The sequence below is a fragment of the Stenella coeruleoalba genome (assembly GCF_951394435.1).
Source record: "Stenella coeruleoalba genome assembly, chromosome: 11".
NCBI classification, from domain to species: Eukaryota; Metazoa; Chordata; class Mammalia; order Artiodactyla; family Delphinidae; genus Stenella; species Stenella coeruleoalba.
In genome coordinates, this window is record NC_137157.1 from 50896102 (window position 1) to 51387221 (window position 491120).

General features: G+C 38.7%; 2 protein-coding genes and 3 long non-coding RNA genes across 11 annotated transcripts; 1 reads left to right on the forward strand and 4 right to left on the reverse strand.

Moving 5' to 3' along the window:
• Positions 1-61058: 61058 nt before the first annotated feature.
• On the reverse strand, positions 61059-63290 carry LOC307194698. Its single transcript, XR_013830614.1, has 3 exons — positions 63241-63290; positions 62652-62906; positions 61059-61143 (listed from the first exon to the last, which is right to left on the reverse strand). It is a non-coding gene; the product is annotated as an uncharacterized lncRNA (long non-coding RNA).
• Positions 63291-149735: 86445 nt separating this feature from the next.
• LOC307194697 lies at positions 149736-161125 on the reverse strand. Of its 2 annotated transcripts, XR_013830612.1 has the most exons (4): positions 160198-161125; positions 159604-159671; positions 155677-155867; positions 149736-155218 (listed from the first exon to the last, which is right to left on the reverse strand). It is a non-coding gene; the product is annotated as an uncharacterized lncRNA (long non-coding RNA). The 2 variants fall into 2 exon arrangements; XR_013830613.1 differs by having other exon boundaries at positions 149736-155867.
• Positions 161126-167981: 6856 nt separating this feature from the next.
• Positions 167982-332255, reverse strand: MSRB3 (methionine sulfoxide reductase B3). Its single transcript, XM_079938328.1, is given in 9 exon segments — positions 167982-171149; positions 179619-179716; positions 249035-249063; positions 280832-280909; positions 282534-282642; positions 300686-300812; positions 331966-332058; positions 332061-332107; positions 332110-332255. Coding segments are annotated over 9 exon segments (840 nt in total). The 5' UTR covers positions 332204-332255; the 3' UTR covers positions 167982-170984.
• Positions 282534-427476, reverse strand: LEMD3 (LEM domain containing 3). Of its 6 annotated transcripts, none has more exons than XR_013830655.1 (17): positions 425047-427476; positions 394901-394938; positions 390675-390741; positions 388330-388397; positions 374684-374763; positions 374452-374597; positions 373406-373507; positions 373195-373297; positions 372341-372519; positions 366073-366154; positions 363381-363486; positions 363196-363274; positions 358855-362987; positions 342434-342505; positions 300686-300812; positions 292927-292963; positions 282534-282642 (listed from the first exon to the last, which is right to left on the reverse strand). XR_013830655.1 is itself a non-coding variant. In XM_079938327.1 (13 exons), the coding sequence occupies exons 1-13, from the start codon at positions 426602-426604 to the stop codon at positions 362824-362826; spliced, it is 2772 nt and encodes a 923-aa protein (XP_079794453.1). In that variant the 5' UTR covers positions 426605-427476; the 3' UTR covers positions 357072-362823. The 6 variants fall into 6 exon arrangements, 1 of the variants encoding a protein (XP_079794453.1); XR_013830656.1 differs by lacking the exon at positions 282534-282642 and adding an exon at positions 285125-285146; XR_013830657.1 differs by lacking the exons at positions 282534-282642; positions 292927-292963; positions 300686-300812; positions 342434-342505 and adding an exon at positions 326154-326259.
• On the forward strand, positions 332255-344869 carry LOC307194904. The gene is made up of 3 exons (XR_013830661.1): positions 332255-332573; positions 340725-340916; positions 344478-344869. It is a non-coding gene; the product is annotated as an uncharacterized lncRNA (long non-coding RNA).
• Positions 427477-491120: the final 63644 nt, after the last annotated feature.

Here is a 491120-nt window from a genome sequence, read left to right on the forward strand (position 1 = left end):
GACTCAGGGAAGACAGGAACCATGTCTGTTTTCTTCAACCAATTTATACCAAGTGCTCAGCACAGTACCTCACCCTAGCAGGTACTCAAGAATTCTTATCGGGCTTCCCTGGTGGCGCGGTGGTTGGGAGTCTGCCTGCCGATGCAGGGGGCGCGGGTTCGTGCCCCGGTCCGGGAGGATCCCGTGTGCCGCAGAGCAGCTGTGCCCGTGGCCCGTGGCCGCTGGGCCTGCGCGTCCAGAGCCTGTGCTCCACGGCGGGAGAGACCACAACAGTGAGAGGCCCGCGTACCGCAAAAAAAAAAAACAGGATTCTTATCTATGAATGTTGACAAACATGAGGATCAAATCTTAGACTCCACGGACAGCACTACCAACACAAGGACAGCCTAGAAAGAAGAAAGACAAAGATGTAGCATATTGCTTAAGAGGATGAACTCTGGAGCCAGACTTTCTGTGTTCAAATCTTAGAATGACCACTCACTTAGCTGTGCAGATAAATTACATTAACAAGGAGATAATAATAGTACACTTACCTCATGAGACTATTGTAAAGATTAAAGCGAGTCAGCATAGCTAGAACTCTTAGAACAATGGCTAGCATGTAGTCAGTGCTTTATTAGTGTTGACTGTTACTATCAGAGTACTTGGCTTGGGGAGACCTTGGCTGGGTGAGGACCAAAGTCTGAAGTTTCACTTTGAAAAAAAGTCTAAACTTCCATAGACTATAAAACACGTTGACCTTGTATGTCCAGAATGTTTAGAATCCAATTTTGAATACTGGGTTCCACTTCTTAGGTTTTCATTATGTCCCCACTTATGTCCAGTAATGTATAAAGCAAGTCCCCTTAGGGTAGCCCCACACAGAAGACTCCTCCTTGGGGACAAGTTATGGTGGGTAGGGTGGGGCAATGGATTAAAGGAAGGAGGTAACTTGATAGGCTTAAAAGAATAGAAGGCCTAGAAGAGTGGCATGTGAGGGTGAAGAAAGGGGTTTGGGGCACTAGGAAGGCTTTGGTTGAAATGCCAGCTCTACCTGTACCAGCTGTATGACCTTGAACAATCTGCTAGGCCTCTTGGTGCTGCAGTTTCCTTGGTATATATATATAATCTGAGATGATGATGTACATATAAAACTTAGGTGAGTACCTGATATAGAGAAAAATACTCCAGTATTTAAATTATTATCACTATGATTAAGATTAGTCAGGAGACCTGGGTTTTAATACCATCTCTGAATCTGACTGGCCTTGTGGCCTTAGAGAATTCATTTTCCTTTTCTATGTCCACGAGGTTCATCTATGAAACTAAGTCACTCTATTTCTTTGCAGCTTATGAGTCAGAATCCTGCCAGTAGCTACTTCTGGAGACCCCGCTACACACACACACACACACACACACACACACACACACACACACACACACACACACACACTCTTACAAATTCCTGGGATCCTGGGCCTTTTCCACCTCTTGCCAGGACAGTGTTTCCAAATTCTGGTCTGCAGGTGACAAAATTAACCTACATTACAGCGTGAAGAGTCAGGGGAAGCCAGCCTCCAAGAGGGTCCTCTTGAGCCCCACCTCCTGGTGGTCATACCCTGTGCAGTCCCCTCCCATAGTGAATAGAGCTGACCAGTGCAACCAGGAGGGATTTTTAGAAATGTCGGAGTGTGACTCTGAGACTAGGTCATGAAAGACATTGAGGCTTTCCCTTTTGTTCTTGGCTCCCTCACTCTGGAGGAAGCCAGCTGCCATGTCAGAAGGACACTCAAGAGGCCCTGTGGGGCTTCCCTGGTGGCGCAGTGGTTGGGAGTCCGCCTGCCGATGCAGGGGACGCGGGTTCGTGCCCTGGTCTGGGAAGATCCCACATGCCGCGGAGCGGCTGGTCCCGTGAGCCATGGCCGCTGAGCCTGCGCGTCCGGAGCTGTGCTCCGCAACGGGAGGGGCCACAACAGTGAGAGGCCCGCGTACCACAGAAAAAAAAAAAAAAAAAAAAAAAAGAGGCCCTGTGGAGAGGTGCATGTGGTCAGAACTGATGCCTCTTGTCAACAACTAGCACAAACTTGTCAGGCATGAGAATGACATGATCCTCCAACCTCAACGAAGCCTTCAAGTGACCAGTCCCAGCCAATGTCATGACTGAAACCTCACGGGAGACCCTGAGTCAGAACCTCCCAGCTAAACACTCCCAAATACCCAACACTTAGAAACTGTGTGTGATCATTTACGCTTATTTTTGTTTCAAGCCTCTGCATATTGGAGTAATTTGTTATGCAGCAACAGATAGGTAATACAGGGTTCCCTGGGAACATGTTATGTACAGTTGAGTCAGAGAGTCTTACAAGCGCAGACTCTCCACCTAATCTTCTCACTGGCTGAAACCTTAGGAACCTTTCTAAAATCTCATTTATTTCTCCTCCCCTTTAGGTAGCAGGCCTGTTTCCCAGATCTTAACACTGGATTACAGTTCCTTTTTTTCTAGGTTTTTTTGGTTCTTTGTTTGTTTTGCGTACGGAGGCATTGTTCAGAGGTTTCTGGAATACCCAGGCCCTCTCCAGGGTCTGGCAAAGTTCAAAGTCCGTCACTTGCACAGTTATTTTTCAAGGCCCTGAGAGGGGCCTGTGCAACGTGTTCACATGGTCATATGGACAGTAAAATTTGTGGAAGAACAACAGTTGATGACAATTGGTTAGCACCACTCTATTTCTATTTCTCCTTCCACTCTGTCATGCTTCCCCTCACGTTCAGTGGCATTTGAGTGGCCATGGGCATTCTGTCATTCAACTAAGCGAGAGTTGAGTTTAATTTGAATGTAGTGGGATATGTTTTGTGGTTCACAGGCACTTCTATGTGGAGTTAAGGAATTTCTGGCCTTTTCAGTGTTGGAATGGCTTCCAGCAATATTCCTGGAAATACTGCTGTACTTACACAAAGGGACATGACCAGAAGCCCTATCACGGTAATACACCCTATGCCATGTCCTATGGGCATCAGAAGCCTGTGGATTGGGGAGGAGAAATAAGGTTGGAAATATACAGAGCCAGAGGCTAGTTTGTGAAAACTTCTTCCCATCTTCAGATGTATAAGACTGTAAGCCAAAGATTGACCAGGTCAATGTCTAGTTAAAAATACCAAAAATTTAAAAATTAATCATTTGATAGACAAAAGACTGAATTATTTTTCTGTTCACTCTGTAGAGAATTATGCTACAAAGTCATTTTCATAGGAAGAAATGAATGACCAAAAAGAAAATACAGCCAATAAATAAAAATTAGGAAAACCAATATAGATGTGTGTCCATGAGTACAACTATTATCTTTTTCTGGATTTTGCAAAGTCTGAGGTAATTGTCACATTTAAAGATGTGTAATGCATTGTGATTTCTCTTTCCAAATAAGTATTCGCTTTCAAACCTGAGTCGCTCTTTACAGTTTTGTGCTCTTCTTAAAGAGAGTCCTCGAAACTGAATGCTGCTTCAGACTCCATAAAACCTGGCCCTCTGCCTGGTCCTTCCCACCTGGCTCCAGATTTTTACGGAAAGCGCTCCTCCTCTTCTGCAGCGCAGCCTCCCACTTTGGTTTTGATCTGAGCTGCTCTCCGTTCCCTCACTTGTTGTTCTCAGTAGTTCTCATGAGGATCCCGTGGCTCTTCCTTTTGGTTCAGGTCCCTTCGTTTTCTGAGTGCCTTCTCATCTCTCCACTGGCAGGTGTTGAATTCTTTCTTCATGAAACTCAGTTTCCTTTGGGAGCCCTCGTGTGCTTTTTCTTTGATGGGAGCCCATGGCAGCCTCAACTCTCCCCCACCCCCCAACAAGAAACGCTTTCCCAGGTCTCTGTTATTTCTACCTGCCTCACGGCCGCCATTACCTATCACCTCTGTGAGGGCAGGAAACACATCAGAATCATTCACGTGTGCTGAGTGCAAGTGCAGGCACAGTAAAGGTTTGTGGAAGAAATAAATGGGCACATAAATTATACTGTATATCTGTTGGCATAAACATGAATCCTCATTTATGTGATCAGTCTTCACTTATGATCAAAATCTTTTAGCACCTAGTAGGCAAGTTGCCCTAAAATCCATTAGCTTGGGGGGAAAGAAGATGTTTTCACCACAGGGATTTCCTCTTTGCTTTTCCACTGTTGAGGCTTTATCCCTAAGTTTTCTTCTCCTTCCCTTTTTCTAGCCTTTTCCCCTCACCTGTCACTTTCACCTAACACGTGCATGTGCACGCACGCGCACACACACTGGAGGAACTGATTGTGAATAACCTGAGGCTGTGATCAGAGTCATTTATTTAACACTTAAATTTGTTGCCCAAGTTGCTTGAAATCTAGAGAGGGCAAGAACAGAGGAAATCCTGTGGTTAGGAATCAGCAGTGCCCTGTTCCAGCTGAGAGTCTGCAGAAGATGAGGGACACCTTTCTTAAAATGGGCCTCAGGAGAGAAAACACATGTCTAGGACTAAATCTCTGTTAGCTTCTCATAGTTAACAGGAAGGATACCTTATTTTCCCAGCAATAATACATTTCCTTCATTGAGATAAGTGACCTGTAGCTTTATTTCCTTGCAAACTAGATTATAACCCTCTAAAATGAAACACCTCACCCTATGATATTTTCATGGAATGGAGTGGACAGCTGTCGCATTTGCCTGTCCAGCCCAGTATCCATTACCTGTGATTCTGATAATAGTCCACTGGGTTTAGGATGATGGGGGTTCATTGCATGCCGGGATCCAGGAATAAGAATGTATCAGACATTCTTACCCCAGAAATTAAAACTTGAATAAGCTGTCAAAAAATGAAAATCGTAGCAATTCTTTTATCTCAACCTCAGTGGACTGAAGAAAGTGTCCATGTATTGCTGGCCCCAGATCCTCGAAGCTGTTTGAGTTAACACTTAGGTTTTTTTCTAAAAATTGAAGTACAGTTGATTTACAATGTTTCAGGTGTACGGCAAAGTGATTCAGTTATAGATCCATTCTTTTTCAGATTCTTTGCCATTATAGGTTATTACAAGACACTGAATATAGTTCCCTGCGCTATACAGTAGGTCCTTGTTGTTTATCTGTTTTATATATAATAGGGTGTATCTGATAATCCCAAATTCCTAATTTATCCCTCCCGCCTCCCTTTCCCCTTTGGTAACCATAAATTTGTTTTCTATGTCTGTGAGTCTATTTCTGTTTTGTAAATAAGACCTAGTTCTTTTATTTTTACTTCCAAGCTACTTCTTAACCTTGATTCTTTTCATTCTTTTTTTTTTTTCTTAAGTGTTCCAGTGTGGGTTTCTGTAGTCTGCAATCAAAGAACCTAGCAGATACAGATAACTGAAGTGGATCTAAGCTGTCAAGAAGACCAAAATCTGGGACCAGACCCAGTTATAATTCTGAGGGTTGCATTTTCGTCTTTTTTGTAGTTTCCTTTGCTTTGCAAAAGATTTTAACTTTCATTAGGTCCCATTTGTTTATTTTTGATTTTAGTTCCATTACTCTAGGAGGTGGGTCAAAAAAGATCTTGCTGTGATTTATGTCAAAGAGTGTTCTGCCTATGTTTTCCTCTAAGAATTTTATAGTGTCCAGTCTTACATTTAGGTCTCTAATCCATTTTGAGTTTATTTTTGTGTATGGTGTTAGGCAGTGTTCTAATTTCATTCTTTAACATGTAGCTGTCCAGTTTTTCCAGCACCTCTTATTGAAGAGACTGTCTTTTCTCCATTGTATATCCTTGCCTCCTTTGTCACAGATTAGTTGACCATAGGTGCATGGGTTTACCTCTGGGCTTTCTATCCTGTTCCATTGATCTATACTTCTTCTGTTTTTGTGCCAGTACCATATTGTCTTGATTACTGTAGCTTTGTAGTATAGTCTGAAGGCAGGGAGTCTGATTCCTCCAGCTCTGTTTTTTCCCCACAAGACCGCTTTGGCTATTCAGGGTCTTTTGTGCCTCCATACAAATTTTAAGATTTTTTGTTCTAGTTCTGTAGAAAATGCCACTCGTAATTTGATAGGGATTGCATTGAATCTGTAGATTGCTTTGGGTAGTATAGTCATCTTCACAATATTGATTCTTCCAATCCAAGAACATGGCATATCTCTCCATCTGTTTGTGTCATCTTTGATTTCTTTCATCAGTGTCTTATAGTTTTCTGAGTACAGGTCTTTTACCTCCTTAGGTAGGTTTATTCCTAAGTATTTTATTCTTTTTGTTGCAACAGTGAATAGGATTGTTTTCTTAATTTCTCTTTCTGATCTTTCATTGTTAGTGTATAGGAATGCAAGAGATTTCTGTGCATTAATTTTGTATCCTGCAACTTAACCAAATTCAGTGACTAGCTCTAGTAGTTTTCTGGTAGCATCTTTAGGATTCTCTATGTATAGTATCATGTCATCTGCAAACAGTGACAGTTCTACTTCTTCTTTTCTGATTTGGATTCCTTTTTCTTCTCTGATTGCCGTGGCTAGGACTTCCAAAACTATGCTGAATAATAGTGGCAAGAGTGGACCTCCTTATTTTGTTCCTCCTGATCTTAGAGGAAATGCTTTCAGTTTTTCACCATTCAGAATGATGTTTGCTGTGGGTTTGTCATATGTGGCCTTTATTATGTTGAGGTAGGTTCCCTCTATGCCCGCATTCTGGAGAGTTTTTTATCATAAATGGGTGCTGAATTTTGTCAAAAACTTTACTTGCATCTATTGAGATGATCATATGGTTTTTATTCTTCAATTTGTTAATATGGTGTATCACACTGATTGATTTGTGTATATTGAAGAATCCTTGCATCCCTGTGATAAATCCCACTTGATCATGGTATATGATCCTTTTAATGTGTTGTTGGGTCCTGTTTGCTAGTATTTTGTTGAGGATTTTTGCATCTATATTCATCAGTGATATTGGTCTGTAATTTTCTTTTTTTGTAGTATCTTTGTCTGGTTTGGGTATGAAGGTGGTGGTGGCCTCATAGAATGAGTTTGGGAGAGTTCCTTCCATTGCAAATTTTTGGAAGAGTTTGAGAAGGATGGATGTTAGCTCTTCTCTTAATGTTTGATAGAATTCACTTGTGAAGACATCTGGTCCCAAACTTTTGTTTGTTGGAATATTTTTAATAACAGTTTCAATTTCATTACTTGTGATTGGTCTGTTCATATTTTCTATTTCTTCCTGGTTCAGTCTTGGAAGGTTATACCTTTCTAAGTATCTGTCTATTTCTTCCAGGTTGTCCATTTTATTGGCATAGAGTTTCTTGTAGTAGTCTCTTATGATGCTTTGTATTTCTGTGATGTCCATTGTAACTTCTCCTTTTTCATTTCTAATTTTATTGATTTGAGTCCTCTCCATCTTTTTCTTGATGAGTCTGGTTAAAGGTTTATTAATTTTGTTTATCTTCTCAAAGAACCAGCTTTTAGTTTTATTGACCATTGCTATTGTTTCCTTTGTTTCGATTTCATTTATTTCTGCTCTGATTTTAAGATATCTTTCCTTCTACAAACTTTGGGTTTTGTTTGCTCTTCTTTCTATACTTCCCTTAGGTGTAAGTTTAGATTGTTTATTTGAGACTTTTTTCTTGTTTCTTGAGGTAAGATTGTATTGCTATAAACCTTCCTCTTAGAAGGGCTTTTGCTGCATCCCATAGGTTTTGGATCATCATGGTTTTGTTGTCATTTGTCTCTAGGTTTTCTTTTATTTCCTCTTTGATTTCTTCAGTGATCTCTTGGTTGTTAAGTAGTGTATTGTTTAGCCTCCATGTGTTTGTGCTTTTTACGTTTTTTTCCCTGTAATTTATTTCTAATCTCATAGCATTGTGGTTGGAAAAGATGCTTGATATGATTTCAATTTTCTTAAATTTACCAAGGCTTGATTTGTGACCCAAGGTATGATCTATCCTGGAGAATGTTCCATGTGTACGTGAGAAGAAAGTGTAATCTGCTGTTTTTGGATGGAATGTCCTATAAATATCAATTAAATCTATCTCGTCTATGGTGTCATTTAAAGTTTGTGTTTCCTTATTAATTTTCTGTCTGGATGATCTGTCAATTGGTATAAGTGAGGTGTTAAAACTCCCCCACTATTATTGTGTTACTGTTGATCTCCTCTTTTATAGCTCTTAGCATTTGCCTTATGTATTGTGGTGCCCCTATGTTGGGTGCATATATATTTATAATTGTTATATCTTCTTCTTGGATTGATCCCTTGATCATTATGTAGTGTCCTTCCTTGTCTCTTGTAACATTCTTTATTTTAAAGTCTATTTTATCTGATATGAGTATTGCTACTCCAGCTTTCTTTTGACTTCCATTTGCATGGAATATGTTTTTCCATCCCCTTACTTTCAGTGTGTATGTGTCCCTAGGTCTGAAGTGGGTCTCCTGTAGACAGCATATAGACGGGTCTTGTTTTTGTATCCATTCAGCGAGCCTTTGTCTTTTGGTTGGATCATTTAATCCATTCACGTTTAAGGTAATTATCGATATATATGTTCCTATTACCATTTTCTTAATTGTTATGGGTTTGTTTTTGTAGGTTCTTTTCTTCTCTTGTGTTTCCCACTTAGAGAAGTTCCTTGTGCGTTTGTTGTAGAGCTTGTTTGGTGGTGCTGAATTCTTTTAGCTTTTGCTTGCCGGTAAAGCTTTTGATTTCTCCGCGAATCTGAATGAGATCCTTGCTGGGTAATCTTGGTTGTAGGTTCTTCCCTTTCATCACTTTAAATATATCATGCCACTCCCTTCTGGTTTGTAGAGTTTCTGCTGAGAAATCAGCTGTTAACCTTATGGGAGTTCCCTTGTATGTTATTTGTCATTTTTCCCCTGTTGCTTTTAATAATTTTTCTTTGTCTTTAATTTTTTGTCAATTTGATTACTATGTGTCTCAGCATGTTTCTCCTTGGGTTTATCCTGCCTGGGACTCTCTGTGCTTCCTGGACTTGGGTGGCTATTTCCTTTCCCAGGTTAGGGAAGTTTTCAACTATAATCACTTCAAATATTTTCTCGGAGTCTTTCTCTCTCTCTTCTCCTTCTGGGACCCCTATAATGCAAATGTTGGTGTGTTTAATGTTGTCTCAGAGGTCTCTTAGGCTGTCTTCATTTCTTTTCATTCTTTTTTCTTTATTCTGTTCCGCAGCAGTGAATTCCACCATCCTGTCTTCCAGGTCACTTGTCCGTTCTTCTGCCTCAGTTATTCTGCTATTGATTCCTTCTAGTGTATTTTTCATTTCAGTTATTGTATTGTTCATCTCTGTTCGTTTGTTCTTTAATTCTTCTAGGTGTTTGTTCTTTAATCCTTCTAGGTCTTTGTTAAACATTTCTTGCATCTTCTCGATCTTGGCCTCCATTCTTTCTCTGAGGTCCTGGATCACCTTCACTATCATTATTGTGAATTCTTTTTCTGGAAGGTTGCCTATCTCCACTTCATTTATTTGTTTTTCCAGCGTTTTATCTTGTTCCTTCATCTGGTACATAGTCCTCTGCCTTTTCATTTTGTCTATCTTTCTGTGAATGTGGTTTTCCTTCCACAGGCTGCAGAATTGTAGTTCTTCTTGCTTCTGCTGTCTGCCCTCTGGTGGATGAGGCTATCTAAGCAGCTTGTGCAAGTTTCCTGATGGGAGGGACTGGTGGTGGGTAGAGCTGGGTGTTGCTCTGGTAGGCAGAGCTCCGTAAAACTTTAATCCATTTGTCTGCTGATGGGTGGGGCTGGGTTCCCTCCCTGTTTGTTGTTTGGCCTTAGGAGACCCAGCACTGGAGCCTACCCGGCTCTTTGGTGGGGCTAATGGCAGACTCTGGGAGGGCTCACACCAAGGAGTACTTCCCAGAACTTGTGCTGCCAGTGTCCTTGTTCCCACCATGAGCCACAGCCACCCGCCACCTCTGCAGGAGGCCGTCCAACACTAGCAGGTATAGGTCTGGTTCAGTCTCCTATGGTGTCACTGCTCCTTCCCCTGGGTCCCAATGTGCACAGTACTTTGTGTGTGCCCTCCAAGAGTGGAGTCTCTGTTGCCCCCAGTCCTGTCGAAGTCCTGCAATCAAATCCCACTAGCCTTCAAAGTCTGATTCTCTGGGAATTCCTCCTCCCATTGCCGGACCCCCAGGTTGGGAAGGCTGACGTGGGGCTCAGAGCCTTCCCTTCAGTGGGTGGACTTCTGTGGTATAAGTGTTCTCCAGTTTGTGAATCACCCACCCAGCATTTATGGGGTTTGATTTTATTGTGATTGCGCCCCTCCTACCGTCTCATTGCGGCTTCTCCTTTGTCTTTGGATGTGGGGTATCTTTTCTGGTGAGTTCCAGTGTCTTCCTGTCGATGACTGTTCAGCAGTTAGTTGTGATTCCAGTACTCCTGCAAGAGGGAGTGAGCGCACATCCTTCTACTCTGCCATCTTGAACCAATCTCAGCATTCATTATTTTTTTAATGGCAGGATATTCCCCCAAAGCAATCTTATAGCTCAATCTAAATCTAAAATTGGAAGTGCTCTGGTTGTTTCTGGGTGGAGATGTCCACCAGATGTCCACCCCCAAAGTCCTGCACTCTCAGTTTTCCCTCAGACACCCTCCCCCCAACACTTAACTGAAAATGATATCTGAGGGCTCACTATGGAACTCAATGGGTACATGGAGAACAGAATAAAAAGTCCCTGACCTCCTTCAAGTCTATGGTCAAATGTCACCTCTTTGATAAGAGACTACAGAAAAATTGCAGATTGCAATTGCAGATTGTCCCCATACCTACCCTTAGTCCTCCTGATACTTTTAGCCTACTCTTTGTTTAAATCACATATAAAATACTAACATACTATATGCTTTACTTATTATTTTTGTTTTATTTTGAATTGTCTCTCCTTGCTAGAACATAAGCTCCACAAAGACAGTCATTTTTTTTCCTCTGTACTGATGTTTCCTACATACTTATAAATAATGCCTGGCACATGGTAGTACTCAATCAATAATTCTGGAATGACTGAATGAATGGATGAACTAATGTTACAAAAGAAGCAGTTCCTTAGTGAGCACAGTATTTTTTTTAATTCCTCAAATATTTATTGAATATCCAGTTAATCTACTCTGTGCCAGATAATACAGGAAAATTAAAAGCATTTAGAAAATTAGATTTCAAATAAGGATTTGTCTTATTCTAGGCAACTTGGAGAACTTGGTAGTGTAATTTCTGATTCTAGAGAAAAGTAATATTTCCTTTCTGTTTTAAGTGGTAGATTGGAATGCTGGTCTCAGTTTTCCACTCCCACCCTAGAAAAGCATTCTGATTCCATACCGCTTGCCATATAACTTTGCAGTGCCTTTTAGTAGAGGAGGTGGGACAGTCATCTCTGACTTGGGCTTTGCGGTATTACTTGCTTTGGCCAATGGAAAGTGATCAGATGTGTTTTGAGCTGAAGCTTTCATTATGCTTGCATGGTCGGGCTTGTCCTGGGCTTTTGCCATCTGCCAGGAGATGAGCTAGTCCCAGTCAGCCACTGTTCCCAGAATGAGAGACCAGGAGAACAAATCTGAATCCAATCCAAAGCCTAAAACCAAGCCACCTGCCTACCCACAGACCTATGAGCAAAAAGTTAATATCTGTTGCTTTTATTGTAAACCACTGAGATTTGGGGGTTGTTTGTTGCCCAGAAGTAGCACATTAAAAATCTGACCAATATAGTCACAAATAAATATAATGAACTTAATAATAGTGGCTCTCCTTGTTGGAATTCAAATAAAAAAAAAATCCACCTTCTATTAAAATTGAAATTAGAAGGCACTTCCTGGTTTTTCTTAAAGCACTAGTAAGCCAAAATCGAGGCATATTTCCTAAGGGAAACATGGTTTAAGGTGTGATTCTAATGAAGGCTAAATGATTTTGCAGTAAAAGAACAGAAAGGTGAGTCCTAGCAGACTATGCCCCTCTTCCCCTGAGTGAGCCATGGGAAGTCTAGTAATTCCTGGATGGTCCTGCGTGCAGAAAATGAGGGTAGCCAAGTGGATGGTTGCTAAGGTAGCTTTCTGCTCTAACATCAGACTAACCATCCTTATGTAGAAGCAGAGGAAAAGTTATTATGTAGCAATAGAAATAAAGTACTCTACTGATGAATGGAAAAAATTAAGACTTTTTGAAAGAATAAAAAGAATTCCATGCAATTGATTTATTCTGCTGTTGTAAATAGAATTTTGTTTAATTAATTCATTTATTTATTTTTGGTGCGTTGGGTCACCAGGTAAGAAGCCACCAGGTAAGTCCTTGCTTCTGTTTTATGTCTTGGTTTTTTGGCCGCAAGGCATTTGGGATCTTAGCTCCCCGACCAGGGATCGAACCCACACCCCCTGAACTGGAAGGCGAAGTCTTAACCAGTGGACTGCCAGGGAAGTCCCGAGACTGAATTTATTTTAATATGCAATACAAACAAATTACGAGGCTAATTGGTTTTCTACCTTAGCGTTTTTTGCATCACTTAATGCATTTATAAGTGATCCAACAATTTTACGAATTCACTACATAAAAAGCATTTTGCTTTAGAAAATAAAACAATGGGTAAGACATGCTTTGTGCTTCACTCATTTTCTACCCTCACACTTCATGGAATAATTTTAAGTGCCTACTGTGTGCAAAGCATTTTACTGGATGCTGCAAATAATGGAAAGAAGAAACAAAACTTATTTCTGCCCTCTAGAAGCTCAAAGTGACATGGGAAAGACATATGCATAAAATAATGTTAATATAAGATAGACTCAGGTAAGTAAGTGCTAAAATAATAAAGATACAAAGTGATTGGGAGGTATAAGGAAGGGAGGGAGTAAGTCCGGTGGGGAGGGGATCAAGAAAGGCTTCTTGGAGGAGGAAGGATTTGAGCTTGGCCTTGAGAGATGGCTGGGCATTTAACAAGAGGCTGGGGGATGGGGAGTCAGAGGAAGAGAGAGGGGGTTTGTGTCGTCTGGGTTGCTGGGTTGCTCTATAGGGAGGTTTTCATTTCTCTGGACAATTTTCAACTGTCACATGGAAGAGTCATGTCACACGGAAAATACACAGACCAACTGAAAACCGGTCTGCAAATACAGCTATGTGACTTCAGAGAGGGAAACCGTTTCAGGCTGGGGTGTGGGCTACAAAAGTGACAGGTATAATTAGACATTGAGCAGATCAGCATTTTTTGATTAATAAGCTCATTCTTCCTATACATTGACTCCCGGGCCTAAAAGGAAGCTCAGGAAGTTATTTAGGTCACCCTTGACTGGGATGTTTTTCTATGTTGTTCCCTTAGCCTTGGCCCTATAACATGAGCTCTTCCAATGCTGAGATGTTTAGGTTCCACACGAGGACCAGTACAATAAAATATAGACGCGGCATCAGTAGAAACAGCCTTGTAATACCCCTGTTTCGTAGCTATGTTAGTAACATTGGGTGCGCATTGAGGCAAGGATCTGTGGGTCTCTCAGGGCTGTCTTTTCAGTCTGTTCCCATCATGGGGGCACCTCCTGCTTGAGATGAAAGCTGATCATTGAAGTGATTCATGCTGGTTTCCCATGGCCTTGCCTTAAGAAAGTTCATCCCTAGCAAGCTACCGATTAGAAGTCTAAAATGATAGAATGTTAGAGCTGGAGGAGATATTAGGAATAATACAGCCCAGCCCCTTCAAGGTCTCCACTTTACAGTAGTGCAAAGAGAATATTGGGGAGAAATGATTCTAAAGTCACACAATGGCTTACCTGAACTAGAACCAGAATGCAAGACTCTAGGCTTCCCTTCTTTCAGATCAGTTTCTTTCCCCTGCACCATACTGGCTTCTTTATTTGCATCACTGAATGAGAGAGAGAGAGAGAGAGAGAGAGAGAGAGAGAGAGAGAGAGGGAGAGAGAGTGTGTGTGTGAATATTTCCAACATTTCAGCTTAAAGCCTTCAGTAGAATCACAAAGAATAATGTATGCTAAGCAAAAGAGGTAAAATGCATTGGCTCCTAACCCTCCCCCTTGGAAAAACATTAGAATCCTGGGAATTTCTTGAGACGCAAGAAAGCTCGGCCCCCAGGACTTGCAGTGTAAACACTGTGGCTAATTTGTTGAAGTGAGATGCCATTGATGATTCTCTCTGCCTTGAGAGATGACAGGGCTCCTGATGGAACAAAGCAGATTGCTGTAGCAGATTGCTGGGTGAAGGCAGACTGCAAAAAGTGATCAGGAAAAGACAAGACATTTTACTGAGACAGATCATCTTTCTTAAAGAATAGTTGCGGGGGCAGGGAGACAACTAAAAAGGAATTCCTCCCATAAAGTTTGCCTAGAGGAAAACCTGCCTCTGCCCCAGAACGTTGGACAATAATGTGGAGTGAGGCTCATCAAAGCTAGTACATTTGTTCTACATAAGCAGTTTTAAGAACACTGAATTTGCTTCTCTACTTATTTTCTTATCAAAGAAAAATGTCCACAAGCTTTTCTGTAGAATAACCTTTCTTACAGACAGGAGTTGTATCCTTTTGATGTGATTCGATTTGGGGTGGTCCGGGAAGATCCCACATGCCGCGGAGCAACTAAGCCCGTGTGCCGCAACTACTGAGCCTGTGCTCTAGAGCCCACGAGCCACAACTACTGAGCCCGCGTGCCACAACTACTGAAGCCCCCCCCCCCCCCGCCTAGAGCCCGTGCTCTGCAACAAGAGAAGCCATCGCAATGAGAAGCCCGCCCAGCCCAACGAAGAGTAGCCCCCGCTCGCCACAACTAGAGAAAGCCCGCGCAGAGCAACAAGGACCCAACACAGCCAAAAATAGATAAAAATATTAAAAAAAAAAACCAGAAGCAATATTGTAACAAATTCAATAACGACTTTAAAAATGGTCCACATAAAAAAATCTTAAAAAAAAAATACAGTCTGTTTAATCGATGTCAAGAATGAAATTTGCCAGTAATATTCATTTAGAAGTAAAGGCTCCTTTCATTCATCCAATGAATTTATTTATAACGAGTCTCCACACACTTTCATTTGGAAGGAATGCATACTTTTAATGAAACACTCAGCGTTTTTAATTAATCATTTACAACAAGCCGTAAAAGACATGAAAAACCATCTTTCCATTTAAATGACTATTTCCTAATATAACAAATTTTCCACTTCTACTCACGGCAAGCACAGTAATTTCTGTTACAGCATTTTACATTTGTCAATTTTGCCATCTCCTCATTCTTTTTCTCCTTTTTTTTTTTTTGCACTCAATCAATTAAACTAAATCAAAGGCTGTTAAAGTGATCTTGGTCTATCTCAGCCTCTTTCTGCTCCTCCCTCCACTTCACCTAATGTCATAACATCCTTCACATACACTTCTTAAAATTCTCAGAAATATTCTCTGAATTTTGAGCTTTATAGACTTGTAAAAAGAAATGCAGTATCTTGCCTCATTGCCATTTTCCACACCTCTTTTCCATACAGAGTTCTGTGCGGTTCACTAAAATCCAACTGTCTTTGGATAACCTGTGTTCCTTGGGCAAAGTTAAGCAAGAAATGTACTCATTGTCTGTGACAATTGTGCTTTGTCCCTTCCCACAATAATGCTATTATAAAATGGTGAAGTTAGTTTGATATAACCAATGCTTAATCTGCTAGTATAGAACAGTTCCATTGGAGGGGAGGTTCCATTTTGTTTTAAACAAAAGACAGAAAAATATACTTCACATTTTTCACAATAACCATTCATTCAACAAGCAGTTGTTCACTGTTTACTGAGCATCTGTTATGAGATACGTGTTGTTCTAAAAAGGTTTTAGTCTTGTCAGACAGACAGATTATCATTCAACTTTCCAACTCAGTGCAGTCAGTGCTATAATAAAGTACATGCTAGAGTTTCCCACAGGGAAACAGAGACAGAAGTTAAGATGATCAACGGAATGTGAGCAAGGAACTGTACAAGGTTTTACAGAGAATCAATACAAAGATAAATTGGACCTTAAAAAGTGTAGCGTACAATATGAGAATTAGAGCTTGTGCTTACATAGCAATGACATGGTAGAGAGCCTATTAGTATCAGAGGAAAGATACAGTCATGCTATAGAGAGGCTGCTTTCAGATTGAGCCATGAGAGCAGTCTTCAGGGAGGAGATGGCACTTGAGATTAGCCTGGAAAGGTGAATAGAATATAGATGCATAAGGATGGGGAAGGGAAAGGAGAAAGTGGGAATATGAGTCTTGGTAAGACTAGGACAGCACATGACATAGTTCTTCTCTTCACCTTTCTAAGCAAACACCAGATAGGGTAATGTTGCCTTTTGCTTTTAAAATGTTGCTGTGCTACCAACTACCCATGGTCTAACCAGTCCTTGGTCTCTCCCCTTTGACCTTCTCATCTGCTACTAATTGTGAGAAAACTTTCATTGGAGAGTTTTATTGTAATCCTCCTTAATAGCCAGGGAATAAATGGGGAATGGTACCACCTGAGTGATTTGCTTATTTTCTCCCATAAAGGTACATCTCACATTGCTCATCATAATTGAAAAGCAAATGCAAGCGAAAGCAAAGAATCTCTATGTTCTTGGCTTTCACTCTTTGAAAAAAGAAAAGAAAACCATAGCACAATGGTACAGAGCTTGGACTTTAGCTGCTATGCCAATGATGGTAGCCACTAGCCACATGTGGCTACTTAAACGTCAACTAGGTTAAAATAAAATAAAATTAAAAGTGCAGTTTCTCAGTCACCCTAGCCACATTTCAAGTGTTCAATAGCTACATGGGGCCAGTGGCTATCCTGTTGGGCAATGCAAATATAGAATGCTTCTGGCAACACAGAAAGTTCTATTGGACAGTGTTGCTCTAGAGCCTTACGACTTGGTGACCTTGGGCAAATTCCTCTATGCCTCGGTTTCCTCATCTGTAAATGGGATAATAAATAGTGCCCATTTCACAAGATTCCTATGAGGATTAAATGAGTTAATATTTGTAAAGAGCTTAGAACAATGCACGGCACATGGTAAGCCCTATGTAAGTGTATCTTAAACCAATACAAACACACAATTTACAAATCTGAAATATGGCGGCCACTTCCGAATAATATCTAGCGTGAATAAAAGTCGGTGGGTGAAGAATCAATTCCTATTGTTTCCCACCAGCTGAGGTTCTCTTCCCACCTCTTCCCTTGGCCTCTACTCATGTTTGTTTTGTTCAGCTGGGAAGACCACCAAGCAGGAGCTCTTTTCTATTACACAGTGAGTGCTTCATAAATATTTATACTAGAAATAATAATGATGTATATGGAAAAGAATCATTCCATCATCTTGGAATTGTAGCCACTGCCAAAAATTAGATGACTTCAAGCCCCTCGGCTGTGCTCCATAGCAGATTAGGAGAGGAAGTGAAAAACTCAACTTGTTTGGGGATTTATGATGAGAAATAGTTCTGTTAACCGAAGTCTCTTGGATCCAACCCAGGCTGGTAATCCCACTTGAATATATATTTGGGTGTTTTATCATAAATACAAAAAAAAAAAAGTCTCTTTGCCTGAGACACTCAAAGTGTGTGTTGTTGAATGAAATTCTTCCTCACTCCCCACTTTATGGGGATGATGGACAGATTGTAAAGAGAGAAACTGATGTCATTAGGCTATGTACCCAAACTACAGACATCAATTTCTCCTGGCCTGGAAAATTTTTGTACCTGTGCACGATATAATACATGCCAATGACAGGCACAGCCTTCATTATCAAACAACAATTTGCCTTCTCTCGTGCCATCCTTGTACCAGCTTTGCCCTCTGTCCCACCTCTTACTATCCAAATTCTCTTCATCCTCTAGGTCCTTATAAAATATCCTCCCTCTAGATGGCCTTCTCTGATCACCCCAGCTGGGCACGCTCATGTCCTCTTCTGAAATTTCTGTGTCATTAACAAGTTGCCGCCATATGTGACATCTATGTGCTTACATGTTTATTTCCCCTGTTGATCTAATGTCTTTGCATCCTCTGCATCTAGCTGTATTTTCAACATAGCAACTGTTGCTCAGTGTCTCAGACTGCTAGCTGCCTTCTCCAACATCCTGTCCCCCCTTTTTATGTAGAAAAAGAGTCCTGATTTTTAGCCAAGCCTCTCTCTCTATTTTTTTTTAATTCAATATAAATTAAATAGCTAAAAATTTGCCAGACTCCTTGAGGGGTAAGTGTGGCCATTTGTCTACGTGCCTGACCAATGAGATTGAAGCAGAAGTATAATATAAAACTTCCAGCAAGTCTCCATTAAAGGGAGGAAGCAGGCCTTATTCTCTGGTTTCTTACTCTCTGCTTCTTGGAAGGCAGATGTAATGGCTGGAGAGCTGGCAACCATATCAGGCCATGGGATAGTAGTTACGTGCTGGTGCGAGAGCCTCAGCAAAGCCAGAAGCCTTGGTCTACAAAGTCTTTATGGTGTCACCACTCTGGCCCAGGACTGCCAACTTCTTATTTTACATGAGATAGAAATATTCTTTTTTCTAAGATTTTGTTGTTTTTCTCTGTCAGGTATAATCCTAAAGCATGCATTCAACAATGATTTTCATTCATTTATAAATGATTAATATGTAATTACTCCCACTTTCTACTGTATAATAATTTATTTAGGTTTTCAAATTCATTTATTTTTAATTAATAGACTTTAGTTTTGAAACAATTTTTGTGCACAGCAAAATTGAGCAGAAGGTACAGAGTTCCCACAGAACCCCTCGCCCCACACCCAGCCTCCCTGACCATCAACATCCCACACTCTGTTTCGTTACAGTCCTTGAAGCAACATTGACACATCATTATCAACCAAAGTTCACGTTTATTGTGGATGACTCTTTGGTTATACATTGGTTACATTCTGCGGATTTTGACAAATGTATAAGGACATGTATTCATCCTTACAGTGTCATACAGAGTAGTTTCACTACCGTAAAAATCCCCTGTGCTCCACCTATTAATCTCTCCTTCCCTCCTCCCAAGCCCCTGACACCCACTGATCTTTTTACTCCCTCCATAATATTGCCTTTTCCTGAATGTCATATAGTTGGAATCACACAGTATGTAGCCTTTTCAGATTAGCTTCTTTCACTTAATACTATGCCCTTAAGTTCCCTCCATGTCTTCTCCTGGCTTGATAGCTCCTTCCTTTAGCATTGGATAATATCCCATTGTATGGATAATACCACAGTTTATTTATCCATTCACCTACTGAGGGACGTCTTGATTGGTTACAAGTTTTGACAATTATGAATAAAGCTGCTATAAACATCCATGAGCAGGTTTTGTGTGCACATAAGTTTTTAACTCCTTTGGGTAAATATCAGGGAGCACAATGGCTGGATGGTATGGTAAGAATATGTTTAACTTTGTAAGACATGATCAAACTGTCTTCCAAAGTGGTGGTACCATTTTGTATTTCCACCAGAAGTGAATGAGAGTTCCTGGTATTTTGTTGTTTTCATTTGCAATTCCCTAATGACAACTGATGTTGAGCATATTTTTATAATTATTTTAAATAACCATTCCTTCCGACAACATTGTGAGGAAAGGTTACATTGTTACCACCTCTACCTAGCCGCAGAGGAGACAGACCCAGAAAACTTCCTGATTGTCTGTGTAATCTTTACAGGTAAGGAATGGGAAATTATAGTGAGAGTTCTGAGCCATCCAGCTAACGGAGGCTTCGTTGTTGAATCTCCAAGGATTGCTCCCTCTGCTTAATGGGAACCAAGAAGCTGTCTCAACACTTTGAGCAATGGCTATGTCTGGCCATGCCTGTGTAATACAGAAGAAGGGTAATGTTTGGTAAATCAACACCTGTAAAGAGACAGCAGTCATTGACCAGAACACAGTTGGCTGTCAAGAGCATATCATGCTGGGCAAAACCGTGCTTGCTTATTTTCAGGCAAACCCCTCTTTCTTTCATCTGAGAAACAAAAGCAAAAAAGCCTTCAGAAAAAACAAAACAAAAAACAACCAAGGAAACCAAAAACACATAAACAAATCATACTGAGTCCCTCACACATGAAGCACCTTTTAGAGTACCCAATAGACCCTCATAGCATTTGCAAACAACACTTTTCTGTCAGGCTTTGATTTTTCTCTTAAACATTTCAGATGTGAATGCTAAATTTTTGAACGCCACAAAAACTGAATTTCCTATGCACTACTTTCAGCACTGAAATTTGAATGCCTAATCAGCTCTGTCTGTACTTTGAGCTCAGGATGGTATTAGGATTAATCAAAAATCCAATAGATGTAAAAGAAAAAAGTGTAGATCTTCAAGTTAACTAAAAATATGGACACAGCATAATTCCCTGCTCATGTATAATGAAATTCAGACTCTTCCAGAATAGAAATAAGGACAGGAACTTCTGAAACAAACACATTTTTTAAATGGATATGTTCCCTAGAGGAGAATATCCCCATGGCCATTGGGTTGTACCATTTTCAGTAACAGTAGTTTAGATTTTAGTTTATGATATGCAGAGTGAAAGACATGCCAGTCTGGCAAGTTACTAGGACTAGACGATGTAAAAATTGGGCAGTGGTGGCAGTGAGGAGGGGGAGAGGAGTTGGATCACTTTGGAGATTAACTAAATTTCTGCTTATTCAGTAGAGCATATTCTAACATTCCATATATACATTTTTGGCACCGCTCCAAATCAATCAGCCAGCTTTCTTTTTATTGCTTTGCCATACTGAAAAAGTAAGTAACCTCAGAGTTGACAAAATAGGAAAGGAAAAGAAGTTCTCTGAAGTCAAAGTAAGAAACAAAGGAAAGGTAAGATTGTGGAAAATGAGAAAAAGGAGGTAAAGAAACATGGTGTGAAATATGGAGTAAAATCCTCCTTTCCTTTCTCATACTGAATTGTAACATCAATAATTCCTGTTTCCTAGAAATAAACAGAGTGTTCATGGCCTTAGGCTCTGCCAAGATTAGCCAACGAATTCTCAGATCACAGTCAAACAAATACTGGTTTTCTACTTTTGCCAAGAGGAATATGCCAGACTACATCCATGAATACCAGAGATTCGAGATGACCAGAGGCTACAGCCCACATGATTTTTTTCAGGGTTATGTGCTCTATTGGAACATACGGCCACCTTTTCACTGGATGTATTTAATTAGAAGGCTTTGGATTGTAATGGAATACCCATCTGAAAGTGGCTTCAACAAGAAATCAAGAGGTACCTGGTCCCAGGATTAAAAGAGTGGCTCAATGATATAATCACAACATCAGGAAGTTTCTGCCCTTTCATCTTGTCCATCCTACTGAGATATCTTTGATCCTCAGGCTTGTCATCTCAGGATCACAAAACGGCAACCACAATTCCAAGCATCATATTCTTTCACAGTTACATCAAAGAGAAGAAGAAGGGGTGGCAGGAAAATAAAAACACACACACAAAAAAAACACACAGAAAAAACCTCTCCTCCCATACCTCTCTCCTTTTATCAAAAAGGAAAACATTTCCTAGAATCCCCCAAGCCAGAAATGGCCAGAACTGAGTCACATGACCAACCTTAGGTTCAAGATATAGCTGGAACACTGGATGCCTATCTGGAATTGCAAGTTTTTATCATGGGAAGTGGGCTTTGCTAAGAAAGAAGGCATAGGAGAGTGGAGTTGTATAGACAACAGTGTCTGCTGTTGCCATAAGTTCAGAAAGGTTGATGGGTATCCAGAGGGAAAAATCCCTCCTGACACAAAAGATAGAATGAGTTCTTACCGGGACACAGGACTGTCACACAACCAAATAATTCAGACTTGGAGAAAAGGTCCTACAGTGAAAATCTACCATGCCTGATCTGATCAGATTGATTATGTATTCTAGCTTTAACAGAGAAAATCATAACACTGAGGGATTGACTGGTTATAAGCTGAAAGATGAACCTTTTGTACCATGAGGCTGGTTTTGCTATTCTTGTTTCTTAATTCTTCTGGTCCCAGATGGGATTCACTCTATAAAACTTAGCTTTCATTGATTCCCTGGGGCCCAAATGTTTTTCATTGAACCACTGGAGTTGAATATTTTCACAAAATTTCCCATAGAGAGATGGTGGGTGAAAACCCACCCAGCCCAATAAAATCTGCCATCTCCTCCTCCAGGACCTTTAATCATGACCAAGCTTCAAATACTTCGGCTCAAAAACACATTTTATTTTTCTGCTTAAGATGAAGGGAGTATTTTGAAATAGCCAGTACTTCAAGAATGTGTTTCTCCCTGCTCAGGAGTCTCAACTAATTAAGATGATCTTACCTTACCTTTCAGAAACTTCGCCATTTTTTTTTTTTAACATTTAAAAATTCTGTGATTATTTTTTTTTAATTGGGGTATAGTTGTTTTACAATGTTGTGTTAGTTTCTACTGTACAGTGAGGTGAGGCAGAGTTCCCTGTGCTATAGAGCAGGTTCTCATTATTTATCTATTTTAGACATATTAGTGTATATATGTTAGTCCCAGTCTCCCAATTCATCCCACCTCCCCTTTCCCCACTTGGTGTCCATACGTTAGTTCTCTACATCTGTGTCTCTATTTCTGCTTTGCAAACCGGTTCATCTGTACCATTTTTCTAGATCCCACAAATATGCGTTAATATACGATAGTTCTTTTTCTCTTTCTGACTTACTTCACTCTGTATGACTGTCTCTAGGTTGCCATTCTTTTTATTTGCTTGAACAAAATGCTGGTTGGGAATTTTAAATTCTTCCCATGGTAGGAATGCAAATATTTTTAGCTCTCATAAAATGATCTTCTCTTAATAAAAGAACAGAGAGATCACCCATAAAACAAAATACTTAGTCTGGGTTCAACTTGAAGAATTGAAAATATTTGTGTTATCTTGGTTTTCAATAGGAGTTGCCCTGTGGGATCAAATCGCTATTTGTCAGGGCTAACATCCCCACCTCCTGTTTAGCCTGAATCAGTTGTACTAGAGAAAAGGAAAAGGAAAATAAAGAGGGAAAGTCAAGCTTATTGCACCTGGCCCATTGTGTAATATCCCACACTGGACTGCGAGGTGGGAATTCCTTCCCACCCTCCACATGTGATCAATTTACATCCTGGAACTTGAGACTTCATTTCCTTGTATCTTTTTTGTTCTAGTTCACATAGCTTTAAATGCTAGTCACACTCATAAAATTATCTAATCCTTCCTCAGACCCTGCTCTCCCCTGCCTCAGCAGCCCCCAGTGGTAGTAAATGCCACAGGTTGACTATGCTGGTGGGGTTGAAAAGAAGTTGGTTGACTTGCATCTCTTTCTCCTGTCTGTTTGTATTTTCTATCTTCCAGTTGCAATGAATGTGCCCTGTTCTTATTTGAAAGAAGCTTTAAAAATGCATATTCACTTCGTTATACAGCAGAAATGAACACAACATCGTAAAGCAATTATACTCCAATAAAGTTGTTAAAAATAAATAAATAAAAAATTTAAAAAATGCATTAAAAAATCCCCTGGGAGTTTCCTTTGATCTTGGTTAAATGGGCTTATTTGAGATTTTGTTGTCCCGACACTAGCTAAGAAATATACTCTGGGAAAAAGTGAACAAATGAAAGTGGAAGCAGGTGCAATGGAGAACTGAGGAAGTTATCTACAACAGCTTTTCTCAGGGGATATTTGGGCGCACTCTACTCCTGGTGACTGCTTCACCGTGAGTGTTCCATAGCCAGACGTAAGGAACACATGGCATACAACCTCCATGCAAGCTTCCAAGGCATAAGTTAAAGGCTCTGAGAGCTTGGCAGCAAACAGAAGACTTGGTCACATTTATTTAGCCCAGTGTTTCCCAAACTCATTTGTCCTTGGTACTCTATTCTTTGGGATACATATTAATTTCTTATAGAACCAATGTTTGAGAAATACTGCCTAAGCAGTTTAGGCAAAACATCTTTTGTACAAGTAACAATCATTAGTCACTGCTCTGAACTCTAGTAGTATTTGCCCAGAGGCAAAGAGCCGTATGCAATAGAGGAAAGGGCACAATATTTGGAGTCAGAAAATCTTGGTTTTAGCTTACATCAAAGGATGAAGTTCAGCTTCTTATATCATGACATAAGGATAGATATATTACCACTCACCAATATTTCTAAAAGGATTGGGTAAAGCAATGAAGTAAAGGGTCTTGTGGAAAAGTAAAGCATTAATTTTTTAAAAAATTATATTCTATTTGTTTGACACCTAGAATATATTATCTTGAGTTATTTACTATTTATATAATTTTCTGTTATAAGTTGGTATAGAGTTGTTGCCAGAACAAATCATCTTCAAATCTCAATGCCATTATATAATAAAAACCTTACCTCTCTCCCTGATACGGTTCATTTCAGATGTTACTGTTCTGGTAATTCTCTTGGGTATTTCACTTCTAAGCAGAAACTCAGGGCCTTTCCATCTTGTGGTTCTGCCATATTGTGGCTTCAAGGTCACCCTGGCACTATCTAGCCAGCAGACAGCAGGGGAAGTAGGATTTCATAAAGAAATACACAACATTATTTAGGGCCCAGAAGGATCATATACCACTTCTCCTCCCGTTCTATTGGTCAGAACTAGTCATGTCACCCCCTCTTCAATGCAAGTGGCCTTGGGAATGTGTTATTTCTGTGCTTTGGGAGGAAATGAGACATCTGCATAAATATATAACATTGTCTCAGACACAAGGCCTGATTCCCAACTGTCTCTAAGTCCCTCCATTCTTAACACTTGAGCCTGAGCTCCCAATAAGTGTTAGTGCTAATAATGAAGCAACTTAAACAGTTTGTTTTTCTCCTTGAATTATTTACAACGACCGCAATTACTTGACATTTGGGACAAAGAGCTTCCAAATCACTGTGCACAATTATAGAGAAAACATAGGGAAAATACTCTGGTGGAAATGCCGTCTGATGAGGGAGAGAGAACCCACGTAAATATATCCAAACACCAACTGCAGACCCTGCCAAATATTCAAAACCAACTGCATCTGTGCGGAGGACACATAAATCTGTAGACAGTGAGAAAGGCAGTAAAGGAAGAGTTTGAGCTGGATGTCTGAATGACTTAGAATGAGGAGGAGAGCATTGGAGAAGGCTATGGTCAAAATTTATACAGTACTTTTCAATAGCATATAATTTTCCTAATTTAAAAGGGACACAATTTAGAAAACACAGAAAAGTACAAAACATTTTAAAAAATCACCCATTATCCCAATACCCATGCACCCTCCATACACATCATCTCTGGGGAGAATATTATAATTTACTTTTCCATATAGGTTCTTCCAATCTTTTTTCTAAGCATACACTCCCCACCCCAATATCATATTCTACAGGTTTTGTGATTAATTTTTTAAAAACTCACTAATATAGCCTAAATAGATCCCAATATTCAGAACATGACTTTTAACTGTCTGCATACTCAACTACAGTTGGGCAAAAATTGTTTTAAATTTTTCACTCACAAAAAATGGTGGGTTCGGGCTTCCCTGGTGGTGCAGTGGTTGAGAGTCCGCCTGCCGATGCAGGGGACGTGGGTTCGTGCCCTAGTCCGGGAGGATCCCACATGCCACGGAGCGGCTGGGCCCGTGAGCCATGGCCGCTAAGTCTGCGTGTCCGGAGCCTGTGCTCCGCAACGGGAGAGGCCACAACAGTGAGAGGCCCGCGTACTGCAAAACAACAACAAAATGGTGGGTTCAACGTCTCTTAGTATCCATCTCTGTACACATCTCCTGTTATTTTGCCCTTCAGAAGAGTTGTCATAAATGGGAACTTACATTCCTTGAATTTTATGATGTGTTTACCCAGAATTAAGTTCCTTATAGGCAATAACTCATTTAATCCTCAGAACAACTGTTATGCCAGTACGAGAAGTATCCTATTCATTTTACAGGTGAGGAAACAGTGAGTTAGAGAGGCTAAATCACTTGCCCAACATGGCACAGCTGGTATATGCCAGAACTGGGACTTGAACATAGATGGGCTGATTCAGAGCCCAAGCTCCATCCACTGTGAGCATACCCTGCCCCAGAAGTCCACTTAAAGTCTCACTAGCAGATTAACCTCCATAGAAAGTTGACAGAGTAATGGATATGGCTTGAGAAGAGGCTTGTATAATCAGGAGGAATGGTTTATGTGATGGCTTAGAGAAGAGAGAGAGGGTAAAGTTTTATGAGGGATAATAACTTTTGCCAGGTTGAAGTAAAAAAAATATGAGCTAGTATGTCTAGGGAGGTAAATTCATTTCAAAGGAGGGTTTCCATGCCAAAGTTCAGGAGTGTTGAAAAATTATTTAAAGAGACAATGGGAGTGCCTGTCAGGGGAGTCCCTGACAGGGGAGTGATGTCAAAGGAGAGTGATGTCAAAGCAATACTTGATAAAGATGTCCTTGGTTTCATTCTTTGATTTAGGAAACTAACTTTCAGCTTGTGGAATGAGATAAAATCCAAGATTCAGAAGTCCTTTTGGAGACCTTTTGTCATAATTTTCTTCAAGTCTGACATGTTCTCTGTGGGAATGAAACTTTCTTCACAGTAGCTGTAGAATTTTAAGGGAGCCTGAAAGTCATGACCTTGGATGCCTCTTCCATTTCCAGCCTTTATACACAGCCACTTCTCTGAGCACGTTCCAAATTCTAGATGGAATCAGGGCAGGAGCCATTTTCGCTGAGAGACAAGAATGTTGACCAGAGGAACATCAGGGCAGAGGATAGCATGATTGTCATGAGTATTAGCTCCATCTTCCGACTACCTGGATTCAAACATTACTTACTAAACATATGACCTTGGGCTGTTTACTTATCTTCTCTGTGTCTGTGTCTTTAAGTGTAAAATAGGGTGATAACAATACCTACTCTTTAGGGTCATTGTGAAGATTACATGAGTAAAAACAAATCATAAATGTTAGCTACTATTAGCTCCACAAGGTAAAAGATATAATCATTTCTGCAGTTGGCTCTCTGTCCCCAGTTCTTGGAACACTCAGGTCCTCGGTAGATGTGTATGGATTTGACCTGGGAGGCCAATTCTTCCTATGTCAGATAATTCTTGTCCCTGAGGAACAAACATCTGTTTGCCAAATATCCTAAGCATCAGTGTGTACAATCACAAACAAACTACCCCTAACACTTTCTTTTTCCCTCCTGAACGTTCTGGACAATCACACAGAGGCCCCGGGCCGGCACTACCACTTTATGAACAACACAGAGAGCTCTCAGACCAATGTTCCCTTCCCCTCCCCTCTCTTGTGTGTGTCTTACTTCCCAAAGTCTCTCGTCTCTCCTTGTTCACTGCCCAGGTACTCTCTGTGCACATAATTTTAACCTCTGTACTCCTTTCCTTCTTTCCCATTTCTTGTCCTGTCACCTTTCTGGTGGTGAAAGTTGAATGGGGACCAGGGACATTTCTTGTTTCCCCTTTTCGTCATAAGCGATCAGATGGGATTAGACAACTAGAGGTCTAATAGCATCATCTGTCTTTAGAGTTTTGAAAGTATCCCAAAGCCTTCTACAGAAATGACTCAAAAGTCTCCAACTCTTATCTCAAAAATCTAGAATTGAAACTAATCTTCCTGGATGTTAGCATTTATGTGTAAATCAATCAATTACTGTTGTGCCAATTAATTAAGAATATTAAACTTAAAATGTTCATTTAAAAATCTACAACAGTCTGCTACACTATGGGTTAAAAAGCACTTAGAGGGTAGTCTGGGAACTAACTCCTATGGGTGACATTGTTTCTATGGGAAAATGCACTCTGAATTCCAGACAACCCATTTACCCACTAACTTTTGGGATACGACCCTTGAGTAAGTTGGAGACTGACTAAAAATACCAAATATTTTTATGTATTTTTTATCAATGTATTAAAAACACATTCTTTGGCTTTATCTTAATAGATTGAAGCAAATTCTAGGCTCTTCCATAAGAGTTGCTTTCTTGACCTCTGAAGTACAATGAAAAGAGGGCTTATGGATTTTCTGCAAAGAAAGGACCTGGCTGTTTTAATTAGCTAATTAAAATGTATGTAAGATCAATTATTTTGAGACAGTAGACAAACAAAATCATTCATATCGTTGGCAGATTTGCACAAATGATTTCACAAGGGTAAATCACTTTCAGGTTACAAAGGACAGATGCACTCAGTCTACGTGAGAACGTTTGGAAAATATTTTTCGACTCCTTTTTTCAAAGGCACACGCTATGTGTGGAATTAACTGGAATCTGCTTCTTTAATTATTTCTTTATGACCCACACAATAATGATGGTTCCTACTCACAGGGTGATGTGACATGTCTGTGCTATCGAGTTTCCTGTCCTTTTGACCATTTTCTAAAGGAGACAATGTTTTTCCTTTGCCATTGGAAGGTGGGTCCCCTGTGAGGTTTCACACAGGAGAATGAGTTGAGGAAATACATGTATGTATGGTGGATGGTCTGTTTGAAACTTATTTTAACTGAAACAAAAACTGCAGCCTGTGGAGTGCCCAGAACTGTCAGAAGCCCTGAGATTTGGCCCTGACTCCTGAACTGAGTGGCTTTAAGCAAGTCCCTCACCTCAGAGCCTCATTATCTTGACCTGCACAGTGAGGGGTTTGCATCTAGGACCTGAAGTTCCTCTCCAGCCCTGTGTTCTGTTTCCATGGTGGGTGATGATGTTAAGGACACAGGGCTTCGCTGGTGGCGCAGTGGTTGAGAGTCTGCCTGCCGATGCAGGGGACACGGGTTCGTGCCCCGGTCCGGGAAGATCCCACGTGCCGCAGAGCGACTGGGCCTTTGAGCCATGGCCACTGAGCCTACGCGTCTGGAGCCTGTGCTCCGCAACGAGAGAGGCCACAACAGTGAGAGGCCCGCGTCCCGCAAAAAAAAAAAAAAAAAGATGCAGGGCACAAATTCTTCCAAAAGCTTGTCTCTCCACTCACATCGCTTCAGTGAGGAGCAGAGAGGAACAACTGATATCACAATAACTATTTTTCAGTTTACATTAACTTTAAAGTGTGTTTTAACAAATAGCAAGTTAGGTGTCTGTAAATAACAATCAATAGTCTCCAAAATTTGACTTCTTTCTTTCCTTTTTCTGCCTTTCTCCCTCCCTCCCTCTCCCTTCCTTCCTTCCTTCCTTCCTTCCTCCCTCCCTCCCTCTCCCTTCCTTCCTTCCTCCCTCCCTCCCTCCCTCTCCCTTCCTTCCTTCCTCCCTCCCTCTCCCTTCCTTCCTTCCTTCCTTCCTCCCTCCCTCCCTCTCCCTTCCTTCCTTCCTTCCTCCCTCCCTCTCCCTTCCTTCCTTCCTTCCTCCCTCCCTCCCTCCCTCTCCCTTCCTTCCTTCCTTCCTTCCTTCCTCCCTCCCTCTCCCTTCCTTCCTTCCTTCCTTCCTTCCTCCCTCCCTCTCCCTTCCTTCCTTCCTTCCTTCCTTCCTCCCTCCCTCTCCCTTCCTTCCTTCCTTCCTTCCTTCCTCCCTCCCTCCCTCTCCCTTCCTTCCTTCCTTCCTCCCTCCCTCCCTCTCCCTTCCTTCCTTCCTTCCTTCCTCCCTCCCTCCCTCCCTCTCCCTTCCTTCCTTCCTTCCTTCCTTCCTTCCTTCCTTCTTTCCTTCCTTCTTTCTCTTTGCCTTTAAGAGGCAGACACAACAGTCTTGGCTTGGGAACACAGCTCTGCAGGTCAAGATCTAACAAAGGGAAATCCCCATGCGCTGGAGCCTTGCAACTCCAGAAATGGGCCATTTATGAAAGCTGAAGTACCGCTGGGGTGAGCCAAGAAGCCACTTATGATTCCAGCCAATTGTCCCCAGTCCAGACCATTCAGAGGGAAGGGCTGTGCCGATCTCCTGCCAGCAGCTGTCCAAATCCAGGAGGTGCAGCATCTGCTCAGGAAAGCCACCGCTCCAGGGGAAATGACTGCTGGGGAGGGCATACTTTCTCTTCTGTGTTGGCAAGGCTGCCTTTTTGCTTAACTTTAAATATTCTTTCCCTGGAAGGTCTCACTATTTGAAGATAGCTTTCAATATATTTAGTTTAATGCTTGTTAACTTTTAAAACTCATGATGAATGGGAGGGAGGGAGGGTGGGGTCTGGCAAGGGGCCGGGTAGAAGACTGGGAGTGGTGGAATTGGGGTGGGGGTGGGGGTATAGAAGATAAGGGCAGGCTGGTGTGGGAAGGGGAAGGGTGGAGATAAAGGAATGAATAAATAAAAGACCTAATGAAAGAACAAGCAAAAAGCAGCAGGCAAATATGCCAACAAAATGAAATATATTTTGAGTGTCTGTAATCTGCTAGGTGTTGAGTTGGGTACCAAGCATACAGCAGTGAACAATGCAGCCAGGTCCTCCTGCTAAATGGAATTTATAGTCCAAGGAGGGAAGATATTAAACAAATAAACAAATAGTTTTACAGTTACAACTGTGATACAATTGCAATGAAGATACAGGAACCTCCACCTAATCCAGGAGGTAAGGAAGGTGGTGTTGAACAAAAGTTGGATATTTTCATACTATCTTCCAAATTGAAATCTAGAAGTATTTTTTTTTTTTAAGCGAGAAGGTCAATTTTATTTTTATTTAATTTCTTAAACTTTTTTGGGCGCACAGCATGTGGGATCTTAGCCCTCCTACCAGGGATCAAACCTGTGCCCCCTGTATTGGAAATGCAGAGTCTTAACCACTGGACCACCAGGGAAGTCCCTAGAAGTAAATTATATTGCAAGATGGTGTACGTTTTTCCCCAAACGAAACCCTAGCACAGGTCCTGCTCTTCCCTACTCTACAGCCCCACACGGGAAGCTCCCTCCCGTGTCTCAGGATCAGCCTGGATGTTCTGTGGTTCTTTTTCCAGTCTGAGAGCTCCTTCCTTCCCCTCCCAGGCTCACTGTGGGGCGCCTCCTAGAGTCTGACTGAGGCATTCCCATAGCCATAGAGTACAATGATGTTTAAAAACCTAGGATATTTGTTATTAAAAAAAAAATTGAGGGCTTCCCTGGTGGCGCAGTGGTTGAGAGTCCGCCTGCCATGGGTTCGTGCCCCGGTCCGGGAAGATCCCACATGCCGCGGAGCAGCTAGGCCCGTGAGCCATGGCCGCTGAGCCTGCGCGTCCGGAGCCTGTGCTCTGCAACGGGAGAGGCCACAGCAGTGAGAGGCCCGCGTACCTCAAAAAAAAAAAAAAAATTGAATAAATAAATAAATAATCAAATAAAAAATTAAAGAATGAGCGAATGAGAAAAGCAGCAGGAAAATACACAAACAAGACAAAAACTTTCATTCACTGTCCTTGGCATCCAGACTGAATTAAAAGGACTTCCAAGTTTTCTAGGAAGAATGGCTTTCTCTAGGCGCTTTCCAAGATTTGTTTTGCAAAGCTGCCAGGGAGAATTATAGACAATCAATTGTAAGTAGCAAGTCTCATGGTGACATCCAAAGTGTTTTAAATCCAAACCTCAGAGCTAGAAGGTTCCAAGAAGATGCCTACAGTTAAATCAAATTTGCCTTGTTCTTACTAATAACTACCTGATAACGTACTGAACAGTCTATATTACAGAAATACCTATGGCATTAAGACAGAAGCAACTGTTGTGATTTATGGGGTGGGTTAATATTACAGCCATTAAGGAAAAGAAAAAATGCATGAGGTTTGTCATTTTTAAATCACCTTAAGGCAAGATATCCAGTTCTGTTACCACATTCCAATTAGCCTGATAAGAACAACCAAACACATTTCAAAAGTGTTATCTCATATATAAAGAAGGTAAAGGTGGACCTTATCTTTCTGCCTTGCACTAGGCATATCCTTTCTCCCTCAAAAACTTGACCCAAAGGGAAAAAAAATATCCAGATAAGGAAAACTCACTTTCATGCCTCCATTTACTCATTTTATTTAAACATTTATTGAGCACCTCCAGTGGTAATGTAGAGATGAAGGAAGATTCTGTCCCAGGGTACTTACAATCTAGTTGGAGTAAGTCGACAGAAGATGCCAAGAAAGTAGCTATGACCAGAGTGGGCTATTTCTAAATACTATCTAGAAACAAGGAGAAGCACAGGGTGTTGAGAGCACTGCCAAGGGGCTCCTGACCAGTTTGGAGAGGACAGAGAAGGTTTCTCCTCAGTAAGAGTGCTGTGTCTTTAAAGTACCAGCTTCTTGGAAGGCTAAGTTCAACACAAACATGTTTACAAATGCAGAAAGGTGAAGGTCTCATATTTACTGAAATCCCTGCTAACAGAATCCCTGCTATACAGAGTGAAAAAAAAAAAAGATCAGTAATTGTATATTTCAGTCACCTACAGTTTATTGCAAGTTGGTTTATTGGCATGCTTTCTTAAAAGATTTCATTGGCTTTCTATTTTCTACTTTACCAAATTTCAATGCGTCTACCTATCTTTTTTCTACTTCACTAAATTTCAGTGCTTCTACCTATTTTTAACATGCCCATCTCAACTCAGTTCCTCCTGTGTCTCCAAATTTGTTTCCTCCTACTCTCTCATGTGAACTGCCTTTGCCAAACAGGTTGGTTTCTTTACAGTTCCAGTACCACAAACTGCATTCCCACTGGCAAACCTTCACTGTTTTGGGTTCCCTCCTCTGGATTCACTCTTCTCTCCTCTTCCTCTCCAATCCACGCCTCCCCCAGATCTATGGAAATTCTCACTGTTCTTCAAGAACCATTTTGCCATCACCATGCTTTCCCTGACTAATCCATTCCCTTTCTCTCTTCGTCTTTCTCTTGCATATGCACTCGCAATTTCAAGCTCATATAAACTCTACAGTCTATGTCACATCAATGACTCAATTATATAACCGCCTAACATCTTTCACTTTTATGGATGTTAGTCTTATCTTCTCAACTAGACTCTAAACTCTAAACAGTTATGGTTCATGCTTCATTCTTCATCTACATAAAATACCCACTTGGCTGGGACAGAGATTCTGAATAAGGCAGTGGTGGAAAATAGAGTGTAAGGAAAACTATGTCCAAATCATGGAAAACCTTGAAAGCCAGGTTAAAAGATTGACTTTAGGGCTTCCCTGGTGGCGCAGTGGTTGAGAGTCCGCCTGCCGATGCAGGGGACACGGGTTCGTGCCCCGGTCCGGGAGGATCCCACATGCCGCGGAGCGGCTGGGCCCGTGAGCCATGGCCGCTGAGCCTGCACATCCGGAGCCTGTGCTCCGCAGCAGGAGAGGCCACGGCAGTGAGAGGCCTGCGTACCGCAAAAAAAAAAAAAAGATAGACTTTAGCCTTTAGGCAGTAGTAACAAAATGTTCCACCATGTCAGTCAAAGGAAAGGCAAGCATCCTCTTCTCCACAGATACTTCACCATTATTAGCCAAGTGCTTACCAATCATTCATTATAAAGAAAAATCCTGGAAAAGGAAAAACATAGAAAATACCTTCTCTGATTTTCAGCATCTTGATTTCTGTGTTCCACAGTTTCCGGAAAGTTAGGTGAGTGGCTAACTAAATTTGCTGCACTTAATTCCTCCTCTCTCTTTTATTGGAAAAGATTGAGTCTGGTGGTCTCCATGAGATTTCTGAGCAGCTGTGTTCCACCCAAGATTTGGACAGGGCTGAAATGGCTGATGATATTACTCGTGACTGAACTGAAAAAGCAGCTATCCAGAAGCATTTGGAAGAAATTGACAAAAGAATAAAAAATCAAGTATTGCACTTATAGAATCTTACGTTTAATGAGCTCTTCTCTTGATAGGCAAAAATTTCATTAAGAACTTAATTAAAAAGAAATTTTAGCAACTTTGAAAGTAAATGTCTTTGGAAAACTCCTCTTCTACATGGAACAATGCAATAAACCACGAGTTGCATCTTTGGACTCAGAGAACTTAAATAAGCAAAAACTAAAAGAATGTATTTAGCAAGTATTTTGTTCTTTTCATTCAAACATTTAGACTGAAAGAGCAATGTTTCATTTTTCTGCTGAAATGTAGGATTTCTTTGCCTGGACTAGCTTAATAACTACATCAGGAAGGAGTCAATCCACATTATTCATGGATTTTGTAATTACAGATTTGCCAACTTGCTACAATTTATTTGTAACCCTAAAACCAACATTCAGAGCACTTTTGCAGTTATTCACCAACATTATGGCGAAAAATTTGAGTTGCTCCATATACACATTCGCAGCTGAGGTTAAACAAGATGATACCCTGCACCTTCTGTTTCAGCTCCGATACAATGAAAAAATTGTACTTTTTGTGGTATAGTTAGGTCATGTTTTTGCATATTTGTGCTTTTCGTTGGAAATTTTGCTTTTTAAAATGCCCCTCCCCCAAATGTAATGCTGTCTAACGTTCCTAAGTACAAGAAGGCTGTGAAGCGTCTTACGGAGAAAACATGTATGTTAGATAAGCTTTGTTCAGGAATAAGTTATAGTGCTTCTAGGCCTGGAGTTCAATGTTAATGAATCAATAACATATAATAAATAAGGTATCTTTAAACAGAAACACATAAAAAAAAAAGCCTACATATTGATTGGATGACAGAAAGCTTGTGATCAGAGACTCACAGGAACCTAACCCTAAATTTCCTCTGGAAGCAGTGATTCAGGATTTGCTAATTCAGTGTTTGTGGTGACTTTATAGCACATGACTATGGTGAATAACAAGAATTAACTGCACATGGATTAAAAAGCTCCATAATTGATTCCCCACAATGAGGACTAAGCGTTTGACAAGCCATTAGTCCACACAAGAAATAATGCAGCAGCTGCTTTGATGTCAGATGGATTTGGGCTTGAAACTCTGTCTACCCATTAACTTGGTGACGATGCAAATCGCTTTACCTTTTTAAGGCTACATTTCAAGGTTGTTAAGAGAATCCAATGGGATGTTTTGCACAGAGCCCAGCAGAGTTAGCATATGGTAAGCCCCTCATACATTGTTACTGTCAATTGTTCCACTTTCTCTCGCAAGTAATTCAATCACCATTTTAATGGCTTATGAAATTATAAAGATGAAAATGACCTTCTGTGGACAGTATTCTTCACCCTGCAGAGGGGCTCATAACCTCCTACTTACATAGAATTGCAAGTTAAGAGTCAGATAGGAGGCTGGAAAACCAAGTTCCAAATGATCTGCTTATGGTTTTGACCTATTTCCGGGCAATTTTCTGTCCAAAATGTGGCCTTATAGTTACCATGTGCCAGGCACTGTCTTAAACTCTACATACCTTCAGCTCATTTAAATATAGGCAGCAACAAAATGGTCCCGCAGTCAACACACAATCACAAGCTGAGAGTCCTGAAAATTGTTCAATCTGTCCTTCAGTTCAAATTTAAACATTATCTCCCCAATCCATCCAGAGTTCACAGTGCTGGAGACTTAGGAGGGATTCTTCCGGATTATTCAGCTCACCTGTGTGCTCACTCCTTTAAGCGGGGAGCATTAGTCCTCGGCTCTAGGGAAACACCATCTAGCTGTGTCTTTGAATATTAGAAAGGAATCCTCTCTGAGACCTGGTCTCTCAGACGGCCTCAGGCATGACCACGGACAGTCACGCTCAGACAAGTCCAAATCCACTGTTGGGTGGAGAGGTAGAAATGGACTTCAGTTCTGCTGAGGAAGGGGAGAAGGGGCAGAAACACTTATGTGTATTGGCCTTAAAGGGAAGCATCTACAAATTAATCACACCTTTTTCACTGAGAAAATTAGTCTCCAGTTAGCATTTCTCCTTTCCCTCTTTATTCTAAAAGAGTGGATGAGTCCTTCGCAGCCTTGAGTGATATTTCCGAAGTGCTTCCTCTCTCGTCTTACCTTCAGTGTGAGGAGTTGCCAGGAAAGGGTAGGAAAACCCATTCCACCTTACTTGCTTTTCAGAAAGTTGCCATATACTCATTTTTTAAAACCTTGCTTTCTTCTCCCTTGCCTGGTATTACAATGAAGTCTTGCCTCTTATTTGAAGAGAAAAGAGAGAGATTAAGTAGACCCTGAAAACAAGGAGAAATAGCACTTACAATCCCAGAATCTCTACTGATTGAACACTGCTGGGGCTATTAATCATGAGGGCTTATTTTCCAAAAAAACATCAGAGCACATCTGGAAATTAAATAAAAATAATAAGAGGGTTCAAATCAACTGACATTTTCCAGAGATTTCCTCAAGACAATAAGATGCTGCCCACAGAGGCACACAGAAACTTTGATTCTGCTCTGCCTGAACAAGGCTTTAAAAAAAAAAAGTATCAAAATTCACCCCCAATAGTTTGGTTTTCATTAACTGCCCTCTCTTGAGGGGCTCCACGTAGAGAACTGGAATCTGCCGTCTTTGTATTTGTTTCATTTGATTTGTTTTTGTCCAAACTGAGTGAATGGGTGGCTGTTTCTAAGTGGTCTTTTTGACGCTGCATAATTCGGACAGCACGAGTTGCTCTGAGCCCTGAAGGAGGCTATTTGCTGTGGGAGGCAAGGCTGTGGAGAACACATCTCTCCTGAGAAATACTCTGATTAGGTGACTCTCTCCAAAGAGCCAAGGTCAAAATTAACTCTGGATTAGGCTTCCCCATGACAAGAGGGAGGCATTCATTTGGAGAAGATCTTCTTTGTTAGCAAGATGGTCTGTTAGATAGTGCAAAGGAAGAGAAGGGAAGTGACTTCAACCTTTTCCTTATCTATGAAATTCAATGATTACTCCCTGTGGTTTGGTACAGCCAGCTTGTCAGGAATCATGGAGTTGGGCCAATTGGAGGCAAGTGTAGGCAAAGAGCCAGATCTGGTCTTTGCAGCCCCCTCCCCTCCCCTCCTCTTCCTGGCTGTCTCTCTCCATTCTCCTGTCCCTTCAGGTACCCTGGAACCTCTTGCAAGTTGCCAAATGCTCTGGGTCCCCCAACTCGCTTTGAGTACTCTAACCTGAGTGTTATGAATTGAATGGTGTCCCCCCCACCAAATTCATGCGATGAAATCTAACACCCAGTACCTCAGAATATGACCATATTTTGGAGACAGGGTCTTTATAGAGGTAATCAAGTTAAAATGAGGTCATTAGGGTGACCAAATCCAATATGACTAGTGTCCTTATAAAAAGGGGAAATTTGAAGACAGATCTGTATAGAGAGAGAACATCACGTAAACATGAAGACAGTTGTCAACAAGCCAAGGAGAGAAGCCTAGAACACATCTCTGCCTCACATCCCTCAGAAGGATCCAATCCTGCTGACACCTTGGTTCAAACTTCCAGCCTCTGGAACTGTAAGACAATGCATTTCTGTTGTTTAAGCCACTCAATTTGTAGTACTTTGTTATGGCAGCCCTGGTAAGCTAATATACTGGACTGCACAGTTCCACTTGCTGTAGTACATTTAGTTCCCAAAGTGTGAGCCTTGTCAGAAGCTCTAAGATTTATACAGTCATTTTGTTCTTAATTTAAAGCCAAGGAAATATGCTGTGTGAATTACCCGTGTAGACTGCCCAGTGATTGTCCTTTGCATTCCTTTCTAGATTTAACTCATCACTTTCTCTCTCTCCTCACTCTATTCTAGCTGGACTGATCTGGACTGATCTCCTGGAGAGAAACCTGTTCTCTCACCTCAGAACCTTTGCACATGCTGTTCTCTTTTCCTTAAAGTACCCCACGTATGCCAAGTTCTGGCCACCTGCCACTAATACATTAGTCTTGCCTGAGTTGCCACCTCTTTGGGGAAGTCTTCCCTGACCTTTGCCAAAACTGGGTTCGATACCTTCCTATGTGACCCTGTAGCACCACATGCTCACATCTCTTCTATCAGTAAACAGAGTCTTTGGTGATCACCTCTTGACTTGGTCACCTAGCCCACGAGACTGTGGAAGGGGCTACTTCATGTTCGATTTCATATTCACAGCCTCAGACTCAGTGGGTATCACAAAACTCATTTTTATATATTATAATCATGCATCAAAATGTTTTGTTTTTGTGAATTTTCTTAATAGATATGAAACTATAATATTGGGAAAACTCACTTTTTTTTTACATTGAAAAGTGTTCCTCATTCTCAGTTTGGAAACTATTGCTCTAATCCAGACATCCCACAACTGCAGCCCTAGGGCCTAATCCAGCCATCAGACGGGATGGTTTGGCCAGCCCAGTGCTCCAAATGTCTCTGGATGTGGACACCCTTCCTTGGTGCTGTGCTTTCTGCAAGCACCACAAACACCCCGTTTCCACTCTCTGGCATTCACTGCTTTCCTCGTTAATGTTACTTCTCTGCCCCCTGAGGCACTGGTTCCTAGAAAACACTGCCCCCAGATTCTTCATCAAAATTTACTCTTCTGATATCCCCCTTCCTCAAATGTATTATCTAAGCCAAAACAAAGATCTAATAGGTTGTCTCCCTCTGGGAAAACCTATTTATCCAGAACCAGTGAGGGAGATTATTTGGGGCAAATGTGGGCAGGGGATTTTTTTTTTTTTTTGGAGCAGAGAAAGGTTTATTGCAGGACAAGGCAAGGAGAACAGGCGGCTCATGTTCCAACCCTGAACTCCCCAAAGGGTTTCCGCAAAGTATTTAAAAATTTTTTAAATCTTAAATTGGAGTATAGTTGATTAACAATGTGTTATTTTCAGGTGTACAGCAAAGTGATTCAGTTATACATATACACGTATCTATTCTGTTTCAAATTCTTTTCCCATTTAGGTGATTACAGAATACTGAGCAGAGTTCCCTGTGCTATACAGTAGGTCCTTGTTGGTTATCTATTTTAAATAGTAGTGTGTACATGTCAATCCCAAACTCCCAATCTATCCCCCAACCCCAGCAAAGCATTTCTTTTTTTAACATCTTTATTGGAGTATAATTGCTTTACAATGGTGTGTTAGTTTCTGCTTTATAACAAAGTGAATCAGCTATACATATACATATATCCCCTTATCTCCTCCCTCTTGCATCTCCCTCCCACTCTCCCTATCCCACCCCTCTAGGTGGTCACAAAGCATGGAGCTGATCTCCCTGTGCTATGCAGCTGCTTCCCACTAGCTATCTATTTTACATTTGGTAGTGTATATATATCAGTGCTAATCTCTTACTTCGTCCCAGCTTACCCTTCCACCTCCCTGTGTCCTCAAGTCCATTCTCTACGTGGGCAGGGGATTTTCTTCCCATAATCCTGCAAAACAAAACACTCAAAGGAAGGTTAACGACTATTCCCCGAGAGTTTCACCTTGTCTTGTAGAAAGTATACAAGGCCTAGAAACAAATTAATTTTGATCAACCTTGGTTTTCCTTTCTGGACTCTGCCAAAGACACTAACGAGCAGAGAAACAGCCGCATCAGGGGAAAGTTTGGAGGTGGATGGAGTGGAAAGGGCCACATAATCCCTAGTCAGAATTGTGGCTCTGTAGGAAACAGAATATTAAATCACTGAAAGTGAGGTATAAAATGTTGTTTTATGAATTCTCATATCTCTTTAAACAACTTCAGAAAGGGGAAAAGGTAGTTTCATCCTAGAATATATCTAGATTGCTCTGGGTTCATGCTATGGTAGGTTTTAAATCAAAGAGAATTGCTTAGTATATTTGTTTTGGAGACTCTCCAAAAAAAAAAAAAAAAAAGAAGAAGAAAGAAAGAAATGTGCTATGTAGCTCAGGCTGACAACCAGGACATGATAATGCAGAGTCCTTCCAACTGGAGGTAAAGTCCCCACAAAAGAGTCTGTCTGCTTGTGGCCCAGTTCTTCCAAGAGTTCCCACCCACCACCCCAACTCCCTTTTATATAAACCTCCCAGAGGGACACCTTTGGTGTCCTGGGAAAGCCCCATTCGTCTGCCAAATGCAGCTTCTCTGATCCCTCTTATGATACTGTGTTCAAGGCTGACACATTTCTGTTCATAGTTACCATTTCTTTCCTCCCCTTTTGCCAGTTTTTAGTCCAATATGCCAATTGTCCTGCATTTGTATGACTTCAGACCTTAAACATTTTCACCAACAGTGGAGAATTCTGTAGAGCACTTTCTGAAAAACTCAGTCTATAATCTCCTCCCTTCCCCCAGCCAGCTCACTGGGGCAGTGATTTCCTCAAAGAATTCCAACAAATTAGTTCAGCACGACTCCCCTTCCTGAAATGATGTTAGCTGTCTTTAATCAAGCTTGCTATTCCAACTGTTCCTGATTTGATACCTTCAAGTAGTTACAGAGTCCTTCCCTCTAACTGAAGTTAAACTGACAGGCTTATCTTCTTATTCCCAGCATACCCACAAATACTGATAATATTTCAGGGAGCGGGTGTGGGTGATGAAGAGGAAAAAGGATTCATTAAATCTTTTAACTTATCCTACTTTTTTCATAGACAGACTTTTTTTTTTTTTTTTTTTTTTGGTTAAGTCCCAAAATAAGTGTTTAAAATCAGAATCCCAGAGAGAGGCATCTCAAAATCAGTCCTGGTGCTTTAAAAATGCTAGTACTCCCTTTACACGTTCGAACAAATGTTTAAAGTAAGGCCACCTTAATTATCTGGTGCCAATGGAATGAATTTCCTACACTAATCATGGCTGGTATTTACTTGGTGTTTGTAGTGCCAAATCTCAACTTCTGAAGTCAAGAGGTTAAGTTATAAATACCCGCTATTAGATAGCTGTAAAATATTTGCCTGAAGCCTTTGATAGCTTAAAGCTTTCCATTATAGGTATATACAGACATGTATATTCTTGTAGCTATGTATATTTTAAGATACATATGTATCTCCACAACACCTCATGTGTGGTCATGAAATCCATCACATAAACTTCTGCATTTTCCAAACCCTGGGATACAATTTCAAGCCATATATAAACTGACTTTATACTGCCCATATGCACTGCACTGGGCCCTACCATGCAGATGGCATCATCATTTCCACAGTCTGATTCACAGTCCAAACCCAGGAGACGGTCTCAAGGAAAAGACGTTTTAGGACCAGGTTTCCAACTTGAAACTCTCCATGGGAATTTCCAGAATAACTCTGATACATCAGGGGGGAAAAAAAAAAGTGAAGAAGGACTGAAAACCAGAACCAAAACCAAACAAAAGGAGAAGCATTAAAAAGTTATGTGATGAAGTGGGATGCTATAAAGTTTTTATTATGACTTGTTTGGAAAGAGCTTGCTTAACAAAAGCAGTCATCCTCTATTCAAATGCAAAGCAATAAAACATTTTATAGTCCACTATTATACGCCGTAATGCGTATGGAATGGTTAAGCCCAATCAGATCTTAGAAAAGAACATTTTGTTTGCTCTTCTAGGAAAGTTTGCCCTTTAAAAGAGAGGGAAAAAAAAAAAGTGAAGGAAGAAAGAAACTACTACAGTGTTATGGGGATGGAGAATTATCTGGAAATTATACAACTGAGGAATGGATGCAGAAAGGGGAGCTATCTCTTTACCTGGAAAAGAGAAAATTAGTGGGGGAAATGAGAGCTGTCTTCACATATTTTCAGGGCAATTTTGTAGAAGAGTTATTAATTTTAGAGTTATGATGTGAAGTTACACAGGACAAAACTAGATCCAATTGGTAAACATTGGGGTGAAGGGAGGGGGGTAGATTTGACTCAATACAGAATCTTCTGACATGATAGCTTCTCACAAAGGGATGATCTGCCTTGGGAACCATTGAGTTCTCCATGTATAGAAGCAGAGGCTCATTTAGCATCTAATAGGGACGATCAGCTCGGTGCTTTGTGACCGCCTGGAGGGGTGGGATAGGGAAGGTGGGAGGGAGGGAGACGCAGGAGGGAAGAGATATGGGAACATATGTATATGTATAACTGATTCACTTTGTTATAAAGCAGAAACTAACACACCATTGTAAAGCAATTATACCCCAATAAAGATGTTAAAAAAAACCAGGGATGTTATACAGGTAGGAGGCTGTCCTGCGGCAGGTGGACTCCAGATGAGTTGACTTACATGGTACCTCCCATATCTAGATGTCTATGATTCTAAGATTTGCATAAAATTCCAAATTGGCATTTGGAGACATTTCATATCCCCCTTAAATCTGAGCATGCATCTGAAAGGGGTTTTCATGAGAAAAATTTAGAAAGTATAAATTTGTTCTCATTGTTTAGTGCTCCCTATGAAAAAAGGGGTTTCTTTTTTAAAGTAGGAAATGTCAGAAATAAAGTCTTTTTTGATCTCAGGTTTGGAGCACGGAGTTTTTCCATTGTTCATTCATAACCCTTTTGTCAAATGTCTTCAAGTTGGGAACCACAATATGTTGAAAGGCTGTAGGGAAATTCCAAAAGGTTTAAAGAAATCAGAGCTGTCAAATTCTGAACAGAAATTTGTGGTAAAGTATATTAGTTCTTTTCCTTCCACATTATCACCCGATTCCTGTTTTTTTTTTTCCAAATCACACATCTGCCAAAGGCCCCCTTTCCTTTTGACTCCCCCTCCCTCATTTTCACCTCCTGTGTCCTCTTAGGTCCTGTTCTTGCCTCTCATAGCATATTTTCTTTCTGAGGTAAAACAAAGGAAACCTATTCCTATAGCTCTCTCCTTAACAGGAGAAACCAGACGGGCTCTCTGAAGGGGTAGGAAATAAGAGAGTTGGAGAACTGCTGAGCTAGTCTCATTACCTCACTCCTTGTTTATCCTCAAACTTGCCAAAAATTGCCCAGGAACAGACTTCCTGCTCCATCATTTAAAATGACTCTCTCTCTCTCTCCTACTTTCTTGCCAAACTTACTTCATGATACAAGAGACTCTGAGACGGAAGAGGGCAAGGTAATAATAAGCCCAGGATGAATTCTATCCTTGTTAAGTACCTTTCATTCCTCAGAATCCCCAAAGGCCTGACAATCTATATTTCATGCCCTTCTACCTCACCACAGAAAGTTGGACTCTATGCTGTGAAGGGAATACACAATAAAAGCAGAGGTAAACTCTCTTCAAGTCCGATCATTACTTCCATTATGCATTAGCATTTCTATGACACCCTATATTGGTCATTGTTATATTACTCAGTCTAGACAGGAGGGTAAGGGGTCTTCCTGTAAATGGTATTTCCACACATTTTCCTTCTCTTTACTTGCCTTCCTTCTCGGGTTCCCTTTCTGGGTACTATATTTTCCCTCTCACATGGAATTCTTCTATTTAAATCCATCAGAATTCATTTCAGGAAGTTTATGAGGAAAGCATCTACCTCGCAAAGCACAAAGCAAGAGGCACAGAGTGAAAGTTTTTCATTAAATAGAAACATGTTATGAAATAGAATATTAAATGTGAATAGCACATGACACTACCTTAAAGGAAAAGATATCTATGTCATTCACCAAGCAGGGGGAAAAGGGCTGTCTTAACCACACTAGTCTACCACTAGCCATGAAAACATTAAAATAGCTGATCCATAAAGTGTGTGCTTAGTAGGTATCACCTGTTTTATATTTACTATCTCATTTATCTCCCACAACAACCTTATGAGATGACACGATACTATTTTCATCGTGAAAGAGAAAAACGAAGCTTAGAGAGATTAAGCAAGACATGTGCAAGGTCATGCCGACTCTTTAAGGAATTCGGACCCACGTATTTCTGACTTCAACATCTTTCCTCTGAACCACCATTTTCCATCCTGCCTCGGGCGTTTCTTCCTGGACAAACGTGAAGATAGAGACCATTTTCATTTTGACTGGATCTTCCTAACTGCTTCCATCTTGACTTAGGGTTCATGCAGTCTTTATTTCGTTGTGACTTTGGGGTGAACCCTCAAGCACTTGCAGTTCTCCATTATTGAGTAACTCCTGGCCGGCGGAATCTTCATTCAGATGTTCTTCCATTTTCACTGTTCTTTCCCGTTCATCCCTGTCTCACGAATCTATGCTTGAACTTGGGGGGCGGGGTGGGCAGAGTGCAGTGCAAGGTTCTGCTTCTCACTGAAAAGGCAGCTGTCCACTGAGTTCACACAGTAACTTGAGTAGGTGTGTTACTTAATACGCCACAAGAAAATGCCCACCCCGAGAGTCTACAATTGTGGATTTAACAGGCCTCCTGCTGCTGCTCGGCTGCCTTCCAGAGGCCGGCCGAATTGCTTCCTCTGCAAGCAGGACCTTCTGCCAGAGACTCTGGGGGACTGCGGTTGTTGATCTGTGGTGAGAGGTGACAGGTGGTCACTCTGCAATCGTGGGATGTTAAAATTGATATTAAAATATTTTTTCCAAAGGGTGAACGGAGACTGGGTAAAGAAAGAAAGGCTGTTTGATACTGCACCCTAATGTTTCTGTGCCTTTGGAGAAGGTGTGCTGGCTCCCAACCAGCTTTCCACACTCAGAGACCTAAATCCTCAGAAGACTCCTTCCGGGAAGATCTTGGCATGAGGATACAGTGGGTATGCCCGAGCCGGGCCTTCACAGAGGTTTGTTTAACTGAGACCCCTCACCCAAACATAGCTCCTCACCAGCGTCAACGAGGGGGCTCCATGTAGAGCATAACTACTACTTTATAGAGGCTGTCGTCCCCCCCTCCTTTTTTTTCTCAAGAATACTGAGGAACTACTACAGATGGTCTAAGAGATGACAATTCCAGAGGCAACAGGCCTTCTTATTTGACCTATGGCATAGCAAACTTCATGGAAGGACCAGGAGCTTTCTACAACTCACCGAATGAATTTGTCACCGTAGTGGAACAGCGGAAGGCAGGAAGTGCTCGTTTCGTGAACTTGAAGAAACCGAATTGCCTTTGGATAAAAGTCATCTCCTTCTGGAGACAGTAGATGGGTCATTTCTAAAACATTGTTTTTTGGAAAAAAAGTGAGAGATGTTTTGATAGTTCAGCTGAAACGTATCATATGTTTTATATCAATGGTTCTGCTTTTGTTCTTTATTCGGGTTTCTGTTGTTTAAACCTTCATGGAAATAGCTGCTTCTTAGGCATGTGCTGTATTGCTTTCTTCCTGTTGTGATATATCAGGGTATTCCTGGGAGACTGCAACTCTTCCTGAGACCAGGAATTCAGTGTGTAGATTCCTTTCTCAAAGAGTTTCTTTGGGAAGGAAGCCAGGCTCGACCCTCTGAATTTGGAGTTGGCAGTTGTTAGCACTACTCTGTCACAGTGGACATTTGTCATTCTTTTTTGGTTGCCCAGAAAGTATCTGAACTCCTTACCCATATTTGCAAACTTCTCTGCTTTGGGATTCTTGGTGGAAGGCCAGGTTATTAAGCAGCAGAGAAGCTGAAAATGCTGTATATTCATTGTTTTCCAAATTTCTCTACAGTGAGGGCCCAAACATGTGACCCAGGCTCCCACAATCAGAGGCATCCATCACAGACTTAGAATCTGGAATTTGTGATACAAGGAGCTTGGATGGTGAGGAAGACTCTGGCCGTGGTGGTAGCTACAGGGTAATCAAGGTCCTGGGCCAGCGGAGCTGGTAATGCCAGAGGCAGTGTCCAGTTCTCAGAGCTGGCAGCCCAAGACGTGCCAGCTGCAGGGCCTCGGGGTCACTGTGACATCCTCCCCAGAGCAGTTCCACAGTTGGATTCTGGGCACTGTTCCTGGTAGTGGAGCTGAGAATCAGGCTAAGTTATCTGACAAATCCGTGAGCTACTCAAAAGCCTTTTAATAAATCCTCCTCCTAGAATGGCTTTCTGTCTGCTGCTTACAACTAAAACTCCTGACTTAAAACAGTAGAAATAAATTTAGAATAGCTAAAAGTTCCAATTTCTTAAAATAACAGAAAAATCATCTTAAAGCATAAAACTGTACACCAGTGCAGTTCAGAACCCACTGAACTCTATAAGGGGTGCGTTATGAATATAAATACACATGTTTACATATCTGTACAGAGACATAAGCATGTATATGTGTGTATGCACGTGTGCGCGTGCGTGTGTGTGTGCGTCTGTGTGTATACATCCAAGACACACAGTTCAATATGTCACATTTAGGACGGGAAGCCAGTGGCATCCAATGCCAAACTTTAAATTCCCTTCTGAAGTTGTAAGACCACCCTCCTGCTCCCCAGTCGATTGCTTGCTTTCTGTTCACTTCCTCTATTGAAAGAATGTATTTTATTTTTATCAAGCAGAACAGCATTCTCCTCCTTTTCCAACCAATTTCAGCTGTGTTAATCACTAACACAAAATGAACTAAGACCAGCCAACACCAGCTGCAGGGTGGCATTCATTTTGAAGCAGAAACGCTGAGCTTAAGTGAAATGCAAAGTTGTTAAAAGGGGAGTGTGTACCGTATACCCTCGGGGACGTATGCTGTGCTTCTTAAGGAAGTCTGGGGCTCCGAAATCCTGGTTCACAAAGCACACACTTTTTTTTTTTTTTTTTTTTCCAACAAGAAATCCAATAATGCAGAGGAAACTGAAGCAAACTTCCCTGGAATCTCCACTGAACTAGCATTTTCCAAAGCTCCTAGCCAGAACATGGAAATGTTTACAAAGCTTGTTCCCCTCTGTAGGTTATATCATTGAATCCTTGCAGTGCCTGTGGGGACTAAACCAAGGCGGGTCCATCTCTGTCTTACAGACATGAAACCAAGGGCCAGGGTCACCCAGATTGTTAATGGCGGAGCCAGTACTAGAATCATGAACTTCTGGCCCCTAGTTCATTTTTCTCTATCATGACATTTCTTAACGTTTCAGGGTTGGTTTTCTGGTTTCCTGCTTTTGGATAGAGATACACACATGCACACACACACATACACACGCATGCATGTGTGTATGCACATATATCTCTATTCATCTATATATTTGTATATACATTTATTTTAGTATGTATTTTTATATATTTGTTAAACTATTTAAATATACAAAATATATTAAATACTATATAATAAAATTACTTCCAGTCAAGGGAAAATATCAGGAAATTGCTTACGTGTCCTCTTCCAAAAATAGTGAGTGAGCTGGGGGCTCATCTTTGACATCTGCTTTCCTCCATAATGACTGTTCTTGCTCCTTTTCCCCAAGGTAACTCCTATCCACCCTCCACTGTCCAGCATAAATAGCCCTTCTTCTGGGAAGCCTCATCGATTAGGTCGAGATCCTTTTATTATGTGCGCTCCCAGTCTTGTATTCCTTTCTCACATCATTGTCATTCATTACATATGAGTTAATGTGTCTACTTCTTTAATACCTATTTTTGTGTACTATTCTATCCCCAGGACCTAGCCCAGTGCCTGGCACGGAGTGGACACTCAATCATCTTTCCAGAAGGATGACATGAGAGCAGAGCGTGAAGCATTAATCAACAGCAGGTGGGTCTCCTCATTCCGGACAGTGTGGTAGATAAGACGGGGTCTGCAGTCACAACACTTGTGTTTGAAGCCTGGCTCTGCAACCTCCCAGCTGTGTGACTAAACAAGTTGCCGGGACTCTGCCCTTGAGTGGCCTCACCAACATTTTGTTGAACATACAGTTGCCTATCTCACAGAGCTGCTTGAGAATTAATTGAGTTTATATCAGGAAAGTATTCAAGACACTGCCTGGTACATAATTGCTTAATAAATATTGGCAGTGCTTATTTTTTATAACAAGGTGAGAAGAATGAGTGTGAATAAAAACAGGTTTACAGGTTCAGTGGTGGGAAATTTAAGAAGATCCTGTATGAAGACTTCTATTTTCTGGGCAAGTGAGAAAATGAGAAAAAGAGGAAGTTTGAGTGTCAGAGATCAGAGGAAAGTGCTACAAACTAAACTGCACAGAAACCCTGCCTGCATCCATCCCATCATGGAGCCTGCCTCTCCCCACTCTCCCAGGTCTTCTATGTGGGCAGGCAAAGCCAGCTTGCCTCCCCACAGGGCGAGCAATCAGAGTCATTTTGCTAATTCTACTTCAGGAATGGAAAACTCAAAAGTCCAACACATCAAGGACCCCAGAGCGCCCACCCAGTCAGCAATACCAAGGCCTGAGAGTTTCATGTGAATGTGGAATGCACCAAATATACAATTAGCAAATAGCTTTTGCGTTCTGGAAGAATCTGGCCCCTTTGCAGTAGTCCTTAGTTGCTTGAAGTTCTGAGATTTTATTGTATCCTTAGGGTGATCAACTCTGTTTCCTTAATGTGTGCAATTGCAGACATCCGTTCATTGGGGCAGACGAGCTAACCTGTCACTGCGTGATGGATGTTTTCCTATTGCTCTGCTGAAGAGCATTAAGTTAAGCCTTCACTCCAGCTCCACAGATAGTTGAGACAACAGATGGCCTTTTTTTGCAATTCTAAGGAACTGCTGCCACAGGAGGTTCAGAAGAGTGGCTTCTATATGTTGATGGCTTAAAATACACTTGGCAAATAAAGAACTGTTATCATTACGTATGCCAGTGAGTACAGTGGCCGATGAACGTGGGGTTGGCGGTAAGGAGGGAAAACTTGGTCTAATTGTCTTCCTGACCTTGCAGGATGCAGTAAATTTAGGCTACAGGGTGGATGGAGGGAGCCAGAGGAGTTTTGAAGAAGTCAAGTTCTACCTGTAATACTTGCAGATGTTGAATATCTTTTCTGAGGACACAAATGTCATCTTAAGCACAACTAGAAGACCGACAATGCAAATCCATTTTCAAGAATGATTGGTAATGCTTCAATGAATATTAATTCCATTCATTAAAAATACTTATAATCAAACCCTGGAACTGGTGAATTTTTTTTAAATGACAGTTTGGAGGCATATGAACAAGCTTGATATCATTTCTCCTGTTTTCTGGGATTTCTATGACAAAGGGAAGCATTTCAACTCTCTTGAAGCAAACAAAATTAGTGCCCCTTCAATATATGTGTACTGCATTTCTGACCATTTATGGGACTCCAGCAATTTATCACAGTAAGAAGTATTCTGCTTCACATAAGACTAGACTATTTGATGAGCTCATGGGATTATTAGCAGTGTACTGACTACCTGAAAATCATCATTGTTCACAGCTATCAACTTCACCAAAAAGGAATCAAAAGCCTGGTTGGCAGGCTGCTATTTATATTCATGGTAGAAAGCTTGTTGCCATCTGAACACTGCACTTTAGGGGCTTCTTGGATGGAATGCCACATTTGGCCTGAAGCAAAATGCACCTACTGATTGAATGGGATTTCATATTTGTAATGGTCTCACAAAAGACAGTGAAACTACATTGTTACGTGTATTAGACATTAAAGAGACCACTTCTACTAGAAATGCTCTCTTTCACATACAGGTAGAGCATTTGCCAATTCTAAGGGCAAGAAATGCAGATTCTATAATACCTGCAGAGCGTCCAGACACACCACCCCTACTCAGGTGGCAGAGGATTATTCTACAGTCTGCTCGCAGATCAAGGATGCAAAGTGTAAATGCTTTCAGCAGATGCTTTGAATCTTGAAGGCATATGTTGTTCATGCTTCTTTAAAAGAAATTGCCAAAACTGCTGTACTAGTTCAAATCATCTGGCATTTGGGAACCTCGGTTATTATTTTCATATGAAAGTAAAACCAAGAGTTGGGTCATAAAACGACAGTCCAGTGCAAGGTCGTTGGCAGTCCATGCAATAGAACTTTAATTTACTTAACAAGAATGCAAGGTAAGGATAATGATTTGTGGGTGATACGGAAGAACAAAACCTCCCTGTAATTGGCGAAATAACTTCCGAGTATTTTCCAATGAAGAATTTAGCCTTCCAATTGTGGCACCCTCACAGCAGTGATGCTGCTGGAAGGATATGGTGAGTGTGCTCTTTGACTTTATGCCTAGAATGTGGTAGGCACACTGATAGGCACTGGGAATAAACAAAACCTTATAGAGTCAGAACCCCCTCCCCCCAAATTATTCCCATTAATACAGCCTGGGTGTACGGAATTGCAGTATATCTCCCCCACCACCACCTGTTTCCTCTTGAGTTTCATAAGAGGAAACCATGGTCATTTTATCTAGATTTAGTTATTGTATTCATTCAACTGAAATCGAAAGATACACCTTTTGCTCTAACCAGGGAAATGGAAAGATTTGAATATCTAATTTAACAAGACGTTATCAGTTAAGGGTTTTTGGTTGCAATCAACGGAAAGAGATTCTGAGCAGAGAAAGGAACTTAATGGAAAGATTTGGGGATGTTCAATGGATTGAAGAAACATGTAAACCAGGACTCAGAAAGGACATGAACCAGGGCAGCTTCAGGGACCCAAACAGCAGGAAGGAATGGAGCACATGGGCAGGACACCTTCCATAGGATGGATTTTTTTGTCCAACACTTTAATACTTACTTGTAAAGCTGAGTAAACAGCACAAGTCTTTAATGTTGAAGGTTTTGCTGATTCATCACTACCTTTTTTTTTTTTTTTTTTTTTGCGGTACGCGGGCCTCTCACTGTTGCGGCCTCATGGGCCCAGCCGCTCCGCGGCATGTGGGATCTTCCTGGACCGGGGCACGAACCCTTGTCCCCTGCATCGGCAGACGGACTCGCAACCACTGCGCCACCAGGGAAGCCCCATCACTACCTTTTTTTTCTTTTATAGATCATGTATGTAATGTATCTACCTAAAATATCTTTGTCTATGTTTTTTTTATTTTTGTTTTTTGGGTTTTTTTTTTTGCGGTATGCGGGCCTCTCACCGTTGTGGCCTCTCGCGGTGCCGAGCACAGCCTCCAGACACGCAGGCCCAGCGGCCATGGCTCACGGGCCCAGCTGCTCCGCGGCACGCGGGATCCTCCCAGACCGGGGCACGAACCGGTGTCCCCTGCATCGGCAGGTGGACTCCAAACCACTGCGCCACCAGGGAAGCCCTGTCTATGTTTTTATACTTTTATAGTTTTAGGTTTACATTTAAATCTATGATCTATTTTGAGTTAATGAATTTAAGTCATGTTTTAATATGGCTTTAGGTGTGGATCCAAGTTTTGTTTTCGTGGGTTTATTTTAATGTTTTCCAGCATAATTTGTTGAAAAGACTATTTTTCCTCCACTGAATTGCCTTTGCACCTATGTTGAATATTACTTGTCCACATTTGTTTTGTCCATAATCCATCAGTTGTTATATATGTGGATCTATTTCTGCATTCTCTGATCTGTTTCACTGACCTATTTGTCTGTATGTGAACCAATGCCACAGTGCCTTCATTACTTTAACTTTATAGTAAGTCTATATAGACTTTACAGTAAGTCTTTATAATAAGGTCGTATAAGACATCTAACATTCTTTTTCTTTTTCAAAGATGTTTTGGGTTTTCTATGTTCTTTGCATTTCTATATGAATTTTAGCATCATTTTCCCAATTTCTATCAAAAGAAAAGAGCTTGCTAAGATTTTTATTGGTGTTGCACTGAATCTACAATTTAGGGAGAATTATCATCTTAATAATATTGAACCTTAAGTCCCATTAATAAGGTATATCTCTCCAATTATTTAAGTCATAGTTCATTTCCCTTAGAAATATTTTATAGGTTTTAGTGTACAAGGCTTACCATATTTTTCAGATTTATCCCTAGGTATTTTATATTTTTAATGCTATTCTAAATAGTATTTTTTAATTTTAGTTTCCAGTTATTAATATAGAAATTCAGAAATACAAATGATTTTGGTACTGGTCTTTTATCCTTCAAAGTTGCTAAACTTACTTGTTAGTTCTAAGAGTGTTTTTGTAGATTTTTATCAGATTTTCTACATGGACAATCATGCATTCTGAATTAAAAACAATTTTGCTTTTTCCCTTCCAAAATAAATGCATTTTTTCTTGCCTTATTGCTCTGACCAGACCTCTAGTACAGTGTTGAATTGGAGTATGAGAAGGCACATCTTTTTATTCTTCCTGAATGTAGTGGGAAAGCATTCAGTCTTTCATCATTAAGTATTGTGCTGGCTGTAGGTTTTCTTTGATGTCTTTTATCAGAGTAAGCAGAAATTCTCTCTATTACTGGTTTGCTTAGAGTTTTCATCAGGAATGGATGCTGGATTTTGTCAAATGCTATTTCTGCATATATTCAGATGATGATATGGTTTTTCTTTTTTTGTGTTAATATGATGAATTACGCTGATTGATTTTTAACGTTAAGCCAAATTTGCATTCTTGGAATAAACCTCACTTGGTCATGATGTACTATGCCTTTCATATATGCTTGGATTTGATTTTCTAAAATTTAGTTTCAAATTTTTTATCTATGTTCATGAGGAATCTTGATCTGTAGTTTTCTTATTTTGTAATGTCTTTGGTTGGTTTTGGTAGTGGGCTTACAGAACAAGATAGGAAGTATTTCCTTCTCTTCAGTTTTCTGGAAGAGTTTATGTAGAATTAGTATTATTTATTCCCTAAATATTTGGTAGTGATGCCACTTAAACTTGGAATTTCTTTATGAGAAGGTTTTTAACTACAAATTCAATTTTTAAAATACATATAATGCTAAGGAGGTTATATATTTCTTCTTTTGTGAACTTTGGTAGTTTGTGTCTTTCAAGGAATTTATCTATTTCATCTACATTGTTGAAGTTATTGACATAGAATTGTTCAACATATTCCCATATTATCCATTTATATAGTATGCTTCCATTTCTCCCTTCCTAGCCTTTATGATATTGCTTTTATCCATTTTACTTATACGTATGCCCCATAGCACATAGCTGTAATTTTTGTTTAAATAATCGAATATTTTAAAGGAGTTTAAATAATAATAAAATAATCTATTTCCCCAGAGTTTCCATGTATGGTTCTCCTCATTCTTCTGAGTAAATCCAAATTTTCATCTGGTAACATTTTCCTTCTGCTTGAAGGACTTCCTTTAACATTTCTTATACTGAGATGCTGCTGGTGATAAATTCTTTCAGCTCTTAGGTGATTGAAAAAGTCTTTTTTCCTCTCCTCCTCCCCCACCACCCCCCTTGGCAATCACAAGTCTGTTCTCTATATTTGTGAGTCTGTTTTTGTTTTGTAGATACACTCATTTGTGTCATATTTTAGATTCCACATATAAGTGGTATCATATGGTATTTGTCTTTCTCTTCTGACTTACTTTGCTCAGTATGATAATCTCTAGGTCCATCCATGTTCCTGCAAATGGCATTGTTTCATTCTTTTTCATGACTGATTAGTATTCCACTGTATATATATACCACATCTTCTTTATCCATTCATCTGTTGATGGACATTTAGGTTGTTTCCATGTCTTGGCTATTGTAAATAGTGCTGGTATGAACATAGAGGTGCATGTATCTTTTTGAATGATAGCTTTGTCTGGATATATGCCTAGGAGTGGGATTGCTGTATCATATGGCAACTCTATTTTTAGTTTTTTGAGGAACCACCCTACTGTTTTCCATAATGGTTGCACCAATTTACATTCCCATCAACAGTGTAAGAGGGTTCCCTTTGAAAAAGTCTTTATTTCACTGGGTATACACTTCTAGGTTGATAGTTATTTTTCCTTCAGTATTTTAAAGGTGTTTCTCCACTGTCATCTTGCTGGTATTGTGTCAGATGAGGAGTTTGTGATGTTCCCTATCTTTGTTCTTCTGTATGTGATGTAGTTTTTCTAGAGCTGTTTTTTTAAGATTTTCTATTTATCACTACTTTTGAGAAATTTGATTGCCATATGTCTTGGTGTAGTTTTCTTTGTTTCTTGTGCTGAAGTTCATTAGGATTCTCAGATATGTAGTTTTTAGATGCCATCAAATTTGGAACTTTCCAGTCATTTCTTCAACTATTTTTTTTTTCTCTCTCACCAACCTCTCATTTGGGGACTCTGATTAGAGGTATATTCGGATGTTAAAAGTTGTCTCAAAGCTACTGAAGCTCATCATCTTCATTTTGCATTTCATCTTGGATTGCTTCTATTGCTAAGTTTTCAAATTCACTAATTTTTTCTTCTGTAATGTCTGATTTGCTATTAATTCCATCCAGTGTATTTTTTTAAAATCTCAGACATTGTAGTTTTTAACTCTAGTTGTTCAATTTTTTGTATTTGTTTTTCATATGTTCTGTATCTCTATTTGGGGGGCTTTCAGAATATAGTTATAATAACTTAATGTCCGTGCCTGCTAATTCTAACATCTGTGTCAGTTCTGTGTAGGTTTTAATTGATTGATTATTCTCCTCATTACAGGTCACATTTTTCTGCTTCTTAGAATGCTTATTACTCTTTTGTTGGATACCAGACATTGTGAATTTTACCTTGTTGGCTCCTAAATATTTTTGTATACCCATAAATAGTCTTAAGCTTTGTTGTGGTATGCAGTTAAGTTTCTTGGAAACATTTTGATCATTTTGTGTCAGCATTTAATCTTGGTAATGTGTCCCTTAGTACTGAGGCAAGACCCTTCTAACTACTCTACCCAATACCCCATGAATTATGAGGTTTTTCAGTCTGGCTGGTGGGAACAGACACTGTAACTGGTCCTTTGTGAGCGTTGAATACGTTTTTGTTAATGTTTTCTCCAATCTTGGACAGTTTTCTCATATACATAAGCTGATCAGTACCCTGCTAAATGCTCAAAGGTTAGGGTTAGGGTTAGGGTTAGGGTCTCTCCAGATCTTCAGAGTTCACTATGCAGCTCTCTCCTCTGACCCAGGTACTCTATCTTATAAATTCAAGTTGCCTTGGCAGTTGTTTGAGGCAAGAAGGTAAATTTGATCCCTGTCATTCTATCTCAGCCACAAGAGGAAGCCAATAATTTATTCTGAAATTATTTCAAAAATACAGAAAAATTTTAAGACATGTGCAGAGAACTCCCATATTCTCTTTACCCAGATTTCTCAATTATTAACATTTTACCACATTTGTTCTACCTCTCTCTCTCCATGTATATATATAGATAGATAGATAGATAGACACACATATATATTATCATTATTCTTTTTTAAACCATTTAAGCAGTAACTGCAGGCCCAATGATTCATCACTCTCACTTCCTCCAGTGTCTATCTTTCCAAAACAAAGACAGTCTCCTACACAACCACAGTACAACCAAAATCAGAAAACAGTATCAACACAACTCTACCATCCAGTTCACAGAACACTCTCAAGTTTTTCCAACTATCCCAACAATGTCTCTTTTTTTCTGGTCCAGTAGCCAATCCAAGATCATGCATTGCATTTAATTGTAATGGATTTCCAATATCACTCAATCTGGAATCATTTTTCAGTCTTTCCACCTTTTCAGTCTGTAGATATTCCTTTACCTGAGTTTGTCTCATGTCCAGAATCAGGCCATATTTTCTTTGCAGCGAAAGGCTATGATATGCTTTTCTTGGGATATCACATCAAGAGACACACAAGGTTAATCTGTCCCACAACAAGTGAGGTTATTGTTCACTGGATCAAGTTGATATCCACCAAGTTTCTCCACTATAAAGTCACCATTTTTCCTCTTGTGACTGATAAGCATTTTGTGGGAAGATATTTTGAGACAGCACCAATGTTTAGCTCCTAATCGAACCTCCACCCACCAGCCTGACATCTATGGATGACTCACGCTGAATCCATAGAACATGGTCTTAACATGTAGTTCATTTTGTTTTCCAAAGGCATCAGCTACCCTGACAGAAGATCAGCTGTTCCAGCAGCAACAGTTCTAACCTCTGTTGAAGACCAATATCAAAAGAGAAACCATACCTTAGAGAAGCAGTTCTTTTCATTTAACAATCCATCTATCAATCCATCTATCATCCATTCACTGAGTAAGTATTGAAAGTACTTTTACATGGTGCGAGGCTGTGGAGATTAAAAAAAAAAAAAAAAAAGACATAAGACACAGTGCTTATATCTAATACGCTCCTGCTTTTTATAGGGAAAATAATGTCAACAAGTAATTACAATTCAAGGTGATTATAATACAACAATGTATTATAATGCAGGTAAGTATTAAATATGTGGAGTATCAAAGAAACATAAACTTTATTTGCATATAAGAGAAGGTTTCCTAGAGAGGTAATATTGGAGCTAGGTCCTTTAAGGTGAATGGGAGCTTGGGAGATATTTGATGAGAGTGGGGATAAGTAGAATGTTCCAGTTAGAAGAAACAGCATGTGATAATGTAGGTATAAAAGCATAAAGTACAAAGGACACAGAAGTAGTTCACTGTCCGGAAGAAGGGAGGGTACAGGAGGGAAGGGGGATTGGTGGCAAGGCAGGAAAAACTGAGGCAGGACCAGCGTGGTACGGGACCAAACATGCTAAGGAGTCTGGATTTTTTATTCACTAGGGGTTCCCACTAATAGTGCAGTTTCTCGGACCCCATCACAATGTTATTTAAATTAGAATCTCTGAGGAAAATCTGGGAGTCTGCATTTTAACAAACACCTCAAGTTTGGAGATCACTGCTATAAGTCAGAGGGTGCTACTGAATACTTTAAAACAGAGTGAAATAATCAGATTTGTGTTTCAGAAAGATCACTTTGGGATTCGCAGAGGATGTCTTGAAAAGGGGGGCAGGTAGACACAAACACCTGTGGCAGTAGTCATAGCACTCTCCCAGTTCTTTCCAACACACAGATTGCCAAGATCATGTCTTTTCTGGAGATGATCTTAGCTGAAGTTAAGGCATCTGTGGAGGGGACTTGATCCAAGCTGCCAGCATTGCCTCATGCCTCTGAATTGGTCGGGCTAAAAGGGTAATCCAGGCACAAAGATGCTCCAGAGTGGATTGGTAGATTACACTGGCCAGCAAGACTTGCCAAGTGTCTCATTACTGAACACATTTATTACATCCATGTTCAACAGTTAGGAGTGTGGTGGTTATGGTTGATTGGCACTTAGCATCTACTCCACTTCCCTTCCAGTGTAGCGGCTTTCAAACTTTTTTTAAAAGAAAAACATATTACATTGCAGTGCAGTACATGCGTTATGTGTGTGTTGCACAAAACATAACTTACCCTTACTACGCTGATGCCCTCTGAAATTTTTATTCTATTTTATTTCTTTCAGTGCTTTCATGATTCACTAATGATGAGTCCTGATCCCCAGAGTGAAAGCCATTGCCGTAATGTGCTTTCCTGTATAACAGAGGCTAGAAAGCTAAAGACTGCATTTTCCACCCACTTCAGCTAACGTTCCAGGTGTTTTTGGCTCTGCAAACCCAATGCCCTTGTATTGCTTTTGCTATTTCTGCTGGCAAGCGTGTGATGGAAGTGTTTGGTCTTTCTTGGCAATGACAACAGAGTTTTAGTCATTAGCATAGGTGCTTTTCACAGGTATCAAGAAGAAAAGCAAGGGGTGTCCATTTTTGCTGGTGAAGTTTGTATCAGTCATAGAATGGTCTGGAATCTGCAGCATTCGTGGCTTTGTAAGCATGGTACCTTCTTACTCATGTAAGCTTCTGATTGCAGTGGCTTCAAGGTCAAGGCGGTGACCAAGTTCTGAGTGGTAGGAGATGTGTGGGTGCCCAGTACTGTGGTGGGACTGGGGAGAGGGGAGGAAGGTTACCAAAAGGTCCCCCTAGAGACTGTCTGCCCTTCCAGCGATCTACATGCCACTTAAAAACCTGCAGTAAATCTCTACCTAGAGAGGATTCTGTTCTCTGCAACAGAACCCTGGACACAAGTAACCAGTCCCGCTGAAGTACTAAGTCACGGGGGCTCAGGACTTGCCTAAGCCTTCACCTGTCAAACTTAATCTGAATCCAGCCACAAAAATGAATGAAGGACAACTATATCTAACAGCATGGGCCAATCAGAAACAGAAAACTGAATAAAAATAGCAAAACACACAAGTATTTAGTTCTGCTTATATAAAGTTTAGAAAACAAACAAATTAAACCATATTGCTTAGAGATCCATATTTAAGGAAAAGATCTATTAAAAAAAAGAGGGGTTTACCATAAAAGTCAGAATGGTGGGCATGTGATCATTAAGGGTCATGGAGAGACTTCTGAGGTGCTGGCTATGTTCTGTTTTTTACCTAAATGGTGATTTTGCAGGGGTTTGATTTATGTACTTTTCTATATGTGCATTATATTTTACATTCTCTCCCATACACAAAGGATGAAAAATTGCAACAATAAACAAAAATTTTAATTGGAATTCATACAACTTACGATCATCCAGTCTATCTACTCATCTGATGCTTGAATCTCCCCACAACATTTTCTGTCCTCTGCTTGACCCCTTCTGAAGAGCTGGAGTTGCGTAGTTGTCGCTCACGAGAGCAGTAACACACCCAGGCAAATAACAGTTGAGTCTCCAAGCATTATTGTCACGTACCTGTGACTGTCCACCCTCTTCCCTCAATTCCCAACTGCCAGGTCACTGAAGACCATATTTAAAGCCCTCAAAAGGATCCTCAAACCTAACATCAAAACTTAGCACCCTCAGGACATAACTTCCTTCCCTCTGACCCTTGGGTAACATAGCTTCTTTTATTCAGCAGGGAGATATCTATTTGTTATTTGTTGTTATTATTATAAGAGCCAAGACAGCAGTGATCAGTACCAAAGCAGAAAAAGAGATACATAACATATGGGTTACCTTGGAGTATGAGTTGCTTTCTTTTTCAAATGGTCTGCTGAGTTTGGGAAGGGGAATTGGGAGAGCGGAAATGAGAGGTGAGACGGAAAGAAAACTCTACCTTCCCTGTAGCCTTATTTCATATTTTCTGACTTTACAGGATGACCTGGTGAGTTGAGTAGGTCAGAGACAAGTGTCCTGGATCTAAATGATCATCCAGTGAAGGAAAAGTCACATATAAAGGTTTCCACTTCTCCAGTCTTCAAGGAGAGATACAGTGTATCTGGGGTGTGGGGACTAAAGTCAGGATTAAATGTTAATACCTGAAATCTTTTCAAGCAAAAGGTGCCAAGTCAGCTTCAAAGTATACATGCGCCTTAAGAGGTGAATTTTTTGTTTTTAAAAAAACATAGCCTCTGCAGGAAAACTTTTCCAAAATTTTTTCACCTTTTCCTGGTGCTTCATAATCCTTAAGAGATTTTTCAGCTGGTAGGAGATTTCTGAAACAATGGGCATGATACATAAGGATAGTATGTCTTTTGTTTGTCCAGTAAATATTTGCTGAATGAATCACAATGAACAAATAAAAAAAATTATAAAAGCATAAATCACTATTATAAATTAGGTGGCTCTTTTTGATATATACAAAAGTTACCCATTTTCATGAGAATGACTTCTGAGAATTACAGGTAATAATTCTATTACAACAAAAGACAAAAAAGTAGCATTGCCTTTCTACTCCATGCAGACAAAAGAAAGTTGAAAAGTAAAGCCATTATCTGGATAATTCAGACAAAAACCAACTATTGAGGGAAAGGAGGACCTTTTTTTCCTGGCCCAAATTCATTTGAGCCATCCAATAACTTGACCCACTAGAGTGGAATTTGGCATTCAAGAGGCTTGTCTTGGCTCATTTCCAGTGGGTTTTAGTTACTGAATTCTTTAAAGGACATTGTTCAAACATGGTCTCCCATGTAACTGGGTTCTAAGGCATGAGCTGCAAGAACCTTGACATCACCACGTGACGCCAGAGTATTCTTCCATTGGATCAAATTATGCAGAAAATCACTCTCATTCCAGTTTACGTTTCTGGGTTAGACAAAAGCAAAGTGGATTGCCCAAGATTTGCTCCGCAATAATTACATGCGAATACTTGAAAGCTCTGCCTGAAAAGTGTGTTAATAAATACGATCCCCGTTCCTAGATGGTGTAGATAGAAGCAAATGGGCCAAAGGTGACAGTTATTTGGCAGTTCCTCACTCAATACCCCTGCCTGCCACATTCTTGGTTCCTCTGAACGCACCTTTGATTACTGAAAGAACTGTGTTGATTTCATGAATGGTAGAAATCACGACACTTGAACTGCCCGCCATTCCAACCTTCTTTCATGACTCTAATGTGCTCCCTGAACGTTTATTTAACAACTGGGGGGAAAAAAAAAAAAAAAAAAAACCACCACAAGGATGTCTTGCAGAGAGTAACCATGTTGCAGAAATAGCAACGGTGGCCTTTTGCTTGCTTTCCTTTGCTGGCCATGCCTGAGCAAGGTTTTTTGTAAGATGACCTGGAGTTGGGCATTCTGCCCACGTGCACACCTGGCAGCTCAAATCTTCCTATCCTTGGGAACTCGGATACATGCTGAGTTCCCATTTTCTTTGACTGCAAAAGAGACAAGGACCAGCTGGTTAGTGCTGACACGGCTCGCACTACTGGCGGGAACACTACTTAAGTGTTCTGCGTTTGCTCATTATTTATCAATGGGGAGATATTTCTCCGGAGAAAAGCATGTCCTTTGTCTCCTGATGGAAAGTCCGTTCTTCCAATGGGGGATTGTCCTAGAAAGCAAAAAAATTGGTAATTCATTTCCCATGTGTGAGTCCCAAGTGTAATTCTCCATGTGTAAGTTTTCATTTTAAAGGTTCGAATTCAAATATAGGAAATGAATTGTGGCCCTAGAAATATCAGATACTTAACTTTTTCCCATAGCAATATGATTTTTAATAGCTGAATATGCCATCTCTCCTTGAACAGGCTGCTTTTATCACCAGTTTGAAGCATAGATTATTGTTGTAAGTACTATTAATTATTTGAAGATAACTTCACACTGGAAATAATTTTTAACATCCCCTGCCTCAAGGCATCAAATAATGCAATGCTGGGTTTAGTGTGTTCATGTAGGCAAAGCGCTTTCCTATGTGGCTACGTGGACCTCACATGAACCTGCAGGCTCTGGGAGATAGAAAAGTGGAAAATCAGACACTAATGAAGTGTAGCAAAGGCTCTTCTGATTTTCCAACCTTATGTGGGATAACATAAAAAATGTAATAAAGGAATTTTTTATCCCTTTACCTGAAGTTAAAAGCTCCCAAGCTCTCCTTCTTTTCCTCCTCTTCTTTTTCTTCTCTCCCTTCCCTTCTCTGTCTCCTTCTCTTCTCTTTTCTTATTCTTTTTGGTCTTGTTAGATCGAATATCAGGGTCTCTTTGCTCTTTGAATTATTCATGCTACTCCGATTAACGCTGGATTCATATTCATCCAAAGAAACTTATTTTTCCTTAAGTTTTCCAACCATGAAACTAATAGAGCATGATGGAAATGTAACTGATACTTAGCTATTGTCCTGGAAATAGATCCCATTACAATTATATGTAAGAGATATTTTAAAATAACTGTAAAACAGGAGGGATATTTATGCTCTTCTGAAGATGAATAGACTTATTTATAGGTAGAGAGACATTCCAGAAGATAAGCTAAAATTAATCATATTGCTGAAGTTTTCAAAGAGGTCAGAGTCCAAATTAAATATAGAAGGGCAAACCAGTTTCTTCCTCTTGTGTATTTTAATGAAGACTAGAGAGGCTAGAGAAATATTTATATTCTTTTATTCATATTTTCAGGATTGCCTCATGTCTCGATTTTTTTCCCAAATCTCTCATTTAAGTGAGGGTACTTCAAAGTGAATATGGGTATTCTCAACTCCTCATATCTTAAAAAAGAAAAAAAGGAAGAATTAATAGGGACTGGAAATTTAAAAACAACAGATGTACTAAAAGTGTGATTACTGCCATGAGTAAGACATACGGGGCAGTGCCACCACTTTATGTAGCCTTGGTTGAGGGCTGATTGTATCGTAGGGAAACTGGAGCCCCAGAGCCATGCTAAGACCATCTCTAGGAAATGACTGCTGATTTGCCTTGGAGTGAAAGAGATAAGCCGTTTCTCTCTAAACATAGCCCTCTAACTGCTTTGTGGTTAACAAGATGCCCTGCTAAGAACTCTGGGTAATTCATTTAAGGCTGAATATTGAACTGTGATGTGTGATGAGGGAGGAAACTGTGCTCCCAAACACTGGCTACATTACTCTGAAGGAACTGAAACGTAGAGAGGGACCAGCTCTTTGCATCCTCCACAAAGGGGCGGACACACGTGAGCTGAACTCCAGAATCCAAGGTCAGAAAGAGACTCCCAACAGTACCACATGGGGTGAAGTGACATCGCTTCCATTCTGGACCCAGAATTTTTTTTTTTTTTTTCCTTCACAGAGCTACATACTTCAGTTGTGATGCCTTAAGCAAGAAAGCAATGTCTTCAGACAGTGGCTGAGATAAGAAAGACTAGGTGAAGCTGAGTCCCAGGCACAATGGTGTGCATGTTGATATCACTGAGTTATGAACTATTTCCTTTTAATCCAGTTTCAAAAGATGACTTCCTCCATATGCAGTTAATTCCACATATAACTACAAGGAACTGCATATTTTCGAACAGTTGTGTCATCAGTATGAATGTTTAAACAATCTCTGTGGTCTTTTTCCCACAAACTGATTTAACATGTATATAAAAAGGCTTTTGGAATGAGCACTTTACATTTGCTTCTCAAACTTCAGCGTCTGTTTTTAGTAAATATTGAAGATGAAACTTCCCCCATTCATGCCTGGAGCACTGGCCAATTGCAACTGAGGAATGCAGCTCTTGGGCTTTTCATGAATAAAATTCTCTGGTTGTGAACCTAGTCTTTCTCAGGCCATGTCAACAGGACCACAACTGAATGGATGTGAGATAAAGCACTCATGGCAGTTGGTTGAACTGGCTACAGATTATTCTAATTAATATCAAAAGACAGTGGGCTCCACACAGACTTGTTCAAATCCTGACTCTGTACAGGGGGGACCATGTATCCCTGTGTGTCCATAGTGGCCCCAGTTCACTCTTAATGCTCCTGTGTAACCATTAATAGTGTCCCTTTCAAAAATGTCCCAGTTTAAGCTAGAATGTATATGATCGCTCTACTAATAGTGAAACCCATTTTAGATCTCTGTGCCCTTGCTTTTTATGGGTGCAGCAATATGTGTTGGGGCTCTGGTCCTAGAGACCCATTTTATAGGCCAAAATCATCAAAACTGATCATGAAAATAACTTAGGGTTAACTAAAACACAACTATACATGTGACATAATAAGTTATTGACAAATAAGGTATTGTTTTTCTCCCCACATACTTGTTTTGTCTTCTTTTCTCATTTCAAGTAGGAACCAGTCCTTTGTGTGCTTCCTTGCCTCAGGGATTTTTGCAGGACAGAAGGCAGACGCCCCTGAAAAGTCTGTAGTTCTTCTTGTGTTGTTGCAAAGGCCTATGGCCACTGAAGAAATAACAAGTGCTCCAGACTCTAAGGAAGAGGGATGAGGCTTTGGAGGACAGAGTCAGAGAGAGAAGCTCTTCATCTTAAGGAGGTAGAGGAACAAGACTGCAGGCTCTGCAGAGAAGGTGAGCAGAGGCGGCGGTGACTTAAACCTGGAGCTGGATCAGCTATGCAATTTGGGGGACTCAGTGCAAAATGAAACCATGGTGGCCCTTGTTCAAATTTCAAGATGGCCACAGCAGAGCACTAGAACAAATTCAGGGCTCTGCTGAGCATGGAGCCCTGTGAAACTACACAGTCACATGGCCATGCAGCTACCCCTGCCCAGAGGAGATGGCTTCTTGATGCGCCTAGAGGGGGGCACCCTCTGCAAAGTCCCCTAACCCCAAATGGCGCCGCCAAAATCCAGGGCCCCACTGTGGGCTCCACAGAGCAACAACAATGGTACCTTAAAAGACTGGAGAGTAGAGGCCCTTCCTCAATTGTCTTCATTCCAAGTAAACCTTCTGGGTTCTGGTGTGAGTCTCGGAAGGAGAGGGGTTCCCAACAAGGAGGACATAGCAATTCTTGCCATCTCAGAGGAAGGATGGTGCCTGAGAGTCAGAAAACTAAAGAAAGAAAGAAATTGATATGTTTTGCACACTTCAGTTTGTGGACTAAAATTTATTCCACATATGCTTTTACAAATATTTAAGTTTATAAAACCAAATGTTTAATATAAGATCCACATTGTAAATATTCCTCTGAGAGTATTTTTCTGCATGGACTGGAATGGCTGAGCTTCTTAAAATGTAAGTCCATAAAGTGGAGGGGAAGATGCCTGCTTTCTTGGTAAACCTCCCTGAAATACCCACAGGCTTTCTTCACCACTGCAAGGATTTTTGGTCTGCATTTAAAATTCAGATTGTTTGTCTCAAACATTTTCCTTATCCATTTCATGTGCAAAAATGCTCTGAGAGTCACTGAACGGTAGGTTCTGTGGGATGAGAAGTTCCATGGTTTGGGTTCACTGATAGTATATGTGAACATCTTATTTATGACAGTAAATGTTTTTAAAAAAAGTTGTTATTCTCTGTAATAGTGTGTGATATTTGAGCAAGTTACTTAACCTGCTCTTCTTATCTGTAAAATGAGTATCATACCTACCTCTTGGGGTTCTATCAGGACTCAATCAGATGACAGAGAGAGTACCCAGCGTATATGAAATGCTAAATGGTTGCTGAGTCTTGGACATGACTCTGCCACGTTAATCACACAATGGTGACCCAGTTTTTAGTTCATGGGTTACCTCAAGCTTTTTTCCCCCTGGTTGTAAATGGGGGAACTTCTACCCATCATGAAGTTCCAGGAATTTTTTTGTTTTAACAGTAAGATAATTGTCTTCTCCCCCAAAACACAAGTTAGCACCAAACTCCTCAGATGCCCGTGGACCACAGAACAGATTTCATGCTGCTGCCAGCTACTTCTGGCCTTGGGCAGATATTGGATCATTGAGGATTAGAATCAAAAAGGACCAGAGATCATAGTCTTCAGTAGTGACTTAGAAACTCCTGGGGGCGCCCAAGGGGCTCCCCATAACATGTGGTCCCAGACACCTCCTCCCCACTTGCCAGAGCAAACTCCAACTGTATCTGTTTTACACATTGTCCATCTAAGTAAAAGGGCACAGCTAAAAAAATAAATAAATAAAAAGACCCTTTGAAAATCATGGATCTGCTCCAACCCCTGCATTTTTAGAGTTGATGAAATTTAGAACTAGAAGATTGTTTTAACCAATATCAGCCAGCTAGTTTGTGGCAGAGCCAGGACTACACTGAGGTCAGCTCCCAGTCCATGCAGTTTTCATTCTAGCAGGCTGCTTCCTGAAGAAAGATGGAGATGACACCGCAAATGTTGTAGGGTCAAGATTTACATCTTACAGATCAGATGTACCAAAACAGTAGCTTATGTATTTGTTTTCTATAACTGATTTAGTCTCACTCTGAAGCTCTCATTCCTACAGACGGCAGAAATAAATTTGCTAAACAGCCTCTTTCAGGGTGAAAAAAAGGGGGGGGCCGTATTCATGCAGTTCAACCATTGAAGTTCCCTATCAGAGACAATTCTCTACCTTCTGAGGCTCTCCCTTCTCCCTTCTTCTCAAGGTGGCATCTGGATGATGGAGAAGTTTATGGATCCTCATGGAGCAGGGGGAGGAACGTGTAACTCGCAGGTTGTCTTCCTCTGCAGGCTCCTGCTGTTCTGCAGCTGAGGTATGAGTCCTCTCAGTCTCTGGGCATCAGATTCTCTGGGCATGTATCCTCCCTACATGTGCTATGTAAGTGTTTGCAGCTGGTGTAATTTGCGGTCTGCTCTCTCTGCATGGGCAATCTATGGTGATAGCTCTCAGGGAGCTAGGCCATCTCTCCCTGGGAAAATTCTAACCAGGGTACCAGTGCCATGGGAAGGCCATCTTCAGAAAGGAACTGACTGCAGTTCAGGGAAGCTCCTCTTTATCAGCCACCTAAACAACTGAAAATTAACTGGAGTTTTGAATACCTTCTTCTCGTAACGTTTTTTTGAAGTAAAAAAAATTAAAAGCAGACACATAATTACTTTAAAACCTTGGTCTTCTTGTTAAAGACAGCAGAGTAAAAACACTTATGCCATTCCTCTTCCTAAAAGTCCAATGAAAACAATACATGGAACAAAAATAGAAGGAAAAAATCTCCGTATCACGAATGAAGCAAGGAAACAGCTACAATCCCAAACCACAAACTATGAAGAACACCTGCTAAATACTGGGGGCATAGGTGGAGCTAAGGGAGGCCCTTAATGCTGACAAATGCCTCCTTGGATCTCAAACAGGATCTATATTTCTCTAAAATTAAGTGAGGGAGCCCTAAAAAGTCAAGCCAATGATCCTTTGCTTAGAGAGGGGAGGTTGAAAGATATGAATGAGACGTGGGAGAAATGGGGACTGTCCTTAAGAGATACTGAGTTTTAGAGGCTACAAATTTTTCACTTATTTGTACTTTTCTGAGTTTTTGGACAAATTTTTATGAGTACTATTTACCAAAACAATAGCCATTCTAACAATAAGTAAAAGCTAAAATCAAAACAACAACAACCCTTTTAACTGTGTGTAAGAGGGTTAAAGGATAATTAACAGCTACCTCAGAATTCTTCTTAGGGAGGAATAGTCTTTATTATAATTTCTTAATAGGTTATTGAGTGTAAAAAGATAAATCAGACCCAGAGTCTGGAAGAAGAGGGGAGAATAGAGTGAAGGCTGAATTGTTCTGCGTTCAAATATGGGCACAATTAGTAGGGTGAGATGATTACTCTTGAGAGGTAGGCAGGAAGAGAAGGATCGAGGGACCGAAGAAACAATAGGAGGGGAGGGGGGAAGGTAGTGTTAGAACCTGAGTTAGCAGAAATGGCCAAGTCTCTCTAGCCTTGAGAATTCTGAGGTTTTTAAGTTATTTGCATTACTTTGAAAAAGACCTTGGCTTCCCTCTGCCTTCTGCTACACCCACAAAGATCTTGGTTTTGACTGATTGATCGATTGATTTGATTGATTTGGTTGGTTGGTTGGTTGAGTAGGTATTAAGGGAACCAAAGGGATGAGACAGCACTTCTGGGTTGGAGATGATCGGCAGAAGTATGAGCTCTGATTCGGAGCTCATTAGGGAAGCCACAAGCTCCTCTCACCTCCACCTCCAGCCCATCCACTGCCTAATCCAAACTCCTTCCCCACACCTGCAAAGGGGTTTGAGCCACTTTCATTTGCACCTTAACTGTCCTCTGGATTAACTATGCCGTAGATTTGGGTTGAGAAGAAGGATGGGGCCACTTTGATAGAGCCAAAGTAGGAGGGCATGATAAGGAGCAGTGAAGAGGGGCAAACAGAACAGAGAGATCAACATGGTTTCTGTTCACAGGTGACCATTCCCCATCTTGAATGGCCACCTGTATCCTATCTACACACCCACCCTAATTCTCTCTAGACCACTTCCCTTCTCCCAGTTCATCAACCACATGTTCAAAAAGAAAAACATCCAACAGATGAGAAAGAGGATAACACAATGATTCTTACTAGTATCTGGAGCCCCTTTAAGACCTCAGTCCTTGCTAATATAGCTGAATAATATTTTGAGTCCAGAACACGTTTCTTCTCATTCTAGGGTCTTCCTTCTTCAGAATAATCTTCTGTTTTAAATAGTAAGGACTTTAAAAAACACTTAGTTTTTAAACTGTTATTTACTGAAAGCCCAAACCTCAAAGATGAGTCATTTCCCAACACACTCATTATACAGCAGTGGAGAAGAGACAGGATAACCAAGATTTATAAACTCTCAGGTTAAAAAGTAGAAGACTAAGAAACACTCAGCAGTCATTAAGCAATAGCAAATAACAAATCCAGCTGAATAGAGACAGCAATGACTCCCAGTCCACTTACTTGGTTGGTGATTCTAGAAACTGCCCTCTGGGGTAATCTCCTTGTAAATTATCCCATATGAATTCATCCTGGGTAAGTAATAAAGAACATAGCTTTAGCGGGGGATATACAGATTTCATAGACTTCTTCCTGCTGGTGTGGACCTAGAGGCCTGAGACTTGTTTTCAGGATAAAATCATAGGTGTTCACCAGGCAGACTTGAGGTATCTTTGACAATGTGGTTTCCTAAAAATCTCAGTTGGCTTCTCTTCTCCTTGCTTCCTGTCAACGGCAAGTACATGTAGACAATGGCCAAAGATCCTGTGTGAACAGCCTTTAAACCCGAAGATTTCCTCCTGTTCCTTCTGACATTAGTCATCTGTCCTTTCCTAGTCCTTCCTCAATGCCCACTTCGAAACAATTTGAAGTCATAGCTTCTTATGGTGAGACATCCACTGAACTTGAAGTTTTCCAGTGGGTCTGAACAAGATGTCTTACAGAGAGCTGTTAATTAATGGGAGAAAAGCATGGGGTCTCACTAGCTAAGGTGACTACTTTGAAGTCATGGTTTCTAACTACTTCTTTGGGGGACAAAGAAGCAGTTGTCTTTGTCAGCCTTTCAAAGCTCCACACCATGGGGCTTCCCTCTAGCTTAGTTGTGGCCACAGTTAGAGGGTCCCTACAGAATTGGCTACTTTTAGTACTTGGTGCATAACAAAAGACACCTTGCCTCCTTTGCTGAACTGTGCCCCCCATCCCTAAGCCCAATTCCACATTTTCGAGTCTGATAGATCCTAGATTTACCCTGCTTTCATGGACCAATTTTTAAAATTAGTTTCTTTTCTCTTCCTTTCTTTATTTCCTTCTTTTTTCAGTTGCAAACTAGAGAATCCATCCACACTGGTTTAGGCGGCATTTATTAAGAGTTATTCATAGCTCCGTGACTCAGCGGGAGGTCTGGAGAAAAAGAAGCACAAGGCTAGGCTCCTAGGCACACAGAAATGACCCGATGTGGACGCTGCTGCCACCACTGCTCTTTGCCGCCACTTTCACCTGCAACGTGGATGCGCAGTGGTCAGAACCCAGTCTGTTTCCTCGGGTCGCCGACATCCAAACCAGAGTTTCACGTGGATGTGCTTGATTGGTGGACCTTAGGTCACATGCCTGCTCCCTAGCTGCGTGAGATGCTGGGAATTTCCTCCCTGGGAAAGTAAGACTAACAATGTGGGAAACTATGAACATGTAGAGCAGGGGGTTAATAGAATGACAGGTACCTGCTAAAGAAGATTTTTTTCTAATGAGCAATTTGCTCCTAAGAGCCCCTGAAAGATTCAGGCCTTAGAGACACGACATACTATAGAAAGTGAGGGTGGAGCAGGGAGCTGAAACATGATTTGGTTGAAGACCTGTGGAAGGCAGACCTTTAGGTTCCCTCATCCACACCCATGCAGCCAGGCATTTATACTTCCGCTTGTCCCTTCCTCCCTCCTCTCCCCTTAGAGGACTAGAAGTTTCTTCTCTGTTGAAGTTCCAGACTGGGGATACCAGGCCTAGAGGAGCTCAGGGCCAAGGTGCTGGCCTGAAAACAAGAGATTAAGTTAAATTCTCTTTGCTAAGTGTGGGAATAACCTACTTTCAAAACCCCAAGTGATGCTTTCAACCATCTCCAACTATACCCCAGCAGCAGGCATTCTAGGAAACTCCACTCTGGTCCCAGGCATCTTTGTTGGGCTGGGAAAGGAGAATGGAGGGGGTTGTGATGCACATCTGCTTCCAGGCTCAGAACATGTTTGGGAAGGTGTTCTCGTTCTCTTCTTTTCTCTTTTCTTCTCCCCAGAATCTGTTGTTTGCTACTCCTGCTATTTCATTCCTCAGCATCTTATCAGGCTCCCAAGAATGTCCTGGACAAGTCAAGGAACAGGGCGAGCCTTATTCATTTCTAGTTTAAGAAATGACTGAGATGGTGTCTGAGTTATATCTGGTTCTGTTTCTACCACGGGTGAACTGGACATCATAGAAAGACACAGCTAGATGATCAAGCACAGTATCTTTTTTTAAAATTAATTTTTATTGGAGTATGGTTGCTTTACAATGTTGTGTTAGTTTCTACTGTACAGCAAAATGAATCAGCCATATATGTACACATATCTCCTCCCCTTTGGACTTCCCATTCGAGTCACTACAGTGCATTGAGTAGAGTTCTCATTCGTTATCTATTTTATACACAGTGTCAGTAATGTATATGCAAGCACAATACCTAATAGCTAAAACAATCACATTTTTATTCGTAACTAAAATTTAGAATCTTATGGTAGAGAAAAGATGGCTTTCCCAGGTTCAAGTGCCCAGGAGCCTGACGCCACATGCCATCTGCTGGTGTTAAGCTGTATCGCTCGGCAGTGACTCCAGAGGGAACAAAGGGAACTCTGCTCTCCTTGGGAGGGGGAGGCTCCCACGGGCCCTCTGCTACAGGTTTTAGACCTGAACAAGTCCAGACCACGACCTTGAGAGGAATGAGGAAAATAAGGACTATTTTATTTTGGCATGTATCTCAAAATTGTCATCATTCACATAAAGTTCATAACCACAAAGACATTCCTACTTATTTTCTCAGGTGTTATGAAGCTTTGACATGGGAAGAAAATATCACTTCTAGAGGCATAAATTAGGCTGATTCAGAGTGCCCTGATGTATACAACAATCCTCCTCTCAAAGAACATGGCATCTTCTTAAGGAACCCTGTCTCAGACTCTGTACCAGCCCAAGTGTACGCAATCTTGTGTCCTACCCGATGATTTTCCCTGGGCTCCAATCCTTGTTCACTGCCGGGGCGGGGGAGTTCAACAGCTGCCAGATAGCAGATCACACAACTCACACACTTTTCCATAGAAAATATCACTAAATAGCCTTAATTAATGGGTGCCAATTTTACTTTCTTCCCTCTTCCTTGTATTAAATTGCCTTTGTTCAAAGTTAGTTTATTTGAGCAACAAGGACTTGGCCATCTCACGGTGTGCATGGTACGGAGGCCCCTGGAATGACCTTGTATGGTGACAGGTTTACTCTCAGGGTTTACTCCCCACCTTTTATGAACCAAAACACACACACACACACACACACACACACGTTTCCCTCACAGGGCACACATTCTTTTTTTTTTTTTCATTTTTTTTTTTCGGTACGCGGGCCTCTCGCTGTTGTGGGCTCTCCCGTTGCGGAGCACAGGCTCCGCGGCCACGGCTCACGGGCCCAGCCGCTCCGCGGCATGTGGGATCTTCCCGGACCGGGGCACGAACCTGTGTCCCCTGCATCGGCAGGCGGACTCTCAACCACTGCGCCACCAGGGAAGCCCACACATTCATATCTGAGGCAACAATCCAGTCAAATGAGTGGCAGAAAAATAACACCATTTTCCTTACATATTAAAAATATTCTTAAGTCCAACCATGGTTTGCAAGTTGTAGCACCAAATACTCTATAGATGCAAAAAAAAAAAGTAAATATAGTATTGTCATAGACCCTGTGATTCCAGATGCCACGCCCATCAGCCTAGAAGTGGAAGAGATTTCTGAGTCGTGCTCAGCCAGGGCACTTTGACAGCACACATTCACCGGCGGGTACCAAACTAAAATATCCAATGGATCCTTCCCCTTACATTTTGCACAGTGAATACAATGAGCTGTTAATTGATGAAGCAGTTGGCTTGGCACCTGCCCTGACTGTTTCCTGCAAAGACAGACAGGTCTAGAAAACACGACCAGGAGGATTGGGAGTTAGCGGAGAGGGCGGTGGGGGGCAGGTGGTAGTATAGGGGTCTTTTCTAATCCCCCACAAGTCATTGGGGGAAACTTCGACTGGCCAGCATCTTTGTTCCGCTCTGAATCTATGGCCACCCTAATGGCCAAGGTGCAGATTCCAAATTCTTGGGTCAGGTTTTACATTTTGGCCTCCAGGTACAGACAGAAATTGGTAGGTGGGGTGGAGAGGTATTGGAACAAGTCTGGATATCCTGAAAGCTGAGTTCTAGACCTGGGGTTGCCTGCAGTTAGCTGAGGCCTTCACAAGTCGATTTATCTTCCCAAGCTTCCATTTTCTCATCTTCCAATTCCTACTCTTACTTTCTTGTCGCTCCTCCCTGCCCACCCGTTTCCCCTTTACGAACTGGGGAAGGGGATGGAGAGCAGTAGCAGTTCTGCGAGCCCCCTCCTCAGGGTGCTAGAGGAGTGAGCTCAAGTTCCATGCGGCAACTTTGAAATACACAAGCCTGGTCCTCCCCACCCCTGCATTCTGGCCAGCCCTTCATTTGTCCTCTCCTTTCTCACTCTTTTCCTTTTTCCCTCCCTTGTTTTCTTGCCTGTCCCTCTCTGTCCCCACTGGTAACCTCCTTTTCCTGGTATCTAATCAATCCTCCAATGCTGTTGCACTTCACTGGCCTAAGAGGCTATGTTCCCCTGGCTATGTGTTATTTCTTTTCTCTTTTTTTGGCCGTGCCACACAGCTTGTGGGATCTTAGTTCCCTGACCAGGGATTGAACCCGGGCTCTCGGCAATGAAAGCACAGAGTCTTAACCACTGGACCGCCAAGGAATTCCATATGTGTTATTTCTTTTAAAAAATATTGTATGTATGGGTAGCTGGACTCACTGCAGAAATTTTATAAGATGTAGAAAAGCACATAATCATAATAACGATGAGGAGGAGGAGAAGGACAGCTAAGGTTCATGAGAGCTTGCTGATGGCCAGGCACTGTTGAAAGCACTTCACAGGTATTCATTCATTCAACACCCCAAGAACCCTACGAGATAGGTACCGTTATTGTCCCCTTTTGGCAGGAAAGGAAACCGAGGCACAGAGAAGTTAATTAACATAAAAGAGAATGCTAAAAATTACCCAGAAGATCATGCTGAGGATAACTATGGATAACCAATACGGAATCCTTATATCTGAATGAATGGAAGGCCACTTGCCTCATGCATGCATTTATTCTTTCAAAAACCATTTTGCCACAACTGTCCTGGAGCCAGTTGTGGATTGAAGGACCTCTTCTGATAACTGATTTTGAGGCGTGGCCTTTTGTCATGGAGTGCAGAGGGAACTTCTGGCCAGTGGAAGAAGTAGGCTGAAATCCACTGCCATCCTATATCCCTATTCCCAGATCCAGTCGTACCAGAGACAAAAATCCAAGCAAGAACCCAGGGTCTTGCCAAGAGCCAGCTTTGGAATTGAGGGTATTAAAAATTATAACCCCAAAGCAGCCACTACTGCTTGGAAGCAGTCATTTCAATGACTGACATATGTACCAGAGGAACAAGTGTCATCTTACTAACAGGCTCTCATTAGTGATGGCAGCAACTATAAAACACATACACACCATGCACTTTTAATGACATGGGAAAGTGCTCATGATGTGTCAGAGGAGAAAAGAAAACCACAAAACAGAATGTGTGTGTGTGGTATGATGGCAAACATTCTTCAAAAAAAAGGGGGGGGCCATATGCATTGAAAAAATACTGGAAATTTTTTTGAAAAACAAACAACTTAGTTATCCCGCCTAAAGAAAGGTTATATGGGATTTTCTTTTCTTTTAGTTCCCCAAATTTCCACAAAGAGTGTGTATTATTTATATGCTCAGAAAAAAAGTGAAAAATATATTTTTAAGGCTGTACAAGTTGATTAACAGTTGAAAGTCAACATATTATATTCAGATGAAATTCAGAGTTCCTAATTATCTTTTAAAAGGGAAAAAAACTAATATTTACTTGCTAATCATTTTGTCCTACATTGCCTGACGCAAGCTTCATAAGGCTTTGTAAGGTCAGTAGTCTATTGCTGCAGAGGCATTAAGTGATGTGAGCAATATCACTTGATTGTTATAGGGCGGAATGCCCCTTTCCCGCTGACTCCCAAACTCACATTGTTCTCCTGGCCAATGGAGTTCGACCATTTTATTTTCTAACACAAGCCTAATAACCTACTTTCGTCTGTAGCTCTTTGAAGCAATGATGGAGAGTAAGAATGGGAAGGGAGGCAGGGGGTACCTCTCAGAATCTGCTGAAGGCTGCCAGGTGATCCAGATCTGCTCTTACTCTATCCTCTGTCCCCCAAGGGTGCAAGGGTGCGGTATTATGGGGGGGGACACTGAGTCAGCAGCATGATTTCCAGGACAGTGAGAAGGCCCATCACATCAGCAGACTACCTCTCTAGAGACATCCTTTGGCTTAAGATTCTTTGTGCCTTTAGCTAAAATGCAAACGTCTCTGAGCGTAAGATTGCCTTAAACGGTATCACTCCTGAGTATAAATAAGTTTGTCAGCTTGACTCCCAAGTCGTCGAGAGGCTGATTATGAACACCCAGAGAAAGACAGATACACAGAAGACAAGAAGGGCATCGAAAAACCACGAGAATCTCCATGCCCTTCTGCATAGCCCTGCCTGCCAATGGCTGGCCTTGATTATAATATTTAGGTTTCTGTGTTTATATCCTGTCAAGGGAAAGCAGAATATCACATTCTATCAAGTCACTTGAAAAGAACCACTGATTTACAACTCCAAGGCACTAACAGAGTGTTTGATTTAAAGGAGTGTATCTTTGTAACTGTAATAAACACACCACACTCCAGAAAGTCTGCAGATAGCTTCTCTGTGAGTAAATGGCGAAGAAGAACTAGGACTTGTTTATATTTCTTCCCTTTCCTAAGGGTTATCAGGGCCATTTTCATCACCTTGGAGGGAAAACAAATGATCAAAAGATGGATGACCCCTCGTCCCTTCCATATCTCCTTCTTGGTATGTCAAAAAGCTTTCCAGCAAGTCAGGGCAAGCTAATTATTTTCTTCTAATCAATCAGCTATTTTAATGATGTATGACACTCCCGATCTATCAGTACCATTAAGATAACGTCTGCTGTGTTGGTCTGCAGCTAGTTTACAGACACTTCACTAGCCAACGTGGACCCTCCAAAAATCCAAACTCATGTTTGTTTGGGCCTCAAGAAGGAAAAAAACTCAGACCTGGAATCAGTGCCTAGGTGGAACTGATTTGAGGAATTATTGAAATGCAAGGCTGCCCGCCAAAGCCTACCACAGAACCTGAAATTTCCACTTGTTCCTCTGAGTTTTTTCTTGGTCTTCAGAAGTCACTGTTAAAAATTAAAAAACAAAAAAACCTTCCCTGAACATAGCTAGGTGCTGCCATCAGAAATCTTTGTCAGAACAGCTGCCTTTAGCAGAGAGCAAAGACGCAGAAAGAAAGATCCAGAATAGAGTCTAAGTGTCCCAGCTCTACCATCGAAGGGAGGCATGAATAGAAGGGAGAACGTGAGGGTCCTTGGGAAAGGCATGGAAGAGACAGCATTCGGAGTTAGGAAATCCTGACGGGGCATGGATCTGAGTTAATGAGAACAAAATCAGTTTTGCTGCCTAGGTGGCGTCTAGCCGGCCCTTCAGCCCCTCGGGTCCTAAGCAGAGGCTGTCATCCTTCTCAAGGGCCTGAGTTCACAGCTGTGGGCCAAGCAGAAGTCTCCTGGTGGCCAGCAGGGAAAGCAAGCGTGGGAAGAAGGAGGCTGACCTCAGCCTTCCTAACGGCCTCACCCCAGGACTGGCCTCTCCTTCTCCTCACTTGCTCTGCGGTTCAGAGGCACCTCCAACAATCTCAAGAAATCAGATTGGGAAGTCGCTGGGCTCGGTCTCCCCAGCTGACAGCGGCCCTGGCCAGATGTTGCACCGGAAGCCTTCACACACCTCTCCCATTAGGCGGTAATGGCACCCGGGCTGCAGGGGGAGGGGCACCAGGCTGCTGGGCCCCAGCTGGCAAGCAGCTTTTGTTCTGGATGACTTCAGCTTGAAAATCTGCCTTAAGAATGGTCTCCTCTCAAAGGAAAGGAAAACCCTAGTGAGGCATGGACACAGGCTGCTTTCACTCCTGAATGGGGCCTGCAGGGAGGGGAGGGGGCCATCCCATCCTCTCTGTTCATAGACAGCTCTTTGTTCAACAGGAGAAACAGATTTTGGACACCACCACCAGCCCTGCCACTTGGCAGGAGCCACCGGGACTGGCCGGCTTTCCCCGCACTCTGTCTTTTTCTGTGGAATGTATAAAAATCTGTAGGCTCCTCGCAAATGTGTATCATGTGACTATGGCATTCCAGACGCTGGCGCTGGAGATGCAAAGAGGAATAAGTCGTGCTTCCTGTCCTTAGACAGTTCACTATGGGGGGAGAGGGGTCCAGAAATATAAACATGCAATCACAATATGGTGTCGTAAACACTAATAAAGATCTATATGGGTAGTGAGAAGACACAAAGGAGAGACAAGAAACAGCTTCACAGAAGAAGAAAGGGTGGTGTTGGGTCTTGAAGCAGAATGCGCAGTGAGTTTAAAGATCAGGCAAAGGGGAAAAATACAGTCCTGATAGAAGGACCTGCATGTGCAAAGGCAAGGAGGCACTGGGAAATTGTGCCCCATATCATTGCCTGTGTTCTCGGTAAGAATTAAGAGGAAAGACGGGACTTCCCTGGTGGTCCAGTGGTTAAGAATCTGCCTTCCAATGCAAGGGACACGGGTTCAATCCCTGGTCAGGGAACTAAGATCCCACACGCTGCAGGGCAACTAAACCCAGGTGCCGCAACTTCTGAGCCTGTGTGCTCTGGAGCCCGTGGGCCACAACTAGAGAGCCCACATGCTGCAACTACTGAACCCGTGCACTCTGTTGCCCATGCACTGCAACTAGAGAGCCCATGTGCTACAACTAGAGAGAAGCCCACACACCACAACGAAAGATGCAGCTTGCCGCAATGAAGATCCTGCATGCCGCAACTAAGACCTGATGCAGCCAAATAAATAAATATTTTTTTTAAAAAAGAATTAAGGGGAAAGAAATTCAAACATTTATTTATCCCTTCGATAGATATCTGTCGGATGCCATCATATGTTTCAAGCACTAGGGTATGGTGAGTAAACATAAGTGGATTTGGCTCTCCTGGAGCTTATAGTTTAGTCACGGAGATAGCAAATAAGCAAGCACGTAAATTACAAACGAGAGCAGCTCTTTGAAGGAAGCAACCAGAGTTCTATAGTAGAGAAAAAGAAAGGTGGGTAGGTTTGCTTTAAGTGGGGTGCCAGGGAGGAGTCTTGGAGTTGTGAGGGAGAATCATCTAGAGAAGAGCCTTCGAGGTTGAGGACACAGCCTATGCAAAGGTCCTGAGGCAGGAAGAAGCTTGAAAATTTGGGGAAGTCATCAAGGCCAGTGTGAATGGAAGGTAGGGACAGAAGGGAAGGGTAGGAGATAACTGTTAAGATCTGAGGGGCCAGATCATGCAGGGTCTTTTAGGTCAAAGCAAAGGGTTTGAGGTTTCTTCCAGGTACAAGAAGACACAGAATAGTTTTAAACAGGAAAGAGAGACATAATCTGAATTTAGCTGGAAAAAAAAAACAAAGTCAAAAGTAAAATTTAGGGGGTCAATAAGGGAGCCTTTGTCCATGGCCCCATAAGATGGCAGCTCTGTCAATGGTGGTAGCAGTGCATATGGAAGGAATGATGGATTTATGATATTAATTTGTCATTCCAGTTCCCTTTCCTGTCTCACAATACTTTCTCTTTTTTTGGAAGTCATAGTTTAAGCCCTCTGAGAATAGTATACCACTTGCCTTTACCCTTCCACTGTAACAAGTACTTGACACATGTCATCCTTGATCTAGAAAAGAAGCAAGACTCCAGTCCAATGGCCTTTCATCCCACGAGGCTCTGGGAGCTTCTCTGGCCTTCTTTGTTTATCTTCTCTGTCCAACCCTGTCCAGAGCACCCACCTCAGGCTGGTTTTAGAGAACTGGGCATAGAGAAGAGAAGCTGAGGCCAATCTCCCTCCTCCCAAACACAAAGTATCCATTAAAACCTGTTCTTCCATAGTGTTTTCTTGCTTCCTAGGGTCTGGGAGAAGATGCTCACAAGACCAGCCTGTGGCAAGTATTTCTGCAGGTGGCACCCTTGGCACCTTTCTGACCTGTGTTACATTGTCTTGTCTCCATCTGTGACTTTGAGGTCTGTCAGTTCATCCACCTACTGCCGCTCCAGGAGTCGAAGAGCATGCACACGGAAGAAGATAAAAAATGCTCAGATTGGCTTGTAATTTATAACCTGCCTCCTTCCAAAAATTCTTGAGAGAAGCCTCAGTCATACTCAGGGTCCTAATCAGCTTTAAGAAAGTCTCCGCACAGCCTCCCCTTTTTAGAAATATGAAGATTTATGTCATAATCTCTTTTACTAAACTTCATCAGGCCTTCACTATGCTTTGCAGGGACTGGAAGATGATTGTGCCGTGAGTGTGTGTGTGTGTGTGTGTGTGTGTGTAATCTCCAATGTGAAACAGTAGAATTTATAAAGCACTTTCCCATATATTTCTCCTTTAGTACTTACTACAACCCCATTTTACAGGTGAAAAAAATGAGTCTCGGAGAGGTAAAGTTATTTGGTGATGGGCATCCAACTTATAAGCTCCAAGAAAGTAGAGTCTATGTCTGCATTATTCTCCATTAAATCTCCAGAGCCTAGCACAGTGCCTGACACAGACTAGATTTCTGATAAGTATTTTTTGCATTAATTAACATAATTGTAACTTAATGAAATTGAGATTAAAATTCTGAATTCCAACCTTTCTATCCACTATGAATTGATTCCCTCTGATAGCACAGTGCATTTATCTACAGAAATCTGAACAAATGAAAGCACTTACTCAACTCAGTCTTGTAGCTTAGAAACATTTTTGTGTAACACATATCAAAGTCGTGCCCCATATGAATGAGTCTATCCATTTGGTGTATTGTGGGCAGAATAAGGCTGTGCGGCAAGGAATTCTCAGATTAGGGTTTCTCACTGTGCTTTGACTCTACGACCCTTTGTGGTGCTACACACTCCTCCCCCACCCCAGCCCCCAAAATATACATACACATTTTGCACACCATTTCACGGAGTGCACAAACTCCCTACTCAAGTTCAAGACTATCTTTGGGGGCTTCTTTGCCAAAATGGATGTTTAATGTATAGTAAGTTCCTCTGATAAGCTGTATGCCCCCCCAGGGTACATGGCTACTGCTGGGCTTCCAAGGGTAAGAAAGGAAGGAAGGAGAAACAGAAGGTCACGAAAAGTGGTGCTCTTTATTGCATCTGCAGCAGAACGGCAAGCAGCTCACTAGAATTTCTAACTGGCTTGGAATGCGAAAGGATAGGAATACGAAAGGTTGGTCAAATAATTCTTTCAGATGCTTCTACTCAAGAAATCTCAGAGCAGTCTGCTGGTTAGTTGACTAGTTTTTCATTTATTTCTGAGGAATGAGAGAAGGTTGATTGTCCATCTGAATCCTTGCTGACCTGTGGCTGGGAGCTGTCTGACACGTTGCATCAAGTCTTGGCTATTTGTATATATATGACTGAATAAATGACTGATTTATCCTCAGAGAATTCTGAGTCCCAGGCCATCTTTTTGCTCCTTTCCCCCACTAATATTCTTGGTAAATACAAGTAGAGTGGTTTTATAAACACTCTTTTAATAAACCCCAGAAATTGAGCCAAGACTAGCATCTACAATTCCGCTTTCAGGAACAGGTTCCCTTGCCTCAGATCATTATTCTTTGTGAAAATACCACATTCAGTTAAACAGACTTGCTGGTGTGGTCAAATAAAATGGTAAAATGCGAGATAAAAGACCTTTTGTAGGGGCTTCCCTGGTGGTACAGTGGTTGAGAGCCCACCTGCTGAGGCAGGGGACATGGGTTTGTGCCCCGGTCCAGGAAGATCTCACATGCCGCTGAGCGGCTGGGCCCGTGAGCCATGGCCACTGAGCCTGCGCGTCCGGAGCCTGTGCTCCGCAACGGGAGAGGCTACAACAGTGCGAGGCGTGCGTACCAAAAAAAAAAAAAACCTTTTGTAGGGAGGAATGAATGAAGTAAAATAATTCTTCTGCCAGCTCAAATACATCTAAATATCTCTAGAGTTCCATGACCTTCAAAATAAAGATGAATTTGTGAAGATTAGCAGTGACAGCCATGGGAAGTAGAGAAAGATAGCAGAGCCCAGCCGAGCTTTCAATGAGGAAAAAAGGATTCAACCATTGAGAATTCAGGGGCCCCAAATCCTGTATATAGCAACTGAGCATAATGTAAGCTTCCCATATCCTGCTTGCTACCACTGTGCCCTCACTTTAGAAAGGCAAGTTTCTCCAACAGAATGAAAATCATATGCTATCTATGTACAATATATTTTTTTAATTATGAAAGAAAATGTATAAAACAAATACACATGTAACAAACCAAAATATACTTAACAAGATAATATATAATAAAAATGTGTTAATATATACCTATATGTATAATGCATTAATAGTTAAGCAAGCTTGAAAGCAAGAAATAATGATGGTAAATGTGCATTTAATGCTTACCATGTGCCAGGCACTGTTCTCAGGATTTCATATATATTAACTCATTTGACCTTCACGGCAACTCCATGAGGATACAATTATAATCCCCATTTCACAGTTGAGGAAACTGAGGCACAAAGAAGTTAAGTAACTTGCCCAACGTCATACAGCTAGTAAATGGCAGAGCTATTTTAATTCTAAGTTGTCAGAATCTAGACTATTCTAAAAAAAAAGAACTCAATGTAGAAGTTGAAGGTGGAATTTCCCATGGGCGTGTTGGAGCTGAAATACACTGGGCCGGGGTAGTATCAGCTCTGAAGGGCAAGTGTTGAAATCACATACCCCTGTGTGCTGTAAAACTGAACCCCAAATCATGCCTAAAGCCAAACACTGGGACATTCTGTCTTGATGTAGCACTAGGAAAACTCTGCCTGCTGGTTGGGGATGTGGCTCTGAAGAGGGGGAAAGTCACTTGAAAGAAACAGAGATCCCAGGACCACTCTGTCCAGGAGTGGGTTCTGAATTCACACTCCCTTCATGAAATGGGAATGAGAAGTTAACATAAAAACTGGTCTGCAAGCAAACTTTGGGCCTCCCCCAAAAGATGTCTCCCATGAGAAACAACTCTCCCTGAACACGAACTCAGAAGCACATAGGAAACAAACTCCCATGAAAGACTGTGAGCAGATATACAAGAACAGAGACAACTGAGCAATCTGAAAGAGGTTTTCAACTAGAATTTTTTTCTAAAAAATTCAAGAGAACAAGAAAGAAACATGCAAAAAGAAATATTTTGGATAAATAATAAGAGAATTTCTAAAAAGAGGCAAATTTATACTCTAGTTATGAAAAACAAAGTGCTTTAAAAACCTTAATACCCGAGTAAAACAGCAAAGTAAAGCTGAGGAGAAAATTAATAAATTACAGATAGATGTGAGGAAATCACTCAGAACACAGTTCAAAGAGATAAAGAGATGGGGCTCATAAAAGAGAAAATAAAAGATATGGAGATAGAATGAGAAGCCCAACATGTGGAAGAGAGGTATTACTTGAGGAGATGATGGCAATATGTTTTTATACATAAAGAAAATTATGAATCCTCATATTGAAAAAGAACATGGAATCCAAAGATGATAATTAAATAAAAATCCATACTTAAACATATTACTGAAATGACTTCACATAAAAATAGTCTCCTGAGGAAAAGGCATATTACCTTAAAAGAAATGATCATCAGTTTAACTGCTGACTTCTCGTCATCAGTGATGGATTCCAGAAGACAATGGATTAATATCTTCTAAGTACTGATGGGACACAACCGTTAGCTTTTTACAACCAGTTAAGGTAACACTCTTAAATGACAGCAAAATAAATACCTTTTTAGACTTCCACGAACTAAGGGTTTACTACTAAGACTTCACTGAAAGAATTACCAAAGGACATACCTCAGTAGGAACAAAATTTAAGAGTAAGATTCAAGAAGCATTGGTGAACAAAGAAACAAGCAAAACATATAAGGAAATTTAAATAAGTATTGTCAGTGGGAATACATTGCTCTGGTCAGCAATAATACAGAGAAAGAGGGTCACTTTGGAATTAGGGAGTTCTGAGGTCTAATTCAGGAGAAAAATTGACATTGATAACCTTCACACTTTGAAAAATACATCATAAATGTAGCAGTATAAAGTATGCTAATTGAGTAAGATGGTATTTTCTAGTCTGTTAACTAGTCATTATTAAAGCCCTTGAGATGTTTTCTAAAAGTACAGATTCTCAAGCCCCGTTGTTTATTTTTGCACAGCACATCTGGAGGGGACCTTTGCTTCTGTATTTTTTCAAAGTCCCAGCTAATTTTGCTGGGAAATCATAGTTGGTACTAACTAGCTCAGTAGGACACATCCTCTAGGTTCTTGCCCCTTGGATCTCCGAGATGGAGTGACAAGCTATGAGCCAGATCCCACTGGAAAAACTGATGCACCATAAGAAGAAGCACTTGAAAAGTGTCCTGGAATTATAATGGGAAAAGTCTCTTTATCCTCCCTGGCATGTAATGTTTTTCCAGGTGATTGGTTTAAGGAGGTAATTTAGTAGATCCTGATAATTGGAAACAAATTATTTTGAAGTGATTTAAATTGTTATATTGGCAGGAATTGACTATTTAGGCATAATGAGTTTAATTGAGTGTCAGGAAGTGTTTTTTACAATGATGTAATAACTGTTCACATTCTGTTTGCAATAGCAGGGAGCTTTAAATGTTTGAAGTGACTGAACAGTGCTGCTTGTGAGAAAGTGCTTTTTAAAAATATGTAAACATTATTAGCACCTTCTTTAGCCTGGTGACTTCTTACCATGACTAAAATAGGATATCACTTACCAAAATCCTTGATTTGAGGTCCCATGATCTATTTCTGAAGAATATTTATCAGTGGGGCCCAATTCCCCAAACTTAGCAATAGATGCTCTACATATGAAAAGCCAAAGTCTAGGGAAGTATAAATTTACTTCTTTTTCTAACACTTGCTATACTGAATTTGGGGGATTAAAAAAAAGTGTGTAGTGTGTTATAGTAAAGCCCTCTCCCTTTGTCTGAAGTCCTTGGGGTATGGGAATGGTGGAATTTAGAAATCATGACCTTCACCTATAGAGTTAAGCATATCCAAGGGTGAGTTACGGGAGAATTATCCCTCAGTTTTTCCCATTTACAGCAACCCCAAAAAGAGCACGATTCTGTCCCCTCAGTCACAGTGGATTGCTACTCCTCCTCCGAGCCTCTTCCCTCTGTTAGCCTGTGAATGCCTCAAGAGCAGGGTCTTGTTAATCAGGCAGTCTCCAGGTCTAGACTTGTGCTTGGCACAAAATGGGTACCCAGTATATTTCTGTTTCTGATTGACTGAGTGAATAAATGAAGTCCCTGAGGTCAATGCACTTATCATCATCTCAGAAAAACATTTCATCCCCTTTACATGAACCTCTGCCCCATGTAACCTGGGCTAGTTCAGGATTTGGTTCACATAGGTCTGTACTTTCCAATATGGTAGCCACATGTGGCTATTTACATTTACACTGATTTAAATTAGATTAGATTTCAGTTCCTCAGTCACACTAGCCACAGATTAAGTGTTCAATAGCTTCATATGGCTAAAGGCTACTGTCTTGGACAGCACAGCTATAGTGCTGTCACTGTAGAAAGTTCAGTTGGATAGGGTTGCTATAGATAGACCCTTAGCTGGGACTCCTGGAGCTCTATACCCATCTCAGATTTAACCAGTTAACAGTGTGACTGGGCAAATCACTCACGTTCACATGAGCATGCTATTCCCTTTGCCCGAAGCATTTTTCCGTCATGGGGTAGTCTAGTTAATTGCTTCTCATCTTCCAGGTCTAATAGCCCCAGCTAGGTCAAGGCCTCTCATGCAACCTTGTGCAATTTCTTACCAAGGTTAATGTTTTACATATATATATATATTTTTCTAATTTTTAATTCTTTTTTTACCATTTTTAAAGTTGAAGACACTTTCTACATTTTTATGATTACTCGATTAATATCTCTCACAACAAACTGTCAGCTCTAGGACAGGAACAAGTCTGGATGTGTTCAGCATTGTACCCCCAGCGACCAGCAAAGTGAGAGACACACAGTAAGCACATAGTGCTCTTTGAACAAATCAATGAATGAACCATCGGTTTCAGTGTCTCTGCCACTGCAAGTGGTCGGTGCTCTGCTGGGCTGATATTCAGCTAAGAAACACAGACACGGCCATATCTGTTGTTCACAGCCATCATCCCTTTGATCGCTAAGGATGTGCATTCTGCTTCACTGTTGTCTGGGGTAAATATTTGCAACATCACCCCTGGTGATTCACCAGCACAATTTAGACCTTTGAGGTAAATAGCCTGACTGTGCCAGTTGAATATCCACAAGCAGGAGAAGAACATAACATTTCATCTAGGATTTGAGGCCGGCACTGTTAACCTTCCTTACAGAGGAGCCACGCATCCCAACTCTCCATCAAGTCAAAAACCTGACACTGAACCCTGGACTGTTTTCTGGACAGTAGCTCTTCTCTAAAACCCACCACCTCCGGGGTTTAACATCCAGCCCAACTCTCAAGATTACATATAGGAAGTTAGAAGACATACAGGTCAATGCTCCAAAATTCTAGCCACATTTCTCCCAAGTGCCCCTGAGGTTTGCAACTGTCCAGGCTCTCCTGAGCATCATCCCAGAACTCTTGTTTCCGTGGAAACTTGAGGCAGTGGGGGCAGTTCCAGCCGAGTCTCCTGAAGTGGTTCAGATCTGCACATATCACAACCATCGAGTACAGGCAGACCAAAACAGCAACAAAAAGAGCTGCCCACTCGGGCTCCTGCGAGCCTTCAAGGCTGAGTTCATGTGGCTCTCACTCAGAAACGGAAGTGGAAAACCAAATAAAGTCAACTCCATGGAGGTCCTGGGGACTTAACACTGAGCAGCCACACAAATACCAGAGTGATGCATCATGATTCATGTTCTTACAATAAATGCCTAAGAAAGTCATAAGGATTTGGCACTTAGTATAAAGCATTGGCAAGACGGCTCAGAGTTTTCTGCCAGTTGTAAAGTGTGGCCTGGGACATTTTCTCCCATTGAGCAATATGCATTAGCAATGTTATCTATAGTAGCAAAGGAGTTACTCATAAAACTTTATTAAGTGACGTCAAGACTTTTTTTTTTTTCATGTTCTTTTCTGTTCTGGGAGAGGCTTTAGAAAAGACACTAAGTTGTTGTTTTTCCCAGTAAGTCCATACAAGCCCAATATTAGAAGATGAAACACATACCTAGAGGATTAGCAATCCAGGAATCATTGACTTAATACTGTTTATACTTATAGAATAGACTCTGCAGAAGAAGCAAGTTAAAGCAAAGAGCATTCCTATAGAGAAAATTCCTCTATTACCATTTAGGGAATCATGAAAAGGAAGGAAGGAAGAAAGGAAGGAAGGAAGGAAGGAAGAAAGAAAGAAAGAAAAAAAGACCAAATGGTTCTCTGGGCCCTCACAAGTATGGGAAAGGGTATGATGCCTCACCAGGAGAGGGGCTTTTCCATTTAGAAAAACAAAATTAACAAAATTGCATCCCCATGGTGGCTCAGAAGGCTAGTGGCCCAGCCAACACATCCATTCTGGCCAACTTTAAAGTGGACACATCCTTGCTGGCAAACCAATTAAGTGATGATCTGTGTGGCTCCCTGAGGCAGCTAAAATAGATAGGGAAGGTGCAGGCCACTTATCTTGTACACTGAATGGATACCTCGCTGGCCGATGGCCTGATAGTGTGAATTCTTGGTTTAGGATAGAAGAGTTGGAAGAGACCTTGGGAAGAATTACTCTTCTCTGCCCTCCTGTTTGATATGAGGGGTGCCTGGACAGCATCTCCAATAATTTTCTATATCGACAGTCTCAAGCAACATGAGTCAGAGAGGAGATCCAGGGGATGAGGGGCACATTTGCAGGGCATCATCTGTCCACGGCCGTGGAAGGCCTTGCAGCATCTCTCCTCAGGCCCCCCTACTTCCTTGTGGTCTCTCTTGCATCTAGGTCTTTGCACATGTGGTTCCTTCTGCTTGGAACCCTTTCCACTCCCCACTCGTCATCAACCTGCCTGGCTAACTCTCCCTTATCCTTGCAGGCCTTCCTTCTGACAAGAAGCCTTCCCTGACTTGGGAAGTTTAGGTTTGGTGCTGCTTCTCTGGCTTGTCCCACTAGGGTGAACAACCATCCTGGTTTTCCTGGGACTGAGGGACTTCCTGGGATGTGAGGATTTTAGCGCTGAAATCAGGACAGTCACCCTGTCTCCCAGGCTCCTTGTGCTTACCTTCCCCAGACTTGGGGTCTTCTACTGTAACTGCCTGCTTACTTGTAGCCCTAGAACAGCCAGTTCTCTGAAAGCAGGGATAGGGTCATTCATCTCTGGAATCCTGCTGCATGCCTAGCACAGCTGTGGCACATGGCAAATAAGCAAAAACCAAAACTGGAATAGGTACTTAGTGCTGAATGAATGAATGAATGAATGTAAAATTGACATTCTTTTTCATATGGGTCTCTCATTCCTGTCTCCTGCAGCCTCTCCCGCCATTCCTTGAATCCGGGTGTGGATCCTGAGACTTGCTCCCAGCACCCAGAGCAACTAACACATGCCCAGCAGAGGCTCCTGCATACAGATCACTGCACTCTTCCTTCCCACTCTGGGCCACCATTTACCGGCATAAAGAACCTAAGGCCTGGGAAATATATTTTTGTTATTGTTGATTTCTTTGGCTACCATTCATTGAGAGTTTACATGTCAAGCACTACGCTACGCCCTTTCATTCATTTTCAGATTTAATACTCAAAATAGCCCTACAAGTTTGTAGCCCTACAAGCCCTACAGTTGCCACCACTTCCCAAATGAGGACCCTGAGGCTCAGAGGAGTTAAGTAAATTGCCTGAAGTCCCACAGTTGGTTACAGGTGACTTGAAGCTAGAACCCAAGTCAGAAGTTTTTTGCTTTTAACCACTACCCTCTAGTGCCAGAAGCCATCTGTGGTGTTGGACGGAGGCAAGCTGAGGGACTTTGCTGTCAAGTTCATAGCACAGTAAACTGGGGCCAGAGACACACAGGGCTGTTTTGTCCCTTACCCATCACCCATCCTGAGCCTGGCCACCTCTTGGGGGAAGGAAGCGTGGTTCAGAAGCACGTGTCCCTGAATTTCAGGGAAGACTGACCCAGTGGTTTTATGAGAGAGCTGAAAATAGCTGATAAAACAGGAAGGCTCTCAAACCCTTTATGTAATAAATGAGAAGCCAAGATCAAGAGGGGTAGAACTTTTATTCAAGGTAACACGGCCAGACAGTGGCAACACCAGGCCCGAAACTCTAATTTCTGACTTCCTGTCCATGTCAGCTCCCCACTTTCTTCCCCCATTCTATGACTATTAAAAACACACAAAGCTCTCTTTACCACATTCCTTGGGTTTTAAAGCCACTGCTCCTGCTGTCGTCCCTGCCCAATCCTAATATTTTTTTCTTTCTTTTTAACATTTGAGGAAGAAAGTGTTATTTTTTTGAATTCCACAATGTCACTGTAACATGTAATAAATACTTTTTATTATTTATTACCAAATGCTTAGGGGCCATGAAAGACTGAAAGCTCTTCTATTCCTTCTGATGCAGCTCTAACAAGTTTGCTCCAGTCACTGGTTGGGGTGGGGGTGGTGTGGCTAGACTTGGTGATTTAATCTTCTCAATGCCATTTGCTGTATCTGTAAGATTATGCTAGAATTGTAGGTGACTGGAAGATTTATTTTAGCTCAATCATTGTGGCCCTGAGAATGGTACGTTCTCAGAAACATCTATCCAGCCACCCAAGAACACCTGAATGAGCTAATGGGGAAACCAGTCCAAGAGGCTGGGTCACACCAGAGTCCACAGTAGTCAGAAAGTTCTGTCCCAGGGTAAGGGCGGAAGAAAGCACTGCACATTCAAAGCCAGTTGGGCAAACTAACTTTGGGGATATTTTTGGTACTTTTAAAAACAGTGTCCAAAAAACCAAGATGGTGGAGTGGGAGGATGCAGAGTTCATCTCTCTCCACAAATGCCTCAAGAATACATCTACAGGGGCTTCCCTGGTGGCGCAGTGGTTGAGAGTCCGCCTGCTGATGCAGGGGATGCGGGTTCGTGCCCTGGTCTGGGAAGATCCCACATGCCGCGGAGCGGCTGGGCCTGTGAGCCATGTCCGCTGAGCCTGCACGTCCAGAGCCTGTGCTCCACAACGGGAGAGGCCACAACAGTAAGAGGCCCGCGTACCTCAAAAAAAAAAAAAAAAAAAAAAAGAATACATCTACAGATGGAACAATTCTCACAGAACACCAGCTGAACACTAGCAGAAGACCTTGGACACCGGAAAGGACAAGAAAGATCCCCACATAACTAGGTAGGACGAAAGAAGGAAGGGAAAAAGAAGCTCCCCGGTGGGGAGCTGAAGGAGAGGAGAGGTTCCTGCATCCGGGGAAGCCCCATCACCAAAGGGGAAATCAGTTCGGACACAAAGGGAGCATCTGAGGCTGTCAGAGGACTGTGAAATGGCTGGTCTGTGGCAGACAGGACAGAGTGAGACCTACACAGATGGTCCGTGCCACAGCCCTGCATGCCCCAGACTGGACGTGTGTCCACCAGTCCACACAGGGGCTGAGAGCTGGAACCTGGGGATTGGAGAGTAAAACCGGGGGGAGGACTGCTGTTGGCTGTGAGGAGTCAGCCTGAGGGGACGAGAGGGAGGAAATCCACAACCAGGAATGCTTGTGGAGGAAACCCAGACTGCCATAGAAGCAAAGTGCCACAGTTGAGTGGCACGCAGGGGTGGAGCTGCCATTGCAGCCTCTCTCTCCCCACACACTGGCTCCCTGCCCTGCCAGGCACTAGGAAAAGCCCCCTCCAGGGCTGACCTTCTCACACCAGCCACCAGGTGCTAGGAAAGGCTCCCACTGGAGCTGGATCTCTCGTGCCTGTGGCTGCCAGCTTTCCCGGACACCTGTGGCCATCAGGGCCCCTTCGACCCAGGCAGTCATGCCACCTCCACGCCCTGTCCTCACCGGGGCAGACGCGAGTGCTCCAGGGCATCCTTGGAAGCAGACTCCTGTGGGTGGCTGAATGACAGAGGTGGGGCTAAAACCACAGCTGAGCCCTAGGGGCAGAGAGACTAAGGAAGAGGAACAAAAATCTTTCCATGCAGCTGCACAAACCACAGATTAAATCCGTGCAATCGGCTTGGTAAACCCTGCATCTATGGAATATCTGAATGGACAGCGAGTGTTCCCAACACTGAAAACGGTCTAGCTCTAGCAGCTGTGGACTTTGGGGACTATTATATGTGGGAGTTGGGCTAGGTCAGACTCTGAACTGCCCGCACAGTGCCCACAGAGGGACCAGAGAGCTTCCTAGAGGTTTTACAGGGCCTGCTGGGGAGGCAGGGGTTGGCTATGACTCACTGTGGAGGCAAGGACACTGACAGCTGAGACCCCAGGAAAACATACTTATTACTATTTTTTTAATGTTTTACTTTGTTCTGTTTTTATTATTATTTGTTTTTATTTTTATTTATTTTTTAAATATATTTTTTTATTTTTTTATATTTCTATTTCTGTGTTACTGTTTTGTTTTTTCCTTTTTTTCTTTCCTTTGCTCTATTTGTTTTTATCTTTTTTCTTCTTTTTCAATTGTTTTTGTGGGTTTGGTTTGTTTTCTTTGCTTTTTCCTTCAGTTTGCATTCTGCTTTTGTTTTCTTTTTTCCTTTTTGTTTTGTTTTTAATTGTTTGATTTCATTTTCGGATTCTTTTGTTTGGTTGTTCTCTTGCTTTTTGTTTTCTCTGTTTTTGTTTCTTATTTTGCATGTGTGTGGTTTCTTTCGGTTTTTTTTTTTTTTTTGGTTTGTTTTTGTTTCGTTGGTTTTGCTTTTATCATTTCTCTGGGGTTTTGTTTGTTTTTAATTATTGCTGTTGTTGTTTGCTTGTTTTTATCTTTGCTATTTGTCTTGGGTGTTGTATGTCTGTTTGTTTTCATTTGTTTTCTTCCTGCCCTTCTTTTTTCTTTTCTTTTTTTTCCCTTTTTTGCTGAGCCGTGGGGGGGGGGGGGGGGTTGGTCTTTGTTCCCAGGCTGGGGATTGGGCCTGAGCCTCTGAGGTGGTAGCATCGAATCCAGGAATGCCAGAGAATTCCCAGCCTCAGGGAATATTAATCAGCAAGAGCTCTCCCAGAGGTCTCCATCTCAACTCCAAGACCCGGCTCCACCCAGCTGCCTGAAGGCTCCAGTGCTGAATGCCACATGCCAAACAACAGGAAAGACAGGAACACAAATCTACCTATAAGCAGACAGGCTGCCTAAAGTCATACTAAGCCCAGAGACACCCCAAAACACACCACCTGACACGGCCCTGTCCATCAGAGGGAAAAGATCCAGCTCCACCCACCAGAACGCAGGCACCAGTCCCTCCCACCAAGAAGCCTACACAAGCCACTGGACAAACCTCACCCACTGGGGGCAGATACCAGAAGCAAGAGGAACTACAACCCTGCAGCCTGTGGAAAGGAGACTTCAAACACAGTCGACATTTAGACAAAATGAGAGGACAGAGAAATATGTTGCAGATGAAGGAGCAAGGTAAAAACCCACAAGAACAAATAAATGAGGAGGAAATAGGCAATCTACCTGAAAAAGAATTTAGAGTAATGATAGTAAAGATGATCCAAAATCACAGAAATAGAATGGAGAAAATACGAAAAATGTTTAACAAGGACCTAGAAGAACTAAAGAACAAACAAACAGTGATGAACAACACAATAAATGAAATTTTAAATACATTAGAAGTGAATCAATAGCAGAATAACTGAGGCAGAAGATGGATAAGTGAGCTGGAAGATAGAATGGTGGAAATAACTGCCGTTGAGCAGAACACAGAAAAAAGAATGAAAAGAATTGAGGACAGTCTCAGAGACGTCTGGGACAGCATTAAACTCACCAACATTCGAATTATAGGGGTCCCAGAAGAAGAAGAGAAAGAGAAGGGGTCTGAGAAAACATCTGAAGAGATTATAGTCGAAAACTTCCCTAACATGGGAAAGGAAATAGTCAAGCCCAGGAAGCACAGAGAGTCCCATACAGGATAAACCCAAGGAGAAACACACCAAAACACATACTAATCAAACTATCAAAAATTAAGTACAAAGAAAAAATATTAAAAGCAGCAAGGGAAAAGCAACAAATAACATACAAGGGAATCCCCATAAGGTTATCAGCTGATCTCTCAAGCAGAAACTCTACAAGCCAGAAGGGAGTGGTAGGATATATTTAAAGTGATGAAAGGGAAAAACTGACAACCAAGATTACTCTACCCAGCAAGACTCTCATTCAGAATTGATGGAGAAATCAAAAGCTTTACAGACAAACAAAAGCTAAGAGAATTCAGCACTACCAGACCAGCTTTGCAACAAATGCTAAAAGAACTTCTCCAGGCAGGAAACACAAGAGAATAAAAAGATCTGCAAAAACAAACCCAAAACAATTAAGAAAATGATAATAGGAACATACATATCAATAATTACCTTGAATGTAAATGGATTAAATGCTCCAAACAAAAGACACAGACTGGCTGAATGGATATAAAAACAAGACCCATAATATATTGCCTACAAGAGACCCACTTCAGACCTAGGGACACATACAGACTGAAAGTGAGGGTATAGAAAAAGATATTCCATGCAAGTGGAAATCAAAAGAAAGCTGGAGTAGCAGTACTCATATCAGAAAAAATAGACTTTAAAATAAAGACTGCCCCAATAGACAAGGAAGGACACTATATAATGATCAAGGGGTCAATCCAAGAAGAAGATATAACAATTGTAAATATTTATGCACCCAACATAGGAGCACCTCAATATTTAAGGCAAATGGTAACAACCAAAAAAGGGGAGATCGACAGTAACACAATAATAGTGGAGAACTTTTAACACTTCACTTATACCAATGGATAGATCATCCAGACAGAAAATTAATAAGGAAACACAAGCCTTAAATTACACATTAGACCAGCTAGACTTAATTGATGTTTATAGGACATTCCATCTGAAAGCAGCAGAATACATTTTCTTCTCAAGTGTACACAGAACATTCTCCAGGATACATCACGTCTTGGATCACAAATCAAGCCTCAGTAAATTTAAGAAAATTGAAGTCGTATCAAGCACCTTTTCCGACCACAATGCTATGAGATTAGAAGTCAATTACAGGAAAAAAACTGTAAGAAACACAAACACATGGAGGCTAAACAATATGCTACTAAATAACCAAGAGATCACTGAAGAAATCCAAGAAGAAATTTAAAAAAATACATAGAAACAAATGACAATGAAAACACGATGACCCAAAACCTATGGGATGCAGCAAAAGCAGGTCTAAGAAGGAAGTTTATAGCAATACAAGCCTACCTCAAGAAACAAGAAAAACCTCAAATAAACAACTTAAACTTACAGCCAAAGCAATGACAGAAAGAAGAACAAAGAAAACTTAAAGTTAATAGAGGAAAGAAATCATAAATATCAGAGCAGAAGTAAATGAAATAGAAACAAAGAAAACAATAGCAAAGATCAATAAAACTAAAAGCTGGTTCTTTGAGAAGATAAACAAAATTGATAAACCTTTAGCCAAACTCATCAAGAAAAAAGGGAGAGGACTCAAATCAATAAAATTAGAAATGAAAAAGGAGAAGTTATAACTGACACCACAGAAATACAAAGGATCATAAGAGACTACTACAAGCAACTATATGCCAATAAAATGGACCACCTGGAAGAAATGGACAAATTCTTAGAAAGGTAGAAACTTCCAAGAATGAACAAGGAAGAAATAGAAAATATGAACAGACCAATCACAAGTAATGAAATTGAAACCATAACTAAAAATCTTCCAACAAACAAACGTCCAGGACCAGACGGATTCACAGGCGAATTCTATCAAATATTTAGAGAACAGCTAACACCTATCCCTCTCAAACTCTTCTAAAAATTTGCATAGGGAGGAACACCCCCAAACTCATTCTACGAGGCCACCAACACCATGATACCAAAACCAGACAAAAATATCACAAAAAAAGAAAATTACAGGCCAACAACACTGATGAACAGAGACACAAAAATCCTCAACAAAATACCTGCAAACAGAATTCAACAACACATTAAAAGGATCATACACCATGATCAAGTGGGACTTATTCCAGGGATGCAAGGATTCTTCAATATACACAAATCAATCCATGTGACACACCATATTAACAGATTGAAGAATAAAAACTGTATGATCATCTCCATAGATGCAGAAAACGCTTTCGACAAAATTCAACACCCATTTATGATAAAAACTCTCCACAGTGGGCATAGAGGGAACCTACCTCAACATAATAAAGGCTGTATATGACAAACCCACAGCAAACATTATTATCAGTGATGAAAACCTGAAAGCATTTCCTCTAAAATCAGGAAGACAAGGGTGCACACTCTCACCACTATAATTCAACGTAGTTTTGGAAGTCCCAGCCATGGCAATCAGAGAAGAAAAAGAAATAAAAGGAATTCAAATTGGCAAAGAAGAAGTAAAACTGTCACTGTCTGCAGATGCCACCAGAAAACTACTAGAGCTAATCAATGAATTTAGTAAAGTCACAGGATACAAAATTAATACACAGGGCTTCCCTGGTGGCGCAGTGGTTGAGAGTCCGCCTGCCGATGCAAGGGACACGGGTTCATGCCCCGGTCCAGGAAGATCCCACATGCCACAGAGCGGCTGGGCCCGTGAGCCATGGCCGCTGAGCCTGCGTGTCCGGAGGCCACAACAGTGAGGGGCCCGCGTACCGCAAAAAAAAAAAAAAAATTAATACACAGAAATCTCTTGTGTTCCTATACACTAACAATAAACGATCAGAAAGAGAAATTAAGGAAACAATCTCATTTACCATTGCAACAAAAAAGAATAAAATACCCTGGAATAAATCTACCTAAGGGGGCAAAATACCTGTATGCAGAAAACTATAAGATACTGATGAAAGAAATCAAAGATGACATAAACAGATGGAGAGATATACCATGTTCTTGGATTGGAAGAATCAATATTGTGAAAATGACAATACACCCAAAGCAACCTACAGATTCAGTGCAATCCCTATCAAATTACTAATGACATTTTTCACAGAACTAGAACAAAAAATTTTACAATTTGTATCAAAACACAAAAGACCTCAAATAGCAAAAGCAATCTTGAGGAAAAAACCCAGAGCTTCAGGAATCAGGCTCCCTGACTTCAGACTATACTACAGGGCTACAGGAATCAAGACAGTATAGTATTGGCACAAAAACAGAAATATAGATCAATGGAACAGGATAGAAAGCCCAGAGATAAACCCACGCACCTATGGTCACCGAATCTATGACAAAGGAGGCCAGAATATAGAATGGAGCAAAGACAGCCTATTCAGTAAGTGGTGTGGGGAAAACTGGACAGCTACATGTAAAAGAATGAAATTAAAACACTCCCTCACACCATTAAAAAAAAAAAACTCAAAATGAATTAAAGACCTAAATGTAAGGCCAGACACTATAAAACTCTTGGAGGGAAGCATAGGCAGAACACTTGCAGCAAGATCTTTACTGACCCACCTTCTAGAGTAATGAAAATAAAAACAAAAATAAACAAATGGGACCTAATGAAACTTAAAAGCTTTTGCACAGCGAGGGAAACCATAAACAAGACGAAAAGACAACCCTCAGAATGGGAGAAAATATTCGCAAATGAAGCAACTGACAAAGGATTAATCTCCAAAATATACAAACAGCTCATGCAGCTCAGTATCAATAAAACAAACAACCCAATCAAAAAATGGAAGGAAGACCTAAATAGATATTTCTCCAAAGAAGACATACAGATGGCCAATGAACACATGAAAAAATGCTCAACATCACTAATTATTAAAGAAATGCAAATCAAAACTACAATGAGATATCACCTCACACCGGTCAGAATGGCCATCATTACAAAATCTACATACAGGAAATGCTGGAGAGGGTGTGGAGAAAAGGGAACCCTCTTACACTGTTGGTGGGAATGTAAATTGATACAGCCACTATGGAGAACAGTACAGAGGTTCCTTAAAAAACTAAAAATAGAACTACCATGTGACCCAACAATCCCACTACTGGGCATATACCCAGAGAAAACCATAATTCAAAAAGACACATGCACCCCAATGCTCATTGCAGCACTATTTACAATAGCCAGGGCATGGAAACAACCTAAATGTCCATCAACAGAGGAATGGATGGAGAAGATGTGGTACATATATACAATGGAATATTACTGAGCCATAAAAAGGAATGAAATTGGGTCATTTGTGGAGACATGGATGGACCCAGAGACTGTCATACAGGGTGAAGTAAGTTGGAAAGAGGAAAACAAATATCGTATACTAACTCATATATGGGGAATCTGAAAAAATGGATATAGACGATCTTATTTACAAAGCAGAAATACAGACACAGACATAGAGAACGAACGTATGGATACCAAGGGGGAAAGGAGGTGGGGGTGGGATGAACTGGGAGATTGGGATTGACACATATACTCTATTGATACTATGTATAAAATAGATAACTAATGAGAACCTACTGTATAGCACAGGGAACTCTACTCAGTGCTGTGTGGTGACCTAAATGGGAAGGAAATCCAAAAAAGAGAGGATACATGTATACATATAGCTGATTCACTTTGCTGTACAGTAGAAACTAACACAAAATTGTAAAGCAACTATACTCCAATAAAAATTAAAATAAAATAAAATAAACTCATTTCCAATAAATAAATAAAAACCATGTCCAGAGTTTTAAAAAAAAACAGAGACTGTAAGCCCTTCACACACCACCCCCACTGTCTAACATACACGCAACCCAGGAATTTTGCTTGCACTAAAAATGCATCTTCCAAGAGGACCTATGAACTTTAAACAAATGCTGTCTAATTTGCTATTCATTAGGGGTGTATCTGGATTGATTTATTGTGCCCTTCTGACCCCACGTCTTTGGAACAGCATTCCTTCACGATTAAACAGGGAAAGGATTCAGGCAGGACTTTCAGGGATCAGTGTAGAAGGCTACAAGGATACTTCAAATAGCTCCGTATCAGGTAACCCAAAGGAAACACTTTTGATCCAATTCAGCATTGAATGCACATGAGCCAGACAAGAGTTTGCAAGCTTTTTGACCCAGGTTTCCCGAGCCTTTCCTAAGGGATGTGGCCAGCACAGACCACTATTATCCAGATTATGGGCTTTTGAGTACTTCCACATTCAGGATATTCTGAGAATGCCTAACCACATACAATTGATCACAGAAGTAGCAATCCTTTTTGATCCCAAGGAAGTCAGCTCTTCCTGGTAACTACCCAGCAGCAGCAAAAGAAAAAAAAAAGAGAGAGAGAGAGAAAGAAAAGAGAGAAAAAAAAAGAGAGAAGGAAAAAGAAAACATAAAGGGGGGTAAAGGAGGGAGGGTGTCGTGCATCAGGAGAATAAATTTCTACTGGCAGCTCAATAGGCCAGTGGTAATCAGAAAATGAGAAAAACCTTGTAAAGTGCTAAGAAGAGTGAGGCGACAGCAATTGCCCTTTAGAAGTGAGATCAACAGCCTCTCTTGTGGGTGGCACAAGTATAATTACAGTAATTAAGAGGAAAGACTACAGTCATTTTTTGCTCTTAATGTGTAAACAAACAATTTAGGAACTTGTAAGCTGGAGAGAGTTGGTACATAGCTTAATTTTACCTACTACTGTGGCTCTCCTTTCTTTCATTGGCTTCCAGGGAAATTTCAAGGGCCGAGGCCTTTGTGGTTGTGGTTTTAGTTAAATGCACTCATTTACCTGGAGCTGGGGTGGAGGAGGGGGAGAGGAGGGCTTTCACTGGCTACTTAACCCCGACCAGCCCGTGAGCCCCCAGGCTACCCAGCGTGTCCAGAATGCATGAGGCCCTGGAGAGAAAGGGATCCAGGCTGAGGGCACCCTGTGCTCAGGACTTCTTGTGAGGCCTTGAATACTGTGTGCTCCCCCTGGAGCCACAGTGGCATGTGTTGGGGCGTCTAGCAAGCATCCTGATTCTGTTTTGTTTTCCTGTTGAAGCCCAATGGCCATAGAAGAAATAAAGAGTCTGGAGCAGTGGGTTGGGCAGGGAAGTTGCTCATTATCTGTGGTTTGGGGGCAACCAAGATGCCTCAGAACCAGCCTCCTCAAGCAGGGGCTGACATCCTACCATCCGAGAGTGGCTGGCTTCCCTAAGGATGGCTTAGGATGGATTAATGCAGCTAAATAAATGAATCCCTGGCTATTGACCGTGGAACTCAGCTACATGGAATCACTGCTGTGAAAAGCAACTTGATTGCAAATCAAGTCCTGCCAGTTCTCTGGATGATGACTGCCACCTCTCGCTAAAGAATCTGGTGCATGCTTCATAGGCTAGCTGTAAGTCAGACAATCCTAAACAGCCTCTGAACATAGTGACAATCCATCCAGCTATTTTCTCATGATGTAATGACAGGCCAGCAGGCAGAGAGTTAATTTTATTGATAGAGATTTATTTCTTTGGTTTAAGAATTGCTCTTTTGAAATACAAATGGTTTTTCTCCAATATTTAGTATACATGCAAAATGAGAGGATTTTTATCAAGATAAGGCTGATAGGGGAAATGTTGGGAATTAGGAGACCTGAGCCTTTCTACCAGCTCTTATGGCTATTTGGCTGGAGAACCAAGAAGCTGCCGGCCTAGGCTCTCTCACTCTCTTTTACACCTAGCTCAGAGTTCTCTTGCTGTTCCAGGCTGCCTTCCATACTAAATCTCTACAGTAAGCTCTCACCACTGCTTCATAACCTGACAAAGCCCACCTGAAGCTACTTTTTTTTTTTTTTTTTTTTGCAGTACGCAGGCCTCTCACTGCTGTAGCCTCTCCCGTTGCGCAGCACAGGCTCCGGACGCGCAGGCTCAGCGGCCATGGCTCACGGGCCCAGCCACTGCGCGGCACGTGGGATCTTCCCGGACCGGGGCACGGACCCGCGTCCCCTGCATCGGCAGGCGGACTCTCAACCACTGCGCCACCAGGGAAGCCCCTGAAGCTCCTCTTGATGATTTGAAGGGGGCTAGAGCCAACCAGGAGAGCTGGAAGACAGCTTTCTGGATTGAATTTAGGGTCAAGTCAATACAGCCTACCAGAAGGTTCAGCAGGGTGGGTGTTTGTGAAAGCCTTTGTCTCCACCCTGGGACCATTTTTCAATGATTCTGAAAGTTTGGGCCCAGGGTGAGGGCCAGAAGCTCAGAGGAAAAAGAAACCAGACACCCTACAGGAATTAGGAGTCACCCATAACAAGAGAATTATGTCTGTGGTGGTTTTTCGCTCCATACCATTCATGAATGCTCAGGTGTCACTAGGGCCCATCAGCTCATTATCACACACAGTGGTCCCTCTCCTCCAACAATGACTCAATATGGTTGTGGATGGGGTGGGGGAAGTTGGAGGGTACGGGCTCTGCATGCCCCATCCTAAGTCCCCATCAGTATTCCTTCTTTCTTTCCTGGCTGGCATTACCCTCAAACTCTTCTGCCATTTAAGCCTTCTTGTCTTTATATGTTTTGCCTTATTTGTTCTACATCAATCAACTGAGAAATCTTAACATCTTTGGATGCTCAGTGTCCTATCTCCATCGAAGCTGCCTAGCTCTATGACCTTGGAAATGTCCTTAACTTCTCTCCACATTTGTAAATGGTGCTAATTTACACCATGAGGATGCTAACAACCCTTGTTGGGTTATTGAGAGTTAAACTGAGGGTGTTAAATGAAATAATGTATACAAAACACAAGTAAATACAAGCTTAACACAAGTAAACACTCAATACACGTTAGCTACTAGAACTAATATTAATTCATACACTACTATGCCTTTTTGTTTATTTCCTCTGAAAATAACACATTTGTGGGAAGATGCTGGGATTATGATTGTTCTAAAAAGACACCATCCTTTTCCTTAAAAGTTATTGAGCAGATCTGCCTTTATTTCTGTCAGGCACTTCCTCCAACTGTCCTTTACATTTCTAACTGACTAATGACATTCACCTTGCACAAAGTGTAACAAAGAAACAGAGCAGGCAGAGGGGAGCATATTTGTGAAAGTTCTCCACCAAATGTTAGGAAGAAAAAGAGGTGGAAATAATAGAAGAAAAGCAGCAGAAAATTGCAGACGAGGCTTAGAATATGTGTGGAGCCAAAGGGATCTTGAGTGTAGAGCATGTTTAGGGGTTGGGGATCTTGAAAACTATCTACACAACTATTCTGTAGGATTGACCCTAAAGGTCCCTGTCCAAGGCGTGCTCCTTGCCCAGGAATGGAGAGACCTGTGGAAGGACTCTGTCTGGTGCAAAGCCGAGTTCAGTGACCTCTGGAGCACATGATAAGCTTTTGGCTTTAACTCGACCTGCATTTCATCAAGCAGAGGAATACTTAATACAAAGTGAAGGGACAGAGCTATTTAGTGTCACACTTTTGCCAGATCTTTCCATTCTGAAGCATGGGTTTGAGCCAGGGCCAGAAAGAAAGAATAGTTGTTGGGCAGGGATCATGGGATGAGGGAGTAGGAGCTGGGGCTGCAATTCTTAGTTCTACCAACAACTCTTTGTGGGATAGTGAACCTCTCAGAGTCTCTATTTCTGGTAGCAAAGCTAGAGAGAAAACTTTTTAGCGCCCATTAAAAGCCTGACCATTCCAAATGTTTTATGATGATTTTTCTGGGAAAATAATGTACAATCGAAATAACACGAGAGAATCAATGGGAAAATGCATAAGTACACAAGACTCTTCACATCCCCAACACTGTATAATGTCACATCACATCACATCACATCACAGAGGAGAAAATAGAAAGAAAAATATGTCTCTAGAGAGTTTAACCACATCTCAAGCCTTTTTGTCCCATGAATACAAATGTTTACATTGTATAGCTTAAGTGCCATATTAGGAAACTGCTTTTCTGCAAGGTTTTCTCAACTGGGTAATTGGCAGATGGGTCCAAAATGACAAGAAAAAAATTATTTTCATGGTTCTTTGAAGTTTCCTTATGTCTCTGGGTTCCCATCTCCTCAATGTTCAGGCAGAAGAGGGTGTCTGAATAATGCTTGTCCTTTATGGGAAAACAGAGGCAGGAATAGCCATGGGACTCTAGCAACATCTGTGGCAGGTCTGGGCATCACAGCTTCCAACCCTCTGATGGAATGATCAAGCCCCCCAACTGGGGAACACACAGGGAAAAGAGGCCTCTTGACACTGGCTTAAACAAGTCATCCAGCAATGAATTGGCCAATGCCCTGGGTCCCACTCAGGGAAGGCTCTATCTACACAGCATGCAGACTTTTCCAGTGAACATCTCAGTGACCAGAAATTAAAGAGATGGTTCAGAGTCAATTAAGGGAAACCCTCTGCTGGGTTTGAACTTTCTCCACCATACAGCAGCTGCATTATCTCTGGCAAGTTACTAGGCCTTGGTTTCCCTGTATGTAAAATGGAGATAATGGTACCTACCTCATCACGTCACTTTAAACATTAAATGAGTTAATAAATATAAAGCACTGATACCAGTGACTAGCACTTGTAACAGTGACTTGCCCATAATAAGCACTCCATAAATGGTAAGTATTGTTACTATTATTATCTTTACTATTAAGATTAGTATTATTCTTACAAGAGTATACTGGCTTGTCTTCTAAAATGTCTAAAAGTATATGTTTAAGAACCTTGGATTGGGTGGAGTCCAGGGCAAAACTGTGAAATAGGTGAAGGGGTCCCTGGGTCCCCTTCCTTGGGGCCAAGTTCTATTAACCATCAGAGACCCTTGACCAGACTCTCAAATATCTTTAACCCTCTAAGAGCCCAGAGTTCTCCCTTCACCCTAACTGTACACACCACCACCAACTACTACCACACAAACACACACACACTTATTGACAAAGCCCCTGAGGAACTGGGTTTCTTCACACCTGACCTGATCAACTTTGAGATACAATGAATCAGGGAACTGGTCTTTATGGGACAGCCTTCATCACTGTAACTGAAGGTTTCTGCATGTACAAACATCTCCCACCTTTCTGACCTCAAGGAGACAGAGGGGATGGACCAGCCTGCAGTCTATCTCATGGCTCAGTCTACAGCTGCTTTCCCTGGGACATGCCACGTTCTCCTCTGCTAACAGAGAATGCAACTGGAGGAGGGTCAGGGCCACACTCCTCAACATCACAAGATCCCTACTTAATCTTTCCAGTTCATGCCCCAGAAGTCCTCCCACTGACATGTCTTGCTCCTTCATACTCATGAGGCTTTGTACATGATACTTATACTCAGAATTGCTCTTCCCAAACTCCTCTTTCTGGCAAACTCTACTCAAAAGCCACATTGATTCATGCACTTCCTTAGACTTCCTTGGGTAGAATTAGACATCTGCTTTGCTCCCATAGCACTTATTATTCATCTGTGTCTCTGTTTTTCCAACCAGACCACTTCTCGATGCTGTTTTCAAAACCCCATATACCTACCAAGAATATAGTAGATACTTGCCAGGGGTTAAACCCTTTTTTTGTTTTGTTTTGTTTTAAAACAGTTGTTGGGAATTCAGAAGTCAGATCCTCATTTATTGGCAGGATTATGATGTGTTCTAACCAATCTCCCAGCTTCCAGTCCATTCTTGCCACCCAGCTGTGTTACCTCCGTGTATAAAAACCAGCAATGGCTCCACATTGTCTATAGATTAAAGTCTGAACTTTGTAATTTAATGTTCAGAGCTTCACTCTGTCTATACTCCCTCCCAACACTTCCCATGGGGCATCCTAAGCTCATGGCATCTGAAATACTCAGCAGTTCTTTCCCCTCTGTGGATGGGTTTGTTCTACTGACTATAATTCCCTTGTCTCTTTTCTCTAGGCCAGCTCCTATTCAGCCTTCAAAGCCCCAGTGAAATGTCATCTTCTATAAGAAACCTTCTCTGATCCTCCCTCAGCAGCATCAGCTGCTTCCTTCTCTGGGTTTTTATGACACTTTCTACACACCTCAATTATATGTGGTTGTGTCAGTTATTTATGTGCCCCAGCTTCTTCAGGCTGGAGACCTTGGAGCCCCATTTGATTAGTTTTCAATTAATCCCTTTTAATTAGTTTTTCAATTTTTGAGAAGCTCCTGGTCTCTACAGATGATGTGCACTGGAGCTGTGTGGTGCCCAGCCTGTGTGATCATTTGCAGAAGCTCCTGGTGGTGGGGGACCCAAACACATCATGCAGGAGGCATCTCTGCTTTCTGTAAGAGAGATCTTCTCTGCAGACAACATGCAACCTGCACATAATGTCATTCTGACATTCTGACTCTCACATTCAAGCGACATTACATTTTAGTGACTATAGACTGGAAATTAACTCAACCAGATTAAACTTCTTCTCTTCCCTGTTAAATATTTCATTTAAAAATTCTTCTACTAGGGACTTCCCTGGTGGTCCAGTGGTTAAGACTTTGCCTTCCAATGCAGGGCGTGCAGGTTCAATCCCTGGTGGGGGAGCTAAGATCCCACATGCCTCGGGGCCAAAAAACCAAAACATAAAACAGAAGCAATATTGTAACAAATTCAATAAAGACTTTAAAAAATGGTCCATATAAAAAAATCTTAAAAAAATAAAATAAGGACTTCCCTGGTGGCACAGTGGTTAAGAATCTGACTGCCAATGAAGGGGACACAGGATCGAGCCCTGGTCCGGGAAGATCCCACATGCCGTGGAGCAACTAAGCCCGTACGCCACAACTACTGAGCCTGCGCTCTAAAGCCCATGTGCTGCAACTACTGAAGCCTGCGTGCCTAGGGCCCGTGCTCCACAACAAGAGAAGCCATCACAGTAAGAAGCCAGCGCATCTCAACAAAGAGTAGCCCCCGCTCACCGCAAATAGAGAAAGCCCAAGCAGCAACGAAGACCCAATACAGACAAAAAAAATTACACAAAACAAAACAAAAACTCTATGAAGGACAGGGAAACAGAGTGAAGAAGTTCAGGGGAAAAAAAATTTTTTTTAATAAAATAAAATTAAAGTTTTAAATAAATAATAAAAATTCTACTACTCACTCACTCTCTTACCCCTAACTCCAAATGACTTTGTTTCCTTCCATCCCACACTTCTTGGGCAGAGAGGATTTTTCCTTTATAAAAGGGTATGTGCATTGATGACTCATTCACAGGCCAGTGAGACCAGTCAGATCAGGTGAATCTCCTGCTACTTTGAGTTCATTCATTCATTCGGAAAACCCAAATCCATCTAGGCAGACACTGTGCTGGGGGCTGTGGCCAGAGATGCAGACATCTTCTCCCTACCTTGAAGATGCTCACTGCTTGTGGCTTTCTTTCTGGCTGCCATAAGTCCTCCCATTCCTTCAGGGCAGCTGGCTTACTGGTTCCTAGATATGGGAGGGAAGCCCTTTCAGCATGACCAAAAGGAGACATCTCATCAGGAGGAACCCTAAGGAGCATGGCGTTTTTACCCTAGACTGAGCTGATTCCCTATTTGCAGAAGCAGCATGGAGCTGGGCTCCAAAGCACACTATTTTCTGATGGAAAAGAAAAAGAAAACATATGAGTCAAAGGACCAGAGATGTTAGGGGCAGTCATGACTTCTGGTCTCAGGGAGTCAACCCAGAAGTTGCCAGCACAGTGCTGAGCACGAGGCCTCTCAGGAGAAACGCAGATGGAGCTCCCCCATGTGAGGTGCTCCACTAGCATCCTAGCCACTGTTGCTGCTCAACAAATCACCTCGAAACTTAGTAGTTTAGAAAGTGTTTTGTTATTATCTCCCAAGGTTCTGGACTCAGCCAGATGGTTCTCACGCAGCCTCTCTAGTGTGGTTGCAGTTCAGTGGCTGCCAGGGCTGGCGTTGTCTTTTCAAAGTCTTTCTCACTCAAGTCTGTGATTCATCCTGGCTGTGGGCTGAGGGCATCAGCTGAGCACTTACGCATGGCCTCTCCATGTGGCTTGGGCTTGTGCACAGCATGGTGGCTGGGTTCCAAGAGGGAGCATCCCATGAGAACCAGGTGGAAGTTGTATCACCTTTTAATATCTAGCCTCGGAAGTCACATAGAGTCACTTCACATAGAGTCACTTCTATCACACACCATGGTCAACCAGACTCAAGAGGAGGGCACATAAACCTCCTTGATGGGAACAAAGAATTTTGCAGACATTTTTTTTGAATTTTATTCTATTTTTTTATACAGCAGGTTCTTATTAGTTATCCATTTTATACATATTAGTGTATATATGTCAATACCAATCTCCCAATTCATCACACCACCACCACCCCCGGCACTTTCCCCCCTTGGTGTCCATACGTTTGTTCTCTACATCTGTGTCTCAATTTCTGCCCTTGCAGACATTTTAAAACCACCACAGCTCAGCAGAGGAAATCGTCAAGCCATCATGGGATGACTATGACCAAATGAGGAATTGTTGTGTAATTGGTAAAACAAAACCAAAACACATGCCTGAAACAGGGGTTGCAGACTTTAATGGGTTGTATCTGTTGCCATAAATTCTAGCAGGTTGGGACCATTAGACACACACTAGACTGGGAATCAGAATGTTTTCCTTTCAACTCCATTATTTACACTGACTATTAGTTGAACCTGGGCAAGTTAATTAACAGTTACAAACCTCAATTTCTTCATCTTTATGAAAAAGATAATGATACTACCTACCTTTCATGGTTCATGGATACTTACAAGAAAGTAATAAGAAAAAGAATGCAAAAGGCCCTTGAAAACTATAATCACTGATTAATATAAAGTACTGTAAATAGTGTAGAAATTGTATTTTTACCCTTCCTAGGCTTTGGTTTTCTTACCTGTAATAGAGAGGTGGTGGAATAGATTAGTTTCTCAAACCTGGTGACCTAAGGACAAATTTTAACGAAAAAAAATTTCTCATAGATTCCTGAAAATATATCTGTGGGCCCTCAAGTCTCCATGGATCCGAGTTTGACAAACATTGATTCGAGGAACTAAAGTTTTACTCCATGAAATTTTCTTCAATTATAAATCATTGTGAACCCAAAAGGACTTTTTCACTAGTAAAATACGTTTTAGATTATAATCAAAATGAAAACCACAAAATTAAAAAACAAATATATAGAGCTCTCTGACCCTGGAGAATACATCTGTGAACCTGGACCAGATGATCTTTAAGATGCTGTCCATTTCTCTGCATGAGCCTGTGGTTTTGTGGAGTGATTCACAGAGCCAGCTCCTCTACTGAGTTGTAAACTCCTGGAGAGAAGGGATGTGTCTCAGACCTCTTTGAAGCTGTCAAGGCATTTTGCATATAGGATGTACTCAGTAATTTTTGATTGAATGGAAGTATAAATGGACAGTGACGGAGAAAACAATACACAGGATAATAAATTCACATTTGAATTTCATCTTTTTGCCAAGCTATTGCTTTAATATTGACCGTCCTACTTAACTCTTACAGTGGAGGATGCCAGCAACCTTGGCAGTGACAGGCTGACTCCTAATTGGCTATTTCAGGATCTAATTAGCTGAATGCCTGAGAGGTCCTTACTTCCAATCAAGCTGACAGTGGTAGAAAGTGGTTTAAACAAAACTGATTGGAGGGTGAATTCAAAACACAAAATCCTCCTCTTGGCCTTCAGGTCCTGCATGACATGGGCTGTCCCTGTCTCTCAAGCCCCATCTGAGCCACTTTCCCTCATCCTTGCCATTCCCTCTGTCTGGAACGCTGTTCCCCCAGCTCTCTGCCTAGACATCTCCTCTCTATCCTCCAAGTCTCTGTTTCAGTGTCTCTTCATTGGCACTTACTTGAGCCCTTCATTCTAAGTCAAGCCCCCTGTTATGTCCCCTCTTAGCACCTGTATCTTTCATATACAGCACTTATTCATATTACTTTTTGAGTTTGTTCAATTTCTGTCTTTCCCACTAGACTATAATCTTCATGAGGGCAAGAACTACATTGATTTTGTACAAGATTATCTCTCTAACATCTAGTACAATACCTGGAATAAAGCAGGCCTCTAAATGAATATTTGGTGAACACATAAATGAAACAAGCAAACAGGGATTATTATTATTTTTTAAAGCATTTCATGTGTGTCCAGCATTGTGTTAGCCACAAGAGATTGGTAAGTTTCTCAGGCCACTGAAGGAAAAAAAAATCTTCCTCTGAAACTAGAATTTCTCTTTTAAAACCAGCAGCCAAGCCCCTACTGCCTGTCAAACATGGCTGCATAAGCCAGATTGACTAAAACCAGATGTACTCCAGGGCCCTGTTTCACACCGTTTCCAATAGGATATGAATCAGACAAGATACCATCAACCGAGCATTCAGTCAGGAAACAGGACGCTGGTAAACCTTTCAGGGTGACCCACATTATTCTGCCAGGATCCAGCCCTACTGACAGCATCTATTATAACACTGAGGAATGGAACTCACTAAACCCCACAAAATGTGCTTTGGAGCCAGGCGGCGGGCAGCCACGGGAAGTGTGCTAAGTGTGGAAATTCCCTTCAAGCTTTTCAAGCAGCTCGAAACCATGAGCTAAGGAGGGACTTCAAAATGCCAAAGAGAAATTCCACTTTCCTTTTCCTTGGCCCCGGGTCTTTCCATTCCAAACACAGTCCCGCTGGTTTGAGCCACTTCATGAATGTGGGATTGTTAGGATCGGTCCAGAGCCTCGCCACTATTTTTCTTAGGTTAAAACACACACACACACACACACACACACACACACACACACACAGAGACACACACACACACACACACACACACAGAGACACACACACACACACACACACACACACACACACACAGACACACACACAATTTGGCATACATATTCTCTTTCACTTGCCCTGAAGAAATCAATATCCTGGTCTGGGGTTACCAGCTGTGGTTCACATACACCCTTACGCATAGCTGCTTTATGTTATAGCTACCCACATTCTTCTCTGGAGCCCCAAACCTCTCTCGTCCAAGCTCGAGGATGGGCTTATGTCTGATGCTTTGATGAGGTCCTTCCTTATCTGCAGTTACAAGGACTTATCATAGGAACCAAGGTTCCACCTCCACTCCCTTTTTCCTGTGTGTCTTGAAGCAATTTCTAAGTAGGCAGAATGCTATCTGTTTGTTTTATAAATTCAAGGAAATAGAATTTTTATTTGTTACTGGCTCCATGACTAGCTATGGGCTCAAGGGGAAGTTACTTCCCCTCAAAGCCTCAATTTCTTTAACTGTGAAATGGAAACAATAACTGTATGTACTGCATAGGACTGTCATAGGATTAAAAAGAAGCTACAAGTAAGGCACTAACACATTGCCTACCTCTAGTATGATAGATTAAAGATGGTCACAATTATTTTTGCTATTCCTTCCATTGAGAGCTGGAGTGTAATTCCTCTCTTTTTGGATATGGGCTGGTTTTAGAAACTTGCTTGATGAATAGAATGTGGTGGAATTGATTTTCTAAGACTTCCAAGGTTGGGTCATAAGAAACCTTCCAGCTTCTGTCTAGCCTCTTGGAAAACTCATTCTGGGGGAAACCATGTAAGAGATCCAACTACCCTAAGACCACCATGCTGTAAGGAAGCCCAAGCTAGCCTCATGAAGAGGCTATGGAGAGAGAAAGAGAAAGATGCCTGGCTTCTTCCCAGCTCTTCCAGCTAGTCCAGGCCAAGCACCTGCCTTGTAACTGAAAAACATTTCAGGCCCAGAAGATATAACTTGGAGAAGAACCAAGGAACCCAGGCAACTTCCAGAACAAATTTCCAGACACATGGCCCTAAGCAAGCCAACCATTCTCCAGCCATTCAAGCCACCCAGCTGAGGCCCCAGTCTACATGGAGTAGAAACAAAAGCTGTGCAGCTGCCCCCACAGAGCTCTGCCCAAATTCTTAACTGGCAAAATTGTGGTGTTTCACACCACTAAGTTTTGGGGTGATTTATTATGCAACAGTAGAAAATCAAGAAGAATGTCCCCAAATTGCTCCATAAAATTCTGAATTTTGCAGGACACGTGCTTCTTGAGGGCATACGGTGCTAGAAGGATTACAAAGCAATAGAAGAGAGGATGCACCCCAGAGAGACAGAGACAGCCCCAAGTGCCCTGCAAGTACTTGGCATTTCAAAGGTGCTCAATCAATATCTCCTTCATGAATGAATTACAGACATCATACATCTTTTTAGAACATCTACTTCCCCCCAAGATTTTTTTTCTAACAGATTTTGTTATGGAACAGAATACAAAAGTCTATCAAAATTTTAAGATAATACATGAGACTCTACCCCCAAATTAAACCTTGGGTTGGCGATTCAAGTACTGAAGCCATTCCTGTGGTTATGAATTCCCTCTCCTCTTCCATTGGGGGTAACTAATTAAGTCATTCATTTAACTACTACATGAGTGCTTACTTTGTGCCAGACACAGTTGTAGATGCTGGAAATACCGTAGTGAGCAAACAAAAATTACCTGTCTCTTGGAGATAACATTATATCTTTTTAAAATTTTTATTTTTATTGGAGTATAGTTGTTTTACAATGTTGTGGTGGTTTAGACTGTAAAGTCAATCAGCTATATGTATACATATATCCCCTCTTTTTTGGATTTCCTTCCCATTTAGGTCACCACAGAACACTGAGTAGAGCTCCCCGTGCTATACAGTAGGTTCTCATTAGTTATCTATTTTATACGTAGCAGTGTATATATGTCAATCCCAATCTGTATGGACACCAAGTGGGGGGATGGGCGTTTGGGGTGAATTGGGAGCTAACATTCTAGTTGGGGGAGACAGTGAACAAAAAAGTCATGTGGGGTGTCCCTGGTGGCGCAAGGGTTGAGAATCTGCCCGCCAGTGCAGGCGACACGGGTTCGAGCCCTGGTCTGGGAGGATCCCACATGCCATGGAGCAACTAGGCCCGTGAGCCACAACTACTGAGCCTGCGCGTCTGGAGCCTGTGCTCCACAACAAGAGAGGCCGCGACAGTGAGAGGCCCGCGCACCGCGATGAAGACTGGCCCCCGCTCGCCGCAACTAGAGAAAGTCCATGCACAGAAACGAAGACCCAACACAGCCAAAAATAAATGAATAAATAAATAAATAATTAAAAAAAAAAAGTCATGTGTGTGCTTCTGAGTACCAGGGAGAAAAATGGGGCAAGGTGAGGAGGATACGAAGTGCTAAGAAGAGCTAAGAGCTGCTCTTGTTAAAAGAATGGAGATTGAAAACCTCACACACATAAGGTGACATTTCAGCAGAGACTAAAGGCAGTGAGGGAGTGAGTCATGTGGCTACTTGAGGGGAGAGGGTACCAGGCAGAGGGAAGAGCACGTGTAAAGGCTTGTTTAAGAAATGGTCAGGGGCTTCCCTGGTGGCGCAGTGGTTGAGAGCCCGCCTGCCGATGCAGGGGACACGGGTTCGTGCCCTGGTCCGGGAAGATCCCACATGCCGCGGAGCGGCTAGGCCTGTGAGCCATGGCTGCTGGGCCTGCGCGTCCGGAGCCTGTGCTCCGCAATGGGAGAGGCCACAACAGTGAGAGGCCCAGGTACCACAAAAAAAAAAAAGAAAACAGAAATGGTCAGGTTAGCAATGTGCCCAAAGTGCTGAGCATCTCAGGGAGAGGGCTAGGGGACGAGGTCAGAGAGGTGGCTGGGAATTGCGGCTGACCCTAAAGCACTTTATGGACCATTACAAAGGCTTGGGCTTTTATTCTGAGATATGGGGAACCACTAGAAGGTTCTGGGCAGAGAAACTTTAATATTTGAGTTTTCATTTTAAGGGAATCCCAATGGCTGCTGGGTGGAGAACAAGCTAGTGGGAGGTGGGCAAGTACAGAAGCAAGACGACCAGCTGGGAAACTACTGCTATGATCTAGGTGAGAGCTGATGGTGACTTGGCGGTGGGAGAATTGAGGGGCAGAGCTCTGGACAGTAAGCACTCTGACTCTGACTCAGCTGAGCTGAAACCAAGGGGAGAATCTCTGTCTCTGAAACATTCGCTTCCTTAGAGTCTTAAAGATGGAGATGGAGAAGAAACAACACTGTAGACACCTCTGCTTCCTTTGCTGAACTGGGCAAAACTACATAACACACTCATACATCTCCCATCTTTGAAGCAGTTACTGATGTGATTGATTTTTTTCTTTAACAGCTCCACAAGCACTGCTCACATGCCAGTGAGGACAGTCCCATTCAAAGTCACCCTAGGAGGCTACACTATTTCCAGTTATGTCACTGTTGCTCAAAACATGTTGGACATGCATACTATTTTGAAATCGCCTTCAGGATTGATATATGAGCCTCAAAAGAAGTCAGTCTCATTACTGTATAAATGACAACTTTATTTTAACTGAAAACAGAATTCCATAGTTTCATCACTCATCTCCCTTTTGAGTCTTAGCTCTTTTTTTTTTTTTTCTGGTTTCCATATCTTGCAAAGCTTTCTTCCTCTCCTCTTTTCCCCACTCCAGCATACCCATATTATTTTTTTAAGTTTTGAAAAGTTTTGAAAAATTGAGCTTATTTTCTCCCTAATACCTAGTATAGTACCTGGAATGAAATAAGCATCTAAATGAATACTTTGTGAATGAATAAATGAAACAGCAAATGGATTTTTTTTTTTTTAGCATTTCATGAATGTGCAGCACTGTGCTAGTTTTTAAAAATTAAGTTGAGGAGCTTCCCTGGTGGTGCAGTGGTTGAGAATCCACCTGCCAATGCAGGGGACATGGGTTCGATCCCTGGTCCGGGAAGACCAGGGATCTTCATGCCATGAGCATGGAGCAACTAAGCCCGTGTGCCACAACTACTGAGCCCGCGTGCCGCAACTACTGAAGCCCACGCACCTAGAGCCTATGTTCCGCAATGGGAGAAGCCACCACAATGAGAAGCCAGCACACTGCAGTGAAGAGTAGCCCCAACTCGCTGCAACTAGAGAAAGCCCACGTGCAGCAATGAAGACCCAACACAGCCAAAAATAAATAAATAAAATAAATAAATTTATTTTTTAAAAAAGAAGTTAAGTTGAATCATCTGGACAAATTCTAGGGTAAGTGGCTAGCTAGAAGGTGAGGAGAGAAAATAGTGGGAAGTGGGGTATACATGGGTGAAAAAGTTGAGGACTTGAATTTTCTGTCCTCTTAGGCCCAGGGTCTGAAGCAAGGGAATTACCACCTAGATGGCCAAGGTTCTGGCAAAATATAGCCCCACCTCATACCAAAAACAAATTCTTTTACTTCCTCCCACTGGTTAGGTTTTAGCTATAGAATAAGGAAAGAATAGGGAAATGGTCGTTTCTGGCTGGTAGTTGAGATGGACACGCTATTCCAGGGACTCAGCTTCACATGCTCAGCTTCAATGCCTAATAGAGGTTACTTACCAAAGGTACTAATTGTGGGTGGGCTGCTTGGAGGAATGTCACGGACAGCAGTGCCAGTGAGTCAGCCACGTTGGCACAGGGCTGGTATAATAGGGTATGGGACATTCTGCTTCTCTATTGCTTCATAACAAACTATCTCAAAATTCAACTTGCTTAAAACAACAATAGATTATTTCTCATGGTTTTGTGTGCCTGCTAGCCTCATTTGGGCGGTTCTCACTTGGAGTATCTCATGCTGGAGTTATTTGAAGCCTCAATGGACTGGACGTCCAATAAGGTCCACTCACACCACTGCAGTCGACACAGGCTATTTGCTGGATGCTCAGCTGGGGACTGTCAACTAGAGTGCCTACATCTGACCTCCACATGGCTTACACTTTTTTTTTTTTTTTTTTCCTGTACGTGGGCCTCTCACTGTTGGGGCCTCTCACTGTTGGGGCCTCTCCCGTTGTGGAGCACAGGCTCCGGACGCGCAGGCTCAGCGGCCATGGCTCACAGGCCCAGCCGCTCCGCGGCATGTGGGATCTTCCCGGACCGGGGCACGAACCCGTGTCCCCTGCATCGGCAGGCGGACTCTCAACCACTGCGCCACCAGGGAAGCCCCTGGCTTACACTTTTCATAGCGTGGTGGCGGGGTTCCTAGGAGAAACATCCCAAGAGCGAGTAATGCAAGATGCAGAAAGTAGAAGTTGCCAATCTTCTCAAAGTCTAGGCACAGAATTAGTACAATGTCACCTTTGCTATATTCTATTGGCCAAAGCAACCACAAGTCAGCCCAGATTTTAGCAGATGGAGGACAGACTTCATTTCTTAACGGTGGGTTGAAAGAGCATATGAGGAGAGAAGGAATTGATAGTATCGATCTTTGAACAAGCTACCACATGGGGTAGCTCCAGAAAGTATCTTCTAGATTCAGTGGGACCCACTGGGCTCCCACTGAGTGGATTGGAATTGGTTGCCAGACAATTGATGAGTTATGGAGAAAAAGACAGATGAATAAATTAAAATAAGCCTATTTGTAAAAACTCAACCCCACCCCACCGCGGTGTTGGTCTTCACTTGCCACATGTACACCTAGAGGCAGAATGCAGTGGTTCAGAATTCTAGCAAACCAGCTGGTGGGGCTAGGCTATGCAGTAATGGGCTTATGTCACTGACTTATCATTAAGCTATTCCCCCAGGCTGGTATGGTCTGGAAAACTACCTGTTACACATAAGTAAAAATTTAGACTCAAAGGACTGGGGTTTACCTGTCATCAGGGCAATTCAAAAGAATATGTTGTAGGTTTGAAGACAATTTCCAGAAAGACATACATTCTCAGAATGTTTTCAGTAATGGCAAAATCACTGGAATAAGCAGTTGACCTCCTCCCTGGGGGACCATGCTCATTAAGTTGTATGCGTCCAGGACTGTTAAAATTCCAACTCATTACCTAATAGTTGCACCTTATGCACTTGGATACCTCTGAAAATGCTTCCAGCCCTTCCACTTCAGTCATAATAACCAACTGACAGTCTCATACCTTTGAGAGGCTTTAAGAGAATGTTGCTGTAGTAAAGTTTAAAATGAAAGGAGAAAACTCAACAAGGAAGAACTATTGATAATCCTCTCTATTCATTTTCTTTGAATTAATCTAAGATGCATGAGGAATGAATTCTCCCCAGCTTTGAGGTCAGTGTTCAAGTCTTCATTCATTCTTTTCTCTGATTTCTACATTCGCCAGGGTAAACAACAATCCAACCTCAAGAACAACTCCAGAGCCCAAGCTAACAGTGCCTTGGAGGCAACGTCAACCAACATTCCTTGACTGCTAACACTTGTCCTTCAGGATCATATTCTAGCGTCCTTTCCATTGAAACCTTCCTCTAATCCTTCTTTCCCTGTGGTAGAGTCAAATCATTCCCACCATCAACCTCTCTTTACTCTTCCATTAGAGGCTTTGCCTCTTTCTTTCCCCTATATTTAACTCTTTGATTTTCCTCTTTTTCTCTTACTAAATTTTGAGCATCTTGATGTCAGGGAGCATCTTGATATTGCATTCATCTTTGATCTTTGGATACCCGGTACCTAGTGCAGTGCCTGACCTATTCAGCAAAGTCGGTCAATGTTTGCTGAATAAATAAATGTGGTGGGTGGTTCTACAATCAATTTGCCAAGGCTGTGCACTGAGAAGCACCTTAAACGGAAAGGTCAGTTTAATTATAGCCAGAATAAAAGAGGCCTGACTTTAAGGAGTCAAGAATGAAAAGACAAGATTTGTATGCAAATAATTATCATCCTAGGCAGGATGGAATATGGTATAGAGAAAGCATACTGGCTTATGAGATTTGGGTTCCAGGGCCAGCTCAGGTTCTGAGGAACAGTAGGATCTTTTGTTGTCTATTCAGCTCTTCATTGATTGCCTTCTGTAAACCATGTATACCCGTCCCTTCCCTCACTTAAGAACTTTAATTTGTTCCTGAAAACCCTTCCTTCCACTAAATGAAAAACTGTTAAATACCAAAATAGTTCCATTAATATTAAAGGGAAAAATTATGATGTCTTCCACTTCTAAGATACCAAATAATTTTCACAGATATAAAAACATGCATTTGAACAATGAAAAGAAGTATTTGTAAGTAATAAAGGAATAAATAGAGGACATGTGAATTTGAGGTGCCTGTAAGTTATCCAAATGGAGAAGTCAAGTAAAATGTTGACTAGGCTCATATGGGGCACAGAGGGAATCACACAGAACCTGTTATGAAGAAAAGAAGCCTGGGAGGCATCTTCATGTACGCAAGCAAAGATAAATTTGGCTGTGTGATTTTGGAAGAGGAAGAGCCCATAGCTCACTGCGCATATTATGGCGAATTCATGGAGGAAATGGTGGCATTTGGGCTGCCAATTCAAAGGGACTTCCATCAGTGAGGATAATGGTGGAAGGACAGAGGTAGATTTTGAAGGAAGACAAAAAGATACCTTAGGAGAACGCTGCAGCGATGCATGTGAAGGATGATGATGACGGAAGGGACACTGGTGCTGAAGGCTGGGTTGGGAAGAAAGGTGCATCTTCCATACGCTTTGTATAGGTAGTCGAAAATAACATGGTAGTTGACTGGACTGGGAGGAAGAGGAAGGAGTCAAAGGAAATTGAAGCTTTGATCCCACAAATGAAGAAGTGTGTTAAGAGCTGCTTTGGGCTTTTGTCTGTTCATGGAGGGGAGGGCAGAAGAGTTGGGGAAGTTGATGAGTATAAAATGCCAACAAGATACCCAAATAGAAATGCCCATTTCTGCCACTCTAGAAAGAGGACTGGAAATACAGAATAGGGCTTCTGCTGCCTAAGCATATTCCTAATGGTGATAGGAAAAGACATGGTTAGGAGAAGGGAGAGAAGAAAAAGAACAGGGCTTCCCCAGACTAGTGCTGGTGCGGTGGGGGGCAGGGGCAGTCACTCAGATCCACGGACCACAATGCACATCTCAAGGTGGACCCCTGTGGCTCTCCATTCCCTGGACCTCATTCTCCTAGTGCCTATTAGGGGCTCAGTAAATGAATGAATTCCCCTGAAAGGCGACTCTCTCTTATGCAGCTGCCGCTGTCACCCAGAGTCCTCTCTCCTCAGCTGTGGTTTCTGCTGTTGTCCCCCCTGTAGATCCCAGGGTTGCCCTCTGCCCTTCTAACATCGCTGCCCCTCACAGTGGCTGTGGATTCTCTCTGAGCTGCTTCCCTCAGCATGGGTGGGGGTGAGGACACGTATAATTTAGACCCTAATTCTCTGCTGTCTTTCATTGTTGGCTCTTTGTTCTACTCCTGTAGGCACTGGGCATACTGGGGTCAGGTGGAGGGGACTCCATAAATTATGTTGGAAGAGAGACAGGCCTAAAGTCATGTTAGGTGCACTGAGCACCTTGGTCTCACCTCAGGGACACTAAAAAGAGGCACATACGTTAAGTGTGTATGTTTGGGTGGGGAGACTTATGCTTAGTAACCCCACACATTTCTGTTGTTTACATAAAGATGAAAAAGAAAATGCTTTAGCAGGAAACTTCCCCCCAGTAGGTCAAAAAACGCCAGGGTGAACAAAGCAATTCCAAGAAATGTTTTACTCCAGGGAGATGGTTTGGGCAGTAAGATATCGCAGGCCCTGCAGTGGCCACTGGTTAGCTCCCAGCAGACACGGTTTGGTATAATGTAGTATCTGTCACAGTCCGACTTGATCTGTCCCCAGGAAAGTGACCGGATTGTCACATCACACCCTGCAAGTTAAAATTACTCATGTTTCTTGGTTCTGACTCAGGGCCAATGAAGCCTTCCTTTCCAGCAATGTCAAGATGTGAGTTTGAGGTATCACTCAGCCTTCTCACGAATTCCCATTTCAGGCTTCTCAGGGGGCAAAAGGAAGGCTTCATGCGAGTTGCTGTTTAGGTTGCAGTCCCTAAGCATGTCCCTCTTTTCACCTCATTTTTCTTCCTTTTTGGACTGCAGTGCAACTGATCTACCCTGATCCTTATCAGGCAGCCTATCTCCAATTTTAGTCCTGCAAAATAACTTGCCTCACTCTCCACTAGCATCTGTGCATTAAAATCAAAGGTGCAAAAGCGTATCTTCCCCAATTTTTGCCTTTGAGGCTCTGGGACCTGTGTTCTTTGGACAATTCTTCCTCATCTTACATGACCATGTTGCATTGTGGTAAGTCCAGCTCTCTGTTTTTCTTCAGGCTACACTTCCCCTGCTCTCTCTCCCGTGGTTAGAGATTAATTCCCAGTTCTGTGGGAAAGAAAAACACCATCTTTCCTGGCTCACCACTCTGTGCTAAGGTTGGGAGCAGAATGGGGCTTGATCCTCTCCCCAAATAAGGAGAAAAGGAGGAGTCATATTATTCTGCTCAGGCTGCCATACGAAGTACCACAGGTTGGGGGCCTCAAACAAGAGAAAGTTATTGTCTCACCGTTCTGAAGGCTAGATGTCCAAGATCAAGGTCAGGGGTGTTTCCTTCTGAGGGTCTTGAAGGAAGGATCTGTTCCAGGCCTCTCTCCTTAGTGTGTAGATGGTCATCTTCTCCCCAGGACTCTTCACGTTGTCTTTTCTCTCCCTGTGTCTTTACACCCAATTTCCTCTTCTTATAAGGACGCCAGTCAAATTGGATTAGGGCCCACCCAGATGACCTCCCTTTAACCTCATTACTCCTATAAACACCCTTACTCCAAATATTGTCACATTCCGAGGTACTAGGGTTTAGGACTTCAACGTATGAAATTGGGCTGTTGGGGAACACCATTCAGCCCATCACAGATCCCCGTTTGACCATGGAGGCTGGATCTGGGGTCAGGCTGAGCTCTGGGTGTGCAACTGAAGTATGGGCTGCTGGTCCCCGGTGGTCTCTCAGACTGGCTCACCTGTCTGACAGTTGCCTTCCAATGTGGACAAGCTCAGGACATTTGTGCCTCTTTCAACTTGACAAGGTGGAATATGTCTCAAATCTGTGGATAATTACTGCTACTTTACAGCCACTGTAAGAGGCACTGAAAGAGGAGGGAGAAAGCCCATCGAAGGATGTTTTGTTACACCTCTTATGGGCTCCTCTTCTTCCTTCTTGTTTGCTCCTTGGGTCACACTGCAGATGGGGTGACAGCGTGGAGTGTGCGTCTTTCACCTGAGTTCAAATATCCTTTAACGAAGCCTTCCTTGTTGATCCCTACCTACTCCCACAGCCCTGGCAAAATAAGGACTTCCTCCTGTGGATTCCTGACTTTTTTTACTTGAATATTAACCATATTACTATGATTATTTGTGTATGTGCACACTCCAGCTTGTCAGCCCGTAGATGAGAGTCTCTTAGTCCATTCATGATTCTGTAACAAAAATTCCATAGACTGGGTTGGATGACTACAGAGATTTATTTCTCACAGTTCTGTTCTGGAAATTGGCAAATTCGAGATCAAGGTGCCAGCAGATTCAGTGTCTCGTGAGGACCCGCTTCTTGGTTCATAGATGGCCTTCTTGTCACTGTGTCCTCACATGCAAAAGAGGCAAGGGAGCTCCCTGGGGTCTCTTTTATAAGGGCATTAATTCTAGTCATGAGGGCTCCACCTTCATGACCTAATCACCTTCCAAAGGCCCCTCCTCCAAATACCATCACACTGGAGATTAAGTTTCAACATAGGAATTAGGGGAGATAGAAACATTCGGTCTACAGCACTCTTTGCATATTTATTCAATGCTTTTAAGGTTAAGTGACTAAGTAAAAGAGTGAACAAATATCCATATATCAGAGAAGTTGATTTACTAGCAATTTCTGTACTAGTACTGTGCTGTACTAGTAATGATAGTACTGAAATGATAGAGAGGCTGATTAGTATGTGTCAGTTCAGTCCCCCAAGAAGCAGACACCAAGACAGAGATTTAGACACATAACAGATTACTCTTGTTATTGGAGAAACTGTCTGTAGGAGAAAACAGGTTCGAGGGTGAGCAGAAAATGCAGGGAGAGCCTTCAAACCCAACGTTGGTCTGACCCCTGTGAGGGAGATGGGGTGGAAGCGTCTCAGGGAGCAGCCCAATTCCCAGATTGAGCCAGGCTCAACTTCTGGGGAGTCCTTGAGCTAAAGTTGCTGCCAGAGGAGTCCCAGGTCTCTCAAGAATGAGCCTGTACCGGTATCCCTGCCACGCCCCATCAATGGCTTGGAGCACCTGTGAGAAGTGTGGCCTTGGGGCAATCATGGTGCCAACATGATCTAGAGCTCACCAGCTAGGACCATCCATTGTATATACTTTTTATTTTCTATAGATGTTTTGACATCTTGAAAAACCTTTTCTGGCTGGAGTCTGCTCCTCCAGGGGCTAGCCAATTCTAAGAGACAGTAAAGAACTAGGTGTTCCCCTCCATCTTGTCTTTGGCCACTTGACTGGAAGCTAGCTCTTCCCCTGGGACCCTTCGTGGCATGCAGTGACTCCCTTTCTAGGACCTGTGAATATAATGAACTTTGTTTTCTTGTGCCTCTTCTGTGTCCTGTCTGGGAGCCACACCTGACTGCCCATCACATGAGAGAACACAGGACAGTCCATTAGTCAATCACCGTCGCTGCTGCAGGAGGTCTGAGAGGCACCATTTCACGGCAGCCACAATATAGAAGAAGAAGAATAAGTAGCATGTACGTCGGCATTGTGTTCTGCCTTCTGTGCTCGACCCCGTTGCTGCTCACAACAACACTATGAGGTAACCTCAGTTCAAAGAGGAGAAGGTAGAGGCATTAGTGTTTACATTTTCCCTCCAGCGCTTTCTCCACAGAGCTGGCCAGAACCCAACGGGTATCCATGAGTCACTCAACTCAATGCCAGGAACAAATGGGGGACCCTAAATACCCTGCAGCCAGTTTCAGGGTCCCCCACAGCAGCAGCCCCGCGGTCCTGGTGGGCTCTCAACCTTCAGTGCGGCTCGGCCTAGGCCTGAGGGTGAGCGCATATACCCTTCCGTGTCTGGTGCCATTTGCACTTTCCTGGGGAACGTGCCTTCTGAGGTCCACCGATAGAGTGTGCGCCACTGCCGGGGCTAACAGGATTTAGCTTTATGTGACAGGAAGACTAATAATGGTCCTGTGCCTTGTGCTGCTGGCGACAGAGTGTGGATGCTCTTTGTTAAGCTCCTGGGTTCTGGAAGGAAGCAGCTATGCTCTTGTTTAATTCCATATGAGCAGCTTTTTTATTTTTACAAATAGTTCTCTTGCTGTTAGGGAGTGAGTGAGCGACATAAATCATCATCATATCTTTGGCAGCCAGGATTTCTTGGGCATGGTCCTCATTAAAGTCTTTAGTTGCAGGGTTCCTGGAGACCTTCCTTTGATACCTAAAAACATCAAACTGAAAAAGCCACGGTGAGGCGGAGGAGGAAACGGGGGTGAGGGGAGGATGGGGTGAAGCTCATGAGGACCCCAGAATTACTGGTGGGAAATGGCAAAGCCAAACTAGAATGATTATTATTCACAGCTACAAAAAAAAAAAAAAAAAAAAAGGCATGAGCACGAGCAGCAGAAGCAATAAAACTTCCCTGCTGAACAGGACCCAATATGCCCGTACAAAGAAGAGAGACAGCTACACAGGCGGGAAGGGTGGCTTCTCCAAGGTGATTCATGAAAAAAGGAAAGTTCTCTGAGTCTTTTCCTCCCCAGACCTCAGCCCAGCAGGCTGTGGCAATCAATGAACTAACCTTTTCCTAAGGCCTTGTCTCCCTGCTGGGCGAGAATCCAGTCCCTGGGCAAAGGTCACTGGGAATACCATCCTGCTGTTGGCAGTGGCTGCTCATTCACAAAATGAGCTCCTTTGTGGTAAAAGGAGGGAGAGCAGACCCGGGGTTTGTGTGCATTTAGAGCTGGTGGAGGAGAGCTGCCAACACGCCAGGTCAGTGGGAACCCAGCAGCACAAGCATCTCAGTTTACACGACTGATGTGGCCCTGCAGAACCATGTACGTGGAATTCCCATAAATCAAGTCGCATTTTAAATGCGCTAGGGGAGCTGGCCGTTAAAAGGAACCCTGCAGTGAGTCTTTGGGAAAGGTGAAAAATCACTGCTGAATGGATCGATTTTGCCATGAAGTAACAAATACTTATTGAGTGCTTACCATGTGCCAGGCCTAGTGCTAGGCGCTATAAGCATTTCTCAAAATGGGGGTGGGGGCATCCCCTGAGTCTGAGAAAAACCTTTGGGAGGGTGGTTATTGGTTTTGGTTAAACCAGGGTGAGTATAGAAGAAGGGAGACCAGAGATTGCAGCTGGAGTCATATCCTGTCACTGCCAAAGCACATCCACTAGGCAGTTTCCCTCTGAGTGACCAGGCAATATTTCTCATTCACGAAGACAAGCAATGCTCAGTGTCTTCTTAAAGCCTGAAACAGGAGGCTATGGCCAGGGGCTCAAGGAAAAGACCAGGGTCTCCTATCAGAAAATATAACCAGAGTCAAGTTTCCCAATCAATATCTACCCGTAGTAGAGGCAATAATCATCTCTTTCCAGGAAACTTAATGTCAAGCTTATTCATCCTAGGATTTTGTATATAGTTTGGTGTTATACAGGTTTACATACAACTTGAGTCAAATCATGTCTCCAAGACATATATGTAAGTTCTAGACTCTAACATTTGGGCAATTTACTGCACTTGCAAACAGAACCTAAAATAAATGAGGCTGTGGAGAAAAAACAAAAAACAAAACCACATTTGCACAAATGCAGATTTAACTGGAGGTTAAAAGAGCACAAACTCAGGTGTTAGATAGCTTGCACTGGAATTCTAGTTTTACCATGCTGTTATATGATCTCGGGAAAGTAATTTATCAGCTCTATGTTTTGGTTTGCTTCTCTGTAAAATGGGGATAAACAATAGAATCTACCTCATAGGGACATCCCTGGTGGCGCAGTGGCTAAGAATCCGCCTGCCAATGCAGGGGACACAGGTTTGAGCCCTGGTCCAGGAAGATCCCACATGCCGCGGAGCAACTACGCCCGTGAGCCACAACTACTGAGTCTATGCTCTAGAGCCTGCGAGCCACAACTACTGAGCCCACGTGCCACAACTACTGAAGCCCGTGTGCCTAGAGCCCATGCTCCTTAACAAGAGAAGCCACCGCAATGAAAAGCCCATCTGCCGCAATGAAAAGCCCACCTGCCACAATGAAAAGCCCACCTGCCGCAATGAAAAGCCCGCCTGCCGCAACGAAGAGTAGCCCCCACTCACTGCAACTAGAGAAAGCCCGCGCGCAGCAATGAAGACCCAACGCAGCCAAAAATAATTAAATAAAATAAATAAATTTAAAAAAAAAAGAAAAGAATCTACCTCATAGGATATCAAAAGTGACTTTACATGTAAAGGCTTGGAAGAATACCCTATATATAGTACATGCTCAATAAAGTTAGTTATTATGATGTTGGAGTTCATTTAAAAAAGAAAACCCTGGACATATGTTGCATTGTTTAAGAGGTTCAACTGCCTGGTAGTAGCTGGTTATCAATTGGATGGGGCATCATAAAGAAAGGACAATACATGCTCTAAAGTCTTACCGCTATTAGAAGCACATTGCGTGCCTCCAAAGGGAAAGGGAAAGGGAAAGGAACTCTGAGCAAGCCAGGTATGACCTTTGCAGACATTATTCTGAGAAGCACCCTTGGCATTTAGAATGGAAAAGGGATCTTGTAAAGGGGGTCATAGGGTCTAATCTCTTAATTTCTAATGAGGAAATGTAAAAAACTCACATGAAGCAAGAGGATATATACATCTTGTTGTTTTTTAAAAAATAAAGGACAAAAATTTGAGTCTCTGACCTTCCAATCTAGGATGCATACTTCCCAGTGTCAGTTTGAAACCTCTTAGAGAGCTTCCCAGGTATAATCTACCAGCTCCTAGACTCACAGAGGGCAGGTAGAAACCAAAGAAAGAGGCAGACCACTCCAGATTGGTATGTGGCAGGTTTAATAAGAAAAGGAACTTCCTTATGAGGCTTGTCTCATGTGGCTGCAAAATGAGTAGATTTCTGCATCCGCCCACCATAATCTTAAAAGTTTATATAGAGGCCTTAACTGGGTTCAGTCACGTATACCATCCAGATGGTCTCAACACCACATTTCTATGTCAAGGCTGTATCCTTGGGGCAGCTTCTGGGAACAGGGAAGGTAAAAAGTACATATATTCCAAGGACAGATGAGGGGGTGGGGAGCCTCCAGTTGCCCATGTCCAGCTCGTGGGTCAATCAATGGTCATGTCTTCTCAATATCCTCCACCAATACCCAGCAAGAAAGGAATATTCTCCACAGCTAGAATGAGATACAATGTGCTTCATTAAACAAAGAAGATGGTTATCCCCTTTCTTGTGGTATGTAGCATGGGGGAGGTGGGAAGAGAATCATAATATACCTTATCCAAGTAGAAAAAAGGTAGATAGTCAACAAAGAGGCTTAGTGATAGAGTTCTTGTTTTTAGGGGGTAAAAGGCTGTTTCAAAGTTCTGAGGAGACGACTGGCAGTTACCATGTCCTCATCTGACAAAAGCTGTGAAGAGTACAGTGAGAAGTGTAGGTGCTGCTGACACGGTGTTGGAACCTCTCACGTCTGGAGGAAACCTGTCACTGGACAACTCTACATGACACTCGTGGCACTGCCACACGGGGATGGCGATCAGCATGGATAAGAAATCCTCTGTGGGACATGCCTGCTACAACACACCAGTTCTGCCCGTGTGAACCATTACAGAAGTGGGATTGTTACAACTCAGCTTGAGCCTCTTACCATGAGCAGGGAAGATTTAGTGGCAATAAATCCACATTGGCCAAGCAGTTGTGGATTTACCACAAGCAAAAAGAATTCTTTTTACCTATAGTAGCTCTGTAGGCTACACATGCTCCCCAGATGCCATCTCCTTAAATGTTTTTTATTAAAACGGAATGTACTGAGATAATGTCTCTTGGAAACCTCTCAGGCAGAGCACAGATCCCAGGGAATTCCCGGAGACCTCCCCTTCCATCTGGGTAGAATCCACGCTGCCTTGAGGAATCTCCCTTCCCCTCAGGTCTTCTAAAACATGTCTTCCTCAGCTCTGAAGCAGGAACTTGAACTCATTCATAACCAATGACAAGGTCATCTCTGTCCCCCAGCATTTCTTCCGGAGCATGCCCTCCCTTAATGTCTTCCCCAACCAATGGTCTGGGAGAACCACTAGCAAAGGATCCCAGCTACATTTAGCCATGTTTGAAAGTGAAAGCCACAGCAGTCAAGGTACACACTGACTTGAACAATAAGCAAAAAGCTGTCTCAAATCAAAACAGAAAAAAATAAGGCTTGGGAAACCTGGTTAAAAAGTAAGTTGAAATCAGAGTCCAGATGACAACATCAAGAACTGGACAGACGAAAGGACAGTGCAATTCAAAACTATAAGGGAGGGCTTCCCTGGTGGTGCAGTGGTTGAGAGTCCGCCTGCCGATGCAGGGGACACGGGCTCGTGCCCCGGTCCGGGAAGATCCCACATGCCGCGGAGCAGCTGGGCCCGTGAGCCATGGCCGCTGAGTCTGTGCGTCCGGAGCCTGTGCTCCGCAACGGGAGAGGCCACGACAGTGAGAGGCCCGCGTACCACAAAAAAAAAAAAAAAAAAAAAAAAAAATTATAAGGGATAAAACTTCAAAGACAGCTAAAAATGTCACAGAAGGCAAGCAAGAAAGCAGTGAGCCTCCCCTCGGGGGGCCGCTAGGAGATGGCCAGCATGACAGTTGAGACAGAGAGATGGCAAACCACGTCGATTTCCCTCCCTCTGCAGAATGATCCATGCAGGGAGAAGTACAGCTACATATCAGAAAGATGCACCGTGTCAGGGAAGGAGTTTGGCAGTGAAATGTGGCTTTGAAATTCTTTGGGTTGATATTCAAAGAATGAAAGTCAAAGGCCAAGCCGCAGGGGGATGTCAGTCCTGACCTCGGTGTTGGCCGGATACAGGAGGGCAAAACTTGCCAAAGTGCCCAGAGGGACCCTAACCTTCTGCAGAAGCATGGACATCCATGGATTGAATTCAAGGCTCTAAATTCCCAGAAAACCAGACCGAGTCCTGCACTGGAAGGTACATGGCCGTTCTCTGGATTCTTGCCTTTCTCTTCACTCTGCCTTCAGGAAAGGCAATGAGCCCACTGGCCAGGTGACCAGGGACTCAGTGCCTGCTTGGAGAAGAAATCCTAAGAAGGGGTTAGGGTGTCAAATGGGGTGGACTCAATGCAAGGAAGAAATACAAGTGAGGTCTGGAAATATCACTGGACTGCAAACTTTTGAAAAATAAGGGTGATGTCATTCTCATTTTTTATGCCCCTGCTGTGCTGGGCTTATAGTCCATAGTCTGTGGGGAGCTACTGAATTGAATGCAGCAGTAGGAAACATTGTGCATGGGTCTTAGAGATAGTCCCTCTAAGGCTGGAATTTCTCTTGCATTTACTAGGTCCTGGCTTAGGCAAGCTTGTTTGTATCTCTGAGCCTCAACTTTCTCTCTTCAAAGTAGCAGTACTGCCCGCTGCACAGAGCTGCGATGAGGATGATATAGAAAGACTTTTCTTTATAGGGCTGCTACGTTGCCTGGCACACAGAAAGCTCAGCAAAAGGCAGCCTTCATCATCTTTATCTTCATCATTGTCATCCCCTCCTAGATCCCACTCAAGTCTGTCATGGATACGTCTGTAGGCGGTGCCAGGTATTTTTCTCCACCTATCCCTCATGTAGTAACAGCAATCATCATCAAGCTCCCACCCCATCACCCCTGCTGAGTTCCAGAAAGGATTTCCTCCTCTCCCAGGCTGCTGATGTCTGAAATTTCCAAGCCTTGTCCCTGCTCTTGCCTTGCCTTCTCTCTCCACTGTGGACTGTGCAGCTGCCTGGGAGTCCTGCCCCTTCAGCCCACACCCACTAGGGGGCAGGACAGGCCGCAAAGGGGAAGGGAGAGAGGAAAAGTGCCGGGAAGGGTAACCCCTAACACCAGTCCAAGTCTCTCTTCCAGAGTCTCCCAAGCCTCTGTGCTGGCTTCCCTCCCCTTGGCTCCCACATGCCCATCCACTCCATTGAGGAAAGGCCCAGAAGACAAGCAGGTCTGGGTTTTCTCTTCCCCAGCTCTGTATGCCACTGCAAGACTTCACGCCTCCAGAACCCACTATTATTCCCCAGATAGTTTTTCTCCTTCCGGAGGGAATCTAAGTGAAAAAAAAAAAAGTGAATGGGGTTGAGGAGGAAGGCTTCTTAAGCCTTGTCTGCTTCCTGTTTTTGTTAGAGGTACAAACCCTTACAACAGCTCATCATTGAGTAGAATCAGCCTCCTCAGGGAGGAGAGAGTGAGAGAAAATATGACGCGGGCTTCTGTTTCTCTTCATGGCAGAGTGGGGTGAGCGATGTCAAGGACATCTGTCTGGAGCAACAGATGGGGACAAAACTAAGAGGAGCAGGAGGTTCATTCCTTGTGACCTTGAGGAGAAAGGAAAGCAGAAGACAAGGGCTGAGCAGAGTGTTCACTCCGGCAGAATCCTCACCCCTCCCTGCCACTGTCTTTGTCCCATTGGAGTTCCGCCAACTGAAGCCCTTAGATTCACCGCTTGTGGCCTCTGAACTGACAGTGCCCAGTCTCACTGTCCAGAGAGATGCATCAAGAAAGGAGAGAGAGGAAGCTGCCCACCTCACTGCCTGGGCCAAGGTTGGGAGGCCGTAAGGGCAAAACATACGGTCCTATTGCCCAGTTTGAACTCAAGAACACATTTGCCAAGGAGATATTGGGAGTCATGGTAATTAGGCTCAATGGTCAGGATCCCAAGAGCCTAGAAACCCAAGCATGCTTGAAACAGTGTGTACTCTTGAAAACAAAGAAAGCCCAGAAATCTGTGAGATACCATATTTTCTATCTGTTGATTATAGTAACAATCACATGGAGAATAGGACCAATCTACCAAGTTTTGGGAAAACAAAGACTGGAAGGAGGAATGCCTTTTATAAAAGAACCTAGCACAGCTGCAATTATGCTTCTAGGAATCTGTACTAAGCAAATAATCAGAAATGCCCAAAGGTTGCTATAAAAGAAGACTTAACAGAGCATGATTTGCAGAGGAGAAAACCTGGATGCAAACTAAAAATTTATCAGTGAGGGCATGATCAAGCAAGTCTTGGTATATCCAAACAGTGGGATATTAATCAGTACGTGGAAAAATGTTTAATAGCACGAAGAAATGCTCAGAAAGTATTGATAAAGTATACAAAGCTACGAAATTAGCATGATCCCAATTATGTAAATATATACACATAAAGACTGGAAAGAAATACAGAAAAATGTTAATAGTGATTATCTCTAGGGTATGAGATCTATTTTTTCATCTTTATATTCTTTTGCATTTTAAAACTTTCCTATGATTAGCACATTTATTTTTTCCAATTATAAATGTTTTAATCTTTAATAAAATAAATGATTAGAAGATAAAGATTTCTCAAAAGAGAGAAAAAAGTCTCCTTATTGATGACCAAACAGGGCTTGATCGCTTGTTTCCCTCAACCACTAACCTAGCCAAGAAAATAGGGGCAAGTCATTTAACTCCCTCTGTAAAAAATAAACAGCTTTGGCTTTACAATTTTTGTACCTTAATTATTTTTAAGGTCTGTATTTGAATTCTGCTACCATGAAGAAAACTCATGATTTCCTCCACAGAGGGAGGGTTAGCACCCAGGTCATTTCTCAACACCCTTCATCCCACCCATTCTTAGATGGAAAGCCCCACAGCCATGCCACTGAGCAGATCGCTGTAGCATCTCTGTCCTTCTCCATGTGTTGCCCTTAGGGACGATGAAAGGAACTCTCCATCTTCACCTGCCCTCTGTGGATCTGCATCCATTTTCAGATTCTGAACCTCACAAGGCTGAAATCCAGAGACTGGACCTTGACAAATAATCAAGATCAGGCAACTCAGGAGAGCCCATGTAGACATCTCCTGGGACCCCTCCACATCTCCTCTGCTGAGGGTCTGCCTTTCTTCCATCCTCCCAACTCTCTTACATGGTCAGAACTATGGTTCCCATTTTACCAATGAGGAAACTGAGGCTCAAAGATTTTTAAGGTCACCCAGCTAGAAATTACAGAGCTCTCTTTAATCACAGGTCTGTCAGATGCCAAGGACTGGAGGTTTACCCAAGGCCTCAGCCCAGCTCTCTCTGACAGGAAGGCGAAACCTACTACCCTGTGGATTATGGGAGGATTTTGCCATGGGATAAAAAACAAGGAAGAAACCGGAGATCCAAAGATTCCCAGCTTGACTACTACTTTTTTTTTTTTTTTTTTTTTGCAGTACGCAGGCCTCTCACTGTTGTGGCCTCTCCCGTTGCGGAGCACAGGCTCCGGGCGCAAAGGCTCAGCAGCCATGGCTCATGGGCCTAGCCGCTCCGCGGCATGTGGGATCTTCCCAGACCGGGGCACGAACCCGTGTCCCCTGCATCGGCAGGTGGACTCTCAACCACTGCGCCACCAGGGAAGCCCTTTGACTACTTCTTTAATTTGCTCTCACACTCTATTTCTTTATCAGTTATCAAATTAGGCTGAATCAATTATAATAATTTTCAAATAGCCACACACTGAGCTAAACACTTACTTAATTTTCACAACCATCCTAGGTAGTAGGTATTATCATCGTGTCCATTTTGCAGATGAGGGAAATGTATACAGTAGTCTTTTGCAAAATGCATAGGGGTGCAATGATGGTAAAGAATGCGCTGGGAGGGTTTGTCCTCCAGGGTGGGAGGCGACGTGTGTACTGAGAATGTCAGAGAGAGAGAGAGCCCTATGTACGTGCAGGTGCTAAACAAGCCGGGGATAGACCTGAGACCTGGCCCAGCTCCAGGCTCTTCTCACCATGGACTCAGCAGGAGGGTTGCCAAAGGCCAAATCCAATTCAGTAAACACAGACTTCTGGTAAGCAAGTGCTCTTGCTTTCGTTCAGTGTCAGCCGGAGGTTGCATTTGCCTTGAGTACTAAAACGTTTTGCAGAGACGCCAAGTGCAGAAATCTGTGCCTGAGATTTTCTCCTTTTACAAGAAGAATGACCATGTGGAGCACTCAGCCAAGGTCAACCTGGAATTGGAAGGCTGAGCCCAGGCTCAGCAGACCCAGAGCCAAGGTGGAAAGCTCCAGGCGCTGGGAGGGCAGGGACGGGGCGGCTAGAGTAAAGGGCCAAGTGTGGGAATGTTTATTGAAAAGAACGTGCTGGGGAGAACCCAGCCCTCACACCTCGGGGATCTGGGAACTGGCCGTCTGCAGTGGAGAGCCCTGCCAGATGAGTTCAGCCATTTCCACTTCATAAAGTTCGTGGTACAAAAATGAATGGCAAACCCAGCCGCGAATGTGATTTCTGAAAGGAGATTATTGAAAAGATGGTTCCACTTTTTCAAATTTCTCTTCTGGTGGTCAGGAGCAGGGAAGCAGGGAGAAAAGTTCCAGGACACTTGCAAACATCCCCGTCCCACTCCAGAAACCACTATCCCCTCACTGCAGGACAAGGGGGCGCCACATCTTCCAAGGTTTCTCGAGAAGGAGAGGGCTAAAGCCTGGGCCAAAATGAACCCAAGAGTCTGGATCTGGCTGCCAGAAGACAGTGGGAGAATGGCAGGGGTGACCCTGAAATTACATGACCCCAGACTGCCCTCTGAGTGACGGAACTACAAGGCATACATGAGACAGGCAGCTCAAGGAAGAGACACACTGATTACATATCTAATTTGCTGTCACTATCTTCATGACATCACATATGTCACTGTGGTTTTCTGGATTACTCTTGACTCTGAATACCCGAATCTATTTTCCCTGATGAGTTGGTCTGAATTCTTTTCTTGGCACTTGTTTCATTTTCTCACTTCCTGTCGGCCTCACTTCTTAGACTGTTGCTGGTGTTTTTGTTGTCTCCCAAACTCCCAAATGTACAGGAGCTTTTTCTAGACTGCAGAGTCTCTGGCCTTTCTCTCTCCCGATCACTCAAATGATACCAAATTGTCTGGCATTGCTGCTTCTGGATATATATAGCCCAGCCTTTCCCCCCTTGATCTTTTTCACTGTGTTCAGGGCTAGGGCAACGTGAAGTCATCACAATTGTTCTTTCAAGCTTAAGGAATTTGATAAATGAAGTTGTGTGGGGTCCTGGCAGGCAATATGCTTAAACAAACTACAATGACCATCTGTGGACCAGTCTCCTTATCCCTTTATTATAGGCACATACTGAAGCTCAGATTGCTTTGTTAAACTTTTTTTGTGTCTCACTCTTTTTATATTTCAGCTTTATACAATTATTCCCAAATCTTCCAAACTGACAATGAGGGAGAGTAATTTGTAAGGATGGCTCAACTTAAGTCTTTTGAAGATTTGCACCATAGCTGCATTTTTCTAATTTCCTGACATCTACTCTATTCTCCTGGACTTTTCAGAAACAATTGTAAGAGGATGAATAAATATAATAACTGATTCCATCAATACTCTTGAACCATCCTTTGGATTTTCTATTTTTTAGCATTTTAGATTTTAAAAATTCATATAGCATCTATCAATATTTCCAAAAGAAAGACACATAGTGCATGCTCTCAAAGATCTCATGATCTAATTAAGAACAAAGAACAGGTACAGATTCATATGTTGTTTCTAAATATACAGGCTAATGTCTGGAGGAAAAAAGGAATTTAGTAAATTAATTAATTATCCTTATGTTTATAATTACACAATTGATTTTTTCCACTTTATCAGCTTAGGAAACAAAATAAAGTCATATATTTAAATTTTTTTCAAATAAAATGTCCTGTCTTGCTATCTAGAGAGCACCTTCTTTTTTCTTCCTCCTCGAGATCCTTTTCCCTCTTGTGATAAATATAAGAACTGAGGGTTGGTCCTGACCCTAACTGCTCCAATGAAATTTGGTTTAATCAGCAGAGGAGATTTGGGCTCTAGAGCTGCTGAAGGTATCTTACTGCCTCATGGCATAACTGGTTGCCAGCGGAGTTTGCTGCAGTGAATGACTAAGACATGCATTGTCATCCCTGTGGAACTACAGCTGAAGTGTGCTCCTTTGAAGTGGCAGTTCTGCCACTACCCACAAAAGCTTTGTGGGCTCAAGTGCTGCTTTTATAAGCCAAAGCGTTTTTCCCTCTGCCAGGGAAAGCCAGAACTGCTCTTTGTTTTGATTGGAATTTCACTGAATTAAAAAGTTAATCTGGGGAAAATTAACATCTTTTAATATTGAATCTTCCCATTGAAGAATATAATATGGCTCTCAAGTTATTTCAGGTTTCTAGTATGTCCTTTAGTAAAGTATTATAAGTTTCTTCACATAGGTCTTACCCATTTATTGTTAGATTTGTTCCTATGTACTTTGCAATTTTTGTTGCTTTTGTGAATAGGGTCTTTCTTTCCTTTACATTTTCTAATCGAGCATCACTATACACCAGATCATTTATATTTGACTACCTTGCTGGACTACCTTGCTGTTACTCCTAATGGTTTTCACTTGAGCTTCTCAGATATTCTAGATAGTGTTCTCTTTATTTCCAATCTTTAGACATTTCTTTTTCTTATCTTATTGCAATTGCTAGGACCTTCACCCCTATGTTGCATACTTGCAGTGATAGCTGGCATCACTGCCTTACCTTTGCATTTAGGGATCTGCTTTAGTATTTCACCAGCAAACATACTATTTGTTGTAGTTTTATAGTAGAAATTCTATACGGGGTTTTTAAAAAGAGGGAGAGAGATTTTCTATCCTAAGTTTGTTAAGATTTCTTACCAGGAAAGATGTTGAGTTTTATTAAATACAAAATCTCATGAAACACACGGTTTTCATAATAATTGTTGATAATTCAGAATAAAGCTTATCTTACCACAGCTTTTATGCTTTTACAGCCTTTCCAAATTGATCAGTATTGAAGCAAAATATAAATTAATGTCCTTCTTGGGGAAAGTGGTCCTTTTTATTTTTTATCCTGGTGGGATACCATTTTTAATAGAGCTGTTAGCAGAGCATAATGTATAATGTGAATCATTGTTCTATATGAAGTCCAATATAACAGAATACTATTTTTAAAATAGTTTAAATTGTGAGTACTAAAATCCAAATTATAGGTGTCATTTCATGTTCTGATGAAGAGAAAACAATCTCAAATCCTACATTTATAAATCTAATCAGTTTCTTCATTCTGAGTCTTAAAATACTTCCTTCTTTCACAATATATCTTGTCTCTCTCAAACTCCTAGCTCCCCAGTCCCAAAAAAGGACCAACCAGAAAGAAAATTATAGTTCTCCTTCATACCTAAGAATCATACTTCACTTAAAACAAACAACTGGTAAAAATCCAGACCCAACAGGGATGGAACATTCAACAGCTTTGCCTTTCATGTGGAGAAGAGGGAAATAGGCTGTTACAGAATAGGGACCAATATTAGCCAACGTCTGGAAATGTCAAAATTATTAATATGAAATACTAAACTCATGTGAAATCAGTGCTCTAATGGTGTAACTCCTGAATGCTCTCTGTACCATACTGCACACCAGGTTAAGAAAACAGTCCCTCAAGTGTTTCACAATAGTGCCCTCTTCACAGCTGACCCCATGTGCTTTCCAAAGTCCTTAATTCTGCCACTTTCAGTATCCTTGTCTCTGAGGATTTATGATGTGTTGCCAATATTATTACTTTCCCTGCTTCCGTCCCTTCCACCCTAAATATTTTAAGCATTGTGAGTAACACATTTCCACATAAGGGCGCTGAAAAGTCAAGAAGCAGAATTTTTCAGCAAGAGGAGCTATAGGTAAAGGGGCTCCCCCTTTGCATTCTAAGCTGGCAGGCAGGAGGCTCTGTAAACCATTGAGAAAGACGGAAGAGAGGAAACAAATATATCCCAAGGGAAGATAAGGATGCTTAAGGGAGGAAACTGGCTCTCGTTTCCCAATATGGTGAGCACCAGACCTGCTCTGGGAGCAAGAGAGCTCCTCTACCTTTGCAGGGCACACTTGATTCCCTTAGAAAGAACTGAATGCCCACACCTCTAGGCCTGTGGGATACTTGGTACCATGAAAGTTTTACTCACAGACATCATCACTGTGAGAACCTGTACATTGGAGACCAGCCAGTCCTAGTCTCCCATCATTTTGTAAGAAGTGAAACATTGACATTATGACATGGTTTTTCTTGACAAATTCCCTCTGACTCTACTGGAATAGAATTGCTATTGTCACTCTTGTTTCTCTCTGAATATATATATATATATATATATGTGCCTATATGTATATATATTTCTTTCTCTCTACACACACGCACACGCACACACACACGCACGCGCGCGCGCACACACACACACACACACACACACTGGGCCTTTTGTACCCTCTCTGTATTAAATAAATGCTTATTGGCTGACTGACTTGTTGATAATGCAAAGCAAAAGTAGATCAAATAATGACTTCTGGGTAATACTCTGCACTCACCTGTTAGATAATTTTAGCCAGAAACCATCCCAATCCCTGCATCAGACTGTGGCCTTTGTAGTGGATACTATGCTGCCCTACCCGGACTACCACCCATCCCTTTTAGGACCAAGTCTCTCAATCCCCCAGCTGCCAGGAGTGTTGGCTACTGAGAGCTCATAGCTGAGTCTCTCTCCAGGACTTGCATTCATCTAAAGGGAGCTGCCTCACCCAAGGTTACAGTGTATCTCTGAGGCCAGCGCATATCTAATGCTTGGTCAATGGGGTGGATACAAAGATCTGGCTCCCTTGCCTCCACGGGACAAGTCTGAGGGGCCAGCCCAGCTCCAGGCCTTCCCATGGAACCCGCTGAGGTCTCTGTTGCAAGATGCATTGCAATTCAACTTCTTCCTTTGCCCTATTCTGCTTCTCTTACTTCCTCACAGGTTTTGGTCCTACAAACACTCCTCTGCACATAAATCTCCATTCCAGAATCTGTGTCCCAAGGAACTAAATATAAGCCCCTCCTCCTCCTGTTGTTTGGTTTCTAATTTTTTATCTGCTTTTTGCTACTTTATATAAATAGATATCTCTATAATATGTGTATATATTGTGTGTGTTTGTATTGTAAGGGCATATAGGTCCTCTTAACATTTAGTCTATATACCTAGTCCAATCAGGACCCTATTCCAATGACAAAAGTCTGATCTGAGATGGCTTAAGCTAAATGGGTTCTATTGGCTCACAGAATGGGAAAGTTAAAGAAGTCATCTGAATCTAGGAACAGCTTGATCAGGGGTTCAAATGATGTCACCAGGACCCATTGTCTTTCTCTCACTCTATCTCTTAGCCCTGTCACTGCCATGTTGGCCTCTCTCTGAAAATGCTGTATTGGTTAGCTGTTATCACAGTGAAGCTGCTGAACCAGCAACAAAATATCAGAAGCGTTCAACAATGAGCACTTCCATCTCGCACATCTGTGGGTCACCCCTCTGCATGTCCATTGAATTAGATTCTGGTGGCTCTGCTTCACATGGGGTCCAGCTAAGCTTGGCTCCTCAATGCAGGCTGGGGTTCATTGTGAGGCTGGGCTGAGGGGGCAGCAGCTACCCTGGGAGATTCTTCTCATGGTCACGGTAGACGTACAAAGAGCCAGCACAACTGCACAAGCACATTTCAAGCCTCTGCTTGTGTTACAGCTACTAACATCTCACTGGCCAAAGCAAGTCACATGGCTGAGCCCAAATTTAAGGGCTGCCCACCATAAGGCAAGTCATCTGGCCAAGCCTGACATCACTGCTCTGAAGGCATATACTCCTCTCATGGAAGCGGGTGGGGGAGGAGGGTAAATGTTAGAACCAGAATCAAACTTAAACAGAGTCTTTCCTCCACCACAGTCCTAATATAAATGCAAGCTATTCAGTATCTACTTCCTAACTTCAAATCCAATGAGAAGAATGCCTTCCTCAAGTTCCAACAAAAGTCTCACTTTCTCACTGGCCCTGGCGCATCCTCATCCATCCCTGCACCAGTTACTGCGACAAACCTGCCTTGACTAGAGCTGGAAAGTGAATCACCTTGTTCAAACAGCATGGGGTAAATTCTACAGAAAGAAACCAGGACACAGTTACAAGAAAGAGCATCAAAGGATCCTGGTCTGCAAGAAACCATATGTCCACTGTGGGGACCCCACTCCTCCCAACCCCCCAACCCCCCAATTCTCTCTTCTCCTGCTCTTACTCTTAATGCTGGAGCTATTTCTCATGAGCTTGTATCCATGACACTTCCTGTTCCTCTCTCAAGTTTGCTTTGTCTCTGGAGTGCTGAGCTCAGTCTCCCTCAAGCTTGCCTCTCGGGCTGCCCTCTATAAATGCATTCAAAATTACCCTTTCTCCTAGGTTTCCTCCCCCAGAGGATCAGTCTCAGGACATCTATTTCTCTATGGGTGCCCGCTCTGGCTGCTGGCCCCTGGGGTCAAAGACTTCACTGGCATCACCCTTCTCTTCCCTGGGTCATGTTGACAACCCCCCCACCCTCCCGCCTTGGCCAGGGGCTGCAACCTGCCAGGTCACACACTGACCACCCTGACCGCCAAGTCACTGGACCTGATGGATCTCATGTGCTGCCCTGGGGCCTCTCTCAGGTCTGTTCTACAGGGGAGAGATTTATTTCCCTGAAGTTTCAGGGCAGGAAAATACTCACTTCCTGGAGGCATGCCAAGAAGGAGGCAATCCACCCAGGAAACCAACAAGACCCTTTTCTCTATAGTCTTTCCCGCTTCCCCATGTCAAACCCTCCCTGCTCCCCCTGAGTGAAAGGAGAGCTGTCAGGATCAAAGCCCTGTCTTTGTGATGAACTGCTGCTGGCTAGACCCGCACAGGAAGGACTGTCAGCGCTTTAACTCCTTCTTACCCACTGTGTGCTGGCTGCATTCATAAGACTTCTGGAGTCACATTTCAGTCTATGAAACATCTTCTTATGAGCAGACAGCCATGCCAACGGAAAGTATGAAAGAATAATTAAGGACTCAAAAGGCAACAAAATCTGCCTTGGAGTATTTCTCCATCTCTTCAATTGCTTGGTGAGAGATGATCTAATGTATTTGCCCCAGGAGAGCGTAAAAACTAAGAACATGGGTTCTGGAGGCAGGCTAGTTGTGTTCATTCTCTCTTCCATCTCTCTCTAGCTGGAAGATCTTGAACAAGCTATTAAGCCTTTCTGCACCTTAGTGTCCTCATCTGTAAAATGGAGATAAGAATTACACGGATCTCACAAGGTGGCTGGAAGGAATAAATAAGGTAATGCATATGATGCACTTAACCCAGTGTCTAGTATATAGACACAAGCATCATTAACTTTCATTGTGGTCATCAGTATTACTATTATTATTATTCCAAAGGAGGAGAGGGGGCCATACCCAGACTTGCAGAGAATCAAGTGTCTTAAGTTACAGGACATGCTCTGCAAAATTAAAACTCACACAGCCTCAGAATCTCTGGGCCTTGGGTTCTGTTAAATAAGTATGTGACAGAATCTTTGCCACTCCTCCCAAGACAACAAAATGTGATCATTTTCCAAAGGAAAACGAGTTACAGACTACAATTACTAAGGGATCTTAAGGGCAGAACTGGGAGGAAGATTACATCGTGGGCCAGCCCCAGACCTTTTATTCTCTAAATATCTTCTAAGGACTCTGGCTTCATAATACAACAGTGAACGATAGAGATTTGCAAACCCATGAGAGAAACATTATCTATATGTCTAACTACATGTCTGTGGTAAGTGCTCAAAAATGTAACTAAAACACTCTGGAGGATTTTGCAACCCTGACCTTGCTAGACTCCACACTTCCTTAGGGGCACTTTAAAGTCTTCATTATGGAACCCATCATAGGTTACTTCTAATGCATGGTGGAGTTAAGTTGTTGAGAAAGCACCCAGTACTTTTGAAATTCTAGATTATTCCAATGAATTATAAATAAGAACGGGCCTGATGGATGTCATGCAGCTGCCCTGGGAACTCTGGTAGTTTGGTCCTGGCAATTTCTAAGACATTTCACTTCTGGTCAAATAAATTTTTATTATCCTCAACTGGGGTTATGGCCATGAAAACTTTCTGATACCTACCACTATCACACAACCTGGACCTGGAGCCATTGTAAACCCTAACACCCCAACTGAGGATGGTCACAGTGTCTAAGGAACCCACAATGAAAAATGTGTCACTTGTGGTTTATTTTTTCTAGAGCCATAATAAGGAGAAACAGGATGGCTTCAAGAAATAAACTGTTAAATTTATAGAGTGAAGAAAGATCTTAGTTTTAACTATAGTCTAGACTGCCTATCTTGGCAACCAACTTGCCCAACACAGAGTAATTTGTGGAACTGTGGGGTCAGTAAGATGGCAACAAATGAGAGGTAGCTTGTCTTAGTGCTGTGTAGGAAACCCAGTTCCTCTCCATCTGCTGTGCAAGCCAAGTACTCAGAAAATTAATTAAGAGTAAAATACTGAGATAAGAGTCTTATCTAAAAATCCAGTAGAAATGGCAATAATAGTACTTCCATATTCTTTATTTATCCCTATGATATTTATATGAAAGGGAGAACTTCCATCGTTACTGGACTTAAAATGTTATCAACTGGAATAACAATCTTTGTTGGTTGTGAGGAACCACCAGACAACTATACTCTAAGTCCTTCTAATTCTCTTTTGTGCAAATGAGTTTTAAGATGTTAGAGAATGAAAGGGGTTGATCTGTTTAAAGAATTCTGGCAGAAAGTTGGATTCACTTCAGGTTTGAGCAAAATCAGCATTGACGAAGAGGGAGGTGAGAAAAGTGAATGACACAGTATTACGGTTACCAAGAGAAGTCTTTCCTCACTAAAATGAAGGTTTGAGCAAAATCAGCATTGACGAAGAGGGAGGTGAGAAAAGTGAATGACACAGTATTACGGTTACCAAGAGAAGTCTTTCCTCACTAAAATGAAGGAGGAGGGGGAGGGAAAGGGGGAGGGGAGGAAGAAATGGAGTACAAGAAGAAGAAAAAGAGAAGGGAGGGGGGCAGAGGAGATGAGTAGTTTTCTTTTTCTGTCTAACATCTCATTTGGCATAACTTCTTAAGGAACATCCATGTTGCCACAATGGCAGGATTTTCTTCTTTCTTGTGGCTGAATTATACATCTATATCTATCTATGTCTATCAATCTTTCCCTATCTCTTTCTATATATCAAAGCACTTCCAAGAGATCAAAGGGCATAGTTATTTGTGACATGTGAGGGATTTTCTAAATCCCAAAGCAGAACCATCTCACCTGGGTATAAGAAAAGTTCAGTTCAAAAAGATACATGCACCCCAGTGTTCATAGCAGCACTATTCACAATAGCCAAGGCACGGAAGCAACCTAAATGTCCATTGACAGATGAATGGATAAAGAAGATGTGGTACATATATACAAGGTATACATAAACACAATACTCAGCCATAAAAAAGAATGAAATAATGCCATTTGCGGCAACATGGGCAGACCTGGAGATTATCATATTAAGTGAAGTAAGCCAGAGAGCGACAAGTATCATATGACATCATTTATATGTGGAATCTAAAAAAAAAATGATACAAATGAACTTATATACAAAACGCAAATAGACCCACATAGAAAACAAACTTATTGTTACCAAAAGGGAAAGGGGGGAGGGATAAATTAGGAGTTTAGGATTAACATATATGCATTACTATATATAAAATAGACAACCAACAAGGACCTATTGTATAGCACAGGGAACTATACTCAATACTTTGTAATAACCTCTAAGGGAAAAGAATCTGAAAAAGAATATATATATATAAACTGAATCACTTTGCTGTACATCTGATACTAACACAACACTGTAAATCAACTATATTTAAATAAAAATTAAATTAAAATTTTAAAAAAGCTTAGTTGTGATTCATCCTCAAGGCTAAACAGAAGAAATTCGGGTTAGATTGTAAAATTGTAATGAGTAGTACCAAAGCAACATGCTGGGTCTATTCTTCTGCAGTTCTTTAAACTTTGTTCTTACTTGTGTATTTTTTTCCTTAATGTTTCCTACAGTGAATAGTTAATATATGAAATGGTGGCCACCAGCATGGGACCTTGGACCAGTCATTTCCCCTCTGTTTTCTCATCTGTAAACAGAGGCAGATGGGCTATATAATTTCTCCCTTAATGTGATGTGTCAATAGTTCTCAAGTTGCTATCTTTTTGCTTAAGGAGAAAGAGGCTTTAGTATAGAGGAAAGAGCAAGGGGTCTGGAATCAGTGAGACCTGGTTAGCTCTGTGACTTGGGGCAAGCTACATAATCTCTCTGGACCTCAGTTTCTTCATCTGTGAAGTGGAGACAATTATGACAGCCTTATAGGATAGGGTTTAAGTCCCCAGCAGAGTGCCTTATGCACCAGAAATGTATATTACATAGACCTAAACTCACATTTGGAAGAGAAAGCAAAAGGGAAGGTGTGTCCATGCACATGTGCAAATGTATGTGCCTTTACGCTCACACTTGCCGGAAAAATCTAGGATGTATAGCACGGGATCTGGGGTGGGAATGATGAAGAGTGGATTGGAACTCATGGAGCCAGAAAAGAAATTGCTGATTTCTGAATTGCATTTGGTAACTGGAGAAAATTAATTTCTCTAGATTTAAAAAAAATGGGGGGAGGGGCACCTATATTTGAGAGTAAACTTTTTATTGACGTGTAACACACACATATAGAAAAGCTAACGATTCACAAGTGCCTGGTTCAAAGAATTTTCACAGACTGGGCACAACCATGCATGCAGCATGTAATCGAGAAACAGAACATTATCTGCACCCACACAAGCTCCCTTGTGACCCCTCCCATCTGCTCACTAACCATCACCACACCCCCCTGCCAAAGGGAACCTCTTATGTGATTTCTAGCACAGAGATTACTTGGCCCGTTTCTGAACTTTATATAAATGGAATTGTGTAGTATGAACGCTGGTGTCTGGTTTGTTACTCTGAATACTGTATTTGTAAGGTTCATGTGTGCGGCCGTGTGCAGTTACAGTTTCTTCACGATCAGTACTGTCTAATGTTTCAGTGGATGAATATGCTCCAGTTTCTCTTTTTTTTAATCATTCCACTCCTGCTGCTAGGAACATGCTAGGCTTTTGGTGAACACTTCTGCTGGGGGTACAACTAAGAGTACAATAGCTGGGCCACAGGGTATGCCTGTGTTCAGTTCTTGTAGATACTGCTAAACAGTTTCCCAAGGTGGCCGTACTGACTCACACTGCCACCCGCAACACAGGAAAGTTCTGGCATCTAATTTTTTTTTTCAACACCTTTATTGGAGTATAATTGCTCCACAACGGTGTGTTAGTTTCTGCTGTATAACAAAGTGAATCAGCAATACATATACATATATCCCCATATCTCCTCCCTCTTGCGTCTCCCTCCCACCCTCCCTATCCCACGCCTCTAGGTGGTCACAAAGCACCAAGCTGATCTCCCTGTGCTACTGGCATCTAATTTTTAAGATAGCGACTGAGAAAGGACCTGATACCTTGGCTTCTTGTGGTGGTGGGTTTTGGTGAGGAATTACAAACAACTTCTCTTCCCGTTCTCCACTTTGGCTCGTTATGCAATGTGACAACACACAAAGACCTTCACTACAGATCTCCCCACACCCTCTGGTGCACTGTCTGCCTTTGGGTGTTTTTGGTGAGTCCCTCTCCACTTTCCTAAAATTGAAAGCCCTTTTAGGCAACTGATGCAAGCTGATGGTCCACACTGACGATTAGGATTAAAACATGTTATACACACACAGAGTGGAAATGACCTTGCACCAAGGAAATATTTAAGAAATATTTGTGGAATAAAGGCTTTTAAAGGACAATTTCACACCAAGTACAATGGAGAGTGAAGTTCTGGCTCAAAGTATCCCCTCCCTCAGCCACAAATTCTGTTAACATACAGAATCAGGGACTTTACCATTACTGTAGCTCCCACTGGGTTCAAGCATGACCCCAAATCTGCTCCTTGTTGCTGTGTGGGAAATGCTGAAACAACCATCCATTCCTCCCCCATCAGGTTCTAGCTCCTGGAGAAATGGTGACGCCAAAGGGTGAAGCTGACACTGTCGAATTGTCTCTGAGCAGGAAAGTCTGAATGGCCCCATTTGACTCTTTCACTTTCATGTGGCAATGGGAAAAGCGGGCCGTTTGCACATGACGGATAGAGTGCAAGACTTGCTGTAAATGTTGTTTATACTGCCTGGGGCAGATCAAATGACTTGAAGGATTAACATATCAGAATAAAAAGACTCAGATGCATGAGGAAAAGCCAGAAAACCCCACTCCCCTCAACATTGAGTCATTTTTCGACAGATTCAACTTGGCAAAAAAATTATGTTGGGATATAGTCCCTGTTCTGTTATAGGAGACTTTGTTTGAAAGCAGAATGTAAAAAGGTCTGTTGCATGAAACCATTAGACCCCAGATCCGATTCTCTTCCTATGTCCACTCTTTCAGGGATCTCCAAGCCAGAGAGACTTTGCAGACAGAGCTGTGCCCACAGGCATGACCTTCTCCCAGCCCGGTTCTTTTCTTCTTACGCTTTCAAGGAGGTAGACAGCCAGAGCTAATACTAAGTGCTTCTAATAATCAGCAGCACATGCAGTGGTGAGTTCATTACTGAGCCACTTATACATTCCTGCCATTTAAACATCTACAGATAACTACTGGGAGAACTGGAGGATCACCTGGGTGGATCATTTCTGGAAAGCCAGGCTTGCTTTATATACCACACTTGTCTGCCACACCCCAGCGGTCAGACCCAAGCCTAGTATTTGTGTTCCCTTTCACATCCCTGTGTCATATTACAAGTAGCACTAAATTCCTATTGCTGCCTTTTGGGGTGGGAGTTATAGTATTTTTCCAGCACTGTTTATTTTAAGTTTCAAGTTATTATTGTTATTTCTTCTTGGTGGTTAAAAGTCCAGTTGTAAAGCTTTTCCACAAGCCTGAGAATTCCTGAGAAACCCTGACAATATTCAGCATTCATGATTACCTAGACAGACATATTTTATGAAAATTGCATTGCCTTCGAATGCCTTCCTATGAATGAGCTCGAACATTGGGATTCTGTTAGATTGGATTTCAGAACATATTTAACATATTTCCATCTGGCAACCCTGGGATGTCTCTCAATAACAGTGATTATGGAAGGATTGTTATTTGGTATAAAAGCATTTGCTCAGTATGGACTAGGTTTCCTAAAAATGTTGTACATCTTTATGGCTGACATTTTTGTTGTTTTGAATTAGGTGGATTTTTTTTTTCACCAGCACTTTGAAATATTTCACTATAAAACTCCTCCTAACCTACCTCAAATAAAGCTGGCAATTTCCCCTCAGAATTGTAAGAACTCAAATTAAGTCACATCTACAAAAATATTTTTATTAGTGGGAAGCCCAAGTTTCCCATACTTATATAAATATAACAATGCTTGTATAGTTTATCATTTCTTAGGCTGGTAATCTGAGGAGCCAAAACAGGGAATACTCCTTAAAATTTAATTTTTTAATAATGGACATCGTGTTTAAAGGAAATTAAGATTATTTTCTTTCAAGTTCCCAAAACATTTCTTAAATAACTGTTGAGAGTAGCAGCACTTAGGAATAGGCAAATGAAACAACACTAAGGATCCAATCTTTTGGGCATGGGGAGAAGCATTAACATGAAGAAGCAAAGTCAAATTCAAGGACGAGACAAGGATAAATGGCACAAATCCTGGAAAGATAGGAACTTATAGAAGGTATCAATATTCATTCAAGGCAAATGTGAAAAGTCTTTATCCACAGGTCTCTTTAGAGAGTAAAACAAAACAAAACAAAAAACCCCAAAGGTTGAGAAGACAGTAATTATAGAATAATTCCATGAAGGACAGATGTTTACTCTGGCTTCCTTTCTGAAGGTGCTGTCTCCATGGGTCATTTAGAGGTGTCTGGTTTTGACTGCCAATCCAAATGTCTAAAATCTCATCTATGAAACCCAAAGCGTCTCTTCTTATTTGACCAGCTATCCACCTCTTATTGGAAAGGATCCCAAAGTTGAAGATACTACTCTTTGGAAATATGAACTATGTGGAAGCTACAATAATTCTTCCAAGCTATGTGAGCAATCAATTTTGAGGGACTTCTAAGTTAAAGCAGAGTCTTGAAGATGGCAGAATAATGAACTTTCCGTCTCTTATTCATCTTAAAAATTACCCTAAAAGGAAAAGGAGAACAAGAAACAGGAAAACAGAGATTCCATCTTTGATTAAACTAGAAGACATATGCAACCACAAACTACAATATATGAAGACTGAAAGTAGATGGAGAAAAGTTAAATGACACAGCAGAGTGAAGGTAAATCAAACCTAAAGATCCTCAGAAGGAGATATTGATTAAAGTTGTCCTAAAAGAAAAGACACAGGAATTGACAGCTCCAGGTACTCCAGATGGGATTATTCTTACTCACAGAGGAGAATGGGGTGACAGGGAAATTGGTTAAAAGGCTAAGTAGGAGGAGACTTCTGCTTCTAGCGGTATGGCAGATTTGATTATACAATAAAGTTCCCTCCTGCCAAAATGCAATTAGAGCCTGGATAAACTACAGCAAAGATCATTTTAATGCATTTTGGGATTACTAAAAAGTAAGACAAATCTCCAGCTTCCTTCACTACACCTTTCTCTGAGGGGGAAATATAAAAGCTAGCTGAAATCTGAGTACAGAACCATGATAGTAAGTAAATTCCAGTAAGTTCCTGAGTTGCCTGCCTGGGATCATGGGAGCAAAAGTGTCAACACCTGAGTTGGGGCTGGGAGACTCATCATGCTCCCATGTGAAGATGAGGGAGATGAACGTGAAGCTCTCAGCTGATCCAGGACTGGGGAAAGTACATACATGGCTCCAACTGAGTACATGTAAATTCTCTCTGGAGGAAAGCATCCTACAACTCCCAAAGGTTAAGTTCTATAAAGTATGAATGCACAATCCAAAATTAACCAAACAAAAATGGAAAGAAGCCACTTATAAGAGATTACTGAAGCGATAAACTCAGACCCTAAAAATCTCAGATTTTGGAATTATCAGATATAGAATATGAAATAACCAAGTAGACAAAATTTAAACGACTGAATTTTTTTGAAAGAAGCTAGGAACAGGACACTACCAAATACTGCTAACCATGTTTGAAGAGTGAGCAAAAGAACTCCTAGAATTGAAATATATAATCATTGACATTTTAAGCTAAGTGAATGAGTTTACCAACAGATGAGACTCAACTAAGGAAAGAATTAGAGAAAGATAAAGCTGAAGATATTACCTATAATGCAGCATAAAGTGGCAAGGAATTAGAAAATATAAAAAGGTAATTAAGAAATATAGAGAGTCAGAAATACTTATATAGGTACAATTGGAATCCGAGGTTAAAAAGGAACAGAGAAAATGAGAAGAGAGGGAACATCTGAAGAGATAAAGGCTGAGAATGTTCCAGAATTGATGGAAGAGATAAATCCACAAATATAACAAAAATAGTGTATAAGCAGGATTTGAAAACAAAATGTAGTGGAATTGAAGAATTCTGAGGAAAAAAGAGACAATATTAAAAGCACCCATAAGACTTAGAGATTATCATACTAAGTGAAGTAAGTCAGCAAGAGAAAGACAAATACCATAGGATATCACTTATATGTGGAATCTAAAATATGACACAAAAGAACATATGTAGAAAACAGAAATAGACTCACAGACATAGAGAACAAACTTGTGGTTGCTGAGGGGGAGGGGGTGGGGGAGGGATGGATTGGGAGTTTGGGGTTAGCAGATGCAAACTATTACATGCAGAATGGATAAACAACAAAATCCTACTGTATAGCACAGGGAACTATATTCAATATCCTGTGATAAAATGGAAAAGAATATATACATATGTATAACTGAATCACTTTGCTGTATAACAGAAACTAACACAACACTATAAATCAACTATACTTCAATTTAAAATAAAAGAAAAAGGAAAAAAAAAGCACTCAGAGAGAAGAGAGTCCATCTACAAGAGATTAAGAATTAGGACTAGAAAAGGGTAAATAATATGTTCAAAGTGCTGAGAGAAAATAACTGTTAAATTTAAAAATTGTGTATCAAGAGAAAAAACTTTTGGGAATGAGAACAAAAGTTTTTGTCCAGATAAACAAAAAAAAAGATATAGGATTTACCTTCAAAAGAAGCTGACCAAAGACACTTCTAAAGGATGAACTTCAGGAATAAGAAAAATAACCTTGGAAGAAGGGTTGAGGAAGCAAGAGAGAGCTGTGAACAAAGAAATCAGTAAACATGTAGGCAAGCCATCGTTATCTCCAGGTACAATCAGTGAGTCAGTATAAATAATAATAATATTTACTTTGTGAGATGAACGAAGTGACAGAACTAAAATTATGTATCAATAATATCTAACTTGGGAAGTGAATGATCAATGTCAAAGTTAACTAAATTTGAGTTATTCAGATACTGAAAAACTTAGATGCTGTTAAGTTAACCATGCATGGTAAATTTCAAGGGTAACGTTTTAAAAAGAGAGGCTATGACTTCCAAACGAATAGAAAAAGGAGGTGAAAAAAACAAAAATCAATTTAAAGAGAAAAATAAAAGCATAGAATAAGCAGGAAAAATAGAAAGCATAAAGAAAGATGGCATATCATCAAAAAATCCACAAACAATAAATGCTGGAGAGGGCGTGGAGAAAAGGGAACCCTCTTGCACTGTTGGTGGGAATGTAAAATGATACAGCCACTATGGAGAACAGTATGGAGGTTCCTTAAAAATCTAAAAATAGAACTACCATACAACCCAGCAATCCCACTACTGGGCATATATCCTGAGAAAACCATAATTCAAAAAAAGTCATGTACTACAATGTTCACTGCAGCTCTATTTACAATAGCCAGGACATGGAAGCAACCTAAGTGTCCACTGACAGATGAATGGATAAAGAAGATGTGGCACATATATACAATGGAATATTACTCAGCCATAGAAAGAAATGAAACTGAGTTACTTGTAGTAAGGTGGATGGACCTACAGTCTGTCATCCAGAGTGAAGTAAGTCAGAAAAACAAATACCATATGCTAACACATATATATGGAATCTAAAAAAAAAAAATGGTTCTTAAGAACCTTGGGGCAGGACAGGAATAAAGATGCAGATGTAGAGAATGGACTTGAGGACCTGGGGAGGGGGTAAGGGTAAGCTAGGACAAAGTGAGAGAGTGGCATGGACATATATACACTACCAAATATAAAATAGATAGCTAGTGGGAAGCGACCGCATAGCACAGGGAGATCAGCTCGGTGCTTTGTGACCACCTTAGAGGGCTGGGATAGGGAGGGTGGGAGGGAAACACAAGAGGGAGGAGATATGGGGATATATGCATATGTATAGCTGATTCACCTTGTTATAAAGCAGAAACTAACACACCATTGTAAAGCAATTATACTTCAATAAAGATGTTAAAGAAAAAAGAAAGATGGCATAAACAAATCCAAATATAGCAATAATTTTAATCTTTGTGTGCATATATATATATAACCTCATCAGTTCAAAGAGATTATGAGTGTTATTTTAAAAAAGAAAAATTCCATTATATATTATCTGAAAAATAACCACTGAAATATAAGGTAACGACAAGGTTGAATGTAAAAAGGCACATTCAAAAATATATATACCAAACAATAAAAGCTCAAGGTGCTATTTTTTTACCAAACAAAATAGATGTTAATCAAAACCATTGTTTGGGACAAAGAGGATCACTACATATTGATAACATTTAATTCACCTGGCAGAAATAATTATTCTAAACTTGCATCACCAAAAATTACCAAAATATACAAAATTCAAAAAGATAGAAGTAGAGGGAATACTGTCAAATCTGCAATTGTACTGGGAGATTTCAAACTATCTTTGTCAATTACTGTAGGTCAAGCAGACAAAAAAAATTAGTGAAAATATAGAAGAATTGAATGATGCAATTAATAACTACCACACAACAGAACAATTAGAAAGCACATGCTTTTCTCAAGCACACAGGGAACATTTATAAAAATTGGTCACATTGTAGGCTATAAGACACACCTCAGCAAATTTTAAAGAATAGCTATCATACAGGCTTTGTTTTCTGACCAAAATATAATTAAAATAAAAATCAATAATAAAAATATAAATGAAATATTACACTCCTAAATAATTCATAAATCAAGAGGCAAACGTAATAGAAATTTTTAAAAATAGAAGTGAATGATAATGAACTTATTACATATTAAAAAAACTTGTAGGATTCAAATAAAATACTATTTTGAGGGAAAGTTATAGTGTTAAACTCTTATAGTAAAAAAGAAGAAAGAAAATTAATAAGTTAAGCATCCAATTGAAGAAGTTAGGAAAAAGCACCCATATAAAGTAGAATGAAAGAGATAATACAAAATAAGAGTAGGAATGTAGTAAATAGAAAAAAAAAGATACAATACAGAGGATCACCAAAACCAAAATTTGGTTGTTTCAAAAAATAAAATAAAATAGACAAATCTTTGGTTATCTTAGTCAAGAAAAAAAGAAGGCACAATTAAAATGTAATAGGAGTTAAAAGGAGTACTCAAATACAGACATGGCAGACACTAAAAAGTGTTAGTGAATATTATGAACAGCTTGATATCTATACATTTTAAAACACAGTCACAATGAACAAATTCTTAGAAAAATTAAGCTTAATAAAAATGAAATCAAGAAGAAGCAGAAAGTCTGAAGAGTGTTGTAACCACTGAAGAAATAACATCAGTAGTGAAAATAATTCTACAAAGAAAACATTAGGCCCAAATGTTATTACAGGTGAACTCTACCAAACTATCAAAGAACAAATCATTCCAATCTAACACACACTCTTCCGGAAAATTGAAAAGAAGGGAAAATACCCTAACTAACTATATAAGATCCATATATTGTAATGCCCAAACCAGCTAAGGACAGAATAAAAAGGAAAAATTACAGGGTACTCTCACTCATGAACCCAGAGGCCAAAATCTTACCCAAAATACTGAGGAACCAATTCTGCCAAGTTGAGTTTATCTTAGAAACAAAAGAATAGTTTAACACTGGAAAACCTATACATGTAAATTGCCAAAATAGTATATTTAAAACTAAAAACGATACCATAATTTTAATAGATGCAGACAAAGCATTGAATAAATTTCAACACCAATTCATGATAAAAACTGGTAACAAACAGAATAGAAAGGGATATGCTTAACTTGATAAAGATAATTACCAAAAATACAACAACAGCATTTTTAGACGTGAGAAGTAAGAATCATTTTCTTTTAAATCAGGACCAAGACAAAGATTTCTCTGACACTATGAAGTTCAAGTATATACTGGGCATTCTTACCAATAGAGTAAAGTAAGAAAAAAACAAAAGTGGTAACCATGGAAGTGAGATAGGCTAGGACCTTGGACCCTTTACTGCAGTGCTCACACCTGAATGATGTCTCCTCCCAGCCTCAGAATACATCAGAATACAAAGAAACTATAAGGAACTAAATATAACTGCCTGCACTGCAGTTGGGGCAAATTATGAACAACAAGATACAAAAAGTCCAAAACCCAACTGCCACTTCTGAGGAGCCAGGAGCAAAAGCAGGGTACTGCGCATGATCCCTGCAGTACCAGAAAGGGGAGGCAGAGCACCTAAGCTACCCCTCCTCTGGCCCAACCCACAATGCGTCCCTACCCTCACCCCATTTAAGGGACCAGCCTCCCCCCTCGCAGAGGGAGCAAGGGAACCTGTTACTTGTTTTCACTCCCTCATGCCTTGCCTGAATTTCTCATCTGGACTCTTATCAATTTCTGCTAATTAAAGAGTCCAAGAACCTGGGTGGGTAACTGAGGAAACGACTGATAAATCTGACTACATTCAAATTTATAATAATTGTCCACCAGAGACAAATTATAAAAAAACACCATGAAGAAAGTGGAAAGATCAGCCACAAACGGGGAGAAAGACTGCCACACGTATAAGAGAAAGAAGACTAATATTCAAAATGCGGAAAAATAACTACAAGTAAATTTTTTAAAAAGATAGCCAAGGGAAAAATGGCCAAAACTCATGGCTAACATTTTTCCCAGCAAAAGGAACCCATGGCCACCACATAGGAAACAATGCTCTGCATCATCAGTAATGAGGAAACTTCAAATTAAACCTGTGATGATTTACACACACTAGATTGGCAAAAAGGAAGAAGTTCAGTCACACAAAGCATTGACAAGGGTACGGAAATTTCTATATATTGCCAGTGGAAGTATAAATTGGCACAACTACTTTGGAAAACTATTTTGTCATTTTCTTGTAAAACTGAAAATGCACGTACACTATGACCCAGCAATTTCATTCCTAAGGATATGCCCTAGAGAAATTCTTGCACATTGTGGTAGACAAAATAATGGTCCCTCCCCAAATATGTCCACGTGCTAATTTCCAGGACCTGTGAATATACTACCTTACATGGCAAAAAGGATTTTGGAGATGTGATTAGGGTTAAGGACCTTGAGATGGAGAGATTATCCTGGATTATCTGGATGAACCTGGTGTAATCACACGAGTCCTTAGGAGCTGAGAATCTTTCCCAGAATCTGTGGTCAGAGAAATGGCAGTGTAAGAAATACATACAGAGTGGAGAAGTAAAATATTTTAAAATTATCATTGATTTTCTTAGAGAAATGAGAAGATACTGCTTTTTTAACAAGAAGAGTATGCTATAAAAACAGAGCAACCAGAGAATAAGAGCTCTTGGAAATGAAATATATAGATACAGATATAGATATATATGAAAAGTAAAAAAACTTTAGTAAAGTGGTTGTAAAGAAATATAAGAAAATTTCCTAGAAAGGAGAACAAAAGTGAAGGAAAGTAGAAGAAAAATAAATTAAATCAATCCAAGAAGTGCAACATCTAATAGAAGTTACAAAAAAAAAAATAGAACAAACAGACAAAACAAAGGATACAAGCAAAGGAATGATGAGGAAATCTCTTAGAGTGGAAGGGCCCACACTTCTAGACAGAAAAGACCCCCCAAGTGCCCAGCAAGACAGATGGGAGAAGACCCTCCCTGGGGCGTTTCATCTTTTTCAAACTCTAGTGGCAAAGCTCGCAACCAAAGTATTAGAATCTCCATGGGATATCTCAACAGCAACCTTAGAAAATAGAAGTCAATAGAGCAATGCCTCCAAATTTGAAGGGAAAGTGATTTTCACCCTGGAAGTCTAGACTCTGCCAAAATACTAATAAAGTGTGAGAGCAGAAGAGAGTTATTTTCAAAACATACCATGTCTCAAAAGTTTAACCTTGAGGGCACCTTTTCATAGGAAACCAGAGAAGATCTGCTCTACCGAAATGAGGACATAAATGAAGGGATCCAGAGACAAAGGAAGAGGCACAAGAAAAGGGTGACAGGAATCCTCAGGATTATGACAGAGTAAGGATCCAGGGCATCAGCAGTGCAGAAGATCTGAAGAGCGAGCAGTCCAAACTGGAACAGGGAATTATAGAGGCGTGTGTTCATGCGTGCGTGTGTGTGTATGAGTGCTCGCGCGTATGACATACTCTGGTATGGGTATTTCTAGTAATAAAATGTAACATATATTATCTGACATACTTGAGAAAGAGAAACATTATTTTACAAAACAGTTGGAAGATGTAGGAAGGCTTAACTAGAGACTCAATGAAAAAAGTAAATAAATGAACAGGTGAACACACGAGACAATGAGTAACTCCAAGGAAAACCAGAAGTCATACAGGAAAAGGAATGTGATAATATTATACACTACTTGGCTCAACACTAAAAATTTCTTTTTATTATTATAATAATGAAGACCCTAAATGGAGCTATAACCAAAAATCATGATAAAACTATGTTGGATGGATGGGGTGAGAGAAAACAGGGAGGTAAGAGAGTTAAAATAATAAATCAATAGATGATGCCTATAAGCCTATAATTAATTAATGGACGGCAACATGGAATATTTCAAAACACTGATACAATGTCAGACAAAACAGCAAACTGGGAAGAGGAAAAGGATGTTTGTGGGCATAGATGTTTTTGCTGTGATAGTTTGGGAGAGAGAAAAAACTAAGGCAAAAAAAAGAAACAGCGAGCAGGATTAAAAGTGACTGTGTCTGGGCAACAGGATTGAATGCGAGGAAGGGCCAAGGGCTCCTTTAGCTGTGTCTTTTAGCACTGTTTCACGTTTTAAATTTGTGCGTATATTTCTTTAATTTAAAAAATATTTTAGGGCTTCCCTGGTGGCGCAGTGGTTAAGAACCCGCCTGCCAATGCAGGGGACACAGGTTCAAGCCCTGGTCTGGGAAGATCCCACATGCCGCAGAGCAACTAAGCCCGTGAGCCACAACTACTGAGCCTGTGCTCTAGAGCCTGAGAGCCACAACTACTGAGTCTGCATGCCACAACTACTGAAGCCCACACGCCTAGAGCCCATGCTCCGCAACAAGAGCAGCCACTGCAATGAGAAGCCCATGCACTGAAAGGAAGAGCAGCCCCTGCTCGACGCAACTAAAGAAAGCCGCGTGCAGCAACGAAGACCCAACACAGCCAAAAATAAATAAATTTTGTTTAAAAATATATATATATTTTAAAAAATATATCATATATAGGCTAAATCACAATACAGTACAGACATACCTTGGAGATATTGTGAATTTGGTTCCAGACTATCACAATAAAATGAATATGGCAATAAAGCAAATCTCATGAATTTTTTGGTTTCCCAGTGCATATAAAACTTATGTTTATACTACACTGTAGTCTATTAAGTGTGCAATAGCATTATGTCTAAAAAACCAATGTACATACCTTAATTTAAAAATACCTTATTGCTAAAAAACACGAACCAGCATCTGAGCCTTCAGTGAGTCATGATATTTCTTCTGGTGGAGGGTTTGAAATGCTGTGAGAACTACCAAAATGTGACACATTCACACAAAGTGAGCAAATGGTGCCCACAGACTTGCTGGACGCAGCGTTGCCACAACCTTCAGTTTGTAAAAAACACAGTATCTGCACAGTGTGATAAAGCAAAGCAAGGTAGAATGAAGTATGCCTGTAATTGAGGTTCAGGGGTGTTAAGGAACTTTCTTAAGATGATGGCCAGGAAACAGCATGGCCAAGACCTACTGTATCTTCTATTGGACCTGACTGACTCCATTATGGCTGCAGTTTTTCACGTTTTCTTATACCCATCCCTTTTGGTAAGGCCTGCCCACACCGGTTTTAGCTATGGTCATGTAATGTGCTTTTGCCAAAGGGACAGTAACAAATGACACAAGCAGAAGTCTGAAAATCCACTTGCACATTTCTACTTTCTCTCTTAAAGCCCTGTCATTGCCATGAGAACATGCCCCGGCCAGCCAACTGGAGGGACATGAGAGATGTATGCAGGACAGCCAAGCTGCCCCAGGAGTGGCCATGTTAGAACAGCCAGCCCTTAGCCAGCACTCCAGCTGACCATGGATGCATGGCATAAGACATGTCACCACGGTACAGAAAGGATGCTCTCTGAGTCTTAAGTTAAACAATGAGAAGGCAAGTGCTAACCAAACTACTCAATTTTTTTACAAAGAAATAAAACACTTTCATTCCCAATATTCGTAATGTGTTAAATTACAGCATACTAAATAAGTATTTGTTCTACTTTTTTTCCTTTCCCTCTACACTTACAACAGACTGTAAAAGAGCTTTCAACACTTCAACCAAATTTTTTGAGTCGTGGAAAAGTTGGAATTTTCCAATTGATTATTAAGATCGATTTGCATGGTTTCAGCTTGCATGGTAATTTTTGTGGTCTCACATTACCACGAAAAGTAAGGACAACCTGTGTCTTATGTAGGGATGCTTGTGCCCTCACTAGGTTCACAGGAACAGTGATCACATGTCACACACAGTGCCAGGGAAACGTGGGGGGTCTTCACCTCCAGTGTTACTAGAGGCACATGCATGTGTTACTAAAAGATTTATGGATAATCTACAGTTAAAGACATGAACCCTCAGAGTATTGACAAGTGCCTTCAGATAATTTCCACAACTAAAGTGCAGACTGAAAATAATAAAAATGAAAGCCCAAACGAGCACAAGTAAATGACAGAGAATGCCACTTCTGATTAGAGTTCTGTGTCAGCCACATTCTGAGGTATAAGCAACGATCAGATCCATCAAGAAGACAGCAAAAAATGTGAGGTGATTAGGCTGAGTATACGAAATATCAATTTACACCCACTGTGATTAACAGTGAACTTGCTCTAAAGTACATATGGTGCCTTCAGTTACTAGCAGCTGATAATATGAGACCATAACTGTGAGCTCAACATTTAGTTACCAAATGCTCAGAACAGGAAAACAAACTTTACAATTTTTTTCAGCGATGTTTAGCAGCACATAATACTCAATACACTATCAACCTTCCATAAATGTAATGATTCATGTTTAGTAAACTATGAAAGGCCACACACCAACTGTTTTCCCTGTCCTGATGAAAGTATACAAAGTAATATGAAAAGAAGATGGTAACAAACCAAAATAGATTTACAGAAAGAAAAGTGCCATTGGAAGGTGCAGAGAAAACATGCTGAAGATGTGAAGAAATGAGTCATTGGACAAACTACCTAGTTTTTGCAGAAGTTTGCTTTGCAGTGCATTAAATATAGATGTCTCTGTCACATCTCAGCTTATGGTATTTGCTAGATTTTGTTTCAGTAATGAAGAACTACTTTTTTTGTGAGCCAGTAAAGGAAAAATGGAAATAACTGATTTAATAAACATAATGTGTAATGGCAAACTCTGTAAATGTGACCACCAGTGCCATGCCTGCTTTGACTAGAGTACTGGGGAAAAAAGAATGGATTCCACGAGAAGGCTCCAGAAAGAGCACTGCACCTGAACATCTTCCCCTTCACTATTTATGTACCAACAAGACTTCTCACTAAGGGACTGAAGCCAGAAGTGCTACAGTATGTCATTGCTGTGGTTAATTTTATAAAAATAAATCCTGGAAATACCAGCAACCTTTAAAATACCTTGCAGTGAGATAGGTAACAGCTATGAATATATTTTATACTTGCTGGCCATTTCATGGAAGGGTTATCAATCTTAAAGATGAGTTTCGTTTTTTTTTTTTTTAAGTTCCAAATTTTCCAACATTTTCTGTGATGACAAGTGCCTGTTAGTACTATGCTATCTAACAATAATCTTTGAAAAATACACTCAATCCATTCCTTTCAGGTGAAAGTGACACCTCAACAATGAATAACTGCTTTTCAAAAGAAATTCAGGTTCTGGAGGGACCATTATGAAAATAGGTATCTGGAACTGTTTCCACTTCTGTGTGATTTTTATTGCCAAAAAAGATGTATGTGTCTTACCTTAAATAATCTTTCACATCTGAATGCCTATAAAACTCAGGATCAAAATTTTAAAATCTGCTTTTCAATACTGTACAATGGATTTTCACATTTGCTGAATGTTTTTTTTAAATATATGAATAATTTGCAATAATACCTTATTGATATCTGGGAATATGAAGATCCAATAACCAAAAGACCAGAGACACCTTTGTACACTAGTGGTTGGGATTAAAAAATGAGTGTCATGATCCATAAGTGAGCCCACGATGTAACTTTCTGTTGGGATGTCATGGAATGTAGTTTTCAGTTGTATCAACCACTTAAGCAAGTATTAAAATAAATTGAATTTAGATCCAGACCTTCAAACATTGTTTCAAAAACTGTTAAATCCAGATTTTGAAAAATAATGGCTTATTCAAATCACACTGGCTTTCACTAAAAATTTTACCCAAAATTTTAGTATTTTAGTAAAGGCAAAAATACTTTTGGTACCCTTAAAATAACATTTAAATTACTTTTAAACTTGAGTTTAACATTTTTTAACTCATCTTTTAAATTTTTCCACCTTTGTATACATTTTAGAATGTGCATACTATACTACTATAGTGATGGATGTACATAATTTAAAAGTAAATGTAGGGCTTCCCTCGTGGCACAGTGGTTGAGTGTCCACGGGTTCGTGCCCCGGTCCGGGAAGATTCCACAAGCCGCGGAGCGGCTAGGCCCGTGAGCCATGGCCGCTGAGCCTGCGCGTCCAGAGCCTGCGCATCCGGAGCCTGTGCTCCGCAATGGGAGAGGCCACAGCAGTGAGAGGCCCGCGTACCACAAAAAAATTAAAAAAGTGTCAGCAAAGAAAACACACTTTCAGCCTCTAGTCTGTGACTTCTATCTTACCCAGATGATCAGATGAGATAGTGAATTTTAACATTGAGTCCACCTCTAATAAACTCAGGGGGTAGGCAGTAGCTGTTACCTATCAGATTAAGCTCCTAAAAGGATCATGATGAAAGAGGCTTGGGGACATGTGCAGTGCCAAGAGGACAGATCTAGGTGGAGTGTTAGAAGAAAAGATGGGGGAAGGCAAAGAAACTGAGAGAGAAGGGAAATGGAAAAGGAACTCCACCATCTGTTTCACTTAGAGTGAGTCTAACTCTAAGTGAAACAAAAATTCTTAAGTCTTTGTTCCAGGCATCCGTACTACTGAGATGATTTATTCAAAGTGTCTGTCCTCAAGTAGAGCTCCAAATCTAGTGAGGGAGACAATTATTCAATGTGTTGAACTTGAGAATCAAGGCACAGACAAATGATAATGGGAATCCATTTGTGCTAAGGGAGGAGAGGAAATTGGGAATGTACTTCATAAAAGAGATGCTAACGCTTGGAGTTGAAGGATGACTCAAGTCTACCCCTCAGAAAAGGTAAGAAGGATATTTCAGGCGAAAGTATTTGCCCCGGTGGCAAGAAGTCTATCTACAGAGGCTGCGAGTAGGGGTGAGGGAGAGGAAGGGAGAGATGAGTCTGGAAGGGGCAGGTTGTAGCCAGATTGTGAAGGGCCTTTGTAGGTTCTGTTACAGTGTGTTCGTGCTACAGCCTAGAGTGGATGCAGCCAGATGACCAGATTTATACTTTCAAAAGATCACTGGCTGCACTGTGGCATCTGGAAGGAAGGAGGGAGCCTGGAGACAGGAAGCCAATTTGGCAGCTGCTACAGTGGTCCAGATGAGCTCATGATGGCCCGCCCTTGAGCACAGGGAGTAGAACAGAGGTGGAAGCAGATATGAAAGACTTTGCAGAGGCTCTTTCTCTTTGGAGGCACTGGGCATGGAGAAGGTAGAAATGAGGACTGAGTCCTCTTTCTAAGATCCTCTTCTTCTTCTACCTTATGGTTCTCTCTCTCCCTCTCCCTCTCTCTCTCTCTCTCTCTCTCTCTCTATATATATATATATGTATGTATGTATGTATATACATATGTATATATGTATGTATAAGTATATATGATACATGATATATGATATATACATATATAACAAATGTATCACATATCATATATATTATATATCATATAATAGTATTTGTATATATGAATTTTTACTGAGGCTAAATGTTTTTAAAAGGAGAGGGGAGGCAAATGAAAAAGTATCGTATCACAGGATGATCTTGGAAAACCACTACTTAACAAAGGAAACAGAAGCATATATGAAAAAGTCACAGCGCCCCTAAGTTCCTTACTCACTACTCCATTCCCTCTTGTTTCTCTGGATGACCTTGTTTTATTCTCGTCTATGTGAAATGCCACATATTTTTCAACACTCAGCTTATGTTTCATCTCTAAATGAAGCCTTCCTTGACTGCCACCCACTCTGCTACATCCCTTTCCTTCGGCACAATTCATTCTTCTCTCAACTGAGTTCTCACAATGTTTTGTTCACACTTCCATGCAACCTTAGGCAACATTCCAGTATGACGTGTAATTAGCTGCGTGTCTGTTTTTCCAACTAACCGCAAGCATTGAATCTTGCGGTTTTAGGTTTCCTGTGCCCGGCACAGGGCTTGGTACCCAGGCAAGTGCTCAGCCAACGTGTGTTGAGTGGATAAATCCTGTACAAGGGGAACAAGCAGTAAACGGTAAAATAGAAAGTTTTTTTGTGATGCTGTTACTCGGTAAGATAGTTTGTGACAGGACCTAGTGGGGAAAAGACTTGACATTCGTAAAATTTTGACATGACCTGCAGTGCATATTAGAATTCTGGGATTTGGTACTAAGAAAAAAAGTCAGTGGCAGATTTGAGGAGATCTCTAAGTTTTTTCCCTAAAATCTCCTTGCCTTTTCCCTAAGGGCATAAATAGAAGCCTTGGGTGTAGAGCACCAGGAAACCCACTGGCCATGTGTGAGGAAAGGCTCCTCCTATGTAATTAGATGTTAAAAAAAAGAAAATTTCTTTTCGACAGGCACAGGATTTCGGCTGAAGTTCAGCCACATACCTATTTTAAGCTGAATTTGGGTATAGCCCTAATAATTACAGTTACTCTTTAGAAAAAGAGCCCAAGAGGTTTACCTGGAGATTTTTTCCAGATGTAAGCAGGTATGTGAGAAGTGCAGTAATGAAGATATAAACCGGATGAGGCCATTTTGTGCCCCATAGTCTTCTCTCCAATCGTACCAATGCTGGGAGATGTTCCCCAGCAATCAAAGGATGATGCAACGCAGCCATCTAACAAACACCAGATGCCTGATTCGCCTTACAAGCTGTAGTGTTAAAGAGAAGGGGGGCGAAACACCAAGTTTGAATGCCTTTGCAGTTATCAATCTGTCATGAATTGCAATCAAACAAACAAACCTCTTGATTCCGTCACTTCTTGGGATAGGTCCATCATATGCCCTGCAGACCTGCTCTGGGTGTGGTTAGAGCCCTCTGGAATCTGTCCCCCTCCTTCAGTCTCCAACTGCAGAGTCTCACTGACTTAGTGACATCGGTAAGGACATCCCGTCTCCACCCCCCTGCTCCAGGCTCTACACCTTTCTAGATGAGAGATTAACTAGATCAGCAATGTCAGAAATGAAATAGTTTGATCAAATGCATCTTTAGTGTCACCTCTATTCTTCCTTTTTTCCATATGGATCCAGAAAGTGGCTTATTTTTTTCTGTGGTAGTTAGACATTATTTGGAGTATTAAGAGAAAAAAAAGAAATTCTCCATCAGTGAAGTGTAAAAAAATTAAGGTGTACAATGCTATTTAGCCCTCTCTGAGATAAAGCAGTCACGCAGCAGAATATATTTTGGAAGGGCAAATTACAATTAATTTGAAATAAATAAGAAATGATATAACCACATTTTCCCCCTCATGTAACTAACACCTGCCTTATTGCACTGAACACTACCCGCATGGCCAGGGTCTACAGCAGAGGCAGTTCAGTGCTGAGTAGGGAGCACAGCCTTAGAAGCCTTGAACCAACTTGGATTTCAATTTGAACTTGACTATGTACTAGCTCTGTAACTTACCTTAACTGCTCTGAGCATCAGCTCCACCATCTGTAAAATGGGGATAAGACTACCTACCTCATACTAGAGATAACGGATCAAGTGCCTAACTTACAGAGGTTGCTCAATATACAGTATCATTAAGGTAAAAAGAAGCCCCATGGTGAGATCAAAGGCCTTGGGAATAAAGCTTCAGGCAACCTTGTCTTAACTCTTAGGACTCTCTCCTGTGCTAATGTATACAACCTCTCTGTAGTTTATACCCTGACAATTGGCTCTTCTTTTTCTAATGCAAGTGCTTGACATAAGCTTCAATTGCCAAGGCATCCACTGCACTGGAAGGAAGTCTATCTCGAACAAACACAGTGCAGCCAAAAGACAAGATAAGGAGTCAGGACACATGCACCTCCTCGACCCCCATCAGGAAGATGCTTTGTTTTAGGGATCTTGGGTGATTTAGATAACTGGCCACTTGGGCCACTTTTTCTTTTTCTCTTTTCCCACGCTTTAAATTCCAGCTCTTATGTTTTAAACTCACCAATAAAGAGTGAGCCCATGAAGCCCCAGGGTTCCACCCTCAACCCCAATAAAAGCAGAACCCCAGGCCCATGCTCACTCTCTCTCTCTCTATCTGAAACCCCCCTGTGTGTCCTGGGGTGTGCCTGGTATGCTCCAGGGCTTGTCAGTAATACACTGTTTTTCTTCCAAGTGTCTGGGAGGTTATTGCTGAGGGCGTCTTGCAACCATAATAAGAACCACAAGGGTCTGGCCAGTGGTAACGTTGGTTCGGAAAAGGGAGATGTCTGTGGGAAGCTCACTGGGGCCCAGGTGAGTGGCTCCAGGCGTTTCCAGCCAATAGCATTACTCTCTTACTATCAACAGTCTGAGACTGGCACACAACAATTGTCATAGTGGGCAGGACTGCATGATTGCCCTTGTTAATTAACCAAGGGAAATGCCCTTTACCTGCAACTTGCTTACTAACCACCTAGCTCAGGTGAGTAACACCATCTGGGAAAGGACCACCACTTGGTGGGGGTCTGTCGTGCTGCCATGTGCTTCTGCATATTACCTCTGGCAAGTGTTGCCTGTGGTATCCAACCCCAAAGATCACGGCTGCCATAATAATCCAACAACCTGCCCAGACTAGCGTGATCAAGGCCATAAGGTCCGACAAGATGACTAGACTAGTAATTATAAAGGCCTTAATTGACTATTAATGTCCATAAGTGTTCTCCATGCCTCAAGGCCAAGAGGGCTAAGGAGGGTGGATCACAAGACTATTGTCACAGACCAAGGAGACGCTCTGGGCTAAAGGCTTGAGGAAAGGATTTCATTAAGTAAGGAGGACAGGAGATCTCTACCTGCAACCACTGAGTCAGTGGGTTGTTCCCAGACTGTTCTAACCAGAAGACAAATAGTCTTGCAAGTGGAAACTAGTGGCACCACCAGAGGGAAAATACAAGAGGCCTGTGGTCTCTGTGCCACTGCTTTATTCACTGCTGTAATTCTTCGTCTCCTGGCCCAGTGGGATATCACGGTCCTTGGCACCATGTTGTTAAAAAATTAATGGACAAATGCAAATGTTCTGAATATCTAGAGCCAGTACCTCCTGAGAACCCTGAGGAGGTACACCAGCTCCTTGATAAATGCAAAAACCCTATGGAAGCCTCCTGAGTGTTGCCCAGTGCTGGGGCACACAAACGTGCCAAGGCTCTGGTATTACACTCCAGAGGCCTAGAAGCTTTTCCCACAGACCCTGTGCATGTTGCACTAGTGGATACAGATCCCCATCCTGGAGACATCCATTGGAACACCCTGGAGGAGAGCAGCCACCTACTAGAGGGCTAGCAGGAATGTCATCCATCAGTATTTCCAGTAACAACATGTAAGATTAAGGTGGTGGGAGAAAATCAAAGTGGAAGCTGGGATCAGAAACTCTACCTGACTGAAATTCAAACCTTTCTTTATGCAGCTAATTGGCTATTTTGGGTTTCTTATTTGTTTGCCATGGGCTCTGAATTGTTTGTTACTCATAGCTGTCAAAATGCATCAGCTGGCCAGTATCTCTAAAGACCCTAAAATCCATAACTATATTAAAGATCCATCCAGGCTATGTGCTCGTTTCCTCCAAAATACCACATATCCTGAGCCCCTTGTGTCCTGACCTCCAGCCCCCTGCACCCTGACCTCTTAGCTCCCTCCGGCTCTTCTGCGCCTTCGTGATTTTCAAGGTGGGCTTGTCTTTCCCCTGTGCACTCCCCCACTCCCTTCCCCAACAGCGCAAGGTCAAAAGGCTCTTCTATCTGCAGCACCTCTTAGGAAAAGTATGCAAGGCCCAGCCGACCTGCATGAGGTGCTGCCTGCTTGCTCAAACAAAGCCAAACAGCGCTGGGGCGTGGCACAGCCCTGTCACCTCCCGTCCCCTCAACCCTAGTAGGAGGGAGGATAGAAGCTGACTGTGGGATCCAGAGCCGGCGAGGGCCGCTCGGGCATAAACAGACATCGAAGCTGTGTTTGTCCCCCTGGGGCTCTGGGGAACCCTGACTTCCACCCGGAGAGGGGTTCGGCTCGGCAAGGTGTCTTTCGAGCAACGATTTCTTTATGCGAGTGAAGGCACCTGAGTTCCAGTACTGGGTTAAAAGCGTCCTCCAGACCCGGCCAGAAGCCATGTCACAAAGGTCTGCCTTCTGCCAGTCCAGAGGGGCTCTCGGCATTCGAATGTTCTCTAAGGAGACCAGCGGTGCAACTGCCTGGGACTCTGGTTCTGACCCAGTTCACAGGCGGCTCGGTTATCCTCGCAACTAGTGTTTCTGCTGGGTCTGCGCCTCAGTTCCCCCACCAGCCAGCTGCTTATGGACAGGGACACGCACTCACCCCCGATGCCCCCTAGCTTCACTCACAGCAAGGGCTGCCTGCTGTGCTTCCTGCTCTGTGACCAGCTTCTGGCTGTGGCCACCGTCGGACGTCACCGTGAAGAGCAGGCCAGGGGCATGTCCTCACCTTTCAACGTGTCCCAGTTCCCACGAGGATGAGCGGACACTCTTCAACGCGGCACTTTCGGGGACAGACTGAGAAGAGTGGAAAACCGTTATCACCTCACACCATTCAGAATGGCCATCATCAAAAAGTCTACAAACAATAAATGCTGGAGAGGGTGTGGAGGAAAGGGAACCTTCCTGCGCTGTTGGGGGGAATGTCAACTGATACAGCCACCATGGAGAACAGTATGGAGGTTCCTTAAAAAACTAAAAATAGGGCTTCCCTAGTGGCGCAGTGGTTGAGAGTCCGCCTGCCGATGCAGGGGACACGGGTTCGTGCCCCGGTCCGGGAGGATCCCACATGCCGCGGAGCGGCTGGGCCCGTGAACCATGGCCCCTGAGCCTGCGCGTCCGGAGCCTGTGCTCCGCAACGGGAGAGGCCACAACAGTGAGAGGCCCACGTACCGCAAAAAAAAAAAAAGAGGGAGGAGATATGGGGATATATGTATACGTATAGCTGATTCACTTTGTTATACAGCATAAGCTAACCCACCATTGCAGAGCAATTATACTCCAATAAAGATGTTGAAAAAAAAAAAAGAGGTACCCAAAGCACCTGTGCTACAGCAGCAGAACGGGCTGTGGAGCCGCTGGGCCGGGGCAGCCGAGGTCGGAAGAAGGGCGTCCCGGAAATCTCCGCGGAAAGCAGGGAGGCCTTCACTCTAGCTCATCACACGCGGCGGCCACCACACCGTGTCACAGTGAAACCGGAGACGCGCGCGCTGCCACCTTGTAGCGTGTGACTTTTCTAAGGAGGCCGGAACTAGACGGGCACCCGCTGATGGCGTCAGCTCCCGGCTCCTTTTCAGATAAACGTACCTGCAGGAGCTATCGCGAGGCTCCAGAGCTCAGTCAGGCGCGCACTCGCAAAGGCCGCGCGAGTTTGCAAAGAGCTCTGGAGCTTCCGCGCTCCTTCCCAGGGCGCCTTGCGAGACCGCGGAAGGAGGTCCAGCTAGAAGCCACGCCGCTCGAGGGGTCTGTGCTGCCTGCGGAAAAGCTGACAGGTCTAGCGAGGCCTCTAGGGAGGAGAAAGAGAGAAATGGGAAGGCAAAGGCCCTAGAGCCGATGATGTCTGTATCAAGGTCTGTCCTCTCCTCACTTGGATATTTATTGCCTGGTGCTGGGCCCATCCTCCCATCAGTGATCATTGCTGAGGCTCACGGTTAATAGAAAACGTTAAGATGCTGTGCAAAACTGGCATGGGCCGATGTGTTTATCATTTTCATGACCATAGTGACCCAAATGAGCCCCTCTTTGCTTCCAACCCTGAGGAGGTCCCACTTGACCTTGAGTCCAGAGAATTATATTCACAGAGGACTCTCCCTAATTACAGGACAGCTTTACTACATTTTATTGGAACTGCCATAACCATCCAAAAGGCACTAAAACTCCTAGGATAAAATTTACATTCTTTGTCTCTTGAAGATATATATCTTACCATGTCTTTGAAATGTAAACACCTCAGGAGGTGACTAAAACTCTTGCCCACAAACTCCTGAGACTGAAGCAAAGTGGACAAGTTTTGGGACAAGTAGAAGGAGGCCTTTTAAAATACAAAATGCTATAAAAACTCTCTTGCCCAAAGTCTAGTCCACAGCCTCCTTAAGCTTACTTGTCAAGGACAAATATAAATCTTAAAAGTCTTCTCCACAAATGTTAGTATAAAGCTTTAGCCACTGCAGCAGGTAACCTTAAATTGTTCTATCTGCCAATTTGTATTCAACTATTATTTATAAACTAGTGAGTTTTATATCGTGCCTGATTCATGGCTAAAATCTTGGAACAGAAGTTATAGTGTCTCGTATCTGCCTGCATGTTTATGTATGTCTATGGATGTATATTTATGTGATTTTTTTTCTTTCTACCTGCAGATGACGTTGCCAAAATTACTTTGTAAAAGAGCTCTGCTTAATTGGCTTAAAAATAAGCACTATGAATTGAGTATTCCTAAAACTCAGAAATATAGAGACTAACCCAAATGTTTTTCAAGTTCACATGATCTGGAATAATCTTTGATAAATCTAATTTATGTTTGGTTTAATTAAAATAGGTATTTCTTTAGAGTTGTCAGCATTAAATATAATTCAGATAAACAACTTTTATTCTACCTGGGTTTACTTGTCAAACAAATTCATGTTGACACAAAATTTGTCAGCAAGAAAAGTAGCTTGGCATGATGGCTGACTTTGGCTACTGTCTAATGAAAGTTCCTTGATAGTCTAAACGTCATTGTTGGGAGAAAATAATTTAGATATGTGTAATTGGAATAAGAGTGTAGGTCAACTTTTTAGCAATAATTATGTGTTATGGGATTTCTACTTAAAAATAGTTTCCCAAAGGAACTTCTCTGGTGGCACGGTGGTTAAGAATCCACCTGTCAATACAGGGGACATGGGCTCGAGCCCCGGTCTGGGATGATCCCACGTGCCGTGGAGCAACTGCTGAGCCCGCATGCCACAACTACTGAAGCCCGCGCACCTAGGGCCCATGCTCAGCAGCAAGAGAAGCCACGGCAATGAGAAGCCCACGCACCGCAACAAAGAGTAGCACCCGCTCGCTGCAACTAGAGAAACCCCATGTGGCAACAAAGACCCAACGCAGCCAAAAATTAATTAATTAATTAATTTAAAAAAATACTTTAAAAAGAAAATAGTTTCCCAAATCTCTTTGATAACTTGAAACTTCAGAATTTTGCTAAGTTTAATGATGGGAATTCACTGAATGTCTAGATCATTTCCAAATAATAGAAAATACTGAAACATTAATTGCTAAACAAGTCTAAGTTTATTTACTCTTGACCTCTTATTACAGAGGAACCAAAGATATTTGGGTCTGTTAGTAAACTTGGCTTCTGCCACATTGAAAAATTGTGCTATGAGGTAATGTGTGTTACTAGAAATTATGAAATGCATTCATAAGTTTACCAATGTAAAGAACGCTGGTGTAACAGTCAGTTCACAATTGCTTCCTTCTTAGTTTTAGCTAGAAATTAAAGTTTCTAAGGGTTAAGAATTCTAATTAACATATGTAATTAAAGCTGCTAGAAATAATGAGAGATACAGCCCTGTATGCAAGGAAAGTAGGATGTGTTTTTGGCAAGAAAAGGTGTGAAGTATGGAGATATATTTTTTAAGGAAAAAGAAAGTAAATTTGTCTTAAAAGTAAAACTGTTTATTTTAGAATGAGAAAGAGGAAAACAAAGGAAAAAATGGTATAGAAAGTTGGGAAAAAAGAAAGAGAGAGAGAATTTTACTTTGTGTAGTCAAGATGGCTAAAATGGAACGAATTTATTTTAAGGGTTTTAAAAAATAAGCTTTGGTATCAATAGTGCACTTATGTAAAACTAAAACATTTTTCTTTCATCTGCTAAAAGTAGAAAGCTTTCTTGAACTATTACACTTAATAAGATATTGTGAAATGTTTTTCTTTACCTTTTAAGTAATCTGGCTAGAAAGCAAAGATTTTGTGTTTTATGAAAAATTTCCTGTCTTCATGTTATCTTAATCAGGTCTTCGATTACTTAAGAAAACTGAATCTTCTCAATATTAAAAGAACTTAGTTTTGCTCACAACTATGTAACCTGCTGTAACTGTAATATTGTCTTTAATATTTTTTGTCCTTTTGGTTAAGTAGATAATTAAGTATTGTTTCATAATGACTGTGATCCTGTTTAGTCAAGTGTCCACAACCTTTTGATATTTTTGACAAACTTCCCAAAATCAAATTTTAAGTGACTTTTTTTGACCTGGAAGTAACTTCGGGATTTTACAGAGGACCCCTGGAACATCTCAAAAGATTTATTCTCTCTCCTTATAAAAAGTGAGACATTATAATGATTGGGCTTATTTGATATGTTAAATTACATGGGAAGCATTGTCAAATAGGAGACAATGCTAAACCATCTTTATGGATATCCTTGTATAGATGTATTATATGAAATTCCTAAAAATGTGATAGGTAATGGTATCAGTAATAATTCCAGTTATCATCTTAAAATGTTGTTTGTTACAGAAATAATCAGGTTTCCTTGACAACTGTATTATAATGAACTCTCAGATCTTTAACAAAGGGCATGTCAATAAGAATCTGTTTTCCTTGTAACAGGACACAATTGGAACCATTGATTATATTACCAAGGCTTTGACTAGAATGTCATATTTGAAAGAGAAATGCATAGACTCACATATGACCAGACAGCTTTAAGGAATGAAGGTTGACTTTATGGAGCCAATAAAGCCCCTTGGAAAAATTGGCCTGGTACCTTGTTTACATGGCTCCCAGTAGGGGCTACCAGGTGAGTAACGAAGGTTACTTCCTGGCAGGTACAGGAACTTCAGAATATTTGGGGGAAACTCAAGAGGAGAGGAATTCATCCAAATCTCTAGATACTGCAGGCAAAGTTGACGGCAAGTTTTGAACTTTGTTTCCTAGCCTAGAGAGGATTTTAAAAGTTCAGTCTCAGATTTCTTATATATGATTCTAACAAAACAAACTTAAAAGAGCCTATATGGTCAATCACTATTCTTGCTGTACTTATGTAAATAATCAGGCCAAGTTTATTGAAACTAGACTGAATTTGCAAACAAATTAGTCTTACTATGGTTATCTTTGATAGAAATGGAGATGATTGTAGAGAGAAAAATTATGTTTCAATAGAAACATAATACACACTTGTGGATATTAGATTCTAGTTCTGTTAATTGTCTTTCAGGTTTTTTCTTTCTACCTATAAACTGGACTGGATAATGAATTCTTCTTGTTTCTTCGAATATCTGGCTGTAACTCTCCAAACTAATGTTTCCAATTTTTCTCCACCCTACTGACTTGGAATCATTGAGAACTAAAATTGGCTGTTTAGCTTGCATGGCTCCTTTACCCAGAGCCATACAAGCTAAAGTGGGACAACTTTATATCAACTTCAGAGAAGTCACCTCACTCATGTGTGGACAGTCTTCATGTCTATTGTTATGTGGGACACTCAAAAAACCACCAGAGACATTCAAACTGCAAGACAGGAAGATCTATCAGATTGCCACTGTCTCCCCTCACATCCTCTGAAGATGCTTCGAGCTCACCATCTGGAAGTCTTCTTGACTAACTGCTTTCAGAACTCAGTAACTGGGATTATAATCTGCTCCAATCATTAACTTTTGTGTTTTTTGTTTGTTTGTTTGTTTCCATAGAAATGCCTCCTGATCCAAATACCTGCACCACATGGGCCTCACTTGGGGAACCCACCTGCCTCACTGCTTTCTGAAATAAGACACAGCCCTTTAACTGAGCTGACCTATTCTCAGGACTCAGAGACTGGTTCAATGAGATATGGAGCAATCTGCCAACTCAGGACAGGTTCAAACCTATTTACACCAGATGGCCCAAGTTGTTTAAATATTCCACGTTCTTACTAAATCTTTGAACAGATTCCCAGGGTCCCTGAAATCACTGACCTATTTTCATGGCTGGGCCTTTCAAGTTTAGGACAATGTGTGGCTACAGGATTTCAGACTGCTGCCTATATAATTGTTATATTTTTTGCTACTATAATCCTATTTACACATGCAATTTCTGTTTACAACATGCCCTATACCTGACTTTTAGCATATCAGCTATCTAGGCCATTAGTGTCCTCATCACTGGCTATGATGCCTTGGCATCACAGGGTGGATTGTAATATAAGCCCTGACAGTTGGCTTTTATTTTGTGATGCAAATGCCTCATTTAAGCTTCCATTGCCAAGGCATCCACTTCAAAGAGGGCTGTCTTGAATAAACACATTGCCAGTCACTCACGTGACTGAAGAGCCAGGACACAGGCACTCTCCCTCCCCACCCCTACCCCCATGAGGCTTCTTTGCTTTAGAGATCCTGGTTGATTTAGATAACTGGCCGGCCACTTGGGCCACTTGTTTTTTCTTTCTTCCAGCTTTGAATTCCAGCTCTTATGTTTTAAAGGTGCCAATAAACAGTGAGCCCATGAAGCCCTCGGGTTCTACCCTCAACCCCAATAAAGGCAGAACCCCAGGCCCATGCTCACTCTCTCTCTACCTACAGCCCCACTGTGTGTCCTGAGGTGTGCCTGATATGCTCCAGGGCTTGTAAGTAATACACTTTTTAAAGTTTCCAGGTGATTATTGCTGACGGCGTCTTGCAACCATAATAATAACCACAAGGGTCTGGCCAGTGGTAACGTTGGTTTGGAAAAGGGAGATGTCTGTGGGAAGCACAGCAGGGCCCAGGTAAGTGGCTCCAGGCATTTCCAGCCAATAACATTACCACTGATAGGCTGAGACCTGCACAAAACACTCTTACTTTGCTTTCTAGTTGTTTCTACACCTTTCTACTCCCTTAACTTGTCAGTACAGTGCTGAGGTTAAGTACTTAAAAATTACTAATTGGCTTGTCCTGCTCTTTATTCCTGAAAATCTGTTGGGGCCCTGCCCAGTCCAGATGATAAGGGTGAGTGTATGTTTGCTGGGAGACACTGCAGGGAGGGGAATTGAAATAAGAATGAGGTTCTCCGGCATCCATAATCTGACAATATAGTGTGATTCTGTAACCAACCTAAAAGTTGGCAAAAATCTCAGGTAGGCCTGAGGATCTGATTTGGTTCCTAAATCTCTGGTCACTATGGCCTTATCCTATCATGTTTCCATAAAAGCCCCTTACTGGCATGACAGATTTATAGAGCTGCTTGGTTTAGAACCTATAATCATCTTTGGCCAATCCCTTTCCAGGTTGGTCCAGGACAAGGCTAGCCTCTGGGAGATATTGGATGGGAAGAGTTCTTTCTAGACTGTTCTTTTATGGCATGTGGCATTTTTTCAGGTCCTGCATCAAAATGGTTAAATTTCTATCAGTTATGTAATACACAATAAACACTGGTAAGAAGTCAGTACAGGATGCTTGTAAGCCTGTCCCAAGGCTTTTTTTAATACTAGCATCTTCTAGAAGTCATTTCATTGTTACGATCTGGGTAACGATGGCAGTTTTCTGACAAAAAAGAGTCATGATTTGGATACATGGCACCTTTGTAAAAATCTAATAGGTTAAAAAAAATTGATGATGATGATGTATAAGGAAATGAAAGAAATGGGAAAGGTCATTATGTAAATGTATGCAGTGAGATGTTCTCTAGTTCTTGGAATTGCTGAGATGAACCCTGCCTTGGACATCCTGCAGTTCTAGAAAGGTATGGCGAGCACCACGGGGCAGCCCAAGGTCAACCCATAAATGCAAACAGGAGCTAAGGTGGTACTGCTTGATGAGAACCAGTTAGTCTTCTAGAACAAGGCAAATGGGCAATGAAGGACAGGAATAGCTGAAAGGCATGAAGCTTTGGGAAAACGGACCCACTTCTACAGAAAGACAACCAGTGATGACAAAATAAACCATTTTGGAGGGTCAGATAGAAATGCTTTTGGAATTAATGCTAACTGAAATTTTCTCACGGAAAGTTCCAAGACAGTGGTTCTCAAAGTTGAACAAACACCAGAATCAAAGAGGGCTGCTAAAACATAAATCAATAAGGCCCTACCCCAGAATTTCTGATGCATTAAGTTTAAGAAAACTTATATTTGTAGCAAGTTTGCAGGTGATGCTGATGCCGCCGTCTGGGGACCACACTTTGAGAAGCACTGTTCTAAGGTACACTACATGAAATTGCTGGCCTGTGAATTTTAGGATCCCAGGAATATGACTTAAAGAAGTGGCTGAAAAACAAAAGTCCTCATCACCTCATTTCTCCTCCCAAAGTAAACAAATCAACAAAATGAACCAAAAAATTAAACTCAAAAATTTCAATAACAAATAATACTATACCGAAACTCTTCTGTTAGAGATATTTAAAGGTGAATCATCTGTGAGCAATGGCGAACCCATAACGTGTTTCCCTAGAGACGAGTCCTTGACAACAGTATGTCTCCTGTCAAATTATTTAACAGAAGCCTAGGCATCAGCATGGTATCATTCCTGCATTTTCACCTATAGCGTTATCATGATGCAACTTGCCAAAGTCCATGTCTTAAGCACAAAAACATACACAAGCTGCTGAAGATTCTGCTGAGATGAGGTGAAAGGAGAGTAATTCTGTAAATGTTTCCCTTCCCTCCAACCTTTCATATCCCAGGAGGCCTCTCCTGGGGCCTGGGGTATGGGGAGTCGGACTAGACCCACTGTCAGAGCTCCAGCTTATAAAGTCCACACCAGATAAAAGGCCCTCTGTACAAACTACAGACACATCAGCTGGGTAACAGAGCAGCCTATGGCAAACTCCAGTGGATGGTCTCTGCATCTGTGCTAAAAATAAGAGAAGTCTTTAGGAGTCAGAGAGGAAAACATTTTTATAAAGAGATTTTATTACATAATTTCTGTATACAATAGACATAGGAAAAGGGTTTATAGTGAAAATTCCATGTCATTTTTCAAAAGTTTTGAATTGCTTGGAGAAAAATTCTTACAAAGCTATCTAAGGCAAAAGTAGTATTTGACCTTTAGAACAAATGCTAATCCCTTTCATCATATTCCATATTTAAAGCAAGGCATTTTCAATTCAATTAACATGGAGAGACTTTCAAATCGCTATGTCATTTACATTAAGAGTTTAAATTCATCTATAAAGTGAAAAGTTTAAACACATAGAAATGTTCTCTAATACAATACGTACTGTTGCTTTCTTCAGATCCATTCCACGTGAGTGTATGGACGTACTTTTTTACACACCAGCAAAGAAACCTGCGTCTCCTAACGGCACAGTGAGGGCTGGAGTGCAGAGAGGGAAAGTCCCATGCGTTTCCCATGTTAAATGGCATAACTCCCACAGATCACATACACCTCGCCATATTGACTCAGTTCATTGCACTCCATATCCTGCAAAAATAAATCTAGTGCTCGACAGCTGACATTATTGCTCACTTACGTTTTAGTAATATATTTCTTTAACATAAGACAGAAATATACTGAAATTCGATACCACTTAAACTCAAAAGCAATCTGAAATTCAACCACATGATGCATACACCCACTTGCTTTCTGCCATGGATGTTGCATTTTTCTTAAAGTTGGTGCTGGAAAATGTGGTAGAAGAAAAACTGGCTTTCCTTGAACGAAGACTAAGCATTAGAAGAGGAGCTTTTTGAGGGGAATGTTAAGCCCCACAATAAAACTGGAGGAACAGTGAGAATCCAGAGTCTCTGGGGAGAGGGAGAAGCCCCCGTTTATCTTCCTTGTCTACCCCAACACTGTAGCTTGTGTCCAGCAGACCCCGCAGCAGGCCACCGCCTAGAGCAGGAGCCACGTGAGCCCCCAGAGGATGGACCGCACACTGGGACAGGAATGTCCTGGGAGACCCACTTCTTTGGGGGTCCTTGGGTCGCTGGGAAATGTTGGGACTCCTTTGGTGAGGTCGGGAAAGACTTCTAGGATAGTCTGGACACCAAGGCTGCAAGGGTCTTAAATTCAACGTCTCACTTCTAGAGGGGAGTGACACTTGCGAATTCCAGAGTGACCCCAGGGCCTGAGGTGACACATCTGGGAGCGAGGGAGAAGAGCATAGTGCCTCTGGAATCTCAAAGTTGTGGCCCACATGACAATGACGAGCCTCACCAGGAGGTGTTTTGAGAGACACAGAAGGATGTGGACGTGACCACGCTGACATCGATTGATCACAACTTTTCATTTTAGTTTCTCATTATTTCTTTAAGATTGTCAGGTGTTCCTCTTTCTTATTTTGGTCTTGGTGCTTATAAGGAAAGATGTCAGTATTCATAAGCTATCGAAGATTTACAAAAAAATTATTTTTTAAAAATTACACTTCAGGATTAGCATTCAAGGCTACAAACACAATATATATCAGTCATAAACCATACTTTCACGCCTGGTGGCCGCAATACCCATATATATCACCACTGCTCAGAGCTGTAGCAACCTTACGGTGCACGATCCCACCGTATGGATGGTGGGACATCCATCCCACCAGACTAAATGTTACACGGCAACTGAGCGGAGCTTCTTAGAGTAAAACCAGCCATACTGCTACAGAGAAAAATTTCTGGCTCTTGGCCCAACTGTTTCCATACCAATCAGCTAAGTCACCCTCCTCTCTGCTTCTTTCCATTTCAAATGCCTGGGCTTCGGCCTTTGAGGCAATTAGAACCAGATCAGTTTAATTTTACAACACTGATCTTCATTGTATAGCAATATAGTAATTTTCCCCTGAGAGTGTCAATTATTTTGCAAATATTCTAAGTCGTGTTTATACATAAAGAATAGGCATGGAGAGGCTAGACAGCTTGTCCCTCGTCACACAGCAGATTAGTGTCAAGGGTGGGATGTGAGCTCCTGGCTGTTTCTATTTTAAGCCCCAATGTCCTTCCAGAGGTCACCTTGCCCTGTGCACAGGTCCCCCGCCCTCCCCTCTGGGCTCCGTTCCTTACTTGCTCTTCAGAGCACTGGACATCTAGTACCCAGGCTTCCTCCTCAACCTTCTCTGCTCTCTCTTACTTCTGCTGCCTTGATGAAGTGTGCTGTCCCCAGTATTTTACCTTACGCAGGGAATTCACCAAAATGCCCTTCCAGCCACAGCTGGTATGAGGTGTGGAGGGACAGACTTACAGAAGGCAATGGCAGGTACTCTTCTTTGTGAATTTTGGACAAAACAGGGATCAACATTTTACGGTTATCTTACATTCCAATGTTTTCAACAAAAAATAAAAATAAAATAAAGGCCTAACCATGAGGTAATGTTTGCTTCTCTGCCACAACACTCAGTGTGCCCCCTCAGATCTGGCAACAATTTAACATAAGGAAAGACTTTAGACATTCACACCCTTTGCGGGAGAATAAAGGACCTCAGCCCAAACTTGCCACAAAGCTGAGAAGTCTCACAAGACATCGCTCCACCCTTGTCTTAGGTGGATCTGCACACATGCCTCCAGGCCGTGTGTCTCGCAGGTCTCAACACCCTGCCCCACCGAGCCCTGGTCTCCGCACTGCAGAGGAGATCTTGATTTTCATGTCTGAAGACCAAGCACCTTCTGCCTATTGAGCAATGAGAAAAAAAAATCGAAAGAAGCTATGTAGGCGAAGAAAGTAATGCCGAAAGCTATGTAAGTGGCTCGTGAAGAAGTCTCACAAAGCTACCTCCGAGGTTCACTAAAGTTACAAACAGTTCCCGATCTAGTCAATAGCAAAATGCATTGATGGCCAGGGCCTCTGTTTAAGCAAAGGAAGAAAAATATCAATAGCATAAAACTGCTCTTCTATTTTTGAAAAAATATATCTGAGATAGACGCTCTCGAATTAGTTTTAATAAGCTGTGCATGAAGTACACTTGTTTCCATCAACTCCTCTACAGCTCTGTCTTGTCGCCCTGGGCCGGGCTGCCCCCTGCGCTGTCCCCACTGGCGTCGCTGATCTCTGCAGGTGTGAAAGACAAGGACGCAGAGTTTATGCAGTATCTTTTGCCGGTTGGACGAGGTCCATCGTCAAAAATGTGCCCGAGGTGAGCACCGCACTGCAAGAGAAGGGCAAAATGTTAAGTCAACAGCATCTACAAAGCCGGCTTTGAGGGGAACAGCAGTTTAAATGGATGACCGGCCTAGAGAGAAATGATGGAAGCCATCATGGATGATTTCTAACCTGCCTGTCAATAGCTGCAAAGATGGTTTCTGGCAGGTTTTGCACCACATGCTGAGAATAAAAAGCACTGGAATTGTGCATATCAGAAACCATTTAGGAGCCACTGTATCTTCTGATCTGTGAAGCCACTCAGCCCGCTGAAAAATGACTGCAGTAGTTTTATGAATTGAGTTGACCCTTGATCTGGACCTCTGGCACTGCTTTTAGCTTTGGATGGGTGGCTTTCAGATATGCAGAAGTTCACTGTAAAAGATACTGTTTAACTGGCCATGACGGAGGTGACGTTTGCTTTCATGGGCAGTAAAACTTAACATCAGACGAGCATTGGATGTTCTTGGAACCCAGCAAAGCAATAGCAAGACTCAACAGATTTATGTCACGGTCACCAAGACTGCAGTGGGGCAAAATGGAAACGTCACTAGTCCACGCAATCGGTTTTTCTGGCCTCCAACAGGTGGAGTGCCGTGCGGTCTGCCTTACCTGCACAAACTGGGTCACGTGGAGAAGGAATAAGCTGTCGAGCTCATTCCATGCTACTGACTATCCAAAAAGCTGGGGAAGGAGGAGAGGCAGAGAGTCCAGACAGAGGCAGAAGGAGGGATGGTTGGTTATGACGGTGTTAAGAGAAATCCAGCCCAGAGAAAGTGTCTCCAAAAAGCCTGGCTCACTGAACAGAGCCCGCACTAACTAGTCTGCTGCTGGATTCGGCTCCAGGAGATAAGAGCACAGGCCACACTTACCTGTCCCCCACCCTCCTCAGCAGGGACAGGGCTGAAGGGTATGGGGACGTTAGTGCTCCACATTCAAACAGGCTGCAAAAACACATCGTTCGTCATGTAACAGAGAAACCAAAGCCTGGGGCAAATGACCCCCGTTCATTCATTTCACAAATATTTAGGGAGCGCCTGCTACATGCCAGGCACTGTCCCAGACTCTGGAGGTACAGGCAGTAGCCTCATGGAGCTTACATTCCAGTGGGGGAGACGGAAAATACAAAGGAAATTAGGGACCGTAAAGCACAGTAGGTGGAAGTAAATGCTAAGGAGCAAAACAAAAACGAAAATGAAAACCAGAAAGTGCCACAGGTTGGGGGCTGACATTTTAGGTAAGGTGGCCAGGGGTGGTTTTTCCGGGCTGGCTTTGGGATAAGAACCTGGAGGAAGTGAAGGAGCGGATATCCAGGGGAGAGCATCTCAAGCAGATGGAGGAGTCAAGACTTAGGCAAGAACGTGAGAGAAGAGACATACAGATGGTTCATTAATTCTTCTCATCGAGCTCGTTTGGTGTATAAAACACTCATACATTGCAAGGAAGGAAAATAGGAGACGATGAGAGAGAAGTGAGGGATGGTGCTCATTACAGTGGAAAGAACCAGAATCTCAGTTTCCCCATAGAAAGTACTAAATTCAATTTTCGAGGGTCCTCTAGTTATTAACGAATAGCACAAATAGCAGCTTCAACTAGAGGGCACTTCCACGGGAAAAGTGCATTCTTATTTTACTGCCAACATACTGTGTCAGCTTATTAAAGAACTAAAAATGAACCCTGAACTGATTTGATCTGTTGCCTGGAAAATATGAAACAGGCCTAAAAAACAAACCTTGCATTATTTTACCACATTTTATGCAGGTTTAGGTAATATCAAGGCTGACAGCTCAGATTGCTTTCCCTTTCTATAAACAATGGAGACCAAATTTTCAGGCATCAGCAGCTAAGATGCACCAGTAAAAATACACATGCTTACCCAGTGGACACAGGAGAGCACCTACTTCTGCCTGCCAAAAGAGTCAGCGTGCAGGCCGACAGGAACTGGTGCTCTCGGTGACCAGCACGTGTGCACAATTATTGATCTCATGTGCAGCTCCGGCTCTTCAATCACCTGGCATCTGAGAGGTGGCGTTTTCACATAAAAGCCTCAGATAGTTTTTTTGGTTTTTCTTTTTTTTTTTAATGAGAGAATACAGCTATCTGGGCAAAAATAAATGATATTGCCTTTATTAATCATCTTGAGCATATTTAGAAAACAGTTCTCTTTACCTTACTACAAAGATAAAGCATAGCAATGGTATACTTGAAGCCATTTTGTAGTATGTATTTTCCAAATCATTCATTTCCCAAATCATTAAAAAAAAAATCCAAATTAGAGTAATTTAATCTGTTGGACTGAGTTGGTTATCAGCCTGCAGTTTCATTTGAATCAATGAAACAAGTCATTTCAATAAGAAAAACACAGATTCTAGACCCAGGCAACAGAAAAAGGGAGCGGGATGAGGAAGAAGAATTATAGTGGGGAAAAGGCAACAAAGATCATTGGTAAATAAGTATCTGCGTTGGTGATGGGGTAGGGAAACCCTCAGAAATGGTAATGGTCCCCTAAAAACAATAGTGATAGCTTCATCATGCTTGCACAAGGTGTTCTGGAAGATTCACTCCAGGCTCACATAACTGAGGGAGGAGCAAGGTGTTCATTTAGATCTGTGCCACCACATACATGCCCATCCGGTTGCCTACAAAGTTGTAAGGCCGTTTGTCTGAAGGAAGCCTAACCACACAGTACCATTTCTGCTTCCTCCCAGGAGCACCTAGCCTCCCAAAAAAGAACAGTACCTGGTTTCTTTTAAAAGTGCACAAGCCCTGAAGGCTCCTCCCTGAGGGGAACACCCATGGAGCCCATTCTTTCCAGCTTCTAACCCTGGTGGAAGGCTACGGTGATGAACGAAAGTTGTCACAGATGCCCTGTTTCTTTAGCCACCTGGGAGCTCCGCGTCCCGGCCCCAGCCAGCTGGCAGTGTGCTGGGATCCCTCAGCACACCTGGTTGTAACTGAAACAAACTGGCTGCCCAATGAAGAAATCTCTGAAACCTGCTGTTAATGATTTATTTCCGGGTATGATCTTTGGTGTGCATTTTGAAAGTTGTTTTAAAATGGTTATGTATTTCTTTCTTTTACAGGTAAAATACAAACTATGACTGAATCTTCCAGCTCTTATTCTGAGGAAGCATGAGATAAGCATTGTTCAAAAGAAATAATTTAAATTCCCACGGGAATCCTTTATCACCTAAGCCTCTCACTCAGAAAAACTGGCAACTAAAGAACCTGTAGAGAACCAAGGGAAAGGACTCCCCTCAAAAAAAAGAAAAGTGATTGAGCATCAAATTTAACATAATTCCTTAAAATCTGACTGCAATTCTTAATTGTGTGCATGAGAAACACAAATAGTGCATTCAACACAGTTACATATTTCTGCACTGATATATTTCCAACTGTCCTGGAAGGTTTTCTCCCAGCTACTCCTAGGATGTTTGGGGTTTTATTATTATCATTTTCTCTTAAGTGTTTGATCTACAAGATGAAGCAGTTTCAAAGCAGGGCTTTTACACTTGGGCACATGGGGCAGGATGGGAAGGAGAAAAGAGTTTTAAGAAGGAAAGCAATTTACTTTGCCAGTAGTATCCTGTTTTCTCCCATCGTTATCAAAGACACTTGTGTGTAAGTAGGGCTCTTTTCCTCTGTGCTTGTGATATTAATCTTTTGCCAAGGAAATGATTGTGAAGTCACCAGTTTAGCATTATGATTTTACTGAAAGATCAAGAAAAAGAGGGGCTGTGAGTCTGAAATCCTATTGTAACACATGGGTGTCTTTAATCATCAGCAATATATGAGTTGTCATCTGCAAAAGATTAATAAGGTTTGGGGTTTTACCAAAAACTGCTTAACTCTTTTTTAAATTTTATTTATTTATTATTTATTTTGGGCTGCATTGGGTCTTTGTTGCTGCGCGCGGCTTTCTCTAGTTGTGGTGAGCAGGGGCTACTCTTCGTTGCAGTGAGCAGGCTTCTTATTCAGTGGCTTCTCTTGTTGTGGAGCACGGGTTCTAGGCATGCAAGCTTCAGTAGTTGTGGCACACGGGCTCAGTAGTTGTGGCACACGGGCTCTCGTGGGCTCTAGAGCGCAGGCTCAGTAGTTGTGGCACACGGGCTTAGTTGCTCCGCGGCATGTAGGATCTTCCTGGACCAGGGCTCAAACCAGTGTCCGCTGAACTGGCAGGCGGATTCTTAACCACTCCGCCACCAGGGAAGCCCAAAAACTGCTTAACTCTTGAAAAATACTTTGTATTGGTGGATATTTACCTTTCTGTTGATTTGGCTGACTTAGAACAAATTAATAAGGATCTAAAACAAACTTAAGGGACTCTACCATAGATTCAAGCAGTAATAGCTGCAGTCATAAATAGAGTCCAACTTGGGTAAACTCAGGGTTCTTCCTCAAAGATTATTACAAAAAGTTAAGTGATTTATTGGTCTCCCATTTGCTGCAGATGTAGAATTTTGATCTAAAGAAGGAAGAATCCCCCAATTATTTCCAGGAGAGACTTACTTCACTGAACTACAGCATAAACCATGCAAATCTTACCTCTTTGCACTGAATTTAAATTCCTGACAGTGTTGCCTAACAGGCTGGGGTTGGAGGCTTAGGAAGAAGCTGTCAAGCAATTACTCATAGTAGTCAGTGAAAGTGGAATAGAAGCAATATATTTTATCGCTAACTAAAAATGTGAATTAAACGAAATTAAGAAAAATTCTTTATAACTGGAAATTGTTAGGAAATTGCTACAGCCAGGGGGAAGATACATACGCCCACCAAAGTGGAGAGCCACTGCAATGAGAAGCCTGCGCACCACAACGAAGAGTAGCCCCCATTCCCGCAACTAGAGAGAGCCCGTGCGCAGCAATGAAGATCCAACTCAGCCAAAGGTAAATTTAAAAAATTAAAAAAAAAAAAAAAAGGAAGAAGAAGTCACTGGACACATGGAAAAACTACAGTGTAGTATAATGAGGTGGTAGGTACGGCTCCCAATGTGTTTATAATTCTTACCCAAACATGAGGCCTAATTCACTGCATGGTGTGATCCATATCACAATGAAGAAGAAGGGGCAGGGGAAGAGGAGAAGGGAGGATGGGGGAGGGGAGAAGGAGAAGGAGAGGAATCCTAAGTACTAAGGCAAGAATTAGAGACCCATACACCAAAAAAAAAATCGCCATATTGCCAGGCAAGCAGGTTGAGTCTACTGGTTCCATCCACAGAAGCTCAGTTTATTTGTGTAAGTTGGCAGTAAAAGGGTCTACGTGTTTAGATGCTCCATCTTTACCATAAGAAAGAAGCATTCCACATACCATGTCCAACTGAGAATGTCTCTAAGATACTGAAAACATCTAATGGATTCTTTATAACACAAACCCCTTTCATGCAATGCAGTCCAGAAAAAGGACAAACCATGTGAATTCAAAATACAACAAGAATTTTAGAAAGAGGAGAAGCAAACCAGACAATTTTGCCATACCATGTCACCATCCAAAAGTTTAAAAGAAAAAAAAAAAAAAAAGATGGGAGAAGTTGCATGTAGGAGAAGAGACTTCCTAAACTGAAAGAATAGAAGGTAAAAGAAGATAAACTGATAATGAAAAATAGTGTTAAGGGTGAGAAACTAGGAAATAAGATACAAGTGGTTACTCTAGTATGGAAACCATTAAATCAGTTTTTTTCCCTCGAGTCAAGATAAAAAGGATGAATGAGAAAATGGACAAGAGAAAACTAAAGAAAAATGTAATACAAGAGGAAAATAAATGTCTGTGTCAAACACAAATTAGAAGACAAAGAAACTGAAAGGAAAGACACCCAGAACACTTTAGCTTAGTTAGCTCTTAGTGCACTGTGGGGCAGACATGTCCACTCTGTCCACACAGGAAAGAGTCCAGCAAACATATTCTTTGGGGCTGGAACCCAATTATTTTCCACATGGTACTTACTTCTCAAAGCATGCCTGTTTACACATGCGTTCATGGAACAAATTTCCCTCTCTCTTCTCTTTAAATTTAAGAAAGAAGTGGAACAAATATCCCTCCCTCTTCTCTTTAAATTTAAGAGTTTTATTTAAGAAAGGGTCACTTTCTAATGTGAGAAATAAAAGTGGTGGAAAAAGAAGCTGAAATGGAGTAGGTCAGTCAGTGTTAGTTCTTCACGCAACTGTTAGGAAAGGACCAAAGAACAGTTAACAGTCACCTAGGCCTTTAACCAAAGGGCTGAGAGCTATGCTTGGGTTAGCTTGGTATCTGCTATGAGTGTTGCCTAATTTGGGCACAGTCTGTGGGTTTCATTCCTCTGGTCACTGTAGGACATCTTCCTAATGGTCTTGTCTTGACTCCTACTGGTGTTACCTCAGTGGCTGGCACAGAGAAAGGAGGAAGTATATTCTAACTGTGAATTATAACAATTAGTCACAAAGACATCAGAGTAGGGCCTGAATGAAAGGTATTATCTTATGCCCCACCTTTTCTGTCCCTTTTTTATCTGATTTTCATAGAACTCAATGTTTGAAAGTGGGTTCTGAGTGAAGAGGAAAGTAGCAGTCATATAACAGTCCTTAAGGCAGGTTAAACAAAGAAAGAAAAAAACAACCATTAGCCTTAAGAGAGGTTTACTAAGTACTATGTACCTAAGTTACAAATTACTGTGTACCATCCAACCTCACTTTTTTGTCAAGTATTTTAGATTCCTGGGTAGATATTCACAATTTGCTTCTGTGGCAGTTATAATAAAAATTCAGTTGAATCCAAAACTGAATTGAATTTAACTGCTGAGGGATCAGAGGATTTGGGTTTTTTTTTTTTTCTTATTTCCATATGACTCTTTGTGGTACATGTATCTATCTATCTAACTATCTATCTATCTATCTATCTATCTATCTATCTATCTCTCTATCTACCTACCTACCTCCCCTCTATCTACTTATTTATCCAACTGAGCACCGTAAAGAGCTCTGGAGCTAACTGCCCAAATTCAAGTCTCAGATCAATCTATGAATATCTACACAAGTGTAATTGCACTCCTTGTGCCTCCGTTTTCTCAAGTGTAAAATGAGAGAGAATAACATTATCTAGTCATAAGGTTATTGTGAACATTTACCAGGGGAGTTTTTAAGAATGTTGACGTTCAGGCCTCACCCAAACCAATTAAATTAGAATCTCTGGGGGTGAGACCCAGGATCAAAAAGTACCACCATCTTGCTCAGACTCAGATCTGAGAAGCAAGAGTGAACTGAAAATGTGACTTGGATAAAATATAAAGCCTGCTTTTCAAGGGAGGGAGCGGTCCTCATACTCAGAAGACAGTTAACTTGCCAACCTTATTTTAAAAAAATAAAACAGGAATTCATCAGGTGGTTAGGTTCAAACGAATCTCCTTCCCTACTTGGTAGTAAATATGCTACCTACTCCCTAAAACTCATGTGCCTGATGAAGGGGGTTAACGGTCAGGCGGAAGAATGCTGAGGGAGGCCCACGTGGCAATCCCTTTGCTATCACAGCTGCCTGATTGTGCCCCCTCTACCTCTGATATGTACTGTACAAGAGACAGCCCCCAACAAAACACTCTGTAGTATCAATGAGTTCCAGTGCCACAATACTCAGACTTTATATTTCACTTATTTAAAGCAAGTTAGGGCAGGACTACCTACTCTAGAATAAAATGTGCAGTTGCCCTAGTTCTAGAGAACTAGAAGAGACTATCTAATGTGCAGCTGCTCTAGAACTAGAAGGTTCTGGCTATGTCTCTGGGCTTAAGCACAAAACCCCCAAAAGTTCAAATTTCTTGATTGGGATGACAGATTAACTATATTTTTGCCTTCTGCTCAACACACGTTCATTTTCCCCCTTAGATCCAGCACTAATTCAGTCAGAGCAGGGTGGAAGGAACTAACTAGAACATCCTTGTAAATGAGGATAGGTCTATTCCTAGGAGAAGTAGAGAAGGAATTACCTTATCACACATTCCCTCTCTGCTCCCATACAGCCCACCACTGAACTTCCTCTTCCTTCTGCCGCTCTCCAACCTCCCTCCTCACATCCACCCAAGGAGAGCTGTTTCTGGGGTCTTTGTTGACCATGTTGGGATCATTACCATTAGAGGTATTATAACTGAACAGTGAGTGCACAGAACTGCAGGGAGAGGGGGATTATGTGAACAGATTATGTGAGGCCATGTGATGAAATCTTCACATGCCCTAAGAATGACCCATTCCCCACTGTATTAAGTCAATTGAAGATGATTTTTCCTACCAATGATTTTGTTTAATAGTGTTGAAGCCAATGACTGACATTTAAGTTGACTTGCTAAACTCCTCAAGACTGAGATGTCATTAGGACTTGATAGAGACTTCATTGTGTTTGTCCCTTTTGTGATGGGTCACTTGGCCTTAGTTGCTATATTTAGTACAACCAGGAGTCTTGAAAGTGCTTGCAATGCAGAGTGAGCATCATTTTGGATTTTCAGGTGGGATTAACTCACCTGAGAGCAGCTGGTTTCCACCCTGTGCATCCCATAGGAAAAGTCATCTGTGAATGTGACTGCATCAGAACTGATCACATCGTGGAATGAAGGCCAACCTGGGACAGAGCAAGCACAAGAACCAAAACAGAGGAGAGAGAGACACATCCTTGGGTTAGAAGGCAATTTTAAAAGAAATACTAAGCATAGAATGGAAATCTTTAGTATATGAATCATGCTTAACTTTTTCAACCTGAAAAAAAAAGGTCGAAGACTCAATGTTAATATATTTTGCAAGAATGCAACTATTTTTTTTAAGAATAACCTTTTCCTCACATTCAGATTACAGTTGTATTGGGATTTTATGTTTCACGAGACTTAGACTTAGACTTCACTTAGACCTTCCAGTAGTTTTTTTAGCGCATCCTTGAACTTATAAAGCTCTCTATCACCATTTCCTCTTCTCTCTCTTATCTTCAGAGTCACTGGGCACGGTCCTGAAGCACTGTGAGTTTTACAGTGTGATGTTTTCCAAAACACAATCCAACTGGTCTGGCTGTTAATTTTTCAACTATTCCATGCTTCTTTAGGAACCATGTTTTTTTAGTACTCAGTTTGGATAGTTAAAATATATTTTTTTAATTCTGTTTTTTCCATCTTAATCTAATTTCTCAGGATAGGGGTTATCTGGAAAGCATAGGTTCTATCTATTGATGGGCAAGAGGCTTGCTTACTTCATAGGAGAGTCACAGAGCAGTGTTCCTCAGGCATCTCTGGGTAGCGCCTTCTCTCAAATAGCATCTTGTTCCAATTTTCATTTAGTCTAGTGATTTTTTAAATATGCACATGGCTTTAAGAAACCCAGTGGTAAGTAGACCATAAGACTGTACACATGTTTATGGGTATACAGTCAGGTTTTATGTTCAGTACTTATGGGCATGTTTTTACATGTTTCCAGAAAATATGTCTGGAGTAACTGAGTTGAAGCCTGTATCCTCAAAATGATGAAAGAGGTGCAATGTTGCTGAATTGCTTGTGCAATTTTTTTCCTTTTTCAGAAGCCAAATTTTTCCTATAGAAAGGAGGAAGCCCTTTAAAAACTGAGTGCCTTGTGTTAATACACCTTTTGAAAGAAAACGGAATGCAAATTTCCACAATATGATTTCCAGTTTCAAACAAAACAAATTAGCTCAGGCCAAGTTTTTACACTAAACTCCCCCAAGCTCCCCTTCCCCCCCTTATGCAACAACATAGCTTTGGTAGTGCTAGATTTAACACCCAGAGTTTAAACACTTTCCAATTCTTTGATTTGACTTCGAGATTGCTACAAATCACTAGGAAAACCTTAACTCTGTCTATATAAGATAATATTCCACAAAACTTAATTATGCTAAGAAACATCAGTATCCTTAAGAAAACCTGTTTCTCCCCATTTTCTAAATTCCAAAGAGAATCTGAATATAGTCTGGCTTATAGTATTTGGTTTTTAATGATTACTTGACACATTGAGGTGCTCTTCTTTGTTCAATGACAGAAGTACCCATTGATAAAGAGAAATTTAGTGGTGATGCTTCAAGACGTTGAAAAATAATTTATCCATGAAAAGAAAGAGAACATTCTGTTTCTGTTTTTGTTTTTTAAAGCTCCCATGTCTTAACTCATTTGACTACAGTTTATGGCAACTAATATTATGATGGGACATATTTGATTCAGTAGTAAACAGGTAAAGAGTTAGGAGTTTTTGTTTTTATTTTAAGTTTACCCTAAAGCTACCTCCCTCCCTCCACCACATCCACATTTTCCTATTTCTAGAATTTAAAATAGGTACGGAGAAATATATATGTATTTCCCATGCTACCTCTGCATCTTAGGTATACTTATCTTGTTCTATTCATCACAGTAGATTTGTGATTTGTTTTCATGCTTTCTCCCTGCTTGGCTGGTGAACATTTTGAAAGCGCTGACCTGAGTATACTCACAGCCTACCATGGTGTACAGCACAAAGGCACAGCTGAAATGTTTATTAAACGGATTTTCCACTAACCTTAAATAAGAAAGTGGGATGAATAATTACAGTACACCACAGAGTCCCATAGAAGAAGGAAAGAATATAATCATACTCCTTCTTTACAAGACCAGATTAAGGAATATCAATGCTACTTTCTCACTGGACTTTCCGTTTTGGCTCATTTACTATAATTAAGCCTCTCTATGTAGGTGAAATAACCTTATTATTTATTTGAGGTAGTAAAAACACATTGACGATCATCTAGGTCACTCACTTTACCGGGTTTTTGGGGGAGAGGGATGGGGGAGCAGAAGGACAAGTTACTTGCCAGTGTTACTCAGGCAGGAAGTGGCAGAGCCAAAAATAGAATCTGAGTATTCTGACTTAGTCTAGGGCTCTCTTCTTATGTTCCACTTTTTTCCTCAGTGAAAGGCTGAGAGGTCAATCATTTGAACACTCTGGTAGGAAGGAAGCTGAAGGTTTTAAGAAATATGTTTACGGCCAGTCTGGATTAGTTGATAGATACACTGTTGCACTTAAGAGCTTCTAGGTGGAAACCGATAATGAATGTACCCGACAATACCTATTCTCTCACTTTCTAAAGACCAAACTGTTCAAAGGAAAGTCCAAGAGTAATGATATAAGTCATGTAATGTAGCTTGGGATATAGATAAGTTTTTTATTCATTTATCTAAAACAGCCAGGAAGACTTAGAAGCACACCCTTAGGCAATAATATTGAGAAAACTGTCCATTCTATTTGGGGTTTCTTAATTCTAATTCTTTCCTAATAATTGTGAATCACTGCCTACTAAAGATTTTGGGGAGGGAAAGGAACTGCTTTCAAATGAGCTATGAAACCATACAGCTATACATTTTGCATCCATGAATTAAATATTTATAAAATTTTCCAGAAGACCACATTCAAGAGTTGAGCAGGGTGATGTGGGGTGACATGGAGTAAAGGTTCTCAAAAGATTTCAATGTTTCTGAGAAAACTGTTTTGACACTTGAATAGTTTACTTGTTGTTTACCATGGTGCTATTTAAACACTAGAAGAGGGCTTCCTTGGTGGCGCAGTGGTTGAGAGTCCACCTGCCGATGCAGGGGACACGGGTTCGTGCCCCGGTCCGGGAAGATCCCACATGTTGCGGAGCGGCTGGGCCCGTAAGCCATGGCCGCTGAGCCTGCATGTCTGGAGCCTGTGCTCCGCAACGGGAGAGGCCACAACAGTGAGAGGCCCGCGTATCGCAAAAAAAAGAAAAAAAAAAAAAAAAGCACTGGAAGAGACACCAAACATCCCAAAATTCATAGTGTCCCTTTGCACTGTAGAAGGAATACAGTTTTCAAGATGGAATATTGGATATGTCACCCACGTCTTAACTGGTGGGAGACTGACAAGGAGAGCCATGTTGAAGTCTATAACCTCCTGTATGGAACACATTTCAAAAGAGAATCACAGTCAACTTCATCAATAAGGTTAACAAAGGAGAATGTTGAGTTCTTTTGCTACATCTCTCAGAAAAAGAGAAGCTCTATAGAAAGAGAATCCAACGGAAAGGTAAGTCCTATTGACAAACTAAGAAGGACCTTTACCCAAGAATAAATTGTCTTATGACAGAGAAGCCACAGTGATGACAGCACTTTGAGAGCGGAATTCCCTCATCATGTGAAAGTATTTAAAGGAGGAACTCTTCACTGCTGTAAAAATCCTCAAAGGAAACCCTGCCCCCACTCCTAATAATAAGGAAAGTGCTTCAAAGGGTGATAGGCAAAGACTTGAAGCAATCTGGGTCTTGTTGAGAAAATTATCTTGAGCAAAGTGCGGGGGAGGGGATGTGTTTTTGTCAGTTTTGACATTAAAGAAAGATCATCCATCCTCCTTTCTCTAGGATTTCCCTTTTGGTCTTCTCATCTAACAAAACAGTATTTGTTTTGGAGGTATTCCATACACTTTTTAAAAGAAAAGTCATGTGAAAACCTGTATAAACAGCGTTGACTCACCCTACCCCCAGTACATCCCTTTGCTTCTATTTGAAAAGGCTGGATATGGGCTGGTTATCATTTTATTTCCAAGAACATAAACTGTACCTTTTAGATTTTAGTCTATTATTATCAAGAATATCTTATATTCTATGTTTTTGTTTTTTCACATGCAGAACTATAACAACACAAACTAGAGAAGATGACACAATGTACAAGAAAGCAAGTAAATTACTATCTAATTAAAACATTTAATTCTAATACTAGCAGAGTTCTCTAGAAAATGTTATCTTTCTCAATGCTTTTTTGTCTCCTTTTTCCAAAAACTCCCCTCAACTCTGGAGGGTGGCTGTTAAAGAATATTTCTGATTTTAAGAGCTTAGTTTAAGAGCTTAGCTTAGTTTAAAAACAAATAAAATATTATCTTTTTTTCAACCAGAACTTGAAATCTGAATCTAATACTTCTTGATACTATTACGATCCCCTTAGCACCACTGGACAATATTCTATTTAGGGACCTTGGCTACAACTATTACATAAACATAGTGATATATAATTTATTTATTTATTTATTTATTTGCATTACACGGGCCTCTCACTGTTGTGGCCTCTCCCGCTGCGGAGCACAGGCTCTGGGCGTGCAGGCTCAGCAGCCATGGCTCACGGGCCCAGCCGCTCCGCGGCATGTGGGATCTTCCTGGACCGGGGCACGAACCCGCATCCCCTGCATCGGCAGGCAGACTCTCAACCACTGCGCCACCAGGGAAGCCCTAATTTATCTATTTTAATACTAAGTTTCTCTTTTTTCTATTAATTTAAAGGCACACAATTGAAGAACCATTTTTACGGGTTAATACATCTTGTCTCTGCTTTAAATTTTAAACTCATTTTTTCACCTTATAAAGATGGAAGGAGTAGATGAGTTATTGTGTAGATAGACTGTAATATTGGCTTGTTATATATAGTTTTCTTTGCCACATTTCCTTGACTTTCACGTAAGCAATGAATGAGTTTATTTGTTTATTGCACACCTGATTTCGATAAGAGTTTTGTATTTTTAGCTCTTAGGCTGGGATTAGTCATCGCATATATATATGCAGAAATATGATCTGAACTAAACTTTTAACAACTCTTAAATTTGAAAAAAATATAATTGTGTGAGATTTTATTTACTCAGACCAGTTTTTGTATACATTGTATTAAACCACCAAATGTATTTGAATGCTTGACAATGGAGAAATAGGCTTCCAGTATCGTCTGGAAGTGTTATAATGATTAGAAGTCTTACTGAGCTCATGAACCTAAAATTAGAGAACCTTAAGAATCCTAGGAGTTGGAAGGGAAGGTAGAAATCATCTGGCCTGAGGTAAAGTCCCCCTTCAACATCTCTGGCACAAAATCATCTGTGATCTGCTTGAATATGTCCAAACAGAAGCAAACTCACTAATTCACAAGAAGGCTATTCCATTTTTGAAGAGTTCAAATTGTTAGAAATCTGTCTCCCTCTAATTTTTGCCCTTTGGACTTACCCTTTAAAAATGATATGGAATAAATTTAAAGTATCTTTCAAAAAATAACTTATATTCAATAAACACGTTCTCCTCTCTAAGAATTCTCATCTTTAAATAGCAAATAACTATAGGTACTACACCTAATGCCGACAAGCTGGAATACGACAGTTCTGCTTCAATTTTATCCAACCATCAGGCCAAATTAATAAGCAGACATAACTTGGTATATGTGGTATATGCTGGTATAACGTGAAGCAAATCTGAACATAAGAGTAAGAGATTAATAGTAGATCCTTGGTGCTTGCTACCACCTACACTAGAATGGATTTTTTTAGATTGCAGTAGAAGGAATTATTCCTTCTCACTCATAATGTAGCTTAATAAAGCTGCTCTGAGTCTACTTGAACCCAGAATTTTATAGTGACACAGCTCTCCAAAAGTAGCGTTGCGTTCATAAATTTAAAATGTTCCACTCCAACTGCCTCTTGAGAAAAACTTTCTCAGCTCCCTATACCAGGCTTTTCCTCCTTCCTCTCAAAAATCTTCAAAACAAGTTGTTAAAACTAACAACAGATTATAAACAAGTTGAAGCCAATTCCATCTGTACCACGTCTAGAAGAAGTGGCCCTCATTCCCTTACTCTTAATTTAACAAGGACTGCTATACAGCTTCCCCTTCCCCTACACCCTCCCTCAACTCCCAGATAAAAATACCCCCAGTAAATTGGCTACATGACCCATCAGTAAAACATAGCAGAAACTACGCATGACCAAGAATTCATTTAATTGAAATGTAATTACAAATATTTTGTTGTCTTCAAATGCAAAATAAGTTTGAGCACAACAAATGCCACCTGGGCTTGAGTGATGGTTTAATAATGATGATATATGTTTGAGCATGGTTTTGGTGAGACAAGCTGGAGACTTACACATCTATAATTTTGTGTGGATAGCAATTCTCACAGCTCTATAATTCTAGGACCATACATCAAAATTTGTAGCTTTTAGTTTCTCTGAAGCCAGAATATGTTAACCTCACCGACCGATATTTACTTTATTAGCTATCTCACGCCAAATAATAAAACTCTCTGTGAAGACCCCCTGCTAACAAGAATTGTTTGAAGCTTAGAGCTCTGATTCTTGCCCAGTTATTCACTTCAGTTGACACTTCAAGTGTAACTTTTATCTCATTTTTAAAAGGATGATTCTCTATTCCCCCTCAAAGACCCAAAAGTTTAAGTAATAACCAAATACATGCATGTAGTAGAAAATCAAACAGTGCAAGATGACTCAGTGAAATGTTCCCTTTCAATTTTCCCCACCTTGTAGACAACGATTTTTAATAGTTTTCCATTTATTTCTAAAAAATATGCATATGCTGCTATCTCTTGATTCCTTCATTTAAATCTGTGCTGTCCAATACAGTAGCTACCAGCCACATGTCACAATTTAAATTTAAATTAATTAAAATTAAATAAAATTTAAATTTCAGTGTCTTAGTCACACTCACCACAGTCCAAGTTCTCAACAGTTACATGTAGTTAATAGGGACGATATTGGACAACACAGATAACAGATGTAGAATATTTCCACCATTATTTTCCCCAGATATAAAACATTTCCACCATTGGATAGTGCTGTTTATAAACTATAAAATGATTCTTTCTTGTGAATGATGAAGATTTATACTTACACTGTCTCCCTGCCCTTCCCCTTTCCAATTTTTGAATAGTAATATTCTTTTAAAACCTTGCTTGGTAACATCTGCCTCTTGAACTAGAATGTAAATTCAGTAAGAGCAGGGAGTTTGTTTTGTTCATCACTGTATTGCCAATCATTTAAAATAGTGCCTTCGGGGGGCTAACGATAGACTCTTGGAGGGCTCACTCCAAGGAGCACTTCCCAGAACTTCTGCTGCCAGTGTCCTTGTCCCCACCGTGAGCCACAGCCACCCCCCATCTCTGCAGGAGACCCCCCAACACCAGCAGGAGGAGCCATTAATGAATTAATGTACCAAGTGAATCTCAGATATGTGGAGTGAAAAATATCTGTACTGACGCCCTCCGGCGACCTACACACAGAGGTGGGGCCAAATCCAAAGCTGGGCCCTGGGAGCTGTGAGAACAAAGAAGAGAAAGGGAAATCTCTCCCAGCAGCCTCAGAAGCAGCGGATTAAAGCTCCACAATCAACTTGATGTACCCTGCATCTGTGGAATACCTGAATAGACAACGAATCATCCCAAATTGAGGAGGTGGACTTTGAGAGCAAGATTTATTATTTTTTCCCCTTTTCCTCTTTTTTGTGAGTGTGCATGTGTATGCTTCTGTGTGAGATTTTGTCTGTATAGCTTTGCTTCCACCATTTGTCCTAGGGTTCTATCCGTCCATTTTCTTTGTTTTGTTTTCTTTCTTTAAAAAAATTTTTTTTCTTAATAATTATTTTTTATTTTAATAACTTTATTTTATTTTATCTTACTTTATTTTATTTTATCTTCTCTTTCTTTCTTTCCTTCCTTCCTTCCCTCCTTCCTTCCTTCCTCCTTCCCTCCCTCCCTCCCTCCCTCCATTCTTTCTTTCTCTCTCCCTCTCTCTCTCTCCCTTCCTTCCTTCCTTCCTTCCTTCCTTCCTTCCTTCCTTCCTTCCTTCCTTTCTTTCTTTCTTTCTTTTTACTTTTTCTCCCTTTTATTCTGAGCCGTGTGGATGAAAGGCTCTTGGTGCTGCAGCCAGGAGTCAGTGCTGTGCCTCTGAGGTGGGAGAGCCAACTTCAGGACACTGGACCTCCCAGCTCCACATAATATCAAACGGCAAAAATCTCCCAGAGATCTCCATCTCACCACCAGCACCCAGCTTCACTCAACGACCAGCAAGCTACAGTGCTGAACACCCTATGCCAAACAACTAGCCAGAAAGGAACACAACCCCACCCATTAGCAGAGAGGCTGCCCAAAATCATAATAAGTCCACAGACACCCCAAAACACACCACCAGACGTGGACCTGCCCACCAGAAAGACAAGATCCAGCCTCATCCACCGGAACACAGGAACTAGTTCCCTCAACCAGGAAGCCTACACAACCCACTGAACCAACCTTAGGCACTGGGGACAGACACCAAAAACAACGGGAACTACGAACCTGCAGCCTGTGAAAAGAAGACCCCAAACACAGTAAGATAAGCAAAATGAGAAGACAGAGAAAGACACAGCAGATGAAGGAGCAAGATAAAAACCCACCAGACCTAACAAATGAAGAGGAAATAGGCAGTCTACCTGAAAAAGAATTCAGAAAAATGATAGTAAAGATGATCCAAAATCTTGGAAATAGAATGGACAAAATGCAAGAAACAGTTAACAAGGACCTAGAAGAACTAAAGATGAAACAAACAATGATGAACAACACAATAAATGAAAATAAAAGTACTCTAGATGGGATCAATAGCAGCATAACTGAGGCAGAAGAACGGATAAGTGACCTGGAAGATAAAATAGTGGAAATAACTACTGCAGAGCAGAATAAAGAAAAAAGAATGAAAAGAACTGAGGACAGTCTCAGAGACCTCTGGGACAACATTAAACGCACCAACATTCGAATTATAGGGGTTCCAGAAGAAGAAGAGAAAAAGAAAGGGACTGAGAAAATATTTGAAGAGATTATAGTTGAAAACTTCCCTAATATGGGAAAGGAAATAGTTAATCAAGTCCAGGAAGCACAGAGAGTCCCATACAGGACAAATTCAAGGAGAAACACGCCAAGACACATATTAATCAAACTGTCAAAAATTAAATACAAAGAAAACATATTAAAAGCAGCAAGGGAAAAACAACAAATAACACACAAGGGAATCCCCATAAGGTTAAGAGCTGATCTTTCAGCAGAAACTCTGCAAGCCAGAAGGGACTGGCAGGACATATTTAAAGTGATGAAGGAGAAAAACCTGCAACCAAGATTACTCTACCCAGCAAGGATCTCATTCAGATTTGATGGATAAATTAAAACCTTTACAGACAAGCAAAAGCTGAGAGAGTTCAGCACCACCAAACCAGCTTTACAGTAAATGCTAAAGGAACTTCTTTAGGCAAGAAACACAAGAGAAGGAAAAGACCTACAATAACAAACCCCAAACAATTAAGAAAATGGGAATAGGAACATACATATCGATAATTACCTTAAATGTAAATGGACTAAATGCTCCCACCAAAAGACACAGATTGCCTGAATGGATACAAAAACAAGACCCTTATATATGCTTTCTACAAGAGACCCACTTCAGACCTAGAGACACATACAGACTGAAAGTAAGGGGATGGAAAAAGATATTCCATACAAATGCAAATGAAAAGAAAGCTGGAGTAGCAATTCTCATATCAGACAAAATAGACTTTGAAATAAAGACTATTAGAAGAGACAAAGAAGGACACTACATAATGATCAAGGGATCGATCCAAGAAGAAGATATAACAATTGTAAGTATTTATGTACCCAACATAGGAGCACCTCAATACATAAGGCAAGTACTAACAGCCATAAAAGGGGAAATCGACAGTAACACATTCATAGTAGGGGACTTTAACACCCCACTTTCACCAATGGACAGATCATCCAAAATGAAAATAAATAAGGAAACACAAGCTTTAAATGATACATTAAACAAGATGGACTTAATTGATATTTATAGGACATTCCATCCAAAAACAACAGAATACACATTTTTCTCAAGTGCTCATGGAACATTCTCCAGGATAGATCATATCTTGGGTCACAAATCAAACCTTGGTAAATTTAAGGAAATTGAAATTGCATCAAGTATCTTTTCCGACCACAATGCTATGAGCCTAGATATCAATTACAGGAAAAGATCTGTAAAAAATACAAACACATGGAGGCTAAACAATACACTACTGAATAACGAAGTGATCACTGAAGAAATCAAAGAGGAAATAACAAAATTCCTAGAAACAAATGACAATGGAGACACGACGGCCCAAAACCTATGGGATGCAGCAAAAGCAGTTATAAGAGGGAAGTTTATAGCAATACAAGCCCACCTTAAGAAACAGGAAAATCTCGAATAAACAACCTAACCTTGCACCTCAAGCAATTAGGGAAAGAAGAACAAAAAAACCCCAAAGTTAGCAGAAGAAAAGAAATCATAAAAATCAGATCAGAAATAAATGAAAAAGAAATGAAGGAAACAACAGCAAAGATCAATAAAACTAAAAGCTGGTTCTTTGAGAAGATGAACAAAATTGATAAACCATTAGCCAGACTCATCAAGAAAAAAAGGGAGAAGACTCAAATCAATAGAATTAGAAATGAAAAAGGAGAAGTAACAACTGACACTGCAGAAATACAAAAGATCATGAGAGATTACTACAAGCAGCTCTATGCCAATAAAATGGACAACCTGGAAGAAATGGACAAATTCTTAGAAATGCACAACCTGCCAAGACTGAATCAGGAACAAATAGAAAATATGAACAGACCAATCACAAGCACTGAAATTGAAACTGTGATTAAAAATCTTCCAACAAAAAAAAGCCCAGGACCAGATGGCTTCACAGGCGAATTCTATCAAACACTTAGAGAAAAGCTAACACCTATCCTTCTCAAACTCTTCCAAAATATAGCAGAGGGAGGAACACTCCCAAACTCATTCTACATGGCCACCATTACCTTGATACCAAAACCAGACAAGGATGTCACAAAGAAAGAAAAGTACAGGCCAATATCACTGATGAATATAGATGCAAAAATCCTCAACAAAATACTAGCAAACAGAATCCAACAGCACATTAAAAGGATCATACACCATGATCAAGTGGGGTTTATTCCAGGAATGCAAGGATTCTTCAATATACGCAAATCAATCAACGTGATACACCATATTAACAAACTGAAGGAGAAAAACCATATGATCATCTCAATAGATGCAGAAAAAGCTTTTGACAAATTCAACACCCATTTATGATAAAAACCCTGCAGAAAGTAGACATAGAGGGACCTTTCCTCAACATAATAAAGGCCATATATGACAGACCCACAGCCAACATCGTCCTCAATGGTGAAAAACTGAAAGCATTTCCACCAAGATCAGGAACAAGACAAGGTTGCCAACTCTCACCACTACTATTCAACATAGTTTTGGAAGTTTTAGCCACAGCAATAAGAGAAGAAAAGGAAATAAAAGGAATCCAAATCATAAAAGAAGAAGTAAAGCTGTCACTGTTTGCAGATGACATGATACTATACATAGAGAATCCTAAAGATGCTACCAGAAAACTACTAGAGCTAATCAATGAATTTGGTAAAGTAGCAGGATACAAAATTAATGCACAGAAATCTCTGGCATTCCTATACACTAATGATGAAAAATCTGAAAGTGAAATCAAGAAAACACTCCCATTTACCATTGCAACAAAAAGAATAAAATATCTAAGTATAAACCTACCTAAGGAGACAAAAGACCTGTATGCAGAAAACTATAAGACACTGATGAAAGAAATTAAAGATGATACAAATAGAAGGAGAGATATACCATGTTCTTGGATTGGAAGAATCAACATTGTGAAAATGACTCTACTACCCAAAGCAATCTACAGATTCAATGCAATCCCTATCAAACTACCACTGGCATTTTTCACAGAACTAGAACAAAAAATTTCACAATTTGTATGGAAACACAAAAGACCCCGAATAGCCAAAGCAATCTTGAGAACGAAAAATGGAGCTGGAGGAATCAGGCTCCCTGACTTCAGACTATACTACAAAGCTACAGTAATCAAGACAGTATGGTACTGGCACAGAAACAGAAATATAGGTCAATGGAACAGGATAGAAAGCCCAGAGATAAACCCACGCACAAATGGCTACCTTATTTTTGATAAAGGAGGTAAGAATATACAATAAACTACAAATAGAACTACCATATGACTCAGTAATCCCACTACTGGGCATATACCCTGAGAAAACCATAATTCAAAAAGAGTCATGTACCAAAATGTTCATTGCAGCTCTATTTACAATAGCCAGGAGATGGAGACAACCTAAGTGGCCATCATCAGATGAATGGATGAAGAAGATGTGGCACATATATACAATGGAATATTACTCAGCCATAAAAAGAAACGAAATTGAGCTATTTGTAAAGAGGTGGATGGACCTGTATGAAGTCTGTCATACAGAGTGAAGTAAGTCAGAAGGAGAAAGACAAATACCGTATGCTAACACATATATATGGAATTTAAGGAAAAAAAAGTCATAAAGAACCTAGGGGTAAGACAGGAATAAAGACACAGACCTACTAGAGAATGGACTTGAGGATATGGGGAGGGGGAAGGGTAAGCTGTGACAAAGCGAGAGAGTGGCATGGACATATACACACTACCAAATGTAAAATAGATAGCTAGTGGGAAGCGGCCACATAGCACAGGGAGATCAGCTCGGTGCTTTGTGACCACCTTAGAGGGCTGGGATAGGGAGGGTGGGAGGGAGACGGAAGAGGGAAGAGATATGGGAACATATGTATATGTATAACTGATTCACTTTGTTATAAAGCAGAAACTAACACACCATTGTAAAGCAATTATACTTCAATAAAGATGTAAAAAAATAAAATAAATAAAATAAAATAAAATAGTGCCTTTGACATAAGAGATGTTGTAAAGAACTGTCTAATGATTGAACGAATGCATACTATCCTATAACTTAATATCGTTTGACTCCCCTTAGTGCCCTGATCCTCCCTCCACCTACTCTTTCCCACCATTCCAATGCCTAATCTTAATTAAGTCTTCTATGCTTTTCTAGAGATTGATTCTCAGAGTTGAAAACTAGTAAACAGCCTTTATATTATTATGGCTATATATATGTTGTTTACTGCAGAGCTAAAGAGTGCTGGGATTATATCTCCTTCTCCAACGGTCCAATTATTAGAATCTCAGGCTGCCTAAAATCAAACATTTCCCTATTTATGACAAAAATAAAACCATTGGTTTTGTCAAACATTCTCCCTGTGCTTCATTCAGCTTTAAAAAGCAGTACCTCAAATAAAAATGATAGTTAAGGCAAGGAGTTTAGAATCTATATAAAAATTAGCATAAATCTATGGACCCTAAAAATCCATGAAGATAATAAATGCTGGGCTTCCCTGGTGGCGCAGTGGTTGAGAGTCTGCCTGCCGATGCAGGGGACACGGGTTCGTGCCCTGGTCCGGGAAGATCCCACGTGCCGCGGAGCGGCTGGGCCCGTGAGCCATGACCGCTGAGCCTGCGCGTCCGGAGCCTGTGCTCCGCAACGGGAGCGGGCCCAACAGTGAGAGGCCCGCGTACCGCCAAAAAAAAAAAAAAAAGATAATAAATGCTAATAAAATTTAAGCACAATGTACTAGTCAAGCATTGATTTTATTTTGGTTACTAGTCACCTTGCTTTTCTATCTTGTTGTCAAGTAACCCAGTAGCTCTAAATGGCAGTGGCACTGTTGCCAGGGATATTTTGAATGGCATGATGATGGGGGAATCACCTAAAGGCTTTTAAGCAGACTAGTAACATGATCAGATTTGTGTTTTAGGAAGATGGCTCTGGAAGCAGGCTGGAGGGTGAGGGATAAGAGGGCGGATGAAAGCAGGTCTATCAGATGAAGCCTATGTACAGGAACAGAAGTTTCAAAGCTGTAAATGAAGACGATTGCAGTGGGATTGGGAGCAGGGGAAAGACTGTAGAGAGATTAAGAGAGCATAATTCAGGTTGTGGTGACTGTGGTACCTGTGGGGGAGCAAAGGGGAAGGGCAGGGTGAGACTATGACTAGGTGTCCAGCTTGTATGACCAGCTGGATCATGCTCGTCATACGTGTTTTCAGAGAAAATAACAAAATCAGTCTAGTGTGGAACTATCTAGGAGGCAGAGAGCTATGTGGGCTCAGAAGTGACACCCTGGCTAGAGATACAGATGTGAAAGTCAGCAGGACACAGAAGGCAGTAAGGTTATGGACGAGCATCGGTAGAAGGCAGTGGAGAATCAGATGGGCATTTAAAAGGTGAGCGGAAGAATGAGTCGGCAAAGGAAAATAGAAGAGGGCGTTCCAAGAAATAGGAAGAGGACAAGGGAACCAGGACAGGGTCAGATAATAGAGAGAAAACTCTTTAAGTTTGGCAGGCAGACAGCAGTGACATAATCTACGGAAAGAACAAGTCAAGTAAAATCTGAGAAGAGATTGCTGAATTCAACCATTAGGAGGTCTGAGGAACTTTAGGAAGAGCCTTTTCAATGTGATGATGACAGAAGCGGAACTCTGTTGGGTTGAAGCGCATATGTGAAGTGGAGAGAGTGAACAAAGAGTTGCTCTTTACAAAGCCTGGCAGGGAAGGAAGGTAAGCCAGGTTGATGGCTGGTGGACAGCATAATGATGTTTATGTTAAAATATTTGGGTTCTGCGGGGGATCCCTCCTACCGATCCCACCTTTCTGTTTTCTAAAGTGTTTAAAATGTTATACTATTACTTTTCTAATGGAGTTTTTGCAATAAAATGAGTGATATGAAAAATACTTAGACATGCTAAAAAATCTTAAGCATTACTCAAATGCTCCTTAGCTTACCGTATAGAAGCTATATTTGAAGAAAGACCAGAAGACTAAAATAAGATTCCATCCCTAGAATCTTTTTTATCTTTAGTTTACTTTTAAGTTGTTTGTTGTTGTTTTGTTCCTAATATCTTTTGGTCTACCAAACGGAAAGTGATGAGTTTAAGTTTTGAATGACCATGGCCATCTGGCCTGCTTTTTGGCACAAAGTAGGTGCTCACTAAACATGGATGAATAAATGAATCCAGAGCTTTAATTCTAGGTCAGGTTCTACTGTCAAACATGTTCACAGCACCCAGTACTTTTTCTTCAAAGCATGTATCATGGTTTGTGATTATTTATTTATGTGGGTAGTTTTTGATTAATGTCTGCTTCTTTTACTAAGTTCCATGTGACCATGATTGCTTTCTTTACTATTATATCCTCAACACCTAGCTCATGGAAATATTTGTTGAATGAATTAATAAAAGAAAATATCATAACATAATTCATTATTTAACAACAAAATTGGACTGAATTAAAAGATGATCACTTAGTTTGGACCTGCCTATCACTAGGCTGATCAAAAAAAAAAAAAAAGTAGATGAAGAATTTCTACTATTTTGCTTTAGGCAATTTTTTACAAATATCAAATTTAATATAATATGATTATTTTCCTGCCTATCAAAAATAACACAGTTATTCAAACTGATTGTTAATAATTTCATAAGTAGAAGCCACATAGCCTTGTCACCCATAAGGATTTCAGGCATTTGCATTTGTGAAAGGACAACATGACTAAAAACTGTCAAGAACACTGAGGTGTCCTTTGGGCAGTGTGAACATCTGGTATCTATTCTCTTTGGAGATTAATAATGTAGCTGCACTGCAGCAGGCTTTACTAATTCCTTTGAGCCCTGCACAGCATTTTTAAATGGTTCCAAACACACAAGATCTCTAATTGGTGTGGATTTCATCCACAGTTTTCTTACAGTCTCAAAATATCTCATAAACTCCTAAGCAGGAATTGACAGAGGAAAGCTTCCCTGTTTCCCTTTGTGGAGGCAGCTGTTAATTTTTTTCAGGTTCAATAAAATTACTGAACTCAAACTGCTTCAACCAAAAAACCGGGGAGAGGGACTTTATTTTCCCTGGCCTGAACAGTCTCTTGCTACTTTAAATCACAGTTAATATTTTTAAAAATATATCTTACACATAAGTCAGTTGTAGACCTTTAGCATCAAAGGATCTGAACAATATCACATGTAGCAGCCTGACCTTTAGCCATAATTTCTAAGTGCCATTAAAGAATGTCTCTCAAACTGGTTTTAAACTTAGTGTTGACCTGGTAACCTTGATCCAAAAACATTCAACTTTAGATAATTATTTTATTTTGCTTCCAAAAGCTCTTCAGTCCAGTGAGGCATCCATTAGGAAGCCTCACAAAGAGTTTAGAGTCTGCTTAGAATTTACTGGCTGCGTCAAACAGGAAGATAGTGATTTGGGTTGCTTGCTGAGTGAAGATTATTTACTGTGCTTAACTGACCTTAAGAATTCCAGGAGGGATACAGAATGGGGAAATTCAAAGAAATACAGATTTTATTCTCAGTGACATGCAATCCAGACTAAAAGTGACATCATGTTCCATTCAACTGCAGTCCTGAATTGGGTCTATTCACTACATAGCATCTTTTGGGACTGTCAAACTATCACTCACAGTCTTTAGTTGGGCACCTATCAAAAATTTCAGAATATTTCCTCTCAAATATATATGTGCCTGATAAAAATGGAAGATTATTTCTAAGAGGGAGTTAAGTCTTGAAATTCTTTTTTTTTTTCTAAATTTTCTCCTGATATTTTTCTCTAACTAAACTCTCTCTAAACTTCTGAATAGGCTGTAGATCTTTATTCTATTATAAACTTTTAGTAACCACAATATGAAATAAAATATTTCCTTGTTTTCATAAATCTATGATCCTTTACTGCATCACCTTTTTATGACATGTCAAAACTTAGTTCACCTACTACAATTTAAATTTCTGACAACCCATCTTGAAAAAGTATTTTGAAACGGATTGCTCAAGAAAGCTATTAAGCACAAATAATCTAGAACAAAATGATTACTTAGAGTTGTTTACATGACAAAAGATGTTTTTCCCTTTGTAGCAGACACATGGCAAAATTGAAGCAACTTATCAAACACTGTACATTCCCTAATATATTAAAATTTTAAAATAAACTACATCAGAAAGACATGAAGCAAACTACATCAAATCAAGGCATACTCTGATAACTATTCATTCTTTTAAAAATCCTTTAAGGAACCGGCTTGCAGGGCAGAAATAGAGACACAGATGTAGAGAACAAACATATGGACACCAAGGAGGGAAAGCGGCGAGGGATGGGGGTGGTGGTAGTGTGATGAATTGGGAGATTGGGATTGACATATATACACTAATATGTATAAAACAGATAACTAATAAGAACCTGCTGTATAAAATAATAAAATACAATTCAAAAATTCAAAAAAAAATCCTTTAAGGAAATATTTTGCCAACACCCAATCCCCATTACTTAGCTCTTCCTTTTCATATATTTAATTATGCTCCAATATGCTATAACTGACTGTTTATAATGTTTTTTGGGCTTATTTGTTTCTTGTCTGTATTCCGCCAACTAAAATGTAAGCTCCCTGTGGGTGGAGATAACTGTTTTGTTCCCAGTGCATTCAAAGCTCCTAGAAGGATGCCTGGCATGCTTTGAATGAACCTTCTATATATATTCTTGTTACTCTGGAAATCTGGAATTTAAAAATATTGCTTTGGTTTTAAAATACACAGTTACAAAAATCTTTATTATAGATTTAGTTATAGAATCTCTAGGTCACTTACTAATGTTTACTGAAGATTTTGGCACCTGGCTGACAGTTTTCTCCCCATTCCAAACTGCTACCTACATTCTAGGGACCTCTATGAAGGTAACCCACCTAACATCCCTCACATCAACAGCACTTTGAGTACCTCAGAAAGCTGAAACTAATACAGTCCATGGAGCCAAGGTCCTGTATCAAGCAAGAGCTATGGGTACAAGTGGCCTTGCAACTCGAAAGCTTCAGTGGCTTTGATTCTGACCACTGACGGGCTTAAGGCATTAAAAAGTTAGATGTCATCACATGAAGAAAGCTGAACTTCAGATAAATGAATTCGACTGAAGAGGATATGGTGCCGCACACATATTTTAATTTGGCACAGGACCATCATGACCAAAAAACAAATGAGTAAAATTCCATAAAGATCCAAGTACATCCATAGTATATATTGCATGAGCTATAGGGTGATGTATCATTCTGCCAGTTGTGCAGTGATATTTAAGTCCTACCTCACTAACCCAGTCGTAAATGATGCAAGGTGCAGGTGCAAGAGTTGGCTACTTAGTACGGAGCAGGCATTACGTAAATATTTGTTGAATAAGTGAACCAAATTGAAGATGAAGAAAGTATTAACAGAAATTGTGAAAACGATATCACAATAAATCAATGTATATATTTCAGACATTTTTGACAAAGATCACCTCTCAAGCGTTTATTATTTCTTATGTCACTATACCAGAGTACCTACATAATTTCTTTGATTTTTTGCCCATTTGGGTAACATAAAATATTTTAGAAGGTGTAGTAAGCATCCTTACACATAAAGCACTCAACCATGTACTATTAAAGTCTAAACCATGTATTATTAAATAACCGCCAAAATCATGGTTTTAAAGGCTAGGTAAAAATAAATTTGAACTACACTTCCCGTATTAGAAAACTCCCTTGGGAAATTTCACCAAGGTCTGGTGCTACACAAAAGATTTTAAAAATTCATCTACTTTGACTTGAGGTGTAAATCAAGAGCCAGTATAATAGCTCTCTGATAATTAATAGTTCTTATTTTTGTGCATTTTTATTTGTAATGGCTCTCGACACAAATAATTTTTACCTCTCAATCTCAACTCTTTGCTCAGTTCCAGGTATTGCTCTGGGTTTCTGGCCTCCAAGATATCTTAATGTTATTACTCTTTTAATGCCTTGTTGCTTAGCTCCTATTACTTTTAAATATATCATACACATATTTATTAACCGTATACAAATGCATAAATGTGAATATACCCTACATACTTTGAGTGCAACCTTTTTTCCCCTATTTTCTTGGCCTCCTTCCTCATCCTACAAGGAAACCTACATTAACAATCTAGTAAGGGTTCTTCTACATTTTTGTCCATGTTCTTATAGCCTTACAAAATCATAAGTATCTACATACACATAAACATAAGTGTTCTAGCAGCTGCATAATATTCCACTTTGCAACCATCTGCCAAATGACAAGAATGACTTTGTTTCCAATTGTTTTTCCTCTATGAAATATACCGCAATAACAACCTTGCACATATGCTACTACATCTGGTAGACTTTTTCTTCTAATGGGATAGATTCTTAGGGATAGGACTGCTAGGTCAAAGGGTAAATGTATTTTTGTGTTTAGAAGGTAGTTCTAGATGGCTTTCCATAATAAAGACAGTTGAATACTCTTTTCTCCAAAACCTCCATCAACAACAGGTGTTGCAGCTTTTAAAAATTTCCAATAAATTATTGCCAGTAGCTCATTTAAGCAAAATTTGTACTTCACTGACTATCTGCAAGATAGACAGCTCTTAATGTTTGTTGGCTATCTGCTTTTCTGGGACTTGTATCTTCATATTTTTTGCCCTTTTTTTCTATGGGGTTATTTGTTGCTGTTGTTTTTCTTCACAATTGGTAACAGTTCTTTGTATATTGCAGATATTAATTCAGGCCTTTGCATCGTAATTATTCTTCCATATCTATTGCTTCTGTATTGACTTTGTTTATGATTTTGTCAGTCAAATATGTCTAATCCTTTCTTTTGCACTTTCTGGGATCCTGGCCTTGGTTAACAAGAGCTCTCTGCCTCTAGACTATACACATGGCATCCTATACTTCCTGTAGGATTATTTTTTTGTTTTGTATTTATATCTTAATCAGTCTGTAATTTCTTTCAGAATATGGGATAATATTTCAATTTTATTTTCTTCCAAATAGAAGAGCAACTGGGCCATCAACAATTTTTAAATTGTCCATTCTTGACTAAGTTGAAATACCATGTTTAACTGATATCTATTTATAGATTCTCAAGTCTGTTCCACTGATGTACTTGTCTATTTATATGCAAATATAATTTTATTATGGTGGCTTTAGAGCATGTTCTTATATCAGGAAAGGCAAGTATCACTTAAGGTTTTCTTTTTCATAAACATTACTGCTTGGGCTTTTTTTCCTTAAACAGGTTCATTATAGATTATAAACTAACCTTATTTTTTTGTCTTTCAAAAAAATGAACTTTGAATTTGTTTATTTTTTCTATAATTGTTTAATTTTTTCTATTGCATTAATTTCAGCTTTTATCTTTGTTCTGTCTTCCTAGGATTTTTATTGTTCCTTTTATAAAATTCCTTTATTTTTCATCTTTTTTTCCTTTAATAATGAAGGCATTCAAGGTTATAAATTTTCCCCTAAGTATAATGTTCATGGTATCACATAGAGTTAGATATTTATTTCTAATTTCACTGGATTATCTTAAACATATGGCCGTAAAAGTCACTGCTTTCTAAAATTTATTAATATTTTCTTTATGGTCAAGTAAATGATCTATTTAATGTTCCATGAAAATACAAAATTATATTTTTTATTTGAGGGATTTTTAAAATTTAAAAGATACTTTACATATCTACTAAATAGTTTATTGATTGCATTATTTGGTTAATCTATCTCCTTACTTAGTTTTGACTACTCACATGTCTCAATCTGAAAGAGACATAGTGAAGTTATCCACTATAACTCTGTATTTTTAAATTGTTTTCTTTCATTTCTAAGATTCTTGTTTATATATTTAGCTACGTTATTTTATACCTACAGGTTTACGGTTGCCCTATACTCTTTTATTATCATATAATTTGCCTCTTTATCCTTTTGTGATTTTTAGTTTAAATTCTTACTTTGATAGTAATATGGCCATCTCTACTTTCCTTTTTGTTTGCTTTGATCTAGTATCTTCTTGACAATCTTTTTATGGTCAAGCTTTTCTTTTTTTGGCCGCCCCATGCGGCTTGAAGGATCTTAGTTCCCAGGCCAGGGACTGAACCCAAGCCCAGCAACGAAAGCGCCAAGTCCTAACCACTGGACCGCCAGGGAATTCCCTGTCAAGCTTTCTTTACACTTTGTTTTTCTAAGTAGCAAGTAGCTAGATTTTAACTCAGACTCTGATAATCTCTGTCTTTTAATGGGGAGAATTCAGTCTATGCATATTTGATTTAACAAGTAACATAACTATCTAGTTTCATCTTTCTTTGCATTTACTATTTATTTTTTGTTGTGTTTTCCCCCTTGTTTCTGCTGTTTAGATCAAATTCCTATTTAGCCATTTTTTCCCCTTATTAAGTCACTCTCTCTGTGTTCACAAACAGAATTATCTACTATCAACAATATACTATATACAAGATACAATTTCCTCCACAAAGACCCATTATTTTCCTTATCGAGATGCTATAGCCTCCCTTTCCTGCTTCCCCTTCCTCCCACTCACGTGACATAAAGCCTTTAGAAAACTTTCACTTTCCTTCTCTCCGCCTTCCCTCCTCTTCTAAACAGGTTATCCTACCATCTTCTAGGTTCCAGGGTTGAGGAATCTAAGGCTAATCTGACACTTCTATTGTAAATTGGGAAGCTTATAAAATTTTCCCTTTATCCCTGAAGCATCAAGCAAGGCTTTCGGTGCCTATGCTTTCTCATTAGTCCTACGTGCAATTTGGTAAGCCTGTCTAATCTGCAGGTGATGGAGTACAGGATGTGCTGCCTCAAAATGTGGCACCTTGGCGTATTGAATATTTTAAGCTGAAGGAATTTGAGAAATGCTATGACCTTCTCCTGAAGCAGGTCACAACGTTGCAGGGAAAAGTGGGGTGCAAGAGGATGGTCACGTCCCAGGCCTCAGGCGAGTCCCTGGGACAGGCTGACAAGTGTGGGTTCTTGGCTTCGTGCAGGAAGGAATTCAAGAGTGAGCCACAGTAAAGTGACAGCAGGTTTATTTAGAGAGATACACATTCCATAGACAGAATGAGGTCTGTCTCAGAAAGAGAGAGTGGCTTTGGGAGAAAGGCACTCCACAGAGTGTGGGCCATCTCAGAAGGTGAAAGACCCCGAAATATGGGATGGTTGGTTTTTATGGGCTGGGTAATTTCATAGGCTAATGAGTGGGAGGATTATTCCAACTATTTTGGAGAAGGGGTGGGGATTTCCAGGAATTGGGTCAACACCCACTTTTTGGCCTTTTATGGTTGGCCTCGGAACGGTCATGGTGCCTGTGGGTGTGTCATTTAGATGCTGATGTATTACAATGAGAGTATAAGAGGCTCAAGGTCTACTGGAAGTCAACTTGTCCACCATCTTGGACGTAGTTGGTTCTAACCAGTTTATGTTGTGTCCTCAAAGGCTCTGTCAATCTTTTAAAGGTTGTGCCCTGCCCCCTTCCTGTCTGAATAAAACCTTCACGTGAGAAGTGCCCACCCTAAACCTAGAAAAAAAGGAATATCTTTATCTCCAAGACCCGGAAAAGAATGAAAGGAATCAAAATGAACAGGCCTTGCTGTTTCCCCCAATTTACTACACTGGACTCATATCCTTTTTTTGTCCTATCACATTTTTCCAAGACTTTCCACTCTTCATCAAACCTGGCGTGAAAACATTCAAGTTGAACTGCTTTTCTGGGTCTTTGTCTCCTTATGAATGATGCCGAGCAGGGCCCCTGTGACCTCCTGGGCACAGAGGCCTTTTTTTTTTTTGCTGTACGTGGGCCTTTCACTGCTGCGGCCTCTCCCGTTGCGGAGCACAGGCTCTGGATGCGCAGGCTCAGCGGCCATGGCTCACGGGCCCAGCCGCTCCATGGCATATGGGATCTTCCCGGACCGGGGCACGAACCCGTGTCCCCTGCATCGGCAGGCGGACTCCCAACCACTGCGCCACCAGGGAAGCCCACGGAGACATTCTTGTTCCCCCATTTCTGCAGGCAAGACTGCAGCCTCTGTGACCTTCCCTGAGTTCCAAAGGGCAGATTCAAACAGTTGCTAATCAAGGGAGGAGCAGCCTTGAAACCACCTGAGGCAAGATTAAAGGGACAAGAGAATCTTATCAAGATTAGAAGAGCCATCAAGATTAAAGGGACAGAGAAGCTCATCAAGATTAGGAGACCCAGACCACCTGAGAACCTGCACACACCCTAATCTTGTCAGCAACACCCTTTTGAAACTGTGCAGAAGAAAGAAGGATGCAAGACTGTTGCTGCCTTGATCCTTATCTCATACCTCTGACCACTACCCCTGACTATATAACCTCTCCCTATTCCCCCGTGCAGGGCGGAGGGGGGCAGTTCTTGAGGCACCAGCCTACTGTGTTCCCTCTTTGCCTGGCAAAGAAATAAAGCCACTCTTTCTTTTTCCTCCATAACTCTGTCTCCATATTTCTATTTGGCATTGGTGCACAGACAGCCAAGATTTTGGCAACGTGAAGCCTTCTGTGTCACGTAGAACACATTAAATAAATTTGTTTTTCTCTTGTTAATCTGTCTTTTGTTATAGGAGTCTCAGCTGAGAACTTAGAAGAATAGAGGAAAAAGACATTTTCCTTCCCCTCACAGAATTGAATCTTTCTTTAAATGAGAAAAAAAAATTTTTTTTAAACATTATTTACATGTTAAGCCTCCTGGAGCTATCATCCAAGTCTCTTAATTTTTCCTTCATGATAGAGACCTCTTTATGTTTTTACTATGTGCTTTTAGATATTTCTTCCAGTTTGGGTCTCAGCAGTGGCTTCTTTCAATTCACTTTTCACTGAACTGTTTAGTTGGTACATCATGATATATTCAAATCTCCACTTTTTGAGGGGCCGGACATGAACTTCTTCAATTGTATCAAATAGGATATTTCAACTGCAAGAAAGAAATGACACAAATAAAAGTGGCTTTAAAAATAAGGGAATTATTAATTCTCATGGCAAGAGTTTATATTTAGGTGGTTCCTTGTTGGTCAAATAAGTGGCACAACTACCTCATAAAGGCCAAGGTGTTTTCCTCTCTACCCTCCTTTACAATGTCAGTGATGTTTCCCCTCACGGTCACACAATGGCTGCAGCAATTCCAGACACCACAGGCAGATATGATAGCATTGGTGAAAATGGGAGCACTTCAACCAGTGTCTCTCTTTTTATCAGTGAGGAAAACTTTTACCAGGAACCTCCAATCAGATTTCCCCTGAGATGCAAGTGATCAGGAACGGTACCTGTCCAAGCTGAAATCAATCACTGACAAGGGGAATTCAATTTTATGATTAACTTAGCTCAATTACTATTCACCTGGGGAGGGAGTCACTCTGTCCTAAATAAAAAGTATGAAGATATTAGGCAACAAATGTCATCACAGTTGTTTTTTATTGTTGTTTGGTTTAGTTGTCATCTGTTTCCTGCAGAAGTTCTATTTCATCAGATATGTGTCTATTTGTTTTGACTGATCCTGTCTGGGTGCTGAATTCCCTTTCATGTGTTGTTATTATTCTTTGTTGGCTCACTTGGGCTCAGGACTTGTTATTAAAGTAACCCAGAAGCTGGTAGTCCTGCAGATGGTGTAAGTACAGACGCAGATGAGCTGCCAGATGTTGCTAAGGGAATAAGAGGATAAGAATAAGAGAAATCCTCCATGTACCCAAGATTCCCATCACTATTTAGCTCAGGAGATTCAGACAGGCTAGAATGGAGAGTATAAGGGTAGCAAGCCATATTCAGGACCATCTTCAATGAATGTTATTGCTATTACTTGTCAGATGCTGTGTTAAGTGATTTACATTTCTTGTCTTATATATACCCCACAGCAACCCTATTTATTCCCATTTTACAGGTAGAGAGACTGAGGTTTAAAAATTATTATGTATCTTCCACAAGGTCACTTTACCATGCCCTATTAAATGGTGAAGCTGGCATGTGAATCTAAGTTTTTCTCCAAGTCCTTACTCTTAAATACTACACCAAACTGTTAGGGGAACCACTGACTGAAACCGCCCACCCTGGCCCAGAACGATAGTAACCATTTGCACGAGTTATCTTGCAACAGGAGGTCCTGGTAAGGAACACGGAACTAACAAGCCACCACCAACCAGAATAATTTGGGAAAGGTCAAAAGGAGAGAGGAGAAGCCAGTCCATATGTCCTACCAACCCCCAGAATCCTTCTCGCTGGAATCCATCTTGGCTGAGCAATGCGTGTGCCACCAGGAAGGACCCTGAGTCAGAACGACTGGCCAGGGACAACCCAGAAACTAATCCCATCACCATAAAACCTGAGACTGCGAGCCACATGGCAGAGCAGTCCTCCTGGGTTCCCTTACCCTGCTGCTCTCCGCCTGTGTGCACCTTCCCAATAAAGTCTCTTGCTTTGTCAGCACGTGTGTGCCTCAGACAATTCACTTCCAAGTGTTAGACAAGAGCCAACTCTCAGGTCCTGGAAGATGTTCCCCTTCCTGCAACAAAACTCTCTGAGGCAGCCCAGAGAGTTGTCAAGTTGAGAGTCTACGACAGAATATAACTAGTGATGAAAAGAAAGAAAATAGTAAGAAGTTACAAACATTCCCTGAAAGCCAAAAGTCCACATTCACCAGATGATTTATGATTTTTGTAAATGTTCTTTTCAATAACTAATATTATATGTATGAAATCCTGAGCTTCATGTCCCATGCTCAGTGCACTAAAAAAAGAAAACCTTTGGAAATGATGAAATGATGATATAATACCCAAATGATGAAATGATGATATAATACCCAAATGATGAAATGATGATATAATACCCAAATGATGATATAATACCCATCTTAAGAGTTCTTAAACTTTTTTTGTTCCATGGGCTTTTTGGAGGTCTGGCGAAGCCTACGGACCACTCAGGATAATGTTTTTAAATGCATGAGAGGAAATACATGGAAAGAAGAAATAAATAGTGTTATCCAAACACTGAAAAAAAAAAAGCCCCAAATTTATGATATAGTAATAAATGTCTCTTTTTATTAACACATTAAATAAAAAGCTCTAATCGTGGCTCTAGTAATTGCCATAATTTTAAAGAATTTATGAGTATAAATGTTATTTTGAGGTATCTGTTGACAACTTAATATGATATGAAAATATCTATGATTTCTATTGGTGATAAAGTCACAAATACTACTGTGGGTTGTTACCTACATTTATAATTGATAGAAATTGTGGTTAGTGAAAATAAATATGGAATTTTTTTCCCATCCAAATTCATGGACCCTCTAAATTCAATCCAAAGACCCCAAGCTAAGAACTCCTGATCTAAAACCTATGCCTGAGTATTCCATGGACACTGTTTTGAAAATTCTCAATCCTCTCTGGGTTGACTATTATGACTTTTCCTAGAACAGAATCTTTTTATTTCACTTGAACTATAGTTGATTTACAATATTGTATTAGTTTCAGGTGTACAGCAAAGTGATAGAACAGAATCATTTTGACTAAGTAGGATGTATTAAGTGGGAAAAGCATGGAATTTGAAGTTTAGTTTACACACACACACACACACACACACACACACACACACACACACACACAAAACTAGGTTCAAATCCCAGCTCTGCAATTTGCTATCTGTGAAATCTCTGACAAGTAATATAACTTCACTGAGCCTCATTTTCTTATTCTGTAATTTGAAATAAAAAAAAATCTACTTCCTGAGGTTATTGGGAATTAATGAAAAATGGATGAAATATCTGGACCCCCTCCAGAAAACTATTAATCCAAATGCATATACTAAAACTTCAGGACTTCACAGACTTTGGGTTACTAACCCTGCCTTATCTTTTACTGCCACCTTGATAAACTGCTTTCTTATCAGAAACCTTTGCCTTTCAGAGGAGGAGGAATGTTGCCTGGAAGTCCATCAACACTTTCCTAGAAACTTTCACAAAATGTTACCAAAATCTTTCAAAGTGCTTTCCAGGAAACATGACGACCTGAACCTGGCTCATCAGTGTAGTGTAACACTATACCGCTATGAATAAACAGGTATACACACTTTAGGAAACTTGGTGTACTATTCTTTACTCAAAATCAATATTGCTCAGGCTGTAACTATAATGAAGTATTATGACCAAGTCTGAATTTAACATCCAGAGAGATATGTGGATAAATGAAAAAGATTCAGAAGATAATCACAAATACAATAAAAAGGTTTTTTTAAAATGGCCTATACAAATGGTTAAAGAAATGAGTACCTAGGATTATGTAGTCTGGCAAAGAGAAAGCGAAGGAGTAAACAAAAATAGTCCTGAAATATATAAAAAACAGTTTAAAATATAGATTTGGTCTTGGCCAAAAGATGAAGAAGAAACAACTAAAATTTTAAACAGGAAACTGCAAAGAGTCAGAAAGAGTTATCTTATAACTCTTATAAAACAAAAGTAACTGGATTGAAATAACAAATCAGAATTGACTTACATACATTTTCCTGCCTCTGATGATGGCATCACCATTGTTTTATTTACTGATTTTCAAAACTCGTCTGTTGTACTCCCCACATCTACTTGGTCATTAACTACTATGACCACTACTATCTCTAATTTCCATCCCTTCTTCATTCCTCAGCCACCATCAAAATTTGGTGGTGAAATTTTGACAGAAAATAGTGAGTTTTCTATTTTCTATCTAGAAATTTTTCTATCTAGATAATATTTAACTGGCCTCCCAGAGAGAAGGCTCTCCCTGCCCAAATCACTTCCCAGTTCTCTTTGTTGTCCCATAGCCCCCTATTTGCAATCTCATTTATCAAAAAGATGGAGTATGCTAAGGAGTATTTTTATGGTTGCATCAATATGCCCAGGCTCATTACCACATTCTTCCTTCCTTCATGCTCTTTCACCTGACTGGAATTTTGCCATCTCCAAATCTCAACCATTTGTTAATACCTTGTTGAAGCCCTGTATGTTCCGTGAAGCGTTCTATAATTATTCTCCACTATTTCTGAATGTTTATGGCACTTAACAACTCTATTATACAACCTGAAACCTACTCAATGACACTATAAATTACTGTCTGTTGTTTTATTATGTTAGGCTTATCTTCCCAACCAGACATTAAACTATTTGTATAGTGGGCTAGATTTTAAGCTATCTGCATACTGGGCAGAGATTGTTCTAAAGAATGTACCAGAACAGAGTGAGAAGAGCAGATCAAGGCCAAATCCTAGAGATGGTACCAGAGTCAGGATAGAAAGATCACAGTAGGAATGCCAATTCCAAAGAAGCAGGACCAAAGTCAGAGGATGGAGCCAAGAGCTTGAAGTCAGATGTTGACATGGATGTGTAGGTACAGCTCACAGGTGTGGGTACACAGTAGACAGTAAGAATCCATTTGCCCAATTTTCAAAAAAGGAGCAAGAGTGGACTCCACACACTGTAAATAAGCAGACTTTAAATCAAAGAAGATTCCACGTATGACTGCTACAAGGTTAATTTGACCATACTTAGAAAAAGTAGGCACCTCAAAGAGCAAAGTTTCTTCACTACTGAAGATTTTCAAAAGAATATGCCAGTCTCTGAAAAGAATCTAGGGAACTGATCAAGTTTCTCCCTGCAGATAAGGTAACCCAAAAAGCCTGAGATGCTGCATCTAGCTAGGCACCAGGGCGATACAAGTGGAGTGTAACTGTTGTTAGGCTGCGGTGTATGGATCCAAGAGAATATCTTTTCGAGAAACAAAAGCAAAGGCCCAAAAGCAGACTCTGGTCAAGGAAGCAGCATAGATGCAGAGAAAGATTTCCTTCAGCAGAAATCAAATGAAATAAAATAAGTTTTTGAAAAAAGCAAAGAATATTTTTTCAGTGAGGAAAACTATCAACCTCATACAACAACCTTTGAGAAGTGTTATCAGTAAAGCAGAAGTGTGACGACATTTAGAAAGGCCCCAAAACACCCCAGTGACAGTGCCCAGGTCTGCAGGCTGTGTGAGGGCATGGCAGTGTGCAGCCAAGGTCTTGTTCGGCATGTGATGGGTAAAGAGAAGACCGACTTCAGAACTACTGAAATTTGACCTTCAAGGTTTCTGGTGAGGGTAACTGGGACTTGGAGGACACTTCTATTACCAGGTCAGCAATCCAGTCCACTGAGAGAAACAGGAGGGAGCAGGTGTTACCAGTTGTCCTCACTGGGGACATTTGTCCCTGTATACCTTTCACTGTGTTTGGCAAATCTTTTAGGTCAAGGAACATTTCTTCCACATGTAATTTACTCTTTGGTCTGACCTCCTTTCCATGTACACGACGGGACTACGTACGTCTGGTGTCCATCTGGTTGCTAGCTACTGTCTGGCCCTGAAAGGACAGGACTAAATCCTTACCTATGTTGTGTGATAATTGCCTTTAGACCTCTGCACTCAATTGCTTCTCAATATAGTTGTTCCACGGTGGTGAAAGGATTTCCAAAATGGAAAGCTCCCCACCTGTCCCCAGCACTAACCTGGCCTCTAAGCTCTCAACTCTCCAACTTCAGAAGTATTATTCGGGTTCTGACAGGATCACCCTAACTTACAACTATACCACTTCCTCATGGTGGTATATAAATCTTCCCTTAATATCATCCATTAATTTCATCCTAATCTTCCTTATCTGGCAGTAATTCTCAAAGTTAAAAAAATTATTTTACGTTGCTTTGGTTATTTTAATTGGAATTTGGTAGAGTATGGGAGGAACAGATGTCTTTTCATCTTGCCATTGTACCTCAAAGTCTTTCTCCTCTTTAATCTCTAGTTAATGATGGTTTGAAGAAATTCTTGTATAGGACTTTTAAAAATAACTACTATTAAATAAAAGTGATGGTAAATAGCATTAGATAATGTATATTTATATGTTGTGGTACTGTGATTTATAATAAGAAATATATATTTTGTCTTCATTCCTGTTCCTGACAAGATCTCCAATGGAAGTATGCAAACCTATGTGGCCTCTCCCTGGAACACATTTACCTATGCTATAGTGATGGACTGGATAATTATTAATGACACAATGGGATTCTAGTAATATGTTAGTACCTTTTGACTTTTAAAATTGTTTTGCTGTAAGGGATCAATGTTTGAAGACCAGGAGGTAGACTGTGATATCGTGATTTATAATAAGAAATATATATTTGGTCTTTGTCCCCCTCCTGGCAGACTCCTAAAACCCTTGGAATTTCCTAAGTGATCGGAGCAAGGAAGGTGTCTTTTGTTATTCACAACAAGCCCCTTTCAACCAACCACACCTGAGTTTATGTTAATACAGTGACTTTTTAAGGATGTGGGCTGGTTGCCAGGGGAATCAACCACTTGATTAGAGGATTAGACCTCCTCAACCTCCTGGGTGAAAAGAGGCGCTGGAGACTGAGTTCCATAAAAACTCAAAGGATGGGTTCGGAGAGCTTCCCGTTGATTAACATGTGGAAGTGCTGGGAGAATGGTGCTCGAGGAGAGGGCACTGGAAACTCTTCACCGACTTCCCACGTAAATGCCCTATGCAACTCTTCCATCTGGCTGGACCTGAGTTATATACTTTTATAACAAACTGGTAATCTGGTAAGTAAACTGTTTTCCTGAATTCAGTGAGCCGCTCCAGCAAATTAATCGAACCTGAGGACGGGGTCTTGGAAACCTTCAATTTACATCCATAGGTCGGTCAGAAGTACAAGTGACAACCTGGCCTTGCAACTAGTGTCTGAAGTAGGGAGCAGAGGCCGTCTTGTGGGGCTGAGCCCTTAACCAGCCTCTGACACTTAGAATTAAGTTGCAGGACACCCAGCTGGTGTTTCAGAATTGCCTGATGTATGGAAAACCCACATGCCTGGTATCAGAATTGAAGTAGTGTTAAGAGTATTAAGAGGACACACACAAGAGTGTGTTTTTTTCTCTATATTTATACACACACAATTATTGTGGTAAAATATATATAACCTAAAATCTACCATTTTAATCATTTTTAGGTGTACAGTTCAGTGCCACTAAGTATATTCACATTTTGGGACAGCCATCACCACCATCCATCTCCCAGAACTTTTTCCTCTTCTCAAGCTGAGACTCTGTACCCATTAAGCAACACCCCCCCCGCCCCCCGCCCACACACACACCCTAGTCCCTGTTAACCACCATTCGACTTCTGTCTCTATGACTCGAGGTCTTTATGAATTTGACTATTCTAGGTACCTCACGTAGCGTAACCATATAGTATTTGTCCTTTTGTGTCTGCTTATTTCACTCAGTATAATGTACTCAAGATTCATCCATATTGTGGCATGTATCAGAATTTCATTCCTTTTTAAGGCTGAATGAGATTCCACTTTAGGTATACACCACATTTTGTTCATCCATTCATCTTTCGATGGACATTTGAGTTGTTTCCACCTTTTGGCTATTGTGAATAGTGCTGCTATGAACGTTGGTATACAAACATCTGTTCGATTCTCTGCTTTCAGTTCTTTTGAGTATATACCGAGAAGTGGAATTGCTATGTTCAATTTTTTTGAAGAACTTCCATACAGTTTTCTACACTGGCCGCACCATTTTACATTCTCACCAATGATGTACAAGGACTCTAACTTCTGCACATCCTCTCCAACACTCATTATTTTCTGTTTTGTTTTAATAATGGCCATCTTAATGGCTCAGAATATATTTTTACTGAGTCATTCTCATATTCACAAATCTCCTTATCTCAAACTTACATAAGAAGAGGTGAAGGGAGCAATATATGTTTGGACAAAGGCCTTTTTCACTGCATGAAAATACTCACATTGGCAATCAAACATGTAGCCCGGACATCGTTAGCAAAATACAGCAACTAAGCTAACAAGCTCCAACCAAGGCATCACTGACTGGTACAGATCTGCCCCTAACTGTTAGGGAAAACAACTATTAAAGAAAAGCCACACAAGGGGATGGGGGAAGAAGTTGGGGAGAGGTTACAGTGCCAGACATCTTTGTTCCTATCTTTACCTGCTAAGAAGGTATGAGTCAATTCATTTACCTAAGTCAGGATCAGAAGAGCTGAAGGAGAATACAGATGAAGAAAGGAATTAAATGTTTTAAATGTCAGTGTGTGCTAACATACATCTCTAAACCCCCATTTCAGCTCTCTTATTTTATTGTGGAACCATCAAGCTTTTAACAATTTTTTTTTTTTTTTTTGGAATCCATTCATCTTTCCTTACCACAAAACTGTCCTGTGCCAGAATCTGGTTCTTTTCTCATGGGTCTAACATTTCAGCTTGTTATAAACAGCATATGGATATAGATTATGCAATGATAATGTGTGCTACATTCCAAGGACTTACATTTTCTGTATATATGTGAACAGCAAGTAATCACTGCATTGATTTTTCTCTACTCTAAAAATAAATAATATATTAATCAACCAAGTAAAACATTAATCTGGTACATATATTCTTTTATCTTCTTTTATTGATTAAAATTTTTTTTAAGTCCTATGCTAAAAAATGAGAAAGTAGCCATAAAACAAATATAAGGACCTAGCTTTTGGGATAAAATTCTAGATTTGTCCTTAAAGACACCAATCATACTGAAGTCTAGTAAAAGATTTCCTAGTAATCAACTTCTGAATAATGTATTTGTTAGTGTCGATGTACTACTAGCCTTCCATTTTTCGTTTGTTCCATGCTAGATGAATCTTGCCAAATAGCATATCCAGACAGACCTCAGTCTCCTCTGTGCTTGTTCAGCTGCCATTTATTATCAGAACACAGTTAGGCATTATCTTTTAAAACACACAAAGACATGCACAAGCAGATGAAGCTCTTCACATAAGCGAAGTGTGTATTAACAATAATCACTAAGAATTTCTGAAACTCACATGTCAAAAAGTATCATCTTCGCTTCCCTGGACTTTTCAAACAGGAACATACACAGGTTCTGGCTTTCCACTATAACCTGACTTTCACCTTCTTCAAAAAGAGCTAAGAAAAAAACAAAAAGAGGAGGAAAAAGGATATCCAAAGGCATTTCTATTCAATTGCTAAATGGTCCAATATATTTGTAACTCTATCTCCTTTTCCTTTACACCAAGTGAGTGATGAAAACCTGATGGGACAGGCAAGCAACACACTAACATCCAGTCACTGGAGGATATTCACAGAAAGAGACAAAAACAGGCCTAAGTGGGCAAAAAATGTTAATGCTGGGAACTGCATAAGCAGCAAGTGAAAATATCTCCATCATGAGAGGAAGAGGTTAAAAAGTTTAAGGGAATTTCTGAATAAAATCACTAGGAGTAAGTCAGTGAAAGGGATTCATTTTTCAATTTTCTGGAAAAACAGGATTCAGTCTGTGACCCGGCCTCCCAGGTATTACATACAGACCTCAAGAATACAGTCATTTAGAAAGTAACTGCTTCAAGGAGTCCTGCTAAAACTACAAAGACGTGAAATTCCAGGCAGACACAGGAAATTCTTTGGGGAATAAAAGAATTTTATGACTCATAAGATTAAAATCTCCTGAATACTCACTGAAGTAATCTAATGATGTACTGTCACCAGGAAAGGAGTTTGATAAATTTCTGTGCTGTGCACAGAAATCTTAAGCAAAATAGGAAAGTGAACAAATTTGAAACTATATCCATTTACAATTTTTCCTTTCAGGATAAAACTAACTTCAAGGACACCAGAATTTCTTATAGGGTCTAATATTAACATTTTATAGAATGCCACATTTTTAACTACTGAGATTTTAAGCAAAATTTCATATCGCTTTTTTTTTTTAAATCCGTATCTTACTCAAGTCAGCCCAGGAGTAGGCCCAGGATTCAAATGTGGGTCATTTGGAAGGTTCTTAGTTTTCAGATTTAATACAACTTGAAAAAAGTTGTGAGTTGAAGGCAAAGGCTTGGGCCAGATGCCAACGGGAAGAGAAAGAAGGAGGTCGAGTTTTTCCTAGGGAGATCAACAACAACAAAAACCAGACATGGCATTACTTTCTTGATTCTAGACCATGCTCAAGCATAGAAGAGAGTCCACATCAAGGAGTCTACCCTAACCTTAAAACATTTTCCATCTTTTTCTAACTTTATTCTACTTCAAAATTTTGCCTGTTCTATATGAAATTCCCTTCTAGTAACAGGTTGTAAAACTAAAGCCAGCAATGAAAGCTCTGTTTAATCTTTCCCAGGGACAAACACAGTGTAATGTACGATATGTAACTATGAGTTAGATTGCAAATTACTTTTATTTAATTTAGTCTAGTGTTTAGCTTCACCTCTGAAATATCAGTCTGTATCCTTCTATTTTGGTTTGATTCTATAGTCCACTTTAAACAGTAAATGTTTACATTAAAAGGACAAGAGAATGTGTGATATATTTTAACTGTCAAGAGTGTTGTGAACAGTGGCAGCTGGAAGAATGTGTAGTCCACTTCACTGCTATCCTGAAGCCTTTTAGAGTCTTCAGATCAGCAGTTACTTCCTTCATTGCTCATATTAGAAACAAAAACAATTCAGTTGCTTTCTCTGAGAAACGTAGTAAGATTTCTAGAATTCATTCGTGGTCTTTGCCCTGGGTTCTACATTAACTTTCTGCTGGTCTGGGCAGTGAAATGGTTATGGAATTTTTCTTTCATTTTTCAGGTTGCTGGTTCAGATGAAGACAAAAGGCAGGAGCAAATGAAAGGATTCCCATCTCAGTATTACTTAGAAGTCTCTGAACTGTGCTTGGTCCTGTTCCTCTGCAGTCATTGTTCACATCATCCTGAATTCATTGTGATACGGCTCCTGTCAAAGACCTGCTCAGAAGACCAAACACTGAAGCCGAGTTGATTTCCTTAATGTTTCCAGATCTGGTGAAATTCCACAAATAAAACCGAAGAGAGAAATGTTTAACACTCTTACTCTTATTGCAATGATTTCAGGCCCCGTGGGAACAGCGCTGGGGAGAAGTGGATCCTAAGGCTATGAGGGAGGGTGAAGACAGCCAATACTCTGTACATGCATACTTAGACCAGACCCGACACATCCAATTAAAGAAATATTTGAAGGTGGACAAAAGTGTACATTATCCAACTCCTACCTACCTCTCCAAACACATCCCTTTTTTGGGGGGGGGGGGGCTGTGCCGCGCGGCTTGCGGGATGGCATCGGAAGCCCGGATTCCTAACCACTAGGCCACTAGGGAACTCCAAACACATCTTGAACCTGTCTCCACATTGTGCTCTACCCACACTGGTCTCCTTTCAGTTCCCCTAACATATCAAATTCATCGCTTATCAGGGTCTGTTATATTTGTTTTTTCCTCTGCTTAGAACATTCCCCCAAACTGTTTGGATTCTCATACTTCAGACCTTAGCTCAAATACCTCCTCCTCAGTGAGGTTTTCCTAGAAATCCTGTCTAAATTAGGATTGCCCCCCCACCCCCGCCATCACCATTCCCTATCTGATCCTTTCTATTTCCTCTCCACCTCTTATCAGATGTCATCATGTTTATTGGTTTACTGGTTTAGTGCCAGACACATACACACACTATAGTGTAAACTCCTTACCATCAGGAGCCCTGCCTGCTTGTTTGCCACTCTTTCTACTGTTCCTAAAGCAGTAAATATTTAATGAATGGATGTGTTTACCACTCTCCTAGAGGCTGAGGGTAAAACAACACGAAAAGATGCAGATTCATCCTCAAAAACCTTATAAAGAGAATGGAGACTGGCACATAATCATAATATAATAATTGTTTTACAGGAGCACAGAAGCCTAGTAGAAAGAACTTTATATGCCTATTTTACTGGTAAAAGTAAGTCTATTCCAAGGGAATGGACTGGGTGTGCAAAGGCACAGAAACAGCCATAACAGCATGCAATTCCATTCTGTGGGAATCAGTTCAGGTTTTATAAAATATAAATTGCTAGGGGTGAGGGGGTTGCGGGGGAGAGGAGGCCTTAAACTTTGACAGAGAGGGATCCAGTTCATGAAAGACCTCCCCTGTTATGCAAAAGGAAAGAGATTTCTTTCCATAGCCAGTGGGAAGCCATTGAAACACTCTGGGCAGAGGGCTGACATGACATTTACATTTTAGAAAAAAAACCTCTGATAACAGATTTAGGTGATTTAGAAAATCAAATTATGGACAGGTAACAGAGGGACAGCCAACAGAGTTTCACAATACATAGGTATTGTAGAGAGGAAGAGGGGTTCAACGGCAGGAAAATTTTGCTGAATATTTATCTTGTCTCTGAGTGGTTTTATTTGGCCATATGCTGTGGCAATCACCCACGGAGCAGCCCTAACCGGAGGTTCTAGATACTAATGTCTATTTTAAGAAGGGCTATAGGGACTGAGCTAGACATTGGCTAGGAAGCGCTTCTTTCACTTGTAGGTATTTAATGGTCCCAGACATTCTCTCTCCTGAATACAAGCAGAATTTAGAGGTAATAGAATGCCGCCACTAAGCAAGGGCTTCTGCTTCATGGGTGCGTAGACATTTCTCACCCTTTAGACCCAAATTCTCTAGCTCCAGCGCCAGTGGGGATAGTGTGGCCTACACAATGTATTCAGGTAAACTGCAAGACATCATGATGCAGGGCCAAAATGTAGAGGCAAGAGGACTGGAAGTACTACTAGGCCAAGCACAGGAAAACCAGTAAAGCACGGGGTAGGGCAGTAGCTTCAGGCACTTGAGTTTGCAAAAATATAATAGGTTAAAAGAACCAGGCACCTGTCACTAAATTTCTAAGACTGCCAAGCAGACTGGAGATAAAATGAGATGATTTAATCTCCAACTCAGAGGAGAGTCTTAAGGATTTGTGACCTGTCAGTGGTGATCTTCCCTACTCATAGCCTCTCTCAACCAGAGTTCCCAGAGAGAATTAAGCTTGAAAACCCTGATGTAGGGCCTAACCCGAGGCATCCACTGCATGTAATTAACCTCTCTCCTAAGCATCTAACGTGGTTCTCATTATGTATCATCCTTGGGAAAACTGAAAAAGTAGTTACTCAAATCTTTTTCTGTAGCCTATGGTTCAGATCAGCAATCCACGGTAAGGAAGGCAACAGGGGAGTTGCTACGTTCCGTCTTACCTCAAGACCTTCACTTAGTCTCATTCCATTGCTTGGGAACATTCCCATTCAACCCTCCCCACTTCCTTGCCTACCTCTCTCCTACTCATCCTCCAGGTTTCAGTTTAAAGCCAGAGACCTTCCTTGACCTCTTACACTAAGTGAGTATGCCTTAAACTTAGATAGAGAGGAGGCCAGGTCTTGAAAGCCTTTCCATTTTACGCAAAGGGAAAGTGATTTCACCCTGTAGCCAAAGGGAAGTAAGCCACTGAAAACCTCTGGGCAAAAGGGTGACGTGATCAGATTTGCTAGTTCCAAAAATCTCGTACCTCGTCTCTGTAATCATATTTTAAAAACCCATCAAATTAGGGCAGGGCCTGAGTCTATGCTGCACCATACATACTCAGGGCCCAGAACATTAGAACATTTATTGTATTGGTGTTTAAAAGAATGAAAGAATGCATAAATAAAGCATGATCTGATATTTGAATAAATGTGCCTTGATTGGAAGGTAGGAAAGAGGGCATTTTAGCAATTTAAAGAAACATTATTAATATATGGGAAACTGTCAAGTACTACTTAGCAAAAGCAGCACTAAATACCTCACAAGGAGTGGGTACCACAACCAACAGAATTCAACAAAGCTAGCTGTACTTTTAATAATGTTGTTTAATGAAAAGGGACAGCTACTGAAACATCATTTTCAGTCCTATTAAACCTATCCAGTTAATTATGGTGGTCTTGGGCTACTTAGAAACCTTTGAACATGGCATACAATTTCAAAGCCCACAGTAAGCAGAATGAAGGGCACAGGTGAAGGCAAAATAAGGTAACCACTTATTCTTCTACTGCAGCTGCAAGATGGGAATATACATAACATGTTGCAGGTACTGGGGTGTCTATTCTTGAACACTTTCAGTGAGAGCAACCTTGTTAATTTTTTTTTTTCTTGATAGCTTTAGTGGTATCTCATTAGCCTGCTGCCTAAATTGATGACTCTTACTGGATAGGAATAACTAGAAAGGGCTTAGCCAAACACACACACACACACGAACACACACACACAAATAATAATAGTAACTGTGATATTAAAATTAAAAGGCTTTGGAATTGAGTGAAAATATGACTGTAGTAGTGATATGATGAACACAGCCCTGAATTCTTGACTAGGTTCTCCCACATGAGACCTTGGGGAATCCATGTGCTGCCTTTCTAAGCTTGTATCATTTTTAAATGAGAGTGTTGGATTACATCATCTTTAATGTTCTTTTTTCAAATGCTAACATTCTGTTCCTATAAAATCAAATCATGACAGATTACATCCTCTGTTTATATATATGTATATACATACATGTATTATATATTACATATATATTTAGTATATATTAAATATAAATAATCTAGTTTACAATGACATAATCAACAGATTATGGTATAGCAATACAACAATAATTCTTTCTTCCCTTTCATCAATAACCATATATATATACTTTGTCTTTCTAAAAGGCATGTAGGATTGAATATTTGAAAACTAAAACCAGCTAAACATCTTTTAAGGGCAATTTTGTGAGAATTTAAGCACTTGCCAATCTAATGATCAAAAAGATATGACGATCATTACAAATTTTTCAAAGGTAAAAGAGTACAAAGTTTGCATTCATTTGCACATGTGGGGTTTTAAGAAGGAGATCCGAGTATAACGGATAGCATGTGTACAAAGGTTACACTGGTGACCATAGAGAGGACATATTTCATTCAACCACAGAATAGACAGATACATAAAACTTACATAAAAAGAAACAACACACGTAAGACTTCCCCACGGAAAGCTCACATTCCCATTGCTCCAAGCGTTTGGGAGAGAAAAAAATGTCACTAATCAAAAAAGGAATTAAAGTCTCCATGGCATATTCAGAGCTAGGAACACCCTTTTGTTCACTGGATACATCTTTTATTTGTACAAATGCCATTATTAGGTAAGTGGGAAAAACAGACTTACTGCAGTATATACTGTAGCTGAAAACAGTACTCTACCCTGTTGCTGAACTTTATTTATTTGAAAAGCAAACTTAATTGAAAACCTACACAATGAGTACCTAACAAATTCCCAAGTTGTTGAAACAAAATAAGAATGAGATTGAATATCAAATATGCTACCCCACAAAAGGGAGGGGAGTTTCCACTGGCAGTAGTTCTAATAAACAGGACCCAAATGCTGCAGTGTAAAAAGGTCTCCAGCAAGTTCACCTGTGGGAAAGGTTAATGGGAAGAAACCAGACAGGGCAGCAAATACAACTCCTACACTCATTCATTCCACATCATTCTCTTTATCTCTACTTAGCTCATCTGTTAAAAAGAACACAAATAGTAACAGCAAGAAATGATCAATTGTTTGCTAAATTATGACAAGTATTATGCTAAGCTCTAATTTAGGTCATTTAATCCTCTCAACAATCCCATGAAGTTGACACTATTGTTTTACATCAGTTTTAGCAGGAGTTAAGAAACATTAAGACTTTCCCAAGATTACACAATGAACAAGAACCTGAGCTAGGATGTGATGCTCTTAACCATCTTCCTAATGAAATGCCAACAACTTTGGATCTGGTCCCGACCATAAAACAGCATAAATATACTAAATAAAATATCAACTGTGTGAATGATTTGTAACATACATATATGGTGATATCCTTAATATACAAAGAGAACTTACAGAGCAATAAAAATATAAAATACCCCAATAAAAAATAGGCAAATGACAAAACCCAGCAATACATAAAAGAAAAAAATAAATAAATGTTCAGTAATTATATTTAAAAATCTAAACACAAAATCTAAACGCAAATTAAAACGTTAATGAGATACTAGGTCTCAAATATGACATACATTATCAGGTATTAATTAAATAGGACGAAAACATTCAGTACTGAAGAAAGAGAGCATAGAGAAATGGCAACACCCACAGAATCCACATGGAAGTTAAATCAGCACAAGTTTTCTGGAAAGCAATTTGGCAATAACTACCAAGATCCTTCAAAGTGCTCATAACAATACAAGGAAACGCTCAGAAAGTATAACACTCCTGTTGTGGTTCTAAACAAACTGTTCTTCAAAAATTAGAAAATAAAGTTCAAGACAGGGGAAGACTTACTACATAAGAAATAGTTATGATAAACAAAACTTACAAAACTTATTTTAATGCTGAACCAATATACATTGATAATATGATTTAAAGTATAATGTAACATACAAAAAGGATCTTATAAATGGATGAGGCATTTTGTAAGAAAAAAAATTACTAACAATCTGAAACCCAAATCCCCAATTATTTCAATGAACCTATAAAGGTGTAAGAGGAAAAAGGAAAAATTATACACACACACACACACACACACACACACACACACACACACGTACACACACACACTTGTACCCATTAGCAGTCACTCTATTTCCCCTTAGATCCTCTAGCCCTATGCAACCACTAATCTATAGTCTGTCTCTATAGATTTGACTATTCTGGACATTTCATATCAATGTAATCATACAATATGTCCTCTTGCATTGCTGACTTTTTTTCACATAATGTTTCCAACGTTCATCATGTTATAGCATGCATCAGTACTTCATTTGTTTTTATGGCTGAGCAATATTCCATTATATGGATTTACCACATTTTATTTATCCATTCATTAGTTGATGGACATTTGAATTGTTTCCATATTTTGGCTGTTATGAAAAATGCTGCTATGAATATTTGTGTACAAGTTTTTATGTGGATGTATGTTTTCAATTCTCTTAGCTATATTCTAGGAGTGGTATATGCCAGAAGGTTCATATGCTAACTCTGTTTAACATTTGAAGAACTGCCAAACTCTTTTCCAAAGAGGTTATACCATTTACATTCCCTCCAGCAATGCAAGAGGGTTTCAATTTTTCTACATCCTTGCCAACATTTGTTATTGTATGTCTTTTTTATTATAACCATCCTATTGGGTGAGAAGTGGTGTCTCATTGTGGTTTTCACTTGCATTTTCTAAATGGCTTATGTTTTGCATTTTTTCAAAAGTGCATATGGGCCATTTGTATATCTCCCTTGGAGAAATGTTTATTCAGATTCCTTGACCTTATTTTTTCTTCTGGTCAATGAATGAAGTTTATTTTTCTAAACTCATGAAAATCAAGCTAAGTTTGTACAGTTCTTGAAGTTTTGTTTAAGTCTAAATTATTTTGTAAAGCAGAATGATATGCAAAGCAAAGAGCTAAAAGAAATTCTTTTTGATACATTTTCTGTATCATCCTTTTTAAAAAGTAATAATGATTTAATAAACCAGTAAGTTCAGTAACACCGTAAATGAGTACTAACAAGCAATTTCTGAGCTATCACTATTTACAGTAATAGACACAAATCTGTTTTTTTGGCAAATAAAATAGTATTTACTTAAAGTATACAGTCTAATGATTTGACACACATATACTTTGTGAAATGATTACCATGATCAGGTTAATTAACACATTCATCACCTTCCACAGTTAACCTTTTTTTTCCTGGTGAGAACACTTAAGGTCTACACTCTTAGCACATTTCAAGTACAAATGCAGTGTTATTACATATAGCGCCACCACATTGTACATGAGATCCCCAGAGCTTATTCATCTTATAACTGAAGGCTTGTACCCTTTGACCAGCACCTTCCCATATCCGCCACCTCCTAGCCCCTGATAACCACCATTCTACTTTCTGTGCCTAAGAGTTAGACTTCTCTTTTTTTTTTTTTTGATTACACATATAAGTGAGATCATATAGTTTTTGTTTTCCTCTGTCTGGCTAATTTCACTTAGGATAATGTTTGCCCATGTTGTTGCAAATGGCACGATTTCCTGCTTTCTCATGGATGAATAATATTCCATTCTATATATACACCACATCTTCCTTATCCATTCATCCATCAACAGGTTGCTTCCATATCCTGGCTCTTGTGGATGATGCCGCAATGAACATGGAAGTGCAGATATCTCATTTCCTTCAGATATATATGCCAGAAGTGTGACTGCTGGGTCATATGGTAGTTCTATATTGAAATTTTTGAGAAACCTCCATACTGTTTTCCATAGTGGCTATACTAATTCACATTCCCACCAATAGTGCACCAGCATTCCCTTTTCTTCACATCCTCATCAACAGTTGTTGCCTCTTGTCTTTTTTTAAAATTAATTAATTAATTTTTATTTTTGGCTGCACTGGGTCTTCATTGCTGCGTGCAGGCTTTCTCTAGCTGCGGCGAGCGGGGGCTACTCTTCGTTGTGGTGTGTGGGCTTCTCACTGTGGTGGCTTCTCTTGTTGTGGAGCATGGGATCTAGGTGTGCAGGCTTCAGTAGTTGTGGCACGTGGGCTCAGTAGCTGTGGCTCACAGGCTCTAGAGTGCAGGCTCAGTAGCTGTGGTGCACAGGCTTAGTTACCCTGCAGCATGTGGGATCTTCCTGGACGGGGGCTCGAACCCGTGTCCACTGCATTGGCAGGCAGATTCTTAACCACTGTGCCACCAGGGAAGTCCCTGTTGCCTTTTTGATAAAAGCCATTTTAACAGATGTGAGTCAATATCTCATTGTGGTTTTGATATGCATTTCCTTAATGATTAGTGATGATGAGCATCTTTTCATGTACCTGTTGGCCACTTGTATGTCTTCTTTTGTAAAATATCTATTCAAGTCCTTTGCCCATTTATAATCAGATTGTTTGGTTTTTTGGCTATTGAGTTGTTTGAGTTCCTTATATATTTTGGATATTAACCCCTTATCAGACATATGGTTTGCAAATATTTTCTCTCATTCTGCAGGTTGGCTTTTAATTTTCCTGATTGTTTCTTTTGCTGTGCAGAAGCTTTTTAGTTTGGTGTAGCCCCACTTGTTTAGTTTTGTTTTTGTTGCTTGTGCTTTTGGTGTCATTTCCAAAATATCATTGCCGAGAATCACGCCAAGGAGCTTTTTCCCAATATTTTCTTACAGTAGTTTTACAGTTTCAGGTCTTGCATTTTAATCTTTAATTCATTTTAAGTTAATTTTTGTGAATGGTATAAGATAGGAGTCCAAGTTCATTATTTTTCATGTGAATATCTGAATATCCAGTTTTCCCAATACTGTTTATTGAAGGGACCATCTTGTTGCCATTGTCTGTTCTTGGCACCCTTATCAAATATTAGTTGACCGTATATGTGTGGGTTTATATATGGGCTTGCCATTCTGTTCCATTAGTCTGTATGTCTATTTTTAATGCCAGTACCACACTGTTTTGATTACTACAGCTTTGTAATACAGTTTGAGATCAGAAAGTGTGATGCCTCAGCTTTGCTCTTCTCTCTCAGGATTGCTTTCACTATTTGGGGTCTTCTGTGGTTCCATACAATTTTTAGAATTGTTTTTTCTACGTCTGTGAAAAATGCCATTGGAATTTTGACAAGGATTGCATTGAATCAGCAGATAACTGTGGGCAGTACGAACATTTTAACGGTATTAATTCTTCCAATCCATGAACACAGAATATCTTTCCATTCATTTGTGTCTTCTTCAACATCTTTTTATCAATGTCTTATAGTTTTCAGTATACAGATCTTTCACCTCCTGGGTTAAATTTACTCCTAAGTATTTTATTATTTTAATCCTATTGTAAATGGGATTGTTTTATTTTTTTTTTAGATAGTTCATTGCTAGTGTATAGAAATACAACTGATTTTTGTATGTTGATTGTGTATCCTGCAACTTTACTGAATTTATTAGTTTTAACAGTTATTTTAGTGGAGTCTTTAGAGTTTTCTCTATATATGATCGTGTCATCTGCAAACTCAGACACAAGTTTACCTCTTCCTTTCTGACCTGGATACCTTTTATTTCTTTTTCTTGCCTAATTGCTCTATGACTTCCAGCATATGTTGAATAAGAGTGATGCGAGTGGGCACCCCTGTCTTGTTCCTTATATTAGCAGGAAAGCTTTCAACCTTTTACCATTGAGTCTGATGTTAGTTGTCAGTTTGTCATATACGGCCTTCCTTATGTTGAGGTATATTCCTTCAATACCCAATTTAGAGAGTTTTTATCATGAAGGGATGTTGAATTTTGTCAAATGATTTTTATGTATCTATTGAGATGATCATATGATTTTTATCCTTCATTCTGTTAATGTGCTATATCATTTATTGATTTTCCTATCTTGAAACGTTCTAGCACCCCAGGGATAAATGTAAATGTATCATTGTATATGATGCTTTTAATGTGCTGTTGAATTCAGTTTGATAGTATTGAAACTGTGGGTTAAATACATTTCACCTGGCTTCAAAAATCAAGGTCATTTAAAGACCTGTACACGCAGCATGCAGCCTAAACAATAAGATACTTGACCGAATTGTTTTCTAGGAACTTGGAGTCAGCTATGTCTAGTGTGATCTAAGCTGGTTAAGACTGGATAGACCAACCCTTCAACTGGGCATGCATAAGGGTCCACTTGGTGACCTTTTGAATGTGCTGAGATCTGTACTTTATTTATGCTCTGAGCAGAACAACACTTTTTTCCAATTACTTTTTCCCATGCTCCCGATGCCTTGGACCACCTGTTTCTTTATTTGTTATCCCATGAAATTAAACTAGAACCCAATACCAGAAAGTGAGCCGGAAATCCCCAAAATACTTGTTGATTAAACAACATACTATTAAGTAACACATGGGTCAAGTAAGAAGTGTCAAGAGAAATTTTAAAATATCTTTAAATAAATGAGAGTGCAAATACAACTTATCAAAGTTTGTGGGATACAGTAAAAGCAGTGCTTAGAAGGAATTTATAGCATTGAATGCTATTACTAGCACTGGAAATGAAAGTTCACTACTGAAACTGTGGACATTAACAGGATAATAAAAGAATATTACAAACAACTCCATGTCCACAAATTTGATAACCTAGATGAAACAGACCAATTCCTTGAAAGACACAATCTACCAAAACTCACATAAGGAGAAATCGATAATCTGAATAGGCCTATATCTTTTGAAGAAATTGAATCAATAATTAACAATCTTCCAAAACAGAAAACACCAGGCCTAGATGTGTTTGCTGGTTAGTTCTACCAAACACTTAAGGAAGAAATGATAACTAAGCTTTACAATCTCTTTCAGAAATACAATTGATTTTGTACATTGGTGTTACACCCTGCAACCTTGATGAACTTGTTTATTAGTTCTAAAAGATTTTTACTGGATTCCTTAGTATTTTCCATATACAAGATCATATCCTTTGCAAACAGAGAAAGTTTTACTTATTCCTTTTCAATCTGGATGCCTGTCCTCCTTCCCTTTCTCCCTCCCTCCTTTCTTCCTATGCTGGATGCAGAGGTATAATGGTGAATAAAACAGACACCCACTGTTTCTACCCTGTGTAACTTACTTCTGACTCTAACCAGCAGTTCTCCACCTTAGATCCACATTAGAATCACCTGTGAAGCTTTTACAACAATGCCAGCATCTGGGCCCCAACTGCAGAGACTTTGAATTAATTGGTCTAGGATGGGTCCAGGCACATATATTTTTTAAAAGTTCTTCAGATAACTCATGAGTGGCTAGGATTGAGAAAAACTCCTCTAACTGAAATTGAATCTGGTATCCAAAGCTAGGGTTGGGCTTAAAGTCAGTGTAAATAATTCCAGGTGTAGGTAACTGGATTACTTTGGCTGGAAAATCAGACAGGCTCTTAACAGCTTCATCGCTCAAGAAATTCTACCTTTTTTTTTTTTTCTAATTGAGGTTACTTTAAAAAAAAATTTAGGTAAAATTGGTATATAATGTTATGTTAGTTTCAGGTGTACAACACAACAATTCAATATTTGTATAGACTACAAAGTAATCATCACAATAAGTCTAGTTACCATCCACCACCATACAACTGACCCCCTTCACCCATTTTTCCCAACCCCCAACCCCTCCCCTCTGGTAACTACTAATCTGTTCTCAGTATCTATGAGTTTTACTTTGTTTTGTTTGTTTTTCAGATTCCACACATAAGTGAAATCATAGAGTATTCATCTTTGTCTGACTTATTTCACTTAGCATAATACCCTCTAGATCCACCCACGTTGCAAATGGCAAGATTTCCTACTTTTTTATGGTGGGGTAATATTCCATGGTATATCTATACCACATCTTCTTTATTCATTTACCCATAGATGGACACTTAAATTGTTTCCATATAATTGGCTATTGTAAATAATGCTGCAGTGAACACAGTGGTGCATAAATGCTTTTGAATTATTGTTTTCATATTCTTCAGATAAATACCCAGAAGTGGAATTGCTGGATTATATTGAGGTTCTATTTTTAATTTTTTGAGGAACCTCCATATTGTTTTCCATAGTGACTGCACCAATTTACTTTCCTACCAACAGTGGAGGAGGGTTCCCTTTTCTCCACACCCTCTCCAACACTTGTTATTTCTTGGCTTTTTGAAAACAGCCATTCTAACAGGTTTGAGGTGATTATCTCATTGTGGTTTTGATTTGCATTTCCCTGATAATTAGTGATGTTAAACATCTTTTCATGTATCTGTTGGCCATCTGTACGTCTTCTTTGAAAAAATGTCTATTTAGATCCTCTGCGCATTTTTAATCAGATTTTTTTTTTCTATTGAACTGAGTTATTTATATATTTTAGATATTAACCCCTTACTAGATAGAATGATTTGCAAACGTTTTCTCCCATTCAGTAGGTTGCATTTTCAACCTACTGTGCAGAACCTTTTTTGATGTAGTCCTACTTGTTTACTTTTGCTTTGTTGCCTTTGCTTTTGGAATCAGATCCAAAAATTCAATGCCAAGATCAATGTCAAGGAGATTACCGCCTATGTTTTCTTCTAGGAGTTTTATGGTTTCAGGCCTAAGAAACTCTACTTTTGCAGCCTTCAATTAGCCTCTTCTTCCTTCCATCTATAGATTCCTGGGATAGCCTCCCATTTCCTTTTAGCACCTGGTTCAAATTTTCTCTCTCCAATCCAAGTTTTCATGATCCTATATAACTTCCACAATCATGTTGACAACTATTCCAGCACCCTGGCTTCATGCTTCCTCAATCTCCACAACTCCAAAAGCATTCATTTTAATTCCTCTGTTGTTACTCACTAGCTTAGGCTAACCTTGTACTGAATCATCTATAAAAACTGCTGGAAACTCCTGTAGGAGCTTAATGCTGAGAGAATCATTTTTTTTTTTAATGCCATAAAATAGAGGAATGGGAAGTTGATTCTTGGCATCCCAACCTAAAATTGTGAATAAATTTTTTACTGAAACTGTTATGTATTCTCAAGTACATTATAGGTTAAACATGTTTGGTGAACTGGCCTTTAAATCTAATTTTTCTATTAGGTTCTTTCTATAGTAAAAGGCATTCTATGCTCAAAACAACCAACCTACAAATGAACTTTTAACACACAACCTATCCATCTCTTTGAGAACATTCTCTGTATCATATTCTGACCAGTGTTTGATACGATAGTATCACTTATATGAATATGAATTATGAGCAAAGGACAGAGCCAGGGGACCCACACAGTAAGTTTAACCTATATATGTAAAGTCACAAATTAAAAGGCTCTAGCTAGAAGCATATATCCTAGACATTTCTACTTAACTAACAGTTGCTTCTACCCCCTGAAGAGGAACACACTACCATTACTAATCACATTTTCTGGGAAAGAAGCCAACCCATTCTTATTTTCAGCTAAACAATATTTTGGCTGTCAGTATTAATATTCAGTAAAATTATTATGGGACAACCTACTGAACACTGATGTGCACCTACCACCTATGAGCTTGAGATCAGTAGGTTCCTTTGTTTCTAGTTGGCTCTCTTTCTTCTCCTTTAATGTTCCCACACATCTTGCATTGGTGAGTTCCTCTCTTTCCTCATCTAACATTCTAACTCAAGCTTTGTAGCCTCAAATTTCTCTATGAAATAGGAAGCAAGATTATTGCTGAGACCAAAAAAATGGGTGTAGAAAAGGGGATTTGAGAAAAGTGATAAAGATGTAGAAGGACTGCAGAATAGTGTCAAGAGGTGATCTGAAATTAAAGACCATAAATCTCTAGTGGCAACTATCCAATAATTATACTCTTTCCTTTAGCAGGGCCATGCATCCTGGTGAAGGAACTATTCAATATAAGGGAAACAAATCCAGAAACCAGAGGGTACTGGCAAAAACGACAGCATGGTCACTATAGAGTCTAGGATGGATGGAGAAGAAAGTAAAGCAATGAGGGGCATAATAGACTGGGACGAAAAGGAAGGGGCCAGAACACTGAGGTTGAAGAAGCCCGACTCTTGGTTGGACTGTCCACATGGTCACTGAAATGGCCCATGAGGATGGCAAGAATTAGAGTGGAAAGCCAAAATCCTCAATAAATGAAGGGTATTACCAACGCTGATAGATCACAGCAATGATGAAAGGCAGTAAGTGGTTGAATAAGATGACAAACCTCAAAAGAGGAGTTCTTCACATGAGAAAGGAAAACTGAGGCTTTGAAGGAGGTAATGAGGAGCTATTACCGACACTGCCTCTAGGGGTGGGGGGAAATTGCAGTTGCAGGAAGGACCTTGTGACAGAGACAAATCTCAAAGCAAGAAAATGAAGAAAACATTGTGTGAAGAGATTTGAGGATAAAAAAGAATGTATTTACAATGGAATGAGAGTGCCAAAGAACAGAGCAGAAATGGCTGCAAGGCTAGCAAGAAAGAATCATGAATAACGGGCTACAGAAGAATACAGGGTTAAGAGAAAGGAGCACCATGGGATGGTTAAGCAGTGTTAGAGGGTGAGACTTCTGCAAAGCACATTTTGCTGGAGACACAACATAATACCTATCGATTTTCCCATAACAAGAAAAACATTCAAAAAGACATGGCCTCAGATGGGTCATTAACATCACTATTTATTGGGAGGAAGAAATCAACCCTTAAGAACACATGAATTAATACCCAGGGTAGAAGAATAGAGGGCTGTATGCTTTGTGTCAGCATTCTCTTATTTTTTGCCCACAATATTCAAACAAAAAGGCTTTTCTTTTTTTTTTTTTTTTTTAATAAAACTACTGGTGTAAAAGGTTACTCAATTCAGTTGAATTATGCAGGTGGCTCTAGATAAATCAGTCATTAATTCCTCAAAATTAATCTGACTTCAGGAGCCATTTTATGATAACACTGAAACATGGGGCCATCTGGGCAGTACAAAAGGAACCTGGTGGAAGAGTCATGTGGAAGCTAAACTCTAGCTCATGCTCCCCTCACTCCCAAGCCTGTGTACTCACCTTGACTCAGAGAAGTCATTCATCTGCAGTAGGGTGGCAGGGCAGAGAAGGGGACTTTTTCTAATTCAGTGACCTAAGCACAGCACTATTTTCTAACGGACACAAAGGTATTGTATAAAATAGCTTAGGCCCTTCTTAAATATACAAATAATCTAGGGGAATGTATTGTCAAAATCTTTTAAAAAATAAAAATTAATAATAACTTGTTAAATATGTGAATTAATGTTTTCTGAATTTTTTCAACAAGAGTAAAAGCTATTATTTTCCCAAAGAAATAAAAAATCATATAATCAGTCTACTTTCTTAGTCTGAGTCACTAAAATTAATGATTCCATTTACAACTCAGTCACATTCAAAAATATTTCCATCATAGTTTTATAATATTGGGTGTGAAGAACAATTTTCTTAACGTAATCCCAAAGCAAATATTACGAAAGAAAGGACTGACATACGCTACTAATAAAAATTTTTTAATTTGTGTAGAGAAAAAAGATCTTAAAGTTAAACATCAAGCAATCTATTCAGAAAAATATTTAATGCACTATCCTTTTTTTAATCATCAGCAGCAGAATCACTAATGTGTATCAAACAATTGATACGGGCTTTAACTATATATTATTTTATTTAGTCCTCATAACATTGATGTAGGTATTATAAGTATTCTTGTTTTACAAATGAAGAAAGTAGGCTCAGAGAGATTACATTACTTGCCCCAAAATACACAATGCTTTTAAGAAAGAGCCAGGAATTAAATGATGGTCTGTCTGACTCAAGCCCGGCTCTTACACCCAGCCACAAACACACACACACACACACACACACACACACAAAGTTAACAAACAATTCACAAGAGAAGAATTACAAATGACAAATAATACATAAGAAGAATGTTCACTCTCTCTAGTTATTAAAAATGAAAGTTAAAACAATGAGATCCTACTTTTCACCTATAGATGGGTAAAGAAAATAGGAAGGTAGTAATAATACTCAGAGTTGGTCAGTGTAAGAAAAAATAATACTTTATACAACTGGTGAGAGTATAAATTGGTACATTTTTTTCTGGAGGGTTATTTCACAGTAAAACTAAAAGCATGCAGACTATTTACCCTTCATTTTCATTTATTTTATTTTTTATTTATTCACATTGCCAAATTTCCCCCTAATTTCCCTTTGTTCATTGTCCTTCATTTTCAAACTATATCCTTAGTTGTGTCAAACTAACTCGCTGAATGCTTTTGAAATGAGATACTAATGTTGTATTATAATCCTGTCATCCATTAGCTCTACAATAGCCTTACATAAATAAACCCAAAAGTTGAAATAATGAGATAAGACTGAAAAATATCAGAAAATATAGTCTATATTAAAGGCACATATATCTGCATAACAGATAATTCTATTCCTTCTCGTACAACAAAACTGACATGAAAGGTCTTTGCCACATTAATCTTTGTGAACTAAAAAAAACAAAGTGAAATCCTCTCATCCCTTGAATTGCTCTAACATGTTAATTTAGCTAAGTATCCAAAAATAGATAATGGTATTTAAAAAGTGGTGCAACTTGTCCTCCAATTTGATCAAAGATGATAATAATATATCTTTCAATTTTACTTTACATATATTTAATTTTAAAATATTCTTAAAACAAAACACAAGAATTATAAAGGCCAAATTTAAGCTATAACATGAAAAATGCATATTTTAATACATTTTACCAAGTCTTGTATTTAATATGTTCCTCCTCAATACTCCGTATTTGTTACATTGAAAGGATGCTTATTAAGTATTTGATACATAACAAATTCCTTTTTTTTCTCTAAGAAGAAATTTTTAGCAAATGAGTTGTAAACTAAATTTAAATCACACCTGTAAAAACATTTACCATATAAAAGAAAAATAAAAAGTCCACCCTTAATGGAAGCACACGCAAAGATCTTAGAACCACATACGTTCTCTTCACCAGCTTCCACACTTGAAAAAATGCTCAACATGTCCTCTGCCTTGAATCCTTTTTGATATCAGGAGATGTGAGATTAAATAATCTACATATAAAGTAACTCGCATAATTTGCTATCTAGAACCATTTCTGAAAGTATACCTAAAGAAGTACTACAGCAAAATGAAAAATAGATCTAAGGAAGATCAGGACACAAGAAACAGTGATGAGTAAATATATAGGTAAAATTAAATAGTTAATTCTAATAGTTAAATAGCAGTCACCAACAAGGCTGTAACACTTAATAACATGCTTAAGAAATGATTTTTAAGAAAGTAGAGGCATAATGAAAACTATTACAAAAATTCCAGATTGGAGGCAGCCTAAGGGCATGGGGATCAGAGACAAATTAAAAGTACTAAAGTTCTTGACTTCCCTGGTGGAGCAGTGGTTAAGAATCCGTCTGCCAATTCAGAGGACACAAGTTTGATTCCTGGTCCAGGAAGATTCCACATGCCACGGAGCAACTAAGCCCGTGCGCCACAACTACTGAAGCCCAGGCACTGAAACTACTGAGCCCACGTGCCACAACTACTGAAGCCCACGCGCTCTACGGCCCGTGCTCCACAACAAGAGAAGCCACCACAATGAGAAGCCCACGCACTGCAACAAAGAGTAGCCCCTGCTAGCCACAACTAAAGAAAGCCCGTGCACAGCAATGAAGACCCAAAACAGACAGACAAAAAAAAAAATACTAAAGTTCTTACATTGGGAGAAATGGAAGGAGGTTATAGATTTTAATTAATTCCCAACATTAACAAAAATACATTCTTAAAATTAACAGACAAATAGAAACCTATGTTTAACTTATAACTAGAAGTTTTTTAAAAAGAGTAAAAATTTCATTGATGCAACCAATGGAAAAAAAGGAAAGAAAAGGACAAGGACAGCAAGCATAATAAAAAGAAGACAAGATACGTCAGGAACAATACCAAATATACTGGTTTTCAAAATAAGTGTAATTAACCGAATATAAGCAATTAAAGATTAATTCATCTGGCATTAGCTTAGTAAACATTTATTCAGTCATCACTTGTGACCTAATTGTGCCTAGTGCTGGGGATAAATATAATAGAGGAATTAAAAAGAGCCTCTGACCCCAAAGAGTTTATAGGGATGGAACTTAAATAAAGCTATTTTATTCCATTTTGTGGAGTTCCAAATTAGAAATAATTAAAATAAAGTAACATATTCCTTTCCTTATATGGAAGTATAAATTCATATACATGGTTTTCCAGAAAATTGTGCTATATCTGATTAAAAGTTAGCTTCAGATTTTTATCAGAAATCAATGCATGTTTTAAAAAAAAATGGTACACCAGTGGTGATAGAAATTAAGAAGCACAGGAACAGTGTAGGGATGCGGGTGAGATGATTCCCTTAATTAGACACAATCAGAAAAATTTATCCAATTTTTAAGGGGATTTAATAACACTTCATATAATTTGCAACATATTTTTGCTTTGGTCTTATCCATCCTCCTCCTTCTCCCACCAAAGAAACTCGTATCACTATGCTTTCAAAAGACAGACTGATGTGTTTATTTAAGATGAATGGTATCTTTAGACAAAACAGACTTTTTTCCATTTGCCATTTTATGTAGTATTTACACATAACCTCATTGAAGGAGCAAAATGAGGGATTAAAAAGACTTCCTCTAGGTAAATATTACAGAGGCTGAATACACATCATTATCTCTGGATAAAAAAGACAGAACAATTAGAATCAATTGGCAAAACTCCAAAATTAATAGTTATATTTGCCACCTATTTATACATATAGAAAACATTTGTAGTTAAACTCTCTAAAATGACTTACTTCCAAATGATGAGGATCTGCCTAGTTGTAAAGGTAAATTTTAAAATTACATATTGACTGAAATGCTACCTTGCCTAACTGAAAACAATAATTTTAGCTCTTTTATGCTGAACCTAACCTAATAAATATTAATGGATATATTCAAGAATATAATGGATATATTCAAGAATAGCACAAAATCTATATTTTAGTTAAAATTTGTTTTTAATTTATGCTCTTTTGGTTAAAAAGCAGGCACAATTTGATAAGGTAAAACAACTTACAGTGGATTATGAAGGATATATTTTTTTCTGTAATATTTTAGTAGTTATAAATTTTAGAGTAGAAACTTAAGATAGTGGTCATCAAAAACAGAATGTGAAAATATTTTAATCTTCTTCAGTCATTAATCATGTCATTTTTACCAGATTGCCCTGCTGTTATTTGAAACAGATTAAAACATTTTCTAAACCATAGCTTTCCTGTTTCTGATCATCTCATATACAACCATTCTGTTGACTCCTAGTGAGAAATGCAGGTAACAGATAAATATAGATGCTTTCATCTTTCTGTTATGTAGACCCATGACTTGTGTGGTGACATATCATATATATCAAAATTCATATGAATTGGAAAAACACCTTCTTGAAAAATCATGCCAACAAAGAAAGATTATTAAATCTAGCAGTAAGAAGAATAAAGTAGAAAAGTAAGTTCCTACCAACCATTTTATAAAAGTAAGACATGGTGTCTTTTAGATTTCTAATGGATAAATTTGAAGTATTTTGAAAGAATATAAAAAATTACTTTTTTATAAACTGGTTACAAGACAGAGATGAGAATTAGTCTAATTACTTTTCAAACTGGGGAATTTCTAAAAGGCAGTTAAAAAAATAATTGCTAAGACATGATATACTTTGGATTTCTACAAAACAGTCTTTTGAAAAACCATAAAAATATATTTTTTAAATTGGTTATAAGAAAGATTAGAATTAACCATGTGTAAAAATATAATTTAACTGTCTTAAAACATTTTCCTCAAATCTATAGTCATGTCTATTAAGTAATAAAGTTGGTTATTATTAAGCTGCATATCTTTACATTTAAAATAATCCCACTAACAAAGCATCATTGTTCACTTACATAATTTCCTACTTTAGGAAAACATATTCATTTATCATTACTCTATTGTCACCCATGCCACCAAGTTTACAAATACTAAAATATTATGAACAGTAACTAGCTGTTGAATCAACAGTTAAATCAACTGCATAATTAAACTGATACTGGGATCTGTGATTATTTTTTCCTTAGGTATGTGTAGGCACACAAGCACAAAATCATCAAAAGCTTCCCTCCCTTGGCCTCGTTAACTACAAAACAAACAAGTAGCAGAGAGAGGTGACTCTTCCCTGCTTATCACAGTCATGTAAGAATACCCTAACGGTAGTTTATTCCTACGCTGCAAGTTATTTCTGTTAGATACTAAATTATTTTAAAATAATTAACAAAGAGCTTGCTTAGGGCAACATGCAAAGCTTTACCTGAGTGTATAATCAACAAACAACTGTGGAATTGAGCATGGTTACATTAAACTTCCAAATTGATGAAATGGTATTCATTTGGCACTAAAATTTCCCTTTTTATTAATTTATTCATTTATAAAAATTTATGTCATTTTAACAAAACATCATGATGTGTAGTTCTACGAAGCTGTTTCTACATCTGACGTGACTGTATTTTCATAAAATTTTATAAAATTCTCAGGTTACATAAAATGCATACTAATTTTACACAGAAAACTTTTGGGGAAAAATTGTATTTCATCATGAATGAATTTAAAATGATTTTAAAACTAGATTTTGGGGGGAAATTTTAGTTCTCTTATATATTAACACATATACTTGAAACCAAAGGCAATTTTAAGTTGTAGATATGCAGTATTCTTCTACAATCCCCCCCAAAATAAAATCATACAGCTAGAAAAATAAATATGTTATTAGTACATTGCTTAGAATTTAAAAACCAACAAATGTCTCAATAAATAAATCAGCAAAAGTCACATATCTAAACAAATATGGAGTGTACTAGCTAAGAAACAGGTCACGATAAAAAATAAATCGAATAAATTTCCATACAGTATAATTTAAAAGGCAAATATGTAGATCAAAATTAATATAAAGCAAGCCACAAAATGCAATAAATTTGAATAAATGCCTAAAAAGATAACGCTAATGTATTGATATTACATTTGAATGAGTTTCAATGCAATTTTCATTCGTACAATAAAAGTATATTTTACTTTAGTATATAACCACACGGGAATAAATGAATTTGCTTTAATAGAATATTATAGCATAGAAATGAATTTAAATCTAATACGTTAGAATAGTACCTCAAACTATTTTTGATTGGCTGGGCAGCCTGAGACTTACTAATTTGATAGGCTACAAAACTTACAACTTTGCATTGGTGTTTTGTGTTGCCATGTTCTGCTGTAAAACGTATTCATTGTTATCTAATTTTCTTTTTGTCATTTACATATCTCACCTTCTATACAATGATGTTCCATCAATAGCGTGAATGATTTGGATGCAAGGTAATTTATAGGTACATTTTTGGAAGAAAAATATTTTCTTAAGTGATAAATATGCTGTATTATTTTGGAAATGGCAAAATACTTTTCTTTGCAAAACTCAGCATCATTCCATTTATCATGCATTCACTCATCACTTATTCAACAAACATTACCACATGCTACTGTGTGAAAATATAATGTTAACTAAATATGTCTTTAATAGGGACTTCCCTGGTGGTCCAGTGGTTGGGACTCCACGCTCCCAAGGCAGAGGGGACTAGTCCGATCCCTGGTCAGGGAACTAGAGCCCGCATGCCACAACTAAGAGTCTGCATGCTGCAACTAAGTGCCCGCACTTCGCAACTAAGACCTGGCACAGCCAAATGAATGAATGAATGAATGAATGAATGAATAAATATTTTTTACAAAATTTAAAAAAAGGTAGAAAGAGAAAATGAAGACTGAGCAAAAGAAGCAAACATGATAACTAGGAAGGAAGGCAGATTACAAAAAAAGAAAAAAATATGTCTTTAATATATATCAGTTAAATGTCTTTAATTTCAACAAAAACAAAAAAAACAGTAGAGCTATGATGGAAGATTATTAATTTGCAACATTTGATCACCACATAGGCCAGATATCTGACCATTTAAGTTCCTAATTAAGGAACAGGGTTTGACTCTCCAAAACACATGTATTGAAAATTCACTAAAAGACAAGTGGTCATCAAGCAAAAATTTACTTTTAATTTGTTCATCTTTGATTCCTATCCAGGAAAAATTAATTTAAAAATCAAAAGAGGGACTTCCCCGGTGGCGCAGTGGTAAAGAATCTGCCTGCCAATGCATGGGACATGGGTTCGAGCCCTGGTCAGGGAAGATCCCACATGCCGCAGAGCAACTAAGCCCATGTGCCACAACTACTGAGCCTGCACTCTAGAGCCCGCGAGCCACAACTACTGAAGCCCACGTGCCTAGAGCCTGTGGTCCACAGCAGGAGAAGCCACCACAATGAGAAGCCCACGCACCACAACAAAGAGTAGTCCCCACTCGCCGCAGCTAGAGAAAGCCTGTGAGCAGCAACGAAGACCCAACACAGCCAAAAATAAATAAATAAAAATTTATAAAAAGAAAAATCAAAAGAAACTCTTGTAAAATGTTCTCTCCTATAAAATAGTTCTACAATACAAAAGACAGTACTAAAAAAATTTTTAAGACATAAAAATAACTAAAAAGTCATTGTCGTTTTATTTTTTTATAAAGTATGGATATCTTTTTTAAAATTAATTAATTTATTTATTATTTATTTTTGGCTGAGTTGGGGCTTTGTTGCCGTGCACGGGCTTTCTTTAGTTGCGGCGAGCGGGGGCTACTCTTCGTTGCGGTACGCGGGCTTCTCATTGCGGTGGCTTCTCTTGTTGCGGAGCACGGGCTCTAGGCGAGCGGGCTCAGTAGTCGTGGCTCACAGGCTCTAAAGTGCAGGCTCAGTAGTTGTGGTGCACGGGCTTAGCTGCTCTGCAGCATATGGGATCTTCCCAGACCAGGGCTCGAACCCGTGTCCCCTGCACTGGCAGGCGGATTCTTAATCTCTGTGCCACCAGGGAAGTCCAGCATTGTCATTTTAGATTACAGTATTTTAATATCAATTTTGATATAATAAGCAAATGATTGCTATCGTGCTTACTACTTCGTTTATACTTATTCCTTAAAATAGTTCATACTGCTGCAAAATGTTAAAAACTTTATGCCTGTAACCAAGTAATGTGTTTATACCAAAATTTTCTACACTTTGTAGTTGAATGTATCTTATTTCTGCCCAGGAATGAGGAAGATATGTCAATCAACGTGAATTGACAAATAATCCGTTACTGCCTCAAAGAAGGTGATGAGGGCCACCAGTTCTTCCACTTGATGGATATCTATCAATATAAAGCAAGCACTTTCACTTCCTATTGAAACTATAGTAAGCTGTATGAATTGAATTATATTAATTTTGAACTATATTAAAAATAAGGGGTTGGTCCACCAACAAAACAATGACCAATTCTCTAGAGCCAGTTAATTCTTCATCTATCATGTTTTTACAACAAATTCCACGTAAATATCTTTTTCAGCAGGTGATTTAGTGCTGGTGGGGGGATGACCTGCATTTAGAAATCAAAACTATACATCACTAGCAAAATCCATTTCTCAACAGACTACGGAATCTACTTTCCGGGGGAGAAAATTTCTACAAACATGTGGCTGTGTGGATGTGTGTGTCATGTGTATGAGAAAAAGGATGTATGAGTAAAAATTCATAATTTTTGCATCATATCAACTTATATTCTAGGTTTTTAAAAATTGCATAATGGTTCAGACTATGGGTTCTAGAATCAGGCTACTTAGAACCATATCCCAGTTCTGTCACTTACTAGCTACCTGAATCTCAGCAAAATATCCAACTTTTCTGTGCCTTAGTCTACTCATTTATAAAATGGAAATAATTATGTATAGGTCTTATAGATTAAATAAGTTAGTAAATATAAAGCACTTAGTACAATGCCTGTCACATAGTAATATACAATCAATGTTAGCAATTGTTACTATTATTATTGTCCACAGAATTAGGTCCAAATTCTCTAACCTGTGGTCTGTAATAGATTCCCAACTATACCATTAGTCCCAAGCAAAAATCCTCCAGTTCTGGCAAGTTGGTTTACTTACTGTTCTTCAAATATATTTTGCACCTTTGCCTCTGTGTCTGCCTTCAACTGACTCTTTATTTAAAATGATCTCCGTCTTTATATCTACCTAAACTCTACCCTTGAAGATCCAAGTTCTACCTCCAACAAGGAATCAATCACCCTCATCAATCACCGGAGCCTAAAGTAATCACCCTTCTTCTAAATTCTACTAGGACTCTGTTACTGGAACCACTCATATTGTCCTGCACCCAAAGATATCTTACTGTGTGTGTATATATCTCACCTCTCCAATTAGATTATAAGCTCCATGAGGGCAGGAACTGTGTCATACTCATATATCCTTCACCGTGTCTTAAGCAGAGTAAGTGCTCTACATGCACAGGCAATTGACTGACCACGCAGAATCAAAGTATTAAAAATGTCTACATACTGGCTCAGCGCATTAACAACAGTATTCTGGGCCTTAGAATGTTAGAAACAGAGACTACTCACAGTAAACACAACTGCATGAATGGTAGCCGGAACTGGACCAAAATATGCATCCCAACTTATACTACTCAGCAATAACTCCAGGTACTTACAAATAACATGGCTAAGTCTCAGAAACATTACAGAGAGCAAAAGATATCACGTGCAAAAGAGTACATCCTGTATGATTTTATTTTATTTATTTATTTTAAAAAATAAGTTGTACTATACATCCATACCCTGGATATTAAACAACTAGTTTTTATTTTTTATTTACTTAACTTTTTTAACTTTCTTTCTTTTTTTTTAAAATTATTTTTGGCCGTGTTGGGTCTTCGTTGCTGTGCACGGGCTTTCTCTAGTTGCGGCGAGCGGGGGGCTTCTCTTGTTGAGAAGCACAGGCTCTAGGTGCACGGGCTTCAGTAGTTGCAGCACGTAGGCTCAGTAGTTGTAGCACATGGGCTTAGTTGCTCTGTGGCATGTGGGATCTTCCCGGACCAGGGGTCAAACCCATGTCTCCTGCATTGGCAGGCGGATTCTTAACCACTGAGCCACCAGGGAAGTCCCAGTATGATTGTATTTAATCTGATCAATGGTGATTGAAGTCAGAATAGTGGTTGCCTCTGGGGAGTGGGGAGTGACTGAAGGAAAATATGAGGGAACATTCTAGGGTAATGGAAATGTCCTCTACCTTGATCTATATATTGCCCTTGGTCTACATCTTAATTTTAGTATGCTGAAGTGGTGTGTTAAACCATTAAAATTTTAATATACGCTTCAATAGCTAAGAAACATTTAAATTATAAATTTTAAGTTCTAAAGTTACTACACATGATCTCCTGCTCCAAGAACTTGGAAACAAAGTCTTAAGTAATGGACTTGTACTATGTTTTCCAGGTCCAGTGGCAAAACTATCTTTTATACGGATGGATGAAGCTGAAGCCAATGAATATCAAGTTAAATAGGGTCTCAATGGCCAGGACCGTCCCTATTTTGAGATAGACAATTCATGTTAACTTTAACTCATAAAGCTAAACATTCAACCTGTCTGTTTCCCTTTGTTCTTTTTCTGTGCTCAACAGGGCCACTTTCTGGATATGATCTGACTCCCTACGTAGGTCTGCCTTTAGGATGATAATATACAATAGTAAGGAAATTTCAGCCCCAACACAAATGATTTATTTTGACAAATTGATAAAATGAGTTCTTATGGTGATTTTGTGAGTCATATAGCTTGACCAGAGAAAGAAGACACTGATCACGCAGATGTAAGTATTCTGAGCCATGTGAAAATTATATTTCTCATTGTAAACAAATACATTGGCATTTTAGCTTCATCCATCCGTCTTTTGGGTTTGTCAACATGAGTCCACCCCTAAGAGATATTGAAACATCTAGGTTTCTGAGCCTGAAAGTTTGACTAGATACTAGAACATGGAAAGTTCACCAAGGCAATTGATACTATCTTTTCAGGCCTCTTGGGAAACTGTCAGCAACATTTTCAACGGCCTACAAACTGGCCACATTGTAATAATTTATAAATCTGTACTACACTTTGTATTATTAAGGTGTGTTTATAATCACATTGTTATATTTGATAAAAGATTAAATTTTATAATTTATAATTCATAATAGTTACTAAACATAGTAATTATCCAAAATAAAAAGCTAATAATAGAAAAGTTAAAAACAAAAGTTGCTCATTAAAATAACTATCTCATGATCTAATAAAAAGGACACAGTCCTTGAAACTTGGAGACCTGAAGTCCAATCCTAGATTGGCCATTTACTATTTATGTGGCAAATCACTTAACCTTTCCGTATCTCAAGTCCTTCGCTGGTAAAAATGTCCCTGTGTATCTTACAAAGATTTTTGTGAGTCTTAAATTTGATTAATTAAAATACTTTTTAAATGGTAAAGCATTATACAAATATTTTCATCATATATCCATTAATATCACATCTGAACTTAGGTTACCAAAAAATGCAATTATATAGAAAGAATCGGATCCACTTAAAAATATAATCATTCTAACTTTATACATATTTTTACTAAATAACTGATCTGAGGACATAATGTTCTAATGCGGTAGATTCAAGTTTTGGCTCCTATTCCTCTCCCCTCCCTATCTCCACACCCATTACCATGTGACTCGGCAGTTCTGCCCACTAGAGGGAAGACAGGATACTTACACCTGCATGACAAGTGGGAAGGAAATAGCTCTTTCTACTCCTTTACTTCTGGCTTGGACATGCAACTTGCTTGGCCAATGGGATGCTAGCAGATCTAGCTATGGTGCAGATCTGCTAGCAGAGGATGATGCAGAGGCTTGAAATATGCTCGCATAGTTGGGCTTGCCTTGTTACCTTTTATCATCAATGACAAGACTTGTGGCGCAGACCTGAAGCCAACCTATGACTAGCTTATGTCAACCAACTCCCACCCAAGCCCACTCCCACTCATGGACATGTGAGCACAAATACTGTTGTTTTAAGTCACTGCTTTTTAAGGTGTCCTTTTACACCTTGTTATTGTGACAATCACTAACTGAGAGGCCCAGTGATTATACAGAACATAATATACTATATTATGAACCTACCATATTTGTATGATCATTAGTTTAGAGGATCGTCTTTAGGTTAGATAATGTAATCCCTAGCCATTAATTTTATCATTTGTCCAACAGTAATCAATGAGTACCAACTATTGCCAGGGAGTATTCTAGGCACTGAGCTAGTCAGGCTATGTAACATTAGCTGCCCTCGTAAACAATGGCAAAATCTCAGTGGCCTATTAAATAAAAGTTTATTTCCCTCTACATAAAGGCCAATGAAGATGTTCTTGGATGAAGAGCTCTCCTGAGTGGATCTCTTCCAAGTTTGACTCAGGAACCAAGACCCCTCCCGTATTGTGATGCCATCATGTTCAACATGTACCTCTGATGTAACCTCAAAAGGGGAAGTGAGATGTGGGAAGGCATATTGGATACTTAACCCGCTTAGCCCAGAAATGACACATACTCCACTGGGAGAATTAGTCATATGTCCCCACACAGATGTAAAGGGGCTGGAAATTGTAATCTCTGGCCGAGTAGCCACTTTCCAGCAACAACTCTACACTAAGGGAGGGGAGAATAATTCTTTGGTCATTAGTTAAGCATTTCAATCACAATTGGAGAACAGAACAAAGACTCCCAACCTCACTGAATTTTTGTTTATTGACTATTTCGCACTGGATACAAAAGTTATAAAGGTGAATAAGACATGATTCTTGCCTTCAAGAAACTCACAGACTTGAAGAGGAAGAGGGATCCACACAAATAATTATAGCAGATAATAAATGTTACAGTAAATGTAAATACAAGATCCAATGTTTGCACAGAGGAAGGGATGATTAACTCTTGGGAGAGTGTTAAGGAAGACTATATTTAATTGAGGGGGCAATGCTTGATCTGAGCCTTAAGACATAAACAGAATCTTGCCAGACAGATGAAGGAGTAGGGGAGGATGCTAAGTGGAGAAAACAAAGGTTTGCATCATATGATGGCTCAGAGCTTTTTTCCTTATAAAGCTATGGAGTGGTGTTGAGGGCAAGAGGGAAGGGGAAAGCACGTGTGTTTACAAGTGGTAAAACAACCTCTTGCTTCACATATAAATTTGGAATAACATAAGTTTTCTAATTAGAGCAGCCTTCATTTCCATGGGCACTGCTTTGGAATAATGTTCTCTACAAGAGAACAAGTACAGTTCATGACCTAAGCAAGATGGCTAGCACCAGAATACATAGAGCACGTGGAGCTGACAACTCAGGGATGGTGATATCTAAAGAGGCAGAATTCAGGTAAAAAAACACTGAATGACAAATTGTCTCTCCTCTCAAAGTCCTTGTCAGATAAAACAGAAACCAAATAAATAATGATAAAAATAATGAATCAGGTTGATCCAATAACTACGCATCAAACCCTTTATGTTGCAGAGAATATAGTTTTCAAATCACCCACAGAAGAGTAACAAGAATTAAATACCCACTAGGCCCCCAAATAAAATTCTAATAAGTAATGAACAACAGACTTACTAAAAAGTGGTAAAGTCACATTCTTTGACCACCAAGCAATGAAACTGAAAATTACTAACAAAAGTAGCAAGCAGAAAGTTTGGAAATTTAAAAACTTTCCTAATCAATATGTGCAAAAGAAAATCAAAACTGCAATTATTCAAAATACAATATTTAAAAATCTCTGGGGTTCAGTTAAAGCTTTAGTAAAGGAAAATTATAGTTATAAATGCTTTAATGCTAAATAAGAAGGAAAGAAAATACAGTTTTAAGTCTATGACATAACGGTATACATGAAAACCAATTGAAAATTATTGGAAGTAAACAGAAACTTCATTCAGATTTATCTGCTCCAGCACCTCAGTGCTTAGCCAACATGCCTTGCTGCTTCCTGGTCTTTAATTTAGTTTATAAAAGGAGATGAAGGGCTATGTCCCCTCCACTTGCTTCTACACAATCCCATAAGATTGTTATAGAGGAGAGACTGCCTGATTTTCCAGGCCAACCTTGAATAGGATCCAGTAAAAGAATGAATTGAAAAATAAATAAAAGTGAAGAGAATAGTATCCACAAACATTTGTCATTGTTCTCTTCTAAGTTAATCTCTCTTAATGATAATCAAATGTGAAATGTCACTCCTTATTAAAAGCTATAGAAAAACTAAACACCAGCCATTAGCATTATTAGGCTGTTCTCTTAAAAGTGTTCTCTTTAAAGTAGAAAACAGTGATGTGGTTTGAATAAAGAAAGGAAAGGTGAATTTGTCAAAACTTAAAATATATTAGCTTATATTTAAATATCAAGAGTTCTTTAACTCACCATCTGGATACAAATTTAACCTTGTTAGCCCTTCTCAGCTAAATATGCAAAGAAATCCATGTGAATTTGTATAATAGACCAACCAGCTGTAAGATTCTATGAGAGAAGGAATTGTATCCCCCCCGCCCCGTTCATAGCTATAGCCTCAGCATCTGGCATAGAGTACGCCTGATAAATGTATGCTGAATGAATGAATAGATGAATAGTCAATATTTTCTTTTTTTTTAAATTTATTTATTTAATTAATTTATTTTTGGCTGCATTGGGTCTTCGTTGCTGGGCTCAGGCTTTCTCTAGTTGTGGTGAGCGGGGGCTACTCCTGGTTGCGGTGCGCGGGCCTCTCATTGCAGTGGCTCCTCTTGTTGTGGAGCACGGGCTCTAGGCACGTGGGCTTCAGTATTTGTGGCACACGGGCTCAGTAGTTGTGGCGCACAGGCTTAGCTGCTCTGTGGCATGTGGGATCTTCTCAGAGCAGGGCTTGAACCCGTTTCCCCTGCATTGGCAGGCGGATTCTTAACTACTGCGCCACCAGGGGAGCCCAGTATTTTCTTATTAATGAAGGATGCCCAAAGACAGATTTCAATACACTTATAGAGATTTATATTTTATTTCCTGCTTCTTCATTGTTATGAGAACTTTAAAAATAAGAAATTTTAAAATAACAAAATTGATTTGTAGGAGCTAAAAAGTATTGTCAACATATTCTCACATTTCTAATATCTGAAAATGTTTTCCTTATTAATATTTCTTGAGAAAGGCTTACTATGTTAGGCAGATGGTCTCATTTGCTAATAAGCTTTCGAAACTCTAGTTCTACTATGTTCAAATTCCCCATTTCCCTTCAACTTAGTGACCACCATTAACAGCCCACTCTGTTTTTCACCACCCATATGTTTTTGCCTCAAGCTTTAACTGATTATATTCTTTTAGTTCCTTACCCTGGTGTAGATTCCTTTTTAACTACAGATCTTAAAAGCGACACTAGCTGCTTTTTGTTCCTTGGAGTTTTTGAGTTTTTTTTTTTTTTTTTCCTTTCAGGATAATTATATTCTGTTGTGCCTTTTATTATCGTGTCTTTTAGGATCTCCTAACCTTGTACACTCTTGGGCTTTATTTAATAGTGAGCTCTCTCCTCCACTCTCCACACTAAACCACGCTCATTAGGTTTCTTAATCCTCCATAATTTGCTTTCATGAAATCTTATACCTTTGAGTTGCTGTGTTCTATGAGCCCATTTCCTTAGTACTGCTATTCCAAGCAGCCCAGAATCAACAAGCACTAAACATAAGCTTATTCACTTTCTCAGCCAACATGACTCTACAGAAAAAAAAAAAAAAAAAAATCTTTGTTTTGAATGTTTATGGACCATGAAACTATACCATTTAACTTGGTATTTCATGTTCTCACCCAAACATTGCCTGAGAAGGTTAGGACCACAGAATTAGATTCTGGGCAGTCCTTAACATACAGTTTTTAACTTATAGGCTTCATGTTCTTCTTGGTCAGAAAACTATTCTATTTTAATAGAACAGAAATAACAATAACCTGATGTTATATAGTGACTAGTAAATTCCAACTGTATCTTTTCCTTATACCCAGAATTCAGGATACGAGAAAAACATCTTTTTTCAGTTATTCTGCGAGAGCTCTGTTTTTCCAAATGGGTTGTTTTTAAAAGACATATACACTTCCTTGAAATTTGACTACACAGCGAACTCTGGTCTTTTCAGCAATTCATTCTTTGCTTTGTCTTCCATTCTACTCTTCACTAGCACCTTTGCTGACAGGTATGTACAGAAGGGCCAAGAGAGCATATATTTTGGGTTTTGTTTTAACTTTCGAAGGAAAACCAACAACAACACACAAAACAAAACCCAACCAACCTCAGCAGTGAGTTGAAAGAGTTAATGAAGTTTCCAAAGGTGCCCAGCTTATTCAAGCAAAGTTTACACTTCAACCGTATGCATGTTAACTTGTGATCCTCCCCATCCAGATGATAGAAAGCAAAGCCAGTAAGTTCTTTATTTAATTGGTTTGCATCCACACACTGACCTCCAGGGCTCTGTTTACATAGCCTATCATGCAATATGCTCCACAGTTCTCTCCCTCTTTCAAAAGCATGTTTCTCCTGAGATTTGATATATGGCTTTCATGTTTAATCACTACATTAAACTCAATGCTCTGCTTCCTCCAGCATCAACTAACTTCCCTTCTTGGGAGGTGGGGAGAAGAGCACAGCTTCTTGCTACTTCTGAACATAAAAGGAAGTCTGTTTTACTCTATTAGTAAAATCACCAACTACACAGGATCATAGGCAAGCAACATTAGTACATCAGCTAGGAAACAGTATTAAAATGGAACCCTTAAAACTCCTTTAGAAAGAAGGTAGGCTGATTGCTCTCAATTGACAAAGCTGAAACCTTTGGGTGATTAAGTTATAAACCAACAGAAACGGAACTTAATCAGGCTACGACTCAGTACATAGAGGACACAGCTAGAAGGCAGCTAAAATTTTCATCAAATTAATCTTGAGGATAGGACGATTCTGGGGTTCTCAGATTGGCATTAATTCAGCACCTTCTAATTAAAGTTTTTCTTAACCTTCATCACATGAATAGACCATTCAACATCTCTAACTGAATGTGGACATGGTAATGTCAAGATCCTTTCCATAAGAATTTGTATGTGACTCAAATTTCTGAGAGAAATAAAAACCTCAAAAAAAATGATCTGTTTCAATAAATCAACACAATCTATAATTTTCAGGTTTTAAAAATCACATGAAATGTATGTATTTCACTTTAAGATAATTAAAGCAGAAAAAGAAAACTGAAACAAATGGCAAATTATTGATAACGGTAAAATCTAGATAATGAATGTGTGGGTGCTCATTTACTACACACTGTACTTTTATGTATAGTTGAAATTTTTCATTATAAATTTTTTTGAAACTTTAAAAAAATGCAAAGAAGTTGTTTGTGAATTTGCTTTTGTAGAAAAAAATCAATACAATTTTGATAAGAAAAAAATTAAATCACTATCTAGGTGGATCATTTTGGTATATATTCAATAGCTGACATTTTTTACCATGTGCTGACAATGAAAACTTTCCTTCCTTCCTCCTGAATCTCACTCCACAGCCTGAAACTCATTTACACAAACTGCGAATTGCAAATATGCAGTAAGCTCTGCATAAGTTGGGTTCTTTACTTGAAAAAAATATATATATATACACATATATATTTACTTTGAAATTCTTTCCTTTATGGCTAGTCATTGACCATAGTATTTATTTTTTTAAGGCTTTTTTTTTTCTTTCTTAGTAAGATCAGCATCTTCCTTCATTTAAAAATTTTACTTTGTCAGGAACAATGTTACAGTTGTATACAACATTAAACAGAGCTAGTTTACTTTCTGTATTTGATGAACAATAGAGAACCTGAACCTATTAAAGTCATACATTTAATTGTTCCAATATGCTACCTCATTTCTAACCAAAATTTGCATGATATAGAATGCCAAAGAATACATTTCTAACTTCCTTTGTCATGATTCCCTCATTTGATATTAAGCTAAAAGAATTTATAAGAAAAAAGAATTACCTGATTCTTGATTTGAAACCATCTGAATTATTTCCACAACATATTGAGATTCAAAATTAAAAGAATAAATAAACTTTTAGTCAGTATTCCCCATAAGATTTTTCAGAGCACAAAACTTTGTAGTTTTCAAAGACATGCAGATGTTGTCCATGAAAGACGTTTTAAAAAATTAGGACTTGGAAAAAATAAGAATCATGAACAAAACCTTTGGTCACAAGAGTGAAAGATGTGTGCCTATACAGATGTTATAACTATTTTCATGATAAATACTAACTCTCACTACAGGAATTTAGCAGCACACTTTAATTTGCTTTTGAAAATTTAACATAAATTTTCTAACTTTGACAACAGCTGCCTAATATTTCAGTTTTATACACTATTTCCAGGTTTTACCTCTGAAATGAACCTAGTAGACGTTTTCATTTTTAAAAGCTATATTCCAGATCCTGTAGGCTAAAACCAGTTTTTGACTTGATGCTTAAGGAATTTGATCATAACAAAGTGGATTTTTAAATAAATATTTGATGACTGACTGGCAATGGTAAAAAGATATGCAATTTTATATAAAAATTCATTCTCAATTTTTTCATTTATCTCTTATTATATTTAAATATTTTAACTATTGAAAAATGACAAAGACTTTTTACACCATTTTGAGTCGCCTCCTATGAGTCAATAAAAAAGTCAAATAGTGGATACAATGCCATTATGCCTTTAGTCTCCATATCGTCAACATTGTAAACCAAATGTTTATCTTATGCTACCACTGTCACATGTGATTCAGAAGCCCAAGAGCACACAGAATGGAAAGATTTCTGGAATCACAGTTCTCAAATTAGGTAAAATTGTTAACTCAAATGTACAGACTTCATATTTAAAGGGTCTCACCTAGTTGGAGAAATTCAAAAGAAAGATACAGGTTTTGAAGAAGAAAAGCATGTTGGCTCCTTAACACCACTATCAAAAAGAATACATAGTCTTTGGTCCCTTTGTGAAATAATAAACGAAAACTTTTAAGTTGAAACATAGTGGAACTCAAACCAGAGTAAGAATGTTACTTTTAAATTCAATAAGTTGTATATTTTCTGCAAACTATTTTCTCCTGAAATTGAAAATTAATGTTTATTTATCTATAACAGTTCACTAAAGGGCGTAATTCCTTCGTACTGAACATGAGGTAGTTTTTGTGCTTTAATTGCAAACACCGTCAGAAACTATGAAGCACGTACATCTCAGCGAGTGACACAAAGACACAGTCAAATGTAAGGATTATATAGCTATATTCATGCTTAATGAGAAGAAAACATCTAATGAGGCTGATACGCCACTGTTTGTGAGACTGTCTTGATAGATACAAAATAATGGCTTAAGGTGACCTTCATTTTCCATCACCCACCTCCCCAACAAAACAAATTTTTAAAAATTAGCAAGTCATAGACAAATATCTATTTCTATTGGCTAAAACCGTCTGCAGTTTGCTGGATTAAATGTATCTGTTACCCATATGTGATGACAAGTCACTTGCAGAGAATTTTTAAATTACCCAGGATGCTTTGTCCAGTGAGAGAATAATATTCTATTTTTAGCAATGAGTAGGTACAACCCCCTCCTTTGCTTTTAAAATGAAGCTCTGCAGATACAGAGGATTTAATACTTATTTCAGAGCTATCGAGAATCCCAACGTGAACACCACCTCAAGTTATGATTCCAAGCAGCCACAAGCAGCCAACAGCCCTGCTTTGAGGTGGGGTTCATGTTTTGAAAAGAGACTGCCTAGTCTGTTTAAAATCAAAATGGTTCTTGATCTGATGCATTACTCCTCAGAGAATAATGTAAATAAAATATACTCAAAATAACATTATTAATGTAAACATACCTGAACCAGAGTCAAATTTCGTTTCTGACCTGCAAAGAGAAAGAAATTTTTTATGATATAAAAATTGCTTGTTAGACAATAACTGATTTTATGAGGGGGAAAAAAGATGCAATAGTTTTAAATTTCAGTACATGCATCAACAAGTAAGACAGCTTTTTAAGATGTAAATACGTATTTATTTTAACCATTTTAAATGCATGCATAACCCTAGGTCCTCTAAACATGTACATGTCCACAGAGATAGCGCAGTATGGAAAAGATATTAACTTTTTAGCTTGTTTTTGAAAGAGAATAAATTATGTTAAAAAAAAACACCCAATCTTTACAGATTAACTTGTTTCAGTAATATAATAAAGCAATAAAAACTCAAATTTAAAATTATCTTCTTTACTTATTATTCAAGATTTTCAATTATTCAACAGCAAGTAATTTTTCACTAAGTTCTTCACAGAGTAAATGAACCTAGTAACCCCATACATTTAATAAGAAGGAGAAAAAAAATGTGAGCCCTTGTGGGAACATTATGTTTCAGATATAGGTTAATACTGGTTGTAAATTCAGAAGCCTTTGAAGCTCTCAGTCCGGCTGTGGGAAAACTGCTGTTGGGTAATTACTCTCAAGATGCTGCTGATGTGCTGTCAAGCAGAATTAACCCTATGACTAGGCCTATCTACACAAGCTACTATAAGACAGCATTGTCTATACCTAGCTCTCAAACCAATTAGTGGGCATGCTCCAGTCGGATTTATATCACACATTAACAATCAATAGTATATATGTTCACAGCTGCCACAGCAAGAGACAAGAACCAACCAGCAGGAGTCCTGTTAAAGGATGTTACATTGACAGAGAAGATTTTTTTTTTTTCCTGGGGAAATGTAGTTAACTAAGTGGGAAAGGAGATTTCTTTGAAATTATGCCAGGGTACCAAAGCACCTTTGGAAGCGGTGGCTTTCTTTACCTAAATTAGCTTCAAGAGAAGTCATCAAAGGAGGAAGAGGCAAAGGATAAGCAAGAGACAGCTTCCTTTGACATAAAAATTCATTTTCTCAAGTATTCCCAAATAAAGTTTCAGCTGATGCTCAAACCAAGTCCATAATCATAAAAACAGAAAACTAACTATTACAACCACGGTTATCAACAACCACCACTGTAATCCAGGTTCATATTTGTCTCAGACCCTGGTCCCACCATAGTCCTCATCTCAGTCCTTAGGTGTCCCTGACTCCTATTTCAGGTATAAACCCATTTTCACTTTTTGTCCTCTCCTGTTCTGGAAAGCCTGGTCTCATGCCCTCTTCTTTGTTTCCAGCAACCCTGAGCATAACTCTGAACGACACTTACCACGCGTTATCCTGCTGGTTTCCTAGCCTATCTTCCCCACTGGACTCTGCCTTACTAACGTCTGTAGCCAGGGCGCCTACACAGTGCCTGGTGCTTGTACTCAACACATGTCTATAAAGGGAAACCCCTGCCTCCCTCTCAGCTGTATAAGAGGTGTTCTTCCTTCTGCCTGAGGTTCCCTGCATTTACATCCTAAAGTGCACTCTCTCATCTCCCCTGAAACCAGGTTGGATTAGTTACCCCTTCCTCCGGTTGTATCTTCAATATCTGCGTCTCCCCAAGTTCCTCCTCCCTTCTGCACAGAAGTGCTCCAGAATTAATTAAAACCCTCCTTCAAATCTGTGTCCTACTCTTTTCATCCCTCTTTCTTCCTGGCTTTACAAGCAAGTTTATTGAAAGGAAAGACTATATTCTATATTGCACGTCTTCCTTTCCTGACCTCCCAACATATTCACTCTTTGAACCACTAAGATCTATGCTAAGTTTTCTCAGTGGCTTCCTAATGCTCAAGCCAACAGCCCTGTTACAGTCCCTAATTTACTAACCCTTTCTCCAACTAAAATCCTACCTGAATGTCACACTGTGACCTCAAATGCCACAAGTACTGAACTGCATTCATTTTCCTTTCCCTCACATATAATTCTCCTGCTATAGACTCCCTATTGTCAGAAATTATGATGTTATTCTAGTTTTCTTTTGCACCCTCGATATCTAAGCTGTCCCCCAGACCTGCTGACTCTACCACCTTCCCCTCCTCTCTATCCTCAGTCTTACCATCTTAGGCCTATCTTTGGCCCAATAATCTCATAACCCGTATCCCCCACTCCCTTCCGACCCACCCTCTAAACAGCTGCCAGACGTTTCCAAAACACTAATCCGATCACATTGTCACCACCCCAACAACTAGAGCAGAGTTTTTCCAAACTTGGGTCACAAGTTGACCCATCAGAGGATTATAAAATTAATTTAGTGGATTGCAACTAGTATTTTTTTCAAAAAATGAAACAGAACAGAAAAGAAGACAGATGCATCCCATATTGAGAGTACATGCAGTTTAGAGGTGGATTAGAGGCAGGATTGGGGGGGGCGGAGAGCCAGATCACGGTAGGCCCCTCATATGCCACGCAGAGGACTGTGAACTTGGTGTCCCTAGGTCAGTGGCTTTTAAACGTTTTTGTCTGTGACCCATAGTAAGACATACCTTTTTACATGGTGACTTATTACCAGGCTTGGCCCTAATATTTGCAGGGCCTTGGCAAGAGGACAAATAGGGATACAATACAGCTAATTATTTAAAAGTTACAAGCCAAGGCAATAAACTGTTAGAAAAGTATACTAACCTACCTTGACAGATATACCTGATAACAAAAACAATGAAAACTGTGTGTGAAACTATTGATACCAAGTAACTGAGAATAGTGCAAATTTTAAATTAATTTCGTCTTCCACTGAAAGACTTATTCAGCCTGGGGAAATTCAGGGGCAATGGCAACTAGGCCAAGTGTGAGAAGAGGAGAAGCCTCCCTCAGCCTTCTCTTCCAGTGGCTATGGAGTCCGTAAGAGAAACACCTCCTTTCTTTTCTTCTTTATTGGGGGAGGGGCTCTTTCATTTCTGTCAGAGGCTCTGTACTCCTACCCATCCCCCATTGCCTGTCCCCACCAGCCAGGCCCCTGAGCTCCAAGTCCATCTAGACTATAACAGTCAGGCCCAAGGGCCAACCTCTGGCTTCTAGGTGCTCCCAGCTCCCCACTCTCACAGGAAGGTTTGAATTAAGAATTCTCTGACCAGGAATGTGGAAGAATAGGAAAAGCATTTTGCCCTTCCCTCTTTGTTTCCGCTTCTTTCTGCCCTCTAAACTGTAGCCTTCACTCTCACCAAATCAAGCTATTGCCATGTTATTTTGTAACCAAGCAGGACCCTATGGGGCCTTCCCAGGACAGGCCTTCCCCCATAGCCTCTGCTTTAGCTCCACTCTGAAGTACCTAGATAATAGTATATGAGGCAAATTTCCACCAAATGGAAGAACTACTTGATGACCATGAGCACACAGCCCCAGGCCTCCTGGAGCCTAAGGACTGATAATGTTAACCCCGGTGACACCACGCTGCTGCCTCACCATCAGCTAATCAGAGAACTGTGTACAAGCTGATCACATACTCCTCCTCTCCTGGCCTTTAAAACATAGAGGGGTGGGATAGGGAGGGTGGGAGGGAGATGTAAGAGGGAAGGGATATGGGGATATATGCATATGTATAGCAGATTCACTTTGTTATACAGCAGAAACTAACACAACGTTGTAAAGCAATAATATTCCAATAAAGATGTTAAAAAAAAAAAGAATGCTTGGCTAAAACCCTTTGGGGAGCTGGAGGCTTTTCAGGGCGTGAGCCACCTTGTCTCTTTGCATGGCCTTGCAATAAACCTTTCTCTGCTCCAAACTCCGACGTTTCAGTTTGTTTGGCCTCACTGTGTGTCCGGCACATGAACTTGTGTTAACAATTTCACAGCCTTCATCCAGTATCCTCAGCTTAGACACACTTCCCCCAGCTCATCACTGACAAACTTTGACTCCACAGACTGGCCTCAATCCTGGCAGCAACTTGCCTGGCCCCCTCACCTCCTAGAGCTCCTTGCTCGCCTTCAGTTACTCCACAGTGTGGGCCTGGCACGGCAATCCCCACACCATGTGGCACTGACACTAAGCCCAGCAGGGTGCAAGCAAGGTCTCGCCCATCTTCATGTTCCCAGCACTAGGCACAGCACCTGGTATTTAAGAGTTATTAAAGATGTGTAGCAGAAGTTAACACATGAACAAATGGATCTGTAAATTAACAGAGGGCCAAAAACCAGATATAATGACCAAAAGCTCTATAAAATGCCTCTTTTGAGAGATGAAAAATCATATCAGAAAACTGTTAACCCCCAGACCATCTTATCTCTTCCAGAGATAGCTGGTCAGTATGTAAAATATACACATAATGTGCAGAGAAAACATCTTCACAAACTAATTAATGACATTAGGTATCAGTTTTCAAAAAAGAATATTTTCAGAATTCTTAGACACAGTACTGAATCTTCAAAAGCCACAACTAGTCTAATAATAATTAAAACGTAATAATAGAAGTTAATACTGTCAGTTTTAGGGGTTGAGAAAACTGGTCCTATGGTATAAGTTAATTTAGATTTCTATTAAATTTTACATACACACATACATACACAGAGACACAAAGTACTCCTCTATTATACTATGGACTCTGATCATCTCTACTCATAAATCCTCTGTAAGAAAGTAAGTAATTATAGATAGGACAAAGAAATGGCAAGTATGAAAAAGAATTCACACAATACATATTATACAAGGAAGACAAAGAGGGATGGTTCATTCATTCATTCCAAACACATTTCTTATGCGCTTATTTTTATTCATATACCATGCTGGATGGTAGGAATACAAAGATGCATAAAGTAAGGTTGTACGGGGTATAAGGTTGATAAATATATTTGTGTCTCCACAGACACCCATTTTACTCCTTATTATATACTTAACATCTAAGCTTAAAGCTATTCAACCAGTTCTTCCGGCAATCGCCAAAAGATGGTGAATATAGCCCAGACTGTTACTATTTTCCAATATCCATTCTCCCCTTTTTTATTTTGGAAATAGAATCTCTGAGCTTTAGATGGGCACATGCCTGCTGAGGTAAGACAATTTTTTCACAATATTTCCCACGTCTCTTGTTTTGACCATGTGACTAAGTTCTTGCCAAAAGGATGCAAGGAGAAGCATTATGAGTTATGCCCTTGAAGCAAATGTCTACACCCCTCCCCTTCTTCCCACTGGCTGGAATGCAGATGTGATTCCAGGAGCTGAAGCAGCCATTCTTAGATCATGAGAGAGAAGCTGATAGTAGAGCACCAGCCTTTGGCTGATGGTACACACACACAAGTAGCACCATATCAATCCCAAACTGCTACTATGTTTAAGCCATTATTATTTTGGAGTCTTGTGAGAACAGTTATAACAGTAATGCCACATTAAAAAAAGGCTTAAACTAAAACTTAAAAATTTTTTAACCTGAAAAGTTTTTATGAATTTTAAAACCATAAAGTGTAGATGCTAGGAAAATTTAAGTATCATTATTATTTTTTAAATAATTAAAATATATAACATATGTATTCTTTTGATAATAAATTTTCAGATTTTCAAAAGAGGGCAGTGTTAGTCATTGGTTAGAGCTCTATAGTCCTGAACAAGCTTATAAAACTGCCGTTCTCTATTTATAGGAAATAACCTAGTGTTTATGAAAGTTCTATGTATATTGAAGTCAAGTTTTTAAAAATTTTATTATTTTTTAAATTTTATTATTTTTAAAATTTTCTCTTATGAGGAATCCACAAAGTCTCAGAGAACACTGCTTTTTTGCTTACTTTCAACTGTATTGAAAACATTTAAATGGGACCCATGTAAGTATGAACTACAGGTTAATGAAGTCAGTGTTCCAAAAGGTTTCAGACAACATGTGGAACAGTGAGGATGCTGTTCTTATTATTTTTAATTGATGTCAGCTAAAGATTGTAGCTGCAAAAAATTATTAGAGGGAAGGAGTAGGAGGGGCAGACTGATTTTTGCCTATTAGTGTATTATATATGGCAACTCCATACCAAGGATTTTCTAGGACAATCCAAGTCCAATAACCTGTCCTGTTGTCGCCCCTAAAGTATGGAAAATTTTCAGAAATTCCAATATTTCAGGATCCTACTTATAAGTCTAAGAATTTCTTCTTACCCCTACAAGTAATTCAAAGGCTTTCATCAGACCAAAGGCTAGTAATAACGGCAGTGAATATTTATGCACCTTCTTTCAGTTACATAAACATAATACACTTCCTCTCCTTGGAATGCTCTCTCTTCCTCCCCCTCACCCACTCCAGTATCCCTTAACCCCTTTGCCTACTTAACTTCTAAAACTTTCTCCATTATTAGCTTAATTATCAGTTCTTTGAAGAAGAGTAGCCAGACTAGATTAAATCCCTTGAGTTTATACTTTTATAGCACCAGTCACTCCTTTGCACTCGTCAGAGTTGTAACTCTACGTTTGTTCACGTAGTTATTTGATCATACTAAAAGAGTTCACTAATTGTGGCAGACACTATCTGTTGTGTATGTAATGGCCAGTCTCCCTTTTCTCTGATAACAGAATTGCAATTTTTGAAGGGTGCGGAAAAATGTTTCCACCCTAGGAATGAATCATTATTAGGCTAAGCCATCTGTGGCAATCCTAATCTCCTTTGTCAGTGACTGGTTCAAGGACAGGGATGGAACCCCTCTCTGAGCAGTGAGAGGTACAGGGAAGTCTGCTGGGGGTACTTTTTGGGAAGGTTTTTCCTCATGAAAAGGACAGGGGTGATTTAGGGAGAAGGCCCTTTTCCTACACTCTCCCTGTTTCCTGCCTTTAAAGTTATTACGTAAGAATACTTAGAACTGCTGTAGCAATCTTGTAACCATGAGGGGAAGGCCAAGAAAATAGCAGAAATGCCAACCCGGAACCCTAATTTCATTCCAATTCCAGAACAGCCTTTCTCTAGAATTCCCGCTGAGTTAGAAAGTCAAGTCTAGCATTGTTAGGCCACACTCAACTTGGGTATTTCTGTTACTTTTAAACCAACATATTCTAACTGATATTGTTACCATAGCAGTACTAGGTTATGAACTATCTACTTATTGTGTTTAAAACTTAGGCCTCTACGTTATATTTTGATAATAATGATGCTATAAATACAAAAGACAGAAAAATATGCAGAAAGAAAACAAAATGAATTTAAATGTTTAAAGACATGTTAGCTACCACAACTAAAAATGAAGAAAAGATACAAATAAAAGATACCCATTAACTGCATGCTTAATTTTTTTAACTGAAAAATATAAATTAAAAAACCAGAAATTTAGAAGTCAAGATGATAATCATTAGCAGAACAGCAGCAAAGTCCCTCCTAAGTTGCTTGAAGATCTCTTACATGAGTCTGTCAATGAGAACCTTCAAGTTCAGTTACCAGGACACAGCTACAATTCTTCATTTATCGACAGTGTCTTTCACTGAGCACCGTAATGTACTGCAGATAACATGCCTGTATAAATTCCTGCTCCCCGTGACACAGTTCTGCTTCCACTGGTACTGTTTTTATTTCTCCTTTTAACCAGGCCCTAGCACTTTCACTGGGATCACTGCCACCCTGATAAGTTAGAGACTTTATGCAGCAGTGATGTAGTCTATGAAGCACTTAAGACTGAGGTTGCAATCGTGGAAAAGGCAGCCGATAGAGACGGACAGACTAGAGCCCAGTCCCAGGTCTTCCACTTTCTACCCTGTGTGATTTTACAGAAGTTCATTACACTCTACATCTTAGTTTCACTATCTACAGAATGGGAGTAATGTTTACCTTTTAAAAGTTTTGTGTAGGTTAAGTGAGATGATACTGTAAAATGTGTAGGTCAGGTCCTGGCATATATTAGAAGCTGAATAAAAGGTAGGTTTTATCTAAGCAATAATATTAAATAAAGTTTACGGCTACAAGTACAAGTAGCAATATTTTAGCAAGTAAAAAAAATACTACTATATTATAAAAAGAAAGAATGTATTACTCTGATACCTTACTTGGGGTGCAATTTTAATATGAGTATCAAAAACCATGCAGGAAAAAAATGAGGGAACAGCAATAAAAATAACTGAAGAAACTGGAAATATTTAAGAGGGAATGCTAATGGAAAATAATATAAATGACCCAATTACACAATACAGAAAAGCAGTCTTATTTGTCCTTAAAACACAAAACAGTCTCTAACTAAAATAGTTGCACAGTGCACTTGAGAGCTTACTGGAATAAGAATCAGGAGACCTGGATTCTAGTTCAGCAACCAGGACAAGTCATTTAACTTGTGAGCTGCATTTTTCTCATGAGTAAAATTAGACATTAGAAATAGATCAATGCTGCTCCATACAGCCTACCCCACGGAGAGGTAAGCTATCTAAATTTTTCTACAGTTCCCAAGAGTAAAGAAAAGGAAAAGGGGAAAGGAGAGAGCAGAGGAAAAGTGAATATGAGATGATAAAAATTGGCATCTGTAGAACTTGAACCTACAGATAAATAAGACTGAAAAAATAGGTCATTGTTAAGACCACTTTTGGCTCTCCAGGTTCTACAGTTTTCTCTAGGCCATATTGATAACTGCCTTCTTTGAATTTCAATATCATTTCCTGTCTGTATGATTTATAGTACTTAATCTTATGTTTCCTTTAAAATAATTTAATTGTTTCTTGTGTATATAACTCTTACAGAGAATAAAGCTTTTAAAGTAAAGATTCTTTAGCTATTGAGAATAAATTCAAAACACTAAAGAAAACGGGGTTAAGGAGAATAGAGTATACTTTCATGTTAGGAGTTGAACTGTGTCCTCCCAAACTTCATATGCTGAAGTTGTAACCCCTAGTAACTCAGAATGTGACTGTATTTGGGAATAAGGTTTTTAAAGAAGTAATTAAGTTAAAATGAAGTCATTCAAGTGGGCCCTAATCCAATATGACTGGCGTTCTTTTGAGAAAAGGATATTAGGACACAGACACACACAGAGGGAAGACCGTGTGAGGACACAGAGAGAGGACAGCCATCCACAAGTCAAGGAGAGAGGCCTCAGAAGAACCCAACCCTCTGACACCTTGATCTCAGACTTCCAGCCTCCAGAACTGTGAGACAATAAATTTCTGTTGTTTAAGACACTGTCTATGGTACTTTGTTATGGCAGCCCTAGCAAACTACTACATATCATTTCTTCTTCAGTCAGATATTTAGCAACCTCAGACCTCCAATAAAAGCCAAAAACCTAGAAATTAGCTGGAAATAAAAATGTCTACAGCTTTCATACACTTTAACCCATTTTAGGTACAAAATATGTTTGATTTCTCTATCCTCCCTTAATATTTTTAACCATATTCTGCCAAAGTGCTTTACCTGCATTTTGACCATTGGGCAGCTGCTTCTGCAAATTAGTAGAGACCACCAGCTGGCACAGCATAAGACTGTGATCAATGGGCTCTTTGTATCTTCATACTGCTGTGGGAAAATGTTTCGAATGGTTTTGCTTGGTCCTTTAACACTGATGTTATATACATACTTGTCACGTGCTCTCTGGGGGATGAGGCAGACTTGGGAGGTAGTAACATTTACTGCTCTACATCAGTTTGACATATAATATTTCTTTACTTATTTTGCCTGGAAATTTTCATTTCTACTCTAGGTTGTAATCAGAAAAAGAATGAGGAATGCAAGGATTCTTCAATATACTCAAATCAATCAATGTGAAAAAACATATTAACAAATTGAAGGAGAAAAACCATATGATCATCTCAATAGATGCAGAAAAAGCTTTCGACAAAATTCAACACCCATTTGTGGTAAAAACCCTCCAGAAAGTAGGCATTGAGGGAACTTACTCAACATAATAAAGGCCATATATGACAAACTCACAGCCCACATCATTCTCAATGGTGAAAAACTGAAAGCATTTCCTCTAAGATCAGGAACAAGACAAGGTTGTCCACTCTCACCACTATTATTCAACATAGTTTTGGAAGTTTTAGCCACAGCAATCAGAGAAGAAAAAGAAATAAAAGGAATCCAAATCGGAAAAGAAGAAGTAAAGCTGTCACTGTTTGCAGATGACATGATACTAAACCTAAGAGAATCCTAAAGATGCTACCAGAAAACTACTAGAGCTAATCAATGAATTTGGTAAAGTAGCAGGATACAAAATTAATGCACAGAAATCTCTGGCATTCCTATACACTTATGATGAAAAATCTGAAAGAGAAATTAAGGAAACACTCCCGTTTATCACTGCAACAAAAAGAATAAAATACCTAGGAATAAACCGACCCAAGGAGACAAAAGACCTGTATACAGAAAACTATAAGACACTGATGAAAGAAATTAGAGATGATACAAACAGATGGAGAGATATACCATGTTCTTGGATTGGAAGAATCAACATTGTGAAAATGACTCTACTACCCAAAGCAGTCTACAGATTCAATGCAATCCTTATCAAACTACCACTGGCATTTTTCACAGAACTAGAACAAAAAATTTCACAATTTGTATGGAAACACAAAAGACCCCGAATAGCCAAAGCAATCTTGAGAAAGAAAACCGGAGCTGGAGGAATCAGGCTCCCTGACTTCAGGCTATACTACAAAGCTACAGTAATCAAGACAGTATGGTACTGGCACAGAAACAGAAATATAGGTCAATGGAACAGGATAGAAAGCCCAGAGATAAACCCACGCACAAATGGCCACCTTATTTTTGATAAAGGAGGTAAGAATATACAATGGAGCAAAGACAGCCTTCTTCAATAAGTGGTGCTGGAAAGTTGGACAGCTACATTTAAAAGAATGAAATTAGAACACTCCCTAACACCATACACAAAAATAAACTCAAAGTGGATTAAAGACCTAAATGTAAGGCCAGACACTATCAAACTCTTAGAGGAAAACATAGGCAGAACACTCTATGACAAAAATCACAGCGAGATCCTTTTTGACCCACCTCCTAGAGAAATGGAAATAAAAACAAAAATAAACAAATGGGACCTAATGAAACTTGAAAGCTTTTGCACAGCGAAGGAAACCATAAACAAGATGAAAAGACAACCCTCAGAATGGGAGAAAATATTTGCAAATGAAGCAACTGACAAAGGATTAATCTCCAAAATATACAAGCAGTTCATGCAGCTCAATATAAAAAAAACAAACAACCCAATCCAAAAATGGGCAGAAGACCTAAATAGACATTTCTCCAAAGAAGATATACAGATTGCCAACAAACACGTGAAAGAATGCTACTCTTCACTGCAGCACGTGGGCTTCTCATTGCGGTGGCTTCTCTTGTTGCGGAGCACGGGCTCTAGGCACACGGGCTTCAGCAGTCGTGGTATGCGGGCTCAGTAGTTGTGGCGCACTGGTTTAGTTGCTCTGCGGCATGTGGGATCTTCCCGGACCAGGGCTCAAAACCCGTGTTCCCTGCACTGGCAGGCAGATTCTTAACCACTGTGCCACCAGGGAAGCCCCGGGGGAGCTATTTTAAATAATGTGGTCAGGGATATGCTTTAGAAGGAGATGACATTTCAGCTGACCCCACATACAATGGGGGTGCAAAATGGAATTTTTGGTGGAGATTCCAAAGGAAAGGACCAATGCAAAAACCCAAGCTTGAGGGCTTCCCTGGTGGTGCAGTGGTTGAGAGTCCGACTGCCGATGCAGGGGACATGGGTTCGTGCTCCGGACCGGGAAGATCCCACATGCCGCGGAGCGGCTGGGCCCGTGAGCCATGGCCGCTGAGCCTGCGCGTCCGGAGCCTGTACTCCGCAACGGGAGAGGCCACAACAATGAGAGGCCCGCGTACCACAAAAAGAAAAAAAAAAAACAATTAAGCTTGGCATGAAGAAGAAGAAGGAGAAGGAGGGGGAGAGAAAGAGGAAGGGGAGAAGAAGACTGGATCTAGAAAGAAGTGAATAAAAGAGAGAACAGTAAGACAGAAAGTCAGAGAAGTAGACAAGGGCCAGATCACAACTTTAAAAGCCATTGTAGGGCTTCCCTGGTGGTGCAGTGGTTAAGAATCTGCCTGCCAGTGCAGGGGACATGGGTTTGATCCCTGGTCCGGGAAGATCCCACGTAACATGGAGCAACTAAGCCTGTGCGCCACAACTACTGAGCCTGCACTCTAGAGCCCACGAGCCACAACTACTGAAGCCCGAGTGCCACAACTAATGAAGCCTGTGCGCCTAGAGCCCGTGCTCTGCAACAAGAGAAGCCACTGCTATGAGAAGCCCGCGCACCGCAAAGAAGAGTAGCCACTGCTCGCCGCAACTAGAGAAAGTCTGCGCACAGCAACAAAGACCCAATGCAGCCAAAAAATTAATTAATTAATTTTTTATAAATAGTACCTTTACTAAGTATATGGGGGGAAATGAGAGAAGAGTAGATTTTGCTGCTTCTGAGTCATTCTGCTACCACTATTTCTTGCTAATTCCTGATTTATTCTTGTGAGCTGCTAGGATCAATAAGAAAGTTTCAAGCTGTATGGTCCCACACAGGATCTCAGATTAGTATAATTTTATTGTATTTTTCTAATCTTGAAGATACTAAAAGCATGATTTATAATAGAAAAGTATATGACTGCCATAAAAAGAGATGACACAAAATGTCTCTTGACCTAATTTGGGGACAAAAATTCATATTAAATCACTGGTTCCGTAGGCCCAAATCAATGAGTCTGGAAGATGTATGATTATATCAAGCTTTTCAAAAGCACAGATTAGTCTGTAAATCTGTACTCTTAAATTCTCCAGATGATCTTGAGAACTACTGACCTGGATGGCATCCCTTAAAACAAAGAATATTTCTCCTATTTAAAATAACAAGGCATCCCACCTTTCTAATGATTTAAATTTGTATCTATTCGTTATTTCCAAAATAAGTTTCTGCCCAATAAAGAAGTAAAAAAATTCCCGTCACAGATTGTTGTGCAACACTACTATAAAGTTGTTTGTGGGAAGCACTGAACTAAGTACAAAACAAGTGAAAAATTTGTCAGAAAGGATCCAGTCCCAGAGCAAAAAATGATACATTTGCCACTTTCTTGGTGAACTTATTAAAAACATTCGATTACACAGCTATTGTTTCTGGCCACATGAATCAAATGATAAAACCATAGATTTCATGGTTTACTCAGACTAGGCTAGCAAATTAAAAAGATTCATCACTAAAAAGATGTGTCTTGTGTGGTCAGTAAATTTACACTCCACTAAACCTCCAAGCAAAAATAATACGAAAGACAAAGATTCAATATCAAGACGCTTTCCTTCAAATCTGGAAACCATGAACAGTGCACTAGAAGATCTGAACTTGCATTAAGTCATAGTCAAGAGCATTTATGGAGAGCTCACTACCTGCAAAGCACTCTATTTTAAGGAAGAGATCTTGTTTAAAGTAGCCATAATTCGGCCCATAAAGCCCTTTATAGTTAAAGATCAACAGTTTGAACCTCAATCAGGAGCAAATGGGTAGCTGGTTCATACTGAGGGATGCGGGTGTAATTTGGTCAGTGCCGCTCAGTTTAAGTTGAATGGGCCTTTGCAGTTTGTGTAAATTCTACCTTCTGGGTGGTCTTCCAGAGCAATCTCAAAAAGGGCACATCACAGAGGTACTGGAGTTAACTTATGCTTATGTAGACTATGAGTCATGCAACAGCCATTAACACTAGATACTTAAGTGAGCACATAGAAGTAAAACGTGCAATCTCCATCAGCATAGGGCCAACTTTCCTTACAGTAAAAAAATTGCAACTAGAATGAACGCTAAAAAACAAATCAAGGGCTTCCCTGGTGGCTCAGTGGTTGGGAGTCCGCCTGCCGATGCAGGGAACGCGGGTTCGTGCCCCGGTCTGGGAGGATCCCACATGCCGCAGAGCGGCTGGGCCCGTGGGCCATGGGCGCTGAGCCTGCGCGTCTGGAGTCTGTGCTCCGCAGTGGGAGAGGCCACGGCAGTGAGAGGCCCGCATACAGCAAAAAAAAAAAAAAAAAAAAAAAATCAAGACACAAATGAACAAAAGTATAGTTTGTTCCAAGTACAATGCAAGATAATAAAGACAAAATATAAAGAGCAGGGACTTCCTTGGTGGTCCAGAGGTTAAGAATCTGCCTTCCAACGCAGGGGACGCAGGTTCGATCCCCGGTCAGGGAACTAAGATCCCACATGCTGCAGAGCAACTAAGGCTGCAAGCTGCAACTATGGAGCCCACACACCACAACTAGAGAAGCCAATGCACTGCAACGAAGATCCCACGTACAGCAACTAAGACCCGAGGCAGCCAAATAAATTAATTAATTAATAAATATATATATATATAAAAATAGCAGAAGGAATCATAGGTTACAGCCAGCTAATCCATGATCATGAAATATAGGAATGATAAGTCAAATATAGTTACCTGTTTTGACTTAGACTCTCCTTTCCTTTGTCTACTCACTGGTAGTGGCACAATGCATTAAGTGTTCAAAGAGTGGAAACAACAGCAACAAATAAGAGCTGCCATGTATGGAACTCCTACTTCACAGCAAGCATCCTTAACACTTACACACAAGCAAAGAGCCTAGCTGATCAAAAAACTGCACATTAAAAACGTATCTCGTAGATGGACAATTATTAATCTGAAGAAATTTATTTTACCTATCACCCAGAAAGGTAAGGAGAAAAGTTAATCTTCTTTTCTACAGTTTATTCTACCTGTTCTTTAAATCTCTTTCCCTCATTTCTAATACCTTCAATATATCCCACTTTACAACTTTCTTCAATTTGTCAAAAAAAAAAAAATTTTTCCTTGAGTTTGTTTTCCGTCCAGTCATAAGGGGTTAGCCTCAAATTCCTGTTTTAACTATAATGACACAACTATGATGACTGTGTTTTCTGGGATTATTCCAACTTCAAATATTTTATCACATTATCTCCACTTCAGCTTGTGGTTTGAAAACATGAGATTGTATCCTAAAATCTCCACAATCTTGTTTTCACTACTACTTCCACCAAACTTATTCTCTAACATTGCCAAACCCAATGACTGGTTCTTATTCTTCTGAGTCTCCGCATCACTTCATAGCCTAGTTCATCCTATCCATGATATCTATACATCCAACCTTGGCCTTCATACTAAATTTAAATATCTTCCTGCCTACTTTGGCATTTCCCGATGTGTGTTATCAGTAACGTTAGCCTCACAGTATGTTCCTCAGTTAAGAAAAGATATTGTGGTCAAAAACTTTCGGAAATGCTACCTACAACATTCTACTCCTGAAGCTCTCCAATGAACATTAGTGAATTGTGCACTCCTTGATTTTTATGATGAAGCAACCATTTGACTCATTTTTACTCAGTGTTTCCCAATAAGCAATCTTGTTTCATTCATCAATAGAACTCTTATTTTATTTTTTCATGGAAGACATATTAACACGTTGTGGAGCTACTATAATGTAGGAGTAGTATTCTGATGAAACAAATACTCCATAGCACATACTTTGGGGAATACTGATGTACCTGAAATTTTAGGTTAAAACCTGAAATCTATCAGGCTTCCAAAACTGAATTCATCACCTTTCCTCCCAAGCCAGGTGTTAAACATCAAATTAATCTCTAGTAACAGCTTTTTCACCAATCTCGTATTCTGACAGTTGATAAATCTTTTCAGCTCTTACTGTCTGTTGTCTGTAGTTTTTTTTCCCCTCCCTTACATCATCCTATTGACATCACCCTAAGGCAAATCTTCCTTAAGCCTCATCTAGACTCATGGTAACCAATCATAAGAATTAGAGGAGAGCTTTTTAAAAAAAAAAAAAAAATTCTGGGCTCCACCACAGCCTTGCTATATCAGAATTTTGAGGGGGAGAGGCTTGGGATCTGTGACTCTAACAGACAGCCAGATTTGCAAACTGCTAAAGTAGACCATGAAGGTTCCATGACTCTTTTCTGCCTAAACTAAGCATTTTCAGTTCTCTTCCCTCATCTCTTCAAGTGACATCATTTTGAGTCTCCTAACCATCAGCTGCTCTTTGTTGAATGTGGTCCATTTTGTCTGTAAACCTTTTAAAGCAAGAGTTTTATACTGAACCGCAGAGCACTCAGGATATAGTCGAGCCAACTTGTCAGAGAGTAGGACTGTCAATTATCTATTGTCTCCTGGGTTTCTCTAGATCTGCCTTTATGCTGGACAAGCAAAATCATCTCCTCCCTCTTCCATCCCCTGCAGCAAATTGCTACTTGTTATGATCAACACCAATCTGCAATAACCGCTAGAATGTGAATCACCCAGCAAACAGATATAACTTCCAGAATTTTAAAGTGTTACTTACCTAAAAGACCTCTGGTCTCTGTTCTAAATAAGTGGCATGCCTCCCTTTCTCTACTGAACTTTAGCTCTGAAAACTGCAATTTATGCCAATCCTTACACTGTTTTAGAATCAATGTTCCACATTTACAGAGTGTTTTTTCCACTTACAAAACATTTCGACATTATCTGGTTAATCCCCTCAAAAGTTCTTGTGACATGGGTATTATCCTCATCTTACAAATGAGGAAATTAAAGCTCATAGAGGTTAAGTAGCTTATTCAAAATCACACACAGTAAGTGGGGAAAGTGGTGACTTTAACCTCATGTCCTGCACCTTAATCATAGCTTTCTCCACTTTAAAATCCAAGTATAGTCACTTGGCCATCATCAGAAAATTAGCACCAATTAACACCAGCGTGTGATGGCTACCAGATGGTGAATTACTAAGCAAAAAGAACAATCAACTAGAATCGGGGAGGAATTATAACATAATACAGGAGCTAAGGAGGGGTGCCTTTGGGGTCAGGCAGCCCTGAATTTGGGTCCTAGCTCCATCTCTGACTGCCATTGTTACCTTGACTAAATTACATGTCCTTTGTGAACTTTGATTTTCTATTTAGGTTACAAAGAATAAAGGAGATAATTTTCTTTAAAGTGCTTAGCATAATGCTTGGTACATGGTAAGTCTTCATTCAATGCTTTTTTTTAAATCCCTAATTCAAACATGATAAACAGTTTATTAAAATAAGTCTGTTTGGAAATAAATAAAAACCTTCTGACTTTGGGGTCCCATCCTTCATCAATTACCTCCAGATGTCTGGGAATAGGGCTATGTGAGGACTATAGGAAGACAGAAGACAGTCACGAGGAGGAATATAATTTGAAATGATGCTTGAACTGGAGGCCAAGAGAAGGTAGGTGAATAGAAGGTTAGAGCTAAGTCTAAGCTCTCAGTGGCTGCCTTCCCTGGGTTATCATCACCATTACCGGTCACTTAGGGATAAAATAGAAAAAAAAAAAAAAAAAGCAACAACTTAGAAGGCAGTGGGTAAAGTAGCTACTTGAGGTGTGAATAGATTATTAAATGGACAGAATTACATAATGTGGAATTACATTCCATTTCATTCTTTCAAATTATCACTGGGAAAAGGTAAATTTGGTGGTAAAAAGATAATTAATAGGGCCCTACTGTATAGCACAGGGAACTCTACTCAATACTCAGTAATGACTTATATGGGAAAAGAATCTAAAAAGAGCGGATATATGTATATGCATAACTGATTCTCTTTGCTGTACAGCAGAAATGAACACAACATTGTAAATCAACTATACTCCAATAAAAATTTTAAAAAAGAAAAAGAAAAAGAAAGATTAAAAAAAAGAACAAAAATCACCAAACCCATGTTCAAGAGATAGAAATAAATAAATAAATAGTTTAGTGTTTGTAACATTGAGTAAAGGTAATTCTAATATTAAATATTTTTCTTATTACCCCCCAAAATATATGTTCATCTTTTAAAAAAAAATTAGAAGGATAGATAAGAAAAAAAAATCACCTACAATCCAACCACCCAGAGATAACTACTGTTAACATATGGTACATAACCTTCTAAACTGTTTTCATATATGTAGAAATACATGTATTTTACAAATACAGGGTCATATATAATTATTGTTTTGTAAACTTTTAAATTTGTTTTAAATTTCTTTCCAGATCACTAAATATTCTTTTGCAATATTATTTGAAATGCCATGTATATTTTCACTAGTTTATTTAACTAGACCTCTATTTTGGATATTTAAATTATTTTTTTGCTATCATAAAAAGAGTGATTAAAAGCATTCTTGTGGCTTTATCCTTATGCATAAACATGACTTTTTAGCATAAATTCCTAGAAGTGTATTTGCTAGATTAATGGCATACAGATTTCTAAGACTTTTGACATAGCTTATTAAACTGTCCAGAAGGTTACTACCAATTCACCCTCTACCCAGCAGTGCTAATTTCCCAGACCTTGACCAACACTGGATTTGATGATATTGGAAATGTTCGCTAATTTGATACATAAAGAACTATTCCTCCTTTTACTTCAGTTTTTTATTACTAACTGGTGGATAATTTTCCCCTATGCTTATTATCTACATTTCTTATTTTGAAAAGTATCTGTTTATATCTTCTGCCCACTTTTCCAATGTTTGTCTTTCTCAGTTGATTTGAATATTGTCTGTCTGTCACATGAATTGCATATATATTTTGCCAGTTCGTTTGTTTACCAGTTTTTAAAATAGTGTTTTGATCTATAGAAATGTAAAATATTTAGGTGGTCCAACCTAATATATCTTTTCTTTTTGATTTCTTCTTTGGGAATCTTGTTTAGAAAGGCTTACCTCACCCCAATGTTATACAAAGTTCCCACTTATAGTTTCCTCTAGGACTTGTATGATCTTAATGTTAATATTTAAATTTTTTATTTAACCTAGACTTTACTGGAGTATAAGGCACTGGGTTGTAAGATACTGAGGGTGGGATCTAAATTTAGTTTTTAAATACTTTGCTGGTTCCCCCACACTATTTATAGTATGTATTTCATTGATTCTATTGGGCACTTTTTATTTCAAACATGTTAACATCTCTGAAACCTGGATGCATCTGTGATAAACATTTTGCAATTTACTTCGCAGGTTTTTTTCTCTTCTTAGTGTTACTTGAAGTAATAAATCCTTTGATTAAGGGCTTCTTCGATTTGATAAAACATAGTATTTCCTTCTAATCGTATTTCACTACGAGTTTTCTTTTTTTAATTAAAGAATGTACTTTGAATTTTTATAAAATCTCTTCTGGGAATATACTAAAATGATCATATTTTTCCAAAGATGTCCCAGTACTGAACTATTTGTACATTCCTGAAATAAACCCTACTTTACCATGGCATATTACTTATTCAACACAGTGTTATGTTAGTTTTTTTTTAATTTTAGACTTTTATTTCTTTATACAGCAGGTTCTTATTAGTTATCCATTTTATACATATCAGTGTATATATGCCAATGTTATATTACTTTTGCTAATATTTTATTTAAGATCCTTACATCTACTTTCATAAATCAGATTGGTCTATAGTTTTCCTTCATTTGTAATGTCTTTGTCACATCTTGGTTTTAGAGGTATGTTACATTTGTCAAAGAAGTTGGTAAACTTTCTTCTATTTTCTGTGATTGATACAGTTTGTAATAGCACAAGAATAATGATTTTTTTTTTTCTGTAAAAGTCTAAGCCGGTTTGTGATAACTCTCAATTTCTTCTAGAGTTACTGATCAATTCAATTATAATTCTTCTTTAGTCAGATTTTGTATTTTATTTTTAGAAAATTATGCTGAGATTTTAAATTTGTGAGAATAGGGTTATACACGGTATTCTCTTACATTAAAATATTTTTTTCCATATCTTTGGTTTTATCCCATTTTCATTCCTAGTTTTGAACCTATGTTCTTTTTTCCCCCTTTCTTTCTTGACTAGACTTGATAGAAATGGTCCACTTTATTGATAGAAATGGCCTTTTCTAAGATCAACATTTTGGATTTACTTAATTCTAATTTTTTATTTTTCAAGTTAATTTATTCAAGTGCTTTTAATATTTTCTCTTTGCCTTTGATTTTCATCAGATTGCCTGTGATGTGCCTAGATGTGGTTTTATTTGTATTCATCCTGTTTCAGATTTGTAGCACTTTTTGAATCTGTGACTTGAGTTTTTTCCTCAGTTTGGGAAAATTCTATCTTCAAATGTTGCTTCTTTCCTATTATCTTTTTCTTCTCTTTCTGTGACTCTAATATGTTAAACCTGAAACTGTGTATCTTGTATTATCTTTTCAATAACCTTACATATTTTTGGCTCTCTTAACTTCAGCCTGAATCTATTCTTCTGACCTGATTTCTGTTCATTAATCCTGCATTCTTCTATGTCTAATATGCTATTAAATTCATCTCATGTGTTTATATTTCAGTTATTGCATTTTCAGCCCTAGAACTATTTTATTCTTTACAATAGATTCCTGTTCTGTGGTGAAATTCTCCATCTTGCCATCTATTTTCTTGAATATATTAATCACTGTTTTTGGGGTTTTTAAAAATAAATTTATTTATTTATTTTATTTTTGGCTGCGTTGAGTCTTTGTTGTTGCATGCGGGCTCTCTCTAGTTGTGGTGAGCAGGGGCTACTCTTCATTGCAGTGCACAGGCTTCTCATCGCAGTGGCTTCTCTTGTTGCGGAGCACGGGCTCTAGGCAAGTGGGCTTCAGTAGTTGTGGCACTCGGGCTCAGCAGTTGTGGCTCCCAGGCTTGAGAGCACAGGCTCAGTAGTTGAGGCGCACGGGCTTAGTTGCTCCACAGCATGTGGGATCTTCCCAGACCAGCGCTTGAACCCATGTCCCCTGCATTGGCAGGCGGATTCTCAAACACTGCACCACCAGGGAAGCCCTCACGGTTATTTTTAAAGTCTGTGCCTGATGACTTAAATATCTGGATATCTGGGCCATCTATAGACCTGTTTCTTTTGTCAATTTATTTCCCTTGGTCCTTTACTTTGGTACGCCTGGTAATTTTTAATGAATGCCAGACATTGTCTATAAAAAATTGGACTCTGAATGATGATGATGTAATCTTTTTCTACAGAGGGTTTATCCTATCCTCTGATAGGCAGCTGGAGTGGGGAGGGGAATGAGGGAAAGATTACCTTAATCTAATCAGGGACTGAGCTCACTTGGGGTTGGGTTGCAGTTTTTGATAAATTTGGTCTACCCTTGATTTGTCTCCATTATGTTGGTGTGCAAAGCTCAAGAGAGCCTACTGTTAAAATTTTGGGAACTTTGGGATCCAGTTGCTAAACACAGACATTATTAAAAACAAATTATGTAAACTTACAATTAAATAAGTTATTATTAAAAACAAAGGTAATAAATACTCAAAATTCACGTCTAAATTTTTAACTGTTGTTATTTACATCTGCTGTATTTGAATTACAGAAATGCTATATAATGGTGTCACTACATGTCTCTTCCCAATTCCATGTTAAGTAATGTCACAGTTGTATCTTGAAATAGCCTATGGTGGAAGTATTTGTACCATAGAAATCAGTAAACCCTACAAATCAGAGCTTGATTATTGTTTTGTAGACTGTCTAGATCAATTGTGATTTTTGGCCCCCCACTACCCCCTCCCTGGAGTATTTGATAATACCTGGAAATATTTCTGTTTGTCACAATGGTGGGGGACAGGGCAGGGGAGATCTATCTAGTGGACAGAGCTATCTAATGGACAGAGGTTAGGGATGCTACTAAACATCCTACAATGTATAGGGCAGCCCCTTACAACCAAGTATTATCCAGCCCAAATGTCAATAGTGCTGGAGCTGAGAAATCCTAGTCTGCTGGCACTTCTGCTTCTGATCGACTGGAATCTTTACCTTTCTTCCCTTGCCTAGAATTGGCAAATGCCTTGAGGAAAAAGGAGGCCATTTTATCCCAGTTTATTTTGTTGTTCTTGCTGTAATTTTTCTAGCATTTTGAGTCACTATTTAGTTCAGTTATTTTTAATCTTTCTTATATTTAATAAACATGTTTGACTATGAACTTTTCTTCTGATACAGCTTTCGGTAGCTGACACTGTTTATTTTCACTTTTTTGCTCTTTTCAATGTTTCCTTGTAAAAGATCCCAGCCATAGACATTTCCATCTCTCCCTTAGTTGAAATCAGTGTATCTTTGCAGTTGCAAGCAATGCTATTGCTGAAATAAGCATCCACTAAAATTAAATTCCATGGGTGGTCTATAGAAGCTACTTTGGAAAGTGTGGTAGGGGATAATAATTTAGAGACTCCATAACCAAGTATTTATTTATACTTCCACCATTCCAGTATCAACTTGAATCATTCAACTCTGCGGTTACTCTTGATTTACTGGAATTAAACCATTTATTTAACAAATAATTAAGTAGCCTGGATATGCAAAGGTTTACGCCCCTGCACGGGGTGCAGATGTGGGTTACAAAAATTCTGCCATGATGTGTTCTCTCAAGAAGTTTCTAGCTTCTAATGTATTAAAACTATCAGTTACTCATCTAAGTTCCATTATTTGGGGAATTTAGAATCCAGACTAAACTTTTAAAAAAATTATTGGACAGAAACTAACTTAATTTTAGATTTGCGGCTGCTTATACTTTACCATGTAAATTTATTTAAAGCTGCACAGTTTTCACAAACCTTACTTTATACTTATATCTTTATATCTTTTTAAACTATTTTTTAATTGAAGTAGAGTTAATTTACAATGTTGTGTTAGTTTCAGGTGTACGGCAAAGTGATTCAGTTATACATATATATATATATATATATATATATACATCTGTTCTTTTTCAGAGTCTTTTCCATTGTAGGTTATTAATACAAGATATTGACAATAATTTTTAATGTGCTATATCGTAGGTCCTTGTTGTTTATCTATTTTATATATAGTAGTGTGAATATGTTAATCCCAAACTCCTAATTTATCTCCCCCCACCACTATCCCCTTTGGTTAAGCATGAGTTTGTTTTCTATGTCTGTGAATCTGTTTCTGTTTTGTAAATAAGTTCATTTGTATCATTTTTTTAGATTCCACATATAAGTGATATCATATGATACTCATCTTTGTCTGACTTATTTCACTTAATATAATAATCTCTAGGTCCATCCATGTTGCTGCAAATGGCATTATTTCATTCTTTTTTATGGCTGACTAATATTCCATTGTATATATGTGCCACATCTTCTTTATCCATTCATCTCTCAGTGGACATTTAGGTTGCTTCCATGTCTTGGCTATCATAAATAGTGTTTCTGTGAACATTGGGGTGCATGTATCTTTTCTAATTATAGTTCTGTCCAGATATATGCCCAGGAGTGGGATAGCAGGATCATGTGGTAACTCTATTATTAGTTTTTTGAGGAACCTCCATACTGTTTTCCATAGTGGTTGCGCCAATTTACATTCCCACCAACAGTGTAGGAGGGTTCCCTTTTCTCCACACCCTCTCCAGCATTTATTGTTCATAGATTTTGTGACGATGGCCATTCTGACAGGTATGAGGTGATACCTCATTGAAGTTTTGATTTGCGTTTCTCTAATAATTAATGATATTGAGCATCTTTTCATGTGCCTGTTGGCCGTCTGTATGTCTTCTTTGGAGAAATGTCTAGATCTTATGCCCATTTTTTTATTGGGTTGTTTGTTTTCTTTTTGTATTAAGCTGTATGAGCTGTTTGTTCTTTATATCTTTAATAGCATCTTTGTGTGATTATTTCATTTGGTATAGTAATGCTATGAGCTAGAAAAGGTTGATGTTATTCTCACCATTTTACAGATGAGAAAAATGAGATGGAATGTTTAAGTAACTTGCTTATGGTTATACAGCAAGTCCATGCTGGAACTTTACAAAACTTTATTTCCACTTGGTACTCTGGATGGCTTCTGCACTTTTCTTTGATAATGTAATGTGTTAGGTCACTTATCCATGTATAAAACCCATTGAAGACATGTCTCTGAGTGAAAATTTATGCAATTCTTATTGCATTGATGACCATGTTTCGAAAAAAGTATTATTCATTAATAAGAAGAGCAGCTTTGTGGACTGCCTCACAAGTACAGGATAAAACTTGTACATTATTTTTTATAAGCTGTCTTTAAATAATTTCAAAGTCTGCGAACTTGAATAACATGTTCATTGATTTTCTGATGCATGTTTATACAAACAAGATAAACTTACATGAATTATAGTTTAAAAAAATTTGCCTATTTTGTTTCCTAATTTATTCTATCCATTCTAATTCACTAAGAAAAATCTAAGTTATTTCTGTCTACATCTGAAAAATTAACTAAAGAACTAGGATTGTAGTTTAGGAAATACAAGGCAAGATTGCTCTTTCCCCACTTTTCTTCCCCCAAAACACACATATATATATACACAAATACTCATATACCCAGTTTCAACTATCCAGGGATTTTATGTGTAGTTATTGCTTCAATTTTTCTATATGTGGGTATATAGTTTTTATTTAGGGAAATGCAGTTATAATTATCTTTGCATACTGTTAAACTTTGAATCATGCCGTACTATAGTTTTCCAGTTTCTCAAAATGGAATTGTTCCTTCCTTTATTTTATGCTATGTTTTTATACTATTTATGTTTTTCTTTTTTTTTTTTTTTCTGATGGTTTAATGAGTCAGGCACTAACAATGTTTTTCGCTCCCTATCTTTGCCAGTAGCTCCAGGAAGTACTTTTCTTTCAATCTAGCTGTTGTCTCGCCCTGAGCTTTCAGATGAAATGAAGACAGAAAAGTACCTCCCTACATTACAGATTCTTTTCCTATAAATCACTGTATGTGGGGACAAGACAGGAAGGTCAATGGAATGAGAGAAGTCAATTTTGTACACTCTTCAAAATAATATATGAGTTATTTAGATACAACAAAAGCTTAAGTCACTATTCAGAAATCTAGTTCATTTCATAATGGTTTCATTATACTGGAAAGCTTACTTTTTTATGGATTTAAAATGAGGTGAAGGGCAATTCAGCTCTTTTAAATTCAAGTTAAATGTACTTTGTTAAAGGTTAAGAAACATTTGCTAGAATTATGAGCAATTTCCAGCTAGTGTTCCATAAAAAGAAAGCTTGAAGTCAAGTTCATGTTACTCTCCCTAGTAGAATTCCATAGTGACTGGAATGGTTTATGAGTAACTATCATATGGATAGGGAAAGGGTTGGAAAAATAGGATTTGAATAGAAAGTAAGGATGGAAAACTCCATCTCTCCCTCCCCCTTCTCCTCCCCCTCCCTGCTTTCACATCTGCCCACCTCCAACACACACACACAAAACAAAACAAAACAAAACCCACTATACCAGAAGGGGAAAAGCTTATGTTGAAAGTCTCCTTTAGTGGTAAATGGAACAGTATAGTTGAGTAAATTGTGTGTGGCACTGAACTGGAATTTCTTCAGTGAAAGGGCTTATGTTCTTAAAGAGCTGAAAAAGGGCTTAAATTTTCTAGTAGCCTGGAATAAAACTGCACAGGAGGCGCATGTGAAATGCAGCATGTGTTAATAGTTTTGCAGCAGAGTCCCATTTGAAATGTAGCAACACAGCTGGAGCAGTGACTCATCACACTAACATCTACTGTTAACAGTCAGACTCTCTCTAGTAAAGCCTGCACTTTCTCACATTATAAGGAGCTTCTTAGGCTGTTGTGATAGTATGATACGTTCCCCAAACTTGGTCAGGCCCACTTGAACTTAACATTGTTGAATACCTGCCATATACTAGGCATTTTTCTGCATTTAGTTCTTACACCTGTTTGGTTTTATTTTCCCCATTTTATAGGTGATGAATTTGAGGTCACACATCTGGGCTAATATTCAACTGGTTCCACCAGTTGCTTTTAGCCTGTGCTTGTTTTGATTGTTTGATAAAAATGAAGATACAAAGAAATTTCAAGGTAGAAGGAAAGACATTTAAGATAGCTCATGTCAGGTGGCCTCAATTTTCTCAGAAAAGTAGGGAGAGAATTCAAAAAAAAAGTGGTAAAAATTTGGAACACAGCTACTTGAGAAAATGTAATGGGGGGTTAATAGTGAAAATAAAGTGACATTCCAATTTTAATAACTAGAATCCAGCCCATGAATCCAGCTGCTGCCCTACTTTGCAGATGTTGCATGGCCTGATGGTTTCCTGAATACTGGCTACATCTTCCTGTCAGGATTCCAAGGGACTTCCCCAAGGATAACAACCAGCCTGAAGCTGAGTTCTTCTTAATGATCTACCATGATGGATCTATTTACTTTTGGTTCAGCCCTCCCTAGACTGGAATGGTCTTCAATTGTCAACTTGAATATTTACTATGACAAAGGCAAATTTTTTAAGGAATTGAGGTGTGTGTGTCTGTGTGTTCCATTTGTTCCAGTTATGCTGAGTAAAATAACCAGATTCGAGTGACCAAAACAAAATATTAAAACTTTATTTTCTTATAATTATTTAACTTTATTCTTTCCTAAAAGTTTGACTATTGCCATTTTAAATCCACTTGTATACTGTCTGTTTTTCACAAGACAATTATCCTCTCAGTTTCTTCATCTATAAAATGTGTTGTTGTGAAGATTAAAGGAGTTCATATATATAAAGCACTTAGAACCATGCCTGGCAAGAGGTTAAGTGCTATGTAAGTATTAGCTCTTGATTATTATTATTATTACCATTATTATTATCATCACCCTCATTAGTGAACCTGTGTAAAATGAGCTATTAATTCAGTGCAAGGCCTTATTAGTAAATGTATAGAAAATAAAAACGATCCTATGTGGTTCTTGAAAGTCTTAAAATTATCAGGAGCTGATCACACATGGATAACATTGAGGTTTATCAGCTAACAAGGAAAAAAGTCCCCACTGAAGCTGTAAAAGCCCTATTTCCTTCTCTTTTCAGCTCCAGAAATCTATCTTGTGAACTGTTACAGCTTAATTCCCATTTTCATCATGCTTTTGTCTTATTCAAAGTCTCTCCACAACCTGTCTCACAAAGTTCAGACACGCATCTGATCAACAAACAAATATTTAGTGATTATTACATGCCAGGGACTAGAGGTATAAATACGACTAAGGCATGGCCTTGCAATTGTGGAGTTTACTTGCTAGTGGACAAACAGGCACATAAACAGATAATTACAGAACACAGCAGAAAATGCAATGATGGAAGTGCATACAAGGTGCTATGGGAACAGAGATGAAGGACACTAGAGTTCAACCCGGAAGTTTCAGATAGGGCTTCCTGGAGGAAAGGATGCCAAGGCTTAAAGAATTTCAAGCAGAAACTTAAGTGTCTTCTCTGGGATCCCAGGGCTTCCTTATTTGGTCCTTTTTAACCCTCCAGCCATTTCTCCATTCCTCCCAACATACCTTACCTCCCCACTCCTATTGGACCAGTCTCATAATTATGTCCTTGAAAAATCCAGTTTTGATCCTATCTCTAATTCCTCGTCTCATATGGCATTCTCTGTCAGATATTCTCTGCCTGGTAAAGTGTGTTCTCCTCTTCTCCATGAAAACAGGCCCTACTTTGATGCAGTCGTATACATTCCTATTACTTATGAAAGCATATCAAACAGTCATATTCAGATAGACTTTAATGTTATTTTTCCACACTTTGTAACTGTTTATTGTGTTTTTCTTATCACTCCAACAAAACTATAAGCACCTTAAGGAAAAAAATAGTTCATAAGTTTATTTTGTTTCACAACACCTGGCAAAGGGTCAGCCAGAGCAAAGTACAAGATGTCAAAAATACTTACTGAATTAAATTGTTTCACCAATGCCTTTTCTGGTTTATCTGATGTTCAACAAATTCATTTCATGAAAGTTTAGAAGTTCAAATAACCAGAGGAGAGAACATTCTTACTTCTGTCAGTTAATTTACTAACTGAAAGTCAGTAGTATTATATGAGAAATAAACTAGCTTGGTAGAATTTGTGAATGTAAAGAAAATGTGAACCATGGAATAAATTACACATTTGGTTTATAAAGCAGCCTGTGAATAAGGTTCTTGTACTTGGTAAGCAGTAAAAAAGCAGTATATTGTTGAGAGGGAGTGTATTTAGGGTAGAGTACAAGTTTGAATGGTCTTTTTTGTAAGGAAGTATTATATATACATATATATATCAGTCAAGTAAATGATGAGAATTATACATATATGTGAATGCTGCATGCGTGCACACACACACACACACACACACACACACACAGAGTGTCAATAAGATAACAGAAATAGCAGTTGGGAAAACAACCTTTACATAGCGCTAATGATGGGCATTTTTAAACTCAGCACTTCCTTCTTATTTCTTTTTATTTCTTATCTGTTTCCCTCCCACTGTTATTTCTCACATTGTTCCTCTATGTAGTCTTTTCCACCTCACTCCCTCCTCTCTAACAAACAAACACTCCACACACTTTCTCATTCACACTCACACACACACACACACACACACACACACACACGCACCTCAATTGTTTCCTACACTTTGTGTTCAAAGTACAAAACCAGCTATCTCCAGAGGGTGTCTGATAGTGCTGCCATTAATACACTAGACTACTGAGTGGTTTTCAAACTTTTGCTCACGAACCCATAAAAGAATTTTGAAAACAAAACAGAGACACTCTGTGCCAGTTACCAATTTATTTATTGCCTCTCACCTCTAAATCCATCTTCCTTGCCTGCTCTGCTAAAATGGATCTGGGACCATTAAATATTTTTTTCTTTGTCAGCTAACATGATATTAAACCTTGTCAGTAGAGGGCACAGGAGAAGGATTGCAGGAGAAAGAGGTTCTTCCTTCCTGGTTTCAGTATGCTTTCTCAACAGGCTCCTGCAGAGCCCGTGGCTTTTCTAGCATCTGGCTCCCGCAGTGCATGCAGATTCTCTATTTGCAGGCCCTTGCAACGTGGGCGGCTTCCCCAGCACCCAACTCCTTAGCCTGCGCAGCCTCTCCAGCCCCCAGCCCTTTTCACTGCTTCTCAGGTGACAGGCTCCTGGCTTCTCTGGAGCGAGGTGCAGGCTTCAGGGCACAGGAGTGAGCAGCACCTGGTGGCCAGCAGCCTCCCCTAGCACTTCCCTCAGGTAGTTTTGTAGTGGAGCACTCCCAGGGAGACACCTCCCAGCAAAGAGCTTTCCCCAGCACCCCAGAGGGGAGGTTTCTAGCAAATTCCAGAAGGCAGATTTCCAGAAATTTACAACATCATGGCCCCAGTGACTCCTGTGCCATCAGCCCCAGAAAGGCTGGGCGGGGGGCGGGTTGCAGGGAAAGCTCTTCCTTGGGCTCTGTCTCAGCCCTAGGGTCCACGATAGCTTCCTATATTTGCTATCTTTGTATTCTTTAGAATTTCTATTTACTTCTTACTAGCCAATCCCTCATCACCATAATCCTCTGTCACACACAGTAATTCTCTACATTAAACTTTCCTGTTCAAATTACTGTGTGGCTTCTGTATCCATATTGGGTGCTGACTGATACACCCTTCCTCATACATTTTAAAGTGACAGCTAAAATTTCTTATCAAAAATTTAAATAATTGAAAAAAGATAAATTACCTGGTGTTCTGTATATAGACATGCTTAAAATATATTTCTGTCAAAATCTTAGAGTGACATATCTAGATCAGTTAATGAACGGGAGAAGTCCACCATATAACCTAATTTGCAAAGGCAGTCCTCACCGTCCTGTCTATCAAGTAAATCAGACTTATTTCCTGTACACACACACACAAAGACTTTCATTTAAAAATTTTGAATAAATATGTTGATACATGTTTTCATGACACACATCTCACTTAAGACTGGTAGAAAATGGATAGACGGACAACAGATGGAGAGACAGATAAGCAGACAGCTGGCAGGCAGACTGAGCCTTTCCAAGATGAAATACTGTTTCAATACTTTTTTACCAGTTCAATATTTCTCAGTTTTTTTTTTTTTTTTGGCCTTGCTTTCATGGGTCTCTCCTTCAGAAGTAATGCCTTCCTGAACTGTCCTTTTGCTTGATGCCTTCAAGATTTTATCCTGTGACAACAAGTCATAGTAATATTTGGGATGGGTGGAAGGTATGATATCTTTTGTGAAGTGGGAGAAGGGCGACTATGACAGAGGAGATTGGAAGGAAGAGGTGGCCGGCTACAGACTCTCTCAGACACAGACAGCAGTTTCAGGAAAGTATATTGTATAGCGGTTGAGGACCAGAAAATTGCTTCCCTCAAAACTGTCCATGCCCTGTGGCCCCATGCCCTGTGGCCACCCAGGGTACAAGTTCTCCAGTACGAAGAAAGTGGCACCAGGACAAAGAATACTGTATTCTACAAGTAAGGCCAAAGCAGGGATACTGTTCCCCCTAGAAATGACAAGAAACCAAGTATGGAGAAGCACACTTTTTTTTTTTTAAATATAGAATAAAAAATATTAAACTATATTCCTTAAAAACTTAGAAAACAAAAGCTTTCCTTACAAGAATGCTAAAGTTTCCTTTAGAGTCAATATCACATCAAATATGAAATCCTGAACCCCAGCAGCACCTATGTTTGGATAAGGGTCTTGCTTTTACTATTTGTGACTCAAGATGTCACATGGGTTAAATCCTTCATTTACAGTGGTTCTGTTTCTTATTTAAAACAGTAAGTTTTCCTTAGATCCACTACTTTACTGAATCACATAATAGGGAAAGAAATGAAGAATCTTAAACAAAAAGCAAAGGAGATGTGGCCAATTTTTACCATTTGGGATATTAACAAGTTTAACATGGCTCAGCAACTATCTTAAGTGTTATATCAACTATTATGACACAAACTAAAGGTGTTGAAATATAAAGACGTGTGTTTTCTGAGAGGAAATGGGTGACAATTTGAAGGGCTGGTTTTTTTAACAGAAAGAATAAATACGTAAGAATTCAGAACAGATTCTCAACCAACACTAATGTGCAATAAGGTTTATGCAAGTTAAGAAAGGTTTTAAACTTAAAAAATTTTTTTTTCAAGGAAACTACTGTTTCCTGTTATTTCTGGGAAATCTGTAAATGCTAGTGTTTTCAAAAGGAAACATTTGTGGAGAGATGTTAAGTATGTTTTACTTGCTACACATATCAGATTCTTGTTTGTTCATTTCCCCTAAGAAGTCTGTAATTCTGTTTTAAATAAATGACATTTACTCTCAATTAAGGTTTCTTTCTTTTTATTCCCCCAAATCAGCATCCCTATGGGAAGTACAGGGCTTCTAGGATTTTCTCCACCTACATAAATAAATTTTTAGTAAAGAGCTTTCTTTCTTGATTAAGATCCATAAGCTCCAGAATACACTGTCTGAATTAACTATTCTGTTGAAAAAGTCTATGTACTGGCCTGTTTTATAGTAAACTATTGGGATCTTTAAAACAAAGATTCTGGATTAATGCAAAACTCAGAGTATGTAATTTACTTATATATGCACAAATATCTATTATATTTCCCACTTTATTTTCAATACAGCTATTGCCCTTCATTGCTCAAGTATGAATAATCAACTTGGTGGATACTATTCAATCTGAAAGACGCACACAGAGAACTTCCATCATGGTCAAATAAATAAATTTAGGGCCATCACTCGATGACAGAAAAATCAATAAATACATAGACATTTCTACGTTCACCAAAATCTCTTTTATAGCTCTGCTAAGCACCATGGTTACTAAGATGAACAAGTTAACGTTAGGTATTTTAAAGATCCAAACAATGAGAAATCAGCCAGTCTATCAAACTGGTAGTTTGTCGTCAAAGTCAATAATTACTTTTGTTTTGGTGGGGGGGGGGGGGAAATAGAAAAATTAGAAAAAAGAAAATTTAGTAATGGAAAGATTCTAATGTGAACAGACAATACCAAGTTTGTTGCCATCTGTGATTTGTCCATATCCATAGGTTTTTAACATACTTACTTGAACAATGGAGTTCCACAAACAACACATTTATATATTCCAGGATCTTTGTGATGTGTATATTCTCCTTCGAAGGCACTGATACACAATAAACAGAGCATAAAAAAATTTAATTAAACAAGTTAGCATTATTTCTTATAGAACTTATTTGCTTAAAATACATTTTTCTAAGAAAACTTTCAAGGGCTTTTTGTCCTAAAATGAGAACAGACCAAACATATGGAAATCTGAACATTACTAATACATTTCAAATCTGTATAATAAAATGTGCATATAACAACTCCAAACTAGTGTGGGTTAAATTTTTTTAAAAATCAGGCCATCTAGTTATGTAATGCTTAGAAAACTTTTTTTCCTATTAAAAAAAAAAAGAAGCCTGTAGTACAGATTCACAGAAAAAAAACATTATTACATAAGATTTCTGCTACTCTACAGTGTCCAAGAGTATATACCAGAAAATGCAGAAGGGTCCAACACTTCCAGTGGAAGGAGTCTTATTTTTTGGTTTGAAAAGGAATATTGCAGCTTTAAGGGAATATTTTTCTAAGTTAACAATCTTAAAGGCTAGGAGGTCATTCAGCTAATACAAATCAGCTGTGCTAGCCCAACAAAAAGTCTGTGCTCTGCAGCTTGTTTTTATTATCCTTTCACCCTCTTTATGAGGTCCAATTTTTTTATAAACAGAATTTTTAAGAATGACCTAATCTCTAGTTGTTTGTGTGCATTAAATCATTTTGCTAGTCATGTACACAACAGGACGGGTAGATGACTTGGACCAAGACCGAAGTCCATCGCTAACTCATTGTGCAGTAAAGGTGTACGTTGTCAGAGATTCAGCATTTGGTGAATTCAGTAAACAGTATATACTGTGACAGGAAGACAGTGTTGCCTTTTAACAAAGACCCCACGTGTGGTAAAGAGCTCTTTCAGTTCATGAATGAAAACAAGAAGTTACATCATTAATAAATTTGGATCAGAGGTAAGTTACAGCCTTATGCCAAGCTCCATGGTATAAATTAGACAACAAAATGGTTGGACTTTGGCAAGTTACCTTTGAGCTGGAATCAGCTGAGAGAGACTTTATTCACTACAAACAGTCTTGGAAGTGAACAAACTCTTTTTTCGGGACTTAGGGCAAACTTCCAAGGACCCAAGCCATGTGAGGGCAGTTATTGAAAATTTTTGACATTCCAACCACAAATGAGCCAATAAATACTTTCTCCACATGTGCTTCAAAAAGAAATTGGAGTGGGGTAGAAAGGAACTAAATTATGCTACCTTCTTTTTGCAGCCAAAACGTCTATACTTACAATGGCCACCTTCAAATTTTCAGTATCCTGGCAAAGTGCCATGTCCCTCATGGTTTTGCTTACTCTGATGTCTTCCCAAAAAATGTACCTAAATCGCTATTACTTCCACACATTTTGTAGTAAACTAGAAACAGGCCCTTAACAAAAGCCTTGTGACTTTACAAAAGATAGAGTGTTCATTAAATGGGGGAAAGAATAAATAAAACTTAGTCTTAATCTAAGCAATACCATTTTCAACCTTTTCAAGGATACTAATTTGTAGACTTTAGCAAATAAGTATAGAATCCTTTAAATTAAGTGGCAAGGAAGAGGATTCAAAGGTGGGGCGGGGGGATAAGGAGGATGAAGAAAACTAGCTCTTGCTTAATGGCGTTTTCGTAAGCTCGCCTTACCTTTCGGTCCCTTTCTCCTGAGTGACATGGTACTGCTGGGGTGTCAGCCGCTTCCTCAGTTCCTGCTGGGAAAAGACCACCTTACAGCTCTTTTTATCCCTACATGACCCTGGAAAGAGAGAGGATGTGGGAGAAGGAGGACTTTTAGCTTGAATCCTAAATAACTGCTTTGGCTGGCCATCACAGCACAGCTTCTGCAGTCACTTGTCAATGACCAGGTCAGTCCCTAACACACTAGACAAACTTACCTGAACTGCAGCTGGCTATTTCTCTCAGTTTAAAAAGAATGGTACTCAAGATTCAGGTGATTCCACTGGAGCACTGACAACGTGCTATAGCCAAAGCTGCTGGCAGGCAACAGTAAAAACCCATTGAACATTCACGAGGTGGGAATACATCCTTTACGTCTCCCAGTACCTTGAATTTCTTTTTTTTCAAATGAATTCAAAAAGCATAACTCTATTTATAAGCATTTATGCTGTATACATAAGAGGATGGGCATATTATATTAAACAATAACTCTCCATTCGTTTTAGTAGAATAGCCCAAAACCTTCCTCATTCAATTTCCAACCTGGGTGATTTAAATACTATCCTATTTGTTTACTGAACCCTAAAGATGTATCTTTCCACAGCTAGGAATTCTCTGTGATTCTGTCAGAGGCTTCACTAGGTTCTGAAGAGTCCTTAAAAACAAATATCTCTTGCAAGACTGTATCTTACCGCGCTTAAACGGGCAGCAAGAAACATTTAATAGACTGCAGGAGAAGGCATTTACACTAATGCAGATTCAAGAAGTTCCAAAGAAAGAGTGAGAAAAATAGGGAGGGAGGAAAGACAAAGAAAAGCAAAAGTGAATGTGATTTTATTTAGAGACCTACATTTTTCTTTTTATAAAGTATACTTAGAAAGACTTCACTGGCTAAATATATTTGAATGGTAAAATAATTTTAATTAGATTCTAATAACAATGTTAGCTTTTACTTCAACTTATACAGACCGCAATAAAATGTCCAGACAATACCCGCTTATATGGGGTATTTTGTCTTACCTGAACAAATGACTGAAAAGAAATACAGTCGGCCCTCTGTATCCACAGATTCCACATCTATGGATTCAACCAAACACGATGGAAAATATTCCCCCCCCAAATTCCAGAAAGTTCCAAAAAGCAAACCTTGAATTTGCCATGCTAAGGCAACTATTTACATAGCATTTACATTGTGTTAGGTATTATAAGTAATCTAGAGATGATTTAAAGTATAAGGGAGGATGTGCATAGGTTATATGTAAATACTACGCCATTTTATATAAGGGCCCTGAGCATCCTCAGATTTTGGTATCTGCAGGGGGTCAGGAACCAATCCCCCATGAGTACCACGGGATGATCAATAACTCCAGACACAGCAACCCTTACTCACTGCAGTAAAATTGCTTTTCTTTGCTTTTCCATCACAGTGCGAAAGAGGCACGCAGATGTCACCACATGCAAAAATTTCCTACCATGTTACGAAATTACTGAAAGAAAGCTTGCTTAGTTCCCCAAATATTAAACTCAATTTGTTTTGAAACATAAAAGAAATATGATTTAGGAATAGAAATGCTTTCTACTTCTTTTACTTTTAAGGCACCTAATGTCATAGTATACGAGATCACTGAAATTAAAACAGGAGAAACTTAACTAACCACTGACTCTGATTGTGGGATTGAAGAAGGATATCAGCTTCCAGAATCAGGGCCACCAAGATAGAGTGGTTGATTCTCTATGAGAAAATATGGAGGCAGCAAAAGAGCAAACCAGAGCCGAACAGCAAAACACACCTTTGAGTAGGCCTGTGGGTTGTCAAATAGCGCCTCTTCTGACCTTCCACAAAGGATGTTGGCCCTGCTCTGGCCTGAAAAGATCCACAGGAACAGCTGGCAAATCACACTAATGGCATGTTGGTCTCTCATCTCACTGAACCCCATATTACACTAGGCTTTATGCAAATACCTACTACTTACACTTTTAATATTTTCTAAGAGATAGAAATGATTCCCTGAGAAATGTTTGTCCTGTCAGAACAAGCCTCTCCACAACTTGAATGCAGAACTGGCTGTGATAGGTGAGTCTCTGCTCAATTTGCTATAGACGTCTTAAAAAGTAACTTTTTGTTTTTATTGCTTTGTATGTTGAAAGGGTTGTATCTTTGTGGATTTTATCCCCCAAAATTCATTAATTGTAAATCTAACATAACAAAATAACTTGGTTAAAATTATTCTTTCCAATGGCATAGATAATTAAAATCTATACAATTAGAATTAAACGATTCTGTCTAAAATATTTTTGTTAATATACGTTCATTCATACAAAAAGGCCAATTGTGTTCCCAAAGTTGAGAGAACTAAGCTACCCATCTGTATGTCATTTAGTACAAGAGAAGCAACTGCAGGTTTAAATTACATGGTATTGGATTGCAATTTCCTAACATTGGATGCTTTTCTGCTTTTTTACCTTGAGTCATTTACTAAGGAGTGTTCATAAAAAGTAGCTTAAAGCACAGATGCTTGCAAATCGTTTAGGCAAAGATGTTTCTCTCTTTTTCATTCTCCCTCTCTCAAAAATCTCTCTTTTCTGAAGAAAAAGAATAAAACTGTTGGTCAGTATTGACGAACCATGTCAAGGATTTGTACAAGGAAAAAAGGTAAAATTGAAAACATCTGATTGAAGTAAATAAGACAAACATAAAAGCTTCACTGGTGAATGAAGGGTATTGAAAAAACTTTATTTCATAGATTAGAAATTACTTTTGATCTAAACATTCTTAAAAACAGATTGTTTTCTACTATGAACCATCTCATTAGCTGTGCTACAGAGACCTCGTTTTAATGGCAAGCTTTGAAAGAGTGCTGCTGTACTCTTTTGTTAGTCTCCGTCTTATTTGTAAGGGGGATAAAGATTTCATTCCAGCTTTCTTTGTTTGTCTTTCAAGAACCACTAAAGCAGTATTCACACAAATTTTGTAGGAATGTGCCCTATGTCATAGCCTACAAATTATTTGGTTTTGGTGCACTTAAAGGTCATCTTCCAAATTAGCAAAATTTTCCTACATCCTGGCTTTTCAACCTTAAATATAAATATTGTTTCCTAACTGTAAGTGAGGTTTGTTCTTTAAGAAATGCTAGTGTTTATTTAAAGTTGTCAAACTTTGTACATTTTTATTCTTTGGTCATACTATGTTCTCAAAATAATTAGGCTTTTAAAGTGTACCTAATAGCAAAAGGAAGTATATGTGGACTAGAAACAACCATCGTGATTTAATACTAAACAATGAAAAGTTAGTCAGATTTTAATAAATTTCTTGCCACATAGTTTAATAATAATACACTTCCTGGACAATTGAAAGCTGTACTATTACATTAGCTCTCCTAGCATCATAACCCAAAGCTGGCATATATAAACACAGAAAGGCTTCACTTTTGTCTCTAATTTCCCTTTTCCCTATCAGACTCACTTTTCTAAAGTCATGTGGTGCCACTGTTAATTTCAAAGAAATCATTTCATTTTGAAATTCTAGAATAATTCATTGGATGGTTTCCCTTTACTATCTTCACTTAGGTACTGTAATTTTCTTATTACACAGGGTAATTTAACATTAGTATTATATGACATCTGTTCAATGACCCCTAAATTGGCTTAGAAGTATGTTAGGGAAAGATTTTTTCCTTTATTTAAATGGTTAATAGAGTACTTCGAAGCCACAAGTGAGCATATGTGTATACACACGCAACACAAAGCATATTTGAGAGGGTAATATTGCCACTTTGGTATCTAATCATAACACCATTCCATACAGAGTAACTTTGGTATATATCAGACCCACCTTGAACCCTATCCAAGGGCATTTATTTGCTAAAATATGCCCAAAGTCTCTTTTTATATCAAAGCTTGTTCCATATTGTTGCCTCAAAGCCAGTATTGTCTTGAATTAGAGTTCACTTTCTGCCTTGCCTCCTTCCTAGTCACGTGACCTTAGACAAATGGGTCTCTCTGTGTGCTACCACCCTCAGAGGTCTGCTATAAGGATCATAGCAATTAGCACTTAACAAACACTGTCTAAACAAATGCAGTATTATATTATCATTTTGATTACAGTGAATTCTGAAGTTAAAACTGTATTTTAAAAGGTAACCAGATCAGGTATTTCAGTGTGCTGCAGTATTTTATTGGTAATTATTTTTCCATAATAATTCCCTTAGAACAGTATTTTCCTCACAAGTTATCTTTAAAAATGATTAAAATGAGAATTGAAAGAAGAGAAGAAAATTAAAATTTGAGTGCCTACTACGTGCCAGGCACATTTCTAGGCACTTTCACGTAACTACATTTAATCCTCTCAATAATTCTAGGAGGTAAATGTCACACCCATTTTACAGATACAGAAACTGAGGCTCAGAGAGGTTATAACATAACTTACTAAGGACAAACAGCAAATAGATATACTGACTCAAATCCCAGGCTATCTGACTGCAATGCCCATGGAAAAATTATGCTACAAATTTCTTCTTTCTTCTTAAATTATGCAATAACTTTCAGCTTGAAAACTATCACTAACAACTTAAGATAATAAGAGAGAAAAGTAATAATCACTACAGTACATCCAGAAAAGTAAAAACATTTGTCTATTAGCCAATGTCTGTATTCTCTGTGTTCATTCCTTCAGCATAGGGTCAGTGACAAGGTTCAAACGGGATTCTCACAAAGTCTGTAAAACGTTGAAAGGCTTTTTAAAGTCCTGTTTAGAAGTAAATCAAATCTGTTAACTAAATCTTAGAGCACTTTTAAGTCATAAATCTTATATTTCAGTGCGAAAAAGCAAAACAAAACAAAATCCAAAGATCCCATAACTTTAATTTTGGTCCTAGGATCAGAAAAAATGAAACTATTAAATATCTTCCCAAAATAATAAGTGAATAAGAGATAAGACTATCTTGTTTTGCTTTGAATTAACTAGGTTAAAACAGTAAAGTTCATGTTGAAATATCTTGCTACTATATTTAAAAATGGTGTATTTTAATTTTCACTATAAATTATAATTTTCAGTTGGTTATTAGTCTGTCATACTGGGAAATTAAAGAAACTTTTATCCCAGATGTAGCAGTGTTAGGAATTTCTAAATAAGTGGGCATTTATAAAAACCAAATCTAGTCCATTTTTATAATAGAATATAAAATTATATGCCATGAACCATTTTTCTCTTGTGTTTTGTTTGTTTTGCACTCTAGTAATTTAATAAAGGCTTTAAGAAAAAAATGCAAAGCACAAGAAAGAAAAGCTCCATGCTTGTAGAAGTATGCTCAATTTTTCTGATTTTTTCTCTCAACGTAGACCTATACAGGAAAAACATTCCTGAGATTAACATACAATCTAAGATGCCATGCCACTCTGGCTTCAGTCCTCTGGTTTCCATGCAACTAGGGCTGTAGGACTTTCTTTGAGGACCACTGATCTGACATTTTTCTTACTCGTTTTTTAAGTCATCAAAAATGTTGAGTGTTTACAGAGTGCCAGGCACTGTACTAAAAAATACTCATTCATTCATTCAATATTACTTACTGAGCACCTACTATACGCTGGCATTATTCTAAGTACTTAAGATATATCTGTGAACGAAATAAAGATCCTACATTCATGGAGCTCCCATTCCAGCAGGGGTAAGGGAAGACAGATAAAACACAGTGAAAATAAGTAAGAAAACTATATAGCCTCTTAGAAGGTGTTAAGTATACAGGATGGAGAAAAAGCAAAACTGAGCAGGGCAAAGAAGACTGGGATTGCTAGAAGTAAGGGCTGTAACATTAAATAGAGTGGTCAAGGTAAGACTCAGGGAGGTGACTTTTGAGCACCGCCCTGCCTTAAGGAGGAGAGGAAGTTGACTATGCTGCTATCGGAAAGGAGAGCTTTCTGAACACCCAGTGGAAATGGCCAATGCAAGAGATGAATACACGGAAAAGTTCATACTCCAGTGGTAGAGATGGAGACAAGTAATTGCAACGCAAATACTAAAACCTGAATATGAATGGAGTAGGTAAACAACAAAAAAAGAATATGCTTTTACATCTGGAAATTTACAATTGCATATCTTGGTACAGACATTGTCTGGCATTACCTTCCTTCCTTCCAAGTGAAATCCTTTAAGCCAAGTGGTGTACTCAAAATAGCTCTCAGAGAGTGCTTGGCTGGACGTTGAACACAGAATTAGACATGCGGTCTCTGCTAATTTGCTCTATGTATTTAATGTCATCCCTTTCAGACTATAGATCATCATTCCCAACCTGGAGCCATGTGTAAGATACTCAACAGACATTCTTTGGTGATGAATTTTTGATAGGCCTAGAGAGCAAAATCCTTTGGCCAAACAATGTTTTTACCCTTCGGAGATAGTTCAGTAACTCTCCGCTTCAGGTGGTAGCAGGGAGCATCCATAACTAAAGAAAGTATAAAATTAGTACCTCAACTTAGTTTCCATTTTTTAAAAACATTCTTGATTTTTACATTTAGGTTCAGTTTAATTTCATCTGTCCTCTAAGTCCTAAATATAACACAAAAGGAAAACAAAAAACAAAAACTCTAGATCTTAGGAATCAGAAAGCAGACAATTGTTTCTTTTTAAGGTAAGGATTTGTTTTCCTTTCTATATGTGAGAAAAATCGTATCTTTATTTCTCATAGTAATAATCACATTTAATGCCTTCTTGCTGTTTTTCTATTACTTCATATAAGACAGTTCTACAGAGCAGTTTCAGTTATATTCTATTGATGCATGCACAGAGTTCTAATTAACATTAATGGACGTATAAGCATGCCACGGCAACACACCATTTTAAACTTCTTGAATTAAACAAGACCATATGGTTTAGTGGTGCATAGTTGAATGATAAAATTGGCCTTCTGGTTTCCATACTGAAGGTTTGAATAGATAAACTAAGAAAATATTTTCAAGGAAATTTTCCTTCCAAGTCTACATATCCTGATAAATTCACCCCTACTCTGATCTTCCATCTGAATATCCTTAGTACTAGTGTATTTACCCTGCAGGGTACTATTTACATGAGCTAATATAATATATTGCAATTATTCTCAAATGTCGTCAGTTGTTTCTGCTTTATTTTCCCAGATTATAAATTCTTTGAAGACATAAACTGTTGAGCCTAATATTAATTCATACCTTCTACAACTATTTATTAAACATCTACAGTGAATTAAGAACTGTGATCTGTACTGGAAAGTTAAAAATGAATAAGTCAAGGTTTCTGCCTTAGGGGAGCACATACTGTAGCAGAAAAGATAAGAAAAACAATCAATACAATGTGCAGTCTTATAGTAAAAATATATGCAAAGTTTTGTGTAAAGAGAGTTAACAAAGAAGACATTAACACTCTTAAACTTTGCCCACCTACATTGACTAGGTCCAATTATAATTGGGATATGGAAAACTCACATTATTTGCAGAAACAGCATCTACAGGGTCACAGGGCCAGAGAAGATTCAAATAGGGGAGAGAACTCCATCCAGACAAGCTGATAGATGTAGTGTGGTCAAATATGAACAATGTCAAGGTGGTAATCAAAGAGTCTTTCATGTAAGTGGGATTAGCTAATTTAACAAAGCAAAATAGCCAAGGTAAAATGTAGATTCTGATTTGGAAGAGGGAAAATTGGGCAGCTGAGAAATAAGGCAGTTTTAAAATTAAAGGGGAAATATGCCAATGTTTTCTCACTGTAAGTCAATGGGAGTAAATGTATTTGCCACAGTATCTAAAGTCTATTAGTATGATTTTAAATTCTAGCCTTTGATATTAAGTAATCTGTAAGGCTGCATGATTTTCTTGAGAGGTGACAACAGAGAGCTTTACCACTACATTCATCCGATGATACACTCATCTGAATGAACTCTGTAAGACAGAAACCACATTTTACATTTCTTTTACTTGTGGGTTACAAATTTTTTAATTGTTGAATACAGGCGTGATAGTCATTTTATCAGCATTCTCTAAGGGTAGCAAATAAAACTAAAGAGTACTCATCAGTACTTCAAAATGTAATGCAAATACAAGAGCAACGACTTTTGTATTAATGTGGACCATAAAGACTAGAGTTTAGGGAAATATTTAAAACATGTCTTGATCCAAAAAAGCATTTTCTTACTTGCAAAGCATATGAGTAAAAAGAGAAGTTTTAAAGGCACTGCCATCATCAAGTGACAACAGTGGAAGAGAAAGTTACTTAACTTCAAGTCTATCTGATTGCATGTGAAATGTCTGACGAAGTTAGAGTTCCCTGTTTTTAATTTTTTTTCCAGTATGGGTCTTCACTAGAACATCATAGCCAGTACAGAAAAAAAAAATTTAAAAACAGACAGGCTCATTTCCATTCTACATTTCACATGCAATCAAAAAGACTTGCAAAAAATAGTTCTCTCTCCCATCCTCCCTCACCGCCTTGGGAGCACAGACTGAGGAGATGAGAGGTAACCACCCACAAAAAGGAAGGAAAGGAGCCCCCTCTTAGATTACCATGCAGAATTTTATTTCCATGTAACATCAAGTATGCTTTTGTTAGAAAGAAAATAAAACTTATGTTGTCTAAGAGCTCAGCTTTGTAAATTTCTAAAATTACATTATCACCCAAATCCAATTTAAAATCTAAATTAACTAAGCTCGATGGGCAGAAAATATGTCTGCAATTGCCACTCAGTGGACAGCTAAATCTGAGTCTAGCTATACATTCCAGAAAATCTAAGAGATTCTGGAGAAAAAAAAATTCAAAAAATGTACAGCTTTCTTTATCAGCCAGATAACTAAAGAAAAGGCATAAGACTTCTGAATTATTCAATATATCCTTGAGGGACTGGGGGATAATTTCGGTCATCTTTGCATCCCCAGCACCTCACACTGTGCCCTAAGAAGAGTAAGCCCTAAATAAGTGTATGTTGTATTCAAATACTTATTCAACTCTCCATTTTAATTATTACTATTTAAATTTTCTTCCTAAAAGATGTTTTCTAAATGATGGCTCTGGCTATGTTTCTTAGAATTTAGTTTAAAAACTGCAACAGTAATATTTGCTTAATAAACCAGTGAAATTTAAAAAAATAAATGATGGATTAAATTTTTTTCTTTATTACTACTCTGAATCCTTTATTACCTCTCTAGAGTTCCACTTTCAAATATTTTATTATGACTAATATTCCATTAATTCTCTGGATTTAAGACTATGAGATTACCTAATCCAGCATTCCCCAAAACATATCCTGTGAAACACTGGCTCTGAAAACAATGTTCACAAGTAGTTCCTCTTGAGGGTTGAGGAGAAGTTTCTATAGTCAAACCAGATCAGGAAAATCTAGGTTACATGGGTTTCCTAATAAAGACTTCTTACAGACTTTCTTACGCTGATGTGCATTATTGAACATGTGGTATTTTGACGCACCATTATTTTATGCTCCACCAGAAAAGTAAAAAAGAGTTGTCAATCAAACCATGACACAATACTTTCTTATCAAAATAATTTTTAAGCTGCATCCTCATTACCAAGATGATGAAATGTAAAAACAGCTCATCTTAGAATTTATAAAACATGGTAGTATGCAAAGTTTCTCCATTTGATGACGGGATCAGTTTTACAGGGTATTAATAGAATGAGTGTTCATAATTTGGGAACTGATGATCTTCTAGTCCAAAGCCCTCATGAGGAAACCAAGGCTCAAAGAAGTTATGTGACCTGGTCACACACCTGGTTAATGAGAGCAAGCTCCTCGTTTGCAGCTTTCCTCATTTAATTCTCTCATTCAATATATTTCTCTCTTGAACCAATGCTTTGTTGTACATTATCATGCCCATCTTCCACTAACCCATGTGCCCACAGCCTGTTCTCACCCCTACACCACCATCCTCCCCTCCTGCTACCTCCTGCTAATTATAATTACATCTACGCGTTCCTTCAATATCCTCCAGGAGGACTGTCATTACTTCAAATCCTAATCCAAGAAGCTAGTCAGCCATTCTGGGCAGAAAGAAGCACGATGCTTCTTACTTCTTCTACTCCTTCCTCCAATAGTAAAGCAAAGGAGGAAATGTGTAAATAGAATCATAAAAACACGAAGTATGTAACTCCCTCCATTCTATAGATAACAAAATTTGGACCCAGAGTGGCCATCTTTCTCAGAATGTGCATTCCTTAAGAACAGAGATCACATTACTTACTACGTGGCATTATTCTGATACATAAGATGCTGCTACTTGTTCATCACCATTCATTCATTCAACGAATACTTATTGAACACCTATTATGTGATAGACATAATTCTAGTTGCTAAGACGGAGTAGTCAACTCAACAGACAAAAAAATCTCTACCTTTCTGTAGCTCACTTTGCAGGAACCAAGGGTTTTCCTGTAATAGAAATAGATTTTGATGATCAAACCTATCAGCATTCCCAGACTTATTTGATGTTCCACCCCTGACTTTTTATATTTTTCCAGTTTATTCTCCCTTACAGACAGGGATTAAAGTTGCACAGAATAAATTTCTGGGAAATGTCAGATAATGTTAACACTTGAGGGTAATATCTATCTGTGAACGATTTGACAAGAGTGTATTTCATTCTAAGTTTACAGATGAGGAATAGGAATAAAAGGTACAAAACAGATTCTGGGGCCAGAAAGCAAGTTGGTGGTAAAAACAAACTAGTAAATGCAGATTATGCTTCCAGTCTCTTTCTTCATCAATACCAGTAACAGGACAGCAAGCTCTGAAACTTGCTGTGATGTTATTTAAAATTTGCACAAGAAATATTAAACTATTAATCAAAACGGAATATGCCACGAAGAGCATATTCTGTGAGCGAACATGCATTTCTGTAACAAAACAAAATCTTAAAAACTATAGCTATAGAATTTTAGATTATCTTTGCTTGCTTAAAATTTAAGTAATCTAGCGAGTTAGATTACCAGTCCATTCTTCACTTGCAATTACGTGGTTGAATACAATAAATATATCTAGTGTTGAAGGAAATGCTTACCATAGTAGTAACTGAGTAAATTTAAATTCTATAAATGTGTAGCTCTTAAAAATCACCTAAATAACGGATATCTTTGTCATCACATGGTGTGTGTGTGTGTGTGTGTGTGTGTGTGTGTGTATATATATACATACATATATATATACACACACACACATGTATTTTGGCTGTGCACACAGCATACAGGATCTTAGTTTTCCGACCAGGGATTGAACCTGCACCCCCTACAGTGGAAGCATGGAGTCTTAACCACTGGACCCCCAGGGAAGTCCCCATGTTATATTTTTATAACATGCATTTTTAAGTGACTATTACAAGAGCAAATATACTAAATGTAAAAAAGAGAGAAAAACGAGGTAATTAAAATAAATAAAATGGGGATTTTAAATTTTCAGATGGTTGATTTCAAATGCAAAGACACAAAAATAATTAGAGATAATTTGCCACTGCATCTCGGTAAAATCTATTCAAAGCATTTTAAATTAAAATGTATCTAGCAAAAGCGGCCATAAGAAATTCAGTCTCTAAATAAAATGTTTGGGATGAAGCTATAAGCTAGAAAAGACTGACAATGAATATTCATCAAGTATTTAGCCTCAATATTAGCGACTCTTTGTGAACTCTCATTCACGTTCCACTCCTTCATTAAACACGTGTTTGTTAAGAGCAAAAGATGGCTCGTTTTAATAAATCCTTCTATGATCTGTCAGGTAAATTACTGTGAACATGTTTAGATAAATAAACTTCTAATAATTCTACCTATATGATTCCCCAAAAGTGCATATTGTCTAGATAAACTAACTCTGTAGAATTATCATTTGTTTTCAGAACTGATAATATTTTATATTCTTTAGTCGTTAATTAGAGAATTTCTCAAACAAAATTAAAATTTACTTTTTGTTCATGCCCATTTTATCTCTGTTGCTACTAGATTTTGCTATGTATTTTATAATTATTAATGTATGTGAAGAATTTATTCTATATTTAAGAAAAAATTAACAAAATCCACATTTAACAAACCATATGCCCAACACCTTATTCATACAGATGTATTTATCATTCTATAGCAATTTAGCCTTGTGCACAAACGACTTTTAAAACTCATCTAATAATCATATGCTGTACAGCAACTTTTCAGCGTTAACTAATACTTTGTTATATCACGGAGCTACTAAAACATTTTGTTTTAGAAAAGAATATAGCTGCATTAGAGTACTCATTAATCAACATTTTAAATATAATTTTTCTTAGCTTCCAAAAATATTTTTATTCATGCAGAAAAGGATTCATGCTTAACAGTCAACACGTTAAACTCATAACATTTTCAAGATTCTATAAAAATTCAAAACATAGCAAAACAAAATGTGAAATTTTCTTTAATTCTTGGGTGGTCTGCTGAAGAAAATTTAGCTACATATAAAACTATAAATTACTGTTAAATCAGCTATTTGGATACAAGATAAGTTAATTTATGAAAACGTGTTTTAGTTTATAGAAAGTCTACACATGATAGACAATTTCGATGAGACGTCCAAGCACAAGGGAGTTGGAATCCTGTTGAAAATGGAAAAAGGTTTTGCACTCTACAAATACTGTTTGAACATCATATAAGCAGAAAAATTTGTGGTTGTAAATCCATGTGTTCTTAACTGAATATTCTTTACATACTTTTAAGTTTTCACAATGCACCTATGTGCTAATGATATCAATAACCTTTCATGCGGTGAAAGAATGTAAATCTAGTGCCATCTACTGGGAAAAGTAGATACCGTTCAATCAATTAATTGCAAATTATTTTGTGAATTAGGGGAGTTGAAATTTGAATGTCTATTGTCTTAAAAAAAGTTTGTTTCTTAAAAAAAAACTCCCCCAAAGCACTTTCAATACAAATAAATAAGTTAGGTAAGATGAACATGTAAGAATGGTGAAGTTGGAGAATAGAAGGCATTAAACTGAACTCATGGGAGAGAATTTCATTGGTGATATCAATACAGAAATAGGAAATTATACATTCTGACTAGAGTTTTTATATTGTTTTGTGTTTAGAAGGCAGGCTCTGAATCTGTGGTCAAAGAGACCTCTCTTATGAGTATCAGAATATCTAATAAAAAAATCTTGAAATTATATGAAAAATTGTATAGGTGCACATATGTATTTTCTGGAGGAGAAAAGCCATAACTTTTATCAAAAAAACTCACAAAAAAACATGGAAATGGTTCGTGTTTTCAGGACGCAAAATGGTTAAAAATTAAAACTAATATAGAAAACCAATCTATTCAGTAAGTGAACAACACACCAATGACTTCAATTTTTTTAAGGTAAATACAATGTCAGATGCTATTAATGAAATATTGCCAGCTCAAACTTGAATAGTAGTATTCCTTGTTTATGGATATTGCTCTGGTGCTTATCTGTATTTCCTCTTTACAAATGCAGAACTTAAAGCACAGCAAACAATATTAATTTGCTCCAGAGAAAAGCAATCAAAAGAACCAGAGTTTTTAGTTCTCATGGTAAGTGTAATATGTACTTATTCCCTTCCTCAAACAGTTTATCACCAAAACCCAAATTGTTTGAGAGAAGAAGTAAAAGCAAGTTTGGATAATATACTTTGAATCTGTGTTACCATTTTTTTTGTGTGTGCTGTTGTTGTTATTTGTTTAGCTACAATGTGATTTATACCTGAGAAATCTACCATATTGTATTAATGCAATAAAGTGAGAAAAGAGAAAGTTTTTTTACAATATATTCAAAAGGCAACCAAACGCTGAACTTTAATTTAACGTCCTCATTAGATTTATTTGAGACCCAAAAAAGCCTCAAATAAATTTGTACTGTCTGTTATAGCTATCACTTCACCTACATGTAAACTTTCCAAATGTTTATTCATTCATTTAACAAATATTTATTAAGTGCCAGGCACTGTGCTAAGCTCTGGAGCCACAAGCCCCTGATTCTTAGAGAGCTGTACTTACACAGATGATAGTCTATGACTTGCAAACACCATTTGCAAAATTTCTGTCTTTAAGACTTCTAATTTCTGCATTGGAATATTATGACATAATATCTTTACAAGCTGCATAAACTGCCAAGTGGCTCTTCAATCCATGGAGACTGTTAAATATGCCACTAAAGTCAAGAGTAACAACCACATATTATGTGTATGATGTTAGAGAAAAGCACAATTTATCACTGTAATTAGTACTATTTAGACAAATACTCTCACTTGGCTGAAAGCTACCATGATATCTAGTCTAACCTACAATTAGACTTCATTTCTATCAAGCAGTGAAACTATGTATAAAATTGTGCTTCCTAATCCCTCCTAAGATAATGCTTCAGTCTTGATTTAGATGCAAGGAATTCTAATGTTCAAACATGGAAAATATTTCTGTCCTCCCACCACAACCAAGCAGATTTTTCTATAAATTCCCAGCCATTAATTAGTACTGAGTTTTAAGATTTGACTAACCCAAAGCCAAAGTAAAAACAATGACAGTTCATAAAATCACAGAATTTCAGAACTGAATAGATTATCTAATTTAAATTCCTCATTTGAAAAATAAAGAGACTGAGATCTGGAGAGGTTTACTGATACGTTCAAGGTCTCACAAGTTAATGACAAAGCTGTGGTTAGTTTTCTGACTCCTATTCCAGTGCTCTTTTTAATACATAAAAGAAACTGCTATAGGAAATTAAGAAGAGCTCTGAGAGAAAAAAAAATTACCTTTAATTACAAACATGAGCAAACCATAACTCAGATGCACTTAATAAGCTCTAAATTGAAATTATGCCTTATTTAAAAATAAGAAGAAAAGGAAGTCGAAGCTGAAAAATGATAGGTCAGCCTTCTGGAATATGGCCTTCATATAGGTCAATCCAGTTATAATCAACTTTAAGAGCCTGTTCCAATTATTTTTCAGTTCTGGAATTATTTCATATTGAATAAAAACTAAAATTAGTAGGGTACTGGCTAGGGAGCAGAAATCTTTTTGATTTACAGAGATTTTTGTTGCGATGGGTTTTGACCAGGGAACAGTAAATTAAAGCAAGACGTCAAACTTTTACCTTAATTTCCTATATCTCCAATTTTGACCTCTTCCCTTTCTACTTGTATAAAGTGATAAAGACCAGAATTTCCATTTCAATTTCATTTTTATTTTTCAAAATTTAAATAGTTTGTTTCACATTATTGTTAAACTTAGCAATTTCTTCAACATATTTATGTTTCTAAGAGTAAAATTCTGTCAGAGAAATGGATGGTAACAAAGATTTTGCTAACATCAAAGTTATAAAATACGTGGACACTGGAAGACTGAGTCTCATAACACTTTAAAAAATACCGGGTGCTTGAATGGCTAAGAAATTATGGAATACTATTTTAGTCAAATCATTTATCAAAATAAAATGGGTTTACAAGCCCTAAGTAAGAAAGACCGAGTCTCTCTGAGCTTCCATCAGTACTGGATAGTAAGAATAAAAGAAATGTGTTGTATGTTTATAGGACTTGAATCTGGTTCAGCAGGATGTATAAGTAAAATAAAGAGATCAAAACAACAGATTGAGATGGTTATTTCTCAAACATAAAGTACATTTGTGGTTCCGATTAAAGTAAAAATAGTTAAATGAAAGATGGGACATATTTAAATGTTTTTAAAAGTCTATTGTACTAGAAAAATACAAAATATATATGTATGTATATTGATACAGATGTCTACAGTGAACTAGTGAACATTTATATATAGTGCTTACTACATGCCAGCCACTGTTCTAAGCGCTTTCCACATCCTAACCTATTTCATTCTCACAGCAGCCCTTTCAGGTAAGTACTATTATTATCCCCATTTTACGAACAAGGAAGCCAAGGCACACAGCCAGTTAAGTGGCAAAGCCGGAATTCAGATCCAGTCAGATTCCAGAATTTGTGTGCTCAAGCATTGTACTATAATGGTTACTTCTTAAACATTACCAGCTTTGTTGAATTTATCTTTGAATCATTTGATATCAAAATTTAAAGACACATATTTTGATTAAACAATTTCATTATGAAACACTTTAATCCCACAGTTGTCATATATCGAGGGATACCATGTTAATTAATAAGCTTCTGTAAATACTTAGCCTCCTTGGTGTATGACAAACTCATGTTACAAGAACTATGCTAGTGCTCTCATATCTTGGGTTGTTTTTTTTTTCCCAGTGGAAAACATGGTTATGTATCAGTTAAATAACTTTCATACTACAATTATTATATGTAGTATATCATTATGGAAAAGTTCCACATGGCACAGGAACTACATTGGTTGATGCTCTCCCTCAAGCTTACATACAATTCAACAAATAAACCTTGTCAGTCCTACAACTTGAATTTCTCTCTTATCTATCCCCTTCTTCCCAAACCTACTGTAATGATCATTGTTAAGGCTCTCAGTACCTCATGAGTCCCTCCAGCCTCAAGCTCCTCCAACATACTCAATGGTGGCATGCAGGGGCATGGCGGGGTAGGGGAAGCGAAAGTGTCAGGAAGAGTGGTTGTGGACCCCATGCATTAAGCTTCATTGGCCTCTCAAGTCACCACAACTAGACATAAAATCTATTTTTTTTTAAAAAATAGCGCATTTACTATTCAAGTACAGCTTCAAGACAAAAGCCTTATCCTTCTAATTAAGCCTTTTAATTAAGTTGCCATCTCCACCTTCTCATAGAAATATCTGGAACTAGCACTGAACCTTCCATCATACTAAATCAATAATCCTTATAAAATGCAAATCAAGTCATTTTACTCCCCCTTCCTCCCTTCCCCAAGATTTAAGTTTTTTAAAACATCATATAAGGCACTACATGATTTGGCTACCTTCCTTACCTCTTCTACTTGCCCTCACCTACCCAAGCTAGCCATATTAAGTAACCTGCATTTCTCTGAACATACCTTGCTCTTTCAGGTCTTCATGTTTTTCCCACACTACTTCATATATTAGAAATGTCCTTCCCTCTCCTTGGACATCTGGCTAACTCTTGCTCATAGTTTGAAATTCAACTCAAGCACTATATCCTCCATGAAGCCCTCCTTAAACTTCAGAGACCTTCCCTCCCTTCCAAAATCTCTTCCCCTAAGCAAAGAGCTAGAAGCATCTTCTGGATTCCCCTAACATCCCAGGCATAAATACTTTTAGTCTAGTCTTATCACCATATGGTTCAATGGTCTTCACACAGTTCCAACTCCATCTTGTGCTTGTTAAAGAAATTGGCTTGATCTTGTTTATCATTGTATCCTCACTGCTTCACACAATGTCTGGCACTCATAGTTAATATTCAATGAATATTTAATGAGTTGGAATTAAATTCTTTATACAGTATAGTAATAGAGATATGTATACTAAAAGAAAATATAAATAATATTGACAATAATGTTCACAGACTATATCTGGCCATAGTGATTTTCATAATAAAATTAAAATATTAAACATGAAATAAGCACATAATAAAATTTTGGACTTTTATGTCTCAGTTGTTTAAATGCTTAAACTCCCATTTTTAAAAAGGGTGGTGGCTCTAATTTAAGAACCAGTGAACACATGCTATATTAGTTCTCTTTATTTGGTCATTGTTAAATAGAACATGTTTTCTTTATAATAACTAACTTTATTACACTAAAGTTGCTCGTTTTAATTTTTTCTTTCTAAAGGAATGACCACATGTGGAATGAAAAGCATTTTCATTATCCTTTAACGAGATGAATGTCCTATTTTGTGTGATTTGGAGCAGTTTCTTATCAAGGCTGCCAGCCTCTTATGAACATTACGATTTTCAGATTGTAGTGTGCGTTAAAGAACAAGAAGATATCATGAAATATTAGTGACAATTATATACTGAGCGAGGAAACTGGACAATGTTTCCAGGGGTTGTAAGGACTGTGGAAATGAATGGTACTCAAAGTAGAGTGGTGATTTATAACCAATTTCCGTCTTCAAATTAGGGCCCAAGTAAAAGAAAACGAAATTCAGCAAAGGATTATGGTGTATCATTTCCTGCAGCAGAAACACTCCCCCACCCGGACCAGTGCCCTTACTAAGTATAGTACAAGAAGCAGCAACCTGAGGGAAGCCCACAGGCTCGCAGGGCTACTGGCTGGTTCTTTGTCACCAAATGCAGCAGGTTGAATGCAGACATCACTGTGATATCTTCACCAACAAAACGAGAGGCAAAGAACAGGGGCAAGAGCTGAGTAAGACAAAAAAAGAAAACAAAAACAAATTAAAACATCACAAATGTTAAACACATTCACTGCACGATTGATGGTTACGGTTTTATCTGGAACTGAACACACACACAGTGCTAATAAATTTCAAATGCCTATTTTTCATATGGTGGGCTTACTTTCAACCCAGGCTTATTTATATCTTATGAATAAAATACACACTATATAATAGCAGTGTAATCTGTGAACACATTTTGCAAGAGGTTGAGAAAAGAGACGAAGTTTAAAACACTTGAAAGGAATTAACATTTACTGAGTTCCTAACAAGTGACAGGAACTGTCTAGGGCCAAATATAAATATATTACGTCATTTAATTCTTACAATAAAGCTAGAAGGTAGGTTTTATCACCCAATACACATGTGAGGAAGCCAAGGCTCAAAGGTCCAAGGGCACAAAGCAAATAGCCAGTGGAAAAAAAATTAGAAAACCTTGTTCTATACAACTACAAAGCCCCGCTCTCTCCTCATACCACGCTGCCTTCTTCCAGCAATTATTTGCAAATCTCCCTCCCTGGAGAAGACTGCAAAATACTGTAAGATTAAGAGATTTCTTTTGTTAGAGTTTCATATTTTTAAAAAAATAGAGTCAAATAACCTAAGGACAACTAGGAGGCTTCACTTTATAAATAGTGTTAAGTTTGAAGAAGGCATATCAACCATGAATTTTCATTTGATTTTATGATTTATAATTTCTAGATCAATTCTGTAAATAATGTTCAAAATCTAGCCTTAAAAAGGGTAAAAATATTTTTTAAAGCTTTTGGAAATGAATCATGTGGAAGGATCTCAAAACTGGGTGAATGTTAAACTTTAAAGAAAAGTTCAGCTAGGATTTTCCTTAAAGTTTTGTACAATCTTTCAGTTGGTAAAGATTAACTTCTAATGAAGGTGGAAGATACTAAATTAACAGTAACTTCTAATATTTTATTTTAAATTAGCATTATAAGTGACCTTAACTACTAAATGTCCAAAAATGGATATAAATTTAACGTCTCGTTCATTTCCTGACCCTCATCCCTCACACCACCCCCCCAAAATAAAAGTCTGCTCCTGGTCTCTTCTGACCTCCTCGAAGAACAAACACATAATAAACAGTAATATATTTTACCAAATCATTCTGGAGTATATCTGACACAAATCTGCTTGTATTAACATGCCTGAACTCTGATTTCTCCAAACTAAACTCACTACAAAACTAAAACATTTTTGTGTTACTAACTGGAGACAAAAGGGAGGAAGAGGGAAGGTAAGTATCACAATGCACAGCCTGAAAGAACCATTAAACATAAATAAACATGTCATTTTTCACGAGTGACTGCAGAGCAGGGAAAAGAGAGCATTCCTTTGGAGCAGACTACTGACTAATAAAAGATCAAAGGTCTATACCTCACAACACTATAAATAAAAATGTATTTTTTTCCTGTGACCTTCTCTGTGAGGAATAAAGTACGCACGGTAAATGTAATTACTTAGCAAAGCTGCAGCCTCATTGTGCTCCTGCAGCTGACTATAAAACGTCTTCCTATCCTGTTTCATCAACTGCTGTACCAGGCGGCCTGCGCGCCTACCGATGGCCACGGCCATCTGGCTTGTGTCAAAGCCAGCGCACAGGAAGAAAGGGAGTGATGTCACTCTGCAGGTCAGGCAAAGAACAAAGATGCATTCTACAATGAAAAGCTGAGGGCCTCAAATACCAGGGGGCCCTCCAGCATGATATGACGGAGTGATTTAATGTTCTGCCGGTTGCATTTATTTCTACCCAAATAGCCAGGGCTCCATCTAGTGGCAAATTAGTTTTGCCCAGTTTTCTTTAAAAGTGAACCCAGCTACATTAGCACCAACAAAGTAGAGCAACAATGTGATTACTTTTAGAGCTATCTAACCTTTTTTACACTGAAGAATGCAAAAGTACAATTTATCACAGTGCTCTCCATTGTCAAATCCTACAAAGCATGCATTTCATAGGTTAGGATTTGATATAACCCTAATTATTTTAATGTTTGCAAGGATAACTGAAAAAGTAGCTAATTTTGCAAAAATGCATATAAAGTGACATTACGTACACACTACCCTGAAAAAATGTAGCTGAGGTGGAAAGTGAAAAACAGTTCTAAAGAATGGATACATGCATCTGGATGCCTTGGTGAAATCAAACTCATAGTTATATTCCACAAAAGAATCATAGTTAATATGGCTCTAACATGTGACACCAGGAGCAACTGTTCTTTAGAACAGAAAAATGAATATTTTTATGCTGAAATGATTTAACAAATTTAATTTTTTTAACAAATTTAATTTTTAACTAATGTTCTTCCACTTAGTTTTTCTTTCTTTTTTTTTAAAAAAATATTTATTTATTTTTTATTTTATTTTTGGCTGCATAGGGTCTTAGTTGCGGCTCGCAGGATCTTTGTTGAGGCATGCGGGATCTTTTGTTGTGGTGCACCAGCTTCAGGGCACATGGGCTCTGTAGCTGTGGCACGCAGGCTCTCTAGTTGAGGCACACGAGCTCAACAGCTGTGGCACACGGGCTCAGTTGCCCCGCGGCATTGTGGGATCTTAGTTCCCTGACCAGGGATCGAACCTGCATCCCCTGCGTTGCAAGGCGGATTCTTTACCACTGGCCACCAGGGAAGTCCCCACTTAGTTTTTCTTAGTTTATGTTTGCAATAAATGAAATCAAACACTGACAAACCAATCTAAACTGCAGAATACATTTAGATGAAAGATATATCACAATGGATGGGTGTGATCTATGAGATCAGACTACCTGAGTTTGAATCCTTGTCCGGCTCCTAAGGAATTGTGTTACCTTGGAAAAGTTGCTTACCCTCTCAGTGCCTTAGCTTCTTCAACTCAAAAATAACAATTAAATAAGTTAATTGGTAAAAAGTGCTTGAAATAACTCCTGGCACATAGTATATGCTCACAAACATTAGCTCTTATTATTATTTAAATATACAAATATTTGCTTTATTTCAGAATTATATGAATTGGAAATTTCTAACAGTCCATTTATACCCAATCCTACTTAGGGTTAGCAGGCCATTCTGCAAACATAGAATCCTATTTAGGCCAGAAGATGTACTACTCTTGGATTGATTTCCATGGTAGGATAAAGATCTCCTCAGGATAATAGTCGATGAAACCCTTGCCATATGGCAGGCACCGTTCTAAGCACTTCATATTTATTAGCTCTTTTAATCATCAGGAACTTATAAGGTACATATTATCATTTTCCCATTTTTAGATGTAGAGATTGAGGCGTAGGGAGGTTAAGTAATCTACATAAGATTTTAACGGCTGGTAAGAAGCACAGTCCTTAAGTAACTGGACGGAAAGATTTAACAGATTTGAACCCAAGCCATCTGTTATAGTTCCAGGGCCAGTGCTCTTGACCACTACACAACTGGCAATGAAAAGCCTGAGGTTGTTACCAATCCACTCTAGACACTCTGATTCTATGTTCTCCTAATAGACAATGTGGCTGATAGATTTAATCTTTCTGTCCCACCACATGCAGCTCCTCTTTCCCTTTCACCTTCAAATCGTTTCTCTAAATGCCTTGGATACATCTTTAGGATATATAACCTAAAGATGCCTAGAATTGAGTCCACTTGCACCTACCAAAGCTTCAATATGTTGATAATACGGTACTTTTGAGAGTCAAACAAACCAACAGCTACTCCTCCCACTCCCCCCGCAAAAATATCTGAGTTTCAATTAGGCAGCTTTTTTCCCATTGTGCTCCCTGAGCTGCTTGGATGAGGACCCTAGCCAGAAACAATCCTAAGTCCAAAAAGAGGCAAAAGAAGCACATTCTTCTAAGTGGTGACAATCTTTGGGAAAAGAATTAGCATTAAACACCCCCTAGAAATCAGCACTGAGCAAAAACCACCCAGAAAATCTATAATTCCTCAAGTTTATCCTCAACTTCTTCACTTTTGTATTGCTTTTGACTCAAATAATTGCACTGATGAATAACATTTATAGATAACCAATATTTTTTTTAATGCCAGTCACAATTTACACATCTTTCTAATCTCCCAGAATATCTAGCACACCACTTTGAAATTATTTGGTGTTAAAAAATATGGGTGAACAATACCTAATGAGCAGTATCACACTATGTGTTGAGAATAGAATTAGATTACATAATTGTCTATAATTTTCTGCTTAAATTTTTTAATGATTCCCCATTGCATATTGCAGGGTTTCCCAAACCATGTTCTGTGAAACAGGCAATACCCCTTCAAACAAATTTAGTAATGGAAATGCTACTCAATATAAAGGGTCTGAGAGGCTTTACAATAAAATGCACCTGCTTAACTTTCTCTCAACTGGTGCCTCTCAAATGGTTTTGACCTTACAAAACCCCTTCCTTTCCTATCGCCATCCCACAGAACACATTCTGGTAAATCCTTTGGATAACATCCAAATTCCTGAACAAAGCAACTAAAGTTCTACATCTAGCTGCTGCCTAACTCTTCACCCCTTTCTCTTGCCATACCTCCACATTCCAACCCACCCCATGCTCCTGCTATACCAATATACTCATAACTTCCCCCAAATAGGTCTGCTGTTTCCTATTTCCACCTCCACACCTTTCTTCATTCCATATCCTTACTGTCCTTTCACCACTCCCAACTCCCACCACTCCTAACTTCTCCCATTTGGGTCCCCAGTGAGGCACAAAGCATGATGTCATATCCCCTACAACAATTTTCAAGGCACTGATTTGCCTACATCTCTGTCTCCCTCTTCTAGATTATAAACCTCTTAAGCATAGGGACAGTGTCTTTTTCATCTTTGTATCCCAATACCTGGCACCTAACAGCCATTCATTTATTGAGTGAAAGAATGACTATATAAATAACTGATTCTATGGAAATGAGTTTTCTGGATCATCATTTCCCACCCTGCTATCTCTGCCATCTCAACTGTTAATGGTGCTTAAATGTAAGAATCTAAATTAAAACCAGTTGGTTCCTTCATAGGAATCAGCAGTTTCTGTGAAGAGGTGGGAAGTTGAAAGTGCAATCTGACTTGAGATCTAGATAATTCAAATGCCCTATTTTGGTCAAAAACTTTTATTTCTCCATCTTTTTTAACCCCTAGAACTCTGACATCCAAAATTTGACTAACGTTAGTTTGTTAGCTTTTGGGTTTGGGTTTATTTTTATTTCCTTTCACTTCTTTCCTTGCAGTTGAACAATCAACTGCCAAAGAGATGATATAAACAGGGAAGCGGGGAACTTACAAAGTTGGTAATTAGCTCAAGAATAAATGAGCTGATTGTGCTAGTGGATTTAAAGCGTCAAACCACCTAAAGGTCAAATCCCTTTCCAATAAATGCCAAAAGAATGTCTACATCAGTGGTTTTCCACAAGCTAGTAAAATGTCCCCCCCAAACTGCAAGGGCCAGCCAACAGTTGACAAATTTGAATTTTGTCAGGTAAGGACAAAATAAAAACAAAAAGCGCCAAACCCTAATCTCACCATAATATCAGAAAAGAAAATTATATTAACACCAAGAACTCAGAAAGCAATCTCAAGATAAAGAACATACTTTTGAATAATATATTTAAGTTTTGTGGGAAAACATTTCATTGTTGCTATTTTTCTCATTTCTTTACGAAAAGAAGGCACTTCATCATGGACTAGCATTTGGAAACCACTAATTTAAATGTCTACAATAAAGTTCTATACCTGGCACCCAGTTTATGCTCAACTAATGTTTGCTGAATGAATGATCAATCAGTCATTTACTTCTCAAAATCAATTGGCCAAATTGCAGAATCGGGCATCTCTTTTATTAAGCAGAGATCTTTCTGTATTTGTTATAAGAAACAATAGAACCCTGGCTACTCAGAATCCTCAATCTTCCAAACCATTTAGAGATAACACTTTTTTTTTAAATAGACACATTTTATTTTATTTATTCTTTGATGTGGACAATTTTTAAAGTGTTTATTGAATTTGTTACAATATTGTTTCTGTTTTATGTTTTGGTTTTTTGGCCTCAAGGCATGGGATCTTAGCTCCCCAACCAGGGATCGAACCTGCACCCCCTGCACTGGAAGGCAAAGTCTTAACCACTCCACTGCCAGGGAAGTCCCTAGAGATAACAATTTTAAGATACCAAATTTTACTCAGCTCACCTGTATAAATTCTTACTACATGGAAAACAATGTTTTAGGAGCTGATGAATATGCAAAGATGTAAGATATAGCCTGTGCTGTCAAAAAGCATATTAGCTTAGATGGAAACATAAAATATGTACTCAATGCCTTTACAGAGGTAGAAGTAAAGTACATGGAATTTCAGGGGAAGGAGAATTGCCTCCAGCTTTGGGAGAGGGAGTGGCAGGGATATGGGGGGTTGGGAACTGAAGAAAAGTTGCATAAAGAAGAACATTTTCTTCAATATCTCCAGGGTTAGCCATTTTTTAAACTTTTTGATCTTAGGATCTCTTTACACTCCTAAAAAAGTTATCAAGGACCCCAAATGCTTTTCGTTTATGTGGTTATACCCATCAATATTTACTATATTAGAATTAAAGCTGAGTAATTTTTAAAACATTTGCTTATTCCATTAAGAATAACAAAAATAAAAATAACAATACATATTACAAAAATGACATTTTCAGTGAAAAATAACTATATTATTCAAAACAAACAAAATATATATTTAATGAGAAGAGTTTTATACTTTTTTTGCAAATCAAGTCTCTTTAATATCTGGCTTAACAGAAAACAGCTGGATTCTCGTCTCTGCTTCTGCATTCAATCTGTTGTGATATGTTGTTTTGGTTGAAGTATATTCATGAATGAAATCTCGCCTCACTCAGATAAGTAGTTGGAAAAGGGACGAATATTTTAATAGCTTTTTCAGATAACTGTAGACATTCTTCTTTGATATTACACCAAAATTCAACAATGATAATCTAAAACTATGTATTGTCAATGAATTTTTCATACTATTACATTAAATTTCATTGGTCTATCTTACATTTTGACTGGATCTTTTAACTTTGCATGATTTTGTAACATCACGCACTGTTCATTTGGAAAACATTGGTTCAATGGGTTATGCAGATCTTTCACATGCTGACACATTACATTATCAATATCAAAAATATTCATTAATATCACCACTGATTTCATCAGATAAATCTTTAAATGTTGAGAAGCTGTCAAGCTCACAGTGGCAGATACAAGCCTTCCAAAATTTTATTTTTTAACTTGAAATCTCGAATTTTATCATTGCCGACAATACAGTCAGTTGTTTTCCTTAAAGTGACAGAATCACTTCATTCATTTTTGAGAAAATATTTGCCAAATACCCAAGTTTAAATAACCATCATTTGTCTGTCGGTCATTCTGTCAAGTGAAATGGTGTTTCAAACAAGCGCACCAGTGCTTTTTCCTGGAGACGGCCACTGTACTTTGCAATGTGGAAGCTCTTTATAAAAGTGTATTTCTTGGGCTTCCCTGGTGGCGCAGTGGTTGAGAGGCTGCCTGCCGATGTAGGGGACACGGGTTCGTGCCCTGGTCCAGGAAGATCTCACATGCCGCGGAGCGGCTGGGCCCGTGAGCCATGGCCTCTGAGCCTGTGCGTCCGGAGCCTGTGCTCCACAATGGGAGAGGCCACAACAGTGAGAGGCCCGCGTTCCACACACACACACACAAAAAGTGTATTTCTTGTTTCTTCACACAGAATAATAAAAAGATATGCACTTAAGATCTAGAGTTAATAAAATTAATATAAATCTTACTTCATCAAGGACATTCTTAAGTAAAAATGGCCTTTTCTCCTGTTTGGATGTTAGTGAAGAATGGAATGACTGCTAAAAAGGTTTGCTACCCCTGCCTAGCTTCACACTAAGACAACAGCAGTTTCACCTGCTTTGGCTTTTGCAACATCAACGCAAATGTCAACACAGTGAAAAAGGAAAATAAGGTCGTAGCATTAGTCTGAAAATAGTTTTGCCTTTGTGAATCCCTTGCAAAGCTCTCAGATGCCAGGGGTCCTTAGTCCACGCTTTGCGAACTGCTGGTCTGGCCCTCCGGTTGGTCCGTAACAAGCACAGTAAATGTTTCATAAGCACTCATTGAGTAAGTGAACGGTGGACAGAGGAATACATTTATAACTTACCCCATGCTGTCTAGCAAAAAACAAATGGTTAGAAAATAATACCAGTAGTATGTAGACCTCTTACTACTTCTAGAGCTAATTAGTACATTTCTTACTTCATCTAGTCTGTGGACAAATGCAAATGCAAAATTTTGAGCTATTTTATCAAAGTGAGTAGAATAGTTATGGCAGATTTCTGAAAGTAACAGTCAAAGTGCTACAACCCAATTTTCTCAGCACCACTCCTTGAAATTCACAAAAGTATATGTCTGCTAGGGGATAAGAAAACAAATTGTGAATTAGTGCTATCTCCAGAAAAGGAAAATTAATTTGTTGATAAATTCTCACATTTATTGAACCCATATCATGTACATGGTACTATTCATTCATATACTGCTAGTAGAATAATCAAGGAATACAAACTTTTGGAAATGATTGAGAATAATAGAAGTTGTATCATTAAATAAGTTTAGAACCAGAAAAAAATCTTGATTAACACCTAATACATAGATTTTTGAACATGAAGTGACCACCCAGCAAAGGTAAAATAATTAGTTGAAAGGTGTTTCACAAGTAATTTGTTTAAAATTGTCTTTAGATGCTGAAGTTTGAGGATAAAGTTTTTAACGAAACAACTAGGATGAAATTAGAGTTATCTCTTTAATAATGTCACATTTCCTTCTGAAACGTCTTCTTGAGTGGGAGAAAGCCTGCGCGCAGCAACAAAGACCCAACGCAGCCAAAAATTAAAGAGAAAATGGTGGAGGTAGAAGTAGCACCAGGAATGCACAGCTTGGACCATCTGTTCCTCAGTCTATGATCATCATCTGTGTATGACTATGTGAGGATGTTGCTCATGAAATATCATCCATCATGTGTATCTCAGTGGAAAAAAAGTGGGAGAAACGATGAAATGATCCAAACCACTTGTTTTGTCAATAGCAAAACTGAGATAAAGAGACCTATTGAAGGTCATACAGCCATTTGGAGAAAACATTAGGCTAAAACTCCTTTTTATCTACATGTTGTGGCATCTGTGTTTTCTTTATTATTCAGTTCACATAAAAAGTAAGAAAAGGACATAAAGAATTGTACCTAATATTGACAATGCTAGGGTTACAGTGTGTCCATTAAGAAGGTACACCAATGGTAACAATTAAAATAGAATTATGGGGCTTCCCTGGTGGCGCAGTGGTTGAGAATCTGCCTGCCAATGCAGGGGACACAGGTTCAAACCCCAGTCCAGGAAGATCCCACATGACGCGAAGCAGCTAAGCCCGTGTGCCACAACTACTGAGCCTGCGCTCTAGAGCCTGCAAGCCACAGCTACCGAAGCCTGCAAGCCACAATTACTGAAGCCGGCGCGCCTAGAGCCCGCGCACCACAACAAGAGAAGCCACCGCAATGAGAGCCTGCGCACCACAACGAAGAGTAGACCCTGCTCACCGCAACTAGAGAAAGCCCGCATGCAGCAACAAAGACACAACGCAGCCATAAATAAATAAATAAATAAATTTAAATAAAATAGAATTATGGACATTAAGTCCATCTTCTGATGTTAATTATAACTATTAAACGCTATCTTTTTTTCAGGATTCCTGTTTTGTAAAGCATCTAGTCAAATTCAGGGATTTATTCATTCTCACATTAATGTTTTAAAACTTCTATCACCAATATAGAATACAAATCTTTTTCTTTTAAAATATATATATTGGGCTTCCCTGGTGGTGCAGTGGTTGAGAGTCCGCCTGCTGATGCAGGGTGCCCCGGTCTGGGAGGATCCCACGTGCTGCGGAGCGGCTGGGCCCGTGAGCCATGGCCGCTGAGCCTGTGCGTCCGGAGCCTGTGCTCCGCAGCGGCAGAGGCCGCAACAGTGAGAGGCCCGCGTAACGCAAAAAAAAAAAAAAATATATATATATATATATATATATAGATTTCACAGTCCATTGATTACAATGTAGTTTCAGTGTCTACATTACATGTGTTTCATCTAAAAAGTTTTTCTTAATATTTAAAAAGTGCCAACAGGAAAGCAAAACCCACACAAACAAATCACTTTTGATTACTATTAAAAAATGCCTTCAGAATTTTTCAGTCTTTTTAACTGTTTCGTTTTGTTGTGTTTGTACAATACAGTTTTGCTTTTCTAGTACTTGAGTTCAAATTTAAACCTTCTCACTGACTAGTTATGTTTCATTTGACAAGGTTTACTCTGAGCTTTGAAAGTCTCATCTGGATGTCTGGAGTTTGTAATAGTTTCCTTGCAAGATTGTTACTAGAGGAGCACCTGGCACACACATACCTCTAAATTAATACTACGATTCCTTCCTTAAGTAACATTCCCTGTTGATAATTTGTTCCCCGTGGAACTCACAGAACTGAAGCTCAATGCCTTTTAGTGACATTTTATATGGTTGATTTTTCTTACTGAAAACATTCTTCACTTGACTTTTCTATTCTACACAGTATTGTTTTCTTCCTCCCTTTCTGGAAATTCCTTCTCTATCTCTTGGGATATTTCCTTCTGATTTCCAAACTGTGACTAAACTCCAGAGATATCCCTTTAGTACCCTCTGTATTTCTCACTATTTAATCTCTTTCTTACAGATCTCACCTATTCTAACAACTTCAACCATCATTTATTGACAGATAACTATACAGATCTAGCTCTAATGCTCTATCTTCTAATATCTACTGGATAATAATAACATCAACTTGCACTTGCATGGTATAGTCTTATATGGCTTATAAGAATCTTTAGTCCCACCTTATATTGTTATTCAAATATCTTGCATGTGTGCATCTTATTATTGATATTGTTACTAATAATCATTTTTGAGTACCTGCACGAGGTGATCATGTATATGTGTATCTAATATCATTTAATCCTCATGTCAACCCTGAGGTAGGAACTGCTATATGTGGTAGTCATTAGTGCTATTTGCCCCACATTTCTGGCTCTCCATTTTCCAGGCACATGGTAGAAATGCACTTTCTGGCCCCCTGTGGTTCTTGAGACTGTGTCACTAGTTCTGGGCAATAAGTTGTGAACAGTGATACTGTGTGCCACTTCTAAGACAGATCACTTAATTGTTGGCGTGAGACTCTCCAGAACTCTCTTTCTCTCTCCAACAGTGATCAGCAATGTTCTATAATTAGATGATGACTGCTCCATTAACCATGATCCTGGAATAGGAGACATGGAGCAGAGTTCCCATCTGACAGACAATGAACATGCAATACAAGCAAGAAATAAAACTTCAGTGGTTTAAGTCACTGGAATTTGGGGATTATGTGTTCCAGCAGAAACTAACGTTCAGAGAATAACTTGCGTGAGGTCATACGGCCAGTACTGGAGCCAGAATTTGAACTGAAGTCTATTTTAATCTACTGTAGTACATTAAAAAATTTCTCAATGGGCTTCCCTGGTGGTGCAGTGGTTGAGAGTCCGCCTGCCGATGCAGGGGACACGGGTTCGTGCCCCGGTCCGGGAAGATCCCACATGCCGTGGAGCGTCTGGGCCCGTGAGCCATGGCCGCTGAGCCTGCGCGTCCGGAGCCTGCGCTCCGCAACTGGAGAGGCCACAACAGTGAGAGGCCCGCGTACCGCAAAAAAAAAAAAATTCTTCAATGGCAGGGACTCTTATGCCCCAGATTGCGGTCCTTGTTTAGGAAAACAACAGGGTCTGGAAAGTTGAGAAGTCCAATGTTAGAAACAATGAGACCACTTTGAAAAGCCCAGAGTCTTTCTCTCATTAGTCATCCCTTCTATTCCTAAGTATCCCAAAGAGATTCTTACCATGGTCAGAAGATACGGCTCTCCTCTCATATCCAGACATAAAGGTTAGGAGAGAGTTACTTCATCTTGGATCGTCTGTAGCTAACAAATTAGTCCCAACCCTTTAAGAACTAAATGTTTCACTCAGCTGCAAAACTGATTGAGTAGCTCCTGGTGACAATAAAATGACTGATTACGAAGATTTCATTTCCTGAAGTGACTGAAAGCTCCCTGGGCACTAACCAGATGCTCTGTACCTTCTTACTGATCTAATAAGTCAGTGCCCAGATGCAGACCTTAGAAACAGAGTGCCCTGATTTTAATCAATCTATAAATGTAAGAAAAAAAATATTCGTTGCCATGATGCTAAAAAAAAAAGTTTGTCCTTCCCAGTGGCTCAGGGATCATGACCCTGGCCCTAAGGAAAAGGAACTGTAACGGTTCATTTTTTGACCTGTAAGTAAACAATATATAAAACAATAAGATTTTGGAGACAACCTATAGACAAAGATTTGGCTGTGGTTGCAGAACAGAATGTAAACATTAGTAACTTCACATTTTAAAACAAAAGGTACTCCCCTGGTGGCTCAGTGGTTAAGAATTCACCTGCCAATGCAGGGGACACGGGTTTGGGCCCTGGTCCAGGAAGAACGCACACGCCGCAGAGCAACTAAGCCCGTGCATCACAACTACTGAACCCGCGCTCTAGAGCCTATGCTCTGCAACAAGAGAAGCCACTGCAATGAGAAGCCCATGCACCGCAACGAAGAGTAATCCCCACTCGCTGCAACTAGAGAAAGCCCGCGCAGCAATGAAGACCCAACGCAGCCAATAAATAAATAAATAAAACAAAAAGAAAATGTACATAGCTAACAAAATGTAAAGAATGCCTGGAAAGAAAGCCAGAATAAAGGGTGAGAGTATCAGGACCCCCATCTTATAAAGTAGAGAATTAGGAGATATTAACTAGACTGCAAAATGCTAACTGGACCCTTAGAATCCATTCTTCCTTCTCCATATTAGTAATACAACGCTCTGAAATTTTAGCTGAACATAGAGCTACATTTCTCTGCCTCCTTTGCAGCTAATTGTGAATATGATACTACGTTCTAGCCAGTGGAATGATGTGTGATCTTCTAAGTCACCTCCTTTAAAGACAAAGTTACTTGCTTTAGACTTCCTCTTTCCCCTGGGAAATGGCAAAAACTGCAACAGCGCACTTGGACACTGGGATGGAAGCTACTTGAGAAAAGCAGACTTAACAGATCATGAAGCAAAGCTACTTACTCACCAACTCAACCTTAGGCTATTACCTACCTTAGGCTATCATGGAGGAGAAAAATAAACTTCTACTTATGTCAGTCACTCTACTTGGAATCTTTTTGTCACAACAGCTTGTCATGTAGCCTATCAAAAGTTCATGAGCAAATATATTATTTAATGTTACAAAAGTGAACAATAAGGGAATTTTAAAAATCAACAAAACAATAAACAAGGGTAGACAAAATGGAGAAGAAAGAGCAGATAAATCCTTATTTTTCATAACTGGATATTATCTGAAATTGATGAATCAAGAAATACTACCAGAAGAATGATTTTCACAGGAGTGAGGTGAAGATAAGAAGGGATAGAGTTGGAGGCTGTTGCTTTTCACCTTAAGTTCCCTTGTATCAAGAACCATGTGCCAAAAAAAAAAAGCTTAGACGTGCTAAAAAAGATGCAGTGCCTCAATGGACCATTTCATCTAAAGAAAAACTTGCTAATGCAGGCTGAACAAATCCTGCCCTATGCCTGCGACTATAAACTACAGTTATCTATATCGATCACTAAAAAACTGTTTTTAATGAGTTGAATATAAGCCCTAAAAATAGGTATCTGTAAGTCATGCTTCAAATATTTTAAGTTAGAACTCTGCCACCATTCCAGGAATAGAAAGCTTTAGCACTGGAAACTGCAAATAAATATTTGCTTTTGTATCAGAATTTCAGCATCCTTCCCCTCCAAGTTTACTTTCTATTGCAGAAAGTAAGAATTTTCTCATGAAAATTGAGGTATGCCTCGTAGCTTGTATCTGATAAAGCAGATAAAGGAGAAGTTTTATGAAAATGTAGTCCTTCTATTCCACTGAAAAGTAAATCTTAATGGCCTCTATCAACTATCTTTTAACACCATGTTGAACTTGGGAGAAAGGAGAAGCCCTGAATGAGATCATAAAGTGAAAGAAATAAATTACTTTGCCTAATGTTGTTTCTACTTTGTCCTCAATGGTTTTCTTCATTAATTTTAGATGATTAAATCATGTTTTAAAAAGAATTTAGGTATTTCATGTGCACCTCAAACTATTCATCACATCCAAAACTCAATTTTTTTTCTTTCTTCACCAATTTATTATTCTTTCTGTATTCCTGATCCTGTCAGAAAGTACTTCCATTCTACACAACCACTAAACCCCGAATCTGGGAGTCATCCTCAATTATTTTCTATTTTAATCTTTCATACTTAATTAACACCAAGTGCTGTCAATCTTATTTCCAAGATATTGCTCAAATACATCCTTTTCTTTTCATCTCTCATCTAGAATATAGTAATGGCCTCTTACTGGTCTTCCTGCCTCTACCCTGACTCCCCTCACAGCCAGTCTCCATACTGCTACAGAAGTGATGTATACTCGCTCTGACCATGTCAGAACACTGCTTCATGTACTTCCATGGCTCATTAACACCTATGGGGAAAGAACCTATCAGATTCATTTCTTTTCCTATCTTAACTTCAGTCCCCAACACTCCCTGGTACACAGTGGTACAATCCATTAACTCTCTTGTCCTTTACTTTATCTCTAGTACCTCACCAGGTGCCTAACCTCTAATAAGTATTCAATATGTGTTTGTTGAATGAATGAATGAAGATTCTCTTCTGATAACAGTCAACTATTGTTTCCCACACACCTTTTCCACCCTTACCATATCACCCATATTTTTCATACCACATAAAGAATGAAATCTTCATTTTTAAACTTCAAGACCCAGTTTAGATATCATCTCCTCTGGGAAAATTTTTTTCACAGCTATTCTTCTCACCCGTCTCCCCAACCCTTCCATTAGAAAATGAATCAATTCTACCTCTATACTACTTCCTACTTCAGTACCTCTATTATTTATCTATTACTGCACGTTAGAATTTTAGATATAGATAGATAGATAGATAGATAGATAGATAGATAGATAGATAGATAGATAGATATGCTTCTCCTAAAAACTCCTTGAGAGCAGCCAGAGGTATTCACTTCTGTAAAATAAAGCCTCAATAAATGCTTTCATAGAACTGAACTCAAATGTCACTTCCGGGCTTCCCTGGTAGCGCAGTGGTTGGGAGTCCGCCTGCCAATGCAGGGGACACGGGTTTGTGCCCCGGTCCAGGAGGATCCCACGTGCCATGGAGTGGCTGGGCCCGTGAGCCATGGCCGCTGGGCCTGCGCGTCCGGAGCCTGTGCTCTGCAGCAGGAGAGGCCACAACGGTGAGAGGCCCGCGTACCAAACATGTCACTTCCTCTGTTTTCCCCCATCTCTGTTCATAATGTCCTAGTTTGCCCAGGACTAGAGTCCTATCCTATACCCAGGAAGTGCAGTATACAGGAAAGAGTCAGAACTGGGTTTAACTTCTGACTCTATCACTTAACTAGCTGATAAATCCTGAGCAAATTAGTTTCTTGTCTCTGATTCCTAACCTGCATAATGTAGACCATAGCACTTATTTCACTAAGTTTTGGAAGGATTAAGTGAGATAACTAGCAGGCTGCTCAGTGAATTTTACTTCCCTTACTGAGAAGGAAAAGCAGAGGAGGTCTGAGATACCATGTAGAGATACAGATAGAGAATGAGAGTGTATGCATGTGTGCGTGTTTGCATGAGTGTGCATGCGTTCGTGTGTGTCTGGGTTGGAGGGTTTAATTAGTTCCATTTTGGGCAGGGTAAGAATGAGGTGATTGTATAACAGACAACTCAGGTAAGATTAATTTAAGATTGATTTTTCTATTTCAGTAATTATGTTTTAGTGATTGTCAAAAAATCATTATCTTTGGCAAAAAGGAACAATTTCAAGTTTTGCAACCAACTGTTTCAGTCAATTATATAGAGTGATATAAATTTATGCATGCATGAGGCAAATGTACTAATAAAACAGGAATCTGACAAAGTAAACTTTGGTCAACTCTAATTTGAACATATCAATAGCAGTTATAAAATACTGTTGTAATTCAATTAAAACTGCCAATATCATTCACTCTTACTCAAAGATAAAACTATTCTAGGACTTATAACTAATTTTGCATCATGATCCTGAGAATTATCTAGAACTTTAGAGGTACCGAATTCCCAGTAGTAACCTTGTAACTGATATTGATTTGTCATCTGGGAGGCAAGAATTCTACCACTGAACCACCAATGCCTTTGATTTGTCATCTGAGTGTCGGTAACTTCCATTGTTCCCAGGTACTTCTTCCATAGGGAATGCTAGCAACATTTTATATTCTATAATTACAGTACTATTTGCATTCAGATTATTCTATAAGCATTTTCTAGCCTCCTAATTATGCTTTTTTGGATTCAATTAAATATTTTTTTGCAAGGGAAAGGTAACATGTTATACAACATTCTGTATTTCCCTCAGGTAACAGGAGAGCTCAAGAAAGACATCAACTCTTGGATAGACTCTAGCCAAATGGCACATGAATCAAAATATCCTTAAGAATGATGAAGTTAAGGTATCAAAGGTATGGTCATAATCGCTGAATGCAGTAGATGTTATTACATAATTAAATGAAAAAGATAAAAACAGTCCTTAAAAGAGTGAACATATAATATAAAAATAACAATTCAGCAACAATCATGTAGATCTACAGGTCCCACTTTAGTTAACAAAAGCAGAGTGGGAAAAAAATAAAATGAAAGAATCCAAAATTCTTCCTGCAGAGAAGGGCAAAGCGCTGTTGAATCTTACTTTTTTTAATTTGATGACTAGATTAGTTCAGGTTTAATGATATTTTTAAACACTTGTTCAAGGCCGTGGAACCTAAAATATGATGTCACTGTTTCAATCCCTATGAAAGATAAAAGTAAATAAAACATGGAAACCATATGCCAAAGGTTGAAAACCAAGGGGAAAAGATCATAAAAAAGGGATAAAACAGCAGGACAAAGAGTGTCATCAAATATGTCCATGATCGGGACTTCCCTGGTAGCGCAGTGGTTAAGAATCTGCCTGCCAATGCTGGGGACATGGGTTCGATTCCTGTTCTGGGACGATCCCACATGCCGCGGAGCAACTAATAAGCCCGTGCACCACAACTACTGAGCCCGCGTGCCACAACTACTGAAGCCCGCGCACCTAGAGCCCGTGCTCTGCAACAAGAGAAGCCACTGCAATGAGAAGCCCTTGCACCTCAATGAAGAGCAGCCCCCGCTCGCCACAACTAGAGAAAGCCCGTGCGCAGCAACAAAGACCCAACACAGCCAAAAATTTAAAAATAAATTTAAAAATATATATGTCCCTGATAACATAAAATATAAATGATTTAAATGCACCTACTGAAAAATGACTCTCATATAGTTACAAAACAAATAAATGGTATAGTGGGATCAAAAAGAAAAGAAGCAGAAAGAAAAAGAGAGACTGCATACATGCATACATACATGTGCACGCGCAGGTGCACACACACACACAGACAAAAGTGGCAACAAGAATAAATATCTTTTAAGAGAGAACACACTCATGTTCTCCCTTAATCAGATTCCTACCAGTTCCCACTGAAATGGTAAATAGAATATAAAAATAGAGGAAATCTATATATATATATCAGCCCTGGGAACTAAAATAGGATAAACTTGTGCAAGATAAAGTACAGAGGATGTGTTGAAGAAAAGGCCAACTCCCAACTCGTCCATGTGCAAACACTGTTCCTGCAAGTTAGTGAAAGAGAATCCAGGATTCTAAATAGGAGGAGCCAAGTCAAGAGAACAGGTAGGTCAAAGGTATGGAGAGCTTGGTAATGGGCACAGGGTATGTATGTCTAGATCCCATAGGTCACTGCAGCAAGCACTTCTGACACTGAAAGCCACACTAAGCAGGGGTACTGTGGCGATGCTCAAGCCTAGCGCACCAAGGATTTGGGAAGCACTGTCAAGGTTGACTTTTGAAAAAGACAGTCAAAACTGGGAAATACTCGGGGCACTGCCTGGAATTTCTGATGTCACCCTAATTAGAGAAAAGAAACTTCAACCCTAAGGCAATGCTTCTTGCTAGAGCCACCTCCAGTTCTGATGCTGCTTCCCTCCTCTCTACCTGAGGCCCCTGAAGTCTGAAAGTTAAACTATGGTAAACCTAAACTTTTCTCTTCTCCCCTTTTATCACCTTGAAAGATTAAGAAAAACACAACAAACTCAGCTAGAAGCCTCTCACTCCCGAAACTGGGCAAGCCCACGCTGTATGTATCCATCTCTTACTCTACTTAACAAACAGATGCTGGGAACAAAGTGAGAAATAAGATGCCATGGTCCCTGCCACCATGAAGCTGACATTTTTGTAAGAATGATAGTATTAGCTAGTATGGAGAAGCAGAAAGGGAATAAAGATCCTATATAACAGAGGGAAGTAGTCTAGTTTGGGAGGCATAAGAAAGCCTTCCTGCAGGTAGTAATATTTAAACTAAGAATAAAGGATAAGAATGTGTTGCTCAGATTAAGAATGAGGAAAGAAGTGTACCAGACAAAGAAAAAGATGAGCAGTAGCCCTGAGATAAGAGTGTGTGTAACCCACTGAAGGTTATGAAAGTAGAGCAGGGTGGCTGGAAGGTGTAAGTGAGGAACAGATGGGGGAGATGACGAGGCTGACGAGGTAGGCAGAAGCAAATCTTGAAGCTATTATAAGAATTTGGAACTTCATCCTAAAAAGAAAGAGAAGTAATCGAAGGAGAGTAACATGATCAGATCTTTGAATTTAAAAGACTGCCATGACTAAAAGGTGGAAAATGGATGGGGGTGGCATCAGAACAGAGGTAATGAGACTAACTGGGAAGCTACTGTAGAAATCTAGGCAAACGATTCATACAGGGCATGAGACAGGGAAAAAAAATTAAGAGGACTCCAGTTCTGGCTCAAGGAACTGGGCACTTAACAATACCATTTACTAAGCTAGGGAACAAGGTGGGAGACTTAAGCGTGGGCAAAAAAAATAATAATAAGTTTTGAACATGTTGAAGGTACACACAAGCAACCAAATGGAGATGCTATAGAAGAAAGTGGATATATAGGACTGTAGCTTAGGTACAGAACTAGGTTGTCGGTAAATTTGGGGGGAGTTAATTTATCAAATGGAACTGAAGCCATGGAGTAAATAAGATTGCCTAAGAAAATGTGTAAAATGAGAAAAGAAAATGTCAGAGCCCTGAGGAACCTCCACATTTGGAGGTGAGCTAGAAGAGAAAGAACTAGTAAAGAAGATGAAGGAGCAGTGGCCAAAGAAGGCAGAGGTCAAGGAGAGTGTTGTTCCAGAACGACAATGACAATGATGAGACTAGGATGGTGATGATGAAGTTGCTAGCTAACGTTTACTGTGAATGAACTCTGTGGAAGACTCTGTGCTAAGTGACTCACATATGCTATCTCATCTAACGATTACAACAGTCCATGTGGTAGGAACACTACTATCCCCATTCTGCAAGTGAAGAAACTGAGGCACAGATGACTTAATTAATTTGCCTAAGATCATATATCTAACTCAATACATATTTTTGGATGGATGACAGAAAAAGAGTGACAGCAAGGATGTGAACAACTTGTAAAACAACTTTGTCACAGAGGATGACAGGCTGAGTAGGCTTTTTGTTTGTTTTTTAAGATGAGAGAAATTTGAGCATATTTAAATGAGGGATATTAGGAGATTATCCAAGAGTTTAGGAAAACCTTAAAAAATTGTGAAGTAACTGAATGTAAGAGAAAATTTAATTAATTAGGAAATTAATCAATATAGGAAAAAATTACAGCTATACCAAGAAAGTAAGGATACAAAGGGATTTTCTCTCTCTATGCCAAAGTTTTTTGCTCTGTAATTTAAGGGGTTGGGGAAAATCAGCAATTTCTAATCACTATCAAGAACTTCCCTTTAATTATTTTCCTACATGATCTCTCTTGGTTATTTCACATTTGGTTATATCACACACACAGGAAGTCACATATGTCTGATTACTAAAATAATCATACCTAACAAAACAGCTTAGTTGGGAAATCCAAGGCTCAGGAAGATTAAGTGATTCATATAAGGTCACTCACGTATTTTTTAAAAGAGGATGTCATTGTCTAAATATGAAGAAACTGGCCCAAATTAGCATAAGGAACCAATGGAATCAATTCCAAACCACACACCAAAAGTAAAAAACTGAAAGATTTTAGAAGGATAATGAAGAAGACATACTTTTTTTCTTCTAATTAGAAAAAAGAAAAAAAAAAAGCAATAATAAATCCCAGAAAATGGGGGGAAAAAACCACACCTGTATAAAAAAGTCATGGTCTAACCATGACACAAATTAAACTGGCATGACTTTAAGCAACTGGTATTGTACAGGAGAACCAATCTGAACATCACACTATGGTCATTCTTTTTGAAATGTCACAGAAACATTTTAACACCTTAAAAAGTTAAATGGGAAAAAATGTAATCAAAAGAAACGGCTATATAAGGAGTGAGTCAGAATAGTGTAATGATGAAGAGCACGGACTCTGGAGCCAGGCTGCCTGGATTCAAATGATGGAATGCCTCAGGTACTAACCTTAATATATGAACTATCATAATAATATTGTACATCCTTGATAAAGCTACCACGAGCATTAAATGAGTTAATATATGTAAACAGTAAATACTTAAACTAGTGCCTGGCACATAGTAACATTTGTTTGTATTTGCTATTTATTATCATTATTATTATTATTTGATATATGGATAATGAAGCATAAAACCAATGGGAGAAAATACAAAGATTTGATCCACTGGAAAATACAAGAACCCTAACAGATAAATGTGCAAGGAGCAGAAATAAATAAAAAGTAGAAAAACATATAGATAATAAAAGAAATGCTAATCTCTAAAAAAAATTGAGTTATATACACCAATATGGATAATACAAATATAATGTCATGGGGGGAAAAAGCAAGAGCTTATCAGCAAGAGCTTATGGAAGTTATACAGCAGATAATACCATTTATGTAGTGTTCCAAAACATGCAAAACTAAACAATAAAATATGTAGGGCTACATCTATGGTGAACCTATAAAGAAAGGAAGAGCTTATCAGTTATCATTTGTGTTAAGTGATAATCACAAAATGCATGACTGTGAGTACTTCTAAGTAAAGGGAAGATAGGACTGGTGAAGGTCACAGCTTCAACATGCCATTCCTGAAGCTGAGTGGGGGTACCCAGACTTTTGGAAATTATTCTTCATACCTTGCATAGGCGTTATGTATTCTTTTTGTGTGGGTGAAATATTTTATAATAAAAAGGGAAAAACTTACTAATACATTTTAAAGGCAAGAGAAAACTTTTTTTAACCTCTCAAATTAGTAAAGTTTTTTTTCTTTAAAGCTAAAGGGAAGAGATTTTCTTCTTTAATGATAAGACCAAATTAACTAGTTTTAAGAGTTAAATATATTTCTAGGATGGTCAAAGGCAAATTCCACTGGCAGTGTACCCTGATAAAAGAGGACTTTCCCCATCTGAGATGTGTCACCACGCCTAATTAAGCAATGCTTGGCTGTACATTTAGAACAACCAACATAATTTCTCCTGCTTAATGCCATTACTTTAGATGGGATAGCTAATATGATGCTTCTAATACATTGTAACCTATCCTCTAAATCAATACTGAATCTTTAAAAGGGTTATGTAACTTTGCTTATGGATCAAATTACACTAGGCTACAAGGTTCAAATATAGGATCTTAGTCTCAGAATAACCTTTATATTTAGTTCCACAAAATAAACAGCTTGAACCAAACATAACAAGAGAACACAATTTTGCATAATTTATTAATCATGTCACTTCCATTAAAAATTATGAAAGGTACTTGAAGACTTTTAGACAACCCAGAGATTATAGAATCATTCTATAGAATTATAGAATCATTCTATAGAATTATAGAATGCAAAAGGAACATCAGGTATTGCCCATCTGAATTCGTTCAATTTGCAGATGTGAGAACTGAGGCACAGAGTTAAAATGCCTTAGGCAAGAGCAGGACTAGGAAACCCAGTCTTCCAAGTCGCTATCCAGTGACTATGCTGACTCCCCTGTGACATGAACATATACACAAGAATGCAGATATGCTAATGAGTCTGCAATTTTTCAACTGATTCTGCACATAGGTAAACACCCTCTGCCTTCACCCCCGCCCCCATCCTCTTCCCGGCCCCTTAGGGTGATCTGACTAGAAGGCATATTCACACACAAGAAATCAGGAACAAGGACAACGATGCATGCACTTTTTCTTTTTCACGCTTAACAACTGTCAGCCTAGAGCTCCAAGACCACTTGTGGCCCCTCACCCACTGTCCTATCTATTCTCTTGTACTGTGTACTGGGAGACATGGCCCTACCTTTCCTTACTTCACACTAGTAATCTAAGATAAAAGAAGTATCTACCTACAATAGTCACTATAGATTTTTGTTTTTGCCTTTAAATAAAATAACTGACCCAACAAACCATAAAAATTCACTGTGTAATTTATAGTAATAGAAGATAGTTATTCCATGGCCATAACAGAGACTGCAGAAGATATGTACTTGCATGCAAATCATCTACTAATTTTCACCTTTATAATAGCACGATAGCCCTAAAAATGATGCTTATATACCTGAAAATATAATTTTTGAAAAGTGTTCATGTACTAATCCCTGAGACTACATAATAGCCAGGCCTTAGCATAAAGTACATTGCCTGGCATAAAACAGGCAATTGCTGTTGAAAGAAGATGTTGAGAAGTTTTCCTGTCATTGCAAAAGTTCAGCTACAGCTCAAATTTTCAAACAAAAGTCTCCCCCACGCTCTAAAGGGAGACGACAAGGAGTTGCAGAAGGTTGAGACCAGAACCTCCCTGAGAGGATCCACAAAGCAAGAAATCAAGTGTTGTCTATAGACTCTGTGAGTCATAATTTCCACATATGTGTACTTTCCAAACATATGATAATGCTTTTATATTAAAAAAAAAACTCAAATTTTTACAGTGGATTTTTGCTAGTATTTTCTCAGTCAACAGCTACTAAAAGCACAACTACTAGCACATGGGAGGGTCCCCTTTTTTGAAATGAGTTAGAAATTACTCTTAATCCTGTATATTGAACATAAACATGTCACTTTAGACGAGCATTAGGAACAATGTACTATTTTTAGAAACTTAGAACCAGGATAGACCGTTGGTCAGGAAGCTAGGCCCTGAGAACACATTTCCTCTACCAGAAGTGTTTCTCTATTTCACCTGCAGTCATCTCCATAATTTACAAACCTTTATTTACAGTCGGTGCAAATAAGTCCTCTCAATGAAGTATTGGGTTGACCAAAAAGTGCCTTCGGTTTTTAAGTAAAAATAAGAGCCTCATTTTTCATTTTCACCAAGAACTTTATTGAACAATGTATTCATCCTTTTGTTCCACTACCTTCTGCCATTTTTCAGGCAACTTCGTAATCCATCTTCCTAAAACTTTTTATCTTTTTGAGCAAAGAACTGTTCCAGGTGCCTTTTACAGTACTCCAGGGAATTGAAATTTTTTCCATTAAGAGAATTTTGTAAAGACTGAAATAAATGGAAATCCGAAGGTGCAATGTCTGGTGAATAGGCGGATGAGTCAGAACTTCCCAGCTAAGCTGTAACAGTTTTTGCTTAGTCATCAAAGAAACATGTGGTCTTGTGTTATCCTGATGGAAGATTATGCATTTTCTGTTGACTAATTCTGGCCACTTTTCACTGAGTGCTGCTTTCAGTTGGTCTAACTGGGAGCAGTTGGAATTAATCGTTTGGTTTTCTGGAAGGAGCTCATGATAGAGGACTCCCTTCCAATCCCACCATATACACAATATCATATTCTTTGGATGAAGACTGGCCTTTGGTGTGGTTGGTGGTGGTTCATTTCGCCTGCCCCACGATCTCTTCCATTCCACATTATTGTACAGTATCCACTTTTCATTGCCCGTCACAATTCGTTTTAAAAAGGGAACATTTTCATTATGTTTAAGTGGAGACTCATGTGAAAATATGGTCAAGAAGGGTTTTTTTCACTTAACTTATGTGGAACCCAAACATCAAAGCGATTAACATAACCAAGCTGGTGCAAATGATTTTCAGTGCTTGATTTGGGTATTTTGAGTATGTCAACTATCTCTTGCATGGTATAACATTGATTGTTCTCACTTATTGTTTCGATCCGCTCGCTATCAATTTCAGCTGGCCTACCTGACGGTGGAGTATCGTCCAGAGAGAAATCTCCAGCACAAAACTTTGCAAACCACTTTTGATGCGTTCCATCAGTCACAGCACCTTCTCCATACACTGCACAAATCTTTTTCTGCATTTCAGTTGCGTTTTTACCTTTCTTGAAATAATAAACCATAATATGCCAAAAATGTTGTTTTTCCATTTTCAATATTAAAATGGCTACACAAAAAATTCACCAATTTTGATGTCTTTTTTAAAATGCACGTTGATAATGACAGCTGTCACATACACTCTAACAAAATTGTTTCGAATGAAGTTGAAGACAACTAAGTGCTACTAGAGCCATCTTACAGAAAAAAACGAACGAACCTTTTGGCCAACCCAATAAATTCCTTTCCTTCAGAAAGTCAGGTACAAGAAATCGTCTCGCTGCTTCCAAATCAGCACACAGCTGGGCAACCCGATTATACAAATGCCAGGTCACAATGCTGCTCCAGGCTACCACAGCCAAGCATCAGAGTCAGGGTACTGTGGCCAGGGTGGCCAATTCAAGTGCAAGAACCTTGCAGGTGACACTTGAAGAGATAAGAGAAGCAAAGCATTCTGTAAGAAAGGGGGAGGGATGTGATTTATTATAAATTATTTTATTATAGATTAGGAAATGGTCAATAATTATTGTATGGATAAGAACCTGACCATGGCAATAAAAACTGCCCATAAAGGACAAAAAGAGCCAAAGAGTCCTCCTCCTGGTGGGAATCGTATCTGCTTCACATTCTTGGGGAACGTAAAGGGAGGAACGGGGAGGAGACTGAGCAGAATGTGTGTTCAAGGCCAACTGAACAACTTGTAGGAGGCCCAGAGCACAGAGGAGCTTGGTGATGATGAAGACTTTTAAGGAGTTAGTCCCTTACCTTAAGAAGCCACGGGAGGGGGTTAAACAAAGAAGTAGTAGCAACAATTCTGCAGGTTAGGAAGGTCATTCTGGCTGCAGCACCCTTTGTCCAGTGTTTCCCAGGCACTAACTGTGGAGGGAGTAAATGCGGTGTCCCCTAAACAAGGAAAGATCATGGACAGAACGCCATGTACTACCTGGGCATCTTTCAAAGCCAGACCAAACTGTATCTTCTTTATGATACTTTTCCTGTGCCCTTGCTCTTACTCCAGTTGACAAATTCTTCTTCTCCCCTTTATTTTTAACCTCCCTTACTCACACACGTTTTATCTCCAGCTCCAATCTCTCCAGTTACAGCCTCACATTTCTAATTCCACCACACATCTCCACATGCATATTCTTCCAGTGCCTCAAATGCAGTAGATCTAAAACACAACTTACTTTTTACCCCCACCTATAAACCTGCTCTGAGTTCACTTCTCCTAATCACCCAGGCTTAACATCTTACCATCACCTTTTATTCATCCCTCTCTTTCCCCACATCCAATTAACTGTTTCTCTCTGTCTAATTTGCTTCAGCAATACTTCTCCAATCCTATTGTCACTACCCTAGTTTACGTCTTCATTCTCTAACAAAAACCCTTATAACTTTTCTTTATTAGTCCAATTGTTTCTTTCCCAATTCAATTCATCCTCTGAATTATTAGATAATATATCCCATAATTCAACTCTGATTATGACATTTCCAGCATCAAGAAAACTTCAATCTCATAGCTTACTAACCCAGTCCAAATTTCCTAGCCCAGCATTAAAAGCCTTCCATGTTCTAGGCCAAACCTAATTTTCCATCTTTATACTTTATTTTCCCACTATTCCCCCTCATATACGCTCCAATTATTTTCTACACCTGCCCAATCTGATCTGGTAAATATTGGGTACTCGACAAAAGTTGATTTCCTTCCACATGAGTTTGCTATATTCTCCTTCCCCACGCCATCTCAATTTATAGGAAAACATCCTATCATTCTATATAGTTGATTCTCACACAGGAAATTAGCATATTCATGGAAAAGCCTGTAAAATCTAGAAAACAGACAAGAACCCCAACAAAGAAGAGCCGTGTGACTGAGCTCCAACGTCAAAAGAAAAAGGTAGTGACAAGCAGGACGCCATAAACGCTTCAGAACATTTGAAAGGTTGAAAGCATTTTACCTGGGACAATGGATGCTAACAGTCTACCAGAGTTCTTCGAGATGATTCATCGGTCTCATAGAACTTACAGTCCAGTGAAGAATATGAACACATATGGACTTTATAATGCAAGATGGTAAAACCGTGCTCCAATAGAGGTAAAAATGTCTTAGAAGCATAAGGAAATGAGAAATTCTAAGAGATGCAGAAAGCTTCACAAAATACCAAGCAACAGAGACCATAAGGACTTCAACAGGTTATGACAGAAAGGTATTCCAGGCAGCAGATAAAGGAAAGGTAGAGGTGGAAAATGCTAGAAGTGTGAGAAATAGGGGAAAAAAAAAAACCTGATGAACTCTGGGTGCCTAAACTATTACTATTTTGAAAGTCTCTAATGATCACTTACATAGTTTTAATGAATTAAAACTATGTTTTGGGCTTCCCTGGTGGCGCAGTGGTTGAGAGTCCGCCTGCCGATGCAGGGAAGATCCCAGCAGTGAGAGGCCCGTGTACCGCAAAAAAAAAAAAAAACCCTATGTTTTACTTCAATTAATTCCTGAAAATATGCAGATGATTATCTGCAGGATGGATCAGTTGTTATTAAACAGGATATTCACAACTCAGTTGGATCCTGAGATGCGTTGAATCCTGAATGTGGTGCTACACTCAATTTACTCCCCAGAGCCTGGCTCTTCAGCATTCCTGCAGTAGTATGAATGAACAGCTCTACATCTTAGGATCCACTGAAGGTGACACACTCTTCTATGCACACATTGCAACCAAGAGAAAATTATACACACATTTTAAGAACTAATAACCCCATAACATAAAATTGAAAAATGCAAAGTCAAACCATGTAAATGTTTGCACTTTGTACTACGCACCTTGCGTAGTCTCTAGACAAAGAAGTCTAGAATTAGACGAGACCATAGAGAAAATCTAGATCATCCATGTGACCCAAGCTATGTCTATCAGGTTCTTTCTCTCAGGAATTCAGGGTCAAGGCTTATTGATTTAGTCTCTCCCTGTGCTTGGAACTGAGGGACACCTAAATACCCAGCAGCTGCTGAGCAGCCACATACAACAGTGAACACAGGAAAAAAAGGAAAAAAAAAAAAAGGTCAGCAAACAGAGAACAATGAGGCAAAGAAATGCAAAGACTAGAGATAGAGAAAATTCCAGGTTTTCCAGTCCCTGGTCCCTAATAAGGTCTGCGTGCATTTGGCTTCCATCAAATCCCTGTCTTTCTTTCTTTTTCCTAAAACTAGTTCAAGTTCATTTGTGTTACTTGGAACAGAAGCTTAAATGCGGCAATAACCAAAACCCTTCATAAGGTCAACTGGTTGATTTATTACTGATCTACCTTTCCTATACTTTCTTTTCATTTGTATTTCCTTAAAAGCCATAAATATGACTTTGGTATGCTATACAGACAAATATGTGAACAGAGATACAGGATTATGCTGAGCACTTTTTTGTGTGTGTGTGCTGTGCGCGGGCCTCTCACTGCTGCGGCCTCTCCCATTGCGGAGCACAGGCTCCGGACGCGCAGGCTCAGCGGCCATGGCTCACGGGCCCAGCCGCTCCGCGGCATGTGGGATCTTCGCGGACCGGGGCACGAACCTGTGTCCCCTGCATCGGCAGGCGGACTCTCAACCACAGCGCCACCAGGGAAGCCCTATGCTGAGCATTTTTAAAGGGAAAACCCATCATCCCCAGGAAGGAGAAAATATAGGAATATTCAAGGTAAAGCCTTGAGATAATTGTACAGCAACCAGAGATGCTTAACAACTAGTAAATTAAATAGCTATCTGATTACCCTCCTACCCAAAGCCGATTTAATTCTGAATAAACCCGATGGGTAGGTCCAATTCAGTCTCCTCTAAGGCATGAGAAAAAGGTCATAACTGAATATAGGGCATTTCGTCTGGAATGCCCCAAGTAATTAGCACCCAACCACACAAAGTTTGGGTGCTCTCCAGTGGTATCCCTAGCCCAGACCCAAATCCAAAACTGAATATCAAACCATCTTAGGGCTTGGCTTAACTATTTACCCTATGACATAACCAGCCCTTCCTGCTATTAGATAAGGGGAAAAAAGTTAACAGAAGCTTAATATCATGGAACTCTGTCCAGGTGTGTGCATCTGTGTGATATGCCAGGTATCAAGACTTTCCTGAGACAGATCCAGTCTCCCCAAAGCTGGATCCGCACCCATCAGATCTGACTACAAGTAAAGCAGTTAAACAAGTATAGCAAGTCAGAGTTGACAATCAGAAGTTTGAACCAATGTAGTGGGTGGCTCTGCAGGATTATATAAACAAAAACAATATTACAGGATCCTAGAGGTGGAAGGGACATGGAGACTCTGTCCAACTTCATCATTTTACAGAGAAGGAAGCTAAATATCAAAACCAAATTTATCAACCAAATCCCTAACTATAGTAACACAGGTGAGATAAAAATCAAAGGGACAAAAAAAAAAAAAAAATCAAAGGGACTGTGACCAGATTATGACAGAATCAAAAAGCATTATTTCCTAAAGCTGCTCTAATGGTTGAAAATTTATTTTTAATTATAAAAGAAAAATTGTATTAGAAAAATCTATGAAAACTACTGTTGAGATATTTTTTGGATATTCTTGTTACTTAAGTTTAGCAAAAGGGTAAAGATTTCTGACCAAATGGGTTAACATTTCAGTTAAGATATTAGACCAAGCACCTTGAAAAGCCAAAATACTGTGTGTTGATTCAGAACCTACATGGTTGTATGCTTGCAACCTTGGCAGACAGGCACTTTAGGCACTGTGACAAAATTCTCAATGGCAGAGAGATGCTTATTTTAATATAAAAAAATCCAGACATTTACATAGGGCCCTAATAAAAGTCACCAGAAATTAGACTAATATGTCAGTTGGGACCAAAATTAAAAGAATAAATCTTTAAATGGTCCAAATATAAACTTGGTTTTCAAAACTTCTGGCAAGGGGCCATAGTACTATGGATTTGGGTCTTCAAGGGCTGCTTGACCACAAGTATTAGGTAAGTCAACACATCACTGAGGGAGGGCAAAAAGAAGAAACAACAGATAATCTCTGGCAGTTACAATCTACCCTTCATCGTTCAGCACAGAATATTTTAGAAGACTGCTGAAAAAATGTTAAGACAGAACCTGTTGTGTTCCCCAAGAAGTGCTACTAAAGTAACTCCTAAAATATAAATCCATTAAAAAGTAGGTCTTCTTGAAAAACAATATTAATTAGAAGCAAACATGAAATTGGTATTATTACTTAAATTAACATCGATAAATACTAAATATTTTAAAAATCTCCCATCAATCTGAATTGACAATTTTATAAATTACATGAATCCTGAAGATTATTTTACAGACAAAACTATTTTTTAAAAATCTATTTGCCACCAGCAATGCAAATGGAAACATGAAGCGATAGACCAGAGGGTGTTGAATATAATCTATGCTTAGTAGAGTCAGCTTTCAACTAATTTAAAGTCCTAGTTGTTAGCCATATCATATTTTGACAGTTTACTCTATTGGTGGCAAAAGCAAACTAAAATTTCCTAAGAAATCTCAACTCTGAGGAATTATATTTTCTGTTCTTCCATTCCAGATAAAATTAAGAAGTGAGATGACTAGGTACTCATCACAAATATAGAAGTTCGTGCAATTTCACATTTATCTTAAACTCTACATTTGTACTTTGAAATAATTACTTTTTATAGTAATCTTATGTTAAAAAAAATTCCACACTGATATTTTCCACATGATTTAAAGAAAACTATCTTTAAAAATCATCCTGTTAAGACTGCAAAATTACCCCCATTTGACAGCTTATATCAAACGAGCATATAAACCAAATAAGGCAGGAATGGCACCTTTCGATCATATACTTGTAAATAGTCCAGGGTGAAACTTAACAAACCAGACTCGGATGCATTTTTTTCCGCTCAAAAACAAAACAAAACTGGTACCTGTAAAATTCGGGGTTTTGCTCGGTTTTGGCCTATTAGACACCTACCGGGCCCGCGGGAGCCTGACCCCGCGGCGCGGGCTGCGGTGCGCCTCTGGGTGCACCCCTAGTCTCCGCGCGCCCGCCGCTGCCCCCCCAGCCGCCGGACGCCCCACTCCCCTCCCGGACGCGCGGCGGGAGGCGCGGGCCTGGCTGGCCGTTCCCACGCGTCCAGGCCCGTTATGTGAGCGGCCGCGGCGGCGGGGCCGCCCCGCGCGGGGAAGGGGACTCCGGGATGGCCCCTGCCGCGGGCCCCGCGCCCTCTCCAGGTGGGGGCGGCGTCCCTGCCCCGGCCGCCCCTCCCTCGGGCGCCCGCGTCGCTCGAGAGCCTCCCTCGGGCTCAGGTTCGCTCCCGGGACGGGATAAGGTGTCAGCCACGCTGCCAGACGCCTCCCGTCGGCGGGGGCGAAGCCAGCCCTGCCCTCCTTCCATCCGCCCCTCACCGCCCGCGCCCCTCCTCGGCTCAGGAGACGAGGTGGGGGGGGGGGGTTCCCCGCAGGAGGCTGAAAGGGGCGCTGCCTGCGCTCTCAGGGGAGCGGAGGTCGGGGTCACACCTCAACTTGGCAGGGTCCGGGCGTTGAGGGCAGAGGCGGGGCGGGGAGGGAGCCCCAAACTCACCCGACTGAGCGGCTTCCCGGGCCGCGACCGCGGCCAGGCAGAGGCTGAGGCAAACACAGAGCGAGAGGGGGCGCGGGAGGGTCCGCCGCGGGCTCATGAAAGTGCCAGGGAGCCGCCGCCGCCGCCGCCGCTGTCCGAGCCTCCCTCCCTTCCTCCCCGGCTCCGGGCGACGGACGGGGCGGCGGGAGGCATGACGGGAAATTCCTGGGCACTGGCAGCCGAGTCCAAATATGAGCATAGGAGACGAGCGAGGGAGGATCGCGGATCGCGCCCGCCGCGGACGCGGCCCGCTGCCCGGGCCTCGGCGGCCGCCAACTCCCTCCTCCTCCAAATCCTCCTCCTCCTCAGCTGCCAACCCTAAGGCCGCCGGCTGCCGAGTGCAACCGGGAGGTGGAATCCCTCTGACAGAGGGCATCCCTTTCCAGTGTTGGGGCCCAAGAGCAGAGCGGCGCATCCCACCCACGGGTCCCGCCTAAGACCCCTGAAGGGGTAGAAAAGAGAGGAACCACCACGAGGAGAACCGACAGCGAGCCAGGGACCCGCGGGAAGGCATTTAAGGAGTTTGAGAAGACTCTTGCGATGCCCCTAATCAACTGGGAGCTTTGTGAGTAAGTGGATAAAAATATCTGGCAAGTGCTTCTCTTGAGTGTGGTCAGGTGAGGCTGGAGCGGCACTGCCAGTTATGCACACACTCAGGTGAGCCATCCTATACAAAACGAACAGGCATTATAATATATAAAACACCCCCCTGCATTCCAGGTGAGTGGGCCCTTTACACCAGGTGTGTGTGTAGGGTGAGTGTGTGTGTGTGTTTAGCCAGAGTTACAAACGGGCTCTCCCCAAACTTATATCTGAACACCATATATGGAGTTGAGGCAGACTGGCTGATAATAGTTTTTCATACTAGCTAAATGCTGATATTTATTTAGATTAGTCATTCTTTTCACCTCCAGCCTCTCTTCATCTCCCTTACATTAGTTTTGTATTTCTTGTAGCTTATCTGAAGGGCAGTGGTGAAATTTATTCAAAAGGTACTACCTCTGACGACAAGAAATGTCAGTCCCCGATGTTTAATTACAGGCCTAAACCAATAGTTGCCTGACTTTTCTTTGGCACTGATAACCCCTCCAGTAATCAAGGCCAAATGACCCTTAGCTTTTCAAGAGGACATAATTATGTCTAATTACTACTTTTTCTTTTTTACTGGCACTAATGGAACAGGCCCTGGAGATGTAGGATGTTATATAATTACTTATGACCATTTTAAGATGCTACAGAAATGACTCACTGATGCAAAATACTTATGGGGTAAAAGTCAAACAGATTTAGAGTGTGGATTATTCTAACATGACCTAAAGTACGGTAATTTGTACATCACACTATTTGTTTGAAAATGCTATATTTGAAAATTAGAAACTTTGTTTCAAAACGAATTCAATTCTGGCAAAGTATTAAGGCCCATATGCCAAAAACCAGTCCTTTTGCAAGTGGTTCCCCTTAAATCATCTGGTACTGAGAAACACCACATCCCATGAATTATTCCTGGCAAATGGGCAGATTTCACCCTCAATGTACTAGCAGTGATAATGAGACAAAGGGCAGATGACCTAAGTAAACTAACAGTAAATAAAATGTAATACAGTAAATTAGGGATTTAAAAGACACAGGCGTTATTACTCAACTTAAGTATCTAGAAGCTGGTTATCTTAAAGGGGATATTCAGGAAACTCTTTATGCATTCTCTCCCTTTCCTCTTTTTTGTATATTTTGTATTACATAAGCACTTTTCTTATTCATTTCCCCCACAACGTGTAGTATAATTCTTTGCCCATAGTATTTTTTTTCTTTTTTTTTACTTTTATTTTCGGCTGCCGTGGGTGGGAGGAACGCAGGATCTTTTGTTGCAGGGTGCTTCATTGCCCCGCGCCGGCTTCTCTCCAGTTGTGGCGCGCGCGGGCTTAGTTGCCCCGTGGCATGTGGGATCTTAGTTCCCCAACCAGGGATCGAACCCGTGTCCCTTGTACTGGAGGGTGGATTCTTAACCAATGGACCACCAAGGAAGTCCCGCCCATAGCTCAAATGTTTGTTTAAAAACAAAAGTAAAATGAGCACAGTCATTTGTAGACTGACGTATAGGAGCTCCCTAAGTGTAGAGAAAAGCTTGTTTCAAAGGGCTGTAATAATTTTGGCTATATTTAAAATATTTTAGTTGACCTTAAGTACAAAAACATAAAGTTACAAAGAACGCAGTATACCACTGCATGTTAATATAAGTGGAGGGTTAATTAATTGTATCAACTGCTGACTTGACAGCAATACCAGCAGCTGTTCTAAAGGCTTGAATAAATATGCTAAAGAAGGGAGAAAAGAACAAAAGTTACTGAGTACACAGTAAGTGCCAGACACTGTGCTAGTTGTTTTACACATGGTATTTCATTTAATTCTTCCAAATATCTTTGAGCTTTTTATTTTGTATCCCTATTTTACAGCTAAGGAGAGGCATAGGTAAGTAAATTATGCTACTAAGAAGGGGTAAAGTAGTATTGGAATTCAAATCTCATTTCAAAGTCCACATATATTTTTACTGTACTAATCTGCCCCATTTTCTTTACATTAAAAACAAAACAAAAACCAGGGTATTCAAAAACTGTATTCATTGGGCTCTTGTGGTTTTAAGTAACTGGTGTGCACTTAGGTTACCTCAAGCAATAGGGGTAAAGAATAAATGTGGAAATAAGACCAGAGACTTAACCGGCTTGTCAGGTCATCCTTGGTGGGCCTGGGGGTGGGGGCCTGTGCCTTTGATGGGTACCAGAAACAGGAAAGCTACTACCCTCTGACCACATTCCTATGAGTTTTGTAGTTTAAATCATATATTTCACATGTTTTCTCTTTGTTATTATAATCTTAATGACAATCATGTTAACATATTATCTTAAACAATGTTTGTTTTTAAGACAAAGGACCCAGAGGAGGTAACTGTTTCCTTTGCTTCCTATATACCATCCCTCCCCCAACCCAGTGGTGTGCTAGTAAATATTTAACAACCAGATCTGGAGGAAGGAGGCCTGAAGTGTAACAAAACCCAATTTATGTGGGTGTAACGCTCCCACCAGCCCAAGTCTCTGGAGGCAAAGCTGGGGAGAGATGCCCTCAATCAGCTCTTGGGCCCCTGTGAGCCAGTCCCATCACACCACTGCCCCAACCCCTCAGAAATGTCCTCAGAACGCAGCAAAATTCAAGTTGCACAACCACAGCTTTTCTACTCTGGCTCCCACTACCAGCTGCCAGTTCTCCTCTATAGCTCATAATCAAATGCCTCAGCGGGGAGAGTTTAATTCTATCACCACAGTCCCTCTTGGAGAAAGTTCTGGTATGAGGTTATATCATAAGCCACTGAGCAGCCTGTGGATTGGCTACCTCTGAGCCAGGTGTCCTCTCCTACTTCTGCAGCTGTAGCTAGGGTGGAAGGCTCACGTGCTAGACAACATGGTCACCTGTACTTAAGAAACAGACTGTGCTGCTGCCTTTCTAGGGCATTGCAGTTGGGGCAGCCTCTTTCAAAGGGAGTCTGTAAGCATGGCAGGCATTCAAGCTACAGTCTCTCTGACATACTATTCTCAGCTCTTTCAGTAAATCCCCTCAGCCGTTATGCAAAGCTTTGAGACAGTCCCCATTCCACATACCCAAAGGAACATCTTGGGTGGATGCCAGCAATTGCAAACAGGAGAAAGGACACGTTCGGACTAGATATTATTCAAAAGCCCTCAGGCAGGGTGAGAAACCCTAAGTTAGTACTTCAAATAAATGAACAGTTATCAAGTGCCATTGTTCTAAACCAATAATGATCAATTGGAAAGTAATGGAATAAATTACCTCCTAGGAGGATGTAACAGATTCTCCAGAAGGAAGTTTTTCTAACTACACTCAATCCAAACTCCCAAAATTCTGCTTTCCTATCCTGCGAGGTAGAATGTTGTCACTCTCACCCCTGCTGAGAACACTGTTTTATACTGACGGAAGCATGCCCCCCGCACCTCAAGGAGCTAGAGTGGGAAGAGAGTTAAGGAGAACTCTTCTCAGCATGAGGGACACAGAGTCAATGCTGACTAAGAGAGACACAGAACATCTTCTCTCATTCTGAAAAAGGATTTCCTCTTCCATGACAACCCTCCAGCCCCCAGTCACCAATCACACTAAAATGACAAGGACTCTCAAAGGCGGAAGACTGAATTAAAGTGAGCATTTTCCTTGTCTTGGTAAAATGGTTTGCCTGCATCTCAAACGGTATTTTTTAATTTTACAGTTGAGGCCATCCCTTTTGTTGATTAATTCTGAAGAGATTTGAAGAACGTATTCCCATGATTGACGTGCTGCCTGATTCTACCAGCTTTGGCTGTGGATGTGCTACAAGAAGTAATAAATATTTAACAAGATGACTTTCAATATTGTAGAGAATTAAATAATCCTCTCGACCAGCAAAGCTGCTTGGCTTTTGGCACGACTGTATCACATGAAGTGGCATACCCAAAATCAACTACACACACAGAATAAGGGGGCTGGGAGAGAGGGACAAGAATGAACTTTTAAGTTGGTACAGGAAGATTCTTTTTTTTTTTGAATTTTATTTATTTTTTTATACAGCAGGTTCTTATTAGTCATGTATTTTATACATGTTAGTGTATAAATCCCAATCTCCCAACATCCCTCCACCACCCCCCGCCAACCCCGCCACTTCCCCCGCTTGGTGTCCGTAGGTACAGGAAGATTCTGATGGGAGACTTCATTCTACTCTTTCACTCAGTCTGTTCCTGAATGCTTCTTATATTGAGAGCATCTCACACCATGGTGTGCGTGTCCAGTGTTTAAAGGTGTGTTTTTTTCACACAACTTATCCCTAACTGCAAACCAGCTCCTTCATGTGTTGTTCATCCAAAGAGGCTCCAATAGGAGGTAGAGGAAACCCTGGCTGTGTTGGGCTTCCTGGGAAATGGTATGTTGCCCTCCAAAATGGTGCTTCATTACAGGATTTTTTGCAGTAGTTTTACCGTTGCCATTAAAGCTTCTGGGACAATGGGTAAGTTACTTAATTACTCTAAGCCTTGATATTCTTTTTTCTCTGTATAATGGGAAAATAAAGGTACCTACCACTCATGATGCTTAGCCCTAGCCCCATGCTAGCAAATGGTAAATCCTTAATAAATATCAATATAGTACTAATGTGATTAACTTTTATCACAACTTACTAACTTTCAATCACCGCAAAGCCACTCTTTGCCTTTAAGCCTTATCTGATAGGAGTTCCTCTGTCTGAAATGACTCATAATTTCTCTTCACAGCTCAGAGTCCTACACTTGTATTCATAATCCCCTCTTAAGGAAGTCTGTCCAGATTTAGTAATCCTGTCAACACATATTTTCTTCAAATTTACTTTTTATATTTATACCCAAGGTTACTAATAGTAACTATGTTTTCAAATATATTTTTAACTTCCTCAAAGTAATCAGAAGGCTACACACTTATATGATTATTCAAATTATTTTTGTGAAAACCAGTTTTAGAATTGCAATCAAAATAAATGATACATTTTGAAAAATATCTTCAGCACAGGAAAATCATCTTTGCATTCTTTCATTCATTCAACAAATATTTACTGAATGCTTTCTATATGCTGGATAGACAATGAACAAGATAAACCAGTAAAATATTTAGTGATAGAGAAATAAGGCAGGGAAGGTTGCTGAAAGTGTTGGGGAAGTAACATTAAAGACATGGAAGAAAGAAGGAAGCCATGCAGTATCTAGGAAAGGAGGAACAGCAAGTGAAAAGGCCATGCCCAAGGCAGAGGCAGGCCTGCCCTGTAGGAGGACCATCCAGGAGGTCGGATGAGAAGAGGGTGGAAAGGGGCCATGGGGGGGAGCACTAGAAGACGTGGCCTGAGTAATTATAAGGACTTTGGCTTTTATTGTGAGTGAGATGGGAAGCTACTGCAGGGTTTTGAGCAGAAGAGCGACATGATCCTACATTGACTGTTCTGTTAGGCATGCAGAGACAGAAAGGGAGACCAATTAGAGGGTCTTGAAGTAATCCAGGTGAGAGGTAATGGTGATTTTGGAGTAGGAAGGAGGAAGTGGAGGTGGTGAAAAGTGATCAAATTGCAGAGAAATTTGGAAGAAGCGGCCCAGAAGATTTGCTGACAGACCAAGTGTAGGGTGTGAAAGAAAGGTTAAGAATGTTTCTATACTTTTTTTTCCTCTTTTTTTTTCTGAGCATTACAGAATTGCCATTTCCTGAGCTCTGGATGACTTAGAAGTAGGTGGTGGGGTAGTATATTAGAAGCTCAGTTTTGGACATGTTAAGTTTGAAATGACTTTTAAACATACAAGATAATGTTCATCTAGACCATTAAATATGAAAATTGCACATATAGGGGAATGTCTGGGCTGCAGATAGTATATATGATATCTAAATCCTGAGAAGTCCCTGGATTGATTAAAAAGAAGAAAAAAAAAAAAAATGCCAGCAGGGCCACTGAGAAGGTGAGGCTAAAAAGGTAGTAGGAAAATCAGTCAAGTATGGAGGCCTAGGAAGCAAATGAAGCTTTTCTTTCTTTCTTTCTTCAACTTATATACTTAGAATATATTCTTTGTGGATAAAGACAGAAATTATTTAGAATCAAAATAGGATAGATGAATAACCAAATAAAGTTATATCCTTTTTATGCTTTAAATGAGTAAACATAAAATATTAAAAATGATTTTATTTTGTGACTTATAAATCGTCTCTGAAACTTACCCTAAAAGATAGTCTCTAGGTATCTGAGGAATAGCAGCACTGGAATACAGGTATATTCTACCATTGTAACCACAGTGAAAAGCTATCCCTATAGGTCAAATGGCCAAATACCAAATATTTGTGGTGTGTAAATGACAAGGTCTATCAGACAGGTGGAAATAAAGACATCTCTTCAGAGAGGAACTTTTGTGAGGCTCAAATATATACAAAGTGGTTTTAAAACTGTTGTTTAAAGTATTGTACAGATGTTGCTTTTATAGTTTTTAAAGCTGGTGGTCATAAAAGCAGAGAGAGAAATAATCTTGCAGTTGACAGATTTCTCTTCAAACTCTGGCTATGCCATGTGATGGTTGTGCATGATTTTACAGTTCACATCTCTGGGATTTAGTTACCTTATCTTTAAAATGAAATAATACCTGCTCTGCCTGTTCTGCAAGATGTTGGTGGAAGTCGAATGATATAATGAGGGAGCTTTCAAACTACTGATATCTAAAGCAAAAGTCATGATTGAGGCGAGGTACATTTTTCTAAATTCACCTACTTTTGTTTCTTTGTATAAGCCACAGTTCTCTATGTATCTTGAAGATACCTCCTTGAGATCCCAATTAAAAAAAAAAAAAGTTCCTCTAAGGAAAATGCATACATACACACAAGCCCACAAAATTTGGTATACAATTGCACACTGATCGAAAATCACTTTGGAAAGCAATAGGAGTCGTAATTTCTTATGTGGAAAAGAAACCTAATGAAAGTATCACCAAAAAAACAATTAGTGTGTAGTAGGCTATGGGGCAGATCAGAAGAGGATAGCGGTGTTGGGAAGGCAACCCAGGCAGATGCAGAAACACAAGCTTGAGGTAATGAGAGCCCCTAGTCTAAGATGGTAGCCATGAGACTAGAGATGAACAAGGAGATGTGATAAGAATAGTTGCCAGATAAAATGCAGTATGCCCAGATAAATCTGAATTCTAGATAAACACCAAATAATTGTTTAGTATATCCTAAATATTGCATGGGGCATACTTACACTAAAACATTATTCATGGTTTATCTGAAATTCCATTTTAACTGGGCATCCTGCATTTTTATTTGCTAAGTCTGGCAACCCTAGAGAGAAACCGGTGAACTTATTCCTACCCTCATCCCCATGTTTCTGAGGCAGATTCTGAAACAACAAACAAAACAATGTGTACAACGTGACCACTGTGAAAAGGACAGAGTCATTAAGAGCTAGTCCAGCTCTTTTGTGGATCCTGAAGAGATCAATAAAGATGTCAAACAGTTCTTCACAGACCTATTTCCCAGACAGGGCATGAGAGCTACTAATATTGTGGTTATATTCTATTCTCCATATATGAGTTTCGTACTGTCCAGTACAATCTACCTGAATGTGTGTGTGCACATGTGTGTTTAATGTATGGGCTAATTAGCAAAAGAACCACTGGCTCACGGTTGCCCTGGACAGAAACATGAATTGGAGGACCCACAGTCTGTCCATCATCCACCACCTACACACACACACACACACGTGCACATGAGACTGGGCAGGGAAGTTTCTTCCCTATGCAGACCAAGCCTGTGGTCTTACTTGATTGGACAGTGTATGGTATGAGTGGGGAGGAAGAAGTTTAAACAACGAGGTCCCTTTCAGTGGAGAAGTAGGAACAGTTGAAATATTCAAAGAAGGAAATCCATCTGAGGTGATATTACAAACCCGAAGGCAGGACAGGCAGGAGTATTCAGGTGACTTTCTCCATCTAAAAGCTTAAGGCCTTTAAGGTCTTCTCATCTCCTGGGTAATACAGGTGAAAATCCAAACTAGAACTGCAAAATTTAACCCTTATTTCTTCTACTTTGTAATTCTGTTCTGAAATTACCTTCACCGTGTCCTAGTGTCTCACTCTGTGGAGGCGGAAAAGTCATGAGAGCAAGGAGAAAGGGGCCTGGTTTCACTTCTCTTGTAGGTATAGCGGCAGACTAGGATTCACAACCGATGATCAGCAGTACCCAAGAACAGCCCACAGTGAAGCTGGAGACCACAAAAGGCCCACAGCCCACACCTCTGCAGAGCATTTTGGAGAAGACAGGTGGAGGATAAAGTAAGGCCAAACCTCATGACTGGCCGGTGACTTGGTGAAGGCTGTCCCTGAGCAAAAGTGAGTTTTGCAAATTTGGGGGTAGTAGAGATATGGAGCAAGACGTTGCAGGACTTGGATAATGACTGAACTCTCAACAGTAATAGAGAACTTTGAGAAGGAGCCTATATTCTTCTTTTGTGACTCCCCATAGTGTGATGAGTGCTCAATAAATGCTGTTGGCCGACTCTTTTAAACTGGGGATGGGGGAGAGGGGCACAAGGTTTGAAGGGGAAGGTGGGAGATGGTTAAGGAAGAATTTATGTATGTTCAACGGTCATAGAGAAAACAAATAGACCAAATAAAACTATTAGGCTTTTAACTTTCCACAGTTGTGTAAAATGAAATAAAAATAGTTAGTTCCTTCTAAAAACCATTATATTCTGTTCCCAGTGGTAACAATTATGACTAGAACTGAAATGAAAACATATAACTATATCACAACCAAAGCTCTGAAAACTCAAGATATTTAGTGGAAAGAAATCCTGAAGAAACACTTAGTAGAGTGTTTGAAGTAAAAGCAAAACATTAAAACAATAAAAACATTTTCCAAAGGAAACAAATGAGGCTCAGCTAATTTCATGTCACTTCACAGCAATAAGGAAAAAAACGTTGGAAAATCTATACATTATGTAAGCAATGATGTTATAAACATGAAGGAAATAGCTCTGAACTGTTTCCAACTTTGCCTCTAAAATTCCTTTGGGAGATGGCTGAACATATTATTTCCTGTTCTTGTACTCTGTGGGAAGTAACACACCCATTTTAATCTTTGTCACTTTTTCCTATATCAACATTCATGGGAGGAATTAGCACTGATAATTCTCCCAAGGTTGATATCTCATATTCAAAAGTCTTGTGGCAGTGGGTCTCAAACTTAAATATCAGAATACCTGGAGAACTTATTACTATCCTGGGATCTCTCCCAGATACAGTGATTCAGCAGGTCTGGTGAGGGATTCAGGAATCTGCGTTTCTAACAAGTACCCCAAATGATTCTAAGACAGGTGTTCCACAGACCTTTCTCTGGTTTAGAATAACAAGGGTAATTTTCATGTCTACCTTCCAACTGAGGAGGATAAGTTTCGAGCTCTTTTTTCTATAATGCCCATAAGAATGGTGGAAAGGATTACAGGAAAATACATGAGAGTATACATAACACAGCTTTCATGACCTTTACAGGAAACTCAAATAACTACAATTTTTGATTTATAATAAGCCTTGAAATGAGGCACTGAAAGATTCTGAGTTGCATCCTGAGCCATCAGTCATTAATCTCCCCATAGTTTTAACGCTGTGAATATTTTATTGTATTCCTTGAAAACTGGTTAGTTTTAAATCAGGTTATAACTCCTAGGTAAGTGGAATATTAATTTTTTAAAAAATTACTCCAGGTAAATGGGAATTTTCTGTACCAATCTAATACTAGAATATGATACACTTTATGAAATACAGTTGATCCTTGAATAATACAGGAGTTATGGGTGGCGATCCTCTGCGCAGTCAAAAATTCAAGTATAACTTATAGTCAGCCCTACCTATACTCGGTTCCTCAGTATCTGCGGTTCTGCATCCGCCAGTTCAACCAATCTCGAATTGTGTAGTATTTACTGTTGAAAAAAATCCGAATATAAGTGGACCCATGCAATTCAAACCCATTTTAAAGGTCAACTGTACTTTATTATAGTACATATTTTTTTCTGAACATAATGAAAATAGCATTCTTCTCCAGACATTTAAATTACATAAGGCAATATTTATTCCACCAATGTCCATATATAAGGTTCTGTTCGATAACTAAGTAGTGTTTTAAGTATATTCAGCTGTTCTTGGGGAAAACCAAGAAAAGTGATTTTGATTTTTCCATGTTATTTAAGCATAGTGGAAAATGAAAATTTATATAATTAGGCAGTTTTACTTAGATATGATACATTGTAACTTTTGAAAATGTGGTTTTATTTAAATGGGATATATTGAAATGTGGTTTATTTAAATGTGAAACAATGTATAATTCATAACGATGAATAGCAGAATGAGTGGCCAATCAACAAGGCTCATGGCTAGCTCTCCGAATGTGCGAACAGGATTCAACAACCCACATTACTGTTCATAACCAGTCTCTCTTCTTTACTGTCTGCTTCTTTCTCATCCCTATTGCTCCTGTTATCTTCCAGGGATCTACACCACACAACAGAGCCTCAATGATACCAGATATATACCACAAAAAATTAATTTGTAAGACTCCTACTGTTAAAAGATTATACCAGCCTATATATTTAGAGTCACATTAAGGAACATTGCAATAACACAGGACTGATTTTGGACTATCATTTTCAAGATTTAATGTCTCTGTTGGTGAATCACAGCTGGTCCTTTCCAGTCAGGCTGACATCACTCTAATCACTGACACTACCCTAGTTCCACGGATGATAATTCTTGAATGCTGTCATAATCAGGATCTTAATCTCAATGTTACTCACAAAAAGAAATTTACATTTAGATTTTCTGCCTCTTTGAAGTAGAAGTACTGAGCATAAAAATAATTTTTGGACACAATAGTTGGGCAAAACTAATAATAAAATGAGTAATTTAGGAGAGATGAAAAACTAACAAGGTATACTGTTTCAAAGTCAAATAAAAAGGGAGAATACATTAGTTTCAAAAGAACAAAAGTAGTTAATGGTGAAGAAGAACAACCAGTTATAGAAATAAAGATGTCAAAACTTCTGGGCTTTCAAAACTGCACCCAGTCAGGATATACCAGAGCATTCACCATTAATATGATGTTTACTTTAGATTTTTGGTAAATATCTTTTATCAGATTTAGGAAGTTCCCTTCTACTCCTATTTTTCTAAGAATTACTTTTCTATGAAAGGATATACGCATTTGGAATTTTATCAGATGGTTTTACTGCATCTATCTGAGATGATCATATTAAATTCACTTATTTTGTTAGTGGGACAAGTTACATTGGTTTTCTAATGTCAAACTAATCTTGCATTCCTGGAATAAATCCAACTTGGTCATGATATGTAATTCTTACTCAGATGCTGCAGTTTGGCTTGCTGACCATTTTGGTTTGTTTGGGATTTTTGCATTTATTCAGGGGGCTTGCCCTATAAATTTTCCCTTTCTGTTTGGTTTCTGCATCAAAGTTATGTTAATCAGTCCACTCCCTTTCTCTATTTGCTGGAATGGGAAATATATCATTTCAAAAAGGAGGCACTGAAGAGATTATAGATTTTCCAAGGTCTCTCTTATGCGTGAGCATTGTTAAGGGTAACTACAATGAAAAACAAAGGGATGTTAAAAATAAATCACATTATCAAGTAGTTGGTTTCATACAGCCTGATTTAGAGATGGTGACAGGGATATATGACAGCATTTTACATTATTTCACTTAATTCTCTCAACTGCATCATAATCAGTTTTAAAAATGAGGAAATTGAGTCTTAGACTACATGACTTGCCTAAGGTCACACAACCAGGATGTGTTAAAGTCGAAATGTGAACATGGTTCTCTCACTCCAGAGACTGTGCTCTTAAACCACGCCTCCTTTTTTCCCCCTCTCTCAATACAGGAATCCAGTGTTTGAAAGACCTTTCATATACCTGCTAACTGTAACAACCCACAGATCTGCCACCAAAATAAACATAGCCTTTTCCAAAGTCCTGTAAAAAGTCTAAAATGTCTGAGCTTCATTACCAAAGGTTGGTAGTGATTCAAAATATACTAGCAGGGCTTCCCTGGTGGCGCAGTGGTTGAGAGTCCGCCTGCCGATGCAGGGGACACGCGTTCGTGCCCCGGTCCAGGAGTATCCCACATGCCGCGGAACGGCTGGGCCAGTGAGCCATGGCCGCTGAGCCTGCGCGTCCGGAGCCTGTGCTCCGCAACGGGAGAGGCCCGCGTACCAAAAATAAAAAAGAAAGAAAAAATATATATACTAGCAGAGGAGATCAAATTAATAAGATGAAGTAAAGACAATTATGGAAATTCTAATTAAGGTAAGCATTCAAATATATGTAATAAATGTTTGTGGAGAAATTTTGTAAAATACATATACAATATAACAGATTGGAATTCACTGCTAAATCTTGGAGTATTTCCCTCCAATAGTACGTATATGATATATTCCTTTCACTCTAGATACATAATTTTTCACTTTTAACAACTCTGGTATAGAAATTCATTTTAGAATAAATGGTGTCTTAAAAAATCACTGTCAAAGTTAGAAAAAAAATTGTGGTCTAACCTGCATTACTTCCCATTTCTTCCAGGGAATTGATGTTTGCTTTTATCTGGGGGAACTACTAACTGTAAACACTTTAACTTCTCTCTTTGCTTGCAGATTTTTGCACCATGCTGGTGGAAGGAACCGAAACCAGTCTGAATGAAGATCAGCTGGTTCTTTTGCGGTCCCGTTCCAGATGGGACATTTACCCTGACTCTGAGGTTGTTCTAGCTTTATGGTAGGGTCTCCTATCAGAATCCACATCTTCGGTGTTACTTTTATTGTTGTTTTCCTTTCTTACTTAGTGCCAGAGAAAATGCTGCCTCTTCCGACTAACAGTATCTTAGATGAAATACAGTATATTTGAAATAATGATTATGCAACTTAAGAAACACATAGACAATATTTTCCACACCTTAAGTATTCCTCAAAGACATTATTTTAACGATTGCCCATGATTCATATAATCCATAATTCATTATTTATTCTCATTTTTGTAGATTTCTATTGCTTCTAATTTTTATTACAGAATAAAGCTGTAATGAACATCATTTTCATATCTTCATGTCATCCTGATAATTTCTTCAGAATAAATTCCTAAAAATTTATTGGACTTCAAAATTTATTGGCAAAACTATGTATAGCAAAATTGACCTATAGAAATGAGCATCACTTTACATAACTACCAGCATTAATATAAGGGGCCTACTTCCCCTAAACTTAAGAAAAATTGTGAAGTTTCATATGTAAAAAAACTTTCTCAATTGTTGATTAATTTGCATTTATATCTGTGGCTGACTGTTTCATGTTTTTGTTGGCCATTTGCAGCTCTTCACTTGTGGGTCATCTCCTGATGTCATTTGACTATTTTTCTATTGGGATGTTAGTCTTTTTATGTTAGAATAATTTTTACTTGTAGAATATTACTGCAAATCATATATAGTGCTAACATCTTTCAATTTCCTTGTCTTTTCATTTGTTCTTAGACGTTTTGGATGTACTGATCATTTTAATATAACCAAACATGTTTCTTTACGGTTTCTTTCTTTGTTTCTGTGCTTAACCCTCTATCAAATGTTTTCCTCTGATTTTTTTATTAGTTATTTTGTGACTATTTTTCAATTCTTTATTCCTCCTGGAATTTATCTGGGTATGTGTAGAAGACTCTTTACAAGTGAAAACACAGAAGACTGAAACTACTGTAGATACCACATTGATGATATAAAATCTAACGTGAAAACAGAACTGAAGGGGCTTCCCTGGTGGCGCAGTGGTTGAGAGTCCGCCTGCCGATGCAGGGGACACGGGTTCATGCCCCGGTCGGGGAGGATCCCATATGCTGCGGAGCGGCTGGGCCCGTGAGCCATGGCCGCTGGGCCTGCGCGTCCGGAGCCTGTGCTCTGCAATGGGAGAGGCCACAACAGTGAGAGGCCCGCATACCGCAAAAAAAAAAAAAGAACTGAAGTGAATTCAAAAAGAAAATGTCTAATCTGCCCCCTTATCCATTCTCTCCCCTAAACCAAATGACTCTATGTTTGCATATTATTCTCGTTCTCATTGTTTCCAGCTAATTGCTTAGAACAGTGTTCTCCAAACTTTTTTTACTTCATGGCGCTGAAAGAAAAGGATAATCATTGTACAGCGCCCTGGTTAAATGGAGGAAGCTACTTAACAGCCTGCCAGAGGTCACTAGGCCTTGAGCTCCACCACTCCAAGTCCTAGTGCTACTCTAAAGGCTACATCTAAATGGTACATCTGTAACCATTTGTGGCACATCAGTTGGGATGTCCATAATATTTCTGTCAGTTATCATGTTCCTCTGAAAGGAACCCTTCCCCAAAATGTTACTAGGGTCTATAAATCAGATGCTGGTAGTAAGGTAGAGAAGCCCGACTGTGACTGTCAAATAAAAAGAGAGCACTGAACAAAGTAAACTGAACATTTGTTGTGTTATTGGGACATACGAAATTTTTGTGAAAGAATCCTCTCAGTCAAGTTAGTATGAGGAAATTGAGTGACTTCCACAGTGTGGAAGTATCTGGTCATTAAAATATTCTAAGTTACTACAAGCCAAAGGGTCTGTGCCTCTTCTAAGGAAACACAAGTTGCAGGAAACATAGGCTTCTGGCCCTGGTATATTAGGGCTCTAACTTTTGTGCTTAATTTTTTAAAACTTTCATTGAATGATCCACTTTTTCCACTAATTTTTAAAGCCAATCTTTATCATATACTAAATTCTTACATATCAGAGTATCTTCGGAATTCAAGTATCCATTAACCACATACTGTTATGATAATGGATCATAAAATACTCTTACAAAAAGTGCTCTTTAAAAAGTCAATCCCAGGAATTCTCTGGTGGTCCAGTGGTTAAGACTCCATGCTTTCACTGCTGAGGGCGTGGGTTCAATCCCTGTTCGGGGAACTAAGATCCCACAAGCCGCACGGTGCAGCCAAAAAAGAAAAAGAAAAATCAATCCCTCCTCAAACATTCTTCCCCACTTCACAACACCTCCTACATTAATGTCTGTCTTTGACAGTGTCTTGCAGATTGTCATTCAAAACACAATGCAAGTGCAATGAAAATTCACTACAAAGTGAACTTGCAAGTCTCACAAACATGTAGTATTTCATGAAATTGATAAAGATGATGGAAGACTATTCAAATCATGAGTATAGCCATAGAATGTGTCAATAAGTCCAGTGAGCAATTAAAGGAAAGTTGCCAAGAACAAAAAAACAATGATACATGAAGCACATAAGGGAATGATTTGACTAGAAGATACCCTTACAAAAATGGATGAAGTCTGGGATCTTTTGTAAAATGATTTGATTATGGAACAGCCAACATGAAGTAAAAATTATCATTCCATGTTTCAAATAATTTTGTCAAAAAATATTTCTAAGAGTTAAAATATTTGTAAGTTAACTATGTTATACAGAAAGTTTTTTTTGTAATCTTAGCAAAAAATTTTAAGTTAAAGTTCTAGTGAAACTATTTATGAAAATTTGGTCCCAAATTTAAATAGATTTAATTTAAGTGACCTTCTGGTATCAGTTATGCTCAGGTAAGAATCTGTTTCAAGGTATTAGTTGTCTGACTATATATTTGTGCAACAATGTTGACACAGATTTAATTTGCTTTAACATCTGATAGAGCCAGTCTCTCTTTATTAATCATATTTTATTAAGAATTTAATATCTTTCTTGTTTATCCTACCAGCTGATATTCTATAAATTAATTTAAAATACCAAGACATTAATTTTAATCTATGGAAAACTTTACTGGAATTGCATTAAACTTCTTTACTAATTTAGGAAGAATTAGGGAGCCTATTTGCTATATTCAGTCTTTTTATCAAGGAAAAATTATTGTCTCCATTTATTTGTTTTCTTTGATCTCTTTTAGAAAAGTTTTCCTCACATACATCTTATATATTACTTGTTGAATTTATTCATAGGTGATAACAGTGTACCTATCTATCAAATCACCATCTAAAACAGAATATCCCTATTCAACATGCAGGCACCAACCCCAAGACAGGAATTGTTTTTGGTAAAGAGCATGAATGATTTTCAAAGACGGGGACAATAATGAATAGCATAACAGAACTTATTTCCAGCAATATGATGGAATAAGACATCCTGAATAAACCTCCCAAAAAAACATCTTTTTTACTGGATTAAACATGAAAAACATCTTTCAAAGTGAATTACTGATCTGGCAGTAAAGTAAGAGGAATCCTTAGAGGCCAAAAATGAAACAAAAGCAGAAAATCAAAGATATAATCAGATGTGGGAGCCAGTGGTGACCCAAAGAGCACCAGCTGAACCCTCGTGACTTAGAGTTTTTAACAGCAGAATATATATTCTTCTCAAGTTCACATGGAACATTCTTCAGGATAGACCATATGCTAGGCCATAAAACAAGCTTCAAAGGTTAAAAAAAATTGAAATCGAACAAGTATGTTATCCAACCACATGAAATGAAATTAGAAATTAATAACAGAGAGAAATACGGGAAATTCACAAATATGTGGAAATGAAACAAACTTCTAAATAACCAATGGGTCAAAAAAGAAACCACAGGGAAATTAGAATACTTTAAGATGAATGAAAATGAGGACACAATATATATATCAAAATGTATGGGACACAGCTAAGGCAGTGCTTAGAAGGAAATGTATAGCTGTAAATGCCCATATTAAAGAAAGAAAGGTCTCAAATCAATAACTTAAACTTCCACCTAAAGACACTGGAAAAAGAAGAGCAAAATAAACCCAAAGCAAGTAGAAGTAAGGAAATAATAGACTAGAGTGGAAATTCATGACATGGAGCATAGAAAAACAATAGGCAACATCAACAAAGCAAAAGATGATTCTTTGAAAATATCAAAATTGGTAAACTTGTAACTAGACTGACCAAGAAAAAAAGAAAACTCAAATTATTAAAATCAGTAACAAAAGAAGGGACATTACTACTGACATTACAGAAATAAAGAGGATTATAAGGGAATACTATGACTAACTATATACCAACAAATTACACAACAAATGAAATGTAAAAATTCCTAGGACACAAACTACTGAAATTGACTGAAGAAGAAATGGAAAATCTGAATAGACCTATCACAAGTGAAAGGACTGATTTAGTAATCAAAAAACTGCCTATAAGGCCTAGGCCTGATGACTTCAATGGTGAATTCTACCAAATATTTAAAAAATAATTAATACAAGTTCTTCACTAACTCTCCCCAAAAACAGGAGGGACCACTTCCCAATTTATTCTGAGACCAGTATTACCATGATGCCAAAATCAGACAAAGACCTCACAAAAAAAGAAAACTACAGACCAAATGTCTCTTTTGAATATAGATACAAAAATCCTCAACAAAATACCAGCAAACTAAATTCACCAACATATTAAAAGGTTTATACACCATGATTATGGCTTGAGTGTTATCCCAGGAATGGAAGGTTGGTTTAGCATTTGAAAATTAATCCCTGTTATCAGTAGAATAAAGGACAAAAATCATATGATCATCTCAACAGAGACAGCATTTGACAAAATCCAACACCCTTTCATGATAAAAACAATCAACAAACTAGAAATAGAAGGGAACTTCCTCAACTTGAAAAAAGAAAATGAGTAAATACTTTGAGGTCAGTGAAATGAAGACACAACACACCAAAAGCTAACGTCATACCTAATGGTGAAAGACTGAATGCTTTCCCTCTAATTTCAGGAACACGGCAGGGATATCTGCTCTCTCCACATCTGTTCAACACCATATGGGAAGTTCTGGCCAGGGCAAGTAAGTCAAAAACAAAAGAAAAAGCATCTAGAAAAATTAAAACTACCTTTTATGCAGATGACATGATCTTATATATAGAAAGTTCTAAAGAATTCACTAAAACCTATTAGAACTAATAAATAAGTTCAACAAGGTGGCAGGACCCAAGATCAATAAGCAAAAACCAACTGTATTCTATATACTTGCAATGAACAATCTAAAAAAGCAATTTTTTAAAAATTCCATTTATAATAGCATCAAAAAGAATAAAACACCTAAGAATAAATTTAACAAAAGAAGTATAAAACTTATACCCTGAAAACTATAAAACACTGCTGAAAGAAATTAAAGAAGACTGTTTTTGAATTTTATTTTTTATACAGAAGTTTCTTATTAACTAATTTTATACATATTAGTATATATATGTCAATCCCAATCTCCCAATTCATCCCACCATGCCCCCACCACCCCCACTTTCCTGCCTTGGTGTCCATACGTTAGTTCTCTACATCTGTGTCTCTATTTCTGCCTTGCAAACCGGTTCAACTGTACCATTTTTCTAGATTCCACATATATGCATTAATATATGATATTTGTTTTTCACTTTCTGACTTAATTCACTTTGTATGACAGTCTCTAGGTCCATCCACGTTTCTAAATATGACCCAATTTCATTCCTTCATATGGCTGAGTAATATTCCATTGTATATATGTACCGCATCTTCTTTATCCATTTGTCTGTTGATGGACACTTAGGTTGTTTCCATGACCAGGCTATTGTAAATAGTGCTGCAACGAACATTGGGGTGCATGTGTCTTTTTGAATTATGGTTTTCTCTGGGCATATGCCCAGTAGTGGGATTGCTGGGTCATACAGGAATTCTATTTTTACTTTTTAAAGGAACCTCCATACTGCTCTCCATACTGGCTGTATCAATTTACCTTCCCACCAACAGTGCAAGAGGGTTCTCTTTTCTCCACACCCTCCCCAGCACTTGTTGTCTGTGGATTTTCTGATGATGCCCATTCTAACCGGTGTGAGGTGATATCTCATTGTAGTTTTGATTTGCATTTCTCTAATAATTAGTGATGTTGAGAAGCTTTTCATGTGCCTATTGGCCATCTGTATGTCTTCTTGAGAAATGTCTATTTAGGTCTTCCACCCACTTTTTGATTGGGTTCTTTGTTTTTTTGATATTGAGCTGCATGAGCCATTTGTATATTTTGGAGATTATTCCTTTGTCCACTGATTTGTTTGCAAATATTTTCTCCCATTCTGAGGATTGTCTTTTCGTCTTGTTTATAGTTTCCTTTGCTGTGCAAAAGCTTTGAAGTTTCATTATGTCAAATTTGTTTATTTTTATTTCCATTACTCTAGGAGGTGTGTCAAAAAAGATCTTGCTGTGATTTATGTCAAAGAGTGTTCTGCCTATGTTTTCCTCTAAGAGTTTTATAGTGTCTGGCCTTACATCTAGGTCTTTAATGCATTTTGAGTTTATTTTTGTGTATGGTGTTCGTGAGTGTTCTAATTTCATTCTTTTATATGTAGCTGTCCAGTTTTCCCAGCACCACTTATTGAAGACACTGTCTTTTCTCCCTTGTATATCCTTGCCTCCTTTGTCATAGATTAGTTGACCATAGGTGCCTGGGTTTATCTCTGGGCTTTCTATCCAGTTCCATTGATCTATATTTCTGTTTTCGTGCCAGTACCATGTTGTCTTGATTACTGTAGCTTTGTAGTATAGTCTGAAGTCAGGGAGTCTGATTCCTCCAGCTCCGTTATTTTCCCTCAAGATTGCTTTGGCTATCCAGGGTCTTTTGTGTCTCCATACAAATTTTAAGATTTTTTGTTCTACTTCTGTAAAAATGCCCTTGGTAATGTGATAGGGATTGCACTAAATCTGTAGATTGCTTTCGGTAGTATAGTCATTTTCACAACGTTGATTCTTCCAATCCAAGAACATGGTCTATCTCTCCAACTGTTTGTGTCATCTTTGATTTCTTTCATCAGTGTCTTATAGTTTTCTGAGTACAGGTCTTTTACCTCCTTAGGTAGGTTTATTCCTAGGTATTTAATTTTTTTTTCTTTAATAAATTTATTTATTTTTATTTATTTATTTTTGGCTGTGTTGGGTCTTCATTGCTGCACGTGGGCTTTCTCCAGTTGTGGCGAGCAGGGGTGACTCTTCGTTGTGGTGCATGGGCTTCTCCTTGCAGTGGCTTATGTTTTGCAGAGCACAGGCTCTAGGCACGTGGGTTTCAGCAGTTGTGGCACATGGGCTCAGTAGCTGTGGCTCGTGGGCTCCAGAGCGCAGGCTCAGTAGTTGTGGCACACGGGCTTAGTTGCTCTGCGGCATGTGGGATCTTCCTGAACCAGGGCTCGAACCCATGTCCCCTGCATTGGCAGGCAGATTCTTAACTACTGCACCACCAGGGAAGTCCTATATTTTATTCTTTTTGTTGCAATGGTGAATGGGATTGTTTCTTTAATTTCTCTTTCTGATCTTTTGTTGTTAGTGTATAGGAATGCAAGAGATTTCTATGCTTTAATTTTGTATCCTGCAACTTCACCAAGTTCATTGAAGAGCTCTAGTAGTTGCCTGGTGGCATCTTTAGGATTATCTATGTATAGTATCATGTCATCTGCAAACAGTTAGTTTTACTTCTTTTCCAGTTTGTATTCTTTTATTTCTTTTTCTTCTCTGATTGCCGAGGCTAGGACTTCCAAAACTATGTTGCATAATAGTGGTGAGAGTGGACATCCTTGTCTTGTTCCTGATCTTAGAGGAAATGCTTTCAGTTTTTCACCATTGAGAATGATGTTGGCTGTGGGTTTGTCATATATGGCCTTTATTATATTGAGGTAGGTTTCCTCTATCCCCACTTTCTGGAGTTTTCGTCATAAACGGGTGTTCAGTTTTGTCAAAAGCTTTTTCTGCATCTATTGAGATGATCATATGGTTTTTATTCTTCAATTTGTTAATATGGTATATCACATTGATTGATTTGTGTATACTGAAGAATCCTTGCATCCCTCAGATAAATCTCACTTGATCATGGTGTATGATCCTTTTAACGTGTTGCTGGATTCTGTTTGCTAGTATTTTGTTGAGGATTTTTGCATCTATATTCATCTGTGATATTGGTCTGTAATTTTCTTTTTTTGTAGTATCTCTGTCTGGTTTAGGTATCAGGGTGATGGTGGCCTTGTAGAATGAGTTTGGAAGTGTTCCCTCCTGCGCAATTTTTTGGAGGAGTTTGAGAAGGTTTGCTGTTAGCTCTTCTCTCAATGTTTGACAGAATTCACCTGTGAAGCCATCTGGTCCTGGCTTTTTGTTTGTTGGAAGATTTTTAAGCACAGTTTCAATTTTATCATTTGTGATTAGTCTGTTCATATTTTCTATTTCTTCCTGGTTCAGTCTTGGAAGTTTATACCTAAGAATTTGTCCATTTCTTCCACGTTGTCCATTTTATTGGCATCGAGTCGCTTGTAGTATTCTCTTATGATGCTTTGTATTTCTGCAGTGTCTGTTGTAACTTTTCCTTTTTCATTTCTAATTTTGAGTCCTCTCCCTTTTTTTCTTTTGCAGTACGCAGGCCTCTCACTGTTGTGGCCTCTCCCGTTGCAGAGCACAGGCTCCGGACGCACAGGCTCAGCGGCCATGGCTCATAGGCCCAGCCACTCTGCGGCATGTGGGATCTTCCCAGACCGGGGCACAAACCCGTGGCCCCTGCATCAGCAGGCGGACTCTCAACCTCTGAGCCACCAGGGAAGCCCTCTCCCTCTTTTCTGTGATGAGTCTGGCTAAAGGTTTATCCATTTTGTTTATCTTCTCAAAGAACCAACTTTTAGTTTTATTGATCTTTGCTATTGTTTTGTTTCTATTTCATTTATTTCTGCTCTGATTTTATGATTTCTTTCCTTCTATTAACTTTGGGTTTTGTTTGTTCTTCTTTCTCTAGTTACTTTAGGTGTAAGGCTAGATTGTTTGAGATTTTTCTTGTTTCTAGAGGTAGGATTCTATTGCTATAAAATTCCCTCTTAGAACTGCTTTTGCTGCATCCCATAGGTTTGGATCAGCATGTTTTCATTTTCATTTGTCTCTAGGTATTTTTTGATTTCCTCTTTGATTTCTTCTGTGATATATCTCCTGGTTATTTAGTAACGTATTGTTTAGCCTCCACGCGCTTGTTTTTTACATTTTTTCCCTGTAATTTATTTCTAATCTCATAGCATTGTGATCAGAAAAGATGCTTGATATGATTTCAATTTTCTTAAATTTACTGAGGCTTGATTTGTGACTCAAGATGTGATCTGTCCTGGAGAATGTTCCGTGTACACAGAAGAAAATGTAGTCTGCTGTTTTTGGATGGAATGCCCTATAAATATCAATTAAATCTGTCTGGTGTTTTGTGTCATTTAAAGATTGTGTTTCGTTATTAATTTTCTGTCTGGATGATCTGTCCATTGGTGTAAATGAGGTGTTAAAGTCCCCCACTATTATTGTGTTACTGTCCATTTCCTCTTTTATAGTTGTCAGCATTCGCCTTATGTACTGAGGTGCTCCTATGTTGGGTGCATATATAATTGTTGTATCTTCTTCTTGGATTAATACCTTGATCATTATGTAGTGTCCTTCCTTGTCTCTTGTAACATTCTTTAAAGTCTGTTATCTTATATGAGTATCGCTACTCCAGCTTTCTTTTGATTTCCATTTGCATGGAATATCTTTTTCCATCCCTTCACTTTCAGTGTGTATGTGTCCCTAGGTTTGAAGTGGGTCTCTTGTAGACAGCATATATATGGGTCTTGTTTTTGTATACATTCAGTGAGCCTGTGTCTTTTGGTCGGAGCATTTAGTCCATTCACATTTGCTGGAGTGGGGCCCAAAATCTGCTTGGACTAACAAGTTCCCAGGTGATGTTCATACTGCTGATTTAAGAACCATACTTTTTGAGTATCACTGACCTAGAGAAATCTGAATATGTGCAGCTGGAATCACATTCAAGAAGGAATGTTCATAACTACCTTGTTTATAATAGTAAAAAAGTGAAAATAATCTAAATGTCCATAGTTGAATGGATAAATACCAACATTAATATGTGGTAAAACTATAATGAAAAATAAAGAATTATTAATACAAAATTCAGGATAGTGGTCATCTGGGAGTTAGGAAAGAGAGACAAGTATCAAGGGCACACAGAGGTGCCTCAAAGTTAATGTTCTATATTTTAAACGATGTCGTACTTCAAAATGTAAGTAAAATACATACTTCATATATATTCTAATATGTTGTGAATCATTTCATAATAAAAATTTTTAAGTAAAGTGGGAGATAATGATCAGCTATGTCAGATGGTGCTGAGAGTTCAAAGAAAGGTGAGGACACATAAAAGACTATTGAATTTGGCAAAAGGAAATTTGTGGTGATCTCTAGAAGTGATTTCAGAGGAGCAATGAGGACAGAAGCCAAACTAGAATGGATTGAGAACACCATAATACAAGACAGAAACTGCCAAAATCATGAGAAGTGAAAATTAATATCAATATTTCAGTAGTGTACATGATAGGAATTACTTCCAACCAGGGTTCATCAATACCACTTCCTGGAAGAGGCATTTGTATAGGATTCTAGAGGATGGGCAATATTTGGGTATACAGAAGCAGGACATGAAGGATGTTTCAGGCAAAAAGAACAATAGGAACAATGCCAGTAAAGGCAGAATCAAGCAAAAGTTAGATATGAAGGGGAAGGGCAAGCAGTGCAGTCTAGCTGGAGCACAGTGGCTGCGTGAAGACTAGGACTTAGCTAGAAAGGTACAGGTTGTTCAAGACTGGCACTGTCAACATGGTAGTCGCTGGCTACATGTGGCTACTGAGCACTTAAAATGTGGCTAGTACAACTGAAGAACTGAAGGTTTAATTTGAATTAATGTAAATTTAACTGATACCTGATTCAGTTATAGGAACACTTTTAAGTATATTTGGAAGAACATGCATATATGAATAAACTTTTTCAAACAGTAGATTTTATGTAATCTAAATATAGACCAAGTATTTTCAATAAAAATGCAGCATCTGAATTAAGATGGGCTGTAAATAAGGTAACCATCTGTACAAGTTTTAGCACTGTAAGTCACACAACACAGGGTCACCCTAGCTGTAAGAGTAATCTATATTCTAGATGTCAAAGCATGTAAAATAGCTCATTAATAAAAGCTTTTATTATATGTTGAGATAATAATATCCTGTATATATAAGGCTAAATTAAATGTACTAAGGTTAATCTCACCTGTTTTTTACTTTTTTTAATGTGGCCATCAGAAATTTTAAAATTATACATGCCTGGACTTCCCTGGTGGTGCAATGGTTAAGAATCCGCCTGCCAATGCAGGGGACACGGGTTCAAGTCCTGGTTCAGGAAGATCCCACATGCCACGCCATAACTACTGAGCCCACGTGCCACAACTACTGAAGCCTGGGCGCCTAGAGCCCGCGCTCCGCAATAAGAGAAGCCACCACAATGAGAAGCCGGTGCACCACAACGAAGAGTAGCCCCCACTCGCCGCAACGAAGACCCAACGCAGCCAAAAATAAATAAATAAATTTATTATAAATAAATAAATAAATAAAATTACACATGCCTGACATTATATTAAGTATTGGACAGCACTGGTCTAGATAAAGGCAAGCCTTTAAGACCAACTTGAGTTTTGGCTATTACTCAGTAGGATTTAAAGTGCCACTGAAATCTCAAAATGTCCACATGAATTTTTTTTAAGTAAAAGGAAGTATTGTAGCATTTGGAACTATAAACATAAAACTGCCCTCTGGAGTTAAATTTTTTAATTCACTCAATAAATCAAAGGAGAAATGAAGTCACCAAGAAAAAAAATGGTTTCCAGGCCTCTAAGACTTGACTAGTTTACAAAGGTTTTATAAATGTATAACACACATCAACCAAGTTCCTAGCTTTGGGTGCATGGCAAACCGTTTATAAACAGTCCTAATTAACAACCAACTTTTGTATTTATTCCTTCTTTTGACAGTCACAGGTTTACAGATCTACATAACATCTCATTTTCTACAAATCAGGAAAATTTCTAATGAATACCAGAGAATCATAGACAATGCTAGAACATTATGTAAGTTAACAGTTCTGTTTTTTTGGAGAGAGATTCTCAAAGACTGTCCCCTATCACTCATCCTCCAACAATGTCCTACAACAGAAAAATAAAAGTCAGAAGGATTATTTTGCCTAACATTTGCAATTCTGGGAAGTCTTATCTAGCACTCTGACTAGCATCTGGCTCCCGCCAACCGCCCATCCATAATTTAGGGAATGTCACCACCATCTAACCAGTTGCCCAAGCCAGAAATGTGATAGTCATACTAAATTTCTACTTCAACTTCACCCCATTCAAAGACCTTTTCAAATTCCACCTTCTTAATTTGTTTTGAAATTTTCTTAATACTTCACCCCAACCCAAACCTCCACCTAAGGCCCACATAGCTAAATATGGCAGAATTAGGATTAAACTAAATTTCTGTCTCTATATGGACTCTCTCTCTGGGTCATCTGATTCACCTCTGTGGTTTTAACTCCCAAATTGTATCTCCAGCTCAGATTTTTCTCAAAATACCTCAGAACTGGAAATCCAATCACCTACTAGAAACATCCACCTGAATACTGGGATGGATGAATATTCCATCCCAATCTCAAAGTATCCAAAAATTCAGTTTATCATTTTTCCCATCCAATTTGTTACTTATCACCTATTCTCCAAATGTTGGGATGGTTAGAGTTCCTACATTAGAAAACTGGACATCAATTTCTCTATCAATATCCAATTAATCAAGTCCTTCCCATTTTATCTCTATTTTTCAAATCCTTTCTCCATTTTTCATCCCAACAAATCCTCACCTGATCTCCCTTTAACAACCCACATCCAAACTTCAGAATGTGACCTACAAAGCTTTCCATGAACTGATCATTACCTACCTCTCCTGTCTCTATTGTCTCGTACTGAGTAATTCAACCATAAGAAATTGCTTGTAGTTTATACATGCACTAGGTTGTTTCTCATCAATCTTTTTTCATGTGCTCTCTATGCCCAGACAGACTTCTTTCCAATTTTAAGGAGCATGTGCAGGTCTCCAATGTCTACCCATGGAAGAAACGGTAAATCTAAGTACTCAGGTTCTACTGGCATTAAAGTCCAAGAATCAACAAAATCAGTCTATCCTGCTGCCCCTGGTAGAGGTTCTTGGGTACAGAAATCTACCATCAGGATGTATTCCTAGTCATAAAGTTTCTCCAGTGGGGCTTAAAGGCAGTAGCTAGTTATGCTCACTAGACCAGTAGAATGAGCATTATGGACATTCAGTTTCTTTAAAGCACAACTTCTGGTTTCTAATTTTCAGTTAAGTACCTGTTCTTGAGCATCCTTTCCAAATGAGTGGCTGCCAAAATTCTGCTTGATTTAGCATCTTTTGTTGAGTCATCTGGAAGAAGTGACTTGCCGAGATAAGTCTAGGAAAAAAGGGCAAAGAAGCCATGTAGATGACCTGCAGTAATGTAATGTCACTAGGAGCAGGGAATGAGAATTGCAAGGTCAATCTTATTAAAGGAAATGTTCTGGGCACATGATATATCAAGACACTGTTCACTTGGAAATCACAACTTGTCATCCACACAAGGAAAATATAACAAAGTGCAATATCAGGCTTCTATATTCACAAGATATTCAGGTTTCTACTGACCAATGAGCATGAAAATGGATTTTATAATAACTCAGGTTTCAACACATTAATTTTTATGAGCTCATCACAAGAACAGAAGCTTCCCTGAGAGCTCACAGGAAAAGAAACTTACCATTGTACCTATACTAATTAAGAAGTGTCTGATAAATTTTACCTCATCTGCCCTGATGTCTTCTCAATCTATTAAGATGCATAAGCAACCTCTCTAATCTCCCAGAATTTTTTTTAATTAATTAATTAATTAATTTTTGGGTCTTTGTTGCTGCCTGCGGGCTTTCTCTAATTGCAGCGAGTGAAGACTACTCTTTGTTGCAGTGCGCAGGCTTCTCATTGCGGTGGCTTCTCTTGTTGCAGAGCAGGGCTCTAGGCATGCGTGCTTCAGTAGTTGTGGCACACGGGCTCTAGAGAGCAGGCTCAGGAGTTGTGGCGCATGGGCTTAGTTGCTCCGCGGCATGTGGGATCTTCCCGGACCAGGGCTTGAACCCATGTCTTCTGCATTAGCAGGCGGATTCTTAACCACTGCGCCATCAGGGAAGCCCTAATCTCCCAGAATTTATTCTGCTTTCTTCTCTCACTATATTTTCCACACTATCTTTTAACTTAGCTGCCCTAGGTTCTCTAAATTGTGACCATCTTGAAGACTGTGCCATGTCTTTTTCATCTTTGCATCCCTAATGTGTAACAGTGTCTGACATTTGTTAGCAACCAATAAAAGTCTACCAACTAAGTCAAGTCTTCTTTTTAGTTGATTAAACCATCGAAAAATCGAAACCCATGCTACTCAAAGTAGCTAGCCCATAAACTATTTTTTTATGATAAGGAGTTTGAGCTAGAATGTGTAAAAGAATGGCTTCCTTTGAGAAAGTCTTGCTATGAAAAAATGTCTAGCTGGGATTTCCCTGGTGGCACAGTGGTTAAGAAGCCACCTGCCAATGCAGGGGACATAGGTTCAATCCCTGGCCCGGAAAGATCCCACATGCCATGGGGCAACAAAGCCCATGCGCCACAACTACTGAGCTTGTGCTCTAGGGCCCAGGAGCCACAAATACTGAAGCCCACGTGCCCTAGAGCCTGCGTGCTGCAACTACTGAGCCCACGCACCACAACTACTGAAGCATGCACACTCTAGGGCCCATGTGCCGCAACTACTGAGCCCACGTGCTGCAATTACTGAAGCCCACCTGCCTAGAGCCCATGCTCCGCAACAAGAGAAGCCACTGCAATGAGAAGCCCGTGCACCGCTACAAAGAGTAGCCCCCACTTGCCACAACTAGAAAAAGCCTACGTGCGGCAACAAAGACCCAACGCAGCCAAAAAAAAAAAGTCTAGCTAAACTAAGTAGTGCTTTAGTGATACATCTGATTTACATTCTTGCCCCACTTTAAGCCAAACACTTGAAAGTTAGACAAGGACATTTTCATAAAGAAAAGATGCTGAGGAATGGATGGTTAAAATTAACTTCAGGGTCTTCATCCATTTTTATAATCATACATATATTTACAGATACCAAAAAAGATTAAAAATAAAGGCATCTATTTTCACTGGTAAAAAATATAAAATAAAATAAAGACACAGGGCACTTAAAAAAAATTTTTTAAAGCCAAGACGCATTTAAAAAAAAAAACCTAATAAATTTTTAATTAGAATTTTTTCCTTTTTTTAAACAGGACAAGTAACAGATTACATCAAACTTCAGAACTTCTCAAATATCTAGTTATTATACACATTCCCATCTGTCTTGCAGGGAGGGATCTTGGTCGGCTTAACAGTTTCAGGTAAAATAAGCTGCATAAAAGTATATATTACAATAATAAATGTACAATGTTTACATGGAATATGTTTTAGAAGCAAGAGAAAGATGCATCTGCATCAAAAGGCGACCTCTTAAAATGCCACAACTATTTTTTACATTCACTCTTATAACAGGTCACAAGATGGGGTCACTAAGCACAGATAAATCACTGTGATGCACATAAAATACAGAAAGATTAGTTATTTTATATATTATATATATTTTTTCACACTTTAGCATCTGAGACATAAACTGAGAATTTAAAATTTATTCTCTTCAGATAACAAATCATTTTTTATTCTTCATAAACATGGTGCCCACAAAAGCACATAGGTAAGGCACAATAGGGTTTTCTGTTACAGAACAGTGTGCATCATGTTTACTTAACCAGAAAACGTGCATTAACTGTGCAAGTTCATGCTGCAAACCCAACACATATACAATTAAAAAAAAAAAAAGAAAACTGAGCTTTAAACAAAATCAAAATTGGTACAATTCCAGCTGTTTCACATATTCATTTGGACTGACAATGACATATCAACATGTTATTTTTAAAAAGCCAATTGTTACATTACAAGTAAACTTTGCTCCGTAACTATTTTAATCTGAAATCATAAACAGTAATAAGGTAACTTCACTGAAACAAAGTAAATACTGAGGCACAAAGCAACCATCACTCCTGCATTTACTATACTGCAAACTTTCATGACCCAAAATTGCAAATATAATTTCTCAAATACACATTTTGCTGCAACAATGTGCCCTGCTTTAAACTTGACATACAACAGGGAAGCTAACATCTCATTAAATTATAAATAGATTGGGAAAATGACTTAATCCCAATGGTACTATGTCATAGCCCTAGTATTTATAATAAATACAGCTTTTCACAAAATACTTTTCCAATGTCTGCCAATTGCTTTTTTATTGCTCACATAAATTTGAATCCCTTACAACTGGTATCAGAACTTTCACACAATATCATACTCAGACATTTTTATATAAAACCTATAAAAGATATTTTAAACTTTTATCTAATACTTCCAGGTGTTTGGCTGTTTGATCTATATGATAGTACAGCCATATGTATATATGTGTGTGTATATATACACATATACACATACATATATATATACATACACACATATATACACATACATATATATACACATTAGATTATGAATAAAACAGGAAGCTTATTTTACTGCTTTAATGCAGATATCCTCACAAAACAAGACTACTTTCGCCATCACCAGCATTTATACATATATACAAAAGCCAGTTTAAGTACATGTACATCCACTTATACTTATATGTAACCACTAAACCCAGATTGATTTTCCCATATTCCAGCTATAGCAAATGAATCTCTTACAAGCAATAGAAACCTAAGATTAAATTGGGAAATTAACAGTTTTACCACATTAGCCTGTAAGGAACTATGTAGGTGACTGTATACAAAAATTCACAACATTAGTTTACAGGAAATTACGGAAATACAAGAAGCCTTTTCACCATGCTTTTGTGTGGTTATCCAAACACTTCTTGGTGCAAAATTAACAACCACCACATCTGAAAATGCTTAATAAGGTCAATGTTCCTCATGCAAAACTTTAAGTGCATTGGCTTAACTGAGCTCCAAAAACTGAATGAAACAATTATTCTATCTACTCAGCATTGCTGCTTCACTGCTAAGTCCCTTTGGAACCTTAAGATTTCTGGAACGTTCAAACAGATCTGTACTCAATAAAAATATTACATACAAAAAGCATTTAAAAAGGGAGACGAAGCCAAACAGGAATTTTCCTATTGTAAAGAACAGTCCTAGGAGTGGAAGAAAGTCTTTTCAGGAACCTCCTTGAGAATTGGCTAGGCCAGTCCGAAGACGAAGATGAGACATAGAGTTCATATGTTTATTTGATGGCTTCAAGGGAGTGTTGCAAGTAAGAGCTTGGGGAAAGCGATGGTGATATCTATCTAGTCGTAAATATTTTACTGTAACCAATTTCCCTGTTGTAAGATAAAAATAATATTTTAGATCTGTATGAATGTGCTTAATAGAAAACAAACTGTGGTAAAAGATATATGAACACAAAATAATCTAAAATTATTACTCTAAAAATGCTAACCTAAGATTCTTTAATTTAAAATCTGGTATAGTTTAACAGTAAACCATAATTTATCTTTTCAAAATGTTTGTCATACTCAAATTTCTTACCATCAAACCAAGAGCCATGCAATGCCTTAAAAGCTTTCCCAGCATATTCTGGAGACAGACATTTAACATATACACAACCCTGTGATATTTTTTAAAAAAATAAAAAGGGAAGAAAGAAAATAAATAGTCTTAGTTTAGTAGCAACAAATCCAAAACGTAGAATTCAATAGTAAAAGTTACTTTACCTCACGTGAATTTTTGTCTACTGCAATGTGAACAATGCCATCATTATCACTGCATTTTTCTAAAATTGCTTCTTGAATTGCCAAATGCCACTGATCCCCTATTTCCCTAAAAAATTAATGAAAACAAAAATCAACAGCCATCATCAAAAAGTCTACAAATAATAAATGCTGAAGAGGGTGTGGAGGAAAAGGAACTCTGCTACACTGTTGGTGAGAATGTAAATTGGTACAGTCACTATAGAGAACAGTATGGAGGTTCCTTAAAAACTAAAAATAGAGTTACCACATAAAACTGCAATCCCATTCCTGGGCATATATCAGGAGAAAACCATAATTCAAAAAGATACATGCATCCCAATATTCATCCAATATTCACAGCAGCACTATTAATAGCCAAGACATGGAAGCAACCTATGTCCATCGACAGATGAATGGATAAAGATGTTGTATAGATACATAAATGGAATATTACTCAGCCATAAAAAAGAATGAAATAATGCCATTTGCAGCAACATGGATGGACCTAGAGATTATCATACTAAGTGAAGTAAACCAAACAGAGAAAGACAAATATCATATCATATTGCTTATATGTGGAATCTAAAAAAATGATACAAATGAACTTATTTACAAACAGAAAGAGACTCACAGACAAAGAAAACAGTTATGGTTGCCAAAGGAGAAAAGGAGGGAGGGATAAATTAGGATTTGGGGATTAATTTACACACACTATATACTTATACACATTATTTTATATATATAATGTATACATAAAATAAACATAAAATAGATGTAAAATAGATAAACAACAAGGATCTACTGCATAGCACAGGGAACTACACTCAATATTTTGTAATGACCTACAAGGGAAAACAATCTGAAAAGGAATATATATATACACACACATATATATGTATAACTGGATCACAGTGCTGTGTACCTGAAACTAACATGGTATTGTAAATCAACTATACTTCAATAAAAAGAAATTTTTTTAAAGAATGAGCAAAAAAAAAAAAAAAACACAAAAGGTCTGTTGTATAACCTAAATATATAAAACTCTTACTTTTCAGTCATACCTCAATACAGCTGGGGGAAAAAAGAAAAAAAATTAACAGCTATATTCCTACTCAGAAGAAGTCTTCTGTTTTTTACAATATATATACCCAACTAGAATGGGAATAGTTTAAAAACCATATAGTTAAAATTAACAGTATATAAATGCTTGTTACTAACAGTAGGTAGATTAAAAAATAATTAGCATTCAGAAGTCCCAGCCCTGCTCTCACTTTCCAGTCTAAGAATGCACATGCTGAGGCACTGAAGGATCTCTACTATAGCAGAATAAATGTGCTATCATTTTTACGTTTAAAATCCTACATACTTAAAGTCATTTCTCTTTTCTATCTAGACAAATGTTAATAAGCACTTTAATGAGTTACAGTAAACTTGTAAAAGTAAAGTATTATTTTTTAATGACATTTTCAAATTCCTAAACTTAAGGAAAATTCTTAGTATATAGTGTATTCTGAGCTTCTTTTTTTCCAAAATAATAGAAGCGTGAATATAGGACAAACATTTTGTACCTAAGTCACCTTGTACCTAAGTCACCTAAGTAAGGTGACATAAATCACCTTACTATTACGAAACAGCTCCCGCTACAGTAACACACATTTGTTTTTCTTGTGAGATATAGACGGTGGGTCCAAGGAAAAGGCTGTTACACTTCAAATTGTAAATCTTCATCTCAGGTAATAAAATACTGGACTGGCAGAGACTTCCTAAACCCTAAGGTATGAGGTAAGATTCCAAATAGAGGGATCACCACACCGTTAATTGTTTCTACCTCTGCAAAATGGAGGGAATGCGTGCGTGTGTGCGTGTGTGTGTGTGTGTGTGTGTGTACTGACAGTGCTTTGTCACATTTACAATTTTGCTGTCACTCATTTGGAATCTTACCATATCAACTATTTCTTGAAATAAATGAGCTATCAGATGGGACTTACGGGTATTTTATATGTAATACAATTTCTACTGTCAGCTTTTTTTAAAAAACAGAATTTGACTTGTCCTATCATTGGACAGATAAGTAGTCACCTCTAGGAAGCAAGTTCTAAAGATTATTACAGCTTATATGTGAAGTATTACGGATTCTAAGGCAATAACTTTTGACTGTGCTATTTTCTGGATGCATGTGTTGTTGTAATTACATAGACAGAAAAGTTTCTCAAACAGTAAATGGACAAGTCTTGTAGAGGGGAAGGTATGTACATTTTTGTAGAAAACTTTTTAAGAGTAGGATTTGGAAATTTTTAAATAGCAGATATTCTATCTATGTTGCCTACTGAGGCAAAGAACGGTGGCAGACACGACTTATACATCTAATAAAGGGTACTGTTGTCTGTCATCATATCTGTCATTAATCTGACTCAAGCATTTATCTGCTGTGGGGATTCCCAGTGAATGCAGATTTATAAAAGTTTTACAAATCATTATACATCTGTGTCTTTTGGTGAAACCTTTGCTTGAAATTTAACAAAAAAGAAGAAATGAGAAAAACAGAACATCTCGGTAGTTAGAGATTCAGAAGTAGAAGATTCTTCTATTACAGACAGCATTATAAGAATATCATGCATTTTTCAGCCAAATATTCCAAATAAAAATTACATGTACCTTTCGTCATAATACTTACATAACTGGATCAAACATATTTCGAATCTTTAGACATGGCGTCAAACTATTTGGTGGTGAATTTCTTCTATCTAAATGAAATGCTATAAAAAACAAATGAGTTTTACTATTTTCCATTGTTCCATTTTGTTGAAAAGTATTCAGCCATTCAGTTTATTCAAAAAATATTCACTGCGTACTTTTATTATGAGCCAGACCCCTGGATCAAGGTGAATAAGACAGACACAGTCATTGTTCTCAAAGACTTTAGTTTAGTGGGGGAGACACACAGTCATTGTTCTCAAAGACTTTAGTTTAGTGGGGGAGACAGATGAAAAACAGTGTCACCCAAGAAATCATAATTGTGGTAAATCCTAAGAAAGAAGAGTACAGAAAGCTCTCAGTGTAACTGAAGCTAATCTGTGAATATCAGGTAACACTTCAAGGATAAAGTATAATTTATGCTGGGACCTAAAGAATAAATACAATATAAATAGGCAGAGTAAAGAGAGGTGTAAAGGACATCTCAAGCAAAGGTGACAGCTTGTACAAAGCCCAAGGCAAGAAGGAACTTGGTATATTTGAGTAACTAAAAGATAGTCACTGTGACTAGAGTGGGGACAATAGAAAGATAAACCTGAAGAAGGGGATGTTGGATTATGGAGGACCATGTAGGCCACATTAAAGCACTTAGACATTACCATAAAAGTGATGGGAAGCCACTCAAATGTTTTAAGGAGAGGAATAGTATGATAAGATCTCTTAAAATTATAAAATTTTTAAATAGAGTGTTATGTGGAGAATCAATTAGACAGAAGCAAAAGTGAATGCAAGGACACCAGTTAGGAGGTTATTATAGTTGTCTAAGAGGGAGATGATAGTAATGTGGATAAGACAGGCCAGCAATGCAGATGGAAATAACTGGACAGAATCAGGACATATTATGGAATAGATCTGACATGACTTGTTTAAAGACTGCACATGTGGGGGCTAAGGGAGAGATTAAGGATGACTCCCAGGTTTATGACAGAACCAACTGAGGAGGGGCAGGTATCATTAATTAGACAGGAACACTGGAGGAAAGGTCAGTTTGGAGAGAGAAGACATTAGGTTCATGCACATGTTGAATTTCCAGTGCTTCTTAGTAAAGAAGACAAGTATACAGCTGGGTATAAAAATCTGAAAACAAGAACAGAAGACTTAGTGCGAGATATAAATTTGAAAGTTATCAACATATATATAAAAAATGAAGTTGCAGTATAAGATCATCTGGGAAGACAGGGAGAATGATGAAAGATGGCCTGGAAAAGCCCCAACACCTAGAGGTCCAGGAAAATCTAGAAAAGAAGATTTAAGAAAGGGTAAGAGGTAGGATGAAAACCAGAAGAAAGTGGCAACCACAAAGCCAAAACAAGAAATTTCCAAGGCAGGCTCAATTGTTAATACTGTTCAGTAAAATAAGGACAGGAAAGAAAAATGTCCGCTGACTTTAGCAATATTGAAATCTGAGAGCTGTTTCCTTGAAATGATGGGGATGGAAAACAGATTGGAGTCAGCTGAAGAATAAATGGGAGGTGAAAAAGTAAAGACAGTGAGTAAATTGTTTAATGCTATTTGGCTATAAATAGGTAGACAGCTATAGGACAATGTATAGTGCACCAGTGTGTTTTAAAGATGAGACTATAGTATGTTTAAGTGCTGATGAAAAGATCCAAGAGAGGCAGGGATTTAAAACACAGTAAGGGAAGACACTTGAGAAGACCAGAGGGAATGGGATCCAGAGGGATCCTCTGAAGAGAACGGCTCGGATCTTTGTTAAGTGAAACAGCTCCTCAATTGCAAGAGGAGGTGAGGATGAGTGTAGATTTTGGTAATTCTATGAATTTGGTGGTGGAAATTTGAGGCAGGTACAATCTGACTGTTTCTATTTGAGTCATCAGCTGAGAATTAGAAGACAGAGAAGAAGGGCAAAAGGTTTGAAAAGAGGGGAAGAAATATAAAATTGTTATTGAGTAGAGTAGGTAAGTGAAGTGACTAGTAAAAAATGGTAAGAATAAGAAAGGCAGGTAGCACTGAAGACCTAATTGAGGTTGATTAGTTATAAAGGTACCAGTCTAACAAGTTGCAGGATTTTCTCTTGCTATGCTCATCCATTTGCATATAGACAGGCACAGATAAACAGTTTCATCCTTGGTTGGAATATACCAGGGTAAGATGAAGGACAAGTGATGACATATGGGTACTAGCAAGAGAGTGATTGAAAAGATGGATCATGAAAACTAAGATGCACAGGAAAAGAAGTAAAGATAGGAGAAATGCTGAAGAACTAGAGAAAGTAGGTGCATTGAAGGATCAGATTCTGGAGTTCCCAAATACATAAAGCAGGAAAGTTGAAAGGATGAGTTTATGATAAAGACCAGAGCGTATCAATTAAAGATTTCAGAACTGTCAGTGATAAGAAACATCTGGAGTATAAATGTCTGAACAGTGCCTGATATGGGGTGGAGGAAGGGTCACTAGACATGAAAATCTTTGCCAAATCTCAGATCAAGAAGGTTTGTGAACATCTAGTACTTTCCGAACTTCTCTACCAGTGTACAGATTCTGTTCTTAGATGACCTTTTAGCTGCAAACAATCTGACTTCCTTGAAATTCCAATAACGGCCTGGGCCAGCAGGGGATGCACCAGAGAAAACAGAAGTATTCATACCACCTTATCCTAGCCTAGACCCAAGTTTCCACAAAATAACAGACCTGGGAGAAACTATCCCTGGCCAACTCTAGTCAGAAAGTAGTCCAAAAGATCAAATTGATTTTTAAGATATAAGCTTTATCTCCCTAACTAAACCCTAATTACCATGGCCATGTAAAGATACAGTAGTTATTGAATGATACATTTCAAGTACCTCAGGGACTACCTTTGGGTTCTTCAAATGAATGTTGTTTATACCAAACACTACATTTGTCAGAAGCATAAATAATTCTCTGGCTCCCCAGCAAACTGGTACTTTAAAATAACTTTAGGGGCTTCCCTGGTGGCGCACTGGTTAAGAATCCACCTGCCAGTGCAGGGTACACGGGTTAGAGCCCTGATCCGGGAAGATCCCACATGCCGCGGAGCAACTAAGCCCGTGCGCCACAACTACTGAGCCTGCGCTCTAGAGCCTGCGAGCCACAACTACTGAGCCCGTGTGCCACAACTACTAAAGCCTGCACACCTAAAGCCTGTGCTCCGCAGCAAGAGAAGCCACCACAATGAGAAGCCTGCGCACCGCAACAAGGAGTAGCCCCCCGCTCGCCACAACTAGAGAAAGCCTGTGCACAGCAACGAAGACCCAACGCAGCCAAAAATAAAATTAAATTTAAAAATTTTTAAATAAAAATAAATTAATTAAATAAAATACCTTTAGAGATACTAATGTTATCACTGAATTTATATTTAACTACTTTTTAGAAATTGAACTAAAAATTCAATAAGGCTGATTATTTAACAGTTACTTGGGAAAAGTATCATTAAATGACAACAGCTTGTAGTGGTAGTGAACTCAAAAGACTACCGTAATTACCAACCCTCCAGATATGTACCATTTATTTATTTGGCCATGCTGCATGGCTATGGGATCTCAGTTCCCTGACCAGGGATTGAAATCCAGTGAAAGCTCAGAATCCTAACCACTAGGCTACCAGGAACTCCCCAGACATGTACCTTTTAAACCACTGCATTTATAAGGGGAGAAACATTAAGCTTGTTAGTAAGTTAAACTATCTGTTCACATAAAAAACCATCAGAACCCTCTAGTATACGCCCATTTTTATACAGTACAACATTTGTGCTCAGATATATTTAAATGAAAGCAAACTTATTTTATGTATTAATCATTTTAAAAAGCTAGGTCAGAGTCATTTAGTTACATTTAAATAGACTATATATTTAATAGCATAAACATGTAAGTAATATTAACACTAAATTCTCTCTGTATTAGAGCTATACGTTCTTAAATGAGGCAAAAAGATGTATAATTATCATTAAGAAAATTCCAACAACTTCTCATTATCAGCTTTTTGTAACAATTCTTCTTATGATGAAATTCTTAAAAGAGCTCAAGTCTTTCTTGCTATAAATCTAAAGACTTCCATTTTATCACTACAACCATCCAAAAATTGAATTGGTATACTTCAAGTAAATAGTTACCAAGTGTTCTATGTCAGAATTTTCTGCCTTCAGGCTAAAATTATCTCAGCCATTACACTTTTTTTCTATTTGCTAAGTAGCAGGTGTCTTACTTTACTCTCAATTCCTTTCTAGGTCCAGGAACAGGGCCCTAATCACTGTAACTGTTTATCAAAGACTGTCAAGAAAAGAGAGATTAAATTTACAATTCTTTACATGGCCCATTTAGAAATATGCAAATTAAGGTAGCTCAGTACTTGGCATATAGTTTCCAAACATTTAATACACTGAAACTTGGATAAAACACTTAATACGTAAAAAGTAGCTGGAGGGCTTCCCTGATGGCGCAGTGGTTGAGAATCTGCCTGCCAATGCAGGGGACATGGATTCGAGCCCTGATCCGGGAAGATCCCACATGCAACGGAGCAACTAAGTCCATGCACCACAGCTACTGGGCCTGCTATCTAGAGCCCGTGAGCCACAACTATTGAGCCCGCGTGCTACAACTACTGAAACCCACACATCTAGAGCCTATGCTCCGCAACAAGAGAAGCCACTGCAATGAGAAGCCCGTGCACCACAACGAAGAGTAGCCCCCGCTTGACACAACTAGAGAAAGCCCGCACGCAGCAAAGACCCAATACAGCCAAAAATAAATGAATGAATGAATTAATTAAAAAAATAAAACTATAAAACTTCTAAAAATATATTAAAAAAAAGTAGCTGGAGATTTTAAAAATATTGTATTAATTCAGGTTGAGTTTTAACTACTACTATAACTGACCTTAAGTTGTATTTTATCATTTTTGCACAGTCTTTTCCTAGCTAAAGATAATGATAAAGTGAAAATAATAGTCTGAGGTTTTAAATCCTAGAGATTATAAAGTGTCCAATTTAACACACTTAAATAAATCATACCACTACTAATTTTTAAGAACAACATGGATTATCTAGTTGAAAATTGCCTTTGGATTCATCTTGAAAATCTCACTTATTTTAAATATCTTATTTTAAAATAAGACAACTATAATGATAAAAAAAAATTCATATGAACAAAAACAATGGCCTAGAACTTCAGATGCATACATGAGCACCAACTGTTAGCTCTATGATGAAATTAGGCTGAGACTCCACATGCATCATTATAAGGCACTAAGGTAATCAGATCTGACTGACAGCCTATGGTTTCAGAGGACCATTCTGCATGTACCCTAAAGCAAATAGTTTATGGTTTAGTGTCATTTTGGAAACATAAAAACTTTATTTTTATGCCACGATTATATAAACTATTATTCAAGCTCTTTGAAAGTGAAAATCAGTTACAGAAAATCGGGAAGAGATTGGATTTTATTTTATTTCAATTTCAAAACAATTAACCTACCTTTCCCATATAGTCTATGTTTAGCAAGCATTGATAAATATGCTTTTTATCCAATAAGATTAAAAGAAACTCAACTCATTACTAGTTCTGAAATACAAATTAAACTAGCCATGAGATTTCTTTTTGCAAATAACCATTAAGATACAAAAAATTCAAATGAGGTAACAGTTATCACTTTGGATACGTAAGGCAACCAAACACCAAACCCTCTTATAAACTTACAAATACCTGTTTTTGCAACTATGCAAGCATTAAGAAAAATATGGAATGATACCCACAAAAGCTACTTGGCATGGGATATGCAGGTGGAAGACTCTTAATGAAAAAGAGAAAGGCAAGCAAAAATTGAAAAAAGAGCAGTTAAAAGTTATAATTCCACTTACACATGTTTTAAATACAAAACAAATTATGTGTCTTATTTGCATAAAAAATCAGGGAAAAAGAATGCAGTTAGATCTTTAATATACTAAGTTGCTTTGGTAAGTGAAAGAGGGAAAAAAATCAAAGTAATGTCTCTAGAATTCTGTCACAGTGAAGACAAACCATGTTGTTTATATTAGCAAGGAGAAAAGTGGGAGGACATGTAAGAAGCTAACACTGATTCCTTCTATGGGATGGAACTGGAAGGGAACTCTGCCTTCATACATCTTTCAGTTATACTATTTTACTTTAAACACGTAAGACTTTTGCATTTGAAAAAATTACATTTATATTTTTTTGTTGTTTAAAAATACATACCTTGACCTTGCCACACTTTAGAAGGTATTACTAATATTTTGTCACAGGATGCAGAAGGCTGGATCCACCGCCAAACTAGAAAATCTGCACCACCTATTCTTCGTGTTTCCGTGCGAACTCTAGACTCATTAGCAGCAAGGAAGTCAACAGCTCTATCCCAGACTTTCTTCATTTTTCTCCTATCATTTGAAGGAAAATGACAACTTTACTATCATCTTGGCTTGTTATCTTTTTCAAATATTAGTCATTGAAGGTAGTGGTTACTCTTAATGCGGGCTGTTCTTATCACTGCATATGGAGGAGTTTTTTCCAAAAAGATTTAGATGACTGAACCTCACCTCAGATTGACTATATTTGGAACAATGCACTGGTATTCCCCCTGCCCTGGCCGCCTCCCGCACAAAAGCTCCACTGGTGATTCTGATGTGTTGCTAGGGTAAGAATATTGCTTTAGAATGTGACATCATCTTTTATTTTCAAGAAGTTATTGCTTAATTCTTTTATTTAAAAAGCTTCATTAACAACAAAAGGAAGTATTTTAAAACATTATTAATAAAACATCTCTGGCTGTTCTCTGTCTCTGTTTCCTTATCAAGACAGAATTAAAGGAAATAAGGTAGAGACTGACAACAAAGAATCAAAAGTGTATATTTTGAAATCCAGTTGTCTATTATGCCACTCAAAATCAGGAAGATAATAGATGAAAATTTAGAAAAGAGTTTAAAGTACAAAAATAAAGCCTGTACAATAAAACAGGTCTAGTTGAGAAGGGTCACAACTCTCAGTGTAATTTTCATGACTGCAGAAGATACCAACATTCTGATTTACTTCAACTCATAATGTGTTGAACACACCTGTCGTGAGGCTGTATTAAGGAATTTCGCACATGGGGAATAGGCATGTAAGGCTGTAAATCTTTATTTTCCTGGCAAGCTTCATTATGACTTCGTAAAACATCTGAAAGTAAATCAAACAAATTTACAAATGAAGCAATCACTGGACATCATGTAGTTTATCACATAATGACTATTCTAGAAGTAGTTTAGATTTTTACAAATACTATACCTATAATCTTTACCACCATATCATACATCTGCCTTGTTTCTTCTTCCTCTTTTGTCCAGCGATATTTCATGTAACGCAGAACAACGCAAACCATCACTACACCTGCAATATTTATATATTGTTTTTAAAACTGTGGTCAATGGCATTCAATAATATTCACTGCAACTTGAAGTTATTTTGTCAGTTGTTAAATGTGGTATTAACAAAATAAAGCAAAAAAAAGCCATTTTGACAGTTTCTACAGTGACTATTTTAACTGCCATAATGGGATAATGGAATAAGCCTTCAAGACAGTGGTCTGAATTAGCTACATGATCAAATTACATAGAAAAATTTAATATTAAACATTTCCCAGAGTGTCACTTAATATCTCCAGAAAAACCATTTCTTCATTACGTTGACAACTGAACATTTAAATTCTATTATTTTTTTGAAAACAAAGTAACATAACTATGTTTCACAAACTTTTTTCTTTCAGCATTAAGCTATGAGAAAAGTGAGTCTTATGAGACTGTAAACAAACTACCTCTAACTTTAAGTAACCTGAATTATTTTTACAGGAATTGGGCAGAAAAAAGAAAAAAATATGAGTATCTCCTAAATTCCTGTTATGAATCAAAACAGTCACATAAAATCTAGGAATCTGAATGAAAATTTTAATTCATTTAATGGTATTTTTTAAATTAAAAATAATTTTAATTAAGTTAATTTCTAATATAGTATTTTAAAAATAAGCTTAATTTTTGTATCTTCCTGTTCTACTTCCTAAAGTAGATTTCTATCTATGCACTAAATTTGCTTTTTCTGTGACATTCACATGACAAAGTTTGATTCCCACCTCTCCTCACAGCACTGTTTTCTAAGCCCTTAGATTGATACGGACATTATAGAAACCCTCAATATTCTTATACCTTACTGAAGACTTCTGGATGCGATTTATAATGACAACTATCACAGAAGTATATTCTCAATCCTGGCATTTGGTGAAATACAGACACAAAAATTCTAGATTACACTGTATCTGCTTTCTCATCCTCACAACTTACCTAAGCATAACAACAATAACCTGTGGGTGACAGTAATAAAAGCACGTCGAAAACGACACCAGAAGGACATCTGTGGTCTTGTGGATTGCAAAAACTGTACATCAACTATATCTGTCAATTCTTCCTCAGGGCCATAACCAACACACCTATTTAAAAATAATTAAGGGAGAGTTTAGAGTCAAAATCACTTCTTAGACTACAAAATGGACAAAGTGGAAACCAAATCCTTTACCTTATTCCAACATCTTTTCCATTTTCCAAAATCCACTGCAATGAGATGTTAAATGTATCTTCATATTCAGGACCTAAATCCTAATAAGAAAAATAGAGAAAATAACTAACTATTCTTTATAATTCATATCCACTTGTTATGTGTAAGTTGTCCTATAAATAACATACTTTATATAACACTTTAAACTATATAACATAATAAAAATATATTATTCATTACAGAAAAATGAAAGGAGAAAGAAGAAAAAAGTCACCATTTCCCCACCACCCTAAGATAACCACTGAACATTTTGCTATGTTTTCTTTTCATTTTTTTATTTACAGATTTAAAAAAATAGTAATTTTCTTTTCAAGTATCATTGTGATTAAGAGTAAATTAGTCCCCCCCCCTTTTTAATGGAACACTATCTGCAGATGAACAAATGACAATTATTCAGACTTGGATGTTTAACAGCTGTTTTCTCAACAAGTGAATGAAGTTAAGCCCATCAACTCCAGAAAAACAACTGATTGTGTTATCAATGACAAAATTCAAGTTTTCAAGTGAAAAGTAGAATTTCAAAAAATGCTCATCCATTACTATGAGCCTAACAACTTCACAATACTTGAAAACCTTTGCAATAAGACTATGCTGTGATATTAACAAATGTGACTTTTGAGCATGGCATAATAAAATGTGTCAACATTTGGAAGATCTGCATAACCAGTGAACCAATATTTTCCAAATGAACAATCATCAGCTATAAAATCTTGCATGGGTAAAAGATCTATTCTAAGTGCAAAACAGACCAAAGGGCTTTAGTATGAAAAGTATGAGTACGAAAAGTTCGCTGACATAGCTTTAAATTCTACATTGCCGCTAATCTTTAAGAAACTACTACTTGTAGAGTTTTGGTATTGAAGAATATCTACAATTATCGGAATAGAGAATTAAAATACTTTTCCCTGTTTTGACTACGTATCTGTGTGAGGCTAGATTTTCTTGAGGTACTTCAACCAAAACAGCATCACAATGGATTAAATGAAGAAGCAGATATGAGAAGTTGGTTATTTTTAATTAAGATAGACATTAAAGAGATTTGCAAAAATATAAAACAATGCCACTTCTCACTAAATGTTTTTATTTTGGAAAATATAGTTATTTTCATAAAAATACAGTATTTATGTTAACATAATAAATTCATTATTCTTATTTTAAATGAATAAGTAAATTTTTAAATGTTGTCTTAACTTTAACATGGCAAATGTATATCTAAATATAAATAAATACATATCTAGCCCACAAACAGATGTCATTTAGAATCATCAGTAATTTTAGGAGTGCAAAAAGTTTAAGAATTGCTGAGCATAAATGGATTATGAATTTTCTAAATCAAAATATTAAAAACAAAAGTGGTATTATATTACACATAGTTTTTCTACTTGCTTTATTCACAGAATGAGGTGGCATGAATGTCAATGTCAGTACACATGGAACAACCTCAATTTTTTCCAGCAATATTCCATTGTGTGGTTATTTTACACTAATCACCCCCTTATTAATGAACATGAAGTGTTTCCAATTTCAGTATACCAAATAATACTGTAAATAAACATCCTTGAAAATTGCTTCATTCAAAATATTTATTGAGGGCTCACTATGTGCCAGGTACTATTCTAGGACCTAGAGATGTAGCACTAGACAAAAAGCTGAAATTCCCTGTGCTCATGGAGCTTGCATTCTATTCAAAAATTATGTCTTTATGTACTTTTGGAAGTGCAAAAAATGAATTTCTAAAAGTAGAAATAAGAAATCACTTTTTAAAATCCCTTAAAAATGTTTACAAGGAATAGCTATTGAATTTTAACAACATATTCTTCAACAGCTTTGGAAATTACAAGGTTCTCATTTGATCAGTTTCCTTCCTAATATGAAACTGGCAGTTATTTTAATATATCAAATTTGAAAGTATAGTAAAGAATTTTATGAAGCAGAACTAATACTGCTAGGCATCATTACTTATGTGTAACTACTACCAGGATTTTCAGATGCTGAAGATAACTACAGGCTATCTGTTATTTTTTTAAGTGTGATAATTTTGGCAATATTTATAAATATCAAAAAATTGTAGCCAATGTAAGTATTTAATTATTGAGAAATGGTTTATATGTGAGATCACTTCAGTGGGATATTATGAATTTAGAAATGATCATGATGACAGCTAAATAGCTATATGCTTTAAAAAGTAAAATACAACATTCAACTTATTTATAACTATAAAAGATATATACTCATTTGAGTAAGAACTAGAAAATAACGAAGAAAAAGTGAATTTTGTTTAATATTGCCCTAAGATGTTATGCGATTATACAAAACAATTTCAGGCAATTACTGTTTTAATTGTTATAAAATTAGAAATCACTTTGTATATAACTAAAAATCAAACAGAATGCACATTCACATACTCTAAAATTAGAGCAGATTCAAGCTTTGATAAAGGAACACCAACAGAACATACTTCTGGTTACACTGTATGGATCAGGATTAGATAAAGCACAAGTTATACAGGATTTTGAAAATCCATAAAGCGATATTAATATGGGTTATTAATATGGGAGCTGAAGACCTTGCGTTGATTCCTCTTTGTAATGTATTGGTTTTTAAAAATGATTTTGTACTCATTTAGTTTCTTTCAAAGACTTCATCCTTCAAAGACAAAGACATGATAGCACCCTTGAAAGATGTGGACATTTTTTAAAAAATCAATGAAATACATACATTGTATTTAACCTGTATTTACATATATGCTCTTCAGTTTGTATTAATACAGTATGCAGAATATTATGACATGTTTGCATTATTACACAGAACTTAGAAGGCTAGACTATAAACATATGTCAAAGAATGTAAAAACAAAGAAATTTCCAAGTTTACTAGTTATATAATTTAAATGTAAAAATTTTAGGAAGCTAAAAACTTTATAAACAAAATTACTACCTTCATTAATTATCCTTAAAAATGTACATAATGGTTCAAATTAACAAGGACACCTACTCTAATAAGTTATGTGGAGAACAAAGAGCTTAACACTTCTGGTTATAAAATACTAAGGACAGAAAAAGGCATCCGTTGTTATTTTTCCCATTTTCTGTTTTCCTTTCCTATGTTAATACCCCTGGATATCCAATGACTACCTGGAATACAATAGAACCATGGAATGTTCCTTTATGAATACAGATTTTCAAAAAACAAATGATAATTTATTTAAAACTTCATTAAAGATTAAAAGGGTGTTGAGTTCTTAAATAAGTTATTACTTCCACAAGTATTCTACATAGTACTTAGGGTTCTACAGTATCATAAAATGGAATTTTTATAGACATAGAAGTTGAATTTTTTTCTGGCTTATGCTAATTAATAGCTCATGCTAACACTGTAGCATACACAGCATCTACCTGATTATAAGAGTCTGAAGTGTTTTACTGTTCACTTTTTGGAGCTACCTGGAAAGCTGTAAGGCAGGGGTAGGCCAACGTTTTTGTAAAGGGCCAGAGAGTAAATATTTTAAGCTTTGCAGCAGTATACACTTCTGGTCTCTGTCACTTTTTTTTTAAAGCAACCTTTAAAAATGTTGTAAAAACACAGCTAGCAGGCCATACCAAAAAATGGCTCACAGGCTGCAGTTTGCCAGCCCTCGAGGTAAGGCATTCCTGTATCATAAAACGCCCATTTTCTAATAACTGATGACAAAACTCAGGAGGAAACTAAGTTTTTAATTTTAAAATCAGGCCTACTATTAACATAATTGCTTATTACTAGTTACTTATAGGCAATAGTTCTGCTAACACACTGCTGATTGCTTCATAGAAATCTTTCTAAATTCAAAGCATGTTTTCCCAAATCTTTAACAAATCTATTTTAATATACTATATGTGTACACATACACACACACCCATGATTCCCAATTACAAATTTACTTATTTTCAAAATAACTAGCCAAAAATGTGTATTTAAAAACCTGTATCAGATGCTTCGAACTTGGATTACAAAGTACAAAAATAATACTGTTTCATGTAAAAGATTCCGTTCATTAAATAAAGTAACAAAACATTTGTAAGGAGGGAAAATGATACTGGTATAGGGAGAAGTCAAGCAAAGATTAAAAATCTATTGGATATAGTTCACAAATGGATAATTTACATGGTAATAATAGCTACGTGGCTTTCTAGTTAGTGAATATTCTGCTTAATTGTGAGATGATATATGCCATACATTAGATGTTACCTTTAAGTAAAATACGACACACAGAAATCAATAGTGAGTATGATTTAATTCTTGATGATTCAGTGGAAACTTGATCTTTCACCTCCAAGAATAACGGAAAGAACATAGTCCTTAGAATCAAAGAGGCCTGGAATCAGATCATGACTCCACTACTGAATAGCTATGTGTATAACCTTAAGCGGAAATAAGAGAAAATAAGTCATTTATGCAGATGAATATACTTTGATCAATTCTTCAGATTCTAAACCCTATTCAGGGTCAGTCCCTTGACCACTTAATAGATGAGGGTAGGGGCTATAAACCCAGGCCTTCCATCTAAGAGGTAGAACAATACAGTGAAAACAGCAAATACTTTGATTCTATTCACAGTTCCATCACTTACTAGCTGGAAGACCTAGTTATTAAACCTCTCTGAGCTTTAGTTTCTTAATAAAGTGGGTCTGATACCACCTACCTTTCCGGATCATTGTGAAATCAAAGGTAACATACAGAAAGTACTAAGATAAATTATACTTGAAATATTATAATTATTATGAAATGTATCCCTCACTCCATTTCTTAGAATACTTATTTTTCCACAAAGACACAATTTTATTAACAGTGATTAGCATTCCAAGCTAGTTCATAAAAAATCTATCCAGCCCATAATTTGGCACATTTGCAGCTATCTTCTTTCCTATTATATTCTTCACAAACCTTAAACATATTGGGTTAAAAATTAAACAGGTTTTGAAAGTGACCTAGGAAATGAACCACCATCCATTACATCATTCTATTGTTAAGTTATCATACAAAGCTCCCACCATTTAACTTAAAAGCAATCTATGTCTTTTCATGAAAATATAGTGCCATGTATTTCCTAAATGTTCCACCAGAGGGACCTCTTAACTTTACAAATCAAAACAAACAAGCTTTCAATCTCAAAAATGATGAATAAAAAGTTCAAGAAAAACACTGGAGAAGTAAGAAAAAGTGTTTAAGTTATTTAAATTAATTGTCACATTTATTTAAATTTCCTTTGAAGGAGAAAGTGGGAGCAATAAAATAAAAATAGAATGTAAAGAATCAAATTGAAGAAAAATTTTAAACATTTTTACTGAGGCTTATTCACTCATTTTACTCCATCAAACATTTACTAATACTGTGCTTAAAATGCACTAGAAGTTGGGGAAAAAATGAGCTTATACCGTAGGAGTGCTACATATTCCCTGGCTCATTTACTCCTGAATGCAAAAGCTTAATTGTGTTGCAGGTGAAACCATAGTACAAATACATAAAAGGTACAATAGATCCCTCTCCACAAGCAGAAAGCCTACAATATATATATGGTCATCATTATTTGATAACCAGCTTCGTAGTGGGGTTCTTCCATACTTATTCTAGAACTTGGGTAAAATAAAATATCAATTTTGGATAGACTGTGCTAAAATTATCATTAAAAATTAGAAAGTAATTTGGCAACATATATCAAAAGCATTAACAAAAGTTCTTTGAACAAGTAATTTCATTTCCAGGACTATTTCCTAAGGAAATGATCAGAAAATCAAGTACTATAATGCAAAAATTAAGGTACTTTCATAAAACCACAAACCAGTACAATACAATCATGTAAAGAAATATTATCTAGTGATAAAAAGAAATAATTTTTAAAAACCTGAACAATGACATGGGAAAACACTAACAACTTAAAGGAAAAAATATGTAAATATTTACAATATGACATTTATAATATTTATAGTGATACTAATTTTGGGGAAAAAATATAAGACTAGAGAAACATGGACCAAAATGAGTGGCTAACCTTAGGTGGTGAATTTGAAATGCAATTTTCCTTTTATTTTCTGTATGAGTTAAATCATAAGCACGGGTTAATGTTATACTGAAAAAATAAGCATTATTAAAAACAGCACCTAAAAGCTTTTATCTAAACCTTAAAACTTTATTTTTTTGGAAAAAACCCTGTTTAATGCTTTTTTTCCTTTTAGTAGCAGTCCAAACTGCATCTTTGGTGGTAACAAGCCATACCAGATTTCACAGCATTTGAAAAGCTAAAAATGGGACTCCAAAAAGAAAAGGTTAACACACACACACACACACACACACACACACACACACACACACACACACACACACACACACACACACACACACACCTAAATGTATAAGAAGGATATTACCTACATAAAGTAACTTCACTTAACTAATTAAGAAATTAATCCAAAATCTCTTGTAAAAATATACATTAGAAATTCTACTGAATTAAAAAAAAAAGGGCAAAACCCAATCCGAAACATAAAATAGTCCCAGAGAAAAGATATTAAAATCTTTTAAGACCAGAATTCTTTAGCATCACTTTTTTTTTTTAAACTCAATACAGGCAGTTCCCAACTAACTCATGCATGGGTGTATCCATTAACTCCTTTGCTGCCAGTCTTCAATCAAACTAATGTCTTGTACCCTACTGCTGCCTGGCTTAGACTCCAACTTGTCCCAACCCTGGTTCTGTGTCCTTCTTTTTACCTTATCCAATCAAATGGCTGGGGACGGGAAAGAGAGGCAGTTAATCATCCTTCCACACCAACCCGACTCTTCTTCAGCTCCAGCTTAACTACTGATCAAGCCCTATCCTGTTCCCAAGCCTTATCCCATCCAACCCTTTAGTCCTTCCTTCAAATACAATTCAGTAGATTTTAAGAGTCTTGAGGTTTGTCTGAAATGTAAATTAATCCTGCTCCAGGAATTTATGACCAATGATAACAGATATCTGTGCCATTACCTCTCTGAGAGATTCAACTGGGAAAAAAAAGAAGAGAAAGCAGGAGGGAATCACTGGTTGGGATCAGTTTTTCCCACTGCCAGAAGTAAAAACATGTTAAAATCATAACGAATGGCTTGCTGGCTTTGGATTCCCACATGCTATGCCCTTTTCCTGGAATATTTGATTCTATGTACCCTTTAGCCTACTCAATCCAATCCCTTCTTTGCCCCCACCCCCATAATATATCTAGCAATTTTTCCATTCCTTAAGACAAAGTCCCATAATTGTAAGCCCTTCTTATTTAGACCTTTTGGGATCCTAATCCTTTAGGTATCCAATCTATTAACTATTACGCTATCCACGAATTTGCCTGTCATCAATGTTCTCATCTAGGTCAAAACTGAAAATGAAGAACAAGGTTGAGAGACAAATCCTGCAGCATGTTATTAGAAAACTCTCTTCAGAGTGACACGGGTTTAATTAGTTAGGAAACACACAAAAAAAGAAGTAAAATTTATTGGAAGTTATTATAATCATCAGGCACTGACCTAGGTACTTTGTATTCTCACAAGTCTCCCAACAACTCTGACAGGCATTATTAAGAACAGTTCCACTTTCACAGTGAGATACAGGTACAGAAACGTAAAGGGACTTTACCAAGACACACGGTTTCTATGTGCCAGTGCTAGAATTGGAATCAACATCAAATCTCCATCATATTATACTGTCTCAACATCTTTTAAGTATCTACATATAAGTTATGGATTAAGTTAAGAACTGAGTCCATATTTCTCTTTTTTGACGAGCATATCATGGCAGATTGTCACTAAAACCTCGCTGAAAGCCTTAGAACTCTACTACATTCTAAATTTAAAAAAAAAAAAAAGAGGGGGTGGCGTCAGGAAGATGACAGAATAGGAAGCTCCAGACCCTCCTTCCCCCACAGAGACACAAATTCAATAATACCCCTTTGTAAGAAATCTAGAAACCGGTTAAGAGCCTCCTACACCCCAAGCATGTGCAAAACTAGCTGCATGAAGGTAGGAAAATTCATAACACTCACTCCACCGGAGCTCCTTCCCCTGGCATACCATAATGTGATCTGGAGAAAATTCCCAACTCCTGGATTATCCTTGAGGAGGGAAAGAGAAGACTGGAACATATGCCCAATGTTCAGACTTTTCAGGGGCCGCCAGAGGGACTGGCTTCTGTCTTGCTTGAATCTTAGCACTAATAGGTAAGGGCACCAGGTTGGGGGTTGCCAAGAACAAAGGCAATGAACTAATACATACTCACTTGCCACTGCCCCTCCCTGCAGCTCAGTGCAGAAAAGTGGCAGAAAACCCCTAACTCCTGGTTTCTCCCCAAGGAGGGAAAGAGTTGGAACATGTGTCCAATGTTTCAGTTTCTCAGGGAGCTGCCCAAGGGACTGGTTTCTGTATCACTTGTTTCAGAGCACTGAGATCTGACATAGTCTAGATGCCTGGGGGTTGCTGAAAATAAAAAAGAGCTGGACAGCTTCCTGCGGTTCCAGAGAACCCGCAGTATAGCAAACAGACACCAGAGGGAGCAAGAGATTACAAGCTCCTATAAAAAGAAACCTGCAAAATCTCTCTAGTTGGGAATAACACCCACAGGTCCAGAAAAGATGCATCCACAAAAAAGGTTTGAGGGGACCCCAGAATCTCTATCTGAGCTCAGTGGTAAAGGTCTTCCCCTGCATGAAGGCAGTCTGTAAAGGCTAGCAGATGTGGCTGTGTTTTCAAATGGTAGATCCCAACACAAGGTAACAAGGCACACAAAGGAAACAAGGAAAACATGGCCCAACTAAGAGAACAAAATAAATCTCCAGGAACTGACCCTAAAGAAACTGAGCTATATGAATTACCTGATAAAAATCTAAAAATAACTCATAAAGATGTTCAACAAGCTCAGGAAAACAATGCATAAATAAAATGAGAATATCAATAAAGAGAAAACACTAAAAAGAACCAAACAGGAATTTTGAAGCTGAAGAATACAATACCTGAATTGAAAAATTCAAAAGATGGGTTCAAAAGCAGTCTTAAATCAAGCAGAACAAAGAATCAAGGAACTCAAAGATAAGTCATTTGAAATTATCCAGAGGAACAAAAAGAAAAGAGAATGAAGAAGAATGAAGAAAGGCTTAAGGGACTTACTGAACATTATCAGTTAGATCAATACATGCATTATGGAAGTCCCAGAAGGAGAGGCGTGAAAGGAGCAGAAAGCTTATTTGAAGAAATAATGACCCAAAACTCCCAAATCTGGGGAAAGAAATGGACGTTCAGATTCAAGAAGTCCAACAGCTTCTTATGGGATACAGCAAGGGCAGTTCTAAGAGGGAATTTCATAGTGGTAAATGCCTACATTAAAAAAGAAGAGACTCTCAAATAAACCACCCATCTTTACACCTCAAAGAACTAGAAAAAGAAGAATTAAACCCAAAGTTAACAGAAGGAAATGATAAGGATTAGGGCAGAAATAAAATTTTAAAAAATCAACAAAACAAAGAGGTGGTTTTTTAGAAAAAATCAGCAAAATTGACAAACCCTTAGTTAATAAAAAGAGAGAGAAGCCTCAAACATAATCAGAAATGAAAGAGGAGGTATTAAAATTGATGTCAGAGAAATACAAAGGATCGCAACAGACTACCATGGACAATTACTCATCAACAAACTGGATAACCTAGAAAAAAAAGGATAAATTCCTAGAAACATATAACCTATCAAGACTAAATAATGAAGAAATAGAAAATCTGAACAGACCTATAACTAGTACAGAAACTGAATCAGTAATCAAAAACCTCCCAACAAAGAAAAGTCTAGGATTCAGTGGTTTCACTGGAGGATGCTACTAAACATTTAAAAAAGAATTAACACTTATGCTTCTCAAATTCTTCCAAAAAATTTTAAGAGGAGGGAACACTTCCACACCATTTTATGAGGCCAGCATTACTCTGACACGAAAGCTGAACGAAAACACTACAAGAAAGGAAATACAGACCAATATCCCTGATGAATACAGATGCAAATCCTCAACAAAATATTAGCAAACTGAGTTCAACAGTTTTAACAACACATTAAAAGGATCAGACACCATGATCAAGTGGGATTTATTCCAAGAATGCAAGGATGGTCCAACATACAAAAGCCAATCAATGTGATACACACCACATTAAAAGAACAAAAAATTAAAACTCACATGATCATTTCAATAAATACAGAAAAAGCATTTGACAAAATTCAACACCTTAAATTATTAAAAACACTTGACAGATCAGGAACAGAAGCAAATTACCTCAAAATAATAAAAGCCACATATGAAAAGCCAATGTCTAGTATATACTTAACTGTGAAAAACTCCAAGTTTTTCCTTGGAGACTAGGAATAAGGCAAAGATGTCCATTGTTACCATTTCTATTCAATATAGTACTAGAAATCCTAGCTACAGCAATTAGGTGAGAAAAGAAAATGCATACAAATTGGAAAGGAGGAAGTAAAATTATCTGTTTGCAGAAACACGATCTTATACATAGAAGACTCTACAGACTCCACAAAAAAAAACCATTACAATTTAAGCAATTCAGCAAAGTTGCAGGATAAAAAAATTAATATAAAAAAGAAGTTGCATTTCTATACACAAAAATGAAAAATCAGAAAAGAAAATTAAGAAAATGTCATTTATAATAGCATCAAAAGAACAAAATACTTAGGAATAAACATTACCAAGAATGTGACAGACTTATACACTGAAAACTACAAGCACTGCTTAAAGAAATTCAAGACACAAATAAATGAAAAGGCATCCTGTGTTCATGATTGGAAGACTTAATATTGTTAAAATGTCCATACTACCCAAAGCAATCTACAGATTCAATGCAATTCCCATCAAAATCTCAGTAGCACTTTTTTGAGAAAGAGAAAGATCAATTCTAAAATTCATATGGAACCACAAAGGATCCTGAATAGCCAAAACAATTTTAAGCAAGAAGAACAAAGCTAGAGGCCCCATACTTCCTGACTTCAAAACATATCACAAAGGTACAGTAATCAAAACAGTACGGTACTGATGTAAAGAGAGACACATAGAACAATAGAAGAAAACAGAGAAGGTCTCATATATGGTCAACTGATCTTCAACAAGTGTGCTAAGAATACACAACGGGAAAAGGATAGTTTCTTCAACAAATGGTGTTGAGAAAACTGGATTTCCACATGCAAATGAATGAAACTGAAGCTTTATCTTACACTACACAAAAATCAACTCAAAATGGATTGAAGACTTAAACAGGACATGAAACTATAAAACTCTTAGAAGATGGGGCTTCCCTGGTGGTGCAGTGGTTGAGAATCTGCCTGCTAATGCAGGGGACACGGGTTCGAGCCCTGGTCTGGGAGGATCCCACATGCCGTGGAGCAACTAGGCCCATGAGCCACAACTACTGAGCCTGCGCGTCTGGAGCCTGTGCTCCGCAACAAGAGAGGCCGTGATAGTGAGAGGCCCACGCTTGCCACAACTAGAGAAAGCCCTCGCACAGAAATGAAGACCCAACACAGCAAAAATAAATTAATTAACAAAAAATAAGGAATGATATTAAAAAAACAACTCTTAGAAGAAAATACAGGGGAAAAGCTTCATGATATTGGTCTTAGCAATAATTTTTTTTTTTTTTTTTTTTTTGCGTTACGCGGGCCTCTCTCTGTTGTGGCCTCTCCTGTTGCAGAGCACAGGCTCCGAACACGCAGGCTCAGCGGCCATGGCTCACGGGCCCAGCCGCTCCACGGCATGTGGGATCTTCCCAGACCAGTGCACGAACCTGTGTCCCCTGCATCGGCAGGCAGACTCTCAACCACTGCACCACCAGGGAAGCCCTTAGCAATGATTTTTTAAATATGACCTGGCAATGATTTTCTGGATATGACACCAAAAGCACAGGCAACATAAGCAAAAAGAGACAAGTGAGACTACATCAAACTAAAAAGCTTCTGCATAGCAAAGGAAACAATCAACAGAGTAAAAAGAGGATATGTGAAACGGGAGAAAATATTTGCAAACCAAATATCTGATAAGGGTTAACATCCAAAAGTAAATAAGGAACTCCTACAAGTCAATAACAAAAAATCAGATAACCTGATTTAAAAAATGGGTTAAGAGACCTGAATAAACATTTCTCCAAAGAAAACATAAAAATGTCCAATATGTATACAAAAAGATACTTGACATCACTAATCATCAAAGAAATGCAAATCAAAACCACTGTGAGATATCACCTTACACCTGTTAGCATGGCCATTATTAAAAAACAAACCAGAACCAAAAGAAAACAAAATAAGAGTTTTCAAGGATATGGAGAAAAGGGAACCCTTGTAAATGTTGGTGGGAATGTAAAATGGTGTGGCCATTATGGAGACCAGTATGGAAGTTCATCAAATTACTAAAACTAGGACTATTATATGTTCCAGCAATCTCACTTCTGGGTATTTATCAAAAGAATTGAAAACAGGATCTAAGAGATATTTGCACTCCTATGTTCACTGCAGTATTATTCACAATAGCCAAGAAGTGGAAAGACCTAAATATTCACCAGCCTATCAATGGATAAATAAAATGTGGGGTATATACAGTGGAATATTATTCAGCCTTAAAAAAGGAAATCCTGTCATATAGTACAACATGGGTGAAACTTGAGGGCACTGTGCTAAGAGATATTAACCAGTCACAGAAGGACAAATACTGCATGATTCCATTTTTACGAGGTATCTACTGTAGTCAAACTCACAGAAGCAGAAAGTGACATGGTGGTGGTCAGGGGCTGGGAGGAGGAGGAAAGGGGGAGTTGCTGTGCAATGGGTACAGAGATTCAGTAATGCAAGATGAAAAAGTTTGAGAGATCTGCTGCACAATGATGCATATATAGTTAATAATACTGTACACTTTAGGGCAGATATCATGTTACGTGTTTTTTTACCACAAAAAGGGGGGAAATGAAGTTTGTATGACATGACTTGTTCACGATGAATGGATGCCAACTTCTAGGGATCAGCATTTCCATCTGCAAGTACTCACATCTTTATGGAATTATCTTTATGGAACTGGATTAACATCAAGCTCCCCAGTAGGGTTTTCAAAATCCACTATCCCCTTTTTGGAAATCAGAGTGACACCTGTCCATCTTAACCTTCTAGTACCTATCCTTTTATCTAGGATTTCCTAGATTACTTACAGTGGTATAGAAAATACATCTGCAAATTCTCTTAGAACCCTGAAATAAAATTATCCCGGGGCAGAAGAATTGAAATAAATGACAATGGTTAGATGCTCACTTGCTTTCTTATATGCTACTTACTTATCTCAATTTCTCTCTCACCAATGGTGTCTGCACCCTTTCCAAACTAATGTGCATTCTCTCACAGAGAATGTTCTAAAACAAACTAAAACAAAAAATGTTGAGTAATTTTGCTTTCTCTATCTGCTCACATTACACCAAACAGCAGGCCCAAGTTTGTAACAGTACAATTAAAGTAATCAAATGCATGGTACTGTAGATATAAGTTGTGAACTTTAAGAATAGAGCTATTAAAATTCTAATTTCACTGCTTACTTTCAAATATGCAGCTGCCTCTTGGACAGAAAGTGTTCTCTGACTAGAACTGCCACATTCATGATCTCCTGGAAAGATTAGCATATTATTAATTTTGAATCAGTACTATGTTAAACAGAAGAAAACAAATATGATTAATCAAACTAGTTTTACAAATTACACAATTATAGATTATATTATTATAATCAGTAAAGAAAGAAGATAAACACTCATTTATATTTTCTAGAAATAAATTTCAATAGGCAATATAAACAAATATTTTTATATCAACCACAACCTTTAAATGTATTTCAGTCTAGATAGAAACATACATTCCTCTTACATTCCCAATGAAATTGTTAGCCTGGGGTAGGAACCATGTCATGCTGATGCCTATCCATAGATCTTGGCACAAAGAAAGCCCTCTATAGATGTATTATTTTTCAAGGGGGAAAATTCATTGTGCTAACTCATACATCTATTAACTAAAGCTAATAATTCAAGAGTTCAAGTTTGAATTAAAATGTGCATTTTCGGAGTATTACTAAGCCTATCTTTAGCAAGGAGTATGCATAACTTAAAAAATGATTATAACACAAATCAATAGGGAAATTAGAAGCTTCTACCTATAATCTGGTTTCTACAAATACGTGTACTACATACAAAAGTTTGGAAAACTACATTGTCCTTTTCTTGTAACTATTTATAAAAGAATCCAAAGCCTTTTTTTTTCTTTTTCAGGCTATCTGTGGTTATTAGAGATCAATTATCCTTACAATGAACTTCAATTTTAAGTTTCTCCCACTTGTTTCTTTCAAGTACTTTTTAAAAAAAAAATTTAACATAAAAGTACAATAATTAAAGTAAAATCCTTGGCAAATTTTTCTATCATAAAAGCAACCATGCTCCTATTTATCATTTTGTTCAAGTAGCCAGATTTTAATGGTCATGGTTGTAAAACAGGTAGAAATACCTATTAGATGAACATGTAAGTCTTCAAACTTTATAATCCATCCTCAGAGATTCCAATTCCACAGATCTGCAGCAGAGGTTGGCAAACCCACAGACCAAATCTGGCCTACCACCGGTTTTTATAAATGAAGTTTTATTGCAACACAGCCACACTCATTCATGTATTATCTATGGCTGCTTTCAGGCTCTAACAGCAGAAATGAGTAGTTGTGACAGAGACAGTCTATCCCACAAAGCCTAAAAAATCTACTCTCTGGCTCCTTCACAGAAAAAAGTTTGCAGACCCCTGCTGTAGAGGAAGGAATCTATATCTTTAAAAGCACCCCAGACTATGCCAATCTAACACACTTCATAAAACACTGCTATAGAGACAGCTCTAGAAGCTTGTAGCAGCAACATGAGGAATTCCATGTAGATTATATACTTCATTTCTGGGTGCTACAGCATACCAAATAAATGTCATCAGTTTGCAGCATATGTATATAACAGTCTGTCAGTCAATGCAAAGAAGACTTTTAGTGATATACACACAATTATTAGCCAAAAAAAAACTGACCAGAATTAAGGACCCCGAAAAAAAACAAAGATTGGTGAGAGGATGGGGAACTGTAAGGATTCTCAATGCTTCCATTCGACCAGAGAAGTTCCACATTCACCTACTAGGTTTCTACCAATGATCTAGTTTCTACAAAAAGATCTGCTACAAACAAAAGTTTGGAATACTACATTTTTCTTTTCTTGTAACTGTTTATATGAAGAGAATCCAAAGTCTCTTCTTTCAGATTATATGTGAAATAACTGAAAAAAGTTAAAAGGTAATAAACAGATAAGGTGCTACTACAGCTTTTATAAATGCTAAACTTCATGCCAATTCACCTATATTATTCTAATTGCAGGTATGTTGCATACCTGAGAACTCTCAAAGTCTTACTAAGACCAGAATATGAGGAAAATGCGATGTTTCAGGAGAAAAAAATTCTGTAATATATTTACTTTATCCAAGGAAATGACACCTATACAATCACCAAAGGAAAATCTGCACTTTTATATTTGAGGATTTTAGTTAATCCACTGCTTACCCAATTTAACTAATATATAAGCTTTCAGAATTTTATTATCAATGCAATAAAAAAATGTGATGACTTTTACCATAGAGTATATATCTATATTTCATTGTATACATATGGCAGGCAGGAAGAAGGCCTTGATTAAACATATCTATACAGATAAAAACCCACTCCATATAGGACTAAAAACTTCTAAAGAGAAAACACCCCACAATGTAATATAACAACACTGAACTTGGGAAAAACCATTTCTACTGATACTGCATGCTATATATGCAAATTAATTTTCAAAACAGTTTTAGAGACTATGAATGTTAAAACAATTACCTGCAAGCTGTGCCAATCGATCATGAAGCTTGTATAAAGTGTTCATCATATGATTTTTCTCACTTTCCTAAATTTAAAAGAAATTATTATAAAATATCCGATTCCGGGGAGAAAAATGCACCAATTAATAATTTTTATTCGAAAAGAAAAACAGTGAATGAACTTAAAAACCATAGAAGCTACATAATCTGAAAGACAAATTCATATTTAACCAACGGCTACCATATTTTAAAGAAACCTTAATCTAAGAATCTAAACTATCACTCTAAATATTTTACCTTCTTGAGGATGATTGGGAAACTGGCACTAAGGTTAGTGCTAGAAAATGTCTTATATACAACAAACTCCCCCAGCCACCAAAACAATGCTCCCAATCCCCCTCTATACAATGCACGCTCATGTGTATTCTTATGAGACTGTTTTCTTCATGTTTTGTTTTAACCTGCCTCAACCACATAATAAGGGAATGAGTAGTGACACTTCAATTAAATTAACCCTCAACCCCTCCTAGGTCCCAAAGTGGCCCTGTATAAATTTATGAACCATTAAAGTGAAACAAACATTTAATGAGCATCTACTACAAGTTAAGAACTGTTCTCAACAAAGCAAGAAACCCAGGGAACAAGATGGTTCCTGTTCTCAAGGGCAAAAAACAGACTAAACGTTATATTATGGTTGCAAACAAGGTACAATGTAAATAAAGAAGATGGAGGGGAGGGAAGATCCATTTATGGAAGAGGGAATATCTGAATCGGGCTTCACAGAAAGAATAGAATTGACCAGCATTCCAGGCAGAAGGAACAGCATGGGCCTGAAGGAATAAAACCTTTGGTTATATTTCTTACATAACCAGAGCCTACTTTGACTCAGCAAACTACTAGAAAAGCGGTTTGGAATCAATGGCTAGACAGCTCTAGATACCAAGACAAAGCGTTTGACTTCATTCTGAACATTTAGGACAAGAAAAGTAAAACAGAACTGTGCATCAGGAATATTATTCTGACCATATGAAAGGAAACCAGAGCGCAGACTACTGCAATGTCTAAGCACCCTGACAAGTAGTCTAAAGCAATGAGACCTCAATTTAAGAGCAATCACAATTAAGAGAAACTGATACAAGCAACGGGGGAGGGTAGGTTAGGAGAGGGGGTAAGAATAGCTTATCACACTATTTGAAATAAACTCATGATTTATGAGGGGGCTACGTCTTTATTATTTCCTTTCTCCTTAAGTTTCTAACAAAATAGGATTACTGTATGAACATGACCAGGAACAAATTCAGACAGGATAGTAAAAAAGCTGGGAAAGTAAAATTCATATGCCCAATGATACGTAATCTCATCCATTTGTTTTCACGCTATATGTTCAAGGACAGAAGAGACAAGTCTGCACACTATGGATGGCACACTATGGATCAATGCAGCTTTAATGAGTGGTACTAGGAAGAGAAAAACTCATCAAAGGCTCCATAATCCTACCACCAGAGTCCCTGGCTTTATGTGAGATGGTTGCTAGAGATAAGTGACATTCCTTCAGCTGACTACTTGCCTTCCAACCCATTTGCTTTTTACCCCCTCAATTCTATCTCAACCTGATTCAGAATCAAGCCAGTCCTTATCACATAAGCTTAAAAATCCAAACTGCAAAAATTAGACATCAAAAAGTAACTGTAGCTGAAATTCAAGATTCTGAAAGCTATGCATCTGTGATAGATTAAACCACAAAATCGTTTTTTAATAAATACGTTCAACATAACAAGATGAGGAGTTCCAATGATACTGTAGGTTGTGGACTTGACATATAAAACCAAGGTAAATCTGATTAAGCTTCAGGACTAAAGTGGTTGAGAGTTTTGAAGTTTGTTTCCTTCCTTAACTGGAAAAGAGACCGATTCCCTTTTCGTTTTGCATGTCCTGATCATGCCTATCCCCACACCCCTTTCAAAACCAAAACTAAATCCAAAAATTTGACACTGTCCTCTGTGATTACATCTTTAATGAACATCAGAGGCCTGGGAATAAACTTCATCTATTGATTCACATATATTAACCCTGGACTAGGACCTCCCTGGTGGTGCAGTGGTTAAGAATCTCCCTGCCAATGCAGGGGACATGGGTTCGATCTCTGGTCCGGGAAGATCTGACATGACATGGAGCAACTAAGCCCGTGCACCACAATTACTGAGCCTATGCTCTAGAGCCCATGAGCCACAACTACTGAGCCCACACGCCACAACTACTGAGCCCACGCGCTCTAGGGATTGTGTGCTGCTACTGAGCCACATGCTGCAACTACTGAAGCCCATGCGACTAGAACCCATGCTCCACAACAAGAGAAGCCGCCACACAGCAACAAAGAGTAGCCCCTGCTCACCACAACTAGAGAAAGCCTGTGTGCAGCAACGAAGACCCAATGCAGCCAAAAAACAAATATATAAATACGTTAAAAACAACAACAACAAAAAACACTGGACTAGACAAGTAGAAGAAATAACAAAACCTAATCATATGTAACTGGATCTCATACTGGATAACATACATGCTATTCCATTCGCATACAATGCATTTAAACGCCCAAAAAGCTCAGCTATAATTTTTTCAATAATTATTTTTCCAACAGCAACTCATTCAAAATGACCATCTATATATTACAAGGGTGTCAAGTGCCATCCAAATGATCAACTAAATTACGACCTAAATAGTTTTTATGGAACATTTTATTAAGGGGAACAAATCAATTTTGAGAAATAGAAAGGTTCAATAATCTTTAGCACCAATATGCTAAACTAGAAGTAAATCCGAAAAGCGTGTAAATCAAATGTTAAAGTTACTTTCTTACAGAAACTTATATTGGCTTATAGTTTCATTACAAACTTCTTCCATTCTGTCTGCTTTTCAGATTGCCTCCTAATATTCAGCTTGAAATGTGTCTACTGATCACCCTGAAAACAAGTTAAAGATCTACAAATAAATCCATATTTAAAGTAAGCTTTCAAGTAACCTTCCATTAAACAAAAATAATTTTTTAATTTGAAATAGCTACCTTCTAATTGCGTGTTTTGATAAGCTCCAGATTTTCTTTTACTAACACAAATCATTCTCTGAAGCAAAGTTCTCATGCTTGGGGGAAAAACCAAACTGTAGGGTGACTCTACCAAATTTTCTCACATATTATCACCTTTAAATATTTCCCTCTTGTATCTCAGCCAATTTTCTCAAGGATATTTTCAATTTTTGTATCAAGTCCCTGATTAAATGATATTAATGGATTTTAAACACTTAGCATAGTGCCTGGCACAGAATAAACACTTAATGTAAGTTAATTGCCATTATCTTCATTACAATTATTATTATTATTTAGAGATTAGGAACTTCAGGTTCCCCCAAGGGGAAAATTATACAGAAGAAAATAAAGTCTTGTCTTTTCAATGTTCAGTGAGTATATTGTGCAAATTTAAATTATGATGCCAGCAGCAATGTTATACTAAATATGATAAAGTCAACTTTTTTAAAAAAACAATATCACAACAATAGAATACTACAGAAAATAATCATTACTAACAATCTAAAGTAACATTCTATGGATCTGATTACACATTATTACATATCATTTAGTACAACAAATAATGTTTTCTGTACAGGTCTGTATTACTGTCAGTTCCTATAATAAAAAAAAATTAACAACTAATTGTATATTATAATATAAACTCAAATATAATCTTTGGAGTGCCTATAATGATGAATGGTAAGTGAAAAATATTTTCATGTGAGTAAAACTTAGGTTAAAATTAACATTATAAATCCTTTAAAAATAAAAGGAATCATAAATAAGTTGCATAAGACTCTAAATCCTTTGCCTTCCTGACAGTTGAAAAGGCATGCCAATGAGCAAAAAATCGAAAGAGAACAAAAGGAGGGCAAAAAAGACAAAAACTGCTAGGGTACCCAACAATTAAGAAAAGAGGCATACTTTTAAGGGTAAGACCAGATCCCCAGAAGACATGCCACTGCCATTTTACTTGGCAGTGGCTTTTACCTCAAAGTGATAAACAGGTCAGCTCTTAGGTGGAAATCGGTGTCAGATTTAATTATACTGTGGTCAAGGAATACTCAAAAATAAGAAAACTTATTCCCTTTAAAATTACTACTTTTTAGGTGATACTCATCCTACTACCTTTACCATATAAAACGTAAGACAAAGTATCAGTATTAAGATTTTTTACTTACTTTTATGTTTCCAAATGTTTCATCAAAGGGGTTTTTTACTATCAAGGAAAGAAAAAGAGAGAACTATTAGCATGATTTAAGAATGAGAATTAGAATCCCCCTAAACAAGCCCTCGGAAATGCCAACGTGTACTATGCTAAAACTGAATGTAAACATGCAAACAATATATAAACAAACTGATGATAATAAAGGTTGGGGAACTAATTTTTCAGACTTACTATATTTACCATTCTATGATTTTGTGGTTTGCTCTATAATACTTAGAGTGACTTGGTTCAAGTCCTAGCTCCACTACTTTCTAGCAACGTGGCCTTGAACTACCATCTATTTAGCCACTCTAAGTTGTAGTTTCCTCTTCTGTAATGGAAGGATGTAATGATGATACCTACCTTATACAGTTGTGAGGATTAAATGAGATAAACTATATAAAATGCTTGGCATAGTGTCAAACACTTAATATATGTTACCTATTATCGTTACTATTAATGACTATCATTTCTTCACCTTAACTTGGTTTCTCTTCAAAATATAGACTAAAGGCAGTTACTACTTGAGGAAATCTACAAGATGCTTTAAAACTGAATAATTCATTTAGAATTCTTACTTCCAATGATTAAAAAACAAAACTTCCTAGTCCTTGCTAACATCTGGAAAAGTGGCATGAAACAAATATACACATCAAAGTGGCTAAGAATAAAGTCTCAGTATTAAACAACTTCTTACTTCTAATAAATATTATAAAGAAAGGATTTACCACTTTCCATCCAACCTCCATACATCCACCCTCCCCCAAAAGATACAAACAAGTTCATGGCTGATTATGTAGCATCTCTCTGGTTATTATTTAGAATCTCCTCCTTTTCCTCTATTTTAAAATTGCATGCAAAAATATTCAAAGCTTTCAGATACCTGGATCTCTATAAGCCAGGTCACAACTAGGACTAACTGAGCCTACAAAGTAGTTCACACTGACCAGGTTTCCTTTCTGAGGTGCTTTTCTACTTTTATTTGAGAAAACAGGAAGTCCCATAGGAACCAGGAACTGCCTGATTCTAAGAAAGTTCATGTGTGAGACCAGTTTAAATTAAAAGGTACAACAAAAAACAAGGCAAAAATGTATTCTTCTATCATCTAAAGGGATTTGGTAATGCATTTTCAGACATCATTTTTCTATAAAGCAATAGGGTTTTCATGCTGAGAAAGAAAAAATTTTGAAAAACAGAAGATCAGAAGTACTCAGTAGGGGACTAGGAAGAGGAATATAGCTTAAAGATTAAATAAAATGTTAAGAATCAGAACATGCTTAGACTAAAAAGATACTTTTTAATAACACTAATTTTAATTAATGTAAAATTTGAACAATTTAAAATAAAGCCATATTTAGTTCAATATACTACCAAAAATGCTTTTGTCAATCTACTTAAAATAAGTTGGTCAAACAATACTAAACAATGAGTATTTCATTTGCCCTCTATAAGAGTAATTCTAAAAAATATTAAAGCATGCAATTCTAAAAACAGGTTTTAATATCTATGAAGAAAGGCCATGAGAGGACCATTTTTTGGCTGCTTACAAATTTGTTTCTATTAAAATTATTAAATGGAAAACTAGCTCTTCAAGTATCTCTATGAAAGTATTACTGTAGATTGTGGATGCTCTGCCACTAGACTGCTCTACTATGAGTTTCTCATGACAAGGGATCACGTGTATTCAGGTTTGTATGCTTGGAGCCAAGCATAGTACTGAACATACAGTCAGTGTTTGAAAAGTACTATTTGAGCTGTCTAGGCTAAATCTGTCCTTCTTTATTCTACTCTATGTGTTAACACTGAAGCAAAAGTGTTAAACTCTGCAGGAAGCTGGAGAAGGGTACGTTCTGAGCAACTGGAAAGGGAGAGGAATAGGATAACAAAGGGAAAGCCAAAGAGCAGAATAGTAATTCTGTTGAAAAACGTTGCTCTGCCATTTGTATCTTTCTAAGTTTCTGTCTCTTGTCTAATAGGCTTAGATACCCGAGAGCATAACATATCTGAAAGCCAACAATATACATACCTACTGATAAAAAAATGTTCCCCAACTTCCTGTGACAACTGTCACCTATTAAATTAACAGATGGACCTATTAAATTAACAAAAGTAAATGTAGTCTTGAGGTTAAGTTTAAAAAGGAAACTCCATCTAAAAACAGCAATTTTAGCAAACAAAAGCATTTTTATGCATCTAACTTTTATTCCCCTAAATCATTTCAGTATTTCTAAAACTACATCAGTACTTTTTATCTCATCCACATTACCTACAATTTCTAATGGATACAACAAATATTGTTACCCCTAGTGAAAACATTCCTCCCTCCCCCTGCTAACTAGGCAATTGTAGAGAAGAAACCATATTCCAAAAACATCTACAGCAAATGCCACCTGATTTTTTAGCCTCTAAAAAATGGAAACTGAGAGTAAATTATAGTTCTTATCTCTTATCCTAAAGCAATGATAATGCCAAGTTGGTATTTCAAACTTATTGTCCTTCTATAACCCCTACACCCCGAATAGCTTCTCATTACTGCTTTTTCTCAAATTCTCCTGGTGTGGCCATTTCTCCTTTATTTTTCTTGTTCAGATTATTTCAAACCTCAAATATACCAAACTTTTTTTTATAAATGTCCTTAAATTTTGACTTCTCTTCTTCGGACTATCCTAATAATTGTAAAAATCAAAGTCCTAAAAATATTTCTTTAATTATACTACTAGACCCCTCAAAATCGTCCAATGATTTCTCATCACATTTTGCTTCAAGCAACTAATTCTAATCTTGTGATCGTTTCCTACTTACTTTCAAGACACATTGTTTCCTCTCCTTCTCTAAGCCTCTTTCTCTCACATAAATTGCAAAAAAAGTTACTAGTTTTACTGATCCTTTCTATCAAGTGTAAACTCTTTTCCATTCTCTTAGGCTGAGACCAAATTGTCAACCATTATGAATTCCCAGATAAAAAGGGAAAAAATGAAGTATATTATAAATGTAGGTACATTGTTTTTTTAGACATAATGCTATTGCACGCTTAATGGACAGTATAGTGTAAGCATAACTTTTACAGGCACTGGGAAACCAAAAAACTCTTGTGACTCCCTTTATTGCAATATTCGTTTTATTACAGTGTCAGGAACCAAACCTGTAATATCTCCGAGGTATGCCTGTATTCGCAAAGTATGTTTAATGTTGACCAAATGAACTGATGTCCTCCTCAGGAAGGCCCCATTTTGGTCACTCAGTGGCAATAAAGGGAAGAAAAGTCTGTGATGACCACAGTTCTTTTACAACTCAGAAAGAAAGATAAAGTTTATTCATTTAATAAGTATTTATTGAATAGTTTGTGCTAGGCACTGGAAATGTGGCTGTGAATAAAATAAATAATATCTCTGCCCTCAAGGAGCTTATATTTTAGAGGCGTTAGAAGAGACAATGAGCAAATACACTTTTAAAATATATAGTACGTCAAATGGTTCTAAGTGCTTTGGAAATAAAACAGCAGGAATGGTGCTTGACATGTGAGGGAACTTCTATACTGTTTTCCATAGTGACTGTACCAATTTACATTCCCAGCAACAGTGTACAAGGGTTCCCTTTTCTCCCCTTTTCTCAGATTGCGTTTGAATAGAAACCTGAGAGAGCTGAGGGACAAGCCGTGTACTGTGAAGGAAGAGATTTATAGACAGAAAGAACAGGAAGTGTACGGGCTGTGAAGTGGCAGCATGCCTGCCATACTACTCCTGGAAATAGAGCAGTGTGGATGAGAGGGCAAGTAGCAAGAAATGAAGTCAAACTGGTAAAATTAAGGGAGTTGGTAGGTAAGATAATGTAGAACCTTGAAGACTTTTTATATATTACTCTGAGCAAGAAACCTCAGAGAATTGGAAACATGTTATCCGGCTTATGCTTTAAAAGAAAGACACATGTAATAAGTGACAGGCCCCTCTCTGGATTAAGTTTAAGAGTCCTAAACATTTAGATAAGAATGATCTGCTTGAAAACTGAGGAAATAGTACATTCAGGGTACTTTCGTCCTGCTTTCTCTACATCAGCACAGCCAACTACAGACAGCCTCAACATTTTTCTGTTCTGAATACTTGAAACTATTACCAGTCATATAAAAATATTCTGTCAGAAAGAATTGAATAGACATTTTTCTAAAGAAGACATACCTGGCCAACAGGTACGTGAAAAGGTGCTCAACATCACTAATCATTAGGGAATTGGAAATCAAAACCACAGTGAATTATCACCTCATACTTGTTAAAATGGCTATCCTCAAAAAGACGAGATAACAAGTTTGGTGAGGGTGGGGAGAAAAGGGAACCCTTGTACACTGTTGGTGGGAATGTAAATTGGTACAGTCACTATGGAAAACAGTATAGAAGTTCCTCAAAAAATTAAAAATAGAACTACCATATGATCCAGTAAAATCCCACTTCTGGGTACACATCCAAAGGAAATGAAAACAGGATCTCAAAGAGAGATCTGTATCCCCATATTCATCGCAGCATTATTTACAACAGCCAAGATATGGGAACAACCTAACTGTCGATGAGTGAATGGATAAAGATGATGCACTACATATATACAATTCAGCCACGAGACAGAAGGAAATCCTGCCATTGGCAATAACATGGATGGACCTTAAGGGCATTGTGCTAAGTGAAATAATTCAGACAGAGAAAGACAAATACGGTATGATATCACTTATATGTGGAATCTAAAAAACCAAACTCAGAGAAACAGAGAGTAGAGTGGTGGTTACCAGGGGCTGGGCAGTGGAGGTAATGGGGAAATACTGGTCAAAGGGTACAAACTTCCAGTTGTAAGATTAACAAATTCTGGGGATTTAATGTACAGCATGGTGATTATAGCTAATAATATTGTATTATAAACTTGCAAGTTGCTTAAAGAGTATTTCTTAGATGTTCTCACCACAAAAAAGAAATGATAATTATATGACAGGATGGAGGTGGTTGCTAATGCTATGGTGGTAATCATTTTGCAGGATATAAATTTACCAAATCAACATGCTGTACATCTTAAACTTACACAATGTTATATGTCAATTATATCTCAATAAAGCTGGAAAAAAACTTCTGCCAGAAAGGCTGAGCTTTTGATCTTTCTGATCTTGTTCAAGCCTGAATGTTTTTCCTTCTCCTTCATTCTGTCTTTAAGGTCCAGTTTGCAGCTCTCCTGCAGTCATGAAGGATGCCTAACCACTGCAGCTTATCAGGACCTTCTTCTCAGAAACTCCATGTATTTACTCTCAGTATCCCACTACCTTAACTATTTGTTGCTGTTTCCTCCGCCAACAAGACTGCAAAATCTCTACCTGCTTTGCAGATACTGGGTGCTAAATATATGCCGAAAGAATAGACGCTTGAAGGCACCATGCAGTCTCCTAGAATAACAGCTTCACCAATACCAGAGGGGTACTATAATCCTGCTTACTCTACAAGATTCTCCTTTGAATAAAAAGGAAATAATATTTCTTGAGCTCTTGATATGTTCCAGGAATACTGATGCCACACTTTTAGGAGATAGCTCATTTCATCCTTACACCACTATTTTACAGCAGGTATTACCCCTATTTTTATGGACAGAGAAACTGATGCATGATCCTTCAGGTAAATGCAGTTTAAAGAGCTGGGATTCAAAAAGATGGGATTCAAACCTATGTCTGACTCCAAAGCCTACATTCTTTTCATTATAGAAAAAACTACAGAAAAGAAAATATTTATTCTATTAGGTTTACGGAAAACATTCTTCTCCAGAACTTTCAGATTTGGAATCATTAAACTTTAATCTCCTTATGATGTAATGCATGAAAAATGCGCAAAATCGGGATAAGGAGGAAAAGACACTGCTTTTGGGAAAATACACTGATGTCTCTTAGATGAGGAAAACTCTTCAAAACCAAGTTCTCTAATTGTAGTCTAGAAAAGATTTTCCATGACCTATCAAAACATAAAGTGTCTGATGACCACCACGGGCAGCATTAATCACTGCCCTTCTCTCTGCTGCCATGGCACTTTGTTCTCAAGACTGCTATAAAACTTACCACAAGGCATCGGCTTAAAGAAAAAATCATAATTTTCTAATTTAGTACCATACCACATCTAAACAATATTTTGGCTTCATCTGCTAATGTAAGATACAAACATATATCAAGTTGCCTACTAGGTGTCAGGCGTTATGCTGGTTGCAGGATATTAAAAAATGAAAATATATAAGCCCTGAACTCAAGAGGTTCAGTCTGGAGGGCAGTAACTCTGCAGACATGTTCTTTCAAAGGCAGTCTCTTATAATTCTAAAAGTCTATGGCCTTAAGGCTAGGTTTTAGTCTTTGGAAACTTCAAGTCATTTAGGCAATTAAATTCAGCTGCCTAAATGACCAATTATCTCTCTTAGTTGTACCTTTTTGTAAACAGACATTCAAATTCTCAAATCCCATCTTCTAGCATTAATGGTTTAAACAGAGCATAATTATATGTGAAGAAGTGGGGGGTGAGGGGGAGGGCAAATGTTTCCAACAGCTGCAGAACACTGCACCTGTATGGCCAACACTTCTGCATTTCACTGCCAGCCAGACTGATCTAAATATGGACAGGGTGAACAAGGCAGTACATTCTTTTGCAACACAGCACACTGCCCATTTGTTCTCTGAAAGTTCACCTATTGTTTCACGGCTCTGCCAAATATGTGGTCATTCTAAAGCACAGGAACAGTTCACTTGAAGTGTACTTATTTGTAAACTACTGTGAATATTGAGATTAAATCAGCAATCAAAATAGACAAAATTATATGGACAAGAACTGTCTACTATAAAGCTTGCCTAAGGTAAACTCTTATACCACCTTGTTCTACTCATAAATAACCTTTCCATGTTTACCTCACTTATCTATCTGGATTTACAGAGGTACAGACCTAGATGGGGATAATCAGTTGAAAGAGAAGGAAAGGAGGGCAAAAATGCAAATACTTCTTTACTTCTCATCCTATAGGACTCCCAACTTTTCACTGGCGCTCTTTTGAGAGGCAACAATCCTGTGCTGCTTCCAAATAAGTTTTCTTAAAGAATAACAGAATATACAGAGTGATTTTATAAAATAAAAATAAAAAGGGCTTTAAATGTGGTTATCAAAGTACTAAGAATATAGTGAAAACTGAAAGAATGTATCCAAGGAAATAAAAGGTCAAAACTCATAATTAAATTGGCAATAGCCTTATTATTTGATTGGTTCTTATTCTTCATCCCTATATGATAAGGAACATTATGGTCTCTTTCAACCTTGTGGTCATTTGAAAATCTCATATTTGTTCACCATAGAAATGAAGACTTCCTTGGAAAAAACTGATAACAGATGTAACTGAAATTTTTATTTAATCTTCATTCAAGCACTAATTTCACATTATAATTGTACCCCAAGTTTGGGATCTCTGTAACAAAAGCTGTAAGAAAGACTTATAACCATAGAATGTTCAACAAGTACTAATGGAGCATATTCTATACACCATGTTCTGAGAACATGCTGCATACGGAGTAGTGGAGATAAATGAGTAGCTATAACAGCTATATATACATGGCTATAATATATATAATAAAAATAGCTATAATATAATCAATACCTTAGAGTTTAGAATAGAGTGCTTTAAGAATTCAGAAGGGGATAAATAATTTCTGTGTAAAATAGATCTGAGCCTTAAAAATAAACCAAGAGTAATAAAATGGAATGTACTAGAAAATGCAACATTAATATATCTCAAAAATGTCATGCTGAGAGAAAAAAGCCTCACAAAAGAGTATTCTATGAATCCATTTATATGAAGTTTTAAAACAGGGAAAGCAAATCTATGGTGAAAAAATCAAAACAGTGATGGAGTATTGACTGGGCAGGAGGAAACTTACAGAGGTGATGGTAATGTTCTATATCTGTAGGGATTTAAGTTACACAGCTGGAAGCGTTTGTCAAAATCATCTGATGGTACATTAAAGATTTGTGCATTTGACTACATGCAAATCTTACCTAAAAAGAAAAAAACACCTCACTCTAGTTAATAATATACACGAAGTATGTAAGGGTGGAATATCCTAATATCTTCAATTTACTCAAATATATTTTTTAAAAAAACAGAACGGTGGATGGAGTGATAAGACATATAATAAAGTGAATATAGGAAGTGTGTAAACTGTAGACTAGGTGTGGGTATGAGTGTTCACAGCACAATTCTTTCAATTTTCTGTTTGAAATGTTTCATAATAAAATGGTAGGGGAGGAAAAGTATAAAAAAACGAAACGATAAATATTCATTGATGGTGCTAAAATCGTATCAGAGAACTGGTAAAAGGTCACTTCAATCCCTAGATACAGTAGGTTAAACCCCAATTTTAAAAGCTGCAGCTTACTGTACAAGAAAAAAATTTTTCTTCCTTACAAATCAGTCTAAATTCTTAACAAATTGAAAACTGAAAAAGAAAATTTCCTCTTCTTTTGCAAAAAACTAGAAGAGTTACTGTAACATAACGGTTTTTTTGTTTTGTTTTAGAAAGACCTGGCTATTATAGTCTTAGTTTTAAAAATTCATATAATTTACATTTACAAATATGAATTTATCTTTTTTACTAAAATAGTGTCATAAAGTTGGCAGATAGGGAAGTAGCCAAAATGTAGGAGCCTGTGTCTAGTAATTTTTAAAAAGTAAATGTTTGACAAACATTCACGATTATTTTCTAACACACTTAACCTACTGAGTTGGAGATAATTCATCTGCCAATGATTTTACAAGACTGGCTTCATTTACCTAAAATAAAATTAATACTATCGGGTTGGCCAAAAGGTTCGTTCAGTTTTCCCATACGATGGCTCTAGCGGCGCTTAGTTGTCTTTAACTTCATTCGAAACAATTTTGTCAGATTGCATTGTGACAGCTGTCATATCAGCGTGCATTTAAAAAGAAACTTATCAAAATTGGTGAATTTTTGTGTAGCCATTTTTTTAATATTGAAGATGGAAGAAAAAAGCAACATTTCCTGCATATTATGCTTTATTATTTCAAGAAAGGTAAAAACGCAACTGAAACGCAAAAAAAAAGATTTGTGCAGTATATGGAGAAGGTGCTGTGTCTGATCGAACGTGGCAAAAGTAGTTTGCAAAGTTCTGAGCTGGAGGTTTCTCGCTGGACGATGCTCCACGGTCGGATAGACCAGTTGAAGTTGACAGTGATCAAATCGAGACATTAACTGAAAACAGTCAATGTTACACCATGCGGGAGATAGCCCACGTACTCAAAATATCCAAATCAAGCGCTGAAAATCATTTGCACCAGCTTGGTTACGTTAATCTCTTTGATGTTTGGGTTCCACATAAGTTAAATGAAAAAAACCTTCTTGACCTAATTTCCGCATGCAATTCTCTACTGAGTAATGAAAACATTCATTCTATTTTTAAAACAAATTGTGGTGGGCAATGAAACGTGGATACTGTACAATAATGTGGAACGTTAGACATCGTGGGGAGGTGAAATGAACCACCACCAACCACACCAAAGGCCGGTCTTCATCCAAAGAAGGTGATGTTGTGTATATGGTGGGATTGGAAGGGAGTCCTCTATTATGAGCTCCTTCCAGAAAAATCAAACGATTAATTCTAACAAGTACTGCTCCCAGTTGGACCAACTCGATGAAAAGCAGCAAGAATTGGTCAACAGAAAATGCATAATCTTCCATCAGGATAATGCAAGACCACATGTTTCTTTGATGACCAGACAAAACTGTTACAGCTTGGTTGGGAAGTTCTGATTCATCCGCCTATTCACCAGACATTGCACCTTCAGATTTCCATTTATTTCAGTCTTTACAAAATTCTCTTAATGGAAAATATTTCAATTCCCCAGAAGACTGTAAAAGGCACCTGGAACAGTTCTTTGCTCAAAGAGATAAAAAGTTTTGGGAAGATGGAACTATGAAGATGCCTGAAAAATGGCAGAAGGTAGTGCAACAAAAGGGTGAATACATTGTTCAATAAAGTTCTTAGTGAAAATGAAAAATGTGCCTCTTATTTCCACTTAAAAACTGGAGGAACAAACTCAAAATGGATTAAAGACCTCAATGTAAGGCCGGACACTATAAAACTCTCAGAGGAAAACACAGGCAGAACACTCTATGACATAAATCACAGCAAGATTCTTTTGGACCCACCTCCTAGAGTAATGGAAATAAAATCAAAAATAAACAAATGGGACCTAATGAAACTTCAAAGCTTTTGCACAGCAAAGGAACCCCTAAACAAGACGAAAAGACAACCCTCAGAATGGGAGAAAATATTTGCAAACGAAGCAACTGACAAAGGATTAATCTCCAAAATATACAAGCAGCTCATGCAGCTCAATATCAAAAGAACAAACAACCTAATCCAAAAATGGGCAGAAGACCTAAATAGACACTTCTCCAAAGAAGACATACAGATTGCCCACAAACACATGAAAAGATGCTCAATATCACTAATCATTAGAGAAATGCAAATCAAAACTACAATGAGGTATCACCTCACACCAGTCAGAAGGGCCATCATCAAAAAACCTAGAAACAATAGATGTTGGAGAGGGTGCGAAGAAAAGGGAACCCTCCTGCACTGTTGGTGGAATGTCAATTGATACAGCCACTATGGAGAACAGTATGGAGGTTCCTTAAGAAACTAAAAATAGATCTACCATATGACCCAGCAATCCCACTACTGGGCATATACCCTTAGAAAACCATAATTCAAAAAGGATACATGTGCCACAATGTTCATTGCAGCACTATTTACAATAACCAGGACATGGAAGCAACCTAAATGTCCACTGACAGATAAATGGATAAAGAAGATGTGGCACATATATACAAAGGAATACTACTCAGCCATAAAAAGGAACGAAATTGAGTTATTTGTAATGAGGAGGATGGACCTAGGGTCTGTCATACAGAGTGAAGTAGGTCAGAAAGAGAAAAACAAATACCGTATGCTAACGCACATATATGGAATCTAAAAAAAAAACGGTACTGATTAACCTAGTGTCAAGGCAGGAATAAAGACTCAGATGTAGACAATGGACTTGAGGACACAGGTGGGGAAGGGGAAGCTGGGATGAAGTGAAAGAGTAGCACTGACACTACCAAACGTAAAATAGATAGCCAGTGGGAAGTTGCTGCATAGCACAGGGAGATCAGCCCGATGCTTTGTGACGACCTAGAGAAGTGGGATAGGGAGGGTGGGAGGGAGGCTCATGAGGGAGGTGATATGGGGATATATGTCTACATATAGCTGATTCACTTTGCTGTACAGCAGAAACTAACACAACATTGTAAAACAATTATACTCCAATAAAGATATTAAAAAAAAAACCCAAAGGAACTTTTTGGCCAATCCAATAAATTAGCAAATTAGATCACTAGCAAATCAAAATATCACATTTAAAAGACTTAATGAGTCAGTCTATTCCTTCTAAAAATTAATTCTGATATCTTAGTAGAGCATCCATAACTCAAAGAATATCTGATAGAATTACTGATTCCTGAATCTGACTAGCAAATAAAAGTGAAGTTCCCATTCAAAAAATGTTTAATCCAAAAGAAGACTTAGACTTTAAGAAAATATCAACAGCTTACTCTAAAATAAACTATAAAGATAATAATTTCTCCCCACATCAACAAACATACATACACACACACCCTTAGTCTCATCGGCTCAAAACCAGAGGGAAATGATTAGGCTGCTGCCTCCATCTAATTTCATCAGCTAAAGACACTCCTGCAGTTTACCCAATATTAGGAGGAAAGGCAGTATAAGAACACATTCAAATAAAGACAAAGCAATATGTCTACTTAAATTATGGGAGCTTTATACTGCCCAAGGTCCAAAAGTTTGAGTAATCCGCTTTTTCAGTACTTTCATAGTTTCTTCTTGAAAACTATTTTGCATATATGTCAGTTAAAGAATTATGCTACTGCATGGTGACAAATGAATATAAAAGTAAGTCAACCCACAAAGGTTAGAAACAAACCTATAAATAATAGCAAGCATCTGTGCAACAGATATCTTGGCACCCAAAGGAATTTATGCTAATGCAATACTGCAATTTATTAAACATGGTGACAGCTCACTGCATTAAGAGATTTTAAACATTAACTGTTACACACTAGAGACTGGCTATAACACTTCCTCAAGGTTTACATTGCCAAGAATACAAAAGAAACTGTTACAAAGAGAGCTGTTCTGAAAGAATATTGGTAAAAGAGAATTTAGAGATCCAAAAGGGATCTGTGATACACCACGCAACCCATCTCCAGCACAATAAAATAAACATGCATTTCCCATAGAATTAAATTCATGAGGTCTTCTACTTAGTAACATTCTCAATTACAATGTGTGTGTTTACCATTTTAAATGACTAGAGATAAACACTACCACCACTTTAGTTTTGTGTAGCAGAGACATTATGCAAATAAGAAAACTGGAGAGAGAAAAGCTACAGTGCAATGAAAAGGTGAACAGAAATGAAAAAAAAAAAAAGACAGTAGTTCTTATTCCATTCATCAAACAGGGATAAGAAGCATAGCTCTGATAAAAGGGAAAAAGGCATTATATGCATAGACAAAGAACAGAGATTAAAGTATGACCAAAACTAACTTATAAACTGAATATGGAGCTAAAAGGAAAAAAATATATATATCCCGAACATTGACTTTATGAGCAACAAGCTTAAAAGTTACATCTTGACTTTTAGCTATGGAAGAAACCAGACAGAAATGAAAAGTCATTTGGGGAATACAGGAATTTATCATCATTAGGTTAAAAAAAACAAAAACAACATATTAGGTAAAACAAATATAAGCAGTTACAACACGTGGTAAACTAGGCTAAATGAAACGTTTTCGTTGGTTAAAATATATTATATGAAACCTTAAGAGTAAAACCCATGCTTCCACATGAACACAATGAACAGAAAGTACAACATATGCTGGAATCATCAGATTTTCACCTAATGTCTACTTCTAACTTCTACTTGTAGCAGAAAGAGACAATAGGAATAAATGTGTGTGAACAAATATTTAAGGGGGAAAAAAAAAAGCATGCACTTCCCCACAACTGTAACTCTGTTACAGTCAATAGGCATGTGCCCTAGACAAAGCCTGAGATGGGAGATGCGATGTTGCCATTCCCTCAGCTGCTCTCAATTTCCATGTGGCTCTCATAACTAAGAATATTTCAAACACTGAGTATGATTCTAATGTTTAAAGATGTACTATGTTCCTTAGTGCTCCTTCAGGTACTAAAATGGTCTATTCTTACATTGATGGGGGGGGAAAACTGGCCTTCTTGAGAGATCACATGGCAGCCTCTAAATCTAGGGAACTTTTCAACAGCAGTTTTGAACACACAAATTTTCCTTTATGCTCTGATTTCAAAAACCTAACTTCATAGGACTACTATATACTAGAGCTGGAAATTTGAACCTGTCAGTAACAAAACAATTTTCTGAACCAAGTAAATAAAACTGATGCTCTCATACCCATCTAGTAAACATTCAAGGTATCTTAAGACTCCCATATTATGACTAATTTTAAGCTTATTTCCCCACATACCATCTCTTATTTGTTAAATTCTCTTCAACAAATATTTTTTGAACAATCAAAAACCAGATGCTAAGGAATACAAAGATGAAAACTCATACTACCTTCCCCAGAGCAGCTGACAGTGCAGTGATTCTCACTATTTTGGAGGGTCAGAGACCCTTGAGAAATGGATAAATCTATGGACCCTATCCCCAGAAAAGTGAATACACTTTCAAAAATTTGCGTAAAATTTCAAGGAGTTACTGTTCACCTGGAGGCCATTTATGGCTTCTTTAAGATTCAGGGACCACTGAGGTTAAGACTCCTGGTCTAGTAGAATGTAAGACTTTTTTGGGGGGTGGGGAAGATAATTCCAAAGGAAATCAAAAAACAAAGACAGGAGATGATACAGAATCATGTAAAGAGTATAGTACAGGGACAAAGATCCCATACCGGAAGTCAGATTATCGGTATTCAAACCTTGGTTCTACTACTTACTGACTTTAGACAAGTTTCTCCTAAACCTCAGTTTCCTCATCTAAAGGGAATGCTAATAATACCTGGCTCTTAAGATTGTTTTAAGAATTAAGTGAAATAATTGCATGCAAAATTTAGGACAGTGCCAAGACAGAGGCACACACACAAGTACAGACCCAGAGCCCCTTGAGTTGAATTGATTTCCTGAAGTCTTTACAGTCCTAGCCCACATATATCCTCAGAGTAAACCCTTAGTTTCTTAAGACTGTCTTTATGACCAAAAGAGCCCAACTAAAACATCATCTTTTCTCAAACGCCACTGCACAAAGTAGCTAGTGACTTCTAAAAGTCCTTTAAACTCTAAGATGATTGTATACGGCAAAAATGTTGACTTTATCTACTTTTATTTATTCAGTGTAACCTTCCTTCTTCCTTCCCCCAGAATAGAATTTATTAACAAAAATAGCCAAAAAAAAAAAAAAAGTATGGCAACAACCCTGTAGTAAACTGGTAGAAAAAAAGTCTTGTAAATTAAAGCACAAGATAACATATTTATTTACATTCATATTATGTCTGCTCTAGTTAGCAAACTGACTTGCCAGAATTTTGATTTACTACTTTAAGCTGCTTTTTTTCCCAAATTGTACACCCTACTATAGGCTATTTAATCTTGCTTTTTAAACATCAAAATCCATACACCATGGAATTACAAAATCCATTACAAAATTTATTACCAAAAAAGAATTTTAAAGAAGATAGGAAGTGTTTGCTTAAAAAAATAAAATAAGCAATCTAAATCAACCCAACAGAATGTTGTATTCCTATTTTTTTTTAATGTATTTGGACTGATATTCTGCCTACAACAAAATCCAGGCAAGGACACTAAATCGCTCTAGTTTCTCTAATTTTCTAACTCAAATATTACAGAATTTTTTTAAAAGGTACTAAATATTTTCAAAGTAATTGGGTGATTATCCTTTTTCCTTCTTGAATGACACAGTATTAATATAATTTACAACTTTAATATATTAATTTCAACCTAATTTTTAAACTTTAAAACATAAATTAAATTTTTAAAATTTAAATAAAAATTTCCACTAAGTAATGCTTACTTCTGAAGTTAACTCATTTAGATGAATGAAAAATATCTTTTCACACTGAAAGGCAGTGGGGTAAAATGGAAAAAAAAAACTCTCTGGAGCAAGGAATAATTGTTCCAAAATTTATGACTTGTGACCTTAGGCAAGTCACCCTCTCTGAGACTGTATCTAGCAAACTAACATAAAATGGGATGTTTTGTGACTATGCATACCAATATGGGGAGAAAAGAGATTAATAAATCTTAGCTATTTTTTTCTTTTCCAAATCTTTGCATGAAATTAAAAAATAGACGGCACTCAGTTTACAAAATAACACAATATACCACTACTCCATTCCTCATTCGTCTCTGCCATGGAGCTACTGGGAAGAAATGACAGAGTTCTCAGAAAATCTGTGAGTTAGAAAGAGATGAAATGGAAGTCCCCAAGGCAAGGCTCCCTGCCAAAACCCTTGTAATACCTGAATTTTACACTAAATGCCAAAAATTTCACTAATCAGAGAGAGAAGTTGGGTTAACAAAGATCTTGTATTTAAAGTGCAATCACCTCTGAGAAGATTAAAGGGCTTTTACCAGTTGACAGGTTGGTCAGTCAGTCATTTAAACATTACAACTGATTTCCCAACATTCACTATGATTGTCTTGAAAACAAATTCTAAAATATAACCAGTATATACAATTTCCTTATAGCATGCTTTAAGCAGTGTTTCTTCACTTTTTAAGTAAAAGGACTTCTTCATTTATATCAAGATGTTCAGATCCCCAAAGCAGTATTTTTACTATTCACATACTAAGAAAATACGACAAAATTCTACCATGAATATATAATTTTTTTGTATTCTAATCATAGCAGTATTGATACGTAGTTGAAAAATAATAGAACAATATGAGAAGGGCAAATCATTTGTTAGGTCCTCAGACAATACCTTGTAATGGGTGGTGTTCCCAAATTGTTTTCAGCACATAAGTTGAGCACTATGGACCTAATTTCTAACTGAAAAATGTAGGCAACTCAACTAACTATACATATAAGGATGAAGGATGACTTAGGGAAGCTGGTTTAAGTTCTGATTCCATATTGGCTCAATCCTCACTAAAGATAATCACATTATCAAATTTTGTCATAAAATCACATCATTTTTATTATCAGAATTCTATAATATTGTGAATTAATTCAATCAAATGGATTTCTCTATCATTTAGCTAAAAGTATCTGAACTGAGAAAATAAAGAGTTCCAATTTGGTAAAAGGGGAAGAGGGAATGCGAGAGAGAAATGCAGTATAGAACGATGGTTAGGGGATGAGCTTTCAAATCATACTGCCACAGTTCAACCAACAGCATAACGCCACAACTCCCCTCTCTGATCTATAACCTTGGACAGAGTGATTAGCCTAATCTTCCATTACAGATTCTTCATTTATCAAATCATGTAAAAAATGCTTAAGACTTAAATGCTTAAGTGTAAACATTTATGTTTATACTTGCCAAGCACCCAGTAAGTGAACCTACTATTTATTATAGAGCATTATACTACATGAAATAAGTCAGACAGAGAAAGACAAATTCTGTACGATCCCACTTGTATGTGGAATCTAAAAAAAAAAAACAAACTTGTAGAAACAGAGCAGACTGGTGGCAGCCAGAGGTTGGGGGTAGGGAGGTGGGTGAAATGGGTGAAGGTGGTCAAAAGGTACAAATTTCCAGTTATAAGATGAATAAGTCCTGGGGATGTAATGTAAAGTGTGGTGACTATTTAACAATACTGTATTGTATAAATGAAAGCTGCTAAGAGAGTAGGTCTTAAAAGTTCTCATTACAAGAATATAACTATATATAGTGACAGATGTTAACTAAACTTATTGTGGTAATCATTTCACAAAACATACATATATCAAATCATTACGTAGTATACCTTAAACTAACACAATGTTATATGTCAATTATATCTCAATTTTTTTAAAAAAAGAAAAAATTTGAAGTACTGAGCACTTAGATGTTTAACCAAGATCACAGTAGAACGCCAAGAAGCTTAGGCCAGCATAAGAACAGGAATTAAGAGACAGAAAAGTATAAGAAGAGAAAACATAAAAAGCCAAAAATAAACTTGCTTCCTCCTAATCCAACTCCCACAGAACATGACCCACACTCTGAGGACCTAAAGCTTACACCAATACTATACTAGTACTAAGACAGGATATGTTTTTTTTAATTGAAGTATGGTTGCTATACAATATAAGCTACAGGTGTACAATACAGTGATTCACAATTTTTAAAGGTTATACTCCAGTTACAGTTATAAAACACTGGCTATGTTCCCTGTGTTGTACAATATATTTTTGTAGCTTATTTTATACATAATAGTTTGTACCTCTTAATCCTCCACCTCTACGTTGCCCCTCTTCCCTTTCCTCTCCATGGTAACCATTAGTTTGTTCACTATAACTGTGAGTCTGCTTTTTTCTTATATTCACTAGTTTGTTGTGTTTTTTAGAATCTACATATAAGTAATATCATAGAGTATTTGTCTTTCTCTGACTTATTTCACTTAGCATAATACCCTCCAAGTCCATTCATGTTGTTGCAAATGTCAAAATTTCATTACTGTTTATGGCTGAGTAGTATTCCATTGTATATATACATATATGCCACATCCTCTTTATCCATTTATCTGTTGATGGACACTTAGGTTGCTTATCTTGGCAATTGTAAATAATGCTGCTGTGAACATTAGAGCGCATGTATCTTTTTGAATTAGTGTTTTTAAAATAGGATATGGTTTTAAATAGGCTTCTATGGGCTAGCCTGGGAACTTAGAAACAGTGTAGTTAGATATGTTCCAAGTTCAAACAACTATTTTACACATGATCTGGAAGACAACCATTCAAAAATTAAGGATTGTCCATTTTTTTTCTTTTAGAAGTAAACAGCTTGTCTTTGTAAGCAAACATTGTCTATGAATCTAAACGTAATTCAAAGAAATTACTCAAATTCATTAATGTTGCTAAGTATAAATCTATCATAAAATAACACCATGCAAAAGAACTGAGATAATTTTTATAATTCAAAGAGCATGATGAATAAGATCATCCCAAAATCTTTCTCAAAGTGAGGTACTGAAACCTTTAAAATTTTTTTTACTACAACAAAAGTTTTATTAGTCATCCTGTTTTCATTTTTCTCAATAGTTGCTGACTTTTCCCTTATCTCCCAAAAGAGTCATGTGCCAGAATCAAAAGGTCATCCCTCCCTCCTACATTTCTACTTTGAAGAGCTATACAAAGCAGTTTACAACAGGACATGATGAAAAGAATATAAAGGAATATTCCCAATTAGAAATATAAGTAAGAATTTAGGGGATACCTCTTCCACTTTAACCTAAAAATGCTCTGTATTTATATTTTAAAATAAGGACTAATTAAATCAAAAGTCACTGCAGTGAATCAAAAATAACTGAGCAGTGGAAGAACTAAATCTCATTCACCAACCTGCTTTAGGTAAGTGGCCATGCTTTAAAACAGTGCAATACAATGAAAAGGACAAGAATTTTGGGGTCAGACTTGGTTTTAAATCCCTGCTCTCCTACAGACTACCTGTTTGACCTTAGACCTTAAACAAATTAACATCTCTTATACATCACTGTATTTATAACATGAGAAGAGTAAAATCTGCATCATGGAGTTATTATAAAGATTAACTGAAAATATTATAGAGAACACAATGCAAGGCACATTGTAAGATTCAAAAATTAGTAGCTGTTAGATCTCATTAAACCAACAATATAACTCCATAACTCAGGGCAGTCTAGAGCTGCGCTATCCTATATAGTAGCCACTAGCCACATGTGGCCATTGAGCACTTGAAATTTAGCTAGTCTGATTTGAGACAGGCTGTAGGTATAAAATAGAATGTTAATACAAAAAAAGAATGTAAAATATCTCAATAATTTTTAAACTGATTATGTTGAAATGATAATATTCTAGATTACCAGATTAAGTAAAATCTATTATTAAAGTTAACTTCACCTGTTTCTTTTTACATTTTAATATGGCTACTGGAAAAACTAAAATTACACATGTGGTTTATATTTCTATTAGCTCTGGTCTGAAACCACATCTTTTATCTAGGAGACTGAAGATCCTAATGTACTTTAAATTCCTTATAATTTAATTAGCATGATTTTAATGTTTATCTACTTCATTTTATTATTTCATCCCCCCAATTTCTTGATTACCCCCATTCAATCTATTGCCTATTCATGGGGACACACCTCACCTTCCCACTTTACCAATAACAGTCCTCATGGTATCTTACAAACTGGATGAAGAACAGCAACGTGACAGGCCATTCTTCTCTACCAGCTGCAAGTACTGTCTGTCCTTCAGATAATGTTAACAGAAGACTCATCCATATTCCTAAGAAATGTTTTTCTGTCTCAAATTCACTACTATATTTTGCATTAAAGCAATGTATCCCATCTCTGTCTTTCCTATCAGCAAGTCTACCTTCTAGCAGTCCAGGAGGCTAAAATCTAGTTTCAAATTGTGCTTCATAATCTATTACATTAATATAACTGCAAAGACAGAAAATTCTTTTTCAGCACCTAGAGATAAGGCACTAACTAGGTAATGTAAAAAGATGATTCCTTTTATCTGCTCAGACAACCTGAGAGAAAGTTTAAAAAAATACTGATAAGAACTATAAATTTAACCAACTCTTCCATTACTTATTAACATTACCGACAGGACATGTCATAGTGCTGAACACGTGCTGCTTAAATTAAACTACTATAGCTGGGAAATTCTAACTTACAGCATTAAAAATATATATTTATACATCACTTCTAATTTCTCCAAAGCATTTCCATAGACATTACCACATCAGTTCCCTACAAAAGTCACTGGCTGGAAGAGCTGATTTTACTATTCCCTCATTTGACAGATGCAAAAACCAAAGCCCAGAGGTCACAAGCGATTTACCTGCCCAAATAAAGTTAGTAGGTGAGAAAAGATACATAAGAATATCTACAGCTTCCCAGTGGCTAAGACTGTGGACCCTTAGTCAGATCATGGGTTCAAATGCTGGCTTTAAAACTTAGTAGCTGTGGGATCTTAAGACAAGTCACACCTAACCCTATTCCCTCTATATTTCAGTTTTCTCATGGAGATAATATTAATAGTTTCCCTCATGGAAATTAATATAAAGGTGCTCACACACAGAAAGTTCTCAATAAATGCCTTTATCATTTAAGGCTTTAGAATCTAAAAGAAGGGACATTTAAAGGTGACTTTCTTATATTAAAAAAACAAAGTAAGTCTTTTGTCATAAGCATAAGAACATTTCTAGAACATCTTAAACCACAATCATAAACATTTCAAATTGATAATATTTTCATTTTTGACAAATTCATTCTTCATGTCTCTTCCTTTTTTACTCTTAAATTACTTCTAAAATCCTGTAAGAAATGAAACTATTTCTTTTGTAGTAAACTTTATCATAGGGCATACCCAAATTTGCAGAAACTAATTTTTAAAGTCATGTTTCTGGAGTCACAATGGACAAGTCTGAAACAATGTTGCACAGTAACCAAATCTCAGTTCTGAAGGCTAGCTAGTGCATTTTAGGAAAAAGAAGAGAATGGGGGAGCTGGGAGGGGGAGGGAGGCAGTGTGCTGGGGAAAGAGTATCCCTCCTACAATTCTAAAAGGTATATACTCGTCTTCCGGTATCACATAGTAGGCACTCAATAAATAATTTATGAGTGAGTAAATGGATGAATGAACAGGAGAACTAAATCAAGCAAGAAAGCATTTGTGTTACTGTAGTAGGTGTCCTTCTAAACCCAGAAGTCATTACCAAAGTTAACCAAGGTTCTAAGCCATAGCCCAGGGACTGGAAGAAACAAATATTCTAAGATTTCCTCCTGCTAATTGATTTCAATGACCCTCTTTATATGTGTTTAAAAAATTATACCTAGGTTGAGATGTATACACTGATGTGTATGAAATGGATGACTAATAAGAAAAAATAAATAAAAAAATAAATGAACATTAAAAAAAAATTATACCTAGGTGAATTCCTACAGAGCAAAAGCTTCCTTTATAAGTATAAAGTGCTTTCAGGAATTAGCCACAATCAGCAAATACCTTTTGTACATATATACACAAATAAAAGGGGTCTCTAACTGCAAAACAAAATTGATGTACTATGTGTTAAAATGCCCATTGCTCCTAAAGGATTTTCTTCCATTCATGTATATTCAGGACAGGAGACCAACTGTTGGTGTATACTTAATCACTTATCACTCAACTTGCAGTTTTGCACCCAGCCTTATTTTAACTTTTTTTTTTTTTTTTTTTTGCGGTATGCGGGCCTCTCACTGTTGTGGCCTCTCCTGTTGCGGAGCACAGGCTCCAGACGTGCAGGCCCAGCGGCCATGGCTCACCGGCCCAGCCGCTCCGCGGCATGTGGGATCTTCCCAGACCAGGGCACGAACCTGTGTCCCCTGCATCGGCAGGCGGACTCTCAACCACTGCGCCACCAGGGAAGCCCCTGCATGTTCAACTCTTTTTTAAAAATTATTTTTGACAGTGATGCTAATAAAGAATATTAATTAGATCAAATTTTACGTATTTTTTTTAACTATCACTTGTGTGATTCAGGTTAAAACATGCATTATTAAAACAGCAAAATCCAAATATACTGCTACTGGTTCACTTTAAAATCTGTTAAAAATAAATTCTGAGTATGAAAGCCAAAATATAAAGTTATGAGAAAATAAAAAAATAAAGTTATGAGACAATACATGTTATAATTTCTACAATTAGTATTGTGCTGGATTCCCAAATTAAATAGTAGCAATTTTTAGTGTACAATAAATTAATACAGGATTAGAATAAAGATATACCATTAGTAAAGAAGTTGCTTTTTCGTAAAGAAGTTACTACTACTTGCTTACCATATATTTTACAGATTTCCAAAAGTTTAAGGTATACTTCATTATTTATTTACTTAATTTTTGGCTGCGTCGGATCTTCATTGCTGCGCACAGGCTTTCTCTGGTTGCGGCGAGCAGGGGCTACTCTTTGTTGCAGTGCGCACACTTCTCACTGTGGTGGCTTCTCTTGTTGCGGCACATGGGCTCTAGGCTCGCGGGCTTCAGTACTTGTGGCACGTGGGCTCAGTAGTTGTGGCTCGTGGGCTCTAGAGCACAGGCTCAGTAGTTGTGGCACACGGGCTTAGTTGCTCCGCAGCATGTGGGATCTTCCCAGACCAGGGCTCAAACCCATGTCCCCTGCATTGGCAGGAGGATTCTTAACCACTGCGCCACCAGGGAAGTCCAAGGTATACTTCATTTTTATACTCTTATAATCTAAATATCTCTTTGCACTGATGTTATAACCTCTTTGCTCTGAGGTTCCTTTTATTTATATAAAATATTTTTCAGATAGGTAAATATACAGAATGATTAGTGAGCGAGGAGAAGCTATTTTAAAACTTCATAACTCTACTGAGGAATCATAAAAATATCTAATTTTTTAAAACATCCCTGAAATTACAGAATGCTTCATTCCCATTGAAACAAATATACGCATAGGGAAAATACATTCAAAGCTTTTTTAAAAGGTGCAAAAAAAGGGAGAACAAATGTACTAAAAGATTTTTACATCTTGAAAATGAACAATGGAAAACCTAAGTTTTAAAGTGGTAACAGGGGACTCTCCTGGTGGTCCAGTGGTTAAGACTCTGTGCTTCCAACGCAGGGGGTGTGGGTTCGATCCCTGGTCAGGGAACACCACGTGGCCAAAAAAAATAAAAATAAAATAATTTTTAAATTTTTTTTTTAAAAAGTGGTAATGCAAATCAGAGGACCACTATCCCCACCAGTTTTGAGACTATGCAAATCTTTTAAAAATTAGAAATAGTATCATATGCCTTATAGTTTTACATATTATATAATTTGTATTATATTATAGCAGACTGCCCTCCTCATATATCAATGAATTAATTATTCTAAAACCTTATAGAAGGATAAACAGTTCCACATGATTCCTAATCGTCAAGTGAGTACAAATTTGTACTTTCTTGTACTAATGTTGTTAGGTTTCAAAGATTATCCTTGGCACTTCTAGGATTTCATGCATTAAGCAGCTTCACCCATCCATATCTTTCATAATTTCCTAGATAATAATAATAGTGGAGAACATATACAGAGCCCTTATGTACTTGCACATATTAAAAGGCAATCTAGCAGGGTGGTTAAGTGCCACTATCTGAGTCCAAATACTGCCTCTGCACTCATGACCCTAGGCAAGTTATGTAACTTCTCTGTGTCTCAGTTTCTTTACCTATAAAATGGGATAAATACCTGCCTCATGAAGATTACCTGACAATTATAATTGTTTAGGCTCAGTGCCTGGCACAAAGTGCTACATAAGGATTAGCTGCTGTTATTATTATTCCTACGTGTCATGTGCTGAGTCGAGTTCTTTACATGCATTATTTCATTTAATGCTCACTTAACTCTATTTTACAGATGAGAATATTGAGGTTTACAGGGGTTCAGCAACTTGCCTTTAATAAAAAAGCTAACAAGAGGAAGGGCCCAAATTCAAACCCAGGTTGCCTCTTTAATGATCCAAGCCCTGATATCTATGCCAATGTTTCAAACTAGGCTCCATGAATACACTCATAGGGAACTTACAAGTTTTCACTCTGATGATTTTTATTTTAAATTACGCTAGAGATGTTTCAGATGAAAGACATTTTTACATAGTAGATTTTAATTTCTCGAATCATCAGACTGGGATATGCAATCCCCTGGTATTCCCAGGAATATTCTCAGAGGTCTAAGAATTTTTTTGTTCTTACAAAGTAGTCAACTTCTCACTCAGCTTTCATTCTTCAAGAATGAGGGCAACAACTACTTTTCAAAATCCTTATGCCCATTTCATTACAATTCAAAGTTTTGACCTTTTGGCTAGTCTAACTACTTGAAAAAGTAAAACTGTAATTTTTAAAAAACTATGGTATCTTTTGCAGCACTCGGTCTTGTCTTTAAGAACAGAACACCCACACAAAAAGAAGAAACAAATATTAAAAAGGTATCTATTCCTTTAGTAAACAGTACTTTACTTTCACATTAAGCATCAGTCTCTCATCTTTAATCCAATTATATAATTACCATAGCCTACAGCATATTGCTACTTGAATAACTCAAAAAATAAGCCCCAAATAAACTCATTTTCTCTATGCCGCCTTCCCCGCAAAAAGATCCCTTTTCAACATCTCTAATTCCTGTCAATGGTATTACCGTTCTCTCAGTCATCCAGGCTCATGACCCTGTGGTCAAGAGAGAGAAATGAAAGAGCCTGTGCTCTTTTTCAGTGTACTCAATTCCTCCTGTAGAAACATTACCTCAAGGAACTGTAATCTATCTGGCACAGTGGACATACACAATTATAAACATGAAATAAATGCTATGAAGGATGCATAAGATCTTCTTTGAGTAGAGAATCATGGGCCAAACTCTAGGGTAAAGAGGATAGGGAGACAGAGAAGACATCCAGAGGTGAGACTTTTTTTTTTTTTTTAAGATGTTGGGGGTAATTAATTTTTGCTGTGTTGGGTCTTCGCTTCTGTGCGAGGGCTTTCTCCAGTTGTGGCAAGCGGGGTCCACTCTTCATCGCATTGCGCGGACCTCTCACTATTGCGGCCTCTCTTGCTGCGGAGCACAGGCTCCAGACGCGCAGGCTCAGTAGTTGTGGCTCACGGGCCTAGTTGCTCCACGGCATGTGGGATCCTCCCAGACCAGGGCTCGAACCCGTGTCCCCTGCATTAGCAGGCAGATTCTCAACCACTGCGCCACCAGGGAAGCCCCAGAGGTGAGACTTTTAAGAATGAATAGCAGTTAATAGAGAGAAAGAAACAACCTGCACATGCACAAAGGCACAAAAATCTCAGTGACATATTCAGTGAACACCAGGAAGTGTTCCAGAAAGTTCCAGTTTTCTAGAAAGTAAAGTGTGATAACAGGGACTGCTAAGAAATGAAGCTAGAAAGAGCAGGCATACTTAGATCATGAACAGTTTAGCCAAGCAGTTTACATTCTATCCAATGAGTAAGGGAAAGCCACTGAGTAATTTTAAGCATGAAGGAATTACTGCATTCTTATTTTAGAAATATTGCTCTGACACTGAAAAACAGACAGGAAGAGCTACAGCCGAGAAGCACGGACAACTGTTAGAAGACTGCTAAATCAGTTCAGGCAAAAGACTAGCCTAGAGCAGTGGGGAATGGAGAGAAATAGATTGAGTCAAAAGATAGGTAGCAGGTAAAACTACAGGATTTGGTAACAAGATAGACTGTGGTTTGAGGTTTGGTAGGAAGATGGTGGAAAGGAAGGAATCAAGGCAAATTCAAGGTTTTTAGCTTGAGCTCTGGGTGGATGGAACTGCCATTAACTAAAACAGGGAACAAAACAGGAGAAACAAGGTAAAAGTAAGTAAAGCTGATGAGTACAGATGGTGTTAGTACTTCTGGTACATCCAGAAGAAATTGTCTAATAAATGGTTAAGTCTAGAACCCAAGAGAGAAAAATTTAAGATGAAAATATAAAATTGGGAGGTATTAGCCAGTAGAGTGGATAAAACTGCCTAGGAAAACTGTACGAAAGGATAAGAGTTCCAGAGACCACCAATATTTAAAACACAGGCAGACAAATAAATGAAAAGTACAAGAGAGTGGTGATACGGAAGTTTGGAAAGGAGAGAGTTTCACGAAGAAGGGAATTGTCAATGTATTGAATGTATAAAAGAGGTGAAGAGAAGAACTTTAAAGTTTCTCTCGGTTGGCAATTGAGTAACTGGTGACAGAGAGGTTACAGAGGAATGGATGGTTAAAAAAAAAAAAGCTAAACTAGACAGGGGTTGAGTGAATGGCAGGGGAGGAAAGAGTAATCTTGACTGAGATGAGACTAAGAGCTAGAGAACAGACGGTTAAAGAACATTTTCAAGATGGCAGAGATTTTAGCATTTTTATAGGGCTAGAAAGGGACCAGTGAAATGTGAGATTTTTAAATTATGCCTTTGTATTTAAACTTACTATAAGAAAAGTTACCCATTATACAATACTAAGTGAAAAAAGAAATTGAAGAATATGTATAGTAGGCTGTTACTTAAAATAAAATTCAGACTGTTTTATGCCTTTCAAGTTACTATCATTACCTTGTGTTAGCAACTATCTGAAATTCTTATTTGTTTAGTTGCCTATCTTCCCCCCTAGAATGTAAGCTCCATGAGAAGAGAGATTTCATCTGCCTTGTTCTCCACATATTCCTGCTGCTTAAAATAGTGCTTGGCACATAGCAGGCACTCTACTGTTGAATGAAAATGTGTATGTGCACACACACATACATATATATGAATGCATGTATTTACATGAAAAGCATAAAGAAAGTTCTAATTTATTATTTGAACTTATTTATGCCAGGGGTGAGTGTGAGACTAGGAGGAGAGGTAAACAATACTGATTCATTTTTTGCTTCATAGATCTCTATTCAAATTTTCTACAAAAATCATGTCTTTTGTAACTGAAAAACAACTTTTAATAATGATCAGATGAGCCTAAGAAAGTTAATCTATTCTGCCTCTCTATTTTCTTTTGGTGGGTTGTCTTGATCTAATCTGACTACAGGCTGATCCTTGAGCTGTTTTGGTAGGGCAGTTCAAAGTCAGAATTTTAAACCTTAGAGCTGGAAAGAACGTAGACATCATCTAAGCCAACTCCCTAGTTTTACAGATGAGAAAGCAGACACTCATAGTAATTTAATAAAAGGTAACTTAATTAATAAAATTAGGGTACTGATGAGAAGTTTTTAAAGAACAAATGATTAGGAACTATTTAAAAGGCTAATCTATTATATGCTATACATAATTTAAATGATAACTAATGAAAGCTTACTAAAGCTTATTCTCACATATAACCTACAATCTTCTGGTGAAATTATTACTCAAAGTAAAACTATTTCCTTAAGCACACTATTTGACCAATGAACCCTACAGTTAAGCACTGGCTAACCATTATAACATGACAAAGGATTCAGAATACACAAATATAGGGAGTGAAGTTATTCACCGTTAGGTGTGCAAACTAACTGAACTAACAGGCACTTCTTTCTACCAGGATACACAATAGGTCAAGTATATATTACATTTAAGGATTGATCACACTTTGACTCAAATGTCTGTATCAATGTCTACAATGTGTATTTAATAGAATTTAATAAAAATTAAATTTTGAATAGGTAAGTAATACATTACTAAGTATTTAGGGAAATGACTTAACTATTTCTCTTTACATATATACTGTAGTTTACCAGGAATACAACAAATTTTATCTAAACTTCTGAATATCACTTTGAACTTGTTTACAAACTATCTCATTTGATCCTCACAACAACCCCATAGACAGCAGAAATTATTAGTCCCATTTAATATATAAGAATGAGGCTCAGAAGTTAACTTGACTAAGGTCATTTTGACAAGTCCTAGGACCCAGATCCTCTACCTCTTAGCCACTGTTCTTTCCATCACCCAAGCTACCTCATATTTACCATTTATTAAAGGGCAAACCACTTTATAATTTCCTTCCTTCCACAATGGTGGAGGTGCGGAGGGAAGGTACCTAAGCCCTAGCAATCCTATCCCTTTCTGTTCCATTTGAAAGTTTGGTACATAAGAAAATATTAGCCATTCATCTTAATAGTGACAAGAAAGATGTGACAAGTCACCTTAGTTGAGAATTGTGCACATCAGTAATTCCTACCAAGTATTCAATTATTTCCTTAATTCTAATAAAAGTATCCTCTTATTTAGAAAGCTCTCTAGGGCTTCCCTGGTGGCGCAGTGGTTGAGAGTCCGCCTGCCGATGCAGGGGACACGGGTTCGTGCCCCGGTCCAGGAAGATGCCACATGCCGCGGGACGGCTGGGCCCGTGAGCCATGGCCACTGGGCCTGCGCGTCCGGAGCCTGTGCTCCACAACGGGAGAGGCCACAACAGTGAGAGGCCCGCGTACCGCAAAAAAAAAAAAAAAAAAAAAAAAGCTTCCTATTAGAAAGCTCTCTATAAACAATACCCAAAGTAGTATGGGCTTAATAGTTAAAAAAAATCTGAAACCAAATCTCAGTCCTATCACTCACTAGCTGCTCAACTGTGGGTACATTTCTTAACTTCGAGTCTCACTGTCCTCATCTCTAGAGTGACGATGACACCATCTACCTCTGTGAGTTGTTGAGCAGATTGAGTGATAATATGTGCAAAGCCTTTAGTTCTTAGAAAAGGGCCAGAACACACCAAGTTCTGTTGGAGAAACAAACATGCAGGAAGGCACTGCTCATGGGTAATGTCATTTATGTGAACTTTACTAGTATAACTCCTAGTGTGACCTTACTTCTTGTCTCTCTCCAATATCTGGGGCAGGATACAATATATCACTCTTGCTCCCAGGGTACCAATTTACAGTGCGTGCTGGATTTCAGCCCTCTTCTAAATCCTCTAGTTAAGGAATATCATAATCTATTATTTGACTACCTTAGAATTGGCCATACCAAACCAAAGCTTACACTATTTTCACTCCACTCTTTAAGTCTGCTAACTGCATCATTCACTATTTTGAAATAAAATAAGAGTAAGCCAATTTTATAAATACAAATCATGATACAGCGAATTCATGTTGGGTGAAAAGGGCAGGAATTTTCAGGGGGCAGGGGGAGGGGAGAAGGACCTAACATTGAGAAATTATGTATTCAGCAGTCCATCATGCACTAAATTTACTTTCTCTCTTTTAATCTTCCCAGGCATTATTCTAATCAAGATTAGCATCGTTTTACAGATTTTGCAAGGGAAGCTTAAACCCTGGCTCACTCCTCCTCGCTCAAGGTACTATAACCTACAGGAAGGCTCTTGCTCAACTCAAGGCCTTTCCTCCTCCTCTTGTAATCTCTGCCCAGAATGCTCTCCTGTCTCCTACAAGGCCGTCGCCTTCTCCTGCTACAGGGCTCACTTCAAATAGTTCCTACTCTCTCTATCTCTAAAGTAGAATACACCAATTACTCCATCCTTCTTTCCTTCATAGAACACAAAGCCATCAGTATTCATCTTCTTCCTGTGTTGAAGGACAGCACAGATGATGCTGGCTTAATGAATGAGTGAACACACCTGCCTACAGACATTTAGCAAGTAAAAGGCAGGGCCTGGAGACCAATCCAGATTAACCTGACTGCAAACCCCTGCAGTTCCCTACCTCTATTTTTTTTCACTGGTGGAAGGGGAGGTGCTTTGGGCTGGGAAATCAATGTAGAGGTATGCCTTCCTACTTTCTATCTGTATTCATTCACTTTAAAGAAATTACAGAACCACCTACACATATACTTAATACTACAAACCATTTAACCAGAATTTCAAGAGATCTTACATTGCCTTTTAGAACCACAACTCAATTTGGGAAAACAAAAACAAACAAAAAACCCACTGCGTTTATGATGCCCCTAAACAATCAAAATACCTCCAAACTGTTGAGTAATTGGATTGGCAACTCCACATATGGTTATTTAAGGCCAAAAGAAAATTTAAGTCACACGTATAAATAAATGCATTTTACTACCAGACTTGCTTGTAATATTTTGTTCTTTTATAAGATGTTCTGAATTTCCCAACACTTCATACAGAAAAATCTTAAGACCAGCCATGGGATTATCATTCTTATCGTGGTAATCATGTTCTTTCTTAAAGAAAGATGATACGAATGCACTCCATCTGTTGTGTTTCACTATTAAACCATGTTCTTGCAGACAGAAGTCACCTCGGGTAAAACGCCCAGTGCGGTGAGAGCCGACCACTAACAACATTCCCTTTGTTGCCTTCCCCACGGGGTTTAATACTTACTGCTGAGTCCTCCATCCTCGGAGACTCCTGTCCCTCTCATTCCTAGGTAAGTCAGTCCCAATATGAGGAAAAATAGGCAGGCAGCAGTTAAGAGAAACATCGACAAGTAGTGGGCACTGAAACCCCCAGTTGGGGACACCTCCTCCCGTTTAAATTGCTGGAGAAGTTCCTCCTCAGGTTCGGAAAGCTTCGGTTTGTTATATGTGTTCTTCAGGTAGGTATGATTGGAGCCCGTATGATTGGAGTGATTGATCCTGAGTGAACCAGAGGCGGCCACCGCCGCACTGGGAGGGAGGCTGTTGGAAAAAATCCTGGGGGAGTCCACGCCGAAGGCCACACCGCCGATATGATTATTGGTTTTAAGAAGGGAGCCTGTGGACGAATCCAAGGTTGAGTCCACGTCCGCGAGCGGTGGCTGCAGGAGAGGAGCCAGTTTCTTAGCGTTAACGCGGTATCTAGGAATGGGGCTGGAGTCCGGGGGATCAAACCCTCCTCCCTGCTCCGCCGCCGCCGCCGCCGACGACGACGACTCTTCGACGTTTCGGCTCCTGTCTAGACTCCCAGCGGCCGCCGCCCTGTCATTCATCGCGATTCCTCCCCCTCCCTGAACTGAGGTCTCCAGTCGGCCACCGGCCGATTTCGCAGGCAGGGGAGAGAGAGGCTTACTATGGCCCCGCCTGGGCCGATGCCGGGAAAGGGAGTCGTCCTTCAATACCTGTCTGCTGGAGGCCACGTCGTCGTCCTCCTCTTCTTCCGAGTCCGAATAGTTCTCCCGGCAGCTGTAGGGGAGAAGCCGGCTGCCATTCACGGTCCGGCCGGACCACAGCGGCTCCTCGGCCTCCGGGTCCCTATCCTCGCCGTCCTCTCCCTCCTGCTCCCCGTCATCCGCCGCCCCATCTCTCCCCGACGGGCTCTGCAGCTCGGCAGCCGCCGGCCTCCTGGCCCCCCACCACGAGTGGGGCTTTCTCCGCTCGGCCGAGTTGCTGTTAGTCACCTCGCTGGAGGCCAGGGGCGCCGACGTCGGTTTGAGCCCGCGATACTGGAGCGGAGCCCGGTCTTTCCTCCCGCCGCCGCAGCCGCCGCCGCCGCCCCCGCCGCCGGCCTGGTCCCGGGGACTGGCCTCCACGTCCGACTCGTCCGAGCTGAAGCCCAGCAGTACTTTGCTGCCAGCCGTGGGGGCGGCCGAGGCGCCCCCGGGCCCTCCCAAGGGGCTCTCCGGGCCAGAAGCCGAGATCCGGCCCAAGCCTCCAGGAGTCCGTAAGTAGGAGAGGTCGCCTGAGACCTGCCGGACCCCCATCCCCACGGCCGCCGCCGCTGCTCCCGCGGCGGCGACCGTGGCGGTTGCCGTGTTATTGTTATTACTGTTCCGCGTCTTGGTGCTGCGGCCCCCGGACCGGTGCTGCTGCTGCTCTTCCTCTCGAAGCTTCTTCAGCTTCTTGAGGTAGACCGGGCGGGTGCTCTCCGTCACTGGGCCAGGAGACAGGCCGTAACGGCGGAGCTGAGAGAAAAGCTCCTCATCCGAGAGCTGTTGAGGCGCCGAAGCCGTTGCTGCCGCCATTTTCTCTCCAGGGTGTTTTACAAGCTCCGCGCTACCGGAAGTGACGCGCCGCCCTAGACCCTGAACTAGACCGGACTGCGTCGCCCTCCCAGCGCGACTGGCGCCTTGGCCAATGGGAGGCACGGGAGGAGCTCACCTGAGCGGGAAAGGGCCACCTGAGTCGCGCGCGGCAGAGAGTTCTGCGCTTTCACCTCGGGGTGCCAGCGCCTTCTTCCCCTTCCTTTCTGTCACCTTCTCCGGCTGTTCTCCGCCCTGCCCTTCCCAGCGCCTCTCCCGGGAACTGCCTCTTGCCAAACCACACCTTGACCTCTTCTTCCCAGGTTCCTGCCACCGGGCAGTAATATTGAAGGGAAAACTGAAGTTTATGGCAGTGGTTTTCTTTCATCTTGATTACCGCTGCCAAGGGGAGCTTAGAGACTTAAAGAAATCTTGATGGCCAGACGATTGGTAATTTCCCTGACTCCTGCTTCCCTCTTTTCGCTTTGTCTTTCCGACTGACTTACCAAAAAAAAAATAAAGTGAGTTACTCTCGCTGCTCATTTGAGAAGCCTCTCCTCTAACATTCCAAGGAAAAGATAGAGTAAACCAGCCCCGATACAGTTTACTTCAAGAGTAATGGCTATTCGTTCCCTAGTTAGTTGTAAGGTATTATCGTTTTTCCTCTTTTAAAATCTGATAACCTTGATAGGTCGTCGTTTTTGGAATTGAAAGAGCCAATCACATTATATGACTGAAAAAAAAGAGAACGTGCCATCCTGCTTATTTCCTTCTTAAGACCTTTTCAACCTATAGTTATTTATTTATTGTTAATATTTTTATGCATTTGTTTTCCTAATTTTTAATTTATTTATTTTCTTATCCCTTTGAACTGTAAGCTTTATGAGCAGAGGAACCTTGCTTCACCCCTTTAGTGCCTGACACTTCAGGCACGTTCAGTAAACGTTTGTTGAACTAATTAATGAATTGCAAATGTAGGATAGTGTGAGATGAATATTTTGACATGGGAGTAGTGACAGATGAAGAGGAGAAACCTTCACACACAGTCAAAAAACAGAAACGATTAAGACCTGGATATCCAACCCCCTCATTTATAGACTAGGAAATGAATCTCAGATGAAATTTTCCCAGTTTGGTAAAGATCGCTTCCCTTTTCCTCCAACACTGGCAGAGCTGACACTTCTTGAATACTTAAACCCTAGCAGCTACATGGCAGCACCTAGCACAATATCTGGCACGCTATGATAATTTTTGTCAAATAAATTATTTTTCCCTATTACGTTATACACATCTGAACGGAAAAATATGTTAGTCAAAAGCATAGATGCTAGCTTTTCAACATCCTGATAGATGCTAGCTTTTCAACATCCTGAATCCAACAGCAAAATAATGCTCAGTAACCTGAACTTTTGACTTTTCTTAGCAAAAGCTTGCTGTCTCCTCAAAAATACTCTTACGGAAGTGCCGTCTGGGCACTTCCTTGTCCTGTATCATCCTTTATTATCCTTATCCTTATTGTCCTTTATTATCCTTTGTCCTTTAAAATCTACAAATATTCCTGAATTCTAGGACTGTTAAGTACTTTAAAAAGTGCTTGACATAGAAAATTTTAGCCACTACGATGATAATGACCCCAAATTTATTACCATAATTGTCTGGGTCGGGAATCAAATGATTATAAACGTATTAGACCTGTGTCTCAGGATAGCAGAGGAGTTAAGCTGTGAGTCTGAAGTTAAGCAAAACTGCATGGGGACCCAGCCCTGTCGCTTACTTTCAACATTTGTTCCACACCCTACTGACTCTCCAGGTAGGAATCATAGAAGTCAGCCTCTGATTTTCAGGAATCTTTTGATATCCTATAAGGATTTGAAGACCATTTATATTTCTGCCTGGGACTTAGGGCAAGTTATTTAATCTTTCTGAGCCTTAGTTTCTGTATAAACAAAAGAGAGATGATGAACCTTCCTCAGAAGGCTTTTTTTTTTTTGCGGTATGCGGGCCTCTCACTGCTGTGGCCTCTCCTGTTGCGGAGACAGCCTCCGGACGCGCAGACTCAGCGGCCATGGCTCACAGGCCTAGCCGCTCTGCGTCATGTGGGATCTTCCCAGACCGGGGCACGAGCCCATGTCGCCTGCATCGACAGGCGGACTCTCAACCGCTGCACCACCAGGGAAGCCCCAGAAAGCTATTTTAAGGATTAAATGAGAATATGTCCGCATAATTCTTAGCACCACACCTAACACACAATGTACATTCAAATGTTAGCCAGTAATGCGCAGCCAAGCATTGTGTGTGTGTTTGGTAGCATGGCTTCTGAGAGAGAACTCCATGTAACAGCAGTTAAGGAAAATACCACTGCACAGACAGAAGTAGAAATGGTAAACCTTTGCCCAAGGCATCAAATAATCCCATTTAGTAATTAATGAAGACAAAGGGGTTTGGCAACCATAGTCGTTTTAGCCCTTGGGGGCAGAAAGATTTGGAATGAACTAGGAACCAAAGGTCTGGAGTCTCCAAGTTATGGGACTTAGGGAAAATCTTAGGTTCTCAGAACCTCAATTTATTCTTTTCTAAAATGATGATAATATTGTCTATCCTTCTTGGGCACACAATTAATATTCAATAAGTATCTGTTAAGAATAATGAATGAATGTATGTGAAAATTCTGTTCAAATACATTGTTTACATGCTAGGTATTATAGCCAGATAGTCACAACAATGAAAACTACAATTGGTATAAACTTTATACTTTACAAAGAGATTTTATATACAAGGTCTCATGGAGTCTACAAGAAACCTTTTCTCCTTAAAGATACTGAGGGCATGATTTATTGCATGGAAATATGTGGGGTTATAATTACCCTTTGAGCGTTTGAGCAGATCTTATACTTTCTCAGGAGAACCTTCACTGACCCAGCACTGTCACTACCTGCTTCCAAAGTTCTCCTCATTTACCAATGGATCTTACTCCTGCTTCCAGATTGGCTAGCTTTTAAAGCACAAGCCTCTAAATTAGCAACCTGCACCCATGGTCTACAGGGAATGCAATCTCAAACTCACTCCTGCTCTACAGCTTTCAAAATTTTGACTAAGGGAAACATTTCTGAAGGATTATAGAAGGATAGGCAGTCTATCTCTTCCTCTATATGTTTTTAATATTCTCTCTGCCTTAAACCTGCTGGTCAGAGACCAGTGAAGCTTGGGCCACATTGCTAACACCATACTCCCCCTGGTTCCCAGTTAAAATACCTATTGCCATATTTCCCTTCATAGTCAGGACATCAGCCTTTATTGAAGGACCTTCTAAAGAATGATATGACACTCAGCATTATGTTCACAGATATTGTTAAGTGTTTACTTCCTTAGAGAATGTCCTTTCAGGCCTCAGTATTAGAAATAGTTGTACTTTTCCAGACAACTCATTTGGGTTTTGGATTGGTTTTGCTTTGTTTAATCTATTTATCATTATTTTTTATTGAGGTAAAATTCACATAGCATAAAATTAACCATTTAAAAGTGCACGATTGGTGGCATTTTGTACATTTACAAAGTTGTGCAACCATCACCTCTATCTAGTTCCAAAACATTTTCAACATTCCCAAAGGAGACCCCATACCTATTATGCAGGTGTTCCCTATTTCTCCCCCTCTTCAGCCCCTGGCAACCTAATCTGCTTCCTGTCTCTATGGATTTAACTATTCTGGATATTTCATATAAATGGACTCATATGATAATGTGACCTTTTGTGTCTGACTCCTTTCACTTAGCATTTTGAAATTCATCAGGATGTAGCATGTGTCAGTACTTCATTTCTTTTTCATGACTGCATAGTATTTCCTAGTAAGGATATACTACATTTTGTAGATAATTCATCCATTGATGGGAATTTTGGTGGTTTCTACCTTTTGCTATTGTGAATAATGCTGCTATGATGTACAAGATGTACACTGATGCACAAGTATCTGTTTGAATACCTGTTTTCAATCATTTTGGGTGTGTACCTAGGAATTTCAGTTCATATGGTAATTGTATATTTCACTTTTTGAGGAATCACAAAACTACTAATTTGTTTTTAACCTTATGGATGGATGCTGTTGGTTTGCTGACTTGCCATGTTTCCCTGTTTGAGATGACAGCTAGGAAGTTCATACTCAATTTTGTGTCCCAACTATAGCAAGTGTTTAGGGCTCCATAGCATATATTTAAAACATTAATCCCATTTCTAATGCCATCTAAATTTTCTGACTTTATATTCATGTGCCTCATTTTAGAAAGTGATTTCAATTTTATTTTCTCTTCCAAAGATGATATGCATCTTTTTAGCTGTCTTTTAATTATTTGGGGAATACCATATAATTCCTTTGACAATCCAAAGAGTAGGTTTTATTAGTTTTCATCTTTTACAAATAAGGAAACTGAGGTTAGAAAAGTTACTTGATTCAAGTCTCAAGAACCAGATGGAAAACTGAAACCTATGACCTCAGAGTCCAAATTTCATGTTCTCTCCACTATAGCACACCACTTCTTGAATACCTTTCTTAATTCATACAGTAATATGTGTAAAAATAAACTTAGCTCCCTCTTTTCTCACCCATCCTAAAGAGGGAGTAGTCTGTAATGAGGTGAGGAAGAGGACAAAAGATTTTACAATTGACCTATTTCTTAGTTTTATTTCTACATGCAACAACTAGAAAGAAAGCTCAGAAATATAAACTGATTATTTCACTTAACTTTTTAGCAGATCAAAGAAGTAACACAATATCATAATGATGTTATCACTTAACTTCTCTTAAAGTGCCTCAAGGATGTCTTCACTAGTTCGATCTACAAAGCTCCTGATGTTTATTTTCCTTTTTAATTGCTTAACTTTTATTCAACACTAACAGTGATTCTAAGGAAGAAGCCAGAATAAACAGGCTGAAAATACAACATGGTATTGAGAAATGTTAGATAAAATTCTTATCCTATGTTGTTGTGAGAATTAGCCAAGAAAGTTTCATAGCAAGAGCATCTGTTTTATTTTTCTGTATATAACTCAAACAGGTAAGGAACGGTCATACAACTCCAGTAAACAACATACATATGATTGATAATTATAATCTACTCTGTGCAAGAAGGTGAATTGCTAAATCATGTACTGGGAGTCGTAGAGAGTATTTCACATTAATATGTGAGGGACAAGTGTCTAAAAGTTGCGAGATTTGAGTTCTATTTCCAGTTCTGCAGTTAATTGTAGTAATATTTTACATTTTTTAAATTGCCTCATAATCAATAGCACCTTTTCATGATCTCATTTGATCTTTCCACCAACCCTAATAGGCAAGCAATTATAATCCTTGTTCTGTAGAGGAGAAAACTAAGGCTTAAGAAAGTTTGATCATTTGTTCTTTATGAGAGCTTACTAGATGAGGTCCAAAATCATTCCTAGATTGTCTCACCCTAAGTTCACTGTTCTTTCCAGCCCACCACAATACCTCATATGAGTTGACTGTACTTCACAGAATGAGTCACTTAACCTTTTCTCTTTTAGTTTCTTCATCTGTAAAATGAAGAAGTAAGAATACTTGACCATTAAGGTCTCTTACAAATTCAAAACTTTCTGAAAGTACTTTCGTATAATACTTCTTATTGTACATTTTTATTAGACTTATTTATATACTTGCCTTATTTCTCATGTTCTTTGAGATAAGGATCTGTGTCTGATTGAAATTTGCATCTCTCCAAGCTCCTGGCTTATTAAGTGATACCACATGTCACAGAATAGTATTAGAAAGACTTGCAGGTGACACACAAAGAAGAAATACATTAGGGATAAGACTCGTATAGGGTTATCTAGAAATAGGAGAGAAATGTGAGTCTACAAATTCAGCATGCAGTTTAAGGAATACACCTGTAAAGAGGCTTATGACCCAGACTGCTCTAGAGATTTGGTTTCCTTAAGCAGCAAAAGGCATCTTAACACCAAAGTTTTCTGTCCCACATCATATAAGCAATGGTAAAGAGATCTGAACGCCTCAGTTTATGATTATCTATTCTTTTCAATGCAATCCTTTAGTGTTATTTGTTATACAGGAACTTCATAGGAGATAGGCATAGAGAATCATCAGGTTTGTGTTTTATAATACTTTCAAACTTTGGGTTATGTATCCTTTGATGTTTCTTATCCATCCTTCCCAGAAGCTTAAGCATGGAGAGAAGGGATAACGGGGAGAGGACCACTTTTAGTTTTTGTTGATGGGATGGAAAGCTTTGTCTCCCATCACTCATGACTGAAACTTGTTCCTGACCCCTGCTTGCCTCTAAATAAGATCAATTCTGGCCACCCATACATGAGGAACATTTCTTCTTCTTTTTTTTTTTTTGGCTGCATTGGGCCTTCGTTGCTGCGCACGGGCTTTCTCTAGTTGTGGTGAGCGGGGCTACTCTTCATTGCAGTAGGTAGCCTTCTCATTGTGGTGGCTTCTCTTGTTGCGGAGCATGGGCTCTAGATGCATGGGCTTCAGTAGTTGTGGCACGTGGGCTCAGTATTTGTGGTGCACTGACTTAGTTGCTCCGCAGCACGTGGGATCTTCCCAGACCAGGGCTTGAACCCGTCTCCCCTGAATTGGCAGACGGATTCTTTACCACTGCGCCACCAGGGAAGCCCTGCAACTTACATTTTTGATCAGTATTTTAGTTGTGCAATTCAGATGTATGTAACTCCAATTCAGGCATTTTCCCTATATCAAATCAATGAATGTCATGCCAACTTTTCAGTTGCTCATGTGTATTTTGTCAAGTCTCTAATTAAGACTACTGGGTTTGTTCATTCACTTGTTCAACAAATATTTATTGAGTGCTTATTGTGGGCCAAACATTGTTCTAGGTGATGGAGATACTACAGTGAACAAAATAACATCATAGACTTTACATTTTAGCTCAAGAATATAGACATTAACAAATAACATGTAACGGGTCAGCTAATGATAGGTGCTAAGAAGAAAAACAAAACAACGTAAATGGGATAGGGCGTAAAGGTGACAGGTGGATGATGCTATCTCATGTGGGTCGTTAGGAAGACCTTTCTGATAAAGGGCCATTTGTGTAGGCATCTGAAGGGAATGGTAAGGACAAAAACCCAGAGTGAGAATGTGCAAGGTGGGATCCTGCTTTCACAGAAAGGAGACCAACATGGCTGGTGAAGAGGGGTGGGGTGGGGCATGAGCCATGGAAGACGAGGTCAGAACAGCGGTGGAGAAAGAATGGAGATCTTGTAAGGTCTTTTAGGCGATGGTAAGTACTTTGGATTTCACTCTGGGTGAGATGAGAAACCAAAGTAGGGTTTTGAGGAACAGAGCAACGTGATCTAATTTACTTGTAAGACCTGTTGTGTTGAGAATAGACTTTAGGAGAGGAAAAGGAAAGAAAAGAGATAAGTTAGGAGGCTATTGCAAAAATCCAGGTGAACAAGATTATGGGTTGGAACATAGTAGTAGGGGGTGGAAGTAAGAAGCATTGGGATTCTGAATATATTTTAAAGGTAGAACTAAGCAGGATTTACAGATTGGATGTTAGATATGATGGAAAGGAGTCAAGAATGACTCCAAGTTTTGGGGGCTGAGTATCCAGAAGAAAGGAGTTGTTATTTACTGAGATGTGGCAGCCTGGAGATACAATATTTTTCGGGGAGAGTCAAGAGATTCATTTGGATGTGTTATGTTTGGGATTTCCAAGTAAAAGAGTCTGATAAACAGATGTATTATGAGTCTGGGCTAAAGTTATAAATATGAGTATCAGCAGCATATGGATGGAATTTAAAGCCATGGAAAATAACTAGATAGAAAAGAGAAAATGTAAGGGAACTGAGCCCTGAAGTACTGCAACATTTAGGGGATGAGAAGATAACACGAAACCTGCAGAGGAGACTAAAAACAAGCTGGTGGTGTGTGAGATAGAGAAAAACTAAGAAAGTGATGTCTTGGAAGGTGCTAAGCCAAATTTCCGAAGATTCTCCTCATCTACCCTCCCTGTGGGTAATGGACTCTTCCCATGAAGCCCTAAAGTTGATTATTGCCCCAACGTTAAGGGACTCAAATATAAATCTGAGCAAATTTATAACTAATTAAACTAAATTAAGTAAAACTAAATTAAAAACTAATAAATGTTTATAAAGTGTCATACAGTAGTGGGATTATGAATAATATAATATGAATTTTGCTTTAATCGTTTTAAATGTTTAATCACGTTTTTAATAAAAATTAGCTTTGTAAAAGAATCTGAGGTAAGGTCCCAACTCATCTTTCTCTTCTTCGTTCGTATTAACTTATGTTCCCTTCTTAGCATTTTGACATTTTTGTGTAAAAGTCCAAGTGGTGCATTTTTTCTAAAGGAAAGAAGTAATTGATGGCTAATGTCTGAATCATTTAAACTTCTTATGAAAAGATTAACTATATTTAAACAAGATGCATTATTGTTATTAAAGTCTTTAGTACCCATGGTTTTTGGGTGGGGTCTGAGCTACAAAACTTATATTCAGTAAGTGGAAAATTCTTTCTAGTTGAGCCCAAGTGGTTCTTTAATTACTTACCTAAACTTCTTGATTTCAATTTGGTGTTTTAGGACTCTTAAAAGGCTTTAGCTCTTATAGGCCCTGCACCTCTGCTCCTATTTGAAATGCAGCATGAGTATCTTAGTCATTATAAAAGCCACCAGACATGTACCTTAATGAAGACAAATGTGCAAGTAAGATTTGTGTTATTCTTGAGTGTGGGCCAGCATGACAGCTTTTCAAAAATTCAAAAGCTGAGAGGGATCTTAGAAAGTATGTAGGCAAATCCTATTGTTTTTAGGTTAAAAAAATAAAGCCTAGGGCTTCCCTGGTGGCACGGTGGTTGAGAGTCCGGCTGCCGATGCAGGGGACGCAGGTTCGTGCCCCCATCCAGGAAGATCCCTACATGCCGTGGAGTGGCTGGGCCCGTGAGCCATGGCCGCTGAGCCTGCGCGTCCGAAGCCTGTGCTCCGCAACGGGAGAGGCCATAACAGTGAGAGGCCCGCGTACCGCAAAAAATTAATTAATTAATTAATTAATTAAAAAAATAAAGCCTAGCAGGTTATATTATTTGTCCAAGGTGCCTCAACTAGTTAGTGAGAAAATGAAGGTTAGAACGCAGGCATCCTCAGACCAGCTCTCTATACTATGGAGCTATATTTTAAGGGGGAAAAAAGTAACAGGATAAGAGAAGAAGCTTAGGAGTTCCCTGGTGGTGCAGTGGTTAAGAATCCACCTGCCAGTGCAGGGGACACGGGTTCGAGCCCTAGTCCGGGAAGATCCCACATGCCGCGGATTAACTAAGCCCGTGCGCCACAACTAATGAGCCTGTGCTCTACAGCCCGCGAGCCACAACTACTGAGCCCGTGTGCCACAATGACTGAAACCCATGTGCCTAGAGCCCGTGCTCTGCAGTAAGAGAAGCCACCGCAATGAGAAGCCCACACACCTCAACGAAGAGTAGCCCCCACTCACCGCAACTAGAGAAAGCCCATGAGCAGCAATGATGACCCAACGCAGCCAAAAATAAAATATAAATAAATAAATAAATTTATATTAAATAAAAAAGAGAAGACATTTGTCTGATTGTAACTTGGTTAAGGGTCTCTGGCCATTTTTCTTATTTTATATCAATACTCCTTTGTCACTGCCATGATCTCACTGAACAACCCTATTGAATGGCAGAAGCAAGTTATTATAATTCTCACTTTATATAGGCAATAAAATTGAGGCATAGAGTTTCATTCACTTCTCCAAGATCACAAAGCTAGTACATGTGATAGTACCTAGGTCTTCTGAATTCTATTTAATTTTTCTTTCAATAATTAATCATATCAGGAGAAATATTTAAATATCTAGCAAAATAATCTCAGCAAAAGTACAAAACAAAACAACAACAACACTTTTGAGGTGCATACCAGTTGGAAGACAAGGGGGACAGGCTGATGATGGAAAATGTAATGGCTGAAAAAATAGTAACAACTAACAGTGTTGCCATAGTAGCAAAACTGAGCAATTAGAAGCATCGATGCAAATGTCTTTGAACAAAAAGAATCAAATTCTATGAAAGAAGTAATTTTTGGTCAGTCCTTACATTGTTTCAAGATACCAACTGCGCAAATGCAAAGATGAGTAGATTTGAATTAACATCGATTTCTGGGTGAAGACATGGGAATTTTCGTTCATTAAAAACAGAATGGCTTCAATGTTATGACACGGCTGCCAGAAAAGCTACTGTAACCCTACGTGACAGTGATAAAAGGATGTATGTAGTGAAATTCGCTGGTTATGCTAAAATTGTATCACCATGTTAATCTTGGTGCCACTTTTTATTTTTTTTCGATACGCGGGCCTCTCAACCACTGCGCCACCAGGGAAGCCCCTTGGTGCCACATTTTAAGAAGGACACTAAAAACCTGAAGTTCGTATAAGAGGCTGACCAGAATGGAAGTCTGGAAGCCATTTGAGCCATTGAGGAACTTTTTAGGAACTCGGGCATTAATTTGAAAATAAGGAGAATTAAGTGTTCTCTAAATTTATTCATTCACTCAACTAAAATTTATTGAGTGCTTACTACATGTCAGATTAGGTAGGGCCTTCTAGGTGACTGCAAAGACCTTGTCCAGTTTCTGCGTGAGTTGGGGAGCCATGTGGAGGATTTTAGATAGAGGAATGACTGTATCTCACGTGTTTTTGAGGCATCATTCTGGGAGTTATGTTGCAAAATAGGCTGTTGGGGGTGGGGCTAGGGTGGAAGCATGGAGACAAATCAGGTTACTGAAATAATCAGGCAAGAGCTGATGTTGTTTGGACCAGAGTGGTGGCAGTGGAGGAAAAGAGAAGTGATAGGATTTAGGATATATTTTGAATTTGGGATATATTTCATATATGTGAAGGGTTTTTTTAGGTTAAACTTAGTTTAAATCTCTGTGTCTCCAGAAGATAGCACCAGGATCCGTGGATGGTGTTGGGAGGGGAAATGGGAGCAGGAGGATGGGGTTTGCCAATTGACAGACTTTTCAATGGCAGAGAGAAGAAGTGGGGGGTGGGGGCAGAGCTGGAACATGAGTCTCTCCCTCTAATGTCATAGCATTTTGACTCAGTGTCACAGAGGGAGACAACACTCATAGCTGCAAGAAATATTATAGAATTTCAAAAAGTTCATGAAATTAGCAATATAAATTGCAAAGCATAAAACTGCTATTATATTTGTTCCACAATAGTGTAAAAACAATAAATTTTTTACAAAATATAAAAGGAGAAGAAAGACTATGACCCACCACTTTCTTAAAGAGTCACTTGGAATTACTAATAACAAGTTATCTGCATGACCGTCACCACCTCACACGCCCATTCATCCCACAATCATTTTTTGCACTCTACAACTATGAAACATAAGAAGTAACTAATAGGGGAATTCCCTGGCTGTCCAAAGGTTAAGATTCAGTGCTTTCACTGCTGTGGCCCAGGTTCAATCCCTGGTGGGGGAACTAAAATCCCGGCCAAAAAAAAAAGTGACTAATAGAAAAATGAACAGCAAGGCTAAATATAGACGAATATTTCTACTTCAAAATGGTCTGATGTAAAAGTAATTGAAATTGGACTCATAGGACATGAACACCATACCTATGCCATTTGGGGAAGAAGAATTGAAATGTGGGCTGAAAGCAAGTCTAACATAAATGCAAAGGAGGACTCTTAACTAGTAAAGGTATCACAATAATGGACTGATTTTTTTTTTATTGAAGTGTAGTTGATTTACAATGTTGTGTTAGTTTCTGGTGTACAGCAAAGTGATTGCTATATATATATATTTTTTTTCCCCTGTGCTATACAGTAGGACCTTGTTGTCTTGTTGTTTATCTATTTTATATACAGTAGTTTGTATCTGATAATCCCCTTTTGGCCATCTGCATGTCTTCTTTGGAGAAATGTCTAGGTCTTCTGCCCGTTTTTTTGACTGGGTTGTTTGCTTTTAGTCTACGAGCTGTTTGTATATTTTGGAAATTAACCCCTTGTCGGTCATATCGTTTGCAAATATTTTTCTCCTAGTCCGTAGGTTGTCTTATTGTTTTGCTTATGGTTTCCTTTGCTGTGCAAAAGCTTGTAAGTTTGATTAGGCCCCATTCATTTATTTTTGCTTTTATTTCTATCGCCTTGGGAGACTGACCTAAGAAAACATTGTTATGGTTTATGTCAGAGAATGTTTTGCATGTGTTCTCTCCTAGGAGTTTTATGGTGTCGTGTCTTATATTTAAGTCTTTAAGCCACTTTTTTATTTTTGTGTATGCTGCAAAGGAGTGTTCTAACTTCATTGATTTACACGCGGCTGTCCAGCTTTTCCAACACCATTGCTGAATAGACTCTTTCCTCCGTTGTATATTCTTGCCCACTTCGTAAAACATTAATTGACCATAGGTGTGTGGGTTTGTTTCTGGGCTAAAAAATCTAAAAAATAGTGGATATATGTATATGTATAACTGATTCACTTTGATGTACAGCAGAAACTAACACAACATTGTAAGTCAACTATACTCCAATAAAAATTAATTTAAAAAAATAAGAGGGATTGCTTTTTTTACTGTCCCTTTCTGATATTTCATCATTAGTGTAAAGAAATGCAACCGATTTCTGTATGCTAAATTGGTATCCTGCTACATTGCTGAAATCGTTTATCAGTTCTAGCACTTTTTGTGTAGAGTCTTTAGGGTTTTCTATGTATAGTATCGTGTCATCTGCATAGAATGGCAATTTTAACTCTTCCTTTTCAATTTGGATATCTTTTATTTCTGTTTCTCGTCTGATTGTTGTGGCTAGGACTTCCAATACAATATTGAATTGAAGTGGTGAGAGTGGGTATTCTTGTCTTGTTCTAGGTTTTACCGGGAAGGCTTACAGCTTTTCACTGTTGAGTATTATATTGGCTGTGGATTTGTCACAAATGACTTTTATTATGTTGAGATATATTCCCTCTATATCCACTTTGGTAAGAGTTCTTTTTTGTTGTTTTTTTTTTAACATCTTTATTAGAGTATAATTGCTTTACAATGGTGTGTTAGTTTCTGGTTTATAAGAAAGTGATTCAGGTATACATATACATATATCCCCACAACTCCTCCCTCTTGCGTCTCCCTCCCACCCTCCCTATCACACCTCTCTAGGTGGTCACAAAGCACCAAGCTGATCTCCCTGTGCTATGCGGCTGCTTCCCACTAGCTATCGGTTTTACACTTGGTAGTGTATACATGTCCATGCCACTCTATCACTTTGCCCAGCTTACCCTTCCCCCACACTGTGTCAAGTCCATTCTCTAGTAGGTCTGCGTCTTTATTCCCGTCCGGCCCCTAGGTTTTACATGACTTTTTTTTTTTTTTTTTAGCTTCCATATATATGTGTTAGCATACGGTATTTGTTTTTCTCTGACATCACTCTGTGTGACAGACTCTAGGTCCACCCACCTCACTACAAATAACTCAATTTCATTTCTTTTTATAGCTGAGTAATATTCCATTGTATATATGTGCCACATCTTCATTATCCATTCATCTGTCAATGGACAATTAGGTTGCTTCCATGTCCTGGCTATTGTAAATAGAGCTGCAACGAACGTTGTGGTACATGACTCTTTTTGAATTATAGTTTTCTCAGGGTATATGCCCAGTAGTGGGATTAATGGGTTGTATGGTACTTCTATTTTTGTTTTTTAAGGAACCTCCATACTGTTCTCCATAGTGGCTGTATCAATTTACATTCCCACCAACAGTGCAAGAGAGTTCCCATTTCTCCACACCCAATCCAGCATTTATTGTTTCTAGATTTTTTGATGATGGCCATTCTGACTGGTGTGAGGTGAGATCTCATTGTGGTTTTGATTTGCTTTTCTCTAATGATTAGTGATGTTGAGCATTCTTTCATGTGTTTGTTGGCAATCTGTATATCTTCTTTGGAGAAATGTCTATTTAGGTCTTCTGCCCATTTTTGGATTGGGTTGTTTGTTTTTTTGATATTGAGCTGCATGCACTGCTTGTAAATATTGGAAATTAATCCTTTGTCAGTTGCTTCATTTGCAAATATTTTCTCCCATTCTGAGGGTTGTCTTTTCATCTTGTTTATGGTTTCCTTTGCTGTGCAAAAGCTTTTGAGTTTCATTAGGTCCCATTTGTTTGTTTTTGTTTTTATTTCCATTGCTCTAGGAGGTGGGGCAAAAAGGATCTTCCTCTGATTTATGTGGTAGAGTGTTCTGCCTATGTTTTCCTCTAAGAGTTTTATAGTGTCTGGCCTTACATTTAGGTCTTTAATCCATTTTGAGTTTATTTTTATGTATGGTATTAGGGAATGCTCTAATTTCATTCTTCTACATGTAGCTGTCCAGTTTTCCCAGCACCAATTATTGGAGAGGCTGTCTTTTCTCCAATGTATATTCTTGCCTCCTTTATCAAAAATAAGGTGACCATATGTGTGTGGGTTTATCTCTGGGCTTTCTATCCTGTTCCATTGGTCTATATTTCTGTTTTTGTGCCAGTACCATACTGTCTTGATTACTGTAGCTTTGTAGTATAGTCTGAAGTCAGGGAGCCTGATTTTTCCAGCTCCGTTTTTCTTTCACAAGATTGCTTTTGCTCTTCGGGGTCTTCTGTGTTTCCATACGAATTGTGAAATATTTTGTTCTAGTTCTGTGAAAAATGCCACTGGTAGTTTGATAGGGATTGCATTGAATCTGTAGATTGCTTTGGGTAGTAGAGTCATTTTCACAATGTTGATTCTTCCAATCCAAGAACAATGGTATATCTCTTCATCTGTTTGTATCATCTTTAATTTCTATCATCAGTGTCTTATAGTTTTCTGCATACAGGTCTTTTGTCTCCTTAGGTAGGTTTATTCCTAGGTATTTTATTCTTTTTGTTGCAATGGTAAATGGGAATATTTCCTTAATTTCTCTTTCAGATTTTTCATCATCAGTGTATAGGAATGCAAGAGATTTCTGTGCATTAATTTTGTATCCTGCTACTTTACCAAATTCATTGATTAGCTCTAGTAGTTTTCTGGTAGCATCTTTAGGATTCTCTATGTATAGTATCATGTCATCTGCAAACAGTGACAGTTTTACTTCTTCTTTTCTGATTTGGATTCCTTTTCTTTCTTTTCCATTTCTGATTGCTGTGGCTAAAACTTCCAAAACTATGTTGAATAATACTGGTGAGAGTGGACATTCTTGTCTTGTTCCTGATCTTAGTGGAAATTGTTTCAGTTTTTCACCATTGAGGGTGATGTTGGCTGTGGGTTTGTCACATATGGCCTTTATTATGTTGAGGTAAGTTCCCTCTATGCCTACTTTCTGGAGGATTTTTATCATCAATGGGTGTTGAATTTTGTCAAAAGCTTTTTCTGCATCTATTGAGATGATCATATGGGTTTTATTCCTCAGTTTGTTAATATGGTGTATCACACTGATTGATTTGTGTATACTGAAGAATCCTTGCATCCCTTGGATAAATCCCACTTGATCATGGTGTATGATCTGTTTAATGTGCTGTTGGATTCTGTTTGCTAGTATTTTGTTGAGGGTTTTTGCATCTATGTTCATCAGTGATATTGGCCTGTAGTTATTTTGCTTTCTGACATCTTTGTCTGGTGTTGGTATCAGGGTGACGGTGGCCTCGTAGAATGAGTTTGGGAGTGTTCCTCCCTCTGCTATATTTTGGAAGAGTTTGAGAAGGATAGGTGTTAGCTCTTCTCTAAATGTTTGATAGAATTCGCCTGTGAAGCCATCTGGTTCTGGGCTTTTGTTTGTTGGAAGATTTTTAATCACAGTCTCAATTTCAGTGCTTGTGATTGGTCTGTTTATATTTTCTATTTCTTTCTGGTTCAGTCTCAAAAGATTGTGCTTTTCTAAGAATTTGTTCATTTCTTCCAGGTTATCCATTTTATTGGCATATAGTTGCTTGTAGTAATCTCTCATGGTCCTTTGTATTTCTGCAGTATCAGTTGTTACTTTTCCTGTTTCATTTCTAATTCTATTGATTTGAGTCTTCTCCCTTTTTTTCTTGGTGAGTCTGGCCAGTGGTTTATCAATTTTGTTTATCTTCTCAAAGAACCAGCTTTTAGTGTTATTGATCTTTGCTATTGTTTTCTTCATTTCTTTTTCATTTATTTCTGATCTGATCTTTATGATTTCTTTCCTTCTGCTAACTTTGGGGGGTTTTTTGTTGTTCTTCTTCTTCTTTCTCTAATTGCTTTAGGTGTAGTGTTAGGTTGTTTATTTGAGATATTTCTTGTTTCTTGAGGTAGGATTGTATTGCTATAAACTTCCCTCTTAGAACTGCTTTTGCTGCATCCCATAGGTTTTGGGTCGTCATGTTTTCATTGTCAATTGTTTCTAGGTATTTTTTGATTTCCTCTTTGATTTCCTCAGTGATCACTTGGTTATTAAGTAGTGTATTGTTTGCCTCCATGTGTTTGTATTTTTTACAGATTTTTTTCCTGTATTGATATCTAGTCTTATAGCATTGTGGTTGGAAAAGATACTTGATGCAATTTCAATTTTCTTAAATTTACCAAGGGTTGATTTGTGACCCAAGATATTATCTATGCTGGAGAATGTTCCATGAGCACTTGAGAAGAAAGTGTATTCTATTGTTTTAGGATGGAATGTCCTATAAATATCAATTAATAAGTCCATCTTGTTTAATGTATCATTTAAAGCTTGTGTTTCCTTATTTATTTTCATTTTGGATGATCTGTCCATTGGTGAAAGTGGGGTGTTAAAGTCCCCTACTATGATTGTGTTACTGTCAATTTCCCTTTTATGGCTGTTATCATTTGCCTTATGTATTGGGGTTCTCCTATGTTCGGTGCATAAGTATTTACAATTGTTATACCTTCTTCTTGGATTGATCCCTTGATCATTATGCAATGTCCTTCTCTGTCTCTTGTAACAGTCTTTTTTTTAAGGTCTATTTTGTCTGATATGAGAATTGCTACTCCAGCTTTCTTTTGATTTCCATTTGCATGGAATATCTTTTTCCATCCCCTCACTTTCAGTCTGTGTGTGTCCCTAGGTCTGAAGTGGGTCTCTTGTAGACAGCATATATATGGGTCTTGTTTTTGTATCCATTCAGCCAGTCTATGTCTTTTGGTTGGAGCATTTAACCCATTTACATGTAAGGTAATTATTGATATGCATGTTCCTATTATCATTTTCTTAATTGTTTTGGGTTATTGTAGGTCTTTTCCTTCTCTTGTGTTTCCTGCCTAGAGAAGTTCCTTTAGCATTTGTTGTAAAGCTGGTTTGGTGGTGCTGAATTCTCTTTGCTTTTGCTTGTGTTTAAAGGTTTTAATTTCTCCTGCGAATCTGAATGAGATCCTTGCTGGGTAGAGTAATATTGGTTGTAGGTTTTTCCCTTTCATCACTTTAAATATGTCCTGCCACTCCCTTCTGGCTTGCAGAGTTTCTGCTGAAAGATCCACTGTTAAACTTATGGGGCTTCCCTTTTGTGTTATTTGTTGTTTTTCCCTTGCTGCTTTTAATATTTTTTCTTTGTATTTATAATTTTTGATAGTTTGATTAATATGTGTCTTGGCATGTTTCTCCTTGGATTTATTCTGTATGGGATTCTCTGTGCTTCCTGGACTTGATTAACTATTTCCTTTCCCATATTAGGGAAGTTTTCAAATATAATCTCTTCAAATATATTCTCAGTTCCTTTCTTTTTCTCTTCTTCTTCTGGGACCCCTATAATTCAAAAATTGGTGCATTTAATGTTGTCCCAGAGGTCTCTGAGACTGTCCTCAATTATTTTCATTCTTTTTTCTTTATTCTGCTCTGCAGTAGTTATTTCCACTATTTTATCTTCCAGGTCACTTATCTGTTTTTCTGCCTCAGTTATTCTGCTATTGATTCCTTCTAGAGAATTTTAATTTCATTTATTATGTTGTTCATCATTGTTTGTTTGCTCTTTATTTCTTCTAGCTCCTTTTTAAACGTTTCTTGTATTTTCTCCATTCTATTTCCAAGATTTTGGATCATCTTTACTATCATTACTCTGAATTCTTTTTCAGGTAGACTGCCTATTTCCTCTTCATTTGTTTGGTCTGGTGGGTTTTTACCTTCCTCCTTCATCTGCTGTGTGTTTCTCTGTCTTCTCATTTTACTTGACTTACTGTGTTTGGGGTCTCATATTCACAGGGTGCAAGTTCGTAGTTTCTGTTGTTTTTGGTGTCTGCCCCCAGTGGCTAAGGTTGGTTCAGTGGGTTGTGTAGGCTTCCTGGTGGAGGGGACTAGTTTCTGTGTTATGTTGGATGAGGCTAGATCTTATCTTTCTGGTGGGCAGGTCTGCATCCAGTGGTGTGTTTTGGAGTGTCTGTGACCTTATTATGATTTTAGGCCGCCTTTCTTCTAGTCGGTGGTGTTGTGTTCCTGTCTTGCTAGTTGTTTGGCATATGGTGTCCAGCACTGTAGCTTGCTGGTTGTTGAGTGGAGCTGGGTCTTGGCGTTGAGATGGAGATCTCTGGGAGATTTTCACCGTTTGATATTACATGGAGCTGGGAGTTCTCTGGTGAGCCAATGTCCTGAACTCGGTTCTCCCACCTCAGAGGCACAGGCCTGACAGCTGGCCAGAGCACCAAGACCCTGTCATCCACATGGCTCAGAATAAAAAGGAGAAAAAAAGAAAGATAGAAAGAAAAATAAATAAAATAAAATAAAGTTATTAAAATAAAAAATAATTTTAAAAAAGTTTTAAAAATTAAAAAGTAAGAAAAAGAAAGAAAGAAGAGAGCAACCAAACCAAAAACAAATCCACCAATGATAAGAAGCACTAAAAACTATACCAAAAAAAAAAAAAAGAAAAGGACAGACAGAACCGTAGGACAAATGGTAAAAACAATGCTATACAGACAAAATCACACCCAGAAGCATATACAAACACACTCACAAAAAGAGAAAAAGGAAAAATATATATATATTTATCACTGCTCCCAAAGTCCACCTCCTCAATTTGGGATGATTTATTGTCTATTCAGGTATTCCACAGATGCAGGGTACATCAAGTTGATTGTGGAGCTTGAATCCACTACTCCTGAGGCTGCTGGGAGGGATTTCGCTTTCACTTCTTTGTCCACACAGCTCCTGAGGTTCAGCTTTGGATTTAGCCCCGCCTGTGTGTGTAGGTCACCTGCGGGTGTCTGTTCTCCCCTCAAACAGGACGGGGTTAAAGGAGGAGCTGATTAGGGGGCTCTGGCTCACTCAGGCCGGGCGGAGGGAGGGGTATGGAGTGCGGGGCGAGCCTGCAGCCCCAGAGGCCGGCGTGACTTTGCAACAGCCTGAGGCGCGGCGTGTGTTCTCCCAGGAAAGTTGTCCCTGAATCACTGGACCCTGGCAGTGACGGGCTGCACAGGCTCCCGGGAGGGAGTTGTGGACAGTGACCTGTGCTAGCACACAGGCTTCTTGGTGCCTGCAGCAGTAGCCTTAGCATCTCATGCCTGTATCTGGGGTCCGCGCTAATAGCCGCGGCTCGCACTCGTCTCTGGAGCTCGTTTAGGCGGTGCTCTGAATCCCCTCTCCTCGTGCACCGGGAAACAAAGAGGCAAGAAAAAGTCTCTTGCCTCTTCTGCAGCTCCAGACCTTTTCCCGCACTCCCTCCCGGCTAGCTGTGGCACTAGCCCCCTTCAGGCTGTGTGCACGCCGCCAACCCCAGTCCTCTCCCTGGGATCCGACCTCGGAAGCCCGAGCCTCACCTCCCAGCCCCACCCGCCGTAGCGGGTGAACAGACAAGCCTCTTGGGCTGGTGAGTGCTGGTCGGCACCGATCCTCTGTGCGGGAATCTCTCCCCGCTTTGCCCTCGCACCCCTGTTGCTGAGCTCTCCTCCGTGGCTCCGGAGCTTCCCTCCGCCACCCCACCCCGCCACCATCTCTACCCGCGAAGGGGCTTCCTAGTGTGTGGAAATTTTCCTCCTTCACAGCTCCCTCCCAGTGGTGAAGGTCCAGTCCCTATTCTTTTGTCTCTTTTTTTTCTTTTGTCCTATGCCCTACCCAGGTACGTGAGGAGTTTCTTGCCTTTTGGGAGGTCTGAGGTCTTCTGCCAGCGTTCAGTAGGTGTTCTGTAGGAGTTGTTCCACATGTCGATGTATTTCTGATGTATTTGTGGGGAGGAAGGTGATCTCCGCATCTTACTCTTCCGTTATCTTGAAGGTTTCATGGTAAGAGTTTTTTTTGTCACGAATGAATATTGAATTTTATCAAATGCTTTTTCTGCATCTATTGAGATGATCATGTGGTTTTTATCTTTTCTTTTGTTGATGTGGTGTATCACATTGATTGATTTACATACATTGAACCATTCTTGTGATGCTGGGATGAATCCTACTTGATCATGGTGTATGACCTTATTTATGTGTTGTTGGATTTGGTTTGCTAATATTTTGTTGAGAATTTTTGCATCTACATTCGTCAAAGATATTGGCCTGTAATTTTCTTTTTGGTCGTGTCTTTGTGTAGTTTGGTATCAGGGTCATGGCAGCTTCATAGAATGACTTTGGGAGTGTTCCCTCCTCTCAAGTCTTTTGGAAGAGTTTGAGAAGGTTTGGTATAAGTTCTTCTTTGTATGTTTGGTAGAATTCCCCAGTAAAGCCATCTGGTCCTGGACTTTTGTTTGCAGGGAGTTTTGTTTTGTTTTGTTTTTTTCAATAATTGGCTGATTTTTGACACCTTACAAGTTCTTAGTATTTGATAGAAATATTTTGGTATTGTAATACAATCAAGAGTTTATGATTCAATCAGTAATTTTAAGTTAAGCCTTATCACTGTTATTATACATTTGTATATAATCAGAATTATGTTGTAGACGTAAGAGATAGTTTATTGAATCCGTATGTGTCTTTTATGTGCCAGGCAATGTGTAAGGGATTTAATCCTGAACAGGATGCACCAACTGTGCCGTGTCCTCAAGTAATTTATATTCTGGCTCAGTGGTTCTTAACCATTAATATACTTGAAAATCACCTAGAGAATTTGTTTAAAATGCAGATGGCCAGCTCCTTCCACTCCTACCCCTGCAGAAATGCTGATTTGGTAGATCTAGAGAGAATCCCAAGAATCTATCTCCATTTTAAACAAACTTCCCAGTAGATTCTACTGCAGGCGGTCCATGGACATCACTATGAGAAATCCTGGAATATGACAGAGAATGAGGAGAAAATATGGGTCTCTGTCAGCCTTTCGGGGGCAACAACTGGTGATTAGAATCAGTATGACTACTTACAAACAAACAAGCAGGTATCCTTTGGTGGAAAGATGATTCTTAGTGAGTAGGAAATCTTGGATGATTCTTAGGAAAGGATAACTTCCAATTCCCAGGCTACAGTTTTTCAAAATATCTGACCTTGTGGGGAGCATTTACCCATCAAACACACACCAGACCAATCATTCCATTTACCAGGTACTCGCAACAGTACCTTCTACCTTGACCTGCCACATCCACCGCCTCTAGAGGGATATACAGTTAACCTGCCCCTACCTCTTCCCTAGCTGATTTGACTAAAGGTGAGTAACTCAAAGCCAGCCAATCTACTGGCAGCCAGAGAGCACATTTTTCTCCCTTGGATAATCTGAACTAAGAGACATAGGGTTGTAGTCACTGATTGTATGTTAAGCTAAAAGATCATGAACAGTCGATATGAGATGATTAAACAGAAACCCAGCAAGAATAGAGATCAGAATACATGTGTAGAAAATAGCAGTGAAGCCACAAGAGAGACACAAATATGAAGGAGAACGCCTGACTCCTGAGAGATGTAAAGAATAACCACAGTTCCTGACTTCCCATTTCCCTGCTTCAGTTCCCTTGGACACAACTCTAATTCCTGTCCTTAGTGCCTTGAGGCTTCTTTGTGCTCTTTCAATAAAACTCATTTTTTGAGTCAGCTGGAGTGGGTTCTGTCTATTGCAACCAAATTATCCCTAACTAAGTTAAGCAGCGACTAGACACTTCAGGGAAAAAAAACTACCCACTCATTCATATATAGTGTTTTGGTTACAGATTTGAATTGCAAGCAACAGAAACTCTAAAAGATAATAAAACCATTGGGAGGCTATTGGCAGTGCTTAGACTTGAGATTAGAGAGCCAGATTCTGAGATGAACAATAACCAAGGTAACACAACCTGATCCGGAAGCTGAAAGTGCAGCCACTGTCTCATAACTGCACATGTAGTTGGCATACTACCTCTGTGCTGAATGATGTCTAACTTTTTTTTTTAACTCATGCCACATTCTCTTAAGATTAAAAAACTGAAGGGAAAGTTGACCAAACCTAGGACACATACTTATGCTGGTTTTATGAGGGCGAGGAAAGGAAGGATTTGCCCTTTGTTTCCAAAGTGGGAGGCAGGCACACAGGTTTTTTTCTTCCGAAAACCATACACCACGGAAGAGATATGATTTCCTAAAAGGAAGTTGAGGACTTTTCTGAGTGGGAATGGGTATCTCTGGAGAGATATACAGAGATACTTTGAAACAGAGATAAGTAGCAAAAGACCATGTGCTTACCCTGAGACAGAAAAAATTACAGAGAAATGATTTGGTATTCAACATTAAAAATAAAGTTCTGATGATTAGAAAAATGGAATAGGCGGGTTTGTGAAATAGTGAACTCTCTGTCACTCTAACTATTCAAGCAAGAGCTGGATAGCTATTAGTCAGTAACATGGAGGAGATTTCTAAATTAGATGACAAATGGGCTCAATGACTTGTCTGACTACTTACAATTCTTAATGGTATATGAGGAAAAATACATATAAATATATATATCTATTTCACATCTTGGGGGTAATGAGTACCATACATATACTAAATACTTTATGAAATACCTTTGCCTTTTATTCACCTTGAAATTATTCTTTTAATCTTTAAACTACTCTGCTTATGGCCCTGTCCCTGCATCTCTCTAATTGTTATCACTGAGATAGCTTCACCTTGAGCTAAAGGTATAATCTTGCCCAGCAATTTGGGATCAAACTTGCTCCTAGGCATAGGGAATGGCAGGAGCCACAAGAGCCCCAGGGCAGAGGTTTACCAACTCAACACACACACTGTATTGCAACACAGCCTGTCCTGAAGTTGACTCTGGTTCCCTGATAACTAGTGTAGTGCATTGTTTTCTTTGATAGAGACTGTGTCTGGCACACCTGTCTCTCCAGGGTCTTAATTTCTGTCCCTGAACTGGCTGTTTATTTCCACATCTGCCGATTACTGTTTGTTTAAACCTTTGCTGAATGTCTCTCCTGACTGTGTGTATCACAGTGCTGGAAAGAGATGCCACCTGAAGTATTTTAAACAGAAAGGGATTTATTACAAAGAATTAGATCATTTTAAAAAATCACTTGAAGGGCTGGAAGACTGAGTTATAAGCTGAGATCCAGGAATGACTCCTTAAGCATCACAAAACTGATCTCCCAGTGACGTTGCCTCCTCTGCCATAAGCAGGAAGGTGGGGAATCAGGAGTTTGCCACTAGGACTATTAAAGTTAAAGACAAAATAAAACCAACCAACCAACTAACAAAACACTGTAGCTGCAATCCAGAGGTCAGGAAGCTGATTCTACTGCCTCTTGAGAGCCATGAAACTGGAGACTGGACACTGCCGAAAACCCCACAGTTCCATGACTGCGTTTGTCAACAGTAAACAGCCAAAAGCGGCAGTAAGAGGACCTCCACTTTAGCTTCACATTTTCTCATGTGTGTAGGTGTATCTAATTGGTGGAATCTAGCCAACTGTAGAACTCTGATGCCAAGGGAGTCTGGGAAACTTAGTATTTAGCTTTCCATCTACTCAGCACAGAAGGTCACACTAGAAGCAAGTGGGAATAAATGCCAAGTGCTGTATCCACCACATCATGCCCATGTTGTAGAATGTCCATGGAAGCCCATGGAAGTCCTAGCCAGTGTGTTAAAGCAAGAAAAATAAATGAAGGGCACACAGTCAGAAAGAAGGGAGTAAAACTAGTCTTATTCACAGATGACATGATTTAATACAAGGAAAATCATCAAGAACCTAACACAAATAAAAAAAAAAACCTACTAGAAGTATTATTAAGTATATATATATCAAGATCTAGAATATATGGTCAGTATTTTAAAAATTCAATTTTATTTCGCCATGTAAGCAGTTAACAACTGGAAATTTAAAATTTTTAAATAACAATAAATAATAAAAATAATAAATTTATAGAAGCATTATAAAACATGAAATACTCAAAGATGGATTTTATAAGATATGTGTAACATTTGTACATTGAAAACTATAAAATATTGCTGAGTGAATTGAAAAAAGACCTAATTAAATGCAGAGTTGTATTATGTTCACAAATTGGAAGACTTAATATTAAGATGTACACACTCCTCAAATTTACCTTTAAATTCAATGCAAGTTCAACCAAAATCTCAGCACGTTTTTAAAAAAATTTATTTTATTGAAGTTGATTTACAATGTTGTGTTAATTTCTGCTGTACAGCAAAGTGATTCAGTTATATATTTATATACATTCTTTTCCATATTCTTTTCCATTATGATTTATCACAGGATATTTAATATAGTTGCCTGTGCTATACAGTAGGACCTTGCTGTTTATCCATTGTATATATAATAGTTTGCATCTGCTAATCCCAGACTCCCAATCCTTTCCTCCCCCAACCCCTTTGGCAACCACAAATCTGTTTTCTATGTCTGTGAGTCTGTTTCTGTTTTGTAGATAGGTTCATTTGTGTCATATTTTAGATTCCACATATAAGTAATATCATATGGTATTTGTCTTTCTCTTTTTTTTTTTTTTTTTTTTTTTTTTGCCGGTACGCGGGCCTCTCACTGTTGTGGCCTCTCCTGTTGCGGAGCACAGGCTCCGGACGCGCAGGCTCAGCGGCCATGGCTCACGGGCCCAGCCACTCTGCGGCATGTGGGATCTTCCCAGACCGGGGCACGAACCCGCGTCCCCTGCATCGGCAGGCGGACTCTCAACCACTGCGCCACCAGGGAAGCCCTGTCTTTCTCTTTTTGACTTACTTCACTTAGTATGATAATCTCTAGGTTCATCCATGTTGCTGCAAATGGCGTTATTTCATTCTTTTTTATGGCTGAGTAGTATTTCATTGTATATATATACCATTCATCTGTTGATGAACATTTAGGTTGCTTCCATGTCATTTTTTTTTATAAAAGCTTTATTGAGATAAAATTAACATACCTAAAATTCCCCCTTTAAAAGTGTACAATTCGATGTTTTTTAGTATATTCACAAGGGTATGCAGCCATCACCACTATCTAATTCCAGAACATCTTCATTACCCCAAAAAGAGACTCCATACCTAGTGGCAGCCAATCCCAATTTCCCTCTCTCCCTAGCCCCTGGAAACCACCAATCTATTGATACTTTCTGTCTGTAAAGATTTGCCTGTTCTGAACATTTCATATAAGTGGAATCATATAATATGTGGTCTTTTGTGACTGACTTCTTTCACTTAGCATAATGTTTTCAAGATTCATCCATGTTGTATCACTACTGAATTTCCTTTTTATAGCCAAATAATAGTTAATTGTATGGATATATGACATTTTGTTTACCCATTTGTCAGTTGACAGAAATTTGGGTTGTTTCCATTTTTTTTTTTTAACATCTTTATTGGAGTATAATTGCTTTACAATGTTGTGTTAGTTTCTGCTGTATAACAAAGTGAATCAGCTATATGAATACATATATCCCCATATCCCCTCCCTCTTGCGTCTCCCTCCCACCCTCCTTATCCCACCCCACTAGGTGGTCACAAAGCACTGAGCTGATCTCCCTGTGCTATGCAGCTGCTTCCTGCTAGCTATCTATTTTACATTTGGTAGTAGTGTACATATGTCAATGCTACTCTCTCACTTTGTCCCAGCTTACCCTCCCCCTCTCTGTGTCCTCAAGTCCATTCTCTACATCTGTGTCTTTATTCCTGTCCTGCCCCTAGGTTCATCAGAACCTTTTTTTTTTTAGATTCCATATATATGTGTTAGCATACAGTATTTGTTTTTCTCTTTCTAACTTACTTCACTCTGTATGACAGACTCTAGGTCCATCCACCTCACTACAGATAACTCAATTTTCTTTCTCTTTATGGCTGAGTAATATTCCATTGTATATATGTGCCACATCTTCTTTATCCATTCATCTGTCAATGGACACTTAGGTTGCTTCCATGTCTTGGCTATTGGAAATAGTGCTGCTATGAACATAGGGGTGCATGTATCTCTTTGAATTATAGTTTTGTCTGGATATGCCCAGGAGTGGGATTGCTGGATGATATGGCAACTCTACTTTTAGTTTTTTGAGGAACCTCCATACTGTTTTCCATAGTGGCTGCACCAATGTACATTCCCACCAACAATGTAGGAGGGTTCCTTTTTCTCTACACCCTCTCCAACGTTTGTTATTTGTAGTCTTTTTAATGATGGCCATTCTGACTGGTGTGAGGTGGTACCTCACTGTAGTTCTGATTTACATTTCTCTAATAATTAGCGATGGTGAGCATCTTTTCATGTGCCTGTTGGCCATCTGTATGTCTTCTTTGGAGAAATGTCTATTTAGGTCTTCTGCCCATTTTTCAATTGGGTTGTTTGTTTTGTTATTGAGTTTTATGAGTTGTTTGTATATTTTGGAAATTAAGCCCTTATTGGCCATATCATTTGCAAACATTTTCTCCCAGTCCATAGGTTGTCTTTTCGTTTTGTTTATGGTTTCCTTTGCTGTACAAAAGCTTGTAATATGATTAGGTCCCGTTTATTTATTTTTGCTTTTATTTCTATTGCCTTGGGAGACTGACCTAAGAAAACATTGCTACAATTTATGTCAGAGAATGTTTTGCCTATGCTCTCTTCCAGGAGTTTTATGGTGTCATATCTTATATTTAAGTTTTTAAGCCATTTTGAGCTTATTTTTGTGTATGTTGTGAGGGTATGTTCTAACTTCATTGACTTATATGGGACTGCCCAAATTTTCCAACACCACTTAAAAATCTCAGCAGGTTTTTAAAATAGACATTAATAAATTGATTCTAAAATCCATACAGAAATACAGAGGACCTAGTATAGCCAAAACAATGTTGACAAAAACCCCACAAAGGTGGATATCTTACATTACCTGACTTCAAGATTCTTTTGGGTTCCTGGACCCAATTCCAATGTATGACGTATGTGTGCATGCTCACTGGATAGGAGGAGTTTCCCACACAATGCCAGGCAATTCTCTGGCATCAACAAGGTGTCCAGGAATTCAACTCAATTCTGACACTACTTACCCAGAGATAACATCAGATTCCACAGGCAAAGGGCTCAGTCACAGATGACTAACACCCCTCAGGCCCCCTCATCCCCTGCAATTCAGATGCCCATTGCAAGCCCAGATTGTCACTTGTACTTCTGACCAACTGGCTATAGATTGGGGGTTCCTATGACTTCCCCCCACCTTGGACTTTAGACACCATTCACGAGTTCAGGTTGCTACCAAACGTCTGACCAACTGGCTATAGATCAGAGGTTTCTAGGCCCCCTTCCCTGTGTTTGATTAATTTACCAGAGCAGCTCATGGAACTCAAAGAAACATTTTACTTACCAGATTGCTGGTTTATTATAGTAAGATATAACTCGGGAACATCCAGATGGAAGAAATGCATTGGGCAAAGTATGGGGAAAGGGCATGGAGCTTCCATGTTCTCTCCAGGTGCACGATTCTCCCAGCACCTCCATGTGTTCACCAACCCAGAAGCTCCCAAACCATGTCCTTTGGGGTTTTTATGGAGGCTTCATTACATAGGCATGATTGATTAAATCATTGATGATTGATTCAACCTCCAGTCCCTCTCTCCTTCTTGAGGTCAGACTGAAAGTTCCAACCCTGTAATCACATCATTTGTTGGTTCCTCTGGTGACCAGCCCCCACCTTTATGTAATTTAGGGGTATTCCAAAGATCATCTCATCAACATAACAAAAGACACCTTTGTCACTCTCAACACTTAAGTAATTCCAAGGGTTTTAGGAGCTCCGTGCCAGAAATATATATTTCTTATTAAAAATTGCAATATCACAAAGATACATTGTCAAGTTACAGTAATCAATACAATGTGGTATCCATATAAGAGTAGAGATACAGATCAACGGAACAGAACAGTGGTTCCAGAAATAGACCCACACAAACTGTCAGTTGATTCTCTAGAAAGGTGTCAAGGTAATTCAATGGGAGAAAGGATAGTCTTTTAAACAAATGACGACAGAGCAATTAGATCTCCATTGGGGGAAACGAATTTCAATCCTTCCTCACACCATATACAAAAATGAACCCAAATGGATTACAAACACAAAAATAAAAACTAAAATGTAATACTTCTAGAAGAAAACATAGGAAAATATTTTGACTTTTACATATCCAAAGATTTCCTGGACAGGATACTGTATAGTATTTAAGATTCAAAGGGATTTGAAGTCAGGTAGACTCTAGTTCTGCCACTGATAATATTTAAGCATTTAGTCTACTTATTTTATTACTCAAAATCCAAGTTTCCTCTTCACTAAGGCTTTTTGTAAGGATTAAATGAAACATATGGGAGGTGTTTAGTACACTGCTTATTGGATATCATACACCCACAAAATGATACCTATTAATATAAACAAAAGTGTTTATAATATAAACAGAAGTCATATTCATGGACTTTTGTAAGATTTACCTAGATTCTAACCTAATTCTGCAATTTTCAAGTATCCCAGGTGAATAACAGAAAGGTAGCAATTTGAAGCTGAGGCTTACATTTTCTTAAGCTGGAGTTCCTAAAGTTCTAGTCATATTTTTAAAAAGCGATTAATTAGATGTCATTAAAACTAAAAACTTCTGCTCTTTGAAGACCACATTTAGTAAAATCAAAAAGCAAACACAGACTGGGAGAAAATATTCACAAATACATATATCTGATAAAGAACTTGTATCTCAAATACTTATAATTCAATAAGAAGACAAACAACCCAATTTAAACATGGGCAAAGTATTTGAGCAGACACTTCTCAGAAGAAGATACATGAGTGGCCAATAAATACATGGCAGTATGCACAACATCACTAGTTATTAGAGTAATGCAAATTAAAACACAGTGAAATACAACCACACACCTACTAGAATGGCTAAAATTCAAAGGAATGATAACATCAAGTGTTGACAAGGATGTGGAGCAGCCAGTGCTTTCACACATTGCTGGTGGGAATGTAAAATTGTACACCCACTTTGGATGACAACTTGGCTGTTTCTCATAAGGTTAAACATATACTCACCATATAATCTAGCAATTCCACTTCTATATATTTGCCCAATAAAAATGAAACATATCCACACAAAGATTTAAATATGAATGTTAATGACCTAAAGGGACAGGAGAAATCCCCATGTGATTAGGTAGGTTGTGAGGGGGAAGGAGGGGAGGAGGAAAAGTGGAGGTGGGATGAGACTGTCACCCCTGAGGGGTGGCTGGGGAAGGGGAGGGGTTCCCATTATCAGAGGGGACCACCCACAGTGCAGGGATCAGTGGGGACAGGGAGGGACCTTTGGGAGATTGGGGAATTGGAGGGGAACTCAGCCAGTATTTCCCCTGCCCACTTGGGCCCTGGTGAGTCTGCTGGGGTCCGGGGCCTGAACCTCTGCCTTCCAGAGCCCCCTCCATCTGCACTAAACCTAAGCACTGCCCCTGTACTTCCCCCAGGGCCTTTTCCAGCCATGTAGGTCCTGAGCCTAGGCCCTGTCCCCACCTAAGTCCGTGCCCCACCCCCACCCCGTGCCAAGGCCTTTTCCGGCTTTTCTTTCTTTTCTTTGTTTTTGTCCTGCTCTTTTTTTTCTTTTTTCTTTCTTTCCTTCTTTTCTTTTTTGCCGCACCACACAGCTTGTGGAGTCCTGGTTCACAGGCCAAGAGTTGGGCCTGAGCTCCTGTGGTGGGATGCTGAGTCCAAACCACTGGACTAACAGAGAACCTCAGACTCCAGGGAATATTAATCAGTGTGAGGTCTCCCGGAAGTCTTCATCTAGGCACCAAGACCCAACCCTACCCAGCTGCCTGCAGACTCCAGTGCTGGACGCCTCAGGCCAAACAACCAGTAAGACAGGAACACAGCCCCACCCATCAAAACAATGAGATGACAAAAAAATATGTTACAGACGAAGAAGTAAGGTAAAAGCCTACAAGACCAAATAAATGAAGAGGAAATAGGCAACCTACCTGAAAAAGAATTCAGAGTAATGAGAGTAAAGACGATCCAAAATCTCGGAAATAGAATGGAGGCATGGATCGAGAAAAAATGTTTAACAAGGACCTAGAAGAACTAAAGAACAAAGGAATAGTGATGAACAGCACAATAACTGAAATGAAAAATACACTAGAAGGAGTCAATATCAGAATAACTGAAGCAGAAGAATGAATAAGTGAGCTGGAAGACAGAACGGTGGACATAACAGCCAAGGAGCAGAATAAAGAAAAAACAATGAAAAAATTTGAAGACAATCTCAGAGACCTCTGGGACAACACTAAATGCACCAGCATTCGAATTATAGGAGTCCCAGAAGAAGAAGAGAATTAGAAAGGGTCTGAGAAAATATTTGAAGAGATTATGGTTGAAAACTTCCCTAACATGGGAAAGGAAATAGCTACCCAAATCCAAGAAGCTCACAGAGTCCCATATAGGATGATCCCAAGAAGAAACACACCAAGACACATATTAATCAAACTAACAAAAATTAAATTCAAAGAAAAAATATTAAAAGCAGCAAGGGAAAAACAACAAATAACATACAAGGGATCCCCATAGGGTTATCAGCTGATTTTTCAGCAGAAACTCTATAGACCAGAAGGGAGAGGCAGGTTATATTTAAAGTGATGAAAGGGAAAAACTTTACTCTACCCAGAGTACCAAGATTACTCTACCCAGTAAGGATCTCATTCAGATTCAATGCAAAAATCCAAAGCTTTACTGACAAGCAAAAGCTAAGAGAATTCAGTACCACCAAACCAGCTTTACAGCAAATGCTAAAGGAACGTCTCTAGGCAGGAAACACAAAAGAAGAAAAAGACCCACAAAAGGAAACCCTGGGGCTTCCCTGGTGGCTCAGTGGTTGAGAGTCCGCCTGCCGATGCAGGGGACACGGGTTCATGCCCCGGTCCAGGAAGATCCCACATGCCGCGGAGCGGCTGGGCCCGTGAGCCATGGCCGCTGAGCCTGCGCGTCTGGAGCCTGTGCTCGGCAACGGGAGAGGCCACAACAGTGAGAGACCCGCGTATAGAAAATGGTAATAGAAACATACATATCAATAATTACATTGAATTTAAATGGATTAAATGCTCCAACCAAAAGACACAGACTGGCTGAATGGATACAAAAACAAGACCCATATATATGCTGTCTACAAGAGACCCACTTCAGACCTAGAGACACATACGGACTGAAAGTGAGGGGATGGAAAAAGATATTCCATGAAAATGGAAATCAAAAGAAAGCTGGAGTAGGAATACTCATATCAGATAAAATAGACTTTTAAAATAAAGAATGTTACAAGAGACAAAGAAGGACACTACATAATGATCAAGGGATCAATCAGAGAAGAAGATATAATGATTATAAATATTTATGCACCCAACATAGGAGCACTTCAATACATAAGGCAAATGCTAACAGCCATAAGAGGGGAAATTGACAGTAACACAATAATAGTGGGGGACTTTAACACCCCACTTACACCAATGGACAGATCATCCAGACAGAAAATAAATAAGGAAACACAAGCTTTAAATGACATGTTAGACCAGATAGCTTTAATTGATATTTACAGGACATTTCACCCAAAAGTGGTAGAATACACTTTCTTCTCAAGTGCACACGGAACATTCTTCAGGATAGATCACATCTTGGGTCACAAATCAAACCTTGGTAAATTTAGGAAAATTGAAATCATATCAAGCAAATTTTCCGAGCACAACACTATGAGATTAGAAATCAATTACAGGAAAAAAAACCACTAAAAAACAGAAACACATCTCAAACACATTTACGCTACTAAATAACCAAGACATCACTGAAGAAAACAAAGAGGAAATTAAAAAATACATAGAAACAAATGACAATGAAAACACGACAACCCAAAACCTATGGGATGCAGTAAAAGCAGTTCTAAGAGGGAAGTTTATAGCAATTCAATCTCACCTCAAGAAACAAGAAAAATCTCAAATAAACAATCTAACCTTACACCTAAAGCAACCAGAGAAAGAAGAAGAACAACAACAAAAATTCAAAGTTAGTAGAGGGAAAAAATTCATAAATAGCAGAGCAGAAATATATGAAATAGAAGCAAAGGAAACAATAGTAAAAACCAATAAAACTAAAAGTTGGTTCTTTGAGATGATAAACAAAATTGATAAACCATTAGCCAGACTCATCAAGAAAAAAAGGGAGAGGATTCAAATCAATAAAATTGGAAATGAAAAAGGAGAAATTACAACTGACACTGCAGAAACACAAAGGATCATAAGAGACTACTACAAGCAATTATACACCAATGAAATGGAAAACCTAGAAGAAATGGACAAATTCTTAGAGAGGTACACTTTCCAAGACTGAATCAGGAAGAAGTAGAAAATATAAACAGACCAATCACAAGTAGTGAAATTGAAACTGTAATTAAAAATCTTCCAACAAATAAAAGTCCACGACCAGACGGCTTCACAGACTAATTCTATCAAACATTTAGAGAAGAGATAACACCTATCCTTCTCAAACTCTTTCAAAAAATTACAGAGAGAGGAACACTCCCAAACTCATTTTACAAGGCCACCACCACTCTGAGACCAAAAACGTATAAAGATTTTACAAAAAAAGAAAATTACAGACCAGTATCACTGATGGACATAGATGCAAAATCCTCAACAAAATTCTAGCAAACAGAATCCAACAACACATTAAAAGGATCGTACACCACGATCAAGTGGGATTTATCCCAGTGATGGAAGGATTCTTCAATATACACAAATCAATCAGTGTGATACACCATATTAACAAACTGAAGAATAAAAACCATATGATCATCTCGGAAGATGCAGAAAAAGCTTTTGATAAAATTCAACACCCATTTATGATAAAAACTCTCCAGAATGGGGGCATAGAGGGAACCTACCTCAACATAATATAAAGGCCACATATGACAGACCCACAGCAAACATCATTCTCAATGGTGAAAAACTGAAAACATCTCCTCTAAGATCAGGAACAAGACAAGAATGTCCACTCTCACCACTATTATTCAACAAAGTTTTGGAAGTCCTAGCCACAGCAATCAGAGAAGAAAAAGAAATAACAGGAATGCAAATTGGAAAAGAAGAAGTAAAACTGTCACTGTTTGCAGATGACATGATACTGTACATAGATAATCCTAAAGATGCCACCAGAAAACTACTAGAGCTAATCAATGAATTTGTAGAGTTGCAGGATACAAAATTAATGCACAGAAATCTCTTGCATTCCTATACACTAACAACGAAAGATCAGAAAGAGAAATTAAGGAAACAATCCCATTCACCATTGCAACAAAAAGAATAAAATACCTAGGAATAAACCTACCTAAGGAGGTAAAAGATCTGTATTCAGAAAACTATAAGATACTGATGAAAGAAATCAAAGATGACACAAACAGATGGAGAGATATACCATGTTCTTGGATTGGAAGAATCAATACTGTGAAAATGACTATACTACCCAAAGCAATCTACAGATTCAATGCAATCCCTATCAAATTACCAATGGTATTTTTCACAGAATTAGAACAAAAAATTTTACAATTTGCGTGGAAACACAAAAGACCCCGAATAGCCAAAGTAATCTTGAGAAAGAAAAGCGTAGCTGGAGGAATGAGGTTCCCCAACTTCAGACAATATTACAAAGCTACAGTAATCAAGACAGTATGGTACTGGCACAAAAACAGAAATATAGATCAATGGTACAGGATAGAAAGCCCAGAGATAAACCCATGCACCTATGTTCACCTAATCTATGACAAAGGAGACAAGAATATACAATGGAGAAAAGACAGTCTCTTCAATAGGTGGTGCTAGGAAAACAGGACAGCTACATGTAAAAGAATGAAATTAGAACACTGCCTAACACCATACACAAAAATAAACTCAAAATGGATTAAAGACCTAAATGTAAGACCGGACACTATAAAACTCTTAGAGGAAAGCATAGGAAACACTCTTTGACATAAATCACAGCAAGATCTTTTTGACCCACCTCCTAGAGTAATGAAAATAAAAACAAAAATAAACAAATGATACCTAATGAAACAAAAGCTTTTGCACAGCAAAGGAACCCCTAAACAAGACGAAAAGACAGCCCTCAGAATGGGAAAAAATATTTGCAAATGAAGCAACTCACAAAGGATTAATCTCAAAAGCAGCTCAATATCAAAAAAACAAACAATCCAATAAAAAAAAATGGGCAGAAGACCTAAATAGACATTTCTCCAAAGAAGACATACAGATGGCCAAGAGGCACATGAAAAGCTGCTCAACACCACTAATTATTAGAGAAATGCAAATCAAAACTGCAATGAGGTATCAGCTCACACTGGTTAGAATGGGCATCATCAGAAAATCTACAAACAATAAATGCTGGAGAGGGTGTGAAGGAAAGGGAACACTCTTGCACTGTTGGTGGGAATGCAAATTGATACAGCCAGTATGGAGAACAGTATGGAGGTTCCTTAAAAATCTAAAAATAGAACTACCAGATGACCCAGCAATCCACTACTGGGCATATACCTTGAGAAAACCATAATTCAAAAAGACATACGGGGGACTTCCCTGGTGGCGCAGTGGTTAAGTATCCGCCTGCCAGTGCAGGTGACACGTGTTCGAGCCCTGGTCTGGGAAGATCCCACATGCCGTGGAGCAGCTAAGCCCGTGCGCCACAACTACTGAGGCTGCTCCCTAGAGCCTGTGAGCCACAACTACTGAGCCCGCGTGCCTAGAGCCTGTGCTCTGCAAGAGAAGCCACCACAATGAGAAGCCTGTGCACTGCAACAAAGAGTAGCCCCTGCTCGCCTCAACTGGAGAAATCCAGCGCAGCAACGGAAACCCAACACAGACAAAAATTAATTTAAAAAAAAGAGGAGTACCCCAGTGTTCATTGCAGTACTATTTACAATAGCAAGGACATGGAAACAACTTCGATGTCCATCGACAGATGAATGGATAAAGAAAATGTGTTACCTGTATACAATTAAATATTACTGAGTCATAAAAAGGAACGAAATTGGGTCATTTGTAGAGATGTGGATGGACCTAGAGTCTGTCATACAGAGTGAAGCAAGTCAGAAAGACTAAAAACAAATATCGTATATTAACGCATATATGTGGAATCTAGAAAAATGATACAGATGAATCTCTTTGCAGGGCAGGAATAGAGACACAGCTGTAGAGAATGGACATGTGGACAGCATGGGGGAAGGGGAGGGTGGCACGAATTGGGAGATTATGATTGACATATATACACTACCAGGTGTAAAATAGATAGCTAGTGAGAACCTGCTGCACAGCACAGGGAGCTCAGCTCTGTGCTCTGTGATGACCTAGATGGGTGGGACGGGGGTGGGGGTTGGGGGGGAAGTACAAGAGGGAGGGATTATATATATAAACATAGCTTATTCACTTCATTGAAACTAACACAACATTGTAAAGCAACTATGTTCCAATTTTTAAAAAAGTTAAGAGAGAAAATGAATGTTAATAACAATTTTATTCACAATGAGCAAAAACTGGAAACAGACTCTATCAACAGGTGACTATATAAACAAATTTTAGTGGAACTAATGAAATTGGAACTGTATTGGAACTACTCAGTAATAATAAGGAATGAACTATTAATGTACATCAATCTGGAGACATTTGAAAACTTTTCTTTAGTTACAAATGACACAAAAATTACATACCATATGATTCCATTTATTTGAAATTTTGAAACAGGAAGAATAATCCATGGTGACAGAAAGCAGAATCATGTTTATGTTTGGGGAGGGCGTTAGAGAGAAAATGACAGCAAAGGGATATTAGTGAATTTGGGGGGTAATAAAGTTTTTTTTAAAGAATCTAGATGAGCTTACTGTCCTTCAAATATTTTATAGAAAAAGGAATGCAGCAATCCGGTTAGGGTAGCATGAAAAAAAAAAATGCAGGTTTGTAGGCGGTGCTGTTTACATCCGGGAGCAGGATCTGCCTGGCATCAGGGGCAGTGGTTGCACTTGTCCAGTGCTGCTGTGCAGACACAGCCATGGGTACGCTTGGCACAGCCCATGGGCAGCAGGAGCGGCAGCCCTTCCTTCAGGAGGTGAGTTTGCAGGAGTTAGCACAGGTGCAGGATCCACCAGTGGAACAGGAGCAGCTGGGGTCCACTTCAAGCCAAGGTGACGCCGGAGGTCCAAAGCAGTGGCAGAGAGGCATTTGGGCTGGTGCAAGGTTTGTACAGAGTTTCCTTTATTTTAATTAGAGTAGTAGTTACGTGGGTACACTTTCATCAAAACGTACCTAACAATACACTTAAATGAATGTATTTTATCATATGTACATATCAATAAAGTTGATTTAAACTGTAAAACCCCAAGGTATATAGTATATGTACCTCTAAGTGTAAAATCTAATTCCCAATTTATACTCCCCTCCCTCAGGAGCACATAACCATATCTTTCTTTTTTAAACATATCTGTTATCTACACTGATAACAATACTGCAGGTGATAAATCCTTTAAAATTTTATTCCATTTGCTACACAGAAAGAGGTATCTAACTGGCTTGCATTGCCCAGATATTAGTGACTTGTCTGAAATGCTAACTTTTAAAGGACAAACAAAGGAAGAGAAACCAACATGTAGGACTAAGAAGGAACAATGAGGGAAGTAAGAAGAAAACCTGTTTTCACAGGAGTAAAGGAAATAAAATTAGCATTTCCAGCTCCTCTAGGATGTTCCCTGTCTCCCTCCCTCCCTCTCTCTCTCTCTCTCTCTCTCTCCCCCCCTCCCTCTCTCCCCACATTATTACTGTCTGTCTGTACTCTCCGAGTCAAAACTTGAGGAGCTATTTTTGATTTCTCCTTACCCTGATCATCGTAATCATTTTCAGGTCACTTGCTAAGTCCTTTGTAATAGTTCCTGCATCAGCATCCTTTCCCTCCTGTCCATTACTTCTGCCACTTTAGTGCATTTGACCTTTTTCTACTCTAAGTAGACCTAGGTCCTTACCTCTAGGCTCTCTTTCCAATCCAAACTACCCTCTGCTCTGCAGTTAATTTTCCTGAAGCACATTTCTATGATGGTGCTTACAGGATCAAGCACAAACAATAAGAAACAACAACAAAAAATTTCAATGAGTTGCTTACTAAATAAAATCCCGATACCAGCATTCCAGCTCCTCCAGACTTCGGCTGCAATCTGCATTCCTAGCCCTATATTCCATTATTTTCTCCCCTCTACTCAGGCTGTACAGTGTAGTGTTTGAAAGCTGTTGTTATCTCTGTATTAACAAAAGTAACATGGAGAGCCAAATATCTCTAAATAAGCTGTGTGCAAAGAGCACCTCTGGCACGTCATCAAATATTCAGAAAGACCTTTATTCACAGGCCACAGGTGTTTCTGTGGCCTGGTGTCTCTGCAAAGTACATATTTCTTTCAGGTCTACTGCCATAAAAATTGTGTGTGCCTTGTCTTGTGTTGTTCAGAGACATATTTAGCTAGTTCATTCTCTCAGCAAAGATTTACATATAGTAAATAGACTTTTGTACTTGAACAAGCCTTTATTTTACATAGTCTGCTTAAGAAACCTTGGTCATGCTTTCAGAATAACTCTTTCTGTCTTAAATTGTACAATCTTTATTAAATTTAACAAATATTTATTGAGTACCAACTCTGTGAAATATGCTATACAAACAAGGGCCTGCAGAAAATTAAAAGATGAGTGGGACAAAACCCTTTAAACAATTTACGATCTGGTAAAACATCAAGATAACAAATCCTGAGAATCTTTAATTTAAAGAGAAACATTTTCGTCACTATTAGAGGCATACAGAATTCTACAGTGGCTTGAAGAACAAGTCATAGCTGGTGCATGAATCAAGGCTTTTTGACAAGGGTGGTTTCTGACAAAGTCCTGGAAGGTTAGACAGGGTTTGACAGGCAGAGATGGTTCAAGAACACTTTCCAGGCAGAAAAAATATCAAGGATAGAACTAGAGAGTTCCAAAAATGTTTGGGGTTATTAGGGAGGGGTCCATGTGCCAGGTCAACTGAGCCATAGTGTCCATAAAGGCGGCAGTTGGTGATGTAGGTTAGACCCATGTTAGTAGAAAGCCTGGCATGATGGACTGACAGGTTTAGACTTATGTTCAAAACAAGGAATCTGCTAGTTAACATATAACAAATGCATGATTGGCACAATGTTTGAGGAGGATTAATCTGTAAGGATAAAAGAAGGGAGAAGAAATTGGAAAATAAGGAGGAAAACTAGGAGTCTAACTCAATACTAGTGAAAAGTAATACATTGGAAGGAGGGAGTCATAAAGAGGAAGGTAAACACAGCGGCATTTTTTTTTTTTTTTTTTTTTTTTTTTTTTTTTTTTTGCGGTACGCGGGCCTCTCACTGCTGTGGCCCCTCCCGTTGCCGAGCACAGGCTCCGGACGCGCAGGCTCAGCGGCCATGGCTCACGGGCCTAGCCGCTCCGCGGCATGTGGGATCCTCCCGGACCGGGGCACGAACCCGTGTCCCCTGCATCGGCAGGCCGACTCTCAGCCACTGCGCCACCAGGGAAGCCCCACAGCGGCATTTTTACAAATTTTTTTTTACAGGGCTTAACGATGTATTAAAGTTAAAAGAGGATAGGGAAGTAGACCGGCATGGACTGTGCAGCTGCAAGATCCAGGCACTGGGCTCAATTATCTTGCTGAGGGATGCGGGCAACGTAAGAGGCGCAGCAAAGGTTTCCAGATTAGGGAATGGGGAGAATGCTTGTTCCATTAACAGGAATTAGGAAATTAGAAGATAGTTTAATTTGGATGCGTTGAGCTCCATGTGCTGGTGGAATATTTAAGCGGTGATTTGTACGAGAAATTGAAAGTAAAACAAGGAAGCCCAGGAGTGGTGTCCAGGTAGGTGACATAGGTTTGGAAATCATCCAGGTAGTTGTGATAGTGAAAGCTGAGGATAAGACCACGAAAAGAGAGCTTGCAGAGAGAGAAGGGCTCTGTGTGGAGTGATAATAATATTGATAATCCTCCTCACCATTGCAAACACTGTTGAAGGATTAGTATGTGCAAAGCATCATGCCAAATACTTTTCATGCATTAGCTCATTTAATTATCACAATAAAGGAATCTGTAAATGTTATCACTATGACTAATTTGTTATTAATACACAATGTAAAAGTTAATTTTCCAGAAGTAGAATTCCAGATGATTTCAAGATGTTAAGTAGTGAGGAGGGGGCCTTAGAACTGGATTTATTTTCCATTGGAATCTGAGTCTTTGACTTTTTACTAAAAATATTAAGCTCATTTACATTTATAGTCATAAATCTTACATGTATGTATTTAGTTTTAAGATGTAGAAATTCATCTTGAATTAACTTAGGCAAAATGGAAATTCATTGGCTCCTGTAACCAGAAAGGGCAAGAGTGCAGCTAGAGACCCCCTGAGCCAGAGACTTGAGGCCACCACGATTTTCTAGCTCCACCTCCCTTCTTTGCTTCTCTCTGACTACTCTTTTTTGGCGGTGCCGACCAGGGATCAAACCCGCGCCCCCTGTAGTAGAAGCGCAGCGTCTTAACCACTGGACCGCCAGGGAAGTCCCTCTCTGACTACTCTTGTCCACACATACTTCTCCACCCATCTTCCCAGCTTTATCTTCAAAGTTAAAAAAACCCATTTGCACAAATCCTGTTGAACAAACCCTGGAGAAGTAATACGATGTTCATAGTTTGTGCCAAATGTCTATTTGCCTATGAACTCAACCAGTATACAGGACTGGGTGGTGAGTGGGTGGGGATGATGAGGTTGTAGAACTGACCCAGCTTAAGTCAGATACTCGCTTCTGCATAATCTAGACCAGGTACATAAGATCATGTAAAACGATGTTATCTCCATTTGGAGTCTATGGTTAGAGTGGGGATGGGGGCATGGGGTTCTTTTCTCAGAAAAATGCAGAGATACTGGGCAGAAAAAGAGGTAAATGACTATTTTAATTGTTACAAAAATTAAAAGCTCTTATTTTATACTTCCTGGGTTTTAATCCCTTTCCTCTTTTAGACATAGATTGTTAGTTTGTTCTTATTCTCTGCAATAATTAAGAAGGAAAGCATCCTGTTTCAGTTAAACCATTCTTAGACTTTTGCCATCTAATTATTAAAATCAAGAGCAACATAAGAACTTTACTCCCCATTATGAAGGATGTGAAACCCAGGGCTTTTGTTTCCTTTGGTGAAGCTTCTCCTTTCTCTCCAGTGTTTTCTTTGGTGGTAGGGGGAGGGGTGGTTTCATTTAGACTGAGGTCATAAACTGCATCACTGACTTCGTGTTAAATAGTATAAATAATCTGTTTCAAGTAACTTTATTTCAAATTTATACACTAGTTGTAAAAATTCAACTTCTCTCTAGATATTTAACTTACCTTATTGATTACCCCAATTCCTTTAGCCACCACTTTTGTTTTCTTGAATCTAAATTTTTATTAATATGTTGGAGTTCTGAAGCAGGCCTTCAGGGCATTTATTTGGGAAGACAATCTGGCTTCTGTGTTCTTAGACACCTAAAAATGTCATTCTGTGGCTTTCTCACCTGATAATAAATGGCCTAGGTAGCTCAGAATGAATGGAACACCAGTTCCTTTAGTTACTGAGTCACGGTCACTGTGGCAACAAGTAATGAGCAAGAACAAGGTTCTTCTATTTCAATCCTACTTCACAGAAAGTTAGGCAGGATTATTTTGTCTCTTAACAGAATCTGACTATATCTTTTATTTTACCATGTACATAGATGAGTTTTCTCATTTAAGGTACTCTCCTGGTTAATCAGGAGGGAATTTGGAAGACATTTTTCATTGTGTCCTTTATCACCATTGTAGGCAGAAGGCGAGATTAGTTCTGTGATTCTACAGCTGGGTTTGGCAGCTTCAGAGTATGAGCAAAGAAAACAGACATTAGAGATTCCTAAGCTCGAGGCCTGGCCAAACAGACTATGGCACAAGTGTACGTACCGATGAGAGAGTCCAGTCTAGTGATCAAACGATCACCACTGGCATAGCGTCACATTGGGTAGGGAGATAAATGAAGCTGCAGCCTGTAGATATGCTGAAAGAACAGGCAAATGTAAAACTTGAATTTATTATTTGGACAAATAGGACATTCAGTAGGAGTGAAAGAATGGGATGATTAGGATGCTGTGATCAGAGAAGGAAATGTCAGAATTGGAAATCTGATCGCATCTTAGTTGCTCATATCCCTTTTAATTCAGCATTTCAGGTTTATCCTACATTCATATTTTATTCGAATCCCTCAGTGATTATCAGTTTGATGCCATTCGTCCATTATTGGGTTGTCTTTCTTCCCATTATATAATTAAAAAATAATTTTATCTCTGGCTCATACAAATGTGGGATTGCTTATTTTCTGTAAGCTAGATTCCTAAACAGCCTTTCCAGTTTTCTTTATGGAAACATACTGTAATTAAGAGTCAGGGACAAGATACCCATTTTCCTGTCTAAGAATAATGCTACCTCTGTTTTAACCATCAGCTCTGGCTTTTGAATGCTCATTCTCACTGTGACTAATAGGCCAAAACTTTCATAATTATGCATATGCAGGGAGAACAATATGCACGTTTGTTCTGAAGTAGAGAAGGATTAGAAGGATAGACTAATGTTAACTCCAGCTTAGTAAACACATACTTGTTATGCATGTCACAGAGCATTCAGACTCTGATGAAGAAGCTTTTTGTGATTCCCTGATTACATAATTGAGCTTTATAATTTATGTTCTACTATATATTTTGCAGCAGATTTCATGGACTGCTTGATTGTGGTTGTGACAAAGCCTAAAATCAAATTCTAGTGTTTTAATCCCAAGTTGCGTTCTTTCCACTATCCCACATTGGTCTTTGTGTCTTTTTAAAAAAACTTTATTGAAGTATAGTTGATTTACAGTGTTAATTTCTGTTGTACAGCAAAGTGATTCAGCTATACATATATATTCTTTTTCATATTTTTCATATTCTTTCCCATTATGGGTTATCCCAGGACACTGAATATATCCTATTCTATACAGTAGGCCCTTGTTGTTTATCCATTCTACATAATAGTTTGCATCTGCTAATCCCAAACTCCCAATCCTTCCCTCCTCCACACCCCTTGGCAACCATAAGTCTGTTCTTTATGTCTGTGAGTCTGTTTCTGTTTCTGAGATATGTTCATTTGTGTCATATTTTAGATTCCACATATAAGTGATATCACATGAGAGATATCACATGAGTGATATCTCTTCCTGACTTACTTCACTTAGTATGATAATCTTTAGGTTCATCCATGTTGCTGCAAATGGCATTATTTCATTCTTTTTTGTGGATGAGTAGTATTCCATTGTATATATATACCGCATCTTCTTTATCCATTCATCTGTTGATGGACATTTATGTTGTTTCCATGTCTTGGCTATTGTGAATAGTGCTGCTGTAAACACAGGGGTGCATGTATCTTTCTGAATTACAGTTTTGTCTGGATATGCTCAGGAGTGGGATTGCTGGATCATACGGCAACTTTATTTTTAGTCTTTTAAGGAACCTACATACTGTTCTCCATAGTGGCTGCACCAATTTACATTCCCATCAACTGTGTAGAGGGGTTCCCTTTCCTCCACACCCTTTCCAGCATTTATTATTTGTAGACTTTTTGACGATGGCCATTCTGGCCAGTGTGAGGTGATATCTCATTGTAGTTTTGATTTGCATTTCTCTGATAATTAGAGATGTGGAACATCTTTTCATGTGCCTGTTGGCCATCTGTGTGTCTTCTTTGGAGAAATGTCTATTTAGGTCTTCTGCCCATTTTTAAAAATATATTTATTTATTTATTTGGCTGTGCTTGGTCTTAATTGCAGCAGGTGGCCTCCTTCGTTGTGGCATGCGAACTCTCAGTTGTGGCATGCATGTGGGATCTAGTTCCCTGACCAGGGATCAAACCTGGGCCCCCTATTAATTGGATTTACACCTGTGGTTCAAAACATTCAATCAGAAAAATACAAATATACTGGCAAATCAAATCCTCATTCAATAAACTACTCTCTCCAGTTTCATCTCAGTTCAAACCTTATACAAGCACATCCACACAAAATTATAAAAATTGTGGACATTCACTAAGTACGGTTTTACAGCTCATTCTCACTTAAACGTCGCTTTATGAACATTCCCTAGGTTAGTCAGTACAATTATGCAGTTCGCCATTCACAGCTGCCTCATATTCCATCTTTTCCCTTGTGTTGGCCATGAACCTTGTTTCTAATGTTTTTGCTGTTGTAAATTATGCTGCAAACAACATTCTTGCCCCTAAGTCTGTGTCTGCACCTTTGATTATTTCTCAAGGATAAATCCCTATATCAGCCAGGGTTTTAGCAGGGAACTGATGGCATATTCCAAATGTTTAATTCAAGAGACTTTCATGAAGGAACTGATGACAAGAGGCGTGGACAGGGTTGAAGAATCAACAAGGAATGGTGAAGTACTCAGAGACTGGCAAACACACCCTTCCCATGCCTAACCAGAGAGAGAAAAGGGCTACAGTGTCAATGTCTCACAAAGAAAGTCTCAGCTGAGCAACTAGGGCTCAGCTGAGCAACTACGGCAACAAGGAACCGTGGCCTTAAAGCTGTACTTCTCAAAGCGTGATCCCCGGACCAGTAGCATCAGCAACACCAGGAAACCTATCAGAAATGCAAATTCTCAGGCCTTAGCCTGTCCTACCAATTTGGAAACGAGGCTCCCAGATGATTCTGATGTGTTGAAGTTTGAGAACCACTGGCTTTAAGGAACAAAATTGCTCACAAAACCATGGCAGCAGTGAGGAATCAGGTGGTGGGAACTAGATGTCCCCAGATCTCTCATTTTCTGACCTCTCTTCTCCTTTCAGTGCTTTCACTGGCTAAAGCCAACTAGAAGCTAGAAAGCAAGGGAGCTCAGGGATCTTCCCCTAGACAACATAGAGTAGGACCAAAAAGGGTGGAGTGGTGACATGGAGGGACAGAAGGAGAAAAACCAGCCAATCCCTATACGTAGAACCACTGGAGCAAAAAGGTAAACATTTTTATTCCTTTTAATACATATTAGCAATTTTTTTTCATAAAGTACTCATAAATAAACATTTTTACCAGCAGTGACTATGACTGCCAGTCTGGTGGAATTCTTGCTAACTCTGAATATGAGTTTAAAAAAAAGTCTGTTCCAGTTTTGTCAATTTGAAATGGTATCTTGGTTGTGTTTTAATTTGCATTTCTTCATTTAAAATGAGATAATTTTTTATTTATTTTTATTTTTTTAACATCTTTATTGGGGTATAATTGCTTTCCAATGGTGTGTTAGTTTCTGCTTTATAACAAAGTAAATCAGTTATACATATACATATGTTCCCATATCTCTTCCCTCTTGGGTTTCCCTCCCTCCCACCCTCCCTATCCCACCCCTCCAGGCGGTCACAAAGCACCGAGCTGATCTCCCTGTGCTATGCGGCTGCTTCCCACTAACTACCTATTTTACGTTTGGTAGTGTATATATGTCCATGCCTCTCTCTCGCTTTGTCACTTCCCCCTCCCCATATCCTCAAGTCCATTCTCTAGTAGGTCTGTGTCTTTATTCCTGCCTTACCCCCAGGTTCTTCATGACATTTTTTTTCTTAAATTCCATATATATGTGTTAGCATACAGTATTTGTCTTTCTCTTTCTGACTTACTTCACTCTGTATGACAGACTCTAGGTCTATCCACCTCATTACAAATAGCTCAATTTCGTTTCTTTTTATGGCTGAGTAATATTCCATTGTATATATGTGCCACATCTTCTTTATCCATTCATCCGATGATGGGCACTTAGGTTGTTTCCATCTCCGGGCTATTATAAATAGAGCTGCAATGAACATTTTGGTACATGACTCTTTTTGAATTACGGTTTTCTCAGGGTATATACCCAGTAGTGGGATTGCTGGGTCATATGGTAGTTCTATTTTTAGTTTTTTAAGGAACCTCCATACTGTTCTCTATAGTGGCTGTACCAATTTACATTCCCACCAGCAGTGCAAGAGGGTTCCCTTTTCTCCACACCCTCTCCAGCATTTATTGTTTGTAGATCTTTTGATGATTGCCATTCTGACCAGTGTGAGGTGATCCCTCATTGTAGTTTTGAGTTGCATTTCTCTAATGATTAATGATGTTGAGCATCTTTCCATGTGTTTGTTGGCAATCTGTATATCTTCCTTGGAGAAATGTCTATTTAGGTCTTCTGCCCATTTTTGGATTGGGTTGTTTGTTTTTTTGATATTGAGCTGCATGAGCTGCCTGTATATTTTGGAGATTAATCCTTTGTCAGTTGCTTCATTTGCAAATATTTTCTCCCATTCTGAGGGTTGTCTTTTGGTCTTGTTTATGGTTTCCTTTGCTGTGCGAAAGCTTTGAAGTTTCATTAGGTATCATTTGTTTATTTTTGTTTTTATTTCCATTTCTCTAGGAGGTGGGTCAAAAAGGATCTTGCTGTGATTTATGTCGTAGAGTGTTCTGCCTACGTTTTCCTCTAAGAGTTTGATAGTTTCTGGCCTTACATTTAGGTCTTTAATCCATTTTGAGTTTATTTTTGTGTATCATGTTAGAGAGTGTTCTAACTTCATTCTTTTACATGTAGCTGTCCAGTTTTCCCAGCACCACTTATTGAAGAGTCTGTCTTTTCTCCATTGTATACTCTTGCCTCCTTTATCAAAGATTAGGTGACCATATGTGCATGGGTTTATCTCTGGGCTTTCTATCCTGTTCCATTGATCTATATTTCTGTTCTTCTGCCAGTACCATACTGTCTTGATTACTGTAGCTTTGTAGTATGCTAATCAATGGATTTGGTAGCGTATCAGGATACAAAATTAATGCACAGAAATCTCTTGCATTCTTATACACTAATGATGAAAAATCTGAAAGAGAAATTAAGGAAACGCTCCCATTTACCATTGCAAGATAAAGAATAAAATACCTAGGAACAAACCTACCCCAGGAGACAAAGACCTGTATGCAGAAAACTATAAGACACTGATGAAAGAAAGTAAAGATGATACAAACAGATGGAGATATATACTATGTTCTTGGATTGGAAGAATCAACATTGTGAAAATGACTATACTATCCAAAGCAATCTACAGATTCGATGTAATCCCTATCAAACTACCAATGGTATTTTTCACAGAAGTAGAACAAAAAATTTCACAATTTGTATGGAAGCACAAAAGACCCTGAATAGCCAAAACAATCTTGAGAAAGAAAAATGAAGCTGAAAGAATCAGGCTCCCAGACTTCAGACTATACTACAAAGCTTCAATGTATCTTTTAAACCACATAAAAATCTCTCTTGAAACAGTCGGGTATAAATTAAAACGAATAAAACCACGTTTGTGTTCATGAAAGTATTTGACACAAATAAGTGTTAGTGTATTACCCTGTGTAAGTATGGTTTCATAAAAATATAAGATATAAACATTATAACAAAAAATGCTTTATGTTTAAGGTGTTATATATGGGTAAAATTCTGTTAAGTATTATCCTTCAGTTTCTGTTGGAAATTTATTGAATGTTACCCAGTGAATTAGGGAAGAATATGCATAGACTTGTGAATATGAGAAAAATAGCTTAATGCTTATCTACAAAATCTTGTCTGAGATTGGAAATTATGTATACCTGTGATAAACTGTCTGAAGCTCCTGTAAGGATGATAAATAATAATGGAGAAGATGGAAGTTAAATGACAAATCTTTTCTATACTGGGCTAAATGCCATTTATAGCAGTTCTCTGTGAAATGTTTTATTGTCATGTAAATTATATGCCATTTTCAATCTGGCAGTTTTCAAATTGCTTCTCTTTTTTGCAAAAAAAAAAAAAAAAGAAAAAGAAAAATATTCTGTTAATAATGGAAAACATTCTTTTCTGTTCTGGAGGGTTTGAAGATAATAGCTCTAAAATGTGAAATGCAATACAGTGTTCCAAATATGTAGTAACTCTGGGAACTCTATAAAAGTGAAATCCATCTACAGCTTTCCAGAACCTAATATCCACATCCACCAGGGGAATTATTAACCTTCTCTAATATCCCTAAGTAACTTTATTTCAAAAATATGTATTATAATCATTTTAGGAGAAATTAAAGTAATAGAAAAAGGAAAAAGTATGTCTCTATAGTACTGAAGCTGGTAATGCAAACCCACAGCATAAGCTATTTTTGTTTCAAAATGGGTAAGTGAAATAAGGGATAGGTATATTGTCTACACAGAAAAAAACAACAACCTTGTTTTAACACATATTTCTCTTCTTTCAATTTTTAATGTTATATTTGAAAACTGTCAAGCATATTCAAAAGTAAATAGAATAGTATAACCAACTGGCATATATCCATCACCCAGCTTCAACAATTATCACTAATATTTACTATCTTGAAGTCAATTTTCTCTGATACTAATAATGCCTCTATTTCTTATGAATAGTTTTTCCTTGGTATACATTTTTTCGATCCTTTTCTTTTAGCTTACCTGAATCTTTATATTTAAAATACTATTTTTGTAAGCAGCATTGTTGAGTCTTCCTTTTTAAAATCCAATCTAACAATCTCTGCTATTTAAATGGGGTATTTAGACATTTATAGTTAATGTAATTAAAGATATAGTTAGCTTTAAGTCTACAATTTTGCTATTTGTTTTCTACTTGTTATATTTGTTCTATATTATTTTCCCCCTCTTTTAGATTGAGTATTTTTAGTATTCTATTCTATCTCCAGTATTGTTTTGTTAACTATACCTCTTTGTTTTATTTTTTAGTGTTTTTTCTAGCATTTACAACATTCATCTATAACTAAGCACAGTCTACCTTCAAATAATATTGTACCACTTCACATATACACCTCTGTTTCCTCCCTCTCAATCTTTGTACTATTGCTGTCATATGTTTTACTTTTACATATTATAAACTTCACAATACTATTTTTGCTTCAAAGAGTTAACTGCTTTTAAGGAAAATTTTTTAAAAGAAAATATTATTTTATATTTATCCACATATTTAGCTTTTCTGAGTTCCATCTTGTATAATCTTCCTTTCTTATTTCTTGTAATGCAAATTTTCTAATGACAAATTTTTTTCAACTATTGTTTTAAACATTTTCATTTCATTTTTAATTTACTGAAGGACACTTAAATGAATATAGCTTTCTAGGTTGCCTTTTTTTCTTTCAGCATTGTAAAATCCATTTTTTTCTACCTTGAATTGTTTCTAAAGAGGTCTTAAGCTTATTCCTCTATAAGTAATGTGTCTTTTATTCTCTGCCTGCTTTAAAGATTCTTTTCTTTATCACTTGTTTTCAGCAATTTTATCTTTATTATAGCTGCCATCTCTCTCCTCATTATATTCATGTTTTTCTTTAAACTCTTGAGCATATTTAAAGTAGTGCTTGAAAGTACTTACCTGTGAATTCCATCATTTCTATCATTTCTTGATCTTTTTCTATTGATTCATTTGTCTTCTGGTTTATGTATTACCTTTTCCTGCTTCTCTGCATGCCTAGTAATTTTTTATTGGATTCTGAACATTATGAATTTTAGGCTTCAAATGTCTGGATTTAAACATTTTTCTTTAAAGAGTGTTGAGTCTTGTTCTGAAGGAAGTTAACTTACTTGCAGGTTAGGTTGATCCTTTTGAATCTTGTTAAGCTTCATTAGAGTCGATCTAGGGTAATTTTTATTCTAGAGCTAGTTTAACCCTACCGTTAAAGAATTATCCTTCTGGGGTCTCCACCAAGTAACTCAATGTTCACCGAAGTCTCTACAGTTTGCTTGGTTGGAAATCAAATGTCTCCCTGCTTTGCATGAGCTCTGGGAACTTTTTAGCTTATTGCTTTTGAGTAGTTTCTTAACCAGCCTTGTGAAGTTTCCCCCTATGGATTTTCATCTTAGTATTCAGAAACAGACTCAAGGAGACTTCTATGAAGAATTCTTGAGCTTTTTCCCCCCCATAATCTTTCTTCTAAGTTCTTTGCTTCACAAATTCCAGCTGCCTCGGCCTCCTCCATCTCTGTCTCCTCAGAGACTACCTTGCTCTGCTTGGATTCCCTCTCCCTACTCCATAGTCAGGAAAGTGCCTTCAGAAAAACAGCCAGAGTGATCATTGAGCTTAAATAACTTGTCTCCTTTCTTTTAGGATTTACAAACTTTAACACTTCCTATCATTCAATGTCTTCAAACAGATTTCTTATATTTTGTCCACTTTTCTAGTTGTTTGCAATAGGAGGACAAGTTCGGCACCATTTACTCCATCATAGCGTCAGACGAAGTTTCAGTTCCAATAATTATCTACTCATGGCCAACCTTATTTTGTGTATACCTCCACCTCCACTCCCACCCCTCCAATTTTAAGTTGATGGTGGATGGGACAATTCCAACCACAATTATGAGTAACTAAAATAGGATTACCACTTGAAGGTTGATGGTGTGCCACAGATGCTAGAATGTACGGTGTGAACATTGGAACCTTCATCCTGACTTCAAATCCATGGTTCAGCTTATAGTCAATAGAGGTATATTTTGGTTTTTGTTTTTAAGTCATTTGAATTCACAATTCCAATGTCAGTTATTGTGAAGCAAATTTATTAAAGTGACATTTATTTAGTTCTTCTTTTAGAAAGCCAGCATACTGGATATGAATTACAGATTCTTAGCACAAGTATCAATTAATGATTATCTAAATGTTATATTCTTGTTACTTATTCATATAGCTTAATTGGTTAAATAGTTGTTAGGCAAGAAAATTTAAAAAGCTAGTAATTCATCATTTTGACATCTGTTCTTTGGATATTACCCAAATTAAGGCATTTATTAGGTAATGTTCCTTCCTTAACCATTTTAATCACCCACAATAAGTGAACTAAACATTTCTACATGTTAAAATTTCCCAGTTTCAGAAGGCTGCAGAATAAATACTGTTAAATGGCAAAAAGTCTTTAACACCCCAGCCAAAATGCTGACCAATTGTAAACACCTTATAAAAATACAAGAGACTTGTATTTTCTCTCAGTAGAAGTGACATTTTAGTACACTTTTCTTCTAGGAAACAAAAGCAATTTTTTTTTTTAATTCTTAGTAAACTCAGGAGGTAGTATAATGTGAGTCCTGGTATTTTTTTTTATTTTACTTTATTTTATTTTATTTTAGAGTTGTAATATAGCAGTGAATGGAAAAGCTTAAGAATTCACAGCATTCTTCCATTTAAGCACAAAACTAGTGAGGCAGTATGGTGTAGTAAATGTTCACTAGAATTAGTGGCTAGGTTTTAATCCTAACTGCCAGTAACTTGCTGGCTTTGATTGAGCTGTAGTTCATTCATTGTCATGAATCCTATTAAAAAATAACTTATATCTCTCCATATATCTGACACTATTCACAGGAGAGTGATGAGAATGAGTAGTTCAATCTCTAGAGATGTGAACTGCGGGAGCATAAATGTCATCAGTGTCTATGGCCTAGTTCAGTGGTTCTCAACACTAAGACCCAACACTACCATTTAAGTTGCTTTATTTTCTGTGTTTCGTTTGTGGGTTTTTTCCCCAAGTTTTTAAACATTTAAAAAATTATATACAGTAAAATTCAATTTTTTTGGTATACATGTCTATAATGTTTGACAAATTCATGCAGTCATATAGTAATCACTACCATAGTCAAGATTCAGAGCAGCTAACATTGCCCCCCAAGAAATTCCCTCATGATGCCTTGTTGTAATTAAACCATCCTGGAAACCCACGGCGTTTGGTAACCATTGATGTATTCCCTGATTTTCTAGAATGTCACATAAATGGAATCACATAGTATATAGACTTTACAGACTGACCCAAAGCTGCCTTCTGTTTTTCCCCCTTTATGATCCTTAAATAGAATCCAAATGGATGCTTGCATCTACTTTAATGAAAAGTTTGGTTTCAAGGGAAGTAAGAAGATCAGAAGCTATTATATATAAAAGTACAGGAAAATGAGAAAAGCAGAGGTGTGATGTGATTTTTCCAAAACGTGGATAATTCTTGGTAAAGATCCAAGCAAAACCAAGTACAATCTTACTCTTCGCAGAATCTTACTATTGCCAGTAGTTGCATTTCTGGAAAATTCAGTGTATATTAAAAACTGTATGTTTATATGTAAAATGGAGCTAGGTTTCTAGGTTCATATAATTATAAACAGGTTTTCATCTACATGAGTCTCCAATGGGGTCATCAAAAGATGTATAGACTGTGGGACAATTCATGTGTGGTCCTGTCTCGTGCATAGCAGGACATCTACTATCCCTGCCCACACCCTGTAAGAGCCCAAAGTGCCCTCTAGTCGTTGTAACGACCAAAAATATCCCCACAAGGCATTTCTAAAATGCTTCCTAATGGGTGGCAGTTCAAACTCACTGGCCAAGATGAAGTAACTCTCATGCCATCCCATACTGTCAGCTGGGATCAATGTTCACCAATCTTGTGATTACCAAGTGAATTCTGCATATACCTTCATACCTTCATAGGAAAGGGAAGTCTTGGAATGCTGACTTTGGTATTCTAGTTTCCAAAAATAGATTCCGCCTGTTAGAGATTAACAAATTATCATTTTGGTTTATCCCGCTTCTGTTTTGAGTTTATCCTGAAACAGTCTCTGAGGACCTGATCAACTTGAAAGTGACAAAATTGAGATTTGTCTGCCCCAAATTAATTTCCTATTTTGTGTTAACTCTGCCAAGGAATTTTTCCCTCATTAGGTCTTACTTTCACAATTAGCTGATCTCCCTTGAAATTTTGAATGTGTCCTTTCAAAAATTCACAAGTGCCTATTTTTAAAGGTTACTACAGGCCAAATGCTATTCAGTATTTTACCTAAATGAAGCCAGTCACATAAACTGGCATTGTTTGATTGTGATTATTCTCATGAACGGAAAGAATATGTATCATGTTCAGCTGGTCCAGAGAAAAATGCCTCAGGAAACTTGAGTATTCTCAAGAATGAGTGCAAGATAGAAGAATTCAACCCTCATTGTGATTATCAGTTATTAATAAGGCAACTTCCACAATATATTTTATAAAAAGCCTTGGGAAAAGTTTTTTAATTATAAAGATAATTTTTTCATATGTGAGAAGAGTTTTTAGAGTCACAGTGCTTTCTAAGATGCTAGTTGATGCTGCTAGGGTTGCACAGATGATGAAGCTAGACCTATGCCCCCCATTGTCTATTAATGGTAGTTTTTATTGCCATAACCAAAGGGCAGAGCAAAATTTCCTCTTGGGCACAAGTTATATGGCTTCATGTAAATTAATGATAAATATTCAAGGTATTTGTGCCATTAGAATAAACTGTTAAGAGTAAATTTTTGCAGACAGCCTGTAGTAACTTGGAAGAAGCTAGTAATTTACAAGAGGGAACCAACCATAGCCATGTGGATCCAAATATTGCATTAAGTCTTTCAGTGTATATTTTGCAGACGTTCATGAAGTACCTATTGTATTTCAGACGCGTTAAAGTGCCAGAAGCATTCCTTAAACTAAATCTGAGTTGAAGTAGCTAATCAAACAAAGTGTCCTCAAATATTCAATTGGTGGGGTGTGGAGAAGTGAGGAGGCTGTCTTGTTTCCACAATCCACATTTTTTCCATAACTCTACATTGCCTCCCAAGTGGCACTAAAAACCCGAAGGAAAGGTGAAATTTTGTGGGAACTATAAATATATTGTAAACAAGGCTCCAAACAGCATGTAATCCCTTGGTATTCTTGCATAAATGAGAGCGGTCTTTGTGAAACCTGATTTTAATCAAGATTGTTGATAGCTAACCTCACATAATGCTATGGCAGACTCCAAAACAGTCATCATTCATGGAGGTACATGACATTTAGATTCAATCTCTTTGCTTGAAAAAAAAAGCCATTAAATATTTTTCAAACACAGTGAACTAGCTTTACTACTTTTTCTTATTAATACAGCTTTATTGTAAAAGATTTAGATAATACAACTAAACAAGATAAAGTGAAAATCTGTAGTAACGTAATCATTTAGAGTTAATCACTGTTAACATAAATAGTGTCCAGATGTACACAAATATGTTAACATGCATAGACATATTTTAAACCATTCTGTAATTATACTATTGATTATACCACGATCATTCATGCTTTTTTCAGTTAAAATAATGAGGATTTCTTTTAATGTCAACAAATTCCATTAGAACCCATTTTAACTTACATCGTGGCATTCTACTGTGTACTTGTTTGTTCAGTTTTGATGGGAATTATTTCTAATTCTTTAATATAGTAAAGTTTGTCAAGAACGTTCTTGTTCATATACATTTTATGCATATCTAATTATTTCATAAATTCTCAGAAATAAACATTTCTGTTAAAGAGTATGCATATTGGGACTTCCCTGGTGGTGCAGTGGTTAAGAATCCACCCGCCAATGCAGGGGACATGGGTTCGTGCCCCGGTCCGGGAAGATCCCACATTGCCGCGGAGCGGCTAGGCCCATGAGCCATGCCCGCTGAGCCTGCGCGTCCGGAGCCTGTGCTCCGCAACGGGAGAGGCCCGCGTACCGCAAAAAAAAAACAAAAAAAACCTCTATGTCAAAACTGTCCTGCTGCTTTTTTGAGGCTCATTCTGAATGTAGCTCCTTCACATAGTATTTCTGTTACCCATGGAATTTTCCATTGCTTTAGGAGTCTGTGTTCTAGGATGTCTATGTCTGTGATGACTTTGTGGCTGTAGGAATGGGTCAAGGACTGGAACTCAGATTAGCAAATAAGCTGGAGAGAAAAATCAAGGGAGGAAGGTTCATAGTGTTCTGGAGACTTCAGAGATCAGTGATCACAACAAGAAAAGCCTCCCACTCCTCTGTCCTGAGGACAGCTTCAGACACAGAGGTGAGCGAGCAGCTCCGCACCCAGGCCTTGAGTCTTGGCTATTCAGACCACTGCTGCTGGAACTCATAAAATACCAGCTACAAGTGGGGCTTTGCAGGTTACAAAGTGCTTTCACGTGAACTATCCAGTTATTGTTGAAACAACGTATTTGTATTCTGAGTTCCTTTTCAGCAATTCTGTCTCTTGCCTGAGAAAATTACATTCCTGGATGGGTCCAACCTTTCTGTCCATCTCTCAGTCAGCTCCCAGCTCCTACTTCATATCTCAATGCCTTCGTTCCTGACACAATTTCTCATACAGGGAATGTTTTCCTAGACTATCTGGGAGGAATTTTAATTAGGAATTTCATTGGGACCTGACTCTTTAATAATTTAAAAGGCCACAGTCGTAAGCTGTATGTGTCATGGACACAGACTTGGAGTTAAACTTGCCTGAGGTATTTCCTTAGCTCTGCGGAGTTTTAGCTGTGTGACCTTATACACAGTACCTAACCTCATCGAGCCTCTTATATGAATATGCATAGTGACCCCCTGACAGGACTTTTGTGAGGAGTAAATTAATAAAACCAATGCCTCTTATGTAGAAGTGACTAATGTGACTGTCAGTGTCCTTCATTCCTTTCACAAGAGTCCATAGCTACTATTTTAGCAATAATTTTCGATATATAAGTAACTTTTTTGTAATAGAAATGTTAGAAAATAATGACGAGCAAATAAAATTAAAACAAGCAAAAAGAAAGTAAAAATAAGAGGAGAAAATAAAAACGAGATAGCTACTATTAATATTTTAAGGTTACATTAAATATTGAAATATTCACATTGTTATGCAACCATCACTATCCACGTCCAGAACTTTTCATCACCCCAAAGTGAAACTCTGTACCCATTAAACAATAATCCCTCATTCTCCCTCCCTTCCTGGTATCCACTGTTCTACTTTCTGCCTCTATGGATTTGCCTACTCCAGGAATATCATATTAGTGGAATCATACAATATTTGTCCTTTTGTGTCTGTCTTATTTCACTAAACATAATGTCTTCATGTTTCATCTATGTTGTAACATGCATCAGAATTTAATTCCTTTTAAGAAATTTGTTAATATTCCATTGTATGTTAATACCACTTTGTTTATCCATCGAAGGACATTTGGGATATTTCTACCATTTGACTATTGTGAATAATGTTATAAACACTGGTGTTACTGTTAACATTTTGAAGTATTATCCCTGCAGTCATGTATTTTCACACACACACACACACACACACACACACACACACACGTTTTAAGTAGGTTCCCACAGTACATAATATTTTTAATGTGATTATTTTTCATTTAACAATATATCATAGATGTTGTTAAATGTGATTATGTAACTTTCCAATACTCCTAACTGTGCATAGTTTTTTTTAAATTTGTATTTAAACTAAAACTGATGATTGGATATTTAGGTGGTTTCTAGTTTTTTACTACTATATGTAAAATAGCAGTGAACATTGTAGTTAAGTTTAAACATTTTTCTCTATGCTTTCTGCCTTCAATTCCTCCTTTTCTCAGGTAAATACTAACTCATATTTTTTTCTAGTATTTTGTTTCCTCTTTTATATTTAAATATATATAAATATTTACATTTATACATAAATATATGTATAACCTATCTGACACTTATTTTGGAATGTGGTATGAAATAGAGATCTTTTATTTCCCAGCAGAAACCAGTTACCTCAATATCATTTATTCAATATTCATGGTTTTCCTGCTGATATTCTGAGTGTCTGTCTCTAGTCTGCTTCTCCCTACTATATAAGTACAGGAGTTCTGGTTATTCCATCGGGGCAAGTTTCTCATTTCTCAGTAACATTTCAGAGCATTTTTATATTATTTTTGTGTGTTTATGTTACACATAATATATTACACAGAAACATTCTTTTCTTGGGGTTTTCTCATTCAAAATTATATTATGAGCTATCAGAAAGTATTTGGAAATGTCATTTAAAAAAACATTTCTTAGACTTTTATTTTTGAAAACAGAAAAGCAAAGAGAAGAAAATTTAAATGGCTCATAGCATGTTACCTAAGTAATTTCTATTAACATTTCAAAAAGTAGAAATCAACTGTATGTCTAAAAAATTTCAAATAATAGAGAAAAATAGAATTAAAAAATCCTCTCTCCCCAAACTCTTCCTAAACCATAGTTCTTTTCACCAAAGGAAACTAGCATCAAGTTTCCTATGTATTTTTCCTGCAGATAAATTTATGTGTGTGTGTGGCTGACTATGTGAACGTGATGATGATGTCTGTGTTTTTGTATGTACATGTACATCTGTGCTTAAGTGTTTGTGTGTGTATTAATTTTTTATGTACACTAAGGAACACATACTACAAACACTGCTTTGCATCTTGCTTGCATCTTCTTCACTTCATGATGAATCTTGGAGAACTTTCATAATCAGCACAGAGTTTCTTTTTTCTGGTTAATGGCTGCCTGATATTCCACTGAATACTGTACCATAATTTGGTTGACTACTTTCCTATTAATGGATCTTTAGATAGTCTCAAGTTTTTTGTTTCTTTGTCTTTTACCATTACAAAGAGAATATCTTTGTAAATGTGTTTTGGTGGTGTTTTTCCATGTATAGTCATGGAATAAATTCCTAACAGTGGAATTATTGAGTCAGAGAATATATGCATTTTGAATTTTTGATGGATATTGGAAAATTAGAAATTATTCTCCCAAACGGATAAGTTGATTAACACGTTCATTAATAATATATGAGAGTTTCTGTTTGCCTATTTCCTTGACTATACTTTATATTCAGTTATTTAAAAATTTATCTAATTTTTAATTTATCTAATTTTATATTTGTCAATTTTTATATTTTTGACATCAGTAAAATAAAACAATATCTCATTGCTTTGGTTTGCACCTCTTCCATTATGAATGAAGTTAAGCACCTTTTAGCCTTTTGTATTTCTATTTCTGTGAAACAGAAATCTATATTGTCCATTTTTCTACTAGCTGATATGGTAGGCATAAGCATTATTGGTAAGGATAAGCATTTTGGAAATTTGAAAATTATCCGTCTGTCTGTCATATGTTTGCAGATATTTTCCCCAGTAATCTGTTTATGGTGAAGCTATTTTTACATTAATTGCTACATAGCTATTTAAAACATTTTTTCTGGCCAAATTTATTTATCTTTTCTTTTATAGCTTTCAAGTGTCTTGCTTAGAAAGGTCATTCCCAGTCTAAGCTTATACATACATTCACCTATGTGTTCTATCTTTTATAATTTTGTTTTTTATATGATATAATAATTTTTAGTAAATGTTTTATTGAAATATACACATAGAAGAGTGAACAAATCATAAATTCATTCAATGTAATGAATTTTCACAAAATAAACATTCCCATGTAGCAAACATCCAGATCAAGAAACAAAACATGTGGCGCAGTGGTTGAGAGTCCTCCTGCCGATGCAGGGGACACGGGTTCGTGCCCCCGTCCGGGAGGATCCCCCATGCCAGCGGAGTGGCTGGGCCCGTGAGCCATGGCCGCTGAGCCTGCGCGTCCGGAGCCTGTGCTCGGCAACGGGAGGGGCCACAGCAGTGAGAGGCCCGCATACCGCAAAAAAAAAAGAAACAAAATATTACCAGCACCCTGAGACACCTTTTACATCCCCTTACAGTCATTACTCCACTCCAAAGGTAGTCCCTTCATTATCTTAACTTCTAATATTAGTTTTTCCAGTTTGGGGAATTTTAGTAATGGAATCATGCAGTATGTACCCTTTCGGTTTATTTAGCTCATCCTGATGTCTGTGAGAGTCATCTGTGTTGTGTGTAATTGTACTTTACATATTCTCATTGCCGTGTAGTATTCCATCATACCAATAATAATAATTTATTAATTCATTCCACTGTTGATACTTGAGTTGTTTCCATTTGGGGGCCAAGATAAATAGTGCATGTCTTTGGATGGATAGGTGCACATTTTTTTTTCTTGGGCTTATCCATAGGAGTGCAATCACTTGAGCTTTACTAGCTATTTCCAAGCAGTTTGCCACAATGATTGTACTAATTTACACTTTCATCAGCAGTATAGGTTTCACTTCTTCACCAACCTCATATAGTCTTTCTTTTTTAATTTTAAGCATTCTGAATGCAGTGAACTGGTTTCACTGTAGTTTTAGTTCTGATTGCTAATGAAGTTCAGCAGCTTTTCATGTGTTAATTGGCCATTTAGATATGCTCTTTTGTGAAGTGCTTATTCAAGCCTTCTGCCCATTTTTCTACCAGATTGTTTGACCTTTTTCTTATGAATTTATAGAAATTCTTTATATATTCTGGATAAGAGTCCTATATGCCCAAGTATCTTCCCCTACTTTATAGCTTGTCTTTTCATTCTCAATGCTATCTATTGATTAAAAAAAGTCTTCATTTTAATATCACCTAATTTACCAATTTTTCTTTTATGGTTAGTGTTTTTTGTGTCCTGATGAAACATCAATATTTTTTATTTCTTAAAAATTTTTTAAACAGATTTAATTAAATGCAGTTGCCATATAATAAACTGCACATATCTAAAGTATATGATTTGTTCAACTTTGGGAGTGATGGATAATGGATTTTATCTTGACTGTGATGATAGTTTCATGGTCGAATACATAGGTCAGAACATTAATTTTAATAGTTCAATAATAATTCATCTTATGAAAGTATTCTAATTCGTTTTCCATTTCTCTAATATTGGGCAGTACAATTGTTTTCCTTTTATTCCCAATTATAAAAAAATAGTGCTGTTAAATGTCATAGGGATGAAACAGCATGGATGAACAGAAAATAATGGGTATGGTTTGTGGAAGACAAGATATGCTAGGTTGCTTGGCAATGCCATCATGTGAGGAAAGAAGAGCAGAAGTGTTACATGCGCTGATGAGGAACCCTCAAGCTGTGCTGTGCTTCAGTAATGAGCTGTCATGTGTTGTGATGTACAGTTCTTAAGTGATAAAGTATGCAAGCAGCATAGCAAGAAGTGCTGGACTAGGGTGGTGACAGCTGCCTACTTTGAGAGAAACTGACTGAGCAGGAGAGAAACAACCTTTCTTCTTCGAAGTGGTTTTTAATTACAAGAGCATCTGCCCATTAAAAAAAAAAATCAGAAAATATTTGTGCATAAAGTGAAAAATAATTCCCTCATCCCAGTCTCACTCCTCATAGGTTACCCTTGGAAATATTTTGGTATGTAACCTTTTAGACATTTTCTCGGCATGGTTTTATATACATATTAACTAGATAGATAGATAGGCAGATAGATATTGTGTTTGGTTTTTAAAAACAGGGCTGCATTAAAACAATGCTTGGCAACTTGCTCTCTTCACTTGCTATCTTGTGTCTTGTGGCTCCCTTTCCATACCAGTGTGCTACAGGGCTGCCTGCTCCCCTCTTTCTCCAAACGCAGCTCAGGGTGCAGCTGATATAACCTAGTCTCCGTCCCAACACCTGTCACCACCAAAATAGCTCTGGCGGAGACCACAAGGCAGAGTGGTCAGCAGGATGGCAGTTTGCTGGGGTGAACGGGTGGCTGGGCAGTGACAAGATCCTCCTCTACAGCAGGCTTTGTCCTTGTTCCCACACAACTGCACTTCCAGGCTAAGGGATGGCTCAGCCCCCTCAGGCACCTTCCCACTCCCTGTCCCATGGCCTCTCCTCCAGGCCATGAGTAGCGAGTAGCAAACTTCTGGGCCTCCAGAAGCCCAGCAAGTCAAGAAAATGAGTGGAGCAGGCTGGAAAGAGGAGTATTGTAACTGTACTTACAGCACTACTCACACACATCCTCTTGGGAGGGAATATTGCCAGATGTCTCAGTTTTACTTGAGTAAGCCACAAGAAGCCAAAAAAAAGCCTCAAGAACCTGAAAAACCCAAATTTTTATGAAAAATCCTTTGATTTTCAAATGTCAGCACTTTAGTATTTTTGTTATTGGAATATATTTGATATTTATTTTCCAATGTTGTGTTAGTTTCAGGTGTACAGCAAAGTGAATCAGTTATACATGTATATATATCCACTTTGTTTTTTAGATTCTTTTCCCATATAGGTCATTACAGAGTATTGAGTAGAGTTCCCTGTGCTATACAGGGGATACGTATTAGTTATCTATTTTCTGTATAGTAGTGTATATATGTCAATCCCAATCTCCCAATTTATCCCCCTTTGCCCCCCGGGAACCATAAGTTTATTTCTACATCTTTGACTCTATTTCTGTTTTGTAAATAAGTTCATTTGCGGTACGCGGGCCTCTCACTGTTGTGGCCTCTCCCGTTGCGGAGCACAGGCTCCGGACGCACAGGCTCAGCGGCCACGGCTCACGGGCCTAGCCGCTCCGCGGCATGTGGGATCTTCCCGGACCGGGACACGAACCCGTGTCCCCTGCATCGGCAGGCGGACTCTCAACCACTGCGCCACCAGGGAAGCCCACATGTATCTTTTTGAAATATGTTTTTTTCCAGATATATGGCCAGGAGAAGGATTGCTGGATCACATGGTAATTCTATATTTAGTTTTATAAGGAACCTCCATACTGTTCTCCATAATGGCTGTACGAATTTACATTCCCACTAGCATCGTGAGAGGGTTCCCTTTTCTCCATGCCCTCTCCAGCATTTATTGTTTGTAGATTTTTTGATGATAGACATTCTGACCAGTGTGAGGTCATACCTCGTTGTAGTTTTGTTGCATTTCTCTAATAATGAGTGATGTTGAGCATCTTTTCGTAGTATTTTAGTATTTTTGAATGTATCTAGGTCTACCATTTATTTTTAAAATAAACTTTACTTTTTAATTTTTTTAAATAAACTTTATTTTTTAGAACAGTTTTACATTTACAGAAAAATGGCAACGATCGCACAGAGTTCCATAAATCCCGCACCCAGTTTTCCTTCAATTAACATTTTACATTAATATGGTATATTTGTCACAGTTAATGAGCCAATATTGATACATTATTATTAATAGTTTATTCAGATTTCCTTAGTTTTTATCCAATGTCCTTTTTCTGTTCCAGAATCCCATCCAGGATACCTCATTACATTTACTTGTCGTGTGTCCTTGGGCTCCTCCTGGCTGTGACCATTTCTCAGACTTTCCTTGTTTGTGATGACCTTGACAGTTTTAAGGATTACTGGTTAGGTATTTTGTAGAATGTCCTTCAGTTGTGTTTTTCTGATATCCTTCTCATGATTAGACAGAAGTTATGGGTTTTTAAGAGAAGACCACAGAGGTGAAGTTACCATTCTCATCACATCTTATCCAGGGTACATACTATCAACATGACTTATCACTGTTGATGTTGACCTTGATCACCTGGACAAGATCACCCATGTCTGTTAGGTCTCTCTGCTGTAAAGTTACTCCTTTTACCTCTTTCCATATGGAACTCTATGAAAGGAAGTCACTATGCATAGCCTACGCTTAAGAGTGGGGACAGCCATAAAAAGAAACGAAATTGAGCTATTTGTAATGAGGTGGATAGACCTAGAGTCTGTCATACAGAGTGAAATAAGTCAGAAAGAGAGAGACAAATAGCATATGCTAACACATATATATGTAGAATTTAAGAAAAAGAAATGTCATGAAGAACCTAGGGGTAAGACAGGAATAAAGACACAGACCTACTAGAGAATGGACTTGAGGATATGGGGAGGGGGAAGGGTAAGCTGTGACAAAGCGAGAGAGAGGCAGGGACATATATACACTACCAAATGTAAGGTAGATAGCTAGTGGGAAGCAGCCGCATAGCACAGGGAGATCAGCTCGGTGCTTTGTGATCGCCTGGAGGGGTAGGATAGGGAGGGTGGGAGGGAGGGAGACGCAAGAGGGAAGAGATATGGGAACATATGTATATATATAACTGATTCATTTTGTTGTAAAGCAGAAACTAACACACCGTTGTAAAGCAATTATACTCCAATAAAGGTGTTAAAAAAAAAAAGAGTGGGGAGTTATGCTCCACCTCCTTGAGGACAGTGTCTCTCCATAAATTATTGAGAATTCTTCTCAGCACAATTTCCATAACCAACTCCTACTTCCCTTTTTGGCTTCATCCATCCCTCTCTCCCCCACTCCAGGCTCATCACATTGCAGATCAGTACATTCAGGTTCTGGATGGTACCATTCCTTCTCTCATCTCTGTTCTCACTATTGCTGGACATCCCTTGTCTCTCTCCCTTACATGTTCAATTCCCCTTTAACCTTCAGAACTGCTTACTCAAGTACCCTGGCCCCTAGGAAGTCTTACCAGAACCCAGTCTGCATTAGGGGACTTTTCTCCCAGTCCCAAAATACCCTGTGCACATCCCCATCCTGGCATTCATTCTTCTTTATTGTTCATTCTTAACAATCTCCCCTGTTAGACCGAGAGTTCAAGAGCAGGGGCTGTCTTTTTACTTGCCTTCCTATCCCCTGTACCTGTACAGTGCATACATCAGACACACAGTCAGTGTTTTTTTTAATGAATGAATGAATGAACTATAAAACTTTCAGAATCCCAGATATGAGATTTCTCCTTTGAATTTCCAGTCCTTTTGTCTTATCAACAATCACTGTATTCTGCCTTGAATTACGGTTACTTGGGTACTTATCTTATTCATTTAAATAGCTCCAGTGGTCTTCAAGGGCTGGGATCGTGTTTTGTTTCTCATGTAGTTTCGTGATATTTTTCACTGGCTTTGTCTCTCCTGTTGTTTCTAGGACAGTGTCTTGCACAAAATGGGTGTTTAATAAATATTTGTTGAATGAGTGAATGAGTTAATGAACAAATACATGAAGTTGCCTGCAAATATAATTCACAAGAATTAATTACACAAGGAAAGGAAGGATAATGGACTGGAAAAATAAATGGTCGGATTTTCAACTAAATGAAGTTAACTCGCAACACCTCCTAGCATATTATTTCCAACATTTTATCATGTGCAAATATTGTTGCATTTCTATTTGAGCAGAGAAATGTTAAAACATGACTTTTTTCTGAATGAAAAAGCCTCTTTGCTCTTTAACAATAGAAGGGAGTGTCCAGCCTGATTCAACTCTTAGATGGACCTTCCCCCCAAAGAGACACCATATTACTCTTGAAAATAGCTGACTGGTTCCTTCCTTCCCTTTAAAACCCAAAAGAGCCCAAATCCAATATTTTTAAATGACACTTTTCTCTATCATAAAATGTAATTTTTCTAAGTGTCCACTGCTGGGGAGAAGCGAACAGAGACCCGTTGTTCTGGAAAGAAAAATTCCTTACAGTACGATATACTACCAGTATCACCAACACCAAATTCAACTGTTGCAGAAAGACCTCACTCAGGGGAAGGTGAATTAGGGAGAATTTAGTCCCTCTTTTTCTCTACATAAAAAGTAAATTTTATGAAGGCTATTTCTCAGTTAGTATTTGATTAGAACAACCTGTAGAGGGCGTCCTTGCATCAAGAGCCGTAGGGGTTTGAACACTACTGAGGGAAAAATATATTTTCAATTAAAACGACAACTTTCTGGAGTAAAGGAAAATGTCCATTGTGTTGCAAAAGTATTATCTTTAACTGGGGGACAACTGGCATTACAATGCTAAAGTGCTTTAAAGGTTTCGGAATGTATATGAATACATTACATAAATGAATATTCACTGAAATAAAAACTCATGAAATCTTTGAAAAGAGGTAAATGTTATTGTAAAGAAGAATGGCTGTGAAGCTTTGGATGCAAACAGACTTAATTATGATTTACTTATCAGTGGAGGTACAGTGGTTTAGAGAATAGGCTTTGAAACCAGAGTGCCTGGAAATTTGAACCCTGACTCTGCCTCTGACCCGGTAAGTAACCATAGTTACCACTGGGTAACCACAGTCAACTAACTTACTGGATCTTTTTGAGCCTTGTTTCCCCGTCAATAAAATGGGAATAATAATAGTACCTATTTAAAAGACTTGTGAGGTTTAAGTAAGCACTTTAAAGTACTTTTACAATTAAAACACAAAGTTCAAATCCATTGTAGATTTCGTCTAGTTCTTTTCAAAGATCAACAGTTGCACGGTTGAAAATATTTCATAATTGGAAATACACATATTCTGTTCTTTTTAGTAACTTCTCATGACCCAACGCTTAGCTGAATTCATGCACGTGTTCCGCTTCTCTTCCGTTGTTGCCGGTTTGCTCTCCCCTCTTGAGGTATCC

Coding starts and splice junctions, on each gene's coding strand:
- LEMD3 (XM_079938327.1), bottom strand. CDS start 426,604: ATGGCGGCAGCAACGGCTTCGGCGCCTCAACAGCTCTCGGATGAGGAG. Junction 373,298..373,405: donor TATGGTGGTAAAGATTATAG/GTATAGTATTTG, acceptor ATTTACTTTCAG/ATGTTTTACGAAGTCATAAT. Junction 363,487..366,072: donor AATATGTTTGATCCAGTTAT/GTAAGTATTATG, acceptor TTAATTTTTTAG/GGAAATAGGGGATCAGTGGC.